At 36.8% G+C, this 576716-nt stretch overlaps 7 protein-coding genes, 1 non-coding gene and 2 pseudogenes across 21 annotated transcripts; 5 read left to right on the plus strand and 5 right to left on the minus strand.

The window, feature by feature from the left end:
- Positions 1-7902: 7902 nt before the first annotated feature.
- On the minus strand, positions 7903-16038 carry Dclre1b (DNA cross-link repair 1B). The gene is made up of 4 exons (XM_047525925.1): positions 15465-16038; positions 14335-14500; positions 13335-13517; positions 7903-10820 (listed from the first exon to the last, which is right to left on the minus strand). The coding sequence occupies exons 1-4, from the start codon at positions 15651-15653 to the stop codon at positions 9754-9756; spliced, it is 1605 nt and encodes a 534-aa protein (XP_047381881.1). The 5' UTR covers positions 15654-16038; the 3' UTR covers positions 7903-9753.
- A 361-nt stretch (positions 16039-16399) lies between these two features.
- Positions 16400-33350, plus strand: Ap4b1 (adaptor related protein complex 4 subunit beta 1). 4 transcript variants are annotated; one of them, XM_047565609.1, is made up of 11 exons: positions 16400-16639; positions 18529-18753; positions 19533-19663; positions 20101-20248; positions 21242-21738; positions 23297-23380; positions 24118-24221; positions 25180-25387; positions 25602-25883; positions 31562-31600; positions 32625-33344. In XM_047565609.1, exons 1-10 carry the CDS (start codon positions 16527-16529, stop codon positions 31594-31596), a joined length of 1827 nt encoding a protein of 608 aa, XP_047421565.1. In that variant the 5' UTR covers positions 16400-16526; the 3' UTR covers positions 31597-31600; positions 32625-33344. The 4 variants fall into 4 exon arrangements, with proteins under 4 accessions (XP_047421565.1, XP_047421566.1, XP_047421563.1 ...); XM_047565610.1 differs by having other exon boundaries at positions 32918-32931; XM_047565607.1 differs by having other exon boundaries at positions 31562-33350.
- On the plus strand, positions 25786-37578 carry Bcl2l15 (BCL2 like 15). Its single transcript, XM_047565611.1, has 6 exons — positions 25786-25883; positions 31562-31600; positions 32918-33069; positions 33366-33487; positions 34937-35161; positions 36207-37578. The coding sequence occupies exons 2-6, from the start codon at positions 31581-31583 to the stop codon at positions 36222-36224; spliced, it is 537 nt and encodes a 178-aa protein (XP_047421567.1). The 5' UTR covers positions 25786-25883; positions 31562-31580; the 3' UTR covers positions 36225-37578.
- Positions 37579-46789: 9211 nt separating this feature from the next.
- On the minus strand, positions 46790-48782 carry LOC124990472 (thioredoxin-related transmembrane protein 1-like; annotated as a pseudogene).
- On the plus strand, positions 48733-104601 carry Ptpn22 (protein tyrosine phosphatase non-receptor type 22). Of its 2 annotated transcripts, XM_047525868.1 has the most exons (22): positions 48733-49042; positions 49576-49663; positions 59938-60046; positions 60295-60371; positions 60499-60594; positions 61017-61055; positions 62696-62767; positions 62873-62932; positions 63501-63643; positions 63994-64060; positions 65226-65303; positions 67987-68073; positions 85741-85817; positions 85935-86761; positions 88529-88612; positions 88850-88980; positions 90016-90043; positions 94180-94260; positions 95280-95395; positions 98113-98143; positions 101130-101207; positions 104202-104601. In XM_047525868.1, the coding sequence occupies exons 2-22, from the start codon at positions 49577-49579 to the stop codon at positions 104264-104266; spliced, it is 2433 nt and encodes an 810-aa protein (XP_047381824.1). In that variant the 5' UTR covers positions 48733-49042; position 49576; the 3' UTR covers positions 104267-104601. The 2 variants fall into 2 exon arrangements, 1 of the variants encoding a protein (XP_047381824.1); XR_007105082.1 differs by lacking the exons at positions 48733-49042; positions 95280-95395; positions 98113-98143; positions 101130-101207; positions 104202-104601 and adding an exon at positions 93292-93367 and having other exon boundaries at positions 49497-49663; positions 94180-94228.
- A 2025-nt stretch (positions 104602-106626) lies between these two features.
- Rsbn1 (round spermatid basic protein 1) lies at positions 106627-151533 on the plus strand. Of its 2 annotated transcripts, XM_047563610.1 has the most exons (8): positions 106627-107332; positions 119253-119478; positions 120992-121109; positions 140461-140598; positions 140890-141032; positions 144259-144426; positions 146200-146308; positions 146942-151533. In XM_047563610.1, exons 1-8 carry the CDS (start codon positions 106627-106629, stop codon positions 147416-147418), a joined length of 2085 nt encoding a protein of 694 aa, XP_047419566.1. In that variant the 3' UTR covers positions 147419-151533. The 2 variants fall into 2 exon arrangements, with proteins under 2 accessions (XP_047419566.1, XP_047419558.1); XM_047563602.1 differs by lacking the exon at positions 120992-121109 and having other exon boundaries at positions 119253-119926.
- On the minus strand, positions 144979-145316 carry LOC124992604 (eukaryotic translation initiation factor 1-like; annotated as a pseudogene).
- Positions 151534-153474: 1941 nt separating the features above from the next.
- Positions 153475-201035, plus strand: Phtf1 (putative homeodomain transcription factor 1). Of its 8 annotated transcripts, XM_047553379.1 has the most exons (19): positions 153811-153952; positions 154226-154300; positions 155112-155168; positions 170668-170737; positions 171207-171365; positions 175375-175531; positions 176882-177016; positions 178500-178665; positions 179375-179548; positions 179659-179748; positions 180734-180955; positions 184273-184401; positions 185298-185570; positions 186179-186310; positions 187253-187339; positions 191022-191177; positions 192374-192469; positions 193722-193847; positions 200500-201034. In XM_047553379.1, the coding sequence occupies exons 2-19, from the start codon at positions 154256-154258 to the stop codon at positions 200518-200520; spliced, it is 2295 nt and encodes a 764-aa protein (XP_047409335.1). In that variant the 5' UTR covers positions 153811-153952; positions 154226-154255; the 3' UTR covers positions 200521-201034. The 8 variants fall into 8 exon arrangements, with proteins under 8 accessions (XP_047409325.1, XP_047409357.1, XP_047409343.1 ...); XM_047553369.1 differs by lacking the exons at positions 154226-154300; positions 155112-155168 and adding an exon at positions 179101-179122 and having other exon boundaries at positions 153475-153952; positions 179409-179548; positions 200500-201035; XM_047553394.1 differs by lacking the exon at positions 155112-155168.
- A 7256-nt stretch (positions 201036-208291) lies between these two features.
- Positions 208292-476821, minus strand: Magi3 (membrane associated guanylate kinase, WW and PDZ domain containing 3). Of its 2 annotated transcripts, XM_047544268.1 has the most exons (22): positions 475971-476821; positions 310693-310809; positions 286219-286338; positions 279975-280184; positions 273862-274036; positions 270435-270514; positions 258321-258378; positions 253750-253844; positions 251246-251440; positions 247588-248193; positions 246344-246375; positions 244142-244298; positions 241623-241714; positions 239335-239527; positions 236577-236765; positions 230983-231168; positions 220753-220855; positions 219891-220017; positions 219214-219357; positions 212783-212921; positions 211842-211932; positions 211123-211260 (listed from the first exon to the last, which is right to left on the minus strand). In XM_047544268.1, the coding sequence occupies exons 1-21, from the start codon at positions 476284-476286 to the stop codon at positions 211883-211885; spliced, it is 3384 nt and encodes a 1127-aa protein (XP_047400224.1). In that variant the 5' UTR covers positions 476287-476821; the 3' UTR covers positions 211123-211260; positions 211842-211882. The 2 variants fall into 2 exon arrangements, with proteins under 2 accessions (XP_047400216.1, XP_047400224.1); XM_047544260.1 differs by lacking the exon at positions 211842-211932 and having other exon boundaries at positions 208292-211260.
- A 72663-nt stretch (positions 476822-549484) lies between these two features.
- Positions 549485-549619, minus strand: LOC124968685 (small nucleolar RNA SNORA42/SNORA80 family). Its single transcript, XR_007105818.1, has one exon. It is a non-coding gene; the product is annotated as a small nucleolar RNA SNORA42/SNORA80 family (small nucleolar RNA).
- Positions 549620-576716: the final 27097 nt, after the last annotated feature.

Raw genomic sequence — 576716 nt, forward strand, 5'->3', positions numbered from 1 at the left:
CTTTGTTGTTGTTGTCTTATACTGGATATTTAACCCAGGGTCTCATAACCATTGAGCCACATCCCCAGCCCTTTTTATTTTTTGAGACAGGGTCTCACTAAGTTGCTTAAGGCCTCGCTAAATTGCTGAAGCAAATTTTGAACTCACAATCCTCTTGCCCTGGCCTCCTAAATCGCTGAGATTACAGGCATGCACCACCCCACCACACCCAGCTAGCCAGCTCTTTTTTATCACCCAGGTCTGATCTCATTTGTCAGTCCCACAGAGACACCTTCCTTGACCACCATATCTAAAGTGCTCCACACTACCATTAGCCAGTTACATTTTCTTCTTTGCCCTATCACTCTCTGTTCTTTCTTTATGTATACCGCCCACTTCTTTCCTTTAGGATGTAAGTTCCATGTGGAAAGGACATTTTCTATCTTGTTCATTACTTTATATCCCCAATGTCTAGAATAGTGCCTGAGACATAATAGATGTTCAATAAATATTTGTTGAATGAACAAATGAATTTATGTACTCTAGTTTTCTCACAGAAAGTTGCACATATAGAGACATTTACAAATTGTCAAACTGAGCATTCAATAGTTGTCGGCTCCATAAGGGCTAAGAATTCTGCTTTATTCTCTGCTTCAAAGAAACAGTATTTATTGATGGAAGATTGCCTAAAGAATGTTCAGTCATCCATTCTTCTAGATTCATTCATTAACTCAATAAATGTTTATTAAGAAACTGCTATGGCCAGGCATGGTGGCACATGCCTGTAATCCCAGCAACTTGGGAGGCTGAAGTAGGAGGATCACAAGTTCAAAGCCAGCCTCAGAAACTTAGTGAGGTCCTAAGCAACTTAGACCCTGTCTCAAAATAAAAAAATAAAAAGTGGGGTCTGGGATGTGGCTCAGTGGTTAAGCACCCCTGGGATTCAATCTCTGATATCAAAAAAAAAAAAAAAAAAAGGGGCTGGGGAGATAGCTCAGTCGGTAGAGTGCTTGCCTTGTAAGCACAAGGCCCTGGGTTCGATCCCCAGCACCCCCCCCCCAAAAAAAGGGACCCTGATATGTGTCCTAGACACTAGTGATGCAGCAGTGAACAAAACAGACCAAAACCAGACAAAACAGTCCTGAGGTTTACATTCTAGCAGAAAGAGGTACACAGTAATAAATAAGCAAATGATATAGTATAATAAAAAGTAGAAGTGTTCTATGGAAAAACAAAACAAACTACAAAAACAAAAGAAAAATGAGGGCTAGGGAATGGTAGGCAGGGTAGTTGCAATTTTAATTAAGGTAATCAAGAAAAGCTTTGCTGGACAAAAACTTGAAGGAAATGAGGGAGCCATGTGGGCATCTGGGTTGAAAACACCGTAGGGAGAGAACAAATGAAGCTGAATGCTTACCTAGCACACTAGAGTGACTGCAAAGAGGTCAATATGATGGGAACAGAATGAGTAAAGATGAGGGAAGTAGACAGGGATGGAACTCATGAAGGTGATGCAGACCACCACAGGGAACTTTGGTTTTTACTCTGGGTGAGTTCGATTTGAACAGAGAAGTAGCATGAACTAATTGATATCATCCCTACTGTGAGGACTGGACTCTGTATTTCAGGAGTGGAGAGGGACAAGGTTTGAAGCAGAAAAAACACTTAGGAGTTAATTGCAGTAGCTCGGAGAAAAAAAAACTGTTGCTTGAACATGGGTGGTAGGATAGAGACAGTGAGAAGCATTAAGATTTGAGAGTCAACAGGATATGCTAACAGGTTATAGTGTAGATGGGAGGTGTTTCAGTCAGTTTTTTTGTTGTTTGTTTGTTTGTTTGTTTTGCTGCTGTGACTAAAAAGGATCTGATCACAATTGTAGAGGAGAAAAGGTTTATTTGAGGGCTCACGGTTTCAAATGTCTTAGTCTTAGTCCATAGAAGGCTGGCTCCATTCCTCAGGGCTCAAGGTGAGACTAAACATTATGGCAGGAAAAGGTGGTGGAGGGAAGTAGCTCACTTCATAGTGATCAGAAAGCAGAGATCCTACTCTCCAGATACAAAATATAAACCCCATAGCCCTGCCCCCAGTGAAGCACTCCCTCCAGCCACACCCCACCTGCCCTCCAGTTACCACTCAGTTAATCAGGGATTAGTTCACTGATTAGGTTAAGAGTCTCACAACTCACTCATTTCTCCTCTGAACCTTCTTGCATTGTCTCACATGTGAGCTTTTGGGGGACACCTCACAACCAAACCACAACAGGAGGGGAAAGAAGAGAAAGGGAGAATAGGAAATGGAGATCACTAGAGAAACATATAGGATTGGTTAGCAGTATGGATGGCCATTTTGATAAATGAGATCATGAATTTTTAAATGAAATCAGTAGGCCTGTTTGAGTTGTTTTCCCAACAACATCTATCTGCTCCATTGCAGGCAAAGAGTAAATAGCATGATCTATTCAGAATTGAAGTTTTTCAAGGGAAGTCTGAGTGAGAGGCAGCAGGGGAATGATACTATACTGGTGAATCATGAGACACAGTCAAGTCCAAATGCAAAGTGCAACTTGGAGAGGACTTATGAACACTAAAACACTGGCCATGCAGGTACTTGAGCAAGCAAGCTGGGAGAAAACAGGGTTCAAAATTGAAATTTCAGATGTAGTACAATTTCTGGTAATGACAGAGTGGTAACATAGAGGAAGGATAAGGTATTTGGAAATAAGGAGGTTAAGAAAACTGAAGCACTCAAATCATCCAGAATGATTAGAGTAAAGCAGTAGAAGGCTGTGAGTCAGTGACTTAAGCCTCGATAAATGTGAAGGAAGAGTGGTATGGCCAGATGGCAGGCGCTTCAAAGGAGGAGAGATTTTCACAGGCAGGAATGGGATAATGGTGAGAGGCAGCAAAGGCAACAAGAAGGATCTCTACTTCACCTCCTTACCCTGAGGTTGGAGAAAAGAAAAATGGCCTTCTACTTGAGAAAGCTGGCCAGAAAGCAATGTGCTCAAAGGAGAGTCAGTCTTCCATTTAGGCAAAGAGAGGGAAGTCTTTCAGAAAAGATATTGAGGACATAAGCTAACTGGCTGATCACAGAACTGAGATCTGAGATCCCAGTGAAAGGAGGGTAGGGAAGAGTGAAGATTCGATTTTAAAGACTTGGACTTCTTAGAGTAACTGGAGTTTAAACAGGACTTCAAGGTATAGAAGAATTAATTCTATCATCTCTGGGATGATGGTCCAGGGAAGTTGCCTCAGAATATTATTGCTTGGTGCTCTTAATGCTGAAAGACATCTTCTAAGGCTTCATATGTTGTAAGAGTTCGAGTCATAAAGGTTTAGAATAACCACTGAGGTACATGGGAGGAGGGGGTGGATCAAAGACAAAAGGAAATGAGAAGCAGCTTTAAATATACCAGAGGCTGAAATCTGTGACCATACCAGTTGTATGGGTATTCTCCAATGGTTTTGACTTCCTTCTGTAGGAGTTGAAAAGGAGAAGTCTAGAACTGATTCAAAGTTGATGGTTTATAGACAAGATGTGGAAAAGAATCTAGAACCAGATCAAGCATAGTGTCTGGTCCTTTTTGTACATACAGTATTCTGAACTGTTCAGCTCAGGCTGCTCTGCTCTGCACAACTCTTTAGACTCTGGGTCTCTGATCTGCCACTTGTTCTTGGCCTTGCCTTGGGATTTTACAGTTAAACCTACTCAGCATCACATTTAAGAATTATTATGATTTCACCCTTACTCTCCTTTTCCATCTGGACAAATGCATCTTCGAATGCTTCAGGTACTGCCTCTTCCTCTTCTTTTCCTTTTTTATGTTTTTTGGTTTTCTCTGTTTTGAACCTAGGGGCACTTTACTATTGAGCTATACCCCCACATCTTTTTATTTTTTATTTTGAAAAAATGTCTCACTGAGTTGTTGAGGTTTGGGCTCTGGCTGTAACTCAGTGGTAGAGTTTGCCTGACATGTGCAAGGCCTGGGTTCAACCCCTAGCACTGCCAAAAAAAAAGAAAGAAAAAGATAAAATGCTAAATTGCTAAGTCTGGCATCAAATTTATGATCCTTCTGCTTCATCTGCTTCAGCTTCCTGAGTGTATGGGATTACAGACCTGTCACTGTGCCTGGCCCCTTCTGATTGGACTGGGCTCCAGGGACCTCCCTACCAAGGAAGAAGTACCTTGATTAGCAAATCTCTCAGTGAATTTTTGAGCCTGGAAAGTAGAATTAGCCTGTGGCCTGTGGCATTATACAGGCCATGCACTGGGAATGTCAGCCATTGACTAGAACTAAAATTAAAGGTATGACAGGGAGGATAAGGCAATATTTTTTGAAAATGAGTAGGATACTTTTGTGATGCTTTGGTCACTTTGTCCCATGTCATTCTCTTCCAAATCCTATGAGGTAGGCATTATTATTTCCTCTAAATGAGAAAACTTAAGTGCTAAAAAGCTAAATTATTTGATATTATATACACAGTTAATAAGAGCAAGTCATGGGATAACTATTCCCAACACAATTCATGTAACTTGAAAATTCATGCCTTTTCCACAATGGTATACTGTTTTGCAGATAGGAAAATCCTGGGAGATAAGACTAAGGACAGGTTGGGGCTTGTGTCACATGAATCTAAAATGTTCTGCTGAACAGTTTCAGTCCTTGAAGGCTTATTTATATCCGTATATGTAAATACAAATATATATATATATATATATATATATATATATATATATATGTAAATGTCTACTCAGTAAAAGGTAACTTAAAGAGTTTTATCCCACCATTGAGAGAGAAATTAAAAAGCAGATTTTATAGCTGGGCATGGTGGCATAAACCTGTAATCCCAGCAATTTGGGAGGCTAAGGCAGGAGGATTGCATGTTTGAGCCAGCCTCAGCAATTCAACAAGGCCCTAAGCAACTTTGGGAGACCCTGTCTCAAAATAAAAAATAAAAAGTACTGATGTGTCTATGTGTCTCAGTGGTTAAGCGCCCCTGGGTTCAATCCCCAGTACCAAAAAAAAAAAAAAAAAAAAAACCCCAAAACAACAGATGGTAGATATATGAGTTGGTAAAATGGGTGTGAAAATTTAAAAAAACAGCTGCTCAAGGTTTTTTTGTGTTTTGTTTCTCTTCCTAAAGGTAGATGTTCAAGTTTTTATTTTATTTTTATCCCTGACTCCCTAAATAGCATAAATCTGGGCCCTCCTGATGTTTTGTTATTATAGAGCGAGATCAATAGTGTGAGTGACTTTGACCCAATTTTCTTCATTCTTCAAAAGCACATTGAAGATGGGATTGTAGCACTAACAAACTCTGTCCTTCACTTGTAACAGTTGTGTTGGAGGAGCCAGGACTAGTAAAAATAGCTATAATACAATGGGGTTTAAATATGTAAATATTGTAAGGGGGTGGCCTACAACGAGTTCAAGGCCAGCCAAAGCAATTTAGCAAGGCCCTAAGCAATTTAGGGAGATCCTAACTCAAAATAAAAAATAAAAAGGGCTGAGGATGGGGCTCAGTGGTTAAACCCCTGGGTTCAGTCCCCTGTATTAAAAAAAAAAAAAAAAAAAAGTAAATACTGTAAGCGAAAGACTAACCCATGGTGAGTCAGAAGTTTTGCACGATTGAAAGATGATCCAATAAGTTATCTGTCAAGAAAAAGAACAAAGCCCCAAATCGGGGACATTTCATGATCTAGTGGGTCAAGGATAGGTTCGAAAAAGTTACCCAGGAATGAGATAGACAAGGTGGAAGGGTGTAGCTAAATAAAAGCATTGTGGTCAAAACAAAGACAAGTTTAACCATCCTGGGAATCCCTAACAGGCAGTTGACGACTCAGATAATGATATGGAAGAGCAGCAGCATTTTGCACAGGTGTAGGTGGTATGTCCTGGGGAAGAAAAAGGGGAAAACATCATGAAACCCAGACAAAAGAGCTTGCGGTGGTGGTAGTTGGGGACAGTGGGCAATGGGAAGCAGGCAGCAGACTGACAACTACTAATTAGTAACAGCATCTAAAATACTTGTACCTGGACCCCCCACAGAGATTTTTTTTTTTTTTTTTTTGGTACTAGGGATAAGCCCAGAGGTGCTTACCCACTAAGGCACATTTTTTTCCCCTTTCTTTTCTTTTTTTAATTAGATAGGGTCTCACTAAATTGCTTAGGACCTTACTAAATTGCTGAGCTGGCTTTGAACTTGCAATCCTCCTGCCTCAGTTTCCCAAACTCCTGGGATTACAGGCCATGTGCCACGATGCCCAGTCCCTTTGTTTTTGAGATAGTTTAAATTGCTGAGGCTGGCCTGGAATTTTTGATCATCCTGCTCCAGCCTCCCAAATCTCTGGATTATACAGGAAGGCACCACTGCACCAGGCTAAATCCCTTTTCTGATAAAAAACAAACAAATAAATAAATAAAGCAGACCCGTTCATCTGTTTCCTAATACAGAGGGCAATCTGGGTGAGGAATGAGAGATGGTCCCCAATAGCCTGCCAGGCTAATATTTTTTTGTAAAGGCACTTTAGCCACTGTCAGTGTCCTTGTGGAAAAGTACAAGTTCTCCCACTGATCATGAAACAAGTAACTAACAGATCTCTAGAGAATTTCTTTTTCTAGGCACCTTCAAGCCTAATTGCAAGATCTTCATACTTCTTTGGGGTCATCCTTAGATTCTAAAAATAAATTAATTTTAATTGGCTACTTACAGATATAGGCAATGCAGCATTTTTATATGAAAGAGCTTTAAGAAATCAAATAAGGCACTACCAGTCTCTCTTATGTCAGACATTTTTATGTTAGTAGAGTAGTATGGCATTTTCTCATTATTAATATGCAAACATGTCACCAACAACCAAATTCCTAAAGGCCTTTTGTTTCTGCTCCCGCACATGAATTCACACAGATCCACTTCAAGGAACATGTGTGACACAGCATGTGCCAAAAATGGACTGGCTTCCTTGTTGCTAGAAGATAACACAAATATGGGAGCCCTTGTACACGAACTTCCTTATCTGTCTCAGCCACCTGTGGGTCGCAGAGAAGTGAGATAGCTAGAGATTCAGAGAAAGTCAGACAGTAAATATTATTATGTTTATTAGTATTACATAATTTATTACTATTAGTAAATATTTATTGATTTAACACACAAGATGACTTTCTACATCTTAACATGTACCACACTAGTAATATTATTTGAATTTAGTGAATCTTCAAGGTATTTTATTTTATTTTTTTTGTTTGGTACCAGGGATTGAACCCAGAGGTTCTTTACCACTGAGTCACATTCCCAGTCCATTTTATTTTTTATTTTGAGTCAGGGTCTTGCTTAGTTGCTTAGGGCCTTGCTAATTTGCTGAGGCTGGCCTCAAACTTGCAATCCTCCTGCCTCAGCCTCCCGAGTCGCTGGGATTACAAGGTGGGTGCCACCAAACTCAGCTCTTCAAGGTATTTTAATGCTATCTTCTGCAGAAAAGATGGTAAAGAAACCTTTCTGGAAGGTAATTTGGCACAATCTGCAACAACTTTAAACAGAAATCCTACTCCAACTTTGAGGAAATAACAAAAATGCCAAGATATGTGCATAATGACATTCATTGTAATATGAAAACAATTTTAAATACTACACAAAATGTTGGATAATATGGGAATTATTTAATTAAGGCTTATTCACATAATAGGGCATTATGCAACTATAGAAACATGTTTTTGAATGAGCATGGCAGTGAAATGCTTATTTACAGAAGACTAGAAGAAAGTGTATCAATTGATCTACCTGGAGAAATTAAAACATTTTTAAATTTTTTTATATGATTTCCAAAGTTTCACATTTTATATAGTGATTGTTTTGTTTTTCTTTTTGGTACCAGGAATTGAACCCAGGGGTGCTTAACCACCAAGCCACATCCTTAGACCTTTTTTATATTTTATTTAGTGGCAGGGCCTTGATGAGTTGCTTAGAGCCTCACTGCTGAGGCTAGCTTTGAATTCATGATCCTCTTGCCTCAGCCTTCTAAGCCCAGAGTAATTTTTTTTAAGAACCAGAGGCTAAGAGCACCAACTATGTGAGTATGTTTCTTAAAATTAAATCTGAGACCTCATGCATACCAAGAGTACATTCTACCACTAAACTATACCCCTATCCCTGAGAACCAACATTTGAAATACCCATGATGTGGCAGATTTGGAGCTAGGAGATTTTTACCTATTATTTAATTTCCATAGCAATCATGAGAGGTAGGTATTACAATCTCTATTCTACAGCTTAGGAACTAAGGCTCCACTAAAGTTAAGCAGTTTACCCAGGGTGCCCTGGATTCAAGCCCAGACAATGCCCAGGTTTCCTGTTGAACCACATGCCTCGCCTGCTATGGCTCCTAGTAGGTAGGCCCTTGGGAGGCTTACAGTGAAGGTCACTGACAAAACAGAGCTGTATATAGCTTGCTCAAGAGCAAAGCCTTATTTTGCTTTCTAAACTCTTCATTTCTTCCTCCAAAAGTAGAAAACTCTTAACCCCACTATTCTGTATAATTAGTATGTACAAAAAAAACAAAACAAAACAAAACAAAAAACTATTTTTCCCTTGGGTAAGCAACAGCCTTTATTTCTAAGGCTTCAAACTCCATGTTGAAGCAGTTTGGATCCACATGCCCAGCTCCAAGTGTCTGTGCCCTCTCAGAGCCAATTTCTTCATAGCCATGGTATCAGCTGTCCTGCTTATTGGTTTGGCATTTTGTCAGGTTATAAGCAGAAGGACAGGGCAGAACTGCATACCCCCATCTCTTCCAGCCAGCTGGCTCCTTGGTCTTTTCCCTGGATACTAAAACAAACAGGCTGTGTGCTCTGGCTTCTTGCTCAAATCAAGGGGGGTTGGGGGGCACAAAAATATCCCAGCTATGTGAACAATCAGAGGAATATCTGGCAGCACATTTGATCTCTTGTAACTTTACTTACACTTTATCCTTTGGCCAAAGTCAGTGCCTCTAGGCAGCCAAGAGCCCTCATACCCTAAGCCTTAATGTTCAGTGGGGTTCCACGTACTGCCTTGGTGAGGGGTGCCCAACCCCCTTGCTGGTTCTGTTCCAAATGGGTCCCCAGTGACACTAATTTCACCCCCTCAGAAGAAGGCAGAGGTGGAATTTTTCAGCACTGTTCCAAGGCCTTTTCATCATTTCCTCTTCCCTCCCAGAGGCAGAGACAGGAAGTTAGCTGGATGGGGTCAGAACAAGTCAGTGACACTTGTGTCTGGAACGTGCTGCTTGGGTCACCACTTTACCCTTCAGCACCACAGTTCATAATTAAATACATAAAACTTCCTAGGGACTTCCATCTGGGAAGAGAAAGAAGGGGATATGGGGAATGGCACTACACACAAAATAACAATGGGAATAACCTGATTCTTTTTGATACACATGCTCTGCACCCATATAAAAGGACTGCATGTTCATAAAAGTTTGAAAAATACAGAGTTAAACAAAATCAAACAGATTAAGTTACTATAGGACTACTAAGAACCTTTAATGTGCTCATGCACACTCTGAAAGTTTTATAACAAAAAGTGTTTCTTAACCCTAATGAACTATAAAACTAAAGAGTTCATAGACACCTTGACCCCAGTGAGCAAGCTTTGGGAAATGCTGCTCCAGGGTGAGCCCACAGGATCCTGTAAAGAGAAGTAAGGCCCCAAACAAGCTCTCACTACTAGTCTTTGGCTACTATGTTCAAAACTGCAGTACTGTATCAAACAAGGTTGTCTGCATTTTCTCCTGTCTCTACTTCAGTGAGGGTTGATGGTATTTTTCCACTTGCTGGTCAAAGCTTCTGGAAGAGAACCCTGTCAGGAAAAAGTTCACTGGAGTCAGAAGGTACTTCAGCGCTAGGCTCCTGATCTCAGTAACTAGAAGAGGGGCAGCCTTGCTGCTGTGAGATGGGGGAGAATCATGGCTTATCCAGGCTCTCTGGTTCCCTATAGCTGCTGGGTCATCATTGTCTCCCCTAGGTATCAAGGGTGGCTCTAAGCCAATTTCCTCCCTAGGTTTTGGAGAGAGAAACTTCTCATCTGGAGGCTTTAACTGCACTGAAAATCCCAAGGGGGCAGTCAACACAGTCACCATCTTCTGGGATTCACAGAAAGGAGCTGCCTCGTCCCATTCTTTACTGTAGAAGTCTGGGAACGACTGCTTCTTGACCCTCAAAGGATGGGGGGAATGTTGTTTCTCAAGGTCCCTTGGCCAGGGAGAAAGGTTTTCTTTCTTGGTCTTCTTGGAGTCTCTGTCAGCTTGAGATCGATCAGCATTTTCCTCAGGGGATTCAAACACAACACCCTGGATTCTAGGCCTCTTTAGCCTCTTTTCTAACAGCCAGAGAAAGCTCGGTTTTCTAGAGGAGGAACTCATGTATTGCTGCACTGAGTCTGGAATCAGGGGCATAGAGAGCCTGGGGCTCAGGCTGTCCTGAAAGTAGTCTCCACAGGGCCGTCGACTGACAATGGGCACCACCTGACAAGGCTTCAGTGCTGCAACAAATGCACAAAGCTCAGAGTAGGAGGAATGGTCAGAGTAAGGGATAATATGGATATCAGGGTGGGAAATGTGAATTTTTCGGCTTGTGGGAAGAATAGCAATGGTAGGGTGGGACTGGTTCCAATGCAGCATGGAGGAATGGCAGATCTCTGTATGGTCCACAGCATGGATGCGGCCAGCCTTCTCTTCCACTGTGAACACATCTGCCAGGCCCAGCAGCTGTACCAACTCCAGACGCCGGGGACTCAATACCACCCAGGTCCGAAACTCTAGGGCCAGTTGCTCCAGCAATGATTCCTTCCCTAGGCTATAGAGTCCTGAATAATGTTAAAGGATTAGGGAAAAGTAAAAGAAGAGAATGAAACAACTGGAGAATCCTAATAAATCAACCAAATGTTTAACAAAAACACAAAAAATTCATGGGTGATCCAGGGAGTATATCAAGGAGGAGGTGGCATTACAGCTGAGATAATATGGAAAATGGAGGGCAGGAGCGAACACAATCCACTCATTCATTCAGTTCAACAAGAGGAGCACCTACCAAGTGTTAGGCACTGTGAAAACTAATAAACTATAAAAAGGTCTCAGTCTTCCAGGAATGCCATCTACATGTAGACCCAGGAACAGTGCAATTAAGAACAATATTAGAGATATGCATATGGTGTTAGGAGGGCACAGAAGAGTAGCTAACAGCCTATGGAATTAGGAAAGTTTTTGAAAAATGACAGCTGAACTAAGTCTTAAAGGATGGGTCAGAATTAATCTGGCAAGGAAAGGTTATACTAGAAAACATTTTAAGAGGAGTTATTCAATGTTATTGAAGTAAAAAGAAGAATTGGTAAGAAGTGATACTGAAGAGGTAAGCCAACATCATTAATTAGCAAGCCTTGCATGTATTGTTAGGGAGCTGGGATTTAATTCTGAACAGTCTGCAGCAGGAAGATGACTAATTCTAATCAGAAGAATAATATGACCAGAGCAGGACTTCAGTAGAAAAAGAAAAAAGTAGACAAATACACACACACATATATAGTAGCAATGTTATTTGACAACCTGGATGAGAAGAAACTTGAAGCAGAAGTTCCAACTGGAAGGCCCAAATAGTACTCATATAGAAAGAAATGGACACATGAATTTGGGCAATGGTTATGGAAATAGATATGGGAGATGTTATTTAATAACTTCTCAGACTTTTTCTGAGGTCTATATCAAATCCATAACAAGATCGTGAACTACTTAAAAAAACATATATTTGTTAGACATCAGCTTTATTCCTGATGGTTCAAATTTTCATTTTTTGGGAACAAATGTAGTTGATTTTTTTCTCTTTATATACTCCTAGTTTTTTTCCCTCTCTAGGCACATAGTAGTGGTTTACATATTTGCAAAATTAATCAGGCTCTACCATAGCACCCTCCTAAGTGCTTCTGTGGAAAATTCCTATGTTGAAAACTTCAAGAAAAGCTAAGACAGATGTTTCTTTATGGGCGGTCAAGCAATCCTAAGAATAGGGAATATTTTTCAATCAATTTGGTTGGGTATATAATTTTTTCAATTTTTTTTTTAACCTCATTTTGAAACTCCTTTCAGAATTGGTACATGTCCCTTCAATAAAATCACAATGGTGGCAAATTTTTTTTTCTTTTTTTTTTTTGCGGTGCTGGGGATAGAACCCAGGGCGTTGTGTTTGCAAGGCAAGCACTCTACCAGCTGAGCTATCTCCCTAGCCCAGGCAAATCTTTTCCCTTTTGTGGACTTATAATTTTGTTAACAACCAAAAAAAGTCATTTAGAACTAAATCTGTTAAACTTTTTAAAACACAGATTGATTTTTCAGAAACTATCTTCCAAAAGGCAGCTCTAATTGAGTCCCCCAAATGTTTTATACCACTAGAACTATTAGAAAGAGCAGTTGTTTTCTCAATGTACCTAATTTAAAGCACAACACTCATTTAAATATCTGTGTTCTGATAAATTTCATTCATTCATATAGCAAATATTTATTAAATGCCTCAGCATCAAGCACAGAATATAAGTCCTATCTTCATGGAACTTACATTCTGGTTGGGGGAAGGCAGAAAATAGAAACTAAATGCAATAAAGATATACATTATGGAATATATTATAAGGTAATGAGTACAATACTGTTCTTCTACTTAAAACCCTTCAACAGCTTTTTGTTAAATTTAGGACCAAATTCAAAATGGCAGTGGGTTTGGTGGTACATGCCTGTGGGACTCAAAGGTTGAGGCAGGAGGATTGCAATTCAAGGTCAGCCTCAGTAACTTAGTAAGACCCTGTCAAGGAAAAAAAAAAATAAAAAGGACTGGGGATATATATCAGTGGTAGAGTTTCCCTGGGTTCAATCCCCAGCACCAAAAAAACCACAAAGTTCAAAATGGCAAACCAGCTCTCTATCCCCCTCTCACCTTTCCAGCATCCTTGCCTACTGTGTGCCTGTCACACTAGCTGCTACTTCTTTGTTCCTGAAATGTACAAACTTCTTCCCATTTCCATCCATGTTCTCAAGGAGTTTAGGTATGTGTCTATGTATGTACCAGGGGAAGTGGAGGATAGGCAATAAATAATAAGCAATAGCATATTAAAATGCAGAGTATATTGGGAGTAATATAAAAAATAAAAAGTTGAATTGATATAGGAAATCAGAAATTGGGAATGTGGGAGTAACAACAGAGGGCAGGTTTTAATTTAAATAAGGTGGTCAGAGTAGGTTTCATACAGAAGGTGAGAGCTGCTTGTGAAAGATTTGAGAAAACTCAAAGAACCTAGATTCACTAGCTATAGATGAAAGAAAAAAAGGAAACAACTCACCAATCTTTATGTTATGTTGTGGGTACTTTCGAATGAGCTGGACAATCTGTTGGGCTGCTTCTTGTCGAGAAGGAAGAACCAATGCTGGGTCGCAATTGGTGTTGTCTAGGTATAAAGTATGGATCTGTTTCCCCAATGTCAGGGCTGGCTCCTTCAGCATAGATGGTGTATATCGAAAATCACCTGGAAGAGAATATATGGAGGGCAGAGTCAGAGATGAAAGAATAGAAGAAAAGTCTCTCCCACCTCCAACAACAGATGGGTATTACCTTGTTGGTTTGTGGAAAAACTAGGATGTGTCCTGGCACTGAGTTGTATATGCATTAGAGCTTCTTCGTGAAAATGTATCCATCCTGCTCCCATTTTTTTTTTTTTTTTTTTTTTCTGTTTTTTTGTACCAGGGATTGAGCCCAGGGTCACTTAACCATTGAGCCACATCCCTAGCCTTTACTTTTTATGTTTTATTTTAAGACAGGGTCTTGCTAAGTTGCTGAGGTGGGTCTCAAACTTGCAATCCTCCTGCCTCAGTCTCCCAGTTGCTGGGATTACAGGCTTGTACCACTGTGTCTGGCTCTGTTCCTGTTTTTTTTTTTTTTTTTTTTTTTTTTGTTGTTGTTGTTTATACTGGGGATTGAAATCAGGGGCACCTGACCACTGAGCCACATCCCCAGCCCTATTTTGTATTATATTAGAGACAGGGTCTCACTGATTGATTAGCACCTCACTTTTGTTGAGGCTGGCTTTGAACTTACAATCCTTCTGCCTTAGTCTCCTGAGCCACTGGGATTACAGGTGTGTGCCACTGTGCCTGCCTCTGATCCTATTTTCTAATTACATAATCTTCACAAGGTTTGGACTATCAAAGAATGGGCAATCAGTTGAGAAGGGGACACTGCTTGTATGTGATGAAGCCAGAAAGCCTTCACACTTCTGAGTTAAAGCTACTCAAGAAAAATAGTATCTCAGCTGGAATGTGGGAGGGATCCCTCAGGAGACCCACCTGTATAAAGAATGGTTCCAAAGTATCCTTCAAAGAGAAACATGACAGAGCCAGGGCAGTGATTTGCATCGATGAGGGTTACAGTCATGGTCTCTCTTCCAATTTCATCTAGAGGCAATACATGGCTCTCACCAATTTCCAAGGTTCGGATCCACTGCTTAGACACCTGAGGAAACAGTTGATAATCCCAATAACCCCGTGACACCCCTCCTGGATCAGGAAGTACTCCTTACATGAGTCAAAGAAAGGTGACAAAGTCCTGAACCACCATGGAGTAAAAGTTGTAACGGGGATTCCCAAGCAATCTCTTCTTCCACTTTCCACACCCCATCCCACCCTTTATATAGCTTTAAGAGTTTGAAAACAGTATAGATAGTGATTCTCAAAATTTCTCTAGATCATACTAATCCCTTGTGGACAACTGTTAAAAAAAAAAAAATCCTACCAGATTTTCAGGACACCAACAAGCCATATCTGCCAAATCAGATGGGACAAATGGGGGCTGGAGAACTTGTATATCCACATTACTTGGACTCTTTTTTGGGGGAGTGGGAGCTGGTACTGGGGATTGAATCCAGAGGCACTTTACCTCTGAGTCATATCCCCAGTCCTTTTCATTTTTTATTTTGAGACATGGTTCCACTAAGTTGCTTAATGGCCTCACTAAACTGCTAAGGTTGACCCTCGAATTTGTGATCCTCCTGCCTCGGTGGGATTGCAGGTGTGCGCCATTGCGCCCCACTAGGTGGATTATTTAATTGTTTGGGGGTGCTGGGGATCAAACCCACGGTTTTGCAAGTGTTACACAAGCGCTCCCCAGAGGAACCACCTCTCTAGCCCAGATGGATTCTTAAGGCAAGTTTGGGAGATACTAGCCTAGCCTATGTGAAAAGATAGAAATAATTCCTTTGGCTGAACCGATCTACTTATAGCTAAAACATCTCCAGTCGTTCTGTTGAAAGCCGCACTCCCATTCTGGATTAAAGATGCATTTTGGGTTCAAACAACTCCTGCATTTGTAAAAATTAGTCCTCTTGTCCCCCACTTTGTGACTCCAAGGTTGTGACGGAATCGAAGGCCCCACCCAGATGCCTGAACCAGCTCTTAGAGGCTGTCTCCAGCCCCCATACCTGTAGGTGACGGTGCAAGAGGTGGGCAGTGATGGGCGAGCAGTAGAGGGGCCGGGTCCAAGTGCTAGATAGGCCTACGGTGTGGTCCGAGTGCATGTGGGACAAGAAGAAGAGCCGAGCAGTACTAGCTCGGCGCAGGCTCCAAAAGTCCACAGCAATGGGTGTATGAGGAATCAGGACCCCGTTCATGGTGGAGGGGATATGGGCTCTACCGGAGCAGGGCTCCTGCGTGAGGATTCCACAACTGCGCCCCGGTGGAAGACATGCCCGGGCAAGTATAAGGCCGAGAGGTCTTAAGGGAGGGCCAACCCAGCAGAGGAATAAGTTACTAAGATGAGCAGAAAGGAGGAAATGACCGAGTTCGCGGGAGTCAGGGTGGGAGCCCACATCGCGGAAGTCGCTCTCCTGAGTGCCACGCCCACCCGCGCGCGGGATCCGAGGCCGAGCCGGCACTCAAAGCGCGCGCTGCGGGGAGGAGACAGGCCCAAGTAGTCGAATTCCGATTGCCAGCCACCGCTCCACTAGGAGCCGCGCGGCTGCGCCTGGAGGTGAGGGGTTGGGGGAAGGGCACCGTAAGGTCGGGTTCTGTGCTACGCTCGGCGCTCGCAGCAAGACGGGTCCCTGCTCAGAGAGGACTCTCGGGGAGAGGGCGGGACTTCCGCCAAAAGCGTGATTGGGTCTATTCCGTGACGGCCAAGGCGCGGAGGCACAAGAAAGGCTGGAACAGGAGAGGGAGGGATCTGCGGCCGGTCGGCTGCGGGGAGGGAAATTCCGTGCAGGGCCTAGAGGTAGCCGAAGAGATCTGTGGGCGGGGCGAACAGCCTACGGAGCTAGGGTTGGGCCTGAAGGCCTTGGTTGGGGCTCGCCCGGAAGGGGTGGGGGTGGAAGCGTGAGTGTCGGAGAGAATGGGTTCCAGCTCCGGGGAAGCTAAGGCTGGGGCGAGATGTCGTCTTAAATAGTTTTTTTTTTTTTTTTTTTTTCACTGACCCAGATTTTCTTTGCTCAGGCTCCCACATCAAGACTTAGGTATCTGCGGGAACTGCCCCGTGACTGTTCGAGAAGATGCCGTATCTTGGCTCCGAGGACGTGGTGAAGGAACTGAAGAAGGCTCTGTGTAACCCTCACATTCAGGCTGATAGGCTGCGCTACCGGAATGTCATCCAGCGTGTGATTAGGTATCACCCAACTGCCTTAGCGTACTGAATCCTCCGCACACCCTCCTGCCCCACCTTGCAGTCCCCCTTCAGGGATCCCCACCTACAACCACTCTGAAAGAGTAAAGAACTTTCATACATGGCTGTTGTACCACTTCCTCTTCATGCTTTTTCTCTGAAGTGCCATCTCATCTCCTTTTTGAGAAATCTTTCACCCAGCGGATTCCTTTCATTTTACGGATTTGAACAATTACACATTACTCCTTGATGTATCCATTTGTAGCTTCAGACCCACATATCCCACTGCCTGCTTGGCATTTCCACCTGAATAGTTCTTTTAAAATATTCCCAAAATAGCACCAGCATTCTTCCCTCCTCCCCAAACCTGTACCTCTACTTTCCTGTTAATGAGTGTCACCAGCCAGTATACTAAGCATGTCAATCAATCTTGATGACACCTGATCCTTCACTATGCATGCCAGGTGGTCTGAATAATTCTAAATACCCACCTCCTCCTTTTTTGATTCAGGCCTTTATTACCAAAGTCATCGTAATTTACTATTAAGTCACCTTGCCACTCGTTTTATTTTTATTTATTTATTTATTTATTTATTTATTTTTGGTACAGGGAATTGAACCTAGAAGCACTTCACTGAATTACATTCCCAGCCCTTTTTATTTTTAATTATGAGACAGGGTCTAAGTTGCTTAGGACCTTGCTAAATTGCTGAGACTGTCTTTGAACTTGCCATCCACCTGTCTCAGCCTCCCAAGTTGCTGAACTGCTCTTTTTTAAAAATATTTTTTAGATGTTGATAGACTTTTATTTTATTCATTTATTTATATGTGGTGCTTAGAATGGAACCCAGTGCTTCACCTGTGCTAGGCGAGTGCTCTACCACTGAGCCACAACCCCAGACCCAATGAGATTTTTTTTTTTTTTTTTTTTTTTTTTTTTGTCGTGTTTGGGATTGAACCCAGGGCCTTGTGCATGCAAGGCATGCACTTGACCAACTGAGCTATATCCCCAGCCCCTAAGCTGTTCATTTTAGTTAGAATTTTTCTACTATACAAATCTGAACACATAATTCTTGTCTACAACTGTGATTCACAATCTTTAGTATGCACAAAAGTCCTGTGGAGTGCTTTTATTTATTTATTTATTTTTTAAGCAAGTTCAGTGGTTGATTCTGATTTTAGTAGTGTGATTTGGAACCCTGACATCTCACTTGATGCCAGTAGTTTGATTCCACAGTTTGAGAAACAATCATCTACAGAATGAAGTACAAACTTATTACTACCCAAGGAAACTCTACTAATGGACTAATGGAGTCTACCTATAAACTCTCAGAAGAATGTTCTGGTTTTGTTCATATCTATATGCCTCACAGCATGTATCATTAACTATCACATCTGTCTGGTGAACTTTCTGATCATTTGGCTGAAACATTACTTCTGTGGAGAAACATTTTCTGACTGCCTGGCAATGTCAGACCTCTGGATCATGTACAGTGTCTTATACATGACTTCTGTTTAAGTACTTATGTATTGTACTGTAATTAATGGCATTCTTGTCTGGTTCTTTAGTTGATTTTGAGTTTCTTGAGGTCTGAGACTTTACCTTCTTCAAGATTATGTCCCCAGAACATAAATCTGGACTATAAAAGCTGAGTTTCATTGGAATGTACTAGGGATTCAACAAATGTTGAACAATTAGAACAACAGTGTTTATTGCAGACCCATGTTGTGAAGTATTGTGTGATATAATAGACAAGGTAGACTTGGTTGCATCCCTCTGAAAAATCATAATCTAGTTGAATAACCAGAATATGGAAAAGTAAAAAACTTCTCTGTTGTAGGTTGGGGATTTTGTAATTTACTTCTTCCTGCTATTATTATCTTTGTTTCAGGCACATGACTCAGGGATTGGACATGTCCAGTGTTTTCATGGAAATGGTGAAAGCGAGTGCTACTGTAGATATTGTTCAAAAGAAGTTAGTTTATTTATACATGTGCACATATGCACCTCTGAAACCAGATCTGGCTCTCCTGGCCATCAATACACTGTGCAAAGACTGTTCAGACCCCAATCCAATGGTGCGAGGGCTGGCACTGCGAAGTATGTGTAGCCTCAGGTGAGCAACCTCTTCCCTGCCTGGTCTTCAGTGACTGATGAATTCAGAAGGTCACGGGGCAGGTGTTTTGTTGATTTGTTTTTGTGGTGTTGGGGATCAAAACCAGGGCCTCATACATACTAGGCAAGTGCTCTGCTACTGAGCTACAGCACCAGCCCATGGGGCAGGTATTTAATGAGAACAATTTATTTGAACTCTTTAAGTACTAGGGAAAATACTACTGTACCTTGAACTCAGATTTTCAGCCATTACTTTGACTTAATAAACTGTGTCATATGATTTTATTAAAGTAGTTTTGGTTTTTGATACCAAAGATTAAACCCAGGGGCACTTAACCATAGGTACATCTCTAACCCTTTTTATTTTTATCTGGATACAGGGTCTTAATAAGTGTCTTAGGACCTCCCTGAGTTGTTAAGGTTGGCTTTGAATTTGCAATCCTCCTGCCTCAGCCTCCCTTGCTGCTGGGATTACAGGCGTGCACCACCACATCCAGTTTAAAGATTTTTCATTCTCTCTCTTGGTAAAACAGTCCTCAGTTTGGACTAAAAAGTTTTAAATAACTACTACTACAGCAATTTTTGCTGCCCATGTAGCATTATTCTAAATGAAAAGTAAAATCATGGCATTTTAAATTTGGGAGGGGCTTTCTCTAGTATTTTGTGATATGACAGATGCATACTCCGATACCTACTAAACCCTCTGTTAAGTGAAGAGGGACAAATTTATGTGAAAATTAGTATTTCAGGATCTGGTTGACTCCAGGATATGTCCTTTAGGATGCCTGGTGTGCAGGAATATATCCAACAGCCAATTCTCAACGGTTTGAGGGATAAAGCTTCATATGTCCGGAGGGTGGCAGTCCTTGGCTGTGCCAAGATGCATAATCTTCATGGAGACTCTGAAGTGGGTAAGTTCACAATTATCCACCATGATCAATATTTATTCATGCTCCCATTATGTGTATGACTTTGTAAAAGATTATATAACTTCAGTAGAAAATAATGTAGCTCCACTTCTGTGCATGACTCTTTGTAGGATTCATGGCTAGGTATTTTCTGAAATTAGAGAATTCCTTTTTGGGGGCCCAAGTGCTTTAGCTACTTAGAACAATTTGGAGATGGCAGTTTTTTGCCTTGCACATTTTTTTCTTTTTTAACTCCTTTTTTCAGTCTTTTTTTCATTACTTTTTATCTTTTTCCCCCTCAGTCTGCTTACATTTTATTGCCTTTGTAATTTTTGTGGCAGAGAAGTTCAGCTTTATCTTCCTGGAGCTATTTCTATGGCTCTCTTCCTCTAACTCTGAAGCTCTTCTTCTTTATCTGAGATCTTTGTTCTTTTTTATAGATGGTGCTCTGGTAAATGAATTATACAGCTTGTTGCGTGACCAGGATCCAATTGTGGTTGTGAACTGCCTGAGGTCTCTAGAGGAAATTCTGAAACAGGAAGGAGGTGTTGTCATCAATAAGCCCATCGCCCACCATCTTCTAAATAGGTTTGGATGCCTCTATGCTCTTTTTATTTTATTTTATTTTTTTTGCGGTGCTAGGGATCGAACTCAGGGCCTTGTTCATTTTATTATGAAATCTGCATTCTGATGGAATTTTGTTGATGTACTGAATGAAGGAGAAGCCTTGCTGGACATGGTAGTGCACACCTGTAATCCCAGCAACTCAGGAGGCAGAGGCAGGAGGAACACAAGTTCAAATCTAGCCTCAGCAATTTAGTGAGGCCCTAAGCAATTTAGCAAGACCCTATCTCAAAATTAAAATAAAAAGAACTGGGGATGTAACTTAGTGGTTAAGTACCTGTGGGTATCAATCCCTAGTACAAAAAAAAAAAAAAAAGTCTTGAACAACTTTTATAGGGTAGAAAAGAGAGAAGAGAGTTAACCATGATTATTAACTTCCTCATATTTCATTTGCCTTAATTTCTCTGACTGATATGTAAAATGATAGAAATATCCTGTGAGAATACATTCTTCCCTCTTCTATAGTCATTATGTCCCCAAACTGAGCCCTTAATGGTATCTTAAAATTTAGGGAATCTGGCTATGTGTAGTGGCACATGCCTGGATTCCCAGCTATTCAGGAGGATCAGCAGGCCAGCCTTTGCAACTTAGCAAGACCTTTTCTCAAAATAAAAATAAAAGGGACCAGGATGAGCTCAGTGGTAAGATGCTTATCTAGCATTCACAAGGCAGTGTATAAAATCCTCATTACTGCCTAAATAAATAAATAAGTAGACAATATGAATCTACTGTATACTGATTGTGTGTTTAGTTAGAAGAGTGTGAATTTGTACCAACTTATCTTGGAATTTTAAGTCTGTTTTGCATAAACTTTAAATAGCATGTGAAAAGAATGATTTGATTATGGCTTACCATATTTTTAAGAGTTCTCCTCTTGTTATGATGAACATGGCAGTAGCATGGAGATGGTACTAATTTTGCTGTAAGAATAATGCTTTTGTTTTCTTTGTTGGATAGAATGTCAAAACTGGACCAATGGGGCCAGGCTGAAGTATTGAACTTTCTGCTCCGCTACCAACCCCGCAGTGAGGAGGAACTATTTGATATTCTCAATCTGTTGGACAGCTTTCTCAAGAGCAGCAGCCCAGGAGTGGTGATGGGAGCCACCAAACTCTTTCTAATTTTGGCAAAAAAGTTTCCCCATGTACAAACTGATGTGCTTGTTCGAGTCAAGGGACCTTTGCTAGCTGCCTGTTCTTCAGAGAGCCGGGAACTCTGTTTTGCTGCCCTCTGTCATGTGCGCCAGATCTTGCATAGTTTGCCAGGTCACTTTAGCAGCCACTACAAAAAGTTTTTTTGCTCTTACTCAGAGCCCCACTATATCAAGCTGCAGAAAGTAGAGGTGCTATGTGAACTGGTAAATGATGAGAATGTGCAACAGGTACTAGAGGAGCTTCGTGGGTACTGCACTGATGTGTCTGCTGACTTTGCACAGGCTGCTATCTTTGCCATAGGTAGGTGTCTGCTACTTTTCCTTCTTGGAGAAAGAGACTAGATCAGCCAGCTTGAAAGCTGTAGTTAGAGGAACCATAGAGGATAAAAGAGAATGAATCTTACTTCAGAGACAAAGTAACTCAAGCACTAAGGAATTGGGTCAATGATTACAAGCAAGGGGGAAAGGAGACTTTTAATTTTTTCCCAAGACTGGTGTTGTCATATATCTTCCAGGCTAAAAAAATATAGGTAACTCAAACTATAATACTTAATTTATGTTGCCTTTTGTGTCTTCTATCCAAAATACTTTCCTATGCATCTTTTTTTTTTTTTTTTTTTTACTACTGAGAATTGAACCCAGCCCTTCTCTAATTTGAGAGAGGGTCTCACTAAGTTACTGAGGTTAGCCTCAGTTACTTACTTAGTGATCCCCCTGCCTCAACCTCCCAAGTCACTGGGATTATAGGCATGTGCCACCAGGTCTGGCTTAACTTCATTTTCAAGATGAAGAGATGTGAATAAAAGATAATTACATTGTCCCTGAGCACGGTGGCTCACACCTGTAATCTCAGCAGTTTGGGAAGCTGAGGCAGGAAGATTGCAAGTTCAAAGCAAGCCTCAGTGATTTAGTGAGGCCTTGAGCAACTTAAAGAGACCCTGTCTCAAAATAAAAAATAATTGGTTGGGATTGTGGCTCAGTGGTAGAGTGCTTGTCTAGCATGTGTGAGGCACTAGGTTTGATTCTCAGCACCACATATAACTAAAATAAATAAAATTAAATTTAAAAAAAATTTAAAAACAGACTGGGGATGTGGCTCAGTGGTTAAGCACCCCTGGGTTCAGTCCTTGGCACACACACATATATAATTACATTGCCAAAAGATTATATATATATATGTACATATATATACATATATATATGTATATATATAAATAATTGCATTGCCAAAAGGTCATATAGTACTTGAATTGGAATTGGAACCTAGCTGTCCTGACTCCAAGACCTGTGATAGTTCACCAGTCATTTATTGACCTTCTACAACATATAATGCTGAATACAGGCTAACACAGAATAATTTCTTAGAGACTTTATCATACTACTTTGGAGTTTAAAAGGTTAGAGAGACTTAAGAAATCAAAGCAACTGGGGAACTAAGTTTTAGAATGCTTCAGGTGGAGAAAGGAGGAAAAAACCTCATATTTGGAATAAAGTATGGTTATGAAGGGCAGAGAAGAGGGACAAAGAAGAGAGTAGAAATCCTCATAATTGAGAGATTGCCATCAAGTGTCCACAGTGGAAATATTTGTATATTGATGTGCTGCAACAAAAATGGTGCTCATATCTGGCTCATAAATACTTTGTCACTGTGTTTTCAACCTTGTGCTGTCAGAATCTCTTTGTCCTTGTAGGTCAGTGAGATAGATTAGATTCTTTTTTATCCAAGTTCCTTTTACAGAAAACTTAAGAGTCTTACTTTATCAAGTCAGGAGTGATTGCTTTTTTGCTTCTGGTTGTCTGACTAATAGGAAATAATTTTAGAATGACTTTACATTTTAATCTAAGTTTTCTTCCTCTAGGTGGAATTGCCAGGACTTACACAGATCAATGTGTGCAGATTCTAACAGAGTTGCTGGGACTTCGACAAGAACACATAACCACAGGTAATGGCTACCTTTCTAGAATTTTTTTAAGGGTCTGGCCTATCGTATTTCCTCCCAAGTTTTTTTTTTTGTTGTTGTTGAACGAATAATACAGAATTTTGAACTTTGCCTTGCATCATCTGTTGCTATCAGAGAGGCTTAGGATCTGTAGATATAATAGGGTGGAGACTTTAGACTGTCATGAGTCAATTAGGGTATATTATTGATAAGGAAGATAGTAGGGCAACCTTGCTTGTCATTTCCCCATCATTTTCACCTTTTTTAGCTATGTGTTAGTGTACTCTAGTCAGCTGCTTCCAAGACTAGGACAAGGGTGAGACAAACAAGTTGTCTATAATGCAAAATTTACGTTGAACACTCACTTTCAGTTTCATGCAAATGCCAACCGTGCGTGTTTGTTAAATTTTGCACCTTTTGCACCTCTCTTGCCTCACACAGTCACAGTCCTGGTAGCTCTATTTATATTGTCTTTAGCATATCATTCACCAGCAACCATACCCCACATTTGCATATAGCTTTATATTTTACATGGTGCTTTTCCATATATTAGTTAATTTGTCTTTATGTCAATTTGATAAGAATAACATTCATTCAAGAAAGTATTGCTCATTGCTCAAGTAATTAATGATCCCTCCAAAACCTTTTTTTACAGAAAACTAGTCCAAACATATGACTTCTTAAGATTCTTTGTGTGGAGGCTCTAATGCTGTGTTCTTGTGTCCCGGGCTATGTTGTAGTGGTGGTGCAGACGTTCCGAGACCTGGTTTGGTTGTGCCCTCAGTGTATTGAAGCAGTGTGTCACGCTCTGCCTGGCTGTGAGGAGAACATTCAAGACAGTGAGGTGGAATGTAATTTTCTTTTACTTCTTGGTATAGAGGGAATGCTTAGGACCTGCTCTTCTAAAATGTAGTCTAATTATTCTTTCTATCCTATTTCTGATGTGGAAATCTTAGGATTGATTTCACCAGATTCTCTTTTGAAAGTAAATGGCATATAAATAATAAAAACAGGATTTATTTGTGGCTTTTATTACAAATTCTGTATATGAGGGAGAGCTGTGGGGTATTAGGGATTGAACCCAGGGATGCTCTACTACTGAGTTACATTCCCAGTCCTTTTTTAAAGAATTTTTAAAATTTTGAGGTAGGGTCTCACTAAATTGCTGAGGCTGGCCTCAGACTTGCCATCCTCCTGCTTCAGCCCCGCAAGTAGCTGGGATTACAGGAGCGCACCACAGTGCCCAGCTTATACATTCTTCGATTTTGCTGCTCTCTTGAACAATTTTGAGTCAGATATTTAGACCATGGAGATTTCAGCTGGAATGAGAATCAGAATCATTTGTAGAATCTTTACAAAAATTTGGATGTCACCCAAGGTCTGCTGAATTAAATGTTCAGGGGTCCACCTATCTCTGGACCTGTGGACCTAGACAGATGACTTCAATGTGCACTTTAGGTTAATAACCACTTTCATGAAAAATTTAGAAAAATTATTTCAGTAGCTTCCAATGAAATATTAAATCCCAAATTGGGCCACAGGCCCCAAAGATGAAGAAACCTCATTTATTACTTAATTAGCATAGGTTATGAAAGCTTTGGGTTTCCTCCTGTGCATTAGAATTTCATTTTTCTTTGTTGTAGAGAATTCAGTAGGAGAGACCAATACAACGCAAGTTGAAATAAATAAAGGATTACATTTTTCTGCGGGCATCAGAGAAAAAGCAAAGCCAATGATTGTCTACTGTCTCCTGTTTCAGGGAATCACATGTTGAGCACCTGTTCTTATTCTTCCATTCCTAGGGGAAGCAAGCACTTATTTGGCTACTTGGGGTTCATGGGGAAAGAATCCCCAATGCTCCTTACATATTAGAGGACTTTGTAGAAAATGTTAAGTCAGAGACATTTCCAGCTGTTAAGATGGAGCTACTCACTGCACTCCTGCGCCTTTTTCTCTCTCGCCCTGCCGAATGCCAAGACATGCTGGGACGTCTGTTATATTACTGCATAGGTAGGTTTTTCAGAAGGAACTAGTACTTGCCGTGGCCCATAGTAGAAATTCTCACAGGTTTCATTGTTTGGTGGCTCGTGTCTGGGACCTGAAAAGAAAATGTTAAAGCTTTTTAGGGTTTTCTTTCTTCATTTTTTTCTCCTACTATGGTTGGCACAAGGGTAGGAGGACAGTGTTTTGTTTTTAGTTAACTCAATCTTTTGTTTGATTTCAGAGGAAGAAAAGGATATGGCCGTACGGGACCGAGGTCTCTTTTATTATCGCCTCCTCTTAGTTGGCATTGATGAAGTTAAGCGGATCCTGTGTAGTCCTAAATCTGACCCTTCTCTTGGACTTTTGGAGGATCCAGCAGAAAGACCTGTGAATAGTTGGGCTTCTGACTTCAACACTCTGGTGCCAGTGTATGGCAAAGCCCGCTGGGCAACTATCTCTAAATGTGTAGGGGCAGAGCATGGTGGTTCAGAGCTTTCTCATGCAGCACCCTTCACCATATCAGGTAAAGATGATCCTTACCTTACATCTTGTCATGAGAAATCTTTATCTTTTGTATTGATTGGTAGAAAGTAGAGTACCCTAGCTAAATACCAGACTATTCCTGAATTTGACACCTTTGTGAACAAGAAAAGAGATCATCATTGTTTATTTAAAACATTTATCCAAAAACAGGCACATTGTATATTTTTAGGAATGTAGATTTAAAATGTAGCTCCTACAGATTGAGAAATCTCTTACGCAAGCTTTCTGACTCTTTTAGGACACCTGATTTCTGAAGAGAACAAGGAAAGGGTACAAGAAACCCCTGATTCTGAAGCTTTCATGCTAGTCCCCAATTGCCAGCTTACCGCTGAGTATTTTGAGAAAACTTGGCTTAGTCTCGAAGTCGCTCATCAGCAGGTTCTACCTTGGCAGGGAGAAGTCCATCCTGACACCCTCCAGATGGCTCTACAAGTAGTGAACATTCAGACCATCGCAATGAGCCGGGCTGGGTCTCAACCATGGAAGGCCTACCTCAGTGCTCAGGATGATACTGGCTGTCTGTTCTTAACAGAACTGTTGTTGGAGCCTGAGAACTCAGAAATGCAAATCTCTGTGAAACAAACTGAAGCAAAAACTGAGAAACTGAACAGTTTTATGTCTGTATTAGAAACTGTAATTGGAACAATTGGAGACATAAAATCATAACAGATCCTTGCTGCTTGCTCTTAGTGCAATGAATAGCTATCAGAGTTCCTTTTTTTTTTTTTTTAATTTTAGCTACTTATAAGTCCAGATTATATCAGAAGTAGAGACAAATGGGAAATATAGAAATCAGGATTCTTGTGAATTGTTGGTTTTTATTTTTGTTTTTTGTCAGTACCAGGGATGCTTAATCACGAAGCCACATCCCCAGTCCTTTTTATATTTTATTTTAAGAAAACATCTCACTAAATTGCTTAAGGCCTTGTTAAGTTGCCCAGACTCATCTCAGACTTGTGATCCTCCCTCTTCAGCGTCCCAAGTCACTGGGATTACAGGCTTGCACCACTTTGCCTGGCTGGTCTCATATTTCTAATCATGCTTTTAGTCCAGGGTCCAAAGTCCTTTGTGTAGCCTCTAAAATACCTCTTTGGTGTCATGTCTCACCATTCCCACAACACCCTCTTCTGACAAATGCAAACCAGTTTCAGTTTCCTGAATGCTCTAATGTCTGTGCCTTAACACCTGCTTTTATATCCTGCCTAGAACATTTCCTCACTTTAATTAACACCTGCTGTGTCTTTCAGTATTTAGCTCAGTCACAGCTCTGTCAGGAAGTGTTCCATGACTCTCACAGCCTACCCTTTGTTCAGGCTGTCAAAGTGGCCAGTGCATACCTCTAGCACTGCTATCCTAACTTTTCTTGTCACTTGTCCTCACTTTTTATTTTATTCATACCAATCACATGTTACATGTTGAGACCACTAATACAAAGAACAGTTCTAATAAATAATGGTAAAATATAAATAAGATTTAACTATCCAGAAAGGGGAAAATGAAAATACTGGTTAAGGCCAATGTGTTGGGATAGGGAAATACACAAATGTTTAGGCTAACAGGACTGACATGATATAGTTGTGTCTCAGCTATGGCTCTATAGATGACTAAACAGTCATAATGAAAGGAAACAGTTATATAATTGTCATCGAAGAGGAAGAAATTTTCCATTTTTAATTTCTAAAGAAATTATAGGGTTGGGGAGATAGCTCAACTGGTAGAGTGCTTGCCTTGCAAGCACGAAGCCGTGAGTTCGATCCCCAGTACCACAAAAAAAAAAAAAAAAAGAAATTAGTTTTAGAAACTATATGTGTATGTATATGTATATGTATGTATACATGTGCCATGTGTATGTATATGTATATGTACTTAAATGACCCTATAAGAAATTAGTAAAACTTTTCACATGACTTTTTTTTTTTTTTTTGGTACTGGGGTTGAACTTTACCACTGAGCTAAATCTATAGCCTTCTTTTTAAACTTTGAGACAGGATCTCACTAAGTTGCTGAGGCCAGCCTCAGACTTGGAATCCTCCTACCTCTGCCTCCTGAATTGCTATGATTATAGGGGTATGCTACTGCTTCTAGATACATGTCTGTTTTCTTATAGGGTTCTTCAGTAAAATTAGAGAGCATAACTTAAACATGGAGCTTAATAAAGGCATTTCTTCAAAGATTTCGGATAACATTGTCCAAGTATACAACCTTCATCATCCAACTTAATTCCAAGACTTCTACACCTAGATTTATAAACTGCATGTGCTTTAGATAAGATTTCACTTGTCACTTCTCTCAACAAGTCTCTTCACAGGAGTAGATAATAGAACTGAATTTTCTAGTAAGAGCCTGAATTTTCTAAATTGTTTAATAAAGGGTCTTCCTCTTGCCCCAGTGGACAATTTCTATGAACAGTGGATGTCTTTCCCTCTATGTCCATGATTCCTGCCATATAATATTACTTAGTAAATATTAATTGACTGTAAATAATTAAGATTCCAATAGTGTTTTGAGATTGGTATTTTATTATATCATATCAACTGTAGGCCAGGACTTCTTAAAAGTGTCAGTTTTAACATCTGCTTTGGGGGACAATTTGTTATGGAAGGATAATTTATTTCCTGTGCACTGTAAGATGATTATTAGTAGCAACTCTGGGCTTCTACCTGCTGTATGCCAATAGACATCCTGTTGTGACAACTAGAAGTATCCCCAGATATTTCCAAAGGACCTGGGGAGGCAACATTGCCCCCATTTGAAAATCACTAATCTAGACTATGAATCCCCAGGAAATGGACAGGGAGAAATGAGAACTTCTTCAGAATTACTTTTTCCATATTTTTATTTGTTCAGTTATTCCATGAATGTCTAGTTAAGGTACTATGAGAAATGAAGTGTGAAGTACTTCCGATTTAAAGTATGGCAAGAAAATAGGATACAAGTTTGGAACTTGAGTAAAATGATTGATGTTTAAAAATGAAAGACGACAGTCAGGTGTGGTAGCACATGCTTGTAAACTCTGGAGGCTGAGGCAGGAGGAGTCCAAGTTCAAGGCCAGTCTCAGCAACTCAGCAAGGCCCTAAGCAACTCAGTGAGACCCTGTTTCAAAATAAAAAATAAAACGGGCTGGGAATGTGTCTCAGTGGTTAGTTACCCCTGGCTTCAACCCCTGGTACCCAAAATAAATAAATAAACACAAATTAGGGAAGAACTGATTCTTTTCTGTAGCCTTTTTTTTTTTTTTCATTTTTTAGTTTATTTTTAAACTGGTACATATTTACACTATACATATTTATGGAGTATCATGTGGTGTATAGTTTGGTTTTGATAATTTATAAACAATATGACCAAATTTAAGTGTCCTGGGGAGTTTATTCTTAAATGTTTCTTGCCCTTAGGAGCTCTGTCTAGCTTCTACATACATGTGGATTTTTGTGTTGTCGTTTTTAGTACTAGGGATTGAACCCAGAGGTACCTTACTACTGAGCAACATCCCCAGCTCCTTTGTATTTTTTGAGACAGGGTCTCCCTAAGTTGCTTAGGACCTTGCTAAATTGCTAAGACTGGTCTTGAACTTGCAATCCTCCTGCCTCAGCCTCCTGTCACTGGGATTATAGGCACACACCATCAAACCCAGCTCATATGTGTAGTTTGATGGTGTGATGTAAGTGGATGCTTATCTTTAAAAGTCCTTGAGGGTAGTTGTTACTGTGTTCTGAGAATAATAGTCTTCTAATGTTAGCCTTAGTTGATATAACTTATATATTGAGTGCCCAGGAAGACGTGGTGGGGAACATGGTAGAGGCAGTCACTTCATGGTTACTAACCCTAATTTTTATTGTTGTGGACCAATGACTGTTACATGTCTCCATTCTCCCTCTTTTTGAATGGGTGGCCTATTAGAATTATTAGATCCCTTTCTCGGATATTGGGTGTTTAGGGGAGAGGAGAAACATGACTTGTTTTCTTTGCTATAGCTTTTCATGTTGAGAAGAGCTGCACCCCAGGATTCATCCACATATACACTTGGTGCAAATGACAAGATCCTGGACTTCTATCCAGGATGATACAATAAGACAAAGCTTTTCCAGGAGGGATATAAATTGTGGCCAGAGGGAAGCAAGAGAAACAAGTATTATTGACAAATTCTGACTTAATAATTTTTTCAGTAATATTTAGGAGCACAATATTAAGATTTTAAGGGTGAATGGTTTTAAGGCTGAGGGGAAGGGATGGTTTGGGAGGGTGCTACACTGAAGGCCCAAAGAGAAGTAAACAGAGGATGAAAATGTATTCCATGTTGTCCATTGAAGCTTGTACTCTATTTCTATAGCCTTACAATATTGCTTATATGAGATAATACAAAGGGGTCAAGGTTAGGTTCCAAGAATGGCATTTCCCATAAGCATATCAACAGTGAAATGAGAAGTGTGGTTTATTATGGAAGAAGCTTAAACTTGAGGAAAAATAAGCCAATTAGAATAAAATTGCTTTTTTTTGGTAGTAGACTTTGTAATCTAATTTATGAATACACTTGACATAAGAAATATTACAAACAGATCCCATAATAGGTAAGGCTTTTCTTAGAAACACATTGACTCAGAGTATTTGCAGTTTTTATTCCACCTCCTTAACCACATGTCAAAGCTAACTCAGAAACACAAAACTGAGGGCTCTTCTGATGTTAGAGGTCTTAAAACTACTTAGTATCAACTGAAGTTTCAGTACTTTTGTCTTACAGAGAGGATGAGTGAGAGATGGTAACAAATGAAAACGGCCCTCTCACTACAAAGGAACTTAATTTCTGTTCCTAGTACAAAAGCAATTATGATTTTTTTAAAGATTTTTTTTTAAGAGCATTTTTAGGGCCAGGTGTTGTGGCACACTCAGTATTCCTGCAACTCAGGAGACTGAGGCAGGAGGATCCAAGTTTGAGGCCAGCCTTGGCAACTTAGTGAGACCTGTCTCAAAATTTTAAAAATAAAAAGGGCTGTCATTGTAGCTCAAAGGTAGAGCACCCCCTGGGTTCAATCCCCAGTACCTCAAATAACAAGTAAATAAAAGAATTGAGAGGAAGGTACAGAGATTTCTCATACACTGTCTGCTCCCATATGTACAGTCTTCCTCACTATCAACATCCCCAACCATATAACTGTTAAAACTGATGAATTTGCCTAATCAATTACCTGTCACTTGAAGTTCAGTCATCATCTAAATTCCTCTTTGTCTTTTTTTTTTTTTTTGGCAAGAGAGGGGATTTGGGGAGTTGGGGATACAAGAGATTGAACCCAGCAGGGCTGAGCCACATCCCCAGCCCTTTATTATTTTTTATTTTGAGGCAGGGTCTCGCTGAGTTGCTTAGACCATCACTAAATTGCTGATGCTGGCTTTGAACTTGCAATCCACTTCCCTCAGCTTCCCAAGTTGCTGACCTTACAGGGGTGCACCACCATGCCCAGCCCTCTTTGTTTTTTCATCACTTGCTGACTCATTTCTTTTTAGTGCTTAATAATATCTTATTGTCTGGATGTACCACCGTTTATTTATCCTTTCATTTACTGAAGGACATCTTCATTGCCTCCAAGTTGGGGCAATTATGAATAAAGTTTTCATAAATATTCATGTGCAGGTTTTTTGTGTTGATATAAGTGTTCATTCCTTTAGGTAAATACCAAGGAGTGAGATGGCTGATTGTATGATAAAGTGAGTATTTTTAATTTTGTAAGAGTCTCTTCCAAAGTGGCTATATGATTTTGCATTCCCACCAGCAATGAATGAGAGTTCCTGTTACTACATATCCTTACCAGCATTTGGTGTTGTCAGTGTTCTGGACTTTGGGTATTTTAATAAGTGTGTAGTAGTCATTTGTATTTTTAGATTGGAACAGATAACGTATCAAGAATGGCTCTGATTGTTCTTAGTAACTGATTTGCTATTCATACTCGAATCTCATTAGTTGGAGCTGTTAATAATTTTATCAGGTCAGACAGGTTTAAGTGATAGATTTGCTAATAGGTTTGAGTGCTGCTTCTAAAATGCAGACCCAAAATATGGGTTTAGTTACATTAAGAATGCAGCCATCACAGGTAAGTGTCTACTCTTGAGAGCTCTTAAAACAATAATGGAATTTAATCTTTTGAGAAATACCCTTGTTAGTGAATTTCTTTTCCCTTTTCCCTTGGTTGGTAGGCTTAGGGCTAAAAGGAAGAGCCTTCACATTTGATGCATAGCAGATAGTCCACATAACATTACCTTATTTAATTCTCACAATTTCCCTATGAAGTACTTTATATTATCACTATTTATGATTTATCAAATGTCCAAGTTGGGTTTTATTCATCTCCTAGTCTTTATGTGTGCCTTCCCTTCCACCTCAAATAGTCTAATTCCTCCTTTTTCACATGGCAAATCACCTTCAGAACTCATCTCTGTTGTTACTATTCTAAGGAAGCCTTCCCAATCTGCTAGGTTTGCTTCCCTATTATAATCTCATAGCATGGGTTATGTGTAATTTTCTGTGTTATTTGTGTCAAGTATCATTTCTTACACATAGGTGCTCAGTAAATAATCACTGTATGATTATGGCCAATAAGTACTATAATCAGAAGTTGAATGTTGATCTCTTACAACTTCAAAAACTTCCTTTACATTACAACATACACAAAACCCAACAGGAAGTGTTTCTTAATGAAATTACCTAAGAGGCTCTTCCTCAACCTGATTTCAGGTCTAAACCGGCTATCTAACAATGAAAGTTATTCATTACTCTGCGTCCTGGCTAGGGTGTGATTCTGAGCTAAGGAACTGAAAGTCTTGAACAAGTCTCCCCAGTTCCGTGTGGGTAAGTTCTTGAGAGAAGTGCCACCTTTCTGAGCAGCTATTTTTAAAGAAAACTGGTAGAAAAAAGTTTCCAGAACTACCCGTCCAATTAGGAAACTTTATAAGCTGGAGACATATCTGCTGGTTTACCAGTGTTTCTAACTTCCTGCGGAGCTGAAAACTGCTTGTTTGGTGGAACAGCAAAACTCAACAACAAACATCTAAAATGAAGAGGCCTCAAACTTTTGAGGAGCAAACAGAATGCATCATGAACACTCTACTCACAAACTTCCTGAGCCCAACATTGCAGGTTGCTAACCGGGACCTGGGCTCTATAGACGAGCCTGACTCAGGTAAGGCACCTGGCTTGAGGTGGTGATTACAATTGAGAAGAGCTGAGTATGCTTGCTTGCTTTATGTTATCTTAAGTTTCAAAAGGCAAACTCTAAACTTCTAGCAACACCTGAAGGGAAAAAGATTCTCAATGCAGGAAAATTTTCTGATTACTGGTGTTGATAGTACATTGAAGTTCTTGGGAGAAAACAACCCCAAAATAGTTTTAAAAATTAAGGAATTTTTCGTTTTTGCCCAGATTCCTAATACTTGCTATCCCTCAAGCATTGTGACCAATGTGTTTCCTCTGTCTTAGGAGAGCCTTCCTCTTTTGATGTGGCTGTCATTGCTGCTCGCCTTCGGATGTTGGGTGACCAATTCAATGGAGAATTGGAAGCTTCTGCTAAAAACGTCATTGCAGAAACCATTCAGGGACAGGTCAGATTTTTACTTCTTGCTATTGTTTTCTGCTTTTTTCTATTTCAAACCTCCCTTTCTTACTATTTCTATACATGTGACTAGGAATGTTCTGTGAAAAGTTTGAGGGCTTATATTTATCCAAGGGGATACAGCAGGAAATGCCAATTGCCCATTCTTTTAAAATTTTATTTATTTTTTTTTTGTACTGGGGATTAAACACAGGGGTACTTTACCATTCATTGATATCTCCAGCCCTTTTTATTTTTTATTTTGAAATAGGGAAGGTCTTGCTAAGTTCCTTAGGGCCTCACTAAGTTGCTGAGGCTGGCCTTGAACTTGCTGAGGGTGGCCTTGAACTTGCGATCCTCCTGCCTCAGCTTCCTGAGTTGCTGGGCTTATAGGTATGTGCCACCACACTTGGTGCATCCTATCAATTGACACATGATTTCATTTTGCCCCATTGTTAACTATAATCACTGTCTATAAGCTTTTCCACTGTGAAGTTTACTCTTCCCCTGTGTAATTAATAAGTTTCATGAAGAGATACTTTAAAACTATGTAAATATCCTATATATCCTCAAAATTTCAATCTGTTTACTTTTATATCAGCACAGATCTATGAATTTCTGCATTATTCAAGGATTATCATCTGTTACTATCATTAGTTAGATGCTCAAATTGTCTCATTTTTCTGGTAAGAGTCCTGTTGATCAGGACCATGACATTTTGATGTGTACCATGTTTTGAGTACTTCCTTAATTTCTAATAGAAGATCTTTACTTTCCATGTCCAGCCTGGAGTCGTCCATTTTTATGGGGAGTTCTGGTTTCTTTTAATGAAGAAACAATGTTTAGAAACTTGGATATGAGTCCCCTTTCATGTGATTTCCTTCTCAACTTTAGACTCTTGACACCTTCCCCTGACCACTGTTGATCTCCCATCCCCCAAAAGGCCATGTTTGGCACCACCTAATGGCTTTTGGATGAAATTGTTTGGAAAGGGGAAAGGAAAGATGAAAAGAGCTTTGTTTTTTTCTTTTACTTTAGAATTCCCTGGACTTTTCTTAGTCATGCAAACAGTACCTTTACAATTTGACCCACTGTACTTTCATGTACTTAATATTTTTCTTTCAAAAGTCATTTTTCTTTCATTTTATTCACCCTAAGCAGTCTGAAAATATGGGTCCAATAGACTACTTACATGTTTTCTAATATTCATTAAAATAATAAAATATCAAAATGAGAAGAGTTTATCCATCTGTCCCCTAATATTACTTCAGCTATCACCAATGGCACATTTGCTGTTTTTTGGGACGCACTTTCTTTAATGGATTCCTGTATTGGCAGTGACCTGTATTTTTTTGAGTGCTATTCCATATATATACTCCAAGACTATATATATATATATATATATATATATATATATATATATATAAAATCTACTAATATATCCTATCTCTCTCCTTAGGCAGGAGCTATACTCCAACATACAGTGCAATCTCTCAGCAAGGCCTGGTGTGCTCAGGATTCCAGTCTAGTTTATGAGCGAGCCTTTCTGGCAGTGTCAGTGAAACTTCTTGAATACGTGGTCCGTGTAGCTCCTGAAATGGCAAGACAGATGGCTATCCCCATGACGGGTATGATCAATGGGAACCCAGCCATTCGGGAGTTCATCCAAGGCCAGGGAGGGTGGGTAAGTATGTTGGGACCCCTGCACTATTTGGGTATTAATACCTGGGAATCTAATTATGACCCCTTTTGTAATTTGGAAACCAAGCAGGAAAACAGGCCTCCCTATTTTGCAGGATTTTGTTGCCATGGAAAAGGGGAGTAGATAGCTCAGCCTGTGTGCTTTGGGCTCCAGTCATATTGCCTGAAATGTTGTCTGTAGACTCTATAAAGCTCATCTCCACTTCCTTCAAATAATCATATATATGAAGTATACTGGTGATGGAGTTCTAATCTCTGCCTGGCTTCAGTCTGCTCTCTGGTGAATTTCTGGGTCTTTTTTTCCCTAATATCTTTAAGTGTGCGTTGAGGATATTCAGAACTTTAATATTATCCAACAAAAAAGCAATTTATCTCATCTGCTCTAGGTAACTAAGAGACATTATAAGCCCATGTCTTAGTAATTGTTAGAACCTCTGCTGTCCTAGACTGTTCCTTTCTATTTCCAGGACGTGAGATGGGGACCAGTGTTGGGGGGGTAACTGTAATCTCAGGGACTTGGGAAGCTGAGGGAGAATTGCAAGTTTGAGGTCAGCATGAGCAACTTAATGAGACACTGTCTCAAAATAAAAAATAAAAATTGCTGAGGGTATAACTCTGTGGTAGAGCATCCCTCAGTTCAATCCCTACCACCAAATAAATTTTTAAAAATAAAAAAAAAAATTATTCCCTGGAGTAGCTACAGATCATTCTCTGGTTTCTTAGGAAGTTTTTTTTCTTTTGCATGCATGGGGTGGGGGTGGTGGTAGGGAAGGCTACTTGGGACTGAACCCAGGGATGCTTAATCACTGATCTACATCCCCAGCCCTTTTGATTTTTTTATTTTGAAACAAGGTCTTGCTAAGTTGCTTAGGCTCTCACTAAGTTGCTGAGGCTGGCCTCAAGTTGGGATCCTCTTACCTCAGCCTCCTGAGGTGCTGGGATTTACAGGTAATGTGCCACAGCTCCTGGCATTTAGGAAGTTTTTAAAGACCATTCTTTGACTGTAGGATTTCCACTGTTCTTCCTAGGAAAATCTGGAGAGCTGAAGAAGTGGAGTTATTCCCCAGGCCAAGCATCACTTCCTCTTTGACTGAACAAGGGACTGACTTCTGGCAATTAAAATAGACAAAAAAATCAAAACCACTCACTTCATCTGGCAGAACTGAACTTAGCTGAAAAAGTAATTTTCTATTGATTGTTAAAGTTAGGAGAAACTCCCAGAAGCCTATAGAGATTTTTATACTTTCTTACTTCACATGAATTTTAATGAGACTTTGTTGAAACAGAGACCTCCAGACACAAAGTAATGACTTGCTATTAGAAAAATTCTAGGCAACAGGGCGGGCCTTTGCTGGAAATGTTTTGGAGGAAACAGAAAACACTGGAAACTATTCTTTCAGATTTAGCCCTTTTGGTAAGGATCTATCTATTAATTTTGCAGTCTAAAGGATTTCAGGGAGACTTTTCGTTGAAAAATATTATGTTATTTCAAGTTGAGAATTTTCTCTCAAATTTATCTCTAAATTTCATGTTAATTTCACCTGAGCAGAATTTATTTTATGTATTTTAGAAGTTAGCAACCAAAAATAGCAGTTTGTTCATCTAGCCTTCTATTAGGAAGATCAAAGAAAGATTAAAGTTATTGCATTTTTATTGCCACAGGATGTAGGAAGGGCCATCCCATGTCAAGAATGGTAGGGCCACCCCAGCTTAGATGATGCTAGTTGCTTACCACAGAGTGTTTTATTTGCTTTCCATACTGGAGATTGAACCCAGGGATGCTTTACCACTGAGACACATCCCCAGCCCTTTTTATTTTTTGAGACAGGGTCTCATTAAGTTGCTTAGGGCCTCTCTAAATTGCTGAGGCTGGCCTCAAACTTGAGATCCTCCTGTCTCAGCCTCCTGAGTTGCAAGGATTACATGCATGAACCACTGGGCCCCAACAGAGTTTTTTAAAGTATGGTTCACCCAGCACTTGAGAGTTTTATTGCTGATTCCCAGGCCTCACCCCTAGAAATTTTGATTTCGTAGGAGTGAACTGGGGCCTTGGAACCTATCTTTTCAACTCCACAGGTGATTCTAATGCACATAGAGTTTGAGAACCATCACTTTGGAGAAATTGTTGAGAAATTACAAACCATAGCCAAATCTATCATGCTATCTTTTTTCTTTTTTTGTTAATAAAGTTTTATTGGAATGTAATGTCGCTCATTTGTCTATAGGTTGTCTGTGGCTGCCTTAACTCTGTAGTAGAGTTGGTTAGGGCAAACAGCATGTGGCCCATTGAGTCTAAAATATTTACTAGCTGACTCTACAGGAAAAGTTTGCTGATCTCTGCTCTAAAGCTAAATGAACTTTTCTTCTTGAATAATTTTAAACTTTGTTGCAGTACTCATAATTCCTATAAACACAGTTGTAGATAGGAGTTAAACTCAAAGATACTTAGCTCTTTTTTCAGAACTTAGTTTGAGAGTGTTTTTTTTTGTTTGTTTGTTTTGTTTTTCAGGTACCAGGAATTGAACCTAAGGATGCTCAACCACTGAGCCATATCCCCAGCAGTTCTTTTTTTTCTTTCTTTCTTTCTTTTTTTTTTTTTTTTCTCCAGACAAATTCTTACTAAATTGTTTAGGGCCTTACTGAGTTGCTGAGGCTGGCTTTGAACTTGTGATCCTCCTGCCTTAGCAATCTGAGCAACAGGGATTACAGGCATGTGCCACCATGCTCGACAGAGAGCATTAGTTCTTGCATATTCCACACTTTTCTCTAAGGTCTTCAGTCAGAGGACTCGGTAGTTCCTGAGCATATGATACAGGGTATATATTTGTTTGGCCTCCCAAGTGAAAATGATTGTAAATAAAAGTTATTCTATGATCTGTCTCATAATAGTCCTTAATAATGTAAATTAGTAGGCAATCTTCAGCAACAGATTCCAAAACAACAACAAATTTATTTGAATGTCAGGAAGAGAACATTGCTATTTGTACTTATTAAATCAGGTGTTGGTGACTTTGGTTGAATTTTACCAAAACTGACTACTTTCCCTTCCTCAGCTAGCCATCCCTCTGGCTTTAAAATGCAGAGAAGTAAATATGTGATGCTGCTAATATATTTTTACTTTTCCAATTATGCTTATTTTTTTCTATCCCTGGAAAAATCACAATAGGTTAATAATCCAGAAACAAGATTTCTTGTTTCTATTTAGTAGAAATTAACCATGTTTGCTACCACCTGAGATAGTTGATATATATCTAAGTCCCTTATATAAAATCAAGATGGTGAGTTTTTGTGGTATTTGACCTCTTAGGCAAAAGCACAATATTTTCACTTTGACTAATGCTGTTTATGAAATAAAATTCTTCTGTCCATGAATTTGAACTCAGTTTTAGCAAGTGAAATTGAATAGTAAGTTGGGCATGGTGGCACATGCCTGCAATCCCAGTGATTTAGGAGGCTGAGGCAGGAAGATCACAAGTTTAAAGCCAGCCTCAGCAACATAACAAGGTCCTAAGCTACTTAGTGAGACCCTGTCTCAAAATAAAAAATAAAAAGGACTGGGGATGTGTCTCAGTGGCAAAGTGCCTCTGGGTTCAATCCTGGTACCCAAAACAAATTATTTTGAACAGTAAATATCAGACCTGTCACCTCCTTTTTTTTTTTCCTCTTATCATACCACCTCCCTGTTTCATCCTGTGTTGTCCCATAAAACATCAGACTGAATTTGGTTCCAATTATACTGCAGTATATTGAGGTTAAAAGATACAGTGCTCCTTGAGACTATACCAGGCAAGTAGCTCAAGCAGGTCTGGCCTTGTGTTGGATTTGTCGCTAAGTCACCCCATTTTAGGAAAACTTAAGTGATTGGGCTGCAGGAAGAAGACCATGTCTAGCCCAGAGATGATGAATGTATTCCAATTGCCTGATTTTTTTTTTTTTTTTGGATTTTTTTTTTATTGTAAACAAATGGGATACATGTTGTTTCTCTGTTTGTACATGGCGTAAAGGCATACCATTTGTGTAATCATAAATTTACATAGGGTAATGTTGTTTGATTCATTCTGTTGTTTTTTCCCTTCCCCCCCACCCCTCCCACCCCTCTTTTCCCTCTATACAGTCCTTCCTTCATTCTTGCCCCCCTCCCTAAACCTAACTCTAACCCTAACACTAACCCCTCCCACCCCCCATTATGTGTCATCATCCACTTATTAGCGATATCATTCGCCCTTTGGTTTTTTGAGATTGGCTTATCTCACTTAGCATGATATTCTCCAATTTCATCCATTTGCCTGCAAATGCCATAATTTTATCATTCTTTATGGCTGAGTAATATTCCATTGTATATATATACCACAGTTTCTTTATCCATTCATCAATTGAAGGACATCTAGGTTGGTTCCACAATCTCAATTGCCTGATTTTAACAATTTAATTACTGTAGGGTAATTATGTGACTTTGGTCAAGTGACCTAATTCCTCTGTGCCTTACTTTCCACATCTGTAAAACAATGATGATTTAGTAACTATTTCATCTGATTGTTGTGAGGGATAAATGAAACAATATACTCTCTAAAGGGCTCATCCCAGTACCTGGCATATTTTAAGCACTGCATCATTAGCAATTTGGAACCCCTGTGATTTGGATTTCCTAAGGTTCTAACTTGGTTTTTTCCCCCTCTGTTAATTTTGTCTCTCACATATGTAAGTCAGTCCTAGAGCTTCACCTTTCATTCACCGTGAGTGATTTCCCTTCTTCTCAAATCCACAAACTAGTTGCTTATTTCTGCATACTTTTCTTTTTTTTTTTTTTTTTTTTTTATTGTGAACAAATGGGATACATGTTCTTTCACTGTTTGTACATAGAGTAAAGGCATACCATTTGTGTAATCATACGTTTACATAGGGTGATGTTGGTTGATTCATTCTGTTATTTTTTTCCCCTTCCCCCCACCCCTCCCATCCCTCTTTTCCCTCTATACAGTCCTTCCTTCCCCCATTCTTGCCCCCCTCCCTAACCCTCACTCTAACCCTAAAACTAACCCCTCCCACACCCCATTATGTATCATCATCCACTTATCAGCGAGATCATTCTTCCTTTGGTTTTTTGAGATTGGCTTATCTCACTTAGCATGATATTCTCCAATTTCGTCCATTTGCTTGCAAATGCCATAATTTTATCATTCTTTATGGCTGAGTAATATTCCATTGTATATATATACCACAGTTTCTTTATCCATTCATCAACTGAAGGGCATCTAGGTTGGTTCCACAATCTCAATTGCCTGATTTTAACAATTTAATTACTGTAGGGTAATTATGTGACTTTGGTCAAGTGACCTAATTCCTCTGTGCCTTACTTTCCACATCTGTAAAACAATGATGATTTAGTAACTATTTCATCTGATTGTTGTGAGGGATAAATGAAACAATATACTCTCTAAAGGGCTCATCCCAGTACCTGGCATATTTTAAGCACTGCATCATTAGCAATTTGGAACCCCTGTGATTTGGATTTCCTAAGGTTCTAACTTGGTTTTTTCCCCCTCTGTTAATTTTGTCTCTCACATATGTAAGTCAGTCCTAGAGCTTCACCTTTCATTCACCGTGAGTGATTTCCCTTCTTCTCAAATCCACAAACTAGTTGCTTATTTCTGCATACTTTTCTTATCTCATGCTCTCCCAGATTGCCATCCAACTAGCTTAGTCATTTTTACCTTTTCCCTCTTTAGTTCTAATCAGCCTGTTAGTCTTCCTCATTTATTCCTTCCTTTCTTCCCTTATTCTGCTAGATTTTATTACCACCTGTGTGGATTATTAGTGAAACCTCCTCCTTGGGCTCTCAGTTAATCGTTCTATTTAGTCCTGTAGATTCTAGTCCATCTTATCTTTTATCACTAGATTGACAAAAGCTGTGGTTTTTTGTTCATTGTTTTGATTCCTTTTTAAATATGATATAATTTATTTTTAGATTTAGCATGGCACTGAAGGAAATGATGAGACTTTCAAAAAATGTTATCAAAAGCAGCATTTTTCTTTTTTTCTTTTCTTTTTTTGTGTGGTACTGGGAATTAAACCCAGAAACATTCTGCCTGAGTTACAACCCCACCCTTCTTAAAATTTTTTTATTTGTTCTTTTTAGATATACATAACAGTAGATAATATTTTGACATATCGTACATACGTGGAATATAACTTCCCATTCTTGTGGTTGTACACAATGTGGAGTTACACTGGTCCTGTATTCATATATGAACATAGGAAAGTTACGTCCAATTCATTCTTAAAATTTCTTTTTTATTTTGAAACCAGATCTTGCTAAGTTGCCAGGCTGAGCTTGAACTTGGCGATCCTCCTGCCTCAATCTCCTGAGTAGCTGAAATTATAGGTGTGTACCACCATACCCCATAGAAGGAAGTATTTTTTTTTTTTTTAAGAGCAATCCAGAAATGCTTACCAGAAGCAGTACTTTGATCCCATGCTCTTAAAATTCTTCAGAGGAACTTTTGAGGGTGATTGAATATGTTCTAATGAATGTATCTTGATTGTGGTAATGTTTTCATGGGCTATATACATGTCAAAACTGAATATTTTGACATGTGTAGCTTGTTGTATGTCAGTACTACTTCAAGAAGCTTGTTTTTAAAAAAGAAATTTGAGGTTGGAATGTGGCTCAGTGGTAGAGCGCTTGCCTAGCATGTGTGAGGCACTGGGTTCCATTCCCAGCACGGCAAGTCTCCTGGCTTTCTACCAGCCTGGGGTTCAATTCCCCCAGGATCTGGCCCCAACTGCCCTTTCGAACCTTACAATCATGATTCTCCTCTCTAAACCCCCTGTGAGTGATTTCCCTTCTTCTCAAATCCACAAACTAGTTGCTTATATCTGCATACTTTTCTTATCTCATGCTCTCCCAGATTGACATCCAACTAGCTCAGTTATTTTTACCTTTAATAAAACTGCACCATTCAACTAAAGCTGCCCTCTACTGTTTTCTGTTTTATATTGCTTTTTCTCATCTCAACCTATAGAAATCTTCAAGACCCAACTCAATGGTCACTTCTTCCATGGAAGCTATCTAGATAATCACAAGAAAGCGGTCTTTGGCTCCTCACACTTATTTGCATCACTTTTATGGTCCTTGTCACAAATAGCCTTAAATTATAGCTATTTGTGTATTTTTTGTTCCTATTAGAAAACAACATCCTTAACAGTTAGTTAGTTGTATACTTCTCTGGCACCCTTCTCCTGCATTCTCTATATTATAAATCTTCATTAAATGAATAAGTGATTGAGATGAAGCTTCAGGTTTGATTATACATTGAGCGAGATTCAAAGCCTCACCAAGAGTCCTTACTCTCTATTTTTTTAAAGGTAACGTGCTTCAATTGCAAGTTATGAGTTGACTTTTGCTTTTTGATATTTTGGAATCAAGAGCAGACTATGATTCCCTATGTGGTATGTGGGAAGGTGACTATGAAGTCTGTAGCAGGTAAACTGAAGAGCTTGATGAGTTCTCAGAATGCTATTGTGATAAACAGCAGATTAGGGGACCTTTCTTACAGTGGACAATGTGAAAAACAACAAATTAAACAAGCTTCATTATAGATATTTTATAAGTCTCTTCTGTATCCATTGATAAAAGGAGAAATAAGTCTGTTCTGGAGCTGAAGGAGGTCATTTCTTTCTGGCCGTTGTGGCCTTTATGAACTGGACTCGGAGCGTCAGTAGCCCTGCAGCTTGGGCAGCAACATTCAGAAAAGTGCTCTTTGCCAGGTTCCTGGGCCTCTCTGTAGGAAAGACCCATCTGCTCCTGGCATAGGGAAGGGGCCCAGCCAGGCTGGAAACCTAGACTGTGCCAGCAAAGAGACCTGGAGTAACTGGTGTAATGAAAAACCAAGTCAAAGTGAATTTTTCACCAAAGCCTAACCACATAATACAGCATACTTTATCACAACAGGCTTCTTTTAGGTAGACTTAGGATATGTTAAGTATGGTGGGTTACACAAATGTATAGAAGACACTATCATTGTCTTTGATAAACCTGAAACTATAGGGGGCATTTTATATATCCTCTTTGGAATAAATTCCTCTTTTAAATAAACCTACGGAGAGCAAGGAGCATATGAAGAAATTAAGAAAACTTCCATATCTGAATATAAATACTTAAACATTGTAGGGGTTCAGACTAAGAGAAGATGGAGTTAGGAGCAAGAGTCTTGAACCGGTGACTGGACTCTGGCTTTATTTTCATGCTGGTGAAAAGTAAGGGTAAAGGTGAGAAGTAGCAAAAGAAGTGATAGTAGCATGGACAAAGTATGCAGGTGATGTGATTGGAGAGGTTGGGTGAGTTCAGATGATGGGGAAGGATCTGATGACAAGCTGAGGAATCTGGATTCATTCCCAAAACCTATCAGTAAGTATTTTGGTACTTTTGCATTAAAGTGAAGTTTTAAGAATTTTTGTCTAGTTTTATTGCCTGGAGAATCTAGACTGGAAGATATATAGACAGCAAGATCATCTGAGAGTTCATTACTACAGGAAAAAAGATGTAAAAACTGGAATGGTAGTTAACATGAGAATAGAAAAGACAGGTTGAATCTGAAAGACATTAAAGAGAAAGGACCAATAGGCTTTGGTGTCCAAGAGAATGCTTACAAAGAACTGAGCAACTTCACAAATAATAATCATAGCCTATATGGAATTGATGGTCCTGGGTTATATGGAAAGGCAAGAATTGTGAAACTAAAACTAAAGATGGACTTCCCTAGGGTAAAACATGCCTCCTCATCTAGGGCTGTAACTCATTGGCAGAGCACTTGTCTAGCATGTGTGAGGCACTGGGTTCAATCCTTAGCATCACGTAAAAATAAACATAAAATAAAGGCATTCTGTCCATCTACAACTACAAAAAAAAAATGTTAAAACAAAACATGCCTCCTCATAGAGAAGGTTATTCCGAGAAACAGGACTGTTTTTCCTATTGACTAGTTTATGTTGCCCTAATAATTTCCCCTGAAATTCTCCTCAAAGTTTTCTGCCATCTAACTCCTAATTCCTCCATGATGCTGATATTTCCCTTTAAACTGGCACACTACCCATTTGGAGCAGGTGACTGTGACTGGCACTCCTCCCTGTTGTATTCTTCCTTCTGAGCACAAGAGGCAGCAGTGAGATGTGACTCCTCCAGGTGCTCATCTGCAATTTCACTCCCTCCTAAAACTCACCCTTGATGGTTTGGCAAATTGCTTCGGAGTTTTTCATTGCATGGAATTGTTGTGTTCATTTATGGTTTATGCCAGACTGGTTTAAATGTTTCATCAGAAATTCTTAAATTCTTTTAAGTATTTGCCAAACTGTTGCATGACTTGGTTCTCCTCCCTAGCTCTTGAACTTCCCACAAGATACAAATGAGTCAACACTATCTTCATTGAAAAGCATTATGCTCCATTGCTGTTCAGTATCTGTAGAAGAAAATGTGAAAAACTAAGTAGCAGCTCAGATATGTTAACAATAAGACTAAAGTGTTTTTTGTTTTGTTTTGTTTTCTCCTTCAGCTTGTTTTTTTGCTTGCTTGAGTGGTCTGCTCAGGAAATGGCCCTGTAGTTAAGTGGGTTTTTGAGGTTAGTAATTTCACGATGTTTCTATACCTTTGGTTTTACAGTAGAGCAAACTCCTAAGAATAGCTGCTTGCTTTTAAAAAAGTTCTGTGGTTCTAATAAGACACTACTTACAGATCTTTAAATTTGGGGTAAAAACACCATGTACAGTAGTATCTGAGAAAGTTTCTTTCTTATATTTATTTCTCTTTCCCTTCCCTAAAGAGACTGTTTGAAAGAGATTGTTCTGAAATATGGGGTTGAAGAAAAATAGATTAGCCAGGTGCAGTGGTGCATGCCTATCATCTCAGCAATTTGGGAGGCAGAGGCATGAGGATCACTAGTCTGAGACCAGCCTGAGCAAGACACTCAGCAACTTAGCAAGATCTTGTCTCACAATAAAAAATATAAAGGACTAGGGATGTAGCTCAGCAGTAAAACATCCCTGCGTTCAATCCTCAGTACAAATAATAATAAGAAGAAGTTTAATTTTATTAGGTATCTTTCACCTAATTAATAAAGAATTAATAAAGTTTTAATTTTGATGGTATGGAGAAACTTCTAAAGGGACAGAGAGATTAGAAAATCATATCTCTTATTTCAAACAAAATTATTTTCATTTTAGGATTATGCTTTGCTACTCTGCAAATAAGTTAGTTTAGAGTATTTTGATTCTTATCAGTAATCAAGTCTACTTCTTTAGTTCTGAGATGCATTATTAAATGGTTAGGGATATTACAATATTCTGCCTTCTTACATGGTATATCCACAACTAACAGTGCTTTGCATTTAGTAGTACTCGATAAATTTGTTGAACAAATTAATGAATTTTTTGAAGATGTTTTTTCCTGAATAGAAAGCAAATTTTATTTGATATCAAATTAAGTTTTGCTTCCAGAGTATAAAATACCAAAACTTTACTATGTCAAATAAAAATCAGGAATGTCCACCTTCACATTAAAAAGAAAAACAAAAAGAAAAAAGAAAAGAAAGAGAACAAAATCAAAATATTCAAGTCGAGCACCATGGTACATGCCTCAGCAAAAGAGAGGTGCTAAGCAACTCAGTGAGACCCTGTCTCTAAATAAAATACAAAATAGGGCTGGGGATGTGGCTCAGTGGTTGAGTGCCCCTGAGTTCAATCCCCGGTACTCCTACCCACCCCAAAAAAATTCAAGACAAGGTTCAACAATAATAATGTAAAATCTGGACTGAGTGACCCAAATTTTAAATCATCAATATAGCTCAATTTGATGAATCTCTCAGTAAACTTCAATTTGAAACAACAAAAAAGTACTATTTACCAACAGTAAATGTAACAGTGATACTGTTTTTATCATCCAATTTGAGAAATATAATCTATGGCAAATTAAAAAAATACAAAACATACACTGACCTAGGGAACAGAAGAAAAGTAGTTAACCTTTATAGGATTCAAGAGAACACCTACACTTATAAAAACTTCCTCAATCATTAGCATATTCTGTATGTGATGTGCAAAAACTATAATTAAAGCAGTTTTTTATTAGTTGCATAATTTAAAAATATGAGGAAATTTTGAACTGTATCTGTATTGCATTTTTCAAGACAATGGGAAAAGTGTTCTCATTTGTGGGAAATATATTCTTTTTTTCACATACTGAAACTGAGAAAAATCATATCAAATGAGAAATATTTTTCTCTAATCTTAAGTATCCTGATAGTGCAAACCTTGGGAAATGTAATTTTTTCAATTCAGACTTGAAACAGCTTATTATTAAATGAACATGTACAAATCTTATTGCTTGGCACCTGCTTTTATTTTCTTAATGAAAATTGTTCAATCCAACAATCTAGATGGAACCCTATAGTATATAAGCAAGTCACAGTTCACATAAAAACAAATGATCAACCTTCAGTTTTTGTTAAAACTGTGATATTAAGATATCCATAAAATCAACTAGGATTTATTGATGGACAAAAATGGATCCCACAGTGTTATCTTATGGCATTCTGTGAAAAGTTTTTGTTCCTTCTTCACTTTAAGCTTCCTCTTCTGAAACATCTTTATCAGCCTCTTGTTCCTCCTCCACTTTTTTTTCAAAGGTTGAGAAAATTCTGGTAATGAGTTTTTTTAAAGGGTATGGCTATGGTTTGCACCTTTTTGAAGGACAAAGGCAAACTGCCACAAATATCATACAAAGTCCTGAAAGCAGAGGTGGTAAAGCAAAAAGTGTGTATAATCCACAAACCAGTAATTCTATGTCTTTTAATAAAATAGTTGTGGCATGTTGAACGGAACCTGGACCAAACCAAGATGAAACAGATTCAGTATTCTTCCACTCTTTTTTACTTAAAAATTTGATGAAGTCCTTCTCAGTCCTTGGACCCTAATCAATAGCTCCTAAATTCACCATTTTTACAATGATAAATAGTAGGAAGAGTAGTTATGATAAGTCGTCCACTCAGTCCTGTCTGCTCTGTGACATCTACTTCTGCAACATTAACCTCAAGATCTTCTCCCCATTAGGTAAAACTTTCCCATTCTGGTTGAAGATTTGACACACAGGACATAGAATTCTATCATCCCACTGTCCTTCCAGTAACTCCCTCTAGTTCTTGTCAGTGATGATATGGACATTGCTCCACCACCCATGGGTCCACAGAACCCCCAAAAGTAACAGCACTAACACTGTAAGGAGAACCAGGAGACATTCAGAGGGTGCAATAGATTAATGAATTTTTGAGTTTTTTCTAATTAACAAAGTTGTATAATTGTAAAAGAATCCTTAATACTATCACACACGATTCTCTTTTGCATCTTTTAGTCTTAACTACAAATTTTTATATGGTTTTAGTTATTGTGATTTGAAATTTTATATATATTTTTTTAACCAGGAATTTGAACCCAGGGACATCTTACCACAGCCCTTCTTATTTTTTTATTTTGAGACAGGTTCTCACTAAATTATTTAGGTCCTCACTAAGTTTCTGAGGCTGACCTTGAATTTAATCTTCCTGCTTCAGCCTCCTGAATCACTGGGATTACAGGCACAGGGCAAAATTTTGTATTTTTTTAATGTAAAGTTTTCCCATATTTTATATGTTTTTAAACAGTCAAATACTGCATTATATACAGTAGCAAGAAATTCACCTTTAATGCTAGATGGGGATAATCTGAGATATATTATCATATTCCAAACAAATATTGCCAAAGAATTATAGTTCATTTTAATTTATGAGGACTGGGACTAAAACTCTTTATTTGGAATATTGACTTCAAGCTGCCTGCAACCAAGATACTGTAGGGCCCAATAAAGAGGAGACAGTCTCTTGGTAATGTTCAGAATCATGATTTCCTGAAGAGAGTTTGAATAATGTTGGGAAAACAGAAAGGATTGCTAATATCTCAAATAGAGGAAGTCCAAACAATATATTTCCCAGTTTTCCTCAGGATTACTTCAGACTAGATTTGATATTTATTGAACTTCTGCCCTCAAACAAAGATAATATGTTGATTTGAGTTTGTTCTCACACTGAATTAGACCTTGGGTGAATTTGTACCCACTGAGGAGAGAATTTATGCAAACTGAGGCATTAACACTTTTTCTAGAACAGCTGTTTGCAGGGCCAATGCCACACATACAGGATGACTTCCTGGAACAAAATCTTTTCTAAGACATTCGTTGCAGAGTAAAAATGTCTACTCTAGAAACTGTTCTTCAGGTTTTGTTTATTGGTTTGATTGTTTGTTTTGAGACAGGGTCTCTCTGTGTTGCCCAAGCAGAACTTGAACTCCTGGGCTCAGATTATCCTCCTGCCTTAGCTTCTTGAGTAGCTGGGACTACAGATGTGCCTGGTTCTCAGGCTCTGACCTAGAACTCAAACTATTGTCAGCAAGGTAGTTGATTTTACTTTCTTTTTATCACTGTTTGCCAGCATTACATTCTGGAGATACTGTGCTGCTTTCTTGGGTACTCTTGGCAGGGACCACTGGCTCCTGATCCCATATAGACCAATGCTCTCGGCCTTCATGTCCAGAACCCAAGTGAAGCTCAAAGCGCTGCTGGAGGATTGAAGAGGTGCTGAAATTGACACTTCCCTAATGGAGTGCAGGACTTCCCCCAGCTCTGGGAGAGACACAGACTGTTAGAAGCAGCCGACTTTGCTTCATCCAAAAGAAAATTTGAGGTCTGCATGGAAGACTTGAAAACCTCTGAATAAAAATCCTTCTCTGATGAACAGAAGTTTACTGTTGATCACACTGATAAGAAACTTCTGGGAGAACGGTCCAGGTAGAAGATGTGTCACTCCAAACACTGTCTGTTTCCTTTCTGGCCTAACTGAACTTTGCAGAGTTCATATAGAACATGAGAAAACCAAAGAAGTCATCAGGGCCTTCATGCTCACTGGTGAAAAGGGGAGAGGCAGAACTTATCCATGAGAACTGTAGTTCTGCCTTTTCTCTGGGGAGGAAAAAGATGAATTTTGCTTAAAGGTGATGGAGTGGAACAGTCTCAGAGTTAAGCAGGCAGTATTTTAAGTTCTGGTTAGCTTGTTGTTTATTAAAAACTTTATTGTAACCAGGTTTCTTTGTTGAGAAGGAAGGCGCTAGGGCCCTGGAGTGAGATGATGGCTTTGTTGTGTGACCACAGAGGCTGGTTTCATACTAATTTCCTCTGGGGCTTGTGATGAAGTCAGTAAACCACAGCCTTCAGCATGCTGTGTTCAGGCGGTAGCAGTGGCTTCTTGGTGGTGTCTCGGCCATGACACACATTTGACATGCCCTCCCTTAACCCACTCACAGACTGTTTCTCTTGCTCTGCAGCATGGACCAAAGACAAATTCTGCAGAAGTTCCTGGATGAGGCCCAAAACAAGAAAAATAACAATGAAGAGTTTGCCAGTGAGTTTCTGGTGAGTCCTGTGTGTGACACTCTCGGAGTAGTTACATACACTGTTTGACTATAGTGATTCAACTCTCCTAGACCAAATTGCTCTAGGGATAAAGTAATTATCAGATCTTGCAGGAGAAGAAAGAAAGAGGGTAACCTAAAATTGTGACTGCTCTGATTTGGATATATTTTAGGTATTTTCTTAAAAATACTGTTTTTAATCTTTTGTTTGCTGGTTTTTTAGAGTTTAGAAATCCTACAGGAGGCATATACAACTCCATATGTATAAATCCTAATCTAATATTAATTGAACATTCAGAGTTCCCTAGGCATCAGAGTTGTGGTTTATACTTCAAATCACTAATTTTAATTAATTTTTATGGAACATTATATTTTTAGTCTCCCCAAGGGATTCCATTTGGATAACAGAGGTTTTTGAAAAGTACCCAAACTACCCATTGCCACTTTTTCTTTTCTTTTCCTATGAAAAAATATTAGGACATGTGTTTTTGCAATAACAGGGTTTCCTAACTTACATTGCTTGTAGAGGTAGAAAGGTGGGGGCAGGGAGTAGAGACAAGTGAGGGCCGCGGAGAGAACTGTGAGTGTGGCCTTGGGTCGGATGGACTGTATAGAGGAACAACGCATTCCTCTGAGGGAACTGTAGGTATTGATGCATTGGAAGTTGGATCGGCCTCATTCACCCTATTACCTGGCACATCAGAGAATATAGATGTCTGATATTACCTATCATGTGTTTTGGAACATTTCCAGCTGTATTTCAGAGCTATAAGAATGTTAATTAAACCTTAGCTCTTTGGCTCTAAAGAAGTGGGAAAAAGCAAGAGAACTGATACTTTGTCAAATTATAGATTATTTAACATGCTCCTTAATCTCCCTAAGTCTGTTTTCTTTTTTTTTAAAAGTATATATTTTACATATACATATTTTTAGTTGTAGATAGACACAATACTGTTATTTATTGATTTTTATATGGTGCTGAGGATCAAACCTCACATTTGCTAAGCAAGCACTCTATCACTGAGCTACAACCCCAGCCCCCAAATCTCTGTTTTCTAGTTTATAAAATGGGGACAATAATTTATGTTCTACTTATTTTTTGTAGGATTGTTGTGATGATTAACTATCAATAATAATAATGATGATGATGATGATAAAATGTGAGTCGCATGTTGTGGTGCACACTTGTAGTCTCAACTCAGGAGTCTGAGTGGGAATGATTACAAGTTCCAGGCCAGCCTAGACAACTTAATAAGACCCCATCTCAAAAAAGAAAAAAAAAAAAAAAAATATATATATATATATATAGTGGTCATTTGGTAATATTCATTGAGTATGTACTATGTATCAAGTTCAGATCTAGACACTAAGGATACAGTAGTGAACAAATGAAAAAGTCTTTGCCCTCTGGAGCTGACATTCTGGTACCAGAGAATAGGTGAGAAAATACTTTATGAAGTCTCCAGTGATCAGATATTATGACTGAGTGATCAGATGTAATGATAGGAAACCCCTATGTCAGCTCAACTTGGAATAATATGTGGGTGTCATTTTAAAAAAAAAGTGTGCTTCTTGTGCTACTAGCCAGGAATTCTGAGCCCCTCTAGAGAGATTTACCAAGGAAGGTAAGGAGCCCATTTGTCTGTTTAGACATGTGCCTGCTCTTAGACTGTAATTCTGATCCAGATTCTCCCGAGCTAGAGGTAAAAAGTGAGCTGAGGGGCAGTGCCTCTGTTCTATTTGACTGTATTTTTTTTTTAAATAGTACAGACTACATCCCTAATACCTTACTGTTTTAAAGTTCAGGTCATTATAATCTCTTTCCAAATTATAGCAGCTACCTTTTAACTGGTTTCATTGCTTCTAGCCTTGCCCCACCTTCAATGACTTTTCCGTTCAACACCCAAGTGATCTTTCAATAATACAAATCTGGTCATTTTTTCCTTGCTTCAGAACTTTTTACAGTTTGTATTTTTTTAGTTGTTTTTAATGGTAAAATGTAATGCACATTTAGAAAAGTATGTAAAACATGTAAGTATAATTATACAGCAACCATTGCCAATTCATTCACTACTCAGTCAAGTAATAGAGCACTGTCAGACCCCAGAAGACCCCAGTATATCCTTTCCCCAACACACCTCTCTACCCACCCGCCCCACCTTGCCACAGGAATAATCATTATCCTGACTTTTATATTAATCACTTCCTTTCTTTTCTAGCTCCTGATTTTAAGAACCTTGTTTTTGGGTAGTGATTAAGTGGAACCTCACTGTTCACTGACTCATGTCCTCCAGTGGAAAAACAGAGTCTTACCCTCAGCCCCACCTAAAGGTTCAGCTGAGACACCAGAGGAATAGCAGTGGGGGAGTGGGGGTGGAAGCGAATGGGGCCAGATTGCTCACTTGGACAAGCTAAATGCTGCCATTAGATCAGAGGGCTTTCCACCTGGTCACGTCCCCTACCCCACCTTCAGTCTTTAATGTATTCTCCCATGATTTGATGTTCTGAGAATTGAGGATTCCGTGACATAAGGCCACTGCTAGTAGGTGGTGTTCATTGTGGGACTTGCCCAAAGGTATCCCTCTTCTGGATAGATACCCTGTGCATCTTTCCCCCTCCTCCACGGTTCAGATTTCAGTCCTCACTTCTGCCTTGTCCATGTTTCTTTGTGCAGAGCACAATATCCTTAACTGGCTCTGGCAGCCCTGCTGTGACAGTCGATGTTAAATGCCATGCTGCTTAGGTCTCTTCTCTGTGCCAGGACTAAATTCAAAACCTTCCAGTGGCATATATTTTCTCTGCCTTGAGCATTCCTCATATTCCTCTTTACCTAGTTAACTTCTCATAATTCTGTAGATCTAAATTTGGTGGTCACTTCCTCCAAGAAGACTTTCCTTCCTTCTTTCTCTCTTATCTTCCCCTCCTCCTCCTCCTTCTTTAATATTCTTTTTGTGTTGCTGGAGATTGAACTCTGGGCCTAGAGCATTCAAGGCAAGCACTCTACCACTGAGCTACACACATCTTCAGCCCCCTAAAGGTTTTCTTGACCTCCCTGAATAGAGCAAATCTCCTATTATAAGTTCTTGTTGACTCCATCTGATTTTCTTATACACTTATCACAATTCCAATTTTATATTTATTCGTGTGGCATCCACATAAGCACTTGTATCATGAGGTAGAACACTGCACACACCACAGAAATCTCTCGGGTGTCCTTCCAAATAACATTCCTAAGCTGGCAAGATTAGTTGTAAACACTATCATGATATATTTTTTGTTTTTCTGCATTGCTTTAATATCTATCTAGCTCACTAAATAATATTTATCGCATCTGTCTTTGAACTATATGTGAATAAAATCATTTTAAATGTTCTTTTCTGTCTTGTTTTTTCACTCTACATTATATTTGTAACATTTATCAATTTTGTTGCATGTGATTTTTTTCTAATCATTTTTATGAATTCTGTCAAGGGTCAATAGATAAAATTACTGATATGATCATGGAGTGCATTGAGAGAGGTTAAGTAGCCACTCAGGGTGACATTGTCCATTTTAAATTGCCATAGTTTAGTGTCCAGTCTTTAGCTTTGCTGATCTAGAAATTCAATTGTTTTACTATGTCCAGCATTGATCAAGATCAAGCAACTGGCTCATAATAATCAAACACACAAGAAATTCACTAGAAATCAGAAAACCAGTTTATCAGTTTTAGAAGGAAGGAAAGTAACTGTCAAACAGGGTAAAAGTTTGCTTTGACTGGCCAGTGTATTGTTCCCTTTGTAGGAAAGAAAGTTTGAAAAGTCAACCATAATCAGAAAGTGCTTGTTGACCCAGGTGCAGTCACCTATAATCCCAGCAACTCAGAAGGCAGAGACAGGGGGATCATAAATTCAAGGCCAGCCTCAGCAACTTAGTGAGACCCTCAGCTACTTAGAGGAAACCTGTCTCAAAATAAAAAATCGGAAGGACTGGATTAAAAAAAAAAAAAAAAAAAAAAAAAAAGGACTGAGTATGGTAACTCACTCGTAAAGTGCTCTGGGTTCAATCCCCAGTGCTAAAAAAAGGGAAGTGTTTGATCAGCATGGTGATTTTAGTGGCCTCAATTACAATGGTGTGATGTCTCTATCTCCTTGTCTGAAACTTCAAACCGGGGACCAACATTATTTCCTTGACAGTGTTAGGGACATAGTACGAATGCTCATTGTTGTTTTTACTTTTTTCAAAACAAAGACCATCTTTTACCATTAGCACATTCTTTTTTAGATAGACTACAATTTATAAAGGTATCCTCTTTGCCCAGTTACTGCAGCTACTTTTGTTCTTATAACATGTATGTTTCAGTCATTATATACCAGTTAAAGTTTGGTTATATGTTATATGCTGGTCAATTTTGCTGCATGTATTTAAAAGAACTTCTTTTATACATTGGAGGCAGATGAAGCATCTTCATTTAAAAAGTATGTATAAAATTATGAATTGCAAATCAGGTTCTGGGCTAAATATTAGTTCCTTGGATGTCTACATATATTTGTACAATGACTGAATAAGAATACAAAAATATAAACACAGTTTCATGCATATAGGATAATTTGATTAATAGTGTATCTTCTTTCTTTAAAAAAATATTTTGGGTGACTGGGTTTGTGGCTTAGTGGTAGCATACTTGCCTAGCATTTATGAGGCACTGGGTTTGATCCTCAGTACCACATATAAATAAATAAAATAAAGGTCCTTCAACAACTAAAAAATTTAAAAAAATATTTTGGCATCTAAATAGAAGTGCAAAATACAGACAGACCACTGATACCACTTTACCTATCAAATGGACTCATATTTAAAATATTGTAATTCTAACATTGGTCAGAATTCAAACATATGCAGTTTCATATATTGCTGGCATAACCTTTCTGGAGGCACAATTTGTATACAGTTTCAGACAGATATTTAGTAATATATATCAAAGTCTATTATAATGAGCAAATTCTTTAACCATTCCTATAAATTCATCTGAAGGAAATAATGAAAGATGTTTATATTTTGGTTATACACTGTAATATTGTTATAATTATGAAATATTGGAAGTAACTTTAATGTTCAACAATAAAAATAAACAGGTTAAACAACTTAGATTATATTCCATACAGTGTAATACTCTGCCACTGTTAAAACCAATCTAGGGGCTGGGGAGATAGCTCAGTCAGTAGAGTGCTTGCCTTGTAAGTACAAGGCCCTGGGTTCGATACCCAGCACCCAAAAAAAAAAAAAAAAAAAAAAAAAAAAAAAAAAAAAAATCTAAAAAACCACAAATTGGTAAGTGAAAACAGCAAGTTACAAAACCCTGCATGTGATCCCATCTCTGTTATACATGTGCAGATAAAAAACTGGAGGGTAATATTATAAAATACTAAGAATGGTTAACTCTGGATAGTGGGTTTATAGATGACTTTTATCATCTTATTTTTGTTTCTCTGTATATTCCAAATTTCCTTCAATGAGTATGTATCTTTTTTATCTTAAAAAAAATCTATATTTAAGGGCCACGGTTATAGCTCAGTGGTAGAGCACTTGCCTAGCATGTGAGGCACTGGGTTCGATCCTCAGCACCACATAAAAATAAGTTTTAAAAAATAAAGGAGGGCTGGGGATATAGCTCAGTTGGTAGAGTCCTTGCCTTGAAAGCACAAGGCTCTGGGTTCGATCCCCAGCACCGCAGAAAAAAAAAAAGTATTATGTCCATCTACAACTAAAACAATTTTTTTTTTTTTTTTTTTTTTTTTTTGGTGCTGGGGATCAAACCCATGGCCCTGTGCTTGTAAGGCAAGCACTTTACCAACTGAGCTATATCCCCAGCCCCTAAAACAATTTTTTAAAAAAAGTCTTTATTTAGGGCTGGGGCTATAGCTCAGTGACAGAACACTTGCCTATCATGTGTGAGGCACTGGGTTCAATCCTTAGCACCCCATAAAAATAAATAAAATAAAGGCATACTGTTCATCTACAACTACCAAAAAAACTATATTTAAAAGTGTCCTTTAGTGTTGTTGGACTCTATTCAACAACAAAACAGAAAGTTTTATGTTTCTTGGGTTTGAGTTATTTCTATAGAAAAGATAAATATGATATTTATTAAATATTAAGACATGTTTACTAAATATGAAGGATTCATTGAGCCCTGGTAGGAAAAAAAAGATGCTTAGTTCTGAAGGCCAGGTTTAAGTGCTAATGTTGATTTAAAATATTCTCGAAGTCTGACTGGTCTTGTAGCAACTTCTGGAGAGTTATCATAGACCAGGGAAGACCTGGAAATACGTTGTTTCTATATGTATTTATAGTAATGATATTAACTAACCAGTTGTGAACGGGGTACCTCTTGCACAGCAAGTATGCAAACATCTGTTGAATTGAAATGACTCATTGGTGTGAGTCAGCTTATCGATTGAATATACTTATAGCATTTCTTGACTTTTGTGCACATTAAGATGCATTTTTTTTGTTGTTGTTGTTGTTCTGTTGCTACCAGAATAATTTTATCACATTCCCATCTACAGCCTCTCACTAGGGTCTATCTAGTCCCACATTTTCACAGAACTTTTTTTTTTATTTTTAAGATTTTTTTAGTTGTTGATGACCTTTATTTGTATTTATTTATTTATTTATTCATATGGGATGCTGAGAATCGAACCCAGTACCTCACACATGTGTGGCAAGTGCTGTACCACTGAGTCACAACCCCAGTCCTCACAGGACATTTTAAGCATATATTTTGACATTTCCTTCTATTTTATGTATATCATTCTATTTATCTAAAGTTGACTCTCCCCAGTTTGGCTATTGCCTACCTGCCTACCCATTTACCACACTGGTGCTTTGGAAACCAACCTCCATAAATTTGATAATCTTGTTAAAGATGATTGTGTGTACACTCAGGGCCAGTTCAGTCTGTCCTCTGTTCCCACTAGTAGTACTCCTGTTTGCTGGGTTTGAAGGCCAGAGCTCCTAATTCTACTCCTTAGCATTCACACTTTCTTTGTCCTGTTGGAAGCTTGGTATAATACTGCCCTGCAGTTGTAAGGCATTGAGGAACTACTTTAGGCTCTGGAGAAAGCCCAACTTTGATTCCTTCTTTCCCTAGCACAAACAAGTCAAGGATTATTTTTTTCTCTCCAAAATGCAACTTCTGTTATGCCTTCTATACAGTCACCTGGTCCTTCAAGGCAAAGATATTGTGGTCTTGTGTTTTCTTTTTTCTTTTGCAAGTGACCTTAGTTTACAAGTCTCTATGAGAAAAACATGCAAGACTCAGTCCTGATTTCTAGAGTCCCAGTACCAGGACCCAAGTTCCATTCTTTCTTGGAAGGAAAAGGGTTATATAGTCCAAAAACTGAATGAACTTAGTTTATCAAGCACACACAGCTTTTGGTTTCTCATATACTACCCTATTTCAGAGCCCACATGGGATGCTGGCCTCCTCACTTGATTCTCTCAGCAATTCTTCCCTGGATTTCTCTTGACACTTCCTCCTCCATCCCCTGCCTTATGGCTGACAGAGAAATACTTTCACCCTTTAACCTCCTATCATATCATTTCTTCCTAAACCTCATCCCATCCCCAGAGTTTTGCTCACTTCTATATCCTTTTGCTTCCTACTTTTAGAAGTACCTCCTTTCTGGTGGGATTTATCATTTCTGCTCTGTTTTTTCTCTGTTGGGGTGTTGGAGCCTGGAGGTCTGCCATTTTAGGCTCTTCTTACTCATTTTTCTAAACTACTTAGTACAACTCCTTAAGTGAATTCTTCCAGATAGATGTACATCCTAATTAATTATGTGAAAATACTATATGAAATATAAGTAATGACAATTCCCTTAAATTTTTTTTTTCTTGAAAAACTCTGAGGGTGGGAACAATTATCCAGGCACTAATGTTTGAGAACAACTACTTTGAAAAGGTAATGGCAAAATTCTATACAAAAAGGAAAAAAGGAGGCTGAAGGGCTGAAGGTGTAGCTCAGTGGTAGAGTGTTTGCCTTGTATGTATGAGGCCCTTGTTTCAACAGCAAAACAAAAAGCCACCTTTCCCTCCCAGATATATACTATCTCTTCCCTTGGGTTGGGGGTGTAGCTCAGTGTTAGCGTACTTGCTCAGCATGCACAAGGCTCTGGGTTTGATCCTCAGCACTCAAAAAAAAAAAAAAAAAAAAAAAAAAGGAAAGAAAGAAAGAAAGAAAAAAACCTAAAAAAATTTTTTTTCTCATTCCTAGTGACTTGATAAAAGTTCTTTATTTCCTTCTTCTTGTTATTAGTTCACCCTGTGGAAGAAAACAGCCCATTGTCACAGCTGAGAAATGCAAAAGGAGTCCCAAAGATACATTTATGAAAAAAAAAAAAAAAGAAATGCCCTAGTTCTAAAGAAGTTATATATGACACATAACTGTCAGTGACATCAATTTGTGCAATAGTGAAAGAACCTAGGAGCCATTTGTAGATGCTTTGTAACTGGAAGACAGTGGGAAATATGGGAGAAGCAGCTTGGGGATCAATTGCAGAGAGCCTTGACTACCTGGCTAAGGAGTTCAGTTTTCAAATTTTTTCCTAGTAGCAACAGTTATTCAATGAAGTTGTTTTGTGCATAAGGCAGATGAGAAAAGCAGGATTTTAATAAAATTAAGTTGACAGAATTATGTCCAATGAATTTGGAGAAAGAAATGCATGAAGATGAGCTAACAAGCACCTATGAGTTAACAAGCTTTAAGGAAAAGACCTAAATGAAGGTATCTATAGTGAGCCTGGGAAGGAAGACTGATGCAAGATATTTCATGATCAGAATCAGTTGAATGTGCTAACTAAAGTAGAGGTGGGATTGTAGAAAGGGAGAACCCTATGTGACTCAGTTTCTAGAGTGTGATTGTTTGGAATAAAGATAGTGCCATTGGCATTTACAGTGGGGACAATTATGATTTTGGTTTTAAATATACTGAATCTGAGGTTGTAATAAGATTCTCAAGTGAAAATGTCTAGGGAGTGGTTGGGAATTTGGGACTGCAAGTTAGTAAATGTTGATTTAGAAATTTCAGAGTGATCCAGCCTGGGCTGGGAATATAATTCAATTTGAATCAGTTAAATAAATCAACAAACACTTGTATGTCTTCAATAAGAGTATGTGATATCTCTGAGTAAATGTATGTATAGTAAGAGAAGAGCAGAGAGTTGGAGATTTAACATTGGAACTTTAGGTAATTCTCAGAAGACAGAAAAGGACAGACAACCAAAGAAAGAGGAGAACCAAGATAACGTAGACTAATAAGGACCAAGGAAGGAGGAAATTTCAAGAAGGAAGTTAAAGAGAATGAAGACTGAGTAGATGCTGAGGGATCTAGTCCATAGTAGGTAATTAATGCTCCTCCTATAGTCAATTATTCATTAAATAGTGGGAAATTAATGGAAGTTATTTTTTTTAGTTTAATTCAACACAAACTTTCATCAGTTATCATAGATGTTTCTTCCTCTCTTCTCACAAGTGAGATCTAGTAGATGTGGATTCTTTGACTAGTAAGGGAGATAAAGTTTGGGACAAGTTTGATTTCTAACAAGGAGCCAAAGAGGAATTATCATTTCCTCTAACCTGAAGTTTTGATCTATAGCATAGTATTGGAAAATGGGAATATAATTTTAAGGAGTTACTTCACTGTCAACCATGTTACGGTAGCCCCTCCGGCCCAGATCCTATTCTACCAATAAAATGTCATGCTATTTAGAGCATTATTTGGTTGAAGGGTAGATTTGATGTTTAAATCACACATGACTGCTTTTGGGACTGCAATCTTTGAAATTTATCTAGCTTTAGGCAGATTTTATTCACTTTAAGTTTTATTTCCATTTAGGAAAAAAAGTAATCTGAAATAGACTAATGGAACTTAGTAACCTCCCTGTTGACTATTGAACTAAAGAGTAGCTGTAAAGGGAAGTAAATTCAACTTTGAATATCTACCCATTGGGCATAGCATACAGCTTGCTTTCAGAGACATTTGGTTTTTAAAATATTCATAATCTTTAAATTTTAGCTATATGTGGCTCAACTGCAGTAAGTGTGATCTTTTCACTTCTCCAAATGTCACTGAATTCTGCTGTACTTGTGCCCTGTCCTGAGTGGAGTCAACCCCAGAGGATGCTAAAAGGGTTGAGGTAGAATGTTTGGAAACTGGAGAAGCAATACTCCGTAGAGGTAGCTTCTGACCTCCTTTCTTTAGGAAAATTAATTATTCTTGGAATTTTATTACAGAAGCTGAAAAGACAATCTACTAAATACAAGGCAGACAAGATCTATCCTACAACTGTGGCACAGAGACCCAAGAATATCAAGAAAAATAGATATAAGGATATTTTGCCCTGTAAGTTCCATTTTTCTCTATAAATTTGTAACACTTTCAGTCATTTCTCTTTTTACTAACTACTGTTGTTGCTAATCTGGAATGCAGCATTGACAAATTAGAACTGTACTATCTATGACTACAAGAGATATTCATTCATTTATTTACTTACTCATCAGACATTCACATATCTACTGTTCATAGTATTAGGCCCTGACTTAACCGTCTAAACTTTTTAAATTACACTATGTCTTTCTTTTGTATTACAGATGATCATAGCCGAGTTGAACTGTCCCTAATAACTTCTGATGAAGACTCCAGCTATATCAATGCCAACTTCATTAAGGTATACTGAAAGGAAATAAAAGCATTCCATATTTCTCTAGGAACCTAACAAAGGGAATGGGGTAGAATCGGTGAGAAGAAGAGGGTGTTATCTATAGTCACCTCATGTAATTTTTTTTCCCCTTTAGGGAGTTTATGGACCCAAAGCTTATATTGCCACCCAGGGTCCTTTATCTACAACTCTCTTAGACTTCTGGAGGATGATTTGGGAATACAGTGTCCTGGTAAGTGCAAAGTTGTGTCTGTTACTTTATTCTCTAGTTCTTGGGGATAATCAGGGAAGAGTGTCAAAATGTGACTGGTTTCCCATGTGTTTAAACCAGAGTTTTTAAAATTGGTTGATGGAATTTCAGGGTTCAGACTACTTTTATTAAAATTACAATGTCATTCTTGTTCAAGGAAATGAAAGTTCATATATTGACCAGCTTTTGGTAAGAATTACTGATTTGAATAGAGAAAAGGGAAGTGGGGACAGAAAGAAGGAAGAATATGAGAAACATTTTATATAAGTTATTAAGATTTCATTTTTGGCTAAAAACAAAGCAAAACAGAAAAGCAGTGAGTAATGCTTTCTGACTCTGGACCCATTTGTTAACTGCCTTTTCTGTCTCTATAACTGTTTTAAGTTTCTATTTCATCTCCCCAGATCATTATAATGGCATGTATGGAGTTTGAAATGGGAAAGGTGAGTTACTTTCTAGTACCTGTTGACCTAAAGGGAAAGGGAAAAGGGAAAAATTGGCAGCAGAACTTAAGAATGCCTAGGTAAAAATCATGTCATCTTCCTAGTTTTCAATCTGGGAATGCCATATGACTCCTACGGTTTTTGTTTTTTTTTTTCACCCCTAAGAACCCCTTTTCTCCATTTTCCAAACTTTCTCTTTTAAAGTAAAAGTAATGTTTGCTTTTTCAAGTAATGATTCACTTTCTCATTTCTATTAAATTTTTTTAAACTGCCAATCAGCTTCTAATCCTGTGCTGTCCAAAATGGTGTACACTAATTACATGTAACTGTTAAGCACTTAAAATATGACTAGTATGATCAAGGAACTAAGTTATTTTATTTTATTTTAATTGATTTAAATTTATAAACAATACTCAGTTATTGAAAAACTTTTAAGTATGATTGGATTGAACTTGGGCATGTGAAACTTTTTCAAATGTAAGTTTTATTTAATCTAAGTGGAAAGAAAAGATTTGTAGTGAAAAGTTAGCATCCTAATTGAGATTATTGTAAATATAAAATATACACAGGAGTTTGAAGATTTAGTTAAAAAAAAAAAAAGGTCAAGTCTCTACTATTGTCTATTGATTTCATGTTGAATCTTACTTTGTGTATGTGAGTGTACCAGGGATTGAATCCAGGGACACTGAACCACTGCAACACATCTCCATTCCTTTTTATTTTTTATTTTGAGACAGGGTTTACTAAGTTACTTAGGACCTCACTAAGTTGCTGAGGCTGGCCTTGAACTTGCAATTCTCCTACCTCTACCCCCTGAGCTGCTGGAATTACAGGTGTACACCACTGTGTCTGGCTGAAATTTTCTATGACATTGGACTGAGATGTACTATTTTTTAAATATTTTTAGATGTTGATAGACCTTTATTCTTATTCATTTATTTTATATGCGGTGCTGAGGATTGAACCCAGTGCCTCACACATGCTAGACAAGTGCTCTTCCACTGAACCACAACTGTAGTCCCGAGATGTATTATTTTTTTAATATATATCTTTTAGTTGTAAATGAACCTTTTTAAAAATTTTTTCATTTTATTTACATGTGGTACTGAGAATCAAACCCAATGCCTCACACATGCTGGGCAAGTGCTCTACCACTGAGCTATGACCCCAGGCCCCTGAGATATATTACTAAAATTAATTTCTTATTTTCTCATTTTTGAATGTGGTTATCAGAAAATCACATGTTTTTTCCTGGACATCACTGTTCTAACCTACTATTGCCATTCAGAATTGGCAATGCTAATGAAAACCAAGGAAACTTCTTGTGCAGCTGTTTTTATAACCATATAACTTCTTTTAGTTCTTTTGAAATGTTGAAAATAGATCAAAGATCCCTATTTGTACTTTTTCAGACTTCTAGAAAGTCTATGATTTCTATATTTTTTAATGTTTATTTTCCCATCCTTTGTAGATTTTGTGAGTCGGGAATGTGGGGGTTGAAGCCCAAGGGGGTTAGAAGCACCTAACCTAAGGTGAAGACATAGAGCTGAACCTGCTTCTGAATGAGGGAGCAGGTTTTATTTCCCAGAAAAGACTAGATTATATAGAGGGAAATCACTCCATTGTGCTTTGTGTAACAGAAAAAGTGTGAGCGCTACTGGGCTGAGCCAGGAGAGGTGCAGCTGCAATTTGGCCCTTTCTCCATATCCTGTGTAAGTATGATGCCGGTTCCCATTACAACTGAGTAAAATTCCAGGATCTACTTTACAGAGAGCTTGTCTTTGAAACTGCTAATGTATTAATCTTCTTTTTCTTAGGAAGCTGAAAAAAGGAAATCTGATTATATAATCAGGACTCTAAAAGCCAAGTTCAATAGTGTAAGTATAGAACAGGAATTAATGATAAACTCAAAAGCCTACAGAGATCAAGCAGGTAAGTATATATGAGTATGACAGACTGGGCACGAGACTATGGGGAGTGGTGGAGCATTTAATGTTCTAAAAAAGTGTCCATATTCAAAAGAGACTTCTAGTATAATCTGTGCTCTCCAATCTAGTCCACACATGACATACATATAAAGTGATAATATTAGTATGATGAATAAAGACTGAATAGTGAATAGACTGGGGTCAAATTTGAGAGCTCAGGCTGCCATAGGCCCTACTCAGTCTTTCTAAAGGCAAAGGGATTTAATATATCAGCATGTCTGTGATCCATCTGACACACTACTTGGAAAGATCTGGTTTGGACCATTTTTAAAATCTATCTCTAATGAGTGGGGACCAGGTTTTCTAAGGAACCTGGTCTCTTGAGATCTATAGAGAATAAAGCAGAATACATCACAAAAAGAAGAAATAGATGCAACTTTGTAAGTCAGACTAATCTTTTGGTAGATGAGGTGGAGGCCTTGAAAATTTCCCCTTATTCTAGCTATTTCTTTTAAAGGAAACTCGAACTATCTACCAGTTTCATTATAAGAACTGGCCAGACCACGATGTGCCTTCTTCTATAGATCCTATCCTCGAACTCATCTGGGATATGCGTTGTTACCAAGAAGATGACAATGTTCCTATATGCATTCACTGCAGGTAGGGTGCCATATATGAACCTTCTACTTAGAAGGAACCAAATGTCAGTCTGGCCAGGACTCCATGATTGAAAGGAACAGAAACAAACTATAAAATTCAACAGGAGCATTAAAGTCATATTTTTCTGATAAGTTACTTGTGAATAATACAGTTCAAGTAACTCTTGCTGTTGCCTAGGACCTGTTCTGAGGTTCATTGTGGCATGGCAAACATACTCTGAGAAAGGGTAGGGTTTAAAAATTTTAATTGCCTTCCGATTTCTTCTTTTTCAAATCTGCTATTGAAAATTTCCAGCTACTGTCAATGATCCACTCTCTACAAGTATACATTACTGTGATCTTTCATTTCAGTGCTGGCTGTGGAAGGACAGGTGTTATTTGTGCTGTCGATTACACATGGATGTTGCTTAAAGATGGGGTAAGTGTCTCTCACCAGATACTTCCTATTTGCTTACTCCATTGCTTTCAGACTTAGGAATAGTTTGGTTTTTCAAAACACCCTCATGATTCATCTTTTCTGGAAAATTCACTTGTAGACCCGTTTTGTCAGATGATTAAAAATCAATTTCTAAGTAGGTTGTTCTTAAAGTATGGTCCTGGGTGCTGAGGGTAGCTCAGTGTTACCGTACTGAGCTTATGTGGGGCCCTGAGTTTGATCCCCAGCACTGCAAAGAGTGGCCCCCAGACAAGAAACAGAAGCAGCATCTGAGAAGTTATTAGAAATACAAATTCTTGGGCCTTATACCATAGATTGATCCAGAAATTCTGGAGTTAGGGCCTAGAAAACTCTTCATGTGATTCTCAGGTGTGCTAAAATTTGAAAACCACTGCCCTAAATTACATAGTTATTTGTCCTTCTTTTATCCAAACTGCTTTAGCAGATGGATAATGGACTCAACTTACTACAATCAAACTTTGTGTTTTAACCTATAAATCTTTTTGTGGGAGGGTTGGAAGGACTAGGGATTGAATCCAGGGGCACTTTACCTTTACTGAGCTACAGCCCCAGGCTTTTATTATTTTTATCTTTTTAAACCTTTATTTTACTTGTTTATTTATATGCAGTGCTGAGAATTGAACCCAGAGCCTCACACGTGCTAGGCAAGTGCTCTGTCACTGAGCTACACCCATAGCTTACTTTAATTTTTTTTCCCCCAGTACCAGGGATTGAACCCAGGGCCTTCCACATGATAGGCAAGCATTCCCATACCCAGCCCTCTATAAATCATTTATAAATACCAAATAGGAAATGGGAAGTTTAAAATATGGGCTTTAGATCCATCTGCTAATTTCTTATCTACTGAGCTATATATTATATAGCTCATTATATCTTTAGTTTCAGACATTTGATCACCCCATGTGAATTCATTTTGAACACTTTAAAAAATCTTCCTAAGGAAAACACCAGTCTCTAAATCATGATGCAAGTGATGAGGAACCATATTCTTTTTAAAAATGCATTTTCCCCAATATTATTCCTTGTTAAGAGAGATGTCACAGAAGTACCAGACTATGAAAAAGTGGCAATGATTTATTAACAAAGGATGAAAATGAATAAGATATTTTCCCCTTTTATTTGATAGATAATTCCTGAGAACTTCAGTGTTTTCAGTTTGATTCAGGAAATGAGAACACAGAGGCCTTCATTAGTTCAAACTCAGGTATGGACTATGGTGAACAGAGCAGAACATGTGTTTATGAGTCTTGCTTCATTTCTGTGTTTAATGATAAGGCATCCAAAAACCACTGGCTGCTCAGATGTAACACCAATTTGCTACTAAATGCTCTTCTCTACCTCTGAATATCCCAGTATTTTTTTCTGTATCCCTTATCCTTAGTCAAATTATTTTCATTTCTTATATTTAAATATCTGTTTGGAAAATGTTAAGAAACCAATATAATATTTCTTACTTACATAGAATGTAAGTTAAGGGTCTTAGTGACTAGAAATTTTGTAGTAATAAATTTCTGAAATAATAGAAAAGTAGGGATTCATAATTTCTAGTTTAGAAGGTAGTAACAGAGTCTGGCAAGCAGTCTAAATATTCATTTTAGGAAACCATGAAAATTCAAATTAAAATCAATCATATTCTAGCTGGGCGCAGTGCAGTATGCTTGTAATCCCAGTGAATCTGGAGGCTGAGACAGGAGGATCACAAGTTTGAGGCCAGTCTCAGCAATTTAGTGAGACTTTGTCTCACAATATAATTTAGAAATGGACTAGGGATGTGGCTTCAGTGCCCCAGGACTCAATTCCCAGTACAAAAAAAAAAAAAAAAAAAAAAAAAAATCACTTTTTTTTTTAATTAGAGATAGTTACAGTTACCATTTTCTATGGTTTCTCTTGTCCTTATTGAATGCATACTTAAAATAAAAACACAATTGTAATTATACTGTATTATTTATCACAATCTTTAAACCCTCCCCCAAATTGCCCATGCTTGTTTATTCCATTAGGATCCCTTCCTAGCTCAAATCTCTCATAGTCTACAATATTAATTTCACTCATAAATCTATATTAATAATTTATCCACATTTCTATGTGGTCTCCATCTTTAAGATGGAATTTAGCATTTACCCTTTTATTCATCAAATATATATTGCTGTTTATTAGATGTCAGACTTTTTTTTGTATAATTGTTTACTTTGAGGTAGCAAGACACCAAAGTGTTTCAAGCACCTATAAATGAAATTGCACCTAGATTTAAAGATAAAACAACTGACAATGACAGTTTAGATATTTTAATCTAGAAGTTGTGAATTGAAGGGAAAATATGAAGGAAAAAGCTATTTGATTGGCCCACACAGGTTTTCCACTAATAGCTTGTGGAAAAAAATTCTTTTTTGTGTGTTGACTGTACGTGTTTTCTATAGTCAACCTATGAGGGGAAAAGTTTATGTGAAATGAAAGCATTAGCTGCTTTAGTGCTATCAGACATGAAAGAAGAGTGATCCATAAAAATACAGGAAGTATGCAACCTACTTATACAAATTGTAATACTAAATTAATAAAACCATACCCCATTTCAGAAAAATTCCACTCCAGGTCCTACTTTGTGTGTGTGGTGTCAGGGATTGAACCCAGGGGCATTTAACCACTGAGCCACAACCCTAGCCCTTTTTATTTTTTATTTTGAGACAGGGGTCTCTTCTCACTCAGTTACTAGGGACAAGACTCTATTTTTTTATTTAGTCGTAGATGAGCACAGAATCTTTATTTATTTATTTTTATGTGGTGCTGAGGTTCGAACCAGTGCCTCACATATGCTAGCAAGCACTCTACCGCCAAGCCACAACCCCAGCCTAGGCCCTACCTTTAAGTTGGAAGACGACTGAAAAAGCCCTTACTTTTGGCATTATCAATGACTAACTTAACAAATAACAGTTGTAGCTGCTATTTCTGACATTACTTTAACCACAAAATGGCAGTGTAACCAGATGAGTACTTCCTGTCTGTCTGATTTTTCTCTTCAAAAAAATTAAAGTGTTCCATGGCTGTATTGAATAATGTAGATTCTGTATTGTTCTCCTGCTAAAAATACCTCTAGAAAAAAAGTTGTGTTTCTATTTGCATGGGATTGTATGATATATCAGAGAAAGTAGTTGAGTAGTTACAAAGGAAAAATCTTGGTAGTGAAAACTGATAAAACTACTTATAATAGTAGAGGTCTCATTTCTCTATGGTGAATCCTTTTATAATCACAAATTTCCAAGTCTTATTCAGACATTTATTGTTCTTTGGTATCTCTACTAGGACAAAGTTTCAGCAACTTGATCTAAGTACACTAAGTGAAGTCAGAAGACTCAGTTTCTAAACCAAGTTCTGGAAATTACTTCTGAATGGCCTTGGACAAACTGTCTGTAAATAGGCATAATAACCTACCTACTTCGGAGAGCAATTGTGAGGGTCAAGTTAAATAATACATATTCAGCTCTCTCTCCATAAGCCAACAGTTACCTACCCTTTTCCAGAAAAGTGAATGAGGATGAAATAAAATAAATTTTTAAAATGTGAGCATAGAAAACAGAATTAGAGTAATGATAGCAGAAGGAAAGATAAGTAAGAAAGTGGGGTTAAAACATAAAAGAAACATGCCATACATCTTGTACATTAACTACAATGATGTAAAATACTCAGCTATTTCTAGTAGACTAAAAGTGTTTTGAAATCTTAAATGGGCTACATAAATATAAGGCATTATTAAATCAAATAACTTATGTTGGTGGTTTTTTCAGGTCTGCTGAATTGATATTTGATAGGTATTTATATTCCTGAAATCTGGTTCTGTAGTTCATCAAGATTTTTTGTTTTCTTCATTCTTTCTGGTTTATGATGCTCTTCAGGAACAGTATGAACTGGTCTACAATGCTGTATTAGAACTATTTAAGAGACACCTGGATGTTATTGGAGATAAACACTCTGAGAGAGAGGTAAAGTTTAAATTAGATACTTTGTCATTCTTTTTTCCATTTCTTAGGTTAGTTGTGGGATTTATCTACTTACACTCAACTAAATTAGAATATTGGGTGTGCATAGGGCTGCACTGAAAATCTCCAGTAGATGGCAAATTAATTTGAGGTAGCATAACTTAGAAAATTAATCTTTTGGTTAACTTATTATTTACAATTGCCAGCTAAATTTAGAAATCAGTTTACTTACTCAGGGCAAACATATATTGTAATGCCATGTTTTAGACAGTTGTTGGCAAGTTAGATGTGAAAGTGACAAATATAAAATGAAGTCATGGTTGAGTGATTTTTCAGGAGACACTAGCCTTACTTTGAAGATTCCCATAAATTTTTTTTAATTTATTTTTTCCCATAACAATTTTTAAGTTAAAAAAATTGTTAAATAAAAATTGTATGCATTCGTGGTGTATGACATATTTTGATACATATATAATTGTGGAATGACTAACTTAAGCTAATTAACATACCATTACCTCACAGACCTATCATGTTTTGTGGTAAGAATATTTAAAATCTAGTACAACCAGAAGAATGAGAAATTATATTCCATTTATGCATGATGTGTCAAAGTGCAGTCTAATATTATGTATAATTAATTAGAACAAATACAAAAATTTAAAAAATCTATTTTCTTAGCAATTTTTAAGTATACATATTGTTATTAACTACAGACACCATCTTGTATGGCAGATTTCTTGAATTTATTCCTCTTCTCCAACTGAAACTTTGTATTTTTTGACCAGCATCCCTACAAACCCTCCCTTTCCCCAGTCCCTGGTAATCACCATTGTGCTGTCTACTTTTATGAGTTTGACTTTTTTAGACTCTACATGTAAGTGAGATCATGCAGAGTTTGTGTCTCTGTCACAAATAACAGGATTTCCTTCTTTTTCATGCAGAATAGTATTCCCTTGTGTATATCAGCATGTTTTCTTTATTTATCCATTGATGAACATTTAGTATGAATTCATATCTCAGCTATTGTAAATAATGCTGCAAAAAAATTGAAGTACAGGGGCTGGGGAGATAGCTCAGTTGGTAAAGTGCTTGCCTTACATTGCCTTACAAGCACAGGACCCTGGGTTCAATCCCCAGCACTGCAAAAAAAAAAAAAAAAAAAAAAAAAAAAAAAATTGAAGTACAAACAACTCTTCAGTATACTGATTTCAATTCCTTTAGACAAATTCAGATCATATGGTAGTTCAATTTTTAACTTTTTGAGGAATTTCCTGATTGTTTTCTATAATAGATTACTAATTCACATTCCCACCAACATTGTATAAGGGTTTCCTTTTCTGAATATCCTTGCCAACACTTTTTATCTCATCTTTCCTCCTGACTTGGGTGCTAGGGATTGAACCCAGGGTCTTATGAATACACCACTGAGCTATACCCCAGTTCTTCTCTTTTTTTTTTTCTTTTTTCTATTTTTTTAAAATTTATTTTCATTGTAAACAAATGGGATACATGTTTCTGTTTGTACATGGAGTAACAACATAGCATTTGTGTAATCATACATTTACATAGGGTAATGATGTTTGATTCATTCTGTTATTTTTTCCTTCCCCCCACCCCTCCCACCCCTCTTTTCCCTCTATACAGTCCCTCCTTCCTCCATTCTTGCCCCCCTCCCACCCCCCATTATGTGTCATCATCCACTTATCAGCGAGATCATTTGTCCTTCAGTTTTTTGAGATTGGCTTATCTCACTTAGCATGATATTCTCCAATTTCATCCATTTGCCTGCAAATGCCATTATTTTATTATTCTTTATAGCTGAGTAATATTCCATTGTATATATATATATATACCACAGTTTCTTTATCCATTCATCAATTGAAGGGCATCTAGGTTGGTTCCACAATCTGGCTATTGTGAATTGAGCAGCTATGAACATTGATGTGGCTGTATCTCTGTAGTATGCTGATTTTAAGTCCTTTGGGTATAGGCCAAGGAGTGGGATAGCTGGCTCAAATGTTGGGTCCATTCCAAGCTTTCTAAGGAATCTCCACACTGCTTTCCAGAGTGGCTGCACTAATTTGTAGCCCCACCAGCAATGTATGAGTGTACCTTTTTCCCCACATCCTCTCCAACACCTTTTGTTGCTTGTATTCTTGATAATCACCATTCTAATTGGGGTGAGATGGAATCTTAGTGTAGTTTTGATTTGCATTTCTCTTATTACTAAAGATGGTGAACATTTTTTCATATGTTTGTTGATTGCTTGTAGATCTTCTTCTGTGAATCGTTTGTTCATATCCTTAGCCCATTTGTTGATTGGGTTATTTGCATTCTTGGTGTAGAGTTTTTTGAGTTCTTTATATATTCTGGAAATGAGTGCTCTATCTGAAGTATGAGTGGCAAAGATTTTCTCCCACTCTGTAGGCTCTCTCTTCGCATTGCTGATAGTTTCCTTTGCTGAGAGAAAGCTATTTAGTTTGAATCTATCCCAGTTATTGATTCTTGCTTTTATTTCTTGTGCTATGGGAGTCCTGTTAAGGAAGTCTGATCCTAAGCCGACATGTTGAAGACTTGGTCCTACTTTTTCTTCTATAAGATGCAGGGTCTCTGGTCTGATTTCAAGGTCCTCGATCCATTGTGAGTCGATTTTTGTGCAGGGTGAGAGATAGGGGTTTAGTTTCATTCTATTGCATATGGATTTCCAGTTTTCCCAGAACCATTTGTTGAAGAGGCTATCTTTTCTCCATTGCACATTTTTGGCACCTTTGTCTAATATGAGAAAATTGTATTTATTTGGGTTTGTGTCCATGTCCTCTATTCTGTACCATTGATCTACCTGTCTATTTTGGTGCCAATACCATGCCATTTTTGTTACTATTGGTTTGTAGTATAGTTGAAGTTCTGGTATTGTGATACCCCCTGTTTCATTCTTCCTGCTAAGGATTGTTTTAGCTATTCTGGGTTTCTTATTCTTCCAGATGAATTTCATGATTGCTTGCTCTATTTCTGTAAGGTACATCATTGGGATTTTAATTGGAATTGCATTGAATCTGTATAGCACTTTTGGTAGTATGACCATTTTGACAATATTAATTCTGCCTATTCAAGAACATGGGAGATCTTTCCATCTTCTAAGGTCTGCCTCAATTTCTTTCTTCAATGTTTTTTAGTTTTCATTGTAGAGATCTTTTACCTCTTTGGTTAGATTGATTCCCGAGTATTTTTTTTTTTTTTTGAGGCTATCGCAAATGGAGTTGTTTTCCTCATTTCCCTTTCAGATGTTTCATCGCTTGCGCATAAAAATGCTTTAGATTTATGTGTGTTGATTTTATAGCCTGCTATTTTGCTGAATTCATTGATGAGGTCTAGAAGTTTTCTGGAGGAGTTTTTTGGATCCTCTAAATATAGAATCATGTCATCAGCAAATAGTGATAGCTTAAGTTCCTCTTTTCCTATTTGTATCCCTTTAATTTCTTTAGTCTGCCTAATTGCTCTGGCTAGAGTTTCGAGGACAATGATGAATAGAAGTGGTGAAAGAGGATCCCTGTCTTGTTCCCATTTTTAAAGGGAATGGTTTCAGTTTTTCTCCATTAAGAATGACATTGGCCATGGGCTTAGCATAAATAGCCTTTACAATGTTCAGGTATGTTCCTACTATCCCTATTTTTTCTAGTGTTTTGAGCATGAAGGGGTGTTGTATTTTGTCGAATGCTTTTTCTGCGTCAATTGAAATAACCATATGATTCTTATCCTTAAGTCTATTGACATGATGGATTACGTTTATTGATTTACAGATGTTAAATCATCCTTGCATTCCAGGGATGAACCCCACTTGATCGTGGTGCACGATTTTCTTAATATGCTTTTGGATACGGTTTGCCAATATTTTGTTAAGGATCTTTGCATCCATATTCATCAAGGATATTGGTCTAAAATTTTCTTTCCTTGATGTGTCTTTTCCTGGTTTGGGTATGAGGGTGATATTAGCTTCATAGAATGAGTTTGGTAGGGTACCCTCCTTTTCTATTTCCTGGAATACTTTGAGAAGTATTGGAATGAGTTCTTTTTTGAAGGTCTTGTAGAACTCAGCTGAGAATCCATCTGGTCCTGGACTTTTCTTGGATGGTAGGTTTTTAATGGCTTCTTCTATTTCATTGCTCGATATTGATCTGTTTAAATTGTATATGTCCTCCTGGTTCAGTTTGGGAGGAGCATATGTCTCTAGAAATTTGTCAGTGTCTTCGGTAGTTTCTATTTTGTTAGAATACAGATTTTCAAAGTAGCTTCTCATTATGTTCTGTGTCTCAGTGGCGTCTGTCGTGATATTTCCTTTTTCATCACGAATTTTAGTAATTTGAGTCTTCTCTCTCCTTCTCTTTGTTAGTGTGGCGAAGGGTTTGTCTATTTTGTTTACTTTTTCAAAGAACCAACTTTTTGTTTTGTCAATTTTGTGAATTGTTTCTTTTGTTTCAATTTCATTGATTTTAGCTCTGATTTTAATTATTTCCTGTCTTCTACTACTTTTGCTGTTATTCTGTTCTTCTTTTTCTAGGGCTTTGAGCTGTAATGTTAGGTCATTTAGTTGTTGACTTTTCATTCTTTTCTGGAATGCGCTCCATGCAATGAATTTTCCTCTTAGTACCACTTTCATAGTGTCCTAGAGATTTTGATATGTTGTATTGTCATTCTCATTGACCTCTAAGAATTTTTTTATCTCCTCCCTGATTTTTTTTGTTATCCGTGTTTCATTCAATAGCATATTATTTAGTCTCCAGGTGTTGGAGTAATTTCTGTTTTTTATTTTGTCATTGATTTCTACTCTCAGTCCATTATGATCTGATAGAACACAAGGCAGTATCTCTATTTTTTTGCATTTCCTACTGGCTGGTTTGTGGCATAATATATGGTCTATTTTCGAGAAGGTTCCATGTGTTGCTGAGAAGAAAGTGAATCCACTCGTTGATGGATGGAATATTCTATATATGTCTATTAAGTCTAGGATATTGATTGTGTTATTGAGTTCTGTGGTTTCTTTGTTTGGTTTTTGTTTGGAAGATCTATCTAGCGGTGACAGCGGTGTGTTAAAGTCACAGAATTATTGTGTTGTGGTCTACTTGATTCCTGAAATTGAGAAGGATTTGTTTGATGTACAGTGATGCACCAATGTTTGGGGTATAAATATTTACTATCGTTATGTCTTCCTGATTTATGGTTCCCTTAAGCAGTATGAAATGTCCTTCTTTATCCCTTCTGACTAACTTTGGCTTAAAGTCCACTTTATCTGATATAAGGATGGAAACCCCCGCTTTTTTACTGAGTCCATGTACGTGGTAGGTTTTTTCCCATCCTTTCACCTTTAGTCTGTGGATGTCTTTTTCTATGAGATGAGTCTCTTGCAGGCAGCATATCATTGGGTCTTTCTTTTTAATTCATTCTGCCAGTCTATGTCTTTTGATTGATGAGTTTAGGCCATTAACGTTCAGGGTTATTACTGAGATATGATTTGTATTCCCAGTCATTTGGGCTTATTTTTGTTTTTTAAGTTGGCTTGGTTTTTCCTTTGAGTGGTTTTTCTCTAAAGTAGTTCCACCCTTTGCTGACCTACATTGTTGTTTTTCATTTCCTCCTCATGGAATATTTTGTTGAGAACATTCTGTCGTGCAGGCTTTCTATTTGTAAATTCTTTTAACTTTTGTTTATCATGGAAGGATTTTATTTCATTTTCAAATCTGAAGGTTAGTTTTGCTGGGTATAGGATTCTTGGTTGGCAACCATGTTCTTTCAGAGCTTGAAATATGTTGTTCCAGGCCCTTCTAGCTTTTAGAGTCTGGGTTGAGAAGTCTGCTGCTATCCTTATTGGTTTCCCCCTATATGTAATCTGATGCTTTTCTCTCATGGCCTTCAAAATCCTATCTTTATTTTGAATGTTAGGCATTTTCATTATAATGTACCTTGGTGTGGATCTGTTGTGATTTTGTGCATTTGGTGTTCTGTAAGCCTCTTGTATTTGATTTTCCATTTCATTCTTCAGGTTTGGGAAGTTTTCTGATATTATTTCATTGAATAGGTTGTTCATTCCTTTGGTTTGTATCTCTGTGCCTTCCTCAATCCCAATAATTCTTAAATTTGGTCTTTTCATGATGTCCCATAGTTCTTGGAGATTCTGTTCATGATTTCTTATCATCTTCTCTGTTTGGGCAACTTTATTTTCAAGATTAAGTATTTTGTCTTCATTGTCTGAGGTTCCATCTTCCAAGTGGTCTAGTTAGTTGGTGATGCTTTCCATTGAGTTTTTTATTTGGTTTATTGTTTCCTTCATTTCAAGGATTTCCGTTTCTTTTTTTTTTTTTTTTTTGAGAATCTCTGTCTCTTTTTTGAAATGATCTTTTGCTTCCTGCAGTTGCTCTTTCAGCTTATTGGTAATATCATTCATTGCCTGCATTTGCTCTCTTATCTCATCCTTTGCTTCGTGAATCATCTTAATCATGTATAATCTGAAGTCCTTTTCTGACATTTCTTCTAACATACTGTCATTGGATTCTATTAATATAGAATCTAGATTTGTTTGGATCATTTCCTTCCCTTGTTTTTTCATGTTGTTCATGTATCTTCCCCTCTAGCAGTGCAGTTCTGGGGTATTGCAGATTTCCCCCTATAGGCTTATAGTGGCCCTATAGGTTTCCAAAAGGGAAATCTCTTTAAGGGGAGATCAATATTAGCAGTGCCCAATTCAGACACTATGCAGTCCTAGACCAAATAGCCCCTATGAGGACAATAACAAAATTGTCATAATAAACAGAATGAGTTCAAACATTATCTTCAGTAAAACAAACAGATTTGTAATAAGGTCTGCAGTTTCTAATGGAGGACAAAGAGGATGCAGAGGGATGTAGAATGTAGCTGTTAATGGGATAAGAAAAGAATATACAGAAGTTCTAGATAATAGAAAGGGTGAGAGTGTAATCAAAAGAAATTGGATGTTAGCATGCAAGAAAGGGAGAAAGAGACTCTGAGGGAACAGGTAAACAAAAGGAAAAGAGAGCAAGAAAAGTAAAGAAATAAAAACTTAAAATTTTTTCAATAAGGAGAAAAAAGAAAACCTACAGTATAACAGTCATAAAGTAATGAAACCTCCCAGTGTTCAGTAGCCTGATGCATGAGAGGTACCTGACAATGAGCTTCAGGTCTCCAGCAGGCGTCTCAGGATGGGATTTGCCCCACCTAAAGATCAGAGCTACGGCTTCCAGGATTATCCAAGATGGCCACTCTGGCTTCCAAATATGTTGCCAAATGGGGAGCTGCAGCTCAGGGTGTGAACGTGGTCAGCTGGAGGTCCTGGAGGCAGGGTGCGGTTGGTCAGGCAGGGGTCCTGGAGGTGGGGTGTGTTTGGTGTGGTTGCGGGATCCTGGTGGCAGGGAGCAGTCAGTCAATGTGAGGGTCCCAGAGGCAGGGAGTGATCAGTCCGGTTGAGGGATCCTGGAGACAGGGCTCAGTCAGTCCGGCCAGGGGTCCTATGGGGTCTGGCTGTTGTCTCAAAATAGCGGTAGCCATGTGTAATCAAACCTGCAGGTACTGTCACAGTGAACTTCCAGGCAACAGCAGGCAGCAGGTGCTCCACTGGTGGTCGGTGATCAGTTTGCTGACTGTTGTTGGCCAATTGGGAGGTGAACCTCGTGCACTGGGTGATGGATAGGTGTAAGGCAGGCGATGGGCAGGCAAGAGGCAGGCAAATGGCGGATGACAGACGCCTGCAGTGAGCAATCTGCACTCAAAAAAGGCGTTGATATGCTGGCAGATTGCAGGTGATCACAGCAGACAAATGGGGTAAAGAGCAGGGGATTGATAAGCAACAAAAACTGCCTCACCAAGAAACATATCCTCTGCTTGAAACCAGAGTTATGGAGCGACAAGGAACACAGCCTCCCTCTAGTCTGCCATCTTGGGTCTCCCCCTGTGTTGTCTATTTTTGTGTGTATGTGCAGTGCTGGGGATTGAACCCAGGGCCTTGATGCATGCCCAGTTCTTGTCTTTTTGATAATAACATCCTAGTAAATGAGAAGATACCTAATTGTGGTTTTAATTTGAAAGTTGGGAATTTCTCATATACCTGTTGGCCATTTGAATTTTTTTTTTTTGAATTGTTGTAGATGGACACAATACCTTTATTTTTTTTACGTGGTGCTGAGGATCAAACCCAGTGCCTCACACATGTTAGGCAAGTACTCTACCACTGAGCCCAACCCCAGCCCATTGAATGACTTTTTGAGAATCTTTTCAGGTCCTTTACAAATTTTTAAATCAGGTTGTTTTCTTGTTATTGAATTGTATGAATTTCTTGTATATTTTGTATGTTAACTCTTTATCAGATTTATGGCTTACAAATATTTCCTTCCATTCCATAGGTTGTCCCTTTACTTTGTTGATTGATTCCTTATATCATTAGATTTTGAGAATATTTTAAAATGTACAAAGGATTTTTAGCTAAAGTTCTAAGATATAAAAATGATTACAATTTGGCCAAATGCCAATTGACAGTTGAAGCAAAAATATAATACTGTCTGATGTGATTTGAAATGTACTAGGAGAGATATTTAAGATGATTGTATTATAGAAGAAGGAAGGGTAAAGGAGATAAGATTTCTATACTTGAACTGGTACAGTGATAACACCAGTAGGGCTGTGATTTTTATATCTATATCTACAAACATACTTACATATAATATTGCATATTATATATGTATATAAAACATAAATAATACATGTAACATAATATATGAAATACCTAGAGCCACCACTAAAAAGTTTATATAAAGAGTTACAGACTGGGGGTAGCTCAGTGATAGAATGCTTACCTAGCATGTGGAAGACCCTGGATTCAATCACCAACACCACAAAGAGAGAGAGAGGGAAAGATAGATACACTTTTAAAAACACGACAGGTAAATCAAATGAAATTCTAAAAGATTCAGGAAAGGGAAAAATTCAAGAAAAAGAAAAGAGAAATGAGAAACAAAGGACAAATCAAAAACCAAAAATAAAATGGCAGAATTAAACCCAATCATATCACTAATTACTTTAAATATAAACGGTCTAAATATACCAATTTATATTTGTGGCAGAGTAAATTAAAAACTCACATATAAGCTCTCTATGAGAAACTCACTTTGAATATATAGATTGATTGAAAGGATTGGAAAAAGGGTATATCATATAAACATGAGCCAAAGGAAAGCAGGAGTAGTTATATTACTATCAGATAAAGGAGACCAAGGCCTAGAAAGTCATTAGAGACAGGGAAAGCCATTATATAATGATAAAGAAAAGGTCAGTCCACCTAAAACACATAGTAGACTTAAATGTTATGGACCAAACAATGGAACTACAAAATATATAAAGAAAAAGGAGCAATAGAGAAACCACACCAATAATTGGAAATTTCAGTACTTCCCTCAATAATTGACAGAACAATTAGGCAAAAAATCAGCAAGAATATAGAACTCGCCAGCACCATCAACTAACAGGATCAATAATCATAGAATACTCCATTTAACAACACAAAAATTAACATTCTTTTAAAGTGTCCCTTGAACATATAACAAAATAGACTATCTCCTTAGCCATAAAACAAATAACAACTTAAAACAATTGAAATCACAGAGAATGTATCCTCTGACCACAATGGAGTCAAACTAGAAATCAGTAACAAGAAGATAACATGAGAATATCCAAACAACCACATCCTTTTAATAATCCTTTGGGCTAAAGAAGAAGTCTTCAGAACATTTTTAAAAAGGCACTCTGAATTGAAAAAAAAATGAAAATACAACATATCAAAATTTGTAGGATAGAGCTCCAACAGTATTGAGGGAAATTATTTAAAAAAAAAAATTTTTTTTTTTCAGTACTGGGGGCTGAACTGAGGGGCACAGTACCACTGAATTACACCCCATCCCTTCTAATTCATTTAGAGACAAGGTCTCACTGAGTTGCCCAGGCTGGCCCAAATCTTTATGCCTTCAACCTCCTGAGTCACTGGGATTACCTGCTTGTGTACTGTACCTGGCCTGAGGGAAATTTAAAAATTAACAGAGGCTTGGGTTGTGGCTCAGTGGTAGAGCACTCGCCTAGCACATGAGAGGCACTGGGTTTGATCCTCAGCACCACATAAAACTAAATAAAGATATTATGTCCATCTACAACTAAAAAAACAATATTTTTAAAGGAAACTAATAAAAGTTTCAAATCAGGCTTGGGTTGTGACTTGGCGATAGAGCCTTTGCCTAGCACGTGTGGGGCACTGGGTTTGATCCTTAGTACCACACAGAAATAAATAAAATGAAAGTGAAAAAAAATATATATATATATTTGTTACCAGGGATTGAATTCAGAAACACTCTCCACTGAGCCACACCCCCTGCCCTATTTTGTATTTTTTTTAAGAGACAGGGTCTCACTGAGTTGCTTAGCACCTCACTTTTGCTGAGGTTGGCTTTGAATTCACAGTCCTCCTGCCTCAGCTTCCCAAACTGCTGGGATTATAGGTGTGCACCACTGTGCCTGACTAAAATATATATGTATATATATTTTTAAAGTTTCAATCAATAATCTAAGTTCTCATTTCAAGAATACATAAAAAGATAAATAATAATGGGCAGAAATCAATGAAGTTGAAAATGTAACAAAAAGAGAAAGAATGGAGAATATTAAGTGAATCTTGGATAAACCTCTAAAACTGACAAAGATCAAAAGGGAAACAGCAATCAACAATACCAGAAATGAAATGGGAACTATCACTATGGGTCCTGCAGATATCAAAAGAATAATAAAAAAATAGTCTGAGACAGACATCATTCCCCTGTGTACATGTATGATTACATGAATGGTGTGAGTCAACACTGTGTACAACCATAGAAATGAAAAGTTGTACCCCATTTGTGTACAATGAATCAAAATGCAGTTTGTAAAAAAAAAGTTGTATAATGTCTCTACACACAAACATTTGACAAGTTGAACAAAATGGCTTACCTTCCTTGAAAAAAAGCTTAGCAGGACATAATTTGAATAGTTCTTAATAATTAAATAAATTAAATTGTAATTTTAAAACTTTCCAAAAAGAAATCTTCAGGTTCACATAGTTTCATCAGAAAATTAACTCCAATATAGTTCGTACACCAGTAAACAGAAAAGGAGATATTTTCTAATTAATATTTTTATTGTGATAAAATACATCATTTTAATTTATCATTTTTAAATGAACAATTTAGTAGCATCGAATATATTCACAATTTGTGTGACCATCACTACTGCTTACTTCCAAGAACCTTCTCATCATCCTAAACAGAAACTATCCGTTAAACAATACCTGTCCATTCTCCCCTCCCACTACCTCTTAGAAACCAGTTCTACTTTCGATTTTAGGATGTGTGTGTTGGGAATTAAACCCAGGGGTGCTTCACTACTGAGCTACATCTCCAGTCCTTCTTTTATTTATTTTGAGACAGGATCTCACTAAGTTTCTTAGGGTCTCACTGTGTTGCTGAGGCTGGCCTCAAACTTGTGATACACCTGTCACAACTTCTTGAGCCACTGGGATTATAGGCATGCCCTGCCATACCTGGCCAACATTCTACTTTCTATCTCTATGAATTCAACTACTTTAGATATCTTATATGAATGAACTTTATCCTTTGGTGTCTGGCTTATTTCACATGGCCTAATGTCCTTAAGGTTTTCCATGTTGTCGCATGTGTCAGAATTTCCTTCCTCATTAAGACTGAATAATATTACATTGTTTACCACATTTTATTTATTCATTCATTCATTGACAGATAGTAGGGTTGCTTCCACATTTTGATTGTTATGAGTCATGCTGCTATAAGTATGGGTATACAAATATCTCATGTCCCTGCTTTTAATTCTCAGAAGTGGAATTTTTGGATCATACGGTAATTTTTTGTTTAGCTTTTGGGGGAACCACCATACTGTTCTTCATAGAAGTTGCACCAATTTATATTTCCTATAGCAGTACACAAACTTTATGCTTTCTGTATATCCTTGCCAATACTTGGTACTTTTTCTTTCTATATTTTTAAAATTGGTGCATTATATATAACAGTAGAATTCATTGTGATATGTTTATACATGCACATGACATAGTTTGATTAATTTCATTCTGCTGTCCTTCCCTTTCCCATTCCTCCTCACTCCCCCTTGTTCCCCTTCTCTACCCCAATGTTCTCCCTTCTATTTTCATGAGACCCTACCCACCTTTTAAAAAATGTCTTATTTCTCTCTAGATTTCAAATATAAAACATTTCATCCTTGATTTTCTGTGTCTGGCTTATTTCACTTAGCATGATGTTCTCCAGGGTTCCATCCATTTCCTGGCAAATGTCACAATTCCAGTCTTATTTATGACTGAGTAAAACTCCACTGTATGTGTGTGTATATATATATATACACACCACATTTTCTTTATCCAATTGTCTACTGAGGGACACCTAGGTTGGTCCCATGACTTGGCTTTTGTGAATTATGCTCCTATAAACATTGATATGCAGGTATAACTATAGTATGCTGATTTTAGCTCTTTGGATAAATACCAAGGAGCAGGATAGCTGGATCATATGATGGGTCCATTCCTAGTCTTTTGAGGAATCTCTATACTGCTTTACAAAGTGGTTATACCAACACTTGGTATTTTTTTTTCTCCTTCTTTTGTATGATAGCCATCCTATTATGGGTGTGAAGTATCTTGTTGTGATTTTGATTTGCATTTTCCTAATGATTAGTGATATTAAGCATATTTTGTGTGCTTATTGTGCATTTGTATATATTCTTGGTAATTCACATGAAATACACTGATTATTTCCTTTTTAGTGCTGGGAATTGAACCCAGGACCTTACACATGCTAGGCAAGCACACTACTACTGAGCTGCATCCCCTGCTGTATATTTCCTTGGAAAAATATCTCTTCAAAAAAAATCCCTTTAAGTCTTTTACCCATTTTTGAATTGGATTTTTTTATTTTGTTGCTGTTGACTTTTAGGAATACTCTCTCTATTCCGGTTGTTAATCCTTAAACATATATTTGATTTATAAATACTGTCTTCCGTTCTGTGGGTTGCCTTTTTACTCTGTTATGTGCCCCCTTCCCCAACCATTTTTCTTTCTTTCTTTCTTTTTTAATGTGGTACTAGTGATTGAACCCAGTGGTGTTCTATCACTGAGCTACATCCTCTGTCTTCTTTATTTTTTGAGACAAGGTATCACTAAGTTGCTGGGGCTGACCATGAATTTGTGATCCTCCTGCCTCAATCTCCCAAGTAGCAGGGATTATATGCATGCACCACTGCACTCAGCTTGATTGTGTCCTTTTATACATGAAAGTTTTTCATTTTGATAAACTTAATTTGTCCCTTTTTCTTTAATTGTTGTGCCTTTGGAGTCATATACAAGAAATCAGGTTCAAATCCATTGTGAAGGAGATTCTACCTTTTTAAAAATTGTTTTAACTCTTACAAATGTACATGCCATACATGATTTTCTTTGATAAATTTCAAGTTAATTTTTGGATATACTTTTATCTTTGCTGAAGGTACCACATTCTTTTGGATATCTAGTTTTCCTAGAACCATGTATTGAAAAAAATACTGTCCTTCATTGAATGATCTTGGCACCTTTGTTGAAAATCATTTGCCCACATAAGTAGGGTTTATTTCTAGGCTTTGTCTTCTATTACATTGGTTTATAGTCCATCCTACAACAATACCACATTGTTTCGTTTTGTTTTGTTTTTTAAAGAGATGGAGTCCTGCCAGGTTGCTCAGGTTGGCCTGTAATCCTTCTGCCTCATCCCCACACCCCAATATAGACATGTACCACCATGCCTGGCCCCACAGTGTTTTAATTACTATAGATTTGTAGTAAATTATGAAGTCAGGAAATATGAGTCCTTAAACTTTGCCACTGGGTTTTTGATAAGGATTGCAATGACCCTGTAGATTAGGTAGTACCTAAGAGTGTTAAGGCTTCTACTCTATGAATATGGAATGCCTATGTCTTGTTTAATTTCTTTCAACAATACATTGTAGTTTTCAGTGTACAAGTTTTTTGCCTACTTGGTTAAATTTACACTTAAGCATTTTATATTATGTCATTATATATAGAATTATTTCTGTAATGTCCTTTTCATATAGTTCATTGCTAGTATATATAGAAATGCAACATCGATCCTGGCAACTTTGCTGAATTTATTAGCTCTAGCAGGTTTTTCATGTAATCCTCCTAACACAAGATCATTTCTGAAAATAAAGATAATTTTACTTCCTCTTTTCCAATTTGGATGCCTTTCTTTTATTTTTCTTTCCCAATTGCTTAGACTCAAACTTTAGAACTATACTACTTCAATCCTATGTTGAATATAGGTGGCAAATATTGGCATCTTTGTCTTGCTTCTGATTTTAGGGGTAAAGCTTTGAGTCTACCATGATTGCTGTGGATTTTCATATATGGTATTGTAATGGTTAATTTGAATTGTCAACTTGATTTGATTAAGAGATGCCAATGATTAAGTGACTTCTGGGTGTGTCAATGAGGGTGTGTCTAGGAATGATTAGAATGTGGGATAGTGAATGAAACGGAGACCCTCCCTAATCATGGGCAGTAACACCCAATAGGATGGTGGCTCGGATGGAATAAAAGTTGGAGGAACAAAGAAGCAGATGCAGATTCAACCTGGACTCTTGAATGGGTTCTTGATTGCTGCTTTGATCCTCTGAGGATATCAGACTCTCGCTTCTTCACTTTTCCAAAGTGGACTCTGTCAGTGATTCTCCAGGTAGTTTTCAGAAGCCTTTGTCTTGGACTAGAGTAGCACTGTTGATCCTTCTTGTTCTGGGGCTTCTGCAGCTACTGATTCTTCCAGCTTTCTAACCTGCAGACAGCCACTATGAACTATTCAGCTTCTGGTCATGTAAGTCAATCTAATAAATCCCCTTTTATAATCATACTTCCTGTTGATTCTGTTCCTCTAGAGAACCCTAATACAGGTATTAATAGTGTTGAGAAAGTTTTCTTATCTTTTTTTTTTTTTTTTTTCTTGCAGTGCTGGGAATTAAACCCAGAGCCTCATATATGGTAGGCACACTCTACCACTGAGCTACATCTCATGTCCAGGAAGTTTTCTTATATTCCTAGTTTGATGAGTATTTTTATCTTAAACTTTTCTGTATCAATTTGGATGATCATGTGGGGTTTTTCCTCTTCATCTATTATTGTAGTGAATTACATCAATTTTGCATGTTGAACTCTGATTGTTTTGAGAGTAAATCCCACTTGATTGTGGTATATAATCCTTAAAATATGCAACTAACTTTGGTTTGCTAATATTTTGAGGACTTTAACATTAATATTCATAAAGGATAACAGTCTGTATTTTTTTCACATACTGGGGATTGCACTAAGCTTTCCCCAACCCTTTTTATTGTTGAGACAGGATTTTGCTTAATTGCTGACACTGCCTCAGTCTCCTGAGTCACTGAAATTACAGGCATATGCCACTGTATCTTGCTTATAATTTCTTTTTCTTGTAGGATCTTTGTCTGGCTTTGGTAACAGGGTAATGCTAAGTTCATAGAATGAGTTCGAACTTGTCCCTTCCTATTCAATTTTTTGGAAAGAATTTGTTAGAGTATTGATCTTAATTTTTTAAAAAATGTTTGGTAGAAGTCTTTTGCTACTAGACTTTTCTTTGTTGGGAGGTTTTTGAGTATTGATTCAGTCTTCTTACTAGTTGTAGGTTTATTCAGATTTTCTATTTCTTCTTTAGTTTTGGTAGATTGGACATCTCTAGGAATTTGTCCATTTTTATCCAGGTTATCCAATGTGTTGGTGTACAGCTGTTCATCACATTCTCTTATGATTCTTTTTATTTCTGTAAAAGTGGTAGTAATGACCACATTTTAATCTCTGACTTTTAGTAATTTGAGCCTTTTTTTTTTTTTTTTATTCTTTAGCCAATCTAGCTAAAGGTTTGCCAATTTTGTTGATCTTTTCAAAGAACACTTTTGGATTTGTACTCTGTCTTTTCCTAGTTATTTCATTTATCTCCACTCTAATCTTTACTATTTCTTTTTTTCTGCTAGCTTTGGGTTTGATTTGATCTTCTTTTTCTAGTTCCTGAAAGTGTAATAGAAGTCAGGCTATTGATTTGGGATCTTTCTATTTTAATGTATGCAGTTACAGCTGTAAATTTTCCTTTTAGCACTGCTTTCACTGTTTCTCATAAGTTTTGTTGTCTTTTTGTTCTCATTTGTCTCAGGTATTTTCTAATTTCCTTTGTGATTTCTTGTTTAATCCATTGTTTGAGAGTGTGTTGTTTAATATGTGAATTTTCAGGTATTCCTTGTATTATCGATTTCCAATTTTGTTTCATTTCATTGTGATTAAGAAAGGCATGTTCTATTACTAAAACTTGTTTTCTGGTCTAACATATGGTCTCTCCAGGAGAATATTCTTGTACTGGAGAAGAATATGTATTCTGCTGTTTTTTGGTGGAGTGTTATATGCCTGTTAGGTCTCTTTAGCTTGCAGTGTTTTTCAAGTCCTCTATTTCTTTACTGATCTTTAGTCTGGTTTTTCTATCTATTATTAAAAGTGACTATGGATGTCTCTGTATTAGTTTACTAGGGCTGGTATAAAAACTATTACAAACAGGAGGGATTTAAAACAACAGAAATTTATTTTCTCATGGTATGGGAAGCTAGAAGTCTGAAATCTAAGTGACATCAGAACCAGACTGTAATAGCTCTAGGGCAATCCTTTGCATTCATTGACTTTTAGATACAGTACTCCAGTTCACAGATATCAGGGGTTAGATTTCAGCATACCTTTTGAGGTGACACAAACCCATAGCAGGTGGTATCTTTTTTTAATATTTTAATGTCTTTGAAATTAGTATATACTTTATGATCAATGATACCTTAAGATTCTATGAATCACAGTAGCAAATTTCTTAATGTGATAATTGCTAAAAAAGAAAATAAAGATTGAGAGTGGCTGCATAGGTATGGGAATACGATGCTAGATTGAGTGCTCAGGGATGATTTCCTTAGGCACATGACATTTAAGCAGATCTAATTACTTAGAGGTAACCATGCAAAATCTGGAACAAGAGTATATCAATCAGAGGGAATAGTAAGTGTAAAAGCATTGGATTGAAATCAAGTTTGGCATGCTAGAAGAATGGCAAGCAGACCAGTATACCTGGAGCAAATGAGGAAGAATAATAAATAAGATGAAATAGATACAGGAACCTAATAAGCACCTATTAACTTTGATTGACATGCTAAAATTTCTGAAGATAGAATGTTCTTAAGACTGAAGTTACCCTGAAGAACATTTTAAAACTCCCATATTTGAAAAGATGATGCTTTAAGCAAATTCTTTTTAGTGTCTATAACACTATTCATCCTTTATTCTGATACTTTTAATCTCTGTATATGAACAAGTTCTTGCTGGGTTCAATATTTCAGAAGCTCATCTAAATCTTTCATAAATTAGATCTTTATATTTTCTGAAAAATTACTTCTTGGTTCTCCGAATGTTAAAGTATTTCATGGACATTGTTTCACTAAAAAATCATCTCTGATTTATTTCTTTTGAAGATTCAAGCAAGGTACTTCATTCCTGAACAAAATATCACTCGACAAACAAACTCTGTTTCCCCTAATTTACCAGAATGGTGAGTACAATTTTACCTATACAAGTATTGACTAACTGAGAGAAGAATATCAACTTGTACTTCATTGTTGCATTGGGAAAAGCCCTCTTGTTATTATATTTCTCTTTTTTGTGTCAGCATCATAAATGAAGAGAAAATGATGAACCAGCAGATCAAACAAAGGATGAAGAGAGGAAATGCAGAAGCTTCTTCCTTTGACTTTAGGGCTTCTGAAATAAGTGCTAAGGAAGATTTCATTTTGCACTCTGCTAAGTCAAGCCCTTCTTTTGACTTTTTGGAGTTAAACTATGGTTGTAACAAAAATGCTGATACAACCACGAAATGGCAGACTAAGGCATTACCAATAGTTGGGGAACCCCTTCAAAAGCATCAAAGTTTGGACTTCAGCTCCATTTTGTTTAGAGCATGTCCTAATTCTAAGCCTGTAAATGCAGAAGGAAGGTGTTTTAATTCAAAGGGGCCAATAATAAGGACCAAATCAACTCCTTTTGAAGTCATACAGCAGAGAAAAACCACAGAGTTGGGCATTCAGGAACCCTTTTCATATTTGGAAACTCAATCTCATGATTCTCATCCTGTCAAATTGCAGTCTCAAAGAGTGATGCATGTTTCTTCAGAAGAACTGAATTATTCACTGCCATATGACTCTAAGCACCAAGTGTGTAATGCCTTTAATGAAAAGCAGCATGACTCCAGTGCTTTTGGTGTCTGTTCTTATATGTCTTTGGTGGAAGATCCTTATTTTTCATCAGTGCCTCCAAGTAGTGCTGACTCTAAAATGTCTCTGGATTTACCTGAGAAAAAAGATGTAACTGTTTTGCCTTCTTCTTTGTTGCCAACATCCTCTTCAATCCTTTTTTCTTATTATAATTCATATGATTCTTTGGCATTGAATCCTCTGAACAGTTCTTCTCCATCACTGAAACAAGAGGCAGCCACAGTGGGTAAGTTATTTTTTAAAGTTTGTATGCATGTTAGATTTCACTTTGCTTCTACAGAACATTTGGTTTCTCTCACCCTACCCCATCTCTTCCTCTACTTCTTTTTCTTCTTCTCCTCTTTAAAGAAATAAATTCCAGGAGTGTTTTAACAATGTGATAAGCTAAAAACAGTATAAAACATATAGTATTCCACGAAACAGGTGGCAGGGGAGGCACTCAGATCTGGTGCAGGATAGGATCTGAGTTAACAATAAGACTCCTAAAGAAGGCAATCCTCATTCCTAGAAATGTTCATCAAAGGCCCACAGTTTATTCTTAATATACAGAAACAACTTCCAAAGAACAATGGAAAAGATCTGATCAACAGTACCACATGATCACTCGAAAGTTTCGTTGCATAATCATGTAGCTCTAATGAGTTTAACATATTGTTAAGCACTGAATTCTGTTCCTGCAGGAGTTGAAAGGGGAAGACCTGATTTCCTTTCCTTTCGTAATAACTTAATAGATGAGAATATCTGATTGGTAGTTTATGTAAGACTTTTATCTTAGAATGTACCTTTACTTTCATACTTTATCTCTTTTACAATTCTGGATTCTGCATATTATGTGTATTGTTTTGTTCAGCTCATTCATCTGAAAGTAGAAGTGAAGATCCTGTTAAGAAACTATTATAATCATTATTTTGAAGTGCTAGGGATTGAAACAAGAGCCTCAGGCAAGCTATGCATGTGTTCACCACTGAGCTATATCTCCAGCCCAGGTTATAATAATTTGATGTGAAAGAAAATGAGGGAAAGCAAAGAGCAAGTTTAATTCTCTTAAACATACCATCAGATAATTTACTAATAACATTCTACTTAGATAGTAGAGAAAAAGTTTTGTTTTATAACATTCTTTATTGGGTAGTTTCTTTTTGTTGGTCCCAGGGGTGAAACCCAGGTCCTGGTGCATGCCAGTCCAGGCAAGTACTTGACCTCTGAGCTACACTCCCAGCCCATGTACAGTGTTTCTCTATAGATAGATTATTTATAACATTGTTGTAAAAATATTTTATCTGAATCTAGGAAGTTTCTTCTTTGATTACTTTATATACTTTAATCTTGTTTTATAATTTGTGTATCTTCTTCTTCTAGATAACCTAAATACCTTAGATTTCTCAGAGCATCATCATCATTAAAAAGACAAATCCTCATTTTCAAGGATTGTAGCAACATTGACATGTATGCCATCTGGTGGCAGCTTCTTATAATAGAATTTAAATTTTTCTGTAAAACCCTTGTTTTATTAATAAATAGACAAATAAATAAAAGGAAAAACATCCATATTTTGGGGATTTTGTGTGGGATAAAGAAGGCATACTAAAATATTTATAATTTTTACCTACTGTGTAACTGAATCTTTGGTGTGTCAAAGTGCTTTATGACACTTTGTTATATATTTTATGTAAAAAAGAAAAAAGGAAAGAGTTATGCAGAAATCAATCCAAAGTATCTTAATACTTAGTAACTCAATCAAAAATACTTTGGCATTTTTAAAATAAATTAAAAATTTTGAAGAATAAATAAAAAGCTCCAGGGTTTGCACCTAAAGACAAATTTGTTCTGCTTTTTCCTTGAGTGAATAAGGACCAGCTAGATAGTTGTTAGTGCTTTAATGGAATTTAAATATAAATTGTTAAATTTATGTTAGCGTTAGGTTATAATGTACAAATTTCTTTTGGATTGTTCTTATTAAAAATTGTGATTGTATTTCTGACATTTTGCATAGCAACTTCTCCTAGAATGGATGATGAAATCCCCCCTCCACTTCCTGAACGGACGCCTGAGTCTTTCATTGTAGTAGAGGAGGCAGGTGAGTATAGTTGAATGAGCAACATTTTTTTTTTTTTTTTTTTGGTGACTGGGGATTGAACCTAGGGGTGCTTTACCGCTAAGCTACATTTGCTGAGGCTGGCCTCAAACTTGTAATTCTCCTGCCTCAGTCTCCCACTTACTGGGATTATAGGTTTGTGCCATGGCATCTGGCAAAACATTTGATTTCTCAAAGAGCATCACTCCTAAGAATTGGGTCATATTCACTTTCTTCTAGGTGAATTCTCAACAAGTGCTCCCACATCCTCATCTCCAACTGTGATGGTGAAAATTGGAACCTCACTGGAATGGAGTGGAATATCTGAATCAAAGAAATTTGATGGCTCCGTAAGACTTAGGCCAAGCAAGGTTGATAACTTTTTTCTGACTTTGTTCATGTAGATTGAACAGACTATAATTTCATTCCATGTATTTTTAATGCCTAACATTCTATTTAAGTAGACGCTACATACAATGTACTGGAGGATGTGGGGAATAAGAAGAATGTGTAAGACATAATTCTTGACCTCAAGAAACTTGAAGTTGAGAAATAGGATGTCTTTACCTTGTCTATATTTATTATAACAAGATGATCAATGTTCTATAAAAGAAAAGGAGATTTGAAGTGTAGAAGATACTTTCAGGTCCAAGTGATCAAGGAGACAGTGAAAGAAGAAACCTTTGGGCTGATTCTTATAGTTAAAGCGAAGATCAATATCTTATATGCCGGTAGCTTATTTATAGTAGTCATGTTAGTTTTGAGAACGTTAAAAAGAGTAATTTTTTAAATGACATGTGTAAGGTAGACCTTTTGGAATAATGTTTCCTGTATCTAGAATAAAAAACATCTACACTTCTAACAATCTGTTATACATTTCTGTATATGCTTTGAACCAACAATATTAAATTTTCAGAGATAAGAAAAGTTATTAACTAAACAAACATTTAAAAGTTCCTACCATTACAATGCTGGTAGACAAATACTTTCTACCTCTTAAATTACATTTTTAATGCACTAGTACTTGTTATAATTGTTAACAATATGTACACATGTAATGATCTTTATCTTAACTCTCAGAGCAAAGATTAATCACTTCTTTTCCAATGTCATGAAGTAACTATAATTTCAACTACTTATATCCAAGGAAAGTCTCAGAAAAGTGTTTTAAGTAGGAAAGAAACAAGTCAGAAGGGGATTAATTTATGACAACTGCCATGTGATATAAAAATCTATAAAATTTTATATAAAACTGTGTACTCAAGCACACTTATGAATTAGGAAAACTTGGGTCTACATTTCATGTTTATAGGTATATTTTGAAAAATGATTTTCAGAAATGTTATTTATTGTTTTGAATTTATGTGTGTATATATTGTTCTTTCACTTTTATTTTGTTCTTTTAGAATGTAAAACTCCAGAGTCCCAAATCAGGTAAAAATTTCTTTTGGTTTTATATATTTAGCCCTAAGTATTTATACTGTAAGAACAACTCTTTACGTTTAGAGTAATTCACCTCAGGAGGCCTCATGGGTCTTATAGTAACTTCTGCTAATTTATTGATTTATTTCTTGATTTTTCTCAAACTACAACATTTGTTTTGTTGTGGGCAAGGTGAAGACAGGATTTTAGCATTCTGTTCCTTAGAGTATTTTAAAAAATATTTGCAGGAATGATGTGATCCTGCTATATGTATAATCAGAAAAATGAAATTTATACCTCATTTATGTATGATTTTTCAAAATGTATAAATGCATTCTACTATCATGTATAACTAATTAGAACAAATAAAATTTTAAAAATAAATAAATACAAATTTAAAAAATTCAGATAGGATCTTTTAGAATTGAATAACCAAAGCACTCTTGAGCAAAAAGAACAAAGCAAAAGGCATTACACTACCTGACTTCAGAATACATTATAAAATATGATACAAAATTACATTAATCCAAATAGCATGGTATGGACATTAAAAACAGACACACAGACCAGAGGAAAAGAATAGAGATATTAGAAAGAAACTCTCATCTACTGATTTTCAACAATAATGCTATAAATATGAATTGGAAAAAGAATGGTATTTTTAATAAATGGTGCTGGGAAAATTAGTAAACATCTTAGTTCACAGTTTCAGAAGTTCAGTCTGTGGTGGGCAGACTCCCTTGCTTTGGGCTGAAGGTGAGGCAGAACATTATGGTGAAAGGGTGTGGTGAGGGAGTGCCGCTATGCTCAAGAAGCAGAGAGAGAAAGGGGAAAGGGCCCCTGGGAAGATGAACCCTTCCAGGGAATACCCCAAGTGACCTACCTTCTCCATTCATGCCCCACCTGTTACCCAGTTAATCCATTAAAACTAGGATAACTTGATTAGTTTACAATTCTCACAATCCAGTCATTTTAACTCCAAATATTCCTGCATTAAAACAGGAGCTTTGGGGGGACATCTCATATCCAAACCATATGTAGAAAAATGGATCTAGACCTCTGTCTCTCTCCAGTTATAGAAATCAACTCAAAATAAAGACTTTAACGTGTGACCTGAAACTATGAAACTACTAGAGGAAAACAGGGAAAATGCTTCAGGACATTGGAATGGGCAAGGATTTCCTTGGCCAAGACTCCAAAAACGTAGGAAACAAAAGCAAAAATAAATGGGATTATAGCAAATAAAAGTGTTCTGTACAGCAAAAGAAACAACCATCAGAATGAAGAAAAAAACTACAGAATGGGAGAAAATATTTGCAAACTATACATTTGACAAGGGGTTGATATACAGAACACATAAGAACTAAAGCCACTCAATAGTAATTATCAAAAAACCTGACAACAGATCTAAATAGATATTTTTCAAAACGACATTTTTCAATGGCCAACGGGTATATGAAAAGATACTCAAAATCACTACTTCTCAGGGAAATGCAAGTCAAAGCCACAATGAGATATCACCTCACCCCAGGGGGAATTGCCATTATCAAAAAGACCAAAGATAACAAACGCTGGTAAAGATGTGGAAAAAAGAGGAACTTGCACCCTGTTGGTGGAAAAAATTAGCACAGCCATTATTGCAAACAGTATGGAAGTTCCTAAAAATTTAAGTTAGAATACCACATAATCCCATTACTGGTTCTGCATCCAAAGAAAATGAAATCAGTATGTTAATAAATATCTGCACTCCCATGTTCATTGTAGCACTATTCATAATAGCCAAGAAATAGAAAAAAAAACTAAGTATTCATCCACTGATCAATGGATGGATTTTATTAATATTAAATTTTATTTAAAATGTGGTACATATATATAATAGGATATTATTCAGCCATTAAAAGATGAAAATCTGTTGTTTGTGGCAACATGGATGAAACTGGAAATTTTAACAGTCGGTACTGCTGTAATTAGGAGTACAAAGTTCTGGGTGCTTTGCATAGCAGGGTGACTCTGAAAACAATTATATGCTATGTAAAGCAAAGGGCTTTGCAATTTTTTAACCTTTTTTTTAGTTGTAATGGACACAATGCCTTTATTTTATTTATTTATTTTATGTGGTGCTGAGGATCAAACCCAGTGCCTCACACATGCTAGGCAAGTGCCCTACCAATGAGCTACAGCCCCAGCTCATGACTTTGAAGAATGTTTTTACTATGGAGAAATGAGATATATTAAAGGAGATAGATATATTTAACCTGGTATAAGCATTACACACTGTATACATGTATCAAAACATCACATGGTACTCCATTAATATGTACAATTTTTATTTGAAATAAATTTTAAAGATTAGCAGCATTCCATTATATAGATTTTACTATCATTAACAGTGTGACTCTCAAAAATTTTTTCTGCTCACTTAATTCTTTAACTTTTCAGGAGGAGTGGTGCACATTTGTAATCCCAGCCACTTAGAAGACTGAGGCAGGAGAATCAGAAGTTAGAGGCCAGCCTGGGCAGCTTAATAAGATTTTGAAGGACCTGAAAGCTAGTTGGATGTAATCTCTAGAACAGGCAAATTCACAGAGGCAGAAAGCAGATCAGTGGTTGGCAGGGGCTAAGGAAAAGAGGGACTAGAGAGTAATTACTTAATGGGTTCAGTTTCCTTTTGGGAGTGAAGGAAAATGTTCTGGAATTAGTGGTGTTAGTTGCACAATACTGTGAATGTACTCATGATAAATCTTGTGTGTATTTTACCACACACACAAAGGTAGCCAGAGGAATTTTTTTTTTTTTTAATTGCAGTACTAGGGATTGAACCCAGGAACTCATGACTACTGAGCTACATCCCCAGTCCTTTTAGTTTTTTATGTTGAGACAGAGTCTTGCCAAATTGCCCAGACTGGCCTCAAATTTATAATCCTCCTGCCTCAGTCTCCGAGATAGTGGGATTGCAAGGATGTGCCACTGTGCCCTGTGATTAATTCAATTTTAATGCAGTAAATAATCGATACTGTGAATCCTTCATCAGGGAAGCATTCAGATGAAATGGTATTTTGGGAAGATATCTGCTAGGATATCTTTAATATAGTGCAGCAGATGTAGTTGACAGCTATAGTTTTCAGAATATTTCCTAATAGCAAACTAAATGATAAACTAGTTTATCAAATATTTATATCAAATATTTATTAAGTGCCTATTGTATGACAATTATTATATGAGGTGCTAGAAATAAGTACTGTGCTTATATATATTACCAGCATCAGAGAAATAAACAAGAAAACTTGCTTAACAGACAAATTCAAAGACCTGAAAACTCCCAGTGACCAATGACAGGTAAAACGATAGTACTTAACTGAACTTTTATTTTCAAAAGGTGTTCACATAATATTAACAATACTTAGCACTGTATAATGAGAAGCTATGTCAATGGAACATCATCTGTATCTTTAGGAGTTTATATCATGGGAAAATAACTTATTTAAAATCCTTTTTATGGAAAATTCTAAATATTTTAAAACTATCATAATAATATTATTACTAATTATTATTATTATTAACGATAATGCCTTTATATTATCTAATATCCAAACTGTCTTCAGTTCTCTCAAATATCTCAAATATCTTTCTATGGTTGATTTATTTGAATCTGGATTCAAACAAAGTCTATACATTGCATTGGATTTATATATTTCCTAAGTCTTTTAAAAATCTTTAACAGTCTTAAAGATTAAAATCTTTAATCTTTTTATATTTTCTCCTGTATTTCTTGAAGAGACTGGAACTAAAGACTACTTAACATTCTGAATTTAACTAAATGTATTTTCATGGTTTTATTTAACATGTTCCTCTATTTCCAGGATTTCCCTGTAAAATAGAAGTTAGGATAGAAGCTTGATTAAATTCAGTTTCAATTTCTCTGGAAGAATTCATATGCAAGTGAGCTATAAGTTTTGATGAATCATAGACATATGGGCTAAAGAGAGAGGAGGACAAAGTTTTTGAGGTTCTGGTCACTGTACAGATAATTTTTTATTTGATGGTTGTAGAGTAAAATTAGTTATAAAAATTATACAAAGCCAAAAAGGTCTTGACTTTAAGACTTTTAAGAGATAGGTTTGTTTTGTTGTATACTTTTATTATTACAGATCTCCATCAAGATTGTTCTCCCCCACCACCTCCACTCCCAGAAAGAACCTTAGAATCCTTCCTTCTTGCTGATGAAGACTGTAAGTCACAATACTTTCTTTTCAAAAAAGTTATAAAAATGAGACTGTTAAAAGGTTAATAAAGCCTGGTGTGGTGGTGTATGCCTGTAATCCCAGTGACTCCCGAGGCTAAGGCAGGAGAATAGAGAATTCAAAGCCAGCCACAGTAACAGAGAAGCACTAAGCAACTCAGTGAGACCCTGTCCCTAAATAAAATAAAATACAAAATAGGGCTGGGGGTGTGGCTCAGTGGTCAAATGTCCCTGAGTTCAGTCCCTGGTACCCACCCTGTTTTAGTCAGCTTTTTGTTGCTGTGACTAAAAGATCCCACCAGAACAATTTTAAAGAAGGAAAAATTGATTTGAGGGCTCATGGTTTCAGAGGTCTTAGTCCACAGAAGGCTGGCTCCATTCCTCAGGGTTCAAGGTGAGGCAGAATATCATGGCAGATGAGTGTGGCAAAGGGAAGCAGCTGGAATCATCAGAAAGCAGAGAGAGACTTCACTTACCAGATACAAATATATATACCCCTAAGCCACGCCCCAATTCCAATCCCTCCAGCCACACCCTCCACTTCACTTACCACTCAGTTAATCCCTATCAGGGGATTAAATCACTGATTGGGTTAAGACTCTTACAACCCAATCATTTCTCCTCTGAACCTTCTTGCATTGTCTCACACGTGAACTTTGGGAAGACACCTCATATCCAAACAATAACACCAAAATAAAGGTTAATAAAGACCCAAGTGGAAAAGAACAAAGAATGATTAAATAAGATAAAAGAATACATATTCTTTTTTTTTTGTAGTGCTGGGTGTGAAATCAGAGGCCTCATGAAGGGTAGGCAAACACTCTACCACTGAGCTAAAAGAACACATTTTCTAAATCGTACAATATGTAGTACAAATAATGCCTTAAAAAGTCAAGAAATACTGAGTATCGCTGAATATATACATTTTATATATATATATATATATATATCCCAAAGGCTTAAAAAACTCTGCAACCAAACATTTTCCCCCTTTTATCTTTGTTCAAGGTATGCAGGCCAAATCTATAGAAATTTGTACTACCAGTTGTCCTGAAACCATGAAAAATTTGACATCTTCAAAACAAACATTGAAGACTCCGGGAAAAAGCTTCACAAGGAGTAAGGTAAAGAAGATGGGAGATTTAGAAAATGGGTACCAGAAGCTTTCCTTACTAAAGGTTTTTCCCTTCCCCAGCATTTGGATGGAAAATTAGATTAAATCTCTATACTAAAACTGTTGATCTCACAATAATCAAAATTAACAGAAACCAAAATGAAGAAAAATGCATTCAGAATTTACTCCTCCCTAAGGCTGTTTAATAAATTTAAAAGATGCTTAATAAAACTACCAACTTGTTTATTCCTGGAACTAGACAAATTGATCCTAAAGTTCATGTGGGTAGAGGAAGAAAAAGCAAGAATAGCCAGAAAACTGCAAATAAGCAAGCAAGGAAATAAATAAACAAATAAATATAATGAAAGGAGAGTAGCCTTACTAGATATTAAAATATTATAAGGTCTCAATAATTAAAATAGGTTGATATTGGTATATGAAAAGACCCACCAACAGAATAGAAGGGGAATAGGTAAAAGTATATGTAGGAATTAGCCTGTGATGAAGGTATATCTCAAGTCAGAGGATAAGGATGGATAGTTTAATTGTAGTTGTATTAAATAAATAACTACCTAGGGGGGAAAAGTAGGATATATAACTTACATCTACACTAGGATAAATTCCAGATTGCTAAAGGATTTAAAAAAAAAACGAGCAAGCAAGCAAACACAAAACTCCCAACTTATAGAAGTACTTAAAAAAATAACTTTGAAAGATTCCTTTATAACCCTGGAGTATGAATGACCTTTATAATGTGACTAATAAACCAGAAGCTTTAAGAAAAAAATACATAAATTCAACCAAATAAAACAGAATATTTTGCATGGTTCCCCCCACCACCACCTGCCAAAATCATCTTAAAAACAAAAGACAAAAAATGAACTGGAGAAAAATATGCTTAAAACTGGCATAAAACCATAAATGAATTTTTTTAAATAGGAAAAGAGCTGCTAGAAATTTACAGAAAATAATAACCCTAAAATAAAAATAGGTAAAAAATACATGTTTGGATATTTCAAAGAAAACAAATGAACATGTTCTGTCTTTTAAACATTTGGTATTCTCAACCTCATCCATAATAAGAGAAAAAAAAATCACAAATGAAAAAACGTTGCTTTCCATCTATTAGAATGCTAATTCCAAAAGTTTGATTATAATCTATGTTGGGAATGCTACAGGGAAATAAGCATAGGCCTACTTTGTTGGTGAGAATGTGAAATGGTACAACTTCTATAGAGAGTAATTAGTAATATCAAAATTACAAATACATATATTTTTTGATATAACAATTTCACTTCTAGGAATTTATTCTACACAAATGCTTGCACACACACAAAATTGCATGTATACCAGGTATTGATTTCAGTATTATAAGAGCAGATAATTGGAAACAACACAAATGTTAATCATTAGGGGAACTTATGATAAATCATAAATTACAGTATATCCATATGATAGAATACTATGCAGCTAAAAAAAAGAATGAGGACTCTCAATGTTTTTATATATATTTACTTTTGCTTAAAAAGGGAAAATGTGATCTATCTGTATATTCATAAGTAACTCTAGAAGGACTTATATAACAAACAAACATGATTATCTATGGAAGTGGGGAGCGTTAGCAACTGGGTAGATGGAGAACAAGAATGGAAGCTTATTTATTTTTTTGTGGAACTTGGGATTAAACCCATGGCCCCTGACATACTAGGCAAGTGCTCCCTCCTCAGATTCTTTTTATTTTGAGATAGGGTCTTGTTAAATTGCCCAGGCTGGCCTCAAACTTGTGACTCTCCTGCCTTGACCTCCTGAGTAACTGGTATTATAGGTGTGTGTTGCCATGCCCAGCCCAAATGGGAGCATTTTCACTAAGATTTTTTTTTTTTTTTTTGGTGGTGCTGGGGATTGAACTCAGGGCCTTGTGCATGCAAGGCAAGCACTCTACCAATTGAGTTATATTCCCAGCTCCCTCACTAAGATTTTTGAATCATAAATTACTTTCTAAAAATCTAAAAATTTACAAAAAATAATTTCTTAATTATCTATTATATGGAAGATTGTAGTTCTCTTAGGTATTAGGAAAATAGATGTCATAAAACACAATTGCCTGCCCTTGAAGAAAGTATGGTTAATCTCTTGGAACAGAATACCTATGTGAGACCTATATGAAAATTATCATGAATAATAAAATAAGAATGGAACAGATTAAAAACATACATGCAGAGGAAATGTAAAGAAATTTAGGTGGGTTCCTGGAAAAGATGCTTCCATAAAGGCGGCTGAGGGCATGGGTTTGCTGAAAGGTGAGAAAAGGAAGTATCATGGTTACAGTATGGGAGTAGGCCTCAGTGAACTGAGTACAAAACATGATTGGCTGGAAAAAATTCTTGACTGGAATGGGAAGGATTATGTATCATTGCTATATGCAGAAGTCATTGTGGGTTCTGGAATGCTCCTAATAAAGGAGAGAAGTGGAAAATTCATTTTTACTCCTGACATTCTAATAGCATTATTTCTAAATATGTGGTCTTATATGGGTGGTAAAAATAGCAAGATAAAACCAAGTGGAGATTTTGCACTGAATTAAAAATAGCAAGATGAAAAACAACTGCATTTTCATGGTCATTTTTAAGGAACTTAGTCCTTTTTACTTAAATTTATATGTCTATCACACTAAAATATTTTCAATTTTACAGGGAAACAAACTAACCTTTTTCTTCACTTTTGTAGAGTTTGAAAATTTTGAGAAACATGAAAAAAAGTAAGTTTCTGTGTACTTATTTTTTAGAATATCTATCATTTACAATTATGCAATTTTCTTTATATTATCTCCTTGTAGAAGAAATGAACACTATCATTCCTAAAGAGCCTCTGCAGGGTCTTATGGATCAGAGCACTCACTCCTACACATTGTACTTTGCTGGGTTCCACAAGGTTAATATTGGACAGGGAGCAAGGGGACTGAATGTTTTTTGTGTATAGACAGAATAATAATTAGTACAATGTTTGTTTGATTGTTTTGGTACCGGGGATTGAACCCAGAGGTGCTTTACCACTGAGCCACATCTCCAGCCCTTTTTATTTTGAGAGAGGGTCTCTCTAAGTTTCTTAAGGCCTTGCTAAGTTGCTGAGGCTGGCTTTGAACTTGTGATCCCCTCCTCAGCCTCCCAAGCTGCTTGGATTATAGGTGAGCACCACTGCACCCAGCAGTACAATGTTTTGTACTTTCTACCCATCTTAAGATGCTGTCATACAAGTATGTCACTTAAAATTCCCAGAAGTCTAACTTTTTTGAAAATAATCACAGCAAAGCATATTGTGAAACAAATGTGTTGATTCAATGAAATAAGCAAAGCATTGACACATTTCTATTTTTATCGAATATTATTAGCAGGAAAAGTCTGTTGCTTACTATTTTCACTATGTTGTAATGAAAATAAAACTCACTCTTGAAACTTTGAGACATTATCTTAGAAATCCTTATTTACAAACATAAAGTACATAAATCATGGTGATATACCTCTTACAAATTTGATCAATTTGGTTAGTCAAGAAGGAATAAACAGTTGATATTATACAAGAGCTACAGGGAGGGACAAAGAACACTGAGAAAACATGATTTATAGTCTAAGTAAGAATGTTTATGGTGGAATGTTACTTTATTCTTCTGAGTTTGTACTAGCTATAGACTACAGAGTGTTGATAGTTTGCTATCATTTGCCATCATACTGGACCTCTAACATGAACTGATTTTTTACCCATGATGGCTAAAGAGTGGTTGTACAATATATCCTCATCATTCAAAAGAGAATGTAAACATTTCAAAAGGAAAATTTGGTAGGAAACAGGGGAAATTAAAGAGCCAAGAGCCAAGAAATTAGTGAATTGAGCCGTCAACCAAAGATGAATTTGATCTGCTTAGCTTATAAAACACCCAATTTTCTTTCTCTAGATCTAACACTGTCTTGGGATATCAAATAAAGAAACTACAGACTCCAGGTAGATTAATGTTGGCACAGCTTCAGGATATGGTGGAACTCTTAGAAGACTAGAACCTAATTTCTCATTCCATAACTCTCAGCTTTGTTTCATTCTGTGATAGCTTTTACCATGTTCTAGGCTTGTGACAGAAAAAAAAAAAAAATAGCTCTTTCCAGGTTGCTTAAGCAACAGTCTGATGACCAGTGCTAATTGGGTCTGATTGTCTTGACTAGGTTCATTTGCCTATTCCTGAATCAGTTCTTACCAGTATATTTAATATTAGGCAAGATAGTATCCTACCTGATATTTAACAGTTGTTACATGTGGACACTGATAAATCAGGAGAGAGAACAGACCTACACATCTGGTATGACCATGCCAATGTACCAAGCACAAAACAATGAAAATCGACCCTAGTTATTAGTCATTTCATTGATCTAAAGGTAGAATCAGTTCACCTATTAACAGAAGAGGGAATGCATGTTGGACAGATAGAATAAAAATAGCTTAAACAAGCCAATATGCAAAATGGCAGTTCCCTCTAATATACATATACAGAATCTTCTTTGCTTCCTTTGTAATAAATCAATATTTCCCTTTGGGACAGGTTTTTTTTTTTTTTTTTCTTTCTAAGGGATGTTTTACATCTCTCATTTTACATCCAAATCTAGAGATTATTGACATCTCCTGATTTTCCTCACCTCATGTCTATTCTTAGTGCCAGTGCTTGGGACATTGTATTAGTTAACTGAATATGAGTGAAATCTACTATGTATTCCAGTAGTTTGTAGTCAAGTATGTCTCAGAAGGGGAAGGTGTTTCTAGAATTGTAATATTATGTATATGCAAACACATGTATGCACTTTTTGCATTGTATTTTGAAGTGTTGAAAATAAAAAAATTAATCTCTCTCCATTTTAGTTCTTTGTCAGAAAGTATATGCAAACCTGAAATTCTTTTTCATTGTAAGTCAGTGAATGTGCAAAATTTTCACTGGATTGTTTTCAAAACTGGGCAGAAACTGATACACGTGCATACTGAAGTTCTGGGAAGATGATTATATTTTTAAGCCTACATAAGTAACTAAAATAGCAAACAAAGCAGAATAACAGTGCTTGTGGAAGACTATGGTCCTAAATTAGAATTATTTATGGTGGGAAAAAAGTAGGTTGGAAAGTGAAGTGAACAGTGAAAAAGATTCCAGGAGAATAGAGGATAATGTTAAGAAAAATCAGACTTGCCATAGATGATTTAATGTGGAGATTTAGGAGTGTATTAAGAGTAGGACAAAACAAGATGGAAGTCCAAAGCCAAAATCTGAATCTCCTAATAAGTTGATTCATTATATATGATGGATCTTATTCATTTGGGAATTTTCCTTAGTATTAGGCTTTACTAAATAACCTTATGCAAAAAACAAAATAAGGGCTGGGGTTGTGGCTCGCGTAGCATGCATGAGGCCCTGGGTTTGATCCGCAGCACCACATAAAAATAAAATAAAGGTATTGTGTCCACCTACAACTAAAACAAAATATTCAAACAAAACAAAAATCACTCTAAAAAAAAAGAAACAAGTCACATAAATGAGATTATAATGTCAAACCATCTCTAAGCATCTATATTTTGTTAACATTTGATGCTGATAAATTTAGCAGTGCTGGTTACTCTGGAGAAAATGTTTAATCTCAACAATTATGTACTTTTGATAAATAGTAATCTGAGTCTATCTTCAGTTTTTCCCTTATGTTTTTTTCTTTTCATTACAGACATCTGTAGTTCTTCCCCCGCAAGCAAGCCTGCAGAATCTGTTCAGCCAAATAACTCGAGTTCCTTTCTGAATTTTGGTATGTGCTATTTTATGGCAGAGTTTTAAAAAATAATGTAAATTATTCATTTATACCATGAGACAACTTTAAATATGATGTAAGGTTACATGCATAATCTCAGGTACATTTTTTTACTTTGGTGCTCAGAATTGAACCTAGGGCTTCACATATGCTAGGCAAGCACTCTACTACTGAGCTACACCATCAGCCCTTAGCTACCTCCTAATATCTCATATAGGACTGAATTGTCTAGCATATGTGGAAAATAAAGCTAGGCAACCAAAACCAAATTATTATGCCAGCATGCAGTAATTGAACATGACTAGCTAAATGAATAAACTGAGATGCTGTAATAATCCTGCTTAAAAGCAAAGTTATAAAAAATGTGCAAGTGATAAAAAGAACAGCAGTTGCTACTGTCTAATCATATAACTTATTCAACAGTAGATGAAGCACAATTCTGACAGTTTCAAGGAAGTGCTTGACCATTTGACCCTGAGTATAAGTAAAAACTTAAAATGATGATTTTATATTATTTTAAGCATTGCATTATTCTATATGATATTTATGATACCATGTAAAGTAGCATCAGGTATAACTTTTCTAAGTATAGCAATTAATGTAGGATATTACTACTAAAATCATTATTAACCAAAAAGCAGACACCTGAAAGGATCTGGGAGATACCAGAAGTTCCTGGAACCACATTTTGAGAACTGCTACTGTTCAATGGTACTGTCCTTACCTGTATGGTCAAAATTTGGTTGCTACCACATTCAGATTTCAGGTGGAAGGAAGAGAGAAAAACATGAGAAGATGTGGTTTCTTCTTCCTCTTCTGGTCTTAAGACACTGGCCTACATTCCCTGTCAGCTTACATTCCCTTGAAGAGAACTTAGATGTGATATAACTAAATTATGAGAGACTGGCAAATATTAATATTTCTGAGCAGATATGTACAATGTAATTTTATTTCTGAGGAAGAAGCAGAGAAAGATTTTGGTGCAGAAGCAGCAATCTCCATGCCTAGGTTATGGTCCCTATCGCAGAGAAAATATTTAATTAGAATCTCTGGAGCTACTTCTTTGGCTTTTAAATTTTGTCTGGTTTAAATATTATACTTTTAAAAGAGTATGGTTGTACAAAATAATTGTTAAAAACATTCATTTAGAATATTGAATAAATTATGGAAAAAGCACTAAACCTTGCCCAAGACACAAATGTTTTCTGCTTCTTTGTCTATAAATCAGTGAAACCACTTGAGTAACTCAAGGTCCACCTAACTTTACAACAGTCTATTGTATGAGGATAAAAGATTAGAGTGCAACCTCCACATTGCTTCTTCTCAAATATGCCTAGATTTGAACAATTTACCTACTTGAAAAGCAGCACTTATTTTTTCATTGCTCCCTTTTATAAAGAAGGCAATAAAAATTGTAAGGATATGTTACTCAAAGTTGTGGTTTATTTCTCTTGAATTGACATGTAGGGAAAAAAAAGCCTTCTCAACACTATTGAGAATTGATCAGTGAGACAATTATTTATAATAATAAATATACATATCCATCCCTGAAGTTTAAGATATTTGAAGTGGTCAGGAAACACCTTTTTTTTTGGGAGAGGGTCATGTACCAGGAATTGATCTTAGGGGCACTTGGCCACTGAGCCACATCCCCAGCCCTTTTTTTTGATTTTATTTAGAGACAGAGTCTCACTGAGTTGCTTAGCACCTCACTTTTGCTGAGGCTGGCTTTGAACTCTCCATCCTAAGCCACTGGGATTACAGGCATGGGCCTCTACACAGGCAAACATGTCCTTTTATTCCCAACCCACTTGGGTTACAGTTGAGATTATCTGTACACATGAGATGATTTTGACTATTATGTGCAGCTACTTAACCTGAATTATTTGTTTTGTTATCACTCAGAGTAAAATGTACAAGTAGTAGACTGATACCCCTCCCCCAATATTTTAAATCACTGCTAATATAATTTTAGTGGTTTCCTCTTTTTTTTTTTTTAATCTTCTTTTTTCCCTCCCTACTCTTCTACTCTTCCATTTCTGATATAGTTTTTGTTTTTTTTTTCCCTGTAGGTTTAGGTTTAGGTAACTTATGAGTGGTTACTAAGTAAGAATGATGAAATTAAAAGTTTAGGAATATCTGAATTTTCCATTCATTTTCAATTTAAGCACCTAAAGTTGCTAATTGCTAAGATGCCTTGAAAATATACCACTATCAAAGAAAAGACATATATTGCAAGTGATAAAGAACCAATGTCATGAACGTGCAAATCTTTTGAAAGCACCAAGAAATAGCCTTCGTTCTGTTTTTCAACTTTGTAAACAGTGTATTATAATACTGGAATTTGTTGCTACATATTTGTATAGTATACAATATAACAATATAGTTTGATTAGTTCCATTCCCTAGTACTCTCCCTTTCCTTTCTCTCCTTCCTCAAAAGGTTAGATTTTTTGAAAGATTTTTCTCATCCTCCTTCTTTGTGGTGGTAGGGGGTATGAGTTTGAGGAAGAAAGATAAATTAAAATGATTAATTACTAATACTAGTGTTTAGTTTTGTGAAATCAAAATTTCTCAGTTTTGTGATGATTGGTTAGATAAATGATATTATGCACTGAATTATCAAAAGCTATTATAACCAATGTTCTTCATTCAATTATTACCATTATTAAATTTACATATTAAATGTGCCCTACACATTTAAAATATTAACATTTGGATTGCATTGTGGATTGTCTAGCATATAACAAGGCCCTGGGTTCAAATCCTAGCACCACAAAAATAAAATAAAAATTTAAAAAAGTATTGTATTATTATCATTTAAGCTTTAGTTACTATAATGCTATTATAATCTATCATGAAATTGTTCAAAGATGCTGTCACACCCTTTGAAAATAATCCATGTACTTGCACATAATACATTCTAAAATCCAAATATTCACCTCTCTATAAAAAAAAATCTATTTTCATTCAATTTTATTTTTGTTTCCAGGTTTTGCAAATCGTTTTTCAAAGCCCAAAGGACCAAGAAACCCACCATCAACTTGGAACCTTTAATAAACTGAATTTATAATATAGACTACATCTGTAATAAAACTACTGGAATACACTAGCTAAAATAAATGTTCAATATTTATAATATCAACAATGAAGACATGCTAATGTGTTAGTAGTTTTTAACAGAAAAGCAATAGGCAAAAAAATGTCAGCAATTTGTATTTTCATATCTTACATTGGATTGGAAACTGCAAATAAAATTTTGTGATTTGAGCTTATGTAGAGAATGCTATATGAGAAATTTTAAAATTGATTTGTTTTTCTTTTTGGAAGTTGTTCTATTTTATTTTTCTAGATAAATGCACATTTTTTGTTTGTCTTGGGTTTTCTTTTCTTTTTCTTTTTTCTTTTATTTTATTTTTTGGTACTGGGGATTGAACTCATGGGTGCTTAAACACTGAGCCACATCCCCAAACCTTTTTATATTTTATTTAGAGACAGAGTCTGCTTACTTGCCCAGGGCCTCACTAAATTTCTGAGTCTGGCTTTGAATTCTTGATCCTCCTGCCTCCAGAGGCTGAGCCTCCAGAGCCACTGGGATTACAGGCATGTACCATCAAGCCTGACTGTTTTGGGTTTTGCTATGTTGCTCAGACTCCTGGACTCAAGTGATCTTCCCACCCAACTCTCCAGTGCTGTGTCTATAGGTACACACCATCTTGCCTAGCATAAATGTAAATTTAAGAGGTTGTAAGAATTAAAGTTTTATCTGTCAGAGTTTAGTATAAAAAAAAGTTTTAAAAAATCATCTTACAATTGCAGTACAAAATTACTGCTTGTAACAATAACTGTTTTCCGGGAGTTATTTTTACTTAAATGGATTATACTTCACACATCTTCCCAATTATTGTGGGAAACCAGAGTAGTAAGAAAAGAAGCTGTATTTAAGAGAATAAAATGTGCAAATAATGATAATAATTTTTAATAGTAACAAGATGTTCTACTACATTGGGGTAAATTTTAACCAAAGTTACTCAATTCACAATCCTAGAAAAGTTATCAGTGAAATAGCTATCTTTTGTTAATACCTTCATATAAAATGTCCTATACAAACATTTGCAATTTATATCCAACCAAAGGTATAGTTTAAAATAAATTTTGGTATAAACATGGATTTGTCTTAAGAAAATGTGTTATTTCGAATCTAATTTTTGTAGCAAATAAGTTAGTGGATCATTATTATTACAAAGGAGTCCTCTTACTTTCCCTAATGACTTCACCTCTTATTTTAAAAAAGTTTGTAACATTTAGAAACAGTATTACATATCATTCATCGGGAAAGCTAATCATAGAGCAAGCTGAACGATACATTGTTACCTGTGTATTGTAGTACAATGTACCCAATAGGTACAAAATAAACTTTTTTGTTTTTAAACTAACTCCAATGCATTAGTATTCATTTAGCTGAAGTAAAAATTTTCCAGGAATTAGTGATATCAAACTACAGTAATTTTATCTGCTGGGTACATCACTGCAACCAATAATGTCCTTGCCAAAGACCACGTACATTAAAAGAATCTTAGGCAAAAGCCAAAGTGATGAGTTTCTAACTGAATTTCTGAGCAACAATCGCCCCTTGGTGAACAGCGACGATATTTGGAGGGTTCTCAGGTAGACACTTTTCTCAAATTTATGCAACTTAATACTTAGAACTTGAAAAGAAAATCTTGTTAAAATTTTCTAATTTCCACCTAGTTTTTTTTTTTTTTTTTTTTTTTTCATATTTGTAGGGGTACATTCAAAATAAATGCAGGACTCTACCTTTCCCGCATTCGCGGGGCTGCGGCTGGTGGCGAGGCGGTCTTGCACCTGCCTTCGTACGCCAGTAGTAGTAACCAAAGCAAGGCCCCTGAAAATGCTTCCGAACATTTCCGACTCGCAGTCCTTTTACATTTGGTAACAAAATTGCCGTAATTTTACATATTGCTAACTCCTCTTTTCCCCTTTATTTAATCGTTTTGTCAAGGGTAAAAGGCCAGAGATTCTTTTACCTCACAAAGGTTATCAAAGAAATGTGAAAATTTTAAAAGTCACTATGGAGACCACCTACTCCGTATAAAATGACGAAAGGGACAGGAAAACGATAATGTGAACGCGCCGCTAGACTGAAAGCCACTAACATTGTTTGGGCCGTTAAGGCGGTTGGCGGCAACTCGCCGGCCGGCGACGGTTGCGTCGCAGCCCGAAGCGTGACTCGGCGCACGCTCCCTCTCGGCTCCTCCACTCACAGAGCCGGGGACGCGGCGCGGGGCGCGGCGGAACTACCGCTCCCGCGAGGCTTTGCGCGGCCCAGGGCGCTTTACAATAGAAGCTCGGTTGGAGAGGCCTGCGGAGAAGCGCTGGGAACTGCTGCTTCCGGCATGTTCAGCTCCTCACGAAGAACGGCAGACAAGTGGAGGGCGGGGGAGAGACTCCAATGCCCAGCGGGCCGTGCGCGGGCGGCGCTTGCGCGATGCACGGACGGGGGGGCTGTCGGGCCATTTAAATGTGTGTTTGTGGGTGAAATGGCTGCGCAGGTCGGAGCAGTGCGCGTAGTACGGGCGGTGGCGGCGCAGGAGGAGCCGGACAAAGAGGGAAAGGAGAAACCCCATGCTGGGGTCTCGCCGCGGGGAGTAAAGCGGCAGCGCCGGGCAAGCAGTGGGGGGTCTCAGGAGAAGCGGGGGCGGCCGAGCCAGGACCCCCCTCTCGCTCCCCCTCACCGGCGCCGTCGCAGCCGCCAACATCCCGGGCCGCTGCCGCCAACGAATGCTGCCCCAACTGTCCAGGGCCCTGTTGAGCCTCTGCTCCTGCCGCCTCCGCCGCCACCTTCGCTTGCTCCGGCCGGGCCCGCTGTCGCTGCCCCACTCCCAGCCCCAGGCACCTCGGCCCTCTTCACCTTCTCGCCCCTGACGGTGAGCGCGGCCGGGCCCAAGCATAAGGGCCACAAGGAGAGGCACAAGCACCATCACCACCGCGGCGCCGATGGTGACCCCAGCTCCTGCGTTCCTGGCGATCTCAAGCACAAGGACAAGCAGGAAAACGGCGAAAGGACTGGAGGGGTGCCTTTGATCAAGGCCCCCAAGAGAGGTGAGAGCAGGCGAACTGCCCGAGCTGAGGCTCTAGGTCCCTCGTTTCCGATATCCCGCCCCTTTAGGATTGAAAGACGCCAAATCCCTGCTTCCCTCCTGCTGCTCTTCTCCCCTGAGCCCACTGGGGTGGACTCTGGACTTCAGGCCGTGGACACAGTTTGACCTACTTGAGGCTTTTCGCTCCGAGGCCGAGCTGTCAGTTACCAGCCCCCTTCGCAGTCCCCCGGAGCCTCGCAACGTTTGTTTTCAAATTCCGCAGGGTTTCCGCGCCGCGCTGTTTCTTGGCGTTGGATTAATAGGTGGGAAACTAAAAACTGCCTTTCTGAAGTAAAGGCTTGTCGCTAAAAATCCCTTCTCCCTGTTTTCCTTCCTGGAAATCTTTGGTTTTTACTACCCCCTGCTCCATAATATTCTCGGGTCTGGTTCGGGACTTTAATGAGTTTGATTTCTTACAGAGGTTACACAACTCACTGGTTGCCGTAATTTTTGCAAGGTTAAAAACAAAACAAAACATGGCTTCTTCTTCTTCTTCTTTTTTTTTTTGTTTGTTTGTTTTTGTTTTTTGGAAGTAAAAATTCTTTAAACTTTTTTTATTGGCCGTTTGAATTCTTAGAATAGGGACGGGGGAAAGATTTTCTCTCCTTTTTGATCCTAGGGAATAGGACCAACAAAACCTCTGAAAAGAGGAAAGTGTGTAATGGATGGAGGGGGGAAGAATTGCAGTTGCATTTTATTCTGTGTAGCACAATTTGAGAATGTGTGTGTAATTCCAATAATCCTCAGGAATATTTAACCCAGAAAATATAGAGTTATTTAAGTAAGTGTGTGTTCTAGATAAATTCGGTTGGTCAAAATTAGTGTTTTCCTTTTCCTAATTACCTGTAGCATTTATTTTTGTTCTTTGTGGAAGAAATGAGGTGTGCTTTTAATTGTGCCGTTTGTTTGTACTTTGTGTATGACTATATAATTTGTTGTATCTCCTCAAGAAAATTTTAAGATACTTCTGTGTGTCTTACTACTGGGCCAGTTTGGTTATTAGATATTATTGAGCCATTTTTCAGTATAAAATTTTGGAAGTCTTGCATTCTTTCCACATATTTGCTTAACTGAGCTAACCAGTTTTTTTGTGTGCTACTTCCAAATACTGTGGTTAGGTATAAATGATTATTCAATAAGGATTTATTGACTAGAATTAAATCTTCCTTTTGTGGTATCCAGATTTCATCTTCAGGAATAGAACTTGTGGTAAGTTGACAGGAGTGCCAGTTTCCACCACCAATATGCAAGGATCTTTTATTTTTATCTTTATTTCCCACCTTTGTGTGTATGTGTGTGTTTATCCATACAAAGCAAGAAGGAATCTTAGCAATTATTTGTTCTAAATTTGTGTTGTATAAGAAACCAAGACCCAAAACAGTGAAGAGAATCATCTACTTAAGTCACAGTTAATTAGTACCAAGTGTAAAAATTTTTTAAAAATTAAAAAAAATCAATCATTTGCTTAATAGACAGTAGAACCCACACTCCTGAATCTTAGTTCTAGCTTCATTGCCAAGCTGCTTGATTTTACTTTCTCTTATACCTTTTTTCCCACTCCTTTGCTTATCTTTTCCCTGTGCCTTGACATTAATAGTGGCAGTACCTGACTTTAAACAAGGATGTCTGACCTAACCCCCTTTTATGGTTGCAATGACGTCGATCTCCTGTGAACATTGCACATACCCTGTGCTCTTTAAAAAAAGCAAACCAAGTCTCTAATCTAGTACTAATGAATAGAACTTTCTCAGATGATGGAAATGTTCTCTATCTGTACTGTTCAATTTGATAACCATGTGTGACTCTTGAGCAGACTTGAAATATGGCTAGTGTGTCTGAGAAACTGAATTTTTAATTTTATTTAATTCTAATCTTAAAATTGGCCACATTTGGCTAGTCGTTTCCTCATTGGATAATACAGCTCTCAACACTGTAGTTTGCCAATATGTAAGAAGAGGGATGGGTTATTTTTTTGACTGAGTGGGAAAGACTATACTGTAAGTACTCTAAATACCTGGTGTTTTAAAAGTGCTGAAAACTGTATTTGAACTGAGGGATAAAACAAACTGGTTTGATGTCATTTAGTTCAAACTTGTGCACAGAGTTTGGTACTCCCCCCATATGTTTATTTTGGTTACCCTTGTATACAGGAAGCATGCCTCTAGAGTTAATCTGAATTTCATTCTGGCTCTTACCACTTACAATGTGACCATGAGCAGATTGCTTTAACCTCTTTTTGACCTCAGTTTTCCCATCTATAAGTGGAGTTGTGGCATTTCATTTATAAGGTTGTTATATGGATTAAATGGGGTAGGGTAGAAAGCACTAAAAATAGTGTGTGGCTCATGGTAGGCACCTATTCAAAACTGACTTTTATTATTTGTAATGTTTGGTCCTTGAAGCAACTCTAAGATTAATAAGGAGAGTGGGTAGACACTTGTTCCTTCAAAGCTATGTCTTCCTTTTGCTTATCATCAGATTTTTAGAAAGTATTTTAACTTTTTACTTTGAGATAATTATAGACTCACAGGAAATTGCAAAAATAGTAGAGAGAGGTCCTTACCTTTTACCAGTTTCCTCCAATGGTTACATCTTACATAACTATTGTATAATACCAACATCAGGAAGTTGACATTGGTACAATGTGTAGTGCTGTGCATTTTTATCATGTGTAGATTAGTGTATCTGCCACTGTAGTCAGGATACAAAAATATTCCATCTCCAAAAAGATTCCCTTTGTGCTATACCTCTGTAATTTTAGGCACTCCCTCTGTCTCCCCTCCCTAACCCCTAACAATCGTTAATCTGTTCTCCATCCTTATAATTTTGTCATTGAGAACATTATATAAATGGAATCATACAGTATAATAATCTTGAGATTCAGCATAACCTGAGATCCATTTGGGTGGTATATGTATCAATAGTGTTCTGCTTTTCTTGCTAAATAGTATTCCACAGTATGGATGGTAAATGTTTCCCCTATTGAACCATTTACCAACTGAAGGACATTTTGATTGTTTCTAGTTTTTGGCTCTTTTGAATAAAACACCTACAAACAGTTATGTTCAGATTTTTGCATGAACGTACATTTTCATTTCTCGGGGGATTGTAATTGCTAGGTCATATTGTAAGTTTTAAGGTTTTTTTCTTTTTTCAAACATACTACCATATTATTTTCTAGAGTATACCAGTTTACAGTCCCACTAATGATATGTGAGAGATCGTTTATCCACATTCTTGACAATATTTGGTATTGTCACTTTTTTTTTTTTTTTAGCTCTTTCAATAGTTGTATGGTGATTTCTCATCATGGTCTGGTGGATAATGATATTAATCAACTTTTCATGTCATCATTTGCCATTTATATATCCTCATCAGTAAAATCTCTGTCTTTTGCCCATTTTCTAATCGAATTTTTTTATTATTGTATTTTGAGAATTTTTTATTGAGCAGTCTGTATATTACAAGCCCAAGTCCTTTGTCAACTACATCATATGCAGGTATTTTCTCCCAGTGTTGCCTGTCTTTCTATCATCTTAAGATATTTCACACAGTAAAACAAGCAAAAGTTTCAGACTTTGTTGAAGTTCAATTTATTGATTTTTTTCTTTAATAAATAATGTTTTTGGTGTCATGTTTAAAGTCCTAAGGATTTTTCCTGTTTTTTTTTTTTTTCTAAAAGTTTTATAATTTTAACTTTCACTTTTAAATTGTGATCTGTTGAAGTTAGTTTTGTGTAAGGTTTAGGTTGTGGTTCTTTTTTCCATCAATATTCAGTGCTCTGGCATCTTTTGTTGAAAAGATTATTATTCTTCCATTAAATTGCTTTTATAAAAAATGAGTTCTATGTCTGTTTTTGTACAACCGGTGAGGGAAGAGTTTTTCTTTACTTTTTAAATGGTTGCAGAAAACCTCATAATGTGAAAATGACATGAAATATTTCAATGTCCAGAAATAAAGTTTTATTGGAACATGCTCTGTTCATTTATACCTATTGTCTATGGCAGTTTTTGCACTATAGTAGCAGAGAAGAGTAGTTGATACAGAGACCATGTGGCCTGCAAAGACTGCTATCTGGTTCTTTTTTTTTTTTTTTTTTTTTTAAACATTTTTTAGTTGTCAATGGATTTTTACTTTATTTATTTATTTTCATTTTTATGTGGTGCTGGGGATTGAACCCAGTGCCTCACACGTGGTGGGCAAGCACTTTACAACTGAGCTACAATCCCAGCCTTATCTGGTTCCTTATAAGAAAGTTTGCCAGCTCCTGAACTGAGTAAGAGACATGATCCTGCACAGTAGCCCAAGAGCACTCAATCCAAATTCATGGGTAGATAATTACAAATCATTAAGATCCCAGACATTAGAAGTTGTTCACAAATAGTTGAAACAAAAATTTAACTCGTAAATGCTGTGGTAAACTTGTTTCACCTGTAGAGAAATAAGTGATTTTCAAAGAGGTGAAGTAACATGCTTGCAATTTTTAGTTAATGGTAGAACTGAACATTGAACTCAGTTTTTTTTGTTGTTTTTTTTTTGACTCATGGTCCAGTTGGCTTTTTTTCTTTCTGCTGTACACGTTGGGATTGATAAGTAAAGAGATATTAAAATGTATTTATTTTTTATGAGCAGTAGGCTTAAGTCTGACTAAACTGACAGCTACCCGTCCTTTGAAACCTTAATTTTTCTCTTACTACCCATAAAAGCATAGAACAATCAAAAGGAGTAATGCTTTTTAAATATTCTTGGTTAGTAGTACCTTTATGATTTTAATACTTTAGTATATTTTTAGAAAGGAAAGGAAGGGGAGATGATCCCCTACCTCTGTACATTGATGTCATTAAATGACAGGATTGCTCTTACATAGAACTCCTAAGTCAGTAATGTTCCTTTCTCATATTTTTTTGCCTTTGATCAGTGACCTAACTGCTATCACAGGGATAGTGTTCCTAAGCCAGAAGTTAATGGAAATTTTTGCACTGTCAAAAAGACATTGATAGGAGTTTTGAATCTGGAAACAGTTGATTGGATTTGGAGATAGGGATGGAGAATTATTTGGATTATAATAAGGAACAGGCAGATTATCTCTTTTATCAGGTAACAGTTAACAGTGTCTTTAGGGACTGACATTTCTTCCTGTCCACCCAGAGAGGCAAAAATAACTTCAAGTGAGGTATGAAAACACATCTTTGTGATCATGCAAAATTATGTAATGGGTAGTAAGTAAAATATTTGTCGAGTAAAGTAATAATCCACCTCAAGTCCATTAGTTGTACCTACCTGATGTTTTAATTGGTCATCAATGGGAGTGTTTCAGGGAGGGGTAGAAAGGGGAGGCAGAACAGAGAGAGTGAAATTTGTAGTGCATGGTATTGGAAGAGTTTGAATTTTGGATTTAAGTGAGAGTTTTGATTGTCATCTATTAACTTTGTGACCTAATATGTTAAAAACGTCATGTTTCAAACTCTTTCCTTCTCTGAACAAGGATTTCTTTATTCATTTCACTGGTTTGTTGGAGGATTAAAATGAGATAACATACATGGTCCCTAGCAGACACTTGGTGAACAATAATTTTCTACCCTCTTGCAGAGATTCTTTCTTCTACTTTATGTTTTTCTCTTTTGGTATGCCATATTGTGCTATCAGCCAGTAGTTTCTAGCTCTAATTTCTAGAATTGTTGCCACTTATTTTGAGGAATGTTACCTAATACTTTTATTATGAATAAGATGATCAAGATGATAGAACCTGTACATCAGATACTATGATGAGGGCCTCATAGTCATTCTTTCCTTTAATACTTAAAATAACTCTGAGATAGACACTAGTATTAATAATATTTTATGATGAGAAAATTGAGGTTTACAAATTTTTTTTAGCTTCCCAGAGATCTTAATAAGCAGTAGAGCAGAGACATTAACCTGAGTTTTAACTGTAAAGCACCTGCTCTTATCTTAAACAGCACACTCTAGATAATACACTCTGCCTCCAGAATTCATCTGTTTGGGTGAAAAAAAAAAAACAGTAGTTAACATATAGTGAGTATTCGTTATGTTTAAGGACTATGCCAAATACTTTAAATGCACTACTCTGCAAATTAATTTTATGAGAAAATATTGTTTTCCCTCCATTTTACCAATGAGAAGTAAGGTACAAAGATATTAACTCTCAAAAGGTTATGCTGCCTCATTTATTATTGGTGGAAATGCAAAATGGTACAGCTACGATGGAGGACAGTTTGGTAATTTCTTACAAAAGTAAACATGCTCTTTCTATCTGACCCTGCAGTTCCACTCCTTGGTATTTACCCAAAGGAGTTCAAAACATATGCCCACACAAAAAACTGCATATGGATATCAATAGCAGCTTTATTCATAATTGCCAAAACTTGGAAGCAACCAAGATGTCCTTTAGTAGATGAATGGATATATATAAACTGTGGTAAAGACCATAGAGCATTAGAACAAATGAATTATCCTTAACCTGAAATGCATATTACTAAGTGAAAGAAGCCAGTCTGAAAAGGCTATATACTTTATGATTCTAGTTAAATTACATTCTGGAAAAGGCAAAATTAGACAATAAAAGACCAGTGGTTGCTGGTGATGAGGGTAAAGGGAGTTATGAAAGGCAGAACACAGAAGATTTTTTAGGGCAGTGAAACTACTCTGCATGATACTGTAATGGTGAATCCCTGTCATTATACATTGTCCAAACTCACACCAAGAGGGAACCCTAATGTCAACTGTGAACTCTGGTGTTATAAAAGTGTAACTCTGGTGGGGAGTGTTGATAGTTGGGAGAGGCTATGCATGTACAGGAATGTATAGGAAATCTCTGTAACTTCTCAGTTTTGCTGTGAACCTTAAACTACTCTAAAAAATTGGAGTTGTAAAATGAAAGGGGAAAAAATGATTGTACTACTAAAGAAGTAGTAGAACAGTGTTTTAATCCTACCCAGCTCCTCAACATCAGAATGGAGTGGGAAGTAAGGTAAAGCAGTGAGAAAAAATAACAAATGATTTGCAAAAATTTGGCTTTCAAAGTGAGCAGGTTTTGTTTTTCTTTTTTATTGGTTTTTAGATAGAACTGGAAAAACTCTCAAGATGACCAAAAATAATATATTTTCAGAAAAAAACTTTAGTCCTTTTCTTTATTATAATTAATAGAGTAAACAATTCCAATTGTTTTGTTTTTGCAACACAGTCATTTTTAGGAATCAAAGGTACTGTATTTTCTAACGTATAATTCAAGTGTATGAATGTTATGAATGGTGTTTAAGTTTTGTAATATTGGAAAGCTAATTTTTGCATTAATGAAAACCATTCTATAGTGTTATATTAAATAAATTGTGCTGCTTAATAATTGATAACAGCATATGTGAAGGTATTACTGATAGTGTCATGTATTAATCTTACTTATAATGATGTTTTTAAAGACAGCAGCAATTTATTTCTTAAACCAATGTTTGTATTTTCCTTTGTAGAATTACATACTTTTTATATTGAGTCTTACAGTTAGATGCGTGAAAGCTTTCCTTAATATAGGTGCAGTGTAGCTCAGCTTCTTGTCTGTAAGGAACTGACATCAGGTCTGTGGATGTAGCTCAGCCGTAAAGTGCTTGCCTAACATGCACAAGGCCCTGGGTTTCATCCCCCAGCACTTCAAAACAACAACTGGGCTGGGATCGTGGCTCAGTGGTAGAGTGTTTGCCTAGCATGTGGAGGCACTGGGTTCCATTCTCATTCTCAGTACCACATGTAAATAAAATAAAGGTCCATTGACAACTAAAAAAATATTAAAAACAACAATAACAAAATTGATGAAACAAATTTAGCTTTCACGCTATGGGAAAATACTCAAAATCTGACTTCCTGAATACATTCTCTATTGGAAAACTAAAACACTCTACCAGAAGTGGAAAGATTGTGAAGCCCCTAGACATTCGACTTTTAAATGTTTTTAATTCATGGAAAGGCATTTGGTATCTCTCTCAAGCAATAATGGCCAACTTTCCATAAGAACTTCCAACAACTTGTGGATACTTGCCATTCACAATTAATTGCCCCCACAATAACTTGAGAATAAATTTTGTTTGTTCATGGAAATTTATCAACAAGCATGGAATAAGTAGTCTCAAATTTTTCCATTTAAAAAAAAAGGGAAGTTTTCTGTATCACCCTTAGAAAAGAGGAAACATTTGAAAAACAGGATTTGTGGGAAGATAGATTGGAATTTATTTCATATTTAAACTTTTTAATCATGTTGGTATATGAAATTATGTTCAGTTTAAGGCCTTTTTAATTTCCTTATACAGTTTTGTTTTGTTTTTTCCCTCTCTCTCTTTCCTGGAGATGGGCCATATTGGATTAATTGAATGGTTTTCATGTAACTAAATTTTGGAATAAAACCCAAAGAGATTTAACCATGTTAGAAATACCATAAGGTAAGATGATAGTAATCTAGATAACATGTTACATTCAAGACCATTCCTTCTTGGTGTTAATTTCAGTGGCAGATCTAGGTCACAGTTCATCTTCTGCATACCAAATACCTCTTCTGAAGCTTAAAACAACAAGATCTATTCAGAGATATTTTCTTTTCCTGTGGAATTGCTAAAACACTTAGTGGAAGGTAATTAGGTGACTATTTTTAAATTGGTCTAACCTTTATATTTAATGGCATTTAGATGCTTGGAAGAATTGCCTAAATTACTGATTTAGTATCAGGAAAAGTATTTAGATTAATTTTATTTGGTAAGAAATATAAATGACTTGCTGAGTTTTAACTAATCAAGGATTTAATATTGTATAGGATAAAAAATTGACTGCATTTTCTTACCATTTTAAGCAACCTGATTATGTGTATGATCAAGTGATGTTTGCAAATGAAGTTTTTTTTTTGTTGTTGTTGTTCTTTGCAGGGTTGGGGATCAAACCCAGGACCTTGTGAATGCAAGGAACTCCACTACTGAGCTATAATCCTTCTGTAGGGTTTTCTTTTTGTTGTTCTTAAAAGCAAATATTAGACAGTGAAATTTATTTGCTATCTATACAGCTTAAAATTTTTGACTTGAACTTTAAAATAGGTTTAAATTTTTAGAAATATTTCAGTTGTAGGTAGACACAATATCTTTATTTTATTTATTTATTTTTATGTAGCACTGAGGATTGAACCCAGTGCCCCACACATGCTAGGAAAGTGCTCTACCACTGAGCTACAACCCCAGCCCTAAAATAGGTTTAAATGTTATAGGTTTTATAACTATTGTACTATCTGGTGATTTGGACTGATTTTATGTCGATTCTTGCAAGTGTCATGTATTTATTGCACCAAGTAAATTATTCTTTTTTTGTTAATTTTTTTTTTTATTGCTGTTGATGGACCTTTATTTTATTTATTTGTTTATGTGTAGTGCTGAGAGTCAAAACCAGGGCCTCACACATGCTAGGCAAGCACTCTATCACTGAGCCTCAACCCCCAAGTAAATTCCTTTTTTTTTTTTTTTTTTTTTATATATTTTTAGTTGTAGATGGACACAATACCTTTATTTTATTTATTTATTTTTATGTGGTACTGAGGATTGAACCCAGTGCCTCACCTGTGCTAGGCAAGTGCTCTACCACTGAGCTATAACCCCAGACCCCCAAGTAAATTCTTTACTTAAAATTATTTGAACTTGTTCTTCCCAGATCTAAGAATAGGATTAGTTGGAATATGTTTGTTAACACTGAATTACTTGAATTATGTTAGAAATACTATTGTTTGGTAGATAAATACTATACAGTAAATGTTAGACCAAGCTTAAAGATTGTGCACCTAGATTTCTTGCTAGGTGTATTTTCTAACTAGTAAATCAAAGATGCCTTTCTCTTTTGGATATGTCAATCTATGATAAACCTTCAGAAATTAAAATTAAGTTTTCAAATTATATAGTAATATGCTTATTATAGAAAATTAGAAAACAGAACAAAGCTATACATTTATATTCCTACCACTCATGCCATTAATACCACCCTACTGTTAATACCTTAGTATATACTTCTCCAGATATATATATATATATATATATATATATATATATATAGTACATATATATATGTATATATATGTACATTGTATATTACATATAGAAATCAAGGAGACTTTTTTCCTTTCTTTAAGTCCTTTGTTTCTCTCTAGGATATTTCCTCCTAAATCTTCATATGCTCATTTTATCATATTATTTAGGACTCAGTCTAAATGTCACCTCTTCAGAAGAGTTTTCCCAGCATCTAGAAAAGCCTACTTGTTTTTTATTACTACCTGGTACTTTCTTTTCCTTGTTCAACCAGATTATAATATTTAAGAGAGTAAGGCTGGGCATGTAGCTCATTCCTGTAATCCCAGTGACTTGGGAGGCAGAGGCAGGAGGATCAAAAATTCAAAGCCAGCCTCAGCAACTTAGTGGGCCCTAAGGAATGTCGGGAGACCCTGTTTCAAAATAAAATAATGAAAAAAGGACTGGGGACGTGGCTCAGTGGCAAAGCGCCTCTGGGTTCAATCCCTGGTACCAAACCAAACAAAACAGAAAGAGTAGGGATTGTGTCTATCTCATCCATCATATCCTTAGTGCTTAGATGTATACCTGGCAAATGGTAGTTACTTAATGTTCAAATGAATGAATGTCTAATATAAAAATGGGATCAGAATATACCCTAGTGCTTTGGAAAGAAAGTAAGATATATATCACTCAGCTTAGATTGCTTACAGTCTAGAGAAGAGGTGAAAAATTAAATATGTGATAACATGGAGTATGGTAAGTGCTGTGGTAGGAGTACAGTGCTACAGAAGCAGGGAGAAGGAATAGCTATTGCTACATATGCCCTTAGGTAGGTAGGAGTTATTAAAGTAGGCTTTCTAGAAGAGTAACATTGTAAGCATTTTGTAACCTTGTAATTTGTATGTCAGTCTTTTCATCTATGGTGTATAATGGCCAGGTAATATTTTATAATGTATAACTACCAAGGTTTAATCAGTCTCTGATTATTGGGCATTTAGATTAGGTTTTTGTTGTTTTAAATAATACTGTCATTGATATCCTTATAGATCTTCAATTATTTTCTTAAGTAATTTTGACTTGGAAGTGGAGTTCCTGGGTCTGTGGATTGTAAATATTTTCAGGACTTTTGATGTATATCACCAAATTGCCCTCCATTGAAGTAATATATAGTTTATCATTCTAACAACAATACTTGAGAATGAATCCTGCTACTAAGAAACACCTCCCTCAAACAAATGAACAAACAAACAAAAAACCCATGTACCAAAAAACTATGATAGTTTCATAGGCAAGATTTTGTCATTTTGTCTTACAGCTTAATTCACTGTTGTTTGATTAGCCTATAGATATTTACAGACTGACAGCAAATATGACAAGCTTCAATTTAGATTTTACAAAGGTTACTGAGCAAATATTTTATGTAGCATGTCAGATTTGAAATTACTTGGATATTTCCTTTAGTTTTGATTGTAAGTCAAATTATATGTTACCCCTTGCCATGATCTGCTTTGTGTGTGTGTGTGTGTGTGTGTGTGTGTGTGTGTGTGTGTGTGTGGTGGTGGTGCAAGGTACTGAATGTGTACTGGTGCATGCTAAGCATATGCTCTATCACTGAGCCACACATCTAGCCCTTCGTTATCTGCTTTTTTTTTAACATAATCTTTGACCCAGCATATTATTATATTTTAAATCTTAGTTTCATTTGTTTTTTTAAGGTGTAAGTCGCAATAGCAAATTCTGAGAATTGAGAGGAGACTATTTGATTGAGATCTAGTACCTTAAGAAACTTGTTATGTTGACATTAGTCCTAGCAACTAACTTCTTTTTAATTATTGTGGCCAGAAACACCAGATGAAAATGGTAAAACCCAGAGAGCTGATGATTTTGTCTTGAAGAAAATAAAGAAGAAAAAGAAAAAGAAACACCGAGAAGACATGCGAGGAAGACGCCTTAAAATGTACAATAAGGAAGTACAAACCGTCTGTGCTGGCCTGACCCGCATCAATAAGGAAATTCTCACCCAAGGACAAATAAATAGCACGTCAGGAGTTAATAAGGAGTCCTTCAGGTATCTGAAAGATGAACAGCTGTGCCGATTAAATTTGGGCATGCAAGAATATCGGGTACCCCAGGGAGTACAAACACCTTTTATGACTCACCAGGAACATTCTATTCGTAGAAATTTCTTAAAAACAGGTACTAAATTTAGCAACTTTATTCATGAGGAACACCAGTCCAATGGTGGTGCTCTGGTCCTTCATGCTTACATGGATGAACTCTCATTTTTGTCTCCAATGGAGATGGAGAGATTTTCTGAGGAGTTTCTTGCTTTGACATTCAGTGAAAATGAGAAAAATGCTGCTTACTATGCTTTAGCAATAGTGCATGGAGCGGCTGCTTATCTCCCAGACTTCTTGGATTACTTTGCTTTTAATTTCCCCAACACTCCAGTGAAAATGGAAATTCTGGGCAAGAAAGATATTGAAACAACAACCATTTCAAATTTTCACACTCAGGTAAGGTAAAATTATTGTTAAGTAATTTAGTAAATATAGTATCTCAACAGTGTTATCTTCATTCTGTTGCATAGCTCATATCACCACACTTTGATAAAAATACACAGTGATAATGATACTTCAAATTGTTTCTCCAATTGTAAAGTCTTAATTACTGAGGTCTTTGGGGTGGAGCTTTTATTTGCTTGAAGAAATGCTTTATACATATTATGCTTCATTACAAATCTTTATGGAAACCCAACTTGAAAACTAATTCAGTCTTTTACCGATCAGGTAATGTTAGTGTGATGGATATGCTTTAGATCTGATAGCCTTGAGGTAACTTTAGTTAAGACTTTTGTGTCATAATAATAGAACATGTGAGGGTATTGGTCTATTTATTGGCCAGGTTTTAGCTAGGTTTGTTTCTCTTCTTTCAGTAACTTGTTGGCAGTCTATCCCAGAAATATACCCCATTTATGTGACTTGCGAGTGTCACTAGGGAGACCGCCATAGTCTCTGCTCCTTCTGCCTATGCACTCTAGTAGGTGAAGACATTTTTTAAAGCCTTGCTTAGGCAGCTAGGCTTAAGTCAGCAGGGAAACATTGCCTTCCTAACCAGTTTTTAACCAAACATTTTTTTCAATGAAGTTATTTTAGGGCATTAAGAAGTTAATAATGTATCCTAGTTTTTTTCTTGCTTGCTTTCTTCTTAAGGATTATGAATATGAATGGTCAGCTGTAAATTTATACTGCTTATACTGTAAATTTAAGTTTAGTGGAGCCTATTTCACTTTTTAGAGATTCATGATTATATAGCCTGTTTTTTCAGGTTATCTAGTAATTTGCTGCCATTCTTTTCCCATAAGTTTTTTTTTTGTTATTTTTTTTAAGGTAAATAAACTGTTGTATAATAAGACTCTCAGCTGCTTACATTATAGTGGTTTCAAGCCACTTACATTTATCTGAATCCTCCTCTAACATGAATCTTTTTAGTAAGTTTCAACATCCTTGCCTCCAATGAGGGGAGTATCCAGTTTAGATTTATGAGCCTCAGAATTTCTCTAATTGAAGTTCTCTCTGCAGTAGAGAGAGCAGGAACAGCCAATCTGGAGAGGTCGCAAGATGGGGCTGCCCAAGACGTTGGAACACGATGTGCAATAAAGGGCTTCGTCTTGGATTTTGGCCTTGTTACCACAATCAGGTACCGAAGTGCTGACTTTTGTAGTAGATTTTCTTTTTCTTTTTTTTTTTAAGGAATTTTTCCCTTTGAAGGTTAAGGAATCCTATTTTTATAAATATTGTAGAAGAGACTAAACCAGTCTAGTCCATATTCCCCATAAGTCTCTACTTAACAAGGAAAGATATTGCTGAGAGCAGAGTTTACATGATCTATCCATTTTTTAGTTTAGAGAAATGCAGCAAATTTTCTGATTGATAGACTAGCAAGCATATCTGAGAAATAAGCCAGAAATTGGGGGGGGAAATGTCCTGGTTTTGTAAGGGTGACTATTTAACTTTCCCATGAGTCTATATTGGATCAAGTTTATATGTTAACCCAGTCTGAATAGTTAATAAAAGAAGAAATCTTGAAATATTATTCCCTGCTGATTTTTGTCCTCCAATTTTTAAAAATGGAGCCAAAATTTAAATGACTGTACCAACAACTTACCTTGAGATTTACTTCGAATTTTATAAAATAACCATTTTAAAATAACATCACATTATTAAATTAGATTTTAAATACTTTCACCACATAAGAATATTGAGGACAGTTGAATGAGACTTGTGCTCTGGTGATCCTGGAACTTAATTTTATTTATGAATTTTCAGCCATTGGAGAGAAGTATTAGGTAGATTTAGGAGGTGGAATTAGCCCATGAAGCTTTAAATTTGTACCTGTAAAATCTTTCACAGATATTGGGATAGATGCTAATAACACAGTAGTTCAGATTTGTTTAGTAGAAATGCTTTCAAATTCACATCTGAATATTTGAAATAATCAGGGGGTAGGTAAGCAATTTTATCTCTTTTATGCTTTGAAGAAACAGGCTTTGGATGTGTATGATGTTATCCAAGGTCATATAGTTAGAAAATAGAAGTCAACATGAAAACCTTGGCCATCTGAACAATGTTCACACTCTTTTGCCTTATTTCCTCTTTACCTCAGCTATGGGAGAAGAAATTAGTGCTTTTATTTGTGTAACACTGTGATCAGTGAAATTAAAGTGTCTCCGTTTAAAACAAAGTTTAAAAGGCTTTGTTTTTAATATATTTAACAAATACCTTTAGATTTGGGGGAATTAAGTGAATTCCTAGGGTATTTTGGAATTCTTTTTTATGAAGTCTTACAAAGTTCTGTTAAATTATAAATAAGATCAGGTAAATTTTTTAATTACTTTAGAGACACAGCTATTAGAAATTGTTTGTTTAAATATATAGCTAGTTTAAATATATAGCTGTAATAATTATTCATGACTATATTTCAGAATAGTTTATTCAGCATTTATTGAGAACCTACCATGTACTGAGTATTCAGTTCTTAAAAGGACCAATTGATGAATTCATTTTAGTGGGGGAGAGGAATAAACCAGCAATTATAATACAGTTTAAATAGTAGAGACTTGGCAGTAAGGAAAATCCTACCATGGAGAGGGAGCACAGTTTATGGTATTACCTACTTCAGACTTGAAGTGATTAGAAAAGGCATTTTAAGGCATGTGATGCTTGAGTAGAATATTGAAAGCAGATTAATACTTAGCTTAGTAAGGACATTTTTAATCAAAGGAAATAATAGCCAATGCAGATGTACAGAGAGCATTTGAAAATGTGCCATGTTCAGGGAACTTTAAATAGCTTAATAGGGCAAGAGGACATACTCACTGTAAGGGGTGGTTGGAGTTGGGGGTGGGGTAGAATGAACAAATGAAAATCAAGAGTGTGAAGAGTGTTATATGCCCAAATATACTTTTTCCTAAAGCTAATGGGAGAGTTATTGGTGAATTTTAATAGGGTAAAGCTATTAATTTATGTTTGCAAAGGTTACAGGAAAATGTAGAGGATGAGATTGAGGGAAAATGTGATTGAAAGTAAGAGTACTGGTTAGGTTATGATTGTAACTAAGTCAGGAATGATCCATGCCCAAACTGGTATTGACACTAGAGAGAAAAGAATAAGATTAAAAAAAAAAAAATTTTTTTTTTTAACTTGTAGATGCACACAATACCTTTATTTTACTTATTTTTATGTGGTGCTAAGGATCCAACCCAGTGCCTCACACATGCCAGGCAAGTGTTCTACCACCGAGCTATAACCCCAGCCCAAGAATAAGATTTTGTGAATTATTAATATAGAGATTAAGTGGACTTTGTGAAAGAAAGAAAGAGTCTTAAGATGTGGTTTGGATAAATGAAGGATGGTGCTACACACAGGGTTGAAAAAGTTTAGTCAGTTAAAAAAAAAAAACAAAAAACAAAACTTGGGAGACATGTTTAGGCCGGAGATGCAGAAGTTGGATCAATTAGCATATATAATCAGGGATAGCAATAGAATGGAAAGGAGATGAAGCTAAGGGTAAAATCCTGTGGTGTGCGTGCATATAAGTATAGAACATGGGAAGAAACCAAAAAGAAAGGTAGAAGGAAGACTGGGATACAAATTTCCAAGATTTTAAGAATGATAGAGTGATAAAAATATTAAAATATGGGGGATCCAGTAAGATAAAGATGGAAAAGCTTTAGGTTGATCAATTAGTAATTTAATTGGAAACATTATCGAGACCAGTGCTCTTGCAAACCCTGGGTATCGAAGTATTGTCAGTTACTCCTTTTCTTTAGAACCTTGCTATTCAAAGTGTGCTTGAAATATGAATTTGGCACCTCTGGGGTGCTTGTTAGAAATGCAGTCTCATTTTTACTCAGATCCTCTGAGTCATAATTTGCATTTTAAAAGATCCCCAGATGATTCATGTGCACATTAAAGTTTGAGAAGCACTACTTTAGAATTCATCTGCTCTAGCAGAAGGAAGTAAAATGTGGGTTTGTTTTGTATAAGAAAAATTATAGCTTCTGTTACTTTTATATTTTTAAATTATTGTGATGGCTAAAGCTAGGATCCGGATCCACTTATAGGGCCTTTTTTTTTTTTTTCTTTTAACTTTTCATAATACTCAAATGTTCTAACACCAAAGGAGGTAATTTCATGATATCACTTTACACCAGGCCAATACTTACTTGTTTACTGAAGTTTCAGCAGTTTTACTTAAGTTTGAAGTTTCAGCTAACTTGTAAATTTGTTTCTAATCTAAAGGGCTATATATATGTACTTAGGTCTAAGTTTTATTGGTTAAATATCACTTTGAACCAAAAATCCAAAGGGTTTATGAACTCTGTTTCATTTAGTAGAGAAAAATTAATGTTCACATTGAAATGTATTTCTCCTAAAAAAAAAAAAAAAAAGTATCTATATACACACACACATTTTAGTAGGAATAAATGTAATTTATGATGTTTTTGCTTAGACCTTCTGTCTTGTAATTACAATATTGGCTGTTTGAAAATATTTTTAGCAGCTTTGAACTTTGTTTACTGTAACTGCAATAAGCATGCAATCCTTGGCTCTCCCTACATATAAAAATTCTATGGCAGCAGATAAATTGATTAAAAATTCAGTCCTTTTAGTTATCTTATGAATTAACAGGGCTTTAGAAAAGGAAAGAGCCATTTTTCAAGCACTGTTCTATAGATAAAAAAGGTCATATTTTGTTTGGGATCTTCCCCATGACTAAATAATAGCAGATCTTCAGAGAGGAATTGTTTTTTACCTGTCTCTGAATGGTATAATATCCTCTAGGGGAGGGGTTAGGAAGTTTTAATATGTGTATGATTAACTGGGAACCTTGTTAATGTGCAGATTTTGATTTTTGTAGGTCAAGAGTGGGACTTTCAGGTAATGCAGATGTTTCTGGTTCGTGACCCAGCAAGGCTCTAAGTCTTAAAAAATACACATATATTGCAAATGAAAACAATAACAAACACTAAAAATATAGTGAAGTTAGCCAGGTGTGGTGCTGCATATTTATAAATTCCAGCGATTTGGGAGGCTGAGGCAGGATGATCAAAAGTTTAAGACCAGTCTGGGCAACTTAGTGAGACCCTGTCGAAGAGCCTGGCTCAGTGATGCACACCTGTAATCCCAGCAGTTTAGGAGGCTGAGGCAGGAGGATCTCATGAACTTAGGCAACTTGTTGAGACCTTGTTTCAAAATAGAAAATAAAAAGGAATAGGGATACAGCTCTTGGTAGAGTATCCTAGTTTCAATCCCCAGTTGTAAAATAAATAAAATAAATACATAGTGAAGTTAAATGAGAATTGTTTTAAATATCACCATCTGAGACTCTTTACCTTATAGGAACTAAGTAATTGAAAGGTATATATGGAGAAGAATCATGTTTATATGTGCTGTGGGGGAGATTGGCAAATGTGCATGTTTTACTTTTTTTTTTTTTTTTAAGTAAAATTTCTCTATAATATTGAGCATTCTTACTGAAAAGCATGGTGTTTTAACTTTAGTTAGGTAGCAGTAATTCTTATAAATGTTATTTTTATTACTCTATAAAATGGTAACGTTTTGTAGGATTACAGTATTCAACTTTAAAGCCTACTGTTTTAGAGAAAAACAAAAAATGTTATTTCCCCATTGAGTGTTGGGGCAAGGCCTTAAATGTATTTATTATATACTCTCTGGTCTTTGATTAAAGTAATTAACATTTTACAGTGAATTGATAGTGCTAATAAAGAATGAAACTAGTAGAGTTTATAGTAAATTGATAGTACTAATAAAGAGTGGTGTGTTTGGGAAATAACTGAACCCTTAAGGAACTCTGCACATCAGTGCCTTGTATAAAAGGAGAAATAATTATTTTAAGTACTTCAATTTATAAAACAGTATAAATAAAAGTGATAGGTTGAATTCTTCTCTCATTCTAAGTAGAGCTTGTAATAAACTCAGTTGACCCACTCATACTATTTTCACTGTGTGGGAGTACCTCTCCTACTCACAGGTGACAAGGTTGGGAAGATTGCTGGCTGGCTTTTTCCTTTCTGCTAACTTAAACAGGCTTCTTCCTGAAACATGAGTTCTATGGGATAACTCACCCCTACGCTCTTTTCACCCTATACACAGAGTTTTCATATAGTGCATTGTTCAGCTTGACATTCTCCTGTGTTTTAATTGATGTATGACTTTTTAAAAAATTTTTTTAGTTGTAGATGAACACAGTACCTTTATTTTATTTATTTATTTATTTTTATGTGGTGCTGAGGAGTGAATAGTGCCTCACACATGCTAGGCCAAGTGCTGTACCACTGAGCTACAACCCCAGCTCTGTGACTTTTTTTTTTTTTATGAAGTGTTATGCATAGGGGACAGAGTCAATCTTGCTTAACTTTTAGAAAATGATACACAATAACTGTCAAGTTGAGTTTCTAATCTAAAGGACTATATATGTGTTGACACAGCAATATGTATATTTAAAGGTAATTATTTTATAGCTATTGTAAATGCATTAAATATTTTGAATGCATGCAAAGCTAACTACTGTTTTCATATAGATGTATTTCTCTTTGATTCCACATTCTTCTTACCTCCCTACTATACTTTCCTGATTTTAATAAAGTCTGAGTTTTCCCTGTTGCCATTAGTCTTTGGCTTCCATGGCAACTTTACTTTTTTCTGTTCTTTGGTGTTTTTTTTTTTTTTTGTTGTTGTTGTTGTTGTTCTTTTCTAGAGATACTTACTCCTTCTAATTTTTACATTTGTTTCTTCCTCCATTTTACCCTAATACATACACATTGAGAAGTTGTGAAACTCAATTTATTTTTTTGCTTTCAGGTGTTATTTCCAGGCCAGAGTTTCCCAAACTTGCCAGGTTTGAAGAATAATCTGGGGTTACTAGTTTAAAATACTTAATAGAATGTGAGATTTCTTCTGGACACACTGAGTCATTAGATCTGGAGCAGGACCTGAGATAATTTACCCAATGTAATTTCTATGATCAGGCAAGTTTAAGAACGCTGTTTTACACCACATACATCATCTACTATTCTCTAATTCCTTTCATTTGATTCATAGGTACTATCTTCTTAGAATTTCATTGCATTATAGTCTAAGAGACAATTTTGTCTAACTTGTACACAGTACAATTTAAAATGTTTTAGAATTCATAGTCATTTGGGATCTTGTTTGTTTATAAGGTTTCATAAGGCTTCCTGTTGGGCCTTCAGCATTGCCTAGGAAGCTTGCTTCTTTTGTTTGGTCAGCTTGTTTGCCTGTTCTTCATAATGACTCTTCAGAATTTTTATCTGTATGTATTTTTTCCTCATTCCCTCCTGTTATAATAGAGAACGTATCCTGATTTCTCTTCAAGACTAATCCTTCTACTTGTGTTCTGGATTTCATCTCTAGGCTTGTTTAGGATTTTTTTTTTTATTGTCATAAATATACATAACATGAAATTTGTCATTTTTAAATGTGTAATTCTTTGGCAGTAATTACATTCACAGTGTTGTAGAACCATCACCACCATCCATTTTCAGAACTTTTCCCATCATTCCATATAGAAACTCTGTATCCACTTGCTTAGGGTCTTTATGATAGTTACCCATCCCTATCCCTCCAACTTTTCCCTCCTCCATTCCACATAAGTGAAAGTATAAATTGTACTAAATGAATTACTGCTTTGTCTTTCACTTTTTAAAAAAGGATTAACTTTTCCTCTCTCCCCAGAAGTAAATCTTCATTCTGAATTTGTAGTTTATCATTTTTATTTTACTACCTTATATGTGTTTTGAGAATCCCTAGTTAAATTGGGGTTCTAGTACCATAACAGCTAGCAACCCTGCCCTAACAAGAAACAAAGGGGAAATGGATATAGGTGTTTACAGTGTGTCTTTCATGGGATACTTTTACCTGGTTGATGGCCTAATACCTATTTATTTGATCTTCACAGATAACTTATTTATATAGTGTATATCCTTATGGCTCTTATTTGATCCATTTCTAGTTTATGCCTGCCTGACCAAAAGTCTGGCGCTGGGAGCCTAAATTTGTGTTCTTTCTGGTTTCCTGGGGAAACCCAGCTTGTAGTAGCCCCTGGTTCTTTAGATGGAAGGCTCCAAGTTCAGTATAATGCCCTCAATAGGAAAAAAGTTCAAACACACCTAGTCAGGAAGGGCATAATGAGTTGGGAGGAGGGTAGTCCTCTTGTCCCCAGGTTATGACGCAGGAATGAAGAGTCAGGCAAAGAGAGAGAGAAGGAATTTGCTGTAGTATGACATAAAAACAACATATGTAACTGTTATAAAACTTAATAAAGAGTATATTGCCTCTATCATTCTTTAGGTTGTTTTGGTTCAACATTGTTTTATGAGAATTGTGTTGATTCATTAACCCTAGTTCATTCATTTTAGTTTATTCTCTTTTTGGGGGTGGTTTACTGAGATTCAACACAGGGCCTCATACATGGTAGGCAAGCACTCTACCATTGAGCTACATCCCCAGCCCCCTAGTTCCTTAATTTTAACCACTGTATTTAAATTGTTAATGTGTATATCACAGTTAATTTATTCTCATATTTTTGGGCATTTACAAAATGCCCAAATTTTGTAATATTTTTGTGTTAATAGTATGTATAATTTGTAAACGGCTTTTTATCACATGTATATTCTAGGACTTCTATATGCCTTTTTCTTGTTCTAACATTCTATGACTATTACTTGGCTCAAATAAGACCTCACATGTATGAAAGGTCTTCTATAACATTTGGTTATTAGTTTAGATATGGAATTTTAGGTTAGAGGTCATTTTTCTTTAAATTTATATGGGCATTTTTCCAGTGTCTTTAAGCTGCTAGTGTTGCTATTGAGAAACCCAGTGTTGTCATGATAATGGATCTTTTTTGGATGTCCTGTTTTCTCCCCACTGGAAGCCTTCAAAATTTCTTTTTGAATACCAAGCAATAAGATGCTTTCAGATAGGTCGTTTTTATTTTTAAAAAGTTACTATGAATATTTCACATATACAGAAAGTTTTAAGTTGGGGCTGGGGTTGTAGCTCAGTGGTAATGTGTAGTGCCTCGAGGCACTGAGTTCAATACTCAGCACCACATAAAAATAAATAAAATAAGGGCATTGTGTCCATAAACAAATAAATATATATATATATAAAAAGAAAGGTATAAGTAATATAATTCTTCAACTGAGAACATCATAATTTTTGCCAGGGTGATAGAGTAAGTTATACCCCTATTGGCTAGAATTCTTAAAGCTGAGCTATGAAAGGAGGTAAGTGATTAAGGAAATTTTGCTTAACCCTGCTTTCATCATAACAACACTCTCTCATACTTGATATCCTTCTGTGTGTAGTCATTTTGGTTTACTTTCTCTACAAGTTGATAAGTAAGAAAAGGAATTAGGAGTAGGGAGGTGGAAAGTAAGTGGAGGAGTCTTAACTGACCTAGCAGACTTTAAACCCATCTCCTTGATTTTTTAATTCAGTGCTTTGTGTACTTCCTTCTGTAATATTTAGCCTTTCCATGGGTCTGTAGCTCAAACTGGCTTCTTGAATTCCTCTGTACCAGAACTCAGTATTCAATTTTTTTTAGTCAACCAAGAATCCTATATAACTTCTCAACTTTCAAAAATATTTCGGTAGCTTATATCTATAGTTTTTCTTCTCTCTGACTTTCTGGGATTTATAGCCTTTCCATGTTATTCTCATTTGAATGGAATTTTGATAAGGAATAGAAATAAATCATATGCTCAATCTATCATTTTTAAATCGTAGTCCTTTTTTACCGTTTCACCTTAACCATGTTCTTCCCATTAGTATTAAAACATGATTACATTAAAAAATACTTAATTATCCATGATTACTGAGGATTTGAATGCCTTTTTTTCCCATTTTCTACTAGACCAGTAGGAGGCCAAGAACCTAGGCTAACTAATATTGAATTTACCCATGTGAAAACTATGGGAAGACACATAAGAGGTATAAGAGAAGACATGGGATACCAAGACATTCTAATCAGTACATTCAGCATTCAGTGTTAAAGAAAAAAATAGGAAAACTATACTATTTTTGGATAAGAGGAATCAATATAAAAGTGGCAGTTTTTCCTAAATTGCAAATTGAATACCATCCCAATAGATAAAATATAAATAGTTGATTTTTCTTGAACAACCAAACCAATAAACTAATGTTGAAGTTTTAATGAAAAAATAGGCAAGAACAGCCAGGAAAAAAAAAAAAAAAAAAAAAAAAAAATAGTGATGGAGGAGTGTCTTACCATATGGCAGTACATTCTAAAGATTTAATTATTAAGCCAATGTATATTAGTTTATGAACACTGTTCAGTCAGTCAGAAAATTAAGCCCAGAAATAGATTGAAATACATGTAGGCATTTGATATATAAAAATATAGCATACACATCATTGGTGGCAGAGAAAAAAGAGAGTATTAGGACATCTGGGTACCTATTTAGTATTTATTTTTGTATCCATATCACTATACCAAGATAAACTGCAAATGGGATCAAAGATTTAAATGTATAAAATGGGGACATAAAAGAAGACATGGAAAAGTTCTGTTATAATTCTGAAATGGGAAAGGTCTTTTGAGTTATCCCCAAAACGAAAAAGCTTTGTACAAATCAGAAGGCAAATTATGAAAATCATTTACAACACATAACACTGGCAGAGCATTAACTTCTCTAAATTATGAAGAGCCCTAGTATCGAGAAATACCAATAACACTGTATAAAAATAAGCAGTATGAATAGACATTTCATAGAAGAAGAAACACAAATGACCCTTTAACCTCTGAAAAGATACACATCTTCACTCCTAAGAAGACTGAAATTAAAACTATCAATGTGACAAATTTTGCTTATTAAATTGTTAAACATCCAAAGTTTTGACAACATTGTATCATTGAAGTTGTGGGACAACAGATACTTTGTTATATTGCTGGTGGAAATCAAAGTTTATACAACTTGTACAGTCTTTCCATCTTAAACACTCTTCCTTTTTCCCATTTTACTCTCTGTCAATCTAATTTTCACAGCCAAACTAATTAAAAGGATTATTTACATTTGCTGTTCCCACTTCCTCATCGTTCCTCATACAAATTTGGTTTCTATCCCCATGATTTCTTCAAAACCAATGGGCATTTTTCATCTGTTTTTTTTTTTTTTTTTTAATACTGGAAGTGTTAGCAGGTTTTTGACCAAGTTTTTCATGAACTGTTTTCTTAACATTTCTTAATCTCTCTGACTGCTTAATTGTTCCTTTACTTTTTTTTGGTCAGTAAACTTCTTCCTTTTTTTTAACTGAAGCTTTCCAAGGCCTCCTCCCTTTGAACTCTATGTATTTTCTCTAGAGAGATCTCTTAATTCTAACATTTCAGTTACTGCTGGTGAGTAGGATTTATATTCTCAGGTTAGACTCTTCTAATTCCAGATCCAGTAGCCTTCTTGATATATCTACATAGGTATTTCAGATGTGCTTGAGAAGACCTGGTTCTTATTCTTGCTGTAACAAAGTACCACAAACTCTGTTCTAAAACAGCACAAACTTAGTATCTGAAGGCTCTGAGGGAAAAATCTATATTTTGTCTTTTTAATCTGTATTTACTTACTTGTGGCCCTTTCTTCCATCTCCAAAATTCAGCACTCCACTCTGCTCCCTTTTCTGCTTTAGTCAAATCTCCCCCTGCCACAGTCTTATAAGGACATCTGTAATTGTATTACAGAATTCTATTAAGGACCACCTGGATAATCTAGGCAAATCTCCTCATTTCAAATTCTTTGAGCTGGGTGTGGTGGTACATAACTATAAATCCCAGTGACTTGGGAGGGTGAGGCAGGGGGAGCCCAAGTTCAAAGCCAGCCTCGGCACAGTGAGACCCTGTCTCTAAATAAAATAACAAAGTAGGACTGGGGATGTGGCTCAATGGTCAAGTGCCCATGAGTTCAATCCCTGGTACCCGTCTCCCCTCCCCCCCCCCCCAAAAAAAAAAAGATTCTTCATTTATTCACATTTGCCAGGTCCCTTTTGCTGTAAGGTAATATACCCAGATTCCAGGGGTTAGAATGTGGAAACTTTGGGAGCCACTGTCCATTCTATCCCATACTTCAAGCTCATGGTGTCCAAAATAGAAGATAGCATCTTTGTACTCAAACCTGGTCTTCCAGAAGAGAGTAGTTTTTCCATGTGTTTGCAAATGGCATAACTGGTAGTTATCCTTGATACACTTTTTTCTTTTTTATCATATCCAGTCTTTCTGCAATCCATGGCAGTTTTTATCACTCATATACTTTTTAAATGTCTTTTTCCCCCCCCTTTAAAAATCATTCTGCTGTTAGTTTAGCTTGTCTTCTTATTTGGAAAATTATAGAACTCTCTTCATTGGACTCTTTCTTTCCATGTATCTCTGAGAACACTAAACAAATAAAGGCAAGTATGACCTGGAATGGTGATGTGCACCTGTAGATCCAACTAGTTGGGAGGCTGAAGCAGGAGGATTACTTGAGCCTGAGGTTCAGTGTGGGCACCAGAGTGAGACTCCATCTTTAAAACAAAAACACAAACAATATTTAAAAGGCAAATTAGATAACATTCTCTTCCTTTAATCCCTTTAATGACTAAAATTCTTCATGTGGTCTTTGAGTCTCTTCCAAGTCTCCTCTTTTTTCTCTTGTTTTATATTTACTATTGTTAGTTGTCTTACAGACCTTGGGAAAAAATAGCACTTAATAGATTTTGTTTGTCTCTAACTTTGTTCCTTAGCTTAATGATTTTACCTCAAAGAGCATTTAGTGTCTGCCTCTCCCTACTAGACTATAAACTTTAAGCAGTGAGGAACAGGTCTGGTTTGTTGTATCTGTGTTGAGGACAGCCTGAAACATGTAGTATAAAATTATATTGAATGAGAGGTTCCTCTTTCTGTATAACTTTTAAGTTTGTGTAAATCTCTTCTGTGATAAGACTGTTTTAGTCAGCTTTGTGTTGTTATAACAAACTAGTTGAATTTGGGTACTTTATAAAGAAGTTTAAAATAGCTTACAGTGCTGTAGGTTCAAGAGCATGGCACCAGCATCTGCTCAGCTCCAGCATGGGCTTCATGGTAGATGGCATCACAGTTGTGAAAGCTTGTATGAAATTGGTGAGTAGTGATGCAGAAGAGAGATTCAGAGGAGGTGCCAGACTCCCTTATAACACCCGATTCTCTTGGGAACTATGTGAATCCTGTGAGGACCATGGTAATCTCTTTGAGGGTGATGCCCACCACTGGGCATTCCTTCCACTAGACCTGACTACACTGTAGGACCAAGCTGCACATGAACCTTTGGGGGACAAGTCATAGCAGGCTCCAAATATTTGAAGACTGTCATGTTCCCTTCTTTAATCTTTTCAAATTAAATATTTTGAAATGCTTTAAATTTCTTGTACTCTTCCTCCAATTTGTTTGACATGCAAATCCCTATTTACCTTCATTATTTTCTGTTGGGTGTGCCATAGTTATAGATTTCTTTTTAGCCCAGATTAGGAGATAATACCTAATCATTTGTCATTTGTGCAATGCATAGTATTTTCTCCCTCACAACAAAGTATGTAAGATATAGCCATAGGCAAACCCATCATAACAAGGAGACCCCATATACAATGCAAGCTCCAGGGCTGGTGGCTAAACAAAAGTGGACAGAACCGGCTGAAGCAAAGCTTTATTGGAATTTGACTCTCCCAGCCCTCTGGGGTACAGGTCAGGGTGGAGAGCCTGAGGAGATCGCTCATGTCCCCCTGCTGCCCAAGGTTTTTATAGGCCAGAATAGGTGGGGGTCCTGCTGAGTGATAGGTGGATATAAGTGTCAGTGGGGTTTATCTGTCCGTGTTTGGTTGCTCTTTGGCATGCTGCCTGCTGCATCAGTTGTTCTGTTCCCTCCCACATAGTCTCTCAAGTCCCGACCTAACATCCAATAGCTAGGGAAAAAAGTTTCCCTCTTGTTTAAAAATCCAGAGGTAAGCAGCTCTGTTCCATGATGTCCTCTGAGATCCTAGTTTCCTTCTGTCTTTTAAATTTTGCTGTTCTTTCTGGTAGTGTTATGAGCATGGTTGAGCCTGGCTCTCTATCACTCTACTCTGTTTTCCACCTGCAAAAAGAGAGAAAGAAGTGGAGGGCAAGACTTTTACTTATTAAAGACATGCTCTGGAAATTGCATATGTTACTTATGTTAATGTCCTATTGGCCACAATTTAGTCACAGGTTATATTTAGCTGACAGGGACTGTAGCTCATTGGCCATATGCCCAGGAAGTTCTCTCACTACGAGGAAGAAAGATGGAATACTTAGGGATAATTAGTAGTTTGCTTGTTTGGCATCAGTTGCACACAGTTGGAACATGTTGAATTTGTGGTCATAAATGCTACTTTATCTTGTGTTGCTAATTATTTACATCACAAACATCTACATTAATTAAAATTTGTAATACAAGCAACAGACATTATTGATCAACAGCTTTTCCTTTTTTTTGTCAGAGTTTAATGGTTGATTACTTCATTCTATTCTCAGTATGTATAAGTTCAACAAATATTTATTACCACATACCAGACATTTTGTATTATAGTTATTTTCTAGTAAATAATACTGATTATTATTCTCTTTGACAAAGTTTATATTCAAACATATTGCCTGATTTCTGAGTAATTTAAACTTTTTCTACAAAGAACCAGATAGTGAGTATTTTACCCTCTAGGATCCATAACATCTCTATCACAAGTAATTAGGACTTAACTGCCATTGTATTGTAAGCAATGGGTTTTACTGTGTTTCAACAATACTTTGTCAGTCCTGAATTTGGTCTTTGCATTGTAGTTTGCCAAAACTGGTCTAAAACAATAGTTTATATTTCCATAGCAATTAATCACTTGTTAACTCCCTTTAACCTAATTATTTAGTGAAAATGCCTCCTGGGGTAATGAATGCCTTCCTAGTCTGCCAGTTCTTTTTTCTTTTTATCCTTTTCTTGATATGGGGTGTTAAGCTGTTGCCAAGATTATTATCTTAACTCTTGGGCTACAAGTGATCCTCCTACTTTAACCTCCTTTCTAGTTGGGTGTGCAGGTTCATAACTGCACGTAGCTCTCACAGTTTAATTAGCTAACAAAGAAGAATCGTCTTGTCTCAAATATCCATTTTCCCTTTAGTGCTGTTTTTGATCCTGTTTTTCGATATTCTTTCTCTCAGGTCTTATTCATTTAAAAAATTATACTTTGTAGATAATCCTGAAGTCTGTGCCTCTTGTCCTTTTTTAAAAAAATCTAGTAATAACTCCAAATCCAACTTGTTTAAAACCTATAATTTTTTTTTTTTCCCCAGTGCCAGGGATTGAACTCAGGGGCATTCAACCACTGAACCACATCCCCATCTCTATTTTATATTTTATTTAGAGACCAGATCTCACTGAGTGCTTAGCGCCTTGCTTTTGCTGAGACTCTTTGAACTCTCGATCCTCCCATCTCAGCCTCTGGAGCCTCTGGGATTACAGGTGTGTGCCACTGCACCTGGTTTAAAACCTATAAATTTTAATGTATTTTTTATGTTTTTTAAACATAAAGCCTTATTTATTTAATCACCTTCAAGGATAAATAGGAGTTATAAAGGTGGATGATAACATGTGAAAAGTTGTGGAGGCAATCCAGATTATTTAGAATGTGGAAATGTCTATTTAGGATGAGGCAAATGTGGCAGTTTTTTGTTTTTGTTTTTTTTTTTTAATAATCAGGAGGGACTTTGTCAGCCATGAAAAGAATTGTGAGTGTTGATATATGTAATATGGTGCTACTAAAGAATTTAAAACAGGAAAGTTGAATGGCAAAATATTTTCCCTACAGAGATCACTTATAGATGGTATTTTGGGATAGGAATCCTGAAACAAGGATACTGGGTAAGAGGTTTTTGCAATGAGGTGAGAAATTATTATTTCCTGAATTAAGGCAATGTAACTGCAAATTTAGAAGGATCGATTTTTGTATAGAAGGAATGAGGAGGAAGGGCTTGTAAATTTCTAGCTTGGGAACTGAGAAAATATATTATCATTAACTAGTGAAGCAACAGAAGGGACAGAAGATGTGAAGTGGAAGGGAACCTTATAAGAAAATGAGCTCAGTTTTGTAGGTATTGAATTTGAGCATGTCTGTGGGCTCACCAGGAGGCAGTTGTATGTAAAAATCTGATTCTGAGAAACAGTTTTAATTTAGAAAAGTAGATATGGAACATAGCAGGGCACAGGTGGTAGTTAAATCTGTATTATAATTGAAACCACCCACCGATAATATGTTGAATAAGAAATAGGCCAACTCTGGAACAACCACATTTTGGAGAGGAGGAATTCTGGAAAGGAAGTCAAGAAAAGGATGACTAAAAAGCATCCCTTGAATTTGACTGTGAGGAGATAATTAGTGATTTGTTTCAAGGGAAAGGCATGGGCAGAAGCCTGATTGCAAGGTTATGAAGAGTGAATAGAAAGTGAGGTAAGGTAAAAGAGACAGGAAAGAGAGACAGATATTGCAAAAGTAGGATTCTGATGTAGAAAAACTGTCTCAGACCAGTTGTACAATATTCAATTTATTTATCTTTATTTTTCTGGTACTGGGGATTGAACTCAGGGACACTCGACCACTAAACCACATCCCCAACCCTATTTTGTTTTTTTTTTTTTTGTGGTACTGGGGCCAGGGCCTTGTGCTTGCAAGGCAAGCACTCTACCAACTGAGCTATCTCCCTAGCCCCTATTTTGTATTTTATTTAGAGACAGTGTCTCACTGAGTTTCTTAGTGCCTCATTGTTGCTGAGGTTGGCTTTGAACTCATCATCCTTCTGCCTCAGCTTCCCAAGCCGCTGGGATTACAGGTGTGTGCCACTGCACCTGGTCCACAATATTCAATTTAAAAATGGGCTTACATGATAAAAGGGACTTACTGGCTTATGAAATGGGAAGGTCCAGAAGTAGGACTGTTTGGTAGAATATTTCAGGCTTGGGGTTTACAGGCAAGGTTGGTGAAAGGACTAGAATATGAAATCATGTTTATAAGAGAGATAAACCTTGAGGTCTAGGCTAGATATGGAAGGAACTGAAAACAAGATGTGACTGATACTCAAAAATAAACACATGTAAAGAAAGCCAGAGGTTTAATTTAGTGTAAAGGAATGAAAGTGGGAAGTTTGTGGTTTTCTTAAATAAGGACTTTGTCTAGCAAGAGCTGGGCTAACTTAGCTACAGTTTTCCAAATAGTCCTAACACATTGCATCTCTCAAAATCTAGTCTTGGTGTTTGTAGAACTTTCATTTACTTGATGGATCTTTTGCCATTAAATACAAATTTAACATTGTTAATCATTCTTAATTCTTTGGCACTCATGTACACAGCATTAGTATTCACACAAATGTGTGAACTTGAAGATGCTTTTAAGATGAGGGATTTTTGTTTTGGGGTTTTTTGTGGCGGCTGTACTGGAGATTGTACCAAGTCGGTTTTTACCACTGAGCTATATCCCTAGCCCTATTTATTTTATTATTTTGAGACAGGGTCTCCCTAAATTGCTGAGGCTGGCCTCCAAATTTTGATCCTCCTACCTCACCTTCCCTAGTAACTGGGATTACAGGTGTGTGCCACCACGTTGTTGGCCTTGACAAAATTTTGAAGTCATAAAAGTTTGTTTTCTTTTGTGTCATATCCTCTCTTTTTCTTCTTTTGTTCCCTACCCCCCACGCCAGGTTTACTTTCTTTCTCTTTCCGATAGGAAAATATGCTTTACATGTATTCCTGTCACATATTAATTATTCTAGATGTCTGCATTTTTAAAGTTGTCTTTAAGTTCAGTGCTGCCGAATTTAGTGGTATTTGAATTAGGTAAATTGAAGTAGTGTGATATAAAAATATGAATTCACTCTACAAAATTTAAAGTAATCTGAATTTCTTTAGGATAATAATGTATTAAGAGTTGCATAATTTAAAAACTAGCAGGTCAAGTAAATTAAACTACCACATGGCAATGTGCTTTTTCAGAGTTGGTCTTAAGGAGCTTTAAAGTATGATAGGTTTTTAGGGCATTCCTCTTATAAAATGACAATGCCCTGTATAGATTAAAATTCTTTCTTTGTAAAGGAATTTCTGATATGTAGGAATAGCTGGAGAAGTGTTTGGGAGAGAGTGATATTATTATCCCCAAAAGCATATAGTTCCTGGAACTGGTACTGGAGATTAAATATGCTTTAATTGTTTAAGGGTGCTTGGCTTGGAGGGGTTAGAATAATGATCGGGAAATCTTCCTTTCTCCCTCTTCCTTATATGTATACCCTATGATGATCTTCTTTTCTGTGCTACCTCCCCTGACATATTTTAGCATTATGATCATATGGACCTACAGAAGAAAAATGCATACAAATAAATGCAAGGTAAGGGCTAGAGAGGTATCTCAGTGGTAGTGTTGCCTCGTATGCATAAATCTCTGGGTTTGATTCCCAGCACTGCAAAAAAAAAAAAAAAAAAAAGTGGGAAAAAATTATTATGCAAGGTAATTCCGACCTGGGTGGTTGCTGCTTGAGTGACCTTGGGGGACGGATTTATAAGAATTTAAGAAACCTCCGCTATAGAGTAAGGCAATCAGATCTGGGGAGGGAGGAAGGGAAGGAAAAGGAAGTACTGGGGAATGAGATTGATAAAAGTTATGTGCATGTCCCAATATGGCATAATAAATCCCATGATTACAAATAATTATAATGCACCAATAAAAAAATAAAGAAATTTCCACTAGTTGAAAATAAGATCTAAGATCCCTTTTTCTGTGTATATGTACAGTGTTAAATTATCTATGGAAAAAAGTAGGGAGTTGATTCTAAAAATGGTGCTGAAGAACTAATAGTGAAGAATTATTGAAAGAAATAGTGAATGATCATTTATGCAGATTTTTCTCTTAAGGCAAAGTAGGTGACATTTAAAACAGTTAATAATCAATTCTTAAAATCCTTCTTGAATGTTCAGTAGAGACCCAGCTTATAAAGCCAGCTGTGTATTAGGCTTTTCAATTTATTCTACATATTCACTGAAGTAGAAAATGCTAGGTAGCTGATCTGAGGTGGAAATTCTGGTTTAGAATTCAACATATTAAATCTAGTCCATCTGTATGCATAGGAATAATATCAGATTGTATAAATTGGTAGATTCTATTTAAATGCTACAAAGGCTGCAGTGGGCTGCAAATTTATATAGGATATGCCTTAAATTCACAGGAGGGTTGATACAGGTTGAAGCCTTCCTAGTCCAACACTCAAAATTTTTCAGATTTTGGACCAGTGCAGGTTTTGAATTTTTGTATTAAGGATGCTCAGTTGGTAAAGTCTGTGTAAATATTCCAAAACCCAAAAGAATCTGAAATCCTTGTTGCAAAGGGGTGTGTGTGTGTGTGTGTGTGTGTGTGTGTGTTTGTGTGTTTTGGTTTTTTTTTGTTGTTGTTTTTTTTTTTTTCTTGGTACTGGGGATTGAATGCAGGTGCACTCAACCACTGAGCCACATCCCCAGCCCTATTTTGTATTTTATTTAGAGACAGGGTCTCCCTGAGCTGCTTAGTGCCTCACTGTTGCTGAGACTGGCTTTGTGATCCTCCTGTCTCAGCCTCCTTAGCCACTGGGATTACAGGCGTGCGCCACCACCCCCAGTTTTGCAAAGTGTTCTTAATCTGTACAGAGAAAAATGTGTATGTGTGTGCAGATAACAGACTTAAGAAAAGGGAAAGATAGTGGAGGGTGACCAGGAAGACTTCTATGGGGGGGAAAGCCTTGAACTGATTTTTGAAAGATGGGTTGATTTGGGTTGACAGAAAACAGAGCATCCCAAGTTGGACAAATTCAAGAGGAAACTCATTAGGGATACAAGTAAGCTTGTCGTAAGTTGAGTGAAGAAAAAAGATCAGACTGCCTGACACAAGGAAGTAATGGGAGACTGAATTTGGTAAAGTCAGCCTGGTATCTGGCCTGAAGTGAAGACTTTGCAACTAGGGAATACACAATGAATATGGAAGATTAATCTGACCATGGTCTTTGTTTCCTGCCCTGCCAATTTTACTATTTATTTGAATTTTACTATTTTATTTTAATTTCACTATTTTAATTTTTAATTTCATTGTTTATTTTCACAGTTGCACCAAGATCACACTGCAAAGTGTTTTTAGAGTTCAACAATCATCTTAGAGAATTTTTTCTTAATGTCTCCCTATTTCTTTGAAACTATAGGCTAACTTGCACAATGAAATTTGTTTATGGCACATGTTATACTAACGTATTTGTCAGTGTGCTTGGCTACCTCTCTATAACTAATCTTTATCCAAGGATATGTTCTTAGTATGTAGAAGAAATAATAATATTAGAAACAATAACCTATTCTCATTCTTTAATTGCAATGCACTTCAGTCTTTTTTTTCCTCCTCCTTTTGTTTTATCTCAGGTCAACAGGACATACTGCTGTGGCACCTACCGGGCAGGTCCTATGCGACAGATAAGTCTTGTTGGAGCAGTAGATGAAGAAGTTGGTGATTATTTCCCAGAGTTCCTTGATATGTTAGAAGAATCACCATTTCTGAAAGTGAGTATTAATTTAGATTATTTAAGTTCTGATGATCACTTAGGTGAACACTTTAAAGACTACTGAGTTAACTTTGCCTACTAAAATTAAGTTTTATGCAGTGTTTTGGATAGACATATTTAAAAAGTACTGGTACAACATACTTATTCTTTTTTATATAAATTACTACATAATGAACATTGTTTCTTTATATACATGTGCAAAAAAAGCTTTTTAGAATTTGAGTGAGAGGTATTACCCTATAAATGGTGTCAAATTTTTAAAATGTGATTCATTCATCTAATTTTTTAGATGACTTTGCCCTGGGGTACACTTTCCAGCCTCCGACTACAATGTAGGTCCCAGAGTGATGATGGGCCTATCATGTGGGTAAGGCCAGGAGAACAGATGATTCCTACAGCAGACATGCCAAAGTCACCCTTCAAAAGAAGACGGTAAACATTTATTTTTCTCAAATAAGCAAAACTACTCTTTTTAATTGCTTGCTTATAAAAATGATTGAGACCTGAGCACAGTTTGAAAACCACTTGTCTAGATTATTTATGTAAATCTTAAGTAAATATTCTAGCTGTGAGTTTCTTAATCCAGATCACTCATTATACAGTCATCCGTGTGAGGTATCATCCTTAAAAAACTTTTACTTCTTTTCTTCAAACCCAGGTCCTGTCTCCAGAATAAAAGATCAAACTCTTTAGTGTGATCTATAAAAATCTTTTATAATCTAGCCCAGTGGTACCTCTATATCTGCTTCTTGTCTTCTTTAGCCATAGTAAATTCAGTTTCCAAACCATGGCCTTTCAATACTCTTTGCTTTTTGCACTGTCATTTTTATTGGATGTTTTTCTTTAATTGTTGTTTTGTTTTTTGTAAAAATTCTGTGTATATTATGATTATGAACCTTTTTGTTTTATCTTTGCAAATTTTTTTCCTTTTAGCTTCAGTGTTTTTTCCTTACATTCAGAAATTTTGTTTATATATGGTCAGATCTATATATCTTTTCCTCAGAGTTTTCCTGTAATAGCAGGTTTAAGAAAGGCTTTTCTCTAATAAACTATTCAGCTACATTTTTTCTTGGCAATTCTGTAACTTTAGTATTTACATATTTAATCTAACTTGAATTAGCTTCCATATAGAGGAAGAAATTTAACATTTTCCCCAGTACTTAGGTAGCTGGACCAACATCATTAGTAATTTGTTTCTCTATATATCTGAGGTACCATCAAATTTTATCTCTATTAGGATTAAGTATTATTAAGTGAAACATTCAGAAACACTTGAATTAGAATGAATGAATAAATACCAACTTTATCTTTTGGTGTATTGTAATTAAAATTTCTTGTTTCTGAAAATGGTGAAAAACTTCCTAGTTATCAAGGGCACTGTCAATGAAGATGACCTTTGGATTTATGAATGCTAGATTTAAAGAAATGTATGCATAGAGTTTTAAAGAAATTAAGTAGTACAGTAGGGCTTATGAAAAATCCTGCCCATTATTCCCTCCCAAAGGCAAATGTGTTTTTTTTTTGTTCTGTGTATAATGTCTTCTTTTTTTCTTGTCTGAAAGTTTATTGCATCCTCTACCACTGGCAATCTGAAATTTTTCAATGCATCTCAGTTTGGGTCTTTCATTCTTATTCTTCATTTTTCTTCTTATTTTTTAATCATCCTTTTTGTTGTTTAGTAAGCCCTTAAATTTTAAAAGGGCTCTTTTCCTTTCCGGGAGTTTTTCTTGCTTAATTGCTTTGGTAATTTCACACCTTCCCCCCCAAACTGTTAGTTGAATAATAGATGTCCTGATTTGATTATCTTTCCTTTTACCTTTTCCTTTTGATTTGGGAACACTTACTTGATTTTTGTCTTCTAACTTTTCTTTTGAATTTTAAAATTTTAACATTGTTTATTTTGGTATTTCTTTGTCAGTCTACTACCTTCGGATATCTGGTGATGCTTATTCTTATTTTGGAATAAAGCACGGGACTTATTGGAAGTTCCATTTATATTTCATTTAGGGTTGTCAATAGATAGGTTTTACTTGAAACAGGCATAGATATAGACATTAAATTGTATGTTCAGGGTGGTGGGAGGGGTTAGCGTTAGGGTTAGGGTTAGGGTTAAGGAGGGTGGTAAGAATGGAGGAAGGAAGGACTGTATAGAGGGAAAAGAGGGGTGGGAGGGGTGGGGGGGAAGGGAAAAAAATAACAGAATGAATCAAACAACATTATCCTATGTAAGTTTATGATTACACAAATGGTATGCCTTGACTCCATGTACAAATAGAGAAACAACATGTATCCCATTTGTTTACAATAAAAAAAAAATTGTATGTCCCAATGTCAGGATTATGTTAGTTCTACTCATGTGGCAAATTTAGTATGTTTAGAGAAGGACATGCAGATTTTTTGGCTGAAATTTTATTAAGATGGTTTTGGCTATAAGCAACAAAAAATTTGACTTAAAGCAGTTCATAAAATAAAATGTTATCCCACATATTAAGAAATGTGGACAGGTTGGTTGTAGGTACTCTTATGAGTAAGGAAATTTCTCAGAAGATTCCTCAGTAGATTTCATACTATCAACCAGAATCAGTTCATGTCCCCTCTTAAAGAAGTCACTGGCAGTGGGAATGAGCTTACCATAATTTGCCAGCATTCACCCAGATCTACCTCTGGAACTTGTAAATGAGATCATGTATAGGATAGGATCAAATGCCTAAAAAAAATCAAGGTCTGTCAGGAAAATAAAGGGGAGAAATGGTTACTGGGTATTAGCCATAGTGCACTCCGTGGGAGTGATTTCTGTCTGCATTTCTGTCTGCAGAAGTAGCAAGTGACTGGTTTTTTTGGAGAATTATACTTTAATTCCCCTTTTCTCAGCTTCATTTTATTTCTGTTCCTTGTTATTTTGCCTGTTTTTTGATTCGGGCTTCTCCAGGGTCTGTTGGATAGATTTGCTGCCTTTTTGATTGCTGATACTATATGGTTTTCTTTGCTTGGTTTTATTAGTCTAAGACACTGTGGTCATTTTCCGTCATGCAGAACTTAGTTGATACTGCTCAATCCCTGATTTCTTTTTTTTCATTCATTCCTTTACTATCACCTCTAGATTGTTTTATTTAGAAACTTTTGAGTACATTAAAAAACAGAATATAATAAACTTCCATGCCTTCAGTATCAACCGTTATCAACTCACAACCAATTTTATTTCACCTAGATTCCCATCCAACTAATCTCTTCCCAACATTAGTTTGAACCATTTTATTTTCAATTTAACATGGAAGGAGGTCTTATGGATGCTCAGTTGCCATGTTGAGTAAAGATCTAATAGATTGTATTGAGAATTAGAAATGAAGTTGACTAAGACGAGAGTATACAGCCTTAAACTTTGAATTTTATTTTCTGTTGCTAGATGTCTAAATGTTATATGTTCATATACAACATTTGGTCCTCAAACATACAGCTGCTTTTTTATGTTCTACACGGAAAGGAAGCAAACCATATTAATCATTATAATATAGTATGTTAAATGTTAATGATCAAAATCATTCTACTCCTCTTAGCCCTAATCTTATTTTAACCTAGTATTTCAGCACTTTTTCACCTATTGCTGTTAATTTTTGCTTGTTTCCTTCTTGTTTCCCCTTCACAATAAAATCTATTCTAGATCAATGAATGAAATTAAAAATCTCCAGTACCTACCTCGGACCAGTGAACCCCGTGAAGTCCTTTTTGAAGATAGGACAAGAGCTCATGCTGATCATGTAGGTCAGGGGTTTGACTGGCAGAGTACGGCTGCTGTTGGGGTTTTGAAAGCTGTACAGTTTGGTGAATGGTAAGTTAATGGAACTCAACTGCAAGATTGACTATTGTTGTCTAGGAAAATGTGGGCTTTCTTTAAAAGATTGGGTGGAGATTGTTTTTAAAATACACATAAAGTTTAACATTTTTTAAACGTATGTTCCTTACTATTAATTACAATCACATTGTTGTGAAACACATCTCCAGAACTTTTTCATCTTTTAGAACTGAAACTCTATGTCCAACAACTCACTCCCCTTTTTCCCCCTCACCCCTTGATACTGGTAACTACTTTTTTTTTTCCTGCTCTTTTCAGTTGATTGCGTGAAGGTGTTACACTAGTTCAAGTTAAAAGTGGACCCCAAATGGTTACATTATACAAACTGTGAGGTTTTTAAACTTGTGACAAGGGGCAGAAGGAAAATTGTACTCATTTTTTTTTTTTTTTTTTTTTTAGCGGTGCTGGGGATTGAACCCAGGGCCTTGTGCTTGCAAGACAAGCACTTTACCGACTGAGCTATCTCCCCAGCCCAATTGTACTCATTGAAAGGAAATATTCACTTAAATTTCAATGAACCACAAGTACTTAAAACCCATGAACCTTCAGCTGATCATCCTTAGCCAGTCCAGTCTTTACCAGGAACTGGCATATGTTCTTGCACTGGTCACCCTGTAGCTGAATTACTTCTCCATATTCTGGATACTCAATTATAGTGCCATTACAGACAAATTTCTTCTTGAACGTCTTCACTACTTTCTTTTTATCGTACTCATCATGATCCCTTGGACAGTACTGGTCTTCCTACCATTTGTCTTTTGAATTCTTACATGGATATAATCTTCAGTGCCACTTGGAAGCAGGTCATCACCCTTACTTGCATCAGCAAGGGGGTTGAAAGAGTGGAGATTCTGGATAATGGACATATAATTCCTTTTCCTTGATGGAAATGGCCTGCTGAAGTCTGCTGCAGGAGGCAGGAGGCAGGAGGCAGGTGGGCTGGGATGGGGGAGGGGCAAAGTGTCTGGAAGCCAGAATGGTCCAGCAGGAGGCCCCTGAGTCCTTGGTGGTGGCTCAGTGACTGGAGCCTCTGGTAACTACTTTGTTTCTTTAAACTTAACTACTTTACTATCTCATATAAGTGGAATCATGTAATAATTTTGTCTTTTTGTGACTGGCTTATTTTTCTTTTAATGTTCTCAAGGTTCATCTATGCTATAGCAAGTGTTGGAATCTTCTTCCTTTTTAAGACTGAGTGCAGTCTATCACACACACACAAACACAAACATTTTGTTAACTATTAATAAACTCTTGAACTGCTTCCATCTTTTGGCTATTTGACTCTGAATGTGGGTATACTAATCTCTCTTTCAATTTCAGTTCTTTTGGGTATATACTCAGAAGTAGAGTTGTTGGATCATATGGCAATTCTATTTTTAATGTTTTGAAGAACTGCTGTCTCTGGTTTTCATAGTGGCTACACTATTTTGCATTCAGTTGGAACCCAATTTTAACAAATTCAGGACACAGAAATGCAAACTAATGAGAGAATTGAAAATGTATCTCATTTAGAATAAAACTATTGTTTTTAGGCATTTTTGTTTTAATTTTACAACTAATGTGATTTTTATGATTTTAAAAAAATAGTTTTGTTAGTTTTTATTTTTGAAAATTGATTTCAAGAAGCAAGAAGTTGTATGTTGTATTTCTTTGCTAGTAGTAGCAGTTCCAGGAACTGGGAGGCTGAAATTTGTCATTGCTTTTTGTAGTGGATTCTTATCCTTAAAACCTTGATTTTGTTAATAATAGGAGTGACCAACCTCGCATAACCAAAGATGTGATTTGTTTTCACGCTGAGGATTTTACTGATGTTGTACAGAGACTTCAGTTAGACCTCCATGAACCCCCAGTTTCCCAGGTAATAACTTTTGCTTTTTATTACTCTTTGTGTGAAATATTAGAAATAAGTATCTATCCATTTTGAGTTTCATCTTATAACTAGATACATAGGATAGTGAATTTAATTTTTATTCAAGGTAGTGTGTGTATTGTGGGTAGGAGAGGTGCTAGAGACATCATTAAAACAATATCCCAAGCAAAATGCTTCAGTCTTTGGGATGCCAGGTGGGCTTCAGGTGGTCAGACAGTCCAGGGTGCTCAGTTCTGGCCAGGAGTAGTCTCAAATGTTAACCTCATTACACTGTTGGCCCTGGAGAGCAAAAAGATTGAAAGACACTAAAGGAAGAGATGAAATGTTGCCTTTTTGTGAAGGAAAGAATACTGATATTTAGCTATACTTTCAAGTACTTATTTAAATGATTCCATATAGGCCATCTGAATTTAACCTGTCCTTTGTTACTAGAGAGGTAGTAAAATGAGAGGAAAAATGTTTCCCAAAAAAACATTTTAGAAAGTTATGTCTCATTTAGTATTGCTTAAATTATTGTTTATAACACATTTTATCCCTGTTATCCTGTGCTAATTATAATGCTTTATTTGAAAGAATTGTTACATATTTTAAAGTCTTATGTAACTTTTTGCCTTTCTTTAGTGTGTGCAGTGGGTGGATGAAGCTAAACTAAACCAAATGAGGCGGGAAGGCATTCGTTATGCTAGAATTCAGCTATGCGACAATGATATCTACTTCATCCCTAGAAATGTTATTCATCAGTTCAAAACAGTGTCAGCAGTGTGCAGCTTAGCCTGGCATATAAGGCTTAAACAGTACCACCCTGTTGTGGAAGCCACTCAAAACACAGAAAGCAATTCTAACATGGACTGTGGTTTAACTGGAAAGCGAGAATTAGAAGTTGACTCCCAGTGTGTGAGGATAAAAACTGAATCTGAGGACACATGCTCAGAGATACAGCTTTTGACAACTGCTTCATCATCCTTCCCACCTTCATCAGAGCTTCATCATCTACAGCAAGATCAGAAGACTCAGCCTATTCCAGTTTTAAAGGTGGAAAGTAGACTAGACTCTAACCAGCAACACAATCTGCAGGAACATTCAGGCACTCCTGTGTGACATGTACATATTCAAACACATTTTTTAACTTTTTTAAATTTTGATGTGAAGTTATAGTTTTATAACTGGCTTAAGTTAAGTTTTATTGGAGAAATCTTGCCTATAATTCTATAAAGAGAAATGACATTCCACAAATGTCAAGCATATCTTTTTTACACAGATTATGCAAAGAGTTGTATCTTATCCCGTTAGTACAGTATGTAATAGTGGGTCTGCTGCTACTTTCTGTTTTAAGGTGTGAGGTAACAATTCAATCTCTTCTTCAAATCGAAATGAGAATTCTCTGGAATAACAGATTTAGTTCCTAAATTATTTACTTCCCTTAATTTTATCTTGCCTTGCCTCTTGCCATATTTACTGTTTCTATGATAGAAATTGGATTAATGGTTTAGTACTGTGTCTTTATGGCACATATTCAATTTCCTCAGTAAAGATGGCATGGGTTGCAGGAGAATTCCTGCATCTGGTATATGGGCAAGTAAGTTATTTTGTTCCAACCACAAAGAACAAGTAGTGTCTAAGGAAAATTCAGTGGCTCTCTGGTTTCTTAACAAAAGAGAAAGCACAGCACTTTCTGATCCAAACTGTCTTTTTTGTATCTGTTATTTAAAGCCCAGTGGATATTTCAATTAAAAAAAAATCTAAAGATGAATAGTCCTTGGTCATTCATTATCCATGGTTTATTAATCTTTTCTAGAATATATGGTAACTATGGAAGATATTTTGGGTAAACAAGATAATGTTGACATGATATTCTGTAGTTCCACTTCCTAGTATCCTAACATTTCTTGTGGTTACTTTTGCTTCCTAAACTGATCACAAATATTCAAAGTTAGAGAATGATTTCAATTTTTCTAATGAGGCTGCCATATTTTGAGCATCAAACTTAGGAAAAAATATTCTTGTGATTTGGCATCAATCTCTTCATGCTGAGTATCTATTTTCAAAACACTTTATAGTTTTAACTGGTAAATGAATAACTGGGTTTATTTATACTTACCTCTATGTTGCTATTTTCTAATAAAGAATGTGGCACTAGACTTCATCCTAGAGTTTGAGGTAGCCTAAATTTAGCTTAGTGCCTGAGTATTTAATTTCTTTCTTTTTTTCAAACAGGCACAGTTCACATAGCTAATGTGGTCTTAACTTTCTATTGTAGAATGTTAATGTGATACACATTATACTTTCTCTTAGTTAATAATACAGTAGGCCTTGATTTTATTAAAGGAAGAGTATTCCCCACACCTAAGACCAGATTCTTGTATCTACCTGGTTACAGTGCAATTTGAAGTTTGTTTTTTTTCTGGATGGTGAAATTTGAAATATTTACATTAATATAGGCAAAAAAAAGATGCTGCTTTATTATGTCTGTCACCATGAAAACTTAGCTGCATCTTTTGAAATATCGGATATGAATTTTCTCTAAAATATTCTGAAATAGGTTAAATCTTATATAAATATTACTTTGTGCAATATTGTTGTGTAGTTAAATGCATATTAGCAAAGTATAGAGGTCACTGTGTAAACCGATAGAAAAGTAACCATCAGCAAATACTACAGTGATTAGTTAGAATCTGTATTATTCCTTATATATATGTATATGTATGTATTCTCTGTTACAAAGGATGAAGACAATAGGGAAACATTTCAATGTAAACCATTTATGAATTGGAAGTGATGTTGGTTTTAGTTATCTTTGTAAATAAGGTAATTAGAATGATATGAAAGGTAATGTGATTATTGCAGGGGTGTTTTTAAATCCTGTGTATAAATTCTAGGGTAAATTCTAGTTTATCAAGACTAGTTTTTAAGGGACCTTTGAGGGTGTTTTTGTTATTTTGTGGGGAAGGGAGTTAATCACAACGTGTGTGGATTTGGGTTATTTCTTTCTTTTATTTTTCTGTCCAGAAGAATTTCATAGAGCTTTACCAGGCTGTGCAAAAGTAAAATTCTTCTCAGGCAACATTTGCTTTTTAAAATAATCATGAAGAGCAAGGTTGTTAAAGCAAAAAGTTTTTATTTTTGTTTCTCTTGTCTTCCAAGATCCGATTTCCCCATCTCCCACTTGCCATCCAGCAGATGCCATCTGTCATCTAAGCTGGTCATTACTAATAAACAAGGAGACTGTCTCCTGACAGCCAGCACTGTGTGTAATCACTCAGGAACCAGCGGATCTGCAAAGACCTACAATCAAAAGCAAATCCCCGTTTTCCTTTTATAAAACATTCTACCCTCACCTCCAATATAAACACATTTAAGGATATGAAAAATGTTTAAAATCATGTACTAATAAATTCATTGTATGTTAGAATTGCAATAGAATGGAGAGAAACATTTAGCTAGTAATGTATCTGGAAACTGAATGTCCTATGTGAGTATTAGATTTTGATAGCATGCTTTAAAGACTGATGAATATAAAAGCAGAAGTTTTACGTTTCTTACTGCTTTCAAAACTGTATCCTAGTTTAGTGATACAAATGATTGCAATTTTCTGAATCATTAAATTATTTGGTTTGGTGGAGTGAGGCATGAAGCAATCTGGCGTCTTCTGATTTGTAAAGTAGTGATGGCAGTGAAGTTGTAATTGAAATTTAATCTGAGCTTCCTTTTTGGTATATTATCCTTTGTGCCAACTCTTGAGATTACTTGCAGAATGTGGCTATACATTTTAGTACTTTGTGGAGCGGAGGGATATTTTTAAAATGTGCTTATAGAAAAACCTAATAAATGAATATTCCTAACAGTAAATAGAATGATTTTATGGTATCTATAAAAAGGATAAAAGTCTTCCCCTTGCCCCAGAAATCATTCTATAATTACCAAGATATGCTAGGAGTAGGATTATGATTTTAAGAGTTATCCCAAATTCATAAAGCAATAATAATAAAAACCTATGTGTTAGTTCCCTCCTCCAGCATTTTAACTCTTTTTAAAAATATATCCCTAGGCTTAATTGTACTTTTAATTTGCTTATTCAGTACTTAAAATTTGTTTAACTGGTCCATCATTTTCCATTATTTTGGAAAGTGCCCTGTCCCCTCAGAGACAGTTGGACTATTGGTTGACTAATATTACAAGCTCTTGTAGGGGGAAAATAGGGAGCTTATTAAATAAAATTCTTTACTAAACTTTAGAAAAGATGTCTTGCATCATCAGTCTTATTAGGCATAAAAGTCATACCTAACGACTGGAGAAACTTTTGCTTATTGTCTTTCCCTGTATAAATATTATTGTCTAGACTGAAAGCTAATATAGGAAACAAGACTCCAAAATCCGTGGAAATATATTCTTAGTGAATATATTCTTGATCATTATTACTAGCCCATTATATTTTCATCTGTATTTGCCATTAAAACTATTTGCATTTATACATTTAGGATAATTGAGTTTATGTCTTTAATAAGTCTGTTTCATCATTACTACAGGTTTTTTAAAAAGAACCTTTGAGTAGCACATGCCAGAGGTTCACATTTGTGCTAAGTTTTTTGGTTTTAAAACAGGTGGTAGCTGTATTTATTGGTCATGCAAGTAGAGGAAATGCACAATACACATTTTTCTTAAGCGCATAAAGGACTTGTCCTCATCTTGAAAGTTCGTTGCTTTAAAAGCAAGTATCTCTCCATAAATATTATGCCCTTCCATTTTCTTCATAAATTTTTTAAGATCCACTTGTGCATGTAGTTGAGACCACTGTCTCTTAAAATATAGCACTTTTCAATTCTCTCTAAAGAAATACTTATGTACTACTTCTATCACATGTAAATTTTCATGTAATAGTGTTTTCTGTGACTAAACTCCATTTTGATTGGCAGCTAAGACTTTTTTTCTGTGGCTTTAATTTATCTAAGAGGTCTTTGCATATAGATGAAATGTATAATTTGCCTGGCGGACTATTTGCGTTGTGTGGCCTTAGTTTGTTTATTGACATTAACAAGTGTTTTAAAAAGGTTTTTAATGAATAGTCTTAAATCTAAATTTGTGTGAATAATAATCCTTTTAACAGTGCTTTTTTGTAGCTGTCTAAGTGTGTTAAATTGTTAAGCTATTTCTTTGTAAAATAGGACAATGGAATGCATAGAGTTTTTTTTTTCCTGTAAAGTATTTTTTTAATAAACAAAGTCTGATTTGTCCTTTACTTACGTTTCATCACAAAATGAATAGCACATGTGAATTCTAGAAACCTGGACCATGTATTTATAGTACTATCCCCCTCCCTACTAGCTCTATTCTGTAGTATTATTTATAATTTTTTTTTTTTTTAAATGAAGTCTTGGACTTTTCTTTCCCAAAGATAAGGTCATAAATATTAGGGGAAACCATCTATATTGAGGTGCAGAAAAATTAGGCTTGTGTTGTGGCAGGCCTCTTGCTGCTTGAATTGGTTTATATATACTTATGAGAAAACAATCTTAAATTTCTATTTTTAGATATTCTTGAAAATGCAGGGAGTAATGATGAAGATGGTGTATAGACTTTTCAGATCAGCTGTGTGACACAACAAAATGGTGTTTTTTCCTCATCAATTTTTGTGTGAACTTCTCTTTAATTGTAGAACCTGTCCTAAGCACTGATAGCCCTTGGTTCTGATTAGGAAAGGAAAATGAAGGGAACTTTTTTGGAGTAACTGTCATGGGCCAGGCACTTTACATGAAGTTGTCTCATTTAATTCTCTCAGCTTTTAGTAGAAAGGTTATTAACTCTGTAATACACGTGAGAAAACAGACTTGTTAGATTGAATAAATTGCCTAAAATTACAGAGTTCATTAGAGCAGGGATTCAAATGCAGCTCTGGGTTTAAATCCCATACCTTATGCAGCTGCAGCCTTTGAAAGCACTGAAAAGTTTGTAACAGGGCTTCTGAAAATGGTTTGCTACTTGACTATTTCCTAATTCCATTTACCTGGCTCAGTTCCTCCACTCCCCAAAAACCTCTTGTGTGCTAAACAGTAAACTGCTTTTGCATGTAATGTAGTGTAATTTAGGCCTTAAAAACAAAATGAATCTTTCATTTGTCATTTAGCTTTTTTAGTTTGTCCATTTGCCTTGAAATCGGACAGAACTGTAATGCTCAACTCTAAGGAAGGGAAAAGCTGCCAAGGGGCAAAAGCAGTAGGAAACCATTACCAAGGTGTGGGTGAAATAATTTTAAAAGATTAGTCCTGTGGGAGTTTAGTCAGTTTTCTTCGTTGGTAAAATGGGGATAACTTCCATTTGACACCGATTGAATATAAGAACATCTACACAATGTATCTCTTAGGCTTTCTCAAGTGGCAGCTCTCATCTATTATTAGCTTTACTGACACAAATACTCCGTGCTGCAAACAGGTAAAGAACCCGGTTTCAAGAAAGGTAGAGAATGCCCTTCAGAGTTGGCCACTAATGGCAGGTGAGAAAAATATATGGGGAAGTGGAGAAAGGCTGCTTAGAAACCTACCAACATATCTAAATAGGGTGCAACCGTTCCTTTTTTTTTTAATGTCTATCAAACTGCTTGAATTTTTTAACATGCCGCTACCTTCCCTTATTCTGCGAAAAGCCTTCAGTGATTGCCTAAGTCTGTCTCTTCCCTAATCCTTGAGCACCAGAAAGCCTAAGCCCCAGAACAGATGAGGGGCAGCATAGGAAGAGTCGCCAGCGGAAGCCTGTCAGGCCCTGCGTCCCAGGGCAGCGTAAATTCACAAACATTCGTTCACTCAACAAATGTGCAAGGCTCGTTCAGGCCCCATCTCTGACCTTGTGGAGACCGCAGCCCACTGGGGAAAACCGATATACCTAATGAAACACGTAAGTGCTACAAATACACGAACTGGGAAACCTAGAACATCAGAACCGACCTCCCATAGATCCATTGATGGGAAAGTCGTTTCTGAGGACATGACTTTTAAGCTGAGACCCAGGGGAGCTGGTCTTGGCCGCAGTTCGCAGTGCGGCTCCGCAGTCCCTCGGTTCCGGCTCTGGACCGAGGCTCGGCTGGGAAGCCGGGGGCGGAGCCACCTCGGCGGCAGCAGCCGGAAAGCGGAAGCCGAGGCCGACTGTGCTGTGGTCCGCAGAGCTGTTCTCGCCCAGCTCTCTGCCGGCTGAGTCACCGCCCCGCCCGACCCAGCGAGGACGCGCGCCGCCGCCTCCTCCAGGGCCCCGGGTTTTTGCACCTGTCTTTTCCAGGCGGGCACAAAGCCTTTGGCTATTGCTGTAGTGACTGGCGGCCTAGCGAAGGCCCCTTCCCTTTTTTTCCCTCCTCATTTTCCAGTTCATTCTTTGCTTATTTTATGGCCTGTCTGGCGACCTCGTAGGTCGGACTTGGAGGGTGCAGTGTCTGTGGCAACAGACTGCCCTCCTCTGGGCGCTGGGCGGCCGGCTGCCTCCGAGGCTGGGGCGGCCGCCGCGGTCTCCATGGTAACGGCTCCGCCTGCGTCTCGGCCTCGGGGGGAAGATGCGGCCTGCCGGGCCCGCCGCCTCGCCCCCGGCCTCACGGCCCGGCCGGGGCCACTGAGGAGGAAGGTCCCGGCCGCCGGCCAGCCGGGCAGCGGGCACCAGGTGAGAGCCGGACGCCGGGGGGGCGGGGGCGGGGCGGGTCAACTGCGGCGCCTCCCTTCCCTCCTTCCTCGGCCACCGCAACCGTGAACACACTGGCACAAAGTGTTGCAGAGGCTCTTGCGCCGGTTTGTTGTTTGGGTTCCCCTCCGCTGGCAAAGAGCCAGAGAAGAGACTGCAGCCTATTAGACTGAGAGAAGTGGTTTCGAGTCCACCCAAAGTGGGAGAGTAACCTTCACCAAATGGACTCACCGACTGGGTTTCCTTCATTTTCAGTGAAATCCCACTCTCTGGCTGGAGACACAGATGGCCTCAAATGAGAGAGATGCTATATCGTGGTATCAAAAGAAGGTAATACCAGTATTTTTAATTTGTAAAACATAGTTCCTGCAGAAAGCTACCCACAAAGAGTATCATGGTACTTTCCCCCGAGTTTGGTAATGCCGGGTACTACATGGTATCTCAACACAAAAGGGAAAGAAAAATTAATGTACAGGGTCATTATAAAATCAGTTCAGTTCTCAGGATAAGATTTTCAAGTCACCATCTTTCTCCAGACTGCATACACAAGCCACGCCAGTACTTTGAAAGTTTGCTTCTGATCAACCTTTAAAAAAAAAAAAAAAAAAAAACCAACATGAATGAAGCCCTTATCTGTGTGGCTCAGTTTGGTACTGTTGTCTTATTGAGCTGTCCCTTACCTTTTATTCTTCTCTGATGTTCCTACTGATGTTTTCCTTAAGAATTGGAAATATATTTTAAGGTAATATTTAATTTGAAATATTTTGGTTATTGCTTTTTAACTAACATTTAGATGCAGCTGTTAGAGATTTTTGAAGGAAGCAGTCCTTAAAGGTATTAATTTAGCTGGAGACTTGGCAGCATGTCCCTAATCCCAGCAACTCCAGAGGCTGAAGCAGGAGAATCTAAAGTTCAAGGCCATCCTTTGCAATTTAGTGAGCCCCTACCTCAAAATAGAATTTAAAAGAGGGGCTGGAGATGTACCACACATGCACAAAGAAGTATTAATTTATTCTAATACTAAAAATCATAACATTTTCCAGATATCATAAGATACTTAATGGATTCATAACTTGTGAGGCTTGACTTTAAATACAAGAATTGCCTTTGCATCATTTAAATAGCCCGCTCCTTATTTCAGATTGGAGCATATGATCAGCAGATATGGGAAAAGTCAATCGAACAGACTCAGATTAAGGTAAATTGATTTCTTTAATTCTAGCTTTGTTTTACTGCATAATGTGGAGAGTGGATTTTTTTAACTTTTTTTAAAAAATTTGACTTATCCACCAAGTATAGTATTATTTATTTGAAGATTCTAAGGAAAACAATAGAGCATGCATAATGACAAAATGACTGTTGACATGTGACCTCAGTAGCACATGTCCCATATAAATGGGACTGTGGTTTACTCAGCTCTGGACAGTTTTTAATATATGGCAATTCAGGTCCAGTATTGCCAGAGTGTCACATTTTTCAAGAGAAGCTGGAAATGTGCATTTTTATGTGAAATATCCAGAGTTTTAAGAGGTGGTGGTTTTCTTCCTTCTCCTCCTCCTCTTCCTCTTCCTTTCCTTTTTCTCTATCTTCTTCATCATCACTGTGCAAACCAATAAAATCCTTTCTTGGCCTGAATCCAGCCTATGGGTCCCCATTCTTTCGATGACCACTTTAGAGTGTGTTTGAGTTTTTCAGATTCTTAAACTTTTTTGTACACAGCTCTTACAACTGAGCAGATAGATTCTTTCTTTCGTGCTAATCAAGCAAGAAAAACTGATGTTGAATTTAGAATGCCAGTTTATTACTTTTTAATGGGGAGGATAGAAGGGTTAAATAATCTAATATTTCAAAGTCAGGTTTGTGGGGCCAAAGATGTATAGTGATACTGGTGCAAATTAGCCATCAAATTGTTACTTGGTAGGCAAATGGAATTGGACAGTCTTGAGAGATGGGGGAAAGCTGGTCTTCAAAAGAATGTGTCTCTCCTCCGGTGTTAGTATTAAATCTGCATATTCAGGGTCTTGCCAGCAGATTGTTGATTTTGGATCTTTTTTAAAAGATTTGTTGTAGACCCTCTATTTACACTTTTTAAAAAAAGGATGACTATGACTTAATAGTATTCCATTTATCTCTAAGTCACACTGATTAGACTGGGACTTTTAAATCTCTTTGGTGAAATGCATTTAACTAATACTTAAGTACATTTCTTCATTTAGGCCAATCAGCTAAAAAGCTGTTGGAACTACCTGGTACCGTTGGCTAACTTCATGGTTTTGTACAGGCTTTGATTTTATTAATGGGAGATAGGTTTACAATTAATAAGTCCATAAATTTTATTTTATAACTCTGTAAATCTTATCCTATTATTCTTTTGTGAGTGGCTACATAGTAACAGTAAACAGTGTAATGAGAAGAGCTTAGAACTGGGTGTTAGATTTTGTTTTGTGTCCTTTGGCTTTGTGATCTTGAACAAGTAACAGTAGTTTGTATGGGGTTTGGGTTCCCTATCCTTAAAAGGATTTTACTTCTTGCTATGGAGTAAGGAACCTCTTTCTCCTACCCAATTTTGATTTTCTCATTTAATACATACCTTCCTTTTAGTGCACTGTGACTTGTATTTATTAAGCTGTATGTGTTCATAGTCCTCAAGAGCAGGAATTATGTTTGTATCCCTCGCTTAGAAATCTTGATTCATACGAGGAACTTAATGTCTATTTCAGTGTTTAATTGACCTCCATCCATTATGCATATTTTCATTCATTGTTTTCTCATAGGGTAATCTGACAGCTCCTTAATGTATACTTTTTAATCTAGCAGCAGTGGAAAGAGTGAAATTAAAAACAATATAAAATTTTACTGAGCTAATTAATGTGCACACACATACCAGTTGCTAAGAATACAGTGAAAAAGATACATGTTCTTGGCTTTGTGGGTTTCACAATCCAATGGTGTTGGGGGAAAATGCCAACATATCTTTTAAAGTGTGTTTAGTTAGGACTTAGACAAAAATTCCTCTACCTCTCAACAGAGGGACTGTCTCAAATATGGGTGGAATGAAAAGAAGGTGGTGAGCTCCCCTTGCAAAGTTACTCTTTAGCTTTCAGCATATGCAGTCTTGGCCCTCAGTCCCTCTGACCATGACAGTTTGTTCAGAGCGACACTACTCTGAGAGCATTTTAGGCAGTTGCCATCTCCTGAATTCACCGCCACATTTATCACCTGTGATCCATATACAAATTATCAGTGGCCAAAGGTAAACAAGAGGCACAGGCTGCTGGGGGATTATACTCTATTTAAGAGTGTTCTAAGAATGACACCTGGAATGCTCAACTTGTTACAGTATTCACCTACATTAAAAAAAAGATGTTGGGAAGGTGTCCTCTGGTGAGAAAGCAAGGTACAATTTGAGGGGATTCTGGTAGGGTACAATAAAAAAGTACATAGGAGCTGGGAGTGTAGCTCATTGGTAGAGCACTGCTCTATCCTTTGAAAGGACCCAGGTCTCCTCCCCAGCACTAGGGGTAGGAGGTGAGAGAGAGTACATAAAAAGAACTCTGCTCATGTCATTCCAGCAATGACAAGGGAAAGGAAATCTTAGAGCTTAGTCTCTGAATTACTAGCATTCCAAATCAAACATATCCCTAGTTGGAGACCAACTCCTTTACTTCCTCATGGAAACTATAGAAAACATTTATTGTTTCATTTTACTCTAACTCTTTGCTCACTAAATAATCTTCTAATCTGAATCTGGTTTCCTCAATAGTATCAACACTGCAAAAAGAAAACCCATGATGGGCAAATGATCAAGTGGCTTATAGACCATTTTTCTATAGAGTGATTAATAAAAATCTGGGATGAGAAATCTGAGCTTCCAAATACATCTTTTTAAACTAAACAAAAAATAGAAGAAAAAAAATTTTAAACCAAAATATAAAAATGTTAACATCAGATCACAGTACTATGTGCAATTAATTATATTCATAAAAAAATATAATTCAAATTTTAAAGACAGTTTTCAAAATCTTACTTGGATCATGGAAACTATAGACACTCTTCTACAAACATTTAACAACTATGCTCAAGGCTAGGTGCTGAACACGAAAGGAAAAAAAATTAACAAACTGAAGTATAAGACTTGTGTAAGGAAAGAGCAAGCAGCGCAATGTGGTTGGACTATAAGGTTATGTAGATGGAGTGATAGCCCATAAATGAGTTTGAAGATTATTTGACTGTTTTGCTAAGAACTTTAGATACTGTTCTGCAGAAAATGGAAAATTTTTTGATGGTATTCTAGAAGAGGAGCCACATTATATCTCTATTTTCAAAGAATGGAAATAAAAATATAGGCATTGTAATAACATCTCTGGAATATTTCCAGAAAAATACTTTTTGAAATTGTATTACTCTCAATGTCTACATTAACAGACAAAAAAAAGTCTAGATTGACTAGAAAGAGTTACTGTGAATTGAATATTGAAGAATCTAGAGAAAGAAAATAGCAATAAACCAAAGTAAAGTTGGGAGGCTGGGGATGTAGCTCAGTGGCAGATCACTTGCCTTGCATGCATGACAAAAACAAAACAAAAAAGTTAAGTAGGGAAATAAACACCAAAAATATAATGAAAACAGTCATCATTCTGGGCATGGTAGCACATGCCTTTAACCCCAGCAGCTTAGGAGACTTAGGCAGGAGAGTTGAGAGTTCAAAGCCAACCTCAGTGACCCTGTCTCTAAATAAAATACAAAAAAGGGTTGGGGATGTGACTCAGTGATTGAGTGCCCCTGAATTCAATCCCCTGTACCAAAGAAAAGAAAAGGAAAAACAGTTATCATGTGTTCTTCATTTAACAAATATTTGTTGAGTACCTGCCTATACTATGTGTCAGGCAGAAACTATATCTACATAATAGTAAACAAAGTTCCCGTTTTTTTCTTTTCATGCAATTTGTAGTAAAGACAAATTTGTGGGAGAGAAAAATAATCCCACTAATGAATAAAAATTACATTTTGATAAACATTAAGAGAAAACTATTATTTGTAAGCCCTAATACTATAATAAGGGAAGCAGACATGGTCATAGAGGTGAGACAAGGCTTCTCTTAGGAATTGGTGCTTAAAATGAAATCAGAGGAATGAGCAGAAGTGAAGTAGTTCAAGAATATACTAATCCTTAGGCTGGGGTTGTGGCTCAGTGGTAGAGCACTCGCCTAGCATGTGTGAGGTTCTGGGTTTGATCCTCAGTACCACATAAAAATAAAATAAAGGTATTGTATCCATCTACAATTAAAATATTTTTTAAAAAATTTAAAAATATATACTAATCCTACATAAACGTTTTCAGAAAATAGAGGAGAAAATACACCTCCCAAATATATCCTATGCAACCAATATTACTTTAATACTAGAGTTATGCAAAGACATAAAATTTTCTGTGATCATGGGTGTGAAAATCTACAACAGAATATTAACAAACTGAATTTAACAGCATCTGAAATGGATTATCTGCTGTAATCTAGTAAGATTTAGTCCAGGTATGCAATATTGGTTTAACATATGAAAATAAGTTAATACAATGTGCTATATTAATGGAATAAAGAACAAAACCCCAATGTCTTCTCAGTAGACAGAAAAGGCATTTGACAAAATTTAGTACCCATTAATGGTGAAGTAAGAATAGAATGTAAATTCTCAACCTGTTAAAGTTTGTCTAGGAAAAACCTATAGCAAACATCACACTTAATGGTTGAAGACTGAGTACTGTCCCTCTAAAATCAGAAACAAAGCAAGGATACCAGCTCTTACTCCTTTTAGTCAACATCTCAATCAGGGTCCTAGCCAGTGCCATAAAGCAAGTAAAAGAAACAAAAGGCATCAAGATGGAAAAGAAATACAAACTGCCTTTATTTATATTTATATAATTCCATAGTTAGAAAATCCTAAGGTATTTACTAAAAAATTACTAAGTGATGAGTTTGGCAAGGTCTCAAGAAACAAGGCCAGTATATGAAAATCATTTGTGTTTCTATATACTAGCAGTAAGTAATCAAAAATTGAAATTAAGAACACAATTCCACTCACAAAAAAGTGGCTTCAAAGAGAATAAAAATACTTAGGAATGTATTTGGCATAGAAAGTGAAGACATGTATCCTGAAAATGAAACAGTGCTCATAGAAGCTGAAGAAGGTCCAGATAAACAGAGTAACATTTCATTTTTATGATCTAAAAGACCCAATGTTATTAAAATGGCTAGTCTCTCCCATTATATCTATATATTCAGTGTAATCCCTTCAAAATTCTGCCTGTATTTTTTATTTTTGGTAGAAATGGATAAGCTAATATGGAATGCAAAGGATGTAACAATTTTTAAAAACAGTTGGAAGATTTATATAATCTCAAAATTTATTATAAAACTGTAGTGATCAAAATAGAAGGTATTGGCATGAGTAATAGATTGGTGGAACAGAATAGAAAATCTAGAAATAAATCCTTGCTGTTTGGAAAATTGACTTTTGTCAAAGATGCCAAAGCAGTTCAGTGAAGATATTATGTATTTTTCAATAAATGGTGCTAGAACAATTGAATATCCACAGTGTAAAAATGAACTTTGATTCTTACCTTATGCCATACATAAAAATTACTTCAAAGGATTATAGATATAAGTGTAAGAACTAAAATTGTTGATTTTCTAGAAGAAAACTTAGATGATCTTTGTCACCTTGGGCTAGGCAGAGATTTCTTAGAGACACATAAATAAAAGAAAAAATTTGATAAATTGGATCTTATCAAAATTGAAAACTTTTTTCCAAAATGTATCATTAAAAAGATGAAAGACAGTGTAGGCACAGTGGCACTTGTAGTCCCAGCTGTTCAGCAGGCTGAGGCAGGTGGATTACTTGAGCCCAGGAGTTCAAAGCCAGTCTGGACAACACAGTGAGACCCTATCCAAAAAAAAAAAAGCTACAATCTGTGAGAAAATATTTTCAAATCATGCATATAATGGAGTGTTTATAACTAGAATATACAAAGAATTCAGTATCCCAATTTAAAAACATGGGCAAAACATTTGAACAGACATTTTACCAAAGTAAGTAAATGGATAATAGGCACATGAAAAGATGTTCAACATTATTAAGAAGTTATTAAGGAAGTACAAATTAAAATCACAACTATACTCCTGTTAGAATAGCTAAAATTCAAAAGACTGACCATACCAAGTGTTGGCAAGGACACGGAGAAACTAGGACTCCTGTAAACTGCTGGTTTGCATAGAAAATGGAAAATATTGCCAAGCGTTTCCACTGCCAGGTACCTATCCAAGAGAAGTAAAAACAAACACACGCAAATGCTCATATAAGAACTATTCATGATTGAAAAAATCCAGATGCTGATGAACTGATGAATATATAAATTGTTGTCCACACAATGGAATATGTTTCAGTAGTAAAATCTATGGCTATATACTACATCATGGTAGAACCTGAGCTATATTATGCCATACAAAAGGACCCAGACACAAAAGAGAACATACTATTTGATTGTGTTTGTATGAAATTTCTAGAAATCTATAAGGATATACAACAGATCATGTTAATGGCAAGTAGGAACAGGAATTTACTGCCAAAAGCTGCTGTGGTTTGGATGTGGTTTGAGTGTCTTCCACAGTTTCATGTTGAAATTTCATCCCCAATGTGAGGTATTAAGAGGGTGAAAATGTAGTCTGACTGTGGTGTTTAGAGGGGGGCTTTTGGGAGCTTATTCAGATTAGATAAAGTCATAAGGAGCTGCCAAGAGTAATTCCTGGTGGTTTTATAAAAAGAGGGAGAGAGACCAGATGAGACATGTGTACATCCGTGTTTTCCTTGTCTCTTGCCACATAATAACCTGTTTTTCCTCAAGGCAGCCAGCAAGAAGGCCATCATTGCCAGATATGGCCTTCAGAACTGTGAGCCAAAATGATATGTAAATTATACCTCAATTGAAGCTATTAAAATCACACCAATAATATGAAAAAACCTAATGTACACAAAAGTTTATACAAGCAGTAAAACTACTCTTCTAATATTTCTTGAGAATATATTAAAATCTGAAGTCTAACATTATTTTCAGTGATGAAGATCAACTTGTTCCTTCAAAATAAGACTGAAATAAGCATGTTCTTTGCTACTATTTTACATGTTGTTTGTTAAAATGAGCAAAACATTTTAAGCTTTTAAAGTTTATTTGCTATGTTTTCTAATGTTAGAACAAAAATTATTGTTTGGAATGAAACTAAAAAAGGCTACTCATGCTCAGAGACTATTTTAGCTATATTTATGTTTTATTTCTTAAGCTGGATGCTGGGTATATGACAAATGAGCCTCCTCATTAAAGATGACAGTTTGAGTACGTGCATTAATCAACATTTGATCTCTTCCTGAAACCCCTCTAAAATTACAACAAATAAGAAAAGATATCAGTTCTTGGAGGACTGAGAATGGGAGCCTATTAAATGAGAGCAATTGGTATAATTTTGAAAGATGAAGAGTGAAGAAAGTAAAAATCTTTACTTGTACTTGCCTATAGTAAGGAAAGTCAGCAAGAAACTACTAAAATCCCTGTGTTTAAATTCTGAAAGATGGGAATTAGGTAAATCTCCAGGAGGGAGGCAGAGCTGAAAATAGTATTATTTCAGCACATGTGTAGGGACAAGAGACATACCCTCAGATTTCTTTCCTTATCCCACATAGCCACACAGTTCTCCTAGGAGTGGGGAGTGGCCAGAGAGCAGAAGAAAAGGTGGATGTGATAAAGCCATGATATATACATGTATGTAAACACTGCAGAGAGACCCATTAATTGGTACAATTAATATATGTTAATAACAAAAAAGAGTTTGGTATCACCACCATAAAGTTAGAACAATATTATATTTTCTTTTTTTTATTTTAATTTATTTTTATTGTAAACAAATGGGATACATGTTGTTTCTGTTGGTACATGGAGTAACGGCATACCATTTGCCTAATCATATATTTACATAGGGTAATGATGTTTGATTCATTCTGTTATTTTTTCCTCCACCCCACCCCTCTTTTCCCTCTATACAGTCCCTCCTTCCTCCATTCTTGCCCCCTCCAACCCCCCATTATGTGTCATCATCCGCTTATCAGTGAGATCATTCGCCTTTTGGATTTTTGAGATTGGCTTATCTCACTTAACATGATATTCTCCAGTTTCATCCCTTTGCCTGCAAATGCCATAATTTTATTATTCTTTATAGCTGAGTAATATTCCATTGTATATATATATATATATATACCACAGTTTCTTTATCCATTCATCAATTGAAGGGCATCTAGGTTGGTTCCACAATCTGACTATTGTGAATTGAGCAGCTATGAACATTGATGTGGCTGTATCTCTGTAGTATGCTGATTTTAAGTCCTTTGGGTATAGGCCAAGGAGTGGGATAGCTGGCTCAAATGGTGGGTCCATTCCAAGCTTTCTAAGGAATCTCCACACTGCTTTCCAGAGTGGCTGCACTAATTTGCAGCCCCACCAGCAATGTATGAGTGTATCTTTTTCCCACATCCTCTCCAACACCCTTTGTTGCTTGTATTCTTGATAATTGCCATTCTAATTGGGGGTGAGATGGAATCTTAGGGTAGTTTTGATTTGCATTTCTCTTATTACTAAAGATGGTGAACATTTTTTCATATGTTTGTTGATTGCTTGTAGATCTTCTTCTGTGAATCGTCTGTTCATATCCTTAGCCCATTTGTTGATTGGGTTATTTGTATTCTTGGGGTAGAGTTTTTTGAATTCTTTATATATTCTGGAAATTAGTGCTCTATCTGAAGTATGAGTGGCAAAGATTTTCTCCCACTCTGTAGGCTCTCTCTTCGCATTGCTGATAGTTTCCTTTGCTGAGAGAAAGCTATTTAGTTTGAATCTATCCCAGTTATTGATTCTTGCTTTTATTTCTTGTGCTATGGGAGTCCTGTTAAGGAAGTCTGATCCTGAACCAACAAGGTGAAGATTTGGACCTACTTTTTCTTCTATAAGATGCAGGGTCTCTGGTCTGATTTCGAGGTCCTTAATCCATTGTGAGTTGATTTTTGTGCAGGGTGAGAGATAGGGGTTTAGTTTCATTCTGTTGCATATGGATTTCCAGTTTTCCCAGCACCATTTGTTGAAGAGGCTATCTTTTCTCCATTGCATATTTTTGGCACCTTTGTGTAGTATGAGAAAATTGTATTTATTTGGGTTTGTGTCCGTGTCCTCTATTCTGTACCATTGATCTACTTGTCTATTTTGGTGCCAATACCATGCCGTTTTTGTTACTATTGGTTTGTAGTATAGTTGAAGTTCTGGTATTGTGATACCCCCTGTTTCATTCTTCCTGCTAAGGATTGTTTTAGCTATTCTGGGTTTCTTATTCTTCCAGATGAATTTCATGATTGCTTGTTCTATTTCTGTAAGGTACATCATTGGGATTTTAATTGGAATTGCATTGAATCTGTATAGCACTTTTGGCAGTATGTAGTATGGCCATTTTGACAATATTAATTCTGCCTATTCAAGAACATGGGAGATCTTTCCATCTTCTAAGGTCTGCCTCAATTTCTTTCTTCAATGTTTTTTAGTTTTCATTGTAGAGATCTTTTACCTCTTTGGTTAGATTGATGCCCAAGGATTTTATTTTTTTGAGGCTATTGCAAATGGAGTTGTTTTCCTCATTTCCCTTTCAGCTGTTTCGTTGCTTGCGTATAAAAATGCTTTAGATTTATGTGTGTTGATTTTATAGCCTGCTATTTTGCTGAATTCATTGATGAGGTCTAGAAGATTTCTGGAGGAGTTTTTTGGATCCTCTAAATATAGAATCATGTCATCAGCAAATAGTGACAGCTTAAGTTCCTCTTTTCCTATTCGTATCCCTTTAATTTCTTTAGTCTGCCTAATTGCTCTGGCTAGAGTTTCGAGGACAATGTTGAATAGAAGTGGTGAAAGAGGACATCCCTGTCTTGTTTCCGTTTTTAAAGGGAATGGTTTTAGTTTTTCTCCATTAAGAATGACGTTGGCCATGGGCTTAGCATAAATAGCCTTTACAATGTTCAGGTATGTTCCTACTATCCCTATTTTTTCTAGTGTTTTGAGCATGAAGGGGTGTTGTATTTTGTCGAATGCTTTTTCTGCGTCAATTGAAATAACCATGATTCTTATCCTTAAGTCTATTGACATGATGGATTACATTTATTGATTTACAGATGTTAAACCATCCTTGCATTCCAGGGATGAACCCCACTTGATCATGTTGCACAATTTTCTTAATATGCTTTTGGATACGGTTTGCCAATATTTTGTTAAGGATCTTTGCATCTATATTTATCAAGGATATTGGTCTAAAATTTTCTTTCCTTGATGTGTCTTTTCCTGGTTTGGGTATGAGGGTGATATTAGCTTCATAGAATGAGTTTGGTAGGGTACCCTCTTTTTCTATTTCCTGGAATACTTTGAGAAGTATTGGAATGAGATCTTCTCAATATTATATTTTCTAATTAAGAAAGACAATAATGGACCCACCATTTGACCCAGCTGTCCCACTCCTCGGCCTATACCCAAAGGACTTAAAATCAGCATACTACAGAGATACAGCCACATCAATGTTCATAGTTCAATTCCCAATAGCCAGATTGTGGAACCAACCTAGATACCCTTCAATTGATGAATGGATAAAGAAACTGTGGTATATATATACAATGGAATATTACTCAGCTATAAAGAATAATAAAATTATGGCATTTGCAGGCAAATGGATGAAATTGGAGAATATCATGCTACGTGAGATAAGCCAATCTCAAAAAACCAAAGGACGAATGATCTCACTGATAAGCGGATGATGACACATAATGGGGGGTGCGGGGGCAAGAATGGAGGAAGGAGGGACTATATAGAGGAAAAAGAGGGGTGGGAGGGGTGGGGGGAAGGAAAAAATAACAGAATGAATCAAACATCATTACCCTATGTAAATGTATGATTAGGCAAATGGTATGCTGTTACTCCATGTACCAACAGAAACAACGTGTATCCCATTTGTTTACAATAAAAATAAATTAAAAAAAAAGAAAGAGAATAAGACAATATAGACAATATACTTAATGATGGCAAGTATAAGACAGCATTCTAATTTCAGATATTTTTATTGTATAATTAGAAACCCTTTGAGAAATAAATGAAAACAGAAGATAGAGGTTTTTTTTTTTTAAATCATTTTCTTATCTTCAATAGTAAGAAATGAATGGATAGCATCTGAAATTGAAGACAACATTGTAAATATTTTATTGAGAAATAAAGAGAAAAAAATAGCTAGGAAATGGGAATCAAGGGTGAGGAATGTTGAGACCAGAGTTATTTTTTTATCATTATCCTTATAATGAGTATTGTTCTAATAAAAATAAAGATTAATTTGAAAAAGTACCTCTCAAAAACATATTAAGTTACCTGAGTAATAGGAGGTGTGTGTGTGTGTTTGTGTGTTGTGTCCATATATCTCCACCTGAGATAGGTAGATATAGAGATACGAATGTATATGTTTATTGACTCCACCAATACCCTTTATACCAGTGGCAAAACCAAATCTAATTATCATTTAGACATGAGCTTTTGTGTCGGGTAGACTTAATTGTGTATGATACTAATTCTTCCAATTATTTGCACCCTGCCTGTATGTGCAGTGCCTTCCTGTGGGAGAATTCTCCCCAGCCCCACCTTGCTTGGCCAGTGGAATGTGAGCACCACGGGACTGCTTGGCATGACTCAGTTCTGTTCCTTATCTTACTTTTCCTATCCAGTGAATGGCTTTAGAGGCTTTTTGTTTGTTTTTGTGGTGCTGGTGATCAAACCCAGGACTTAATACATGCTAGGCAAGTGCTCTACCACTGAACCACCTCCCCAACCCTTTGGAATTCTTCTGTGGCTTTATATTCATACTAATCTCTTATTTTCAGTTACCCATTTTTCTGTTTTTTACCAGTTAAATATCTTTTGAACACGAGTGCTTTTCCTAGTTCATGCTTCTAATTGCCTGGTCTGAACTAGTGTCTCCACTCCTCTGGTTGAAAACTGTTACTTCTGGGCAAATGTACTTCTTAGTACACTTGCCTTGAAAGCATACTGCTAGCATGGCTGTGATCTTCCCAGTGTGACTTCTGGTTACCTCTCCAGTTTACCTCCCTCACCTGTTCCTTGATTCCTCTTTCCTTTATTGATTAGGGATGCATTTTTATCATATAGTAAAAGCATGATAGTGTGTCATGGTTAAGAGCACATCCTTTGGAGTGCAAATGCCTGAGTTGGAATCTCTGTGCCTTGGTTTCCTCATCTATAAGGTGAGAATAACTAGGTACCAATCTCACAGGACAGCTGTTCAGGAGGAGGAGTGGTTAATTTTTGCTATCCATGGCCTCTTCCTGAAGAGGGTCCCTTGTACACAGTGCACGAGGCCTTGAGTTCCATCCCTAGAAGCACAGAATTTTATATTAGTAATGAAAATAAAAAAGGAATATATAAAGGGGGCTTATAAAATGAGTATATCCACAAAGTCAAGGAATAAATTGAAGAAGAATCCTGTAGTAGATGAGAAATGAAAATATTTTTTATAAGAAAAATAGAGGAATCATTGGGAGAGCAGGAAAAAGTGCCAGGCAGTGCACCAGTGTGTCCAGCAAAGGGTCCCAGAGAGGCTTAGGACTTGAATGCACCTGGTCTCTGTGAGGCAGACATAAGCTATGAGGCTGAAAGTAGGGATTGGTGGAGTTTTTATACAGATGAGATAGCCTCCTGGTCTCTTCTCCAACCCATTAAATATGGGCAGTTTGTGCTATTACTTTGGAGGTAATGCATTGGTGTGTCTCCAGGGATAGCAGAGGGCAAGTGGGAGTCATGATACTGAAGACATAATTGTAAACCCTTTGGTTTATCAGACCTCCCAACCAAGGAGTATATTGGAAGACTCTTTTGAGGAACTTGACTGACATTAGAATGGGTATTGACATTTGGTGGTTCTATCAGTGGAATGGTCAACTTTTTCCTTGATACCCTCTTGAAGTCCCACATCTATAAGCTATACTCACATACAGAACTTCAAATAAGTTTTAAAAAGATCATTATTAAAGTAAAACACATTTTATAAATATACACACATTTTATAAATATACATAACAGAATTATAAGTGTACAGCTTGAAGTATTTTCATAAATAGAATGTGACCATGTAATGAGCACTCAGAAGCCCTTTCACAAACTCTTCCAGGCACTACCACTAAGAGAGGCGATCAGTTAGTGGCATAGATTAACTTTGCCTTTTTTTGAGTTGACATAATTGAAATTGAACATGTATATACTTACTTAATTTCAACATACTTATGAGATTTATGTGAGATTCATGTGTTGCATGTAAGATAATTCTGTCCAATATCACAAGTCTTATCCATTCTACTGTTGGTAGAGATTTTTAGTTGTTATTGATGATAGTTTCCAATTTGGGGCTTGTATAAATCTCATACAACATTTTATATACATTATTTGGTGAAATATGTACACATTTCTCTTGGATATTTATCTAGAAGTAAAATACTGGGGACAAGGGTTGTGGCTCAGTGGTAGAGTGCTCACCTAGCATGTGTGAGACCCTGGTGGGTTCAATCCTCAGCACCACATAAAAATAAGATAAAGGTGTGTCCACCTACAACTAAAACAACAACAAAAAAATACCGGGTCCACTATGTTACTAGTTCCACATTCTACACATAAATGCATAGCTTGGTGGTGGCGCATTCCTGTAATTCCAGCTATTTTGGAGACTGAGGCAGGAGGATTGGAAATTTGAGGCCAGCCTCAGCAACTTAATGAGACCCTGTCTGAAAATTTAAAAGATAATAAAAAGGGCTGGGGATATGGCTCAGTGGTTAAGTGCCCCTGAGTTCAGGATGCTATAAGAAATTCTCCCAATATGAAAGAGAAGAGAGAGGGTCCAAATAACAAAATAAAATATTTAATAGAAGATTTGAGGAAGTTTCCAAGAAGCTTAAAAAAAAAAACTATAGATTTAGAGAATAGAGAACAATTGAAAGTCATGCAAGGGAGGAAATATAAAATTATAAGAAAAGTTTCCTAAACCAAAAGATAAGTTTCCACAATTCTCATCACAACAGATGATAAAAGACTCATACTAAGGCACAGCATTATGACATTTCTGAATACCATGAATAAAGTGAGCAGAGGAAAGAAACAATTTATAGTTAAAGGATCAGGGGTCAGAATGACGTTAGACTTCACAGCAGCAGCACTAGAAGTGGAAAGCAGTAGAACCATATCTTCCTGAGGGAAAATAATTTCCAACTTAGCTAAACCTGGTATAACTTTGAGTCAGGTATGAGGGTAGAATTAATTCATTTTCAGACATGCAAGGACTCAAAAATTATCTTCTGTGACTCTGTTCTCAGAACGTTACTGGAGAATGTCTTCTAAGAAGACCATGGGAGCTGATATGGTGGAGCATACCTGTAATCCCAGCGATTTGGGAGATTGAGGCAGGAGGATAACAAGTTTGAGGCCCTCCTGGATAATTTAGTGAAACCCTGTCTCAAAATAAAAAGTAAAAAGGGCTGGGGATGTAGCTCAGTGGTAGAGAGCTTGCCTATCATGCACAAGGTCCTGGGTTTGATCCCCAGCTCTGGGGTTGGGGGTGACATGGGATATGGGAAACAGTGATTCACCATAGAGGGAACTGAAGGGAATTCTCAGGATGAGAGTGAGTAGACCTGGGATCATAGCAGAGCAGCAGGTCCAGGGAGCAACTAGCTCGTCCAGTTGGAACAGGAAGATAGAAGGCTTTGGGAAGCGTGTTTCCAGGAATTGTTTAAAAACAAATTTTAGCATTTAGTTAAATTTGGATAATTTTGTAGCATTTATATAAATTTAGATAATGACAAATATTTTAACTGATCTTATAGAGCAAATGGAAGAATAAAAATATAGTTTCAGGGAACATATTTCACTGTGATCATATAATAAATACTGATTATGATTTATTAAAAAACAAGTATATTGTAAGGATATATGTATTGGTAGAAGTTAGGATGTGGAGATTAGTGGCCTAATAGCTATAGTCTCATATACTATATTTTAGATGCTTTCTAAAAATCAGTAAATTAAAGAAAAATAGTATGAGCATACGAGATAGAATTATAGAAGTAAAATAAAAAAAGAAGCAACTAAAAAAAGATGGGAAGAGAGGAGAAATAGTTCAAGGTATGATTATTTTTCACTTGCTGATTTTTTGGCATAGTTTATTTTAAAAAGTGATAAAAGCATATATATTATTATTTTTTAAAAAATATTTTTAGTTGTAGATGGACACAAAGTCTTTATTTTATTAATTTATTTTTATGTGGTACTGAGAACAAAACCCAGTGCCTCACACATGCTAGGCAAGCGCTCTGCCACTGAGCTACAGCCCCAGCCCCCATATATATTATTTGATAAGTCTAAAAACTAAAAATAAACATTAATGATGAGTTCCTTTAAGGAACACTAGATTAAAATGTCTATAGTAGAGTATAGATGTCTATATAGAGGAAAAGAAATGCAAGTTTATCTTTTGTATTTAAAAGGACTCTTTTTTCTTTATTTCTGTTTTTGTTTTGCTTTATCTTAGGGCTTCAAAAACAAACCAAAAAAGATGGGTCACATAAAGCCAGACTTGATTGATGTTGACTTAATTAGAGGTAAGTTCTAAAGTTGGTTTGTTTCTTGTGCATATTATTATGTTCTTTCATAGTGGAACTATGGATTAGTTTTAGATACCTTCCCTATTGGATGGTATACTTCAATTTCTAAGTAAAATTCTGTCCTCCTCATGTGGACTTTAGCATTTTTTACCATTTGCCTTAGAACTGGGTGGTTATGTAAATTGCATGTTTTCATAAAGTTGAAAGAGGGATGAACTTGTTTACTTGCTGTTGTGTAATTAAGAAAAACATATTGTTTAGCATTCAAGAGACCTGGCTTATTTTGAGATCCTGTCCTAGAGACTGAGGGTAAGAAGTTATTACATTAAATGACCATCTAAGAGGGTTCCTTTGAAATGAACAGATTATGTGCTGAGTTTTGTTCTCACCCGTTTCTGATGTGGTGCTGCAAGTGGCCATCAGTCTAGTGTGTATAAATATTTCTTGTTTTATTTTATGTTTAAAGGCTCAACATTTGCCAAAGCCAAACCGGAAATTCCATGGACATCTCTAACTCGGAAGGGGCTTGTTCGGGTTGTATTTTTCCCATTGTTCAGCAATTGGTGGATTCAGGTCACCTCCTTAAGAATCTTCGTTTGGCTGCTACTGCTTTACCTCATGCAAGGTAATTGGAGGAGGAGCTGGAATAAACTGTGACAGTTTCTTTTTTTCTGCTTTTGCTATCACGTAAGGAAGACCTACCGTTCTTACCTTTACCCTTTCATTTGATGGTTGAAAGTACAAAGAAATGAAGGGACTTCCGTCATTTGGGAATCATCTTCAAATATGCTATGAGAGAACAAGCGTGATCATTTAACTCTCTCTTCCCTAGAATTTCTTTTCATGTGTCTCAGTGGCCTACCTTCTTCATCTTGTCTTCTGTCAGACTTTTGAATGTTAGATCATCTCAAGATTGAATTATGGTTTATCTTTAGGTACTCTTGTCAAACCCCATGTTTTAAAAATATAATTGATAATACTAGTGATTCTCAGGTTCATAACTGTAGGCCAGATCTCACAGCTGCATTTCAGATTTGTTGTTTTGAACTTATATAAAAAATCACATCTTGGAGCTGGGGGTGTGGTTCAGTGGTAGAGCACTTGCCTAGTATGTGTGAGGTACTGGGTTTGATTCTCAGCACCGCATATAAAAATAAATAAATAAATAAAAAGAATAAAGGTCCACTGACAACTAAAAATGATAAGTCTCCCAGCTGTACCACAGCATTGGCTCTCACATCCAGTCTGACACTAGGTCCGGAAGTTCTGTCTCAGAGTTTCTCTTGACTCTGTTCATCTGCATCTCCACTGCCACCAGCCTAGCCCTCACACTGTCATCTCTAGCCTGGACTGCTGGAGTAACATCTGCTCTGAACCTTTTTCTACCCCTTGTTCTCACAGCTGTTAGAGAAAATCCTTTAAAAACGAAAACCATGTGGTGTCATTTTCTTGCTTAGAAACCTTTAGTGACTTCCACTGTGCTACGTCATCTGTCCCCCTCCTCTTCCCTCTCCTCCCCATGCTTGCTCCAGTGTAATACTTTTTTCCTGCTCCTCACACAGAGTTTTTCTTTTTGTTTGAAACATTCATAAGGCTTTTCAAGTGACTGGCTTTTTTCTCGTCCTTGAGAGCTCATCTCAGTGGAAGTTTCAGAGAGGCCATCCCCATCTGTGATTTCCATGAAGTCCTACCACTCTCCAGGCAGTCACATAAGTCAGTTTTAAAGTCAGTATTGCACATCATTCCTGGTGGGCTTTTTACTCTGTTCTCACTTTGTACAGAAACCCACGTATAGTTTCTCTTATCCATTGCTTGCCAGGGATATTTTCAGAATGTGAGCTCTTTGTACTGTGGTTACCTGACTTAGAACAAAGGGAAGTTTGGGTAACATGAAGGAATTATGGGTAACTGTATTTTCTTTTATCTTTCCAGTTAAAAAAAAATAAGTTTATGGAGTGAAAAATATATGTACGAATTACAAATCTATAAGTTTATTTTTAAAGTTGTGACATTGTTGTTCAATAGTTTCTTTTTTTCTTCTTCTTTTTAGTATTTTTAGTTGTAGATAGACCCAATAACTTTATTTTTTTATGTGGTGCTGAGGATCGGATTCAATGCCTCACGTTAGGCAAGCACTCTACTACTGAGCCACAACTCCAGCCCCTAGAGTTTTCTTAATAAAGGAAATGTTCTGTCTCTGTGCTACCCAGTGCATCAGCAGCTTAGCCACATGTGGATACAGAGTACTCAACATTTAGTGTCAATAAAGAATTGGATTTTTTGGGACTGGGGAGATAGCTCAGTCGGTAGAGTGCTTGCCTTGTAAGCACGAGGCCCTGGGTTCGATCCCCAGCACCAAAAAAAAAAAAAAAAAAAAAAAAAAAGAATTGGATTTTTATCTTGCTTTTTATGTTCTTTTTAATGGTTAAATAACATTCCACTATGTGGACATACCATCATTTAAAAGTACTGTTTACTGTTTGTATTACAGTCTATTAGCATTTACTACCAACACCTTCTTATAACTACTTATAATACCATAATTTACATAACTTTTCTGTCTTAGTATATTCAGCCTCCTATAATAAAGATATCATAGCTTGGGCAACTTATAAACAACACCGATTTATTTCTGATAACTTTTGAGGCTGGGAAGTCCAAGATCAAGACACTGGAAGATTCTGCCTTCCACAAAACAGCAGAGCACAATTATAGTTCAGCCAAGTTCTTTGCTGCTCTGTAACTAGGACTGTTTTCTCCATTTTTCAATAACATGTTATTTCTTATTTCTATCCAATACCTCACCAGAATGGCCTATACCCCATATTCTAACAAACATTCAGTTCATGGTTACTTAGGTATTCTTTGAGAAGGTCAAGGCTTTTTCTTCTTTTCCTTCTGATCCTTCCAGATTGCTTTTAAAAATCTTTATGGGAACCTGCTGCTTGTGGCCGACCAGCGGGACAGACGACACCTACGCTTCAGAGGTTCATGAAGCAGCTTCCGCTTTATTAGGATAACACCCTCAATACATAAGCAGTCTCATGCATAAGCGATTGTAATTAGATATGTCCATCCAATCCTATTAAAGGTCAAGCGATCACGAGCTCAAGCATACATGTAAGATATATCTGTCCACGTGCTAGGCGGCTGAACTAATTATCATACAGCCAATGGAAAACGCTTGTTTTTCTCAAGGCGCATTCAGCACGCCCTTTGGCTCTCTGCCATTTGCCATTTTGGATGCATGTGGTGTAACCCTGGGCCCCGGGTCTCGCCCACCACAGGAACCAAAGCCTGTTTCTTAAAACTCTTTGAACCTCTACCCATTCATAACTCAATTCTAAAGCTGCTTCATGTTTTCAGGTATTTGTAACAGTAGTCCCTGCCCCCATTTTTCCATACCAATTTCTGTCTTAGTGTATTTTGGTTGTTGTAATGAAAATACCCTGGCCTAGGTTGCATAAAAACAATAGAAATTTATTTCTCACAATTCTGGAGACTAGAAAGTCCAAGATCAAGTCCCCATCAGAATTCATGTCTGGTGAAGACCTACTTTTATGGCAATCTTCTCCCCACGTGGCTTGTAAATCCCTATAAGGGCACTAATTTCATTAGTGAGAGCAGAGCCCTCTTGGCAAACTCTTCTTTTGCTATACTTTCAAATTTATTTTGATAAATTTATTTAAATCAATCAGTCAACAAATACTTAGTGCCTACTGTGTGCCAGGTACTGATCCAGGCATATTAGTGAACATAATCACTTTTTAGAAGTGAATTTATATCCACATTCACAAGTCAGCAAAGTCTGTAGTTGATTGTTTTAATGCCATCATTGTATGTTGGGTACTGGGTTTGATCCCCAACACTGAGGCAGGGGTGAGGGAAAGGAAAAGAAAAAAGCATTCTTTTGGAAACTCAGCCTTAACAAAAATTGTTGAAAATTTATCTATCTATATATCTATCTATTTATATCACGAGAATATATATAGGTAAAGTCTGAAAGAACTCTTCTTTAATATTGTAAATGGATATTTTAGAGATAGTTTTTTATATTTTCCTATTTCTTTCATTATTTCTTTGAGCATTTTATATCTATATGCAAACAGGCAATATAATATGGTAGTTAAGATGGTAGACTCTGGAGCACAAATGCCTGGGTTCAAATCCCAGCTTGGCTAGTTGCTTTCTTTGTAACCTTGGACCTTGGGACATACTCTTCTTTGGGTAGAATGCAAAATTTATGTTTTATGGAGCCTTCAGTTGTTTTGTGGTGGAAACCCTCTTGGAATATCTAGATTATTATGCTGCCAGAAAGGCAAATACTTTCAACATGTTATTCTTCATTTATTTGGCAACCCATGGCTTCATATTTTCACCCAGCTAATGTGCAAGTGAATGGTATTCAAGGAAATTATTTACTTCTGAGTTCTTTTTAAAATGATAAATCATAAAAAATGTTTATATAGATACTAGCATTCATTTTATTTATTTTTAATACCAGGGATTGAATTCAAGAGCTGATCACCATCACTTTTTTTATATTTTATTTTCAGACAGGGTCTTGCTAAGTTGCTTAGTATTTGTTTTAAAGATGACCTCTTAATGTTTTACATTTTAAAACCTCTTTCCAGTTATAGCAATTGTGTTGTATCTTATGATGCCTATTGTGAACGTAAGTGAAGTTCTTGGACCCTTGTGCCTTATGCTACTCATGGGAACTGTCCACTGTCAAATCGTATCTACTCAGATAACACGACCATCCGGAAATAATGGAAATCGGAGGAGAAGGTAAAATGAGAAGTTACCCTGTAGTTATGTATTTTCTGGGAGAGGTATTGAAGAGATTTATAAAATCTTTGATTAAATTAATTTAAAATGTCCTCTCTATATATATTTTTCACTGATATTTGACTTTAAAATGAATGCTTTTTTCACTTTTCTCCTGATGGCTAAGAAACCTTATTAATTTTTAATCTCAGGTGGGATTTTGTCATTTACTGCAGTTGCTTAAAAGGAAAATTCCTAATTATATTATTCCTTATTAAAATTTATTTTAAATAATGTTTTTGAGAAAGCATTCTGAGGCTAGAGTTGTAGCTCAGTGGCAGAACACTTGTCTGACATGCACGAGGCCCTGGGTAAATTCTCAATGCTGGGGAGGGGGAAAAAGTTTTTTTCTGTGAAATTCAGCTTTAATCAAAATTTGTTGAAAATTTACTGTCAACAAGGATGTTGGTTGGTGCTACCAACATTTTTACTTTTTTTCAAAAGTGCGTAACAGTTGATTTCTAAGTGGTCTAAACTTTTAATCAAGATTGATTTGAATTTTTTACACATTGAATTCTTGTCAAGTTTTTACTACGTGATATATGTAGGTTTTGGAACTGCCAAAGTTTTCTTAAGTATATTCAGGATATCTCTAGGTTTTTGCTTCCCTGAACAATTAATTACTAAATGAGATTTTTCATTTGGTGCAATGGATTTGAACGTTTTCTTCCCCTGCCCCTTCTTTTGTGGTGCTGGGGATCAAACTCAGGGCCTTATGCATACTAGGCTGACACTCTAAACTATGCCCTAGTGCAACATGTCCTTATTTTTGACTGTTATTTTAAAAACTTTTTTTTTCTTTTTGAAAAGAAGATTCCTGTAAATTCAGTTAAATTTATTTAGTATTTTCTAAGGAAATTGATTGGTATGCTTTATCTCATATATTTGTAGAATATATCATTTAACTGTATAGGATCTCAACAAAAAGTGATCATTTGCTATTATTTCGTGTTGTCCTAATTAAATGTGCAAAAGAATGTTAGTTTTCTAACATCCATATTTATAGATATGGTTTCTGCTAGTGTGTGTCTGACAAGACTCTTGGTCCTAATGCAAAAATTTTTTTCTAGTAATGTTTCTGGAGCAGTTCCATTTCTTTGTGACTACACAAAAGATAGCACAGTAGTTTAGTTTTGAATCTGTTTTTGTCCTTAAATAAGAAATGTTCTTACATGATTTATCCTTAGTATATGAAAGTAATTACCCGGATTTCAGGGAATCATCTGTTAGTATAATTTTCTGTAGGGATATTATGGGCATAAATAGAAAAGTTCTTGAATAATCTGAAATTGTGGAAAAAATTTTTTGTAGGAAATTACGAAAAACTGTAAATGGTGATGGGAGCCGAGAAAATGGAAATAACTCCTCTGATAGAGCCAGAGGAATAGAAACTTTGGAATCTGCACCCATTATTGGTGGTTTGTGGGGGACACTCTTTGGCAACAGGTGGGAGTCTTGCTCTATTAGAATTTTTACTTGATTTTGTATTCACATTAGTGTTTATAGGATATATAATACAATTTGGCCATAGGAGTAAATAGTACAAGCATGTTATCTTTGCATTGTGATTTTTAAGTCTCCTAGAAGGATTAGCCTACTCAATATGTTATCTCCACTGAATTTCATGTTATCTATAAATCCAGTAATCTACCATTAAAGTTTCATTTTATTTGATTTTAATGGTTTTTTAGACCACAAGATTACAAAAGTATAAATACTCTGAAAAGGTAAATATTTTAAGCCATATCAGCCAACGTCTTGAGAGAAAGAAGAATTTGAAAGGATCAGGTATATAAATGGGATGCAGCACAGGAGCCTGATGTTGATGGCCTGTAGGACAGAAAAGCAAATGGACTGAAGACAGTTTTATCCCATTTGTAATTTTGCATGTCTGGACAGCACTGGTATGACTCAGAGAAACACTTATTTTACCATATAGTAATGATAGTGGTTTTAAGTTCTCTTGCAGTTCCTTTTTGAACATGGAGTACATTCACATCTTTTTCTAAACATATGTTTATACCCTTTAGTTGAGTGTGTGAGTTCTTGGTGCTGCATTCTGTGCCAGTGCCTCCCTTTCTCAGAGATTTTACTGTCTAGTGAAAGGTGAAAGTAGCAGGTATGGTGCAGTCACAGCCGCATAAGAATATTGTGAATGATTGCATGCTGACACATAGCTTAGCAAATGATTACGTGAATCGTCACTTACAAATGGAGTGATTATTCTGGGGTAAAGCAACCAGCAGAAATGATGAAGGAGTTGAGTCTCTGGGACTTTGAAGCCTGGGTAGTTTTTCTAAAAATGAACAGAAGAGAGGCAAATCTTATATGAAATATTAACAGGCAATATGAGGTAGGAGGTGGCATTGTGTTTGGACAGATAAGTGGAGAGGACTGTGCACCTACTTCCTAGCAAAACTAAAGAGTACACACTTTGGGCTGGGGTGTGGCTCAGTGGTAGAGCACTTGCCTGGCACATGTGAGGCTCTGGGTTCGATCCTTAGCATTGCATAGAAATAAATAAAGGTATTGTGTTCATCTACAACTAAAAAAAATTTTTTTTTAAAGTACACACTTCTTCTCAGTTGCCATGAAGAGATCCATATTTTCTGTATCTCTGAGAGAATAGTCTGTTCTTTTACACCTTTTGAAAGTGAGAAAATATATTTTCTGATTTTTTTTTATTTCCAAAGTAATATATTGTACTCCTAGAAAGAAAGTGATTTCATGAATGATGTTACTCTCAGAAAAGTAGTAACCTGTGGGCTGTGGCTGTGGCTCAGTGGTAGAGTGTTTGCCTAGCACACATGAAGCACTGGGTTCAGTCCTCAGCACCACATAAAAAAATAAACAAATAAAATAAGCATATTGTGTTCATCTATAACTAAAAATATTTTTTTAAAAAGTAACTTTTTTCTTTTAAAAATAGGATTAAAAAGGTAAAATTAATATCTAACAAAGGAACCGAGATTGACAATGACAATGACTCCAATTGTCTCCATCCTATCATGAAGAAGAGACAGTGTCGACCAGATATCAGAATGTGGCAAACAAAAGAGAAAGCAAAATTTTCAGATGGAGAGAAATGCCGTAGGGTAAGATTTAGATGGGTATAACACAATCTTTTCTCCATGTAAGATATTCTTATTCATAGACTTTGCTAAAGATACAAAAATAGTTACTAATAGGTTTGTAAGTTTGTCTTAACAAATGGTAAAACCACAGGTTATGAGAAGGAAAATATTGATTTAATGAACAGATTAGTGAAGAGGTTGCTGTATCATATTCCAGAGAGGCAGTGATTGTATATGAGGGTTTGGGAAACTGCTTTCTAGGTGTAGGTGTAGCTGGTTTGCTGTGTCTCTAACTAACTACACTTTACAGTCTTGAACTGTTTTATCTTTTAGACTGTAGCTTTTAGTCTAATATCTATGGAGCCTTTGCTATAGCGCAGCATTGTTCTAAGTGCTTTATTTTGCCTTTTTCAATAACCCTGTGAGATAGGTGCTTTTATTATCATTACTTTTCAGATGAGGAAACTGAGTCCCAAAGGTATGTAGCAAATTGCCAGAGGTTACATAGCTAGTAAGTAGAAGAGCTGTGATTGACTGGGGCTTAGAGTTTGACCTGAGCTTGCATTCTAACTACTGCTTAGCACTGCCTCATTGTCTAGGCTGTTTAGTTTTGGTTTGTTTACTTTTACTGCTTGGTAGTATTTACATGTTTTTTTTTTGTTTTTGCACGTGCCACTTACTAGTGTCTTTCGGGCTGTCCCCTGTGAAGGCATTGCTGTTCTCTTTGTAGGAGGCTTACAGGCGTTTGGGTAATGGGATTTCAGATGATCTGTCAAGTGAGGAGGATGGTGAAGCACGGACACAGATGATACTGTTGCGGAGGAGTGTGGAAGGGGCCTCAAGTGACAATGGCTGTGAAGTTAAGAATAGAAAATCAATACTTTCAAGGCACCTAAACTCTCAGGTAATTTTAATTTTTGTTCACAAAAGTAAAGGAGTTTATTCCTAAATCATTGAATAGTAACAAGGTGTTTAACATATTTTCCTGTTGTTTGTTGGTTTGATTTTTGGTAGGTAAAGAAAACCACTACAAGGTGGTGTCATATAGTACGAGATTCAGATAGTGTGGCTGAATCAGAATTTGAATCAGCAGCCTTCAGCCAGGTAAAGCATCCTTTTGAGAGTTCAGCACTCAAGGTGTATTCCTGAGTGTAATAAATATCCATTCCTTTTTTTGTGGGTTACCTTAAAGTCGTGTTTATGTGTGCCTATCCTTCCCTTGTTTCTAATTATCCTCGGATTTATCTAGCAACTTTCAGGTGACTACTCACCCCTAGAAAGAGAATGCATTCTTCTTCACTGAGTCTGATTTTAAAAGTATCATAATGATGCTCAAAAAGAGGTTTTTCAATCCCTATATGATAAGATTACTTAGTATTTTTTTGGAATGTGAAGTTTATTCTTAAGTGGGGTCAACACTGCTGATGACAGATTTTTGAGAAAGGATCTCTTTCTCAAAAATAAGAAAGATGGAGCAGTGAAACGATTTTCATCATGAAAGCTAACAGACATATTTGGAATATGATCCTTCAGAGGTGAACAGAGTAGATGGTGATGTGTTTTGGTTTTTTTTTTTTTTTTTTCCTTTTGATGAACAGGGCAATTGGGGTCATGGAAAACCCCTTATATTTATATTCGTACTGCAGGAGAGTGGCATTGTCTGCTTTTCTTCTTGATTATTCTTTAACATGTTGGAACTGGGCCCCTGGACATGACTAGGCCTGTAGTGAAGCTCACAATGGTTACAGTGGGGAATACCCTGTGTATCAAAGGCTCAGCCAACCCCATCAGGCAGGCCCACTGGGTGTGCTCACAGGAGTCACTCCCACCCCAGAACAACTGAGCTGAACAATCCTCTGACTTGGTAATGACTTCTTAGAGGAGGTCCTTTTAAGGTTCTGCTTGCTGGGTCATCAGAGTTCAATGTTAAAATGTATTATGTGAATCCTTGTGAGTAAATGAATATATGGCGATCAACCTATGGAAGCTTGCCAGCCATTTGCATAGATAACTTGTTTTAATTTTAATTCAGATAAATAATTGTTTTTGAAGATGAATGAAAAATGTTTTTTAAATTTTTCATTTTAAGTGCTCCAGATCTGGTGTGAGTGGAGGCTCTCGAAGCCTCAACTTGTCAAGAAGAGACTCAGAAAGCACCCGCCATGACTCAGAGACTGAGGATATGTTATGGGACGACCTGCTACATGGCCCAGAGTGCCGGTCATCTGTCACCAGTGACAGTGAGGGGGCCCATGTGAACACCCTTCACTCAGGGACCAAACGTGATCCCAAAGAAGATGTTTTCCAGCAGGTCTGTGAAGGGAGTAATCGTAACTGATGTTTCTTGGTACTTACATGTGACAGGCACTGTATTGTCTCACTTAACTTTAGAGTAATCCTGAATTTCCAGTCTGGAACACAGCTTAAACACAATGATGTTGGGATGAAAACTTAAGGAGAATACTCTTGAGTCGTACCAAACTCAGTTTTTATCATTTTCCTTTGAGTGATTATTGATGTTCATTTTACATAAGAAGGGTTGTTTGACCAGTTTATCTGCCTTGTGTTTTATTTTCATAAACATTAAATAAACATTATTTCATTGCAATAATGCATATGAATTACTAGGAAATGGCATTACTTGCTTGTCTAGTAATGCATAAATCAACTGATGCTTTTAATTTCAGGTTTCATGTTAATATCATAAAATCAAATAGTCTCAAACTGGAGCATCCTCTTAGAAGGTATTCAGTGCAGGCATTCATTCCACATCTATATAAAAAATTTTTTTTCTCTACCATCTGTCATGTGGTGATAATAGTTCTTACTTCTTAGGAATATTGTGAGATAAAGTGCTTGGCACAGTGCCTGGCAAGAGTACAACCCAATAAATGTTGGTATTGTTATTAACATCCTTATCAGATGGGCAGTCAATCTCTGCTTAAAACTTCTGGAGTTGGAGTGCTTGTGTCCTTAGCTTTGCCACTGCCGGATAGATGAATGATCAGGAAGTGGTTTTCAGATCCCCCTTTTAGATGTTTAATGTTTAATGATAGTGGTCATGCTTCTTAGTTTCATTGTTCTTTAGCCTAAATGTTTAAATAGTAGTGGATGATAGATATATATTTGTTTAATTATTGAATTTTCTTGATTCTAAGATACCATTGATTTAGATTACACATGTTTTCTCTCTCTCACACACAAAACACACAACCCCCTAGATCCTGCTTCAAGTGAGGCACAGTGGTACATGTCTATACTCCCTGTGACTTGGGTGGCTGAGGGAGGAGGATCACAAGTTCTAGATCAGTCTCAGCAGCTTTAGTGAGACCCTTTCTCAAAATGAAAAATAACAAGGACTGGAGACATAACTCAGTGGTAGAGCACCCCTGAGTGTTCAATTCCTAGTACTGCAATCAAACAAGCAAAAAAATCCACTTCATTAAATGTGTATAATTTTTTAAAAAAACTAACCAGAAATAACATTTCTTAAATTCAAACTTTCTCCAATCTTTCTATCAGTTTAACTGTAAATGTTCTGCACATTCATTCTAAAAGCTCATCTAAATTACATTGACCCTCAGTAGTAGCACATAGCATCTAAGACACATCTAAGAAATATTTCATGAGATAAACTCAACTATGTCAGACAGAATTCATCATTTCCTAGTTCCCACCCCAGAAACTCTTTTTTTTTCTCTTTTTCCCCCTCTTTTTCTGAATACTGCCCTAACAACCCAAAGCAAGCCCTCAGAGTCCACTGTCTGCACCCATCATCAGTCCCCTCAGGTCTGACCATCTAAATATCTGTGTACTTGTGTCCCGCTGCTCTCTCATCTCCATCCTCCAGGTCCCTACAGAGCTTTTCTAGCTGCACCCATCCCCTTCCTTTCATTTTCCTCACTACAACCAGTGATGCTTCTGAAATTCAGATCTGATAATGCCACTCTCCTTAAAATCCTTTTTTATTCCTTTTGGATTGTTTCTGTCTTTTATTTATTCTAATACAGTCTTATCTCTGACCATTCCCTCTGTGCTCTTCACAGGGTGCTGTTCTTTTTTTTTTATGATTTTTTTTCTTAGTTGTAAATAGATACAGCACCTTTGTTTTATTTATTTTTATGTGGTGCTGAGGATCGAACCCAGCGCCTCACACATGCCAGGCAAGCACTTTACCACTGAGTCACAACCCCAGGCCTCACATGGTGTTCTTTAACTCAGCTGAACTCCTTTCCATTTCTGATACATACCCACTCTCATGTGCTTTGGTCCTTTACACATACTGCTTTCTTTTCCTGGGACTCATTCTTCTTTAATACTCATTCCTTAATTCACTCCTTTTTATTTTTTAATTTTTAAAACTTACTTTTTTCAATATTGGGGATTAAATTCAGGGGCACTTGGCCCTTGAGCTATTTTTCCAGCCCTATTTATTTATTTATTTATTTTGGGCAGTCTCACTAAGTTGCTGAGGCAGACCTTGAATTTTGTATCCTCCTGCCTCAGCCTCCTGAGTAGCTGGAATTACAGGCATGCGCCACTGCCCACTGCGTCCTGCTCCTTTTTGTTTTTCAGGCAGGCCTTGACTGGAATGACACATCTCTTCAGGAAACCTTTCCTTTGTACTTCTAAAGCACTCTTCCCTTTCTTTACCATCCTGCTAAAGTGCCTTTAATTATGTCTCCTTCAGAAGCCTGTATGCTTCTCAATAGCAAGAACATGTATCTTGTTCTCCATTGTGTCACAGTGCATATTACATAGTAGGTGCTTAATAATTATTTGTTGAATAAATCAATGAATGAATGAATAAAATCAATAAATGCTAATCAGCATTATGCTAAGCATTGTGACAGAGAAGAAATACACCATACGGTCCTTTTCTGGAAACTTATATTGTAGTTTGGGGACATAATAATTATATAGGAAATAAGTAGAGGATGCTATAAAAGCACTGTATAATTAGATGCTAATTTATCTCATACAAACTATAAGCGTTTTTAATTTTGAAGAAGGGCAAAATTAGTAAGGCACATGATCATTGAGAGGACTGAATTGGTGAAATTGCACTTGAGCTGGTATTGGAGAATAAGACATGCTCTGACACAGGAGAATGGGGTCTGTTTTCATTGTGGCTATCTCCTCTTGAGCTTGAATGCTTTGTGCTTCTCTATGTCCTGGCTAGACCAGATAAAGGCTTGACTCCTCAGTTATTCGTGTTGTCTGTAAGGCTCTCTGTACCTCTCCTACTTTACTTCCTGCTGTTCCCAGTGTAATCTGATTCCTCTAGAAATACCTTCTTCCTTTGTAACCCATGAATCCAATAAGCTCTTCCTCACTTCCATACCTTTAGAGAGGGAAGCAAGCTTGGAAATCAAGGAATTCTACCACTCTTCATTATAGAAGATAATTAGCCTCTCCTTAGGTAAGAAAATGAATTGGTAAAGAAAAGAGAACTAGAAATCATCATTATATGGGTGGTTATTGATGTGATGAGCTTTATAAGAGAGAAGATAGACTGATGAGTCTGAGCATTGCTGAGATTCATATGTCCTGGGAGCTTGGACATAGGGTAAGAAAAACTAATGAAAAGAGGAGTGGATGGAAACAGTTTTACATTTTTCTTCCCAGAACCATTTATTCTGGCTTCAGAACTCAAGTCCTGCCTCTGATCGAGTTAGTGCAATAATCTGGGAAGGAAATGAGTGCAAAAAGATGGATATGTCTGTATTGGAAATAAGTGGCATCATCATGAGCAGGGTAAGAATAAATAAATTTTCAGGTTTTTCAAGAAAAACTACTTAGTGATCAGGAGCTTTTTCATAGGAATCTGCTTAGTGATAAAACATACATACTTGGCAAGCACTCTGCTACTGAACTGTAATCCCAGCCCTATGACTATGCTTTTGAAACACAGATATATAGTTTTAATTTTGTAGTCAGTGTTTACTTGTGATAGTTTTTAATTTTTTTTTTTTTTTTTGGTACTGGCAACTGAACCCAGAGGTACTTAACCACTGAGCCACATCCCCAGCCCTTTTTGTATTTTATTTTGAGATAGGGTCTCATTGAGTTGCTTAGGGCCCCGGTAAGTTCTGAGACTGGCTTTGAACTCATGATCCTCCTGCCTTAGTGTCCCAAGCCACTGGGATTACAGATGTGCACTGCTGTGCCCAGCATTGTAGTAGTTTTTAATTTGTTACACCTGTTCTCAGCATGATCGGTTGTTCAAGTGTGCTCTACAAATATTTCTTATCCCATTTGAGCCTAATTTGGTAATAAGTCATAAATCCATGTCTTGTTTTGTTTTGTTTGGTGCTGGAGATTGAACCAGGGCCTTGTGCATGCTCAAAACATGCTGTACTGTTGAGCTTACATTCCCAGCCCAAATATGTATCCCATTTAAAAATATTTTTACTTATAGATAGACATAATACCTTTATTTTATTTTATTTATTTTTATGTGGTGCTGAGGATTGAACCCAGTGCCTTACACATGCGAGGCAAGTGCTCTACTACTGAGCTACAACCCCATCCCTGTATGGCATTTTTATTTGTACTTCTTTTGAAATATTTTTATTTTAAATAGCATTTGATAAATACTTCTTTATAACTTCATTATGCAATTGTAATGGAAATTTTAAATTAATTCCCAGGTTAATGCGTATCAGCAAGGAGTAGGTTATCAGATGCTGGGGAATGTCGTCACCATTGGATTAGCATTTTTTCCTTTTTTACATCGACTTTTCCATGAGAAGAGCCTTGACCAACTAAAGTCCATTTCAGCTGAGGAGATTTTGACTCTCTTTTGTGGGGCACCACCTGTTACACCTATTATTATTTTGTCTATAATTAATTTTTTTGAAAGATTGTGTCTTACTTGGATGTTTTTTTTCATGATGTGTGTGGCAGAGAGAACATATAAACAGGTCAGTGAACGAGTACATAAAATTTCTTACTTTTGTTTTTGTATATGATATTCCATTAAGATTTGTTCTCCTGATTTTGGTACATGTGAATTTAATGTTTGTGTTATTGACAGTTTATGGTTGTGGACTGAGGACTTAATATATTGCTGATATGCATAAGAAATGTGATTTTTGTTTGGAAATACAATTTGGGAGAAAGCTAGACTAATGTATAAACACTTGAGTTTGTAAAGTTGAGGCTTTACTAATAGTCTCCAAAGAATATTCCTTGCAAATGTCAAGAGTACACCTTTTTTTTTTTTTTTTTTTTTTTTTTTGGTGCTGGGGATCGAACCCAGGGCCTTGTGCTTACAAGGCAAACACTCTACCGACTGAGCTATCTCCCCAGCCCCGAGTACACCATTTTATAGAGAGAGATTTTGCTATGTAGTGTGCTTTAGATGCAACAGGGTAATTGAGCTATTAATGAAGTTTTTTCATTGCCTATCCTAGTGGTCACTGATAAAAATTTCATTATTTTAACATTTAAAGATTCTGAGAATATTGTTGACAGTTATATAAATATGCATGCATGTTTATTTCACTTTGTGATTTTTAATCTCCTCTAGAGATTTTTATTTGCAAAACTCTTCAGCCATATTACTTCTGCAAGGAAAGCTAGGAAATATGAAATACCTCATTTCAGACTTAAAAAAGTGGAGAACATTAAAATATGGTTATCACTGCGTTCCTATCTAAAGGTGAGTTTTATTTGATTAGTGATAGGATATATGCAAGAATACACAAGAGAACATGCTCATTGAAGTTTCTGGCAGCAGTTACTCAGTGTAGCTCTGGGTATTGAACAGATTATACCAGTGGCCAAGACTTTCTGGGTACCAAGTTGGATGGGATGTGCTGGTGAAACTGCACAGGGTGAAATAAAGGCTCGGAAAGGGAAGAGAAAATTTAAATTTCCTAAGGTAGAGTAGTAAATACTGCATCTCTTTGTGACTTTTGGGGAGATATACAACTAAAATTATATGAATGAATCAGTTACCCTCTTAGTATGGAAAGGCTCAGGTTTCAGTGTTTGAGCTGATGATACCCAAAAGTATGTAAAAATTCTGTGTCAGAAACTTCTCATGTAGGAAGCAGTGTCTACTTTATATTTTTGTGGACCATGCAAATTTAATTAGAATTCTCTATATCTAAAATGCTGTCTTTTCCTTATGGAAAGGCATTTTAGTATGGTTTATGTATAATGTTAAATAAAAAATACTTAATACTTCTCACATTTTATAGTTGATCTATAAGTTCAGATGCTTTTACGTCATCATGATACAATAGCAAGTTAGACTTTACTTTTTAATTCTTTACTTTCTAAGACTAAGTTATAATTGAGGATGTCTTGAAACAACTATTCAAAAACACAATGCTGTGGAACATCTGTGTATATGTGGTTGGTAGTGGTGCTTTTTGCCAACTCATTAGATGCAGCATTAAAATAAAGGAAATACACCATCAGTACAAATTTGCAAATTATGTGACCGTAAGATTTAAGATAATTAAAAATAATCACAAATCTTGAAAAAAAAGAAAAGAAAACTTCTTATATAGTAAAATTCAGGGTTTTAATGTTGTGAGGGCTATTGCTGTCTCTGACAGTAATCTAAAATTTTAACATGTGTCTTGCTCCACAGAGACGGGGTCCACAGCGTTCAGTTGATGTGGTTGTATCTTCCGTCTTCTTACTTACACTTTCAATTGCTTTCATTTGTTGTGCCCAGGTAAAAGTTTCATATCTGTTTTAATGAAAAATGGAAATTCTATTATAGGGTTTGTTTTCTTTTTTAAACCAGATCATCCTGTGTTTAAGTATACATTTTTAATTGTGTCTGCATTTCTTTTGCAATTTGGATATTTGTTAATTTTCTAGTTTTTTTGAAATGAGTATACAAGTAATTTTGAAGTGTTCTAGGCTGTGATCATTTTAATTTCATTTTAGTTGGTAATTTTTGCCTGATAATAAAAAACTGTCATACCCTGATTTGCAAAATAGTGATTTTTCTAACTATATCATTCTACATTTTTTAGTTGTTACTCTAGAGTAGGGTAGACCTTTCTTTCTTTTCTTTTCCCCACATTTATTACATGGTGGAAGTATGTATTCTTATTTTTTATCCAGCGTTTATAATCTAATACTTTGTTTTGATGCCTAAATTGTTCCAGATTTGGCCAGTGGGAACCCCTTGAAGCGCCTATTTCTCTCTCTCTCTCTCTTTTTTTTTTTTTGTACTGGGGATTGAACCCAGGGTGCTCTACATTGAGCTACATCCCTGGACCTTTTTTCACTTTTTAATTTTGACAAGGTCTCACTAAGTTGCTGAAGCTGGTCTTGAACTTGTGGTCCCCCTGCCTTAGCCTCCCAAGTTGCTAGGATTACAGGCATGCACCGTGGCACTGAGCTATGTCCTATTTCTTATCAAGCACTTTTGTTCTTTATGCATTACAAGAAGTGTACAGGTTTCTCTTGTACTTCTCCATTTATTGACTTTTAACTTAGTTCTACTGTGGTCAGAGTACATATTCTTTTTTCAGTCTTTTGAAATATATGGAGGCTGACTTTGCTATCTAGCATACGTTCAGTTTTACTAAGTAAGCCTTCTGTCAGTGCTTGGGAAGGATCTGTATTCTGTCATTGTTGACGGCAATGTTCTCTATCAGTTAGCCCAAGTTTATTAGTTGCATTGCTTACATTGCCTGTATCCTTACTTATTTTTTGGTTTGCTTCTTCTGTCATCTGTCATCAAGTCAACTATGATTTGTTGTGGATTTATCTGGTTTTCCTTTTATTTCTGTCCATTTTTGCTTTATGTATCTTCAGGCTATAACTGGGTATATCCAGATTTAGAATTATTAGCTATCTTATTTTTTGGATTGATTTTTATGTCCTATTTATAGCTGTTGTTTTTACTATTGATTTTTCCTGAACCCAGGATCCAATTCAGAAGCACACATTGCATTTAGTTGTCATGTCTCTGCAGTTTCTTTAATCTGGAAAAGTGTCAGACTTTTTTTTTTTTTCTTGTGTGACCTTACAGAATGTCTCTACTTCTAATGTTTCTGCTTGATTTGGTATTAACTGCATCAGCTGTGTTGTGGTTGTTTTATATTTTTATCTATCCACGTTCATTTCTGGGGTCTCACATTTTAGGTGTGTGTCTCTGTAATTTGCGTGTTCTTTTTTGGTTGCTTTTTTCTTAATCCAGCATCACAGTGTTTTGATGTATCTGGCCGTCTAAAACTTAACATAATTACTGTAACTACAGACACTATTTGGTTCCTGTTTGGTCCACCTGTTAGTTTTCCTTTTTCTCTCCTCTTATCATCTTTTTATTAATCAAATATTCCTTAATATTCCATTTAATCCTCTCAATTAACTTATTATACATTCTTTTACTGTTGTTTCAGTAATCTGAGATTAATTTATTGAAGTCAATTGACTCAGTATAGCCCAATAAAAAGATTTATAGCTTCCTTGATAGTGCTAAGAGGTGGGAATACTTTATATCATTTATTCTTTCATCTTTTGTATTACTATCCATTATTTTAATTTTATATATATTTTAAACCCAAAGTGTATGATTACTGCTTTTTGTGTAGTCAATTTATATATTCACATATTTATTATTTTTCATTATTTCTTATATTTCTGTGTTTCTCTAGGATTATTTTCCTCCTCCCTGAATAACTTATTTACAATTTATTTTGGTGCCAGTCTGCTGGTGATGAGCTCTCTGTTTTTGCTTATTTGAAATGTCTTTTGTCACTTTCCTTTTTGAAGGATATTATTTACTGGGAAAGGATTATAGGTTGCCTATAAGTTTCTGTATTTTTAGCATTCTTTGTCTTCTAATTTCCTTATTTTATCTTTTTTTAAAAAAATAATTTTTAGATGTTGGTAGATATTTATTTTATTCATTTATTTATATGTGGTGCTGAGAATCAAATCCAGTGCCCCACACATGCTAGACAAACTCTCTACCACTGAGCCACAACCCCAGTCTCCCTTATTTTATCTTGAGAAGTTAGTTGTCAGGTTTTTTTGTACTGAGGATTGAATCCAGGGGCACTTTACCAGTGAGCTATATCCCCAACCCTTTACGAGGCAGGTTCTTGAGGTTGCTGAGGCTGGCCTCGAACTTTTGATCTTCCTGCTTCAGTTTTCCGAGTCACTGGGATTTTATGTGTGCTCCACTGTGCCTGAAAGTTGTTAGTCTTATTGCTGCTCTTTTAAACATAATGTCCTTTTCTTCCAGCTCATTTTAATGATTTTTCTTTGTGTTTGATTTTGTAGCAGTTTGGTTATGATTTGTGTATTTGTTATCTATTGTTGCGCAACAAATAGTGTTACCTTTCTGAACAGGTAGGGCTATTTTGCTACTAGTTGTTACTTTCCTCCTGGTTATAACTAATGGACGTGGATGAGCTTGACCCAGACTGAGCTAATGTATTCTTTCTTTTGGAAATTAGAGCTAAGAATCTGTGATATCAGTGATGGATTTTGGGGAATAAAGGTCACAAGGAGTCAGTGGGGCCATAAGGTGCCAGACAAACCACAACTGGTATAAGCCAGAGTTAATGGGGAAGCAGAAAACATGAGTCTTGTAAGGCAGTGGGATTGGTCAAGAGTGTAGCCAGGAGTTTGACTGGCTAAGTGCAGAAGGATGGAGAGGGCAGCTGCTGGGTGACTTCCTGTCTTTCAAAAGGCCTGTATTTGGCCTGAGTTCTCTGCATGTTTTTCAATAAATTATTTTACCTTGGTTTATTTGAGTAAATAACTTTTTAAAGAAACTTTAAAAACGATAAAACCTTCATCAGAAAACTTGATATATTATAAGGATTTGGGATGCAGCTCAGTGGCAGAGTGTTGCCTAGCATGTGCAAGGCCTGGGTTCCATCCCCAGCACCATAGAAACAAACAAAAACAACCAACCTAACACATAATAGGCACCCCAAAATTGAAAGCTGCTGCTGCTGCTGTTATTTGGAAAGCAGAACTGATCTTTAGGATTTTATAGTAGTACCAGTGTGACGACGGTTCACACATTTTAGGAAGCTCGTTAGACATGATGCAGATTTAATACTTTGAACAGTGGTTACCGTATACTTGTGAGTGGACAATGGTGGTTATAGTAGCTGCAAATGCATCTGTCTTGTTTTACTTATTGTATTATGTTCTTCTCCTTTGTTACTATTAGACCCTTACTGTCTTTCATGAAAAGGAAAAATACCTGGGAAACTTAAATATATATGGTTAGTTAAGTAATTAATACTTTGTGAGGATTAAAATAGTAAATTCTAAGTATTAAAATATCAAATTCTTTAAATGTTTTAAAATTAATAAAGGAGTAATTATATGATTTTAAGGCAAATTAAAAATTGAACTTTTCTTGGGTATTTTAATAGGTTCTCCAAGGACATAAAACTTTCCTGAATGATGCTTATAACTGGGAGTTTTTGATTTGGGAAACAGCTTTACTACTTTTTTTACTGCGCCTGGCCTCACTTGGGTCTGAAACCAATAAGAAATACAGCAATGTTTCGATATTACTTACTGAACAGGTATTGATTGGTCTTTTCAATTTTGCTCAGTGGTTAGAAATGGCATAATATACTGTAAAATTTATGCTACATATTCAGGACTGAATCACTATCTGGCTGTGACTTTCTAGCTGAATGACCTCACAAGTCATTTTGCTGCTCTGTAATTGTTTAATCTTTATATAATGGATATGACATCTTCTCTTCACACCCCCAGGATTGTGAGAATTATGATCTAATGGGTTGAAAATACTTTGTATACTATAAAGGTATTTTATTGGTAGTAATGGACCATGCTTTTTTGGGGGCAGGGCAGAGTAGGAATTGAAATGAAGGGCTGTTTACCTCTAAGCCACGTTGCATCTCCTGCCCTTTTTATTTTGAGATGATCTCACTAAGCTGCTGAGACTGGACTTGAACTTGAGATTCTTGTAGTACCTCCACCTCTCTAGTAGCTGGGATTACAGACCTGTGCCTTGGCACATGGCTTACAGCTTGCTCTTAATCTCATACTCTACGTCTATTCTTCCATCTTTAGACTACTTGTTATTTAATATGTTAAATCTTTTGAATTTCTTTATCAGCTGTAGAATACATTATTCAGTGTTTGGAAAATGCTTATTTTTCAGAATATGAATATATATACCAAGATTGAGAAATATTTCTTATACATACAGAGTAGTATAAAGTGATTTCTTTTTAACTTTGATTTTAATTTCAAGTTTACCCATAAACTTGCAAGTAAAAATATTTGGAATCATTAGTTTTTTGTTTGTTGCCTTAGAATTATAGTGGAGATTACTTCCTCTAAGGGAAAAAATAAATAACTTAGCAAGTTAAAAGCAGCTATTTTTTTTCTTTCCACAGTGTTTAATAAGGATATTAAAGTATTCAGGGATATTGAGATTAATAAAATAGTTTTTGAACTCAAAGAGTTTTCACACTAATTATAATTAATTTAAACATTTTAATTGTTTTGCTATTTAAATTGCTTAATCATTAATTGTATTTTCTTAATTAAGTAGTTTTTCTTTGCCAAAGGGAGACTGATTAGAGATGGGGGCTAGGGTACATGACATATGTTTTCTGTAGAAATAGCTGCAATTTTTCAAATTTTACTTGAAAAATGGCCCTTAAAATCTGCCACATTTTATGCAGTATAATATATATGTATCTTTCTTTTTGTGCAATTTCTTATTCTCTGTTTCTTCCCTTAGATTAATTTATATCTTAAAATGGAAAAAAAGCCAAATAAGAAGGAGCAGCTCACTCTAGTAAACAATGTATTAAAGCTGTCCACCAAGTTGTTAAAAGTAAGTATTATTTTATGAGGTAATCTTACTACAATTTAAATTAAGTTAGCTTATTCTCTGAGAAACAGCAAATGGTGAGGAGGCCCTGGAGCCAAAGCATCCAGGGTCAAGGTGGAGGTCAGGGCCAGAACTCCTGGAGGAGGCAGGACTGAAGAAAAAAAGAGGGACTCCCTATCTCCAAGTTGGGCCACGTGGTCATAAACAAGCAGCACATGCCACAGAGATCTGCCTTACTTCCCTGTCTGTTAAAGAATCAGACATCATTGAATTTTTTCTGGGAACATCCCTCCCAGATGAAGTTTTGTCTGTGTAAAAGCAGATCCACGCTGGCCTACAGACCAGGTTTTTTACCATCAGTGACTAAATTGGCCATGTTGGTCTGTGTATTAGTGCACCAGAGAGGTCGCCAGTGCCATTTGAGGGTCAAGCCCTCCATCATCCCTATCTGGCAAGGCTGCTGGAGGAACAAGGTAGGCAAGCTTCACACTGCCCTTGCAAGGGCACTGGCTGCTGTGCCTCTGTCAGTGGCCTCATCCCTGTCCCAGAGGTCCTCGCATAGTCAGGGCCTCTGTGCCTAAAATGCTTTTGCCAATGACTGGTATCCATCACTGCTAGACCTTGATCAGGGGCTGCAGTGCCACCATGGCACACTTCACCCAGGCCATCCTTGATGCTGTCTGCAAGACCTACAGCTGTCCCATTCCTGACCTTTGGGAAGAGGTGTGTTTACCCAGTCTATGAGGAATTTTCCACCAAGGCCACAGACCTACACCAGCCTCTGCACAAAGGACCAGGGCTCCAGTCGTGGCCACCATGTTTTTCTATGAGAAAAATAAAGTGAATCAAGCTTGGTTTTAATTAAATGATTAAATCAATAGTTCTTAGAAAAGACCCTGACAACAAATAGGTACCAGGCTAGATTCAAAATGACAACTGGATGGTTTGGGGTTAATAACTGTATAAGAAAAAATTTCCAGCGTTGCTACCCAGGTTCTGATGACTACTGATGTCTACCATATTTTTTAAATTACTTCCCCACCCCACCCACAAATGACGTATTACTCCAATCTACCTTAAAAAGCTGATGTTGTAGAAAAGTAGGTAAGAGTAGTCTATGGATTTTTTGAAGTTGGCTCTTAAATACTAAGAAAAGACATCCTTATGCAGTCTTCCTCAACCGAGACTTAGAAGGAAATCACTGATAGCTATTCTAAAACAGTGTCTCATTTCAAATTCTTCCATGTTTTTGTAGGAGCTGGACACACCATTTAGACTCTATGGACTGACAATGAATCCCTTAATCTACAATATCACAAGAGTAGTTATACTTTCTGCTGTCTCAGGAGTTATAAGTGATCTTCTAGGATTTAATATAAGAGTAAGTGTGACCTCCACTCTGCTGTGTCTTAGTCTTTTTTTTTTTTTTTTTGATAGCCGTCTGAGTTTTATTTTACCTTTTTTATTAGAGTTTTATGGCTGTATCTTAGTCTTAAACAGTGCCGTGTATAACAATCTGTGCTCATAGCACCAGGATGGCTCTTTTTTAAAATTATTTATTTTTTACAGACTGCATTTTGATTCATTGTACACAAATGGGGTACATCATTTCATTTCTATGATTGTGCATGATGTAGATTCATCCCATTCGTGTAATCATACATGTACATAGGGTAATGATGTCTGTCTCATTCCACCATTTTTCATACCCCCCCACTTCTACAATCTAACATTCCTCCATTCTTCTCTCACTCGCCAACCCCCCAACCCTATTATATATCATTCTCCTCTTATCAGGGAAAACTTTCGGTCTTTGGTTTTTTGGGATTGGATTATTTCACTTAGCATGATATTCTCCAATTCCATCCATTTATTTGCAAATGCCATAATATTATTATTCTTTATAGTTGAATAATATTCCATTGTGTATATATACCACAGTTTTCCCCACATCCATGCCAACATCTATATACCACAGTTTCTTTATCCATTCATCAGTTGAAGGGCACCTAGGTTGGTTCCACAATCTAGCTATTGTGAATTGAGCTGCTATAAACATTGATGTGGCTGCATTACTGTAGTATGCTAATTTTAAGTCCTCTGGGTATAAACTGAGGAGTGGGATTACTGGGTCAAAAGGTGGATCCATTCCAAGTTTTCTGAGGATTCTCCACACTGCTTTCCAGAGTGACTGCACCAATTTGCAACTCTACCAGCAATGGAAAAGTGTGCTTTTTTTTTCCCCACATCCACGCCAACATCTATTATTGTTTGTGTTCTTAGTAATAGCCATTCTAATTGGAGTAAGATGAAATCTTAGAGTGGTTTTAATTTGCATTTCTCTAATTACTAGAAATGTTGAACACTTTTTCATATATTTATTAATCGCCTATATGTCTTCTGTAAAGTGTCCATTTCCTTGGTCCATGTATTGATTGGGTTCTTTGTATTTTTGGTGTAAAGTTTTATAAGTTCTTTATAAATATTGAAGATAAGTGCTCTATCTGAAGTGTGTGTGGAAAAGATTTTCTCCCACTCTATAGGCTCTCTTTCCACATTATTGATTGTATTCTTTGCTGAGAAAAAGCTTTTCAATTTGATTTCATCCTATTTATTGATACTTGCTTTGATTTCTTGTGCTTTGGGAGTCTTGTTGAGGAAGTCTGATCCTAAGCCAACATGATAAAGATTCGGGCCTCCTTTGTCTTCTATTTGGTGCAGGGTCTCTGGTCTAATTCCTAAGTCCTTGATCCATTTTGAGTTGAGTGTTGTGCAGGGTGAGAGATAGAGGTTTAATTTCATTTTACTGCATATGGATTTCCAGTTTTGCCAGCACCGTTTATTGAACAGGCTATCTTTTCTCCATTGTATGTTTTTGGCTCCTTTGTCTAGTATGAGGTGACTGTATTTAAGTGGGTTCATCTCTGTGTCTTCTATTCTGTACCATTGGTCTGCCCGTCTATTTTGGTACCAATACCATGCTGTTTTTGTTACTATTGCTCTGTAGTATAGTTTAAGGTCTGGTATTGTGATACCTCCTGCTTCACTTTTTCTGCTCAGGATTGTTTTGGCCATTCGAGGTCTCTTATTCTTCCTGATGAAGTTCATGACTACTTTCTCTATTTCTATGAGGAATGTCATTGGAATTTTAATTGGAATTGCATTGAAGAGGTATAGTGCCTTTGGTAGAATGGTCATTTTGACAATGTTAATTCTGCCTATCCAAGAATATGGGAGATCTTTCCATCTTCTGAGGTTTTCTTCAATTTCTTTCTTTAGTGTTCTGTAGTTCTCATTGTAGAGGTCTTTGACCTCTGTTGTTAGATTAGTCCCAAGTATTTTCTTTTCTTTTTGAGGCTGTTGTGAATGGAGTGGTCTTCCTAACTTCTCTTTCAGAGGATTCATCACTTATGAATATAAATGCATTAGATTTATGCATACTGATTTTATATCCTGCTACTTTGCTGAATTCATTTATTAGGTCTAGAAGTTTTCTAGTGAAGTTTTTTTGGATCCTCTAAATACAGAATCATGTCATTGGCAAATAGTGACAGCTTGAGTTCTTCTTTTCCTATTTGTATCTCTTTAATTTCTTTGGTCTAATTGCTCTGGCTAGTGTTTCAAAGACGATGTTGAATAGAAATGGTGAAAGAAGGCATCCCTGTCTTGTTCCAGTTTTTAGAGGGAATGCTTTCAGTTTTTCTCCATTAAGAATGATGTTGGGCTGGGGATATAGCTCAGTTGGTAGAGTGCTTGCCTCACAAGCATAAGGCTCTGGGTTCAATCCCCAGCACCGCAAAAAAAAAAAAAAAAAAAAAAAAAAAGAATGATGTTGGCTGTGGGCTTAGCATACATAGCCTTTACAATGTTGAGGTATGTTCCTACTATTCCTATTTTTTTCTAGTGTTTTGAGCATGAAGGGGTGCTGTATTTTATCAAACACTTTCTCTGCCTCTATTGAAATAATCATATGATTCTTAACTTTTAAGTCTATTGATGTGATGAATTACATTTATTGATTTCTGGATGTTGAACCAACTTTGCATCCCTAGGATAAACCCCACTTGATTATGGCGCACTATCTTTTAAATACATTTTTGTATGCAGTTTGCCAGTATTTTGTTAAGGATTTTTGCATCTATGTTCATCAGGGATATTGGTCTAAAGTTCTCTTTCCTTGATGAATCTTTGTCTGGTTTTAGTATCAGAGTGATACTAGCCTCATAGAATGAGTTTGGAAGGATTCCCTCCTTTTCTATTTCCTGGAACACTTTGAGGAGTATTGGTATCAGGTTTTCTTTAAAGGTCTTGTAGAATTCAGCTGAGAATCCATCTGGTCCTGGGCTCTTCTTGGTTGGTAGGCTTTTGATGGCTTCTTCTATTTTCGTGCTTGAAATTGACCTGTTTAAATTGTATATGTCTTCCTGATTCAGTTTGGGTGGATCATATGCCTCTAAAAATTTGTCAATGTCTTCGATATTTTCTATTTTGTTGGAGTATAGATTTCAAAGTAGCTTCTAATTATGTTATGTATTTCAATGATGTCTGTCATGACCTTTCCTTTTTCATCACGAATTCTAGTAATTTGAGTTTTCTCTCTCCTTCTCTTTAGTGTGGCTAAGGGTTTATTAATTTTATTTACTTTTTCAAAGAACCAACTTTTTGTCAATTTTTTGAATTGTTTCTCTTGTTTCAATTTAATTGATTTCAGCTCTGATTTTAGTTATTTCCTGTCTTCTACTATTTTTGGTGTTGATCTGTTCTTCTTTTTCTAGTGCTTTTTTAACTTTTATTTATTTATTTTTTCATTAACTTTTTTTAAAATTTATTTTTATTGTAAACAAATGGGATACATCTTGTTTTTACTAGGGCTTTGAGATGTAATGTTAGGTTCATTTAGTTGTTGATTTTTTATTTTTTTAAAGTATGAACTCAATGCAATGAACTTTCCTCTTAGTACTGCATTCAGAGTGTCCCAGAGATTTTGGTATGTTATGTCATTGTTCTCATTTACCTCTAAGAATCTTTTTATTTCTTCCCTGATGTCTTCTGTTATCATTGCATCATTCAGTAGCATATTATTTAATCTCCAGGTGTTAGAGTAGTCTCTATTTTTTTTATCATTGATTTCTAATTGCATTCCATTATGGTCTGATAGGATACAAGGTAGTATCTCTATTTTTTTGTATTTACTAATGGCTTCTTTGTGGCATAGCATATGGTCTATTTTGGAGAAGGATCCATGAACTGCTGAGAAGAAAGTATATTCACTCGATGATGGGTGAAATACTCTGTAAATATCCATTAAGTCTATATCATTGATTGTATTATTTAGTTTTATAGTTTCTTTGTTCAGTTTTCGTTTGGAGGATCTATCCAGTGGTGAGAATGGTGTGTTAAAGTCCCCACTATTATTGTGTTTTTGGTCTATTTCATTCTTAAAATTGAGAAGAGTTTGTTTGATGTACATACATGCTCCATTGTTTGGGGCATAAATATTTAAAATCATTATGTCTTGCTGATTTATGATTCTCTTAAGCAGTATGAAATGTCCTTCTTTATCCCTTCTGACTAACTTAGGTTTGAAGTCCACTTTATCTGACTTGAAGATGGAGACCCTGCTTTATTACTGAGTCCATATGCATGGTATGTTTTTTCCCCATCCTTTCACCTTTAGTCTGTGGATGTCTTTTTCAATGTGGAGTCTCCTGAAGGTAGCATATTGTTGGGTCTTTCTTTTTAATTCAATTTGCCAGTCTATGTCTTTTGATTATTGAGTTTAGGCCATTAACATTCAGGGTTATTATTGTGATATGATTTGTATTCCTGGTCATTTTGACTTATTTTTGGTTTTTATCTTGACTTGGTTTCTCCTTTGACGGGCTTTTCTTTTAGGGTAGTTCCTCCCTTTGTTGACTTGTATTGTTGTTTTTCACTTCATCCTCACAAAATATTTTGCTGAGAACGTTCTATAGTGCAGACTTTCTATTTGTAAATTCTTCTAACTTTTGTTTATTGTGGAAAGATTTTATTTCCTCATCAAATCTGAAGGTTACTTTTGCTGGGTATAGGATTCTCGGTTGACATCCATGTTCTTTCAGAGTTTGAAATACATTGTTCCAGACCCTTCTTACTTTTAGGGTCTGGGCTGAGAAATCTGCTAACATCCATATTGGTTTCACCTTATAAGTAATCTGATACTTTTCTCTTGCAGTCTTAGAATCCTATCTTTATCTTGTATGTGAGGTATTTTCATTATAATGTGCCTTGGTGTGGATCTTTTGTAATTTTGTGTACCTGGTGTTCTGTAAGCCTCTTGTATTTGATTTTCCATTTCATTTTTCAGGTTTGGGAAATTTTCTGATAGCATTTCATTGAACAGGTTGTTCATTCCTTTGGTTTGTATCTCTGTGTCTTCCTTAATCCCAATAATTCTTAAATTTGGTCTTTTCATGATATCCCATAATTCTTGGAGGTTCCATTCATGATTTCTTACCATCTTCTCAGTTTTGTCAACTTTATTTTCAAGATTAAATATTTTGTCTTCATTGTCTGAGATTCTGTCTTCCCTGAGATCTATTCTGTTGGTGATGCTTTCTATTGAGTTTTTAATTTGGTTTATTGTTTCTTTCATTTCAAGGATTTCTCTCTCTCTCTCTTTTTTTTTTTTTCAGAATCTCTCTTTATTGAGGTGTTCTTTTGCTTCCTGTATTTGCTCTTTTAACTGTTTGTTGGAGTGATCATGCATTGCCTGCATATGCTCTCTTATCTCATCTTTTGCTTCACAAATCATTTTAATTATGCAGATTCTAAACTCTTTTTCTGTCATTTCTACTGCCATACTGTCATTAGATTCTATCAAAATAGCATCTTGGTTTGTTAGGGATACTTTCTTCCCCTGTTTTTTCATATTATTTCTGTATATTCCCTTCTAGCAGTGAAGATATGAGGTACTGAAGTTTCCTCCCTGCAGGCTTATTGTGACCCTGCACTCTTCCAGTACCTCTCCTTTGAAGGGGACATCAACATTAGCAGCATCCAATACAAAGAAAATGCAGTCCTGAACCAGATAGCCCCTATAAAGACTTTAACAGTATTATAATAAACATGATGAGTTTGATTATTATTTACAGAATTTCTAGTGGTGAACGAAGAGGATGGGGAAGGGTGTAGGATGTAAGTGAGTAAATAGAGGTACCTGTCAGAGGGCCTCCAGTCTCCTGTAGGTGTCTCAGGAAGGGAGCCACCCTTCCAATGATGGTGGCCACACCCTCAGGAATAATTCATAATGCCCCCATCAGCCTCCAAAGAGGATGGGGAGCCCCAGTGAGGGTGTCTGTCGTTGTCAGGAGTCTGTCTGCCAGTGTCGGGGGTGAGCGCACTCAGTATCCCCAGGATAACTCTTGAGGTAAAGAAGCAGGAATTCTGCTTGGTGGTCCACAGGTTTCTCAGCTTAGGTTTCCTCATTTTACACAAGTATAATAGACAACTCTTGTCTGATCCAAAACTCAAGTTTCATGTCAGTTTAATAGCATAGGCTAGGTAATGGACTTTTTCTGATCGAGGTAGATATAATGGGGTAGAATAAATGAGAACCAACAACACATGAACTGCAATGTGTCATTTTGTGTGTGTGTGTGTGTGTGCGCGCGCGTGCCGGGTATTGAACTTAGGGGCACTCAGCCACTGAGCCACATCCCCAATTCTCTTTTGTGTTTTATTTAGAAACAGTGTCTGAGTTGTTTAGTGCCTTGCTTTTGCTGAGGCTGGCTTTGAACTCACGAGCCTCCTGCCTCAGCCTCCTGAGCCACTGGGATTATAGGTGTGCACCACTGCACCCAGCTGTAGTGTGTCATTTTTAATCCTAGAATTTTTAATGTTTTTTATTGTGATGTTCTATGGTTGCTGTTTCCGGAGTTGGCATTTTTTCTTCTTACGGAAAGGTTCTTTGTTCCTAGTGAGTGAGTAAACCTCTGCTTCCCACCTGTCTTGAAACTAACTTTTTTGGTGCTTTTCTTTTTTTTTTTTTTTAGCTGTGGAAAATTAAGTCGTAAACTGAGTCACATGCCAGGACTCTCCCTGGCAGGCATTAGTACTCACCCATGGAGGAAAGAGATGACTGCAGAAGCCAGTTCGACACCCACCTGCGCGGCCACAGGCACAGGTGCTCTCAGCTCTGCCCAGTTGAACAAAGGGTGTTCCCCAAGGAACAAGTCCTTCCCGCCTGTGTGTGCAGCGTGCTGAGCACCTGCACTTTTGTGGTTTTCAAACAATATGAATAGTCAACAGACTACAGACTGTGTGTGTTATGGTAACACAAGGACAATTTTCTAAGTTAGGCAATTTATTCTGGGCACTTCAGTACTGTGATAGTTAAATTTACTGGAAATAGTCTTTTGGGTAACTATATAGATCCCCAAAGCATGAAGCAAATATCTTTTACTGGAAATATGCAAATTCAGTACTTTTCTATTACAGTCTTTAGAATTGGAGATTTCTCTATCGCAGAGGTCAAACAAATATTTTAGGTTGAATCCAAATAAAAGAACTTTACTGGAGAAGTTTGGTTTCTAGGCTCTTTTGTGATTGAAGGAAAAAATGACATTTGAACTGAGAGCTACTCAATTGTGGAGAAATTTTTAATTAGTTTATGATTTTGAATTATCCTAATAACTATAGCTGTTGGTGAAAAAGTCATGCACACAATATGCTCAGTACTTCAGCATATTCAGTAAGTTCGTGTATTCATCACGTCCATCCAGCCTGGATTCTGTGCTGATGTTGTGCAACTTTACATGTCCAGTCCTCAGTACACTTTCAGGTCTTTGATGTCTGTGATCAACAAGCCATGCCTGCTTGATTCTGTGGGTTCTCTTATCAATATTCCCTATTACATACAGGTGCATTCTTGCTCATTAAGTTACCTGCTTTGAAGACTCTCTTGAAGCAGATTGAAAGCCTGAACATTTTAATGATGAGGTTTTGTGAAACTTGATTATTACTTGTAAAGCATGTACTAATTTACAATTGGTATATTGGTTACATGTATTCTGTATGCGGGAAGATTTGTGTGAGGCTTCAAGATAAATTTCTCAAGAGTCCAGGAATTGAGGTCAGATCTTTCTGGGTTTAAATCCTCTTTCTGGGTTCAAATCCTTATACCTGCTGATTATTAACTTCATAATCTCGTGCAAATTAACCTCTTTGTATTTCAATTTCCTCACCTGTTAAACATAATAACTACCTAACAGGATTGTTACAGTTAAATGAGATTATCTTGTAAGGTTCTTAGCATGGTTTAAAGAATTTAGCACTTAGTAAATCCACAGTAGACTTTTATTATTACTAAAATTCGTTTAAAATTTCACTGTGATGATTGAAACATGAAGCAAGGTTGGTGAATGAGAAGTAGATCACCAAAAATTTGCAGCCATTATGAATACTCCTGGGAATTGTAACTTTTTTCATGGTAAAGCTCATTATAGTGATTTATCTGTAGAAGGAACTGTTCTGTAGAGGTACTTCAGTGTCTCAACAGAGAGTTCATAGAAACCTGACTTTTCTTGAGCGAAAACAGTAATTGTCTCCAAATCAAGATTGAGCTCAGTACAGATACCAGATGAATAAAGCTGATGCCTTTATCTTTTTCCCCTACCAAAGAAATTGCTATTTTAATCTGCAACTTTTGCATTGTGGGTTCCTTCAGCTATGATTTTGTTGGTATATAATTGGTTCCAGTTATTTTTCAGGTGGATAATTATGTATAATTAATAGTTGATCATATCAGGAACTTGGGAACTTTGATTTCTTCCTCAGACCTCACATTCACTCACCAAGTCTGAATAATTATCTTTTGGATATTTTTCTGGTCAGTGCACTTTCCTCCATTCCCACTGCCACTACCCTAGTCTAAGTTGATACTTTTTTTTAAACAAGTTTCTGCTGATTCTATTCTTACCTAGTCATGGTTCCCCTCTTCCCCAAGCCCAGTCCATTCTTCTCAAAAAGGTATTACATCTTCTGAAATGTCAGTGTCATCATTTAGAATCTATTAATGGTTAACTATCATTTTGAAGATAACCGAAGTACATAGGCTCACTCTGTTGAGAAGTATTTTTAATCTTTACATTAAAAATCTACTTTTGCTGGGTATAAAATTATAGGTTTAAAAATAGGGTTGTCCCTTGCTTCCTGGATTTTGTCATTTCTGAGAAGAAGTTTGCTTCATTTTTTACTTTGTGTTTTTTTAAATTCACTTTTACTTTTGTTCCTTTTTTTAACTGGCTGCTCTTCAGATTTTTATCTTTACTATTGAATTTGTGTAATTTAATTATAAAGTGTATTTGTTATAGTTTTCTTCATGGTTTTTGTGTTTAGGTCATTGGACTTACTGAATCTTTGGGTTTATAGTTTTCATATTGTTTTAAATTTTCACATGATCAAATTTGGAAAATTTTTGGCATTTAAAAATTTTTTTTTATACTTCACTCTTATTCACCTCCTTCTGGGACTTGAATTTTCATATACATCAGACTGCTTGAAGTATCTCTCTGCTCACTGATGCTCATTCCCCCCCCCCCCCCCCCAGTCTTTTTAATTTTGCATGGTTTCTTTTGTTGTACCTTCATATTCTCTAACCCTGTTCTTTTGCTCTGATTTGCTAATTCTATCCAATGTAATTTTCATCTGTAAAAGTTTTAATATTTTTTAAAAAAACATCTTCTACATCTCTCCTTCATATGTTTTTCAGTGATTCTTTTTGTGGTGCAGGGCCTTGTGCTTCCAAGGCAAGCACTCTACCAACTGAGCTATATCCAAGCCTGTCCCTTCATATATTTTTTTCTATGTCTTGTTTCACATAATCTGTTCATAATCAGAATAGTAGACAAGGATATTAAAGATCATTTTTGGGCTTTTTAAAAAAAATCATCCTCATCTGGGTCATATTTTCTTTTTTTTTTTTTAATTTGCCTGGTAATTTTTTATTGGTTGCGAATTTTGCATTGTGTGTGTGATTATGTGTTTGTGTGTGTGTGTGTGTGTGTTTTGTAATCTTTTAAATATTCTTGAGTTTTATTTTGGAAAGTAGTTATTTGGGAACAGCTTGATCATTTCAAGGCTTGCTTTTATAAGCTCTGTAGGATGGGCCACAGCAGTCTTTAGGGCTATTTTTCTCCCTGCTGAGGCAATATCCTGCTGAATATTGTACCTCATCTTGTTCATTATGAGATTTTTCCACTTTGGCTGTGGGAACATGTTTTGCGTGAACTTCAGCAGTCTTCCCCTCTGCTGCTTTTTGGCGATTCTTTGTCTTTGAGTACTTCTTCTCATGCTTGGGCTGGTCAGTCCTCAGCTATGACTTGAAAGCCCTCTGCATGTCCCTGGAGCTCTCCAGCTGAAGCTGCTTTCTTTCCAGTGCTCTTTCTAGCTACCCTGGCCCAAATTCTCAATTCTGACGTACCAACTCAGCAAGCCTACTTGGTTTTGTTTGGGTCCTGTTTCCAAACTGCAGGTGAGGAGCTGCCGCTGGGCAGTTGTCTGGAGCAGTCCTGGGGCAAGCCTTAATTCCATTACCCTGTGCTGCCTGTTGTCCAACATTCGTTTTTTCACATTTGTGTCATTTAAGGAGGAGAGCAAACGTTTCCCCCACCTTAAGTGATACAGTTTACCCAGTTGCTCAAGTCAAAGGCTCCTTATCTGATCCAAGTCAAGTCACGTCTGCATTCCCATCTCCACTAAATTAAGCCTCCTTCACACTTGCCTGCTCTGCTTCCATCATTGCCTACCACGATCAGTTCTCCCCAGTCCTGAGTGAGCCTAAAACATGGAAATATACTTGCATCGTTCTGTTTAAACCTTTCCTGGCTTCCGTGTGGTTGCCTCCAAGGCCCTTCCCTATCAGACCTGCTTCCCATCCAACTTTACCTCCTTCATTTATAGCCTCACTTCTCTTTACCTTCCATCAAAGGAGGTCCTTCCAAGGGGGCAATGGCACCTCCACTTGGCCTCCTTATCTTACACTCGACCTGCTTATATTACCCTTGGCTGGCTGCTGAAAAGAATTCCAGGATGTATCAGAAGCAAGGGACATGCAAACTTTTTAAGAACATGAAAGGTAAACTTACCCAAAGGCAGGATGTGTATGGCCCTAACCCCTCAGAAGTGATGTACCCAGGATCGAGTTCTCTGACTATATATATGATTTTCCTGGCAATAAATGTATAGGTTCTCTGGGAAGCTTCTTTGAAAATTAAATCCTATGACAATCATTTGATATTTGAGGTTCACAGGGTTCTTTTTGGTTAAGCAGGCTAGCCATAAGTCAGTTGTGGGAATATTATGTAAGTCTTTGAATCTGGTGACATTTAAATTGATGATGGTTTTGTTCTAGGTCATCTGTACATATGCTGAAGGTTTTGTTCATCTACCTAAAAGGACAAGCATGGTTGGTCATGCTTGTAGATTTGGGTCTCTTTCTGCCTCTTCCCATGAGCCTACCTAGCTCATTATCAGCACAATGTAACGTACCAGGTTCTTTCTTGTGATCAGGCTTTTGCAAGGTGGTGTTTCTTTCTTTCTCTTTTCTTTTTAGTAGAGAGGATTGAACTCAGGGATGTTCTCCCACTGAGCTACATGCCAGCCCTTTTGATTTTAAGAAGGTCTTTTTAAGTTGCTTAGGGCCTCTAAGTCACTGAGGTAGCTGTGAATGTGCGGTCCTCTCGCCTCAGCCGTCAAGCCCAGCTTGCAAACTTGTTTCTTCTACCTGGAATATATTTTCTTAAGTGCACCCTTGGCTGGCTGCTGCTTCTCTTTCAACTCACAACTCCTTTGAGGGGCCTTCTGATAATAGTGAAATAGTATCAGTTTTATCACCCTGTTGACTTCCTTCATGATCTTTATCACAATTCTATTTACCTACTTAGGCATGTTTTTTTCACTAGAGTGTAAGCCTCTCAAAAGCCGGGAATTTTTCTTGTTTTACTCCTAGGTTCCCAGAACACATATGACCCTAGGATAGGTGCTCAATAGACATGTACAGGATGAATGAACAATGGACCTCCAGTCATGTGACTTTTTTCCATTATCATGTTAGAGTTATAATCCGTGGTTCTCCAACCCTCAGTTCTTAATTTATCCCTATATAATTTCTAGGAACTGGTGCTTTTAAGTCCAAAAGGAATGAGAGTTTGGTAATATTTACATTACTGAGAAATTAAACCAAGATATAAAACTAGAATATGTTAAATTATTCAAACATTTAATTGGAATGGAAAGAACCATAAAAGTATAAGAAAACTTCTATCAACTTAATATTTCAATCTGCTGTTGTAGTGGGAAAAATTATCCCTCCTAAAATTGTTATGGAGGTCTGATCTACAAACTTACTAAGTAAAATTCTGGCCCAAGTATAATATAAATACTTGAAAAGTTTAGTTACCAAATACTTGCCTAATTGGAGTATGATTTTTCTTGACTTTCAGGAATAGGTGAAAAGTTATAAATGCCAGGATGTTTCACAAAGTATAAACATATGGGTTTATATCTTTACTTTTGGCTCATTGTATTTAGAGGTGAATGGATTTCTGCACTGTAAAAATAGCCTTTCAAATTAACTAAATGCATTTTTGGAAAATTTTTAGGTGAGCATACTCATAACAGTCCAGATAGGTCTTGCTCCCAAATGTACTGTGTGATTTGGGAATATTAAGAAGTGAAGCCTAATCTAATTTATACATGTATTGTCTTGTAAATTTATCTTTTGCTTCATACAGTTATTGGTGCCCATGTAGTTTGAATATCACAAGTGTGCAGTGGTTCTATACCTTTCCTGCAGAATATTCAGAGCCAATAAGCTGTGGGTATTACCCAAGTTGACAAATGGTTGTTCTTTACTAAGGACAGAATAAGCTTCTTGATTTTTGAATTTGCTAATTGTTCTGTGTGGTTTTATTGTAAATATTATAAGATAGGCACCCACCAGATTTTTTGTTAAAATAGATTAAGGATAAATTAAAGCATTTGGCTGTTTTCATATTTTTGATGTATAAGTAAGATTGAGTTTTCAGTTGAATTCCAACTCTTTATAAGCTTTCATATTCCTTTTTTATTCTTAATGTTACTTGCATAACAACACTAAAGACATATCTTGGTTAGTGGATTTCTTAAACTAATTCAGCTACCTAAAGATTCTAGACTTTGTGTGGTTATGGCATGCTTTAAACAAGTCATTATATTGCTGATAAACTCTTAATAGCACAACCAGAAGGGCTACCTAAATAAACAAACCTATAACTGTTTAAAAAGCAGAGACAGCTTTTAGGCATTGAAGCATGCCTTGATGATATAAAAAGTCACTCTGATATATTCCTCCTGCCAAACTGGAATGTCACGTTTGGTAATAAATCTGTGTTATGCCAGTGTTCCTTAGTCCCAAGAGCACACTGTGGGCTAAGGTCTTACACGTTTGTGGGAAGTCGGTAGGCAGAATGCCGTACAATTCAATCTTATCGTCTCCCTGCTTTCTTAAAACCCAGCTCTCTCTGGGTAGTAGACATATGAAGCCCTTCTGTGTCTTCGTGTTTTAAAAGTTTGTGGCTTTAACTTCTACATGATATGGTATCTTAGTACTTTTTTGTGGTTCTGGGACAATGAACCCAGGGGTGTTCTACCACTGAGCTACATCCCCGGCCCTTTGTAATTTTTGCTTTGCAACAGGATCTTGGTTGCCCAGGCTGGCCTTGAACTTGCAATCTTCCTGCCTCAGCCTCCCGAGTCACTGGGATTACAGGCATGTTCTCCTACATCCACCTACTCCCTTTTTTAACAGCAAGATAATCTAAAAAAGAAAACGCCAAATGCTTTTCTGAGTCCAAGATGCCTGAAATAGGAGTTGAACCTGTTCAGAGCTGCTTGATCCACAGGATGGATGTGACCATATGAGAAGACAATGCTACAGGATCTTCATCTGGTCTCACCAGTGAGACGCCAAGATTCCTTTGCCTGGGCGACGAGTAAGATGAGACTATTTTGCTGTGACAGGTCTGGAGGCGGGGAGGGGAATTAGGGTATTAGGTTTTATTTTTAGTGTGAGTTCATGCAGTGGCAGGTAGGACTTTTTCTCCTCAAGAGTACTAAGTTAACAGGGTCTTGGAGTAGGTTTAAGGCATTATTCATACTAAGGGTTAAGTGAAATGAAATCAAAACACTTCATTCTGAAAGTAAGTTTAGAAGTAAATAAAATGACCTATAAGACTAATGTGAATTGCCATAGTCTGATGAAACTGGACTTACAAATGTCTAGTAACTGAATTTCTAATGAAACAAACTGTTTTTTCTCCCTGATAGTAGAAGAAAGGATTTGTTAGTAGCAAATTATTTATGCAAAGCTATCTATATTCTTTACAATGAAATATGAAAAATGAACATACCATTATACTGTTATTTAATACACATTTTATATATGGATACAATTTTAACTGTACAGGTAAAGACACATATATATTTTTTTGGTACTGGGGATTGAACCTAGGGGTGTTTAACCACTAAGCCACATTCCCAGTCCTTTAAAAAACTTTTTTTTTTTTTTTTTGAGACAGGATCTCACTAAGTTGTTTAGAGCCTTGCTAAGTTGCTGAAGCTGGCTTTGAACTTATGATCCTTTTACCTCAGCCTCCTGAGTTGCTGGAATTACAGTTATGTGATTGTACAATTTCTAAAGGTTTATTACTTGGTACAAAATCTGAGGATTCCAACCATGATAGGAACTAGCTCCACAAACAGAAACAACATTAAACAAAGCTGACAGTCAAAGAAATGCAGGCCATGAACTGTTTTTTGTTTTTTAATATCTATATAAAAAATAACGAGCAATTTACAGATCTCTTTCTCTAGTCAGAACCTCGTGTATATATAAAGGTACTGTACATATATAAACATTTACAACCAGTACATCCATATTTTGCTCAGCATTCCAAGGCCACATTGCTAAGTCAGTATATAATCAGTACAGTGAAAAGTTACTTAGGAGGAGCCACATCAGACTGACAACATATGACATCAAAGTTATGTCACAGTTAACAATAAAAATAGGATTTTTATCACTAATTGTGACTATAGGGAAAATAAATCATTTCTGTGGTACTAAATTCTTAGCATTTACCAAGTCTCCTAATTTTGCTCTATTCAAGTAGTTACAATAGATGGTAAATATAGTTCTGGATGAGGGGATTTCAAAGCTCACTCTGGGAAGCATGTGTTATCTACAGGGGTGGATACAATTCTTATATTAAAGAGTTTCACAGTCATACTCGCAGAGGGAAGGGCCTGGACATAATGTGTTTCACAACAAGATGAACTCGGGGTGACAAAACAAGTGTGTTCAAATACTCCATGAATGTTTTATTCTGAGAATGTGCCTGTATTTATAGATGCTACTGACTGCTGCTTCAGGGGACTGAAAAACTTGGTGCTATTTTTTGGAGTTAAAAAAAATTCATCTCTAACTTCCAGCAAACATCTTTAGACTTTTTAAAAAGAACTTTGAGAAGTTTTACAAGTCAAGCAAACGTTTAGTCTCCCTTTCTTGTTTTTAAATATGTTAATGCAGCTAAAAGTTAAAATTAGGACCCAGCACGTACCATCTTCCATATTTGTCCTGACTTGCTGGGCAGGCCCTGCTTGGGTTCTTTGAAACACCTGAACTTGTATCAGATGAGCTCTACTTTATCTGGTAGAGACTGTGAAACTGGTTTCCTAATTACATCCTTTGCACAATCTAGTATTTTGACTCTTCAAATATATATTATGTGTTAAAGACTAAAGACTTTAGTAGTAGATACAACCCAAATATCCAGAAATAGATAGTTGCTAGTTTTCTTTGAAAAGCAATAAGCAGTATTTCCACATGCTTTTTTGTGGGGGGAAAACAACGGCGACCTGAGATGCTGTAACTACATCAGGGTTGGACAACACAGGAGCTGAACTCTTGCTTAGAGAACTTCCTCATTTTGAACATTCAATTTATGTCGGTAATATCTTTAACAGTTATTTGAAACACATATCCAGCCAAAATAAAGTCATAAGGTAATAAGAAAACATTAATATCTGACTTTTTTCCCCTAACAGTAGTGATGTTTTGGAGTTTTATTTTTAAACTGGGATATCATTGGTAGATGTTACAAGAGGCAACTGCCATCTTTAATGATAAGCTAACAATCTCTTCTGCAAGAATTCAAATATTTCTCTCTGTAAACATGCAACATGCTATTGAGAACATCAACTTCCAAGCCAAACCTAACTTTTTCATTACTGTGAAAATATCTGAATGAGAAAGATAAAACAGACATGATACAGCAGATAACTTGGCACAAATACAAAGTGAATTGTGACCACATTGTTAATATCAACATATATCATTTGTTCAGACACTCATGGAGACGAGCCAGGCAGCCTGAGCAGATCGTGTCAGAGGAGTGCATAGATGCAGCTCCTTCCTGAGCCTGAGGGAGGGCAGCCAGGGACGGCTGGTTCTTAGCAATCCTAGAGGCCCTTCATGCAGCCTAGGTAGCTCGATGCTCAAATTAAAATGTATTTAGGTATTTCAGAATTCCTGAAGGGGAAAACAAAACAAAACAAAACAAAAAAACAAACTTTTGAGGTGGAGAGCGGGGTAAAATGCTGTTTCAATTTGTTTTTCACCAAAGGTCACAGCCGTTTCTCAGCCATGCAAGTAGTGCCCGTGACTTTGTTTGCACTTGGCACTTTCCAGGGCCCTGGAGTTATTGGTGCTTTCTTAATTGGAGAGCTACTTTCAGGTTTGACCCTTCCACTGTCTTTGCATTTGTCAGCTGCTTCTAGATCTTTCCCTTTGTGATCTTCAGGTTCCTGCTTGAGCTTCTTTTCTGATATTTGGACATTTTCTCCTATTTTCTCTTTATTAGGACGTGTCTCTCCCATGGTTGCTTTCCTTCCTTTTTCTCTTTCAGATCCTACCCTACCTGTAGTGGTACTATTCTTTTTGGATGGAAGGGACTTCTCATCCATTCTCCTGCTTTTTTTCTCTGGAGACCTTGTTCTATTTTTTTCCAACAGACTCTGCTTCAGTTCTTTCCTGTTGACACCTGGTTTTTCTTTCCCATCTGGGATCTGTTCAGCATTGTCGCTAGCATGGCCCGCCGTTCTTCGACTCTCACCCTCTAATAATTTGGCGCTAGCACTGGATGAGTCTTTGCCTCCTTCAAGTTTTTGCTGCTGCTTTGGGCTAGAAGATCGTCCTCTGCTTTTTCTGCAATGATTCTGTCCAGAACCTGCCTTGGTGTTGATTGGTCTACTTTTATTCTCCCCTTTCCTGGGGCTCAGTGATCGATCTCTGGGTTGCCTTTTGGGATCATTTTTTAGAGGACTGGGATTTTTTCCCAAGTGTTCCTCTAACTGACGATTAGCTGACTTTTTGGGACTAGCAGATCTACCTCTTCGTGTAACACCATTTTCTACTTTCAGATTTTTCTTATTACTGTGCCCAGGACTGTTGGTTGAATCCCTCTTGTTCACATTTTTCTGGAAAAGATTCTGATGCTTTATTTCAGGCTGATTTTCATTTAAAGTGCTATTTTTTTCAGGTACAGTGTCCTTTAATTCTTCTGCCTTTTCACATATCTGAACTCTTGTTAGAGATTCTTCAGTTACTGGTACATGACACTCTTCAAATGTGGAAGCAGAATGTAAAGATGAGGGAAATGGTGACTGTTCATCATAAATCACATTGGAAGATGAAGGATTATTAATATCCCAATCACCTAAAAAAGTGATTTGAATGGAACATTATTACATTTTAAGAATTATATACAGGAACAATAAGTTTTGAACTTTGACAGCCATTTGGATTGTACTAACTCCTTAAACAGCCTGAGGATGAGTATGTTATGCAGTTTATGTTCATGTATCTCTGTAAAGACAGATGTGTACAGACATCTGTTTGCACATGGAGAGTAGACTGTTTATGTACATAAAATCATTTTTCCAATTATGTATAATTAGTGAGATACGATTTGTAAATTCTTTATTCATCAAGCCCAAAGTTAAATGAATTAAAAAACTGGACCAAATTATATGATCCAAGGAACTTACTGATTAAGGTATTATCAATGGGTATCATTTAAGGATATGCCAAAATCACTAATAAAGTAGACCCAACTATGGTAACCAGAATGAGGTTCATGGGCATTTGCCAATAATTTTCTTGCATTAAGCTGTCAAATTTAATGTCAAAAGAAGACTGAAAAGGGCAGAAGATAGAAATAGATGTATTTAATAGCATCTATTTTTAATTAAAAAGAAAACAAAAGAAGAAAGTGATTTATAAGACATGCAAATTTACCAAGTCTTTTTAAGGAAAGACCAAGAAAAGCCCTGAAAGCCTTAATGTTGCTCAGGTTTCACGTAGGAGCACAGACCGGAAGGAGCCAAACCTGAAGAAGGAAGAGAAAAAGCCTAGGACTATGTGAAAAAAAAAAAAAAAAAAAAAAAAAATCAGCGCAGTTAGCAAAGATGTCACCGGGAATGTATGATTTACAGGCAGATGGTGGAAGGTAACACAGTCAGAGAATCATAAGCCGGAAGGGCCTGTAGGAGGTTATGTCTACACTCGTCCTACAGAAGCTCTGTGACGGGGGCTGGGAGCCAGAGGAGACACATACTAGATGTGGTACTGCGTTTAGGATCATGTGCTCACAAAATAAGTAGTGATTTTCAAGTATTGTGACAGTTCAAAAACATACAGTGAAACCAAGGAATTTTAGGATCAGTACAGGAGTACAGACATGGTTCGCAGGTCCAACTCTGTGTCTCCAGGTAGGGTTGCAGCAACTTGTTTTGGATAAGTGATCAGAAAAGCCAAAAGTACTTATGGTATTTACTTATTAAGAGACAGAGCTATCTTACTATAAGGAAACCAATAACATTTGTTGGTAATGTGTCATTAGCCAAGGCAGGGAGATAGCTGGGATATTCTGAAGGCATTGAAAATGTTTTTCATGACATTTACATTGTTGACTTCTAATGTTCTTGTTTTGTGCACATTTCTCTACGAAAGCACTGTTTTCTGATGAAATCAGTTTAAAATAGATCCTATTCCAACAAAATGTCCTGCTTGATGGCACTTGTTTTATATTAACTATGCTTTTAATGGTTCTGGTGCTCAGCTTTGATTTAGCTAGTAAAATACTCATCCCCTCCAAATAGATGCCCCCCTGCATCTGCTGCCTGCTTCCTTACACACAACATTCTAGCTATTAGTAGATCTTTAGCAACTTTACTTACCATGGTCAGGTATCAAGCCTGTTCCTGGCCTCAAAAGAAGAAGAACTTTATTTCCGCCCGCTTGAATGAGCTCAATTGCTCGCGTATGTGTGATGCCTTGTGTAGGTTCCCCATTGATTTCAACAATCTGGTCGCCAACCTAGACAGGGAACATTTACAGGACCATTGTGAAACTCTGCATCCTTTGCTTTCGCCAACTTTAGAGGCCTTCAGCCTTGCTGGTGACATGCTGTCATGCTAGAGTTGATGTGTGGATGGATGGTACAATGTACAATGTTCTTTATTAACTCTAAGAATCCTACATGGGAAAGTTACCCATGGCTACTATGACAGGATCTGGGCATCTTGAAATTAAAAATCAAAGTCCAAGTTTTCCCTAGCATGTGTGAGGCCCTGGGTTTGATCCCTAGAATTGAAAAAATAATTTTATTCTAAAATAGAAGAGGTGAAGTTCTACAATAATTCAAATGATACCCCAGAGTTACCTATTTTTCTTTCCCCCCACCTGTGTGTGTGTTTGTGTGTGTGTGTGTAGGTGCTGGGATTGAACTCAGGGTCTCTTGCATGTTAGGTAAGTGCTCTACTACTGAGCTGCATACCAACCCCGCAGAGCTATATGTGACTGATGAATCTGGGAAGGTTACTTTCAACCTGGAGCTGAATCTCAAATTATATCCTAGAACATAAGCAGATGGCTCCTCACTCTCGACACCTTTCCTAGAACTACTCACTCTTTGTGCTGCCACTATACCCTGTACAGACACAAGGCCTTAGCTAAGTGACACATTTAGAGTAAAATTCTAAAAACAAACTTGAATAAATTAATATGAACACTTATTTAAAAGCAGTTACTTGTTTATACTTAATGACCTTAGTGAAAAATTATTTCCCTGGAAAACAAACAAAATTAGGGATCAGAATAAGATGCCCCAGTACCATTGTTATTTATTAGAAATGTCTTGTTATAAGAGAAAGGAAAATTATGGAAAAATTAAATTTTGCAAAGGAATTGATTAAAGATACTGATAGTAGTGATTTTGGGGGTGGGGGTGGTACTGGGGATTGAACCCAGGGGTACTTAACTACTGAGATACACCCCCAGGTCCTGCCTCTTTTTTTTTTTTTTTTCTTTCCTAACTTTTTGAAACAGCATCTTGCTAAATTGCTGAGTCTGGTCTTGAATTTGTTACCTTCCTGCCTCAGCCTCCTGATTTGCTGGGATTAGAGGTGTGTGCCATTGCGCCTAGCAATGGCAGTGATTTTATAATCTTCAAGGTGACATGCAACTGAAGAGTTTGACTTCAAAACAGAACAACTGAACAATGTAATAATCACCAAAATTCCAAAAAGAAAACATTCCAAATATTTGTAAGAGCTAAAATAATACAGAAACAACACAGAGAAATGGACTCAATAATTATTTGACAAAGATCTGTGGAACAACTCTGTACCCACAGATAAAGCTTGGCACAGCAGTTGGGAAACTGGACTTTGGAGGTAAAGTCTGTGGTTCAATCCTGGCTCCACTTCTTTCTAGCTCAGTGTCTTATTTTTCCTCATTTGTTACATGAGGATATTAGTACTCACCTCCTGGGGTTGTTGGGAGAGTTAATGAGATAAAAGGCGATTGCACACCACCAAGTAAATGTAAGTTGTCAAGTTACTGTAAAGTGCATTAGTATGGAGATTTAACTGCAGATGATATCCCATTCTATACAATGCAAAAATTTCACATAAACTAAAATAGAAAGTAGAGTAAGAGTTTTGTTCCATGTTTGTGAAAAGGAAAAAAGAGAGATGTGAAACTCATTTTTAAAGAAATGGTAGATGAATTTGATATTGCTGTTTAAGATTCTGTGGTTTGAATTCCCAGAGTTCATGTGTTGGAAATTTAATCCCCAAAGCCACATGTTAATTGGGAGGTGGAACCTTTAGGAAGTGGTGGGCCCTACTCTCATGAATGGATTAATCCACTTATGGATTAGTGGGTTATTGAGGGAGTGACTCTGTTACAAAAGTGAGCTTTTTCTGGCAAGCAAGAAGGCCCTCACCAGGTGTATCCCCTTGGCCACGGATTTCCAGCATTGTGAGAAATGAATTTCATTTCTTTTTATAAAATTTTCAGTCTCCAGTATCCAGTTATTATAGCAATAAGAAACAGACCAAGACACTTACATAAAATGAAAAGAACTTAAAAAAACAAGAAGCTGAAGTAAAAAATTAAGGTAATAGAATGGAGAAAAATAACAACCAAACACTGTCCAGAAAATATTAGTGAAACAAAAGCCAATACCTAGATTTCCCTTGGTAAGTGATGGAAGAATCACTTTCATGAGGAAATACAGGTGATAAATTAGCACTAGATATATAATCCTGTTGATAATTAAATGAAAATTAGATAATATTTAGAGCATCCTTTGGGTATATTTTATAAAATGTGACTGAGGTTATAGTTCATTTCAGTCATATTCTTTGGCTTAAACTTCCTAAAACTAAACTATTATTTTAGGACATAAACTGCAAATAAAACTTGTAATTGAATGAATTTGCCACCAGGTGTCATTTTTGTTTAACTTTAAAACCAAATTAGGGTGCCGGGTGAGCTGTGGCTTTAAGATTTATGGTAGACAGGCCTTCAGGGAGGGGAGGTAGATGTCCGGCACTTAACTACACACAGGTAAAAACAAGGTACCTCTGAGAGGAAAATGTAGACATTCTAATGACATTTTAAACTGTGATAATGCATTTGGGAAAAAACATCTTTTGATAAATAAAGATTCAAATTCAGTTTTATATTATTGAAAAGTAAAATTGTAAGGAACAGAGGTAAGACAATAAAGAAGAAAGAAATGAAAGAGAGAAAAAAAAATGAAATAAAACCAAAAGAAGAAAAATAAGCCAGGTAGTGCGTGCCTGCAGCTCCAGCTACTGGGGAGGTTGAGGCAGGACTGCTTGAGCTCAGCCTAGGCAACATAGTGAGCCCCCATCTCAAAAGAAAAGTAGGAAGGAAGGGGTACAAAGAATGTTTCTTTAAAAAAAAAGTCACTATCTTTTAATTTTAAAATAGTCTTATAGTCTTAAAAACAATACTGACTAAAAACATTAAAACTATAGAATAACATTTCTAACCCATGTTTTACATTATCTACAACCTGTTAAGAAACCTATGAAATTAAATCATATCCACGTGGACACAGCTTGGGCCTGACATGCGGAGTAAGCGCAGCGACCTGATCTCCTGAGCCGCCTTCAGCCCTACTTGGAGGTGTTCCCACCTGCCTCTCAGAGAGGGAGGCTGAGACAGACAGCAGTGGAAGCACGTGTGGCTTGAGGGGACAGACTCAGTGTTTCCTAAATCTGATCTGTGTTAAATACGTACCTTTTCCATCCAATTATTTCTCAATGTCTTGCTCCAGGATACTTCTCTAAATCTTGAACAGATTTCTTCTCTCTCTCTCTCTCTCTCTCTCTCTCTCTCCCCCCCCCCCCCCCACTCCAGTGCTAGGGATAGAACCCAGGGTCTCACACATGCTAGGAAAGTACTTGACCAGTACCCAGCCCTTTTATCAGACTTAAGGACAGCTTTGGATGCTAAATTTACAAATTCTCTCAATGACTCGATATCCCTCCATCAAGTTAACATTTTCTTGTTTTCTGAATTATTCCAGAATAATATTGCTAATTACTTCATATTTCCCTAGTTATGTCTCTCCAGTAAAAAGTGCTCAAAATAATCTCAAATATTTAAAAAATTATCCTGACATCTACAATAACTATCCATCCATTTTACTCCTTTGACAAACATCTATGAAGCACCAATAATGAATATTCAAGGCACAGTGTGTGTTGAAGATACTGCAGTAACTAGGTGTGGGGCACAGTTTGGCTGCCAACCTACCAAATGCAAGGGCAGCAAGGAGAGAGGCCAGGGGAGCGGCTGGGTGGGTGCCCCACGATGGTTGGCTGGAGAAACTCGCCAGTGGCCAACAGAGAAAGCCGTCATCAGTAACAACAGCGGGCACGAGTACACACAGGGCTCTCATGAGCCTTACCGCACCAAGAATTTGACAGTGCAGAAGGCAGAAAACCTTTCTCCAAAGGTCAACATATTTTTTTATAGTATGGAGCAGACCTGGACCTAACAGTTAACAGCATATTTATTTTTAAATTTTTGAGTTTATTTTTTAAATAAAAGTTGATTTAGTCATGAGATTCTAAAGTTTCTGATCATCTTTACTGAATGACATTTTTTAGAATGACAGTGTTTGCTTTAAGGCCTGTTTGCTTTAAGGCCTGTTTGCATTTTATTTGGTGAAATCATGAGGGTTTTATTTGGAACAAATATTTAAAAAAACAATTATATTCCAGTTTATCATTTAAGCGAACTTTTTGTGCCACTATATATACAACAGTAGATTTAAAAAACATATTTAAAACATGCCAACAGATGGGGGGGACATGAGGGGAGGGGAGGAGGTAGAGAATAGGGAGGAGGATGGGGGAGGGGAGGGAGGGGAAGGAGGAGGGAGAGGGGAGAAGAGATTAGAGAATGCTAGGAATGAGCATGCGCTCTATAAAGAGCTCAAGGAGAAGCTACCTGGGACTACACAGCTACAAGATGGCAAACTGGAGGTTTGATTCTTGGCTTCTCCAATTTCCAAACCCAAGCTCACTATGTGAAAGTGGACTGTTGTTGGATACAGCAGCTCTTGATAGGCTGTACTGAACGCATCTGGCCATTAGTCCCTCTCCTGTCCTAAACACTCTGCAGCTCTGGTTCTGTGGCTCTGCGTTCTCACCCTTCCTGTTTTCTTTATCTTCTCTGGTCCACTAATTATAGGCCTTACTCAGAGTTCTAAATCTTCATGACTGATTTTATCCACCATGAAGGCTTCAACCATGACCTCTGTCTTCACCATCGCCTTACACCTGCTCAGCTAGCAACTCCACCTCGGCATGACTAAAACTGCTACCTCATCGGCCTGCCAAATTCTGCCTCCCCTCGTCTCCCTAATGGTTTTCCACAGGCAAAAGTCTGAGTCATCCTTACTCTTCCTTTCCCTCACCCTTCACTCATTTAACAGACATTTACCACTTAGGTTAGTCCCTTCTTCACTGACAGGTGATCTCCTAAACCTTTTTTTTTTAACCTTCTGTCCAAAAAGTTACCACTCAGGTTATGCTCCCCCCACCACGCCACCTGCATGAACTCTGGCTCCCTTCGTCCTTCTGCAGCTGCGAGTACACTCACTCCAGTAGCACGCTGCTGAGGGAAAACTCTTGGCTCAAAAGCCTTCCAGGCTTCTGGAACCTCTGTTCTGGTGACTCATCCTACTCATCCTCTAATCTCCTGTGGACTTCCTAAATAAACTGTAGGCAAACTCGGTCAAGGCAGTTCCTGGACAGGACTTATGCTTCCTTGGTTTTACTCTGTTGCTCAATGAGAGTGCTTTCTCTCCTCAGTCTCTCCCTATTGAAATCCTGTTCACATTCCAGAATCACCTTTTCTATGAAATATTCTTTATCCACCCCTTTGAACTTGGGCACATCTTTCATCATTCTGATGGAAGGAGTTAAATTTGTTTTGCGGTCCCAACTCTTCAACAGCAGGCATAAAGCCTAGCTTAGTGCGAACACTATATGATTCTGAAATGAGCAATGGGAATGAGGTGGTGATGTGGAAGGTTCAAGAATGCCACCACTCAGAAGCCTTTCCTAATTATTGTTAGTATGCTACCCAAGGATCATTTCCCCTTCTAGTTAGCTTCCTTAGTAAAAGTTAAGAAAAAAAAAAGGTTCCCTTTCCATGATGTGTACAAGAGATATTATGGCTGTCTAAAACTTAAAATTTTAACTGAAGAGTGTGAATTAATTTTTCTTAAGAATTGAAGACCGTAACATCAGAAGAAGGATGCAGATCTATGTGTAATCTGCTCTGCAGGGTCCTGTACAAAGCCAGTGTTTCAGAGTCAAGAACACCTATGGAGGACTATTACTGTTGTGAATTCCAGTCCTTCAGATAATAATCAAGGTTGGGAGAGTCAGGATTTTCTACCTCTATAGATAGCTAAGAGGAAAACAAATTCCTGGGGTTATTGTTTCTTGGAAGAAACTGAAGATTCTGTTTTATCCTGGCTTTTCAAGAATTTTAATAAGATGAAAGTATATTTATTAATCCATTTGCCCTTGAATGTTGATTACACAAATAAAGGGTGATTCTTCTCGTTGACCAAGGTGGAGAATGTCAAAGCAGTATAACGGTGATTAGCACAGCAGCTGAAGGGAACATGATAGACGTGGTTTTAGGTCTTAGTGATAGGAAATCCTCCTTCTCAGATTCAGGAGGTTTCTGTGTTCCTTTTAAATCAATTATTTTTAGAAGCTTCCAGTCCAGAGCCAGAAGCAAAGGTTGCAAATAGAAGCCAACTCACATGAATTCTGCCGTCTTTGATGGCAGGACCATCCTCAGCAAGGCGAAGAATGAACAGCCCCATGTTGTATTCCTTTCCCCCGCGGAGGCTGAACCCAAAGCCCCGGGGGCCTCTCTCCAGCTCTACTGGGTAACAACCAAGGCTCTGGAGAGAAAGAAGTATAAGCAAAACAAGTTTTTGTGGACTGCTTTATTTATATTTTGAAGAAAAACTACTTTCGTAGCTGGGAGAAATGAATTATATTCTTGATATGCATTTCTATTATCATGAGGAAGGAATGCAAGTTTTATAGGCTAAATTAATCTGAGGATGACATATCTCTTCTAATTGGTCAATCTGTAATAGAACAATGTGCAACCAGAAAAAAGAATTTTAGAAAGCGTTTCATTTTAGTAGATCTTGACAAATTTTCCTGAAAAACAAGCAAACAAACAAAAGCCCACTATGTGCTTCTGAGTACTTAACCAAAGGTAAAAATTTCCCCCACTAGAGGGTAAACTTCCCCTTCGTCTTTATATCCTTTCAAGAAGTTGAGTGTCAAACACATAGTAGGTGAACAAGAATTATTAATTTTGAAAACAAATTTATCTGAACTGATTTGCAAAAAAAAAAAAAAGTCACCAAGGTCAGTGATGGAGCAACTCAAAATCTCAGTTCACATCTAGGGCTTTGTTTACCTGATTGTGCCGACTGCCTACAACTGAAATCACTGCAGTGTCAGGCTGTGCAAGGTGCTTGTGGTCAGACCACGAATGTCTGTAAGAAGTGGAGACATCTTTTCCAATTTCACCTTCTAGGGCACTTCTACAAGAGAGAGAAATAAGTCACTCTCTAAAGCAAGAAAATGAAACAGTCTAAAAGGAAAAGCAAACTAATTGCTTTTAAAGCTAACCCTTGCCATTTTCCTTCTGCCAAACCGCTACAAAGGTAGACGATATCTACAACCAGAGAGATGCTGGGGAAACCTGGTCATTAACTTCAGCAAAGCTTAAAGTCTGCCAGCGTCCATTTCTTTCCCATGGCATATCAGTGTAGTTTATACCAAGGACAACTGCCCTCAAGTACCTGAACCACAGGGCAGATAAAGTGATCTTGTCTCAGTGAAAAATGGCTCTCTCATAGTCCCAATGCCTTGGAAGATGCTGGATTTCTGAAAATCCAGTTTTTGTTTTGCAACTAATATTTTCAACAAAAGACAAAAGATATTCTGCCCTGTTTGCTCAGGTAGTCTGAGAGGACAGCAATCCATGTGGGACGGGGCTTCCCTACCAAAATTAGCAGGCCCAAGAATAACAGAGCTGGACATTACTGTCATTTCTTTCCAATCCTCACTCATCAGGCAGGTCTAGATGATCATGCCAAGCTTGGGATGTGGCTGGGAAAAGGGATGAAGGTACTGAGGGAGTGAGGGAGGAACACAAAGGGTTTTCATTTTGACCTCAACAGCTGGCTTCTGCAGAACTCCATGGGGTAGGGTGTGTGTGAAGAGTAGGGTGATGAGAAAAAAAGAAAAAGGAAACCTGAGAAGAACAGCCCCACCTGTCCCCAGGTATGTGGTTGGCTTGTGACTGTCCCATAGGCCTGTGCTGCAGTGCTGGGCTTTGCCTGGCAGAGTTTGTTCCTGATGGTGGACCATGATGCTCTGTTTAAATGAGAAAACAACAGAAATAAGAATTTGTACATAAAAGTGTGAAGGCCAAGTGGATCTATGAAAGTGAAATAAAAACAAATGGTTACTGCTTTACCTACTTCAGTGACTACAAGAATAGGTACTGTTAGTTGGCCGGAACTGGAACCTTACCATCTTTTTAGCATCTTCCCCCTGTGGCTTTTGGCTAATGTTAATTTTCAGGACAACAGGAGCCATATTCCTACTTCCCATTTTCATCAATTTAGTCATCTATACAATGTGAGAATCAGAAATGCTCATATTCAAGGGGATCTATGCTGAAGACAGAGTTCCAGGAACTGTCTTGTTGCCCATTCTGTGGGTTTCCAGAGCAGGCTCCTCTTAACTGGTAAGTTATTCCAGGTAACAAAGCCAGGTCTTGGGAATTCTGGAACACAGGCCCGTCTGCAAACTACACACACATCTTTGAACCTATATTTTCAACACAGGAGCAGTTATTTTGCCTGACACTGAGTACCAAAGATCAGAAAATCACCCTGAGTGTTGACGAATGCTTATAAAGATTACTGCTTTTGTTTTATAAGAATATAAGCGAAAAGGTTTTTACAAGAAAACAGGTGAAAAAGTAACATTTGCTTCTGTATCATTTCCAACAGTCTGGATCCCCTGCTGCTCTTTGAAGGCAGACTGCAGAGCTAGGCACAGTAATAGCCTGCATCCAGAGCTAGACAGAAGTCATGGGAGATAACAGTTAAATGATTCTTAAGACTGTCAGACATTTTCTTTTTCTTTACCCTTCAGTATTAGGGATTGAACAGGGTTTTGCACGTGCTAGGCAAGTCCTGGGCTATATCCCCAGTCCTTTTTATTTATTTAAAAAAAAATTTTTTTTTTTTTTTTTTTTTTTTGGGTGCTGGGGATCAAACCCAGGGCCTTGTGCTTACAAGGCAAGCACTCTACCGACTGAGCTATCTCCCCAGCCCCTATTTTTAAATTTTTGAGACAAGTTCTCACTAAGTTTCCCAGGCTGGTCTTGAATTTGTGATCCTCCTGCCTCAGCCTCCTGAGTTGCTGGGATTACAGGAGTGCTCCACGTCTAGCTCAGACTCATATATTTAATTTTAATTTTTTTGTTCTAATTAGTTATACTTGACAGTAGAATGCACTTTGATGTGTCATATATAGATGGAGTATGATTTCTCATTCTTCTGATTGTACATGATGTAGAATCCCACTGGTCGTATAGTTAAACACGTACGTAGGGTAACAGTGTCTGAGTCATTCTGCTACCCTTCTTACCCCTGATCCCCACCCATCCTTTCACTCCCCTGAACCTAATCTAAAGTTCAGACTCTTTTTTTTTTTTTTTTTTTTTTTTGGTGCTGGGGATTGAACCCAGGGCCTTGTGCATGCTAGGCAAACACTCCACCAACTGAGCTATACCCCAGCCCAAGATTCATATTTTTAAAGCTCAAACTTTTGAACATTTTACTCTGTCCAAATATTAAAGCCTATGATATTTAAAATATCAAAGAAATGGAGCATAGTTTTTAAATTAAAGGTATGAACAAGGGAGCAAGATGACAAATTTTTTTAAAAACTTTAGCTATAGTTGAACACAATATCTTTATTTTTATGTGATGCCGAGGCTCGAACCCAGTGCCTCACACATGCTAGGCAAGCACTGAACTACAACCCCACCCAGCAAGATAGACAAGTTTTAAGCCTGATTCATCATTTACTAGCTGTGTGTTCTTGAGCAAGTTAGTTTTATACTCTGTACTTCTAATCATCTCAAATATAAAAGAAATATGGTTATCTCATGGAGTTTATAAATGTACATGCTTAGAAATGTGCTTGGCAATATTCACTATACAAATGTTTCTATTACAACTATCATCCTTATTTTTGTCATTGTCATCATCAAAACAATATGTCTCATTTGAGAATGCATTTCTCTTTAAGTATATATTCTGAAATATTTACCATCCTTTACAAAAATGTTCAATATGGAGGCCATTTTAGGTTGAAACACAAATAGAAACTGACACATAAACACACTCAGAATAAAACGGAGATAGAGAAAGTCTGATGCTGAAGATAAGAAACACGAATTTCTACTGAGGAAGTTGAAACTTCAGGGTTTATTGTATCACTATTTTCTGGCTTGGATTAAGTTGTTCTCTTCAAAGTTCTGTGGGACTAAAAACACTGATACATAATATATTTATATTTAAGAACTACTTCTTGCAACTAGAAGCTTGGGGAAGAGTGAAAAGTAGTAGGAGGACAGAAAATCCTCAGGCCCCTGAGGATTCCTAAAGCCCTCTGGCTGCCAGCTTTGCATGTCAACATGGATTTCAACTATGTGCTCTGGATCCTGAGATGTAGGATCAACTCTTAGACCAGAACTTATCCAGAGGGCAGTGTTTCCTCTTCAACGTTAAGTATTCCAGGAAGCAGAGTGGGTTTGGGGTGGGCTATCACCCTGGACTTTTTTGGTGGGAAAGGCAGCCCTTTCAAAGTACTGCTATCATGAATTTTATTTTCCCAATTAGCTTAAGGAGTTGCCAACTGATCTCTTAACTGGTCTCCTTGCACCAATCTGGCCTTCATTTTGCCTCCAGGACTCCAGTTCTAATACACAGATGAGAACATGCCAACTGCCAACTATTTTGCTTAAAACAAAAAAACCCAGTGCTTTTTGTTGTGCCTAAGATATATCCAAATGTGTCAATGGCACTACTGCCTTCCCACTTCAACTCCTGTTCAAAGTGTCACCTCCTGAGAATCTTCCCTGCCCTAAGGCAGTCTTCACAAAACTTATTGTGGGACACCTATTTCTTCTGCTAGATGGCACCTCCTTGATCACAGGAATCACACTTCTCGGCTTTGTGTTATCCTAATCAAGGTTAAAGAAAACTTCCTATCATTAGTATTCTTTCCTTTTTAGTTTAGTCCTCCAACTCATGCTGTGTGGCTTCCCCAATTTATTCCTGTTATAACTTGTTCCACTTCTCAAAGTTAAATATTTATTCCACGTCAAACAAGCCTATATTCTCTTTGAATTTGATCTGAGAATTCCCCAAATAGGAAAGCAATGGGGTAAGCATCTCTCCTTCAATAAATATTAAAATTCTCCTAGAATTTCTGTGTGTAAATACCTAAGTATATTTATATTATCAGAGGATAAACATGAAATCCACAGTTAAACTATGGCAAGAAACATCAATGAATTGATAATTATCTTTATCAAGAGTAAAAGGGGCTGGGGATGGGGCTCAGTGGTATAGCATTTGCCTGGCATGTGGGAGGCTCTGGGTTCCATACACAGCACCATGCACACACAAAAAGAGGAAAAAGAAGAACCCTATGAGAGAGCTTTCTAAAACTATGAAACTCCACTGAAGTATATAAAAGATGATCTGAAAAACTGGAGGAACATTTTCATGCTCTTAGGTGAAATAATTTAATATTAAAAAATAAATCAAATCTCAAAGTTAATATATTTATGTCTTTTCAGTATATGCAAACAAATATGGATTTTTTTTGGGAAGAGCTTAACAATTTGTTCTAAAATTTTATATGGAAAAGTTCAATGCATGTCCAATTGATTTGGGGGGAGGAGGGAAAGAAGGAGGGAGGGACAGAGGAAGAGAGAGATTTGTCCTAACAGACAGCTATAACAAAATATATCACAAATTTATAGATAAAATAACCATTTATGTGTAAATTACATATATTTGTTTATATATAATTATATATATGTACACCTCTCTCTCTCTCTCTATATATATATGTATACATACACACACACATATACACATATATTTCATACTAGCCCCCAAACAAATGAATAGAACAGCCTTGTACACTCTTGTTTATAGGGTAAGGTGATATGCAGGATGAATGGCACCATAAATCAATGGGAAAAGGAAGTATTAGTTGCTGTGCGGGGAAACTGGCTCATAATAGGAATACAAAGTAAAACTCAATTCCTCCTAAAGCTATATACAAAAGTAGGCTCCAGATGGCTTAATTCCTAAAGGCAGTATGATAAATCTAATAGAAGACAAAATTGTCAGAGGAAATTGTTATGATGTGGGGCAAAATGATGATTTATCTTAAAACCTCAAAAGCTCAAGCTATACAGTAAAAAAAAAAAAAAAAAAAAAAAAAAAAAAAAAAAAAAAAAAAAAAAAACATGACTAATTTGATTACAACTAAACTAAGAATCTTGGTATAAGAGGGGACCCTGGTCAAAGTTAACATATAAATGACAGGAAAAGATATTTCTTTCTTTCTTTTCTTTTTTCTCTTTTTGGGTACTGGGGGTTGAACTCAGGGGCACTCGACCACTTAGCCACATCCCCAGTTCTATTTTGTATTTTATTTAGAGACAGGATCTCACTGAGTTGCTTAGCACCTTGCTTTTGCTGAGGCTGGCTTTGAACTCAGATCCTCCTGAGCTGATGGGATTACAGGTGTGTGCCACCTTGTCCGTCAATATTTGTTTGAACCCAGTGCCTCACATGTGCTAGATGAGTGCTCTACCACTGTGTCACAACCCTAGCCCTGATATTTGTACTTCTAAAACAAAAATTGAACTAGTTAATGCCTATGTAATTCACAAGGAATCCCTAAAGACCAACAAGAAAATGATAGAAATCCCAAATAAGAATGCCTACAAGACATAAACTGGTAATTCACAAGAAAAGAAATAATCCAAGCATATGAAGAGCTGCTAAATTCATGGAAAATTTGGGAAATGCAAATTAAATAATAATGAGATAATTTAACTTCCCATGCTAGCAAATTCAAAAGTTGATAATACCAAGCATTGGTTGGGATTTAAAGCTACAGGGAGGAATCCTCAGTGATTTGGTGGTGGAAGTACAGATGGAGAACAATCTGACAGTACTGAATCAAATTAAACATGTGAATTCCATTTGCTCAGCAATCCATCCCAGAAATTCTCAGTTTATAAGGTCATATATGAGGATTTATTTCACAGAATTGTTTATGATTCTGTGGACATGGAAGCAATCTGGCTGTCTATAGGGGAGTGAGCAGCTAAAATGTGATAAATATACATTATGGAAGACTGACATGTAGTTAAAAGTAATCCGTTATGTTCACTCAGCAATGTGGATAGGTCTTAAAAGCGCACAATACTATGATAACTAAACACAAACATATAAAGAAAAAAATAAATGAATTGGACTTGGTCAACATCGAAATTTTCATGCATCAAACGACAGTACAAGAAAGTGAAAAGACAACTGCAGATTGGTAAATACTTGTAAGCTATGTATTTGATAAAGATCTTATGTTCAAAATCAATAAAGAAGACTTATGATTCAACAAAGATGAATAACTGAGTTATAAATGGGCAAAGAGTTTGAATAGATGTTTCTCCAAAGAAGATAATCAGATGGTCAGTAAGCATATGAAAAGGCGCTAGACATCATTAGTCATTAGGCACATGCAAATCAAAGCCACAATCTGATACCATTTCACACCTCCTAGGGCTGGAATGAAAACCAACCAACCAATTTCCTCATCTTGTTCTGTCCCCCGCAAAACCCCAAAACCAAAAAATAAGTGTTGGAGAGGATATGGAGAAACTAGGAGCTTCGACATACCGCTGGTGAGAGTAAGAACGGAGCAGCTTCTGTGAAAAGCAGATTGGCAGTCACTCAAAAAGTTAAACATAGTCACCATATGATCCAACAATTCTACTCTTAGGTAATACCCAAGAAAAATGAAACCATACATTGGTACAAAATTGTACATCAACGTTCATAGCAGCATAATTCACAGTAGTAAAAAAGTGAAAACAACCCAAAAGTCTACCATATGATTAATAAGTAAGCAAAACACATGCATACATAATAGAGTATTATTCATTAGTTATTAAAAGGAATGATGTACTTATACACGCTACAAGGACGAACTTTGAAAACATTTTGCTAATGAAAGAAGCCAGACACAAAAGGCCATGTGTTGATTATATTTATATGAAATGCCAGTAAATCTATGGGGACAGAAAGTAGATTTGTGGTTCCTAGGGATGGGGTTGGAGGAAAATAGGAAGTGACTTTCATAGGTATGGGGTTTCTTTTTGGGGGATAAAATGTTATGAAATTAGTGGTAATGGCTGCATGATCTTGTGAATATACAAAAACCAAATTGCATATGTTAGGAAAATGAGTTTTGTAGTGTGGAATTTTAGCTCGGTCCAAAAAAAAAAAAAATACAAGACAACTAACTAGATGCCATGAGGAATCCAGATTGGATCTTGGAAAAGCAAAATATTGTTTAAAAAAAAGACAGGGTTCTGAGGAAAAAACCTAGCATAAAACCTTGTAACACAATACCATTTATATAACTCAAAAATAAATGTCAACACAGAACAAACAATGTATTTCAAAAGATAAATAAATAAAAATGAAGCATGTAAAACATACGAGAATGGCTGCCAGTGGGAGCAGTGAGAGAAATGAGTGGAATACGGAGACAAGTAGAAATAAACAAATAAACGGGAAACAAAATAAAATCATGCCAACACTACCAGAATCACTCCAGTATGAGTTCTTGACAGCATCTGGTAACACGCTCAGTCTTGAAAATCAAATAAACAATACTTGACAAAAACTGGAAATCAATTTGAAAAAATAATACAATATACAGGTTTCTTTACAGTAAGCAGAAACTATGAGAACAGTCACTTTATGTTCCATACTTTAGAACAAGATTCCGTGGTGGAGGAAGAGGTGGTGCGGTGGGGAATGCCACGAGGCGAAGTCGCCCTGTCATGATTGCCTGGTTTGAGAGTTTTCTGAGACCTGACACTTGCTCTGCCGTTTCCTGGGCAAAACAGTATGGATACTAAATAGTATCCAGCAAAGGGAAGAAAAAAGGATGGTAGGAACAAATAGTTGTTCTTTTTCCAGGAAACTGCCTGTTACCTATTAATAGTGAATGGCTTCAGGAAGCAGTATTGGATGGGAAGCAATGTAGTTCTAAGGAATGATCTGAATGTGTGATTTCTGAAAATAGCTCTGCAGATACAAATATTCATTTGGCTGTGGTGCAGTTGATAAGTTTTATACTGAATTCAATGAGAAACTTGGAAGATTTACAAACCCCATGAATGAAATTTTTATGGACAGAAGACTGACTTTCTATTTTTCCTCCCAAAAAAGAAGGGATTCTGAATGTTTCCAAAGTTTAATCAAAACCTAGAGTACAATAAAATAATGTGTAATCACTGAAATATGATTTTACAAGTCAAATATGATTGTATTTTAAGAGGCTGTGCCTACACACTGAATATATTTTAAGAATATATCTGCTAAGAAGTTTCCTTCCATACTTCTCTGTCTCCCAAACTGTGAATACATTATTTAGGAAAGTTCAAGTCCACAAGTATTTGGGCCAGAACGTCAAAGGTAACTTTTACTCTAAGAAAAATGAGCATTTCTGGATGACCTCAAAAAAGACATTATCAACAATCAATGTTAATATTGAAAAAAATACTAAGAGAAAAAAATAGTCTTTCTCCTAAACTATCTACAAAGTATGGTTTGTGGGTCAGCTGGCAATAAGATATACAGGATACCAAGAGTAAACATTTATAAATCTTACAACAATTTGACAGATTAACTTGTTTTTATTTTTCACTTGATTTTATTTTATTGTATTTCACAAAAATACTAATCTGAGATGGATTGGGGAAAAAACACTGGTCCTTTTCTATAGATGGTTCGACTGATCTCACTACTGCTAGTCTCATTACTTCTAGCCCTTTCTATCACTTCATGCCTACTGCATGGCAGAGGATGTAAGCACACTACAAACATCATTCTCAAAAAACCCTGAAATATTATATCTTGTGGCACACAGTGTTGCTTTTATCCTGTGAGTCACAGAACAAATGTTACGGCTAAAATGCAGGCTATATAGATCATGGTAAACAAACCAAGAAAAAGAAATTTGACCCATATTACAGCTAAGTAACATTCCAAAACAATTTCTAATTTTTTCATTCAAAAAAATTTTACTATGTGACTAACATTTTTTTTGGTCCTTAATATTCAGCAGTAAACTAAAAAAAAACTTCTAACTTGAATCGTAAAACTTTAATCTCAGAGATAAATGCAATGAAGAAAAGCAAAATGTGGTTAGGGACAAGAGGAGTACTGGAGCAGGCAGGGGGAAGGTTTATTTTAAGACACTATTGTGAGGGAAAACACAGCTGTTAAAAAGTATATGTTCTGGCCTGGGGCTGTAGTTCACTGTAGTTCACAAGAGAGTTTGCTTATTAGCATATGCAAGGTTGTGGGTTTAATCCCAGCAAAAAAAAAAAAAAAAAAAAAAAAGGCAAAAGGAACCAACCAACCAAACAAAAACTCAACAGGTTCGGGAAGCCAGACCAGTTCTGTACTGATTTTATAACCATAGGCAAATTATCTAATGGCTCTGCAACAGTATTCTACCAGGATGTGAAAATTATAATGCCTACCTAGTATTATTGTATTAAATGAGTTAATATGTAAAGAATACTAAGTGCTTATTAAATGTTACTGTTATTTCCAGATATGGTGAGATTAAAGCAGACACCTAAATGAGTGAGCCAGTTATGCTGGTAAAATAATGATAGCAACTTATGGTAATTGTGCGGTTTACAGACATTTTCACCTTAATTCTTTCAATGATCTGAAAATAGATATTATTAATTCCATTCTACAGATAACCAATTGAAGATTAGAAATGTTAAGTGGCTTGTTTAAAGTTATATGACTAGCTAATAGGTAGTGGTAAACACTGTGGCAAGTCTTATTTCTACTGGGTTCAGAAGTTTCTGTTCAGTTAACGGGCATAGAAGTCTCACAACTAAAATCTCCTGACTTCTTTTTGTTCATTTGTTCATCCATTTATTCTTTTATATACTCATTCCTTCATTCAAAAACATTTACTGAGCACCTGCTAAGTGTAACAGTCAGTTAATAATACTCTCTCTTCAAAGAGCTGAGTTGGCTATGCTGGCCTTGAATTTGGGATTCCTCTGTCTTAACCTCTGGAGTAGCTGGGATTACAGGCATGCAACACTGCACTTGGCTCTGAAAGATTTTAGAAGGAAGAATCAGCAGAGATTAGGGAGAGTCTGGGGACAGAATAGAGAAGGGAAAGAGCAGAGGCAGGGGCATCCCAGCATGGTGGGATCCTAGAGCTGGAAAGGGCCTCAGAGAACAGCCGGGGGGGAACTTGTGCTCATGTAGATACCCAACACAGTATCTTGAATGGAAAGAAGACTTATATAATACCTTAAAGAGAAAAGTATGAGAGCAGTTGGTGCCATAGGCATAGAAAAGAAAGGTAGAATCAAGAAGTACAAAGAACCCAGAAACTGACTGGATTAGAGGGTCATGAGAAAACAGAACAGGAATAAATATCAGAGTGTGTGGAATCCTAACATGAACGACAGGCCCTTCACGGCTCTCTTTTTGTCTTCTCCTCATTAGTTTTGAAAAATCAGGAAAAATGAACATTACATAGTGGTCACTTAGTAATTCATAAACAAAGAACATGAACTGGTTCAAAATAGTTCCCAATTAAAAATTCCTAATGATTAAAAAGAAGCTTTAAACAAGGGATGACACTATTCCAGGACAGTCTGTGTCTTATGCCCTATTTACCAGCCATGCCTACATGTTCCCCTAGCCCGGCTTAATAAAGCAGCTGCCAGAACAAAGCCCTGCCCCCACGGAAAGGCCCTGACATGAAAGACTTGATATCAGAAGTGACCTCCTTTGAACTGTTTAAAGGATTTTCTCTCACTCAAGCAGAGACTTAAGACATTATTTAAAAAAATAACATCTGAAAAGTATTACCAGTCTTTCTTTTGGGTGATTGCTTCTCCAGTACATAAATAAATGACCACCACTCACTAGCTGGATTATTTTTCTTGAGCTGCTGACAACTTTGTAATAAACTGTCTTTTAAATTCATTAAATGGGACAGGCGAAGAATGAGACCCCAAAGCACACAAACAGTTCTACAACTGCAGTGATACTGGCATGATGCAGGCTGTGCCTCTGAGTTGGTGCAGGGAAGGCGAGCCCAGGCTTCCTTACCTTCTTCAGCAACCACCGTCAGTGTGACAGTGACGCCAGCATCTTTGATCAGCTGAACAATGTTATCATGGGAGAGTTCAATGATGGACTGCCCATTCACCGCAGAGATGTGATCTCCAACTTTCAGCTTTCCACAGCGATCAGCTGGGCTTCCTTCTATGACTCGGCCAATTTTATGAGGAATAACTATGGGAAAGAATGCCCAAGTTTTCCAATTATTTAAGATGATACTAATGTTGGATTCATCATCATAATCATAGTTTAAAAGTTCAACATAATAACAAAGAAATTCTTTGAAAATACAGTAAAGAAGCCCTACACATCATTGTCATATCCAAGTGCCTCTATTTTCAAATCATCTCCCACTCTTTGATCACATGCATACTTTTACATAGTTTTGACTATAGACAGAAATCTCTTTGCTGTTTTCCACTTAACAGAAACTTTGTTAGAATTTACTGAAAGCCACTGACTTGATCTAAAAAACTTACAAGGAGAGTGACTGTTCTGCCAAACAATGAGCCAAATGGCATCCAACAGACCACAGGTGAAGGTGCAGGTGAGGAAGGGAGCCAGGAATCCACTCAGAAAAGCAGATAACTGTTGCCATGGAACAGGCAGGGGAAGGACAAGGGATGGGTATGCAAGATTGAGAATTTTAAAAAGGCTGAAATGGTGAAGGGATAGAACTCCACAAAGGCCTTGGAGTATGTCAGATGTGAATGCGACAACAGCAACCTTTTTCCTTGGTAGGGAATAGGCAGGGTCTCACTTGGTTGCAGTCTGGAGACATGATGTAGACACTGCAGTTGAGGGTTTGCCAAAGAGCACCAAGAGGAGGTGGCACACCACTGTCAAAGGCACCCGGAACAGTCCTGGGGCTGCTTGTGTTGGCGGCACATGTGGCCTTCAGTCATTCCTGGAAAAGATCTTTTTTTTTTTTTAGCACCGGAAAGTGGCCAAGGACCACACAGTCCTTGTCCAAGCCCCTTTCCTCCAGCTTCTTGTCCAGGACTTCTCCAGTGCTGGTCAGGTTCCCCATGAAGTCTTGGTGCTCCTAGAAGGTTGTCTTCTTCATCAGGTTTAATTGGCAGCTCTGGCAACCATAACAGCTCTTGTTGCTGCTCAGTCACTCTCCTGATGCCTCAATCCACTGTCTTTTTCCAATTCTTGCAACATCATCCTAATTTTCATGGCTAAGAGCTACTGATCTCACTGATAATGATAATATTTCACTGATCTGACATCTCATTTGTTATTGTTTTCAGCTATTTTGAAACCTGATACAATGAGACCCTCTCTGGCCTTAATGAAGGGGCACTTATTTCAACAAAGAATCTTTTAGATAAACGCAGTTCAAACTCAAGTTTAGGACTCAATAATTACTGATCAGAAATCCAGGTACAATGAAATGACTGATAATTAAAATGAATCATACTTAGTTCTATAAAAAATTAATTCCTTTTGTGTCCTTAGATCTTTTTAAAAGTCAAAAGTTGAGTGAAGTTAGAACATTACATATTTAAGGTTAAGACTATTTGGCTCACAGATACATTTCTGCTCTGAATACAAGCCTTGTCTCACATACCTGCAGACACTGCAGCGCCACAGTACCCCTACCTCATAAAGCTGAGGGCTTTCTCAGCCTAAATGGCAAGATGCTTTGCTATTATCACAGTTTAAAATGAATTCTCAGACAGTCAGGAAATCATATCAAACAAAATATCTTCCACTGTGCAATAAAGGCCATGTGTATTGGAACAAATGTTCCTTCCAGGGTCTCTTGAGAACTTCTAGCCTTGGTCATAAACTTAACCAGGCACATGGGTTCTGGCTGACTACTGATTGATATGAATAGGGATAATTAATATTTTTAGATGATACTGTGAATTAGTAAAACACTTCTTACTAGTTTTCTGAATCATATCTAAGAGTATGTTAGGGACATTTTAATAGACCCTCATTTGGATTGGAAAAGACAGTATTTTGGCTATTCTAGGATTATTCAGTGGGAGATTTTATCTTAAAGTAGAAAAAAGTCAATGTTGGAAGAAAGTGCCTTTTAGCTCTGAATTATACCCAGCATTTAAGATTCAATTTTCCTTGTAAAGAGAGTGATTAGGAATATGTCAGAGCAGTATGGGCAGGTCCTGTGCCAGGCATTATGAGTGGATTCACTAACAGTACAACAGGTGGTGTATCCGGAACACATGGCAAATTGCATGGTGGCCCTGTGGTGACCTTCTAAACCTTCTTAGTTATTCTCCTTCTTAGAAAGGATTTACTCATACATAGTGTTCATTCTAGTTTCTCTGAGAAAAAAATCATTCAGCTCCTTGGCACATTGAAAGGGGCTTGTTCAGACTTGGGGAGGCAGCAAACAGAATTAACCTCTGAAATCTCAGTGGTCCTCTTTCTGATCATGTGAGCAGTGTGGCAAAAAGGAATTGGCAAATGGTGGTATACAGCTTTCTTAAAAGGGTTGATTGGGTGAGGGGAAAGTAAATTGCTACTGCCTTGGTATTATAGCAGTACCATCAAAACAGCTAAAGTCACAAACAGACCAGCAGAAAGGTCTCTGAATGGTTTGGGAAGTTTTGCCAGGTGCTCCCTTAGAGCACATACAGCTACAGGAAAACTTACAGCCCTGCCTTGGTTTTGTTGTATACACAGCCTATAGGCATTCACCATAAAGCCACCTCATTCATCTTCATTCATCTCTGGCCTCAATCTGTCTTACAGTCTGCCTTCTAGCTGCTAAGATCACATTAGTGCTCTTACACATTTCTTTTCAGGATCAGAAAGAATAGTAACTGGAAATGTCCCCTTCTTAAAGAATCCTTTGCAACCAGAACTAAAGACCAATACAATAAGAGTAACATTAAAAGCTCTGAAGTACTGGCAGAGTGAAAATGAGCAGGTCTTTTTCATCTTAAATAGAGACCTTTTCTAAGTACAGTGCTCATTCAGCACAGAGGTACACTGGGGATGCTAACCTGGATCCCAGTCTTTGACAAAGTCAACAGGGGAGACTCTCAGAATTTCTAAATGCTACTAGGAACTCTTTTTGAGACATACATCACCTGGAAATACATTTACTTAGAAGAAAAAAGTAACCTACATTGAGCAGAGTTCTAAGATGAAGTCCATAATGAAGAATCTACAGACAGGTTTCCTGCCTTCCCACTGCTGCTAATTCCCTTGTAAACCACACCTTCTTTGCTACGCAGATCACAGCAACTGCTCAGCCTCTGTGAGGAAAAGCTCTTCATATTGGCTTACCCCAGGACCCTTCTATATGTATGAGATGAATGGCATTCTAAGAAGAAGGCGTGAAGGCTCAGCATTTTGTGTGATTATTAACTAGCAGGTCAGTGAATTCTGGTTTTGCACCATAGTGGAAAATCTCAGATACTTTATATAAAATTTATCAACAACTTAAGCCTATTTTACCATTCAGACTGATAATTAATGAACTGCAAATACCCATTTCCTGCCACATGTTAGCTGCTGCCTCGATTATACATTTTAATTGAGCTTTCTTTCCCATCTCATTTTTAAGAATTGATAAATGTTTTAAAATTTCTTTAAAAAAGTAGGTCACAGGGTGTGTTGGTGCATACTAGAGTCTCAGCTACTCAGGAGGATGAGCAGGAGGACTGCTTGAGACCATGAGTTTGAGCTCAGCCTCTGGTTTGATGGAGATACCTTCTCAAAACAAAACAAAACACAAAATACGTCAAGAGCCAGTAGCAATTTCCTCAATAATAATGATGATAACAATGGTGGCATCAGTTAACATGTAGAAGTTCCAGTCTCTTGGAGGGTAAGTAACTTGTCCAAGATCAGATCACTATTCAAAGATATACACAGGGTTTGAATTCAAGTTTGTGTGATTCAAACACATTTAATGACACCACCTTATTCAGAAACTGATCATCTCTATATGCAAAACTATCAAAATAACTGAAGTCCTTAAACATTATTAAAATACACAAATAGGAAAACATTTAAAAAGTAAAATCTAAACACATACAAAATGTTTTAAAATATTTAATACAAGTTTTTACTGAATTGCTTTATGTCACTTATTTTTATGGTAAAAACTAAACTGCTTATTTCTGCAGTGCTAGAAAGGGAACAGAGTCAATCTAAGAAGTGTTTAGTATCTATGACACTGACTAATCTTTCACTATTTTTGTTAATCTTAAATGTCTGGGATTATTGTATGGTATAGAATGACAATATAATTATCCTATATAGTTATTTGTTTTTGAAAAGACTGTATTCCAATGATAAAACATTAAAAACCACCTAAAAGCTGCTTTCCTTTCATTTTTCTGACATAGGCCACATAATCATCCTCACAGCATCAGTGACAGTTCCAGTTCCAAGTGTTGCCATAGCAACTGCTTCCGGAAAATGGAAACTAGTATCAGTGAGCAGTGACCTGACACTATAGCAATAACTCATCCATGTCATAGACTCTTCTTTCTTTACACACTTGCATTAATTTTACCAAGATTTTTGCAAATTGGTTTGGCTCATAACACTTTCCTGAAAGGGTTTTCTTTTTTCACTAAGGTTTTCATGACTATCTAGTCTATAAGCATCTTCCTACTCAAGATATAATCAAATCCACTGGCAAAAGCAAGAGCATCTTTTCATGTGGTCAAACATTTTTATTGCTTGACTTAGAAAAATAAAGTCACCAGACAAGCATAATACATACATATCAATGTGATGGACCTCATTTTACATTCAATTGGATTTTATAATTATATATAAAGATTATCTTTCTTAGAAATATCAAGACAAGACAAACATTTAATTTGCTGAATTATAGCAGCCCTGAACTTCCCAGATGTATTCCCTCCTTTGTTGATGGAACTGGTGTGTGTGTGTGTGTGTGTGTGTGTGTGTGTATGTATGTATGCGTGTGTGTGTGTTTGTGTGTGTGTGAGTGTGATCATGCACTCATGCTTCCCAGATATAAGAATTCGGTTAAACTTGGTTCAGGATATTCATATTAATTTTCAAAGGTTGACAAAATTTTTAGCTTTTAGTGAGATATAGATGAAAGGTAGGAGGGAAGGCCTCTTACCAGTCAACAAAGGCAATTTATAGCCGGAATACAGCAATCATCATTAAGTAACATGAAAGAACTAAGATATATTTGGGTCAAGATAGATAGTCTATTATTCTGTTTTGCTTTTTATCAGTGGCTTCTAGTATTTAATTCAGTTCTACACACATGACTTCTAACTGTGCCCAAAAACTAATTAAAAATTTTGGTGTTGCAATTTTCCCTAAATCCATTAAATCAGGTCCCTGATGAAGTGTCGCAGTTCAATCTTGATGCAAACTGAGCTGAGACTTATTTTATGGAATCTGAGATGATGGATAAGTCTGAAGCCTGGAAGGTTTGGTCAGATTACCTTACTTTTGAAAATAGGAAAATATTCACTATTCTTAAAAAGATAAGTCTCTAAGGACATTTACACATAGCTCCTAATTAGTTTCATAAAGTCCAGTGGGAGGCTCAAAACAGTAGACTTACACAAGGAGAGACTATAGATTATAGTTGCCCTTACCTCCTGGAGGTGGTTTGTTTTTGGAGGTGAGGATGACAAAACCAAATCCCTCATTTTCTTTTCGTTGCAAGACAACATCATAGGCCTCCTGGGGAGCAGGCCTAGCTGGGACCTCTGGTCGGTTTAGGCGGGGAGATCCATTCTGTGTTGAAATGAAGGCTTGAGAGCTTTCATCCTCAGGCTGTTTCTCTATAATAAATATGATTAGTTTTGATATTTCTGGAAAATCATAATTTTTGGTAAATAAAGTGTTTTTGTTCTAAACCTCTCAGAGAAAATTCAGTTTCTAGTTACAAAGAACAGAAAAGCAGCCTTCCGACGTGAGTTTTGGGCATAATCTGAGTGCAGATGTAGGTAGCCACAGTCCATGACTCCCTAAACGCTTAAGGTATATTGGAAAACTACACATGATCTAATGTTATTTCATTTTAAAGAGAGTTTCTCAAAGCTTCTGTTAGGTTTGACAGTAAAAACATTCTTTTTTTTTTTTTTTTTTTTTTTTTTTTTGCAGTGCTGGGGATTGAACCCAGGGCCTTAAGCACTCTACCAACTGAGCTATCTCCCCAGCCCTGTAAAAACATTCTTGAAATTGTTTTAGTTCTGTCAAGGTTTATAACCTGAACCAGCAATTTTAGCAAAAGTAGATAATGAGGAATTACATGGTAAATTTCCTTTTAAAATAAACTGTAAATATAAATTAGTTCAGTGACTGATATTCATCAATGTCTGGTCAGAGCATGAGGACACAAATGCTGACCCATTCTGACAGTCTGCCATCTGCACAGGATTTGCCTTATATAATGTGTTTTATAATTGATGTTTCTGATCTGTTGAGATTAAATGAGTTCATCATTAGCAGTTCTTGGCCTTTCTTTCCCCCCTTTCTGGGGCACATAACAAACTGTACAAGAACAGCAGACTGTGCTTGGTACAGATAAGGTCATAAAGGATCCCGAGCAAATGGGCATTTAACCTACACTTTTTTCTGCCATTCAAGAACAACACTAGAATTTCAGAATGGTACAATTTAGTCCTAATTGATTAAAAAAAAAAAAGTCTTGGGTAACCTGCTATCACGTCCCCTCTTGCCTCTGTAAGAGTTCTCTTTTTATGCTTCACATTTACCTAAATTCTACTCTTTCTCACTCTTGAAAAAAAAGAAGAAAGAAAGAAAAAAAGAAAAAAGCTTATTTTGTGTGATCATTTAGTTGGACATCATTAACAGTCCCAACATAGTACAGTTGTGGAATATACATTCTTAAGGTCTCTTTTGGTTGAAAATTTACATGATTTTAATAATACGTTTCAGCATCTCAACACAACGCCACCTATATGCAATCACTGAAAAAAAACTTCTGTATGATGCATGGTTAGAATGAATTAGCTAAAATGTCTAATAACACCAAACTACTACAATATTTCTTCATACGTCTCTCCACATGCCTTTCATGTTCTTACTGAATGGAGTTAAGCGCTGACTCTAGCACACCCAAACTGAGGAAATGCATTAAATTCTACCTGTATCTCCAAATGCCTGGTATTTACTAAGAGAGGGGGACTTTTACTTTGGATGCTGCAATCACTTTTTAAGAGTGATGTTATAAAATGGCTGGGAGTGTAGCCCAGTGAGGTCCTGGGCTGGAAACAAACAAACAAAAGCCCCCCAAAATATGAACAAACAAAAGAATTATGAGAATATTCATCAAGTTAACAAACATTTACTGAGGTCTACTCTGTGCCAGGCAGGTGCTCCTCTAGGTGCTGGGGATACAGCAGAAACTAAGTGAATGAAACTGATACATGCATGAGGTTTATTGTGCTAGAGTTGTCTTTTTTTTAAGTGGCAAAAATTCACTTTTAAAAATCCTATTTAATATTCACAAAGCTATTAATAAGAAAACTGTAAGATATATTTGTATCCTAATGTCACAGACCCTGGGCTTGGCAAATAAACCATAACTTGATCCTGGCCTACTCCCTACCAGCTATGTGTCTCTTAATCTTTCCAGTGAGGCACTGTACAACTAGTTCATGACAATATTTACAACACAGTGTTGGGAGAACTAAATAAAAGAATCCATGCATCTGGAACATTGTAAGTACCCAATAAATGTTAAATTATACTAAAACTTTTCTAGTAGAAAAATTTCACTTTCCTGGAATATTTGGGATTTCATCAGGACCCAAATTCTTTTGATATTCAGCTAGTGGGATATCTTGATAAATAATTATTTATTTGTTTGAGAAAATGAATTTAGCTGGATTATAGGTGGTGAACACCTATAATCCCAGCTACTTGGGAGGCAGAGATAGGAGGAGTTTAAATTTGAGGCCAACTGGGACAATTTGGAGAGACCCTGTCCCAAAATAAAAAAATTTCAAAAAGGGCTGGGGGTATAGTTCAATAGTAGAGAGCTTTTCTAGTATGTGTGAGATCCTGGGTCCAATCCCCAGTACTGCAAAAACAAAAACAGATTTGAACTCATACTCGATCTGCATAGATATAGTGGTAAAATTTATCAATATATTAATACAATCTTAATAAAGAGGCCTAAAACTTGTTTTTTGTTTTTATAGTGTTATTATTTGTGGATCCTTTTGACCTTATATGACCTCCACAATGGGGTCTTTGGTCATACCAAATGGCTTATTTCACATATTATTAAACATAATAAAATACCCTGCAAAACCACACAGAGAGAAGACTAAGTCTCTTTGTTTCCTTTTTAATTTTTCAGAGCAGAAACAGTTCACAAACCTCCATAGAAGATCTTTCTTCTGACGGTTAATAACACATGGCCATTTCGAGCAGCAGTTGTCATTAGGTCCAAGACTTGTTTGTGTGACTTCCCTTTAACAGGAATTCCATCAATACACATCAGTTCATCAGCTGCACGGAGCCGGCCATCTTTCTCAGCGGCTCCCAGGGGTATAATGGCACCAATATATATCTGGTAAAACAAAGTGTAGGTTGGTCTGTACAATCTACCAAGGTTAACTAAAGATCTGAGGATTCCCTGACTTAGCAGTGTGAAAAACAACAGATTTCTGCAGTTCATCTATGAATTCCGTCAATTTCAGAAAGGTAATATCTTACAATGTGCCCATTCTCCAAAATGGCACTTCAAATAACCACAGTGCATAAATGTAATCCTTCTAGTTTCTCGGGGTTGAGTACATTTAAAAAAAAAAAACAAAAACACAAAGTTGTTCAATAACTTAAAAAGCACCATGATCTCCATCACCACAATGTAACAAAGCAAACTCAGTAAACGCAATTCTGTGGAGTAGCTACTAAGAGTAAAAGTCTGTTCAATTCTGTCAGGAAAGATTTTCTACACATTTTTCACAGCAACTGGGATCATTTTTATGATTCTCCCATCACACACAGCTAACAGTACAAGTGTTCTTCACTTGCAATAGGTTCATTCTTTTCACCAATAATTAGGGTCCTTTAATTAGGCAATCCTGAATTTTAGGCTAGTTTTAGACCTGGGCAAACCTGATAATTAAGAGAAAGACTGCTCTTGAGTTGTTTAAAACAAATTCTTAAAAAGTCTAGGAAAAACACTATGAATATAAAAAAAAATCAAAAATAATAAAAAATACATATACTATCAAAAACAAAGTTTCTCATGTTTGCTCTATACAGAGCAAGGTGCCTTAAGCTTCAAGTGGTTCCAGTGATTACTATAAGTGTAAACAATATAACTATTAGAATACATTTATACTATATATATAAAATGACCCACTCAGAAATAGAAAGAAGTCTGTGATTTTAAAAAATTACTATTATTTACCTAACTTCCAAGTATAATAATGTAGTCCTTTTTGATAGTATATAAATTATAAATGTGTTCTTAAATTCTATAAAACACATTACTTCTTTGACATTCAATACCAAAGGCAAAAACTTAAAAACAAAACTAAGTTTATGTGAGAATTATGCATAAACAAAATTCTAGATTTTAAATGCTTTGCAAATATAGCTCTTATGCCTTCTGGACGGAAACATTAATTATTTTATATTCCTCTAGTTTCATAGCTGACAAATGAAACGTCAGTAAAGTACTGAGCATGAAAATGCTACCCTACTAAGATTAGGTGAAATAATACGCATATGCTCATGCCAACTGTCTACAGAGCATTCAGAAAGTAGAGTAGTTGTGGTAAAGAGGACACTGGATTATAGGTCTTTTAGAGAAGAAAAATGATTTAAAATCTGTTTAACAAAGGCAAAGGTAAATAAAAAGTTAAAATAACCTTTCTTTTCTGGTGCTGGGGATCAAAACCAGTAACTTAAGCATGCTAGGCACACACTCTACCACTGAGCTATATCCCCAGTGTTAGGGTTTAGATCTGAAATATCCCCCAAAGTCTCATGTTTGAAGGCTTGGTCCCCAGTGCAGTAATGTTTGCAGGTGTGAATTTTGGGAAGTGATTGGATCATGAGAGCTCTGACCTTATCAATGGATCAATCCATTGACAGGTTAATAATATGAATGGACTAGGGAGAAACTGTAGGAGGTGGGGCCTAGTTGGAGAAAGCAGGTCACAGGGGGTGTGCTTTTAGAGACTATATTTTGTTTCTGCTCACTTCCTTCCTGGTTACCAAGAGCTGAGCAGCTTTCCTCTATCATATCTTTCTGCCTTGATGCTCTGCCTCACCTCAGGTCCAAAGCAATGGAGTCAGCTGACTGTGGACTGAAATCTCTGAAACACTGAGCCAAAATAAATCTTTCCACTTCTAAGTTATTTTTATCAGGTATTTGTCATAGTGGCAAAAAGCTAATACATTCAGCTCCAAACAAACTTCAATTATTTACAAAGAACATAATCAATGTCCAATTAATAGTTGACATATTTGGTTTTTACCAAATTACCCTAAACTATACCAGGTTAACTAAGGGACTGTGACACTCATAGAAATGCAGTTTTCACTCATATTAATAAAACCATAAGAGAAAAAAATAAACTTAAAATCCACCATATTGCCACTCAAAAATTTTAACAGGAATGGCCACATTCTAAAGTATTTACACTTACAGATTGGTCAGGTCCATCTCCTCCCAGCACCCTGAAGCCAAACCCTGATTCCTGTTTCCGAAGAAAAACATCCAAATCTTTGGTGTTTGGTGCTAAGAAAAACCAGAAAGTGTAAAGTAAATATTTTTACTTATTTTAAAAGGATTAACACAAAATAATGTTCAATATTTAGTAGAATAATGTCATAGAATAATTCAATAAACTATAATCTCAAAACTTTTTGATATGTGAAAATTAAAATAAAAGTTAATTTTATTATTAACATTGAAGTACAGAGAATTCAACTATAAATCCTTGGTTTGAGTGCTGAACAAAACTGTAACAAGTTTATTTAGGAATGCTTACCAATCCCCATGTTCTAAATATTATACTGCCACTAACTTCTAATGCTCTCCAATCAATATTGGAACTTTAAATACAGAATTATTCAATTTGAGTTAGATATTTAATAGGTGCAAATGATGTAGAAACCAAATTTGAGCAAAGTACTTTAAGTCCTAGGAAAAGCAAGCTTACAAAATGCCTTATTTCTATTCTTTTTTTATGGGGAGGGGGGAGAAGCACATAACTTTTATTAATATTTTCATGCATCTGAATTTCCAGAAACACATTAGACATAGGGGCTTTTTATGCTCTAAGGAAATAAGAAGGTTTGGAAGCCAGCTTAGGAGAGTCCAAGTGGATGGACAGGAGAAGAATGGAGTTCCTGGAGTCAAGTAATTTTTCTTTTCAATTAGCTTTGAGTAGGAAGAATGGAAACATGGGTGAAGGGATATAAGATGAGAACTAGCTATTAAGTTCTGTTAAGCCTGTGCAGTGACACTCACCTGTAATCTCAGGTAAGAGGCAGAGGCAGGAAGCAAAGCAATTTCCAGGTCAGCCTTAGCAACTTAGTAAAATTCTGTCTCATAATAAGACTTCCAGGCTACATTTTTCACAGGGTGCCTTACATTTCTACTCTAAAGCTGTTAACTTTGTCTCAGGAAAGTATCTGACATAAACCACTTACTTAATCTAACTTTGCAAAATGGGTAGTGTTTTAAAGGAAAACAAACAACAGCTAACACCTCTTACTGGCCCTGTTTTCTAAGAGGGGAAACTAAGGGCCTATGTGACTTGCCTAGTGTGACATAAAGAACAGTAGAGCTGAGATTTAAACCCAGCTTGATTTCCAAGTTCTAGAAGTTCTTAATCCATGCTATCCTGTTCCCAAAGGGCAGAAGGCATTCATCAGAATATTAAATGAGGAAAATCTATTTCATGACTAAGGTTTTATCTGTGGGAAAATATTAACACTATATACAAATCATAGAACTTTAGAAATTAGAGAAATCATGAGTCAAATACCTTTTTATGGGTGAGGCCCAATGGGACTGCAATATTAAGACTATATCAGGCTATGTATGAATGGGAAGTCTCAAGAAAGGAATTGTATAGTTCTACTAACTTAAATTATTGCTTTGCTATGCTTACACCTGGTCTTTATCTTTCTAAATATGACCTGGAGATATGACAATAAAGATCTACAACTAGGTAAATAAGCATGAAGTGAATTAACATAATATTTCTACCTGGGTATATCTTTTTCATGGTAAATACAGCTCTATGGTTTAAAAACAAAATTTAAAAAATTAAACCTACTTATGTCTGTATTTTACTTTGGAAAAGATTTATCATCAGTAGATAAATAAGTATTGTACACTCTCTCTTCTCCTTAGCTGGACTCCTCTAAGGAGCTGACTCTGGCTTCCTATTAAAATTGTACACCCCTCTGATCCATATTCCAAATTCCTGCCAAAAAAAACTCTCTAAAACACAGGCCCCCAAATATTTTCCATAATAGAGATTCTGTGACTCTCTATTATTTATATGATCAACTCTAGCTTCCTCAGAAGTGAGTGATTGACTCTCACTATCTGCTCCTACTCTCCTCTCTGGCTTCCCTTGCTAATCACTTAGAAACCAGGCCATGCAAGGCCAACCTGCAAACGCTACTTCTGTGTTTCTTCTTCTGTGTGCTTTTGTCTTCCTCATAAACACTTCTCTGTCCTTAAGTCTTAGCTAAAGCTTTACTTCCTGTATGAAGCTTTGCCTAATACTGTGTCCTACTCACATTGATGAAATTGACCATTTCCTATTCTGGATCCAACTCAGCAGCTCATCCCTCTATCACTGCACGGGGTAGGCTCCTGTGTACTTATGTATACATTTGATTACACATTTGGCTTTTCCATTTTGATTTAATAATGTTTCTGGGTGCAGGCCTATATGACCTCTTTATTTCTATATTCCAATCGCCTAATGTGATGTCTGATAGACTGCTGACCCTTAATATACCGTTTTGAAAAAAATGAATAAATGAACATTGAATATACATGTCAGAAACCAAGAGTCATATTAAAATGAGAATGAAGAAATAACCTCTTAATATGCTTTTGAAAGATGGGAAGGTTCCCGTAAAAAAAAAAATTCAATTTATCTTATTACATTCTCTTCTGAAATATTCCATGACTACTTACGTTTATCTTCATATAAAGTCTTAGACTTCAGGTAGACCTCAGAAGGATCCAACTTTGGGGATCCTGATCTGATAATGCTGGGTGGAAAAGGCATAGGCTGGGGAATGGGTTCATTTATGGCCTCCAAACTTCCTGAATTTTCTTTTTTATCTGTTTTCTGAAATGGAAAAGGGCCTTACTTAGTATTTTTTTTTTAAATAAAATGGTTGATTAATAAAACTGCTATCTGAACTGGGTACATCAACTGAGTACAGCTGTATAAATGGCAGGGTCAAAGCCACAATCTACTGGCAGTCTTAACAGGAATTCAATTTTGTAGCTGTGTTTATTTGGTTAAAACATTTAACTTAAATTAGAAAAAAGGTTTATAGTGATGTCAACAGAAAAGCCTCAATTGGTCCTATATTTAAGCAATTTTGCCTTTTTCTCTGTACCACCAAGACAAAAACTCACTTTGGGATGAAGACAAATAGGAATCTAACACAAGGTAAGAGGGTGCCTCAGAGAATACCTTCATCAAATTCTTCATGAATCTCACCTTCCACTCACTGATTTCCAGTGAAAATGTTTAATATTTTCTCCTAAGAAAATGGGTTAGGGAGTGTTAACTACAATTTAGGTTATAAAAATGACATTGAAAACTCTGTCTGGTCAATTCAAATAAAGACATGAAAGGGAAATACCCTATGTTAGGCAATCGATCAGAGAAGGGAAAACAGAGCAGCATATTTTGATACTTTTTCCTACTCAAATAGAACTTTCCCCAATAATTGTCAAGCAAAATGACTTAATTAAAAATTTAAAAATAAAATCTAATAAATACCCTAAAAGTATAGATTGAGATCAGCTTGCCATCCTGAATTTTTGTTAGGACAGGAGATTACAGATTCCTATAATAAGTAATGCTGACTAGAATGCAGGGGCACCAGCTTGCGACGAGGCAATGAAGGGTCAGGCACCACAAAGTGTCATGCGACAGGGGAACTCCCTCACTGACCCACACCCAGACAGATGGAAGAGAAGGTGAAAACGGCCTCCCCCCATCATCCACACATCCTAGGGTTCTGTCAGAAGTTGTTCAACATCACTAGAGCCTTCCATCAACTATAAAGCATTAGGGTGACTATGGCTGCAATAGCATCTGTTATGAAACAGATAAGGTGGTACAGGAGTTAAAAATGATTGCTAGGGAGGCAGAGAAATACAAAAAAATATAGTGTGACTTTATCTGAATGCACAAAAAGAATTTCTGTTTGCACTAGATCTGACTGTACAGTCGTCTATACAGAGGGCTGAAGCTTATTGTTTTATTTTCATTTTGATCCACATAACAGCAAATTTGCAGAGGATTCCTACTTGGTGGGCTAGAAGGAATTAATTCATTTAATATGGGATGGTCTTTCCTTTAACAGTCTAAGGTTTATGGTTATGAGAGACCTTTTTTCAATTTTGAGGTAAAAGACTCCAAGCAAACCAGAACTAAATTTGGATTTTAAAACTACTGACTTTATTTTCATATCTACATAATTACATAAGTGACCATAAATGTGTGCCTATTACAGTTTCTTCCATAATAGTACTATTTAATGCACCCATTTCTAAGTTTTTTTTTTCCTCCCTCTATGTAGGTCCTTAAAGAGGCTACTCAGTTATTCAGAAGAATGCCAAAGAAGAAACTGTTTCGGGTCTGACAGTCTACCACTTTGACAGAGGCAAATTTAGCACAGAAGGCCACAATTACTTCAGGAAGTTCGGTTTAGTTGTAAATTAAGAAAGTCATCTAAATGTGGGTATTTACAATCCCTGTGACATTATATGCAGTTACCATGTCTTCCTTTTGGGCATCAGCAAGAAATTGTAATAATTTATCATCTGTCCTAATGTTTAGCTACTTACCCTGATCCTCTGATGAAGATGATAAAAGCACACCCAAGTAGGTTCTTCAATACATCCACATTTTACTACTAGGAGGACAGGATTATCAGTAGTTTGGGGCTCCAGGACCCTTCTAGTAGCAAGCCTTCACCAGGTACACAGACCCTTCACATAGGGGCTTTCCTATGCTCCCTTAATCTGGTCGAAGCCCAGGGCAGTGTGCCTCCTGACTTTCCAGCTACCATCTGGTGAGCTCTCACTGAGGGAAATTTGGCACCTCACTTGGTGAGTGGGGAAGAAACACTTGAAGACCACTGTAATACTCACCATTTTGGCAGTTTTAGTTGGTGAAGGAGGACCTTAAAAAAAATGAGCCAAATTTTAAAAACAGAAAGCAATCTCAGATCATACATACTGCTAATGTTTATAATAAAAGTAGCTATGACTTCCAGCAGGTTAGTAAACTCTATCTAACACCTTCTATATGGCAAACATTATATATCTATTATTTCATTTCATTTATATAATAATCCTAAGGCATAAATGCTATTATCCTGTAACAGATAAGGTAAACTAAGATTCTTTCCTAAAACATAGAACCAGTAAGTGGCAAGGTAGAAAACTGACATCAACCTGTCTGACATCAAATTCAGGTCTCTCTGTTATATTTGTCAAAGTCCTTGATAACTCTCCAGCACTAACAAAGAGATTTCTTTCTGACTTTGAGCACATTCTACCATCTCACCATGAGAAAAAAACAAAATGGTTCAAAGAAATGAGAATAAGGAAAAACTTATCAATGAAGCTTAAATGCTCACTTGCTTAAAAAACAAAACAAAACAAAACAAACAAACAACAACAACAAATAACTAAAAAGTCAGAGTGATAAGAGAATGTAGGACTGAATTTCATTCTTTAAAACACTAGTCACTCACAGGTATGAGAGAAAGCCTATTAAAATGCAACTTTATAGTTAGGTCCTTAAAGCTGGATTTATAATGTCTGGGAACAGTTCGTGTCAACTGATGACCCCGAAAAATAAAAATTTCACTTCTCTTACATAAGCACGATGAGGTTTGATTAACATTTACATGTAGATAAAAGCTTTCTGAGCACAAGCTATCATGACTGCCTTTGCAGAACAGGTTAACACAGCACACCAAGTTTTACTTATCCACAGAGATGTTAGCTCTTTCAGAAGATCTTTGGTGCATTACAGAGGTCCAAATGAAGGACCACTGGTTGAAAGAGTCAATTTCTATTATTCTCATCAACAGAGAAAGTGAAACTAAATGATGTAGCACAATACTGAGACTCTCTCTAATCATTAAACCTATAAATCAGATTTTAAAAAGAATATAGTGGGGAAGAAATCAATAATGGACACGAATGAAACCACTAATAACCAAAACACTTTCAAAAAAGATACTGCTTATAAAAATAATCAGACAGAACCAATGAATTACCAGTGAAATTTTCCAAGAAAAGACATTCCAACCTATAAAGAAGGACAATTAGAAAATGTAAATGCTTAAACATGAAGATTTTTTTCTTGTTATGCTTTTACTCACCTCCTCTTAAGATAAGGAGTGGTACATCTGCACCTACTGGAAACTGTTTTAGCACTTCTACCACTTGGAGATGTGTTAAATTCTGCACATTTTGATGGTAGATTTCCTTAATTATATCCCCTTTCTGAAGGCCTTGACACCACTGGCTATCCAATATCATTTTCACCTTCTGTCCAGTGGGGCTGTCAGCAATTGCAAACCCAAAGCCTTTAGGACCCTTAATCAAAGGGATGGTCACTAGTTCAGGCTGGGAGCTGCCTGATGAGGCCATGGATGCTCTCTGCTCATTTGTATCTGATACGCCATTGAGACGATCACTAGTCAAGATATGTCCGGATTTTCCATTCTGGTCCAGAACCATTGGTCCTGGCTTAAAATCCTGAGTATTCATGCAAGTCTCTCCCTTGGTTAATGACTGTCCGTTGATAACAGGGGTAGCAGCAACAATATCCACAACAGGATCTTCACTGTCATCAGGAAGTGGATATCCACGACATAAAGTGAGGTTTACATATTGATTGACAGGTACCAACTGAAACATTTGGACAACATCTGCATGGGTGTGACCAAGGACACAGTTGCCATTGATGTCTACAATAACATCACCTGATAAAATATAATCATGTTAAAATAATTTTTTACTAGAGAAAAGGCAAAAATAACTTAAATTTAACAACCAAATTTGAATTCCGGAACTGTCTTATTGTTCATTAACTACTGAAAAGATAAGATTTCTTACAGACATTCTCTCATGACTCCTCTCTAAAAAGTTTATATAAATGTCTAAAATTTTAATTATTTTTGCAGCAAAGAAATTTGACCTCAAGTTCAAGTGAATCATTTGGACAAAAAGTAAACCCTGCAAACTTTATTATCACTGTAATACAGAGTCCTACCTAGGTGGGCACACAAAGTTCAGCATGTTGTAATAAGTATTTAGTACATAAAAGAGGAGCAAATAACTCCATTGGCTATTTGTACACACAAGCTATCCTTCACTACCTCTTTATTTCTTGATTATAACATGCCACTAATTACAATATACTTAAAAATTCATTCTAGTTTGAAAAACATAAAACTGAAGATTAGAATGATGTCAACTTATGAATGTGTTTTCTTTTAGTGTTCTTTTTGTAGAGATTCTGAATTTATTATAAATCAGATATTTAAAAGAGAAAGTAGCAACAAAAAATTCAACAGAAGAGATGGCTGTATTATTTAAAAACACTGAAAAGTCAGCTAAGTTAATCCTTATAAAATTTGATTTTGCTTTCCTGATTTTAAAGCAGTCTGATCACTTTGGTTGCAGTCATTATCACTGAAATTCATCATACTTTATTTTTTAACACATCTAGGACTTTTAAAATTATCCCATCTATTTTCTGCTTTTTATTTTAATATGATTATAGAAAAGGTTATTGACAAATAGAAGTGCTTTAATTTGTTCTGATTGTATGTAGGCTTAAAAAAAATCAACATGAATGGTGCTAGAATGGTGTGTAAATTGGTTTCATAACCTAAGAAGATACAGAATTTGAACAAATTAGAAACTAAGTTTCAACTTTTCCTCCCCTGATGAAAGTTCCCAGAATTTTCATGGAGGTATTGTTGCAATACAAATTAGATAACAATTTTTGTAACTCTGAAACTGTTATTCTGGCAGCATATATTTAATAGCTATGAGATAGGTTTTATGGACAAAGTCTGAAAAGGTAAAAGTAACAGGGAAAATATCTTAATCTCTAGAGTTTGTTAATTGTACAAAGTAATAGAGCTAAAGTAATTTTCTTGATACTGTAAGTATAACTTCAGATTAAGTTTTGTTGTTTCAAGTTTCTAAGACCTCATTGAAAAAGTATGAGGGATCCCATATCCTATCTGAAAATAATTTGGTATCTGTTGTCAAAAAGTACTACTGATGATTTAACCAACCAAATGTGGGTCCACATTTTGTGGTATGTGATATAAAAGAGGATTTGAAAAGTCTAGCAAAAACTGCAGTAAGAAGCAACCTCACAGAGAAACGCAAATTAAAACAACTCTAAGATTTCATCTTACTCTAATTTGAATGGCTATTATCAAGAACACAAACAATAACAGATGTTGGCATGGATGTGGGGAAAAAGGCACACTTTTACATTGCTGGTGGAGTTGCAAATTGGTGCAGTCACTCTGGAAAGCAGTGTGGAGATTCCTCAGAAAACTTGGAATGGATCCACCTTTTGACTGAGTTATCCCACTCCTCGGTTTATAACCAAAGGACTTAAAATTAGCATACTACAGTAATGCAGCCACATCAATGTTTATAGCAGCTCAATTCACAATAGCTAGATTGTGGAACTAACCTTCAACAGATGAATGGATAAAGAAACTGTGGTATATATACACAATGGAATATTATTCAGACATTAAGAATAATAATATTATGGCATTTGCAGATAAATGGATGGAATTAGAGAATATCATGCTAAGTGAAATAAGCCAATCCCCAAAAAACCAAAGGCTGAATGTTTTCTCTGATAAGTGGATGATGATATATGTTGGGGGAGGTGGGGTGGGAAGTAAGAGAAGAATGGAGGAACTTTAAGTAGAGGGAAATAAGAGGGAGGAGGGGGGTATGAAAAATGGTGGAATGAGACAGACATCATTCCCCTATGTACATGTATGATTACACGAATGGTATGAATCTACATTGTGCACAACCACAGAAACGAAAAGATGTACCCCATTTGTGTACAATGAATCAAAATGCAGTCTGTAAAAATAAAAAAATGACACACTTTACAAAAAAAAAAGCAACCTCAGTGAAATACTAAAAGAGCTCAACCCTCCCTAGTAGTCAGTAATTTGAACCTCCTCAGGGTTCTTCAGCCACAAACACTATCAGTCATATTAGAATATCCAACAATCACCAAAGAAAGACTTTGGAAAAACTATGTAAAGGACATCTTAAGTTTATTTGTCTCTGTGAAAAGAGTAATGTTTGTGTCTATGATTCTTTTTTTTTTTTAATTTTTAGTTGTAGATGGACACAATACCTTTAATTTATTTATGTGGTGCTGAGGATCGAACCCAGTGCCTCATGCAGGAGAGGCAAGTGCTCTACCACTGAGCTACAACCCCAGCCACCTCATGTCTATAATTCTTAACATATGAATTACATTTAACAATCAATAACAATAAGAAAATTAAGACTTTGGGAAAAAAACCACAGGATATAACAATTTGTTGTCACTATAAACATCACAAAGGACCACTTTTCAAAAATAATTATAAGTAAATGTTAGTTCCAAAAGTACCCTACATAACCAAAGAAAATCAAATATTCAAATGGCTTTCCGAGATGGTTAATCAAACTCTAGTTTTCTATAACCAAAGGATTATCTAAAAATTATACACAGTATTCCAAAAATTATTAAATATAATATGTTTCCTCTAATAATCTCTGCTTATTTTTAAAAATGGCCTTCCCTCAAGCTAGCATGCATTTAACTTTGAAGCTAAACATTTTAATACAGGAACCTCCTTCTGCAGTTCTAGAATTCATTGTGTGTGTGTGTGTGTGTGTGTGTGTGTGTGTGTGTGTATCTCCATCCTCTTTGCTGTAATTTTTGTTACAGTATCACTGCTTTTTAAGCGATTCTGACCAACTTGTTACCTGGTGCAATTTTCCCATCCTGTGCTGCGGGACCATCTTTCAGCACATTCTTCACTTGTAGGAATTCATCAGGCCTATCTCCACCAATAATTGTAAAACCAAATCCCATTGTGCTTTTTTTCAGTGATGCTCGAACAAGGACACCTTTAAGTTGAGATGGATCTCGGGTAAAGTGTGATTTTTCCACATCTGGGCCTAAACAAGAAATAAGTTTGAGAACAAACACAATTATAATGAATATAGACCTCAAGCCAATTTTCCAGATAGTCCATGTAATTTAATGAACCCATAAAGGAAAGAAAATCAGAGTGAACCTAATGTAGAAAAACTAGCATTTAAGCTCATAAGCTAAATCATTGAAAAAATAGCTAATGAATTCCTTTCTTTTACAGGAAAAAGCACCTACTTTTTCTTCTCCTAATTGTCTTATTTGTACTTACTTTCTCTCACCCCTAGAGTTGTCTCCTCTTATTCATAGGTTTGCTGTGGTTTTAATTATCCACAGTCAACTGCAAACCAACAATATGGAAATTTCCAGAAATAAACAATACATGTTTTAAATTGCATGGCACTCTTGAGTAGCATGATGAAATGTTGTACCAGCCTGCTCCATTCCACTTGGAAAGTGAATCATCTTTTGTCCAGCATATCTATGCTGTCTACACTAGCCATGGGGTTATCGGATTAGTTCTCGTGGAATCAAGGTGCTTGTAGTCAAGTAACCCTTATTTACTTAATGGTCCCAAAGCAACAAGAGTAATGATGCTGGTGATTTGTATATGTCAAAGAAAAGCCACAGGGCCTCCTTTAAGTAAGAAGGTAAAAGCTTCTTACTTAATATACACACACACACAATAACAGTATATATAAGGTTTTGTACTATTCATGATTTGGGGCATCCACTGGGGATCTTGGAAGTTATCCCAGCAAATATAGGGTGACTACTATACATCTTTGTTAATAACAACAAAAGTGATCATTTATTGATAGCCACAAGCCAAATATTATAAACACTTTATATGCATTAATTTACATACTCATAACCATCTCAAGAGGCAGATATTTATTTATTTAGGTACTGGGAATTAAACTCAGGGATGCTTTACCACTGAGTTATATCCACAGTCCTTTTTATTTTTTATTTTGAGACAGGGTCTCACTAGGTTGCTGAGGTTGGCCTTGAACTTGTGATCCTCCTGCCTCAGTCTCTTGGGTTGCCGAGATTACAAGCTTGTGCCACCAAGCCTGGCTTTGTTCCTATTTTACAAATGAGAAAACAGAGGCACAAAGGTCTTAGGGAACTTAGCCTTAATGGTGAGACCTGTCTTAATCTCCATCAGTTTTGAAAACCCAATGACTAGCAAGGCACCAGGCATATAGTAACACTCAAAAATATTTGTTAAACTCAAAATGTTTGTTAAAGCATATGCAAAACTTAAGGGAGGGATCAGTCTATGATTTCAAAGAGTAGCTATAAGAAAGAACCATTTTTCTCACACGCAATCCAAGTGGGGAGCCCACTAAATTACTATAATATGACCAAATAGACACTTGGCTATTAATTACAGTTGAGAAAGGGGAAAGAGATGGAAAGGAATGAGTTAAATATAGAACTTCCTGAGCAGCTTTTTCAAAATACAAGTGACTAGGTCATTAAGTCTCATGTAGCCAGGCATAGTTGGCACATGCCTGTAATCCCAGTGGTTTGGGAGGCTGAGACAGGAATATCCCAAGTTCAAAGCCAGCCTCAGCAACTTAACATGCACCTAAGCAACTTTGCCAGGCCCTGTCTCAAACAAACAAACAAACAAGCAAACAAAACAAAATAAAAAGACCTCATGTATTTTTAAAATGCCCCCCAAATCATTCTGATATTTCTAATGTCTACCTACATCATTATCCTACTTAATAGGGTATGATGTATCCTACAAGTAGGATAATGATGTAAGCAGCGGATTTGTTAGATTTATTAGATACTAATTAATACTGCTTAGTGGAGAATCCTGAATGGTTTTTTTTTTTTTTGTTTTGTTTTGTTTTGTTTTTTTGCGGTGCTGGGGATCGAACCCAGGGCCTTGTGCTTACAAGGCAAGCACTCTACCGACTGAGCTATCTCCCCAGCCCCTGAATGGTTGGTTATAGACATTAGAGTTAAGCAATTAACTTGAGAGAAGCTCATAATGAAGTAGAGATCTTGGGTGTGGCCTTAAACCTAAAGAAATAATCTAATGTTCAAATGCAAACCTCAAACTCATAACAAAAAAGCTCTCTATTACTTCTCCCAATAATTTCATACTTTTTATATAGTCATGAGAAAAATCTCAGTATTCTCACAATGTTCAGGTTTTATTAAGACTATTCATATCTTTATATTGACAACAATTAGACACTGTATGTTGAAACTCAAAGACCCAGCAATGAAAAGTTCAAACTCACTCTTACTAACTCAGCACACAAATTTCACAATTTATTCTTAGAAGAATAGGTCAAACAAAAAGTTCTACCTGGTTTTGAAGATGCAATTTCATTCTGTCCTAACTGCTTTTTCCTTTTGGCTTCCTCCACTGGATTTTCAAACTGGGTTTTCTGGTTAAGGTGACTATAAAATGAAGAAAAATATGAGAGAGTTACATATTTTAAAACAGACTATCCTACCATTTCATCACCATAGATTAAGAGATTGATACGTGTGTATTCAGTAGGTTACAGAACACAGAGAAACTGACAGAGATAGAAAGAGGCCCACAGAAAAGACCTAGAAGTCAAAGCTACAGACACATTTACTGTAGCTTCTCCATAAACCCAGTCAATATAACCAATAGCAATTGTCCAAACTCTATTAAAAACCCTTTTACCTGATGCAATCAAAAGTGCTAGTAAACTGGTCAGTTAATCTTTTTTTTAAAGGGAAGTTAATGATAGTAGGGTTTTAAGTTTCTCCAAAATGAAGCAAGCTGTAGAGATACCTTTGAAGAATTCTTCTACAATACCATAGCATATTACTTTTTTATTGGCTTGCCCACATCAATTCAGTAACGGTTAAGAAAAAATGACTTTCTTTTATCACACTATCTTATAGAATAACTCTTTCCTTTCATACTCATGTTTCTTCATAATTATATAATAATTTAGTTACATAAGTACAACATAAGTTTAACTAGCACTTATGATCAAGGACAGTCCCAACTGACTCTTGGAAAGCAGAAAAATCTGAGGGAAAGCAGAAGGATGTGGGAAGAACAAAGGGCAGGCCATTAGTCAGGAGAACTCAACATTCCATGGGCAGCAATGTGTTTTACAAAGGAAATACAGTGAGTCAGTTAAGTGATAGCTGGTTAAGAACACACTGATGTTAAAAAATAAAATAAAATAAAATGTTGTTTAAAACAACTAGGTCTAATGTAGAAACAATGGGAATCATATTCTAGCATTCCAACAGGACAAAGACATTTCAGCCAAATGATACATTTTCCAGTAAAATCCATTTTAACAATTGACATTAATGGACAACAATTAAACATCAAATCATAAGAGTTTCAGGATGTTATTGTCTTTAGATAGGCTTAATATTACAAAAATCCACATATAAATAGCCACACAAATCAGATATATACTTTGTCAATTGTTTACATTACAGAGATAGTGGTGAAAGGGTAGCAGGGTCAAAACAAAACAAAAAACCAACAACACATAGAAAGGAATGTTAGCATTCTTTGTCATTTAGGCTTCTAGTGCATATAAATTCCACAAGAAATGTGGCTGTTCAGTTTCAGAGCTCTGAATATGGCAAGTTCCACTTGATATCCTCTGGGTTCTCATTTCACTAACACTTAAGCACACTTCTGCCTCACACTACCAGAGGCACCTTCTCCATTGAGTTAACTATTTAACCCTCTGTGAAAATGAAATTCTTAGGTTTTTATTAAACCTAAGGTTTTAAGAAAATTTATTAGATACTGACATTTTACATTCTTAAGGAAAAAACCAAACAAACTAAAGGCTGACACTCAGAAAAGAATAAATCTGTTTAGAAAGAACCCTTGGTTCCCTTTAACGTTATTAGCTAGAATGACTCACTTTGCCACCCAGGCATTAGACCATAAAAAGTAGTAATTTATATTTATATCCTTTGTAATGTGTGGGAGAAGAGGGTAGAAGTATGCAAATGACTAATCTTTTCCCTGAAAATTCTGTAACAAGAGAATATAAGATTTAATGAAGAAAGTAAGTGCATCTGTTACCTTGGATTATTTAGATTAAAATGTTAAAATAAAACAAAACAAAAAATGAAATACTCTCCTTTTCATTTAGTTACTTATACATACATATTATTAAGATGTAACAAACAAACAAAAAAGATGTAACAGATTTTGTTTTCCATATAAATAGCCAGGGAGTAAGAGAAATTCCACAAATAATTATCTTCCTAAGTAAGAAAGAATATCACAGATTGTCAGAAAAATTAAACAAAGGTTATAAGCATAATTAAATATCTAATATATATTTGGAACATCTGTGTAACAATTTCTGACTAATATCTAGATTTAAAAAATTCACCTCAATAAATTCATGAAGAATTTGAGATGAGAAACCAGATGTATATCAGAGGCTTTTAATGCAATACAAGAAAGCTAACATTTCTAAATATGTAAATATTTTTGTAGAAGTCCTACCATTAAATTTTGAAACAAATTTATTTAAAAAAATAATCCATTTCAGAATATCAACCTTTAAAATAAATATGCACATAGGAGAAAAAATGCCATTGCAGTTGGTGTTACTCCTCCAAGGCTCCTGCCAAAAGCAATCATTGTGCCATCTGGTCTGACAAAATAAGAGAGCCAAAGAGTAGCCATTCAAGTAACAGCTTTTTATCTCCATCAGTAAACTCACTGCAGATTACTACGGTTGAGATTCAAAACCTAGCTCATCTGGGAATCAAGCCACATTCTGTAGCTCAGCTGACTCCATACTAATGTGCATCTTGAGTACTGTCTGCTTTTACTTAATATAATAAATTATTCTCCTGTAAATGAGCTCTAACTGGGAACGATCATACAAAAATCACTGCGCTGCTGCTGATGTTGTTGCTTCTAATTCAGGCTGTTCCACGTACCTCCATGACAACTGGGAGCATGTCACTTCAGGATTTGCCCTAAAGTTGCTTCAATATTATATTCTTGCTTAATGGGAACAAGATCATTCAGCTCAAGATTTTATAACAGGCAAATGACTTTCACCTCTTGCCCATGTATTCAAATTCACTTGGAATGGCAAATAATGAGAATAATTATCTCGGAAATGTTCAGCAGTGTCAATGACAAATAATAGTTGATTGAAGCCCAATTTAAATAGGCTAAACTATAAGGGGAAGAAAAAAAATCCCATAAAACCTTTTCAGTTGGCTTTCAAATATCCCTTTGACTTGAAAGACAGCTGTTTCTTCCTTTTTTAAAACTAAATATGCCTTAGAAAAAATTAACAAAAGAGCTACTATATACTTTTCACATCACATTTCATCAGTATCGGCAACATATTAAGTAACACAATGGAAATAAAATTAGCATAGCTATTGAAAGGAACCAACATGCTGAAACTGTGAAGTTATACACCTAAGGGTCAATCTAATTGAGTTGCTTTCTTAGGATACATATTGGATTTTAATTCCAAAAATCTCTTTAGCTAGAATGACTCAGTAACAACCTATATATTAAATATCACAGTAAGAGGCAGAGTTCTTACTTTAGGGATAACTACTAGGAAATGGCATTGGTTTGTGCCAACAAGTGTTCAAAGATTAAAAAGCAATCATAAAGGGCTGGGGAGATAGCTCAGCTGGTAGAGTGCTTGCCTCACAGGCACAAGGCCCTGAGTTCGATCCCCAGTACCGCAAAAAAAAAAAAAAAAAAAAAAAAAGCAATCATAAAACTAGAAGATTCTGCCCAGGTACAATGGCGCACACCTGTAATCCTAGCGACTTAGGAGGCTAAGGCAGGAGGAACACAAGTTTGAAACCAGCCTCAGCAACCTCGTGGGACTCTGTCTCAAAATAAAAAAATAAAAAGTACTAGGTATTTGGCTCAGTAGTAAAGTGCCCTAGGGTTCAATCCCCAGTACCAACAAAATAAACCCAAACACCTAGATTTCTGTGCTTGCTATTTTTCCAGGTGATAATATCTTTTTGCCTTCACTACCTAGGCAGTAGGTTCAGACTCTGAGTTCCAGGTAAACAGTAATGTTCCTGATACAATTATTTGCCTCATATTAGACACCTAGGGTTGAAATCCTATCCCTAGCATCTGGAAAGAAGGCAATTCTAATCATCATAACAGTATAGTGATCAGATAAAGAAAGGAAAAGAAAACTCAGTTGTGACAGTCTAATTTCTCTGGCTAAAGTGCAGGTGTTTTGAGCTCCTCCTGACACATATTTATACTTAAACTTAACCATAACAGTTATATAAGAAGCAACTTTCACCGCCGAAAAGAATACTAAGCTTTCTTTTATTAAATCAAAAGAGAATACACCTTTAGTTGTGTATTTCAAAATGTTGGATTCTGATGTTACAATGCATTTAAAGTATTTCAATTGCTTTCAGAAGCATATACTGGTAGTGTTGGAAGTGTCCTCGAGAGTTCTATCCAGTGCACTCATTTCAGTTTTCTATCTACTGCCTTTCATTTTAAAGGCTGTAGAAGCAATGACATCATCTCCAGCAATTAATCCTCTAGGCAGCCTCTCTCTTTGTGATCAAGTGTTTTACTATTTTGCCTATACTGGTCTTAAATTCCTGAGCTCAAGTGATCCTCCTGCCTCAGCCTCCCCTGGAGCTGGGAGGATAGGCACATGCCAGGCTCCCACCTCTTACTTTCTATATTTAGAAATTCAAAGCCAACTTCTGGGAGGTTCAAGGTCAGTGAAGTAAACACTCACTGCCCCTACCTTCTCATTCCCCTAGTTGAAACATGTACACACTGGATTTACAGAAGCAAGAAGTGCCATATCTAGCATTCTCTAAAGTTGTATGCCGAAAGGAGAACATCTAGGAGAACATTAACTGAAATAACAAACTTACTCAACATAGTATGTCCCATACTGAGGGTCCTCTATTTTCTCCCAGCCATAAGGAAGCTCTGTAAACAAAGAAAAATGAGTGAAATGCTAGATTCAATATTAGAAAAGAATTATCAATGTATAAGTTTACTTATTTCATTTCACTAATACTTGGGAGTTAGAAAGCTGAGAGTTCACTTTCAAAAAATAAACACAATTTAAGTCAGAGTAGCTTCTTCAATAGCCAGGGTGTATATCAGCAGACAATTAGAAACCTAGAACAATAGCTAACATTAAACTAAAAAGTGCTCATCTGACGCATAAATCATAAAACTATAATTAACATTAAAAACCATTAACTATTTCTTATATTTAAGAAGGCTGATAATGCTGACATGAGATACACTTACTCTGCAGCCCCATATAAGCAGCAGCTGCTTGTTAAATTCTTCACTATTATGCATAATCATTTCTGTTATTATATTCTGACCCACTTCTCTTCCAAGGAAAGCTCAGCCTTGGATTTTTGCCATTTCAAGTGAGTAATCTGGATTTGTTTAAAACCTAAGCAGGCACCTGCATTAACTTGACCTGAGTATCTGAAATAATACCAGTTTAACTACCATAGTGCTTTGAGTAGCCTGTAGTTGTGTATTCTGTACTATTAGTAACAAAGAAATATCTTACTTAGCACTCTTTTTTATTTGTTTGTTTGCTGTTTAGTTTTTTGGTGTTTAGTCTGTTTTAAGAATGAGTCTCTGTTGGCCAGGCTAGTCTCAAATTTGTGGGCTTAAGCGATCTTTCTGCCTCAATCTTGGGAGTAGCTGGGACAACAGGCACGTGCATCATGTCCAGTTTTGTTTTTAAAGTGTTTTTTTGTTTGTTTGTTTGTTTGTTTTGTGGTGGTCTTTGGCCTTGCAATAATGTTTGGCAAGCCCTCTACCACGGAGTTATGCCTCCAGCTTACTGAACACTCATATTATCTATTCTAAGTAACAGACTAATAAAATAATAGAAAAACTGATGGCAAATTTCTGGTAGTTAAGAAAAAATTTCTGGTCTTTCCAATATAAACTGATGGTGTCAATAAAGAATCTTCTTTTCCTTCCCACTCTGTCTATATTCCTTGAAAAGTTAAGGTTTATGAAGAACCATCTTGATAGACATGGATCAAACTGGCAGGAATGGGGGCTGGAGATATAGCTCAGTTGGTAGAGTGCTTGCCTTGCAAGCATAAGGCCCTGCGTTCAATCCCCAGCACCACACAAACAAAACAAAACAAACTGGCAGGAATGTTCCTAGCAGGTGGTTCTAGAGCTATCAATTACATATAGGAGTTGAGCAAGAAGGATTTTTTTTTTTTAAATTCACCAATTACCCAGTGATGTCTTATACTTTGATTTTAAATTCTTTAGAGTGCTTCTGCTATGCTGAAACAGACACATAAGAAGTATGCTGGATAGCAAACAAGCTTAGAATATATGAAGAAACTTATTTATGAAAGAGACAAGTTATCTAAATGGAATAACTACTAGCTTGTAGAAAATCTCTGAATGCCTCCTGCCCCCATTCTCCTGCACATGTTGTTGCATATATTTTGTTTGGTGGTTTCAAAGTTTGGCTGGCGGGGGTGGGGGGGTCTTTTTAAGGACTTGGTTGGAATATTTGAGGTGGAACAAACAAGAACAGTGGAACAGTTCAAATAGTTGAAATATGTGAAAACGGGGGTGGGGGATTGAGAAGTACTGAGATATATACTTCAGTTCATGTTGATTCTCTGTAGCTACAAAACTCACAGTCACCAGTTAAACAGACGTGATATTTTACCACCAACTAACTGCTACATGGGAAAGAATATTTTTGATTATATCTGTAAAAATGCACAATAATAATATCATCAAAGCATTACAAGATTTTTTTCTTTTGATTTTTTTTTTTTCTTGAACTAGCATGAAAACAGAATGGGGTTGAGTAAGGATTACTTCTACAACAGTGCCACAACTGGACTCATGCTTTGTCTTTAGAGAATGCTAGAAAAGTAAAGGAGCTATAGACACAACTGAAACAGTACACTTAATATCTGAAAACTTTGCAACATTCAATAAAAAGGTGTATTAATAATTAATAAGGATAAAATACCAACATAAATATATTTCAGTGTTAACTGGGAAGTTGATTTAGCATTTTACTTAAAGCAATTAGCAACTAACAGATTAAGTATAGCTCGTCTTTAGGATAAATGTGGCAATTTATCTTCAGTTACTTTTTAATATTCAAACCCTCACCACTGATGTCATTACAGGTTTTTTTTGCATGGTAGATTAATATTGCTAAAGAAGCAGTTTATTATTGCCTTTTTAAAATGAAGGTAATAAAAACAAGACTAAACCACCTTAGTAAATTTACACACTATCTAATGGGTGAATTCATTCATTCATTTCCTTTCTTTTTTTCCTTTTTTCCCTTCTTTCTTTCTCTTCTTCCCCTCTCCTTTCTTATATAGAAATCAAAGTTAGAAACACAATATGGTTCTTGACTTCAACGAGTTCACAAACTGTAGACAGGAAGACAGAGAGGCAAGTGATAAGATGAAGATAAACATAAGTTTTTTGGGGGAGTGAAGAGGAATGATATCAACTATCTGGTAAAAGTAGCTATGCCTTGTATGTGCTAGGACCTGGGTTTGATCCCCAGCATTGGAATGGAATGGAATGATATGGAATGGAATAAAAATAAAATAAAATAAATAAAATGCTTAGTATACTGCCTAGCATCAATGATTACTCAAGAAACAGCAAGTTTTTAAAAGGTTATTTAGAATTTTAGAATTTCTACAACTTAAAGTCAACACACTACAGAGATATATGCATCCCCATGTTCACAGCAGCGCAATTCACAATAGCCAAACTCTGGAATCAGCCTAGGTGTCCATCAATGGTTGAATACATAAATAAAATGTAGCACATATACACAATGGAGCTTTATTCAGCCATAAAGATAAAAGAAATTATGTCATTTTCAGGAAAATGGATGGAACTACAGACCATTACGTTAAGCAAAATAAGTCAAGTTCAGGAAGTCAAGGGTTGTATGTTTTCTTTCATATGTGGAAGATAGAGAGGAAAAAGGAAAAGAAATGGGAGGGAGGTGATCACATGAAAAGAAAGGGAGATGAGTTGAGGAAAGGCACCAAGGGATGCAAGATAGGGAGGGAAGGGGCAAGTGCTAGGGAAAGATATTGGCCAAATTATACTGTTACATTGTATACATGTACGAATACATAACAACAAATCTCATCATCATGTACAACCATAAAACAACAATAAAAAAAAGTGGGGAAAATGTGGAGGAAAATGCTAAAACTTGGAATTAATGACAACAAAGAGGAGATTGCAGAAAAAGTTGGGGATGACAGTCAGTTTGCCCTTGGCAACTGGGAGGAGGTCATGTCCTTTGTCAAGGCAGGAGAGGAAGGTGCTCTGTATGTGGCCCTAGAACATCCCGGTAGAGCTATCTAACAGGCTCCTGGTAATATGAACCCGGAACTCAAAAGAAAAATATAAGAAGAAAAAGATTTGGGAGACACTGTGATTACAGTAATGGAGATCACCTAAACTGTGAAGAGAGAAAGGAGAACAGAACCTTAGGAGCACTGACATTTTAGAGAACAGATGGAGAAAGTAAGAAGAGTCAGAGGAAAAGTATCAAAGAAGGTAAAAGAGAAAGGCACGATCAGCATTCACAGATGCTTTGAAAAGCTATCAGGAAGGGCTACAAAGAGTCCACCAGATTCAGCAATCAGATTAAGGGTAACTTTAAGACATTTCAATGAAAAGAGGCAAGAGTCAGAATACTGCAGTCACTGAAGAGTAAGATAGGAGGCAGAGTCCTTAAGATGCCTTTTAATTTGTTTGTTTGTTTGTTTTTAACTTGGGTAGTGTAAGGGAAGATTAGGGACAAGAATAACATGTTTATTTTTGAGATAGAAAGACCTAACCTAACCATCTTTTCTGAACATTCCCCCAACAAGTTGATTCCAAAGGCAAAACTATTTTTAGCATAACAAGCAGCTGGCTGGTTCCAACCCGCCCATGAATTTATCCTTCTTTCTTTTCTCTTCCCAAAATAGAATTTTTCTTATTTAAATGTATGAATTACAAATGCTTTCTCATAGTGGAGCTCTATTCAGTTGGTAATTTTCTTTTATCATTCTCTAAGAACCAAAATGACACCAACATTCAATACATTTATAAGCAGCCTTTAGTAAAAATTTAATCTTTCTTTCATGGTAAGAGAAATGGGGTGGGTTGAGAGTAGAATGAATTCCTGATGCTGTATTTTTAAGATAACTACTTAAACCAAAATACTAATTATTTTATTTGAACGGAAGATAAATATGTACATCAATTAAACCATCAGACACAGTGTAAAGACATAGTTGGATTCTGAATAACAGACAACTGGGAAGAAAAGGGCAAGTATTAGAAACTGTAAGGTCTTCCTAGATCTTGTTCTGCAGAAGGCAAATAATATCTTAAACTATGAAATCTTACACTTAAAATATTGGTATTGTTATCCTCTTTTCAGCATCTACTTGGTGAAAAGCACTCTGGAGAATATCAGTATGAGTCAGATAGTCTATCTTGAAAATAAGACTACTATGGGGTTATTCTCTCCCCTTTGAATGGGGAGACACTGCACAGAGAAAGTTAAACAAGTTGGCTGAGCATAAAACAAAGAGGCTCAACATTCCACTTGTGGGCTTCCTACCAGATTAAGTACAGACAATGTTAGGACAAGAGAGTAGCCCTTATATTGGAGGAGTCCGAACATTTCTAGAGTACTGAATGCAATTTTGCTTTTCTTAAGAAAGATACAATTAGGATGACCATATAATGTATTGTTCAGTTTCAGAATAAAACGCGGCTATTAATTATTCTGGAACAACAAGAATAAGGTGGAATAAGCCAACCAAGACATATGGTTACCTTTAATGTAAAAGGAATTAGGGGGATATACTCATCCTAATTCTTCAAATTTCACAGGAGTAAAAGAAAGAGAGAAACATTTCTAGTTTTTCTGAGGCCCTTCACTTTCTTCCCCAATGATAAAAGAATGTCTTATCTGACTTGTGAGTTTTACAGAACAAACTTAGTACGCTTGCTTGGTTAGAGACTCTGGAGTCTCTTGTTTTAGATGCCACCTGCCTGCAGAGGTGCATTCTTATCTGTCCTCTGCCTGCCTCATGAGAGGAGACCTGTCATTGAACACAGAGGCCAGAGGCTGAGTGCTTAGCTTGCCTCCTGAAAGGGTAAAATGTCAGTAAGCCCACATAGCTGCAGGGCTAAAGCCACACTCACTCAACTGGCATTCTGACCTCATCTGTATGTTGCCTGTGTCTTATTTCTTTCTTGACTCCCAACTACTAAGTGAAGATAGGCTTATTGTTTATTGCTATTCCCTAAACCTAACAGAATTAAAAAAACATTTCCAAGGAAGGTGACCAAATTAATTCAGAAAACAGAGCAGTTTCTTTCCTGCCTTCCCTTCTCTTTCTTTCTAACTTCCTCTTTTCATTCCTGGCTTTCTTTCCTTCCTCTTTCCAGTCTTAAAACTCAACTCAAAATGGATCAAGGACCTCGGAATCAGACCAGAGACCCTGCATCTTATAGAAGAAAAAGTAGGTCCAAATCTTCTACTTGTTGGCTTAGAATCAGACTTCCTTAACAGGACTCCCATAGCACAAGAAATAAAAGCAAGAATCAATAACTGGGATAGATTCAAACTAAAAAGCTTTCTCTCAGCAAAGGAAACTATCAGAAATGTGAAGAGAGAGCCTACAGAGTGGGAGAATATTTTTGCCAACCATACCTCACATAGAGCGCTAATTTCCAGAATCTATAAAGAACTCAAAAAACTCTACACGAAGAATACAAATAATCCAATCAACAAATGGGCTAAGGAAATGAACAGACACTTCACAGAAGAAGATGTACAAGTAATCAACAGATATATGAAAAAATGTTCAACATCCCTAGTAATAAGGGAAATGCAAATCAAAACTACCCTAAGATTTCATCTCACCCCAATTAGAATGGCGATTATCAAGAACACAAGCAACAATAGGTGTTGGCGAGGATGTGGTGAAAAAGGAACACTCATACATTGCTGGTGGGGTTGTAAATTAGTGCAGCCACTCTGGAAAGCAGTGTGGAGATTCCTCAGAAAGCTTGGAATGGAAACACCATTTGACCCAGCTATCCCACTCCTTGGCCTATACCCAAAGGACTTAAAATCAGCATACTACAGAGATACAGCCACATCAATGTTCATTGCTGCTCAATTCACCATAGCCAGATTGTGGAACCAACCTAGATGCCCTTCAGTTGATGAATGGATAAAGAAACTGTGGCATATTTATACAATGGAATATTACTCCGCAATGAAGAATGATAAAATTATGGCATTTGTAGGCAAATGGACGAAATTGGAGAATATCATGCTAAGTGAGATAAGCCAATCTCAAAAAACTAAAGGACGAATGATCTCGCTGATAAGCGGATGAGGACATATAATGGGGGTTGGGAGGGGTTAGCACTAGGTTTAGGGTTAGGTTTAGAGTTAGGCTAAGGAAAGCGGTAAGAATGAAGGAAAGAAGGACTGTATAGAGGGAAAAGAGGGGTGGGAGGGGTGGGGGGGAAGGGAAAAAAAATAAACATCATTACCCTATGTAAAAAAAAAAAAAAAAAATCCTAAAACTCAAAAAAACAAAAAAAACAAAAAAAAAAAGAAAGACCTTGTCTCAAAATAAAACATAAATAACAAATGAAACAAAAAGGATGTGCTAGGGATGCGACTCAGTGATTAAATGCCCTTGGGTTCAATCCCTGGTACAAAAAAAAAAAATTATATTTTAGATTTGAGCTTAGAGAATAGTATGTAAAAGCCAGGTGAACACAGGGAACAAGTTTAGTTCCTGACAGAAGAAATGGGCATATGACAAAGGCAAAGATAGAACTACGTCACATTTATAACATGAAAATATTTTGAAAAGAAAATACAGAATATGGTTCAGTTATTAAAAATAATCTTTAATACTTTACACCAAGGAGTCTGGGTGACAACGGGGACAAAGGGAGAGGCAGTTTTATTTTAGAAAGACTAACTTAGTAAAATTAGGCAATGTCTTCAAGGTTTTTTGATCTTGTAGCCTTCTCAGTAAAAATTTGAACATGTACCCACAAGATATACATAAATTTATGTATACATATGTATTACTCTAATATGCAAACAATAAGTATATGTAAAATCAGATATTTAAAAGGGAAACAACAAATTACCAGCACCTTGCCATTGCACAGTATCATACTCATTTGTTCCTCAGACACAATAAGTAGCACATGAAATAATTTGACATATGGAATGAGTAAGAATGCTATAACCAATCTGCACAGAAAATGGTAGTGAAGCTTAATACACATATATTGTAATATATTTCTATTTATATATATTTGTAATAATTACATTATAGAAAATAAGTTCTAACATTTTCTTCCTGTATATCAATAGATAGTTTGAATACCACTATTTTCAAACCACTCGCATGAAGGATATATTTGATGGGCAGAATTAACTACAGGAAGAAAGACCAAGAACAATCTAAGTGTGCATGGTAATCAGAAGAATGGGGAAGATATAATATAAAGGAAAAAGCACAGATAAAAAGAAGGTAGATAATTAGACAGCTATGTGAAAAAGCAAATGTAGGCTGGGGATGGAATTCAGTGGTAGAGTTTGCCTAGCATGCTCAAGGCCTTAGATTTCATTCCACCCAAAATATGTAAATGTAGCAAAATGTTAATTACAATATAACAATGTGGGTATATATATGTTCACCACAAATTTCTTTCAGTTTTTTCTATATGTTGGGTATTCTGAATAATAACATATTGGCAAAACAGGAAAAAGAAAAAAGCAACAGGGCTTAAAAACTATATAGGGGATAAAGCAACAAGAGGGGAAGAAGCAAACATGATTGTAAGGATTTGGGTCCAGATGATTAGGAGAATGGTATATATGATAGAAAGAAAGGCGTGGTGCGAGGAGGATATCAAATTTAATATATTCACTTTGGGGCTGAGAGTGTAGCTCAGTAGTTGAGAGAGCATTTGCCTAGCATGTGCGAGGCCCTGGGTTGAACCCCTAACACTGTCTTAAAAACAACTTTGGACAATCAAAAACAAAGGTTCAAAAGCAAGAGGAAACACAAATATAATCTGGAAGAGAGGATAATACTAAAGATTTAGATAAGAGGTCTGGCCACAGTAAATTGTCAGTGAAAGCTATGAGAATAAGTACCTTCTACAAAAGAAAACAGGAAAAGGCAGAGAACTGAACTGAAACAATTAGAGGGCAGGAAAAGGAATCATTGCCCAACAAGACTAACACCATATTCACAATCTAAAATGTCAAACTCTGCAATATTATACATTCTGGTTTTCCTTCACAATGGCTAATTTTACCATAAGGAAGAACTTACTGTTGAAAGCCCTGACAAGGGAGAGATAAAAATAATTTTTAAAATGATTTCTTGAGGTATGATTGACATATTATAAAATACATAGATCTGAAGAACTTTAGATTACTAAAAAATCAATATAACTTCCTGTACACTTATTAAAAAATAGGTTTTTGCAATTGCATATTTCTGTATAACAGGAACCGTATACAAAAGGAGGCAATAATCCCTCATTCAAGGGACTTATTTCAGTTCACCATGTATCCCTTCTCTTGTTTTCTGATTTCTATCACTGTAGAGTTTGGCTTGCTTCCAGGCTTACACAATGGATAAGCCTCAGTCTCCCAAGTTGCTAGGATTTTAACTTTTGAAGAACTTATCTGAACTTTATTTACATAGTTCAGTATTATCAACAATTTTTCCTTTTTATTGATGAGCATTATTTCATTCCACAACTGTTTATCCATTCTCCTTTTGATGGATATTTGGGATGTTTCCAGGTTTGAGCTATTATACTAAGGCTGTTATGATCATTCTTTTTGGGGACATAAGTTTCCATTTCTTTTGAGACAGTACCTCATAGGAAACTTCCAAAAGTTCTCCAAACATTCACATAATTTCATATCCCCACCACCAATTAAGATTCTATTTGCTTTAAAATCTTACCAATCTTCGGTACTATCAGTGTATCTGATTTTAGTCGTTCTAGTGGGTGTGGATATAACCCACTATAGAGATGATTAATGATAAACACTTTCTCATGTTCTTACTGACTTTTATCTTCTTTTGGGAAGTATATAAGTACTTTGGTCATTTTATTTAAAAAAAAAACTTTATTGAAGTATAATTTACATACTACAAAATTCATCTGTTTTAAGTGCACAACTCAATTATTTTTAATAATTTACTGAGTATGCAATTATCCCTACGATTCAGTTTTAGAATTTCATCACTCTAATAACATCCTTTCCTGTTTTTTACAGTTAATCTCTATTTCAGTCCTCAGCCCTGGACAACCATTAACCTATTGTCTGTTCACATAGATTTGCCCATTGCTGACATTTCATATAAATGGAGTTATACAATATTTGATTTTTTGTGTCTAGTGTCTTTCATTTAGCATAACATTTTTAAGGTTCATATGTGCACAGTATTTTGGCCCTTTTTATAGTTGAATATATTCTATTGTAGGGTTATATCACATTTTATTTATTCATTCATTGGTTAGTAAACATTTGGGTGGTTTCCATTTTTTACATACTATAAGTACTGCTGCTATAAACAAATGCACACAAATCTTTGTGTGGACATATGTTTTCATTCTTCTTGAGTAGCTATCCAGGAGTGGAATTACCAGGTCATATGATAAATTTATATTTAACTTTTTATATTTAACTTTTTTTGGGGGTGGGGACTAGAGATGGAACCCAGGGGTGCTTTACCACTGAGCTACATCCTAGCCCTTTTTTATTTTTCATTTTGAGACACAGTCTTGTTAAATTGTTGAGGCTGGCCTTGAACTTCTTATCCTCCTGCCTCAGTCTCCCAAGTTGCTAGGATTTTAACTTTTGAAGATCCAGGCCACAGTGTTTTCCAAAGCAGAGGTACCATTTTACGTTTGTGTAGCAATGGATGAGGGATACTGTTTCTCTCCATCCTCCCAACATTAGTTACTATCTTTTAAAATTATTATTATAGTCATTCTAGTTGGTATCACATTATGGTCTTAATTTGAAAACTACCCTAATTACTAATGATTTTAAGTATTTTTTCATTGATTATTTATACATCTTTTTTGGTGATTGGCTATTTAAAAATTTTGTCTGTTTTTCACTTTGGTTTGTAAAACAGTTCTTTATAGATTCTAAACATAACTTCTTTGTTAGATATATATTGCAAAATTTGTGACTTGGCCTATTCATTATCTTAATGGCATCTTGATGAAAAGAAATTTAAAATTTTTGTGAAGTACAAAATAAACAAGTTTTTTGACGGGCATGGTGGCACAGACCTGTAATCCTGACAACTCAGGAAACTGAGGCAGGAAGATCACCAGTTAGAGGCCAACCTCAGCAATTTAGCAAGACCCTGTCTCAAAGTAAAATATTAAAAAGAGCTGGTGGTGTAGCTCAGGGGAAGAACACGTTTGGGTTTAATCCCTGGTACCACAAAATAAATTTTTTTCTTCTATATTTCATACTTTTTGTGGCTTCCCTAAGAAGTCTTTACCAATCCAAAAGTCATGAAGATACTTTCTTTTCTTCTAAAAGTTTTATGGTTCTAGCTTTTATGCTAGGCTTTTGATCCTTCTAAAATTAGTTTTTGTGTATGGCAAGAGGGGTCACTGAGGCTCAGTTTTCTATGTGATATTAACTTATACCAGCACCATTTGCTAAAGACACTTTCCTTTTCTCATTGAATTGATTTGACAACTTGCTTGCAAATCAAGTAATCAGATATGTTTGCATCTATTTCTGGACTCTATTCTGTTAAATTGATCAATTTATTTATCCTATGCCAGTAACACACTGTCTTACTGTAGCTTTATAGGAAGTCTTCCAACTTCATCTTTTTTTTTTTTTAAAGGTTATCTGACTAACCAGACAGAGTCTTTGTATTTCCAGATATTTATTTTATAATAGGCTTGTTAGTTTCTCCAAAATAACCCATTTGGATTCTTATTAGGACTGTACTAGAAATCAATTTATGAGAATGGATACCACTAACAATATTATGTGATTCAATCCATAAGGCACAATATATCTCACTCATTATTATGGGTCCTTATTAATTTCTTTTAATGATGTTCTATAGTTTTCATTGTTAAGAACTTGCATCTTTTAATATATATATTTCAAGATTTCTAATTTTTTGATGTCATTATAAATAAATAAAGTCTGAACAATTTTATTTTCAATTGTATTTTTCCTAGAAAAATTTTCTATTATAATCATGCTGGACAAAACATGTGGCGATTGTTTGATTGCACCCTATTTTCAAGAAGACATAGCAAACAATTTTGGAAGGGATAAATTCTACTTATTTAAAAAACTATAGAATTATATAGAACATATAATATATAAGACAGATAAGACTATATGATGATTTTTAGAGAAATAGTTTTTCCATTAAGTACAAAAAATTTTGTGTGTGGGGGGTGGTATATTACAAACTTTCATTAAGTTTCAATTGCTGCTCTAATTTTAGCTAAGGAATAGTTATAGATACTAGCAATTATTCTAGTATATAATAAGTTAAATATATATTTGAATGTTCAACAGATATGACAGTTATCTTATAGTTGGGAATGAATCTAATATACTGAATATTTATTGAGAATTTTTATAGTTGTCTTTAGGGCATATGTTAAAAAAAAGGGCAAATTTCTTTTTATTAATTTTTTAAATAAAAAGAATTACAATCCTCATAGAGGAGATAACTAAAATTTCTCATAAATTATATATATATATGGCATAATTACCATACTAAGTTGATTATGATCTCCATCCCTATTTACATACACATGGTTTGTTTAGGGTTTTGAAAAACTCACTAAGCAAGAAGAGTAACAAAGGATTAAGAGAATAAGAAGGGTATAAAAGGACTCTGAATCTCTACCTCCATCTTCACAGTCTTCAGGGGCTTTGGCTTTTTTACAGAGACGAGGATCCAACCAGGTGGTCGTCTTGGTATTGTGGCTGTAGAATAAGATCTCAATTAGAAATAGCAAAATAAGGAAGAAGAAAGTAATTCCAAAGCAAAGATTAAAAGTGACTAAAAAGCATATGATATCGGAACATTTATCTCCTATGGCCTCCATTTGTATTCCTCAAATTCAATAATCTTATTGTTCTCAGTCTGTTACTTCAAAACTGCCATAAAGAAAAGGTAATGCTAGAGGTACTAATTTGAGAATGAAGACTTTAAAGAAGGGATCAAATGCCAAATACAGAATAACACGCTTTTTTAAGCAATCAAAAACATTTCAAAGGGTGGGCGCAGAGCCACATACTATGCATTATCTAGCCAGCAAAGCTTCATTAAAAACCTTGTTTGCTTGCTGGCTGAATTTCTTCCTTTCTTCCTTCAGAAAAATATGATGTTTCTTGAGTATCTATGATATATATGTACTCTGCTGGTGGCTAGGAATATAGAGATTTTTATCAGACATAATTTCTGCCCTCACAGGAACTCCTTAAAATAAATAGGGTAAAATTTTTTAAAAAGTTTTAAAGTGACTGTTTCTGCAACATGCAAGAAAAACAATGGGTATATCCATCCTACCAAAAAAAAAAGAAAAAGAAAAAGATCCTGCCCCTACTCCTTTCTATGCAGCAGGTCAAAGATAGTTTCAGAGAGCAGTATCTCTTTAATTCTATTAAAAGCCAGTCAGCCAGCTTCAGGTCAGGTCACCATGCAGTAAATAGTAATGCTAAAACGAAACTATCACACTGTTAGTAGACACAGTTCGAGTCTCTGAAATACAAAGATAGTAAAGAAGAAAAATTTGCAGAAGAATATATAGGATGGCAACAAAATGTAAATTAAAGTAATTATTAAAGAACTGTTAGAATAATAATTAATGTGAATAAGTTATCTTTCCTTGGTGTCTTTAACATGAGATAAACTCAATACTCTATCTTGTCCACTCTTAGGAAATGAAGTTAGTGGTTTCAGGGCATTAACCATATCTTCTATGCCTTTTCTCTGTATTTCTACTTACAAAGATATATGACCATTTTTTTGTGGTATGCTGGAAAACAGGTAATCTATGTAGGAAAAATAAAGAGTGTTTCTAGAAAGCTTGCGATATCCACTCTTTCAGAGAGATAATCTCCCCAAATGAAAACCAATTAAATCAGTTTTAACAAAATGAAAGGGATTAGGACTCAAAAGAGGCCTAGTTGTACATAGATGATTAGAAACAAAACAAAACAAAACAAAAAAAATGTATGTATCCTGCTAATCCAAACTCAAAACTGCTATTTGATAAAAGCTTAACTTTGATTCCAATGATCCAAAATTTTATTGATAAATCAGTCGATATAGGCAATCTTCTAGAATTTTGCCCAATAGTTCCCAAGGTTAAAAAAATGGGCTATTTTTGGGGCTGGGGAGATAGCTCAGTCGGTAGAGTGCTTGCCTTGCAAGCACAAGGCCCTGGGTTCGATCCCCAGCACCCCAAAAAAAAAAAAAAAAAAAAAAAAAAGGGCTATTTTTTAGGCTGCTCCTAAATTGTAATAACTAAAGACTATGGACCTATGTTAATATTACTTTCTTACAGGTGCATACTTTAACAGCAGAGGTTAACACAAATCTACCATACTAGTTTAACACAGATCAAACATATTAGCTATAGCTAACAAAATATCTTTATCTAGAGTGAATTTTCAAGTATTCTGAATATTAACCCTTTATCTAATATATGACTTGCAGATATTTCTTCCTCCTCTACAGGTTGCCTTTTAGCTTTGTTGCCAGTATTCTTTGCTGTGTAGCAGTGTCAAGTCTCTTGTGGTCCCACTTGTCTATTCTGCTTTATTACCTGTTTTTGGTGTTATATTCAGAAGTTCCTGCCAAATCCAATGTCATGAAGCTTTGCCCTATGTTTTCCTATAGAAATTTTATAGTTTGGGCCTTACATTTATGTTTTTAACACATTTAAACAATATTTAACTATAAAGAGATTTCTTTTCCCCTGCTCCCCATATCATATTAACATATCTCTACTTGTGAGGTGAGGTATTGTCAGACCCAATGTCTCATAATCTGTTTCTAAAGATATTTTAGCCCCTTCTAGTGACTTCACACCTCACTTTGGGGGTTTATTTCTGAAGTCAGCATACAAGTCAAAAGTCTAAATTGCCCTTAAGGAATCCCTTACATTTCTGCTGGGTGTGGTGGCACATACCTGTAATCCCAGCTCTGAAGACTGAGGCAAGAGGATTGTAAATTCAAAGCCAGCCTCAGCAACTTAGTGAGGCCCTAAGCAACTTGGAGAGACCATCTCAAAATAAAAAACAAAATAAGGGCTGGGAATGTGAGTCAGTTGTTAAGTATCCCTGGGTTTACTTCCCGATACAAAAAAAAAGAAAAAAAAAAAAGAATTCCTTAAATTGTATGAAGAGAAGTATACCTGGTTGTGTCTGTTTTGTATATTTACATAAATGTATTCACTTCTGCATATGGTTTAGAGAACAACATACACTCAAGATCTATGTTTTTTTGAACACTAGAATGCTGCTTAGTACAGCAAGATGCTCACTCTTTGGGAAGGATCTATAATTAGAACTATTTGAGGAAATAGATTCAAGTTCATCAACTTAATTAACTTCTAATTATATATTCTTTGAGTGCTGTACTCAGTCCTCACTACTTTAACTGATATTTATAAATATTCTGTAACTTCACTACATTAATCTTCTACCCCTGAACAAATGGCTTTAAAGAAGAGAATTACAGCAGCATAAAAATTTAAAAAAAAAACAACTTCATAATGAGATTTTCAATAAATGATTTGCATAATATTATTCTTTGGTGCAAACAACATTAAGTTTTAGGTTGATCTAATTATATGGTATTCAGTATCTTTATGAATATTACATTAATGGTCCCTTTTCATAAAAAGTTTTATTTTCTGCATTTACAGTGTACCAGTTACTCTCAGGATCAGTGAAATTTTCTTCCTACATTATTTACCTATATTGTCTGAATACAAACCTAAATTCTAGGACTGACAATACTTAGCTCAGATAATAATATGTATTCTGCCATAATGATAATCTCCTATTTTCAATCCTCCTACTTCTATAAAATCAGAGGTCAAATACACTCTTCCTTTATCCAAGTCAAATAAAATAAAATGGAATCCAGGGAAATACCTAGATTAAAAATCAACTCTTACTTTTATGAAAAACATTTTTAAAAAGAGAAAAAGAAATGACAGCCTTGTGAAATAGGCACACAACCAAATGAGATTAACAACCATTCCAGACAATCCTCACAGTGATAGGGCAGATTAGAAGAGATACAGACATTTGCTTACTCAATGAAGTAGATCATCCCCGTGTCAGTGTAGGCCATCTCCCAGTTTTTGGGCAGTGGTTCCAGATTCTCATCTCTCATCATATAATTTCTAAAGTCCATGGAGCTATTTGTTTGGTTATAACTTGGAACAGTCTTCATCCAGTCGGATGACTCAGAATGTCTCTCTCTGTTTTCTGCCATTGTTCAAAACAGAACAGCATGAAAAGTAGGCAAAGTTATACTCTTCTTCAAGTATTCTTCATTTCTAACAAAATGCCAAACATTACACACACATACACACATATGTATATATACATATGTACATACACATATTTGTGTAATTATACATTTCAAATGTGCTTATCATATCCATATTCTGCTATAAATTGTGAAATAATAAATAAGCATACCTAATTTTTTTCATTTACTAATTCACATTAACCCCTAGAGTATATTTGATGCTAGTCTGGGAGAGTATCAACAAAACAAGTGTGGAATCAATTCAGTACAAATCCTAACAGGAGTATCAGCAATATTTAAACATATATGCATATATCAAGCTCTATTTTAAGTGATTAACTCATAATCCTTGCAGCAACCCAGTATCTTTTATTACTAAACTCATTTTATAGATTGAGAAAAATAAAACACAGAGAGGTTAAGCTAATTTATTCAAGGTTGCACAGTCATTAAATAGCAAAGCTAGAATTTGAATCTAAGTGGTCTATGCTCTTAACTGCTACACTAAGCTGCTCATACACTTTTAATATTTTAATACTTTAAATAAAATTTGTTTTTAAAAATTATACTCAAGGGCTGGGGATATAGCTCAGAGGTAGGGCACTTGCCTACCATATGCGAGGCTATGTTTTTTTAATCCCCAGAACTGCAAAACTAACTAAGTAACTAATAAAATTACATTCATTAGACTTTCTGTTGTTAAATATAATTTTCTGGTAATATTAAAATCCTTTTAAAGTCCCAAAGTCTATAATATAAGCAAGTACATTAAAATTTGGTTATTGTCTAAGAAGTCAATAATTCATTGTTTCTAGAATTTAAATGATGCTACATAATAATATCATTGTAACAACTTCAAACTGCAGGCAATGCCTAAGAATCAGAGAATCTGAGAAAAGGCCTTAGATATCATTCCCTATAGTATTTCAACTCCAACATTCTTTATTCAATAACAAATCATACAATTCATTAATCTTTCTACTTATCTTTCACTTTCTCCACTCTCTACCCACTTCCCTATTGCTCTCCTTATCCAACTTAAATTCCATGATCACTCACTGTAATCACTCGCATGTACCCCTGATTTCTTTGCCTCAACCTGACTTCATCACACTTGCCTGGCTAAATTATAACTCTGCCTAAATCCTATTTTCCACCTACTCAATGCCAGCATGTACAGCTGAACACAGGCAATGCTAAGTAGTTCACTTTAAATTCATGATCACTAACCTCGGTGGATATTTAATGATTCATGATAATCACAGTACATTTCTTTAATTAATTCACTCAGACATGCTCCTTGTTAACTATTTCATACCTTCTTTTCCTTAAATCATCTATAGTAGTCCCCCCTTTTCTGAGGGGGATGCATCCCAAGACCCCCAGCGAATGCCTGAAACTATGGATAGGACTGAACCCTTTATATACAGTACTTTGTTTTTTCCTCATATATACATACTTATGATAGTTTATAAGTTTGTACAGTAAGAGACTGGCAGCAATAACTAATAATAACAGTAGAACAATTATAACAATGTACTGTAATAAAACTTTTATAAATGTAGTCTCTCTCAAAATATCTTCTTATACAGTAATATTTTCTTACTGCAGTTGGTTGTAGGTAACTGAAACCATGGAAGTGAAACCACAGATAAGGGAGGACGATTGTACGGCTTTTCCCTTATCCTTAATCTCATTTGGTGACCCTGTTTCCTATTTCACCAAGAAAACAGATGCAAGCAGAACAGAATTCTGCAAATTCCCACCATTCCATCTATACGGCAACCATGCCTATTTACTCCACTATCTGTTACTTCCTAAGAATTGCCCATGTCCCTAGCTAAAGCTAATCCCCAATTATAAATACACCCTATCCCCTCTTGCCTACAGCAATTGTCTCATTCTCTTTCCTGTACTACCTATCTTCCTTATTTATTAGATCATATCCATACATATAAGAACATGTTATTTCTAAGAATCAGAGAATCTGAGAAAAGGCCTTAGATATCATTCCCTATAGTATTTCAACTCCAACATTCTTTATTCAATAACAAATCATACAATTCATTAATCTTTCTACAATTCATTAATTATTTCTACAAAATAATTCTCCTTCCCATCTGGCAACCAATCAATTTCTTTTATACCAAACCACCTTGAGAGAGTTTATACTTGCTATTCCCACTACCACTCTTTCAGTTCTCTCAGACCTTCTCATCAATGCTTTTAAACTCCCATTTAAAAAAACAAAACAAAACTGTTCTCAGATGGAATTTGGGAAGCAGGTGGTGGGGCCTCAGGCTGTGGAAGTAATACATTTTCACTATAGGGCTCTGTGTATTCTTAGGGGTAGGGGTTCTTCTTTTTACACTTGATGTCAGTGTTTAATACCAAAACTTTGTGTGGGTAACTTGATTTTTAAACCAATATTATAGTACTTTTAAAAAATTAGCATTTTGAAAGAAAAAAAAAAAAACCTGTTATCAAGGTCTCCAATATTTTCCACATTGCTAAAGCTAATGACCAGTTTCTCAGTTCACATTTTATTTGTGCTATCAGCAACATCTGACATTGTGGAGCACTTTCTTCCTTGTATTATTCATAACCCCCTAATGGTATCCCTGTTTATATCCTGCCCTCTTATGTCTATTCTCAATACACTATACAGAATGAGCCTGTTAAATCTGTTGTATACTGCTTTACTCAAAATCTTATCAGTTTCTCAGTTCAAAGTTACAGCCAAAATTCTTCCAAGTATCCACAACACCTTACCTAACACGCATTCCTCCCCTCCCCTCATTATCTGACTGACCATACTGGTTTCTAGTCTACTCTTCTGCCTTCCATCCCTCTGCTCCAACCACCCACAGTGCATCATCTACATGGCACTGAACCACACTAGTTTCCTTGCTGTTGTTTGAATATTGCAGGTATGCTCCCACCTTATGGCATTTGTACTTAGAGTTCTCTCTGTTTGGAAAGCTCTTTCCTCAGATATTTAGAGTTTATTCATTTCTTTCAAAAAGAATCTATCTAAAACTGCAGACCCTTTTTCCCTCCCTCCCTCCCTCCCTTCCTTTCTTTCTTTCTTTCTTTTTTGTATCAGGAATTGAACCCCTAGGGTACTTTACCAGTATGCCATATCCCCAGCCCTTTTTTATTTTTGAGAAAGGGTATTGGTTTTAGTCAGCTTTTTCACTGTTGTGACTGAAAGACCTGACTGGAACAACCACAGAAGAGGAAAAGTATATCTGGGGGCTCACAGTTTCAGAGGTCTCAATCCATAGACAGTTGATTCCATTTCTCAGAGGTTAAGGTGAGGTTGAACATCATGGCAGAAGAGTGTGGCAGAGGGAAGCAGCTCACATGATCAGAAATCAAAGAGAGAGAGAGAGAGAGACTCCACTCTCCAGACACAAAATATATACCCCATAGCCACACCCACAATGAACCACTTCCTCCAGCCACATCCTACCTGCCTCCAGTCACCACTCAGTTAATTCCATCAGGGATCAGTTCACTGATTAGGTTAAAGCTATAGACCAATCATTTCTCCTCCAAACCTTCTTGCTTTGTCTCATACGTGAACTTTTGGGGGATACTTCACATCTAAATCATAAAACTATCGCTAAATTGTTTAGGGTTTCCTAAATTGCTAAGGTTGGCCTCAAACCCAAGCTCCTTCTGCCTCAGCTTCTGGAGTTGCTGGGATTAGGGCATGTGCCACTTTGCCTGGTTTGACTCCACTATTTCTTATCTACCTCATTCTCTGCTTTATTTTTCTCTTTTGCACCGTCTAACACACTACATGTTATTCATTTATGCAGACCATCATCAGGAAAAGTCCATCAGGACAGGAGTTTCTGTTTTGCTCACTGATTTAGTACAAATGGTTAGCTAGCACTCAGTTTAGCAGGCACTTAATTTAGTAAATAAAAAATAAACAAAATGCATGATTTATTTTCTATGCAGAAAAAATAATAAAAATTAAAAGGTTAAATAAAAGATTCATGACAACTAAAAAAATATTTAAAGAAAAATTAAAAAGCACTTAAGTAGAAATCAATCAGGAGTTACATTCTTGGGAAAGTATGTTGGAGAAAAGCAACAGCAACTACATGATCTATAATACTTCTCTTGATATAGTTCCAAGGGACTGAGTAAAGGAGTTTGTATAATAGTCGATGACTTGGGAAGATGATGTTTATATTATAGCCATTTTAGAAAAAAAATTTAGCATTACTGCATAACATAGGTGATCCTATGTGGGCATATTAGCAATCTTTGGGGTTAAATCTTTAACAAGATATAAAATATGTATTGATGTATACAAATAAAGCACTACTTACCCTTTCCCTACTTCTACTCTTCAATGCTTTTCTGGTTTTTCATTTAAATATTCAGAACATTTTCTCTTACAAAGAAATATAAAATCCAATGTAAATATCCTATGGTATCTAAACACAAGAGAGAGTGTACAAACTGCCTCCCACACACTCTTGGATATGCTCCCTTAAAAATTAATATCAGAGTATGAAACAGCTGGTTTAACAACTGTCTGACATGACTAGCATAAACCATGGAGATTACAGACAGGTTTATCTCTAAGGGAATCATAGTGATCACTAAGAGGCTCTGCATCCGGATGTATAAATTTTTTTTTTCTTTTTCTTTCCTCCTAAGTCAAGAATATATAAATTCCATACTGGGATAGATTCATGGTCTCTAATCCTAGTGTTCAGCATTTTAAAATATGAACAGATTTAATTTTGTGGGACTGTAAATCTGACATCAACATTAAAAAGTTATCATAATGATATGATAATTTCCCTTAGTAATCTCTAAAGAATTAGCTATAAATTTCCTTAAAACTTTCCAATCCCATTTTCAGTCTTTACACCCAAATACATCAAGTAATTCACTTAACATTAAACATACTATGTGGTATAACTATGTGAGAAGTTAGAATGATGAAACAGAACCCTTAATCTGGAGAGGGAAATAAACAATGAATATATTAAAACAATAAATAATATAAATGCCAAATTTTAATAACTGATGAAGGAAGAGATCAAGGTGCTTTGGGAAAATGATATGGAGATGGGGACATGATATTCAAATTTGGGGACATGAACCTTTTTTTTTTTTTTTTTAGTTCTTACTATGTGTCAGGCACTGTTTTTGGTGCAAGTGATATAATAATGAACAAAATAAGTAAAAACTGCGACCCTATGAAACTTCATTCTAATGTTTTGAATGGAATTATTATAATAAATAGCACTGCTACAAAAAGCTTGGTTGTTATTTTATGGTTTCCTAGTTATAATCTTGGTTATAAACTTAAGAATCACACAGGAAATCACTTAATTATTTAGGGGTACTGAATAGGAGATTTCACCCCTAAATTTGTTGGTTTTGCATTTAAATGAAAAATAAGAGAGTCACACAAAACAAAACAAAAAGGGAATGTCTTTGAATGAATTCAGAAGATAAATAAAAAATATTAACAAACCTTTTGGATAATTTTTACTGGCATATTTCTAAACTCCATGTACTTTTGTTTGAGCCTTTATTATAAAACATCTATATTTTGCTTTTATCCTATAAAATAGGATGTAGGCCAATAAAATTTCCATATTCATCGGAAATGAATCTCAAATATTTTAAGAAATGGAATAATGGCATATTTTATTACGGATAGGTTTTCATTGGTTTATTAAAATTGGGCAACCCATTTTAGCTTATAGATGTTTACAGAAGTACACATTACACACAGCCTTCTCAAAACATTAGAAGTTCTCCATGCTTCAGCAAAAATTTTACTACTTGCAGTTCAATGTCAGTACAGCCAACCCATAACATCCATTAGAAGTTGTTCATCTATTTACTGACCTGCGCTTCCACTGCCATTAATAGCATCCTTATCCTCATCTTCTTCCTCTTCAGGAAGAGAGCTGTCCATTCTTTCCATCTTGCTGACAGATGTAGTTCGTTTTCTTTGGGATTCTGTGTCAAACTCATTATCAAAGAGGACCTGATCAACTGGATCTGGCTGGAAAGGGCTGGGTTCTGCTGGAGGCTTGGGAGTTCCATAGAAGTTTCCTGAAGTAGACAAAATAACAGCAGCTGAAATCTTGATGCTGAATTGAGTCAGAACAACATGGCCTACTGTATATCTCTATTGTTTCTTACACAGAAGTTTTTGAATACCTACTATTGTCCAAAAGATTGACCAAAGCACTCCTTGTGAGAGAAGTAGGTAGAAATAACAGAAAAAAACTAATTCCTCAAGAGACCTTCATCATATATCATCTAACATTTTAATACTACTAAGTCTAGGAAGTTGATCTTCCTTCCTTCCTTCCTTTCTTCCTCCCTCCCTCCCTCTCTTCCTTCCTTCCTCCCTCCCTCCCTCCCTCCCTTCCTTCCTTCTTTTCTTCCCTCCCTTCCTTCCTTCTTTCCTTTCTTGATTATTGTTCCTATAGGGCTTGCTTTACATGGGCTTTGAATTAGGACCTAACTTGTAAATTTAAAAGCATCAAAGTTCTCATGAAAGACTGATACAAAAGGTGGGAGTAAAGGACAATAAAACTAACTCAAATAATTTTGTTCTAATATACATAATGTACTATTTTAGTAAGATGAGGAAATAAGTAGGCAAAGGATAAAGCTAAGAACTAAACAGTTTGCATAGAAATATGGATTGTTAATATAATATTTACTTAAAAATTTTAAACTTAAAAAACTTAGAGTTTTTCTTTGCATTCTAATTATATTATTTTATCTGACAATCTACTGAACAAATAGAGACATTATTAGTGTAATTCAATATTGGCTTATTCTCATAAAAGAAGAAATTAATTTTCTCTTGAGGATCAGTGATTTTTGCAGTAAAAATAAACATTCCAAAATAGAAGGAAAACAATGGAATATATTCTCAATTTGTCATGTGGTTTCCTTCTACTAAGCAGCCCAACACAATGGGAAAGCACAGCCACATTAACAGTGTGTGGTTCCTACTAGCTGTGACCTGATATCAATTGTTATGCTAATTTTATAGAAAATAAATATGGTTAAAAAGTAAAATACTCATGGTATTTTTTTTTTTAAATCCACAACTTTCAATCAAATTCTTTGGTGCTAGGGAGGTAATTCAGGTGCTCATTCATAGAAGGTAAATTTATGAGGTAGATGAATTTTTTTTTCTCCTAGGTAGAAGAAAAAAAAAATCATAGGTTACTCCCTTTGGCACTGAGACAAATTTACAAATAACACAGTTTACCTTAGGTTGGGCATGTTTGAGGGAGAAGGCATTAAAATTAATTCTTTGGAAGCTTAACTTTGAGTGGTGTCCTTAAATATTCAAGACAAAACAGTAAACTCAAACTAAAAATCTTTTCAACTATATCTGCCTCTCCCCACTCACCTACTCACTTGCTTCCAAATTCATATTTGAAATGATTGCTCATTTCGCACAGATGGATGCAAAAAACTGTATTAAAACAGACTAGACTTTGCAAACTTTCTGGCCTCTAAGTACAGACCAATGGAAAAGTCACTTCAGGGCTGGGATGCAGCTCAGTGGCAGAGCACTTTCCTGACAAGTGTGAGGCCCTAATTCCAACCCCAGTACCCCAAATTCCAAAATCCCAAAATCAAACCAACCAAACAAACAAAAAACAAAAACAAAAAAGAAAGAAAAAAACCAACAACATGGGACTGGGTTGTAGCTCAGTGGTAGAGCGCTTGCCTTATATCTGTGAGGCACAGAGTTTGATCCTCAGCACAACATAAAAATAAATTAAAAATGAAGGTATTGTGTCCATCTACAACTAAAAAAAAAAAAAAAATCAAAACAAAAAAACCACTGCCAACAACAAAAACACATATACTGGTTTATACTTCTCTGGGCAAAGAGTACAGAAATAATCCAAAAAGAGTGGTGACCAGGGGATAAGATATTCTAGGATCTCAATTTTTCCTTTATTATGGCCAATAATCATACAATGAAGGACTGAGATACATCCCGTGACAAAAATAAAAAATCCACCTTTTCTAAGGATGATGGTAGTCATCCATAGTCACTAAAAAATGCATTCTACTGTGAGTTCTTAATAATTATTATCTAACTCTAGAAAGTTTAACTTTTTCCTAAGGGGAAAATTAGAAAAACGCAAGATATTAGAACTGTTATCCATAATCACTGCAAAGATTTCAGAACTTCAAAATAAATTTTGGCAGCTTCCTTGTTTAAGAAGGTAATCATTGCACCACCTATAATCCCAGCAGTTTGAGAGGCTGACGCAGGAAGATTGCAAGTCCAAAGCCAGCCTCAGCAACTTAGCAAGGTCCTAAGCAACTTAGTGAGACCCTGTCTCAAAAAAAAAAAAAAAAAAAAAGGGGGAGGGGCTAGGATGTGGCTCAGTAGTTAAGCACCCCTGGGTTCAATCCGCAGTACAAAAAAAAAAAAAAAGGTAATCACTGGGTGTAGATTTCAAAAGAAAACTAGCATTGTTTATAAAGTAGATGTATTTTTCTTGACCTGTTGATAAGATTTTAGATGGCAAGGTATAAAATTCCAATGTTTGGGAATCTGACTATAATTACTAACAGGAAAAAAATATTTTTTTTAATCTTTTGGAACTTTTCTTCTTCCAAAGGACTTCACACTTTTATAACAGAAGTCCCAACAATTAAATAATTCAAATATACATAAAATTACAGATAACAATATTAGAATCATATGGGAAATATATATTTTATTTATGTTTACTTAAGTAAATATTTGTGTATTTATACTTATTTACATATTATCCAGATAGTAACCACTGCCAGATTTCTTTGAAATCTTCCTTTTTTCTTTCTGAGGATATATATACATAGTCACATATACAACTAAAGCCCTGATTTTCTGGCCAATCCTTCTCACTGCCTCCTTGACTTGTCCTGAAGTTGGTATGTGTCATTCTTCCTGAATACTGTATACATCTGGGGTATATATACATGCATCCATAACAAGTATTATTGTTTTCAGTATATGTCTGAATGTTTTCATAATGTTCCATTATTTTCATAAAGAATATATTGTACATATACTTTTGCAACTTTATTTTTACACAATTATATTTGAAGGACATACCCATGTTGATATATATAAACATATTTCATTCAACTTATGTATACTAGTCCATCTTTATGAACAAAAAATACATTTTATTCATTCCCCATCTACAGGAGAGTTGTTCTATTTCTCTTCTGTTGCTGTTTCAAACAGTGCTGTAATGGATATTCTGGTTCCTGTCTACATATGCACATGGAAAACAGTTTTTCTAGGGTACACATGTAGAGAGTGAACTGCGAGGTCAGTTACTGAATTTACCAGTTATTGCCAAAATGTTCTCCAAAGCGACTGTACCATTTTATACTCCTGCCAACAGTATATGGAACATTCCCTTTCTTGCAATTATTAGACTTAAAAATTTTTGCCAATCTGATGGGTGTGAAATGAGGTATGATTGTTGAGCCATGCACGGTAGTGCACACCTGTAATCCCAGTGACTTAGGAGGCTGAGGCAGGAGGATGGCAAGTTCAAGGCCAGCCTAAGCAACTTAGGGAGACCCTGCCCCAAAATAAAAAAAGCAAAGCAAGGGGCTGGGGATATAGTTCAGTGGACAAACTCCTGAGTTCAATCCCTACTACTCCAAAAATAATAAAATGTATGATGCTTTAATTCACATTTTCTTTGAAATGAGTACACAGTACATAGTAATTGAAAATATGCGATATGCTACTTAATCATATATCAAGTTCTTATGCTTCATGGATGAAAATATAAGAGAATATCTTTGTAATTTAAGGGCAGAAGACTTTGTAAACAAAATTTCAAAAGCAAAATTATAAAAAACAGTGATAAACTGATTTGAATTTTAAAAAATTCTGTTTAATGAAGAAATGCAAGACAAGGTTAGATGACAGAATGGGAGAAAATATCTACATCTAGTAAGAGAGTAATATCTAAATATCTAAGGAAATCCATAAATCAGAATGTAACTGAGATTCCACCTTGGAAAAAAATGAACAAAGAAAACGAGAGAATAATTTGCACAAGTCCAAAAGAGTAATAAGCATGTGAAAATATGCTCAAACTTTCTTGACTACCAGAGAAACTAAAATTAGAATGAGCTACCACTTCTATAACCATTAGACTGCCAAATTATGTAATTGTATAATGCCAAGTGCTGGGAGATGGCGCCATTACTATAGCTGCTACAGGAACCCTTGTGTACTTGTAGGGAGAATAGAGACTAGAAAGCAACCAAAACTATTACATCAGATGAAGCTATAGACACTCTACAAGTAATAATTCTGCTCTTGGATATATATTTCACAGACATTCTCACACATTAGTAAAAAGATGTATGTGAGAATGTCCATCTTTACTTGTAGTAACGGAGTTTGAGGGAAGGCCATAACTAGGAGAATGATTAAGTTAAACACAATGGATTACATGCAAATACAGTGTAACAGTATGGGTGAATCTAAAAACAAAGTAATAAATGAAATGAAGAAAATCTGAATGATATGTAAAACACAGTTCAGACCTAAACAATAAATATGCACACAAGACACAATATACATTGTGAGAGAACACATATAAAAGCATACATAGTCAACACATCAAAATGATTAATTATAAGAGGGAGACTATCTGTGTAAAAGTCAAAACAAACAAGCAACTGTCTTTCTTCTAAGCCTTCACTGGGAATCCTCTCTGAGGAAGATATTCCTATTAATTTCTTTAAATCCCTTGTTTTTGTTTCCTTCATAACATCTTAATTTATAGTTGCTTTTGACTGTTTTCCCCACTAAGAGATAGGATTAAGGCAGTAGCACTTCAATCTTATTCATCCCAGTACTACTAGGCTCTCTTACAGTGTTTGGTATATAGTAGGTACTTAACAAGTGATTGCTGAATGAATGAAACAGGTCAAAATGAATAAATGAATGAATGAATGAATGAACGAATGAACAAATGAATGAGGCATGGAAGCTAAGCCCGAAAGGGATAGTTAGATAAAACTTAGCTGGTAAAAGGAAATGACTGAGGGTTCTAAATATGAGAGGGACATGACCAGAACTGTGCTTGAGGAGGACAGCATGGTAGCAATGGACAGGATGGATTGGACAGAGGAAGAAATTGAACAAAGGGGACCAACTGCAATAGTCCAGACATGAGCTCAACCAGTGGGCTTCAATGAGATAGTGAAAGTAAAAAGAAGGGCATCATGAAAATGGGTACAAAGGAAAAGATGACTAGATCTGATATCTGATTGAAGTGAAATGCAAGAAAAGGGAGAAAGTAAATGATGATTCTACTATTTTGAGCCTGGGGTACTGTGACAGAGAGAAGTTATGAAGAATTAAAATGCACATGTGGATATGTTGAATTCAGGGTTAGATAATATTATTCATCTGAAGCCCTGAAGATAATATCAAGTAAGAAAGACATGATTACTACTATTGGAGTTTGTAGGACAGGCAATTATAATAGCATAATAAACAAAAGAGGGAAAAGTACAGGGGGCTATGGAGTGGATAAGCTTGCCAGGAAAAAGCATGTTAGATAAGGAAAAATAAATAGACCTAAGAGAATCATTTAAAAACTGAAACTGATCTCAAACTGTACTTTCTAGAATCAAGTGGGTAGAGGAAACAGATATGAAAAGAAAACCAATTATTCTGTTTTTATTGTACCCACCCCCCAACCTATATGTTCTCTTCTCTAAGATAGTCAAGGTACACACAGTTTTTTATAAGTATACAGATTCTGAATTCCCAACCACAATTGAGAGCAATCAATAAATACTTGAATTCAGATGATGACTGTAAATTACTATGAAACATGCATACTAGTCAGTTTGATTTTTAGCATACTGTTCACAATTAAATTTATAATATGATGGAATGTTTTTATTTTGGTTTAATCCCATCTTAATTAGCAAATTATAAAATCTCCTCATCAAAGGAAAATTTCCTTAAGAAGTTTTTTAAAATAGTATTTTACTGATTAAGTTCCCTGAAATAATTCATCATCCAGATAGTTATTCTGAGTGTTGTTAATATTAGGGGACATACCATCATAAGTTCCACTTTCTAACAATGCTCCACTCTCCTCCAGTGCTTTGAACTGTTCAACAGAAATGAAATTATAGTCCACCCCTGGAACTTCCCCATCCCTGGGGGCCCTTGTAGTGCCTAAGGAAAAAAGAAAAAAGAAAAAAAAATTGGTTGCAAAGTGCTTTTAAACTTACAAAATATTCAGAGTATTAAAAAATTCAGTCTATAGAGACACAGACTATAGGATATATTACATCTGCTAGAATGAGGATCAGAAAATTTCAGGCAACTTAACATAGGTGAAAGTAGGACAATAAGTGTAGAATGAGTAAATATACTTTAATAAAGTCAACAGATAGCCATGAATTCAAAACCATAAAACACTAAAATAATTTTAGTGCTGAAAAAGTCTTAACTTCTCAAGACACATTTAATTCTTTTAAAATCTCAATTATTATTACTTAATAAGTAGAGATAAATCCACCAATAAGACTTCATTTTCCCCCTCTAACTTTATTAAAGCAAAAATTGACAAACAATAATTGTATCTACTTTTGATGTAAATGTGATGCTTTGTACATGTTGTGTAAGACAGAATTAATTAATTAATTAATTAGGTACTAGGGGTTGAACCCAGGGGCCCTTTACCACTAAGCTATATCCCAAGTCTTTTCTATTTTTTATTTTGAGACAGGGTCTCCTTAAATTACTTAGGGCCTCACTAAATTGCTGAGGCTGGCCTTGAATTGTGATCCTGCTTCAGCTTATGAAGACACTGGGATTACAGGTGTGTACCACCATGCCCTGGCAACACACTTCATTTTAAATAGTTGTCCTGTGTATGTATCTTATTTTTTTTTCCTAGCATAAATGTAAACTCACATTCTACTTATTGCAGTCATAAAGATAACAAAATAGAGAAGCAATTTTTAGAAGTTCTTTGAATGCCCTTTGTTTAAAATTTTGGGTAAATATTACGAAGTTATTTTAGACTAACAAAAGGTTTAAGATAGGTATTCACATATTTTATCTTAAACATTATTCTTTGAAGCAATTCAAAAAACCAATGCTGTAAGTAAACTGAATTACAAACTGATTACAGCAGCAGATCACTAAATTTCCATATATTAATAAATTTATGCTAAAGTAAAATCTTTCTTTCAGATCCAAGGTATAAATTCAGGTTATGGCAGTACTGCTACATCTGACTAAATTTTACTAAACAACAATCAATCATTTTTATGAACTGATATTAGCAATGTCATTTTAAATACTAAAAAACAAAAAAAGACCCAGACTTCTCTGGGAATGGTTTGAGACAGACTTTCCAAACCTGTTCCTCCACATAGGTCCATAAGCTGAGCGCCAGTCATCTCAGGCTCCTCCCTCTCCTCCACATTCAGTCCCCAAATGCTCTTTATATCACCTCCTAAAAATACCTCTAGATATTTCTTCTGGTTCCCACAATCACCTAATTCATATTACTGTCTTGCGGCCTGTGTGGTTGGATCCCCCAGATCAACTCTTGCCTATCCCTGGCTACACCCCCCTCCAAACTACAGTCAGATACTTTTTAAAAATAAAATTATGAGAAAAACCAACAAAAGATCCTCTAAACCCTTTAAAGGCTTCCCATGATCCCTGCCATAAAATCCAGCCTCTACAAAACCACATATTTACAAGGTTCTTGCAATCTCTGTCACCTCTCCAGTTTTTTCTTTGTCTCATTCCTTTCACACTCAAGGTTTTAGCCATAGTAGTCCTCCCTCCCCTAATACAATTCTTTCACTGACCTTTACTCTCACTTACCTCCAATAAGTGAATCCTTTGTTCTTTCCCTAGAGCAATTCCTATTTCTTTTCCCACTCTGACTTCTGCTAACTCACAATCAGCCTTCAGGTCTTAGCTTAGAAAATTTCTTTTTGGAACCTTCCCTGATTCTCACCTAGGGTATGGCAGCATGCAGAAATTATGTCTGTTTTGTTCCTAATAGCCCCAAGTATTGGCACAGTGCAAGGATTTTAGAAGTATTCAATATACCTAACTGTCAAGTGAAATTCTAAATAATAATGTAATGCCTAGCAATATGTTATTATTGTTATAAATTAATTCATGGGAAACTTGATTGCTCTTATATTTTAGTTGATTACGTTCAATTATATTCTGTAACATGAAAAAAATCCACAAAGATGATGATAATACATTAATAGTAATGACTTGAGAAAATAATTGTTAAGCCTACATTCCATACAACAAAGACTGTATTGAATTCCCCTCCTCATTTTTTAACCTAATTTTTTCTAAAAATAAATATTTCTCTGTTTTATATAAAAGAGGATAAAAGAGCTGGAAAACTGTTTTTTAGCATAATATAATTTTTCATTTTCAAGTATTTTGTGTTTCTCATTTATGAACATTATTAGACTCTATATCAATAACTTTTAGCTTCATATTAAATAAAAATTAACTTTAGGAAGTAAAGTCAATGGGTTAAAATTATAATGTATAATGATCTGCGGTAGATGGAACATGGCACTTCCTTTCCATTAAGAGGTGGGGCCTGTTGCCCCATCTCTTGAGTCTAACCTGGATTTATGACTTGCTTTGATTAATATAATGGAGAGCATGATGTTAAGCAAATTTGGGAGTCTAGACTTCCATCTCCACCCTCTTGGAATGTTCTTATCACCATTCAAGGAAGTCTAGGCTAGACTACTGAATAATTATAGAGCCCCAGCCAACAAACAGCACCAAGGCCTCTGACATGAGTGAAGTACCTTATTAGCCCCTCTGTCCACAGTTGAGCTGCTAAAGACTAAAGCTGCATGAGTAGTCACAGCCGAGCCCAGACAACTCATGGAATCACAAGAAGAAACACATGACAGTATTTTAAGCCACTGTGTTTTAAGGTGGTTTGTTATGCAACAAAGGCTAATTGAAATGTGAATTGAGAATAAATTCTACTATAAGGCATTATGACTATATAAAACCCAATTTAACCGCAAACCATGTTATGGATAAGACTGCAAAAAGAGGACTGACCCAAGGGGCAGGAGGAACTGTTTTAGTCTAAGATTATTAACAATGGCACAATTTGGAGTAAGACTTAACCTCTCTCAGATTCATTCTCTTTCTGCAAAGTGGTGTTGAACAAAATCATTCAGGATTCATTCCATTTATAGGTATGAATGATATATGTGTTACAACATATATATATTTCTAAGACTTAGAAAGTAGCTTTGACATTAATTCTCCTACAAAATATTATAAAATTTCACTTCCTCCACTAAAGCCCATATATATAAAAAGTTCTCTTTGATCTCCTATCCTACTATCTTCTACATTACAGAAAATTTACCTTTATATTCTCCTGATACTTATACATTGCAAAGCTTTCCATGTCCCCTCCCTCACTTTCTACCACAGTTCTCCTTTTTATACAAAAATTCCTTCAAAGAGTTTTGTTTATTCATGTCTCCAATCCCTCCCTCTCATTCTCTCCTGAGTGCATTCCAACCAACTCACTGTCCCAACCATTCAGTGACACATACACTGTATTCAACTGTAGTCTCCATTTAGCTTAACTCCATGGTCAATTTCAGTCATCATATTACCTGTCCTATGAACATGTAATATCACTAATCATTCTCCTTTTTTAAAGTACTGAATTACACAGAAAAATATATGAACTTTAAAGTTTAACAACTGATAAGAAATTCACGCATATGAAGAAATAAGACACTGACAGAACCCCAAGGCCTGCTACATGCCTCTGATCTTAAGCCTCTTCTTCCTTCCGTCTTCCAAAGTACCCACCATCTTGATATCTGTGCTGATTTCCTTTCCTATGGCTACACTAAGTAATGTGTTTCTAAGCAACATAGCTTAGGTTTGTAACTTCATGTGAGTGGAATTATACAATATCCTTTCTCCTGTGTCCGCACAGGACACTTGCTACTAGGTTCTAAAACTTGCAATATTGAGTGTATAAAGGCACCTTAAGGTGTACTTAAAGTGCAAGTGCATTATGAGATTAAACATCCTTTTTTATATATTTACTGGCTGCCATGATTTGTCCCCACCTCAACTCATGTTGAGGGTTGGTCCCAAATGTATGGTGTTGAGGAGTGGTGGGACCTTTAAGAAATAATTAGTTCATGGGGCTCCAATATCATGAAGAGATTAATGTAGTTCCTAAAGAGTGGGCTAGTTTTCGAGAGAGTGGGTTGTTATAAAATGAGCCTAATACCTCCGTTTACTTTTTTGGCACATGTGCATCTCTTATGCATGTGCCACTTTGCCCCTCTGCCATGAAGCCCTTATCAAAATAAGCCAAGCAGATATCACTGCCATGCTCTCAGACTTCCAGATCCATGAATCAAAATAAACCTCTTTTCTTTATAAATTATCCAGTCTTGGATATTCTATTATGACAATGGAAAATAGACTAAGATACTAGGAACATAAATTTCCTCTGTTGGGAAGTGGCTATTCAAATCTTTTCTTACTTCTCTATTGAGCTGTCTTTTAAAAACTGATTTGTATTTCTTCATATTGTGGATACTATAATATACTGTCAAATCTAAGTAACCAACAGTTTCTAAAATGCAGTATTATTTCATCTCTAAGAGAGGAAAAAAGCTTGGCAATTATGACTGAAAGAGTCCATTTATTTTAAGATATTTTCCAACAATAGAGACGTTAAAATGTGAAATAATCGTTTTAGTATTGAGTACTGTGGTCCTCCGGCAGATAAATGAGTTGCATATGGAACATTCCTGTGAAATGTGATTTCTTGAAACAGTGCTTATTGCACAATCATACACCAACAGAAATTATAGAGAAAATGGGTCAGGGTTTACCTTTCAAAACAACTTTGTAAACAGAACATTAACAAAATAAAAAAATCCTAATTAAAAATATTAATACAGTTTAAAAGACATGTTAAATTCCTAATAAAAAAGTCTAGAGTAACTAAAATACTTTGCCATTAAAAAATGAGAAGAAAAGACAGCTGCACAGAAAGAGGTGAAAGGATTGATACTACAGAATAATAAAGACAGGGAATATTTTGCAATCTACCATTTTAAGACAGTACAAGGTCAAACAGAAAAGAGGTCACACTGAGGGGAAGGGCATCACGGATACTCCTATATTCTCCCTCAGTTACCACATTCAATTGTGTTCATTTATTCTATATTTACTTGCTGCTACTTGATGATACAAAACTTCAGTCTAAGGAAAATGGTACAAGTAAAAGTGACATCAATCTCTCATCTATTTACCAATCATATATGAAATTATCTACATTAGAGAAACAAGTGTTGTCTCAAGACATTATCTTCCCCTACTGATTTTCTTTTCACCTTTTTAAAATGGTCTTTTGATAACAAAGTTCTAAATTTTAATATTGTCAAATGTATCAACCCTTGCCTTTATAGCACTTTTCATTTCTAGTTAGGAAATCCTTTCCATGGAGACATCCTACATTCTTGTAAAAAAAGCATTACAGCTTTGCCCTTCATGTCTAGGACTTTAATAAGTTAAAATGTATTTGGAGGGTAGGGTAGAGATTGAAGGGAGGTAGCAGTCTCATTTCCCTTTTTTCCAAATGACTACTCAACAAGATTTACTGAAAAGTCAGTTTCTCCCCCCTTCTGATCAGTCATAGTACTTCTGACACAGAAATGTCTGTATGAGTGGGCTTGCTATAACATTACATTATCAGAGTGTTGTAATTATTCTATTTCATGATGAATCTTGATACAGAGTATAGCGAGTTTACCTGTTTTTTTTCTATTCATAACCTTTCCCTACAAATTCTAGAATCAAATAAATAAAAAGCTGAAATTTTTATGGAATAAGATTGAACCTATCAATTTGAGAACTGATATGTTCACCATATCAAGTCTTTAATCCATAAATAAATCTCTGTCAGTATATCTAGATCTTTAGTATCCCTTAATTTTACCCTGTAGATGTGTTATACTTATTTAGAGATTAATTTCTAGTTATACAATTATTTACACATTATTATAAATGTTCACTTTCTAATTATTGATTGTATAAAATAATTATGAAGATTTGATCACTTTTATTGGGGCACTATTTACATACAAAGAGATGTGCTAATTCTAATAGTACAATTCTATGAGTTTTGGGAACCATCACCCCTCCAGTATTCGTTAGGCTCCTCCGCAGTCCTGTTTCTCATAGCAGCCACTACCTATTGCACTACAGTTTTGCTTTTAATAAAATCACATATAAATGAAATAGTATATTAAATTTGATCCTAGTTTTTTCTTTCTAGCATGATACTTCTGGGACTCACCCATGTTGTTCAATTTCTTTTTATCATGATCTTATTTACATGAGATCACATCATTTGTGAAAAGAGATTATTCTTGGTGGGTTTATGTTTACAGGGATTTAGTTCTCTAGGTTATCCAATCTGTTTGTATATAATTGTTCATAGTGTTGCCATAACTTTTCTTATTTCTGTGACATCTATGAAGTTTCTTCTTTCACTTCTAATTTTAGATATTTCTTTTTTTCTGTTTTTCTTATTCTAGGTAAAGGTTTGTAAATTTTATTGATCTTTTCAAAAAACTAACTCTTGGTTTTGTTGATTTTTTTCTATTCTCTATTCATCTCTGCTCTGCTAATAGTTATTTCCTTCATCTGCTGACTTTGTCTAGCTTATTATTTTCCTGGTTCTTCAAGGTGTAAGGTTAGGTTGTGGATTTGAGATTTTTCATTTTCTTTCTTTTTAAAAAAATTTTTTTAGATGTTGATAGACCTTTATTTTATTTATTTATTTTTATGTGGTGCTGACGATCGAACCCAGTGCCTCATACATGCTAGGCAAGTGCTCTACCACTGAGCCACAACCCCAGTCCAAGATTTTTTATGTAAATGTTTCCTGCTATAAATTTCCCTCTTAGTACAGAATCCACTACATTCCATAAGTTTTGTTATGTTGTATCTTCATTTTTATTTGTCTAAATTTTGTCTAATATTTTCTAAATTCCCGTGATTTCCCTTTTGCCTCACTGCTTATTTAAGAGTACACTAATTTCCAAATTTGCAGAATTTCCTGCTTTTGTTCTGTTATTTAGTTTCATTCCATTAGGTCCAAAAAGATACTTGACTTTTTTTGTGGCCTTACACATGCTCTTTCTTGGAGAATGTTCCACATATGCTTGGTAAGAATGTATATTCTGCTGTTCTTAAGTAGAATGTTCTGTTCTATTTATGTCTGTTAGGCCACTGTGCTCTATACTATTATTCAAGCCCTCTGTTTCCTCACTGATAATTTGTCTTGTACTGTTAAATTGACTCTTATTGCTGAATGATATTATATTGTATGGATATACCAATATTTGATTATCCATTCATTAATGATGAGTATTTGGGCTATTTCCAAATTTTGTCTATTATATATAAAGTTTCTATGAGCTTATGTCTCTGGTAGACATACATTTAAATTTATGTTGAGTTAATACCTAGGAATGTAATTGCTGGATCATATGATAAATGTATATCAGATTTATATGAAAATGTCAAATTATTTTTCAAAGCAAATATACCACTTTGCATCCCCTACCCCCTAGCGATATATAAGAGCTGCAGTTGATTTACATTAGTATTTCCACATAAGAATTCCCTTCTGGAGTTTTCCATGGAAACTTACTTTTTCTAAATCTTAAGAAAAACCAGTTGGTGGGGAAAAAAATGAGAAAAAGTATTTTAATTATCTTGTGAGAATTAAACCTTAATAATTGGCATAGAAATGTTATTGCTGTAAAAGAATCAACTGACATCAACTGAAAGCAAAAGCATGCAGCATTGAAAAGTAGAATCAGCTGTTATGCTGACATTTCCAGACACCAGGACAGAAGCATGTGGGAGAGTAACAGTCACAATCTACTCAGTTAGTCTTATTAGCAGCTGTTTCCATGTTATTACTTTGTGTTCATGGCCCTATCTGCTAATGTGGGTCTTTCTTACAAAAACAACATTAATAAGATTATATGTGTATTATACTTTATATAAATCCTATGAGTGGTATTTCAAGAAATGACAGGTTTTGGAAGCTAAATAAGTCCTTAAATTGGCAGTTTCAACACATGACTCTGTAATGCTATTAACCTTGCTGGGAGATTTGAATGTTAGGTTATTTGAATACTTTTCAATAATATTCTCTAGCATTTTCGACTGTTTGAGTATTTACTATGAGCTTTGGTGCTCTGTAAATACGTTTTAAAAAATTTAAAGAGAATAGAACACTCCAACATTAAATCAGAGACTGATCCAAAATTTGAAATGAAAGCAATACTGATTTCAAGTCAAAACCAAAATCAGAAGAAGCAGAACAAATGTCTTCATTATTAAAAAAAGAAAACAATATTACACGGTGCAACACGTCGAACATGAACATACTTTTGGACACAGCCTTAATTGATGAATGTCAATGCAAAATGAAAGAAAAATTTTCTATGTATGGAATATTTATCACCAAAGATCAAGACCATCAGATTATGTAATTAATGTTTTGTGTGCTTTAAAACTTCATTTTAGGAGGAAAAAAAATTCAAATACTAAATATGTGTGATATTATCCTTCAAAATTTTAAATGATTTTCACCTGGTAATTATTTTGAGTTAATTTCCCTTTTTTTGAGACTCTTCTATTATCAAATGTCTATACATGTACAGATAATTTTTAGATGTTATTAAAAGGCTTTCTAGTTCATAAAAATAAACCATTTGATTTAATCTTATTATACTCTCTCTGTAATCACTTGGAGTATTCAAGACATTCACTCCAAACCACAGTGTTTGCAGTCATCCTAACAGTCAAGTGCAACAGTCTTCTGGACTCTCAAGGTACTTGGTACATTTGGCACTTACAATTAACCATTTATAATGCTCTTATTAAATTGTGATGCTACAGCTTGTTATGAATTACAAACATTCTATTTCTCATTGAAAGGAACTTGGCACTGGGCTTCAGCCCAAGAACATAACCAAAACTAAGCTAAATCCCTTTTTAGAAGGTGACTCCTATGACCACTCTTGGTACCAAATCTGTGTCAGTCAGGATCTCAACAGGAAAGAGAAATCACATGGTGATCTGAACAGTGACAATTTAATTTAAAGAATTATTAACCATTTAGAGGGAATTAACTATGAACAAAAGAGGACTCTCAAGAACTCCATTCTAGAACTGAGGGAAAATACCCAAAGAAGGAACAAACTTGGAAGTGAGGGACCTTTCAAAGTCTGGGATTTAGTCATCATTGATGAGGGGTGGCAACACCCAAGGATGATGATGAATCTTGCTGGGATGTCTAGGGACTGAGCTGGTTTACAGTTGGTGGGTCAAGACTAGTAGGAAGGGAACTAACTGCCTGGGGTCCCAATGCAATCACCAACAAACTGCTTGTGGTTGCGGTAGGTAAAGAAATGTTTTGTTTGGTTTGGTTTTATTGTGGAACTGGGGACTGAACCCAGGTCCTCCTACATGCCAGACGAACACTCTACCACTGAGCCACATCCTCAGCCCTAAAAGAATGTTTTGAACTTAACAGAAAACCAGATGGAATGTTGGCTGAACTTGCCAGAATCCCACTGGAAAGCTATTTGCAAGAGCTGTTTCTGAAATCTGGGGAGACAGCTGGGGTTCACAGAATTCACCAGGAAACTGCTAAGAAGTCAGCAGGTACACGGGTGGAACTCAGGAAGCCACACACAAAGGTGTTGCTGACCTCGCTGCTGAGAGGACTCCTGCCTTCAGCAAGTGTGCACTGAATCTACCACTGGGAGGCTGTTTGCTGAATATCACCTTGTAGAGCAGGAGCAAAAAGAAAGAGGCTGGACCAAGAAAACAATACTCTTCTTTCTCCAGTATCCTTCCTGCACCCTCTACTGACAAAGCTTAACACTGTGCCAGAGGGCAGGAGAGAAATGTTCCCAGTTATCCAAAGCAGGAAAAAAAACAACAAAAAAAAACAAGAATAGATTCAAAGCCAATCAAAGCCAAGAAAGAATAGGTAATAAATGGTGTATTAGTTTTCTGAAAACCTTTATCATGAATGGAAGTTGAATTTTTTCATGAATTTTCTGCATCTATTGAGAAGATCATATGGTTTCTCTTCTGTAGTCTGCTATAGTATTAATTTTCAAATGCTATACCAACCTTACATTCCTGGGACAAACACTGCTTGGTCATAAAATATTATCTCTTTATACAGTACTATTTATTGATTTGATGAAATATCATTAAACATTTTTTAATCTATGTTCATAAAATTTATTGATCTAATATTACTTTAATTTTTTTTTGGTCTGGATTTTGAATTAGAATAATGATCAGATTAAAAAAATGTGTTCAGAAATGTTCCCTCATTTATTTCCTAAAAAAATTTGTGTAGAATTGGTATTCTCTCTTTCTTAAAAGTCTAGAATAATTTGTTAGTACCTTTTGGGCAAGGTTAACAAGTTTTCTTTATGGGAAAGCTATAAACTACAAATTCAGGTTTTAAAATTTTTTAAATATGCTTTTATTAGTGGATTATGGTTATACAAAATAGTGGGGTTCATTTTGACATAATCATTCATGTCTGGTATTTAATTTGCTCCATTTCAGTCCTTAGTATCTTCTCTTTCCCTTCCCTCTCCCCACCCCTTTGCTTACTCTGCTGGTCTTTTTTTTGTTGTTGTTATTCTAATTAGTTTGTTTGGGTCATCTATTTCTTCTTGAGTGAGCATTGGTAGGTTTTGTCTTCGAAGGAATTTGTGTATTTCATCTAAGTTTATTAGTATAAATTTATCCAGAATACTCCTTATTTCCCACTTAATACTGTAGGATTTTTAGTGATGTCACCTCTCTCATTCCTGATATTGCTGATTTCTGTTTTCTCTTTTTCCTGAGCAGTTGGCTAGAAATTTATCAATTTTATTGCTCTCAAAGAATTTAGATTTCATTGATTTACTCTATTTTCTATTTCATCAATTTCTGCTCTTTACTACAAATTTCCTTTCTGCTTAATTTTACTTTGCTCTTCTTGTTTTAGATTCTTAAGGTAGAAACTTACATCATTGATCTGAGAGCTTCACTATTTTCTAATATCAGTATTAAATCTAAGTTTCCATCTAAATACTGCTCTAGCTATAGTCTAAAAATTGATATTTTTGATATGTTTTCATATATTGATACAGTGATATTTTGTAACTTCCCTGGTAATTTTTTTTTACGCACAGGTTATTTAGAAGTGTGCTATTTAATTTCCAAATATTTGGAGATTTTTCAGATTTTCATTCTGTCACTGATTACTAATTAAATTCCATTCTAGCCAGATAACTTATTTTGTATGATTTAAATCTTATATTTACTGAGTCTTTTTTGTGATCCAGAAATATTTTTAAAATATGTCAAAGTGCTTCATTTATACTAAAAAAGAATGTGTGTTCTGTTGCTGGGTAACATTCAAATAAATAGCAATTAGGTCCTGTTAATTGAAAGTACTACTCCTAGTGAGGTGTGGTGGTACACACATGTAATTCCAGCTACGTGGGAGCATGAGGCAGGATTACAAGTTCTAGGGCAGCCTGGCCAATTTAGGCAAGACCCTGTCTCAAAGTAAAAACCTAAGGAATAAAAGGGAGGTAGCTCAGTGGTAGAGGGCCCCTGGGTTCAATCCCCAAGAACTCCTGCTCCCTTTAAAAATGAAAGTATTGCCCTATTAGTCTTTCTGATTTTTTGTTTAATTTCTAAATTAACTGCTAAGAGGGAATATTGAAATATGATTATAAAGTTATATATCTTCCTTTCAGTTTTATTGCTTTGGCATCATTTCTCTGCTACTCAAAGAATTTCTTTTAATATTTCTTATAGTAATATTTCTGCTGCTGAAAAATTCCTTTTATTTGGTGGGGGGAAGAGGGCAACACTGGTAATGAAACCCAGAATTTCACATACGCTAGGAAAGCATTTTACCCAAGAACCAGTCCCAGCTCTCTCTCACTTTTCTTTGTCTGAAAAATTCATTTCTTTTACTTTTGAAGGATATTTTTATTGAATACAGAAATACAGGTTGGCTTTTTTTTTCCCTTTCAGCATATTAAAAATGTCCCTTGGTGGATGATGGACTCTGGCTTGCATTGTTTTATTTGGTAGGCCTGCATTAGTCCTTTGCTCTGTTGCTAGTAAGATATCTTCTCTTTTCTCCATCAGTCATTTATATTCTCTCTTGATCATTGATTTTTGGCAAATAGATTATGATGTGCCTTGGAGTGGTTTGCTTCTTTTCTTCTGCTTGGGGTCTGTTGAGCTTCTTCGATCTGCAGTTTTCATAAAATCTGGAAAAATTGCAGCCACTGTTTTTTCTGTTTCCCCACTTTGGCTTGATATTGTGCCATATGTCAATATGAACAGATCATAGTCCTGCTGTGCCAATATTTCACTATCTGAAAACAGATGCTACTTATCTTGTTAAAGTGTCGTTTATGATGAGGGTAAATCCAGAGGCAGAAATAAAAATCGTTCTTGTTCTCTTGTTTATTTGATTGCTTCAAAAATAAGTTCACTTTTTTGGTCTCTCCTGTTTCAGTTGGATTAGTTTATATTGTTGTGTGTTTACATTCACTGATCTTTTTTTCTGCAATTTCTAATCTGCTGTAAAGCCTATCTAGTGAAATTTTAAGTGTATTTAGTCCTTTTTTATATTTCATTTTCTTTTTATTGTTTTAATATTGTGCTTTAAATCCTTCAGCATATTTATAACTATAAATTTCCTGGTATGGTGATATTTCATGTTATTTCTGTTTATTTTTTTCTATCAGTTGACTTTAGAAAAGTCATGTGGATCACAGTTTCCTACTTTTTTGCATATCTAGTGATTTTTGAGTAGATGCTGGACATTGTGAATATTACATTATTCAGTGCCTCCATTTTGTTGTCTTCTATTAAAAAGTAATTTCTTTTCTCCTTTCTTTCTCTCCGCTTTCCCTGTCCCTCTTTCTTTCTCTGGCAGTTAGTCTACATGCATATCAATATAATCAGATCCTTTTGGGTCTTGCCTAATTAAGCTTTGTTAAAGTGAGCGTAGGAGAGTTTAATCTATGACTATTTTATTTCTACTAGTACCTTACAGGTCTCCCCTCACAGGCTAGTTATCATTCATATATCTCCTGGCTCTGTGTGGGTTCTGGGAATTTTAATCTTATAGCTCCCAGAGAATTGTCTAACCTTATGAAATTTGGTCTTATGTATTCTTAGCTTAGTATTCAGCAACAGACTTAAAAGGATACCTTTGAAGATTGCTTGAGCTATTTTTTTTTCCATAATTGCCTTCTCAGTGACAATGTTGTGACAATTCCAGATACTTCAGATTTCTGTCCTCTCAACTCAGGGTCTGCTGTACTCTACCTGGCCTCTCCTGTGCTATGGTCCAGAAAGTTCCCTAAGCAGAAAGTTCAGGAAATCACAGGACTCCTTTGTGTGTTTTCTCCTTTTCTCTTCTCTTAGGGATCATAGTCCTGTTCTAAATATAGTCTAATATCTGAAACACTAGTAATATCTAGCTCTCTGTTTTGTTGCTCACATCTCAGATTTTGGTCATTAAATTCCCATGCTAGGTGGCTTCTGTATCCTTCTGAAACACCCCTAGAATTTTTTAAGTATTTACATACTTTCTGGCACAATTAGATGTTTTAAAGCTCACATAAACTCTTCTTGTCTCAGGCCTCAAATAGGAATTTTCTCCAAGGAGACCTGGAATCTTTTAGTAAAGAATGTTGTTTGGAGATCCCACGTAACCATTCATGTGTTAACTGCTACCATTGCTTCTAGTTCAGAGAGGGGTTTCTGGACATTTCAGTTTGTGAGTAAGTCAAGAGGTCTTGTTAAGATCTGAAAAGGCTGCAGCTGTTTAGACCCTATGAATAAATTGTAGCTTCTTTCTAGGACAAAATATTACACTGACAAAATATTACACAGGAAAAGCGGAGAGAAAGAAAGGAGAAAAGAAATTACTTTTTAATAGAAGACAACAAAATGGAGGCACTGAATAATGTAATATTCACAATGTCCAAAATTGCAAAACATACCTCAACATTGTAAAGGTTATTTATGCTAAGCCCATGGCCAACATCATTCTTAATGGAGAAAAACTGAAAGCATTACCTTTAAAAACTGGAACAAGGCAGGGATTCCCTCTTTCACCACTTCTATTCAACATCATCCCTGAAACTCTAGCCAGAGAAATCAGACAGACCAAAGAAATTAAAGGGATATGAATAGGAAAAGAAGAACTCAAACTGTCACTATTTGTCAATGACATGATTCTATATTTAAAGGATCCCAAAAACTCCACCAGAAAACTTCTAGACCTAATAAATGAATTCAGCAAAACAGCAGGATATAAAACCAACATGCATAAATCTAAAGCATTTTTATTCTTAAGTGATGAAACATATGAAAGGGAAATGAGGAAAACAACTCCATTCACAATAGCCTTGAAAAAAACAAAATACTTGGGAATCAATCTAATCAAAGAGGTGAAAGATCTCTACAATGAAAACTACAAAACATTGAAGAAAGAAATTGAAGAAGACCTTAGAAAATGGAAAGATCTCCCATGTTCTTGGATAGGCAGAATTAATATTATCAAAATGGCCATACTTCCAAAGGCGCTATACAAATTTAACACAATTCCAATTAAAATTCCAATGACATTCCTCATAGAAATAGAGAAAGCAATCATGAAATTCATCTGGAAGAAGAAAAGACCCAGAATAGCCAAGGCAATCCTGGGCAGGAAGAGTGATGCCTGAGGTAGCACAATATCAGACCTTAAACTCTTCTATAGAGCAACAGTAACAAAAGTGGCATGGTATTAGAACCAAAATAGACAGGTAGACCAATGGTACAGGATAGAAGACACAGAGATATACCCACATAAGTACAGTTATCTCATACTAGATAAAGGTGCCAAAAACATACAATGGAGAAAAGATAGCCTGTTCAACAAATGATGCTGGCAAAACTGGAAATCCATATGTAGTAAAATGAAATTAAACCCCTATCTCTGACCCTGTACAAAACTCAGTTCAAAATGGATCAAGGATCTAGGAATTAGACCTGAGACCCTTCACCAAATAGAAGAAAAAGTAGGCCTGAAATCTCAATCACATTGGCTTCGGATCAGACTTCCTTAACAAGACCCCCATAGTGCAAGAAATAAACGCAAGAATCAATAAATGGGATGGATTCAAACTAAAAAGCTTTTTAATACAAAGGAAACAATCAAGAAGTGAAAAGAGAGCCTATGGAGTGGGAGAAAATCTTTTCCACACACACTTTTGACAGAGCACTAACCTCCAAAATTTATAAAAAACTGTACACCAAAAATACCAAAAACCCAATCAATAAATGGGTGAGGAACTGGGCAGACACTTCACAGAAGAAGATATACAGGTGATCAATAAATATATGAAAAAGTGCTCATCATCTCTAGTAATTAGAGAAATGCAAATTAAAACCACTCTAAAATTTCACCTTACTCCAATTAGAATGGCGATTATCAAGAACATAAGCAATAATAAGTGTAAGCGTGGATGTGAGTAAAAAGGCACACTTGTACATTGCTGGTGGAGTTGAAAATTTGTGCAGTCACTCTGGAAAGCAGTATGGAGATTCCTCAAAAAACTTGGAATGGCTCCATCTTTTGACCCAGTTATCCCACTCCTTGGTTTATACTACAGTGATGTAGCTACATCAATGTTCACAGCTGCTCAATTCACAACTGCTATTTTGTGGAACCAACCAAGATGCCCTTCAATTGATGAATGGACAAAGACACTGTGGTATATATACACAATGGGATATTACTCTACCATAAAGAAAAAGAAAAATTATGGCATTTTCTGATAAATGGATGGAGTTGGAGAATATGATAAATGAAATACGCCAAGTCCAAAAAACCAAAGGCCTAATGTTTCTCTGATAAGTGAATGAGGATACATAACAAGGGGCAGTGGTGGGGTGGTGGGGAGGAGAGACAAATGAAGGAACTTTCGATGGTGTAGAGGAAAATGGGGTAGAAGCCGGTAGGGGAAGGAAAGATAGTAGACTGAGACAGACAGTATTACCCTATGTATATGTATGATTACATGAATAGTGTGAATCTACATTGTGCACACCATAGAAATGAAAAGTTGTACTCCATTTGTGTACAATGAATCAAAATGCAGCCTGTAAAAGTAAAAATTAAAAAAATAATAAAAAATGGGGCTGGGGTTGTAGCTCAGTGGTAGAGCGCTTACCTAGCACACATGTGGCCCTGGGTTCAATCCTAGCACCATATTAAAAAAAAAAAAAATTAATAAACAAAATAAAGGTACAACTAAAATATTTTTTAAAAAGAATTTAAAAATGGACAGATATATTAAGTAAACAAATTTTGGGCGATCCGGGATGGCGGCCTGGAGGGAGACTGCACCTCCGGTCGCTCCGGGGCCCAGGAGTTGGGAGGGGGAGGCATTGGGAGACTCGGACTGGGGTGGAGCCACGGGTGAGTCTGCCCACTGGGTGGAGCTCGGCCCGGGTGGCAGGCCCAGGTGGAGGTGGCTTGTCGGGGCCGGGCGGGGCAGCTGGAGTCGTCCGCAGGCGGTCCTGCGCGCTCAGGCGGTGGGCCCCGCCCACACGGCCGGCTTCTCCAGGTTCTCGGAGCGGAACTGGCCTGCTGGTGAGGGCCTGTCTGAACAGAGCAGGCTCCAAGTCCCGGAGCCCCTGCAGTGCAGTGTACTCCTGCAAAGAACCAGCGGAGAGCCTCGATCTGCAGTCAGCCTCAGGGATAAGGGCAGGGCAGCCGGAGACCTCTTCAGGCGGCTCTGCCCACTCCGGCTGCGGGCTCTCTTCACGGGGCGATCCAGGATGGCGGCCTGGAGGGAGACTGCACCCCCAGTCGCTCCAGAGCCCAGGGGTTGGGAGGGGGAGGCATTGAGAGACTCGGACTGGGGTGGAGCCACGGGTGAGTCTGCCCACTGGGTGAGGCTCGGCCCGGGTGGCGGGCCCAGATGGAGGTGGCTTGTCGGGGCCGGGCGGGGCAGCTGGAGTCGTCCACGGGCGGTCCTGCGCACTCCGGCGGTGGGCCCCGCCCGCGCAGCCGGCTTCTCCGGGTTCTCGGGGCGGAACTGGCCCGCTGGTGGGGGCCTGTCTGGGCAGAGCGGGCTCCGAGTCCCGGAGCCCCTGCAGTGCAGTGTGCTCCTGCAGGGAACCAGCGGGGAGCCTCGATCTGCAATCAGCCTCAGGGATAAGGGCAGGGCAGCCGGAGACCTCTTCAGGCGGCTCTGCCCACTCTGGCTGCGGGCTCTCTTCACGGGGCGATCCAAGATGGCGGCCTAGAGGGAGACTGCACCCCCGGTCGCTCCACAACCCGGGAGTTAAGAAGGGGAGGCATTGAGAGACTCGGACTGAAGTGGAGCCACGGGTGAGTCTGCCCACTGGGTAAAGCTCAGCCCGGGTGGCAGGCCCAGATAGAGGTGGCTTAGCAGAGCCGGGCAGGGCAGCTTGAGTCTTCCCAAGGTAGTCTTCCACACTCAGGCGGTGGGCTCTTCCCACACGGCCAGCTGCACGGTGCAGGCCCACAGTGAGAGCATTTCCGCACAGAGCCAGTTCCAAAACGTGGAACCAGTAGGGGGCTAGGGGCAGTATTCTTCGAATAAGCTGCTTTATCAGATTCCTCCAAGACATCAGGCTACTGAAGGCTGGGAGGTGATACACTGGAAATCTACTGGGACACTATAAGCCAATAGTGGAAAACTGCAATATCTCAGGGTCCCACTGACAACTGACCATTATGAGAAAACAAGGGAAGAAAATGTCCCAAACAAACCTAGATACTACATCAATAAAACCCAATGACAGCACAGCAGAAGAAATGTCAGAAAGGGAGTTCAGAATGTACGTAATTAAAATGATTAGGGAAGCTAATGAGGAGATGAAAGAGCAAATGCAGGCATTGAAGGAGGAGATGAAAGAGCAAATGCAGGCATTAAATGATCGCACCAATCAACAGTTAAAAGACCAAATACGGGAAGCAAGAGATCATTTCAATAAAGAGTTAGAGATACTGAAAAAAAACCAAACTGAAATCCTTGAAATGAAGGAAACAATAAACCAAGTTAAAAACTCCATAGAAAGCATAACCAATAGGATAGAACGCCTGGAAGACAGAACCTCAGACATTGAAGACAAAATATTTAACCTTGAAAACAAAGTGGAACAAACAGAGAAGATGGTAAGAAATCATGAACAGAATCTCCAAGAACTATGGGATATCATGAAAAGGACAAATTTGAGAATTATTGGGATTGAGGAAGGCTTAGAGAAACAAACCAAAGGAATGAACAATCTATTCAATGAAATAATAACAGAAAATTTCCCAAATCTGAAGAACGAAATGGAAAACCAAGTACAAGAGGCTTATAGAACTCCAAACATACAAAATTACAACAGACCCACACCAAGGCACATTATTATGAAAATACCTAACATACAAAATAAAGACAGAATTTTAAAGGCCGCGAGAGAAAAGAATCAAATTACATTCAGAGGGAAACCAATAAGAATATCAGCAGATTTTTCAATCCAGACCCTAAAAGCTAGAAGGGCCTGGAACAACATATACCAAGCCCTGAAAGAAAATGGATGCCAACCAAGAATCTTATACCCAGCAAAACTTACCTTCAAATTTGACGATGAAATAAGATCCTTCCATGATAAACAAAAGCTAAAGGAATTTACAAAAAGAAAGCCAGCATTACAGAACATTCTCAGCAAAATATTCCATGAGGAAGAGATGAAAAACAACGATGCAAATCAGCAACCGGAGGCGCTAGCCTAAAGGAATAGCCAAATAAAGGAGAAACCAAATCATGTCAAAAACAAATATGAGTCAATTGACTGGGAATACAAATCATATCACAATAATAACCCTGAATGTTAATGGCCTGAATTCATCAATCAAAAGACACAGACTGGCAGATTGGATTAAAAAGAAAAATCCAACAATATGCTGCCTGCAAGAGACTCATCTCATAGAAAGAGACACCCATAGACTAAAGGTGAAAGGATGGGGAAAAACATACCATGCACACGGACACAGCAAAAAAGCTGGAGTATCCATCCTCATCTCAGATAATGTGGACTTCAAACCAAAACTAGTCAGAAGGGATAAAGAAGGACATTACATGCTGCTTAAGGGAAGCATAAATCAGCAAGACATAACAATCATAAATATCTATGCCCCGAACATTGGCTCATCCACGTACGTCAAACAAATCCTTCTCAATTCCAGAAACCAAATAGACCACAACACAATCATACTAGGCGATTTTAACACACCTCTCTCACCACTGGATAGATCGTCCAAACAAAAATTGAATAAAGAAACTATAGATCTCAACAACACAATCAGCAATTTAGACTTAACGGACATATATAGAATATACCATCCAACACAGAATGAATACACTTTCTTCTCAGCAGCACATGGATCCTTCTCTAAAATAGACCATATTTTATGCCACAAAGCTACTGTTAGTAAATATAAGAAGATAGAGATACTACCTTGTACTCTATCAGATCATAATGGATTGAAATTAGAAATAAATGACAGAATAAAAAACAGAAACTTCTCCAATACCTGGAGACTAAATAATACACTATTATATGATGAATGGATAACAGAAGACATCAGGAGGGAAATAAAAAAATTCTTAGAAGTAAACGAGAACAAAGACACATCATATCAAAATCTCTGGGACACTATGAAAGCAGTACTTAGAGGAAGATTTATTTCATGGGGTGCATTCAAAAAAAGAAGTAGAAATCAACAAATAAACGAGTTAACACTACAGCTCAAAGCACTAGAAAAAGAAGAGCAGACCAATACCAAAAGTAGTAGAAGACAGGAAATAGTTAAAATCAGAGCCGAAATCAACGAAATCGAAACAAAAGAAACAATCGGAAAAATTAATAAAATAAATAGTTGGTTCTTTGAAAAAATAAATAAAATTGATAAACCCTTAGCCACACTAACAAAGAGAAAGAGGGAGAAAACTCAAATTACTAAAATTCGGAATGAACAAGGAAACATGACAACAGACACGAGTGAAATACAAAACATAATTAGAAGCTATTTCGAAAATCTATACTCCAACAAAACAGAAAACCTTGAAGACATCAACAAATTTCTAGAGACATATGAACTACCTAAACTGAACGAGGAGGACATACACAACTTAAATAAACCAATTTCAAGCAATGAAATAGAAGAGGTCATCAAAAGCCTACCAACAAAGAAAAGTCCAGGACCAGATGGGTTCTCAGCCGAGTTCTACAAAACCTTTAAAGAAGAGCTCATTCCAATACTCCTCAAACTATTCCATGAAATAGAAGAGGAGGGAACCCTACCAAACTCGTTCTATGAAGCCAATATCACCCTGATACCTAAACCAGACAGAGACACATCAAGGAAAGAAAATTTCAGACCAATATCCTTAATGAACATCGATGCAAAAATTCTCAACAAAATTTTAGCAAATCGCATACAAATATATATTAAAAAGATAGTGCACCACGATCAAGTGGGTTTTATCCCAGGGATGCAAGGTTGGTTCAACATTCGGAAATCAATAAATGTCATTCACCATATCAACAGACTTAAAGTTAAGAATCACATGATTATTTCAATAGATGCAGAAAAAGCATTTGATAAAATACAGCATCCCTTCATGCTCAAAACACTAGAAAAAATTGGGGTAATGGGAACATTCCTAAACATTATAAAGGCCATCTACGCTAAGCCCATGGCTAATATCATTCTAAATGGTGAAAAACTGAAAGCGTTCCCCCTAAAAACTGGAACAAGGCAGGGATGCCCTCTTTCACCGCTTCTATTCAACATCGTCCTTGAGACTCTAGCCAGAGCAATCAGACAAACCAAAGAAATTAAAGGGATACGAATAGGAAAAGAAGAACTCAAACTATCCCTGTTCGCTGATGACATGATTATATATTTAGAGGAACCTGGAAATTCCACCAGAAAACTTTTAGAACTCATAAGTGAATTCAGTAAAGTAGCAGGTTACAAGATCAATGCTCATAAATCCAATGCATTTTTATACATAAGTGATGAATCTTCAGAAAGAGAAATTAGGAAAACTACCCCATTCACAATAGCATCGAAGAAAATAAAATACTTGGGAATCAATCTCACAAAAGAGGTGAAAGACCTCTACAATGAGAACTACAGAACACTAAAGAAAGAAATTCAAGAAAACCTTAGAAGATGGAAAGATCTCCCATGTTCCTGGATAGGCAGAATTAATATCGTCAAAATGGCTATACTACCTAAAGTTCTATACAGATTCAATGCAATTCCAATTAAAATCCCAATGATGTACCTCGCAGAAATAGAGCAAGCAATTATGAAATTCATCTGGAAGAATAAAAAACCTAGAATAGCTAAAGCAATTCTCAGTAGCAAGAGCGAAGCAGGGGGTATTGCAATACCAGATCTTCAACTCTACTACAAAGCAATAGTAACAAAAACGGCATGGTATTGGTACCAAAATAGACAGGTAGATCAATGGTACAGAATAGAGGACATGGACACAAACCCAAATAAATACAATTTTCTCATACTAGACAAAGGTGCCAAAAATATGCAATGGAGAAAAGATAGCCTCTTCAACAAATGGTGCTGGGAAAACTGGAAAACTATATGCAATAGAATGAAACTAAACCCCTATCTCTCACCCTACACAAAACTCAACTCAAAATGGATCAAGGACCTCGGAATCAGACCAGAGACCCTGCATCTTATAGAAGAAAAAGTAGGTCCAAATCTTCAACTTGTTGGCTCAGGATCAGATTTCCTTAACAGGACTCCCATAGCACAAGAAATAAAAGCAAGAATAAACAACTGGGATAGATTCAAACTAAAAAGCTTTCTGTCAGCAAAGGAAACTATCAGAAATGTGAAGAGAGAGCCTACAGAGTGGGAGAATATCTTTGCCAACCATACCTCAGATAGAGCGCTAATTTCCAGAATCTATAAAGAACTCAAAAAACTCTACACGAAGAATACAAATAATCCAATCAACAAATGGGCTAAGGAAATGAACAGACACTTCACAGAAGAAGATGTACAAGTAATCACCAGATATATGAAAAAATGTTCAACATCCCTAGTAATAAGGGAAATGCAAATCAAAACTACCCTAAGATTTCATCTCACCCCAATTAGAATGGCGATTATCAAGAATACAAGCAACAATAGGTGTTGGCGAGGATGTGGTGAAAAAGGAACACTCATACATTGCTGGTGGGGTTGCAAATTAGTGCAGCCACTCTGGAAAGCAGTGTGGAGATTCCTCAGAAAGCTTGGAATGGAAACACCATTTGACCCAGCTATCCCACTCCTTGGCCTATACCCAAAGGACTTAAAAGCAGCATACTACAGAGATACAGCCACATCAATGTTCATTGCTGCTCAATTCACCATAGCCAGATTGTGGAACCAACCTAGATGTCCTTCGGTTGATGAATGGATAAAGAAACTGTGGCATATTTATACAATGGAATATTACTCCGCAATGAAGAATGATAAAATTATGGCATTTGTAGACAAATGGTCGAAATTGGAGAATATCATGCTAAGTGAGATAAGCCAATCTCAAAAAACTAAAGGACGAATGATCTCGCTGATAAGCGGATGAGGACATATAATGGGGGGTGGGACGGGCTAGCATTAGGTTTAGGGTTAGGTTTAGAGTTAGGCTAAGGAGAGCAGTAAGAATGAAGGAAAGAAGGACTGTGTAGAGGGAAAAGAGGGGTGGGAGGGGTGGGGGGAGGGGAAAATATAATAAACATCATTACCCTATGTAAACGTAAAAAAATAAATAAATAAAAAAAAAAAAAAAAAAAAAAACAAATTTTGAAGAAGGTAGGAGATGTAATTCCAAAATCTGCCAAGTTAGAATTATGTAAAGAAATTATAGACAAGGAGTCATTTAAGGACAAGAAATGATGTTTTATGCCATGCTAAGGAGTCTGAGCTTTATCTTGTGGTGAAGGAATCTTTGAAGGAAAATGACTGACCAGAATCAGATGTGCACTTTTAAGATGAACTGGACTAAGGTGATGTGAGAGGTAGGGGATGCAGGAAGAGTCAAGGGACAAATTGCTGGAGTACCTACTCTAGGTCCAGTGTTTACACACAGGCTTACATTTTAATTTTGGTAACAACTATATGAGGTGAGTCATGTTATTCTTATTCTTTTTTTTTTTTTTTTTTTTTTTCGTGGTGCTGGGAATCGAACCCATGGCCTTCTGCTTGCAAGGCAAGCACTCTACTGACTGAGCTATCTCCGCAGCCTGAGTCATGTTAGTCTTAATTTCTATATGGAGAGTGAGGCTCAGAAACATTAAGTAACTTGGCTAACTGAAGCAATGAGTAAGATCCTGGAGTCAAGATTCTGAACTCAGTTTTACTTGGCACTATATGATGCTATTTGTTGTTTTTTAAAAAAGAGGTGGAGGTAGGAAGAAAGGAAAGAAAAAGAAAAATATTCCAAGCAAGAAAAGGTTAAGGGTCTAAGGAAGTGCAGAGGAATAGAGGAATATACATTTTAAATACATAATTAGAAACTTTGGTGACATACTGGAATTGTATAAAATTAAACAATAAGAAAAAAAATGAAGAGTTCCAGAACCATTATGAAAGCTATCACAAGGAGTAACATATATACTAAAAAGGAAAATTACATGCCCTTTATTGTTCATGGTTTTTTACTTTTTATTCTTTATTTTATTACCCTTACGTGCCCTTTATTGTTTATGGTTTTTTACTTTTTATTCTTTCCCTAGACCTGCACTAACTAAATCCAAAACTGAAGCATATGTGCTTTCTTATTATGTGTTTACAAATAAACAACACACCAATAAAATAATCAGATCCTCTGAAAGCCATTAAATCAAGAGCTAGATAACAGTTCAGAATGGAGTACCACAAAGAGGCAACTTATGCATCTTCCTTTTTTCCCTTTGTCCTCATTGGGGAAGAGGTAGGTTTTAAATCTACTTACTCTAATAAAATCCTTCAGGATACAAGATATGGAGAGCTAAAATGCCTTACGTAGGCTTTAAAACTTGATTTACAGAAATAAAATCTAGTTAACAACATGCAAATACATAAAGTCTAGTCATCACTTTTTGAAAAGTTACAATATAGAGTCTTCCAATTTTTCTACTTTTAAAAACCAAACCCCTAAAGTTCTCTGAAAGTTTTTGTTTTATTCTTATCCCCAACTTGGTCTTTACAATTTATCTGAGACACTGTATTCTGAATTATTTCTAGATGTTTAATTAGTCAAGCAAGGATATTCCTGCCTCATTTCTTTTATTCCATTACATACTTACATGGAATGGTTCTTAAGTAGAGATTATCTCTGATCACCTGCTGCAATTTGTGGTCAATTGATCCTTTCTGAAACTGAAGACTCAGGTAATGTCGCAAATCTTTATTAATTACTTTGCCTACAAGAAAAAAAGAAAGAGAAAACAAAACACACAAATGTTAGATGTCCAATTAAATACAGAAGCTAAGGACTGACTACCTATAAACTAACTAATTATAAACAGGAAAAAGAAATCAGAATATTTTACTAAAAAGAAATAACACCAAATTATTATAGGTAGTATAATTAAATTATATACCTGCAATATAATGTGAGTAGAATTTTACATGGTATGAGAAGAAGGTATAGGTCAGAGAATATTACAAGTATCAAGGTAATTTCATTTTGTCTCATGGCTTTTAATACCATCTACATACTACAAGTTTCCAAATTCATATCATGTCTCTATCCCTGATCTATCTCACCAAACTCCAAACACATCGAACTTATTCATATACACTGTAGATATATTTGGAAGTTTCAAATAAACACCTCGATTTTCAGTCAAAATAGAACTCTTACTTCTACCCTACAGCACTATTTTCCTCTCCCTGTTTTCCCTTAGAATATAACACCACCATCAACTGGTAGAACAAGCCCCAAATCTAGAAGTCATCCTTGATTTCTCCTTTTCACTTCCATCCCCTATAATCCAATCAATTAGCTACTTTGTCAGCTGTATCTCCAAAACATATCCCATTGCTCTCCATTTCCACTGATGCCATCCTAATCTAAGTCACCATCATTTGTCAACAGTTTCTAATCAGTCTCCATGCACTTATTTTTATCTCCTTCCTGCCCCATCCCTCAACACAGAAGCCAGTGAGATTTAAAATGTAAATCAGATCAGCATTCCTGTTTAGCCTCCTCACTTACAGTGCTCCACTTATAGTACCATCTTTCTGCTCTGTGAAAAGGTCAAAACTGGGCCCCATCTCAGGGTCTTCTGCCTGTCACTAGACTGAACAGTCCACTTGCTTGACTACTATTGACAATGTGAATAAGTAATAGAATCAAAGATTTTCTTTGTAGGAAAAATGAGAGATAGAGGAATATTAGGGGTCTCAAAAAAATAGCAAATAGAGGATTGTGGAAATCTCACGGCAGTGAACTTAGAGCAAGGGTTGAACTTAAAAATAGAAATCAAAGCAGTCTAAACACTGCTTATGAGACACAGCTTAAGATAATAAGAAAAGATCAATATGAAGACAAAATAGATCATCTTAGTAAAGAAATGACTAGTTGATAAACTATACTCTGTTTTATTTGGAACAACACACTTTTGATGATGTTAGATAAACCAAAAAGTTACTATAGACCAGTTCATTCTAATTTTTCTCCCATAACATTATATTTCTAACCTTTTCTTTTGCTCCTTTCTCACATATGTGAATAAAAACATACTCTATGTGGGACAGTGTTAATATACACAGGAAATCAGTGTTTCTAAAGTTTAAAGATAACATTCAGACCCTAGACAAATAAACACAAACCACAACTCCATCTTTCACCTTGCTAAAAACAGACACTGAGGAAGGGGCTAACCTTTGTGATTGAAGGAAATAAATTTGAAAGGTATTTATAGGAATGAACATAGAAGAATCCCAGAAGTTGCTTCTGTCAATCATTTAGGGGTCCTATTAGCTGAAGTCTTAGGTAAAATTGTACATTTCTTTCTTTATTTATATTACAGTATTTGTTCATTGCCATGTAGAAGAAAAACCAAATTCGTAATACTTATAGTCTGATTGCTTACTGAACAAAATTTATCTAATAAAGACTTCATTAAATACTTTAAAAATCAGGGAAGAAAGTTGGGTGTGGTGGCACAGGTCTATAATCCCAGTGACTGGGAGGCTGAGGCAGGAAGTCCACAAGTTCAAGGCCAGCCTGGCAATTTAGTGAGACCCTGTCTCAAAATAAAAAATATGAAGGGATAGGGATATAGTTCAATCTCCAGTACCATTTCCCCTCCCCTCCAAAAATAGATTAGACTATCTCAAATGTTTTGTAAATATTACACAAAAGTTCTGGTGAGTTGCTATTGGTGCTTAAAAGTGTGATATTTGGAGAAATCTGGTTAGAGTTTTTGAATGGAAAAAGAATGCATCATTCGTTTTTTTTCCCATTTAAAATAACAAGATAGGCTCCAATATCCAAAAATCTATTATTGGACATATTTTCAGGAAAACACTTAATGTGGACAAAAGTTAAACCTCTTCAATTAAAGAAGACAAAATGAGATTGGTGCTATAGCTTAGTGGTAGAGCGCTTCCTTCCCTAGCATGTGTGAGACCCTAGATTAGATTCAATTGCCAGTATGGGGGGGCGGTGGACTGAATCAACACTTAGTCAAACTCATGATTTTCTTATTTTTAGTTGTAGATGGACACAATACCTTTATTTTATTTATTTGTTTTTATGTGGTACTGAGGATTGAACCCAGTGCCTCACAGAGGCTAGGCGAACACTCTACCACTGAGTCACAAACCCAGTCCCATGATTTCCTTTTTATTTTTAATTTAAAGCTTTAAGATATGGTATAACTTAGAGATAACTATAAAATGCTAAAAGCCCAGACTGGATTTTAATCTATAAAAATAATGGCCATTAACTTAGATACAATTAAAAGATAGAGCCACAATAAAATCCGAAATCACAAATTATATAGTATAATGGGTCTCTTAGGATGAACGGAGTTAAAACAATCCAATTCTTGTTTTAAGGGCCTATGAGATCTTGAGGTCAGTTAAAGCAGAAAGACCTAAATTTAAAGAATAATACCCATCACTACCAAGGCTGGAATCATAACGTTTTTTACTTTTATCTTCTGAGATTCTGGATCAATGCTTAGATGAATAGTTGCAAAGAAAAGGATGACAGAAATTTTTATTTTAAAATGTGATACTTTATTTAAAATGTATAATCAAGGGGCTGGGGTTCTAGCTCAGTGGTGGAGTGCTTGCCTATCATATGTGAGGCACTGGGTTCAATCCTTCAGCACCACATAAAAATAATAAATGAGATAAAGGTACTGTGTCCATCTACAATTTAAAAAATAAAAATAGAAATTTTAAAATATAAAAATAAAATGTGTGATCAGCTGGGAATATAGCTCAGTGGTAGAGTTCTTGCCTAGCTTGAGCAACGTCCTGAGTTTGATCCTTGGAAGGAAGGAAGGAAGGAAGGAAGGAAGGAAGGAAGGAAGGAAGGAAGTGAGTGAGTAAATGAATGAATAAATAACTGGGCTGGGGTGCACATGCTAGGTAGAGTGCTTTCCTAGCATGTGCAAGGCCCTGGTTTCAATCCCCAGCACCACAAAAGAATAAAAATAAAAAATAAAAATAAATAAAACAAAATGTGCAACTATTAAAAAGTCATTACTTTTTTGACGTTGGAGACAAAAATAGTATAAGTTTCAATGAAATATCAATTATGATATTAGTACAGAAGTTGATACTTTTTTAGATGAATAATAGTAAAATATGCAGGATGCAGCAGACATCAGGGATCTCCTTGTCTCAAGAAACCAAAGAAATTTCTTAAGGGACAGAATATTATGGTTCCTTCTTTCATATGATTTCAGGGAATTTGTATTTTTTTTTTTTTTCTTAGTCATTGGTGAACCTTTACTTTTATTTACTTTTATATGCAGTGCTGAGAACTGAACCTGGTGCCTCACACATGCGAGGTGAGTGCTATACCACTAAGTCACAACTCCAGTCCTTTTTATTTTATTTTTTTAAAAGAGTTTAAGTATCCTGAATAGAGAGCTGACTGTAGGATCGCCCGAAGGCCAACAAGAAACATTAACTCTATATAATAAAATTCTACCTTTTGTTTAGGGTTAGTTCACAGAAACTTGACATTTCAAGGGTATAAAAAACATCTCCTTGGAGCTAATATAGTTGTTTACCCAACTCCCCAGTACTGGAGATTGAAACCAGGGTGCTTTATTACCAAGTTACATTCCCAGCCCTTTTGTTCATTTTTAAATTTTCAGACAGAATCTCACTAAGTTGCTCAGGCTGGCCTTGAACTAGTGATCTTCCTGCCTCAGCCTCCTGAGTCACCACTCTGTCCAGTCAATGTAGCTGTTATTAAACCCCAACAAGTCAGATTCTTCATAATGTTAGCATTCTTATCTAGTCAGCCTATCCTTTGAGTGTTAAGGTTATTCTTTGACTTCAAAGTGATTTATAAGTTCAAAGTGATTTATGAAACTTAAAAATAGATCTATATATCTTACAAATATAGAGTGGCTTGGAAAAAGTATATAATCAAAATCTCAATTGTGCATAAATCCACATATATCAAGTATCACCAAAATTTTAATTCTTCGAAAAGAACTCAGACCTACAAATCCATATTTTCTGAATATATGCAAATTAACATCACCACCAATTTTCTTTGCGGAATCAGTGTATAGAATAACTGGTTATTATTTGGATAAACCCTGGGCATTCTGGTACTGGCGTGGCCATGCAAACATCTTTAAATCAATCCAATTACCCGTATTTCATCATTTTTTTCACAAGGAGAGTCCAGGAGACTTTGTCAACCACTTGTTAAAGTCAAGATATAACATATGTCTTTACTATTCTCTATTACAGTAGTAATTATAAAAGTAAAACAACTTAAGTCAGTTTGGCATGTCTTATTCTTATAAATTAATACTAAATCATGGTGATCATTCTATTCTCTTCTAAACACTTAAAAAATAAACTCTTCAAATTTTGCCACATTTTAGTTTTTATGTTTGAGAATTGGACTTCGGTTTTCACAATCTACTTCTTCAGGAAACTGGGACATTTGTTTCTGTTTAGTCTCCTGGTACTTCCCACATTCTCCAAGATTTTGAAAAAAAATTATATATATATAATTATAATATTGTCAGTAATCCTGAGATCCCGATGAGATCTTGAGTCCCTTTAGCAGCTGGGAAGCAACTTATTTGTCTTGAAAGTGCAAATCCACTTAAAGTGAATGATACTCTTACCATCTTTTCATCTTTTTTTTTTTTGTTTGTTTGTTTAATTTCTCCTGTTTCCAATTGTTTATTTTACCTTTGACTGTTGGAAGACTAATTCTGACATTTCAAGATTACAGTAGAAGCAAAATAAGAATGGGATTCTCTGACACTGCCTATAAACCACTGCCATTCTTCAGACACTGAGCCTACCTTCTTGTTGCTCTTGTTCCCAGCACAAACTTAAATGCTTTTGTGCTCTCTGAAGCATCTTAGCTATTTTTGTGGTTTGACCTTTAAAAGGAAAATCTCCCATGTTTATTTCCTAAAGTCTACTTAGCACTGTGCAACTGTGTGATGATTGTGCTCTTTTTAGCTAGAAAGCACACAGACCCTTTAAGAAACGGAGCAGATCACAGCATTCTGTATATCCATAAGAACTTCTTTACATAATTTTTTCTTTTGGAAATCTCTAGCCTTGAAACCATATCTGTAGGTGCTATAAAATTTAAAAACTCTTTTCCTCAAAGGAAATAATCATGTCCCAGTTCTCTTTCTTACCCTGATGTCCAAAAGACAACCTAGTGACCTTCTCACTTCAATAAACTATTCAGTAGCCAAGTGCAGTGGACACTTCTGTAATCCCAGAAGCTCAGGGAGGCTGAGGCAGGAGGATCTCAGTTTGAAGCCAGCCTCAGCAACAGTGAGGCACTAAGCAACTTGGTGAGACCCTATCTCTAAATAAAATACAAAATAGGGCTGGGACGTGACTTAGAGAATGAGTGCCCCTGAGTTCAGTACCCAGTAACTCCCCCCCAAAATAAATAAACTATTCATTAAATAACTTGAGGGACTGGGGTTATAGCTAGCGGTAGAGTCCTTGTCCAGCACATGTAGGCACTGGGTTGGATCCTCAGTACCACATACAAATAAATAAAGTAAAGGTATTTGTTCATCTACAACTTACATATATATATATATATATATATATATATATAATATAACTTGATACAACTAATATTATTAATTATTCATTTCTTATTAGACCATGCTTTAGAAGAACAGTGTATCTCACTGCTTTCTCTCCTTCATGAGCTCTGCAACAGTAAGGGGAGGTTCCATGAAAGTGATGAGAAAGATACACAGGCCTAACATCAGATTGGCTCCTTGGCTCAAGGCAGAAGGTCCCTAAAGCAAAGCAAACTATAGTCCACTTGTCAATATATTTACAAGGCTCTTCTAAATAATCACATCTAGACATTCTATAGTAAAATATACTCTGTGGTACAAAATATATATTATATATACAATAGAATACTATTCAGCCATAAAGAAGAATAATACTATGGCATTTGCAAATAAATGGATGGAATTGGAGAATATCGTGCTAAGTGGTATAAGCCAAGCCCAAAAAACCAAAGGCCAAATGTTTTCCCTGATAAGTGGAGAATGATATATAATGGGGGTGGGGGAGTGGGGAATGAGAGAATAATGGGGGAACTTTAGAATATTAGAAGGAAATGAGAGGGAGGGGGTATGAAAAATGGTGGAATGAGACAGACATCATTACCCTATGTACATGTATGATTACACAAATGGTCTGAATCTACATTGTGTACAACCATAGAGAGGAAATGATGTACCCCATTTGTGTACAATGAATCAAAATGCAGTCTGTAAAAAATTAAAAGCTAAAAAAAAAAAGTTATCAAAAACCATCATATACATTGTTAAACATAAATGTTGGCTAACTGGAGGGTTGGGCTTTATTTATTTTAATAGACTTAGTCTAGGTACCTGGCACAAGGAAGGAATGAATCAGCTTAATTTTGTATTTTTAACTGTTCACATGACCCTCTCTATCCTTGAATACATAAAAATTTAGAAGACAGTAAGCATTTAAATAATATATTACTCTTTAATAGTCTCTACATAATTATATCTTCAGCTGTTTCTTAAAAAATGAAACTGATTTTGATTGCCAAAATACTGTAAAATTCATTAAAGAAGTAATCTCCTATAAATCTTAATAAGTTTATATAAATCTTTAAAAGTAGCTTTTCATTATAGTTTATTATGCCAATTCCTTAAACACTGTTGCTCCTTATTAACATTTTTAAATGTATTCACAAAATGATATCTAGCTTATTCAAATACACAATAAAGCTAAGTTAACCATTTAAATCTGTTGGTTCTGGCTCCTCTGGGGATAACAAGTCTAGAGTAGGGGGGAAAAAAAAACACCAAACCCTTACCTGGGAAGAAGGTATGTGAATGAGAATGAGAAATTTAAAAAAAAGGAACACTGTTATTTTAGAATTATTATTATTAGCATATACATTAATCTATTTATTTAAACTCACTCATCATGACAACCTTTGGGTGTTATTATTATCCCCATTTTACAGGTCAGAAACTAAGAGTAGAGAGGTTAAGTAACTTGGCCAAGGTCACACTGCTAATAAGCAGCAGAGCTGGCAGGTGAACCCAGTCCCTCTGGCTTCAAAACATGCACTGTGCAGTGGAAGCACTATGCTAGAATGTATGTGTCTCTGTATACATGTTTGTGTGACTTGTGATGAATTTCTTCTTGTGAATAAGCTTACAAGCTGTTTCCTACCAGCCTACCTTTCCATGAAATAGTCACATCTAGTCATTTCTGAATCCTGATTAATAGGTACATGGGGGAAAGCAGTTAATGAGCCCAAATAGAGTTTAAGTCACACAGAAAAGATGAACATTAACGAAGAAATTTCAAACACGGAGACATTAAAAAGAATCAGTACAAAGCACTATGGGAATGTGTAACCTAGATCTTAAGCATTCAAGCAAGATTTCACTGGGCAAAAGTTGAGCTAGAGGCTGGGGAGATAGCTCAGTTGGTATAGTGCTTGCCTCACAAGCACAAGGCCCTGGGTTCAATTCCTAGCACCAGGGGGAAACAAAACAACAACAACAACAACAAAAAGTGGAGCTAGAACCTGAAGGAAACACAGTAGCTAGCCAGGGAGAAGGGGCAGGGGAGCATTGGTAGAGGAATAAGACAGGCATAGGTACATACTTGCAGTGGGAAAGAACATAGTGGGTATTCAGTATAGCTGGCCCTTAGAAAATGAGGAAGAATTCACACAAGCTAGAAATAGAGTTCCCGGGACCAGTCTGTTGAGCAGAACTTTGTAACAACAAATTAAAAGAATATCAACTAACACAGCTCTGACATGAAAACCCTTCATAATTGCTGTAAGCTAACAACTATGGACATATTCTTTCTAGTCATCTCTGTCGTCTATACTGTCATCTCATTATTTCTACTCTATCGTCTACCTATAAGAGTATACTCAAGGTCATAAATTTAGAAGACCCATATCTACATAATTAAGTATGCCACACTCATTACAGGCAAACAGAAATGTAATAATTTTCAAAATAATTTATATAATTAAATTCCTATCCAGTCCCAAGTGTGAAAAATATTAAAAACCCTGGGAATCTCTCAAGCCATTTAAGTTCTTAAAACTAATCAGTTTTTAGTACTCTTCCAACTTGCACTTTGAAAAAACAAGGCAGAAGCAATGGAGCCTCATTGTTGTCTTCTGCTTAATATTGTAGGTACCTTACTAGTTGGAACAAAGTCTGCTAATGGGGGTCCCAGTCTTTGTCTATACTGAAAATTATGGCAACAGTACATGTTAAAACAAGAGTGGGTCCAACCTTCATAAGCTATTGTCCTGGATCCTACATTGCTGAATTTTAAGGTTAAGTCTCTTGCTACACACCTTATATATCCCCAGGAAGGTTTTCTATTTACAATAACAATTTGTATTCACAAATAACAATCATTTCCCTGAAAACCCTTCTGACTCATGACCAGAGATGAGTGGTACAGAAAGAGTTGGCACCCCAGAGAAAAATGTGTGTTTATATGTATGTTCACGTTTGTTCATTCATCATTCTGAGGCAGCTATGCCAGGCCTGTCCCTTCTAACCTCCACACACAACTGTTCCCTTTAATGGTTTCAGTTTTGCATATGTTCTACCTGGTGCTTATCAGTTCTGTGAGCATTTTAATATTATTAGAGCAAAAGGCCTGCTCAACTGACTACTTGCCCACTTGCACTTTGAAGCTAGGACCCAGAACTCTGGAGTACACGTTAAGGCCTAGTGTTCGGCTCTGCTGCTGGTGGTGCTATCCACCAAACACTGAAACACGTGTTTGCTTCCTTGATGGATCTTAAGTATGTGAAGATGGAAACTAGGCTTTGTTCAGTTCTGTATCCTCCAAAATATTTAGCATAGTTCTTTCTCTGCTTTCTGGTTGTCATGTCCTGAGCCACTTTCCTCTACCCATGCCATTCCTGCCATGATGTTCTGCCTCATCTTGGGCCCAGAGTCATGGAGTTGGCTGACGATGGACAGAACCTCTGAAATCATGAGCCAAAGTAATTTTTTCCTCCTCTTAAAAAAACAAAACAAAAACAAACAAACAAAAAAACCAAAAAACCCAACCAAACAAAAAACCTAGCATAGTGCTAAGTAAACACTTGTCTTACATACACACACACATATGAAATTTTAAATAATGCAACTGCTATATGAATTCATCTTAAAATAACTACTTTTACTTTGGTTTATAAAGACACAGAAATCCTTTCACCAAGAAACATCATTAAGACACTGGGGCTATAGCTCAGTGGTAGAGCACTTGCCTGGCATGTGTGAGGCACTGGGTTCGATCCTCAGTACCACATAGAAATAAACAAATAAAATAAAGGCATTCTGTCCATCTACAACTACAAAAAAACTTTAAAAAAAGAAACATCATTAAAAGCAAGGCTTCAATATGTAACAATGCAGTCAAATGTTTATGTTGTATTTTAAATGGGAAAAAGCAGGTTATAAAACAGGCTTTTCAGTGTGAATTCGAACAGAAACATATTTGAAAATACCCAAATTTTAAAAATAAGGGGTGTACATCAGACAAAGTTGTACTTAAATACTGAATAGTACTTAAAGTATTATTGCATGAGGGTTGTCAGGGGACTTTTGAAAGTGATAGCTCTAGTTTTCCTTCATAGTTCTTGTGTTTTTAAGAATGTAAATTTATTACTACAATAAGGAAAAAACAAACAAACTAGAAACCATGTTTTCAAAAATGTGCCCTTAAGGTCATTAGTGGAAAAGGAGGCCTGACCTAGTAGACCAAAATGAAGAAAAACTTCCTTAAGTTCTATATGAGTCTGACATGAGATGAGTAAGTTTTCCTTTAGGTGTCTTTAAAATACGTATTATTTTTCACCATACCTAGGTTAAACTGCAGCCCCTTTTCTTGTAACTAGAACTCTCAATTATAAGCTATAGAATTAAAACTACATTTGAAAATCATCGTTTGAGATAAGATAACAAAATCACAATTAATTTATCTTAAAAAGTCATATTTGGGGCTGGGGATGTAGCTCAGTTAGTACAGTGCTTGCCTTGCATGCATAAGACCCTGGGTTCAATCTCCAGCACCAAAAAAAAAAGTCATATCTGCAAGAACTAAGTAAAATGGAACCTTCTTAGAGAACAGAGTAAAAACATAAGGAATAAATAATAAAAACTGGGTCCTTTCCTGAATTTTTTGATGGGGTTATGTAAATTTACTACTGAAAGAAAGAAAGAAAGAAAGAGAGGGAGGGAGGGAAGGAAGGAAGGAAGGAAGGAAGGAAGGAAGGAAGGAAGGAAGGAAGGGAAAAATAGAAAGAAAGAAAGAAAGAAAGAAAGAAAGAAAGAAAGAAAGAAAGAAAGAAAGAGAAAGAAGGAAAGAAAAAACAACTCAGTATTTTAAAAGTGCAACCCTGAGGCTATTTACAATTTTTTCTTTGTGACACTCACATCAGGAATCATTAACAACCTGTCATAATGCCAGATAACCAATGCCTGGTTGGCACACCAATAACTGAGTCATAGTATTAATGCTTCATCCTTTTGACAGGAGAGTACAAAGTCATCTATTGTGCCCTGTCATTTTCTCTGAAAACAGAATAACTGGATTCAGTAGTCTTTTGCAAACCAAAGTTATGTGCTTCAACAGAATGCCCAGGACATGAAGTGGACAATGTGTTACTGGATATTTCATTACAACAGCTGATAAAGACAGAGCTGAAGAGGAATACAGATGTATTTGATTACAAGTCTCATCTTACAAAAAGATGAACATTAGGAAGTCATACTATATTTTAAATGGTCTCATTATGTAAACAATCTCAACTTCTTGGTTCAGGCAGTAGGATGATATAATTAACCACTATTATAGGAACAATTTAGGAGGATCTTTTTCTCTAGTAGCTTTTAAAACTATGGCTGGGCTCAGTGGCACACACCTATAATCCCAGCAGCTAGGGATGCTGAGGCAGAAGGATCCTGAGTTCAAAGACAGCCTCAGTAACTTAGTGAGGTCTAAGCAACTAAGTGAGATCCTGTCTCTAAATAAAAAATGTAGAAAGGGCTGGAGATGTGGTCCAGTGGTTAGGTGCCCCTGGGCTCGAACCCTGGTACCAAAAAAAGTGGGGGGATTTGTGATAATTCTTAAATATTTTCTAAAGCAGATAGTTAAAGGTCCCCCAAATTATATTACACACCAAAAGTAATCTGACTTCAGGAAGAATCAACACTCACTCAACAAACAAAAAATTTAAGTATTACCCATTTACTTCTAATCTCTGTGTTTAATCAACACAATGAAAAGTATTTTAAAATTATGCTTACAAAATATAGTTATGGGAAGGAGGAAAGATAGTGGACTGAGACAGACATTATTACCCTATATGTACATGTATGATTACAAAGAATAGTGTGAATCTACATTGTATACAACCAAAGAAATGAAAAGTTGTACCCCTTTTGTGTACAATGAATCAAAATGCAGTCTGTAAAAATAAAAATGGGGAAAATAAATAAAATAAAATGAATTAAAAAACCAAAAAACAAAATATAGTTATGTAAAGTATCAGCTCAAGAACTGTAAGAGAGTCTACTAGGCAACATGACTTAAATAGAAATCATTACAAAAAGCCCTCTCTCCAATGTACACCAAAATGCGGAGATACTGTGAAAAACAGAAGAGAAAAAGTTAATCTCTGTCCATTCAAGTATCCAAAAAATAAAAAACAATTTGGACCACACTGAGAGAATGCTAGAGGTGACATATAATGCTCTAGCCCATAATAAGCCCAGCATATTTTGCAGACTCTGAGTGGAAAATATCTGGAAGGCTGCAATGACATCCCCAGCTTATGTGGGGTCATGAGAGGTCAGAGCAAAATGAAGGAGGAACTGGAAAAGCAGAGTTATTTTACTTTCTGTCCAAGGCTCTTAACTAGAAGTGTAATGTCAGTAGGCCCAGCTACTTCAAAGCTGCAGAACACAGTAACTGAGAGTGGAATGGTACATGTTGATCTACAAACCGAAAGTGTATGAGTTGTAACTGGGTGATCTATTAATTCACTATCAGTTTACTCTGAAGCAAAGGGAACCAAATGAAATCACCAACCCCCAGTCCCATAATAGGAAAAAAAAATTAATACCTAGGAACTGGATACAGAAAAATTCAAAGAGAAAAAAAGATTCCCAAAATGTAGCTGCCCTTGGCTTTAGCTCCCTTCCTACCCTCTACCACCTCAGACATCTGAATAGCTAAATACAGTCTGTATGTCCTCTGCATGGAGCTGGAGAGTCCATGATGCACTAATGGTAAGAGCCAAATGGAATTTAGGTACATGGAAAAAGTAGTTCAGAATAAGTTTAAGTCTTTAAAAAAGTAACAAGACTAGGCTGGCATATTAAAAAGGTAACCAAGTGGAGAATATACAGGGAAAGGGGTCAAGAATAGTGATGGGCATACAATCTCACCGTCCAGGTGAGAGATGATTCAAATTCACTGTGGTAGTAGAAAAGGAGATGGATTTAAGATTCACAGTCCATATGTGGAAAGTTTTTTAATACCCAAAACTATCCTTAGACGAGGAAGCCATCTTAAATTTGAAATTTAGATAATCTCAGATTAAAGAATGGCCTATAAAGTATTTTATTTTAAAAAAGCAGAGTACTATCTGGAATAGACATGATAGCCTGAACCTACAACAATTGCTTCAAGAGAAAATCTGACACGACTGGTAAGAGAAAAAAGAAGAGGCAGCACAGAAGTAGCAAAATGAGAAGATTTAGTAATTATTTCTTGGGATATTACTTTACAGTTTCCTGTGTTAGATGTCACCATCCAGCAACCTTCCAATGATCACTTGAAAAAAGTATGTTTAGTCTGTGGGATTATGAATATACACCAAGGAAAATGGGAATAAAAAAAGCTGCATTTCAAAACAATACAATATCTCCAAGAACCTGTATGGAATGGAGGAGATGATCTGGAAAACTGTTAGATGAGTCATTTCAGTGTTGATGAACTCCCAAAAATAGGCTAAAGAGCTTAAACATTTTTTTTTTGCATGAAACAGTGGGAAAAGCTATATTTCTAAATTATTTTAAGTATAGGTGGAATTAAACATTAAAAGTAGAAATTTGATTATATTCTTAAAAGTTTAGACTCTTACTTTCTAATCAAAGGGTTTTTTTTTTTAATAAAGCATGTCTTTTGAAAACTGGTATTGTATAAAAACACTGTCTCCTCATATTTGAATACCTGGCATTGTGAGTGGAATTCAAAAGCCCTGGTGATTTGACAGTATGATTCGGGGAAAGAGAGATCTTACCCCACCCCCAAAAAAATCACTCTAGGTTTTCTAACTTGAGCAACTAGGTAAATGTCAGTTCAATTTAAAGAAAAGAAAATAGAAAAGGAAGAGGTTTGGGAATTAAGGCAGAAAATCAGGTTATGGTTTGAGATGTGTTGTTTTGAGATGTTGGTGACATAGACATAATATGAAAAAAATCAAGTAAATTGTTGGCTATAAGTACTTGGAGTTTGAGAAGATCTGAAATTAGAATTGTACACTGGGAACCTTTAGCTCACAGTGAGTAACTAAAATCTAGCCTAGGTAGAGATGTGACGCAAGAAGTATTTTCATGCACTGCTCATGGAAGTATAAATTGGTTCACTTCCTTGAAAGGCATTAAGATACAAAATCTGTATCAATAAGACACTTGTGTACCCTCCGAAAAAGAGCTACACTAAGGTAATAGTCACACAAGTGCAAATAAATATATAAAAGAAGAATGTTCATCACAGTATTATTTATAAGAATTTAAATGTCCAACTCTAGGAAACTATGATTAATTGACAAGGAAATACATCTTCAATTACTGATGCATTGTGATATCTAAACACACTGTTAAGCAAAAATAAGGAAGCTACAGCATTAGTACACTAAAAAGCATCTGTGCACAATGCTATTTGTGAAATTGGTACACATTTCTCATGTACTTATGCAAAAATATATTCTAAAATGTGTTTGTCTCTGAGTGGCAAAAGATATTGAAGAACTTTTAGTCTCATCTTCATAATTTTCTATTTTGAGAAGCTTTTTTAAAAAATAACAAATGTATACCTTTTTCAAGAGATTAATAAAGCTTTTTTTTCCTTTTTATTTATTGTTTAAGAATTAAAACACACCATGATCTTGGAGGTAAACAATGATAATAGGAGAGGAAGATAACCTTGGCTGCACATAGAGGGCTCTCAAATTTCAGGCCTGTGTAAACTAGGAGCATATTGTTAAAACTGGGCACTGTTCCAGGTTTGAGACCAAACAATCAGGCTAGAGAAGTCAGTCCTGGTTGACCTAAGCCTGTAATTTGACACCTGAAACAGATAGTGACTAGACCTTTCACAGTCACAGAACTGGCTACTGAGCCTGGACCCCAAGGATCAAGTACTATATAGTAATTTAGGACAAGTTATGGTAAGACCACATCTTAAGAATTAGTAAATTATATACAAGAAATGTGGACAGGGGAAGGAATAGCATGATGCTAATAAAAATAATCCCCATAAAAAAGAAAAAAAAGATAATATGACAGATCAACACTCCCTTAAAGGAAATAAAACCAAAAGAACATGAAGGTAATAAAACAAAATACCAGGTGCTAGGTTAGGTGGGGATTTAAAAATCACAAAGTAGTACCTGTCCTTAGTATCATAGTACCCACCCTGGTAATAGAGTATCATAGATGAGTATAAACAAATAACTACAAAACACAGCTAAGAAGTATGTACAGGGCGCAGAGGAGAACCCAAGAGAAAACTGTGTCTGTATAGGAGGCCACTTACCACTAGCTGGAGGTACAGGGAGGATGGGATAGGGAGCACCATGGGCATTCTAGGAAGGGAACAGCTTGCTGGGTAGCAAGGGGGTCAAAAGCACAGTGGCAAGGGATTATAAAACCAGAGAGCCAGGAAGCTCTGATAAAAGAAGGCTTCATTCATGACATTAAAGGGTCAGAATCTTACTCTGCAGTGAAATTATTAAAATTTTACCAGGAGAATGATATGGCCAGACCTACATTTTAGATGGATTATTCTGACAACAAATGTAGACTACTGGAGACAAGGAGAACAGTGGGAGGGTACTAAGACCAACACAAGACAAATTTAATCACAACCCAATTAGTACTGGCAATAGAAGCAGTACTGAAAGATCAGCACAGCAGAAAACTGGATTAGGAAATAGGAAACAGATCAAGAAACACTAAACATAAGAAATTAACCAAGATTTGAATGAATGCTCACAGATTTGCAGAGAAGTGCTGTGATTCAAACTTCAAATTATAGGTGTCTCTGAAGAAGAAAAGAGAATGAACTAAACAATGAACGAGAAAACTTTGGAAAATTAAAAAGAAATGCAAATGGAATTCAAAAGGTTCACCATGACTGGGCACAGTAATTACACCTGTAATCCCAACTACTCAGGAGACTAAGGGAAGAGGATTGAAAGTTCCAGGTGAGACCCCATCTCAAAATAAAATTGAAAAGGGCTAGAGGGCTGGGGATATGTCCATGGTAGAGCAGTTATGTAGCATAAGACAGGCCCTGGGTTCTATCCTCAATGTTGCAGCGGGGGCAAAAACAAAGGAAGGAAGGGAGGGAAAAAGAAAGGTCCCCCATGTTCCAAGGGGCAGGGGGAACAGCATCATAAAGACACATATTTAAATTCATTATTTTTTTCTCAGAGCAGGGGAGGCTGTTCTCTAAGCTACCCAAAAGAGATACTAAAGAATCAAAGTCTAAATAGATTAAAATGACAACTCCAAGGTGAAAGACAGAATATGATCTGTGTACTCCATTTTCTTGGCAACAGAGTCTTCCAGAATTATGATAGTAGTGGTGGTTGTGAATGAATGATTGAATTTCAACTAACTACCTTTGCTTCAGAAATCAATTAAATGAGTAATCCAGAGTTCTATAAAGTCAAAAGAAAATCTTATAATTTTGAGTTGCAGTAGGCAAATATGTTATAGCTACTGTGATAAACAAACAAACAAACAAACAGGGGATACATGAGAAAAAAAGAGACACGGGCAAAGAAACCAACAGATAGAAGGTACAATTCACACACTGCCTTATAGGATGTCAAAAGTTGCTACTTTATAGATAGACATAAATTGATCATAATTAAATTGGAAAAAGTCTATTGTAAATTCACATAAAAACAAATATCAGAGGTTTCAAGATGGCGAACTAGGGGGTGGCTGCATTTCACGTTGCTCCAGGACGCAGGATTCAAAAGAGGAGATAGTGAGAGACTTGGGACCAACTCAAAGCCTCTGGGTGAGTCTCTCCCATTAGGGAGGCGTCCTGGACGGGGCAGTAGCCCCAGAACGCAGGGAACTTTGTGAAGTAGAGTTGCTCGGCGAGACGCCCCTCCCCCCCACTGGAGCGGTAAACACGGACAACTGGGATCATGGTAGAGGAGGTGGCTCAGCACAGCGCTTGGACTCGGAGCAACCACTGGGGCTCCGGGCGGCTGCCTGAGGAGGAGTTGCATGTGGAGCTGTTTAGACCCAGAACGACCGCTTCTGAACACCGGGGGATTGCCTGGAGGAAGAGGAGAAGTGCAGCGGGTCACTTGGTCTAGGAGTGACTGCATCAGAGTCACAGGCGGTTGCCAGAGGAGGAGGCGAGTGGTGAGTTGACTGGACTAAAAGCGACCGCTCCTGAACACCGGTGGCCTGCCTGGAGGAGGAGTGTGGTGGGTCACTTGGTCTCGGAGCCACCGCTCCTGAACACCCGGGGGGCTACCCCGAGGAGGAGGAGGAGGAACAGGGCAGGTCACTTGGACTTAGAGTGACTGCCTAGGGCTACGGGCGGTTGGCGGGAGGAGGAGACGCGAAGTGAATTGCTTGGGCTCCTAGTGACTGCGTCGGAAACCCGGCCGCTGTCTGGAGGAGGAGGAGTGTGGCGGGTCTCTGGGTATCGGAGCTATTGTACGGGGCTCCAGGTGGCGGCTCAGAGGAGGGGCCGCATAGCCAGGCGATTAGGTGCAGAGCAGGGTCCCAGGAGCTAGGTGGCTTCTTGCTGGAAGAGCCGCACAGAGACACGCCTAGGGGCGGAGTGAAGTTTCCAGGACTGCGGGCAGATTCTCTGGGAGAGGCAGCCTAAGGAGACTCGCCTGCAAAGGGTGAGGTTCCCAGGCCCAGGAGGTAGGTCCAGGCCCCTGGGAACGTTGCAGAGGAAGACAGTCCAGCCTAGGTAGTAGTTGTAGATTGAGGGGAACCTCTAGGAGGGGAACTGATCAGCAAGACGTCCCCACCGAGTGAGTCTTCCCTGCCGGGTGAGGTTTTCCCAAGGGACTGTAAAACCAGAGACACAGGCACAAACAGGACTTGCCTCAGCCCGCAGCCTAGTTCCCCGTTGGATGACCATTGGTCAACAAGTGGAGGCACCTCTGCCCACTAGCAGGGCATATACACCACCTGAGGGTCACCACCCCTAGAGAGGCAGCTTCTTCGTGGAGCTCCGCATTATCAACTTCCTCCAAGACTTCAGGCTACTGAAGGATAAGAGGAATATACTAGCAATCTTCAGGGACATTATAAGTCGATAGAGGAAATCTGCAATATCTTAATGACCCACTGATTCCTGAACAATATGAGAAAACAACGGAAGAAAATGCCCCAAACAAATCTGGATGTTACATCAATAAAATCCAACGACAGCATGGCAGAAGAAATGACAGAAATGGAGTTCAGAATGTACATAATTAAAATGATTAGGGAAGCAAACGATGAGATGAAAGAGCAAATGCAGGCATTGAATGATGAGATGAAAGAGCAAATGCAGGCATTGAATGATAGCACCAATCGACAGTTAAAAGAGCAAATACAGGAAGCAAAAGATCATTTCAATAAAGAGTTAGAGATATTGAAAAAAAACCAAACAGAAATCCTTGAAATGAAGGAAACAATAAACCAAATTAAGAACTCCATAGAAAGCATAACCAATAGGATAGAACACCTGGAAGACAGAACTTCAGATATTGAAGACAAAATATTTAACCTCGAAAGCAAAGTTGAACAAACAGAGAAGATGGTAAGAAATCATGAACAGAATCTGCAAGAACTATGGGATATCATGAAAAGGCCAAATTTAAGAATTATTGGGATTGAGGAAGGCTTAGAGAAACAAACCAAAGGAATGAATAATCTATTCAATGAAATAATATCAGAAAATTTCCCAAATCTGAAGAATGAAATGGAAAATCAAGTCCAAGAGGCTTATAGAACTCCAAATACACAAAATTACAACAGACCCACACCAAGGCATATTATAATGAAAATACCTAACATACAAAATAAAGACAGAATTTTAAAGGCTGTGAGAGAAAAGAACCAAATTACATTCAGGGGGAAACCAATACGGATATCAGCAGATTTTTCAATTCAGCCCTAAAAGCTACAAGGGCCTGGAACAACATTTTTCAAGCTCTGAAAGAAAATGGATGCCAACCAAGAATCTTATACCCAGCAAAACTTACCTTCAAATTTGACGATGAAATAAAATCATTCCATGATAAACAAAAGTTAAAAGAATTTACAAAAAGAAAGCCAGCATTACAGAACATTCTCAGCAAAATATTTCATGAGGAAGAGATAAAAAACAAAGAAGCATATCAGCAAAGGGAGGAATTACCTTAAAGGAACTGTCAAATAAAGGAGGAACCAAGATGTGTCAATAAATAAATAAATAAGTAAATAAATAAAATTTTAAATATGAACCAAATGACCGGGAATACAAATCATATCTCAATAATAACCCTGAATGTTAATGGCTTGAATTCATGAATCAAAAGACATAGACTGGCAGATTGGATTAAAAAGAAAGATCCAACAATATGTTGCCTGCAAGAGACTCACCTCATAGAAAGAGATACCCATAGACTAAAGGTGAAAGGATGGGGAAAAACATACCATGCACATGGACTCAGCAAAAAAGCTGGAGTATCCATCCTCATTTCAGATAATGTGGACTTCAAACCAAAACTAGTCAGAAGGGATAAAGAAGGACATTTCATACTGCTTAAGGGAAGCATAAATCAGCAAGATATAACAATCATAAACATCTATGCCCCAAACAGTGACTCATCCATGTATGTTAAACAAATCCTTCTCAATTTTAGAAACCAAATAGACCATAAAACAATAATACTAGGTGATTTTAACACGCCTCTCTCACCACTGGACAGATCTTCCAAACAAAAATTGAACAAAGAAACCATAGATCTTAATAACACAATCAATAATTTAGACTTAACATTTATAGAATATACCATCCAACCAAGAGCGAATACACTTTCTTCTCAGCAGCACATGGATCCTTCTCTAAAATAGACCATGTATTATGCCACAAAGCTAATGTCAGCAAATACAAGAAGATAGAGACACTACCTTGTATTCTATCAGATCATAATGGATTGAAGTTAGAAATCAATGAAAGAGTAAAAAACAGAAACTACTCCAACACCTGGAGATTAAACAATATGCTATTATATGATGAATGGATAACAGAAGATATTAGGAAGGAAATTAAAAAATTCTTAGAGGTAAACGAGAACAAAGAAACATCATATCAAAATCTCTGGGACACTATGAAAGCAGTACTTAGAGGAAGATTTATTTCATGGAGCGCATTTAATAAAAGAAGTAAAACTCAAAAAATAAACGACCTAACACTACAGCTCAAAGCCCTAGAAAAAGAAGAACAGACCAACACCAAAAGTAGTAGAAGACAGGAAATAGTTAAACTCAGAGCTGAAATCAACGAAATTGAAACAAAAGAAACAATACAAAAAATTGACAAAATAAATAGTTGGTTCTTCGAAAAAATAAAATTGATAAACCTTTAGCCACACTAACAAAGAGAAGACGAGAGAAAACCCAAATCACTAAAATTCGGAATGAACAAGGAAATATCACAACAGACACGACTGAAATACAAAACATAATTCGAAGCTATTTTGAAAATCTATACTCCAACAAAATAGAAAATTTTGAAGACATCAACAGGTTTCTAGAGACATATGAATTGCCTAAACTGAATGAGGAGGACATACACAATTTAAATAGACCAATTTCAAGTAATGAAATAGAAGAAGTCATCAATAGCCTACCAACAAAGAAAAGTCCAGGACCAGATGGGTTCTCAGCCAAGTTCTACAAAACCTTTAAAGAAGAGCTCATTCCAATACTTCTCAAAGTATTCCATAAAATAGAAGAGGAGGGAACCCTCCCAAACTCATTTTATGAAGCCAATATCACCCTGATACCTAAACCAGACAGAGACACATCGAGGAAAGAAAATTTCAGACCAATATCCTTAATGAACATCGACGCAAAAATTCTCAATAAAATTTTAGCAAATCGCATACAAAAACATATTAAAAAGATAGTGCACCATGATCAAGTGGGTTTCATCCCAGGGATGCAAGGTTGGTTCAACATCAGGAAATCAATAAATGTAATTCACCATATCAATAGACTTAAAGTCAAGAATCACATGATTATTTCGATAGATGCAGAAAAAGCATTTGATAAAATACAGCACCCCTTCATGCTCAAAACACTAGAAAAAATAGGGATAGTGGGAACATACCTTAACATTGTAAAGGCCATCTACGCTAAGCCCATGGCTAATATCATTCTAAATGGTGAAAAACTGAAAGCATTCCCTCTAAAAACTGGAACAAGGCAGGGATGCCCTTTTTCACCACTTCTATTCAATATCGTCCTTGAAACTCTAGCCAGAGCAATTAGACAGACCAAAGAAATTAAAGGGATACGAATAGGAAAAGAAGAACTCAAAATATCCCTATTTGCTGATGATATGATGGTATACTTAGAGGAACCAGGAAATTCCACCAGAAAACTTATAGATCTCATAAGTGAATTCAGTAAAGTAGCGGGATATAAGATCAATGCACATAAATCTAAGGCATTTTTATACATAAGCGATGAATCTTCAGAAAGAGAAATCAGGAAAACTACCCCATTCACAATAGCTTCGAAAAAAATAAAATACTTGGGAATCAATCTCACAAAAGAAGTGAAAGACTTCTAATGAGAACTACAGAACACTAAAGAAAGAAATTCAAGAAAACCTTAGAAGATGGAAATATCTCCCATGTTCTTGGATAGGCAGAATTAATATTGTCAAAATGGCCATACTACCAAAAGTGCTATACAGATTCAATGCAATTCCAATTAAAATCCCAATGATGTACCTTACAGAAATAGAGCAAGCAATTATGAAATTCATCTGGAAGAATAAAAAACCCAGAATAGCTAAAGCAATCCTTGGCAGAAAGAGTGAAGCAGGGGGTATCGCAATACCAGATCTTCAACTCTACTACAAAGCAATAGTAACAAAAACGGCATGGTATTGGTACCAAAATAGAAAGGTGGATCAATGGTACAGAATAGAAGACACGGACACAAACCCAAATAAATACAATTTTCTCATACTAGACAAAGGTGCCAAAAATATGCAATGGAGAAAAGATAGCCTCTTCAACAAATGGTGCTGGGAAAACTGGAAATCCATATGCAGCAGAATGAAACTAAACCCATATCTCTCACCATGCACGAAACTAAACTCAAAATGGATTAAGGATCTCGGAATCAGACCAGAGACCTTGCATCTTATAGAAGAAAAACTAGGTCCAGAGCTTCAAATGTTGGCTTAGGACCAGACTTCCTCAACAGGACTCCCATAGCACAAGAAATAAAAGCAAGAATTAATAACTGGGATAGATTCAACCTAAAAAGCTTTCTCTCAGCAAAGGAAACTATCAGCAATGCGAAGAAAGAGCCTACAGAGTGGGAGAAAATCTTTCCCAATCATACTTCAGATAGAGCGCTAATCTCCAGAATCTATAAAGAACTCAAAAAACTCTACACCAAGTATGCATATAATCCAATTGACAAATGGGCTAAGGAAATGAATAGACACTTCACAGAAGAAGATATACAAGCAATCAACAAACATATGGAAAAATGTTCAACATCTCTAGTAATAAGAGAAATGCAAATCAAAACCACCCTAAGATTCCATCTCACCCCAATTAGAATGGCGATTATCAAGAATACAAGCAACAACAGGTGTTGGCGAGGATGTGGGGAGAAAGGTGCACTCTTACATTGCTGGTGGGGCTGCAAATTAGTGCAGCCACTCTGGAAAGCAGTGTGGAGACTCCTTAGAAAACTTGGAATGGAACCACCATTTGACCCAGCTATCCCACTCCTTGGCCTATACCCAAAGGACTTAAAATCAGCATATTACAGAGATACAGCCACATCAATGTTCTTAGCTGCTCAGTTCACAATAGCCAGATTGTGGAACCAACCTAGATGTCCTTCAATTGATGAATGGATAAAGAAAATGTGGTATATATATATACAATGGAATATTACTCAGCCATAAAGAATGATAAAATTATGGTATTTGCAGGCAAATGGATGAAACTGGAAAATATCATGCTAAGTGAGATAAGCCAATCTCAAAAAACCAATGGACGAATGATATCGCTAATAAGTGGATGATGACACATAATGGGGAGTGGGAGGGGTTAGTGTTAGGGTTAGAGTTAAGGTTAGGGAGGGGGGCAAGAATGGAGGAAGGAAGGACTGTATAGAGGGAAAAGAGGGGTGGGACGGGTGGGGGGGGAGGGGAAAAAAATAACAGAATGAATCAAACAACATTACCCTATGTAAATTTATGATTACACAAATGGTATGCCTTTATGCCATGTACAGAGAAACAACATGTATCCCATTTGTTTACAATAAAAAAAAAAAAAAAATATCAATTCTTCTTTGTAGCTCCTTGAAAACACCCACATACTTTATATGATTGTATTACCTTGTTATTGACATTATGAGGCACATTTACAATTCACATGCCTGGAATTAATGTTTCTAAACACTTTAATAAATACAAACAGTCCCCAACTTAAAATGGTTTTGAGTTAGGGCTTTTTGACTTTTAAGTGATGTAAAAGTCATACCATTCAGTAGAAATCATTCTTTTGAGATTTATTGATAATTTTGATATTTTCCCAGCTAGCAATATGTAGGGTGATACTCTCTTGTGATGCTGGGCAGTAGCAGCAATCTGGTGCTCCCGATCAGTCATGTGATCACAACGGCACACAAATGATAGTCTACACTGCAAAGTTATGCTGTTTGGGAGGTTAGGTATATTAAATGCACTGTCAATTTAGATATTTCCAACTTATGATGGGTTTATGTAAGTCAAGAAGTATGGGTAAGGATTCATTTGCACCTTACCTTCAGTAAACATCACATACTTTGTTAAAACCAAGTCTGCTTTTGATGCTCTTGAAGTATACTATTGTATTTAAAAGAGGAATCAGCATATAAAAACCACTATTGAGAAAATTACTCTTAGTGGTGAAGATTGTTTCAAAGAGTCAGATGTGATGATTTTAGAAGAGATCTTAAAATAATAAGAAAAGCTGGCAAATAATTGAACAGTTGCTAATGAGAAGATTATGGATATGCCTTACATTTACATTTTTGTCTTAAATATTACTCAGTTAAAAATAAAAACAAAACAAGAGGAGGCCCAAAGACAAACACTAAGTACGCTTTATTTACAACTACAAAGGCTATATTTATATAACTTATTATATACATATATATATAGAGAGAGAGAGAGAGAAAGAATTTACAGAGATAAAAATAGAGTTTAATGTTCAATTCTGTGTCTGGGAAGCTAATTATATATGAAATATAAAACTATAAATTATAAAAACTTAAGTAGGATACAAAAGATTCATAGTTGACCTATTAAAAGAATATATACAATTTTTCTTATCAAAGTATGAATAACCTTTAAGCAGTAAAAATATTTTAATTAAATTACCTAGTAGAGTCAGTCAACAGGTCGATTTAACTGATATTAATGGTTAAATCACTGATTTCTAATTATTTGGATCATAATTATGTATGTCATTGTATGGTAGTGTATTATAAAATCTAAAATAACCACTGTTGATGTTTCCTTTCACTTTATAACAGTGATTTTTAAAAAATTAAGAATAGCATATCTGAGGTGATCTTAAGTGAAATTAAGTGCAATTTGAAAACTCTGCTTCACCAGTCATAGCTTTTTTTGCCAGGCTTACACATGAGATTGTTGTGGTTTCTTGTCTGGCTGCAATATTCATAAGCCATCTGAAAGAGGGAAACTGACTTCTGTTAATATATAGTGTAGTAAGGCTTCCCACAAGCATGGCCAATTTAGTAAAATATGGTTCCTGCTTTTTTATTCCTCCAATAAAACTTCTGTTTAAATATACAACTCTTTCTATAAGTTACAAAGAGTGAGGAGAAAGGCTGCTAGAGAAAAAAAATGACATAATATTGCTGGGTGTGGTGAAGCAAGCCTGTAATCCCAGTGGCTCGGGAGGCTGAGGCAGGAGAATTTCAAGTTCAAAGTCAGCCTAAGCAACTTAGTAAGGCACTAAAAGTAACATAGCAATACCCTGCCTCTAAATATAAAAAGGGATAGGGATGTGACTCAGTAGTAAAGTGCCCCTGGGTTCAATCTAGCACACGTGCGCGCGCGCACACACACACACACAGGCACACTCATAAAAGAGACAAAATAAATGACTGAGTTTACAAAAATAAAAGAAATATGATCTTTGAGTTGATAAAATGATCTTTGCTTTCACTTACAAGATAAACACTAAATAAATCAACATTGAGATACCATTTCTTACCCATCCAGGCTGAGGAAACACTGAATAATACACTGTGAAACAGACATTCTTACACATTGCTAGTGAATACAGTGGCACACCAAGAGTGGGGTGATGGAAGCAGACCACCCTAATGCACCCATGGTAAGAGTGCATTGTTCATAAAGAATTTAAAAGCTGGTCTGCTTTTTATCCTCATGTGCCAGCAATTCTAAACAATGTTAGTGCAAAAAAAACTTCTGTTACAAACTGGGCATAGTGGTGCACATCTGTAGTCCCAGTTACTCAGGAGGCTAAGGGAGGAGGATCACAAGTTCAAAGACAGCCCGGGCAATTTATGGAGACTGTCTCAAAAAATAGAAGGCTGGTATAGTTCACAGATAGAGCACTTGCTTAGCATACATAAGGCCCTGGGTTCTAAAGTCTAAATAACTGTTACCATGACTGTTAAGCTTTAATATCATGTATGTATGCTTCATTTAGCATACTTTTATTACTTATTTCTCAATAAACTCTGAACTGAATTACATATGGAAGTTAACTTGGCGAACTCCCAGTTTAGCTTCTGATACACATACTCAGTGTTCACTTCAGAAGTTAATTTTGTAATGTTTTGAAATCATTCAAGATCCCTCTGAATGAGATTCACATTTCTAGTCCTCTCATACCACATCTTGCAAATAATCATGTAGATTCCAAATAAACAATGATAGTTGTATGCTATTTCTCCTTATTAGTTTTTTTTTCCCCCTAGCAGGAAGCTTCAGATGACTTAATCAGACACAAAAATATTTGCAGACAATGGGAAACAGCCTTCAACAATGAATAGTAAAATACAAAGCTTCAAATTGTTATTTAAAGAACAGTACATGGAAACTGTGCTACAGATCATTAACTGTACAACAATAAAATCTGAGGAAATGGACATTTATGTAGAAAAATAAAAATCTGAAGAATGCTAAGAGTCTACAAAAGATGCTGTTCTTCATAGTAGTGAAGAAACCAAAAAGGCAATGTTTACTTGAGTGCAGAGGATCAAATACCACCAATGTATCAGTCATTTTCCAGACTCTACAAAAAACAAAAATTTTAGAATTTTTTCTTTTTTTAAACAAAGTATTATAGAAATCTAAGTTTAATTTTCTGGTGAAGATATTTTAGTAAACATTCTGTAATGTAATATTATCTTATTGGCATGATCATATATTCAATCATCAATAAAAGAAAATATTTAATGTTTATATCTTGTTTCTATCCATTATTTTATTCATTTCATTTTATGCTTACTACTGAAAATAATTTTGATATATAAAAGAGGAATGTATTACAAACAAATTGTCTGCTCCAGGCACCAAATACATTCTAGATATGCTATGGAGTACAAAATGACATAACCAATATGGAAGATAAAATAATGAGTTATTTTATTCTGCAAGTAGAATTCATAGTTACTACTAGAAACTAAATGTTTGCAATCTAATCCCCAGTGTAATGGTTTATGAAGTGCAGCCTTTGAGAGGTGATCAGTTCATAAGGGTTCCAATGAGTGCATTTACAAAATGGGGCCCTTACAAAAGAGGCCCCAAAGAGCTCCCTTCGACCATGTTGAAGACAGCAAAAAGAAGGTCTTCTTTCTTTTTTTTCTTAATGGTGCCGGGGATTAAACCTAGGCACTTGCACACACTAAGCAAGAATTCTACCACTGAGCTACATCTCTAGTTCTTAAAAAGATGACCTTCAATGAACCAGGAAGTAGACTCTCACCAGGTATCAAATCTGCTGCCCCCTTGATCTTATACTTGCCTGTCTCCAGAAATACAAGAAATACATGTTTAAGCTATTCACTCTATGGTATTTTTGTTACAGTATTCTTAATGGATTAAGATAGTTATATAACAACAAACAAATAATAGGAGGTTGTCAGAAATGAGAAAGAATGTTTACCCATGGTGGAAATGGTGAGAGGAGGGAGGTAGAGGGTAGAAACAGAAAATAGAAGCAAAAATTCTCTAACTATACCTCATAACCATATATTTGGACTTCTGAACCAACAAATGTTTTATGTTTAAGAAAATTAAGCTAAATAAAAGAAGGCAATAAGCAAACTTTAACTGAAAATAAGTAGAGATAAATGAACTTAATTATATATCAACTTGGTAACATAACCACATGAAAATCACAAAAATACAAGTCACTTTTTATTTATTTATTTATTTTTGGTGATACTGGGGATTGAGCCTAGTGGCACTCTACCAGCAGATTGGGAGGCTGAGGAAGGAGGATTGTAAGTTGAAAGCCAGCCTCAGCAACTTTGTGAGGTCCCAAAAAAAGGTCTGGGGAGGTGGTTCAGTGGTTAAGTGTCCCAGTTCAATCCCTGGTACCAAAAAAAAAAAAACAAAAAAAACAAAAAAAAAAACCTGAAAAGAAATCTTTAAATTCACCTAGTGGTTGTAGTAAATATTGGGTCTTATACTTTTTAAGCTATTTTATTTATACTGTAGAATATGGCAAGTAATTATGTGACTATTATGAGGAACCAAAATGTTCAGGGAAAGATAAAGATAAAATATAAAATTGTAATATTAAATTTACATAGGTATAAAGATGAATACATGCCTTTAAAAATATGCCTTTATATAAACAATGAGAAATACGCATATTCCTAATGAGATACACTAGAGGTAATAACACCCCAGTAGCAATGAATATCTCTAGTATGCTTTCTAAATACCCTTCTCCACTAGGAGGAGCCAGGACTCCTTGGAGAAACCACTGGTTCCAGGAAAAGTGTAGGTGAGCCTACGACATTATGTATTTCTAGCAAGTAAAGAAATACTCCAAGACTAATGTACGGCTGTCAAAGCTTTCTGAGGTTCACACTAGCTATTCGAGAGAATCTGAATATCCAAAAGAATAATGATTAAAACTGATTGTAACAAACTGAAAAAAATAAAAACCCATGAGTCCAAATGATACTCTACATAAAGAGTTGGAAAAAAGAAGCTCATCTTTATCCAGTGGAGGTGACTAATATCAAACTTCCTGTTCTCAAAACCTCTAACTAGGGCTAGGGTTGTAACTCAGTGGTAGAGCCCTTGTCTAGCACATGTGAGGCACTGGGTTCAATCTCCCATATCACATAAAAATAAGTAAAGGTATGTGTCCATTTACAACTAAAAATATTTTTCAAAAAAACTCTAACTAAAATAAAAGAATTTATCATTTACCCTGCCTTCTGGGGAAATAACTGTTGTTCATTTCCAGGTGAAGAGAGAATTTCTCCTTTGCCTAAGAATGCCAGTTAACAATGTAGAAGGAATGTCAGAATTACCAATCCCCAAATAAATGATCAAGGCAAAAATCATCAGTAGATGCTAAGCTGTTTCAAATGAAATTACTCCCCGCAGATTACTTGCTAATAGTAAAGTATACTATTATATGCAAAAGATTAAGCTCAGTATTGTCAATGGTGAAACAATCTGACAGCTTCCTGATACAATGCAGCATAAAGTATATAATACTCCTATGAAGTATCCTTGCCAAAATGGATAATCTGAATATCACCAGTCTTTAGATTTATGTTCTAGTTCACAGGAATTCTAAAGGGTCAAGGAACAAGATAAATGACACTATGAGGAGACAATCAGACTAGCACACAATTTAAAAATTGTTAAAATGTCTATGTTCCCTAATACATATAATTACAATGTACCAATAAAAAAGCCCACGTTTCCCTCAAAAAAAAAAAAAAAAAAAGATGTGAAATTATTCTAGAATAAAGTAAATTAAATAGGTGTAACACTTAAAGGTGACACATAAACCCTGGTTAGATCCTGTTAGAAGAAAAAAAAATCCATAAAAAATTTTTGAGATAATTAGGGGAATTTGAATACAGACTGAATAGATAATATTAAGAAGTTATTCTCACCAGGCATGGTGGCACATTCCTGTAATCCTAGTGGCTTGGGAGGCTGAGACAGAGTTCAAAGCCAGCCTCAGCAACTTGGTGAGGCCCCAAGCAGCTCAGCGAGATCCTGTCTCTAAATAAAATGTTTAAAACGGGGCTTAGAATATTTTAAAAGGGGCTGGGGATGTGGCTCAGTGGTTAAGTGCCCCTGGGTTCAATCCCTGATACAAAAAAGAAAAAAAAGGTTATTGTCAATTTTCTTAGGTATCATGGGGTATTATAGTTCTACTAGAAAATATATACTGAATATTTTAGGGATAAAGAGTCATAAAATTTTCAGTTCTTTGAAATGGCTTTGTAAAACACACAGATGAGTGTGGACTCTAGGTAGTGGTTCATGGATACTCATTGTCCTATTCTTTCAATAAGTTGAAAGTTGGAGATGTAGCTCAATGGTAGAACACTTGCCTAGCATGAACAAGGTCCTGTGTTTAATTCCTTGTGAAAGAGAAACAATGTGCGCACATATTTCATTAGTAAAAACAAGAGTAACAAATCCTAGTAATGTGTATTTATAGGACACAATCCACAAAGACCAAAGAACTCATTTGATATACTCTGTCATTGCCAATCAGAAATCAATTTTACATCTTTTTATTTCCCCCAGTCAGACGCAAAGCAGGGGAAAGTAGTCAGCAACTTCTTCCCTCCATTAGCAAAGCAACTTCTCTGCAGTTCTGAATTTTATCAACAAAGAATTTTCTTGCCTCTGATTGCCTTTTTACCTCACCCAAGCTAACATAAATGAAATTGTATTGAATGCTGGAAGTTTTCTAAACCCTCCACTTGGCACCAAGTTTTACACCTTGGCTTTTTCTTCTGTGTAGTGACTTCTTTGTAGTGACATTAAAAATCCTCTTCCTGCTATTTTGAAACCCAATGCATTATTGTTAACTATGTCACACCATAGAACACCAAAGCTTACTCCTCCTGTCTAACTGTAACATTGTACCCTCTGACCAACCTCTCCCCACCCCCGGATTCTTCCCAGTCTCTGGAAACCAATAACAATTTTACTCTCAACTTCTATGAGATCATCTTTTTCATAGTAAATCATGGTATTTGTGTTTCTATTTACCTTGGCTCAGCCTCCCTAGTAGGCAGAATTATCAGCATGGGCCACTGCACCCAACTTAACTCATACATTAAACTTCCTCCTTAATCATCAATTACAGTTGATATCATCTTCTAAATATTTCACAAAATAATTCAGTTCTCCCCTTTCAACAACCATTACCTTGATTCAAGTCACCACCCTCTTTTACCCAATTAACCAACAACAGTTTCCTAACTGAACTCCCTGGCACCAGCCCCCACCACCCCCATTTTTTAATGAAGTCAGGATGATTTTCCAAAGCACAAATCTGATTACATTATACTTTTGCCTTTACACATAACCTTCGGATGGCTTCCAAATAAATTCAGAATAGCATTCAAATCCCTTAATGTAGTATATAAAGTTTCCAGTTTTCCTCTGCTGCCTTACTTCCTGCCATTCTGTAGTTTTCCCCTCCACTCTCTACACTTACTGTTATTTTTAGATTCCCTAAACATTTGGCTCTCTTTTGTTCCTGGGCTTTGAATGTGAGGCTCCTTTTCTCTGGAACACTCTTCAGCAGTCCCTTGTCTGGTTGTCTCATACACCCTCCACACCTACATTCATGTCTCTACATGGATGTTCTTTCTTGGACGAAGCCTCCCTGATCTCCCAATTCTGTTATCTGCCCTTCTTGTTTGCTCCCCTAGGATCCTGTAATCCCCTTATCACATATGCTCACATGCCTTATCACACTGTACTATATCTGCCTAATTACTTTCCTACATCAGTTCTGAACTGCAAACACCAGAAGAGGAACAACTTAACAAGAGTTCAATAAACACTAAAGAATTAATAAAATGCAAGAGAAAAACTTAAAGCCTTTGTCAAATAAAACAACCTTTTTGGCCTAATCATATTTTTTTCTTTATAAAACTAATCTTATCCTCTGGAAAATTCCACTCAAAACATTTACTTTTTATGGTTTTCCAAATGACCCAAATTATCTCCATTATTCATTGGTCTTTCAGAACTTTGAATTACAATAGTTAAGTGAAAACTATAAAGAGAAAATAGTTTAACAAAGTCTACTACCTTTTAATCTCTAAATGTAGTTCTCAAAAGAACATTTTACAAAGCAATTGCCCTAGACTCTTCAAAAATGTCAATGTCATGAAAAGACCAAAAGAAAGAAGGGGCAGGAAGACTAGTCTAAACTAAATGATTGAAAAGTCTGGGCAACTAAATCAAAAGTGATTCTTCTTTGTATCCCAGATTTTTAAAAGAAGAGAGAAAGTAAAGAAAAAACTGTAAAGGACAGTCTTGAAATAACTTGGAAAAAGCAAACATTGCCTATATATTAAGTGCTTTTATTATCTCATTCTTACATTTCTTGGATGTGATAACGACATTGTGGTCATATAGAAAAATATTCATATTCTTAGGAGATATGTGCTAAAGTATCATGATAACTGCACTTCACTTTACTGTCAAACAGTTTAGTGCAAAAATTACAGAGAGAGAGAGAGAGAGAGAGAGAGAGAGAGAGAGAGAGAGAGAAAGAAAGAAAGAGTGAGAGAGAGAGAAAGAGAGAAAGAGAGAGAGATGAGGGATAAAGAAAATCTGCCATAGTTAAAAATCAGTCTAAGTGTAGGCAGTACAGATACTTATTTGCTTTTTTTTTTTTTTTTTTTTTTTTTTTTTCCAAACCATTTTTGTAAGTTTGAGCTTTAGAAAAAGGGAAGGGAATAGCTAACATACATTGAGTGATTACTATTGGCTGGTCACTGTCCTAAGATAGATATTTACATATATCAACCCACTTCATACTCACAAGACCCCTTTGAGGTGAGTACCATTACTATTATAGACGAGTAGCCAGAGGCACTGAAAGGTTACATATTTTAGCCAGTCAAAGAGCTAGTTGTATAACTGAGGTAAAAAAAAGTATGGCCTCTAAGAGGACAAAAGGCAAAGACAGGTAGAGAATAACTACAAATAAATATATAAAAAACCAAAAGAATCACGTACAGCAATTGTAAATTTAAAGCAAAGGGAAAGAAAAGTCAGTGTAGGCCCATCCCAGAGCCATGAGTTTCCCCCCTATCCTGGTACTGATAATTGAACTCAGAGCCTCAAACAAGCTAGGTAACTGCTCTACTGCTGAACTACAACCCCAGACCCCGGAGCCATGTTCTAGTGTCTTCTGTGGAGGTGTGGGCATGAGGGAAGAATCTGGGATAAGGTTAGAAATAGACTAGTGCAACCATCTTAGAGCAACAGGGATTAGAAGACAAATTCCAAATGTAGGTTAAGGCTGTCACTCAAAAAAAAAAAAAAAAAAGTAAAATTAGTTAATAATTTTAGGAGTTAAAAATTTTAGGAATATAAGTGAAAACAAAAAGGCAACTACAAGAATGAAACAGGAAGCAATAATTCCCAAGGCTTTTGTTTCTGTTAGCACAGACAGGATTAGAGTGATGTCAGAAGGCATCAGTGCCCATTCCTCCCTGTCTTGTCCAGTGCGACCAAACTCTCGGGTTCGGTGAGGGGTGAAGGGAGGTTGGAAAATAAAGATTGACAGACACAGATTTTGAAGACTAATCTGGGATCAGGTACAGCCTGCTCTCTGATGGAGATGCAGGTTTAAAGAGTTACGCCAGCAATTTTTATTTATATATGTCTCATTATCAGGTTAAAGACTATGCAACCATTATTCTTTGTATTCAGGAAACAGAAACTAGGACATCTATGTAGCTTTTCCACAGTTGCAATCCACAGTTGCAAAGGCAATGTTAGGAGATTTGTGTAGCTCTCAAGAAAGTTCATTGTTTAAATTTACTGTAAGGCAGGCAGGAACTGGAGAAGTGGAGCCCAGACCTTAAAAGCTAGAAGGGTCTGGAACAATATATTTCAAGCTCTAAAAGAACATGGATACCCACCAAGAACCTTATACCCACCAAAACTAACCTTCACATTTGATGATGAAACAAAATTCTTCCATGATAGACAAAAGTTAAAAGAATTTACAAATAGAAAGTCTGCACTACAGAACATTCTCAGCAAAATATTTCATGAGGAGGAAGTGAAAAACAACAATGAAAGTCAGCAAAGGGAGGAACAACCCTAAAGGAACTACCCTAAAGGAATCAAAGGAGAAACCAACTCAAATTAAAAAACAAAAATAAGCCAAAATGATGAGGAATACAAATCATATCTCAATAATAACCCTGAATGTTAATGGCCTAAACTCATTAATCAAAAGACATAGACTGTCAGACTGAATTGAAAAGAAAGACCCAACAATATGCTGCCACCAAAAGACTCTTCTCATAGAAAAAGACATCCACAGACTAAAAGTGAAAGAATGGGGAAAAACATACCATGCACATGGCCTCAGTAAAAAAGCAAGGGTGTCCATCCTCATATCAGATAAACTGGACTTCAAACCTAAGTTAGACAGAAGGGATAAAGAAGGACATTTTGTACTGCTGAAGGGAACCATAAACCAGCAAGACATAATGATTGTAAATATTTATTTCCCAAACAATGGCGCATCCATGTACGTCAAACAAATCCTTCTCAATTCCAGGAAGAAAAAAGACCACAACATGATGATACTGGGTAACTTTAACATACCACTCTCACCACTGGATAGATCCTCCAAACAAAAACTGAACAAAGAAACTATAGAATTAAATAATACAATCAATGATTTAGACTTAACAGACATATATAGAGTATTTCATCCATCATTGAGCGAACACAGTTTCTTCTCAACAGTTCAAGAATCCTTCTCTAAAACAGACCATGTGCTATGCCATAAAGCAGCCATTAGTAAGTACAAAAAAAATAGAGATACTACCATGTATTCTATCGGATAATGGAAAGCAATTAGAAATCAATGATAAAATTAAAAATAGAAACTAACACCTGGAGATTAATAATATGCTGTTGAATGAAGTAATGATAACAGAAGACATGAGGGAGGAAATAAAAAAAAAAAATTCTTAGAGGTATACAAGAACACCAATACAAAATCTCTGGGACACTCTGAAAGCAGTACCAAGAGGAAAGTTCATTGCATTGAGCTCATACATTAAAAAAATAAAGTCAACAAATAAGTGACCTAACATTACATCTCAAAGCCCTAGAAAAAGAAGAACAGATCAACACCAAAAGTAGTAGAAGACAGGAAATAACTAAAATCAGAGCTGAAATCAATGAAATTGAAACAAAAGAAACAATTCAAAAAATTGACAAAACAAAAAGTTGGTTCTTCGAAAAAGTAAACAAAATCGATTAACCCTTAGACACACTAATGAAGAGGAGAGAGAAAACTCAAATTACTAGAATTTGTGATGAAAAAGGAAAGATCATGACAGATACTATTGAAATACAAAACATAATTAGAAGCTACTTTGAAAATCCATACTCCAACAAAATAGAAAATATTGACGACATTGATAAATTTTTAGAGACATATGATCCTCCCAAACTGAATCAGGAAGACACACACAATTTAAACAGGTCAATTTCAAGCACTGAAATAGAAGAAGCCATCAAAAGCCTACCAACCAAGAAAAGCCCAGAACCAGAACGATTCTCAGCCGAGTTCTACAAGACCTTTAAAGAACTAATACCAATACTCCTCAAAGTATTCCAGGAAATAGAAAAGGAGGGAACCCTTCCAAACTCACTATATGAAGCTAGTGTCACTCTGATACCAAAACCAGACAAAGATGCATCAAGGAAAGAAAACTTTAGACCAATATCCCTGATGAACATAGATGCAAAAATCCTTAACAAAATTCTGGCAAATCATATAGAAAAACATATCAAAAAGATAGTGTAACATGATCAAGTGGGGTTCATCTCAGGGATATAATAAACTTAATTCATCACATCAATAGACCTGAAGTTAAGAATCATATGATTATTTCAATAGATGCTGAGAAAGCGTTTGATAAAATGATTCAAACTAAAAAACTTTTTCTCAGCACCCCTTCATGCTCAAAACACTAGAAAAAATAGGGTTAGTGGGAACATTCCGCAACATTGTAAAGGCCATCTATCTATGCTAAGCCCATAGTCAACATCATTCTAAATGGAGAAAAACTGAAAGCATTTCCTCTGAAAACTGGAACACGGCAGAGATGCCCTCTTTCACCACTTCTACTCAACATCAGCCCTGAAACACTAGCCACAGCAATCAGACAGACCAAACAAATTAAAGGGATACGAATAGGAAAAGAAGAATTCAAACTATTACTAATTGCTCACAACATGATTCTATATTTAGAGGATCCAAAAAAATTCCACCAGAAAACTTCTAGAACTCATAAGTGAATTCAGCAAAGTAGCAGGATATAAAATCAATACACATAAATCTAATGCATTTCTATTCATAAGTGATGAATCCTCTGAAAGAGAAGTTAGGAAAACCATTCCATTCACAATAGCATCAAAAAAAAAAAAAAACTTGGAAATTAATCTAACAAAAAAGGTGGAAGACATCTACAATGAAAACTACAGAACACAAAAGAAAGAAATTAACAAAAACCTTAGAAGATGGAAAGATCTCCCATGTTCTTGGATAGGCAGAATTAATACTGTCAAAATGGACATACTACCAAAGGTGCTATACAGATTCAATGCAATTCCAATTAAAATCTCAATGATGTCCCTCATAGAAATAGAGAAAGTAATCATGAAATTCATCTGGAAGAGCTAGAGACCTTGTATAGCCAAAGTAATGCTGAGCAGAAAGAGTAAAGCAGGAGGTATCACAATACCAGAACTTAAAGTGTACTACAGAGCAATAGTAACAAAAATGGCATGGTATTGGCACCAAAGTAGACAGGTAGACCAATGGTACAAAATAGAAGACACAGAGACAAACCCACATAAATACAGTTTTCTCACACTAAACAAAGGTGCCAAAAACATACAATGGAGAAAAGATAGTCTGTTCAACAAATGCTGCTGGGAAAATTGGAAATCCATATGTAGTAAAATGAAATTAAACCTCTCTCTCTCACCCTGCATAAAACTCAGCACAAAATGGATCAAGGACCTAGGAATTAGACCAGAGACCCCACACCAAACAGAAGAAAAAGTAGGCCCGAATCTTCATCATGTTGGCTTAGGACCAGACTTCCTTAATGACACCTAGAGTGTAAGAAATAAAAGCCAGGATCAATAATGGGATGGATTCAAACTAAAAGCTTTTTCTCAGTAAAAGATACAATCAATAATGTGAAAAGAGAGCCTACAGAGTGGGAGAAAATCTTTTCCACATGCAGTTCAAATAGAACACTAATCATCAAAATTTATAAAGAACTTCCAAAATTTTACACCAAAAATACAAAGAACTCAATCAATAAATGGGCCAAAGTACTGGACAGACACTTTACAGAAGACATACAGGTGATTAACAAATATATGAAAAAGTATTCAACATCTCCAGTAATTAGAGAAATGCAAATTAAAACAACCCTAAGATTTCATCTTACTCCAATTAGAATGGCTATTATCAAGAACACAAGCAATAATAGGTGTTGGAGAGGATGTGGGGGAAAAAGGCATACTTGTATGTTGCTGGTGGAGTTGCAAATTGGTGCAGCCACTATGGAAAGCAGTATTGAGATTCCTTAAAAAACTTGGAATGGACCCACTTTTTGACCCAGTTATCCCACTCCTTGATTTATACCCAAAGGACTTAAAATCAGCAGACTACAGTGATGCAGTCACATCAATGTTTACAGCAACTCAATTCACAATAGCCAGATTGTGGAACCAACCTAGATGTCCTTCAACAGATGAACAGATAAAGAAACTGTAGTATATATACACAATGGAATATTATTCAGCCATAAAGAAGAATAAAATTATGGCATTTGCAGGTAAATGGATGCAGTTGGAGAACATCATGCTAAGTGAAATAAGCCAATCCCAAAAAACCAAAGGTGGAATGTTTTCCCTGATAAATGGATGAGGATACATAATGGGCATAATGGGGGTGGGAGAGATGGTGGGTAAGAGAAGAATGGAGGAAATTGAATTACTTGGGGGAAATGAGAGCGGGGAAAGGGCAGGGTTATGAAAGATGGTGAAATGACACAGACATCATTACCCTATGTACATGTATGATTACACGAATGGGGTGAATCTACATCATGTACACCACAGAAACAAAAAGTTGTACCCCATTTGTGTGCAATCAATCAAAATGCAGTCTGTAAAAATAAAATTAAACAAATAAATAAAAAAACATCTGGTTACTACTTGTTGAATTTATAAAGCCATACTCTAAGAAATATCAAAACAAAGAAAACCACTCAAATTAAACATGGTGAATACTTCAGCCATAAATACAAAACTTCTTTAAACCACTTAATTCAGTCAATGTGAATGAATCAAAGCCAAAGATATGGTCTTATGTGACAGCTTATGATAGAGCAGAAGGCAAGACAGGTGAGCAATGGAAGTGGTATATTATAAGAGATTTAGAGGCACAAAAGAGGATATGATCTATTTTAGCAACATTAAAGGATGTAACAATAGAGGAAAATTTCCCCTGCAGGCAAATGAGGACTCATTAAAGGGTTAATGGAAAAGGCATTAGGATCAAATTTCTGTTTTTAGACCCCTCACTGGCAGTAAAGTGACATACACATCAGGAAGAAGTGAGGTACAGTGATCCAGGCTCTACCGTACAAGGAATCTGGAATAACTCCCACATATTTAGCTGGGAAGAAACAAGCCAAGAGAATACAGGGAAGATCAGATATTGTGACTGAATTGTTTAATACTTATTGAGTTTGACATGCTATGAGGCACACGAGTATAGATAGAGGCCCACTCTGTTGCCAGACATAGAAGCATTGTGCTCACTGAGACCAGCCTAAAGATTCTGAATTAATTCTACTATCCTTCCTATGGAATTAACAGACATAACTTTCCTAGCCTTGTATTTGAAAACATGACCAGGATAATTCCACATCATGTACAATCACAAGAATAGGATCCTAAATAGAATAAGTTATTATAATTTGCCAAAATACATTCTATTGTCATGTATAACTAAAAAGAACAAATAAATAAAAAGACTCTGAACTAATGGTGTCAACATTTAGGTAAGAGAAGAGACACAGACATACATGAGGTAATCAAAGGCTTAGTAGATCAAGAAAAGCAAAAAGTACAGAACCCTAAAGGACACCAAAATTTCAAGGGAGAAAGATTGGAAGGGCTACCTGCTAGGTGTCCTAGGCATTTCTACTATTATTATTTCTTCACTAGGGATACACTCCACAAATAGGAAAAAGAAATATATATTTTTCCTTAATCATATTATCTACAATGGTAATTTTCTCAAATGGGGGCAAGTTTTGTTCCCTAGGAAACATTTGGCAATTTTGGAGATCTTTTTTGAAAACAAAAGTTTTACTTTAAAACAGTTTTAGATTTACAGAAAAATTGCAAAGCTGGTATGGAGAGAATTCCCACATATCACACTAATTCCTCTTATTATATTACTATGTCACAATTAATGAAGCACACCAATACATTAACTAAAGTTCATTTTTTACTCACATATTTCAAGTTTTTACCTAAAGTTTGTTTTTTTGTTTTTTTTTTTTTTTTTCTGATCCAGGATTCTGTTCAGGAAATGACATTACATTTAGTTGTCAAGTCTCCTCAAGTTTCTGAGATTCAAGGTTTTTAACAGTTTCTTAGACCTTCTTGTTTTTTAAATATTTGAGTAGCAACAGTCAGGTATTCTATATGGTATCCCTCAATTGGGACTTATTGATGCTTTCCTCATGATGACACTGGGGGTTGTGTTTGGAAGACTTCTGAAGCTTAGTGACACTGTCATTAATTCATATCAATATGTATACATCTCTATATAGATATATATGGATATATATCTCAGTATGATTTATTACTCCTGACATTAACTTTGATCACCTGGCTGAGGTAGTGTTTGCCAGATTTCTTCTCTGTTACCTCTCTCCTTTCAACACCATACTCTTCAGAAGGAAGTCAATATGAGCAGCTCATATTTAAGGAATGGGATTTAGGGTTGCTCACCTTCAGGACACATACTTAATTAAATAACTTATTTTTAATTCCTCTACATAGGTTTGTCTATTTTACACTCTTATTAATCTATACAATCACTTATTTCAACATGTATGCATAGATATTTATGTGACACTTTGAGTTATAATCCAGTTTTATTTAATATTTGAGCTATTTTGTTGCTCAAATTGTTCTTGCTTTGTCTATTGGAGCTTTCCAGTTAGCTCCTGTTTCCCTCTGGCATACTATTATCATTGTGGAATATTCTATACTACCCTTCCCCTGCCCCTGCCCCTTTTTTGAGAACTCTCTTACTTTCTGGCACTTAAAGATGTTCCAGGCTGATCATGTAGTTTTTGACCCAGTCCTAGCATCTGACATTTATCCAAGGAGCTCTGGTTTCTTAGTTAGAGAATGGTATTAGAAACCAAGATCTGAAGGCAAGGTGTCCTCATTTCTAATGTGACATCATTGTTTCTATATCCTGTATGTTGACAGAGCAAATAGATACATTAATCTGGGTATAAAAACATATCAATACATATTTCTAATATTTCTATGTGTAACCCTCTTTATTTCATTAAACTAAAACATGAATTCACAGATGTTAGAGACATTTTTTCATTGCCACAACTAGAGGGTGCTATAGGCACCTAGTGTGTAGAGCCAGGTATGCTGCTAAACATCCTACACTATACAGGTCAGTCCTCCAGAAGAAATAATTAGTTGATCCAAAATGGCAATAGTTGAAAGTCAGGTTGAAAACTATACTTATTTTACTTTACTTTATACTTCACTTTTACTTTATTTTATTTTACTTGAGACAGAGGTCATGATATGCCGTCCAGGCTGGTCTCAAACTCCTGGACTTCTGCCTCAGCTTCCTGAGTGCTGGGACTACAGATTCATGCAGAAGAGAAATTCTTATTCAGAGGCCAAAATCAACAACTATTTGAATAGCTATACTGAATCTGTACATCAGATTTACTTGTATAGCTGCACAATATATGCTTTAAAATATCAGGTAAAGGTCAACAATTAGAGTATTGACTCATAACTACTAGTTGTCAGAAGTTATTAAAGTACGAAAATTATTCTCTTGTTCTTTGGATTTTACATTTTAGTATTATTTTTTGCCATCTGTCATATCCTGGAAGTATTTTCTGTGTTTGGAATTTGGATTTGGAGTTTAAGAAAGCTACAAGAGTGCAAATGCTTTGCATAGTCATTAAGTAGACCACTCCAAAGAGGACAGAATGAACAGAACAGGCCATAAAAAAATCCTAAAATTATGACCTCAAAAGAAAATTTTTATTTCTCTCCAAGTTTAACAAACTATTTTCTGAGAAGAATGAAAAGGCCACAAAAAGCTGCAGATTGTTTTGTAAAAAAGTAGTTTTCCCCCCTAATTTTCAAATAGAATACTCCAAAATACTTCAATGTTTTAATGTTTGCTACAACAAATGATGCTTGAATTATGCTCTATTCAAGGCCTGCAATTTACTATTAAAGTCAAATAAAGAGAACTATTAATATTTCATTTTTTAATCTTCTAGTTAGCTTCCAGAATACAAAATTAACATGCTTAAACATTTGCCAAGGATAACCTTTACTTGTATTTTTTTTTTTTTTTTTTTAAGAAAAAGGAAAAAAGTTTTATTGCTTTGCTAGCAAAGGACAAACACAGGAGACTCCTATCCCAAAGGCTGTGATTCTGCCCATCAGAAGGAACAGGGTGCTTTTAAAGAGGTGACTCAAAGGCTACCTTCCACGTGTTCTCTGTTGGAGTTGTAGTTCACTTGTTAATTTGGAAGATAGTCATTTCTGAGATCCTTGAGTGCCATCCCCAAAGTCTGGGTCACTTCATTACCTTGACTTCTAAAAGTTAACACTGGATATACAGGAAAATGTTTTTCTTCATGATGGCTCCCCCTTAGTCCTACACACATATATGGATTATTTTTACCCATTTTTTTGGTTCCTTGAGAATGATCATTTTTTTGATTTTAAGTGTGGGATTGGAGGGACATTTGAATATTTTCAAGTTAAAGTTACTGACTTTTGCCCCTGAAAAAACTAAAGCACTGAATTTATATCAGTCAGTCTCATTTATATAAAGCAAGGCAAGAAAACTTGAGCCAGGAAATTCAACCTCTCCCATACTGATGTAAGGGTTTGGCAGTAAGATGTAAAGATGATACAACATGAAACCTTAAAAATCATACTTTTTTCATTCACCTCAACTTCCCAATACATTTATAACTCCAACGTGAGAAAGTTTATTTTTCACTATAATCATGATGTTCTTACAACTCCAACTTGCTGCCACCCTAACAGCAATGCTCCTAGATTAATTCCATTTCCATTTAAATTATAGCTCCATATAAATTGGTTTCAGTAAATTAAGTATCCTATCTTAAAAATTATATTTTATGCAACTATTATCTACCCACTTATAAACTTCCCAATAAGAAATCTTTCAGATTATATAATCCTTTAAATGTAGAAAGAAACTGAGGGATAGTACAGATGCAACATCTGCCCAAGGTTGCCTGGAAAGTTAATACATGACTCTTTTTCTTTCTTTCCTTTTTTAATGCTAGAGATTAAACCCAGCACCTCACCTGTAATACCACTGAGCTTCCACCCTCAGCCTGCATGAACTTTTTTTTGGTAGGTAACACTGGAGGTGTAGCCCAGGGCTTCACACTTGCTAGGCAAGCATACTACCACAGAGCTCGTCCCTGGTCCTTTCTCTTTTATTTTTATTTTGAAAAGGGGTCTTACTAAGTTGTCCAATCTGGTCTTGAACTTTGAATTCTCCTGCCTTAGTCTCCAGACGAGTTAGGATTACAGGTGTGCACACCAGGTCACAACTTTATTATACTTGTTTTCATTTCAACTCCTGACAATATCTAATATAATTATTAATACTAATTGTGGGTTTTAATGGCCTAAAATTAGTATTTAGAGCAAAAAAACAATAAGGCTAATAAAATACTCAAACTTGACTTCACACCAGAGAACATCCCTATAATTTAGCAAAAGTGAGGCAGAAAGTGGGAAGGTAGAATCACTATGTACTAAACCAATCTAAATTCTCAGCCATCCATTCATTTAAACATTTATTGAGTACCCAGTCTGTGCCAGGTCCTGTGATAAGTGGTGAAGAAAAGGAGTCCTCATGTCCAGGAAAAAAGGTAAGGCTGTCCCTTAGGACACTCTAAGATAAACCCTTCAGGATATATATGAAGGGGTGGCTTCTCTTTCCTTCAAAACTATTTATGACATTCATTATACCTTGATTGTATCTAGTAAAGCTATTTTGGTCTTCGGATGGGTGGTTAGTAGAAATATTTGCCCCCATGAATGCAATTATTCAGTGCAATGATATGCCAAATGTCCATGTACTGTGAGGCAAATTTTTATGAAGATAGTAACACAGAAAAATATAATTACCCTCTAATTGCCTTGTGAAGGCAGAGAAGACATCTGCCATTTCATGAATCAAAATCTTCTAATCACCTAGAGACATAAAAATGGAAAATATAAACCTATGACATTTGCATAGCAAACAGTGGAATTCTGTCATACTTGTGTTGAAATCTGAAACTGACACGTATACTCTGTTGCTGACTAAAAGGAAAACAACAAACCAGATCAGGCAAAACTAGTAATTTTTTTATTCACACTTAAGTATGGACACACTCAATCCAACTGCTTTGAATGACAAATTCCTTCAAGTAATGACTGAAAGGATGACCACTTCATATTTGAGCAAAACCAAAACATACAACTTAGACAAGCACAAACGATTTAAGAGCACCATTTAAAAATGTCAATCCTTTCCATCCTTTCCCAACTTGTGTTGGTAAATGATGACTCTCTTGGACTATTTAACTCAGCTTGAAATACTTACTTATCAAGTAAATTTTAACAAGGTCTTATAGGTCATACTTTAAGGATACTTCCCTCTCTGCAACTAAATTACCAGAATGCTCCGAACAGGCCCTGCTGAGATAGGAATTTAGGAAAGTAGAACACTGAGTCTCAAAAGAAAAATTCCATAAACCACTGATACAAAGAACAAACTATTCTTGAGCAACCCACCTATGTCCTTGTACTGGCATTCTCACCCCCAGCTTGCTGATTAGCTGATGAAAAAACAACAAAACCCCCAAGAACGGGAGGCATCTAGAGGAACCACCCCTTTAAAGGGCATGCACATCAAAGACTTCAGCGACTGAGAAATGACCCTAGCCTTATTATAATGATAAGACATGCACCCCTGGCTGGAGATTTAAGATGCTAATGTTACATGCAACACAGGAAGTAGCATGATTAGAACACTTGAGGGTGGCAATACAGGAGCACAAGGAAAACTGAAATGAAACTGCATGACCATGCCCTGACTCCATCTCTAGTTCAGCCTTCTAGGTACTTTAAAATCTCAGACCAAGACAACTTGACTCAGTCTCTCTGAGATCACCCATACTCCCATTCTCTAGTGTGTACTTTCCCTTTATAGTAAATCACTTGCTCTTCTACTTGTACCTGACATGTCCTTAAATTCTTTTCTGTGATATGGTCAAGAACCCAGAAGATTCAAGTAGAGGTCTCATTTGCTCCTAGAGAGCCTCCTCATATCCCCAGATGGTGACACTACTTTGGAAGAATGGATGGAAAAGAAATGGATCCTCTCTTCACTGGACATGTTTACAGCACAAATTCTTTCAGGGGGAAAAACCCTACTTCTGTACCTGATTCAACAAAGGTTTATGGAACTACCTCATTTCAGGCACCACAATGGGTATGAAAGCAGGAATCTCCAAAAATAATAACCAGTTCATACCTTTTAAAGATTCCCTAGTCTAATGAGAAAGGCATAAACAATTAGTTAAAATGCACAATATTCACACTGTAATAGCAATCTGGACACAGTATTATAAAGATGCAGAGCACTAGAGGTATCAATGGATATTTGAGCAGTAAAGTAGGAGGAAGATACTCAAATCAAGCAGCACATGTGAAGATGGATTCATGAAAGCCAAGTTTGAAAAAAGCAAGCAATTAAACATGTCAAAATGATATGGTAGTTGGGGAGGATCACAAGGCAGATTATGAAACTAATGCAATAGTTGATGCAAGATCATCATTGATGGTCTCTTAAGTATAACAGAAATCTCTCGAAAGTATCCTTTGCTCCCCCTTCCCTTTGCCCTTCCACTCCTCCCAAATTATTTGGCTAAAGAGAAGCTAGACCTTTCTTCAGATTCACAGAACACAGGTGGCCTTTGTAATACCCTTCCTTAGTAACTAGCTGCAGAGTGAAGGAAGACCTCACCCAGCCTCACTCTTCCTCTCCCCATAAAAACCCTTCCTGCCCCTGACAGCTCTGAGGAGTTAATCCCTCTAACTTCTTTAGGACCAGTTTTTAATAAACCTGATTCCTTCTCACCAACTCTCAGCTACCAAATATTGGTACTTGAGTGGTGGGCAGACCATTCGATTCTTTTTTTTTTAAATATCTTTTAGTTGCTGATGGATCGAACCCAGTGCCTGACACATGCTAGGCTAGTGCTCTATCACTGAGCCACAACCCCAGCAACATCTGATTCTTAAAAACTAAGCTCATGCTAGAGGTTAGAAATTTTCCTGTACACAGTCAGATAGTGGAAATAATTAAGCCGGAATCTGATATGAGCAAGACTTTGTGTTTAGAAAGATAATCTGGTATTTTATGAAAGAGAAAGAGTCTAGGTATGAGAAAACTTTAGGAAGACACCTAAATTACAAAAGTTTATTTTTATTCATGGTGAAACTAGAAGTTATTAGCAGGAAGGATAAAGAATACTAAAAAAGGTATTTGTGACTTGAATCATTTGCACAAGTACATCTACTTGAAATGTCAGGGGGACAAATAATATTATATCAAATGTGAAAGAAAACAGTTAGCCCTGCCTTGGATTAAATTTATTTTACATACATTTGTTTCTCTTAGAAGGTCAATGTTCTTAGGTATAACAGAAGCACCTTATCAAACAATTGTAGGTTTCTATTACCCATGTAGCATTTACAATACCAACAATTTGCAGGGGATTATAACTTATAGATGTTTGATTTTTTGAAAAAATATTAACAAGTGCCAGGTGCGGTGGTGCACACCTGTAATTTCAACGGCTTGGGAGGCTGAGGTAGGAAGATCGTGAGTTCAAAGCCAGCCTTAGCAACTCAGTGATACCCTGTCTCTAAAAAAAAATATTAAAAAGGGCTGGAGATGTGGCTCAGTAGTTAAGCACCTCTAGGTTCAATCCCTGGTACCAAATAATAATAATAATAATAATAATAATAATTAACACTTGCATGGTGTTTTTACCTGTTAAGAATAGGGATCATAACTCTGATAAGTGATGACATAGAAAATACTATACATAGATGACAGGGAGGCAGCTTGTGCATTTTTGTTCTACTGTTTATTAAAAAAGAAAAAAAGAATTTTATGGAGATATGTTCATGCCACGGAAACTGCATGTATATAATAATGATGTAATTTATATGAAAAGATAATTAGATAGGATTCATTGATGATGACAAATTGGAACATTATCCTAATATTAGTTGAAGGAATTTATATTAAATACTTAAAAATAACTAGGGGGTCATTCATTTTAGGGTTTATAGTGAAATTTTTTTTAAAAAAATTTTAATATGTACATGATTTTGTTGTTTGGGCTGTGAAAAAATTTCTGGACATCGGAATGGTAATTTGAGAACAAAAAACCCTCACATCAGGGGATTGTAGGAAATATGTAGACAATAATAACAGCAAAGTCCTCACAAAGACTCTCTTGCTTAATGTTAGCTTTGCCTAAGTGAAAATGGAATTGTTTCTATATAACATTATCATTTTCTCACTTTGTGTAATTTCCTCCTACTCATTTTTAGAAGGAAAAAAAATCAAGAAAAGTATTTTCTCCACATTATTTATGCATAATTGTTTTCCAATTTTGAAACAGCAATGACAACATCCAACAAAGGATCCTGAGGGATTTTTAAAAAGCATCAATCACTTCCTCAGCAGGGAGGAACGATGTAGGATAAGCACAGATCAATAAAGCTCAGATGTTTCCTTTTGCTCTGGCTCCATTCTTCCACTAGAGAATACTTTCTGCATACAGCAAAATGTGATAGAAGTACATTTAAAAGAACAAGGAAAAGATGCTTATCAGTGATAAAAGAGGGAAAAGTGTATCAGAACTCACACCTCTCCCATTTCCTAAAATGTGTCAATTCTTTACTTTCTCATACCTCCCACAGTTCCCCAAAACAAGCCTGAAGATGGCACTGTGATAACTGCCACTAGGCAAGTTCAGTTAAACAAGGTGAGTAGTCACAGCCTCAAAGTACATTTATTTACCACTTCAATGGACTTTGACCCTAGAAAGAAAGAGTGGAAAAACTACCCAGGCTTACATTAAAAACCTGCAGTCGCTTCACCAGAGGGATCAAGATCCTGATATGGAAACTTGGAAAGGAAGGGACTTACCCTTAAGATTTCTATCTTTCAATCACTCTACAGAGTCTATTGCTGCCTCTTTCCCCATGATAAAAATACTAAGGTGTGCATTGCCCATGTTTACATACCATCTTTCTTTTCTTTTTAACTTGTACTTTTTCACAAATTGGCAGGAGTTAAAAGAGAGAAGTGTTTGGAAAATTTAAATTCTTGGAGATGGACAATTGTACTTGCCAATTTGTTCAACCTCCTCAGCTTTCCTTTTAGTAATGGAATCTGCCTCCATGTCCATTAAATGTAAAACTTAACACAGCGTTGGCCAGTCACAGTATCTCATTTGGGGCAGTAGTAACTGGTCTAAAGGGTAGGCACATAACCCCCAAAGAACCAGAGTTCTTCAATAAAGCTGACCTGTAAATAGCAGGAGGTAGAAGAGCTCTCTCTTTCCACTGGGGAGGTTAAACTGGGATAGTTAGTAGTCACAATTTCCTGTCTCAGAGCAAACCATTTGTTTGTAGGTAAAAATGAGAATACATTGCAAAAAGAGAACCAGTCTCTCCAGTCATTCAGTAAACATTCATTAAACATCTGCTACATGTCAAATGTGCTCGGCACTGGGGATACAAAGACAAAACAGTATGGTGACCACATTTTGTGCATCAAAAATCAAGATTTTATCTAGTCAAACATTTTGAGTTACTTCTAGATGTGAGACATTTTGTTTAGATTCAAAAATGTAATTTTCAATCCCTCTGGGAGAGAAAAAAATCAACAGGATATTCAAAGTTGGGAATACAAGAGAAAAAGGCCAAATTACAGGTGCCATAATACTACCTATATAATTTATTCCTTCAAGTTTTCTTTATTCTCTTTTTTTGATGAGTGGTCAATACTAGGGTTGAACCCAGGGGTGCTCTACCACTGAGCTATATCCCCTGCCCCTTTTTAATTTAATTTTGAGATATGGTCTAAGTTTCCTAGGCTGGCCTTGAACTTGAGATCCTCCTGCTTAGGCCTCCTGAGTAGATGGGATTACAGCTACTCCCTGTGCCCAGTTACTCCCTCAAACTTTCTATTTACAGTTTTTCAATACCACATAAAACAGAATAAAAACAACTACTGAAATAAGAAAAAAAAAAATGCTTCCTCTCACAAATAGGAGAAAGGACAGCATAAACTATAGTCTCCTCACATGTAAAACAGTAATAACAGACACTATCTCACAGAGTTGAGGATGAAGAAATTTAATGCATTTGAAACACTTAATACCTTTCACAAGGTAAACAATAAATACTTTCTCTTATCTTAACTCTTACTATCATTACAACAGAAAAACATTTAGGGTCAAAGTAAGTTCTGATAGAAAATGAAAGGCAAAACAGTAGAGTGATCAACACTATTAGCAAAAACTTTACACCAAGAATACAAATAATCCAATCAATAAATGGGCTAAGGAACTGAGCAGACACTTCACAGAAGATCTACAAGCAATCAACAGATATATGAAAAAATGTTCAACATCTCTAGTAATAAGAGAAATACAAATCAAAACTACCCTAAGATTCCATCTCACCCCAATTAGAATGGTTATCATCAAGGATACAAGCAACAATAGGTGTTGGCAAGGATGTGGGGAAAAAGGTAACACTAATACATTGCTGGTGGGATTGCAAATTGGTGCACCCACTCTGGAAAGCAATATGGAGATTCCTTAGAAAACCTTGAATGGAACCACCATTTGACCCAGCTATCCCACTCCTTGGCCTATACCCAAAAGACTTAAAATCAGCATACTACAGTAATACAGCCACATCAATGTTTATAGCAGCTCAATTCACAATAGCTAGATTGTGGAACCAACCGAGATGCCCTTCAATTGATGAATGGATAAAGAAACTGTGGTATATATATATACAATGGAATATTACTCAGACATAAAGAATAATAAAGTTATGGCATTTGCAGACAAATTGATGAAATTGGAGAATATCACGCTAAGTGAGATAAGACAATCTCAAAAAACAAAGGTCAAATGTTTTCTCTGATAAGCAAATGATGATACATAACGGGGAAGTGGATAAGGGAAGAATGAAGGAAGGATAGATTGTGTAGAGGGATATGAGGGATGGAGAGGGGTGGGGGGAAGAAAAGATGGTGGAATGAGACTGACATCATTACCCTATGTACATGTATGATTACACAAATGATGTGACTCTACTTTGTGTACAACCAGAGAAATGAAAAGTTGTATCCCACTTGTGTAATGAATCAAAAAAATAAAAAAATTATTTAAATAAATAAATAAACAGCCTATGACATTGTAAAAGAGTCTTGGAATTGTTCAAGGTGAGATTTATGGGAAAAGAAGTTTTACTCACTACCCTCCTTTTAATTTATCTGCTTTGCTCTTTACTATCCCAAAGGGTACTACAGAGTTAATGCTGAGGTTACTAAAGTACATTCAAATTTCAAAACATTTATGTGATTCCAAAGTGGACTCAATTAAAATGTATTAGTCCTTTCTTTCATGATCTCTAAGCTCCACTCCCTCTATCTTCAAAACATATCTGTATCTAACCACTTTCTTGCCAATTCTACTACCACCATCATCCCTTGTCTACACTAGGATAACAATCTTCCTTGTTTCTCCTCATCTGTAAAGTCAGTTTTCACACAGCAGCCAGTGATCTTTCCTAAATCCAAATGAGCACATCCTCCAAGGCTCACAATTTTCAGTGGCTTCCCATCACAACCAGAATAAAATCCAATCTCTCTACATCAGAAGCAAGACCCTATAAGATCCTGCCCTAGTCAATTCTTCAAACTTACCTATTCATTTACTCCCTTGCTCATTCCCTTTGCATTAGTCATTCTGGTCTTGCAGTTTATAAAACAAGTCAACTTGTTTGACTGAAAGACCCTTCTCCCAGATCCAAATTCTTCATTTTCTTCAGATCTTTTGTCAAATTCACCTCCTCAAAGAAAAACCTTTTCTAACTATCCTGTCTAAAATAGTCATCTTCCTTCCCTGTCTCTTCATATCTCCTTAACATGCTTTATTTTCTTCATAGTTTTTACATGCTCAGACATGAAATTATATGCTTATTTATTATGACAGGGACCTTGTATTTCTTATTTAGCATTGCAGAGTCTATAATAATACTTGCTTCAAACAGATGCTCAATAAAAATTTGTTGAACAAATAAAGGGCTCTTACATCAATTAATATGTTAATATTTTTTATATTATAAACAGTGCTGAAATAAAAGCCTTATACAGTTCTTTAGGCCAGGCATGCATGGTGCACCATAATCCCAGCTACTCAGATAGCTGAGGCAGGAGGATCACAGGCTCAAAGACAGCTTGGGTTGTGACTCAGTGGCAGAGCACTTGCCTAGCATGTGTGGGGCACTGGGTTTAATTCTCAGCACCACATATAAATAAATAAAATAAAGGCTCATTGCCAACTTAAAAAAAAAAAAAAAGCACGATTCTTTTATCAGACTATCAGGCTAAAAGGTAACCAGAAAGTTCACAAAAAGATGTCAACCACTGAAATCTTCACAAAACATCAGTCAGGTTTATCCATCATGTTGAAGAAAACCTAGGAATTCTTAATGTACAATATACACATTCATCAAATATAAAAATATGCTCTATAGATCACAGCAGTTCTAATGATGTCAGCTGTTTTGATTTTTTTAAATTCATTCTTATTGTAAACAAATGGGATACATCTGTTTCTCTGTACATGAAGTAGAGGCATACCATTTATGTAATCATACATTTACATAGGGTAATAGTTTTTGATTCATTCTGTTATTTTTTTTCTTCCCCCCACCCCTCCCACTCCTCTTATTCTTCTATACAGTCCCTCCTTCCTCCATTCTTGCCCCCCTTCAACCCCCCATTATGTGTCATTATCCGCTTATCAGCAAAATCATTCATCCTTTGGTTTTTTGAGATTGGCTTATCTCACTTAGCATAGTCTCCAATTTCATCCATTGCCTGCAAATGCCATAATTTTATTATTTTTTTTATGGCTGAGTAATATTCCATTGTGTGTGTGTGTGTGTGTGTGTGTGTGTGTGTATATATATATATATATATATATATATATATATATCACAGTTTCTTTATCCATTCATCAATTGAAGGGCATCTAGGTTGGTTCCACAATCTAGCTATTGTGAACTGAGTGGCTATGAACATTGTTGTGGCTGTATCTCTGTAGTATGCTGATTTTAAGTCCTTTGGGTATAGGCCAAGGAGTGGGATAACTGGCTCAAATGGTGGGCGCATTCCAAGTTTTCTAAGGAATCTCCACACTGCTTTCCAGAGTGGGTGCACCAATTTGCAGCCCCACTAGCAATGTATGAGTGTGCCTTTTTCTCCACATCCTCACCAACACCTATTGTTGCTTGTATTCTTGATAATCGCCATTCTAATTGGGGTGAGATGGAATCTTAGGGTAGTTTTGATTTGCATTTCTCTTATTACTAGAGGTGTTGAACATTTTTTCATATATCTGTTGATTGCTTGTACATCTTCTTCTGTGAAGTGCCTGCTCATTTCCTTAGCCCACTTGTTGACTGGGTTATTTGTATTCTTCGTGTAGAGTTTTTTGAGTTCTTTATAGATTCTGGAAATTAGCGCTCTATCTGAAGTATGGTTGCCAAAGATATTCTCCCACTCTGTAGGCCCTCTCTTCACATTGCTGATAGTTTCCTTTGCTGAGAGAAAGCTTTTTAGTTTGAATCTATCCCAGTTATTGATTCTTGCTTTTGTTTCTTGTGCTATGGGGAGTCCTGTTAAGGAAGTCTGATCCTAAGCTGACATGTTGAAGATTTGAACCTACTTTTTCTTCTATAAGATGCAGGGTCTCTGGTCTGATTCCAAGGTCCTTGATCCATTTTGAGTTGATTTTTGTGTAGGGTGAGAGATAGGGGTTTAGTTTCATTCTATTGCATATGGATTTCCAGTTTTCCCAGCACCATTTGTTGAAGAGGCTATCTTTTCTCCATTGCATATTTTTGGCACCTTTGTGTAGTATGAGAAAATTATATTTATTTGGGTTTGTGTCCATGTCCTCTATTCTGTACCATTGATCTACCTGTCTACTTTGGTGCCAATAACATGCTGTTTTTGTTACTGTTGCTCTGTAGTACAGTTGAAGGTCTGGTATTGCGATACCCCCTGCTTCACTCTTCCTAATAAGGATTGCTTTAGCTATTCTGGGTCTCTTATTCTTCCAAATGAATTTCATGATTGCTTTCTCTATTTCTGTGAGGTACGTCATTGGGATTTCAATTGGAATTGCATTGAATCTGTATAGCACTTTTGGTAGTATGGCCATTTTGACAATATTAGTTCTGCCTATCCAAGAACATGGGAGATATTTCCATCTTCTAAGGTTTTCTTTAACTTCTTTCTTTAATGTTCTGTAGTTCTCATTGTAGAGGTCTTTCACCTCTTTTGTTAGATTGATTCCCAAGTATTTTATTTTTTTCTAAGCTATTGTGATTTATTTTATTTTATTTTATTTTTTTCTAAGCTGTTTTGATTTATGTAGTCATAATACAGTTTAGCTTCACTTTAATATGGCAGAGTTAGCTGAGCTCCCTATGTGCTTCTTTAAGACATTTTCTGTAAATATTTATTATAGAGTTTACTGTAAATATTTGTTTACACCTCTTTATTACTCTGTAAGATTCTGGAGATAAGCAACTTTATATCCCTAATAACAAACACAGACTTTAGGCCTGAATGCATTATTCAGTTTATTAAGTTAATGATGTTGTATAAACAAAATGATCCTAATCAGATTTAGTTCCTATTATATATAACTTATCCTTGTAAGACTTAATGAAGTTCAAACATGCATTATAAACTGGCATTAAAATTAAAGTTGTGGCACACACCTGTAATACCAGCTACTTGGGAGGCTGAGGAAGAAGGACAAGTTTGACACCAGGCTGGGCAAGTTCAGGAGACCCAATCTCAAAATAAAATTAAAGGGGGTACAGTACTGGTCTAGCATGCACAAGGCCATGGGTTCAATCCCCAGTGCTGCAACACTACATTCTTTGGAAGTCTAAAAGCCAAATATGTTCCTGAATTTATAAAGCATAGGGCTTATTCTGTTAAGTGTTACATTTAAATAAGTTTTTTTTTTTTTTAATTTGATCCTCTATTTTGTACTGTTACTAGTCAATTAGCAGATATACAGGCTCCAATTATTTGGCATCTCAATGCAGACAACGTGTTTTAAGAGGTACTTTATAATAATTCTTATGAAAACCAAGGAAAATTAAGAGTACTAACAAAAATCATAGATTCTTTTCAACATTAAATTTCTATTGGAAGTTCTTTTTTTAATTTTTATTTTATTTGTTTGTTTTTTTGGTTTTGTTTTCTAGTTGTAGGTGGACACAATACATTTTATTTTATTTTTATCTGGTGCTAAGGATCAAAGCCAGAACCTCATGCATGCTAGGTGAGCACTCCACCACTGAGCCACAACCCCCAGGCCTATTTGGAGTTTTTAAAACATTTTTTACTTATTTATATTTAAACAAAAAAAAAAAAATTTGAGGCTATATTTAAGCTAGTAAAGCAGAACTGGAATTGGTGATTTTTAAAAATATAAAACCAAAATCTAACTAGGTTAAATTATTATTACCAAAACTCATTAATTTGAATAAAGTATATAAAGGTATGTACATTGGCTTTCATTAAGAACTCTAGGTTGAGCAATCACAATTCAAAAAGGGGAAAAAATTTTCAAAGGGAAAAGGCTCCTAAGGCCCCTGGTGGACATGTTAACTGTCAGTAATCAGTGACCCAGCAGACCGCCCAGTGAGAGGCTTTCTACATAGAACCAGCCACAAGTCCCCAAACCAACGGAGAGCTTCGATCTGCAAGCAGCCTCTGGGATCAGGGCAGGGCAGCCAGAGACCTCTTCAGGCGGCTCTGCCCACTCCAGCCGCAGGCTCTCTCCATGGGGTGATCCAAGATGGCGGCCTAGAGAGTGACTGCACCCCAGTCGCTCCAGAACCCAGAAGTTAAGAAGGGGAGGCATTGAGAGACTTGGACTGAAATAGAGCCACGGGTGAGTCTGCCCACTGGGTAAAGCTCGGCCCGGGTGACAGGCCCAGATAGAGGTGGCTTATCGGAGCAGGGCAGGGCAGCTAGAGTCTTCCACAGGCAGCCCGCGCACTCCGGCGGTGGGCCCCGCCCACATAGCCAGCTTCTCCAGGTTCTCGGAGCAGGCCCCCTAGTGAGAGCCTTTCTGACCAGAACAAGCTCCAAGTCCTGGAGCCAGCACAGCGTACTCCCAGCGTACTCCGGCACGCAAGCAGCTTCAGGGACCAGGATAGGGCAGCCAGAGACTTTCCCAAGCAGCCTGGCCCCCTGCAGTGGGAGGTGCCTTTCAAGGCTAGCTTCTTGGACCAGACCGCCCAGTGAGAGGCTTTCTACATAGAGCCAGCCACAAGTCCCCGAGCCAACGGAGAGCTTCGATCCACAAGCAGCCTCTGGGATCAGGGCAGGGCACCCAGAGACCTCTTCAGGCAGCTCTGCCCACTCCGGCTGCAGGCTCTTTCCACGGAGCGTTCCAAGATGGTGGCCTAGAGGGTGACTGCATCCCCAGTTGCTCCAAAACCCAGGAGTTAAGAAGGGGAAGTATTGAGAGACTCGGACTGAAATAGAGCCACGGGTGAGTCTGCCCACTGGGTAAAGCTCGGCCCGGGTGGCAGGCACAGATAGGGGTGGCTTATCAGAGCAGGGCAGGGCAGCTAGAGTTTTCCCCAGCTAGTCTTCCACACTCTGGCGGTGGGCTCCTCCCACATGGCCAGCTGCACAGTGCAGGCCCCCAGTGAGAGCCTTTCCGCACAGAGCCAGCTCCAAACCCTGGAACCAGTAGGGGGCAAGGGGCAGCTTTCTTCAGATGCACTACATTATCAAATTCCTCCAAGACATCAGGCTACTGAAGGCTGGGAGGTGATACACTGGAAATCTACTGGGACACTATAAGCCAATAGCAGAAATCTGCAATATCTCAGGGTCCCACTGACAGCTGACCAATATGAGAAAACAAGGGAAGAAAATGTCCCAAACAAACCTAGATACTACATCAATAAAACCCAATGACAGCACAGCAGAAGAAATGTCAGAAAGGGAGTTCAGAATGTACATAATTAAAATGATCAGGGAAGCAAATGAGGAGATGAAAGAGCAAATGCAGGCATTGAAGGAGGAGATGAAAGAGCAAATGCAGGCATTAAAGGATCGCACCAATCAACAGTTAAAAGACCAAATACGGGAAGCAAGAGATCATTTCAATAAAGAGTTAGAGATACTGAAAAAAAAGCAAGCTGAAATCCTTGAAATGAAGGAAACAATAAACCAAGTTAAAAACTCCATAGAAAGCATAACCAATAGGATAGAACACCTGGAAAACAGAACCTCAGACATTGAAGACAAATTATTTAATCTTGAAAACAAAGTTGGCCAAACTGAGAAGATAGTAAGAAATCATGAACAGAATCTACAAGAACTATGCGATATCATGAAAAGGCCAAATTTAAGAATTATTGGGATTGAGGAAGGCTTAGAGAAACAAACCAAAGGAATGAACAATCTATTCAATGAAATAATATCAAAAAATTTCCCAAATCTGAAGAATGAAATGGAAAACCAAGTACAAGAGGCTTATAGAACTCCAAACATACAAAATTACAACAGACCCACACCAAGGCACATTATTATGAAAATACCTAACATACAAAATAAAGACAGAATTTTAAAGGCCACGAGAGAAAAGAATCAAATTACATTCAGAGGGAAACCAATAAGAATATCAGCAGATTTTTCAATCCAGACCCTAAAAGCTAGAAGGGCCTGGAACAACATTTTTCAAGCTCTGAAAGAAAATGGATGCCAACCAAGAATCTTATACCCAGCAAAACTTACCTTCAAATTTGACGATGAAATAAGATCCTTCCATGATAAACAAAAGCTAAAGGAATTTACAAAAAGAAAGCCGGCATTACAGAACATTCTCAGCAAAATATTCCATGAGGAAGAGATGAAAAACAACGATGCAAATCAGCAACGGGAGGCGCTAGCCTAAAGGAATAGCCAAATAAAGGAGAAACCAAATCATGTCAAAAACAAATATGAGTCAATTGACTGGGAATACAAATCATATCACAATAATAACCCTGAATGTTAATGGCCTGAACTCATCAATCAAAAGACATAGACTGGCAGATTGGATTAAAAAGAAAAATCCAACAATATGCTGCCTGCAAGAGACTCATCTCATAGAAAGAGACACCCATAGACTAAAGGTGAAAGGATGGGGAAAAACATATCATGCACACGGACACAGCAAAAAAGCTGGAGTATCCATCCTCATTTCAGATAATGTGGACTTCAAACCAAAACTAGTCAGAAGGGATAAAGAAGGACATTACATGCTGCTTAAGGGAAGCATAAATCAGCAAGACATAACAATCATAAATATCTATGCCCCGAACATTGGCTCATCCACGTATGTCAAACAAGTCCTTCTCAATTCCAGAAACCAAATAGACCACAACACAATAATACTAGGCGATTTTAACACACCTCTCTCACCACTGGATAGATCGTCCAAACAAAAATTGAATAAAGAAACTATAGATCTCAACAACACAATCAACAATTTAGACTTAACGGACATATATAGAATATACCATCCAACAAAGAACGAATACACTTTCTTCTCAGCAGCACATGGATCCTTCTCTAAAATAGACCATATTTTATGCCACAAAGCTACTGTTAGCAAATACAAGAAGATAGAGATACTACCTTATACTCTATCAGATCATAATGGATTGAAATTAGAAATAAATGACAGAATAAAAAACAGAAACTTCTCCAATACCTGGAGATTAAATAATACACTATTATATGATGAATGAATCACAGAAGACATCAGGAGGGAAATAAAAAAATTCTTAGAAGTAAACGAGAACAAAGACACATCATATCAAAATCTCTGGGACACTATGAAAGCAGTACTTAGAGGAAGATTTATTTCAAGGGGCGCATTCAAAAAAAGAGTAGAAATCAACAAATAAACAACTTAACACTACAGCTCAAAGCGCTAGAAAAAGAAGAGCAGACCAACACCAAAAGTAGTAGAAGACAGGAAATAGTTAAAATCAGAGCTGAAATCAACGAAATCAAAACAAAAGAAACAATTGGGAAAATTAACAAAATAAATAGTTGGTTCTTTGAAAAAATAAATAAAATTGATAAACCCTTAGCCACACTAACAAAGAGAAAGAGGGAGAAAACTCAAATTACTAAAATTCGGAATGAACAAGGAAATATCACAACAGACACGAGTGAAATACAAAACATAATTAGAAGCTATTTCGAAAATCTATACTCCAACAAAACAGAAAACCTCAAAGACATCAACAAATTTCTAGAGACATATGAATTACCTAAACTGAACGAGGAGGACATACACAACTTAAATAAACCAATTTCAAGCAATGAAATAGAAGAGGTCATCAAAAGCCTACCAACAAAGAAAAGTCCAGGACCAGATGGGTTCTCAGCCGAGTTCTACAAAATCTTTAAAGAAGAGCTCATTCCAATACTCCTCAAACTATTCCATGAAATACAAGAGGAGGGAACCCTCCCAAACTCATTTTATGAAGCCAATATCACCCTGATACCTAAACCAGATAGAGACACATCGAGGAAAGAAAATTTCAGACCAATATCCTTAATGAACATCAACGCAAAAATTCTCAACAAAATTTTAGCAAATCGCATACAAAAATATATTAAAAAGATAGTGCACCACGATCAAGAGGGTTTTATCCCAGGGATGCAAGGTTGGTTCAACATTCGGAAATCAATAAATGTCATTCACCATATCAACAGACTTAAAGTTAAGAATCACATGATTATTTCAATAGATGCAGAAAAAGCATTCGATAAAATACAGCATCCCTTCACGCTCAAAACACTAGAAAAAATTGGAGTAGTGGGAACATTCCTTAACATTATAAAGGCCATCTACGCTAAGCCCATGGCTAATATCATTCTAAATGGTGAAAAACTGAAAGCGTTCCCCCTAAAAACTGGAACAAGGCAGGGATGCCCTCTTTCACCACTTCTATTCAACATCGTCCTTGAGATTCTAGCCAGAGCAATTAGACAAACCAAAGAAATTAAAGGGATACGAATAGGAAAAGAAGAACTCAAACTATCCCTGTTCGCTGATGACATGATTATATATTTAGAGGAATCTGGAAATTCCACCAGAAAACTTTTAGAACTCATAAGTGAATTCAGTAAAGTAGCAGGTTACAAGATCAATGCTCATAAATCCAATGCAATTTTGTACATAAGTGATGAATCTTCAGAAAGAGAAATTAGGAAAACCACCCCATTCACAATAGTATCGAAAAAAATAAAATACTTGGGAATCAATCTCACAAAAGAGGTGAAAGATCTCTACAATGAGAACTACAGAACACTAAAGAAAGAAATTAAAGAAAACTTTAGAAGATGGAAAGATCTCCCATGTTCCTGGATAGGCAGAATTAATATTGTCAAAATGGCTATACTACCTAAAGTGCTATACAGATTCAATGCAATTCCAATTAAAATCCCAATGATGTACCTTGCAGAAATAGAGCAAGCAATTATGAAATTCATCTGGAAGAATAAAAAACCTAGAATAGCTAAAGCAATCCTCAGTAGCAAGAGCGAAGCAGGGGGTATTGCAATACCAGATCTTCAACTCTACTACAAAGCAATAGTAACAAAAACGGCAGGGTATTGGTACCAAAATAGACAGGTAGATCAATGGTACAGAATAGAGGACGTGGACACAAACCCAAATAAATACAATTTTCTCATACTACACAAAGGTGCCAAAAATATGCAATGGAGAAAAGATAGCCTCTTCAACAAATGGTGCTGGGAAAACTGGAAAACCATATGCAATAGAATGAAATTAAACCCCTATCTCTCACCCTACACAAAACTCAACTCAAAAAGGATCAAGGACCTCGGAATCAGACCAGAGACCCTGCATCTTATAGAAGAAAAAGTAGGTCCAAATCTTCAACTTGTTGGCTTAGGATCAGACTTCCTTAACAGGACTTCCATAGCACAAGAAATAAAAGCAAGAATCAATAACTGGGATAGATTCAAACTAAAAAGCTTTCTCTCAGCAAAGGAAACTATCAGCAATGTGAAGAAAGAGCCTACAGAGTGGGAGAATATCTTTGCCAACCATACCTCAGATAGAGCGCTAATTTCCAGAATCTATAAAGAACTCAAAAAACTCTACACGAAGAATACAAATAATCCAATCAACAAATGGGCTAAGGAAATGAACAGACACTTCACAGAAGAAGATGTACAAGTAATCAACAGATATATGAAAAAATGTTCAACATCCCTAGTAATAAGAGAAATGCAAATCAAAACTACCCTAAGATTCCATCTCACCCCAATTAGAATGGCGATTATCAAGAACACAAGCAACAATAGGTGTTGGCGAGGATGTGGTGAAAAAGGAACACTCATACATTGCTGGTGGGGTTGCAAATTAGTGCAGCCACTCTGGAAAGCAGTGTGGAGATTCCTCAGAAAGCTTGGAATGGAAACACCATTTGACCCAGCTATCCCATTCCTTGGCCTATACCCAAAGGACTTAAAATCAGCATACTACAGAGATACAGCCACATCAATGTTCATTGCTGCTCAATTCACCATAGCCAGATTGTGGAACCAACCTAGATGCCCTTCAGTTGATGAATGGATAAAGAAACTGTGGCATATATATACAATGGAATATTACTCCACAATGAATAATGATAAAATTATGGCATTTATAGGCAAATGGATGAAATTGGAGAATATCATGCTAAGTGAGATAAGCCAATCTCAAAAAACTAAAGGACGAATGATCTCGCTGATAAGCGGATGAGGACATATAATGGGGGGTGGGAGGGGTTAGCATTAGGTTTAGGGTTAGGAATAAGGAGAGCGGTAAGAATGAAGGAAAGAAGGACTGTATAGAGGGGAAAGAGGGGTGGAAGGGGTGGGGGGGGAAGAAAAAAATAAACATCATTGCCCTATGTAAACATATGATTACACAAATGGTATGCCTTGACTCTATGTACAAATAGAGAAACAACATGTATCCCATTTGTATACAATAATAAAAAAAAGAAAAAAATCAGTGACCCAGAAAAAAGTGCGAAAAGTACTTATTAATCTGTTATGGTTTGAATATGAGATGTCCCCCAAAAGCTCATGTGTGAAACAATGCAAGAAGGTTTAGAGGAGAAATGATTGGGTTATGAGAGCCTTAACCCAATAAGTGAATTAATCAACTGATGGAATTAACTGAATGACAGTTGAAGGCAGGTGGGGTGTGGTTGAGGAGGTAGGGCATGGGGGTATGGCTTTGGGGTATATATTTGTATCTGGCAAGTGGAGATAGTGCTCTCTGCTTCCTGATCATCGTATGAGCTGCTTCCCTCTGCCACACTCTCCTGCCATGATGTCCTGCCTCACCTTGAGTTCCCAAGGAATGGCGCCTATTGTCTATGAACTCAGACCTCTGAAACCATGAGCTCCAAATAAACTTTTACTCCTCTACAATTACTCTGGTTTGTCTTTTAGTCACAGCAGCCAGAAATATGACTAAAACAGAATCTTACCCTTTGAAATACTAGTTCTGGGTCTGACATGGTTGCCACAACACCCAGTTATTCAGAAGGACCACAAGTGTGAACCATGGGCAATGTAGTGAGACCCTGTCTCAAAATAAAAATTTTAGAAAGGTCTGGAAATGTACTTCAGTGGTAGAACATTTGTCTAGCATGGCAAAGGCACTGGGTTCAATCCCTAGTAGTTGTGTGTGTGTGTTGGGGGGTTAAACCCAACACCAGGAAGGATAAATAAGACAAAGAAAACCATGCTTAAGCACATCAAGGTAAGTAACAGAAGAAACTCTTAAAAAGGACAAAACATGGCCTCTGTGCCATTATGTCTTCTTTTAAGAAATACCCTTCAGGTTCTTTGCCTATTTTTAAATTGAGGTGTTTTCTTGCAATTGAATTGTTTCCCTTCCTTATATATTTTATATATTAACCCCTTGCTAGATATGTAGCTTGCAAATATTTTCTCCCATTCTGTATATGGTCTCTTCACTCTGCTGATTTTCCTTTACTGTATAGAAGCTTTAAAGTCTGATGCCATTAAGATTTTTTCTACCCATTACTTTCTATAAATTTGACTACTTTAGATACCTCATAAGTGGAATCACACAAAATTTGTCTTTTTCTGACTGGCTTATTTTAGTAAGTACAGACTTCCAAGTTCACCCATGTGGTAGCATGTAACAATACTTCCTTTTTAAAGGTAATATTCCATTGGTATATATACCACATTTTGACTATCCATTCAACTTCTGATGGACACCTGGGATGCTTCTTCCTCTTGGCTATTGTGAATAATGCCATTCAGAACACAGGTATGCAAATATCTTTTTCAGGTATGTGCCCAGAAGTAGTACTGTGGATTATATGGCAATTCTATGTTTAGTTTCCTTGCAGCACCACCATACTGTTTTCCACAGTGGCTGTACCATTTTACATTCCCACCAACAGTGCACAAGGGTTCCAGTGTCTCCATATCCTCCCCAATATTTGCTATTTTCTGATTTCCCCTCCCTCCTCTCCCTGGGGATCAAACCAGGGCCTTGTACATGCTAGGCAAGCAGTCTACCACTGACTGTCCCCAGCCCTGTTTTCTGATCTTTTGATAGAACCCATACAGATGGTTGTGACCTGACTTGTATATGTACCATATTCCTTTAAAGAAATACAGCAGACCAGTAACAGTGGTTGCCTTCTAGAAATTAGAACTGAGAAGTGATAAGGGTAAAAGAAAGACTTTAAAAAATTCTTTTTCTTAATTTTTTTTTTACTTTAGTACCATGTATATGAATAAACTATTAAATACAAAAGAATTTTTAATTTTTCTAGTTTTAATAAAATGTTCAAATTTTCCCAGTGTGCCACTTTTGTTACTCTTCCTTTTGCTTTCCATGTCTTTTCCTATTTTAGTAAGTATTTCATAAAAATTATAGATAATTCTTCCCAATAGTCAATGAAATAAATGAAATTTTCAGACTAGATCTGATAAAAGCTTAAATAATTTAATAAGGGTAAGTTAAAATGTTAGCCAAAAAAATAAGCAAAAGAAAAAAGAGAGCAAAATATTTGGTGTGATGAATTATTGAGACAAAAAATTATGATGCATTCTTTCAAGGGAAAATGTTGTCTAACATAACTTTAGCATTTCTACAGTTGTTTATTCTTACAAAGAAAGAATTCTGGCCTGGAGCTGTGGCTCAGTGGTAGAGTACTTGCCTAGCATGTGTGAGGCACTGGGTTCAATTCTCAGCACCACATATAAATAAATGAATAAAATAAAGTTCTATCAACATCTAAAAAATATTTTTTAAAAAGTATGAATTCTTTTGTTCAACAATACAGGAGGTTTTTTAGTAAATCATGGTGTAATTACTTGATGCGATATTATATAGTTATTAAAAATGATGTTTTAAAGCCCCACCAACATCTTGATTTCTTGTGATAATGGAGCACGAAACCAGCTGAGTCCACTAGATGCCTGACCTAGAGAACTAAATGTAAAACAAAAATTCATATTGTTTAAAGCCAAATAATTTTTTTAAAACTTAAAAATAAAAATGATATTTATAAATGTGGTACTAAAATTTTTAAAAAGCTTATTATTTAAAGCAAAGTAACCCATAATTTATATTTGGCAAGATCAAATACAAAGACACATGCCATACCAAAAATATGATGTAAAGAAAGCACACTGCAATATCAAAAGGTATTATCACTGAACCAAGATACAGATGACATTCATCTTATTTCTACATTGCTTAACTTTGTTATAATGTATATTAATTTTTTTAATAGTACATGATTCTCTTTATTGCAATACATCTTTAGCACAAAAGGTCCCCTACTTTTTTGGTCAATTCCTCTAATTTAATTATACATAGCTTGTGCTTATTAGAGCAACTAATTTCAGCTAAAGTTCTGATATAAACAGGAAGATGAATAATACAGACCCTGGACTTCAACACAAAGAAGCTTATCAGTTCTCTTCTCACCACCCAGCCCAGCTTCTTTTATTTGTGAATTTTCACTACACTTTACTAATACATTCTTACAGCTCTTCAAATACAGTTTACTTTCACTCATTTTTGTTCCACTTCTCCACTCAAATGCTTACAGTTAGGGGTCAGGATTGTAGTTCAGTGATAGCATACATGCTTAGCATGTGTGAGGCACTGGGTTCAGTCCTCAGCACCACATAAAAATAAATAAATAAAACAAAGATATTGTGTCTATCTAGAACAAAGAAAAAAAATTTTTTTTAAGTTTTTACAGACTAAGGGCTTTCTTACATTTCCTAGAACACCCAATACAGTGTTACATATTTTACAGTTTGTAAATATCTGTTAAAATTTTTAATGCCATAGAATTTTAGAGTTCAAAGAAAATGTGACAAGCAACCAAACCCTAATTCCTATTTGAAGAGTTTGGAGACTCCCTATTTTATTTTCACAAAAAAGTACATAAATTATGAGAAAATATCAATAATATACAGAGTTTATGACCTCAAAACATTTGAAGATAGTTTTTTTTTCCCCAACTCAGTCTTTTAATTTTCTCAGAAACATTTTATAGCTTTCAATGTCATTCTTAAGATGTTTTCCTATGTACAGATCATATTTTGGAAGTTATTGTGTTTCATCTTCATTGTTCATTGCTAGTATATAGAAATATAATTTGATTTTTTAACATTATCTATAATTGCTTGTATTTTTTCCTAAAAAAACTGTTTAGGACTTTATACATAGATGAATATGCCACACACACACACACAAAGACTATATTCCTTCCTTTTCATCATGGATACCAGTTGCATTTTTTGTCCCTTTTTTTTGACCCTTTCTCATAATGTTGAAAAGGATATAAGAGTTATTTTTCCCCCATTTTAGGAATGAATTATGTAGTTTTTCACATCAAGTACATTGGTACCTCTACGTTTCTTTCAGATTCTCTTTACCAGGGTGAAGAAATCTCTTCTATGTCCAGTTTGATTAGAGTTTTTTTTTTCTTTTACAAGTTTATTTTTAAAAATTTTGTTCTTTTTAGATACACATGACAGTAGAGTGTACTTTGATATATTACACATACATAGAGTATAACTTATTCTAATCAGGATCCCATTCTTGTGGTTGTACATGATGTGAAGTTTCACTGGTTGTGTATTCATATATGAACATAAGAAAGTTATGACCAATTCATTCTATTGTCTTTTCTATTCCCATTCACCCTCCCTTTTCTTTATTCCCCTTTGTCTAATCCAATAAACTTCTATTCTTCCTACTAGACCCCCTTATTTTGTGTTACCATCCATATATCAGAGAGAACATTTGGTCTTCCTTTTTCGGGGATTGGCTTATTTCACTTAGCATGATAATCTATAGTTCCATCCATTTACTGGCAAATGTCATAATTTCATTTTACTTTATGGTTGAGTAATAGTTCATTGTGTATATGTATCACATTTTCTTTATCCATTCATCTGTTGAAGGGAAGCTAGGTTGGTTCCACAGCTTAGCTACTCAAATTGAGCTGCTATGAACACTGATGTGGCTGCATCATGGTAGTATGCTGATTAAAGTCCTTTTGGGTATATACTGAGGAGTGGGATAACTGGGTCAAATGGTGGTTCCATTCCAAGTTTTCTGAGGAATCTCCATACTGCTTTCCAGAATGGCTGCTCCAATTTGCAGGCCTACCAGGAATTTATGAGTGTAACTTTTTTCCTCACATCCTCACCAACATTTATTACTACTTGTATTCTTGATAATTGCCATTCTAATTGGGGTGAGATGAAATTTTAGGATAGTTTTGATTTGCATTTCTCTAACTGCTAGAGATGTTGAACATCTTTTCATATATTGTTGACCATTTGTATTTCCTCTTCTGTGAAGTACCTGTTCAGTTCCTTTTCCCATTTATTGATTGGGTCATTTGGTTTTTTTTGGTGTTAAGTTTTTGAGTTCTTTATATGTCCTAGAGGTTAATGCTTTATCTGAGGTGCAGGTGGCAAAAATTTCCTCCCATTCTGGAGGCTCTCTCTTCACATTCTTGATTGTTTCCTTTGCTGTGAAAAAGCTTTTCAGTTTCATACCATACCATTTACTGATTCTTGATTTTACTTCTTGTGCTTTAGGAGTCTTGTTGAGGAAGTTGGTTCCTAAGCCAACATGACAGAAAATGGGGCCTACATATTCTTCTAGTAGGTGCAGCGTCTCTAGTCTAATCTAATGCATAGGACCTTGATCCACTTTGAGTTTTGTGCAGTGTAAGAGAGAGGGTTCAATTTCATCCTGCTATATATGGATTTCTAGTTTTCCCAGCACCATTTGTTGAAGAGGCTATAGTCTCCGATGTATGTTTATGGCACCTTTGTCTTGTATGAGGTAAGTATATTTATGTGGGTTTATCTCTGTGTCTTCTATTCTGTTCCATTGGTCTTCATGCCTATTTTGGTGCCCATACCATGCTTTCTTTATTATTATAGCTCTGTAATATAATTTAAGGTCTGGTGTGTGATTCTCCTGCTTCACTTTTCTTGCTAAGGATTACTTTGGCTATTCTGGGTCATTTATTTTTCCCAATGAATTTCATGAAATCTTTTTCTATTTCTTTGAAGAATGTCATTGGAATTTTAAGAGGAATTGCATTAAATCTGTATAGCATTTTTGGTAGTATGGCCATTTTGACAATATTAATTCTGTCTATCCAAGAACATGGGAGAACTTCCAATCTTCTAAGGTCTTCTTCAATTTCTTTCTGTAGTGTTCTATAGTTTTAATAGTAGAGGTCTTTCACTTCTTGTGTTAGATTGATTACCAAGGTTTTTTTTTTTTTAAGCTACTGTGAATGGGATAGTTTTCCTAATTTCTCTTTCAGTTGATTCATCATTGGTATATAGAAATATAGTTGATTTGTAAGTGTTAATTCTATATCCTGCTACTTTGCTGAATTTGTGAGTTCTAGAAGTTTTCTGGTGGAGTTATTTGGGTCTTCTAAATATACCACCATGTCATCGGCGAAGAGTGAGTTTGACCTCTTCTTTTCTTATCTGTATCCCTTTAATTTCGTTCTTTCACCCAACTGCTCTGGCTAGAGTTTCTAGGACTATGTTGAATAGAGTGGTGAGAGAGGACATCCTTGTCACATTCCAATTTTTAGAGGGTATGTTTTCAATTTTTCCTCATTTAGGATGATGTTGGTCTTGGGTTTAACATATATAGATTATACAATGTTGAGGTATGCTCCTACTATCTCTAGTTTTTCTAGTGTTTGGAACATGAATGAATACTGTATTTTGTCAAATGATTTTTCTGCATCTATTGAGATAATCATATGATTCTTGTCTTTAAGTCTATTGATGTGATGAATTATGTTTATTGGTTTCTATACATTGAACCAACCTTTCATCCCTGGGATGAACCCCACTTGATCATGGTGCAGTATCTTTTTAATATGTTTTTGTGTGTGATTTGCCAGAATTTTCTTAAGAATTTTTGCTTCTATATTCATCAGGGATATTGGCCCAACATTTTCTTTCTTTAATATGTCCTTGTCTGGTTTTGGTATCAGGGTGATACTAGCTTCATAGAATGAGTTTGGAAGGGCTCCCTCTTTTTCTATTTCATGGAATAATTTGAGGATGATAGGTGTTAGTTCTTCTTTGAAGGTCTGGTAGAATTCAACTGATAATCTGACAGGTCCTGGACTTTTCTCTTTTGATAGGTTTCTGATGGAGTCTAATTTCACTGGTTGAAACTGATCTGTTAAAATTTTCTATGTCCTTCTGATTCAATTTGGGTAGGTCATATGTCTCTAGAAATTTGTTGATGTCTTCAAGATTTTCTACTTTACTGGCATATAAATTTTTTAAATAGTTTCTGATTATTGTCTGTATTTCTGTAGTGTCCGTGGTGATATTTTCTTTTTCATCACGAATTTCAGTAGTTTGAGTTTTTCCCTTCTTTTTGTTAGCTTGGCTAAGGGTTTATCAATTTTATTTACTTTTTGAAAGAATAAAAATTTTTTTGATACCCAAAAGTGTATTGAAAGTTCATACCTTGAAATCTCTCTGGCTTAGAACCATGTTCAAGGGAACTTGTTTAGAATTTGACATAATTTACCATGTGATAAATTTTTAAAACTCGAAGTTTTTCAAAAAGATTTTCAAATTTTCAAAGTAATAACGCCCTGTAAAAATAATTTGATATTTCAGAATCTGAACACTGGGGAAATTTTTATATGAACTAGACAATATGTAATGGTATTATATCAATGTTAAACTCCCTGAGTGAGATCCATGCTGAATATTTGGGAATAAAATATCTGCAACCAACTCTCAAATAAGTCAGGGGAAAAAATTAACAAATAAATATATTACCCACATACAGCCACATGCAGAGAAAGAAAACACACACACAAAGAAAAAATGAGAACATGAATGTGTAAACATAGCAAAATAATAACCATCCAGTGACTATGTAAAAGATCTAGCTCAGTACTTACTTGCAGCTATTCTGATATTTGAAAATTTTCAAAATAAACAAATCCAAACCTACCTACCTGCCCACAAAAGTATTCACTGAATGCCTTTAGAGTTTTTAGATATCCTTCAAATAATAAAGCTTTGAGGCACAACAGAATTGAAACACTTCTTTCTGAGCTCAGAGTGCTATCACAGAATACTGAAGACTAGGTTGCTTAAATAGAAATCCATTTCTTAGTTATGGAAGCTAGAAGCTCCAAGATCAGAGTATCAATATGTAGATTCTGGTAAAGGTCTGTTTCCTGGTTTGCAGAGGTCTGTCTTCTTGTTGCATTTTCAAGTGGTAGAGGGCAGAGAGAGGCAACAAGCTCTCTGGTATCTCTCTTCCTATAAGAGCTTGAATAATATTGGCTGAACATACAGTCATTCTGTTCACAGCAATATATATACACACACACACACATACATACATACATAAGTGATGAACACTCAGAAAGAGAAGTTAGGAAAACTACCCCATTCACAATAGCCTCAAAAAAAAAAAAATAAGATACTTGGGAATCAATCTAACAAAAGAGGTTCTTGGATAGGCAGAACTAATATTGTCAAAATGGCCAGACTACCAAAAGTAGATTCAATGCAATTCCAATTGAAATCCCAATGACGTACCTCACAGAAATAGAGAAAGCAATCACAAAATTCATTTGGAAAAATAAGAAACCCAGAATAGCTAAAGCAATCCTTAGTAGGAAGAGTGAAGCAGGGGGTATCGCAATATCAGACCTTCAATTATACTACAGAGCAACAGTAACAAAAACAGCATGTTATTGGCACCAAAGTAGACAGGTAGATTAATGGTACAGAATAGAGGACATGGACACAAACCCAAATAAATACAATTTTCTCATACTACACAAAGGTGCCAAAAATATGCAATGGAGAAAAGATAGCCTCTTCAACAAATGGTGCTGGGAAAACTGGAAATCCATATGCAATAGAATGAAATTAAACCCCTATCTCTCACCCTACACAAAACTCAACTCAAAATGGATCAAGGACCTTGGAATCAGACCAGAGACCCTGCATCTTATAGAAGAAAAAGTAGGTTCAAATCTTCAACATGTCAGCTTAGGATCAGACTTCCTTAACAGGACTTCCATAGCACAAGAAATAAAAGTAGGAATCAATAACTGGGATAGATTCAAACTAAAAAGCTTTCTCTCAGCAAAGGAAACTATCAGCAATGTGAAGAGAGAGCCTACAGAGTGGGAGAAAATCTTTGCCACTCATACTTCAGATAGAGCACTAATATCCAGAATATATAAAGAACTCAAAAAACTCTACACCAAGAATACAAATAACCCAATCCACAAATGGGATAAGGAAATGAACAGGCACTTCACAGAAGAAGATGTACAAGCAATCAACAGATATATGAAAAAATGCTCAACATCTCTAGTAATAAGAGAAATACAAATCAAAACTACCCTAAGATTCCATCTCACCCCAATTAGAATGGCGATTATCAAGAATACAAGCAATAATAGGTGTTGGCAAGGATGTGGGGAAAGAGGTACATTCATACATTGCTGGTGGGGTTGTAAATTAGTGCACCCACTCTGGAAAGCAGTATGGAGATTCCTTGGAAACTTGGAATGGACCCACCATTTGACCCAGTTATCCCACTCCTTGGCCTATACCCAAAGGACTTAAAATCAACATACTACAGTGATGCAGCCACATCAATGTTCACAGCTGTTCAATTCACAATATCTAGATCTTGGAACCAACCGAGATGCCCTTCAATTGATGAATGGATGAAGAAACTGTGGTATAGATATTTATACAATGGAATATTACTCAGCCATAAAGAATAATAAAATTATGGCATTTGTAGGCATGGATGAAATTGGAGAATATCATGCTAAGTGAGATAAGCCAATCTCAAAAAAACAAAGGACAAATGATCTCACTGATAAGTGGATGATGATACATAATCGGGGGTGGGAGGGAGGCAAGAATGGAGGAAGGAGGGACTGTATAGAGAAAAAAGAGGGGGGGATGGGAGGAAAAATTAACAGAATAAATCAAACACCATTACCCTATGTAAATGTATGATTACACAAATGGTATGCCTCTACTTCATGTACAAACAGAGAAACAAGATGTACCCCATTTGTTTACAATAAAAAGAAATACATATATATATATATATATATATATATATATATATTTTTTTTTTTTTTTGCACTGGAGATTGAACCCAGGTAAACTTGCTTTACCACTGAAATATATTCCTCCACACCTTTTTTTTTTTTTTATCAGGCTATGGTATCACTAAGTTGATAAGTATGCATGGTCTTGCTAGTTGCTGAATTGTCCTTGAACTTGTGATCCTCCTCAGATTCCTGAGTCACTGGGATTACAGAGGTGCACCACCACTCCTGGCAATTCATAGCAGTTTCTAAGAGTGAGCATCAGAAGTGAGTTATGAGGGATAGATCTCATGTAAATGTCAGCATCAGTTTGCTTTCATATCAAAATGTCACTCACATATGTTCAAATAAAAGGCACATTTAAAACTTCCAGTAATCTTTTTTAAAGTAAGGAAAGCATAAGAAGAGTATTAGAGATATTCTTGTTTTTGATAATGACAAAGAAATTTAGAAAGGGTACTGAAGCCCTTTCTGAATTGATGTGCAGCATAAATGATATGGGGATAGTGATAATGACAAATCAGAAATCAATAATTTAAAAGACTATTTCCCAATTCTGATTTTATTAAGTAACCATGCGCTTCCTCTTATAAATAAATTACAAGACAATAACATCTCTAGTTGTGGTTAAAAATTAGTTTAACAAACTGAAATACATGAAATTATCAAATATTTTAACAATTAAGACAGGACAAATCCTGTCAAACGACTTCCCAAAGCTTTTCATGTATATGAAAAGGAAACTGGACCCTTAAAGTTCTACATCATAATCACTATCACCACCCTGTCAATAATAAAGACTTTCTTTCCTGTCTCCTGAGTGGCACAAATGATGAGAGAAGAGAAACAGTTCAAAGTTCAAGTTTTATAAAGTGAATTTAATTGCTAACATAATTTAATTAAGTAACACTTGTGAAACTCATACACTTGTTTCGTTCAGTATGTAGTATTCACTTTTTTAATAGCCTTCCAGAACAATTAAGAATATGGAAATAGATTTCCCCCCTTTAAGATGCTAGGAATGGAGCACAGGGTCTCATGCATACTAGGCAAGCTCTCTACAACTAAGCTATCCACCCCCAAGTCCTGAAAACAGATTTACATGGTGAATTACAAAGATAGACCTAATCTACAAACTTGGGGGATAAATAGAGATCCCCTTAATGGCTGAATTTCCATTGTGTGTGAAAAACAGGAAAAAAAAAAAAAAAGAACATATATCTCACATTTTCCATTCATCAGCTCGTGGACAATTAGGCTGATTCCATTATTTGGTTAATGTGAACAGTACTTTAGTAAACACAGGAGTACAGATGCCTCTTAGACATACTGATTTCATTTCCTTTGGTTATATATCCAGTAGTGGGATTGCTGGATGATATGGTAGTTCTATTCTTAACTTTCTTAGGAAACTCTATACTCTTTTCCATAATGGCTGTACTGATTTATATTGCTATCAATAATATGTAAGTGTTCTCTTGTTCCCCACATTGTTGCCAGGTCTTTGGCAATAAAATTAACCAAGAAGAGGAAAGGTCTATATACAAAAAACTGAAATACTCTTACAAAAGAAATTGGAGATAGCACAAAGACACAAAAAGATATTCCATGTTCATGGATTGGAATACTTGATATTGCTAAAATGCCCATGTTATCCAAAGCAATCTGCAGATATAAGGTAATTCCTGTCAAAATTTCAATCATACTTTTCAAAGAAATAGAAAAGCAAACCTAAAATCTATGTTGAACTAGAAAAGACCTAGAATAGCTATAGAAATTTTGAGCAAAAACAATGCATTGCACTACCTGACTTCAAAATATATTATGAAGCTGGCAGCTGGATCCAGTGGCCCCCCCTCCTATAATCACAGCTATTTGGGAGGCTGAGGCAAGAAGATGTCAAGTTTAAGGTCAGTCTCAGCAATTAAGTGAGACCCTTGGTAATTTAAAATAAATTGTCTCAAAATAAAAAATAAAAAAGGGCTGGGGATGTAGCTTAGTGGTAAAACACCCCTGGGTTCAATTCCTAATACCTGTATATGTGTATGGATGCATGCATGTACACACACACACACACACACCAAAAAAAAAAAAAAAAAAACAAACTACAGTAATCAAAACAATATGGAACTGGCATAAAAACAGATACATAGACAAGCAAAACAATACAGAGCCCAGAAATAAATCCTCACATTTATAGTCATTTTATTTCCCACACAGATGCCAAGAATGCACAATGGGGAAAGGATCATCTCTTTTAAATGTTGTTGAGAAAACTGTATATACTGGTTATTATGGTTTAGATCTTTAATGCTCCCCCAAAAGCTTATATGTTAGGCAATACAGGAATGTTCAGAGGTAAAATGATTCAATTGTGAGAGCTGTAACCTCATCTACTTGATGGATTAATAATTTGAATGGACAACAAGGTGGTAATTATGGTCAGTGGGGCATGATTGAGGCAAGAAGGGTGCCAGGATGTGGTCTGGACTTTATCTGTCCATGGCCCTTTACTCTTTCATTTTATGCTTCTTGGATGCCATGAGCTGAGCATTCCTCTGCCATGCCCTTCCATCATAATGTTCTGCTTCACCGTAGGCCCAGAGCAAAGGAATCATCCAACCATGGACTGAACCTCTGAAACCATAAGCCCCAAATAAACTTTTCCTCCTCTAAGTTGTTCCTGTCAGGTATTTTGGCCATAGGGACTAAAAGCTGACTAATATACCAATACAGAAGGATGAACTCAGACCCTTACCTCACACCATATAAAAAAAGTCAATTCAAATGAATTAAAGATTTAAACCTGAAACTATACTATTACTGGAAGAAAACTTAGGACATTGTTCTGAGCAATGATTTTTGGATATAATTCCTCATAGCACTGGCAACAAAAGCAAAAACAGGCAAGACTGCATCAAGAACTGGGGATGTAGCTTAACAGGAAAGTGCTTATCTAGCCTACCCAAGGCCCTGGGTTCAATTCACAGTACCAAAAAAAAAAAAAAAAAAGAAAAAAAAAAAAAAAAAAAACTACATCAAACCAAATATACAAAGCTAATACATAATGGAATCTTATTCAATTTTGAAACAAAAGGAATTCCTATCACTGTAAAGAGCAAGGATAAACCTCAAAGATACTGTTAAGTAAAATAAGCTAGGAACAGATAGCATGATTAAGTTAGCCAGATTAAGTTCTGGTTAACTATATAAGGGCATGAAGTATGTGTAACCTTCAGGTCTAACACTTTTTAAAAAGCTGCTTGCCTTCTACTTGTTTTTTTCCCCACTTCCCACAAACTAGAATGTGAATGTGATGTGATAGTGGTGACTCAGATTTATCTCTGCAGACAAGAGCAATACCATATGGGATGGTGTAACAAGATAAAAGGAACAAGGTCCTTGGATGGCAGTGTGCATCAGAGCTGCCCAATGTTCAGAACTGTATGCCAGCTCAGGCTTACACAAGCAATAGAAATAAACCTTCTATTTTCTGCATGTGTAAAGACAATGCCTACAAGTTTATTCACTTCCCTACTCAGAATCTGCCTAAATCTTTTGATAGCATGTTTTTCAAGCTAAGTTTTCTGGCATGCCCTTACAAATGTATGAATTCTCAAAAGATATGTCACTACTGAAAAGAATCATATGAACAGGAAAAAACAAAAACAAAAACAAAAAACCTCAGCATGTATGGGAATTTGAGGCAGCATGTTAAAAGTGAAAAAGAATATATACTTTCCCTGTTGCTTCATGACTATTCATTTGATAAAATTCATTCAGAAAAATAACATATTAGTTTTACAATTAGATATGAAATAAAACTTTCCATGGGAAATGTTAATAGATAGCTAATAAGAAAATAAGTTTATATTCTTGCCTTTTTGCTTCATCTCCAAAACTAAAGTCTGTTATGGAGCAGTATTTAACCCTATTAACAAAAAAGAGAAGGTGATTCCTGGGATCACTATATCCGCAATCGCTTTGTTTTCCTATAAGTCAAATGATAATTTTCACTTGCACCTTACCAGAGGCAACATTTTCTTTTTACTTTTCTGGGAACTGTAAAAAGAATTATTACTAAAAGTATAAACATAAAAGCTTACACTTAATGGACAAAAATGATTCCTGAACATTAATATATCTTAAATAAAAGCAGAACTAGCTGGGTGCAGTGCTACACACCTATAATTCCAGGGGTTCAGGAGGCTGAGACAGGAGGATCATGAGTTCAAAGCTAGCCTCAGTAATAGTGAGGTGCTAAGCAACTCAGTGAGACCATATCTCTAATAAAAATACAAAATAGGGCTGGGGATGTGGCACAGTGGTCAAGTGCCCCTGAGTTCAAAACCCAAAAAAACAAAAAACAAAAAATCAAAACCAGACTATAAATCCGAAGTAAACATTCTTCACTCCAGGAAAGCAAAGGAGGTGTCCCAGTGCCCCAAGTGCTACCTAGGACACATTCATACAAATCCTTTCACAATCTGAGGGTAATTAAATAATTGTGGAAGATAAAAATTATATGACGTTAGCTGGGCACATTGATGTATGCCTGTAATCCCAGTGGCTTGGGTGGTTGAGGCAGGAGGATCACAAATTCAAAGCTAGCTTAAGCAATTTAGCAAGGTCCTAAGCAACTTAGTGAGACCCTGTTTCAAAATAAAATATAAAAAGGGCTGGGGATGGGGCTCAGTGGTTAAGTGCCCCTGGGTGCAATCCCTGGTAGTACAGAAATGTAAAATGTAAATAGGAATTTGCTAGACAGACAAGCAAGGAAAGAGTATTACAAGAAAAAGGAACAAAACCATGAGAAAAGACAGAAACTTAAGAGAGCTTACTAGGAAACCTATAAGTAGCCCAGAATTACTTAAGACATGAAACTGTCAAGGATTGGACAGGTACCAAATCCTAGAAAATTTTAGAACCCATAATGTAACCCAGCAGGACACTAGAGAGTCACTGAAGAAGAAGGTTCTTTGCCCTAAGATAAATGACAAAATTAAGAAAGGAAGAAGTTGTGTTGAAATAGGAGGAAGAAGAGGAGAACCAAAGATGCTATATTCCCAGTCCAGGAGGTTAAATATTAAAGTATAAAATATATGAGCATGAACATATAAAATGGCAGTTTGGCAAACGTTACCTCCAATAAGTTTAACTGACCATTTTACCATGATCAACACCTTTAAAGAGCCTGAAATTTTTAAGTAGCCAACCTTAAAAAAATTTTTTTTTTCTGAGATACTGCCTCTTTGGAGAGTTTTAGAAATTAGGTTTGGAAATGAATCTGGAGGGTCTCTTGACAATTGGTACTAAATAATTGCTTCATTCAGTGATCTCATTTAGAAGTCAACCATGAAATTTTCAAGAGCCAAGAGACATCTGTATTGTTTAACTGCCATCTAGTTCCAGGAATAGTACTAAGAATTGTTCCAGAAAGTTTTATGACCTAAGCAGACTTACACAACTGAACTATCACACATAACACAATTAAGACTACAACACCAAATAAGTAAAACAAAGAAAAAAACTGAAAGGTTGTAGAGAAAATATTTTGATTCCCTTGAATCATAAAATAATGCATTTGGCACAACTACATCTCTCAAACAAATCTTTTTGAAACCATATTCCAAATCTAAAGTAATTAATACAAAAGTCTTCAGAAGTGATCAGAGTCAACTACACTGGATGAAACCTTTACACTTTTCAGAGAATCATTTTTTTAGGAAACAATTAAAAGTATTCAAAATAGTGTTTTAATTATAAATTCAGACTACCTCAAACTGGCCCATTTAGTAGATACTTGGTAAATCAGTTCTACAGTAAAGATTCTGAAGAGTTCCTGTATTTTAATTGTTATTCAAAACTTATAAAATTTCTTTCAGAACCTGTTTTTCATAATCCTAAGCAATGTTCCTGGAAAATGATATGCTAAATTCTAATTTTAGACTATTCGAAATTAAATGCCATTTCAATTAATCTTAACATTTAGATAGCAATTTTGACAGTTCATATAAACCCCCAAAGAGAAGGAAATCTACATAACAGGTAATTAAACTTAAAACATTAAATGTATCCCAGAAAATTGGGATTTGCTTAACAAAGATTTCAATTTTCCCTATTGATTTTCATCAGAAAATCCAACAGGGCAGTATTCAGTCTTTTATGTTTCTGATAGACAAAAGGCAAGTAAATTCCTAGAAGTTTTTAACATCAAGAATAAGAAGGGAAGGGAAGAAGAGTGGAATTCATCCGGGGCTATTCTGTACTGTCCTTAAAAGTATTAACATAGCTCTTAATTTAAGTATTATAGCTCCCTGGCTCACATCACCAATTCTATATCTCTTCCAATCCTCCAAAGTGAATTAAAAGAGTTTCCCTACCAACCATTGTCTCTGCTCCTCCTTCGCAACAGAATCTATTGAAAAAGTTGCCTCTGTTGCTAATCTCTGCTTTCTCACTTCAACCCAAAACAAACAGGCTTTTGGCCTCACCTCTTCAATGAAACTGCTCTGCTCAAGGTCATCAAGATATCTATTGTTTTAGAAAACCAACAGTTGAACTTTTCTCACCTCACTTTTTAATTTTGATTATCTTCTATTATTCTTCAGTCCAATTGATTACTCCTTCCTTAAAACACTTCTCTAAATAAATCACAGGTTCCTACCTCACTGCTTACACCATTTCAGTATCTTTTTTCCTATACCAGACTTCTAAAGCCTAGTGTGTTCAGAGCTCCATTCTTGGTCCCACTGTCTTTTCAATTTATCCTCATTTCCTAGCAATCCCATCTAGACCCAAAGCTTCCAATACCATACATGAGCTGATGACTCTCAGGCTGCAATCTCTAGCTTAGCCCTCTCTCCAGAGCTCCAGCCTCCTACACATACCACTACGCCACATCTCCACCATAACAGACAATAAGCATTTCAAATTTAATATCACTGGATCCAACGGACTGGAGTTGTATTTTTAAATTTTTTTTCTGAGCAATTATATTTGTAAGGATTAATATTTAATAACTTTTATTATTTTTTAGCAGTCTTTCAAAGAATAAAGAAAATTTTAACGTATTTATTTATTTATTTATTTATTATTTATTTTATTGGTACTGGGGATTGAATTCAGGGGAACTCAACCACTGAGCCACATCCCCAGTCCTATTTTGTACTTTAGTTAGAGACAAGATCTCACTGAGTTGCTTAGCACCTCACTTTTGCTGAGGCTGGCTTTGAACTCAGATCCTCCTGCCTCAGCCTCCAGAGCCACTGAGATTATAGGTGTACACCACCACACCCGGTTTAATTTATTTTTAAATAGAAAAACTTGCTGGGCTTAGTGGTGCATGCCTATAAACCCAGCAACTCTGGAGGCTGAGGTAGGAGGATCCCAGGTTCAAGACCAACCTCAACAATTTAGCGAGACCCTATCTCAAAAGAAAAAAGGGCTGAGGATGTAGCCCAGTGGTAAAGCACCCCCTTAATTCAATCCACTGTATGGTGTTGCACGTGTGCACGCGCACACACACACACACACACACACACACACACACACCAAAAAAAGGAAAAAGAAAAAATACTTCATATTTTGAAATCACCATATCAGTTTATTGGACTCTTTTTAAAATCTAAGACATATCATTGGGTCTCAGTGATCTTGTTTTTTATCTGGAAATCTTGCTAGTTCATCATCCTGAAATTATTTCATCATTACTTATCCTTTATTCCCAATTATATTTTCTAAAAAAATCTAATAAGAAAATGGAATAATAATGGAATTGCCCAAAATATGTTATGCTACTATATCATCCTTACATTTTCTTATTGTTTTACCCAAGGCATTGCCTCCTCTTTCAAAAGAAGTCTGGAGGTACCATTCCTATATTTTTGAAGATTTTAATAAACACAGTTGAGAATTCAAAATATTTCATTTTCTACCCATAATGGCAAAGAGAGAAAAACTGATAACAGAAAGATATTTCATAAATATTGGATGATAAATGTAAAGAAGCAAGTAGTAGTCAAATTTCAAGAGTATGGATCTTCATGATATTCTAGATGAATTTCCTCAAGCTTAAGAAGTAATGAATGTACAATATATATTTTGAAGACAAAAAGAAAATGTGGTATTCTTAGTCAGTCATTCAATTACAACTCCACCATGAAATGTTATGAGAACCTAGACCATCCCATTCAGTCACAAGGATATGTGGTAGTATTCTTTCATCTTTTTATGTCTATACAGCAAAATTTACTTGATAAAATTCATATGTGGATAAACTCTGAGGGAAGGCTATCTGTATAAAGGCATACAGAACAAAACAGATGATATAAAAATGAAATTTATCATTCTAATAGTTTATAAAGCTAAAACACAAAAACATTTTTCAAAATGATCATCCTTTCTTCAACAAAATTACTAGCCATCAAAGTTTTCAAAAGCATTGCCTTTTGACAATGAAAATGTAAGAATGAGAAGAAATGATAAACGAGAACCTATAAGAGATATATTTTAAAATCTGGAAATCAATGTTTGAATAATGGGTGTATATTCCAGGCCTGTGCAGGGTCATTGATGGGTTAATTACAGTTGATGGACTTTTCCCATTTCTGAATTTGTATTTGCCTTCAAAACCAGGAAATCATGGAATAAAAAAATTATTTTGCTATGTTTAAATTATTAGAATTTCTAATAAAGTAGTTTTTCATTATTCCTGTATACTTATTTCTATGAATTATTTGTAAAATAAAAATATAAAAGTGAAAGTGAAAAAGTTACAGTGGACTCAGATGGTAAATAATGAGGACTATTTATCTTGATGTACTGGAGGCTTATACAGCCAACACAGAGCTTTCTCAATCTTTACCTCCATCTCCAACCCCAAGTTTGACCATTTCAGCAAATGGCACCACAGCACCACTATGCACTTGTTTACAGATCAAAAAATCGGGGTCAACTTTGACTCAAATCTTTAATGCTACCTCAATCTCTCAGCTAAGTTCTACTGGCTTTACCACCCAGATATACACTGAATCTGCCCTGCCACACCTGGACCCAAGCTATCAACGTATGTAGAAATAGTGCCCTACTTCCACTTTTGTCTTCCTCTTCCACACAGACCATAAATGGCTCAGTTTGTGAGAGGTGAAGGGTAAGAACTCTCTAAAGGTTTTCCATCACATTTTTGAAAATCCGAACTCCTTTCTACAGTCCACGAGTTTCTAAGTGATCTGGTCCCTGACTACTTCATTACCCCTATCACTCTTCCTCTTGTGGATAGTTCTTTAGTCCCATTGGCCTCTTTTCTGTCTTAAACATACTAAGTTTACTGTCCCTTTGTAGTCCTTTCTGCTAGGAATGCTCTGATAGCAGGTCCTTTTGACTTCTTCCTCATCTTTTTCAGGTCTCAATCCAAATGTCACCTCTTCAGTGAAAACTTTTCTGACTCCAGCTAAACAGCTCTTGCTATAACCCATGCCATCCACAATCAACCAATACCTACTTTACTTCCTCCATATTCATCAATAGTATCTTACTGATGATTAAATTTACTTATATACAGTTTATCTTTTCTACTCATTCTACAATGTAATCTTAAGGACAAAAACTACCTGAACACTACTGCATTTCTACCACTGAGAACAAGGACTAGCAATTAATAGATACTCAATAAATACTGGCCATTTAATTGACAAAAAGGAGTCCATGAAAAGTATACACTCCTTGCTGAATACAAGAGAAGAGTTACTAGGTAGGACATGATCTCCATTCTTACACTTAATTCAGTATTCCTTACTGAGTAAGGAATGGAAATGTATGTATATCAATAGATTATTGTTATATAGTCTCAGATTCAAATATTGGTATTAATATGTTTAATCTGTCAGAGTCAAATGGGAAACTGAAGATGTGTAGAAGGAGGGCGAGAGGGAGGAATGGTAGTCAGGGGATATGATATCTTAGCCCTCCTCCAAATTTTTTTCCCAAAGAAAAGCCTATTTACAAATATCAAGCAAATGAAAAGCTGCCAAATTTCAATCTTTTTCAACATTCATGTTGGTTTAATTCCACTGATAGATTTAGATGGTATTGAAAAGCAAGGGAGTTCAGAAAGTCTTAGGATAAATTACTTCAAAAACATCTGTACTACCAGAGAACCTACATACAGTTGTGCTCTACTGATTATGAATGATCACTGAAATCCTTATTTTTAAAATGCTCAAAAGATTAGCTAAAATACCTAGGCATTTTATTGTCTGAAAATATCTAAGACACTTCTCTTGAATCTTCAATGGAAAAGCAATGCAAAACAATAATCCTATGAAACATACTCATAAAAAAGTAATGCATTGATCGAAACTCATCAAGGGCACCAGCATGCTATGCTTCTGAAAAATTAATCGAACAAGAGCTAATATTAAGTATAAGCACAGAAAATTATCTACATTCTGAAAAGAATGGATAGATGAAATTTATAACAACTCAAATCTAACTACCAACACTATCTTCAAACTTAAGACCATAAAATAATTACATTTTAGATGAGGAAAACAATATACTCTTTCTCACTTTTCAGTAAAAAGCACACTTCAACCCATTATGTCCCATTATCCTATATATAGGATGCCTATAAAACTTAAACTTATAATATTGTTAAAAATGGTCATACTACCAAAAGCAATATACAGTTTCAATGAAAATCCAATCAAAATATCAGTGACATTCTTCACAGAACTAGGGAAAAAAAAGTCCTAAATTCATTTGGAAGACTAAAAGACCCAGAATAGAAGTTGAATGAACAGTACATGAGACTTTCCTATATTATTTGCACAACTTTGTGTAAATCTATAATTACTTAAAAATAAAAAGTTAAAAATTTAAAAAATTTCAAAAAAAACCAGAACAGCCAAAGTGCTCATAAGCCAAAAAAAAAAAAAAAAAAAAAAAAAAAAAAATGCTGGAGGCATCACAATACCTGATATCAAATTATACTATAGTAACAAAAACTGTATGGTATTGGCATAAAAACAAACACATAGTCCAATGTTACAGGATAGAGGATGCAGAGGAAGACCCACACAGATACAGTCATCTGATCCTTGAAAGGTGCTGAAAACACAGTGGAGAAAAGACAGCCTTTTAAACAAAAGGTGTGAAAAAACTGATTTTCCTTCAGTAGAAGAATGAGAATAGATCTTGATTGCTCACCCTGCACAAAAGCTAATTCAAAATGGATCAAATACCTACAAATTAGACCAAAAACTATGCAACTCCTAGAAGAAAATATACAGTCAACACTACCAACATATTGGCACAGGCAATGAATTTCTCAATAGGACCCCTTAAAGCTCAGGAAATAATGCCAAGAGTCAATATATGGGACGGCATCAAATTAAAAAGCTCTGCACAACAAAGGAAATAAGAACATGAAGAGAGAATCTACAGAATGGGAGAAAATCTTTACTAGTTTTCTTCTGATAGAGCATTAATATCCAGAAGAGCATTAATATCCAGAATATATAGAGAACTCAAAAAACTTCACACACACAGACACACTCTCAAATAAGCCAATTAATAAATGGGCAAATGAACTAAACAGACACTTCTCAGAAGAAGAAATACAAATGATCAACAAATATATGAACAAATGTTCAACATCATTAGCAATTAGGGAAATGCAAATCAAAACTACACTGAGATTTCATCTTACTCTGATCAGAATAGCAGTAATAGAGAATATAAACATAGTAAATGCTGAAGAGGATGTAGAGAAAATGTACATTTTTATACTTTGGTGAGACTGTAAATTAGTACAATCACCATGGAAATCAGTATAAAGTTTCCTCAAAAGACTAAGAATGAAACCACCATAAGACCCAGCTATATCATTCCTCGGTATTTATCCTGAAGCACCGAAGTCAGCATACTATAGTAATACGTGAATGACGAAGTTTATCACAGCACAATTCACAATAGACAAGCAATGGAACCAGCCTAGATGTCCATGGTGGAAGAATGGATAAAGAAAATGTGGGGTGTATATATATATGTGTGTGTGTGTGTGTGTGTGTGTGTGTGTGTGTGTGTGTGTGTATACACACACTGGAGTTTTATTCAGCTATAAAGAAGAATGAAATTTTGTCATTTGCAAGAAAATGGATGGAACTCAAGACCATTATGTTAAGCAAAATAAGCCAAACTCAGAATAACAAAGGGTCATATGTTTTCTCTCATGTGTGGGAGCTAAAGAGGAAAATGAAAAGAAGGGTGTGTGGGGGGGGTGTCTCATGAAAATAGAATGGACATCAGGACTGTAGAGGAAAGGAACAGGAGGAAGAAAGGGGAAATACTGGGGAATATTAGCCAAAGTACACTGTTATATTGTGTGATGTACAAAATATGCCACAACGAATTTTACCATTATGTACAACTATAATGTATCAACAAAAAAAATACATAAAAACCTATACTGAGCAATTTTACAGGTGTACTATAAAATTTTATAGATTTTTATAGGTAGCCTATATACATAATGATGAGATATAATGGGTTAAGTAAAATAGGACCCCAAAGAACAAGAGCTATCATCCAGATCATTTTAATGCCATTAAAAATTTCTAAATCCATCTAAACACAGCAAAAACATTGCTATTTGCAAAATGTAGTATATCAAATTCTACTTTCCCTGACATTTTGCCTATAAAATATAGTATGTCAAATTCTATATTCTCTTACATTTATAATTTGACAACTATTTCTGGGGCGTAACTTCCATTAAACTCTTTCATTAACAAACAAAAGAAAAGCATGTTCAGATTCCTACTCTGGTTACATTGGTAGTTCTTTGTCATCTAAAACTGTTTTTTCTCTTCCAACCCAGCTGCTGGAATAAATTCTGGTCCCTGAATTGCTATCACCCATTTCTCAGTATTAACCACTTCACTGCCAAAGTGGATTCCAGAGCTATAGGAGTAAGAACTAAAGGAAATAAAGAAACTAGTGACTTCCATTTACAAATGCAAATAAAAGGAGAGTTTTTCAGCTTCTCAAAAATCACAAAGGGTTCAAAGTTAAGGGTTGTCAGAATTTGAGAGCAAAAGTGAACTTCTGTGATAAGTCTACCACCCTCGTTTTGCCAACAGAAAAACAGAAAGCACTGCATATCAAATTAACTCCCCACTTATCAATTCTTTAAAATTCTGCATTCTGGATGAAGAATAGCCATTGAAAATGCAAAGAACAGCAATTTTACATTAACTTTGTTTCCAGTCAGTGATTTTGATTTGACCTCAATTTACATACAAGTTGAAGCATTTCATTCATTTTACAAATATACATTGAACACCTACTGTGCACCGTGTACTAAGAAAACATATGAGGTGGAAGGAAATACAAAATATGCAGCCATCATTGAACTTACTAGAAAGAGAGTAAGACAAACAACAGAGGAGAAGAAAAGAGAGTAAACAAAATAAATAAGCAAGAAGTAAACCATAGTATGTTACAAATGGTAAGCACAATGGAGAAAGGGCAGGAAAGCGGAGTACGTGGAGTCTGGCGGTGATTAAATAAGACAGTCAAGGAAGGTACCCCTGAGAAGGCAACACGTAAGTATAGACATGGAGGAGGTAATGCCATCAACCCATGTAGATATCTAGAGGAAAGAAATTACAGGGACTACAACGGAAAGGTCAAGGACCCTGAAGTGGAAGCCTGCCTGGCAGGCCAAGGAAGGCAATACAGATGAGATGAGTGTCTTCAGGTAAGCATCGATCTGCTGTTTTCTCTCACTACGGACTAATTAGAAGTTTCTAGACTTTTATATAAATAGAAGTCTTTAGTCCTTGGTATCTTTCACTCAACATAGTTATTTTGAGATCACTTACAATGTTTTACATTGTTAGTATATCAATGGATCATTTCCTTTTGCTGTTCATTGTAGTATATGCTTGAATACTGGAAGCAGGGAAGTCCCTGATGCCCACACCAAGGATTCCCACTTAACACAAACTGCTTTGAAAAAAGTATTTCCCCCATTGACCAGGTTCAGGAGCTGCTGACGCTCCCTCCAAGCTTTCCCTGCAATCCCTTCATGTGCAAGGGAATTTGACTGGTAAGACCTTCCAGGGGTGGCAGTAGTGAGCACCTCCACCATCTTTTACAAAGGAAGTACAAATGGACCCAATGAGTATTGAGCACATCACAGTGCAAAATGCAAACTGCTGTGCCAAGAGCAAAGAACTGAAAAGATTTGTGCAGACATCCTGGGATCATGTACAAAAGTTGACCGTGTGCCTGTTCAAGCCCACACTTTTTGTCTGTGTAGGCTTTACTCCTTAAGTTCTGGGAAAGCAGTCCAGAGACCCTATGCCATGTGCTCTCTTGTCCTACAGCATAAGCCCTTAAAAACCTCATTTAGATGGTATCCTTTGCTTGCCTCTTCGAGATTTCTGTTTCAAATTGAGCAAAAGAACCCAAGGCTGGTGACACTAAGAGCTGGTAACAAAAGATGGGAGCTGACAATTCCAACTTTTTTTTTTTTTTTTAAGCCATTCACATGTTAAAGGACATTTTGGTTGATTCCAGTTTGGGACTACTCTGGATAAAACTGATATGAGCATATGTGAACAAGTCTTAGAATAAACATGTTTTCATTTCACTTGAGTAAATATCTAGGAATGAACTGGCTGGACTGTATCAGTAGGAATACCTTTAACTTTTTACATTTCCATCAGCAGTGTATGAGGACTCCACATCCTATTTAACACTAGTATAATCAAGCTTTTAAACTTCAGATATTCTGATTGGTGTATGGAAAGCAGTATTGCATAAGTTTTTAATTTATTTGCCGGATAAGTAATAATGCAATTTTTTTGAACTGTTTATTGGCCATTTGTGTATCTTCTGGCTTACGAAGCTAATCACTTTTTAGGGGAGCAGGGTACCAGGGATTGAACCCAGGAGTGCTTAACCACTGAACCACATCCCCAGCCCTTTTTTATATTTTATTTAAAGACAGGGTCTCGCTGAGTTGCTTAGGGCCTCACTAAGTTGCTGAGACTGGCTTTGAACTCATGCTCTTCCTGCCTTAGCCTCCCAAGACACTGGGATTACAGGCAAAGCTAATCACTTTTTAAGTTTCTTTTAATTTTTTTGTCTGTTTTTAAATTGTTTGTTCTATTTAGTTATACATGACAGCAGAATGCATTTTGACTCTGTACACAAAAGGAGTACAACTTTTCGTACGGTCACACCATTTGTGTAATCATACATGTATATAGAGTAATGATGTCAGGCTCATTCCACCATCTTTCCCACCACTTGCCTCCTCCCCTCCCCTCATTTCCCTCTGCACAATCCAATGTTCCTCCATTCTTTCTTTACCTCCTCCATATCCCCCTTAGGTATCAGCATCCACTTATCAGAGAAAACAAGTGGCCTTTAGTTTTTTGGGATTGGTTTATCTCAGCATGATATTCTCCATGATATTCTCCAACCATTTACCTGGAAATGCCATAATTTTATTCTTCTTTAGGGCTGAGTAATATTCTGTTGTGTATATATACCCGATAGTTTCTTTATTCATTCATCTACTGAAGGGCATCTAGGTTGGTTCCACAATCTAGCTATTGTGAATTGAGCAGCTGAAAACACTGATGTGGTTGCATCATTGTAGTATGCTGATTTTAAGACCTTTGAGTACAGGCCAAGGAGTGGGATAGCTGGGTCAAATGGTGGTTCCATTCCAAGTTTCCAAGGAATCTTCATACTGCTTTCCAGAGTGGCTATACCAATTTGTAATCCCACCAGCAATGTATGAATGTACCTTTTCCCCCACATCCTCACGAACACCTATTGTTGCCTGCATTATTGATAACAGACATTCTAATTGGGGTGAGATGAAATCTTAGGGTAGTTTTGATTTGCATTTCTCTAATTACTAGAGATGTTGAACACTTTTTCATATATTTATTGACTGACTGCATATCTTCTCCTGTGAAGTGCATGCTCAGTTCCTTAGCCTATTTATTGATTATTGTATTTTTGGTGTTGTTTTTTGAGTTCTTATAATTCTGGAGATGAATGCTCTGAAGTGCATGTAGTAAAGATTTTCTCCCACTGTAGGCTCACTCTTCACATTATTGATTGTTTCCTTTGCTGAGAAAAAGCTTTTTAGTTTGAATCCATTATTGATTCCTGCTTTTATGTCTTGTGCTTTGGGAGTCATCTTAAAGAAGTCTGGTCCTAAGCCGACATGATGAAGATTTGGTCCTACTTTTTCTTCTCTTTGGTGTGGGGTCTCTGGTCTAATTCCTATATCCTTGATCCATTTTGAGTTGAGTTTTATGCAGGGTGAGAGACAGGGATTTATTTGGCTGCATATGGATTTCCACTTTTCCCACCACCATTTGTTGAACAGGCTATCTTTTCTCCATTGTATGTTTTTGGCACCTTTGTCTAGTATGAGAAAACTGTATTTATGTGAGTTTGTCTCTGTGTCTTCTATTCTGTACCACTGGTCTGTCTATTTTGGTGCCAATACCATGCTGTTTTTGTTACTATTGCTCTGTAGTACAGTTTAAGTTCTGGTATTTTGATACCCCCTGCTTCACTCTTCCTACTCAGCATTGCTTTGGCTATTCAAGGGCTCTTATTCTTCCAGATGAATTTCATGATTGTTTTATTTCTGTGAGGAATGTCATTGGGATTTTAATTGGAATTGCATTGAATCTGTATAGTGCCTTTGGTAGTATGGTTATTTTGACAATATTAATTCTGCCTATCCAAGAACATGGGAGATCTTTCCATCTTCTAAGGTTTTATTTTTTTTTCTTTAATGTTCTGTAGTTTTCATTGTAGACGTCCTTCACCTCTTTTGTTAGATTGATCCCCAAGTTTTTTTTTTTTTTTTTTTTTTTTTTTTTTTTTAGGCTCTTGTGAATGGAGTGGTTTTCCTAATTTCTCTTTCAGAGGATTCATCACATATGAATAGAATAGAAATGCATTAGATTTATGAGTGTTGATTTTATATCCTGCTACTTTGCTGAATTCATTATGACCTCTAGAAGTTTTCTGGTGGAATTTTTTGAATCTTCTAAATATAGAATCATGTCACTTGCAAAGAGTGATAGTTTGAGCTCTTCTTTTTATTTTCCTATCCCTTTAATTGCTCTGGCTAGAGTTTCTAGGAGTATGTTGAATAGAGTGGTGAAAGAGGACATCCTTGTTCCAATTTTTAGAGGGTATGCTTTCAATTTTTCCTCATTTAGGATGTTGGCCTTCAGTTTTATATAGATTATACAATGCTGAGGTATGCCTCTAATATCTCTAGTTTTTCTAGTGTTTTGAACATGAATGGATACTATATTTTGTCAAATGATTTTTCTTCATCTATTGAGATAATCATGTGATTCTTAATCTATTGATGTGATGAATTATGTTTATTCATTTCTATATGTTGAACCAACCTTTCATCCCTGGAATGAACCCCACTTGATCATGGTGCAGTATCTTTTTAATATGTTTTTGTGTGTGATTTGCCAGAATTTTCTTAAGAATTTTTGCTTCTAAGTTCATCAGGGATATTGGCCCAAAGTTTTCTTTCCTTGATGTGTCTTTGGTTTTGGTAACGGGGTGATACTAGCTTCATAAAATGAGTTTGGAAGGGTTTCCTCCTTTTCAATTTCATGGAATACTTTGAGAAGTATTGGTATTAGTTGATCCTAGCAGGTCTTGTAGAACTCAACTGAGAATCTGTCTGGTCCCAGGCTTTTCTTGGTTGGTAGGCTTTTGATAGCATCTTCTATTTCACTGCTTGAAACAAATCTGTTTAAATTGTGTATGTCCTCCTGATTCAGTTTGGATGGATCACATGTCTCTAGAAATTTGTTCATGTCTTTGAGATTTTCTATTTTGTTGGAGTACAGATTTTCAAAATAGCTTCTAATTATGTTTTGTATTTCAACAGTGCCCTTCGTGATACTTCCTTTTTCATCATGAATGTTAGTAATTTGAGTTTTCTCTCTCCTCTTTGTTAGTGTGGTTAAGGGTTTATCAATTAAGTTTATTTTTTCAAAGAACACAACTTTTTGTTTTGTCAATTTTTTGAATTCTTTTGTTTCAATTTAATTGATTTCAGCTCTGATTTTAATTATTTCCGGTCTTCTCCTACTTTTGGAGTTGATCTGTCCTTTTTCTACAGCTTTGAGATGTAATGTTAGATCATTTATTTGTTTAATTTTTATTCTTTTATTGAATGAGCTCAGTGCAATGAACTTTCCTCTTAGTACCGCTTTCAGAGTGTCGAAGAGATTTTGATATGTTGTATCGGTGTTCTCATTTACCTCTAAGAATTTTTTTTTATTTCTGCCCTGATGTCCTCTGATATCCATGCATCATTCAATAGTATATTATTTAGTCCCCAGGTATTGGAGTACTTTCTATTTTTTATTTTATCATTGATTTCTAATTTCATTCCATTATGATCTGATAGAATGCAAGGTAGTATTCTCTTAATTTTTTTTTTTTTTTGTATTTGCTAAGAGTTGCTTTGTGGCATAACATATTTTAGAGAAGGAACCATGTGCTGCTGAGAAAAAAGTGTATTTGTTCGTTGATGGATGGCATATCCATATGTCTGTTAAGTCTAAATTATTGATTGTATTAATAAGTTCTGTGGTTTCTTTGTTCAGTTTTTGTTTGGAAGATCTATCCAGTGTTGAGAGAGGTGTGTTAAAGTCACCTAGCAATACTGTGTTGTGGTCTATTTGATTCCTGAAATTGAGAAGGGTGTGTTCGACGAACATAGATGTTCCATTGTTTGGGGCATAAATAATTACAATTATTATGTCTTGTTGATGTATGATTCCCTTTACCCCTTCTGACTTACTTGGGCTTGAAGTCCACTTTATCTGATATGAGGATGGAAATTCCTGCTTTTATACTGAGTCAGTGTGTGTGGTATGTTTTTTCCCATCCTTTCACCTTCAGTCTGTGGATATCTTTTCCTATGAGATGAGTCTCATGAAGGCAGCATATTGGGTCTTTTTTATAAAATTACTTTGCCAGTCTATGTCTTCTGATTAGTGAGTTTAGATCATTAACATTCAGGGTTATTACTGAGATATGATTTGTATTCCTGGTCATTTTGGCTTATTTTTGGTTTTTAACTTGACTTGGTTTCTCCTTTGGTTGTTTTTCCCTTTACTATAGTTCCTCCCTTGCTGACTTTCATTGCTGTTTTTCATTTCCTCTTCATGGAATATTTTGCTGAGAATGTCCTATAGTACAGGCTTTCTATTTGTAAATTCTTTTAACTTTTGTATATCATGGAAGGTTTTTATTTTTGTCATAGAATCTGAAGCTTAGTTTTACTGGATATAAGATACTTGGTTGGCATCCATTTTCTTCCAGAGCTTGGTATATATTGTTCCAGAACCTTCTAGTTTTTAGGGTTTGGGTTGAGAAATCTGCTGATATCTGTATTGGTTTCCCCCTATATGTAATCTGATGATTTTCTCGAGGCCTTTAAAATTCTCTTTATTTTGTATGCTGGGCATTCTCATTATAATGAGCCTTGGTATGGATCTGTTGTAATTTTGTGCATTTGGTGTCCTATAAGCCTCTGATATTTGATTTTCCATTTCATTCTTCTAGTTTGGGAAATTTTCTAATATTATTTCACTGAATAGATTGTTCAATCCTTTGGTTTGTATCTCTGTGCCTTCCTCAATCCCAATAACTCTTAAATTTGATCTTTTCATGTTATCCCATAATTATTAGAGGTTCGTTCATGATTTCTTACCATCTTCTCTGCGTGGTCAACTTTATTTTCAAGATTAAATATTTTGTCTTCATTGCTGAGATTCTGTCTTCCAAGTGAGCTAGTCTGTTGGTGATGCTTTCCATTGAGTTTTTAATTTGGTTCATGTTTTCCCTCATTTCATGGATTTCTGTGTTTTTTTTTTTTTCTGAATCTCTATTTCTTTATTGAAATAATCTTTTGCTTCCTACCTTTGCTCTTTTAACTCTTTATTGAAGTGATCTTTTGTTGCCTGCATTTGCTCTCTTATATCATTCTTTACTTCATGGATCATTTTAATTATGTATATTCTGAACTCCATTTCTGACATTTCTTCTACCATGCTGTCAATTGATTCTATTACTATAGCATCTTGGTTTGTTTGGGGCACTTTCTTCCCTTGTTTTTTTCATGTTGTTCATGTGTCTTCCCCTCTAGGAGTGTGAATCCAAGGTATTATAGTTTCCGCCCTATAGATTTACAGCATCCCTGCAGGTTTCCAATACCTCAGCTTTAAGGGGGAGATCAATATTAACAGCACACAATGCAAACAATATGCAGTCTTAAATCAAGTAGCCCCTATTAAGACAGTAACAGTATTGTCATAATAAACAGAGATGATGTGTTCAGTTATTATCTATAATATAAACAATAGGTTTGCAATAAGGTCTACAATTTCTAATGATGGACAAAGAGAACAGGGGTGGAATGTGGAATGTGATGTTAATGAGATAAGAAGTGAGAATATAGAGGTATTAGATCATAGTAAGAGTGAAAGAGGAATCAAAAGAAGTTGGTTGTTAGCAGGAGAAAAGGGAGAAAGAGACTTTGAGGAAACAGATAAATAAGAGGAAAATAGAGTGAGTAATAATAATCTACAACAAAACTATAACATACTATTCAAAACTCTCAGTTCTCAGTAGCCTGATGCATGAAAAGTAGGGGGCGGGGAAGTCTTGAAGGAAAATTCAACACTTTCTGTTGGAGTTCAGTATCTTCTCTGCTTCTCTTCTCTTCTGCTGGTGGGGTTGTCTGGAGTTTGCTGGTAACTCCACCCTCAAGATGATGAAAGTTACTAAGGTGGAGGATTAAACTTGGAGGTAGGACTTTGGTGGCAGGGTATTGCAATTGCCAGTACCTCTGGAAGACTGCACCCTAGGACTCTCCTTTGGTCATAGCCCCTTCCCTCACTTGTGGACCCCACAACTCCTGGTCTGTTAGTCTCTACATTGTATCTCTCCTGCCCCCACTCTTTCAACTTCCCAATCACGAACCACTCTCCCTAGAGGTCCTGATGGTTGAGTGCCAGGACTTGTGTGCTTATCTCTGAAAGCTGTTCTGTACTGGGCAAATCAGTACCAGGTGCTGAGAGCTGTGGGCCAGCCATGTAGCTGCAGGCACTGGGCCTGGTTGGTGACTAGGGGGTGGTTGGGAGACTGGGGATTGAGGAGCTGGAGGGTTCTGTTGATTGCCAACTGGCAAAACCAGGTGGATCAGTGAATGCTGTATTGGGTAGGGAGTCGTGGACTAGGCTGATGTCAGGTCCCAGCAAGTGCTGCCCAAGTTGTCTCTGGGGTCCGGGTGGGTGCCAGACTGGTTGGCTGGACAAGTTGGGATCAAGATGCCCTCACATTTTTTTCCCAACTATGGATCCCTTGCAAGGCTCTCTCCTGCCTCTGAGCAAGATGGTGGCTATTCACACAGCTAGCAGGGATACCTCGGATGTAACCAAGCCTGCAAGGCCCTTGGTGATGATCTTTCAGGTCTTAGCTGTTATCAGTAGATGGAACCAACAACATCCCTAGATGGTGGCAGCAGCAGGAGCTAACCTGTAGGTACCTTGATAATGAGCTTCTAGGCTCTGGCAGGTATCCCAAAATGGAAGCTAAACTAAAGATGGCCCCAGCTAAAGAAGGCAGCAGCAGCATTGGGATAATTCAAGTTGGCAGCAGAGGATAGAGGTTGCCACACATTGGTAGATGGAGAGTCATAACACAGTGCTGGGTCCATGCAGAGCAGGTGCTGGGCTCTAAGTTTATTTTTAGAAGCACATATTAACTTTGTTTTATACAATGGTACCTATTTCTGGGTTTATTCAAATGTGTTTGTTCTTCAGAATTATACTATTCAAATTGTTGCTTTACAAAACATGATCCTTGGTAATACAATTTCCTTGTAATTATCATTTATTGAAAATCAGTTTTTATCTTACAATTGTTTTTCTAAATAGATAAAACTTTCTGGTCAATTTCAAAGGAAATATTTTTTGGTATTTTGACAGTGAATATACTAAGCAATTTTAAAGCATTTACATAGTTAATCTTTCATCTCATTCAGGATCATATGTGGTTTATTCATTTACATTTTCTTTTACACTTTTCAGTATAATTTTATAATTTTCTTCATTTACTTGCCATATTTTCTTCATTAAGGTTCACTGATGCTATCACAAATAGAACATTTTTCATTGTATTTGCTCATTTATTAAACTACAGAAAAATCATCAACTTTACCTTTTATCCAAACTCTTTAATATTAATTCTTATCTATTCTTACTAACTTTTTTTCATTTTTTTTCCTTTGGCTTCTAGATATAACTATTCTGCTGGCAAATAATAAGTATTGTAACTCCATTATTCTAAAAGTCCTGTTTCTAATTTGTTAAGTTTTATCACATTATCCAGAACTTTCCAAAACATGGTGACCAATGATGGTGTTTCAATGAGCTTTTTTTATTCCATTCTATTTTCACAGAAGTGTCTTTTCATTACATAGCATGACATTGGCTATTAGTTTTAATTTGTGGTTTAACTAAAGCCTTTCTTTGTCTTTACCATTAAAGACTTAATAAAGAATGATTATTTGCCAGATGCAGTGGAATGGACCTGAAATTCCAGCTACTCAGTAGGAAATTAAGGCAGAAGGATACTGCACTAAAGGCCAGTCTGCAAAACAGTGAGACCCTGCCTCAAAAAAAAATTTTTTTTAGTTTTATCAAACTTTTTCTCACACTGGTTAAGATGACCATGTGATGTTTTATTTCTGAAATAAAATTCATTCATATTGTTTCAGTCAAAACTGATGAATTCTGATTATGGCATATTATTCTTTCAATATCCTGTTCAATCTCATTTGCTAACACTTTATATTGGCTTTTTCCGTCTATAGTCTTGACTCATCTAGGTCAATAACACTACCTTTTGATGCTGTGTTAAACTTGAAATTAGGAAAAATGAACTGGACAATTTATCATATTTATATAGGTATACTATATAACAGTTTATTTTAGAAAATTTCTTCCTAAAATGCTTGGAAGAAATGTGTTCAAAACCCCCCTCCTTCTTTGGAAAAAGAGAGAATGGGTTTGTAATTCTCATAATTAAAGAAGAAATAGAAAATGCTATTTGACTGTGTCAATATTCATGTTACCTCTCTGTATGCTTAGGCACCAGAGTTCCAAGGGAGAACAAAACAACCATCAACACTACCCTCAAAGTCAGGATTACCTGGTTAGAGAGAAAGAGACCACGGATAATTTTAAAGTAACCAGAAGTAATTGTTAACAGTGTTAAGCCGGTAGAAAAAAATATATGGAACTATGAGATCATAGAGACCCACATCTAATCTGTGAAGACTAAGGGTCAGTTTTCCCGTGGACATGAAATTTGAGCTAAAATCTCAGGATAAATAGAAATTAACTGTTCAAAACAGGGCTACGACACTCCAGGCAAAACAAACAGCATGTGCAAGGGGCCTGCTGTGAAAAAGAAGAGTTAGAGAAACAGAAAGAGCAGTTGGAGGGCAAAAGCTAAAGGGGAAAAGGCACCAAGTGGAAGGTCAAGGTCAGAGCAGAGAGGATCTGAAAATGTGCTGAAAGTTACAATGGAAAGCTATTTAAGGGAATTTCAGAGGGAAGCACAATCAGATTCTTCTACTTCTCTAGTCAATTTTCATGTTTGCTGGCACATTTTAATTTCATCAAAATTACTAAATACATTGCCTGCAAACTGCACAGAACACCCTTAAACTTTTAAGGATCTCTCCCAATTTGTAATATTTCTCTCCAGCTTTTTAAGTCATTTCGCACTTTTCTTAGTTACTATAAGTTCTTGTATTTTATTGGAATTTTTTACAAGTCCATTCTCATGTTTATCCCACTGTTTTTCTGTTTTCCAACTTACCCATTTCTGTCATTTTTACTATTTTTTCCACTTACTTTTACATGACCCAGGATTTATCTTTTCATGAACAAGAGGTAAAATCTAGAACAATGGCAACATTTCTAGACCACATGTGCCTTCCCTGATTCTACTTCATCTTGTTTATTTCTGTACCCTTTCTCCAATACTGCATACCCCAGATTCACCCTCAGGGCACATTTTCAACCTCACATAATTTACTATTTAATTAAGTATTGTGAAATATGTATATTAAAAGAGGGTATGTCTATGAAAACTAAGATAAATAGTTTGGGATAAACATTCTTATCAAGGTTGATAAGGATGATGATGGCCATCATTTACTGATCATTTACTATACACCAGGCACTGCTATAAGAACTTTACTTGAATTAATTTATTTAATTTTCATAGAACTTATGTGACTAATATTAATCCCTATTGTATAATGATGTAACTAAGACAAGAGAGGTTAAGTAATTTGCCCAAGGTCAGACAGTTACTATGTGAAATAATACATGTGTGGGCTGGACAGATTTATTAGTCTAACTCCAGAGCATAACCAACATTGCCTTCTGGCTAAAAAGTATTTACCAACTTCCTATTCTTTTCTTTCCTTTTTTTTTTTTTTTTTTTTTTTTTTTTTTTTAAGTTGTAGATGAACACAGTGCCTTTATGTGGTGCTAAGGCTTGAACCCACAAGCACTTGCTAGGCAAGTGCTCTACCACTGAGCTACAAACCCAGCCCATCAATTTCCTCTTCTTAAGGAATTGAGTCAGGCTAACAATGAGACTCAACTAGCCCCACAAGGAAGAAGATCCTGAAACCTAATTTAAAATAATTATTCATCCTAAATAACAACTATTTTTGTTTTGTTGTTAATTTATAATTCTACTCAGATTTTATCGGCATATACAGTTTTCATACTTTCTGATAGAAGGCCAATTTTGGTACTTCTAGAGAGATTTGAAAACAAGGCAGTATATACTGGTTTTAGAGTACAACATTTAATACAGAGATAAGTCAACATTATTGTATTATTTTGTATGCACAATTTCCTTTTCATCTCTTGCTGTACACTGGACACTGAGTAGAGTTCTAACATCTCCCACAGGGGAAGCAAAGAGGAAAAAAGCCTGGTGGTTAAGTGCACAAACTCTGAAATCATATTGTGTCATACTAATGAATAAATTTAGCTCCTTAATAAACTGCCTCACCAAATATTGTTAAAGGTCTTAACCATAAAGGTCTATCATAGCTAATTATCCCTAAAGAAGATACAGGAATCAGCTAAATCAAACAACACAGATTCCCCAAATGACTTAATCTCCACTGTATTTAGGGGTTAACTGTACATTTCCTCTTTAAAACACACAGCTGTCCACAGAAACCTAAATGCTTAAGTTGAATACACTATTTCATTAGCAGTATGTCTCACATTCTGCTTTCCCAAGTTAGAATATATGTTTGTGTTCATTCTCATCACTTTTATGCATTTGTGATTACACAACTTACTATTTAAATATTGTGAAATATGTGTATTAAAAAAGGGCATTTCTATGAAAAATAAGATAAACATTTTGGGAAAATACAAAAAGCTTTGGAAAGGTAACAGCTAAAATTGGAAATGAGAAATTGTTGTTAAAATTCAGTCAAGTATGGTGGTGCACACCTGTAATCCCAGCTACTTCAGAGGTTGAGACAGGAGGATTTCAAGTTAAGACCAGCCTGGGCAACTGAGTGAGATTCTGTCTTAAAATAAAAACTATAAAAATATAAAAATCAAGTAGGATTCCATATTCAGTTTGCCTTGCAAATGTCTGTCCTTGATGCAAAATAAACCTGGAAGTAATAAACAAGCATAGTAGGTTGTTAAGAAAGATGATTAATGGTCTACAATCAATGTATAATATGATTTACATTAAAAAATCAAACGTTTCAGGGCTGGGGTTGTGGCTCAGTGATAGAGTGCTGGCCTAGCATATGTGAGGCACTGAGTTCGATTCTCAGCACCATGTATAAATAAATAAAATAAAGGTCCATTGACAACTACAAAAATATTTTTTAAAAAATCAAATGTTTATGAAATGTATATATTAATTTTTGTAATTCTCTGCCTTACCTAATATTTTCAGTTAATTGGTCAATTTTGTTGGCTCCATTCATAGATAAGCATAAGGTAGGACTGGATAATATGCTTTTCTGTAAGAACCTATAATTTATACTTCCATAAACCTAAATATATACCTTGTTTAACACACAACTGCCTACTTATTAAGAACCTGACTTTTGCATGCAAGGAAGAATGTACCAATTTGTTGGTCAACTACTATTTCCATCTTTACTTGCTTGATAATGAATAATCAAAGTCAGATTTCCTGTCATATTGCGTAGGGGATTGTGATGGAGAAAAACTTTTCATTTCCTTGAGTAAAATCCACTGAATCTTTCTAAACTTGGGTTTTCCTTTGCCCTGCTTTCCTTGTTTCTTCTTCATCTTAAACCTCCTTACTTTTGAGTTGTGGCACACACTGGATATTATTTAGTTCTATTCAAATCAATAGAGATAAAAACTATACAGAACAATTACTGTTTTAACCTCCTTTTCTCACTAATAAAGTACTATTAAAGCAGTTGATTCAAGAGACTTTCTTGGATCACAAGTCACTGCAAAAGGCTTCGGTGTGTTCTTAGAAAGTAGAGGGAACAAAAAACATCTGTACTTCCTTAACAGTATATGAAAAGAAGTCCGGTAATGAAAAAAATAAAAATTTCAGGGAACAATGAGTTCCCCCTTCCCTTCATGTGCGCATGTGTGTGTATATATACAGAAATTGATTCAATAAAATTAACACATCAATTCTTGGCTAAGTCTGATGTCTTAATGTAATAGTTACAGAGATCCTATAGAGAAGTCATCAATCTTTGGAACATATTCATATTAAAATTTTACAAGGAGGTTGTCATTTGTCTTACAGCTTCGAAAATTAATTAATACCAAAAGACTTCACGTGAATTTAATTTCAAAACAGAATTCCTTATAGCTACATACCTCGATTTCCTAAAAATTATACCAGGTCTCCAGGATAGGTACACTGCCCTTAGTACTAATCTGCTCCATTCACCTTCCTGTCATTCTCATTCCTTCTCTTCTACAAAAGGGAAGAATGGAAAAGTATGCAAGATCCTGTCTTTGCAGGAGAAAGAAGAGGAATCAACAGTTCACAATCCTGCTCAGGCAAGAAAGACACTGATCTCTCTCTCTTCAGTAAGCAAACACCATTCCTTCAAAGCAAAAAGTGGTCCCATCAGCATGTGTAACTAGCATTTATAATGGAATATTTCAGAATCCCCAGATGTTTCGATAGAAACATTTATCATCCATCCATCCTTGTTTACTTAACCACTTGGGGTATTGCCAATAGAAGGTGAGAGGACAGAGAAAGAAAACTAGTGTATACAGGCACACCGCCATGGCAATCAATGCCAGGTTGATTTCTACTACAAGCTTACTTACTTTGTAGAAAACTCACACAAAAACAGATGAAAATACTAGAGAATAAAAATCAACCACTATCCCACCATGCAGAGGAAATTATTAATAGCTGGGATTATTTTCTCCTTCTTTAATTGATGAGAAACAAAAATCTCAAATATAATATTGTTTCAGTAATGATCTTCATTATCATTTTCAGGAACCCTTGATATCCAAAAGTGAGTCTTATAGAGTATCATAAATGAGAAGGGTGATATACCTGCATATAAGAGATGTTTTTAAATATATAATGCTGTGTATAGCTTTAATTTAAAACCTTTAAAACCTACTTTACTATTTTCTAGGAAAATACAAATCATCAAAACTAATCCAAGAAGATGAAGATATCTGAAGAAATAAAACCTGAGACCAACAAAATATACCCTTGAAATCATTTAGGACAGGAAAGGTTAAAGCCTAAAATAATATATAATCAGTTCATTCTATAGGCTAACATAATCCTGATAATAAAACTGAGTCAGGATAATCTTTTCTAATACAAAAGATAGATCAATTGCATGTAGGAAGATACACTTAAAATTTTCTTTTTTTAAAAAAACAGCAAAATGAATATTGATATTGAACTAAATCTATTGAAAAAATGTTTATTTGCAGATAACTTAACAAGAATTTCCAGGATCTGATCTGTTCTTCCTTTCTAATGGTTTATAAATTTTAATCTCAAAATGTTACAATAATGAGTAAGTATAGATCCAATGCCCAAAATCTTCTAGTTGAATTAATTTGTTTTCTTAATATTATAAAAAGATTGAACAAAACACACAACACACAATACACACACACACACACACACACACACCCCATAAATATAATGCAGCAAGCACTTAGAGAGGATTTATTTCCTGTCTCAAAATAAGATTGAGGGAATTCACAACTCATGCATCATCTTCTGCATCATCGTCTTCGGTACTGCCCCAATGTCACCAAGTTATGATCAGTACCTTATCCGTTTTGCTTGGACTAGGCATCCATGTCATCACTAATCCTTGATCATCCAGTATTTCACATTATCACCACCTGATATTACACAATATTCTTTTTATTTTAAACAACTAATGTAACATTTAAAAAAATGTGTTCAGATAATATAAATAAGAAACTGGGGTTACCTATATAAAGAAACATCACTCTCATTCTGAGTAGTTATGTGACAGTAAACAAAGACATGTTAACTTGCAGGACATCATCTCTAACAAAGAAAGAATATAGATATACTCCCATATGCAGATCATTTATCAATTAAAACAACCTTTCCTAATCAATATTTAAAAGAATATCTGATAATTCTTCTCTTACAGGCTCACAAACACCAGTGATAATAATGTTAAAGGAGAAGAGTAGGTTAGAGATATCCCAATTACTTCAATTCTCAAGCAACTAGTTCGGGAAAGAAAGGCACTTTACTATGTAATCCTATTACCCTTCCCAAAAGGGAAGAACTACTCTAGTATTAAAACTTACTCCTTATCTAATGCAATCCTCAAGAAATACTTGAGAAAATCAAGTCAAATTAGCTGCATATGCTTACACGGAAAATCACCAAAAACCCAGGCATGACTTTTAGCTTGGAAAATCATCTAAGAAACTCTAATAGTCATATCCACATACAACTGCACTGAAACAATCTTCTTGGTTTGAAGCCCAATTGAAAAAAAATTATAAAAAGCCTTATTTGCCTATTACTTTCAATAATCTATTTATAACATAGTGTCTAGTACCAAAATTAGAATAAGACATATTCCTACTATAGCTTTAGTAGCTACTACTATACCTTCTATTTTTAGTTACTATCCATTTATGTAGTAGGTACATGCCTACTAAGATGCAACATTTGTACATTTTTAAAAGGGGAAGACTTAGAATGTTATTTAAATTACACTTCTTTAAATCAAATATCAATAAATGGGATGGCATTAAACTAAAACGCTTCTTCACAGCAAAGGAAACAATCAATAGTGTAAAGAGAAAATCTTTGTCACCTGCACCTCAGACAGGGTGTTAATTTGTAGGATAAACAAAGAACTCAAAAAACTTAACATCAAAAAAATTAAAAAATTAAAAAAAAACCCAACCAATAAATGGGCAAAGGAACTAAACAGATACTTCTCAAAAGAAGAAATATGGTCAAAAAATATATGAAAAAATATTCAACATCTCAAGCAATTAAAAGAAATGCAAATTAAAAATACACTAAGATTTCATCTCACTTTAGTCAGAATAGTAATTATCAAGAATACAAGTGGGGCTGGGGAGATAGCTCAGTCGGTAGAGTGCTTGCCTTGTAAGCACAAGGCCCTGGGTTCGAACCCCAGCACCCAAAAAAAAAAAAAAAAGAATACAAGTAACACACACAAAAAAAGCATTTGACAAAATACAACACCCCTTCATGCTCAAAACACTAGAAAAAATAGGGATAGTAGGAGCATAGCTCAACATTGTAAAGGCCATCTACGCTAAGCCCATAGTCAACATCATTCTACATGGAGAAAAACTAAAAGCATTCCCCCTAAAAACTGGAACAAGGCAGGGATGCCCTCTTTCACCACTTCTAGTCAGCATCGTCCTTGAAACTCTAGCCAGACCAATTAGACAGACCAAAGAAATTAAAGGAATATGAATAGGAAAAGAAGAACTCAAACTATCCCTATTTGCCTATAACATGAGTCTATATTTAAAAGATTCAAAAAAATCCACCAGAAAACTTCTGGAACTCATAAATGAATTCAGCAAAGTAGTAGGATATAAAATCAATGCTCATAAGTCTAACACATTTCTATTCATAAGTGATGAATCTTCTGAAAGAGAAATTAGGAAAACTACCCCATTCACAATAGACTAAAAAAATATAAAATACCTGGGAATCAATCTAACAAAAGAGGTGAAAGACCTCTACAATGAGAACTAAAGAACACTAAAGAAAGAAATTAAAGAAAACCTTTGAAGATAGAAATATCTCCCATGTTCTTGGATAAGCAGAATTAATATTATCAAAATGGCCATATTTCCAAAAAGTGCTATATAAATTCAATGCAATTCCAATTAAATTCCCAATGACATTCCTCACAGAAATAGAGCAAGCAATCATGAAATTCATTTGGAAGAATAAGAGAGCCTGAATAGCTAAAGCAATCCTTAGCAGGAAGAGTGAAGCAGGGGGTATCGCAATACCAGACCTTCAACTATACTACAAAGCAATAGTAACAAAAACTGCAAGATATTGGCACCAAACATACATGAAGACCAATGGTACAAAACAGAAGACACAGAGACAAACCCACATAAATACAGTTACCTCAAACTAGACAAAGGTGCCAAAAACATACAATGGAGAAAAGATAACCTCTTCAAACAAATGGTCTGGAAAAACTGGAAATCCATATACAGCAAATGAAACTAAACCCTGCAAAAAACTCAACTCAAAATGGATCAATGACCTCAGAATCAGACCAGAGACCCCACACCTAACAGAAGAAAAAGTAGGTCCAAATCTTCATCATGTTGACTTAGGACAAGACTTCCTTAACATGATTCCCAAAGCACAAGAAATAAAAGCAGGAATCAATAATTGGGATAGATTTTTCTTTTTTTTAATTTATTTTTATTGTAAACAAATGGGATACATGTTGTTTCTGTTTGTACATAGAGTAACAGCATACCATTTGCATGATCATACATTTACATAGGGTAATGATGTTTGATTCATTCTGCTATTTTTTCCTTCCCCCCCACCCCTCCCACCCCTCTCACCCCTCTCACCCCTCTTTTCCCTCTATACAGTCCCTCCTTCCTCCATTCTTGCCCCCCTCCCACCCCCCATTATGTGTCATCATCCACTTATCACTGAGATCATTTGTCTTTTGGATTTTTGAGATTGGCTTATCTCACTTAGCATGATATTCTCCAATTTCATCCATTTGCCTGCAAATGCCATAATTTTATCATTCTTTATGGCTGAGTAATATTCCATTGTATATATATATATATATATATATATATATATATATATATACCACAGTTTCTTTATCCATTCATCAATTGAAGGACATCTAGGTTGGTTCCACAATCTGGCTATTAAGGGATAGATTTTTCTCAGCAAAGGAAACCATCAACAATGTGAAGAGAGAGCCTACAGAGTGGGAGAAAATCTTTGCCACACACATTTCAGATAGAACACTAAACTGCAGAATCTAAAAAAAAACTCAAAAAACTTTACACCAAAAATACAAATAACCCAATCAATAAATGGGCTAAGGAAATGAACAGGCACTTCACAGAAGATCTACAAGCAATCAACAGATATATGAAAAATGTCCAACATCTCTAGTAATAAGAGGAATGCAAATCAAAACTACCCTAAGATTCCATCTCACCCCAATTAGAATGGCGATTATCAAGAATACAAGCAACAATAGGTGTTGGCGAGGATGTGGGGGAAAAGGTACACTCATACATTGCTGGTGGGATTGCAAATTAGTGCAACCACTCTGGAAAGCAGTATGGAGATTCCTTAGAAAACTTGGAATGGAACCACCATTTGACCCAGCTATCCCACTCCTTGGCCTATACCCAAAGGACTTAAAATCAGCATACTACAGTGATACAGTCACTTCAATGTTCATAGCTGCTCAATTCACAAAAGCTAGATTGTGGAACCAACCTAGATGCCCTTCAATTGATGAATGGATAAAGAAACTGTGGTATATATATATATATATATATATATATATACAATGGAATATTACTCAGCCATAAAGAATGATAAAATTATGGCATTTGCAGGTAAATGGATGCAGCTGGAGAATATCATGCTAAGTGAGATAAGCCAGTCCCAAAAAACCAAAGGCTGAATGATCTCTATGATAAGCAGATGATGATACATAACAGGGGATAGGAGGGAGGCAAGAATGGAGGAAGGACGGATTATACAGAGGCTAAAGAGGAGTCGGGGTTAGGGGAAGGAAAAATAACAGAATGAGACAAACATCACTACCCTATGTACATGTTTGATTACACAAATGGTGCAACTCTACTGCATGTACAACCAGAAAAACAACAGCTGTACCCCATTTGTGAATAATGAATCAAAATAAATAAATATAAAAAAAGAATACAAGTAACAATAAATATTGGTAAGGATATAGGGAAAAGGTACACTCATACGTTGCTGCTAGGACTGCAAATTGATGAATCTGCTCAGGAAAACAGTATGGAGATTCCTTAGAAAACTGGGAATGGAACCACCATTTGACCAGTTATCCCACTCCTTGGTATATATCCAAAGGATTTAAAATCAGTATACTACAGAGACACAGCCACATCAATGTATATAGCAGCAGAATTCACAATAGCTAAGCTATGGAGCCAACCTAGGTGCCCTTGAACAGATGAATGGATAAAGAAAATGTGGTATATATACACAATGGAGTATTAGTCATAAAAAAAGAACTCTAAATGGATGTATTTGGAGACTATCCTGCTAAGTGAAATAGGGTAAAATAAAACAAAGGCTGAAAGTTTTCTGATAGGTGGAGGCTAACCCACAATAAGGTGGGGGGGGGGGTAGGAAAATAGAAGTTCATTGGATTAGACAAGGGGGAATAAAGGGCAGTGGGGAGATACAAAAAGGAAAGACAGTAGAATGAATCTGTCCTCTTTCCTATGTACATATATGAATATACCAGAGTGAGTATCCTAATTAAAATATATATTTCAAGCTTGTATAATTATATCAAAATGGAGTATACTGTCATGCACAACTGAAGGGAATCAATAAAAAATTATTCGTTAAAAAATCTTCATCCCCCAAATAAATTATACTTCTAATCCTATTAGAATCAATGTAAATATACTGTCTTCTTATTTTATAATGAACATGAACAATAAAAGAAAAAGCATGTTCTCTAAGCATAAGTACTTATGCGTTAAATATATAAAAAATTTATTTCTCAAATTTATTTAGATGATGGAATATTAGAAACATTTATAAAACTAATTTTAAAAGTGCTAAATGTATAATTTTGTATATATTAGGCTAGTGTAAGTAATTAATAGTAGGTTTCAATTATTAAATAACTTTTGTAGAAGAAAATAAACCTTACATTTTGCAAACTGGAAAATATTATCTTTGTCTAGTTTAACATTAACTTGCAAAGAAATTCTTCTCTTAGAGACTATTTCTTACCCATTCACATGGCTATGATAAAGAGAAACAATGTAGAGAAAGTTGGACTCCTCATATACTACTGGTGGGAATATAAAAAGTTGCAATCACTTTTGATTTAAGGTTTATTTTGTCTGATATTAGTACAGTCACACTTGCTCTCTTTTGGTTACTATTTGCATGGAATATCTTTTTCCATCCTCTCACTGTCCATCTATTTGTCACTGGATCTAAATGCATCTACTAAAAAGAGCATATAGTTAGATCATATATGCCATATCAAAAAGCCAATTTGTTGTCTTTTTATTGAAAAATTGAATTCACTTATCTTTAAAAGTTATTGCTGATAAAAAGGAACTCATGTCTGTCATTTTGCTATTTGTTTTCTATATGCTTTATAGCTTTTTTGTACCTTATTTCTTGCATTACTGCCTTCTTTTGTGTTTAGTTGATTTTTTGTAGTAAATTATTAAAACTCCTTTCTTACTTCCTTTTAGGTATATTCTTTAGCTACATTCTTTGTGATTACCTAGTAGATTGCATTTAATGTACTAAAGTAAAAATATTCTAATTTGAATTATCACCATAATAATATACAAAAACCCTGCTTCCTTAACAGTTCCATCCCTGCATCTTTTAGTTATTATTGTCACAAAATTACATCTTTTTATACTGTATGCCACAAAACAAATAATTCTTTTAAATGTATTAGGCTCTCAAATATTGTAGAAAAAAGTGACAACAGTACTAGCTTTGAGATTAATAATTTTAAGTTATCAGACCCAAATCATTAGAAATAAAAAGTAAAATTATAAAATATTGTTATATTAATAATTTTATAATTGCCCTTTTTTTGGAGTTTGACAAAATTTATTGGTATTATCGTAAAGATATTCATCTCAGTAGCTTCTCTCTCATCTTGACCTTAGGTTAATATTTCACTTGGGTCAAGAAAAGAGTACATAGGAGAGAAATGGTATTTTAACAAACAATAAAATGGACAAAATGGATAGTTTGTCTACATAAAAACAAGTTCAATTCATGTATCTTGATATAATTAAATCATGTAAGAACTAATAGTTCTATATACATTGCCATTGTTTTACTTGGGGCTTCTTCTAAACTTAAATGCAAGTGAACAAGTGTTAGGAATATACACAGGCTACTTCTCTGGAGTTACCACCAATTAAAAGCTCAATGAGTAATTACCACCAATACAACAGTCTGAAGTTGCCTCAAAATATAACACCATAGGACTTTTTCAAGGAAATCTTTCTACCATGTTTCTGTTGTCAGTAACTATGCTCTTAAAGATGTGTTTAATTATCAAAATAAAAAATAATATCCATATACAATACAAAACTACAAAACACCCTACAATACATAAATCTAACAGTATATGTGGTGGGAGATTTCATAAAATGTGTTTGAAGATGCATTTTCTTTCCTTCTATTTTTGGTATCTAAAGTGTCCTTTTGAGAAGACACTGGTCAGTATGCATGTACTTAAACTATGTAATTGTACTAATAAGAAATCCTTCAGTGGGTTCAATTTAAATTGGATTTAACAAGTTAGTAACTTAAATACACAGACACAGAAAGTGCATCTTCTAGTTTGCTGTCTTTACATAATGTTGAATTTCTCTCTTTTTTCGGTGTCTATACATTTAAAAAAATAAAAATAAGTCAAATGCTTAAGTATTATGTACATTTAAATTTTTGGTGGTGGTTTGTATTTTAAAAGAAACAGCTTCCCTATGATTTGCCTCAAATTCTGGTGAACATACTTATAGGAATTAGCTTTAAATCAAAACCAAGAGAAGCACATTCAGAAAATTGATTTACTTTGGTAGCAAATGGTTGTTCTTTAAAGATTAATGAAGGTAGACAATACCTTAAGGGGAGTGAGCTATTTCAAATACTTGCTACCTCAAATAAAACTTTTTTTTTAAAGAGCTAAGCATCTGTATCCACTGATAGCAATACCAATACCTAGATATGATGACTTGAAACAAAACAAATGCCAAAAGGAAAAAAAGCTGTATTTTATCTAAATTTATGTTCAGTCAGTAGTCCAGTAACATTTTTCTTGCAGTACAATACTCCCTCTCTCTATAACGCTGTTGCAGGGGGTTGGACAGTTTAGATAATGAGGGTGTTAGGAAAGTATCTGCTTGCAGTTTTAGAAAGATAGTAATTTTTTGTTTCCCTCTTAGTATGCTAAGAGTTGTGGCTAAAAAAACAATTATTTAAAAAAGGTAACATTTCTGATTTATTATCTATGACCTTTGAAAATTAATCACATGAAACTACAAAATCAGCAAATGTCTTGAAATCTGTATATAAAACATAAATGACCTCTAATTTTAAATCCTCATTTATTAGTGTACCATTCAATCTTAAAAAAAAAAAAAAAAAAGTGGTTACAAAGATAGTCTTATGCCATTCTTTAAAAAGGAAACTGTTAAAACTTTACACCCACCCCACACCCCAATATCAAAACACATCATTTAACTATCTCGGTCACAGACATTTCAAAGATGAGATTTTGTATTTTTTTCCCACACCTTCCGGTCATTAGAAAACCCAAGCTTTCCTTTATTGAAGGAGTGGTCCGGCTGATGTTGGTGTATCCCTTCCAGTATTCTTCATCCTCATAGTTGCTTCAGGACACATTTTCTCTGGTTCACTATCTTGACACCCCACCACTGAATAAAGAACAGTTTGCTGCTCTGAAGTCTGCTCCCCACCTCTGTCATTTGTGCACCATGTGCTTTCATTTGGTTCCCGACCAGGAAACAGGATGTTTGGGGGATTCTTTTTACCCCTCCCATCCCAAGGAACCTCCAGTTTTTCTCTCTGTGAAACCTCCCGACCAGAGACTACCTTCTGCCCAGCGCCCATCAGCCCACTGGAAGAACGCCAAAGGTCCCACTTCCCCTTCTCTCCTCCTCCCCAAAAGCCTGCAGTTGCTGTGGCCTCCACCAGGGTCCTGAGTCTACCGCCACTGCTGAGATGCGGCCTGGCCTAGAACTGCCCTCCTGGCTCAGGCGCCACTCCAGAGCCACCACAGCTCCGGCTCCTCTGCCTTCCCACCCTGCCATGGGAGACTGCCCCTGCAGGGGCCCGGTGAGCACCACCATGGGTCCGGCTTCTCCGCCTTCTCACTCCACCACAGGAGATTGCGGCCCCATGGCCCGCCAGCTGGTCGAGGAGCACTGGGCTCACCACTGACCCAAGCCACCCAAAAGGGAGCGTGGCTCCCAGGCCCCTTCAAATCATTGATCCTCACGGGAAGTGGGTGCCACAGTCTCCAGCTGCCGCTCAGAGCACAAGCTCTCCTTGGCCTCCACCTACTCCCTCCCTAAAAGCCCCTGGCTGGTGCCACAGTCACATGTGGAAAGCTGCTCTGAACGGTCCACTCCTGCAGCGCAAGACCAACAGGATGCGGCTCACACCATAGGAGGTGGCACACATTGCAGCCCAGGGATGCATGCCATCACAACCCATGGGGTGTCACAATATCATCCTGCCATCTTGCATCAAAAGAGGTGGACTGGATTCCCCCTTCACCCAGGTGTTGGGAAAGTCTGCCCTAACTTGCTTCAGTTTCTTTTCTGTGGGAAAACTCTGACAATTTATTTTGTATTAATCTCATTCCAGTACTCATATCTTTTTCTCTCAGAAGCACCCACCCCACCCTGACTGTACAACCTGTTTTTTTTCCAAATCAGGCTTTTGCCACAGACCCCTGCACTGAAAAGTTCAATTTAACTTCTCCCTGGCTGCAAGACAGGGAGAAAAATGATTTCAGGGCTCTCTCTCTCTCTCTCACTCCCTCTCTTACTCTCATGATGTTTTACTAAAATAATTAATAGCCATGTCGTGTTTTTTTTTTTCCCCCTTTTTCCTAAGACTCTTCAAAAAATAAATAAATAAAATTATATTTTTTAGCTCATGATTGTAATCTGGTGTGCCTAGGTTAATATGTTTTTCTGATCAGAACTATTTTATCCAACTATAAGTTTTTATACTCTGCTTTGTTCAGAAGCCAATTTGCAAAGGTTAGTTCTCAATCTAATAGACTTTTAAAAACTATAAGGCCTGGGGCTGCGGAGATAGCTCAGTTGGTAGAGTGCTTGCCTTGCAAGCACAAGGCCCTGGGTTCGATCCCCAGCACCACAAAAAAAAAAAAAACTATAAGGCCTTTATTTGTTTAGTGTATGTGTGTACACCAGTGTATTATCCTGTCCACTGTATCAAAATTAAATGAGATCATAAATTAAAATTTTAAAAAATGGATACAAGTGCTTTTGGTTCACATGGTTTGAAAGGTTCAGTTTACATTGGGTAAACAAATGAGAATGAAGAATGTCTTTAACTCATAGGTTTTTTCAGGTGGTCAAATATATATCTCCATTGTTTCTATTTAATATACTTGTCTGATACGGGATTAATCATGAATGTATTTGTTAGAGATATCTGATTATTTTACAGTTACCCTTTTCCCACAGTCCAGTCTTAAACAGCTGATAAGGACTGGGGAGTGACCATTGATGATCCTGCACCCCTGTGGCCCTCTGATGTAGGTGGCACCCCCAGCCACTGCTCACGCAGCTATGGCTGAATCCCCAGACTGACCCCCCCAATGCCCTCCCCTCACCCTTACCATCCTCTCACCAGTCCCTCCCCTCCACAACACCCTGCAGACCTCCAATTCAGAGACCTCTTTGCCATTTTGTTCCTGCATTCAACACCAGCCTTCTCATCTCTCCAGAGAGGTAAGACTCCATTTATCTGGTCCCCAGCAGATAAGTACCCACCTTTTAGCCAGCCAGGACCCTGGGGGGGTCCCCTACCACTGAGATTGGGGTAAAGAGGTGTTTTCCCAGTCCAGTGGGAAAAGTCCAGTCCAGTGACTGGCGCACATTTGGTGTACAAGTCCAGAGGACACTCTACCCTCAAATTGTCACTTCTATCAGGCCTCTCCAAATATGGGAGTTACCTAGTCAGTTCCCAGAGACACTCCCTGGGGCTGTCTCTTTACTGATTTTAAGATACCCTACTCCCAAACTGACCCCAAATTAAAGATCTCATTAGGCTCAGCACTCAAATTTGGCCACAATACAAATTAGATAATCAGCACCAATGGCCCAAATACAGAAATCTTGATAAGGAAATTCTCCAGGCATTGGCAAAATATTTAATACAGAATGGCAAGTGGTCTGAACTTCCCGACCTATAGGCCTTCTTTTTCCTCCACTCAAACCCCTCCCTATGTCAACCTTGTTCCATTTTAGTTACTAATTACAGACTCACAACTTTCTTCTTCATTCACAACCCCAGAGATAGCCAATGAACACCCTCTGTGTGGATCCCAGGGTCCCATGGCCTCCCCTGAGTCCTCCCCTCGCCTTCAGTTTCCCATCCCCCAAGGCCCACCACTCCCCCATTAGATCCTCCTCCCCAAAGTCCCATCACTCCCCTATCAGATCTTCCTTCACAAACCCCACATTCACCTTCCCTTTTACCATCCCCTCCCCATACATTTCAAAAACACTCCCAGTAAACTATGTGTTCCCTTTCCAAGAGGTGGCAGGAGCTGAAGGGATCATCCAAGTTCACATTCCCTTCTCCATGATAGACATGTCTCAGAGGACAGACTAGGCTCATTTTCTGAAAATCCTGCCAAATATAGGAGGGAGTTTACCTATCTGACTCAGGCATATCACCTCACTTGGGCAGACATATAGTAGCTTCCACCCTGACCAATAATGAATGTGCCCACATCTGGCAGGCAGCCAGGGACCATGCAGATCTCCTAAATGGCCAAAACCCCATATCCACTGCAGTAGAGGCTGCCATCCCCACAGCTGAACCTAACTGGACATACCAGTCACAAGACGCTGGAGTCGTGAGACTCCAGCACATGATTGTCTCCTTGAAGGCATGGCAAAAAAATTCTCATACCCAGGTTAACTGGGACAAGGTAAAGGAAATTACCCAGGGACCTGATGAAAACCCAGCCCTCTTTCTGGCTAGACTTACAGATGCCATTACCAAATATTCAAATCTAGATCTGAATACTTCTGGTGGTATTCTCTTTCTCCATTTTATCAGTGGGTGTGCACCTGACATTCATAAAAAACTCAGTTAGAAAAGGGCCCGAGACACCTCAAAAACAGTTTTTAGACACTGCTTTCAAAGTTTTTAACAAAGGTGAGACCAAAAAGGAGAGAGACAAACATCTTAAAGCTAAATTTCAGCTCCTTACCCCTGCCATCCAGAGCCCAAGGAAAGCCCTACAACTCATGGCCCCATACAACCCTCTAATATCCCCACAGGATCCTCTAATTTGCCTCCTGGGCCCTGCTTCCGATGTGGGCAAAATGGACACTGGGCAAAAACCTGCCCTAACCTGAGGCCCCTCCAAGTCCTGTCCCAACTGTGGACAATGGAGACACTGATACCCTTGATTTCTTCATGACTCCCTTTTCACATATAACTGAAGCTGCTGATCCTCTTGCCCCAAATTCCTAGCATCATTTTCTCATACGTCCTTCCATCTTTTCTTAACAACACTCAGAGACAAATTAAATTTATATTTACTCCCCCTTCACCTTTCTTCTCAAAACAATAGACCTCATTTGGGATCTCTAACTTCATGGGACATTCATTGACCTGACCCCCACCTAAATTTCTTTCTTCTCCATATGTTTCTACCTATCTTTAAAAAACTAGGCATAGGGAAACAAGCTGGGAGATTAACACAATAGTCAAAACAAGAAAGATGAAGAATCTAAATTAAAATAATGCCAGGGGAAGAATAAATGAGTATAGACTTTCAAGTCTTACTCAGGAGGTAGAATCAACAGTACTTAATGACTGCACATAGAGGAAGCAATATTACCTAGAGCTTAAGATTTTCATTATAGTAATGGAAAACTGTTAATACAATCCCCATCCTTTCAAAGGCAAATTTGAAATAACTGGGTTAAAAATTTAAAGGATTTAATGCTCAGCCCTGCCACTTCTGACAAAAGATCATGACAATAAGGGTTAATAATTAGTGACAACAGTATAATAAAGACTTTCAACAAATATTAAAACTCATTCTTCAAAATAAACTATAAAATTTTGTAAAAATTCCAATGTCTTCCATGGGTATGGCTACCTCTTTAATGATATGACAAATTTGAATTATGAAAATTTGTTTTTAATTATAATTTTTAAATTATGGCTTCTAATCAAGTAAACATTTCTTGAAACATTTTGCTACAGAAATTCAATTAACATTTTCTCCATTTTGAATAGTAAATATAATTATATAATAATTATAAGAAGCTTCTCTTCTGTAATCCCCTGTAAGACCCTAATTCATAAAGATATTGTATGAATTAGTGGAATATTCAGAAGACCCTACAGTAAATACCAATAATGACACCTGCTTTCCATTTCAGTCTTTTTCTCTTTTGAAGTACTGGGGATTAAATCCAGGATCTTGCACATGCTAAGCAAGTGTTGTACCACTGAGCTACATCCCTAGTGCTCCTTTTTCTTCTTTTTTTTGTGGTGCTGGGGATTGAACCCAGGGTCTTGTGCTTGCAAGGCAGGCACTCTACCAACTGAGCTATATCCCCAGCCCTCCTTTTTCTTTTTATAATTTACTCCTTTCACTAAAGGCAGCTCTTCTTTCTGTGCCCTTCTTACCTAAGTTCCACAGGCAATGTCATAATGATATTTAACCAAAACAAAAATTCCACCTGGTCCTCAACAAAGCAGACATTACTGTATTCTGTGCATAAAATATTTTTTTAACTTTAATCAGAAGCAAAAATATGTAGGCAAAAATAAGACCAGCCAATAAGCCAAAATTTTTGTAGATATCATAGCAGAATGATAAATAAATTATACAGGATGCCAAGGAACTCAGAATTCTACGTTTTAGTTAAGAAGTAAATTATATATAAAGAAATTTGAACACTAATGAAAAAAATCTTTCTTGATCCATAGTACTATAAGAACTTCTATCTCCATACAAGTTGTTAAATCAAAAGTATGTTTTCAATGTATTACAAATTATTAATACAGGAATAATGAATACAAAAGCCTATCAACTTTTTTTGCAGCCTAATTTAATCATAATTCCTCATTAATAAGTGCTTAATTATAGCTCTCATTCTCAGGCAAACAATATTGGCCCTGATTTCTATCAAGTTTTTGTTTCTGTTTTTTTCCCACATTTTTTATTGGTGCATTATAGTTATATATACATACTGATGGGATTTGTTGTTATACATTTGTACATGCACACAATACACAATATAACAACATAACTTGACCAATATCACTCCCTGACACTTTTTCCCTCCCTCCCTCTATCAAGTTTTAAGGTGATTTCATTACATTGCTAAGAAAATCACATGTAGTTTACAACATTTCTAAATACTGAGACAGAAAACTGTCCAACCAAAAGAAACCAATTACAAAGAGCTGATGTAGCATATAGAAACAATCTCTGGGTACAAATTTTTCAATTTTGGGTGCTACCAGGGAAAGTGGAAAGGAAGATTATTTTAAGTACTGAAGAGTGAACTTTTAGTCTAAGTAGGCCATTCTAAAGGTTTAACCCTCAGATTTTATCAAAGAGGAAAAACTTAAGATGAAAAAGCCCTATCCCTTCTAGTAGAAGAACATAATAATAGGGTCAATGGTGTTATACTTTGTAGTTAGATGGTCATTCAGCTACATCTGTCAAAAAAGTATTTCAATAGAAATTTTTAAAATAATTAATAGATTTGACCTGAAGGAATTCAAAGAAGATTTAAACGAAAACAAAATCTATTTCATGACTCACAAAAGAGCTAATATAAAATTAGATTTATATTACACCAAGTAGAATTTTGCTGAAATAACGTTTTTCACTACAGCAAAGTGCCAAGACTACACTTAGTGTTGACCTTTTGAGAATGAAAACTCTAAAGGGTTAACCTATTTTTTAAAGTGCCCTTGATATGACTTACAATAAAATGAACCTTTCAGTAACACAGATGGTAGACTAGACATTGCCAATGTTTTAGGCTTAGAAAATGCTTTTAATTTTTTTTTTATTTCCCCACACTGTGTTTATTACTTTACATATGTCTCTGACTGCCAAAGAATTGTTAACTAATCGGCATGAGATTCATTTTGTTAGTACACAGCTGGGTACTTTAGTCATACAACATCTGCTTTGCAACATATCTTCTTTCTTTTCTTCATCTATTTCAAAACAGTTTCTAAAAGTTGTCACAGTGAAGTATATATGCTCCCTTTCAATATTTGCAAGCTGAACTTACAATCATCATTATGTTTGTTATTACTGCATAAATTATCAGTGGCCTTTGAATGACTAAAAATCATCTAGTGAATCTAAGGATCTAGAAAATCTGGAATTAACATCAATTTATAAAACAATATAATTGAACCAGAGAATAAAATTTGTAAGAGTCATGCAAGAATCAGATGCTATTCTCTACATGTTTATCTTTAAATTCTCTGAAAGAAAACATAATGGAAAAATAACTGAAGTTTCAAAATGTTAATGTTAATAAGAAAAAAGTGTGGAAAAATCCATAGAAAAGGACATACTTCTTTCTGCAGCCAAGACGCAGATTTTGTGCGTTTGTTCATGTAAACTTTTTATTATAGAGGAACTAATTAAACAGGCAACGAATTATCTATGTCCTGAGTTTCTCCTACTTTTTCTCTTTGGATGAGTATGTGTTAGTCCAGCATTCTACCAAGGTACAGAAAGGTAAAACTCTAATATACACCATCCAATTTATGGTACATCCTATTCCAAATGCTCATTTTCAGATCTGGCTGGAGTCATAAAGTATTTCCCAAAGAGAAAAAATGTATAAGGATAATTAGATTTCAGATTAGTCCTCAAAAGTCAAAATATGGTTGAACTAGAAGAGTAATAATAGTACACAACCCAAACATCCTTTATATCACTACTTCTATGATAAAATGTATTTCAGAATCCAAATAAGCATCTGAATAACATACCCTCCCAATCACTAGCAAAGCAGCAAGAGCTCCACAGTTCAGTTTCCCTTTTCTCTTCCAATCAGCCAAATATCAAAAGGATAAGAAGGTGGAAGATCTAATAATTGTGGAAGATTCTAATAATAGGAGTCTGGGTAGTAGGAAGCAGATTCCATTGTTTTCACTGAGTCTGATAAGGTTGTCAGGGGACACCCAAACAGCAGACGGTAGGGGAGAAGAGGCCTTAAGAATAATATTACCTTGCATGCCTATAATCCCAAGAACTTGGAGACTGAGGCAGGAGAATCACAAGTTTGAAGTCAGCCTGGACAACTTAGTGAAAACCTGCCTCAAAACAAACAAACAAAAAATAATAAAAAGGGTTGGGGATGTAGCTCAGTGGTAGAGTGCCCCTAGCTAGGTTTAATTCCCAGTACAAAAAAATAAATAAATAAAAATAAAAGGAATACCATTAAGCTTGAATGCTGAAGCTGCAGATCTTTAAGCAAAACAAAGCAAACAACAACAACAAAAAATAGCAGCCAACAAGCTCAGAAGGACTACAGCAGTGTTAGGAGGTGGTGTTATTGACTATCTGGTTGCTATCTACCTGGTTTTTGTTGTTTGGTGTGGGGAGAGAGGACAGTCAGAAGTAGCAGCAATGACTTTTTTAAGGATTCTTAAGCCAATAAGATAGGAAAATGTCTGAAAAGTCAATTTCACAAAATGTTAGCACTTAAACATCATATAAAAACATACTTGATTTACTTAGTTTATATATGTATTTTTAGTTGTAGATGGACACAGCATCTTTATTTTATTTATTTATTTTTATGTGGTGCTGAGAATTGAACCCAATGCTTCACACGTGCTAGGCAAGCACTCCACCACTGAGTTGCAACCCCAGCCCAATTTACTTAGTTTTTACTTGATATGGATTAGAACAATGCACAACACTTTCTGATTAACTGCTTCAGATTATGAAATTATAAGTATACTATGTGACAGTTTTCAGCTGTCATCACATAGCATCATCCACTACTATTACCACCATTATTGCAGGAGACACTTCTCTAACATTATTTCTAACTTAATATGAGGGAGAAGTGTGACTTGGTTTAATCTCAACCACCCTGTTCTCTATTTTCTTAGTCCTCTTCTTGAAAGCTTGGATAATGGGAAGACTAGTTAGAAGAGCAGTTAAGCTATTACAGTAGTCCATGCAACCAATTCCAGCATTGAGATGTAAGGGGAACTTCTCGAAAAGGCTGTTCTAATAAAAAGAGAGAGATTTGGCTAACACTATCCCTTCCTTCTCACTTTCTCCAGTTTGGGACATAATACTGGCAACTCCACAAATATGACTGTGAGAAAAAGGAAGAAAAAAACGAAATTTTTTATTATGTGAAACCATAAATTTTTGTTTTTTGTTGTTTATGCCAGTTAGCAGTTGCTTGTAGCTATCTGTATTCTTACCTGATAAAACTACCATCTACACAGTGCATATTATGTGCCTGGCACTGCACAAAACCCTCTACATACATTTAATTCTCACAGCAATCCTCTGCTATACATAATGATATTAACCACATTTTAAAAAGGAAAAACAGACAATATAGAGATTAAGACACTTGCCAATTGTTAGTTAAATGACAAACTAGAATGCAAACCCACATCTGATCATGTCCATGTTCTTTATATTATACTATATCTCATCATCAGTTTTCACATTTGTGTGGGTTTTTAAAATTTTTTTGTTATTTTATTTTGGCAGTGCAGGAACTGAATCCAGGGCCTTGTATACATACCAGGTAAACACTCTACCACTGAGCCATACCCCAGTCCTATATTTATATAGTTAAGGAAGCCGTATGGCAAAGTGAAATAGTCAGAGATACTGGAATCAAATAGGCCTGGATTCTAATCCCAGTTCTACTTAGCAACTGAACAAATTATTTAACTTCAGTTTTCAGACTGTAAGAAGAAGATATTACTACGTAATCATATATAATATGATAACATGCTCTTGAGGAACTATTGTGGCAATTTAACAAATTCAGTTGTGTCTAGAACTAAGCATGTTTCCTAGCACATAAAGGACATCCAAACTTTAGTTTCCTTTCCTTTTTCAATTCTCACATTTGAGTGATCTATGCAACGCACAGAGAGAAAGGATTCCATTAGGATTAGGATTTCGTTAGGAAAAGTTCATCATCAAGTGAAGTGACAGACAATATAGACTCTTAGACGCGCACACAGGATGCTATAGAGAAAACAGGTGTCATGAACTGACACCGGGAAGCAACCTCTGAAGAGGCTAGAAAGACCTTGCCAGATGAAGGAAGGAGGCAACAGAAGAATGCTCCAAGTAGAGGGAACAGGGGGAAGAGAAACTGGAATTAGGTACGGTTGGAGCTAACCATGGGAGTAACAGGAGAAGGGGCCAGAGATTTTGACAAGGAATAGATTATAAAAATCCTAATTTAAAAAGACTGGTTGCTGGTTAGGGTTATATTGGGAAAGATTTGTGAACAATCAATAGTATAAATGGAGGGAAAAGACCAGTCTCTTAACTTCTGAACTATAACTATGGTGCTCTAACATATGAGTAGAAAGATTAATTCCATGTGCTTTTGGACTGAGGGAGTAACTAAATACATGATTTAAAATTGTAATGTATTATTCAATGCTACAAAGGTAGTTAGAGAAATATTTCTGCCAGTGGCAAACATAGTCAAATAATGAATAAGTGAATGGAAAATCATTAAGTAATCCTTATTTATGTACTTTTTTTTTTCATTTTCTATTATCTAGCAGAAAAAGACTAAAAAACAAAGTAATAACAAGCTAATGAGATAAGCAAGAAAGAAAGAGGAGGGAAGAAAGGGTCCAGAGAACTCAAGGTATTTAATTAGTTACAAATGACTGAAGTAGTAATCAGTTTAAAAGGTAACATGTGCTCATTCTAATTCCAACTTTATTCTTATTAAATAATAATAGATAAGAATGAGTTTAGTTTCATGTCTGTTTTGAGAGCAAGGGGAAAGAAAAGGACTGCAAAAGAGTATTAAAATTTAAACAATACTAATATTAAACAGCAGTAGGTAAAACTAGGCTAAGCATAGAAGTGGAGACAATAATCAAAGGAATGAAGGAGATTAAAAAATATTTTTTAAAGTTGTTACTTTTAATTACCTCATTTTAAAACAGCCTTAAAATACCAGGTACAATATTGATTTTCTTCTTACATGATACTGAGGAATGAATCCAAGGCCTTGTGTATGCTAGGTTAAGTGCCCTACTTCTAAGCTACATCCCCATTTTTAACATCTTCTTTATCAATATCATGTGCAAGCAACTCTATGGATAGACATGCAATCTTCATAGAAGTTGAAAAGTTGGGGGGGGGGGAGCTATGCACTCCTTCCCATACCTAATTCACACACACACTCTCTCTCTTTCTATCTCAAAGAATACAGAACAAATAATACACAGAATCTAATTCATCTAGCCAAAATACACAGAACAATACTTATTTAATTAATCCTTTTCCAAGAGATAGTTTTTTTTTGTTTGTTTTTTGTTTTTTTTTTTTTTTTGGTGCTGGGGATCGAACCCAGGGCCTTGTGCTTGCAAGGCAAGCACTCTACCAACTGAGCTATCTCCCCAGCCCCCCAAGAGATAGTTTTGAGTCTAGGAACTCCTATGGTGCAAAATGAAAATGGGTGTTTTCAGTGACTTTCGTTAGGCTGCTTTTTAAATAAGATTTGCTTTTTATAAATATGAGAATTTTAAGAACATAAGTTGGGCAGCTACAACCATTTCCCAAAGTGCTTCATCAATATCAAACAAAATGTGATGTTTATGACATTTGTAAAGAAGCACTGTGTGTGGGGGGAATAGCATTGAGCCACCCCCCATTTAACTATTAGTACTACCCAGCTTAATAGTTAATATTCTTTCTATTTTAAATGAATGAAAACTTCACCCACCACATGGTCTCACTTTGGATGTTTGAACACTTTAAACCTTCTTGCTGATCTACAGATTAATTTGTTAGTCTTGTTTAAATAAAAACAGACTAAAAATCCTGTAGGCATGATACTACTACTACTTCATCATTCTTACAAACCAACAGGCCATTAGTTTTTTACCTCATTTTGCCTTCATTTCTTAAACTGAACTTCTATACATAAAAATATTTATAATATAGAAGACAATTACATAATTTCATTTATATAAGATTAAATTTCCTTTCATAACACATTAAAACTGTAAAGAGGTTAATGAGAGAATGTTACTCAATCTTTTCAAGTTATCACACTATAACTCCTAAATTTGCAATTAAAATAATTTACATTACCCTGTAAGAAATCTAACAATTGGGGTGGGGTTGTAGCTCAGTGATTGAGCACTTGTCTAGCACATGTCAGGCACTGGGTACGATCCTCAGCACCACATAAAAAATAAATAATTAATTAATTAAAGGTATTATGTTCATCTACAACTTTAAAAACATTAAGACGAGAAATCTAACAATTATTCATCATTTTGAACTGCTTAAATATCATTAAATAGTACATCGGATATAACTTGTTATATGAGGGATACATTTTATATGTATATGTTCTACAAATCATTATTTCTAAACACTAAATGTTATCCTCATAAACTCTCTGCAATGAATACAATAGTCTAACAGATTTACAGTTAATAACCAGATACTATTAGCATCCCCAAATATCCTTCATTTATGAAAGATCTAGAGTCTCAAGCTTTCAATCTAAAATATCAGAATCTCACTTGTTACATTTTACAGAATGGTTAAATGGTATGCTAAGAAAGGTCAAAATACTTGTAGTTCTTTTTTTGTGCTCCCTTTTTCCATTTGACAAATGTTAATATTCTAGCCTTCTCTGTTTTTCAAATTCTAAATAAAGATTTAAGTATAAAATAAAGGCATCCCCCCACATATCAACTATGTATAATTTCTCTTTGTAACAGCCCCTTCTTTGTACATAAACAATATAGTAAGCATTCAAAAATGTTTATTAAATGAATGGCTGAAGCAAGAATGAATGAATAAATGATGTGACTATATAATAACATATTAAGAAGAATCATACTGAATCATACTGCCTTTTTTTTTTTTTTTTTTTTTTTTTTACTATTTTGATTTTTTTAGTACTGGGGATCAAACCCAGGCCTGGCACATGGTAGGCAAGTTCTCTGCCACTGAGCTACATCCTCAACCCCATTCTTCAAAAGTAATAAATCACTTCTCTAATTTGCCCTTAGCTTCATTTCTGCAGGCATCAATTCATAAAGTTCATATGCATATTTTCATAATGCTTCAAGTAGGTTAGCAACTGTGAAACAGATATTCCCAAATTTATACACTAATGTTTTTAAGAGTAAAATGGTATGCTGAGGGTCAAGAATTCATTTAGTCATTTAAAAGTCAGTCAAGAATAATCATCTTGGGTGAAATTCAATGGAACAAAAAGCCAAAGGGGCTATTACTATGAACGAATGCTTAAGTACTCACTACGTATTTAGCACTATACTAAACACTAAAATTTAATCTCCCTTGAGGAAAAAGAATTTAGAACTTCAACTCTGAATTCTAAAATATGTAATATATACTGTTCTTGGAGATGAAGTGCCAAGGGGTAAAGAGTTTAAAAAAAAAAAAATCAACGAAACAGTATATGATTTTCCTCATAAAGACTTAATATGCTTAGCTTGCAAAACATACAAATTGTAATAACAACCAAAGATGCAACTACAAACATCAAAAGGATGTATTAAACATAAAATTTTTGCCAAGACTAGACCATAAAAAGACTCATGGATTCAGGAGGGGCCCCATGACACATGCCTATAATCCCAGCTATTTGGGAGATTGAGGCAAGAGGATAGCAAGTTTAAGACCAGCAGGGGCAGCTTAGTAAGATCCCATCTCAAAATAGAAATTTTTTAAAGAAGGCTGAGCATATAGCTCAGTGATAGAGGCCCTGGGTTCAATCCCTCATACCACAAAAAAAGACCCATATATGAAAAATGATTTGGGGCCAAAATGAATAACAAAATCTAATATAGCAATTTTGCTAAATTGTAGTATTATTAATGATATACTAATATTAATAATATACTACATAGTAGTTCAACAAATGCAAGACCCTTGTCTGTTTTATTTACTTTTAGCACTCAGTACAGCCTGATATGCAGTAGTTTACAATAAACATTTGTCAAATGGAAATAAATAAGATGTTAATCTTTGTCTTCAATACTTTACTGAGGAGATAAGAATTTATAATCACAACTCAGCAGTAACCAGTGCTAAAACACAGTATGTGATAAAGCATAGATAGGTATAGGATACGGAGGAGATTGTCAGGAAATTCTAAAATATGTAAGATATACCGTTCTTGTAGATGAAGTACCAAGGGGAAAACAGTTTAAAAAAAAAATGAAGGAAACAGTATATGATGAGTAGAGACTTAAATGAAAGTAGAGTTAACCAAGCAAATAAGGGAAGAAAGTCATACTATTTGTTCCTTCACTACTCATAAAACATGAATGAAAGTAAGAATCAGAGAATTCAGAGACATGCAACTGAGGCAGTATGGGTGAATTAAAAAGGGCATATTTTGTGATATAATGAAACATGAGAATGTACTACTATCACTAGAATGTACACTCTACAATGGCAGGAATTTTTGTGTGTGTCTGGTTTTACCACATATGGCAGACTGTTAAAATAGCCACAATTTATCTCCACACCTCCATTTATAGCCACACCTCTTAAATGTGATTCTGCAGCTCTTCCCATTAAAAAAATGAAGTCTTCAATCCCTTGAATTTCAGCTGTCTATATGATTTGCTTTTGCCAGAAGAATGCAACAGGAGCAATGCTGTGCCAGTTTCAAGTCTAAGTCTCAAAGGTGTTGTGTTTCCTCTCCCTCAGAACCTTTTGCAGTCATGTGGAAAGCCCTCTCTAGGCTACTGTAATGAGAGACATACATCCCAGTCCACTACCCTGCCCACAGGAGATCAGCAAACAGTTTCTTTTTCTTTTTCTTCCCACATCCCCTTCTCACCCCACAAAGTACTAGGGATTGAACCCAGGGGCTCTACCACTGAGCTACATCCCCAGCCCTTTTCATTTTTTTTATATTGTGGCAGCACCTCACTAAATTGCTGAGGCTGGCCTCTAATTTGCCTACCTCAGCCTCCCAAGTCACTGGGGTTACAGGCATGCACCACCATACCTGGCCTCATCCAACTTTTTCTGTAAAAGGACAAACAGTAAAAACATTACATTTTGATACATGATTTTTTTTATGTATTCTTCTTTCAACTTTTTGTTACAACTCTTCAAAATGTAAACATTCTTAGCTTGGGGGTTATCCAGTAATCATCCACAGACTGCCAATCACTGCCCTAGATGATGGCCAGCTAATCCCTAGAAGCAGAACTGTTTTACTGACTACAAATGCATAAGTGAGCTCAGGCAAGACCAAAATAACCATACACTAAACCCAGAACAAATTGTCAACCTTCAAAATTATGAGGTAAATAAGTGATTGTTCTTGTCATTACATTTTAGGGTGGTGAGTTAATAATCAAAAACTTAATGATACACTACTGCATCTTCAGTGCTTTGAGCAGTACCTGTCACTCAGTAGACACTCAATTAATGTTTAGTGAATAAAATACTGAATAGGAGAAACAACGGGAGCCAGAACATGAAATTTGATGCCAGGGTTTACAAACTCAAAGGTCTTCCAGGGCCAGACAAATAAATGAAGTGTAGTGGTCATTATACAAAACAGCCTAGGCAACAATAAAAGGAAATCCACACCAGAAGATCAGAAAAACACCTGAAAGCCACTGACAATCCTAACAAAGACAGTAGAAGCATCCATAGAAAACAAGGCACAAAGTCAAAGGTATCTAAGATAAAATTAAAGAGTTTTAGGCAGAGATTGCAAGAATGGGTAAAAATTCAAGATCCAAGTATATGTTGTCTGCAAGTAACACTTCAAATTCAAAGAAATGTTCCTTTCAATAAATAGCTCTGGGATAACTGTATATTCACATGCAAAAAGTTGAATTCAGTCCCCTTTGTCACATCACACACAAAAATTAACTCAAAATGAACTACAGACCCAAATGTAAGAGCTAAATTATAAACCATTAAGAAAAAAAATATATTTAGAGTAAGTCTTTGTGATCTTGAAAGGTCCCCCGGGGTCAGATAAGTAAATTAACTAAGTAAAGGGATCACTATAGGGAATAGGCTAGGAAACAGTGAAAGGGAATCACACCAGGAGGCAAGAAAATCTGGTGTCTCAGTTATGACACCAAGGCACAAGATAAAATTAAAAATTGATATATTGAACTTAATCAAAATGTGAAGCTTTTATGCTTCAGAAGAGAATATTTAAGAAAGTAAAAAAGCATACTAGGCAAATCTGTAGATAGAAAGTAGATGTATGGTTGCCACAGGATGAAAGGAGGAATGGGGAGTTGATGATGGATATGAGGTACCTTTTGGGACTGATGAAAATGTTCTGGAATTACATAGTGGTAATGACTATACAACCTTCTGAATATATTAAAAACCACTGAATTATATACTTTACAGGGGTGAACTTTATGACATGTTAATTATCTTTCAATATTTAAAAAGAAAATGAAAAAATCCACAGCTGGGGGAAAATATTTGTAAATCATATATCTAATAAAAGATCTGTTTCTAGATTACATAGCGAATTCTTATAGCTCAATAATGAAAAGACAAAGAACTCAGTTTTAATATGAGCAAAGGAATACATACAAATAGTTAATAAGCACATGAAAAGATGCTCAAATTAGGGAAATACAAATCAAAACCAAATTACCATTTCTTGCCCACTAGAATGGCTATAATCAAAAAGACAGTATCAAGTGTCAGCCAGACTACAGAGAAATTAGAACCTTTATACATTGTTCTTGGAAATGTAAAATGGAGGAGTCACTGGAAAACAGTATGGCACTTTCTTTAAATAATTAAACATAGATTTGCCATATGACCCATCAATTCAACTCATAGGTATCTACCCAACCAAAATGAAACCACATGTCCATGAGTGATTATAGCAACATTACTTGTAATAACAAAAAAAAAAAAGAACCCTGAAAATATCACTAATGCCCATCAACTGATGAATGGAATGAATTAGAAAAATGTGACATACCCATACTATGAATACTATTCGTAATAAAAAGGAACTAAGTATTTAGACATGCCACAGCACATGTGAACTTCAAAAATAATATGCTTGGTCAAAGAAGGCAGACAATACATACTGTATAATTTCATTCGTATGAATGTTCAAAGAAGAAAGCTTTATAGACAAAAATAGATGAGTGATTTCCTGCCTCCTCTGTCCCCTTGCAAGAGGCTGAGGTAAGAATGGGAATGATTATAAATGGTATGAAGTTTCTTTTCAGGAAGATGAAAGTACTAAAAATTCTGATGATTGTACAACATTCTAAACATAGTAAAATTCATTAAACTGCACAATTAAGACAGGTGATGTTCATGTTATATAAATTATACCTTAATAAAGCTGTTGAAGAAAAAAGAATCCTCAGGATTTGGCAAATTATCAGCTAAGGTGAAAGAATATGTGGGAGAAATTCAAGCAAATACTTAGATTTTTGGCTTAATCAACTAACTGGACAGGGTTACTTTTTACTGAAAAGAACAGGTAGAAAGAAGAGTAAGTTTATTGGAGGAAAACAGTATGGGGCATCCTAAACATTATGTGTTGATATAAGGGCATTCAACTGTCGATATCCAAAAAAGCAGTATGAAAAGCAGATTTAGGATTCATTCACTCAACAAATGTGTACTGACTGATCACCAGGAACCATATTTGGCCCTAGAAATATATAAGTAGTTGGTCAGAAGGAATAAAACAGAGGGGACAAATTGGCCACTGGTGTGACTGAAAAGGAGTATAAAAAGAATAAAGAGGGTTGAGGACTTTGACACACATTCAGGACTGTATACATCTGAAGTGGAGTCATAAAGGAGACAAAAGAGTAACCAGAGACATAAGAGGAAGTAACTATAACTGAAGAATGGGAGAGAGAAGTAATCAATAGTATAAAGTATCTGGACAATGAAAAAGGGGAAAAATGCTTTTGAATGGATTAGATTTAGCACTTCATTAATTCAACAAATATTTTTGAGCATCTATTACATGCTAAGTACTTAGGTTTTTACTATGAGTGAAATGAAAAGGTCACTGCAGAGCTCTGAAGAGAAGAATGGCACGATTTAATATTTTTAAAGGATCACTCAGATTGCTATTATAAAAAGATTAAGGACACAAGGGCAAAAACTGGAAAACCAGTTAGAAGCCTTCTGCAGTGAACTAATTAAGAAAAGATGGTAAAAACAGTGTAGAGAGGTCAAATTCTAAATAAATTGTAAAGGTAAAGTCAACAGGACTTCCCAATGGACTAATATGGGCTTTGAGATAAATAAGTTAGAGAATACTGTAGTTTTGGGGCCTGAACAACAGGAATTGCCATCAAATAACATGAGGACAGCTGCAAATGAAGAAGGTGGGGGAAGAAAGAAAGCAGAATTTCATTTATGGACATACTAAGGTTGAGATGTCTATTGAATATCTGAGTGAAGAAGTCTAAGAATTATCTGGGTAAAAGAGTATAGAGTTCAGGAAAGGGGTATGGACATTAGGTAGCCAGGGACAAAGGAACCAGAAAACCAGAGTAGAAAGGACCAATAAAGTATAAAAGAAGAAAACCAAGGGAAGCAGTTATCTCCAAAACCAAGAGAAGAATACATTATTGAAGATGAAAAACTGTTCTACTATCCCTGTAGTTCTCAACTATGGTTATTTGTCCCCTCAAGGAGCATTTGAATGTCTAGAGACATTTTTGATCATTACAACTAAAGAAATTAGGATGCACAGCTAGCATCTCATGGAAAGAGGCTGGGCATAAAACTAAAATACCATATTATTCATGAGGCAGTCCTCCCCCACATTTTGGATAAGGTATAACTTTAGCCCTCTAAGAGGATGACAGAAGTGCCACAGGTTTTGACTGGTAAGCAATAAATAATCCACCGGGTTACTAACAATACTCACTAGAAAACTGCCCATGAGGGTGCCAGAGGAATTTTCGAGGAGACCACCTGCAGGATGCCTTCTGAACTTTCCTGCCTCCTCTGTCCCCTTGCAAGAGGCTGAGGGTCAAAAAGCAAGAAGAGATAGAAGTAAAGGCATGCCAAAAGCAGCCAGAAGAGCCCCTTTCTCCTCTAGCGTCCCTCCAGCACCATCTACTGACAAAACCTACCATTGTGCCAGCTGACAAAGGAGGAACGTCTCAGGGTATGGCTTCTGTACCACAGACCAGTACAATTAAGCTGACAGGGAACTGTCAAAACTGTCAAATGCTCCCATTTCATTTGTGACCACTTAAAGTGGTCACAACTTTTTAAAAAATCATGCCCAGGAAAACCACAGGTAGAATAAAGATACATACTTAATAAAACTGGACTACAAAACTTTGACTCAATCTGTACTGATTAAATTTCTAAATAATTATGATTACTTCTGGGGTGTTTTGAGCATATAGTAAGTCAAAGCTCTTCTTTTAAAGTGAGATTGGTTTCTAAAAATTTTTTTAGTTGTCAATGAATATTTATTTTTATGTGGTGTTGAGAATCTAATCCAGCGCCTCATGCATGCTAGGCAAGTGCTCTACCACTGAGTAACAACTCCAGGTGGTTGTTTTGTTTTTCTTTTGGCAGTACTGAGGACTGAACCCAGAGCCTCACACATGCTACCTCACACAAGTGTCCTACCACTGAACTATATCTCCAGCCCCAGAGGCTGTTATTTTCAATCATATACACAAAGTAAAAAAAAAAAAAAAAAAAAAAAAAAAAAAGATGGCAAAACAATATACCACAAGTACTAATTTGCAGTTCCGTAGTGTATTATTTACATGTTTGTATTTTTTCAAACCTTTTTACACATGTATGTATTATTTTTACATTAGGAATATTTTAAAAAATTATTTTGAAATATAACTGGTCACTAAATATCAATGCATGGGATTATCACTATACAGCCTCTTATATAACCGGATTCTGAATTCCTTTGAAAGAGCATACATTAGAAGGAAATCATTTCTGCAAAGTAAATCCTGAAGTTTTAGGTTATTTCCTAATAGCTGTGGATTTAGAGAGAATAAACCAAATGTTAATCCTTTCAAATGTTATGAACTGTACCAGCAAATTCATAGTGTTCTATTTAATGATCCAGGAGTACAGCTCTAAATAAAGATAAATAAAATTCTCCCAGAAATAAAAGATCAGCCAGAGAAGTAGATCTGATCATGGCTGCTACCCTGGTAAAATTAAACTCCAGGAACACCTGAAGGTAGACTCACATCACCTACTCACAAGCTCTCTGGAGTGTCAACTGTCTAGCTCCATATCCTATCTCTGACAGACACTTCATTGAAGGAAAAATCACAAATGGCCATTAGTAGAGGAAACAACCCTTATCCTCACTAAAAATCACAAAAAATATCACAAAATAAATATATATATATATATATATATAGTCAGTTGAGTCAGAAGAATTTTTTAAAAGCTAACAATATCAATCATGAAATAGTGTGTGAAACAACAGAAACTCATCTTACTGATAGGATGGAAATTTTTTGCATTTATGGTTACATTCCTATCTTGTTATAAATATTACAAGCATCTTATTCCAACTTCTGACTTGCCTGTTTTAATGATATCTCCTTTTAATGCAAAGTTCTTAAGTTAGCCAGATTTATTAACTTTCACCCTTTATGAGAAACATAAAATCCTTTCCTTAAAAACAAACAAACAAAAAAAAACCTTTCCAATCCTTAGATCATAAACTCCTGCCCCTATATTGAAAATTTTAGTTTGGACTTGCTTAAGTGAAAGGTCAGTGTAGTATACTGGTTAGGTCAGGATTACAAACACTGACGTCAAACTATCTGGTTTCATATAGGGTCCTGCTACTGTGACCCTGGGCAAATTACTTGATTTCTCAGTGCTTGCCTCTGTTTCCTCATATAAAAAATGGAGGTAACTGACATGAATAAAGAGGTAAAAGAATAAAGTATTGGAATAAAATTCAACACATAAAATTATTATGCATTTCATCTGCCTGAAATGTGTTTTCGTATCAGTGGGAAGTAGGGATTCCATTTCATTTTTCCCATATAAATAACTAGTTGCTCCAGCAATATGTAAAAAATGTTTTTTCTTTTCCTACAAATGTGCACTGTCATTCTGTCAAATATTATGTTTCCATAAAGGTCTGTTTCTATGTCTCCCTTCTTTATTAGTCTGTCTCTATGCTACTACCATACTGTCAAATTACCACTGATATCAGTAATTACTATATTATATACACCAGGCCCCACCCAACTTGCTCTTCTTCAGCTTTATAGGATAACTTGTCCTTTACAAATTTTTAAAAAATTTTTTAGTCGTAGATGGACACAATAACTTTATTTTTTTGTGGTGCTGAGGATCGAACCCAGTGCCTCACACGTGGGAGGCAAGCGCTCTACCACTGAGCCAAAACCCCAGCCCTTGTTCTTTGTAAATTTTAAGTTTTCAAATTTCATTTTTAAAAACTATTGGAATTTTGCATGAATTTACAAATTTGTGAATTGATTCAACTGACAAAATTATGCCAGTATTTGATCTCCCTACTCATAAACATGGTCTTTCTCTTCATTTATTTAAAAAAAATTTATTTTCATTCAATAACGTCTTACTATCTTCTCCATAAAGGCCTTACATATTCTGTTTACATTTGTATCCAGAAATCTTTTCATGGAATTATAAATTTTTAAAATATTTTTTCATTCCTGGTCTATTTAAGTAAATGCTATTCATTTTATCCAGCAGCTATACTAACCCTAATAATTTTCTGTAGACTTTTATTAAAGTTTTCTAAATAAACAATGCTATCTATCATCTACAAATTATGGCCATTTTATTTCCTCCTTTCCAATTTTTATGCTTTCATTCCTTTGTTTTGTCTCATACTGGCTAAAATCTTCAACTGAAAATATATTTCCAATAACAAACTTTATTTATTTATAATTTATACATAATTTATTTCTAATGTAAAATGAAGCAGTGATAGTGAGCATGCTTGGTATGCTGTTGTTATTGTTACTGTTGTTCTGGTACTGGGAACTGAATCCAGGAACATTCTACCCGAGTTACATTTTTATTTATTTATTTTTGCGACAGGATCTAAGTTGTTGAGGCTAGCTTTCAAGAGTCACTGGGATAAGAGGTGTGCACCACAATAGCTGACTGGTGAGGATCCTTGTAAGGTCTGTTTTGTTTGTTTTTCAAGAATGCTTCTACAATTTCATCACTTAGTGTAATACATCTTGTAGGTTCCTAATGGATTTCAGCAAGTTAAAAAAGTTTCCTTGTATTTCTCATTTGCAAAGAATTTTTACCACAAATGAATTAGGGTGAATTTTACGAAGTGCTTTTTCTGTATCTATTTAAATGTTATACCATCTTTGCATTCCTGGTTAGTCATAAAAAAATTTATCATGAACAACTTGGATTTATATTTTTATGCACAATCACTTAGTTTGCTAGTAATCTGTTTAGGAATTCTGAATTTACATCCATAATGAAACGGACAAGTAATTATCCTTTCTCATTCTGTCCTTATTTGGTTCTGGTATGCAGGATATAGTCACAAAATGAGTTTTGGCTTTTGTTTTGTTTCAATTCCCTGAGTTTATATACCACTCAAATTATCATTCCTTTAGATTTGAAATATTATCTAATGTGTATAGGAAGACTGCAGATTGCTGATTTAATTTCATTATTCAAATTTTTTTTAAATTTCTTCTTCATCCAATTTTGATAGGTTATATTTTTCTAGGAAGTTACACATTTCATTTAAATTTTCAAATTTTAAAGCATAAAGATGTTCATGGTACTCTCTCATCATTATTATTATTATTATTTTTTTTTTTTTTGGCTGTACTGGGGATTGAACCCAGGGCCTTATACCAATTGAGCTATATCCCCAGTCCTCTCATCATCATTATATTGCATTCTTCCTTACTAATTTTATTAGCACCTTCTCTTTTTTCCCTTATCAATTTAATAGTCTTTAAAAAGAAATCAATTTAATAGTTGCTAAAAAAAAATCCATTGGATTTGTTGGGTTTATCTCTTCTGCTCTTGTCTTATTTCCTTCTTTCTGCTTTGCTTGAATTTATCCTGATTTTTAAACCTTTTGTATCACATAAACTTTCTTCTAATATATTTCTTTAAGGCTATGCTTATTCCTCTCAGCACTGCTTTAGCTGCAGTCTATCAGCTTTGATTTATAGTAGTTTCACTGTTATTCAGCCCTAAGTGCTTTTTAAATCTCCATTATGATTTCTTCTTTGATCAATGGGTTAAGAAGACTTTTTGTATGTTATGTTGGTTAGAGGAGAATACTGATTTATAATTTCACTACACTTTAGTCACAATAATCCAGTCCATGTAATACAGCAATTTTTGATACTTCTAAGTTCTTAAGCAGGAGAGGAAAACTAAAATCCATAAACCAAATCTGATCAGATGCTTGGATTTGTAAATAAAGTTTTATTGGAATATAGTCATATCCATGTTTTTGCATATTATCTGACTGCTTTCACCCTACAAAACAAAATGACTCACAAAGCCGAAAATACTGAATTTGACGTAACTTTCCTATGTACATATATGAATATACCACAGTGACTCTCGCTTTTGTGTATATCCACAAGAAATTAATTAAAAAAAAAAACTATGGGTAAATGGCAGAAAGATCAACAGAGGGAAGGGAGCAGGGAGAGGTACTGGGGTCTGAATTAGAACAAGATTCACTTTCCATGCTTGTATAATTATGTCAAAAGGATTCTACTGTGATGTATAACTAAAAAGAACCAATTTAAAAGACACTATATTTACTATCTGCTCCTTTATTTTAAGTATGCAGACCTAGCCTACAGCATGGTTTAATTTTCATACATGTTCAATATGTACTTGAAAAAAATGTTGAACTCCCAACTGCTGGGAGCAAGTTTCTGTAAATACATCATCAAATATGGTACTACTATCATTCCATCTTCTGTATCCTTACTTTTTTCTGTTGAATGTAAGAATTAATGGGAGTGGTATATAATTTCCTACTATGGTGATGAATTTACCAAAATTTTCTTGTAGTTCAGTCAGCTTTTTTCTTTATAGTTTGAAGTTTGATTATTAGGTTCATACAAACTTAGAATTATCAGAACTTCTCAATGAAATCACTATTTTTTCATTGCACAGTATACTTCTCAGAAGATACTATTTTGCCCTAAAATATTTAGTCTGACAATATCATCACTACACAAAAATATTTTGATTACCTGTTTTTCTCCATTGTTTTCTTTCAACCTTTTTTCTGTCCCTAACCTTAAATGTGCTCTTATAAACATTAAATATCTCAAATTTGCATTTCTAGACAGCTTTTCTGTTTTTAATTTAAGAATTGTTAATATTATGATTATTGATAGTTGAACTATCTCTACCATTTTATTTTGTGCTGTTTTTTCCCCACCTATCTTTCTTTTTTCTCCTTCCCTTGCCCTTGGTTACAGTAATTTGTTTTTTTCTCATTTCATATTTTTCCACTCTCCTCATTTAGAAGATATCCATTGCTTTCATTCTTTTAATGTTAAGCTTCAATTTTTTTACAGTATTTTTTTTAGTTGTAGGTAGACACAAAATACCTTAATTTTTTTTTATTTTTATGTGCTGCTGAGGATAGAATCCCGTGCCTCACATGTGCTAGGCAAGGGCTTTACCACTGAGCTACAACCCCAGTCCCTAAGCTTTAATTTTTATCATTCATATTTACTGAAATCCTATTTTTAGCTTCTTCCCAAATAGTAGGGCTTTACAGGGTTTTAAATCTAGTTATCTCCATACCACTTATATTGTGGTATACAATATTTTAGTTTAGTTAAAAAACTATAATAGTTTTTTGAACTGTATAAGTTACATTGATTTTGTTTTAGTCATCAATATATGTTTAAATTTACTCCTATCTTGCCATTTTACCTAGTTACACTCCTTCCTACCTCAAACCTTTTTTGCAGGACCAGAAGTAAAGCCTTCAAGGTTATTGGGGAGGAGGGGTATCTTATGGTGGTAAACTCCACGTTTTTATTTGCACTGAAATATCTTTAATTTTGTCCTCATGTTTTAAAGCATATTTCACTAGAAATACAATTCTAGGTTGGCCATTATTTTCTCTTATTTTACTATTTGACTATCTTCATGTTTCAAAGACCTCGTCTGTGCTGCACTATATTTTACTACAATAAGTAGTGTCTTCCAGTGTGGATTTTTAAATGTATTCATTGGGCTTCCTAAATGTGAAGACTCTGTTCTTTCTTCTAGAAATTTTTAATCATTCATCACTTCAAATATTGTCTCTTTCCCCTTCTGCCAGGATGATCTTCTGCAGCATGGGTCCTGTCTTGTATCCTGTATCTTTTTATCAATTCCCATGCCTCTGTCTCTGTGCTATAACAGCTTTGAACCCACTTTCCAAGGAAGTTTTTTTTCTGTTATGTCTAATCTGCTATTTAACATTGCCACTCATCTTTTAAATTCATTTTTTATTTTGCATTTCTGTCATTTCTACTTGGTTCATTTTCAAAACAATTTGATAATCACTTGCTACTAACTCATGTTTTTAATTTTTTATTTTATGTTTTATATGATATTAAAATACTCATCTTCTAATCTGCATTTATATTCCAATAAGTAAAGTCTTTGGGATTTGGTTCTTTGATATACGGTTCCTACTGACTCTCAATAATGGTAAGAGTCACCACTCTCATGAGGATTTGTCAGGATCCAAGTATCTAAATGTGTGCTCCTCAAGGGCATCCTCCGTTACATGGAGGACCTGGTCAACTCCTGCAACTTTAACAGTGATACCCACCCTTCCACCTTCGATGACCACTTTTTCAAGCTCATTTCCTGGTATGACAATGAATTTAGCTATTGCAATAGGGTGGTGGACCTTATGGTCCACATAGTCTCCAAGGAGTAAGAGTCCCTGGACCACATGCCCCAGCAAGAAGACAGAGGAAGAGAGAGGAGACCCTCAGCTGCTGGGGAATCCCTGCACCTAACTCAGTCTCTCAACACACTGAGAATCTCCCCTCCTCCCAATTTCCATCCCAAACTCCCTGAAGAAGGACAGTGACTTAGGGAGCCCTACAGTCACATACCATCAATAAAGTTCACTACACCCCAAAAATAAAAAATAAAAAAATAAATGAGTGCTCCTGTGGCAATTCCTGTAGATGATAAAGGTAAAGGATATTTTCCTCTGGGTGGAATCTTGCATTTGGTTCTTCTAAGTATCTAAAAGCATTAAAGACCCAGAGGTCCATGTTAAAGCTGTTCATTTAAGCCCCAAATGTACAGGAGTGGCAACAAATTCTTAGGAGGTTTTTTGGGGCTCCCCCCCTCCTTGAACCTCTTCTTTGAGACAAGGCCAAAGAGAAAGATTTCTTTGCCTACTTCTGCAGGCTATGTGCTTCCCCAACCAACCATCCCTTAACACTTGCTAACCCTTTCACTAAAGTAGTCTTCAGTCTGGCTCCCCAACCTGTAGAATCTGATATCTTAGTTTCCAGGCGCTCTGTACTCTCAAGTGCCAGGTGACCTAGGTCTGTCCATGTTTCCAGGTTACCTGGTCTCCTGGTTTGGTCCTTTTAATACTCATTTATTCATTTAAAAAGACTTTTTGGTGTCATGCTTTTATTTTTAAATCAAGCATGTTTTAAATGTTTTATAACTGAAAGAATCAGTCAGTTATATTGTTGAAAAAACAAATCCAATCAATGTTTTCTTGACTGAGCAACCTACTGCCCTAAGCCATATCAAGTTTTTAGACATTTTCAAGCTTAAAAAAACTGTTGTAGAAGTTTCTTTAGGGTAGTCTATTCCAATAGGAAAATTCCTAAAGAACAAGAATTTAATAAGTCAGTTCACTTGGATGGTGATGGAATCAAAGATATTTAAATATAAAATGTTTATATTAGAACAATTAACCAGCTAACTGTTCTAGTGTGACTACAACTTGGGAACTATTTAAAAAACATGAGATGATTTGCTTTAATAGCATTCTATTTAAATCAGAGCAATTCACTTTGCAGTCATATATCATGCATCATGAGTTATACCAAATTACACAGCAATACTATTGTAATGAAGTTCCCAAACACCTCTTTTCATAGTCTAAAGAAATGTCACAAAGTCAAAATGCCATACATTATTTCATATAATAATGACTCAGTCATTTCTACCAAAAAAGAGTCACTGTTTACATTAATAGAGGGCCTTGCCTGTGAACTACAAAGTACAATGGCTTCATATTTGATCTAAAAGTTCTGGTAAATATAATGTCTCCATTTGCCTGCTTAAACATATTAATATCCACTATATATCAGGTCCTGTGCTAAGTACTGGAAATAGTATAAAAAAGTGTATAATTTCCAAAACCAGCAGTTACTCCAACCTCTTTTCTGATCCTATACCACACTGGGCTCCATTCTCTGATAAGAAAAAAATAAGAAAACATATTTATTCACTTTTCTTCACACTACTATATTATATTTTTAAAATCCTATGCTATGGCTTGCACTTGTGGCTTGAATAAATGATATTAAGAATGATTCAGGCAGTGAGAGCCTTTCTACACAGAGCCAGCCAAAGTCCGCAAGCCAACGGAGAGCTCCAACCCCCAGGCAGCCTCTGGGATCAGGGCAGGGCAGCCAGAGACTTCTCCAGGTGGCCCTGCCCCCTCCGGCCACAGGCTCTTTTCACGGGGCGATCCAAGATGGCGGACTAGAGGGTGACTGCATCTCCAGTCGCTCCAGAACCCAGGATTCAAGAAGGGGAGGCATTGAGAGACTCGGACTAAAATAGAGCCACGGGGTAAGTCCCCCCCACCGGGTGAAGCTCGGCCTGGGTGGCAGGCACGGATAGGGGCGGCTTATCAGAGCAGGGCAGGGCAGCTAGAGTCTTCCCCAGGTAGCCTTGCACACTCCGGAGGTGGGCTCCTCCCACACGGCCAGCTGCTCGGAGCAGGCCCCCCAGTGAGAGCCTTTCCGCACAGAGCCAGCTCCAAGCCCTGTAACCAGTAGCGGGATACGGGTAGCTTTCTTCGGAAGCATTGCATTATCAAGTTACTCCAAGACTTCAGGTTACTGAAGGGTGAGAGGTGATACACTGGAAATCTACAGGGACACTATAAGCCAATAGAGGAAATCTGCAATATCTCAGACTCCCACTGGCATCTGACCAATATGAGAAAACAAGGGAAGAAAATGTCCCAAACAAACCTAGATACTATATCAATAAAACCCAATGACAGCACAGCAGAAGAAAAGTCAGAAAGGGAGTTCAGAATGTACATGATTAAAACGATCAGGGAAGCAAACGAGGAGATGAAAGAGCAAATGCAGGCATTGAAGGAGGAGATGAAAGAGCAAATGCAGGCATTAAATGATCGCACCAATCAACAGTTAAAAGAACAAATACAGGAAGCAAGAGATCATTTCAATAAAGAGAGATACTGAAAAAAACAAAAACCAGAAATCCTTGAAATGAAGGAAACAATAAGCCAAGTTAAAAACTCCATAGAAAGCATAACCAATAGGATAGAACACCTGGAAGACAGAACTTCAGACATTGAAGACAAAATATTTAATCTTGAAAACAAAGTTGACCAAACAGAGAAGATGGTAAGAAATCATGAACAGAATCTACAAGAACTATGCGATATCATGAAAAGGCCAAATTTAAGAATTATTGGGATTGAGGAAGGCTTAGAGAAACAAACCAAAGGAATGAACAATCTATTCAATGAAATAATATCAGAAAATTTCCCAAATCTGAAGAACGAAATGGAAAACCAAATACAAGAGGCTTATAGAACTCCAAACATACAAAATTACAACAGACCCACACCAAGGCACATTATTATGAAAATACCTAACATACAAAATAAAGACAGAATTTTAAAGGCCGCGAGAGAAAAGAATCAAATTACATTCAGAGGGAAACCAATAAGAATATCAGCAGATTTTTCAATCCAGACCCTAAAAGCCAGAAGGGCCTGGAACAACATTTACCAAGCCCTGAAAGAAAACGGATGCCAACCAAGAATCTTATACCCAGCAAAACTTACCTTCAAATTTGACGATGAAATAAGATCCTTCCATGATAAACAAAAGCTAAAGGAATTTACAAAAAGAAAGCCAGCATTACAGAACATTCTCAGCAAAAAATTCCATGAGGAAGAGATGAAAAACAGCGATGCAAATCAGCAACAGGAGGCGCTAGCCTAAAGGAATAGCCAAATAAAGGAGAAACCAAATCATGTCAAAAACAAATATGAGTCAATTGACTGGGAATACAAATCATATCACAATAAACACCCTGAATGTTAATGTCCTGAATTCATCAATCAAAAGACACAGACTGGCAGATTGGATTAAAAAGAAAAATCCAACAATATGCTGCCTGCAAGAGACGCATCTCATAGAAAGAGACACCCATAGACTAAAGGTGAAAGGATGGGAAAAAACACACCATGCACACAGACACAGCAAAAAAGCTGGAGTATCTATCCTCATTTTAGTTAATGTGAACTTCAAGCCAAAACGAGTCAGAAGGGATAAAGAAGGACATTACATACTGCTTAAGAGACGCATAAATCAGCAAGACATAACAATCATAAACATTTATGCCCCGAACATTGGTTCATCCATGTACGTCAAACAAGTCCTTCTCAATTCCAGAAATCAAATAGACCACAACACAATAATACTAGGCGATTTTAACACACCTCTCTCACCACTGGATAGATCTTCCAAACAAAAATTGAATAAAGAAACCATAGATCTCAATAACATAATCAACAATTTAGACTTAACCGACCTATATAGAATAAACCATCCAACAAAGAACGAATACACTTTCTTCTCAGCAGCACATGGATCCTTCTCTAAAATAGACCATATTTTATACCACAAAGCTACTGTTAGCAAATACAAGAAGATAGAGATACTACCTTGTACTCTATCAGATCATAATGGATTGAAATTAGAAATAAATGACAGAATAAAAAACAGAAACTTCTCCAATACCTGGAGATTAAATAATACACTATTATATGATGGATAGATAACAGAAGACATCAGGAGGGAAATAAAAAAATTCTTAGAAGTAAACGAGAACAAAGACACATATCAAAATCTCTGGGACACTATGAAAGCAGTACTTAGAGGAAGATTTATTTCATGGGGCACATTCAACAAAAGAAGTAGAAATCAACAAATAAACAACTTAACACTACAGCTCAAAACCCTAGAAAAAGAAGAGCAGACCAACACCAAAAGTAGTAGAAGACAGGAAATAGTTAAAATCAGAGCCGAAATCAACGAAATTGAAACAAAAGGAACAATCGGAAAAATTAACAAAATAAATAGTTGGTTCTTTGAAAAAATAAACAAAATTGATAAACCCTTAGCCACACTAACAAAGAGAAAGAGGGAGAAAACTCAGATTACTAAAATTCGGAATGAACAAGGAAATATCACAACAGACACGAGTGAAATACAAAACATAATTAGAAGCTATTTTGAAAATCTATACTCCAACAAAACAGAAAACCTCGAAGACATCAACAAGTTTCTAGAAACATATGAATTACCTAAACTGAACGAGGAGGACATACACAACTTAAATAAATCAATTTCAAGCAATGAAATAGAAGAGGTCATCAAAAGCCTACCAACAAAGAAAAGTCCAAGACCAGATGGGTTCTCAGCCGAGTTCTACAAAATCTTTAAAGAAGAGCTCATTCCAATACTCCTCAAAGTATTCCATGAAATAGAAGAGGAGGGAACACTCCCAAACTCATTCTATGAAGCCAATATCACCCTGATACCTAAACCAGACAGAGACACATCGAGGAAAGAAAATTTCAGACCAATATCCTTAATGAACATCAACACAAAAATTCTCAACAAAATTTTAGCAAATCGCATACAAAAATATATTAAAAAGATAGTGCACCACGATCAAGTGGGTTTTATCCCAGGGATGCAAGGTTGGTTCAACATCCAGAAATCAATAAATGTCATTCACCATATCAACAGACTTAAAGTTAAGAATCACATGATTATTTCAATAGATGCAGAAAAAGCATTCGATAAAATACAGCATCCCTTCATGCTCAAAACACTAGAAAAAACTGGGGTAGTGGGAACATTCCTTAACATTGTAAAGGCCATCTACGCTAAGCCCATGGCCAATATCATTCTAAATGGTGAAAAACTGAAAGCATTCCCCCTAAAAACTGGAACAAGGCAGGGATGCCCTCTTTCACCACTTCTATTTAACATCATCCTTGAGACTCTAGCCAGAGCAATTAGACAAACCAAAGAAATTAAAGGGATACGAATAGGAAAAGAAGAACTCAAACTATCCCTGTTCGCTGATGACATGATTATATATTTAGAGGAACCTGGAAATTCCACCAGAAAACTTTTAGAACTCATAAGTAAATTCAGTAAAGTAGCAGGTTACAAGATCAATGCTCATAAATCCAATGCATTTTTATACATAAGTGATGAATCTTCAGAAAGAGAAATTAGGAAAACCACCCCATTCACAATAGTATCGAAAAAAATGAAATACTTAGGAATCAATCTCACAAAAGAGGTGAAAGACCTCTACAATGAGAACTACAGAACACTAAAGAAAGAAATTAAAGAAAACCTTAGAAGATGGAAAGATCTCCCATGTTCCTGGATAGGCAGAATTAATATTGTCAAAATGGCCATACTATCTAAAGTGCTATACAGATTCAATGCAATTCCAATTAAAATCCCAATGATGTACCTTACAGAAATAGAGCAGGCAATTATGAAAATCATCTGTAAGAATAAAAAAACCCAGAATAGCTAAAGCAATCCTCAGTAGAAAGAGCGAAGCAGGGGGTATTGCAATACCAGATCTTCAACTCTATTATAAAGCAATAGTAACAAAAACGGCAGGGTATTGGTACCAAAAGAGACAGGTAGATCAATGGTACAGAATAGAGAACATGGACATAAACCCAAATAAATACAATTTTCTCATACCAGACAAAGGGGCCAAAAATATACAATAGAGAAAAGATAGCCTCTTCAACAAATGGTGCTGGGAAAACTGGAAAACCATATGCAAGAGAATGAAATTAAACCCCTGTCTCTCACCCTACACAAAACTCAACTCAAAATGGATCAAGAACCTCAGAATCAGACCAGAGACCCTGCATCTTATAGAAGAAAAAGTAGGTCCAAACCTTCAACTTGTTGGCTTAGGATCAGACTTCCTTAACAGGACTCCCATAGCACAAGAAATAAAAGCAAGAATCAACAACTGGGATAGATTCAAACTAAAAAGCTTTCTCTCAGCAAAGGAAACTATCAGCAATGTGAAGAGAGAGCCTACAGAATGGGAGAATATCTTTGGCAACCATACTTCAGATAGAGCGCTAATTTCCAGAATCTATAAAGAACTCAAAAAACTCTACATCAAGAATATAAATAATCCAAAAAACAAATGGGCTAAGGAAATGAACAGACACTTCACAGAAGAAGATGTACAAGCAATCAATAGATATATGAAAAAATGTTCAACACCTCTAGTAATAAGAGAAATGCAAATCAAAACTATCCTAAGATTTCATCTCACCCCAATTAGAATGGCGATTATCAAGAACACAAGCAACAATAGGTGTTGGCGCGGATGTGGGGAAAAAGGTACACTCATACATTGCTGGTGGGGTTGCAAATTAGTGCAGCCACTCTGGAAAGCAGTGTGGAGATTCCTCAGAAAGCTTGGAATGGAAACACCATTTGACCCAGCTATCCCACTCCTTGGCCTATACCCAAAGGACTTAAAATCAGCATACTACAGAGATACAGCCACATCAATGTTCATTGCTGCTCAATTCACCATAACCAGATTGTGGAACCAACCTAGATGCCCTTCAGTTGATGAATGGATAAAGAAACTGTGGCATATATATACAATGGAATATTACTCCGCCATGAAGATTGATAAAATTATGGCATTTGCAGGCAAATGGATGAAATTGGACAATATCATGCTAAGTGAGATAAGTCAATCTCAAAAAACTAAAGGACGAATGATCTCGCTGATAAGCGGATGATGACACATAATGGGGGGTGGGAGGGGTTAGCGTTAGGGTTAGGGTTAGGGTTAGGTTTAGGGTTAGGGATAAGGAAGGTGGTAAGAATGGAGGAAGGAAGGACTGTATAGAGGGAAAAGAGGGGTGGGAGGGGTGGGGGGAGGAAAAAAATAACAGAATGAATCAAACAACATTGCCCTATGTAAATTTATGATTACACAAATGGTATGCCTTGACTCCATGTACAAATAGAGAAACAACATGTATCCCATTTGTTTAAAATAATAAAAAAAGAAAAGAAAAGAAAAAAAAAAGAATGATTCAGAAAAGGCTATGCTACCCTATATTATATTTTATAATTCTACAGAGGTACAAATAAATGAACAGGGAGACTGGTGTTTCAAAACTAATTATCTAGCTACAAGTGAACTAAGTAGCCAACATTTACATCTCAATATCACTTTTGTTGTTGTTGTTGTTGTTCTCAAATTAAGTCTCTAAGATTGTGAACAGTAGTAAGCCAAGAGGAAGAAATGCTAGTGAATGAGGTCATTTGCCTCTGTAAAGCAGGGGGAGGGGTAGATAAAATAACTTCTTCTCAAAGTTCTTCTAACACTATTATTTAATGATTTACACTCTGGTCAAAACAGGCAGATGGGACTACCCCTTTTCACTGTCAAACCTAATGGTACAGAATTTCTAACTGAACATTTGGTTTATCCAACAGGACCCTGAAGCACATATACCATCTGGGACAGGTTTGAAATATAAAGAGGAAGCTAGAGAAACCATGGAAATTTTGTGTGTCTCATTAGTAAAGTCATACATAAGTAGAAAAACGTGAGGCATAATAGCCTCAGGGGAAAAAAGGTAAATGCCATGGTGCAGCACTTTGCCAGAGTGGTTGGAAAGAATGCTCAATTTAGCTCAGTTTCAGCAAAAATACTTCTCAAAGCAAAAAGCTCTCTCAAAAATTGTTTTAATCTACAAAATCATTAAAATATATGGAACAAACAAATTTGTTGTATCACACATTATTGTGTCTAAAAGCACACAATATTTTTTGGGTCTCCCAATACTGTCTTCTTTGACTACTAGCATAAAAGTTACTTCCCTATGTAGAGACCTTTGACTTGGATTCCAAGAGATGCAGCATTTACTGCTTTTGGGGTACTATGTGAAAGTGAGTACAATTAGACAAGATCTCCCTTTTGAAATCACTGAAATTGGTTATACATGAAACCATTAAGTATTCAATATAGATGAACAGATACCACATTCCTCCTGAAGTTTTTACAAAAGCCTACTGAATTCCAAAAAAATTCTCTCCTATCTGGAAAAACTGTAGGATTAAATTTTCAAACTCTTTTCCATTTAAATTTTTAGGACTTCCATGTATTTAAAAAAGTCTGACTTTTTTCTTCACCTGAATAAAAGTCATTAAAAATACATGAAAATATATAAGGTCTTTACCAAATAGAAGTGAGTCATTATCTTACCAGTAAGTTCCTTTTTCTCTGGTTGGTTTTTTTTTGGTAAGGGGATTGAACTCAGGGGCACTCAACCATTGAGTCACATCCCCAGCCCTATTTTATATTTTATTTAGAGACAGGGTCTCACTGAGTTGCTTAGCACGTCACCCTTGCTGAGACTGGCTCTGAACTGGCAATCCTCCTGCCTCAGTCTCCTGAGCCGCTGGGATTACAAGTGTGGGCCACAGCACACTGCTACATCTCTTTTTTGAATCTGAATTTTAGCTCTCATGTTTGCTGCAGTATTGAAGATAAGAAAATAAAACAATAAAGCAAGTATGGAGTCAAAGTTGAATTCCTTAAGGCAGGGGCTACCTTTCACAGTTTTCATACCCAAATGCTAATAACACTGGTCTGTGCATGCAAAATCATTCCCTCTCAGGGCTGGCAAGGGCCAAAGGCTCATCTAAACCCAGTCAATGCTTAGATCCCTCTACAATTCCAGGGTCTTTCTTTCTCTGTTCAACATTACCTATGTCTGGGACATGTTGCTGCTTTTTGAGACTGCCCACTCCATCGTCACAGCTCTGATTGTGAGGAAGGTTCTCTCTCAAAGTGAGTACAAATCTGTCTCTCTGCAATTTCCACCCACTGGTTCTAATTCTATCCCTTGGGACCACACAGAAAAAGTCTAATCTTTCTTCCATCTTCCATATGTCGGCCCTTCCTTCAAATATTTAAAGTCAGTTATCAAATTTCTCATGATTGTTGTGCTAGGTTGAAAAATAGTCCCCTAAAGAGGTTTATGTCCTAATCACCAGAATCTGGGAGTATATTGCCTTATACAGCAGAAGGGACTTTGCAGATGTGATTAAGGATCTTGAGATAGGGAGACTGCCCTTATAGGCCAATATACTCACAAGGGTCTTCATAAAAAGGAGATAAGAGTGTCAGAGTAAGAGAAGGAGATACAACAACATGAACAGAGGCAAGAATGGTACACTTTTAAGATGAGGAAGGGGAACCAATAGTGGTGGCGTACTAGTGACTCCGAGGCTGAAGCAGGAGGATCACGAGTTCAAGGCCAGCCTCAGAACCTAGTGAGGCCCTACGCAACTTAGAAAGACCCTAACCAACTTAGTGAGACCCTACTCGGAAGAAAAATAAAAAGGGCTGGGGATGAAACTCAGTGGTAAACTGCCCCTGGGTTCAATCCCCAGTACCAAAAAACAAAAATTTTAAAAATCAAGAAAATGGACTCTTCCCTATAGCCTCTAGAAGAATCAGACCCCTACATACCTACTTAGACTTCTTACCTTCATAACTATAAGATAATAAATCTGATCTTTTATGTCACTATATTTGTGGTAATTTGTTGCAGCAGCCAGAGGAAACTATTACAATGATTCCCTTCCCAAACCAAGATTTCTTCAACCACTTTTAATGACAGTTGCATGTCTTGCTCTTGGGATATTCCCAATCTTTCTTTTGTTGAAAATCCCATGCTTTCCCCTTCCTCCTAGGTCTGCATTCTACCCCCAAGTCCAAACAGTTTCTTAGACTTTCTCTCCTTAGATTATCTACTTGTCCTTACCAAGCACATTCTCTAATTGTTCAATAAGTATTAAGTTGAAATGAAACAATGCTTAACATTCTGATCTTCTAAAAGATGTGAAGGCCTTATTTCTCCACTCCCCTCAAAGTAATAACATGATTAACCTTTACGCTCCTTAAGCTCCTTCCATATTTATAAGGATTTAAGAGTAGAGAATATCAATTAGATATGTAACTTCTCAGCTGAGAGTTGTAGTCATATAACTCCTTAATGAAACCACTGTGGAAAATGAAGATAAAAGTTACCTATACTCTGTATATGATTTAAGTATCAAAAAAAATGGTCCTCCTAAACTCTACACTTACTTTTAGTTATCATGTAACTTTAAAAACTTTTTACAAAAAGTCATTTGAACAAAGTTTAGCACTAGTTAAGCCAAATGTTTTCAAAAATATTTGAATGGTTATATAATATCTTTGCAAACATTAATTTCTATGAGTGAAATAATGATGCAGCAAAAAGACTGACAAATATACTATAATATACATTGTTCCTATAGTATAATTCACTTTAAAACCTTGAAATTTTTTCTTCAAGACCTCTGGTGATAGATGCTGAAGTTCAGCATATGGATCATTATACTTCAGAATTCTATTAAGACATAAAATGATTCACTGTAATACTCTCTCATTAAGTTTCTTTGCAAGCGGGCCTCTACATATTCTAATCAAATACATATCTGCTGAAGATCAACAAGAACAAGCCCTACATTAAAGATAGTAGGAAATGCAAAAGTGTGTATAGGACAAGGTCCCATACCTCAACTTGATTTCAATCTTGTACAAGAGAAACCATATGTATAGAGGGGGGAAAGTAATAATAAAGGCAATACAACAAAAAAGTAGCAGAGGCAGTTAAAATTCTGAACAAGGTCAAAAAAGAGTGTTCTATGGAATAGAATGGTCAAAGAGACTGAGGGTGGAACTTGACTTAGGTAAAATACAAAAAGAAATGGCAAAGAAAAGCACACCAGACTAGTGGAATAACACAAGAAAAGGCAGGAAGGCAAAGGACATGTTCAGAGAAAAATAAACAACCAAATTAGACCCTGTAGAGTACTTTAAGTAGAAAGTAGAAAAAGATGACACGAAAAGTGGGTTGGGGACAAATTACAGAGCTTAATACATCACCTATCATAGTGCATTACATTTATCAGACTCAAATCTTTTAAATATACTATAAAATTCTTAAATGTGAGACAAGTAAGTTTATATTTTCTATAGTAAACAATAAATAACCATTGAGCTTTCTGGATAAGAGAACAACTTAGGTAAAACTGAATCAGCAGTACTATGGAAGGTAAAAGGTAAAACTAAAAATTGAAACCAAGGAACTTCAGGTTTGAGGTGGGATGAGCCCAAACAAGGCAATGGAAATGAAAGTGAGACTAGATTGGGATATATATAAAAGTTTTCAAAGAAAGAACTGACAAAGCCTGATAATTGGTTTTTCTTTTTTTCAAGACAGAGGATTAAAGTCTGATGTTATTTGGAAGTATTTGAGTCTGGGAAATAAGGAAACTATATTCAGAAAATATTTACTAACCCTATGAAAATGTATGATTACACAAATGGTATACCTCTACTTCATGTACAGAGAAACAAGTTGTACCCCATTTGTTTACAAAAAAAAAAATTTTTTTTAAGGGAGGAAAAAAAAAGAATATATTTATTAAACACACATTAAGCCAGTAACTGTGTTAGGTGGTAAAGATAAAATAATGATCAAGACAATGAGGCTTAAAAGATTAAAAGCAACAGAAAAGTAATATAAGTTATAATAGTGTGATAAATGCTGTAGATGGAGAAAGTAAAGTAGCCAGGAAGAGTAAACAGCAACATTGAAATCATGAAAAGAAACTGATTTTAAGAAATCAGTGAGGAAGGGGTGGGGGAACAAGACTAGAAAAGTAAAAGCAAACACACACCTTAAGTCCCTTTTTTAAATTTCTCAGTTAAATAAAAAGGATTCAAATTATGCCAGTAGTAATCAACAAATGTAATTCACAACTTAAGACCTGGCTGTATTCTAAAAATCAACTTCTACAATTATTTGATTGATTGAAACTCAAACCTTTTACTTTGATGAAATATATTACAAAATGAAATTGCATTCTCAAAAGATTATCCGCCTACAAAAGGGCACCAAGAAATTTTATGGGTGATGGAAATAGTCTGTTTCAATAGTAATACAAATACAGGACTATATACATTCATCAAAACCAATAGAACTACACATCTGCAATGAATTTGACCATATGTAAATTATGCCTCAATAAATCTGACATTAAAATAAAAAAGGGTCATCCATGACTAATTGCTAAATTCAATGGCAATTAAAGGTGTTTCAATATTTAATGTTATATTAACAAATTATATGCCAATACCACTTTTACTATTTATGACCACTTTACTAGAAATATATATACTTTCTTAATAAACATGTAATTTTATAATTTTTATTTGAATGAAACAAGTATTCATACTCAGGCACAGGTTCTAATCTAAAGTCTGAATTCATATCCTATCATCATTTTTACTCAATCTTTTTAAAATCTAGATCATAGAACTCCTTAAACCAGTTCTTCATAATCTCGCATCTGTCATCCCCTGCATTTTAAGATTTGTTACCTTTGATACCTGATATCTCTTCCTTCTCACAGGTACCCAGTCTACCTATCCTGGGAAATGTGACTCTTCCTTTCCACACTAATCTCTACCCCCTCTAATCTGTCCTACATGTCAGTGCCAGACTAATCGTATCTTCTGTTAATCTTCTGTTATTAATTATGCACACCCCTATTCAAAAACATTCGCCTAGTCTCACTGGCTTTGGGATAAAATTCAAACTTTTATGACTAGCCTTCAAATCCTCCATAATCTGACTTACTTTATCTAGATAAATAAAATGAACTCATTTTAAAGCTATAAAAGGGAAAAATACTAAGAGACGGAGAAAGGGTAAGGAGATAAAATACCAAAAGCTTTAAAGCTTAAAAATAAGTACAAGGTCTATTTCTGGAGTAAGGAATAGAGCAATTTTATTGATATAGAAGGGAATAATTGGAGGTAAGACCAGAAAAGTAGACTGGATCCATTTAGACTTCCACGCTAAACCAAGGATTTTAGTAGGCAACAGGAGAAATCATCATAAATTTCTTATCAAAAGGAATGACACAATAAAAATGATGCTAATGAGAATTATTCTGGTCTGGAATACTGCATGCAGTGGTGGTAGAGCAAAATAAAACCAAGGCAAAGGAAGATCACAGCCATTGTAAATAATGCAGTCAAAGTTATCCTCAATTACTGTTGGTGGATACAAGTCTCACAAAAAATAACCAATCAGACAGTATCAGCTGTGGGTGGATGGGGGTGGCAACAGGGGATGGTTATAAAATTTGTCCACAAATACCTGTTAGTTTTAATCAATCTGAAAACAATGGCAAGGATAATTCAAAACTATCCAAAATTCCTTTAAATTTGAATGATCATCATCAAACTGTCTATATTATAATTGCTTAATTCAGCTATTATCATTACTTATTTTACTAAAAAGACCACAGGTGGAGCATTTAGAAGGAAGGGGATCTGGGATTAAATATTGCTCTGGTTTCTGAAAATGCAAAGGTTTGCCTCAGATTTTTACTTTTTGATATGGTAACACATTTATGCAAATATTTTTTTCTCATAATAACAATATCATTTCAAGAAAATCATATACCAAATTTCATGTAAGAACTGGAATTTGTATTAGAAATATGAAAGTCTTAAGTTTTAATTATTAGAATCTAGCAGTGTCTTACATATAAGCATCATTTAATCTTACTTTAGTAAAATATGCTAACTTGAACTGAAATAAACTAATTCATACCATTTTATTACTATTACTAAATGGGAAATACAGTTATAGTCTCACTAAGTTGCTTAGGGTCTCACTAAGTTGCTGAAACTGGCTTTGAACTTGTGATCCTCCTGTCTCAGCCTCCCAAGTCACTGGAATTACAGGCATGCCTGGCTGCCCTGATTCTTTATACTCTTATGGAACATTAAAATACAGAATTGTGGTGGGGCTGGGATTTGAAAGCAGGACCAACAACCAAAATCCAGGCTTTAGATCTCCTTGTATAATGAGAAATTATCCAACCTCCCAAAAGAATTGTCATTCAGGAAAGATGAAGCTTAGATTTCAGTCTGTGCAAAGAATGTCAAAAATACAGGGCACTCCTCAATTAATTTATGTAGAATAACAAAATACAGTACTATCACAGAAAGGAATCTGGTAAGAAGACAAGGCTACACAGGAGAAAAGTAACCCTCAGGCAAGAAAGTGGAGCCTGAAGAAATGTTGTGATAAGACAGTGGGCTAGGAACCATAGATGCTTTCCTTGTGCTTTCCCAGAATCATTTGTATTAGGCAGAATAAATTTAATGGAGTTCCTCCAGCATCACTTGAAATTCTGTTATTTTGAGTCACCTAGAGGTTGAGAAAAAGATCTGCATAGGCTTAGCAGTAGTAATTTCTCACATCAGCTTTGTAGAACTTGGTAGAAAACATGTTATTCGAGTAATTTTCCTGTACATAATAGTATATAATAATGTATAATAGGACAATGCCAAGTGGTGAGGACTACAGACCAGGAGAAGGGCATAAGACAAGGCAGTCAGGAGACAGTGTGCAGACAAAGAAAAATAATATCGATAAGTAAAAATGAGAATGGAATAGAAGAGAAAAAAATTGGGAAGTACCAAATGCTAATTTCACTTTACAATCTTCCTTAACTCTATCCCTAAACCCTACCTCTCCCTACATCCATGATGGTGACATTGTCACTTTAAGTCTTATCCTGACCAAACTTCATCCTGACCAAACTGGTACTAATTCCAACCAAACTAGTCAACCTCCCTGAATTTAATTGGAAAACTTTTAGGAATATTTTAGAGGAAATTCAGATGTCAAAAAACAAAAGCACTCACATTATATTGTTATACTTTATACAACCCACACATATTTTGTTTATATGATAAAAAAAAAAGTCACATCTCTCTTCCTTACTGGACTTTGTTCTCAAAGATCTAGGTTGAAAAAAAAAAGTACATTTAACTTTGCTTTAATTCATCTGGGTAAAGCCCTTTTGTATTTTTGATTTTTTATTTAAAAAGAAGTTTTAAAAAAACAACTCCTAGTTGAAACGTACATCCCAAATAAGTTCAAACAGGCGTCTATTTTAGTCTCCTCCCTCTCTATACTTTTATAATTCTTACTAACAAAGAACTTCATTCTAATTATTTCTTTTTTTTTTCCCCATCAAATTGGGAGCATAAGTTGAAGGTGGAAAAATGACATATGTGCATTCTTCTTGAGCATTTCCATCAACGTGAAGCTCTTCTTCAAAGGTATAACGCTGCTTTCCAGTTCAGAAAGTTCTGATTGGTTAATGTAAATTTCCTAAGTTTTTTTCAGCATTGGTAATAGATCAATTCTATCACCAGAGCCTGCTGAGTACAGTCTAAATTACCTGGCTAAATAGCTGCAAAATTAATAATGTTTAATGGCAAAGTATAAAGCTAAGTATCATGGAATTGTAAGCTACAGAAATAAAAAATTGAATAGGTTAATCCCAGGAAAATCTTGGAAATAAATTTTGGACTGAATTTGAAAAAGTAAACAAATACTTTGGCTGTAACAAAGCATCCATATTGAGTACTAATGAGACATGAATTGGGGAAGATAAGAGTTGAGAGAATTGTTAGAGGATATTGCAAGTCAGAACAGAATAACCACAGCAAGAAAAGAATACAATGATCTATTGGATCAACTGTTTTAAAATCTAAGTTCTCAGAAGCCAATATAAATGTTTATCTTACAAGAAAGCATAAAATAACATCAACTGAAGACAAATAGTTTGACTTTTAAAGACAAACATTTCTATTTTTGTACCCATTTAAATCAGTATTAACTTTGGTTTGATACTGACAACTGATAAACTAGTTAGTTAACTCTATCAGATAGAAACTAAAAATAGCAAACTTTTACCACTTAGAAAATGAGTTGTTAACCCAAAGCAAATGAATATCTGTTTGCCCTTCATACTACTGGATATTGATTCAATTCTGCAGCCTATATTATAAGCATATAATTTTACCACTTAGGTTGAAGTTTAGCCTAGATTAAATAAGCTTCTCAATCTTTTCGAAGTTCAATTCTTATTATATTTTTAAACAAACATCTAGCACAAGATGAAATTTTAGAAAATCGAAACAAGTCAAAGGTTGAATTCCTTGAGTATGGAACTTAACCCATTCTCTTTTGTATCTCTGGGCCTTCCATGGGGCTTAGTGCATAGTAGGTATGCTAGGACATTTGCTACTTAAATGCAAAGGCATTGTCAAAGAGCATTAATGCTTGGAAGGATTCCAAGCTACTTTCCTGGAACAAATAACTGAAAATATTCTCAATTCAACAATATTATAAAGTACTTTCAAACAAGTCCTAAGTACCACACTAACTCTGTAACCCAATCAAACACATCAGAAGTATCATATCCTTTATATTTTTGTCTTTAAAGTTGAAGCCAAGAGATTTTAGCCATAAACAAGTTGGTAGCAAAACTTCAGTTTCCAAAATTCAATTTATTACTAATTATAAAATATAATCAAATTAGAGTACCATACTAATGATAACTTGTATGCTGATTCAAGATCTACCAATAACTACTAGCTACATAATCTTGAGCACGTTTTGCCCCAAGTCTTGGTTTTCTGATCTGTAAAATGAGGGAAAAAAATAGGCACTTAAAAGTCTTCCTTGGGAAAATGCACTGATGACTACAACTTACTTTGAAATACATTAAAAATAAGATAAGACTAATGGACAAATAGAGGAATGTATTAATATGTAATAAAGCAAGTAAAGACAACATAATATACATGGTGAATGGTAGATGTACTTCCCATCACAAAAACAAAGAACAAAAAAACCCTGATCATTCCACCCAACCTCTGGTCTCTCCTATTCCCAGAAATGGTATCACCACCACACCAGTTGCTTGAAGCAAAAATCTAGAGATGATTCTTAAGTCTTCTTCTTTCCTTATCTGTAATCAAGCAGCACATCCTATCAGTTCCTCTTTTAAAACATATTTCAAATCTATCCACTTCACTGCCACTACTGTTAATTTTATTGAATACAAGTCATCATTAATTTTCACCTAATCTAAAAGGTCTCCCTTCCTCCACTCTTGCCCACTTGCAAATCACAGTGACTTTTTGAAATGTGTACCAATCTTCTCCAATTTTATACTTCCAGTGGCATTAAAAATAAATAAATCCAAACCCCTTATTGTGGTTTACAGACCCCCATACACACTGACCCCTGTATACTGCTTCAGTCTCATCCCAACTTTCTCGTCCTCACTTACTAGGTGCCAGAAGTACTGGTCTTTCTGTTCTTGGGTTCTTATAACGAGACCTTTCCATTTCACAATGCCCTTCACCTAGTACATTTCACATGGCAGAATTCTTCTTTTTAGTGATTCAACATATAGTTTACATGTCCCCTCCTACAGAGGCCCTCCACAAACACCCAATCTAAACAAATTTCAGGTGAAAAGTGCTGATGAAATTCTCATTCACATTGCAACATTTTAACAGAGGATTAATCTGCCACAATTAGACAATTTTTCATTCTTCCACTAAGTAAGAAATTATCCTGAGTCGGCAACACAAGAGGCTGAGGCAGGAGGATAGCAAGGAGACCAGCTTGAGCAGTTTATCCAGACCTTGTATCAAAATTTTAAAAAATAAATAAAAAGGGCCGGGGATGTGGTTCAATGGTGGAGTACCCCTGGGTTCAATGCCTAATACCAAAAGAAAGAAAGAAATTATCCTAAGAGATTATCTATTGGCTTTTCAAAGATCCACTTCCAATCACTTCTTGTCATCTTAAAAAGAAGGGGTTTGATTTACTAAACATAGTCTAGTTTGAATCTCTAAACATATAAAATAAAATATTATCTATCTTGAGACAAGGTTTCTGGAATATTTTCAAATTCAGAAATAGGAAAAAAACATACACACTCATGTCCTGGGGTAAAGAGCAGCTCCTGGATATCCAAACCTGGACAAACATAATAGAAAAGAAAAGAATACCACCCTATGTTTACAAAATCTGACCCCAGAGATTGGACGATTCACAATGGAGAAGTTGAGGAGCACTGCAACTGGCTGGCAAGATCTATACAAAGTCAGGGTTTTTTTTTCCCCCCTCTTTGGAAAGCAGAGAAGCGTGGGAGAAATGATCAGAGTAAAGAGAAAACAAAACTGGAGAGAAGAACAGAGAGTGAGCAGCTGATCAAAGGCAGCAAAGATTGAGGCTGTGAGCTACCAACTGTCAGATCTATAGTCTGCACCTTAGGAGTTCCTAAAGGCACAGACAGAAGCTACAAGAGTAAAGAGACATAGATAACCCATGCCCCAATACTCTCTTACCTTTTAATGATTGGGCATTTAGACAGTTAAAAAAACTATTCTATCTATAAGTAATAACAATAGTCTACATGATGTTTATGGATGAAAATATCATGGAATAAAAAAGTATAAGAGGCATCTCTTAATAGACACTTCAATCTTACTCTAATTTAAAATGTGTTGGGGGAGGGGACATAAACCATATACATACAAGCTACAGATGCCTCCCTCTGGAAATTCTCGTATGCAAAATCATACTTCTTCCTCACTTCTTTACCTACATTCCTACACCAGAAAATCTGTACCCAAACTCGTAACATACTACCTCCTCTTCATGATAGGAAGGCACATGAGGATAAATGGACAAACAAAATTCCAGAATGTTCACATTAGCAACACAGTAATTCACAATTTTATACAATTACAAGAATAGAAAATAAATAGGTTGAATTTCTTAGATACTAGAGCTGTAAGATGATTCTAGAATGATTCTGAACTTTGGGAAAAGGAGTATATGACCCTTCCCTCCTGAGTTCTGCTATTAACACCACTCAGCTCTACATCAAGCATCGACTTTTTCTGCTTACATGTAAGTTTCATCTCTCCTTACTTTAGTTTGTACACAATTGATCATGGTCTGTTCCAACCTTGACTCTTCCCTCCCTACCCCCACAATCAGTGATGTGTTTTGGTAGATGTTAATGACTCCCATAGTCAAATGTCACAACAGTGAAAACAGAGCTGGGAAGGTTAAGTGCAGCAGCAGATCATTATACAGTATTTCTAGCATGCAGATGCAACAAATACAAAGGAACGCAAAATAATGAGGAATAAATTTTCAGTATTCAATACCTTTGGTTTCATGTTGTTATAATTTTATGCAGTTTAATTCTTAATAATGGCTGTTTTGACAACTGACTTGCAAAATTCCTGAAAAAAAATTTTTTTTTTCCTAAAAAAGAAAAACCTGACTAGGGATGTGGCTAAGTGGTAAAGCATGTGCTTAGTGAGTATAGGTGAGGGTCCTGGATTCAATCCCTAGCACCACACATAAAAAAAGAAAAAGAAAAAGAAAAATCATTTAATCTGTTAAATTTTGTCCAGAATAGATGATTAGGTATATGGGGGGGGGGGGGGTAATTAACATTATTAACATTGGCAAATCATAATTGTATATATGGGGTATAATGTGATACTTTTATATATATAAACAATGTTAAATGATTAAATAAAGTTCATTAACATTTCCATCACCTAGCTTTCTGTTATCATTTTGATGTCCCCCCAAAATCTCCTGTGTTAATGCAGGAATGTTCAGAGGTAAAGTGATTGAGAACTGTAACCTAAGCAGTCCATCCTAGTTTGAATGGTCTGTCTGGGTGGTAACTGTGGGCAGACAGGACATAGCTAGAGGAAGTGGGTCACTGGAGACATGCCCTGGAAGATTGCATCTTCCCTGTGGCCCCTCTCTGCTACCTGACATCACTATGAGCTCAGCAGCTTTCCTCTGATGGGCCTTCTCCCATAATGTGCTGCCTCACCTTGGGCCCAGAGCAATGAGTCAATCATCTATGGACTGAGTCCTCTGAAACCATGAACCCCAAGTTGTTATCCTCCAGGTTATTATCGTTGGTCAGTGATGAAAAGCTGACTAAAACACTTTCCTATCAATATTATGCTGAGACATTTGAAATTTTCTGTTATTCTGAAATATACTTTATTTCAGGAAAGCTTAGATTGGCCCCTGCTCATCTTTTTAAGCCATACAAATCACAGGTTGTTGATGAGTCTATAAATTAGTTGCTTTAGTCAAGGTACCCTCCCTGCCCTGGTAACCCGTGACTTCCAGGACAGGTTGAGAACAAATGACATAAAACAGATGACTCGACGGTCAATATGGTAAGAAGTTCTAATACAAGTTAGCCTAGTACAAAGGTCACTGCAGAAGTTAAAAATTCACTAGCCCTATTATCATTTCAACTACAGGCCATTTCAAAAGGGAAACTCCCAGAAATGACATTAAGTTATCAAGAATGAGCTAAGCTGTAATTAAAATACTATGTATAAGAGGATGAATGTGTGGAAAAGTATCAGCTGGTACACAGCACCCACTTCCTTATGGTATGCCTTCCTGAAATGCAGAAGCTGGAAAATTAAACACTATTTCCAGACTCCTTTACTGCTAGTATGGTGGTCTAAATTTGATTCCACTATTAAGATGCTGGAAACAAGATTCAGAAGGCAGAAGTGAAGTACAACCACACTGGCCTAGAGATTTTAGCTATTTTCAGCTTGTAAATAAGGTCATGGACATGGTAGCATCTAGTCTCCAGCTTTCAACTAAGACAAAAAGGAGAGAATTTCCAATTAGGGATGGGAGCTTCAGCAGAAAGGTTTTATAGTGATAAACCAGAATATAAACTATATTCTTTTGCAAGAGTTATTGAATTTTTAGGAATTTTACAAATCAGCTGTCAAACACGGCCTTCACTAAGAATTAAGTTGCATAAACTTATAATTACATAAATTATATTAAAACAAAGGACAAATACTCAAAAATAACCATTTCCTAATTATATTATGGCCAACAGCAGAGGCAGCAGTAGCCAAATTCAGCATTCCTGCCTCTAGTCACTAGTTCATGGGCATCAAGGAGAAACTGTCACAGCAGTGTCAGATGCCTTGTTCCACTTCAAGCAGTTAAGACAACAACAGCAGAGGCTGTTGTGCTCCCCTTGATCACAGCTACAGTGGTATTTTCTTGCCACGTTTCAGAGGCGACCTCTTAATTGCCACTTTCCCAACTGTGGCAGAGGTGACAGCTCCCATGGTGGGTTATTCCAAGATATCCTGGAAATCATTCTCAGTCTGCTAGTCCTTTCAAAGATTCCCTATACAACCAATCTCAAACATTGCTCCTCCCTGACTGATACTGCAAAAGAGTATGTGATTGATTGATTGTAGAAAGATTTTTTTCAAGTCTACACTCATGCTGTTCTTTCACATACAAAGAACCCAACGAAGCCTCTCTCATTCCCATTAGTCCTATCTGATGAATAAAGACTCCAAGAATGGCCCCCTCAATTCCCTATCTTCAGCTTTGCCTCACACAGATGAGCATACTGCCCTCTGCTGCAATCAGCTCTACAGAGCCTGCGACATCTACTCAACCTGCATCAGCAGGAACACAGACCCTCCTTTCAGGTACATCAACCCTCATTACAGCCAAACAATTTTAGGACCCTGAGCCCAAAGTGCCCCTTACGATTCAACTACCACATCCCTGAGCATCCCTGAGCCCTAAAACTTATCTTCGCCCACTGCATTCCCATTTTAGTCAGTGTGAGGGTATTGGGGAATGAAGCAAAAAGCTAACTCTAATTCAGATCCACAGAGAGGGACAAGAAACAGCATTAAAGTCTACCCCACAGCAGCAACTATTCAGAACGATTTTACTGAAAGTGTTGTGAAGAATATCTTCCACAGAAAAACTATTTTCTCAAAGCTAAAGTAACCAACAAATACAAATACTTAAATATTTAGATGTTATACTGGCTAACAATTTTATAACTGCTTAAATTTTAACCATAAGCTACACCATTATGTAAGGTTAAATGTGCCTTAGAAATCTGTGGCACATAACAATTAAAATTCTTTCTTGTGTTCCAACTTCTGAGTTACCACTGCCTCTAACCACACGCAGGCATGCTGATGGCCTAACAGAGTCAAGCACATTACTCTTAATTCCAAAAGAATGCGGATTTCATAAAGAAACACTGTATGTTTTGAATTTTTTTTCACCAATTGTCTATATAAAATCTTATGCCAGAAACCAAAATAATCAAAGAAATCAGACAATCTGGGGTCTAGATCATGTGCTGCCAGTTTTATATTAGCCTCCTGCACTGCTATGCTTCAACTTTATCTGTGGACTAAGGGTGCTGATTGGATTGCTATGGTTCCTTCCAGGGAATAACTGACTTTAAGCCCAAATAGAAATCAGCACAAACACTTAAACAATAAGAGGTGGCAACACTCCACAATCTGCTTTAACTGCCTCTTCAAAGAATCTTAGTGTTTAGTATTTGAAGTCTGTAAAAGGAGAGGTCTGCTTTAATACAATGAGTTATTCTTATATCTATCTTTGCTAATTTTTTTAAGCAACATGTACTTTGAAAAGTCTACATACTTATAAAAGACCACTAATTTCAAAATGTACTCTTTCCTATATTCATCAGAACATTTTCTAAGCTACCTATCCAAGATAAATGTGCTAATAAACACCAACCTGGTGAGTGAATTATACAGCAAGAGGATGGGCAACATGAGAACAGGTATTATTTCCAGTATCAAGTATACAATTTTCCTAAGTATATTTATCCTGAAAGTATCTAGAGTTTTACATTCAACTGCTGAAACTATTCTCTTATAAATGTAGCAAGAATTAAGACATTCCATTTGATTAATAATTCTTGTGAATAATTATTTCATCATGCATTTTAGCTATGCAGATTAAACCACATCACCACAAATTTTGTTTAGAAACAGAACCAAGCAATGAAGCTTTTATTTTAAGCACTTGCCCAATGTTTTCCTGCATTTAACACCCACTCAATTCAAAATTGTAGGGTTTTTCCTTTTACTAGAGAAAGGAGGACTGATTTTTTTTCAGACATTTTGGACAAATAGTCTATCAAAAAATGAAAAAGGAAGCTTTAAGGCTGCTTCTGTTCATACACCTCCCTTTGTGAACTCTGACATGTTAATCTCGCTGAACCTCAGTTTCCTCATGTGTAAAAGGTGATAATGCCCGACTAACTGCTTTACAGGAAGACATAAATGCCAACACACACATCCTTATAAACCAAATGAGATGGTTGGACAATGCCTTGACACATGGTTGTTATTCGATATATGACAGCTAGTAAGTATATTCTGACAAGTCCCCAAGTCAGAATAGTCGAAGGTGGTCTGAACTTGGGGTAGCCACCAAAGAAAAGGTGAATTATTATTTCACCCATCAGCATTAGTATGACAGCGCTAAATAGTGAATCTAACTCTATTTGAAGAAAATAAAATGTGTATTCTATCCTAAATCAAATTACTGAAACTGGTGAATAGTATCCTTAGCTAAAATTAATAATATTTTGACAAAGTGTTATTCCAAAAGCTACTGAGATGGGTTAAGAGAGATTTCTAGGAGCAGAGGTATGGAAAGCTACATTATTTTAACAACTTCATAGCTTGCTTAATCAATATGGGGAATATTGGATGCCGCTAGTCATTCCAGGCATTTGTAGTAGAAGTAGTAATTTTCCAAATAAGGTCAAAAGACATCCCAAGAGGAATAAACTAACCTAAAAAACACAAAGTCTCTGTTATTATTCATATTGATAAATCACACCTAATTACACAGATGATTTTTATTTATAATAACTGTATAAGTGTATTTACCAATAACCTACCAACATTTAATATTCACTATCAGATAACAGTTGGTAAAACTCCTAGTGTGCATGTTATATACAATCTAAAGGTTGATAGTAAAAGTATTGTTTTCACAGTACCAAAGCTAAACAGTAATACAATAATTAAAATAAGAAACTACCATAAAATGATATTTGGAGCATCCACCCCTCTCTTTAACACACCTCTCCTACTCCAAATACCTCTGTTCCCCCAGAAAAGACAGGAAAAAACAGTCAGATTTTATCCTGCAAAGTCTGCCAAATAATTATTTTGGTGATTAAACAGGTCCCACATTATACCACGCTTAAGCAATGTGTCCAAGTTTAGCAGTCAGTGAGACAGTTCCTTTAGGCATAAATTCTATGAGATCATAGTTAAAAGGTGTCATTAGAAATAATACAATAATGATGCTGTCTCAATTTATGTTTAAAAAGACTATTGTTTTAAAAGCAAAATACACTAGGAAGGAATTAGTTTGAATTTCATTTTCAAAATGGTAGAATAATATTGTTTTAAAAACTTCATTGCTTAAGAGGACTAAAAATCATTTTCTCAATGCCAAGGTAATGAAATAATTCTCCAAACTATTCCATCTACCTAAGAGTAAGCAGCACTGATGCAGAGAATCTCCATTAACATTAAAAAAAAAAAAAAGGAAAAATCACAGGGAGCACTTTTGTGTACCTCATGGTATCAACATCTCAAATACTGTCAGGGGTCTGGGGATTGAACCCAGAGGCACTATACTACTTTTTCCCAGTTCTTTTTATTTTTTAAGACAGGGTCTTCCTAAGTTGCTTAGGGCCTAAGTTGTTGAGGCTGGCCTTAAACTTGTAACCCTGCTGCTTCAGTATTCATGGTCACTGGTATCATAGTGTGTACCACCACACCAGCTCAATTTTTATATTAAATACACAAATATGACATTTGAGTGAAATAACAAACAAATGCCAAAACTAATGCCTCACTTTTTGTCTATGGACTATATCTGTTATTTATTTTTTAAATGATAGTTTTAGCCAGGCATGGTGGTGCACGTCTGTAATCCCAGTAGTTTGGGAGACTGAAGCAGGAGGATCAACCAGTCCAAAGCCAGTCTCAGCAATTTAGCCAGGCCCTAAGCAATTCATCAAGATCCTGTCTCTAAATAAAAGACAAAAAAAGTGCTGGGGATGTGGCTGGGTGGTTAAGCACCCCTGGGTTTAATCCCCAGTACAAAAAAAAAAGATAGTTTTATGACAACCATCAACCATCTACTGCTATTGGTTTCAAAGTAGGAGAGATTAAATGTTATAAGTGTGGCCATTTTCTGGAGTGTTGTCTTGTTAGCATTCCATCGTTTGAGGAACTGCCCCTCAACTTGTTTCCTGGGGTTCTGCTCAGTTATTAATCACACTGGGCTATCCATACCCAGGTGCAAGAATGGACATGTCACTCAGGCCTGTCCAATCATGGTATCTCACTGCATTGTCTCCATAGTAATTGGTACCAGAGATGGACACAGGGTCTATAAGAATCCTGTGTGAATTCTTTTTTGGACACCAGTAAAGAGATGAGAAGCTTTAACAGTCCCCTCTGAGAATTCAAAGCTACTTCTCCTGCTACACTGAAAGTCTAGCAAAGAAAGAAGCCAACTCCAGAGACTATAGAGCCAAATAATAGTGTGATAATCATCACTTGAGAACAGGAACTTAGCTGTTTTTGACCTATTCCTGGATTTTCATGTGTTTAAGTCAGTAAATTTCTTCTTGGCCTAAATTAACCAAGATATCTATTGCAAACTAGATAACCATATCAAAGAATAATATCTTTCCATAATTATTTCATTACAGTGGATTTTTAAAAGTTATTTAATTGGAAAAAAAATTCAACTTAACTCTGTTCAAGTTGAGAAATCAGCATTTGCTAATAGTACTTTTCCCCCTTATATTTTCATTCATAAAACTATTTCTCTTAAATATCATGTACAGTAAAATCCTAGTTTTCATAGTCATATGAAAAGAGAACAAAAAGATAGTGTAGACACAAACTTTCCTGAAGAAAAATAATTGTTTTAAATTCTCTGGGGAAAAACAAAACAACAACTGTAGCAACAGCAAAGAAGCTAAGCTTCCAGAAAGTTTGAAATAGATCCATTACTGCTCACATTACAAACTCAAAAAAATGAGGCCACTAAATAGAACAGATCATAACTATTAACAAATTGGACCTTACATTTTTTAAAAATACCTAAACTCCACTATAGTAGCAAAGTTCAGCTCTTTATATTTCTTACCGAGTCTCTAAAACAGTTATCTCCAGCATGTGTTAATAAAACAAAGTACATTAATAATCTATGAGTGCAGTCTTCCCTTTCTCAGGTACTTAGATACACCCCAAGTCAAGTTATGGTCCTCAACTCATTTCCCCTGGCCATAGAATGACTGAAATGGTGGAGGGACTTACTTCTCAGAACCACTGTGATACAGCTGAGTGTCTCTATCAAGATAAACTGTTTGAAAAGCAGAGAAAAAGAAATATAATGATGCCACTCTTGTCACTGCAAGCCAACCAGCTGTGACTACAACTAAAGGGAAACTAAGGTTAACGTTGAAAAATATTTTCAGGTCCCTTTTTGCTATGCTAGCAAATTGCCTTTTCCCATAAAATTGACTGGAGTTCCAAAGCAACTCAAATAAGCCTATTAACCAGAAAGAACAGTATACTAATGGTAATATTTTAGCTACATAATAGCTTAAATAAAAATACAGTACTACATTATGAGTTGAAAATGAGGCTAAAAACAACAACAAAAAATCATTAAGCACCTCACCAGCACTATTGCTAGAAGAAAACATACTTTAAGTTTCAATTAAAAAAAAAACTTATAGGGGAATTCATAATGGAACAACCTATACATTTAAACAATTAATGATTTTTTCCTCTACTTTGTAATTATTCTATAATGTAGATTTTGTGCTTTGGAACAAAATAAAAGCTTTTCCATACACATATACACACACACAAAGGAAAAACTATTGAAACCGAGTATAGTGGTACATGCCTATGATCCAGCTACTCCAGAGGCTGAGGCAGAAAGATAGCAAGTTCGAGGCCAGCCAGGGCAATTTAGCAAGGAGACTCAGTTTCAATCAAAAAAATAAAAAAGGGCAGGGGGATGTAGCTTAGTGCAGTGGTACAGCGCCCCTGGGTTTAATTCCCAGTACTGCAATATATATAGAGAGAGAAAAGAGGGTCGGGGGAGAGATACCACACTGTAGACCATTCTGTATTAAACATTCTTGCCCCGTGTTTTTCTCCTCTTCTTACAAGCTACCATGAAAAATCCCAATTCTACTCTACCAAAACCTGTCCCTCTTTGAAAGCCAGGATAAGTTCAAAATTCTCCACAATTCCTTCCCAAACAGCCAAATCAGAAAATAAGGGCAGGTAGTAAGGACCCTAACTAGATATAAAAAAGAATGAAACCTATCTTTTACTTCATGTACACATGTAACTTTCACAAATTAATTTAAGCACATCCAAGTTAAGATAATTTCCTAGAATTAAAAGACACATTTGTAATGAAACATATCTATTTATTAAAGCAAATTACTTCATCTGGTGTTCAACAACAACAAAAAACAAAACAAAACAAAAAAAACAGCAACTGACTGCAACAAGGGTGACACAAAGGGCTCAATGCTGTATTTTACCGGCAACTTACGGGGTTCTGAAAAGATGATTTTATATATTTGATTTCCCTCTTTTTGTAGGCTTGAGAACCCAAATCCTTGCTAAGATGCAACTCTGTAACCAATTTTTAGAACAGCACACTACAGAGTCAATTAATGAGTCTAGTTTTCAGCAAAATTCATACTAAAACTTATCTAGAGTTTTAAATACTGTAAGAAAAATGAAAAGAATAAAATCCTTTGTATAAGTATTCCTTACCAAAGAGTTCTTAAGCTCCCACAAAGTTGGGGACCTCTTAAAAATAGAAACCATTTCTGACTCTTCTTCTTGTTGCAGTACTGGGAATCACACCCAGGGTCTGGTACCTACTAAGCAAGCTCTCTTCCAACAAGCTAAGCCCCTCGTCCCTGGCTCATTTTTATGTCCTCAGTGTTAGCTCAGTGCTAGCATCTCTCGGGGGAAGTGGCATCACTAAGTGCTAAGGGAATGAACTTGTGCCAGTAGTATAACTTTTCATTCTCTCTGTATAAAGTAAAACAAGCACCTTCTCTTGGAAAACATTCTGAATAATATTCATTCTTCTCGTTCTTCAAGAGAAGAGCAAGGAATGGATTTGCCTCTCTTCCCCCACAAACAAGCCTCTTCACAAAACCATCCTCTAAGCTGCTGAAAAATCACCCTCAGCAAATTCAGGGAATCCATTCTATCAAAACGTAATATTTCAAGAAACATTTCTCAAAATATCAGAAGATAACCAAAAATAAAGATGGCACAGTTCAAGTCTTTTAATACCAAAACGTTTATCCTGTGTTGAATCACTAGAGACTGATCTTGAAATCTGTAGTTTGAAATTGGTAAGTAATATTAAAGTGGTTCAAATTCTCCCATAACACTCCTGAAACACTGAATGCCCATGAAATTTACAAAGCATTTGGGGGTTACACAGTAAAGAACTGTATTCGTTTATTTACCTAAGAAGACTATGCACTGGCTTTATTAAGTCAGATACTGGAACAAATTTAGATTTGTTTTACCATCAACTTAGGTAAATTAGTGACCAGATTTTTTAAAAACCACTGAAATCTATCCCTCACAACAAGACGTGATATTAAGGACCCCAGAGAAAAAATAACATATATTCTCCAGGAACAGAGAGTTATGTTGCATGAAAATCAGTTTCAGCAAAAACAGAATAAAATTTTAAAATCATCTGAAAAGTCACAGGGCCAAACGCTAAACATGTGTACCACTAAGACAGAAAGTAATCAAAGAACTTTTTAAAGTTAACCCATGAAAATAAATTTTACAGACTAAATTATGAGATATTTAGCAGTAAGGGCAGGATCAATGAAGCAACCAGAGTAAAATACTGAAAAAAAAATGAACAAAATTAAATATATCTGATATGTTTGGATCTAATATGTACTCCTACAAAGTGATGGACAGGAAAAAGTTTAAATACAAAGATGTTATTGATGAAATAAAAGTCAAAATCTAAGTAAATCAGAGTTCTGCTGCTATGATATAAGCCCATTACTCATGATTAAGGGTATCAATGAACAGAATCTTGAACTTAAACCCCCAAGTTATTAAAACTCTTAGATCCACAACAACAAATTGCTACCAAAAGCTGGAAAAGCAGGAAAGCTTCACATTTAAGGTTTATCAAAATTTGATACTGTTTTCCATAACAAAGGAGCTACCTCACCTAATCTCTAGTTTCTGTTGTTTAAAGAAAGGCAAATGTAATTTGTTATACTGCAAACATTAACTAGCAATTAACTCTCAATTAACTCTCATTTCTCTTACTCTTCTTCAAAAGGTACGACCACCCAAACAAAACTGGTAAAAGTCTTAAGTTACCTACTAAACCAAAAAAACTAACAAAAAGATTCAAGAATTAAGAAAGGCAGAGAGTTTTCATTATTTGAATATCATAAACATTTCTTATTTTAAGGCATTCAGTAATGTTTCTTCACCAAACAGGGAATGTATTTCCAGGAAGGAGTTAATTTTAACTTAGAAACTAGATGTCCCAGTGACAGTGGCTAAGACTTTTACCTATATCTAATTAACATTATGCAAGCTCTGTTTCAAATTAGTTATAATTTAAACAAACTGTATCACTTTTCCTGGTGCTACATCCCTATGTAAAACTAGATTTAGGGGAGAGGAAGGCAATGTATACATGAGGCAGTAAATCATGATTTCCTGCACTGATTCTAGCAGTACTTAATAATCTCTGGAATAAACTACATAATTTACAACTGCAGAAATATATACTTAGAGGTATACTTAAGAATATATATTTAAAGGTATACTAAGAATCGAATATTTGTGTACATAAAACTCTGCATGTTCACAGTTTGGGAAATTTTAGAACGAAATTAACTTTTCTCATTAATGAAAATAGAAACTGTTTTAATTATCTACTCTGAAGTAAAATCAAATTAACAGGGTTGGGGTTATGGCTCAGTGGTAGAGTACCTCCCTAGCATGTGTGAGGCAATGGGTTCAATCCTCAGCACCACATATAAAATCGAGTTATTGCATCCTTCTACAACTAAAAGTTTTTCAAAAGAAAAAAAAATCAAATTTACTAATCCGGGCCACAGGACTATATCATGAAACAATTTCACCAAGGGTCTAAAGTTCAACTTCCTTTACTACTGGGAAAACAAAGTTTAAATTCAAGTGACAACTTTTCTCTTGGAAGAAAATAAACATACAGAATCATAACTAAGAAAGAGGTGACAAGTTGGGCCAACCAAAAGAAGGCACTAAAGATTCTCCTAGAAGCGGGAAAAGTTCTGATGCTGAGTTCTGTATTAACACTAAAACATTAAGAAATTCCCTAATTCTGTCAGGAAAAAGTCTTGGATTAGGAACCAAATTTTAAAGAGCTATTTTCACTTATCCATTAAAGAGTATAACAAAGGATAGAAAAGAGAGAAAACAAAAAAAGTTCTAAATAAAAACTTGAGACACTGACTGCCAGAGAGAATCCTCATTAAATTATTTGGTTGATGGTACTGGCTTTGGCTACACTCAAAGAAAATGAGAAAGTGAGGAAAAATCAGTGCTGCAGCAGCCATGTCCTACACAGTCCAGTTCTTCCTTTTGCCATGAACTTTGTCAGAAGCCAATATGAGATCATTCCCCATGAATGTTATATCTTACAGAAATTATTACATCTCATATGCTAGCTTCTAAATGACATGTTGTGAATATAATTTAACAAAAGAGTTACCAGTCAAGACAAGAGAGAGTGCTAAGTACACTCTACAATACCTTATTAAATTGAATAATCCATTTTACAAAGTTTAGATTAAAGGGAAAGAAACAATGGGCAGGGGAAATTTCTTTTTTAAGTCTCTTTACTCTGTATGTTCACCCTTTTCTAAATGAATCACAACAGTATACAATCTCTGCCAACCCTGACGATAATATTTTTGCTATTTTTAATGAAAACCAAAGTTCCACAAATAGCCTTTTCAAGTTCTTAAAGTCTTATGTTTAACCTGCAAAGAATCTATTTTATAATAAATTTTGTTTTTAAGCCAGTTAATATAATACCTAAGATGAAAAATCAAAAATTTTAAATGATAACTTGCTTAGAAACAAGAATATTAATCTCAGATGACACAGACATAATGGAATCCACTAGAAATTACTGATGTGGAACCAATCATAAAAAAGTATAATATTCAGAGTTATTAATGATTACAAAATGTGCTACAGCCATTTAATATAAGTTATTCCCTTCATTTTGGCTAAATGTTTAAAATGGGACAGTGTCTTTGGTTGTCAAGAGGTCAAAATTTTATTACTATAAAAAATGGTAACTTAGTCTGGGGCACAGGATGTTTACTCAACACAATTAACACCACTGCACACACACTCTCAGCCTTGAAATATTTTCTTAAATTTGATGTAAAGGTCGAAAAAAAATGTATAATATACAAACAAGACTAATGCTAATTACAGAGCTATCTCTGTAGTCTAAAAGAATCATCATAATTTGGAATACACCAGCTTCCTCATCAATCGACTTTAAGACTATTTTTTACATAAGAGTTTTACTCTTATCCATGTCCCAACTAATCAAAACAAAGCAATGATGCAGATGTTCTTCTGATTCACTGACTCATGGCATCTGAACTAAATGGCATCTAGACTAGAAAATGCTGCCTATATGTACTTTGTATATTACAGGCAGTGCCCACTGGCTGAATTACGACCCTGTAAGTCTCTTCTGTACCCTTCACATATGGCTTTACAAGTTAGGACTAAGAAAGAATCTTACAATTTGAAAACTAAAGGCTGTTTAAAGTCAGTCAGAGTTCTAAAAAAAAATTAACAAAACCTCACATAAACCCATTAACTTCAAATGAATATGACAGAATAGGCTATATAAAGAAAATTTTAAGATTGTAGATCTATGTGAGTGTATACATATCCACAACACACACACACACACATATGTATACTGCATCACAAACCATCAGTTCATATAAAGCTCAAGGACTTCTAAAGATATTTCCAAAGTAAGCTGCTGAGAATGAAACAAATGTGAAGGAGACAGCATGTTAAATTCTTATGCAGAATTTTCTAGCATTTTGCAGTGAAGGGATGAACTGATATCCAGTCCAGGTCACAATTAGGTAGCCCATTATGGTTTGTTTGTTTGCTTTTTACACTATATATTTAGTATAGCACATTCAGTCAAAACAGTTTGATTTCTAATAAAGTTGTAATCATAATTCACCTACAGATATCTCATATGACAGAACCACATTCTACTAATGTTGAAACAACCAACAACATTCTCAACAACAAATTCATAAGACTACTATATACTACCAGATCTCACTGTACGCAGTCTGATCAATGGTTTGAAACTGGCAAGTATGCCACAAACGTAACGAGCTTTGCTGCAGATTTTACTAGCATAAAGGCACCCCAGCAACAGGGCATCTCTTCACCTACAACTTGAACAAATTCTGTAAAGGCAAAAGCTTTACAACAGTATTTACTCGGTTAGGCACTTAGATTTTCCTTCAAAACCCAGACTCTATTCAACAGCTCCCCACAAGAGCACATCACTGCCACATAGCACACATTTGCAACCCCTCCTTTGGTACCCAGACACTTGAACCAGCTGGACTGACAGTTTGGCTGTCAGCTCCGAGACGTTCGCTGGTGTGCAAGAAACATTGAAAACAGCTAAGCTCTCCCAGGTACTCTAAGTGGTAACCTTGGCACCAACTGTCTCGAATAGTAAAGACCTTTTTCCCTGTTGGAAGATGTACAGGATCGTCCACACGTACGGACATACACACACACACACACACACACACACACACACACGGAAAGGGGGGGTGGGATTCAATCCTAAGGACCTTTTTCACAAAGAGAGCCGCAAAGGGCTGGCCTTCTCTAGTCAAAAACTCTTGTCTGCGCTGGAAAACAGACTGCGAATTTAGGAAAACCGGCTGCCCGATGCAATTTGGTGACAGCTCGCAAAGCAGTCCGGCCAAACCAGAGCTCAGTTTTCCTACCGGCAAAATGGGAATCACCCCTCCCCCTTGCCTGGGGTCCGGCACACCCTAGAGGTCTAAGAACGCCGGCGATGAGGAGTGGGGGGTTGCCGCTTCTCCAGGACCGCCCCCAACCCCGCGAAGGAACAGCAGGGCCCGGTACCTGGCTTCACCGTCTTGAGACGGATGGGCTCGCGGAAGTGGCGGATGACAGCCAGGGTGTCCCGGTTGGTGAGCCCACTGACAGGCGTCCCGTTCACCTCCAGCAGCACATCTCCCGGGTTGGGCGCCTTGCCCGAGACGACGCAGCAGGTGCCCCCGCCGGGCTCTTCGCGGAGCCGCCCCAGGTAGGGGAACTCGCCGCGCTCAGCGCCGCCCCGGATCTCGGCGCCGAAGTCGCCCGGGGGCCCAGCCCAGGACACCGCGCACTCCTGCACCTTGCTGAGCCAGTGCTTCTTCTTCTTCAGCGTCTTCGACATCCCGAACCCCGCTGCACCATGGGGGAGACCCCGCGCGGGCGGCCGGGGCGCCGCTCCGGCCCCTTCTCAGCCTGGGGCCCCGAGCGGCCCGCGCAGCCCGGCCAGGGGGGCCTCGCCGCTCCGGCCCCCCTAGACCACAGCCAGCTGGGGGCCCGGCCGCTTCGAACCCCAAGACGCCCCCCGGACGCCCCGCCTGGCCGCACTCCCCCGGGCTGGCCGGGCTCTGCGAGGGCCACCGCTGGTTAGGCTGAAGAAAGGAAACGGGAATTGTCCCCGGGCGGTTCCAGCAGGGGTTTCGGGCGGGGTCACTGCCGTCGGCTAGCCCCCGGGCTCGGCGCCCGAGCGGCGGGAAAGGCTGAGGTAGGGGGGCGGGGAGGCCAGGGAAGGAAGAGCCGGAACGGGAAAAATCCGTCGGGGGCGCGCAGAAGCGCGCGTAGACCCGTCGCCGGATCGACCGCGGCCGCTGCGGAGCCGAAGCGCGGAGACCAACGCCTGCCGGAGCTGCCAGGAAACTGCCGCTTTCAAACCCGCCGCAACCTCCTCCTCCCTCTTCCCCTCCCCCCGCCCTCGCCCATCCCTCATCCAGAGCCCCGCCCCCTCCCGCCGCGCGGCGCCCAGCGCGTTGCCGTCACCGACCAGGCGCTTGGGAATGAGCCCAGCACTCGACTCTCGCGCCGGGGATTGGCCCCCGGCGGGAAGGGGGCGGAGCCTCTACGGGAATGAGGACCAATGATTGGTTGATGGGAGTGGAAGAGGCGGGCACTAGAATGACTGAAGTTTAGAGAGGGTGGAAAAAAGAAGTTTGGAGAGTGAGGGAGGGCGAGTGGGGAGGGGCAGGGGAGTGGAGTGGACTGCAGGTCGCGGAGCTGCGAGAGGCCCTCCGCCCTATGGCTAGAGCCAAGGAAAACTCCGGCACCAAGTAACCGAACTCCTCGAGGTGGGGGCGTGGCTGGTAAACCGGGCGGAGATGGGGGCGGAGCCTGAGTGGGGTGCCCCAGAGTAGCCGTGGTGCCTAGATTGCAAGACTGAACTGAGTCCCGAGCGGCTTGTGGCGGCGGGTCCTCTGGAGTGGCCTGTTAAAGCGGTCAGTCGCTAACATTGACTCAGTGTTGCTTTGTGCATTCATTTCTGAATGCCCATTGAGGCACAGATTGGGAGTCCCGTTGATGGAGGGTCAGACAGAACCCTGCACTTAACTGCTGTGTGCCATCAGGCAAATTAGATAGCTTCTTTGAATCAAGCATCCTGAGCTAAAAGCAAAGATACCTATATGTCCAAGCTGCTGTGAAGAGTACATCAGAAGTATAAAGTATCTGCATAGTGCCTGGCAGAGGATGGATGCTTCTTAATATTTAGTAGCTGAGGAGGAGGAGGATTTTTTTTTTTTTTTTTTTTTTTTTTTTTTTTTGGTCAGGTAGAAATTGTGCTATCTTCTGGGGTTTAAGATGAAGAAAATAAGAGGCCCTCCTCTCAAGGAGGTTGCAGTCTTCTGGAAGAGACTGACAAGTAACCAGATCACCTAGGGTGGGAGTGGAGGTAGGAAGTAAATTGGGATACTAGCCTCAAAGCCAGTGACCTGAGTTAGAGCCCTGGCAAGCTATTTACGTACTGTTTGACCTTAGCCAAATCTCTGCTTCAACTTTACTCATCTGTGAAGGAGGTGGAGGGAAAAGTAACACTAAACAGAGACCCGAGATCCCTTCCAGCACTCATTTTTCAAAAACTCCTCTTGAGCTTTCTCTCCTTCCTGGATTGCCCCACACTTTCCTGTCTTTGGAGTACTCTTAACCGTCTCTTTTTAAAGTCCTACCCATCTCACCCTAGATGGCATCTTTTCCAGGTAGCCCTCTCTGATTTCTTGCTCTTCATGTGCAGTGTTTTCTCTGACCTATGACACTTTGTTTCACTTTTGAGACATGACATTTATGTTGTCTGTCTCCGTTTAATGATAGCAGAAATCCTTTATTTAAACTGTGAACAACTCCACACGATCTCACCACGTCTCAGACTGGATCAAGCTTCAACAGCTGCAGTGATTTCTTTCACACCATTGTATCAGTCAGGCTCCTGGCATGAAATAAATGGCACTTTACAAAGAAGTGAGCAGGGTGTGGGAAACCACAAGGGAAGTGTGGTAACCTGGGGCTGCAAGCTCCTACAACTGTAGAAGCAAGACTCAGATGCAGAGAGGGCTGCCTGATGAGCCTGTGACCTTCAGTCAACTGATGCAGTCAGCCTAAGTAATCACACAAGAAAGAAGCAAGAGATTTATGTTGTATTCACCACTCTCCTCCATCCTGTTGATGCCTCCCAATGGCCAAATCCAACAAGAAGCCAGAGAGCAAGGAAGACTTTTGATGCAGTCTGAATTAGTCAAGCCTTATGAAGAAGAAACAGTACATCTGGAGTGGAAAGGGGGAAATATTTAGCACTGATATCATATGGATTGTTCAAGTTTACCCAAATCTGTGACAAAGTTATTTTTTTTCTGAATAGTGACCTATGCTAATGGATTCCTGGATGAAATCTTGATAATCTTCACATTATCTATTTTTGCTGAAACTGTATAAACATCTTTCCCTAACCAGGTTATATCACTTAAAATGCCTTGACCACAAGGAACAAAATATCTGATAAACAGTAGCTTAAAACGTGTGAAGTCATTTATTAGATCTTTAACATAAAGCTCAAGGGTAGGTACTTTCAAGGTTAGTTGAACAGCACAATCATGTCATCAAGGAACTAAGTTCTTTCTTAATTACAATGTGGCTGCCACAGCTCCAGACATCACATCTTCAGAGGTTGTGGTATGAAGAAGGAGGATAAGAAAATGCTACTAACATTTTTATGGGGGAGAAAACTCTTTCCTAGATTGCCCCCCCCCGCCCCCCCGAGTAGAATATCTCTTTTGGGCTAGAAAAATGGTCAGACATCCACCTTAGACCAGGCACTGACAAAGGAAATGGGATTGCCATAGCTCATGAGTTGCCCCCACATAAAATAAGGGCTCTGTTTGAGAGAAGAAAAGGAGAAGAGTTGTTAAATAAGTGCCTACCCCCCAGTGTCTGCCACATACTTTGACCACAAATTAATTCTCAGAGAACTACAGTGATCAAGAACTTGAGCTTTAGTGTCAGACTGCAGATCCCAGCTTTCTATTTACTAGCTCTGTGATCTTCAGAAAGCAATTTAACCTCATCTCACTTCACTTTCCTCATCCACAAAATGGGTATGAGTGCTTAACTGAGATGTGAGAATTACATGAAGCTCTTTGAGGTGAACCCTAGACAAGTATAGCATATGGAAACACTTGAATTATTTTATTTTGTGGTAAATTTTAATATTTGTGACAAGACTAGATACATCGCTGATCACCATTTACAATTCTGAAAGTATTAAATGTGCCCATCCTACTATGCTTAGGTTCAGTTTTTTAAATATTCTAGAAATAATCTGCCCACCCCAGTGAATTACTTCTGGTAGGAAACTATTCTGGAAATTACTACACAGTTAAAGGGGTCACATTATAAACTTGTCTATAAAATAGCACCTAATTAATCCGATTGTATCCATGTTCACTGAACCTAATGGTTGGTTTCATAGGTGTAGTTTTCATTAGAGAATATTAATAAACAATATGGAATCTGGTTTAACAAAAATAAACAAGGAGGTTGAATTTGGTAATCTCCAAGGTTTCTTTGGGTTATTTCTATCTAATTTATAGAGATAGAGGTGTGTGTGTCAGTATGAAAACCATGTAAGTTAGGTCCCAAGATGGCTGCAGTGCCTCCAGGTATCATATCCTCACACAATAATGACCGAAGACTAACAGAGGGAAAATGTCTCCTTTCTTCTCCTCCTTTTTGTAGGTCAAGGAAGCTCTCCCTCAAAGCCCCCCAGGAAGACTTCCCCTCTACCTCATGACCAAATTTTTCAGATATATATATTAAACCTATATTTGCCAAGGGTAATGAATAATGCAGTTGCTAATCTAGCTTCACCTCTGGGGCCCAGAAGGAGCCCAGCCTCTCATAAACTACATGAGTAAATGTGTATGTGTAGCTATGTTTAGCAGAATTGCTAAATAAAAGTGGGGGTCTCAGGCTAGGGATGTGGCTCGTGGTAATCACTTGCCTAGCATGTGTGAGGTCCTAGGTTCCAACCCAGTACAGAAAAAAACACTTGGAGTGGGGATCTCTTAGTATATAAGGAGAGGGGAGATTGGCCATTGGGTGAGCAATCCAGTGTCTGCCACAAAGACTTCACTGATTTGCTGCTTCTTCCTCTTCCTCTTCTTCTTCTTGTTATTATTAGCAAGGTAGAAAGTTTGGGGTTTTTTCAGGATATCGTGTAGAGTACTGCTAATTAGAGTCAAATAAACCCACCCATTAGTAAAAACATCACAATGGGAAGTACAAATTTTCACTCTTTCCAACATGGTCCACTTGTTACTTCTTTGTATAGTAACTCTGATATCTGTATAGTGACATGCTTTGGAGTCTCTGTAAGTTGTGCCGGATTTGTGTGTGGCTCAATGCCAAAGCAAGACAAGTGTAAGGGAAATGCCAGATTTCATTCATGACCATATCTGCACTAGTTTCTTTCATGGAAACTGGAATATCTACTAATAGTAAACCAAACCTTCATTATTTAGATGAAGTCATTCTCAAGTTCTGAGGTCAGGAGAGGTAGAGTAGATAGGTAGAATAAATATTTGTCTTCTATGTAGAATACATGAAAATTCATCCTGGTTTTCTCCCACAGATTGTTAGAATAAAAGTCATCTTGAATTGTTAAATTCTGGTCCCTGAAATCTTTACTAGCTTAAAAAAAATGTTATATTTATCTATATTGTAGCAATGATGTTTGTAATGTAGTCCAACATTATTAGCCTAACCAAATTCAGAATGTTCTATTATATCCTTATATCTTATTAGCATTTTTATCTGCATGGGCCTAGGGCCAATCTGTATGATAGTGCTAAAACCTGCTTAATGACAAAAACAATAACATGGAAATTTTCATTTCAGTTAAGTAAACTAATTTATTGTCTAAAATTGGCATGACTCTTTTATACATAATCATGCATTTTTGGCCCATAGATACATTTTACCTGTAATTGACCAAATGAATCCAGCCCAAATCCACAAAACAGGAGTTTTAAAAATCAACTGCTATGCCAACACACTTTGCAAGGGGAAGTTAGTTAAGCAGTTAGATGTCAAGTTTGTTTAACAGAGCAGAACAGAGAGAACACTGAATGAAATAGAAAGTTCCAAGACCCATCTTCAGCATTCAGTTTAACTACCATCTCCTACCCAGGGCTGCCTGATTTTCCTACAGCAGGAATGTCACTGCATTCAGCTCCAGAGTCAAGAATTTGTTGTTTCTATCTAGAAGTGTTATCTTTTCCAGGAGACCTCAAGATCCTTGAGGGTAGCTTCCCTTTCTGATTCATCTCATGACTCTCACTGGAGTAAGTGAGCTATACTTAGCAAAGCTAGTGTGTGTTATAAGCAGCCTTGGCTAGGTGCTGGTTTATAACCATGAACAGACTTACAGGATTCCTCCTTTTATGGGGAAGAAGACAGCAAGCCTGAAATGAGTACATGATCAAAATAAGGTCAGGCAGTAAGCAGTACTATAAATAAAAGAGGAGAAGAAATGAATGAAGTGGTGGTGTGGTTAGAAGAAGCACAGGTTCCACTAGAAGGTTCAGAGAAGACTCCACTGAGAAAGTGATAACTGAACTGAGACCCAAGTGACAAAGACAGTGGAGCCACATGAAGACACCAATCCAGACATTCCCAGGCCCACACCAAGACCTCAGGGCACCCTGTTTCTGATGAGAGAAACGGAGTGCCAATGTAGTTGGAGGTGGTTATGGAAGAGAGTGATAGGAAATGAAGTCAGAGAGGAAGCCAGAGGCTGCATCACAGCAAGCCTTGTCAGCCAATGAGGAACTTGGGTTTCATTCAGAGCACAGTGAGAAGTTTCAAGGAGATCCAATAGGCATTTTTGACCTGATGGTTATGACTCTGATTGCTCTGTTGAGAAGGATGGTCTGGGGCAGGGAGTGGGGGGAGAAACCGGGAAGCCAAGTGGAAACTGGGGCATTTTGATGCGTGGACTTTGGTGGTCATCCATGGTCTCTAGTTCCTAACTCCCTCGCCAAGACAGGCATACTAGACAGACATACTAGAATTTCTCTTCCCCAAGACATCACATGAACTCTGATCTTCCCCCACCTATCTGAACTGGTCATAAAGAAACTCTCTAAACATAGATAACCCCCATTTCAGAAGGGGTCCTGCCCCATACACAAGAGAAAGGAATGCTACACAGAGGCCAGGAAGAATCTGCACAGACAGGCCTTGCTGGGTTTGCCACTTGATTGATCAGCCTATTGCACCAGATCATATTCTTTGCGTCCAATCACCTTTCTGCACACACAGTGTCTATGTGTCAGTCAGGTCTGTGCCACCAAGTCTCCATAAAAACCCAAAGGACAGGGTATTGTGGGATTCTCACACAAAGATACCGGACATGCAGGCTTTCGGCAGGAAGCAGCATTTGTTAATGCAAAGACTGGCTCAACAGATTGGCATCCAAAGGCTGAGCCCAGAGCAAAAGCTGGGGCATTGCCTTATATACCCTTCCATAGTTTCCTTTACATGTTAGCTCCTTTATCTCCCGTATATGGTAACAAACATTTTGATTAGGTATTCTATGCTACAGAGTTGCTATAGAGTTGCAACAGAGTTACCCATGTGCACAAGACACTGACTGTTCCATGTTGCCTTGTCCTTTATCTTAGAAGATCCCTTTGTTCTGGGAGGGCTGTTACCACAAGGATTCAGAGACCTAGACAGCTGAACGCATGGAGGTTCTTAGAGGGTGGCACACTCAGAAAGGACTGGAAGCTCCATGCCCCATATCTTACCCTAAGTATCTCATAAACCAGTAAACATGCATGTTTCTCCAAGTTCTGTAAGAAATTGGAAGGGGTCATGGGAACCTTGGTTGATAGCTGATAGGTCAGAAGAACAGGTAAGACCACCTGGGGTTCATGATTGGCATCTGAATTGAATTGAATTAGGAGACACCCACTGCAGATTTGATTGGTTGGTATGGGAAGGGACATCCCCATACATCTAGTGGCAGAAGTGATCTGTTGGGAGAGGAAAGGACAGATTGAGTCTGACTTTGAATTGGTTTTTCCTACGCAGACATATCTTCTATATTTATAGAAACCTAGAACTAGAACACATTGAGAGATGGCAGTGACTTGGACCAAGGTAGAAAAGATGGAGAGGAAAATTTGTTGAATGCACTGTGGAAATCAGAAATTACAGCTTTAATTTTCTACACTGATCACAGTTAAAGAAATATAAGTTACAATTGCAGTTAATAAAAAAGCTTTGTGGAATATAATTGCTTTGCTGAAAGGTCCCTTCCCAATAAGATAAAGAGAAGATTAGAAAATAAAAAGTGAAAGTTCTTAATTAAGTTTAAATTTATACAGATTCCTTCTTTTATTTGTTTATTGAGGACAGCATTCAAAGAAATGTAATGTTAATTTCAAGGTTGTTGTTTAATCTCTTTTTTGTTTCTGTTTTCAGAGCTGGGGAGCAAACCCAGAATCTCCAGCATGCTAGATAAGTGCTACATCCCCAGCCTTTGTTTAATCTCTTAAGAAAGTAACAAACACTCAAAGCACATGATGACCTTAAAGTCTGTGAAACATTTATTGTTCTTTTCATCTACAGAATGTGCTATCACAAGTAGATTTTGCTTCTTAAGTGATAATGGAATCCACAAACCTTATTTTAAAGAACTCTGCCACAGCACAAAATCTTTTAGGTTCTTTGACTAATTAGAAAACCTCAGAGCCTTGGGTCTTAATTTGTCAGTTTAAAAGCAAATAAGCTCTTAAGAAAGTAAGATCCCAGTACAAAGCACAAAGTGAGACTCCCTTGCTTCTACAGAAGGAAAATTCTCACTTAACTTGGCTAAGCTTAGGAAAAGTACATCCAAACACACACTCCCAAATTTCACAGTAAAATCGCTTGGAAGTACAACACATGAACTTAAAAACAAAGACCTGTCTTTCAAAGACAGGGTACTGTGACCTTTCTTATACTTATGAAGATATCAAAGTAAAATTTATATTTGCCTTCATTCAAAAAGGAAGAGTGATCCAAAAGAAAACATGCACATTGCCAATAGATAGATGAAAAAAAAATTCTCAACATCACTAATCATCAAGGGAAATGCAAATTGAAACCACAATGCAATATCACTTCACACCTGTCAAAATGACTATTATCAAAAAGATGAAATATATCAAGTGTTGACAGGGATGTGAAGAAAAAGAACTCTTATACATCCCTTGGGGATGTAAATTAGTACAGCCATTATGAATAACTATACGGAGGACCCTCAAAAAAACTAAAAATAGAATTACTAAGTGATCCAGCAGTCCCACTTTTGAGTATATATATTCAAAGGATCTGAAGCCTGTATGTGAAGGAAACACTTTGCTCACATGTTCACTGCAGCATTATGCACAACAACCAAAGTAATGGATCAACAAGACTGTCCATCAACAGATGAATGAATAAAGAAAATGTGACATGTACACATAATGGAAAACTACTGTGCCTTAAAAGAATGAAATTCTGTCATTTGTGACAGGAAGAAAACAGGAAGGAAAAACCATCTAGATCCCTGATCTTGGATTTCCAGCCTATGAGAAAATATTTTTTTGCTCTGTCTGCTACCCAGTCTGTGGTATTTTATTACAGTAGGTTAAGTTAAGACAGCAGTCAGCCAGTGATCCTTTGCCAAAAAAAAAAAAAAAAGATCGTGTTTTTCTTTACCTAACACCCCATTATATCCCCATTTCACCTAGTAAAAACTGTTGTTCCTATAATAACCCAACAGGGTGAAAATACAACCCATTCCTATCCCCTCCACTGCCACCCATTTATCTCTCTATTCCCCTTCCCTCTTTCCTGCCCATCATGCTCCTACTTGACATCATTCCAGCTATACTGACCTTTCTCCAATTTTTCCAGCATGCCAGGCATACTTCTGCCCAGATGTGTGCATGACTCATTCCATCGCCCCCAAGCCTTTGCTCAAATGTCGCTTCTCTAGGGACTCCACTGACCTCCCTATTCCCCTGTGCAGTATTTCCCCAACTCCTTACCCAGCTCTGCCTTTTCTTTGGCCACAGAATGTCGCACTTTCTCATATGCCTTACTATTTACTTATTATATGTTACTTTTTTTCTGTCTCTACCCTAGATTGTAAATTCTAGGAGTATAGGGATCTTTGTCTTGTTCACTGAGTTATCCCTAATCTCTAGAAAACTGCCTAGTTTATAGTAGGATCTCCATAAGTCCTGGTTTGCCCAAGTGCTTTCCCTTCAAAATTCCTTCAAATATAGTAACTAGAATAAATAATTTAAACTTTGTGATAATTTTAAAATTATTCAACCTATAATAATCCTTTGAGACAGCTGTCAGCATTTTCCTACTTGTAGTGGGTAAGGAAAATTACTATAGTCATTCATAGGTTTCTTAGCATTAATGTCAGTCAAAATTTCAACTCAGACATTTTGACTCCACATCTAGCTTTCTTTCTCTACCCTGGTAGTCATTCTAAGACATTTTTACAGCAGAAGAAAACATCAGAATACTCAGGTTAAGAAATGGTGGTCTCCACTGAAACTACATCAAAATGGTTAAAATTTAAACAGTTAAAATTAACCGACCCAATTAAGTGTTAACCAAAAAATGCAGACATATGGGAACTCTCATGTACTCCTAATAGGAATGTAAATTGATTCAATCACTTTGGTAAACTGGCAATTTCTAGTTGAGTTAGCGTCTGTATATTCTATGACCCATTAATTCTACTCCTGGGTATACACCCAACAGAAATGTGCTCTTATGTCCTCCAAAAGATCTATACAAGAATTATTCATAATAGCCTGAAACTGGAAACAATTCAAATGTCCATTAAGATTAGAATGGTTACATAAATCTTGGAACGTTCTTACAATAGAATACTATTCTACACAGTAATGTTAGAAAAATAAAACTGTACACAACAAAATGGACAAATGTCAAAGCCATAATTTCAAGCAGAAGAAGGTAGACACAAAACACTGTGATTCCACTGACATGAATTTCAACAAGGATCAAAACTTGTGTGGTGATCAGGGTTAGAATAATGATTACTTTGGAGGAGGTATTGGCTAAAAGGGACACAAGGGAACTTCTGGGACCCTTGTAGTGCTCTATATCTTGATCTGAGCAGTGCTTTACAAACATAAACATATGGAAATTAATCTGGTTGTATGCTTGAGATGATGCATTTTAACATGTAATACACAAGCATCACACACACACGTTTCTTTTAATGAATAGTTTTTATCAATAGGAAATGATGGATTAGATGTCTACATAATATCTGACTGGCCATCTGAAAAAAATAATGATCTTTTATCTCTACCATATTTCTTATTTAAAAATCAATTACAGCTGATCAAATATTTAAATATTTAAAAACATTACCAGGCACAATGGTGCATGCCTGTAATCCCAGTTACTTGTGAGACTGAGGCATACGGTTTGCAAGTTCAAGGCTAGCTGGGCAATTTAGAGAAACCCTGTTTCAATAAAAAAAGAGCTAAAGATGTAACTCAGTGGTAGAGTGCTAGTTTAGCTATGTAACACCCTAGGTTCAATCTTCAGCACAGAAAAAAAAAATTCAAAAGATAAAACATAGTAAAATTATTTTATATTAGAGGGATCTTAAATCTTAAAAATATACATTGATCTTGAAACAAATACTTACAATAATTGTTGACAAAACCAAATTTCCTTCTTATACGAAGGACTCTTATAAATCTATAAGCAAGCAAAACTATAATAAATAATCTAGTGGAAAGACAGTCTGTCACATTTATACCCAAAAAACCTTATTTTATACAAATAAAAATGTTTAAACAACAAAAAAATTTCATTTTTCATATAATAGATTGGCAAGGATCAAAATATTGCTCATGGGACTGGGGTTGTAGCTCAGTGTTAGAACACTTGCCTCACACATGAAGCACTGGGTTCGATCCTCAACCCCACATAAAAATAAATTAAGATAAAAGAAAGTTTTTAAAAATTGCTCATGTTGATGAGACATGATTATAAATTAGTATACTCCTTTAATAGGTAATATGCCAGCACCAAAATTTTTAAAATTTCAAAGTCGTTTCATTACTAGAAATTTTCAAAGACTTACCTACTGGCATGTACATTGTAGCATTGTATGTAGTAGAAAATGTCCAGATAGAGGCCTGTGTGTGTGTATGTGTGTGTGTGGTTGGGGGTGGGGATGTGTGCACGCGTGCACCTCTGGAGGGTATACAAGGACTGATGGCCTTGGTTGTCATTGAGCAATGTGACTGGGAGACTAGAAAGGAGAAACACTTTTCACAAAATGCCCTTTATGCTGTGAATTATTATTTTTACCAATATTTGTATTATATGAGGGGAAAAGACATGAAAATTAAAACAATATGTTTTTAAAAAAGAGGAAGTGGAGTGAAAGGTTGTTGGGGGAGAGGGGAGAAGAAGCACTTGAGACCTCCGGGTCTGCATGCCCCATATTGCCTAGCCCAGAGCTGTACACATAGTAAAGCTGAATAAATAAAACTCCCAAATCTACTCCACCAGCCCTGAATCCCATCTAAGCACCAGTTCAATATTTTCAACTCAGATTAACCTTTAAAAGTCAGACTACTTGGGACATGAGATGCTCAGGATAGGAAATTTTCTGGTTCTTGAAGGTAGTCTGTAGTGGTAAGAAATTAAAGTTTACTTAATGCTTATTAACTTCAGAGGAGGTGAAGGGTAAATCAACATGGATGGAAAAACACTATCACACCAAAGCAGCATGCCACCTAACTGAAGCTAAAGATGGAGGAGTTAAAACTGCTAGGGCAAGAGCTATTAGCAGAAACTGCATCAATGTGGGTTTCTGGAGAGATCAGGGGTTTTGCAGATTTCTAGATTTGGGGTGACTTGAAGAGGAGTTTATAGCTCACATTTATCTTGATCTAGAGGGATAATCTGTAACAAAAGGAAATTATTTTAAGGTGAATCTAGCCAGATATGGTGGTACATGCTTGTAATCCCAGCAGCTGGGGAGGCTGAGAAGGAGGATTGCAAGTTCAAGGCCAGCCTCAGCAACTTAGCACTACCCTGACTCGAAATAAAAAATAAAAAGAGCTGTGACTCTAGCTCAGTGGTAAAGCATCCCTGGGTTCAATCCCTGACCACATAATAAATAAATAAATTGAATCTAAATGAAATCTTATAGAACACTAATACAGCAGCACCCAACATACTAGGCTGAGACCTGGGAAATCACTAGGAATTCAGTTTTGAATGTATCAGTGTCAAAATGGCTCATTTTTAGAGATATCATAAGAAAATCAAAAGAAAATACTTACCTCTCATGAGTAAGATTCTTTCCAGTTGTAAAAATATCTAATTATCGTGTAATTGGCAGAGCTGGGGCTGGGGCTGGAGCTGGGGCTCTGTGGTGGAGCATTTGTCCCTCATGCATGAGGCACTGGGCTTGATCCTTAGCACCACATAAATAAATAAAATAAAGGTATTGTGTTCATCTGCAACTAAATATTTTTAAAAATTAAAAAAATATATATAATTGGCATAGAGTGGCTGAAGTTTAGAAACAACAATGGAGTTACACTTTTTGAAAACAAAATCACAACCTTCCACAGTTGCAGAAGTAGAGTGCAGTGAATACTGTGTAATGAGCAAGGGACATGTCACTCAAGGGGCCAAAATTCCTCATTCTCAAGAGTGTGATGCCCATACCTACAAGGAGCCTCATGCTCCCTGTGCTGAACTGAACAAGGAGCATACTACTGCTGCTTCCATCAGCAGCAGAGCAGAAACAAATATTTGCAGGAGCCTCGTGACCTGTGGAGGAAGATTCTCCCACCCCATTTTAGTTTCCAAGTCATCCCTTGCAGGCAGAAATGCATTCTCTTGATTTCTTTTCACTGACCTCGGCAAAACACTTATATAACAGTTTGGCCTTTTCACAAAAATTAGGTTCTGTGCTGGGACAAGTTGCTAGTCGTATTAAGAATTCTAAACTTTGAAATCTCTAAATATATTATTTTAAGGTCTTGAGTGTTCATTCAGATTATAAATTATGACATTTCTACAGAAACCAATCTGGATTGAATCTTAGGATATCCAGTGTGGCTGGAGCAGAGGAGTCCATGGAGACAGAAGGTAGTAGAAGGAATTATGAAAAGAATGTTGGAAGGAGCCCAGATGCTATTTGGTAATTATGGAAAGCCCTAGAGGATTATAGAACACTATAGTAAAATAATCAAAGTGGTGCTTTTAGGCCATGGAACATAGGAAAAATTGAAGGAGAAGAGATATTTTTTAAACAAAAACTATGCAGGAAAGAAAGTCAGGAAAGTATTCCAGGTTGTTGATAGTAGTTGAGTGATTATCGATGGTAGAATTATCATCGTTTTGCATTTTGTTTATCTGTGTCATCTAGTTTTATTGAGAATGTATGAATTTGTGTTGCATTGCATTACAGAATTATATAAATGCTTATTTTACAATAATAATTTCAAAGAAATACAAGAGAAAACAGTAAAATGAACCCTAAACACCTGTCACTCAGATTAAACAATTATCAAGAGTTTGCCATATTTTCTCCATCATTCCCTTTTCTTGCCTGCACTTCATTCTTTTACCAATGTCTTGCTCTTGTTGGCTCCTGTGTCTTTCTGACCTGACTTATTCATTCTTGATAGTTTTCCTTCTCCCCAGCACAGCAAGATGTACCAGGCTCCTCTTAATTTCCTGCCACAAGCCTGGAATCAGCCCATCTTTCAAGGTGGTCTGTTTCATTTCAGAGGGTTTCAAAATGTTTTGAAAAACAAAGGTAAAAGCTAACAGCAATTTTATACAGAGGTGATCCCTGAACAATCACGGGTATTACCATTCTGAGAGTTGTGAGAAAATAATAAAAAAGAATCAAATAAATAAGAATATGTAAACATACAAAAATGAATCTGCTTTTCAAACAAATTTTTTCACAGCATTAGAAACTTGCCCTTGAGGTAATCCTTCTCCTGAGTTGCTTTCTTCCATCTAGGAAATATCCAGCTTCTTCCCGCTCTTTTAAATAAAAACTTCATGCCAGCTCTTTCTGGATAGACTTTAACATCTTTGATCCTAGCACCCTCTCTTTCTTTTCTTTCATCCTTCATTCCTTTCTTTCTTTCCTTCCTTCCCCCCCCCCTCTCTCTCTCTCTCTCTCTCTCTCTCTCTCTCTCTCTCTCTCTATCTCTCCTTTATTTATTTATGGTACCAAGGATTAAACTCACCAGGGCTTAACCATTGAGCCACATCCTCAGCCCTCTTTTGTATTTTGTTTAGTGAAAGGGTCTCACTGAGTTGCTTAGGGCCTCACTAAGTTGCTGAGGCTGCCTTAGAACTTGTGATCCTCCTGCCTCCGTGTCTCGAGTCACTAGGATTTCAGGCATGTGCCACCATGCCCAGATGCATCCTCACTTCTTTTTCATAAATCTTAACAAAATGTTTAGTAATTTATAACATCTCCTTTCTGCTTATCGTAGTTTTCATCCCCAATTTAGCCTCAACAGATAAAGTATCATTGCTCCACTCACACCATGGAAGCAAAGATTTATTACCCTTTTTTTTTCTAAGTTGTAGGTGGACATAATACCTTTATTGTATTGTGTTTTATTTTATTTTAATGTGTTGCTAAGGATTGAACCCAGGGCCTCATGCATGCCAGGCCAGCGTGCTACCACTGAGACACAGCCCCAGTTCAAGACCTATTACCTTTCAAGGCAATGTTTAACTTTTTCTCCCCATGATAAGTGAGGAGTACTAAAAGTCCATCCATCACAGCAATTTTCTATCAGAGTATGGAGGGAAATGGCAGTGTATTCCCTTAAGCACATACCCTCCGGGGTTCTAACTTAGAGGGTAGTTTGGGTTGAGGGACAAGAGCATAAGGGACTGTGATAAAACATATGTGTTATGGAATGAAGTCTGCCCCTATTCATGTCATCCTAATGTGATGATATCAGGAAGTGGTATTTTGGGGAAGCGATTGGCTCATGAGGGTGGAGCCCTCTGAACAGAATTTGTGCCCTTTTAAAAGAGATTCCAGAGAGCTCTCTCCCTCTCTTTCTGCCATCTGAGGACCCAGCAGGTATAAACCAGGAAGACAGCCCTCACCAAGAACCTGAGCTTCTTGGTACCCTGATCTTGGACTTCAGTCTCTAGCACTGGGAGAAAAAATGCTTGTTGTTTAAGCCATCCAGTTTATGGTATTTTGTAACAGCAGCCCAAGCTAAGGTAAGTGTACATATATAAGTTCAAATAGTGATAACTAAAGCATAAGGAGTGCTTACCATGGCCAGGCACCATTCGTCAATCCCTGACATATGCTGACTCTTCTAATCTTACAAAACCCTCTGAAGCAGACACTGATTGCCTTCATTTTTATAGATAAGGGCACTGAGGGATAAAGGGTGAATATGTAAAGAGCCAAGGACCACTCAACTATGACATGAGAAGCCTGAATTTCAATGGAGGCAATCTGGCACCATCTCACTTATGGCTTTTATTCCCTCCGTGAGCAAATAGAAAACCCTGGAATCTCAGAACCACAGCTGGAGAGAAATTACTCTATTTAAGAGTAAAATACCAGGGCTAGGAATATAGCTCAGTGATAGCAGGCATGAGGCTCTAGGTTGGATCCCTAGCACTGCCTAGCACTGAAAAGAGGGAGGAGGACAAGGAGGAGGAGGAGGAAGAGGAGGAGGAGGAGGAGGAGGAGGAGGGAGAGAAGGGGAGGAGGAGAAGAGGAAGAGTGAATGAAATACCAAAGTCTCTCATGTTAAAAAGTAAGAACACAAGATGCACTATTGCCATTATAGTGTTATGGCTAACTAAATAATAATATGTTCACTTGACGATTGTGTGATTATTACTTGAGAAAGAACTAAGTGCTATGGTACCCAGAGCACTTATTATTTATAGGGGCACTTTCCCCATAATATTATGTAAGCTTTATGTGGGCAGGGACAATACCTTCATCTTTATATCTCAATCAATCATTCCTGGCACATAGGAGGCAAATAATACATAAGATAATTTTAGATAAATTAAAATTGATAAAAGCTCTGAACTTTTTAAAAAATGTGTATAGATAACCATATATCAGCTAAATCCAGACACTTTTGAGGGTGAAAGGGGGTACCTGTGCTAATCCCAGGACAACAGACCTTCTTGTTTGAGCAAGCTTCCTGCAGTAACCACAAGTGACCAAAACAACCGAGTCCCAAGGCGAGGTGATTTACAAAGGTGTTACTGGACCACATTTCAAGAGAATAAATGCTGTTTTATCTTATAAATTTGTCAGACCTGCAGTTCCTTCCTCTTTATCTACTTTTATGACACATTAGTGAAAATTTCCTGCCACCTTTTAAGTTCTTTGTTTATCCTGCTGTTCTATTCTAAATGGCATATCTTGCAGATATCTGCCTAAACAGTCTTTGATCTTAGTTGAAATTTTGAAGTACACTATAAGTACCATGCAATATTTTCATTGCCAAACTTTTTTCCATAATTCCAATTTTTAAGGTTTTCTAAATTTGGGGATCATTTACATATTTTAGGGGCAGCAAATCTGACAGACAAGACAGAGAGGTACTTACTCTACCTAGTTAAAAAAGTAAGAGTTTAATCTTTCCATCTTTGTCTCTATGAACAAAAGAGATGTATTTATGATTTCTATGAACTCTTATTATATTCTAGCACTTGGGGAATAGTGGTGGTGGTAAAAATCTGGTCGTTTACATCCTTATAAATGATTTAGCTTTCCTGTTTTGTCAATCCAGCCTTTTAAGTCTCCTGTGAGCCAGAGCAAGTATACAATATCACTTGCAGTGTTGTTTGCAAACATAAAAGGAAATGACTGTGTGGTTCAGATACCACTTACTTTCCACTGTAGATAAGGAAGCAGGAAACATAAGCATAGTAGTTATAGATTTAAATGGTTTGCCCGATGTTCCATAAAACACTTGTTTCATTTACTCCTCCAAGTCTGAGCAATTCAGCTCAGCTACTGTGAAGCAGAAAATATTATCAATTAGAGGCACAGTATGTTGGTCCTGAATCACAGGGCTTCAGTACCCTGGCGTGTTATGGTACCCAGAGCACTAGCCTGTTCCCGCCCCAGCACACACATCACAGCAGGGCGGGATGTGTTCAGAGGCTAGAAGTGTACTGAAAATTAATAGAAAGAAAAACTACAAAGGCAAAAAGTTAAGAAACAAAAGTTTCTTATAAGGTAAGGTCTGGAAAACCACAACAATGTAATAAAAGGCTGATAGAAGACCCACAACTCTTGCCTCTTTTAGTACAGTAAACCTAGATCTCCAAATTGGCAAAACTGAGAGTGACTAACAGGTCAACCCAGCCCTCATACCAAATTGAACTTATTTTGTCCTTTCTCTCCCATCCAACTCCAGCTTTTTGGTCAATGACAAGACCATCTGCAAATGCTAGAAATGGACGACATTTTAACTGAAGTCCAAGTCTCTTTCATCTCCATGGCAATCAGTCTACAAGTGCTGTGGATGATTTTTGCTTGGAAGCACTTTTTGTATCTGATGTAAATTCCTCATTTTCTTTGTCTAACTCTAATGCAGACCTTTGCTGATTTGTTCATGAGTCATTAGAACAGCTTTCCAGCTGGTCTTTCTAGCAGCACACGACCCTCCCCTTCCAATCCATCCTACATACTTTACCAGTAGCAAATTAATCTCAAAACATCACTTTCATTTTCTTCTAGAGCGAGGCCCAAGAGTTCCAATGACTTAAAGGTCTTCCATCAGCTGAGTTCCCTCCACCCTCCTCAGCCTTTTCCCGTTGGTTCTGAATATTTATTCTTTGATTTGGTCAAGACTTTCTCTACACAAGCCCACAAACTATAATAACCTCCTAGCTCTTCCTTGGCCCCCTCACCTGGCATGACCTCTTTGCTTATTCTGTCCATTAGAATTCAACAAGTTCAAGCCCGAGCTCCAGTCCTTGCTTTCTCTGAATTACAGAGGCACCCCGAACTCATGGGTTTTACATCCACAGATCAAAAATATTCAAAAAATAAATTGCATCTGTACTAAACATGTACAGATTTCCCCCCTTGTCAGTATTCCCTAAGCAATACAGGATAACAATTTACACAGCATTACATTATATTAGGTATTAAAAGCAATCGAGAAGTGACGTACAGTATATGAGAGGATACGTAAAAATTACATGAAAATACTATGTCATTTTATTGGTTTCAGGCCTGAGGGTCCTGAAACCAATCCCCTGAGGATACTGAGGGATGATTAAATATTGCTTGAACAACATTTGACCCACTTTTTTGATAAGCAAAGCACTATACCAAACTAAGGGTGGTTCATTCAACTCCTAACAGGAGAGACAGAGAGAGGGTCATAGTGCTTGAGTGTGAGTTCTCACATCAGATGTTCCCTTTTGAAAATGAGACATTGGGCTATTTAACCTCTCTTAGCTTCAGTTTATTAATCTGTAAACTGGTGATAAAAATAGTATTTACTTCCTAGAGGTGTTGAGAGATTATATGAGACAATCCAAATGAAGTACTCTACAGTACTGTGCACTGTGCCTGATAGGGCAAGTGTCCATAAATGTTATATTTTATTATGAGACATTTACCTGGTCCAGGCTCATGAGCCCTATCTCCAGGAGTTTATAATCCAACAGAAGGGAACATCTCAATGTATGTATGTGCATACATGCACATTTGGGACAGGGGAAATGGAGTTAGGAATGATTCTGAAGATAGAGGCACCATTAACCAAGGTAACTAAGGAACCCAGGAGAAAGATCAAGTTAATGAAGGAGAGACAATGCAGTTGGTTTTGGAAATGTTGAGTTTGAACTACCTACAAGACAACAGTGGAGCTGCCGTTGTCACATACTTTTGGTTTACCCCTGCAGATCTGCTCTCCATCCATCTCCACCCTGCCCTGGCTCCAGGGTGCTGATCTTGGGGGACTACATCCATACCCTGCCCTCTGGCTTTTGTTTTGAGTTTGACCAACACAGAGCCAAGAAGGAGATGAGGAGGAGGGAGGGGATGAGATCCTGGTATTTATTTCTCTGGCTTCTTTCCAATGAGGTGTCTTTGGGCTGCCTTCATACTCTGATAAATGGTCACTGTTCTTTCAAGGTGACCTGCTGTCCACCAGTCTCTCTCCTGGGTACTGATAAGTGGTCCCTCATCTCATCCCTTGGGTTGAGGGATGACTGCCACCAGTTCCTTGTGGGTCCCTCATCCCCTAATCTTTGTAAGTCACCTCTTTGGAAATAAAACCTGGAATGATGCCAGTTTGAATGTGCCATCTATTTCTTGCAGGGACAATGACTGACACCATGACACTGGGATTTCAGGGATAGAATTTGGAAGAGAGATTAGGATTGAAAATACAGATCATAGAAACCACTTTAAGCAAAGGAGTGAGTGAGATTGCTGAGAGAGGAGAGTAGATGAGGAAGGAGCACCAAAGACAGGCCCTTAGGGGTCTTCATTCCCTTAAGGGAGAGAGGAACGCATCAGCTTCCAGATGAAACTTCACCTATGACCCTGATGCTCCCAATAATATCCTTCCACAAAGATGTAGAAGTCCAATAATCTTATCATCAGGGAAGTCAGTTAAAAATATTGTAAGGGTTCCTGACAACTTGCACTTGGCTTAAAAACACATTCTGAGTTCATTATACCTATTTTTTGTAGGAACTTCACTTTATACTTGTTTTGTCTTTTGGTGCTGAGGATGGAATCCAGGGCTTATGCATGCTAGGCAAGTACTTTATCATCGAGTTGCACCCCAGTCCTAAATGTTTAAAAATTTTAATAACCAACGCATTCACGTGATTCAAAAAAATTTAAAACTAAAAAGGTATATAGACGGATAGTTGTTTTTCCTCTTCTGTCCCATTAACTTTGCTTTTGGTCCTCCTCTTTCTATAGTACCAATTTTTATTAGTTGCTTAGATATCGTTTCCATGTTTCTGTATGTAAATCCAAGCTAGTATAACTATATATTCTTTTTTTCCCTCTTACACAAAAGATATTACACTAAATGTGTGACACCTTGTTTTTGTCCCCTGACTATATATCCTAAAGAGTCTTCCATCTTTCAATATAGAGCTTTTTCATGTTGCTTAGAACTGCTTACAATTCCACAGAGAGAGGCACCATTGTTTATTTACCCAGATGAGCTTTGATGAGTGCTGCCTGCTAACCCTGGGTCCCTCCCTCCAACTCTTAAGCCTTCTCCTGTCCCTGAAAACATCAGTCCCCCATTAGCACCCACCTCGCTTCAGGGCTTTCTCTGCCATACTATAGAGAAAAATGGCAGACTTCCTAAGGAGCTTCCTAATTTCCTATTACCAAATGTGAAAATCCTCATACATTTTCCCTCAGGCCACAGTGCAGAAGACTTTGGGCCTCCTGTTTAATGCCAATCCTTTTATTCATTCAGAATTAGGATTCCATCTCCTCACTATCCGATACTATCTCTGACCCTACTTTTTCTCCTGTATTTTAAATTTTCTCCCTTACAACCGAATCACATAAAAATACAACCACTGTCCTTGATCCTCTTCTCTGTACATCTACTGCCCTATCCCTTTCTTACGTCCTCAGAGTCAAACTTCTTGGAAGAACTGTCCACAGTCACAGATTGGATTTCCTGCTCCAACCTCATGCCTCAATCCATTTCAGCCCAATTCCACCTCCACTTCCCACCTAGGCTTTTCACACGAAGTTGCCAATGACCTTTAGGTCACCCAACAAATGCATATTTCAGTTTTGGCTTAAGCTGATTTCTTAGCAACCTTTGACATTCTATGACTCTCTTCTTTTTGGAAAAACGCTCTTTGATGACACTACATTTTCCTGAATTTCTTCTTGTATGTTTGACTACTTTCTCTAAGTCAGTGAGGATGATTCTTGGCCACAGTTAGGTGTTTAATAGATAAAAACAGAACCATGGTGAGTTGAGTGAAACAACTGTCACTCATGTAAAACTTTAAGGGGGTGCAAGAAACTCAGTACTTTTTAATGTAGAATTTTTAAAAATCCAATTAATGCAAAAATCTGCATTGGACAGAACATCAAAATTTTAAATGAAAACTGTGCTGTGCTGATTCAGAGCCTGAGGCAAAAGGAAAACTGTATGCCTTGATATACATGTGTTAATGCCTTTTTTAATGGCTAATTTGTTTCCTGAACATTAATGTGGTTGGAAAGCGGTTGAAAAATAGAAAAGTTTAAGTTTAAATATACTTTATTTTACCAAAAAGAAATTTATGATTTTATATCAAATTAATTAAAGATTATTTGGATCATTACTTGGTCAAGAGAAAATTTAAAACATGGCAATTCTGTTATCTTAATTGAAAACTGGGTAATCAAAGAAGTAGATTGGAAAATACTATTGATGAGTTTGTTTCCATTAAAATCAGGGTCACATTCTTCTTTTTGCCTCAGATACTGGTGTGGACCATCACAAAACTATTGAGAACAATCATATTTTATTCTATTTTTTACACTGAAGCTTAGACTCGTTTGCGACTGTCCTATAAGCCTGATTAGAAATTTAACCTCTGTTATTTTTTGGTGTCCCAGCCTAGAGATGGTTGAAGGTCTAGAAGCCATACTCATCATCAGGGCACTGGAAGAGACCTCTGATCATTGGCCATAGATTCTGTTATCTCCAGGATATGCTCACAGGTCCTTCAAGCCCAGAGATTCTGCTACATGTAAGGCCTCCAAAAGACCCTGAGATGCTAAGTCTAGGAACTTGAGCCCTGTGTGGGTTTTCCACAGTCCAAGATCCTTCTGCTCCCCTGACTGTCGAGCTTCTCTTTATCTTCTGGACAATTACCCAGAACTGCATGTCTTAACTTCAGAATACTTTTACATTAGGCCCTGCCAAGATCCCTGAAGCCGGGAATGATCAAACCAGGCTATCTGCTTAAAATGAGAGGAAAGGGAAAAATAAAAGTGAGAAAGAGCAAAAACTGATATTTCCTTGACCATCCTGCCACCTCAGCCTTTTCTGCTGCTCATCTTTCTTCCCCCTGGCCAGCCAGTGCAGGGGCTCCCCAAGGCCCCACTCCATATTCTCTCCCAGGCAAACCTCATCGCTTCCATGACTGTACTTTCCACCTCTAAGCCTGTGATCCCTGATTTGCTTCTTTGGTCCAGACCTATGCACTGAGTCCCAGAGCAATCTGTCCAATGCTGGATACCCCCCACTTTCATTTGGACCTCTCTTAGAGACATCAAACTAAATATGCCTGATGCCCACACTCACCATCTTCTTCCCATCAAGTCCTTTCCCAGTGCAGTCAGAGAAGAGTCATGGTTCTGGACACCTCCCACACCGATGCGTCCCTGCATTCTGCCCACCTCCCCTCTTCTGGAGTTCTCAACCCTGAACAGCAACACCTCTACTACCTTCATTCTAAGCTGCCACACTCTCTCATCTAGACTATTGTAAAAAACCTTGGGCTGGGGAGATAGCTCAGTTGGTAGAATGCTTGCCTTATAAGCACAAGGCCCTGGGTTCAATCCCCAGCACAATAAATAAATAAATTAATTAATAATTAATTAATTAATTAATTAAAATAAAAAGAAGTCTTCTAACTGCTCCCCATCTGGTCCTCCTCCAATCTCAACTTCACAATGCCATCAGAGACAAATCCAAAAATTTCACCTTCTGGCTTAACCTCTTCAAAGGCTTTCTGCTGCTCCTGGAAATAGACCAAATCAGGTGATATCCCTGCTTGGTCCAGTCTCCTCCCACAGCTTACCTTGTTCCATCTTTATCCCCTTTGCTGCCTGAGCTTCAGCCGCCCAGGAACATGAACACTTATTTCTCACATTTGTCATCACACACTATGCATTTGTAAGCCAAAGTGACTGATGTCCATCTCTCTTTACGATAGGTGCTCCATGAGAACAGGGACCATATGTCCCCAAGGCCTCACATAGAACCTGTGATATCATAAACAAATATTCATGGAAAAGGTAACACACATGTTGCTTGTATTTGAGAGTTAAACCCCTTCTGAAGTTTAGAAGTATATATGTGAAGATGTCTGTCTTTCAATAACATTTATTGAGAATTATAGTGTTCCAGAACTCTGTAATTGTTTTTTAAGTGCTTTACATATATTAACTCAGCTAATTTTCACTATAAGCCTAGGAGGTAGTTGCTAATATTGTCTCCATTTTAAAGATGTTGAAAATAAAACAGAGAGAGCAAATAACTCAAATGGAAGACTCTAACTCCCAAATTAGGTGCTGGATCCTATGTTTATCTGGCAAAAAAAAAAAAAAAAAAAAAAAAAAGATTACCAAGCAAAGTGTTAGGCACTGAAGTATTGTGAATAGGAATGGACCAGGGCATCTTCAAAAGAGGAAAGCATTTTTAAAAAGGAAATTAACCAGGTGTGGTGATGCACACCTGTGATCCCAGTAGCTCAGGAGGCTGAGGCAGGAAGATCATGAGTTCAAAGCCAGCCTCAGCAAATTAGTGAGGCTCTAAGCAACTCAGTGAGACCCTGTCTCTGAATAAAATACAGAATAGGGCTGGGGATGTAGCTCAGTGGTTGAGTGCCCCTGAGTTCAATCCCCAGTACCCCACCACAAAAGGAAATTAATGTCCGTCAAAGTGCAATAGACACTGTGCCAAGAACATATCTCATTTACTAAATCCCCTTGAAATGGAGTAAGCAAGGTATTATTACCACCATTTCATAGTCAGGAAACAGACTGAGAGTTGGCATAACTGGTTGAATATTATAGGCAGTATATGAGCTAGAATTCAAACCTATGTCAGTAAGACCCTAAAGCCTGTGCTCTTGCCACCGTGTGAAGCTGCCTCTAGAAGAAGCTGAGAGTACTTCTTTCTATCCCACATTGATCAGTTGATTGATCTGCTGGTTTAGTGTACATAGAAGCACGTAGAAAACTTGTTGAAATCAGAGATTCCTGGTTTTGATCTACCAAATTTGGTGTAATATTTCCAATTTTAAACAACCCCCCTACTCCCTGGTGATTCTGCTAGCTCCAAAACTTTAGTCCCATGGCCCCAGAATCTTAGTACTATCAAATTCACCTGAAGCAGTTGTTAAGTCAAAGATCATTAGGCTTAACTCCTCAAGTTTGTGATTTAGAAGGTCTGGGGTGTTAGAATTTTCATGTCTAATTCCTGAGTGACACAAGACCAGTTTTTGAGATCTGCTGACTGTCCTAGGACAGGGCTTTGAGAGACACTCTATTTAATTCTCCTTGATGCCACCACCTTTGAGGAAATTTTCAAAATATGTATGCTTCCACTCTGCCATCTCTCCATACTCTCCTTTTGGGAAACTGGAAGATTGAAGATTCAGGGTCTGGAGAACACTAGCATGGGGCAAAATCCTTCAGCAGCTTGAGATAGGGAATCTCTACTTTTAAAATGATTCACTGCTTGTACAAGACACCAGAATGTTGGAGGTCTCCAAGTAGAACTAATCCTGGATGAGAAAGAGCAAAGCAATGCTATATTTTCCCCCTTTTCCTTCTCTAAGATTTAAAAGGGAAACTCATTTTTGTCAAAATATGTGTGTATAAATATATATATATATATGACTATATGTATCACACACATTTGTAAGTATATTTGATAAAATATACTTTTCATTTATTAGTTGAGAATTAAAGTCAGCATACTATAGTGAGTCATGCATACCCCTGCTTATAGCAGTGCAATTCACAGCAGCCAATTTACAGAACCAGACTTGGTGCCCATCAACAGACTAATGGATAAAGAAAATGTGGTATGTTTACACTATGGAATTTTATTCTGCCATAAAGAACAAAATTATGTCATTTGCAGGAAAATGAATGGAACTTGGGAGCATTATGTTGAACCAAGCAAGCCAGAATCAGAAAGTCAAGGAATGTATGTTTTCTCTCATATGTGGAAGCTAGAGAGAAAAAAGGGAAAGTGGGGGGGAGCTCATGAAAACAGAGACAAGTAGAGTAGAGGAAGGGAACTGGGGGAGGGAGGAGGAGAAGAAAAGGGGAGGTGCTAGGATTAAAATGACCAAATTACATTATGCGCATGTACAAATATGTCACAATGAATCCCACTATTATGTGTAATCATAAAACACCAAGAAAAATGAAAAACAACAAAGCCATTTAGCTTTTGGGAACTTTGGAAGACAGTGTCAGACATATCCAACTGAATAGGAGAGGATATTTTAAACTGAAATAAAAAACTTTAGACTTTAACATTTTAAATTTAAAATTTTACGCTATTCCTTGGAAAATCATTTTGTCTTAGGTTGTCTAATGCTGCCTGAGACGCAGAAAGATGAAGCTGTGTGTGTGTGAGACTTGATTGGTGTTACAGTCCAAACTCAGCAAAGTGCGCAAAGGAAGGAAACGGTCTAACGGATGGAGCTGCCATGATTCAGGGCCCATTCACTTGATGACTTTCTGAGATATGCTAGGTAATCTTTCCAGTGTATGTGATCTATGAAGATATTTTCCATGAAGGTATTTGGCAAATGAGTTTTTGACAAAATGTACTTCCAGACTTCAGTATCTTCAGAAATAATTCAGTCCTTTCAGAATTTAGAATTAAATAAAAGATTTATGTTCCTTATCAGCATCCATGAGGACAGCTATCAACATTTCATCCTGACAAACCTTTACAAAGATCAATGTGTCCAATGGAGCTTCCTCTTCTGGCCCTTTGAAGTTTCATTTCAAGTCATAAACCCACATTATTCCTGAACTCCACTTGACTATCATAATGAGCACACATCTGAATTCTGAATTCTTGTATATGCTTTGTTGACTGAAAAACAACTCAACTTCATTTATTTTCCCGTTCTCTTTTTACTACTTCCAACTTAAAGACAAATAAATAACTCTTCTTTCCTACAGCTATCTACAGGAAGTGAATATTTTTAAATTACCAAATCAAATGTCTTGCTGCGTAAGGAATTGTTTTTGCAGACTCTTGATGATTAAGCCTTTTGAGAATGCCAATGGGCATTACTGAGTTTTGTTGTTGTTTTTGCTATTAAAATAGACCCAAGCAACCTCAGGCAAATTTGAGATATATGGGAGAGAGCTCTACCCTACTAGCTGAGAGGTTAACTTGACTCCTTTAGTTATGGAGGAAGTAGTTGAAGGCCCAGTTGCCAGGTACATTGGCTCTGGAATCAGACAATACAGATTCAGTTCTGGCTCCACAGTCAGTAATTGTATGACCTGGTACAAATCTCTGAGTGTCTCTGTATCTCATCTGTAAAACTGGATTTTAACAATACCTACTTCAAAGGGTTATTCTGAGGATTATGTGTAAAAGACACTTACAACAATGCCTTAAATGTAATCAATGTTCAATAAGTATCAGTTGTGGTTGTATTGCTATTATAATTATTCTTGAAAAGTCCGTATAATGTTATCACAGAATTGAGAAGCAATTTGATTCTAAAGAATAAGCATTAACAACGATTTGATTACTGGAAAAATGTCATTATTGCCTATTTAAAGAAAAACACAATAGTTATCAGTTTATTTTATTCTGTATTAAAATGGAAAAATTCCTTCCTAAAGAAAGCTATTTTTTGCTAAGAAATATTACAAATGTTATAAAATGTTTAATATACACAATATAACTTGAAAATATCCCTTAAAGAAAACAAAACCTAGGTGTTAGTTATGAACAGAAGTCATTAAGTTACTACCTTGAGACATTTGCTGAGAGGAAATCACAATTATATAATCAAGCATAATGAATGCATATTCATTTACTTAAACTGCAACTTATTCTAGAAAGGAACAGAGCCTGCTAAAATGAGTGAATCATAGGAAAACATAAAGAAATCTTCTAATGTAGTAGGCTGGCCTCTCAACACACAGAGGATACATTGTAAAAAATTGTCACAAAGAAGTACAAATAAATAAGAGTAGAAAATGTTCTTTCAATATTTTATTACTGACACCTTTTCTGTCTTGAAATATCAAAGTTTTATTTTTTAAGTCTTTTCCACCCACCATTCCTCATATCCAATCAGAGCCCTCACCCATTTGGTTTCAGATTTGCAGTATTTCTTGGATCTACATCTTTTTCCTAATTTGTTCTAATAGGTTATACATGACAATAGAGTGCATTTTGATACATTGTGCACAAATGGAGCATACCTTCTCATTTTTCTGACTGTACATGGTGTTGAGTTACACCAGTAGTGTAATCATACATGTATTTAGGGTTATAATTTCTGTCTCATTCTACTGTCCTTCCCATCCCCACCACCCCACACTTCCCTCACTCCCCTCTACACAATCCAGTTCCTTCATTCTTCCCTACCCACCACCCCATTATGGCTCAGCATCTGCTTATCAGAGAAAACATTCAGCTTTTGGTTTTGTGAAACTGGCTTATTTCACTAAGCATGATATTCTCTAGTTCCTCCATTTACCTGCAAATGCCATAATTTCATCCTTCTTTAAGGCTGAGTAATATTCCATTGTATATATGTACCACATTTTATTTATCTATTCATCTGTTGAAGGACATCTAGGTTGGTTCCATAGTTTAGCTATTGTGAATTGAACTGCTGTAAACATTGATGTGACTCCATCACTGTAGCATGCTGATTTTAAGTCCTTTGGGTACAAACCGAGGAATGGGATAGTTGGGTCAAATGGTCGTTCCATTCCAAGTTTTCTGAGAAATCTCCATATTGCTTTTCATAGTGGTTGCACCAATACTAGACAAAGGCACCAAAAACACATTGGAGAAAAGATAGCCTACTCAACAAATGGTACTCGGAAAACTGGAAATCCATATGTAACAAAATGAAATTAAACCTCTGTCTCTCACCCTGTGCAAACATCAACTCAAAGTGGATCAAAGACCTAGGTTCTAGAACAAAGACCCTGTGCCTAATAGAAGAAACAGTAGGCCCAAATCTTCATCATGTTGGCTTAGGACCTGACTTCCTTAACAGGACTCAGAAAGTTCAAGAAATAAAGTTAAGAATCAGTAAATGAGGACTGGGGATATAGCTCAGTGGTAGAGTGCTTGCCTTGTGTGCATAAGGTCCTGGGTTCAATTCCAAAGCACCACCAAAGGGGGGGGGGGAAGGATCAATAAATGGGATGGGTTTGAATTAAAAAGGTTTTTATCAGCAAATGAAACAATAACATGAAGAAAGAGCCTACAGAATTTGAAAGCACCCAGAAACCACCCCGGACACAGGAACTCATGCAAGAGATTTTATTAAGTGGACAGGCAGAGTGTCTCCCTGCAGGGTGAGAGAGAGAGAGAAAGAGAGAGAGAGAGTATGTGCAAGAGAGAGAGTGACAGCCAGGAGGAGAGAGCATGAAAGCAAGGAGGAGAGAGAGAGAAAATGGCAGGGGAGCTGTTCTTAAGCAGTGGAATTTCCCAGGCTAATAACAAGGGACCAATGGCTGGTGAGGAAGTTCTTGGGCTAACAATCTGGGTTGTAAAGTGATGTGGGGGAGGGAGAATAATGGTGGCAGCAAAATAGCAGATCTGATGCCAACAGAATCTTTACTACATACCCCTCAGAGCATTAATCTCTAGGCTCTATAAAGAACTCAAAAAACTTAACACCAAAAAAACAAATAACCCAATCAATAAATGGGCTAAGGAACTAAACGGACACTTCACAGAAGAAGAAATACAATGAATCGACAAACAGATGTTCAACAACATGAACATCAACAAAAAATGTTCAACAACTCTAGAAATTAGAGAAATGCAAATTAAAACTACTCTAAGATTTCATCTCACTCTAGTCAAAACGGCAATTATCAAGAATACAAACAACAATAAATGTTGGTGAGGATGTGGGGGGAAAGTACACTCACACGTTGGATCTACAACTTTTGTTTCTACTGCCAATATCATAGTCATATTACTTCTTTGAGAGCAATAGTCTCCTATTCATTTCTTTGCCCCTTACCTCTCCTTTTTCCATCCTCCTTCCCTTCTGGTCTATCACCATTCATCTGATAGAGTGCTGCTAAATTAATTTTTCTAAAGAACATCTCTGGTCTCATTAGTATGCTAAAAAAATCTTTATATTTTTGATATATTTTATCCATACCTATTTTATATCAGTGTTTTAGACCTTACAATAAATTTTGTATTCATTTGAGTTTCTCTACTAGAAAGTAACTACTTTGTATTATTTCCCCACAGCATATAGTGCATTGTCTTAAGGCAACGATAAATGTTGGGGAAAAAAGAAACCAGCAAATAAAACCTTAGAACTAATGCATACTATTATGTTGATATGCATTTCTAACTACTACAACTGTGTCTCTATGATAACATAATTTGATCAGGACAAAGAGAGATATGAATCACCAAATTAGGAACGCGTAACTAATTCAAGGCCTTAATTATAGATTTGCGAGATAGTCACATAATTCCTTTAAACTGTAAAGAACACATTTTCATCTTGTTACCTACTATGTAAATTGTGCCAATTAAAATATTAATCAAAGGGTAAGGAAAGTCCGTAGAATGAGAGACAAACAGGAGTCAAAAATAACAACATTTCATAAGATATCAAGACACTAGAATGAAAATGATAAATTGGAAAGCCCTGACATGCAAAGTAGTAAGGTAGTAAGCTGGATGTCTTTGAAAAAAATTTACAAATACATGGACTATTGAAAGGGAGTAATTCATTTGTACTTTTGTGATTCTGCAGATAAATAGTTTTCTTGGCAATGTGCATTTAAATGTTGTGTGATCCCTGAGTACAATTATATGAAGATGAATTTTTAGCTTGTATACAATTTGCCTTGTAACATGTTCAGTCTCAGAAGAAAATTCATCCAGAGATTTCATCAGACTTTACATAGAGCTCTGAAAAATAAGCAATCATTTTAATAACAACTCAGGTAAGGGAGAGATAACCATGCCTTTGTATCTATAATCACTGAAAGGATTAAGGTTTGTGTCTTTCCATATAATGGTAATACCCATAGCTACTTCTAGGGATTACAACTGTTGCTGTATAAATCTCCAAAATATTTCTCATCATGGTATCCTAAACACTAATTGAATTTAATTTAAATGAAAGACAGGAGCATTATTATATATTCACATTTCCACATATAAGGTATTTTAAAGGCAAACCACCCCTTCTTCTCCTTGAGTATGGGCTAGATTTAATGACTTGCTTCCAAAAAATAGAGTATAGAAAGGAAAAAAATGGTTACATCGGAGAAACATAACAAACACCATATTAGCCAAGTGAGAAAGGCTAACATCTCTAGTGATGTCATGTGCCCCTTGATACATGTAATGAAAAGGACACTTGGCCTCTGTGTATTCTCTTCAAAAAAACAACCCCTGTCTAATCATGAAAAGTCATCAGATGAACCCGAACCGAGGGACCCCCTACAAAATACCTGGCCAACATGCCTCAAAACTGAGAAGGTCATGAAAAATGATGAAAGACTAAGAAATAGTCACAATCAGAGATTTAGGGGTTATAACAGACAGCTAAATAAAATATGGTTGCCTGGACTGAATCCTGAGTCAGAAAGAGGACATGAATGGAAAAACTGGTAAAATCCAAATAAAGTCTGGAGTTTAGTTACTAGCATTGCGCCAACATTGGTTCCTTAGTTTAAATAGCCAAGACTGGTGTCTTAGTTTGAATAATAAATGCATGATAGTAATTTAAGTCATTAACAAAAGAAAAATGGGGTGAAAGTATGGGAACTTTGTATATGATCTTTGTAACTTTTCTGTAGGCATTACATAGTTTTAGATCTGCAGATCTAAAATTATCACAAAAGTTTACTTGAAAACACCTTACTAAGGCTGGGGCTGGGGCTCAGTGGTAGAACACTTGCCTAGCATGTGTGAGGCACTGGACTGGATTCTCAGCATTGTATATAAGTAAATAAAATAAATGTCCATCAACAACTAAAAAGAGAAATTTAAAAAGAAAAAGAAAAAAGGAACACCTTACTAAATGGGTATGGTGATGGTGGTGCATGCCTGTAATCCCAACAGCTTGGGAGGTTGAGGCAGGAGGATCATGAGTTCGAAGCCAGCCTCAGCAACTTAGCAAGGGCCTAAGCAACTCAGCTAGACCCTGCCTCTAAATAAAATATTAAAAAAAAAGTTCTGGGGATGTGACAAAGTGGTTAAATGCCCCTGGGTTCAATCCCTAGTACCAAAAACCAAAACCAACACAAACAAACAAACAAAAAAACCCTTATTCTTCCTGCCTCTGACATATAGCAGAAACATACCACAGTGTGCCATCACCATCCAAAGTTATATTGTCATTCCAGCAGCACTTGGTTGACAACAGCACTGAAAGAAATGGGTAAGAAAGCATACAAGAGAAAGCAATTTAAAGAAAGAACACGGGAAAGCTTATAAAAAACCCAAAAAGCTTCGAAAGTATCATATTTTAAAAACTTTTAAAGAATAAATCTTCCCTTTTACAGACAACCACAAAAGAGCCAAGAAAATAAAAATTCACTTCCACTCTATTGTGATTCCATTAAAATGCAAGTAATCTCTATGTTTATGCTTTTCCCAGGAAAGGCTCTGTCCTCCTGTTATTGCAGAATAGAATTCTAAGCTACTATCACCCTCTGGGGAGAGCTATGCTTTGTTGGATTGTGTGTAACGAGGTCGCAGTCTATATGCACCCTCTGAGAGAATATCTGAGCATGCCAAGTTCTTAAAATAAAATTTTAAAAAATGTAGCATTTAGCTGCTGACTTCCTTTAAATGTGAACAAAGGAAGACACCATTTTGAAATCTGATCTATTGTAATTCTAAAACTAAAGACAAGAGGACCATGCCATAACGTTCACCCCACCTTTGCTCCCTGGGTGGCAGATAGTCCCTGCTGATATTCACAGTGACCATGACTAGCTATTGTTACATATTGACAATAAATATAAATTTGATTACTGACTTTGGAAGGCTAATTCATATGCTCATTGTAGAACTTCTTCTTGGTTAAGTTTAATAAACCTATAAGCATTTTTTGCTCTTTGTTACCAGTTTAACTTTTACCACTACTCTTAATAGATTTTAATTCTTGTGATACTTTTGCAAACATTAATATCACCAGTTCACACTTATACACTCCCACCAAAGGGAAAATTTTAAGAACTACTGAATTTCTTGCATATGTGTCTAAATGAATGCCTTTGTATCAAATCCATTATTGAAAGATCATTCATCACTGTGCTTGGAAAGATTATAGGTATTGTCTATAATTTGGAAACACCGTGTTCTAGTAGAGTTTGCCTTTAAGTTAAATGCTGCATAGCAAATCTTATTTTCCTGTGCATTCCTGTAATGAATGTTATGTGGATTTTGGTGTAGAGGTAGAAAGGAGGAGCAAAGTCTACCTTTGGGATGCGAAGGGCACTGATAATGAGAAAGGAGAATGGAACATGATAACATCAGGATATGATGGTGACTGGTTCCTGGTTAGAGAATGGTACACAAAGACTGGTGGTGTCTGCTGTCCCAAGTTTTAGTAGGTTAGAATGAGATCTTGGTGGGAGGGTGGGAGGGGTAGGCCACCTCGGAGGAGCAGGATGAAGGGAAGGAAGGAGGTTCACCCTCCTTCCTGTACTTTCTTTCCTCCCTCCCTTATCTCCTGGACATCCAGGACAAACTCCATCAGTAAGTTGACTGCAAGGACTTGCTGGCTCTACTCTTTGGGATGGACTCTAGGACATTCACAGTTCTTAATTCAGGGAAATGTGTCTGGGCATGGTGGCACATACCTGCAAACCCAGCTACTCGGGAGGCTAAGGTAGGAAGATTGTAAGTTTGAGGCCAGCCTGGGCAACTTAGTGAGACCCTCCCTCAAAATACAAATAAAAAAGAGCTGGGAATACAATTTAATGGTAGAGCCCCACTATCTCCAGGTTCAATACCCAGTACTGAAGAAAAGAAAAGAAAAGGAAAAAAAAAAAAAAAAAAACACCTCTCAAGGAATTACAATATTTGCATTGTTACAGCATGCATAAGAGAAAGAACTTTACATATTCTAGTGTTCCAGTTATTTAAATGCCAAATAGTTGCTGTCTTCAATGAGTTGTGCATGATTTTCCTTACATTAAAAAAATTTGTCACTTAAAAAGCAGTTTTCTATGTAATTTTCCTTGTATTAAAAACATTTTGCTTCTAAGAGAGCAGTTTTGCTTCACTATGAAGCCAGTATCACTTGATCTGTATTTGATTCAGGGCCTGAATCTTCACAGGTCCCATATTCTTCATTAGTCTTCTTTCTGATGCTTTAATAAGTAACTTTGTACATATTGGACTCTGCTGCTTTCTTCTGCCCTGGCTAGCATTTGCCAAGGAAGCCCAGAATGAAACTGCTAAGGATGGAGACCTCTTCTCACTTGCTGATGTTTGTGTCTCTGGAGCCTAGCACAGAGCTTGACATGTAAAATGTGTTTTGTTCTTATTTAAAATGTTCAGGAAATCATTTTCTTATCTTCCCCTCTACCGATGTGTGTCACTAAGTGTGCACCAGAATGCAGCAATCACAATTGGTGCCAATTGTTCAGGGTCAGGGTATTGCATCATTAATGAGTTCTGGGGAGTTGCGTACAAACTCCTTGAGTTTCTTTTCTTTTGGCTTGACATGAGTTCTCACAAATGACCTGATTCTACAACAAATATCTATTACCTCTTGGTGTTTGTTATCCACTGACCTATTTTTCTGGGGGCCACTTCTTTTCTAACTTCTCATATTCTTGAGGTGTTTAGTTACTTCTTTTTCTGACCTCATTTGTGGGAGAAGTAGAACAACTTAGAAAACCTATAGCACTTTTTGGAAAGTTGAAAGGAATTAGATGGTGGAATAATAACAACTCTGGTGAAGGAATTCAACAAAGGACTTAAACCAGCCCAAATTGTGACTTGACCTATAGGCTACATACACCACTTGTCCCTAGAAAGAAATGTAGAGAGCCAGCGAGGATGGTAAGACTGGTTAGTTGCAAACTTCTCTATTAGATAAATTCTGCTACTTTAGCAGGGCCCTAGCCCAAATCTAACCATCTTTTCCCTTCTTAGTTCCTCCCTCATCTCCAATACCATTCAGGTTTTTGTTTTGTTTTCTTTGCAACCAACATTATTTTCTGGAAAAGTCTCCTTGGTCTTGTTTCCACTTCTCTCTTGCAATTCTCTTGGATGGGCATGTCTCATCTTCCAATTTCTGTTGACTCACGGGGCTGAGAGGATGAGGCCAGCATACCTGCTTCCCTTCTCCTTTCTCGACCATCCTTGATCCAACCTGTGTTTCCAAATTTCCATTCACAGCCACACCAAACTTTCATGCAACAAGTGACCCTTTCTTTTTCAGGCTATGGATTATGCCTCTACACCTCATGTCCTTTCCTCCTACCACCACGAACACCCCAAAACTCACGCCCAAACTACTTCTATGACATTCCAACTAGCATCTTGATGTCAATCTCTCCTTCTCTCGCTTTTAACCCATTGTCAACCCACATACTAATTATTTGATCTAAAAACTCAATTTTCATCTAGTTAAAATTATTTTTTTGTCTTCGCTTATTGAATAAATCCTAAACTCCTTGCTTTGGCATCCCAGGCTCCGTACAGTATGGCTTCAGCATTTGACTTTAGCCTTAGCCTTCAGGACCTTCCTCTTCCACCAGTCTTTGTTATGTGCTTTTCCTATCTTATGGACTTTTCTGATTTTGATAATTGTAATAGAAGATGCAATTTATTAAACAGTATGTCCCAGGCATTGCCTTAAGTACTTCATACTGAATCCACTCCAGTGTAAGGTAGGAGCCATCATTCCATTTTAACAGACAAAAGAAAAAAAATTATGAGGATTTCCTAAATCTCATAGCTAGAAAATGACAGACCTAAATTTGAACCCCATCAGTCCATCTTCAAAACCCATGTTCCTTCCTTTGTTTGAAATATCCTGCTCTCAAAACCATACCAAATGCACATTCCCTCATAAAACCATTTTTCATCCCTCTAACCAAATGGGATCTTTATTCTAACAGTACTATGGAAACTCGGCTTGGTCCTTTTCAAAAATCAACTTGACAATAGGATATGGTTGCAGCCCTACTGGAGCTTACATGCCAGGTGTTCCTTATTGCCTATTATCTTCCCTTTGAATATGTTAGGTACTTCATACGTGACTATTGCATGCAGCACTGCCCACCCCCATCTATTCATACACTGGGCTATTTATGTTGAAGAATCAGACAGAATGCTTTCCCAGACCATCTTTCCCAGAATATTGTAGCTACAATGGCATCTGAACCTTATTTTACAGTTGTCTTGTGTTAAAAAAAGTGCATGCTCTATACTTGGGAAATTTTTTGTCAAATAAATAATCAACTTTTTATTTATCTCTATATAATCGAAGGATCCATGTCATCAGTTGCTTTTTTTAAGTTCTACTTCTTGTGGAATCTGAAGTGAAGACAGCTTGTTTCTTGCTCAACATCACTGAGGGAAAACCAGGCGTGAGGAATGAGAGGCGAAAGTGACAGTAAGTGGCAGAATCAGGATTTAAATCTAGGTGTATCTGACGCAAATGCCACAGTTCTTTACCAACATGCTACACTGTATCGCAAATCAATTGCCTAACCATTTTGTTGCCTAAAATATAGTCTTACTGTTGTGACAATACATTCTGACCACTTGGATTAGCGTCTGTGTTTTTCCAAAACAAGTTAGCTGCTTATTGGTCATTCAAGATGGTGATTCTTTGTTCTTTTTATTTTGCTTTGGTTTGTTTTCAACATAGAGAAAATGTCCTATTATTTGTTCGAGGGGAATCTCTTTCAATGGTATTTAGGGTTCTACCCCTGTTAAGGATTAATATAAATCATTGATGTTATTATTTGTCATTCTTTCCTATCATATCAGAAGGCAATTCTACTGCAGCTTACATACCAAACACCTTCCCTCTTCTGTCTTCTTGTGTCTATTCATATAAAACTAAAGTGTATCTTAAAGAATGAAGAATGAGGCCAGGCATGGAGGTGCACACCTGTAATCCCAGTGGCTTGGAAGGCTGAGGCAGGAGGATCCCAACTTCAAAGTCAGTCTCAGCAACTTAGTGAGACCCTTAGCTGCTTGGTAAGACCCTGTCTCTAAATAAAACATAAAAAGGATTGGGGATCTGACGCAGTAGGTAAGCACCCCTGGGTCAATCCCCAGTACCAAAAAAGAAAAGAAGAAGAAGAATGAAATTTAACTGCCTTCATGTTCTGCCTTAGCATAGCCTTTTCTGAAGTAGACATGATCCAGTTTGCAATCCAATACAGTATACATGGAAAGGAAAAGACCAATTTAAATTTTTCTTTAAAGAAGTTTTTCAAAATATACCTTAACTTGGTCTTCATTGCTTTTAGAATAGCATACAAATATCTTCATACGGTGCACACTGTTCTTCATAATGGTCCTTCTTTTCTACTCCAGTGTCTTTTCTTACCATTTTCTCTGCTCATTTCTATTCAAGACATGTTGAACTTCTTGTAGGTCTTCCCAGAAAACATATTCTTCCTCACCTTTGAAATCTGCACATGTTGATCTTTGCTTCCGTACCTTACCTATCTAACCCCTTGAGGGACAAACTCACACTGCACCTTCTTCTTGGCTCCCCAGTGTTAAGACCCTTTAAAAATGTTTTTCCTCCTCTTTCCCTTTGGGAGCACATGGCATACTGCTTTGCAATTACCTATCAACTTGCTTGTCTTCCCAATCAGCTTGTAAACTCTTGGAGGCAGACACTGTCTTGTCCAGTGTTAGGTGCCCCCAACTGATTGATATTTGAAACATAATAGGTACCTATTACATTTTTTTTATTGGCTGGATGAATAAATAGACAAGAAAACTAGGTAATGTTTCTAAAAAGAAATAGTCATTCTAAACAATCAGTTTTCTCTTTTAGGACTAAATATTAGCCCCTATGGCCTTATTATTCCTCACAGAATTGAGATACTGAGTTATAGAAGGTTAGTAGCACCCAAATCATTAAAATATTTGGGCAACTGCCAGTTTTCTTAATATATGCATGCTTTGCATCTGGATATTTTACTTTCACTGGGATTATTCTTCTGGGAAATAAAGGCAATCCTAAGTGAGCACACCATCAAAAGAGATGGATCAGGCTGAATTAATCTGAGGAACTAAATATAACTGAGTGGGAAAGAAATAATGCTTACTGTTATTAAAAGGGAAAGCACACACTATATTTTTATTCTGTAATCAATTGCAAATTTACATTTGATAACTCTGGTTGTTGTTTAATCAAAAATGATTATCTTACTTGATTAGGAGTATTTTTTAAGGAAAAGGAATTGCTAATTAGTTTGCTATCACTCTGTTGAGGGTGTTTGCAATTAAATTGAGGAGGTAAAGAAAGCTGCAAATGATCCAAATGCTGAAATGCAGTTACTAAATTTTGAGGGAGCTCCTCTTTCAAACTGTGTGAAGTTCTAAACTTCTTTAAAGATGTAAAAAAAAAAACTTTCTTATAGGAAAAAATATCTGTGAAATCTTGGTTGAGGCTACAGAGGCTGATTAGTCAACGCTTTTATTATGCCTGTATGTAAAATGGGAAGCAGATAACTGATGTGTACATAGATATAATTTGATAAAGTCATAATGTTAGACTATTTTAAGTTGTTTATTTTCTACCTTAATAAGGAATTAACTATCATAATAGCTACTTTTGATTAGATCACGCCCAACCTGGTACATTAGTCTCCCCAAGCTCTGAGTACTTTTATTTCTGTTATTCATTTTACCTGGAGACAAGACCAATGCACAATTAGTAATGATGTGTTGGTTTCTGCCATAATAACATTTAAAGATGTTTGCTTCTTGGAAAATCAAATTGCCTAAGATTATTTTTTTCCATCTTAGCAATTTGTCAGTGAACAGTTCAATAGTTCTAACGATATGCATGTTATTGTGCAACAAATCTCTAGAACTTTTTCATCTCTTGAAACTAAACCTCTGTATCCATTGGCAACAACTCTCCACTACCCTCACCCCAGCCCCTGGCAACCACCATTCTACTTTATTTCTAAGAATTGACTTCCTTACATACTTCATGTAAGTTGGCATCGTGCAAGTATTTCTCTTTGGGTGGACTGGCTTGTTTCACTTAGCAAACTGCCCTCAAGATTCATCCATGTTGTAACATGTGACAGGATTTCCTTCTTTTCTAAGGATGAATCAGATTCCACTATATGTGCATACTGCATTTTCTTTTTCTTTTTTCCTTATTTGTGGTGCTGGAATCAAACCTAGGTCCCCATACATGCTAGGCAAGTATTCTATCACTGAGCTACTTCCCTAGGCCACAGAGTTTTCTTTATACATTCATCCATTGATGGACATCAGGTTGCTTCTACCTTCTGGCTACCGGGGAAAATACTGTAATAAACATGAGTGTTCAAACATCTCTTTGAGATCCTACTTTCGATTCTTTAGTGTGCGTACCCAGAGTTGAGCTCCAATAAGCCTTCCTCTAAGAAAATGAAAGCCCATGAAAAGCTATAGACCAGGAACAGCTAAGGCAAGAATGTCACAAGTTTTCTAACTGTTCATTAGGTTACTTTCATAAACTTCTGAATATGTGCTTGGGTGGATATATGAAACATTTTTAATATTTTATTAATTGCCATAATAATTTTAAGTATCTTGAAGATGCTTTAATGGTTGAACCTAGAACTTCCCTTCACAAATAAAACATTGTGATTGATTCCTGCTCCTGATGAAACAGCATTTTGGTCACTGCACTAGTAATGCAATGTAGCTGTTGTTGCTGTTCCCAAGGAGCATGTGATGTTAGGGGAGGACAGAAAAGAAAGCTGTCAATGATAGTACGAGGTGACAAGTGCTGAATCCATTCAAACTCCTAGGGTGCAAGCAACAGACAATAATCTGCTGTCTCAGGCAGGAGGAGAAGAAATACACACACACACATATGCAGGAGGAATATATATTTCTTCTCCTCTTGTGGCAGCTCCTAAAACTTCAGGAAAAAAAAATGAAGAACCAGTCTCTCAAAACAACTGAAACTTGAATATCTCCAAAGATCTAGAGGACAGAAAAAATTGAAGTTTCTTCTCAAGCCTCCCTAGATGGAATAAATCTACTCTATCATTTACCAACGATATGTCAATTATTCTCATTTGATTCAAATTCCAGAATAATCTGGTTGGTCATGTGCCCATTCTCTGACCTAGGAATACAAATCAACTTCACCACAGTCCCACCAAGAGTGCAGTGGGGAGCGCCCATTTCCTGGAGGAAATGCTATTTTTCGAAGAAGAACAAACACAAACTATGACACATTCTCATGAAGACACATCAGGCCAGGGCATCTTGAGCGCATAGCCCTGACCAACCAGTGAAGAATTTCAGTTTAATTTCTAGAGCAAGTAACATCTAAACAGAGACTTAATGGGAGAGATTTCTGTAAAAATCCTTCCTCTCACATTTAGAAACAAGACAAATGAGACACATCAGATTTTCAAAGATCAACTTTTTTTCTCTTAATAAATTCTAAGACTTGAGGTAGTAGGGAAAATGAACGGAAACCTGAAATAAATTAATGTTTGGTAATAATAACAGGGTACTATTTAGGATGTGCTTTGTGTTCTGGAGGTCATGATCGCATTATTTCATTTAAACCTGCCACAAACTGGTGAATCTGGTCTACATTCTTACAAAGTAAAGACTCCAGTTTTCCCTCTTATAATTGGGAAAGTGGAGGCTTGGAATCCTAGGGAAACTTGCTCAAAACACCCACAGTAAGTGGTGCTGTATGATTTGAACTCAAGCTAGTCTGACTGTAGAAGGCCATGTTTGAAACAAATATGCATTAAAACCCCCAGTGTCTTTGCTATAAAACAATCAATCATATGTTCTTTTATTAGTTTTGTTGTTATGTTAACATACACATTAAATTGATTTATTTCTATTTGAATGGTAATATTATTAAGACTTTAAAAATCTAAGATAAAAGCTTCCAAATTTAAAAATAACCTTAGGACACTTACCTTACACTATATACAACAATTACTTCAAAATGGACTGAAGATCTAATCTTTAAAACATAAAACTACAAAACTCCTGGAGAAAAACATAGGGCAAAGTGTTATATCATTGAATTTGACAATGATTTTTTTGAACATGACCTCAAAAGCACAGGCAACAAAAGCAAAAATAGATAAATGTGACCAGAGGAATCAGGAAGTTTGACACACTGAAAAAAAATCAACAGAGTGAAAAGTTAATCAGTAGGATGGGAGGAATATTTGCAAACCATACATCTGAGAAAGGGTCATTACTCAGAATATGTAAAGAACTGCTGCAACTCAACAACAAAAATCAAATAACCCAATTAAAAAATGGGTGAAGGTCCTGAATAGACATTTCTCTAAAGAAAATAGCATATGATCACAAGCATATGAAGAGATACTCAATATGTCAAATCACTGGGGAAATGCAAATCAAAGCTAAAAAAAAATCACCTCACATCCATTAGGATGGCATTCAGAAAGTAGAAAAGAACAAGCATTGGTGGGGATGTGGAGAAATTGGAACATAGCTGGTGGGAACATAAAATGGTACAACTATTATGGAAAATGGTAGGGAAGTTCCTCAAAAATTAAAAATTGATCACCATATGAGCCAAAAATCTCATGCCTTATATATACCCCAAAGGTCTGAAAGCAAGATCTTAAGGAATTATCAGTAAAACCAATTTTATTGCAGTACTTTTTCCCAATAGCTAAGAGGTAGAAGCAACCTGAATGCCCACTGATGGGTGAATATATAAGAAAATTCTGGCATATACATATTGCGAAATCATACTTATCCTTAGGAAAGAAGGAAATTCTGTTACATGCTACAACATGGATGAAACTTGAGGATACTATGCTAAGTGAAACAAGGCATTCACAAAAAGAGAAATGCTGCATGAGTACATGGACTTACATGGACTTTGTAAGGAAGTCAATTCTAGAAACAAAAAAGATGGATGACTGATAGAGACTGGGGGTTGGGGGACACAGAGTTGTTCATTTTTGCAAGATGAAAAAATTTTAGAAATCTGTTGCACAACAATGTGAATGTGCTAACAGTCCTGAAGTGTACAGTTCAAAATGCTGACAATGATAAATTTTGTTCTGTGTTTTTTTACAAAAAAAAAAATTTAAAAAGTCACATGAATCCTCCAGTTAATACAAGTTGCCACCAAGGTAGTCTTTGCCATACAGTACCTATGAAATTGATGTTTTTCAGACACCTATATGGGGGCTTTTGCATTTATTGCTATAAAATTTTATCATACAGGGTTCAACTCAGTATTCCAAGTCCCAGATAACTTAGTATCTTGATTTCATAGACTAGTCCCACTAACATTTCATTACTTGGAATGTTTGTTTAATGTCTTATATATCTCTATTCAAGTCACTGAAAACAAGACTGAGCCAAGGTTAAGGTCCACAAAAGTTCTCTCTTCAAGCATTTTATTTGCACTTTGGTTTTTTTTTTTTTTTTTATATACCTGTTCAGATAACCCAAATATTTATTCATCAACCTCTTATTTATTATCTACCATATACCAGGCACTATGCTGGATGCAAATAATACAAATATGAATATATATGTGCACATGTACACACATACTGAAACCCTACTAACTATATTTCTGTACTTTATTAACAAAAATATCATAAAAGACCATAAAATGCCTCACTGAAAGTCAGAAACACTGATCCACAATGTCGAATATTCACAATAACAATTGTATAGCCAAGGTGAAACCTGTTCTCACTGAGAATCCAGGTTTTTCAACATCTTTTTTCTAGTACTCCTATTACAAACTCCCTACAAATACATTTAGTTTTTCATTTTCTTAGTGTGACTGGCCCTGAACAATTTTTCAAATTCTAACTAATTATTAAACAATTTTTATGCTGAACTTAAATATTCAGTAAAGATTCTGTTTGGCTTGGATTTGTATGATTCATTAAACCCATGGTTTTCATTACAGTAATATTTAAAGGACTAATTATCTCTGAGTAATCACAGAGTACGAAGCAATTTAAATGTCATTCCCAGAACAGGTTAGAAGCGAATTTATTTATTAAATCATGAATGTTTTACTGTATACTGGCCATTGGATAATTAAAAATGAACACGACACAATTTCAAAAACATTTAAAAAACAGATGCAATGGCAGTAGCTCTGCATTGACTCAGAATATTGTGAACTAAGTTTGTTTTCTTAAAAATTGAAAACCCCCCTTGGTTCTTGATTATTTTGGAACCACAGTTTTCAAATGTGATTTCCAAGTAATTTACTTCTAATCATTTTCAAAGTGAGACCACATTTTGAAGCTTAAGGAACATTTTGAAATAGGAGTTAGCAACTTTTATTCCCAAACTGGATTCATTTTGTAAATCGGACAATGATAATACAGTATTAGGTTGAACCATAGATTGTGATTTTTTGTGGTTCAAATATGATTGAAAACTGGCAATTTTGTAACTCTAATGAATGTACTCCAGCATATGACAAGTCTTCAAAATAGAAATTAAGTTTTTTTTTTTTTTTTTAATTATAGAGTTTAAAACACTACATGAGATTTGGGGGAAAAGAAAAATCCATAATCTTACTACGTAAAGATAAATTTTACATTTTCATCCATTCTCTTCCATTATTTTCTTTTGTACATACTTTTACATGGTTGTAATCATAGCATACATAAATACTTATATATATTAAAGACTGGCATCATTTATATTTTTCAAATTATGATGTTTGAATTTATAATTTTAAGTAATTGTATAATTGAATATACTATAATTTACTCATCCCCGCATTGTTGAACATTTAGGTGCTTCTGGTTTTAATATTATAAATGGTGCTAAAATGAATTGGTAAGAAAACCCTGTATAATATCATTATTTATATTTTAATATTTGTATAATACAATTTAAAAATCTATGTCTTTGTATTTTTCCACTACTTGGATTTTTTAATCAAGTAAATTATGAGGAATACTCTTGATACCTCAGGAGATAGCAGTTCCATAGGTTTTCTCTGTAATTTACTATTACCACTCCAATCTGATTTCTTTTATGGTCATTAATTTATAATGACAACATTTTTCAGAGCTCACATTCTACTATCAAACTTTCCACTGATCTTGTAATTAAAATGTCAGAATTCATTCCTATCCTTGAAAACAATTTTTTGCTTCTGATGATTGATTCAAAATTCCATTTTATAGATCTTAATTCTGTATCTTCTATTTCAGCAGTAAAATGAATCCTCATGGGAAGAAATTAAATTAAGAATTAATAGCTTGTTATAGACAAAAGGGTCAAAGTTGCTGCTTTTGATTTTTTTTTTTTTTAAACAGGGTCTTGGTATGTTGCCCAGGCTGGTCTTGAAGTCACAATCCTCCTGCCTCAGCCTGGGATGTTGCTGGAATTACCAATGCATGTTACTGAAAGTTGTTTTTTTTTTTTTTTTTTTTTTAAAGCACTTAAAACAATTTAAATTGTTATACAACTGATATTTTAAACATTTTTTTGGGGGGATACTAGGAACTGAATACAGGGGTGTTCCACCACTGAGTTACATCCCCAACCTATTTTATTTTTTGAGACACAGTCTCACTCACCTGCCAAGGTAGTCCTCAAACTTGAGATCCTCCTGCCTCAGCCTCCTGAGGTGCTGGGAATACAGGCATGCACCACTGCACCTGGCTAAACTTTTCTATTGATCTATTGATAAGTTACAGTTGGTGAATTTTTAAAAGAGTTTTATTTTTGTGTATTTTGAAAAGCTTGTATTCAGTTCATTCTTAAGTTAGCCTCATACAAACAACTTGGTCCTGGCCCAGTTTTACATTCTTTGTTGTGAGAGTGAAAAAGACTTCTCAGTGCAGTGTAAACTTGAGGTATTCATCAGTGTCACCTGCGAGTCACCCTTGGGTCTTGCCTCCTTACATACCTTACATTCCTTACTTGTAGCCCTTAAGGCAACTGGAGTTCCAGGACTCATGATTCATTTGAAAGATACTTCACCATTATTCCACCTCCAAAGGGCTGAAACAACAAATAATAGGAAGTGGGTAATATATAGGCCTGTTTGTTTGGATTGTTTAATCCAGAACAGGGAGATGTAGAAACACATGACATCATCTCTCACTCGTTCCCTTTGATCTTCTTGATGCTGATACTCAATGGTGGTTGGCAATACCTCCATAGTTCACAAGGAAATACTACGCAGAATTAGAACAAACCATATTTATTGAGTGCAACAATTTCCTTTCTGCACACCAGCACACATTATAGGAGAGGACACTGAATTTGAAATGTACTTGAGTGCCATCTCTGTGTAGAGTAAGAGGGATATCAAGGATAGCCTTGCCCTTGGATTTTACATTTTCCCTACTCTAACAAAAGGCTAAATTCTTCCAAAAACACATCCTGAGGCCAAAAATGTTTTTGTTAGTAGTTATGCAACCTTATGAAAAAGTCTGGTTTTCTCCAAATTGGATGTACCATAAATTGAAGACATTAGTCATAGCTGGTGCACCCCATCCCCATTTGAAACACATGCTCCAATACTTATTTTTTTTCCAAGTCAGACTTTAAGTGGTAAATTGAAATATTGGGTAAGAAATACTACATGAAAAAAAAGGAAGAAAGCAGGTAATATTTTTAAAAGCAATCTGCCTTGGAAGAAGGAGAAGTAGTATCATTTTCTCACATTTTAACCCTCTGGCATGCACATGTGTTTTAACAAAACACAATGTCACGCTCATTCATACACACAGCATGTGCTTAGGGAATACTTGTCATTAGTGTCATATGGCAATCCTCTCTGGGGGATACAAAGGAAAGAAGCCTCCATTCTCGCCCCCCAAAGAAGCCTACAGCACCTTTGGAGAGATAAGACATGCATGAAAAGTTTAACAACAATGTGGGGTACTAAATCTGTAAAGGAAGACCGAACAGCTTCAGGAATGTGTGATCTTGGGGGGACTGTAAAAAGGCACTGGGTCTTTAAGGATGAGTAGGACTTAGAGCAGAGAGGGACGGGGAGGGCACTCCAGACCCCACCAGAACATTTAAGACAAGGTAAGATTGTGTAACTGTGTTCAGGGAATGGTAAGGAGACAGCCTGAACAAAATAGTGTCTGTGCCATGAAAACTTAGACCAGGTCTGGGGTGGGGAGAGGCAGAGCAGGCAATGAACTCTTATTGCCATCCACTGTGTGCCAGGCCCTTTGTTGCCCTTCTTGACTATTTCCAACAACTCTATTTCTCAGGTTTGCAACTGAGAAAACTGAGACTCAGACAGATCCTATGATTTGACCAAGGTCATAAGGCTAGTTGTGGACAGTACCAGGATTTGAACCCAGGTCTGGCAGCACACCCTTACTCTTTCTGCTATACCAGTTCCTTCAAGTGCCTTGCAGAGGGACTTAAACTTGGTTCTGAACAAAATAGAGAACATCTAAAAATACTTTGAACCCAAAAGACTTAAATAAATTATTTTAATGATGTATCAGCATGCAGTATGGATTAGAAATATCCAAGACTGGGGATCACTTTAAAAATCATTTTAAAAAGAGCCTTTACAACTCTCATTATTCTCTGGAGTCAGTATAATGCCTTATATGTAGTCGTAGCTTGATAAGTATTTATTTATGTAGAAAAGACCACAGAAACAGGATCCAGAATATGTGTGTTCTAGTCCTGTTTGGCACCAGCTAGTTTTGTGAGCATGGTTAAATGGGGTCATAGCCGTGTGACCTTGAGCATGTCACTTCACCTCTATGGCTCAGTTGCCTCATCTGTAAACTCGGGCATCACAGGATTAATAGGGGGTCCATAGGATGATGTATACAATATGACTAAACAGTGTCTGCCTCAATAAACCTTCATTATTATTATTAAGGGGGGATCCATGAGTTATTTTGTTTAATTCATAAAGCCAAATGGAATTAACAGTTTTCCATATTAAGACTGCACTTAGTGAATGGGTTCAGATAGGTGAATATTTCTGTGGCATGAAGGCTGAAGGAAGGGGAAGGGAACTAAAAGTATCTTGGGCAATGGGAATCATGGGCACCTGGGATCCAAATGGCCTCCAGCACAAACACCGTGGGAGCCTGGGATGGAAGGGAGACAAAACTGGACCTGGTAATCGGACCTATTAGTTCCTTAACTTCTGGTGACCTGAGATCCTAGACCAAGATAAAGTAAGTACAGTACTAAAAATGCCCTAACTTCCTTAGAATCCCAACATTGGTGATGGTAGAAAAGTCACCTTGGAGTTCAAGTTGCTTGGGTTTTATATGTTATGCAATTTCATATAACATTTTAGCTCAGTTTTACAGAACATAGTTCTAGCTTAATCTTGTTATGAAAAACTTGCAGGTCTTTCATGGAATTATACTGCCTAAACTTTATGCCAATAAATATTTCAGAGGATGAATAATGGATTTTTTTGTCTGATAAACATATTTGGAGACATCCTTTGGCCTTATTTGCTGAAGAATGGTATTTTGAAACCAGGAGACAAGATTCATTTTTTTCCTAATTAAAAAAAAAAAAAAGCTGACTCTTCATAGTAAAATCACATAAGAGTCTCCTTTATGTCTCCAGTGCGTCCTTACTGCTCTTGTTTGTAGTACATAACAGCAGCTGCAAATACACTGCACATAAAAAAGGAATCTGTTATGGTTAAATATTCATGGCCATTTGCTACTCAATGTGTGTTTTTATTATTTTTAGCAAATAACAGACTATCTAATGATTCATTTAACCTAGTTTATGAACTTCCAGTATCTAGTTTTTATCCATCACTGACAGATCTCTGTTCTTTCTGAAAAGGAACACATGAATCTTGCTTTTAAGTGGCCTCACAGTCTCCTAGAAAAAAACCATTGATGGTGTCACATGCTTGGTTTTTAGGCTCTCCAGTCTCAAGAGTCGATGAAGTGCTGTTGATGAAGACTGAAGAGAGAATGTAGGCAGAGCCTCTCCTGCTTGGAAGGGTAGTCTGTCCACAGTCCAAACCAGGATTGACGGGGTAGAAAGGCCAGGAAAATCTCCTGCTCATCTCTGTTTTGTTGTTATGAAAAGGATGGCATTTTCCAGAGATTGTTCCCTTAGCAAATCAAAGAGGAAAAGCCACCCAGAAAAGGGAGAGATGTTTCCTAAGACGTGTTTGCCTTTTAGTCTGGCAGGGCTGGCTTTACAGGTGTGCCACCTGGGTGGGTCTCAGAAGCATCTCAGAATGGCCTCATGCTGAAGTTAATGTTCTGCTGTCACTGTCTAAAAGTTCCTATAATTTTGGAACCAGAAACCTCACATTTTTATTTTGAACACATTATGTAGCTGGTCCTGTGGCTTAGTGAAGTATGTGATGAAAAAGATGCTCATTTTTCTGAAAGCAAAAGTCTTATTATATCAAGCTGTCTGAAGAAAAGGAGGCAACTCCAGGAACCAAAAGAGGTGGAAAAAGGAGGGAACAGAAAGCATTTCAACAGCAGTGATCCTTCACTCCTAACTATGATGCATATGCAACTTGTTCTCAAGGGAAACAAATGTGGTTGGAAAGAGAAATTGTGTATTTGATACCTCTTCCCACTGGTTTTTTGTTTTTTTTTTTTAATTGATACACAATAATTATACATATTTGCCAGGCACAGTGGTGCACACTTGTAATCCCAGTGACTCATGAAGTTGAGGCAGGAGGATCATAAATTAGAAGCCAGCCTCAGCAACTTAGTGAGACCCTATCTCAAAATAAAAAAATAAAAATGGGGACTGGGGGGCTGGGGAGAGAGCTCAGCTGGTAGAGTGCTTGCCTCACAAGCACAAGGCCCAGAGTTCGATCCCCAGTACCGCAAAAAAAAAAAAAAAAAAAAAAAAAAAAAAAAAAATGGGGACTGGGGATGTATCTCAGTGGTAGAGTTCTTGCCTAGCATTCATGAGGCTCTCTGCCAAGAAAAAGAAAAGACAGGGGGCTGGGGATGCAGCTCAGTGGTATAGGCCCTCTGGTTCAATCCCCAGTACCCAAATGACATTGTACATATTTATGGGGTATACTGTGGCTTTCAATAGATGCCACATGCTACTTTTTATACAAATTCTACCTCCCCTTTTCCCCTACCTGCACCTATCCTATTTTACTCATAGTTATTTGGACATACTCTGTAGCTTTGTTTCTATAATCCACAATGCTACTAGTATCAAAGGTAAAGTATCTTCTGTTGGTACTTTTAAAACCAAGAGTCTTGCCATTATTTCCATAGAAATAAAAATGTCTTTATTTCTCAAGTACAGAAATAAACTAAGATCAAACAAATGAGGAAAGCAAAGGCCATTTATTCTGAACATACTATAGCAAGAGAGTCAGCCTTTGTTGCAGGTTTGGCAGAGACTCACAGAGGGCAGAGGTGTGAGAAGCCTAGAGAATGGAAAATGGAGGCTTCAAGTGCACCCTGACTGGGGGTTGTGGGCATTGGGAAGCTGGGCTGGCTAATGAGAAGTGGAGCATCCTGTGTGACCGATTAGGGGTGTGTATTTGTCTTTCTCCAATTAGTCCTAAGTTGAAAGCAGGGACAAAAATTCGGGAAGCCCACATCATGTATAACTAAAAGAATGGGATCCTAATTAGAATAAGTTATACTCCATGTACGTATAATATATCAAAACACACTCTACTGTCATGTATATCTAAAAAGAACAAATTTTTAAAAAGAAAAAAAATTAATGAAGCTTTCATTTACTAATCAAGTCCTGGCATGCTGAGCTGATTGTTAGGGTAGTTATTGTTTTGCTTCCTGGATGGTCACTAGAGAGAAGACTGACTTCCTACAAGCCTGAGAGAGCAAGCTGGCTTCCTGGGTTGTGTGTAGACGTGGGTTTATTTCCTGGAAGGCTGCTGCAGGCTATGGGTCAGAATTCTTTTTGTGTACGTGGCCTGGCCATTTCCCATTTATATATTCATTCTCTCCAAGATACCCTTAATAATGGGTCTCTGGTGATCTGGTCACAACAAATTCCCTATTTCCCATGATTCCCACACAACAGGTTTTCTTCCCACCCAGGCTAGGTAACAATCATTTTTCATACTAAATGTACCGGATAATGTATTGCTTACCTTTCCACTAAAGGAACCTTATTAGCCAATTCATTTTGAAAGTTTATATGTTGAGAAAAGAAAACAACTCAATTTAAGCCCAGCCTTAAACAGTTCTGCTTCAGTGAAAACAACATGCATCCTTCACTTTTTCCTTGTGTGTCTAAATCAAAGTCCTACCTAAACTTCCAAGGAATGATTCTTGACTTTCAAGAAGTAAAGAGGACAGACAAAAGAATATGTTTGGGATAAAATGCTTTTAACCATTAAATCTTCACAAATAACTACACATCCTTTTTCCTCTGCTTGAACCTTGTTGACTATGAATGTTGTAGCCAACAGTCTTTGTTATACTATGATTCCACCAGACAGACAAGGATTTCTGGTTGACGGTTGTTATAACAGTATTTGACAAGTTTTAAAGTCCTAACTGAATTAGCAATGATTTCCCTTTTCTAATCAACTTAGAAAATATCCATTGTTTATATTAATTGTATCAGTACTGTGGATTAAAATTTCCAAGACTGCACCATGAAACCAAGTTGGTAGAAATCATTGTCATTATTGAGACTTATTGAAAAACACTTAAAGATATAATACGAGGATGTTTAATGAAGTATGTCTCACAGTCACCTGTGAGCTGACTTTTCTTCTCTCCTGGAGCTCCTGTCACCGCCTGCCAGGTCCTCCACCTTTCCATATCTAGATTGTTGCAACAGTTCCTTCCCTATCTCTGTCCCAGGCCTCCACATGACAGTCAAGAACAAGCATCCTGATCACTACATCCTTCAAGGCTCGGCAACTTGGCATAATAAGCATAATTAATGTATATGTCATTGCCTATGTTTCAGGTATTGAGCTACATTACATGCCCAATCAGAGGTAGGTTCTGTCGTTCTGAGTTGTAGAAACCACTACTGAGAAGGTGAAGTGACTTGCTCAAGATATCACCACCACCAGCAAGTGCTGACCAATGGTTTTATTATGACCCAGAGCCCCATCTTGTCTCTTCTCTGCTAGGTTCTTCTGCGTAGTAGAAAGGGCACAGACTTGGGCTGGAACTATCTGTTGCTAACTAGATATATGGCCCTGGGCAATTTGCCTATATGAACCTTGATGTTTTTATAGATAAAAATGTGAATGTCTTAAAGATTGAATGATGATGTAATAATAATCGTTAACATAGGTTGAGTCTGTACTCTGAGTGCTGTTTTAGGCTGTGGAGTACTAAACACAGTTGCATGTGAAAGGTGCCTTGATTAGCTTCGTTTTATGGAGGAGAAACTGTAGCATGGAGGAGCTCCCAAGGCCCACACTGAGTAGCAGAGCTGTGATTCACACTAGGCAAATCTGGCTCTTAACCACTTTGCAAGGCGATTTGCTTAAGTGCCTCACACCCAAACTGGAACAGAGTCAACACTCAATAAATGGTGGTCCATCAGCCAAAATAACTCCTCAGACTAGTTTTCAAGATTTCCATCAACTACATTACCCTTTTCCCCACCGAGTCCTCATTCTCCCCAGGTTCACCTCTCTAATCTTGACAGCTCAGTTACTGAGGTTGGAAGAAATAATTACTAGATGTCAGAGCACCTGGGTATCAGTCCTGGTTTCACCCTATGAACTAGGTAATTGCAACCAAGTATATTTTCTTTGCATCTTATTTCTGTCCCATAAAATAAGGAATATGTCTTTCTTGCCTATTTGACAGAGTTATTATGAGGTCTAGGTGAATTAATGTATATGCAAATACCTTGTGATTATTACAAAGGGTATTGACTTGTTCATTTTGAGGAAGCAACTTTGAAACTCCCTATCAAAGTGTGTGCACTGGGAGGAGGTCAGAGATATGTCTCTAGAGGAGCTAATGTTGGACCTGAATCTTGAGGAAGGGAGAGAGTTAATGGGTGAAGAAGGGCCCAGCCTGAAGCAATGGTGTGAACAAGGCCAAGGAGTTGTGAAGTGTCAAGGGGAGCTCAGATTGTCACAACACTTGTGTGTTCTTAGGGCTGAAAGTGTGGCGAGGTCAGGTCAGGAGAGCATTGCAGATCACCAAGAAACTAGAACTTGTGTGGCACTGGAGCCATCAGAGCAATGGAATGATCTAGGCAGATGAATAATGCAGTAGATCAGTGTTGTAAAAAGATTGCCGTGGTGGCAGAGTGGAGATGAAATGGAGGGAAACGAGATAGACTGAGCAGAGACAGCGTGGTCAGAATCGAAGCCTTCATCAGGGTGAAGAGTGGGGGCGGAGATGAGAGTGATGTCAATCAATATTTAGAAGACAAAATTAGCAGCACTTGACGATGAGTAATTAGCGTCTTTGGATAATAAAAATTGATAAGTTGGATGATGGATCCTTGGCAAAATGCTGAAGCCAATTTTTAGAAATGGTAGGAGAGCATTTAATTTAGAAATTGAAGTGGTAGATTAATTTAGCGTCAGAAGAAGTTGACTATGAACAAATCATACCAAATGTGTCTCATTTCCTTCTTTATAGAATACTTGTTTTCCCTTATAAAATAATAAATGCTTGTTATAGAAAACATGGAAAATACAGAAACCTAAGGTCACTAGGGTGAAGTTCTGTTATCTACTAATAGCATTTTGCTGTATTTTATCCAAGAAAATCCTTTAACATGGTTGTGATCATTATGTCACCTGTGTTTAACACTGTGTACTACTTTTTTCTCTTAATATTATACTTTGACCATACTTTTTCTCTAACAAAATCTTAGAGTTGGGGCTATAGCTCACGGGTGAAGTGCTTGTCTAGCACATATGGCACCCTGGGTTTGATCTCCAGCACAAAAAAAAAAAAAAAAAAAAGAAAAAGAAAAAGAAAAATCTTGTAAATATCAAATAATTATAAAATATTAATTTTCTATCAATATGCTTTACTCTATCACTGGATATTTGTTTCCAATGTTGGAACTTTTTAAAGAAATTTCATTGATAGTTTTATATATATAAAGCACTTTCCATATGTGGGATAGACTCCCTTAAGAGATTTGTAAAAAATGGTATGGTACCAAAAGAAATGAATGTTTACAGACTTTTGTTACATATTATCAAATGTCTTTCCAAGAGAATTGTAACAATTTACAATGCCACTAGTAATTTAGGGGTATCTATTTCACAATCTCTTTTCCTGCAAAGTACTGTCATTAAAACAGCTAAACAAGACTGGAGTGTAGCTCAGTTGTAGGGCACTTGCCTAGCATGTGGGAGGGCCTGGGTTCAATCTCTAGTACTGCAAAAATAAAACCAAAACAACTAAACAAAACCAGAGCACTTTGCTAATTTGATCTACTAAAAATGCCATCTCAATTGTTTTTAAAAATATGACTAATACATGCATGTGAGGAAAAGTCAACTCATATATAGAGAGGCATGAAAGAAGAAGGCAAAAATCTTTGTCTTTCTACCAACCCCAAACTTCATCCCTTCCCCAGAGCAACCATCATACTTTCTTGTGTACAACCTTCTGAAAAATAATTCTATTGAAGTCTTTTGAACCAGCACTAGATACTATTTATATCAGACTTTTATGGGTCTTGAAAATGCTTCCATGTCAATGCATATAGCTCTACTCATGGATATATAAAAACTCATTTAACCAGTTCTCTAAGGCTGAATATTAGTTTATTTTTATTTTTTTTTTTTGCTATTTTAAATAATGGTGTAATGAACATCTTAGAATTAAGATATTAGTGTACTTGTGCAGGAAAATTCCTAGGTATGAAATTACCTTAAATTTTAGATTTAAAAAATGTGTGTGGTGATTTGGGCTGGGGTTGTGACTCAGTGGTAGAGTGCTTGCCTAGCATGTGTGATGCACTGGGTTTGAGTCTCAGAACCACATATAAACATGTAAATAAAATAAAGGTACAACAACTAATAAAAATATTTTTTAAAAAATGTTTGTGACAATTTACAATCTCGTCAACATACTGTAAATGTTTATTTCCCCCTACCTTCACTGATTAAGAACAAACTGACCTTGAGTTTTGTCTTTCTAATACAGATTTAAAAATATCATTTCTGTGCATTTATTCTCATTCATTGAGCTACTACTGTGTGCTCTAGATGCCGTGTTCCAGATGTTTGGGACACACAACTGAACAAAATGAAGGTCCCTCCCCAATGCAGCTAACATTCTAGCACAGTGAATGATAAACATCACATACAAACAAATTTCCTGCTTAATCAGGAGATAAATGCTGGATGCAGTAGAACCCACTGCGTTGCTGCCTCTAAAACAGAATGTCACAGCTGCCCTTGTCACAGCATCACCAGAATGGATTTGGGGCATTTGCTTCTTCTTGGTGTCGCTGGTTTCTGCCCCAGATTTGAGGGCTAGAGTGTCTGATGGGTGAAGCCTGGATCATGTGGCTGCACTCTTGCTGCATGGATGCCTAGGAAAATGAGTAAATGGAAATCTAGGATTCTCTGCTGAAAAGAGGGCTCTGTCTCACAAGATAGAGATTCCTCAGTTACAGAAGGGGTTCAGATGCTGAGTAGCTAAAAGGAATGACAAATATCCACCACAAGGTGTTCGAGTCCTTTTCATAAGTGCCTGAGCAAATCTCAGGGAAGAAAGTTTCCCTCAGTCACACGGGACCTGGAAAAGTATTGAGCTCATGAGGGCAGATGCAATCTGACTGATGAGGAGAGGCAAAGTCAGTATTGAGGGAGTCCAGTCAGCCATTGGGCTGAAGGCATAATGCAAAATGTCACTGGTGTGAAAGCTACATCTCCCTGGATACCAGGCCATTCAAGGGGAATGTAGAGCTTGCCTTCATGTACAGAAGGGTTGTCATGTGGAAGAGTGATTGTATGTATTTTCAGAAGCCGCAGAGGACAAAGTCACATTCATCATGCATCCAACAAATATTGAGTACCTGATATATGCCAGACACTGCTTTAGGCATCAGAAATATAATAATGAACAAGGCACATAAATTCCTACTGTTGTAAAACTGGCATGTGTTTGGGGAGCAAATGATAAAAAAGAATTACACACATACATTTATAATACAATGTTAGTGTTAGAGGATATGAAATAAAGTAAATCTGAGTTGAAAAACACAATAAAACATAAACATGACAGATAAAGCCGTTGGACAAGGCCCGTCTGAGATGGTGACACTTGAACAGAGACCTGAATAAAGGGAGAAAGCAAGCCCGGCAGATGTCTGGAAGAACAAATTCAAAACAGAAATGAAAACCAGTGCAAAGGTCCTGAGGTGGGAATGCACATAGCATGGTTGGAAAACACCAAGAATCTCATATGGCTAGAGAGCAGTGAGTAGCAGGAAATGAGGCTGGAGCGACAGTCCTGAAATGGTCTTCATGCCTGAGAAGAAAGGTAAAGCCATTTTGATTTATTCTAAATGTTACAGGAAACCATCAGAGGACCTTGAACTGAAGAATGACATTATTTGCTTTACATTTTATAAGGATTATTCAAGGGACAGCCATGCCAACAATAGATTGCAGGAAAGGCACAGTGAAACCAGAAGAACCTGTCAGGAGGCTACTGCCATGGTCCAGGTTGGACAAGGTGGCAGTCACAGTGTGTGAGAATTTCAGAGAGACCTAATGTAACTTCATATAAGAAAACTTCCAGTTATTACAGTTTTCCAAATATAGAATGGTCTGGGGACTACAGAAGAGGATCTGTATTGGACAGAGTTTGGTCTGGACCATGGGCTAGCAATCTATAAACCACAGGCCAAATCTGGCCTATTACCTGTTGTCATAGATAAAGATTTAATGAGACAAAATTATTTGAAATTGTCTATGACTGCTTTTGCAGAACCACAGTAGAGTTGAACAGTTGCAAAAAGAGACCATATGCTTGTAAAACCTAAAATATTTACAGTCAGCACACCTCAGGTCCTTCCTCCCTTCCGGAGTCCTGTAGTTCCATACATAATTATTCACTTGATACTCTGATGCTGTCTTTGTGCCATAGACTTAATAAATGCTTCATGGGTGCAGAGCCGTGTTCTTCTTCTCAAATATGCCTTTCTATTGCTTAATTATAAACATTCAGCAGATTCCTTAAGATATACTGTTCTTTGGAATCAGGCACAGCGGTCATTATCACTCTGTGAAGAAAAAATAATTTGTTCCAAGGTTCTGGTGTATTACTAATATTTTCCCATAAAGAAGAAGTCTATGCCATTGGCAGTACTCATGAGATATCTGAGTAGATGCATAACAAACTCCTCTTAATCATTTAAAGAAATGATATGTAGAATTTGGAGCAAATGCTTACCATCTGCAGATGAAGATCTTGCTGCTGGTTACACACCTAAGTTAAAGGAAACGGAAATAAGCAACTCACCAGCCCAGGGAGAGTAATCCCACTCTCTGGCTTCCTCTAAAGGGGCACATGAATCATACAGTTGGAGAACTGAAGAAATTCCATGCCCGAGCAACCAACTACATTTCTTTTAGTGAAGGAGAAGCATGTTTTGTCCAAGATACAAACCACTCTTCAGGATCCAATGAAAGGCAGTCAGAACTTCCTCTGTACCATGCAAACCACTGGAATTTGAAATGCAAATAATCCTTATTTCCTAACCTGAGGACTGAAGCACAACAGGGCTGAGCAAAAGCAAAAATTCAGCACCAAGAGTAGGAGGGTTTTCTTAATCGAAGGCTCAATGACGTGAGAAGGTTGGATTGTGGCTCAGTGGTAGGGTGCTTGCCTAGCATGCGGGAGGTGCCACATATAAACCAATCAATCAATAAGTAAAAATAAAGGTCTGTTAACAACTAAAAAAAAAAAAAAAAAAAAAAAAAAGAAAGAGAAAGAAGAATGACATGAGAACAGAGAAAAGGGGCAAGAGTAGGCGACCCCTACTCATGGCCATCCAACCACAATACAGCTGGCTTTCCAAAAAGTGGGCCTTTCTTTCCTCTTTGCCTCTACTAACAACATTAGAAAGACTTCTGTTTTGAAAAATTGCTCTGACCAAAGGAATTGAAATTCTTGAAAATTGAAGTTCTTGAAATAATTTTTACTTCTGGATCACATAGATAGATAGATCCACATACATACACACAGAAAAGTGGCTTAGAGAGAATTAATCAGACAATTCGAACAAACCCCCAAACCTGTTTCCATGAAGGTCTTTTCTTTCCTCTCATTATCAATACTGATCAAAACTACTGGGCAATCTCACTCCTCCGTATTTTGTGTTCTTTGTAGATATATTAATGATCATATAGAAATCCTAAGACGGGGTCACTGTTTGCTTTAGGAATTGCCTTTGCCCATCCAGAACCAATCAGTGAAAATTACTAGTTTCCTCTGGATTTTTATTAAAGTGTTTTAGTTGGCTTTTCCACAGCTGTGACTAAAGGACCTGACAAGGACAATTTTAAGGAGGAAAAGTTTATTTCGGGGTTCATGGTTTCAGAGGTCTCGGTTCGTAGATAGTAGCTTCCATTTGGGGGGGCTAGAAGTGAGAGAACATCATGGTGAAGAGTGTGGCAGAAGAAGGCAGCTCACATGATGATGGGAAAGCAGAGAGAGATACAAAATATATATCCCAAAGGCACACCCCCCAATGCCCACCTCCTCTGGCCACACCCTACCTGCCTTCAGTCACCTCTCAGTTAATCCCCATTGGAGGAATTAATTCACAGATTGGGTTAAAACCCAATCATTTCACCTCTGAATGTTCTTGCATTATCACACACGTGAACTTTTGGGGGATACCTAATATCTAAACCATAACAATATGTTAGAGTAATATAATCAATTTTATTATTTTTGTGGTATTGAATGTAGGGGTGCTTCACCTCAGAGCTATATCCTCAGCCCTTTTTATTTCTTTTTTTAAAAAAAATTTATACATACTTTCAGTTGTTATGGACCTTTATTTTATTCATTTATTTACATGTGGTGCTGAGAATTGAACCCAGTGTCTCACACATGTTAGGCAAGCGCTCTACCACTGAGCCACAACCCCAGCCCCTTTAGTTCTTATTTTGAGACAGAATCTTGCTAAGTTGCTGATGCTGGCCTCAACCTTGTGATCCTCCTGCCTTAGCCTCCCGGGTAGCTAGGACTACCATTGTGCTTAGTTTCTAACCTAATCAATTTTAAATAGTTTTGTAGAATATTATGGGACCACTGCAAAATCCCTTTGCTTCTGGAGTTTAGCTTTTAAAATTCTTCCAAGAGCACCCTTCTTCAAATATACCTTGGCTAAAAGCTGTTTGGTATGTGACTGTTCATTTATGTATACACACCCATGTTTACTCAGTGCTTCTGAATCACTTAAGGCCGATTAACCTAAGTATTACAGGCTGCATAGCAAGTGATAATACAAATGCCACCTTGTCCTCTCTTACTTCAGAGAGGCAGAGCCCTGGTGAAAGAATTAAAACTGCACCAGTCGGCCTGGGACTGGCCACTGCACATCTCTGAGCTTCTTTGTGTTTCATCTATAAAATGGTCTTGCCTACTAGACCAAATTATTTTAAGATCCTGACTGTGAATGGACTAATTCTGATGGGCAACACAGAGAGGGTTATTATACTTTATATCGGACCCCCGAATTATTTCCTTGAAACAATTATATGTCCGAGACTAATGTGGTTGTTACCCAGTAATGGCCTTGATAAGAATATTAGGAGTAAATAGTTATGGATACCAATATTGCATTAGTAATACAAGAGATCCTGTAGCAGGCCACAGCTATTTTCTTTCAGCAGTTTATAGTCTCCAAACACCTCTAATTATATCCCTTTTAAAAACTTGGGGTTCTGGTGGCCACATTTCCGAAGCACCAAATGAGATATATAGTTTAACCTGAGATTTTTGTCCTCTGGATCAAGCATAAAATATTTCATGAGATATACTGGGGATACCATATTACTGGAATTTATGAAGCATTTTTTTTTCCATGTTAAAGAATCAGAACATTTGAAATCCAGAAAGTTCCAGATAATCAAGGATTTATAGACATGATACATAAGAGAGTCCATAGATGCTGAGTTTTGAGAAGTACAGCCTAGCTTCAAAAGCAGAAAAAGGATCTGTAATGTGGTTAATAGCGAAAAAATACGAATTTAAATGAAGCAAATATGCTTTTTAATCCAGTACATTAAAATGAGCAAAAGAAGACTGAAGAACAAACATTCCCTTATCACATGGGCCTCTGGGAGTTTCCTTCAAAGTAACCTTTCTGAATCCTGTGACCAACGAAGCCATCCAGGTTGGCAGGGGGGAGGGATGGGGCAGGAATGACAAAAGGTGAGAGGTTTGTACTGCAAACAGCACAGATTAAATGCTATAGAACATTTCATGTGAATGCTTATTATTGTTATTATTAATTTGTTATAAACTTTGCAAATTTGGGTTTTGAACAACATTGAAATCTATCAGATTTAGCAGGGGTAGAAGGAAGGAGGGAAAAGAGATGTTTTCACAAAAACAAGTAAGAAGAAAGTTATTGTGTTTACTCTCAAAATCTAACTTCCTAGTAACCAAAGCAAAGAGGAAAATATAATGAGTTATATAATGTCTTTTTTTTTTTCCCCAGTAGAAGGTACAGGCCAATTATTCAGGAGAGATGAACCTCTCCTAACACTGAGCTCTGAAAATCATTTGTCACAGAGTTTGTGTACCAAGGACCTTGAACAATTTAATGGATGATATTTTCCAGTTAGAAAATTTTACATATGTATGAGAGTCAAGTTGTTAGAGAAATACTCTCTCAGGCAGGAGAAGAAGGACAGAATCCTTCTCACTCACCTTTGAGGGGCCTGCTCATCATGCCTTGTCAGCAAGGCAAGAGGTAGACTCCCTTTGAAGTTGGCATGCCACCTTCCCATCCTGGCAGCCTACATACCAAAATGGAATTTGTAGCAACTCTTTCGATTTGCTGCCTATTTTGCCATTCTTTCTTCTTTGGAGGAGGAAGGGGGAATAACAGGTAGGGGAGATGCTAGCTCACATCACCTTTGGGGCAAGGGCCCTTCCTGACCTGAGAGAAGTTTCAGAATCTCTGTACTGTGATCCTAAGGGAGCAGGGTAGGGACTAAAAGACAGCTCGTGCTGGCAGGTACATATGAAAATAGGTTCACTGGACTCTGTTATAAAACATGACAGCTTCTTAGAAAGATTAGAGAACCGCATAGAGAAATGTTTCTCAGAATGCCACCTTCGATGCTTGACTGCCTATTAAAGACCTATCAAACGGAACCCTGAAAGGGCCACTAAGTGGTGCTTTGGTGGATTAACACTGGGCTGGATCTTACATTGAGATTTCAAAGTTCCTTTGAAGTTAGAATGTTAGGAAATCATTTTCCAAGTCATATCCCTGTAAGCTTTAGATGTTTCTAATAAGCTTGGTGACAGAAGAGTTGGCTAATTCTTTAGGATTTAACAAGGGGGAGAAAAAAAAAAACGTTTTTCATGACAGACTCAGAGGTAATAATAATATTCCATAACTAAGGAGAGAAGAACATGGAAGTTGAGTGGCATTTGCCAATCGAGTCTCTCCTATTGAAGAAAAGTTCATAACAGTTCTGTTCCTTAATGTGGACTTACAATGAATATAAGGGCAATTTCCTTAAAATATTGAAGTTTGACTTGTCATTTAATTAGCCATTATCATTCTTGATTTCATTAATATTACTTTAGTGACCTTTGAGACTGAGGAACATGGAGTTGTCTGCTGGAGAAATTAGACTTCTGCCCCCTCTTAGGATCACTCTGCTTTGGCTCAGCAACAAGGCTGAGGGGACAGCATTCTGTCCTCACATCCCTCAGGCTCATGACAATCTGAAGTCACTGGCTTTCCAGGCATTTGTGAGAACACAGATCCAGGTGCCTGGAGGGGCCCTTCTTATATTATCACTCCATATAGAAGGTACAAACAGCTCACACAAGAATAAGGAAATAAAAACACATCACACTCATTAAAGAGTAGGTAATAGAAATGCACTGCTATTTTCAAGTAGCTGCAGCATTTGGATGTGAATCTGAAGGCTTTCCTGTGATCACATCTGTGTATATTTATAAACTTATCTCAGCACAGAAACATGCGTCACCGCTGATCCTTGAAAGCAGTGGAGGTTATGCTGTGGGGGACAGACATGAAATGTGACTACAAGATGAAGCTGCTTCAAAGGTCAGTGGGGTGGAGAGGAGTAATTGTTCAGGCTGAGCAACTCTCCACAATGCATTTTTGATGCAATGACTAATTATTGTGATTATTTTCATCAGCAAAGGCTTCTGTAGAGCTAAACATATTTATTTTCTCTTTTCCTCCCTAAAAAGTACGAGCTTTAGAGGAATTCCATATGTCTCCCACCTATACTTAGGAAGTATGTCTCGTATGTTTCTACAAATGGTGAACCACCTTGCTTGCCTCTGCTCTTCTGTCTACCACAGATTTCTCTCCCCTTCGTATCCATTAAGCCAAACTGGGCTTAATAAAAACAGCCCTGCTGACCTTTTGAGGGCCCCTGTCAATAACTGCATACAGCTGGTAGTCAGTAAGCTAGAATTTCATATAATGAGCTGACAGCATTTCCATAGAAAAAAGTAGTAAATATAGAAATGATAGGTTTTTTTAAAAAATACTATTTTTACTCACTGAAATATTATTGCCCAGAGTTTTACAGTTTTATATCAAATGTGGCCCCTTTACTGAGCATTTATCCAAAAAATGTTCAGAAAAGGGTTGCTCAGTTCACATACACACAGTGGTAGTAAGAATGAAAGATGAACACATTAGATGTATCATGTATAACAACAATTCCTTAAAATTCTCAAATTTCCTATACTTTGCAAAGAATTTTCTCTCCCACCCTACAGATGGTACTGAGGACTGAACCCAGGAGCACTCCACCACTGAGCTGAACCCCCAACCCTTTTTAATTTTTTCATTTTGAGACAGAGTCTCACTAAGTTACTGTGGCTGGCCTCAAACTTGCAATCCTCCTGCCTCAACCTCCCGAGTTGCTGGGCATGCACCACCATGCTCAGCCAGTTTTCCAAATTTTGAGTCATCTACACTACATTAAAACAAACATTAACATAAGGTCTGCAGAAGCAAAATGAAGAAGAATTAAGGGAGCACATTAACTATATTATACTCTGTGTCTATCTCTCCCCAAAATTGTTATTAAAGAGGAAAAAAGTGTCTTGGCCTATTTGTGGTATTGGAATTCATATTATTGTTGAATGCACCTGCACTGTTTGAATTCATGATATAATAGTCAATTATTTGCTCAAACAACTATGTGGTTAATTTGATTTTTCAGTCTTTGGACAAAATCTCTGGTAATTTAAAATGCCTAATGAGTGAAAAGCACTAGGGCCACCCTTCATTCCGTACGGATGAATTATTTCTGAGGATAATCATGCGCAGAAATCAAACTATACTCCAATGTTCTAGAACCAATGTAAGTAAATCTCTATATTTAGTCAACAACATTAGAATTCAGAATCCCAGAATTTTATAACATCGGAGCAGGGCAGAAAAATCAGAAACAGAAGGATGTTAAGACGCCTGTCCATTAGTAAAAACACGTGAAACACGCTGGAGAATTTATGGGCAGAGACTTCAGAAAGTTTGGTTTAAAATGGCACTGGCACCAGCTAATATCTTAGAGAAGACTATAAATGTCAGCATATTTCATACTGTCTTCGCTCATAATGACTTCCCTTATACTCAAATTACATCCATTTATTAGTTAACAAATTGTAGTTTTTAAATGTCTTCAGTCTTATCTAGAGATATAATGAGGATTCACTATTATGAGCTTTACTTTCAGGCATTTTGGAAACAATCCAAAAACAGACTTTTCATCTTTGACTGTAGAGCAGGTCTTAATGGAATAGTCATAATGGAAATTATTCATATTTATTGTTTTTCTAAAGATGGCCTTAAAATATATATTTCACATTACATTACTGTATCGAAATGCTGCAGCCTCAACATCAAACCACTTGCTGCAGCACAAGTACTAAATATCTCTGTAAATGGGAAATCCCCTTTAAATTGCACTTTCTGAAGAACTGTTTCGACACTTCTCTAGGTACTGCATTTCATAACTCCATTTTCTCAAATTTAACAGTAATTGACTTTTCATAAAGTCTTAAAGTCGGGAGGTATATTAGCAAGGATTGCATTCGCTATCAGCAGCAGAAAACTTGACAAACAGCCACTTAAATAAGTAAGGGGTTTACAGGACTCTGACAACCATGCTCATCCTCCTTAACAAAGCGGCCTTTGCCTTCGGGATTATAATGTGGCTGCTGCTTTCCAGGAAGGGAGAGAAAGGGAAGTAAGGGTGAGGGACAATGGGTCAGGGGACTTACTGCCAGTCCCGCTGAGTCTCTTTCTCTCTTTCTTAACACATATGTTCACATATCATAAAAATCACTTGTTTAAAGTATAGAATTCAATGGATTTTAGTATATACATAATGGTTTCAGTGATTCGGAAGTGCTATCATCACCTCTAATGCTAGAACATTTCCCTCTTCCTCCAAAGAGAACTGTACCTATTAGGTACAGGTGCCCCTCTCTTCCCCAAGCCCTAGCAACCATTATCTACTTTGTTTTTTATGTGTTTACCTACTTCATTTCATATAAATAGAATTGTAGAATTTGTGGCCTTTTGTGTCTAGCTTCTTTCACTTAGCATAATATTTTCAAGGTCCATCCATTGAATGGAAATATCAGTAATTTGTTCCTTTTTATGACTGAATTATATTTTATTGTGTGGCTTTAACCCATTGGTACATGGACATTTGGGTTGCTTCCATGTCGGAACTATTGATAATGCTGCCATGAATGCTCGTGTATCAGTTTTTGGGTGATCCTGTGTGCATTTTCCTTGGGGACCTTCCTAGGAATAGAAATGCTCTATCATACAGCAACTCAACTGCTGTCCAAAGCAGCTGCACCAGTTTACAGTCCCACCAACTGGGTAGGAGGCTTCCAACAAGCCTGTCTCTTCTAAAACCTCTTCTCAAAAACCTTCCCCACCCCTCAGGACCCTCTCCCGACATTTCATTGGCCAAGAACTGGATTATGTGGCCACTTCTATCCCCAGGGGAGTTTGGGAAGGTGACTCTTTGTTCCTTACCTCTAGTGTCAGAGAAGGAAAAGGAAGTTAGCATCTTTATCTGCTGAGGAAGTGATCCTGGTCTTCTCTGTTGGAAATCCCCTCCTTGAAACCCTGCTGGGGGCTGGGGTTGTGGCTCAGTGGTAGATCACTTATCTAGCATGTGTGAGGCACTGGGTTTGATCCTCAGTACCACATTAAAAAATAAATAAAGTTAAAAAAAATAAAAACCTGCCGGGTGTGGTGGTTCTTGTCTTTAGTCCCAGCCACTCAGGAGGCTGAGGCAGGAGGAACCCTTGAACCCCAGAGGAGTTCAAGACCAGCCTGGGCAACACAGTGAGACCTGCCCCCACAACACCATCTCAAAAAACAAACCCTGACAAGGGACATTCTGCCTCTGCTTGAACACTGTCATCCATAAGACTCAACTCTCAAAAGAGTTGCGTTCTACATTTGTGTGGGGTTTGTTAGTGTTTCCTGTATACTGAGTAACAGATCTAATAGTTTCCCTTCAGAAATAATCAAACAAAGGGAACACAGGAATGGAAATGAAGTGGGGTCATTAATAATGTAAATGTGATGTTCCAGCTCTTAGTGCCTGGCTCACAGGAGGGCTCAGTAATTGTCTTCCTTCCACCCCACCCCCACCAGCATCTCGCCCTTCACTCCTCTGTCGTGAGTTTTGTTTTTCTCTTAAATTGTACATTTCTAGGACACCAAGGATAGTGTTGTCTAATTGGCATTGGTCCACATCTACCACAACTTAAACACAGCTGAGCATTAATCAAAAAAAATTTTTTTCCCTCTAGAAGAGGGGGGAAGACAACTGGTGATGAAGAAGCCATTCGCGGGCTTCGCCATTGTATTATAAGCATGCTGGGTGCTTAATGAGTTGCTGAATAATATAACACTTCTTTAGTTCTTTGGCTGCCTCATGATTAAATGCTATAAATATTTATGATTTATTACTGATGCTTTGGATAGGGCAGACTCTGGAAGGCTCATGGATCACAGTGATTCTAAAGGAAAATAAGAAAATAAAACTAAATAAAGCTGCTTATTTATAACGCTGTTCAGATGGGTCATGTAATTTGTCAGAAGCTGGTAGAGGTAAAGCTGTCCAGAGGCAATGCCATTTAAACAGTTTCTTTTATCATTGATTATATATTTCTGATAACAATGCATTTTGAATAAACGGGAGTTCAAGTTGTCACTTTGTACTAACAACCCACCTCACTCACCTTTGAAGGTGGCCATGAGACTGCAAAATCAAAGATCAAAATCAGTATGTGGGAATTGCAACTGCTGCCAAGCTGTACATGCCAGCCAGGGACCAATACAGGGGGTTCTTTCCCCCAAAGTCAGGATACTTGTCTCTGGGAACCATGATTGACAGTGTCTGCAGTACCAAGCACAATTTCATCTAATGACCCACTTGCAGAACTTTTTCTCCCCCTTTCTTTGGTTGTATTGATTTTGTGCTTAAAAATCAGGTGCACCCTTGCAGGAGGAACATGGCGGCATTGCACAGGCAGCTGAAGTATGTATTGCTCATTCAGAAAACTAGCTTTGGTTCCTAACTCCATCAAGCTGTGTGACTCTTAGCAAATTATTTAACCTCTCTGAGTTTTAATTCCTTCATAGAATTATGATGAGAATTCAATGCATGAGAAGTATATGCCATAGCAAGTGCTCAATGAAATGTTGGATATTATCGCTATGAAAAGATATCATAAGCAAATCTTTTGATTTATACTGTATCTTACAACAGAATGGACATCAGTGCTCTAGGCAGCTAATTGATCAGAAATGAAGAAAACTTAGCATCTATGGAAAAGCAGAAACATTAATTAATTCTTTTCCCTGAAACTAAGTCTGTACTCCTATATTATGTATGGAGAATAAAATCATTGAGTTTGATCTTCTCATATATTGCCTTTTTTTTTTTTTTTTTTTTTAGCATAGTAGGGGTCAGACCCAGGGCCTCACAAGTCTCTTCCACTGAACTACATTCCCAGCCTCCCCAGCGCTTTTTAAAACAACTTAAATTTTACAAAGTGTCTCATTAAGTTGCCCAGGCTGGCCTCAAACTTGACATCCTCCTGCCTCAGCCTCCCTAGTAGCTGGGGTCATAGGCATGTACCACCTTGCCCAGTTTCATTGCATTATTAATATTCATTCCTTGAAGTCATTATTATTCTCTTTGTTTTCCTGATGATTGAATCAAGACCTTGAGAGATGAAATGATTTGCCCAAAAGCACAAACCTACCAAGCAACAGAGCCAAAAGTTAAACCCAAGTCTTCCAACCAATCAATATATACACAAAGAAATGGTACGAATATGTTTCAGCTTTCTTTTCCTGTTATAATAATAAATGAAAAAGCAAGTTTGAGGTTGGGGAAGAGGAGGATGGGGAAAAAGCACCTTTCTACAATTCTCCAAAAGAAAAGGACAAGTTCAAAAGGGTCAGTCCCCTCAGATGGATATCCATCCCATGACTATGAAACACATCTCCTTTTGCTTGAATTTTCAAACTGGGCTACTTTAATATATAAAATTCAACTGAATTTTTGAGCACTCAAATAAAATGAGAGTTTCTTTTTAACTCGTAGGTGTAGCCTGATCAGAGTCTAGGAAACCTATACATTATAAACTATAAAGGTTTTACTATTGCTCACCCCATGCAAGTAGAAGATAAAATTTTCACAATTCCTAACGTGTTCATGCCAATGAAGAAAGCAAAAGGCTGCTACAAATTTGTGACTGACAGCTCAGCGTCCTTAGCCAGATAATGAAGTCTCTCCTGCATGCAGAGCCACCTCATGTACCAAGACTGAGGTCATATATTCATGTCACTGAGGGAATTTCATCTGTTTCCTTATTTGAAAAAGGATTCTTAATAACTCATCATACTCATATCTCCCTAGTTTAGCTTCAGACAAAAAGAATTAGATAATCCTGTCACATACCAAGAAGAGAACATTTATAATACCCATGAGAGTCAAACCTTTCAGGACTGAATGGAAGGTCACTCAGTCTCCCGAACCATAAAGCCCCAATTGCAGGGAACAAGAAAAGCTAGCAAAACCAACCTGGCTAACTATTTCATGCCAAAAGGTCCCCAAATGAGGGTTGTAACTATGCCAATAGGTGAAGTTTATGTGATATAGTAGCAAGGAATAGCATGTATTAAATATTTTATATCTGCTAGACATACTACTAAATACTGTATTTGATTTTCTTCTGCACACAATACCATAAAGTAGAAAATATCATCTTCAAATTAGAAATATGAAGGGCTGGGAGTGTAGTGGCCTAGCATGGGCAAGGTCCTGGGTTCAATCCCCAGCACTAACAAATATAGAAAAGAAGCTTGGCGTGGTGGTGCACTCCTATAATCCCAAAGACTTGGGAGGCTAAGGCAGGAGGATCACACGTTCAAACCCAGTCTCAGCAATTTAGGAAGGCCCTAAATAACTTAGTGAGACCCTGTCTTAAAAATATAAAAAAGGGGATGGGAGTGCTGGGGATGTTGCTCAGTGGTTAAGTACCCCTAGATTCAACCCCCAGTACAAAATATATATATATATGGAAAAATGTATTTATATATGGAAACTGAGCTTTAAAGAAGTTATGGAACTAAGCCCCAGGTCACACAGATGCTAACTGGCATAGCAGGAACTCAAATTTGGGGTGGTCTTTTATTTATTTTTTAATTAGAATTTTTTTTAGTTGTATGTGGACAGGATATCTTTATTCACTTAATTTTATGTGGTGCTGAGGATCAAACCCTGTGCCTCACACCTGCGAGCCAAGTGCTCTACCACTGAACTACAGCCCCAACCCCGTCTGTTATTTAAGCCAATGATCTTTTCAAATTTTGACACCTCTCCTTTCTTTGGGGTATGAGTCACTTTTATTATCAAAGAGTTTCTTAGTTAACCACAATCTCAGTGACTCAAGACAACACACATTCATTATCTGTGGGTCGGGACTCTGGGTGCACCCTAGCTGGGTCCTCTGCTTCCCCCAAGGGTAAAGTCAAGATGCCAGAGTTGGGATTCCATCTGAGGTTCTCTCAGGAAGGAGTTGCTCACTTGGTTCTTGGCAGGACTGGTTCCCTACAGACTGTGGACCGAGGGCCTTGGCTCTCTGTGACCCAGAGGTCACCCTCAGTGCTAGGTGGGTCTCTCCAAAGGCAGCTTATTTTATCAGTGCCATCAAGGAGGAGATTCAATAGAGAAAGTTGCTAGCAAGATGGAAGCTACAGTCCCATGTCACATTGTGATAGTGTCCCTCCACTGCCTTCACTGTATTCTAGCGCTCAGAAGCAAGACACAGGTCCTGCTCACACTTAATGGGAGAAGATTAAGTGGATAAGAGCTGGTGAGGGGGCATCTTAGAGTCTGTCTGCCAAAAGGAGTTTTGTCAAGTGCTCCATATTTTCCTTTATATTTCTACCAAGTCCATAAACTTGTCCAGGGTAAGAGAAAAGCATACAATTTTAAAAAAATTTTTAGTTGACAATGGATCTTTAATTAATTAATTAATTTATTTATTTTTGTATTTATATGCAGTGCTAAGGATGGAACCCAGGGCCTCACGCATGCCAGGCAAGCACTCTACCACTGAGCTGCAACCCCAGCCCCCTTACACAATTATTTTAAAAAATATTTTTAAATTCCCATAAAAAAAATCCCAACAGCTATGTTTGTCTCATACTAGTTTTTCTAAATGTTATTGTTTAGTACTTCTTAAGACTTGAGACTTAATTCTTATGAGTTGCATTATCACCTTGTTTCTGGAAATAAGCTCGTTGCATAGAGGAACCCAGGGGAAGTGCACCTTTAATGGGATCAACAAGGTCATGAAACAAATACACAGCATCAGTTCCAACCCTGTGCACACGCGCTAGTGGCCTTCCAGCCAAAGACTTTTCCTGGGTCAGACAGGGGTTACCTCTGGAGGGAAATGCAAGCTGAAAAGCCCTGTGGAAATCTAGAACAAGATTTCTGGAGGTGCAGGCTTACAGGAAACAGAGAACGAAATACTCACAATGAGAAATGGGTTACAGGGATGATCACTTTTGTTGCTTTTGCGTGCCTCAAACCCCACTGTACCAGTGGAATGTAGCCTGCCTGAATTATAGCAGCTTTAAAAAAATCTTTTCCTCACTATCACCACATACATATGTCTGTGTGTATATATATGTATGCATGACACCTAAAATTTAGCACCATGAATTCTCACTGCTACTGCAAAACTGTGTTTCTTCTCAGCCTTCTTGACGTACACCTCATCTCAAAGAGGCTCTGGAAATCTTCCAGAGCCCGCTTCTGTTGGGGGGTGCAAACCCACCTATCTTCCATCTCCCTGTAATTTCTTCAATAACTTTAGCATAGAGTGACATTGGTTTACCAAGGAAAAGCTAACAGATTTTTTTCTATAAATAACTGGTTGGCAGTGCTGTGGTGACAATTTATATAATAGAACTCATGCTTAAATAATAAGGTAACAGCTTTGGACTGTGAATTTTAAAATGTTTTATTGAAATGTAGACTGATTAACAGGCAAGATTCTTCTTCTAATTATTTTAATTATAGGCTCTTAATGACTAGAAGCCATAGAAATAAAAACACGTCAAAATTACATTTTTAATGAAGTGGCACCTGGAAGCCTTGACTTCTCCAACACAAGTGGAGATGATCGATTGTTACCTGGAAACAATGCATATGTGCAGAGAAGTTAGGGAGGTGTTCATTGGGGGAGAGAATTATTTATGACCTGATTTTTCTATGAATGCATGTCGGATAAAGAAAACCCATAGTAACATAAAATGAGCAGTGGACTTATGAGTCAAGAGACTGGTTTCTAGTCCCAACTCTGTTAAACTGCTTGACTGTGTGTCCACTTTACCTTTCTTGGTCATGTAAAATGTGGAAGATGAAATTCATGCTCTCTGAACTTCCCATTTTAATTCCATAACTCCATGATTTCATTATTGTATTATAAAGAATAATAGCAGGCACAGTGGTCCACGCCTGTTATCTCAGTGACTCAGAGGCTGAGACAGGAGGATCATGAGTTCAAAGTTCAAAGCCAGCCTCAGCAACTTAGTGAGGCCCTAAGCAACTCTAAATAAAAAATAAAAAAAAGGCTGAGGATGTGGCTCAGTGGTTGAGTGCCCCTGTGTTCAATCCTCAGTACCAAAAAAAAAAAAAAAAAAAAAAAAAAAAAATCTACCTTTAGGGAAAAAAGATTGAGTGTATCTCTTATTAAATATTAATTTGTATGCATACATAATAATAGGACTTCTCATGGAATTTAGAAAAACTAAATTGGACCTGTGCCCATGTGACCAACAGTGCGCCACATACCAGGTACCTGTAAGTGGGTAAGGCTGCAAGCATCCATCGCCCATACCATCATTCATTTCCTAAGCAAATACATATTTGCATATAACAGAAACTTTCACTGATAAGGTAACTCATGAAGAGCAATTCAAAGAGAATGAGAAATGAGCCATACAGATTACCTTGGGGAAAAGCATTTCAACAGAGAAAGAATAAGCCAAAGGCTCTGAGGTAGGAGGCGGTTGCTTTGTTCAAGGATTAGCCAGGAGGCCAGGAGGGTTAAAGCAAAGCAAGCCTGGAGCAAAGCAACAGGAGATGGAGTCATCGAGGTGGCTAAGAGTTAGGTCAGGAAGGCATAAGAAAAGTATCCATTTTCAGCACAAGTTTGCAGTTCTATCTGTCTCCAGCCATCATCTCTACACATACGTCTTATCTGTCGTTCTATGCTCTTTTTTAGGAATTCCTATTAGAGCCACGCTGGAGTGGTTCAAGCTATTTTCTATATTTCTTAACCGATATTTCATAGTTTTAATCTCTTTATCATCCTAGGCTGCATTGTGGGTGAGTTTCTCAACAGCATTTCTAATCTGTTCAAATCTGTCCAGTCTAGAGTTTGCCCCATTCATTGTGATTTTTAATTCAGTGATTGCATTTTTTAAAAATTCCCAGCATTTCTGTTAGTTATTTTTTATATCTACTGGTCCTTCTTTCATCTGTTTGCTTTGTTTCAAGATTTCATTTCTTTTTATGAGAGTTAGTCCTTCCCTCATCTCTTTGAGTATCTTAGACATACCTACTTTCAGGACATTTTCCTGTTAATCTATTGTTTTCATTTCATCTGTAGTAGATAGAACTCCTTGTTTTATTTTTGGTTTGTGTGTATGTATGTTTGGTTTTGGCACTGGGGATTGAACTTAGGGGCACTCTATCACTGAGCTACACTCCTAACCCTTTTTATTTTTTATTTCAAGACTGTCTCACTATAATCCTGAGGCTGGCCTCGAAATTGCCATCCTCCTGCCCTAGCCTCCCCCGTTGCTGGGATTACAGGCCCTTTCTGTCTTTCTTCTTAGTTTTCCCCCTGTGTTTTGGAGTTCTGGGTTGGAAGCTCATTGTGAACAGGAGGTCTTGTTTTCTCTCTCTTTTTTCCCCCACACTCTTTGACAATTTTGTGGTTGCTTTATCTTGGTCGCTCAGGTCCCAGTGTATAGTTCAGGTCTTTGGGGTTTTGTTTTGTTTTCTTTGAGTGTTTGTGTTTTCCCCTCTCTAGCAGTTTGGAAGCTCCTGTCCTTGAAATTGAAAAAGATCCAGTTGTCAATGCAGTGGGCCACTTGACACCATGTCCTTACTTCATTATTCCCACCTTTCAATATACTCAGATGCATCTCTCTGGGCTCCAGGCAAGGATCCTCTGCAACCTTTTAACACTCTCCTTTTGTGGATGGGGGAGTCCACACACTCACTAGCTCCATTCAGGGAAACCGGCTCCATCTGCCCTGCCCTGTGCTTAGGGTACATTGGTCCCTGTTACCATGCCAGACATTATCAGTTCACAGCCGGTGCCCATGGTCACACCTAGCAGCCCGTGCTTCAACCTTGCTTATAATATTGGGGTTTTGCTTTGTTTCAAGTCCTAAAAAGATTTCATTTTTTGAGTACGGCCATTTGTATTTAAGTTTCTTTTAAAATATTTTTATCTTCATCGTTATGTGTTTGATGTTTGGAGCCCTGGGGCAGGGTGCAGACGTAACAGTGTGTACTTACATGCCATCTTTAATAACAGTCTGTTCAGGAGAAATCTGAGGCACAAGATAGGCCTTATCTAAGGCACATGCAGGCCCTACCTAGCATGGTCGAATGTACCCAAAATATCAGCAACTCAGGAGGCCAAGGCAGGAGGATCACAAGTATGAGGCCAGCCTAAGCAATTTAGTAAAACCCTATCTGTCTCAAAAAATAAAATGGGTTGGAGATGTAGCTCAGTGGTAAAGTGTCCCTAGGTTTAATCCCTAGTATCAAAAAAAAAAAAAAAAGAAAGAAAGAAATAAAGAAAAAAAGAAAGAAAAAAAGGTAACCCCTGAGTACCTGAGTAGGCTGAGTGAAAGTATAAGAATACATGCACAGGGAAGTAAGAGACAATTAATCTGGTGAAAGAGAGAACAACAGAGGTTGGACCTAGGGGACCCCAAAGCCAGATGCCCCTGGCAGTTGCTTTAGAAACTGGTCATACTTCCTTTTTTTTTTTTTTTTTTAATTTTTTTAGTTATCAATGGACCTTATTTTATTTGTATGTGGTGCTGAAACTTGAACCCAATGCCTCACACATGCAAGACAACCGCTCTACCACTGATCTACAACCCCAGCCCCATGGCTGTACTTCCTTCTGATCATACCCACATCCCTTTGTAATTGCTTGAATGTAGAATCATGCGTCTCTCGCTCACCTTGCACAGGGCCTGACAGACTAGGAACTCAACAAGTGTGTAATAAGTTAATAAATATTGAGCAAATAAATTCAAATGTGAAAAAAAAAATGCACTGATCACATGAACTGATGGAAACCCCTGTTCCTACTACCTTCTTCCCATCCACGCCTCAGAATCCATCGCCAGTCTCAAAACTACACAACGACTGCTCCATCTGGAAGTCCCCCGAGGCTCCACAGACGCGACATACAGCTATCTATTTTCAATTCTTGTCTCGTAAACCTCTCTGCAGCGCACTCGCATCCTTGGCTTTGGCGGCACCACACCGTCCTGTGCTGGAGCCTTTGTGACAGCTACTAGGTTGGACAGCTGAAGACACACATACCAGTTATAAGCAAGTCTTTGACCGAGAGCCTGAGCAGGGAGTGACCTCACAAAAGCTGGGCTTTAGAAAATCAGATGTGAATGTGAGAGGCTGGGCAGACCCGGAAAGGCCAGATTGGAGGCAGGGAGAAGTCTTGGAGACAATTGCAGCTAAATGAGCCTCGCAGATCTGTCAGGGATCTTTCTTGCCCGTGAGGCATTTCCTGATCTACAGGTCTCCTTAGTGCTCAGTTTGCTGCCTAGGATACCAGTCCCTCCTCCTTGGACAACAAGGCCTCCTCTGACTGACACTTTGTATAATCTTGCCAGACCCATGCTCTGGGACTAGTTCTTGTCTCTGACATCCCAGCCTGCTGTCTGGGATACTGATGCAGGTGAATAAATCTCTGAAGAATGGCCGTCTCCCCACTCATTTCCCCTACATGCTCTCCCCCTGCTCCCCATTGACTTCCTCCCCATCACAGTACAACTGGCTTCAGTGCCAGCAGCCTCTAGGCACAGAGACCAGGCAATGGTTCAGGACCACAGTTTGCTCTGGCATGAGACACTACGAGAGGCCCAGAGGAATAGGCCTGCCACAAATACAACCCCCCCAGTGACTTCTGAAGTGAGACCTGTGACACTGATTGGAGCTGGAGTACTAGGCAAGTAATCTAAACTAGGTCTCAGTAAGAGGGTCCCCAAGATAGAAACCCGGTAGCAATCCTGGAGTTCAAGATGATGTGGGTATGGTCAATGATACAGAAAGCTTGTTCTTCAAATGGAGGCATAGGCGGGGTTGAACTCAGTCGGGTGACCAGAAATTCCTACTCTCTGAGGTCCAGATTGGTCATAAAAATGACTGTAAGAGTTTAGTTTAGAGGCACAGAATCAAATGCCCTAGCTATTTGGATAGGGACAGCAGAGTTAGGAACCAGGCATAGAGTATACAGTACCGTGTGTATATGTGTGTGTGTGTGTGTGTGTGTGTGTGTGTGTGTGTGTGTGTTCTATATATAATACACCAATATAATTCATCTATAGTGAGTTATTTTTGTATGTCAAACTATGTTATAGGTACGAAGATTGTGACTCAGAAACTAAAGATCCTTTCTCTCCCTACAGGTTCTTTCTTATTCTAAAATCGTTGCCCTATAGTACTGTGTCCTTTTCTAGCTTCCTGAATTGCTTGAGAGCTTTTTTCCTAGAGGTTGGTTGGGGAGAGTTCAGACCATCTTTGAAGGCAGTAGTCAATAAATGACTCACATAAAATGACGATTCTTCTTCCAGCAGCCCATCTGGGTGGAAGCCCCGATTCACTGCACTCAAAAGTTTTTCTTATTTCTTCCATTCCTTCCTTCATAGGTTGCCTTCTCTAAGTCCTGGCCACTTGAGTGACCCTTCTCCCTCTCTTTCTCCTCACCATTTCTTTTATTGTTTTTTCCAGAGGCAGTGGAGTGTCTTTCCTAACAACCTACGCTGTTTGGAGTTGGGGTGGGGAGGAGGGCCTGGAACCCCGGGACTGGGTCCAGGAGACCCACATCAGGAGACTCACTCAGCGTGCCTTGCAGACAGTGCCTGACCGTGTTTCTCTGTTGCTGCTGCTGTTTCCCAACACATTAGTGGAGTTCAGGCATTTTATCCCATTGAGGTAATTGATTCATCATCTGGTTCAAATCCCCACATTTCCCGAGTTGATGATACAAGTCATTAAAAAAGCAGGAAGCTGGCTCTGCCGCAAGAAACTGACAGTGACTTCATGTTCTTTTTGACTTATCTCATCGTGACCTCTGAGTCCAAAATCACTTCCACTCTTCCTGGCTTTGACTTTCACCTTTATTTTGCTTCAAATCATAGTTGGTTGTGTCATGTATTCATGCAGGAAATTTTCTTCTAGAAATTGGCTTCTAGGGCTTGAAAGACGGACATGTTCTCTTTCTCTGCCTTCTACCTCCTCCCCGCCCCACTTTCCATTCTCTGCTCTTCCTCGCGGTTTGTACCGGGCTCTGTAGACACGTAGGCTATTTCAGGAGATGCTACTCTTTCAAACCAAAATGGTTTTGGTTGCTTTAGAAAGGCTAAAAGAGCTTTAAAAAAAAAAAAAAAAAAAAAAAGATTCATTGACTCCTCTTCAGCTGCTACCTCCTACCAGAGTGCCAGATCCCAGTGCCATTGTTTACAAACACCCAAGCACCCAAGAGTAAATTCATTCCCCTCTTGTCACTGGTGTCACTTGGAATGAAATCTTCAGTCTTTTGCACTCACTTTTCCCGTGTGGCACTCAGCAACCTTTCATTGTATCTGTAATTAATTAACAACGAGCCCTTTATTGGAAACCTGGTAACTGGGACAAGAGGTACGTGGAAAAAAAAAAAAAGAAAAAAATCCTCTAATAGTACCAGTGTGAGCGCAGCGTGGAGATGTCAGAGTGCACCTTTATGTACCTAAATTACTCTCCCCCCATCCCCCCACCCCCCACCCCCATCCCCCTGCCTCTCCCTTCACTTCTTCCCCGTTCACTTCTGTCCCTTGGTGTGTCAGGGCTTCTCCATGCCTGTCTTGAAGCAGGCTGGCTAGTACTCTTATCTCCTCTCTTCCCCTTCGCAATCTGTAAGCAGCCCATCCTTCCTCAGCCCTGGGTTTTGTGCCTTTCATGGGAGTTCTCTTATCTCTGATTACTTGGTGTGCCCCTTTATTCATCTCAATGTTGCTGCACACAAAAAAATCCTCTAGAAGAGGCTGTGGAGTGGTTTCCTGCTGCTTCCTGTTGTGTGGGTTCAGGGCCTTTTTAGTTGGCTTTGTTCTTCAAGTGTTTGGGAACATGGCTGGTGGAATCGGGAGGAGGCTGAGTGGGCCTTGCTGCTGTTCACCCTGCCTCTCCAGCGCCCCAGCCCTGCAGCTCACCCTCTCCGGTCTGTTTCATGGAGCCATTGTTTTCCCACTGACGTGGCCCTGGATCTCATCCCCACAGGCCACCTGTGCTTCCCAAAATACACAGGGGACAAATTCAACTGGCGTTGAATGCCAGTTCCCATGGATGCCGGGCCCCACTCGAGGTGCTGGTGACACAAAGATAAACAGGACTCAGTCCTGGAGCTCTAGAAGCTCGCATCCTTGAGTGGAAAGTACACAGGCAGATTCAACAGCTGTGATTCTGTCGTCGCTGAGGGTTACGACAGCAGCACTCTCGGGACTGGGGAGCACACAGGAACCCAGATGACTCTCCAGTAAAAACATGGGAAAGTGAGGTTAAGTTTTAGAAAAAAATGTTGGTGAGGTCTGACAACACGCAAACTTGGGTGTGGTGGTGGGGGGCAGCTGGAGGGGTGGGAAGAGAGGTCCTGGAGGATGTGCTGTTGGAACCGTCTTGAAGATTGAATAATGGAGGATGATCATATACCAGCCCTCACAAGTAGGAGTTCTCCAGCCAAATGAGGTTGTCATTGGTAGAAGACAAATCAAATTGCAGGGCACAGAGGCACAAGAGAGCGCTGGGTGCTCAGGGAACAGTTAGGGTGACGGGGTGATGGAGCTGCTGGGGTGGAGGGTGCTGTGGGTGGAGAAGCTGGGGAGGGCAGAGTAGAGTGGCCTGGGAGCATTCATGTAGGGTGGGTGTGAGGACCAGGTGGATTGGGAGGCAGTATTCCCTTTCAGGTAGCCAGAAGATGTTCTAAAGCAATGTGTCTTCAAACTTTCTGGCCATAACCCACAGAATTTTTTTTTCAGAGCAAATCAATATACACACATTGAAAATTTACTCTGACTACACGATTCACTCCTATGCGTTCTATTTCACCCTGTCCTATTTCTCCCCTTTCCATTTGACCCTTTACAAATTCTACTCATGACCATTTAAACTTATCTCTTGACCCAATGTGACATGGCTCCAAGTGTGAAACTGACCTATAGGGGAGTGTAAGTTAAGGAGGGAACACATTCTGAATGGTAACCAGAGAAGAGACTAGGAACTGGCCAGGGAAAAGAGGACAGGACCCACAGTTCAGGATATGGATGGTGTGCCAGGCAAGGATGTTTTAACAATGTGAAGACAGGGGTCCTGTTTTTATAATGATGGCGGGAGGGGACTGGTTCACCTGAGGTGTGGAGCTTGGGAAGACGATGAAAGACCTTCTATGTTAAGTCAAGGAGTTTTGCCTTTTTGTAGGGGCAGTTAGAGGCATTGAAGAGTTTTAGTAGGTGTATCCGTTAGCTAATGCTGAGTAACAAACCACCCCCAAACTTAGAGATTTAACAAACTTTGATTGTTTTTCACTACTAGTTGGCAAGGTAGTTCTGCTGCTCTGTATTGGACTCCCTATGCATTTCCAGGCAGCTGCAGGTCAGCTGAGGCATTGCTTATCTACAGTGGCCTTGCCCAAGACCAATGGGGCTCTTCTCCATGTGTCTCCTCCATCCCTCCCAGGCTAATGTAGGCCCACTCTTGTTGAATTTGCAGGGGTCCAAGAAAGGAATAAACATGCAAGTTCCTTTTTAAACCTTTGCTTATGCCTGGTTTGTTATTATTCCCCTGACCAAAGAAGATCACTTACCCAAGTCTAGAGTAAGCATGAGAAGGCCCTCTCTGAGAATGTGGGTATAGAGAGGCATTAACACAATCGGTCTTCACAGTAGAAAAGAAATCAGGTCAGATTTGTTTTAGGATGATCACTTTTGCCACTCTGGGTGGGAGAGAGATGATGCTGGAAGTGGGGAGGCCAGGTTGAAGGTTGTTTTATTGATCCTGATGAGAAATTGTGAGGGGTCACACTAAGGGAAGAAAGGGATTGCTGGATTTCTGGAGAGTCATACCTTCTTCCCTCCTGAAGTCAGAATCAATGGAGAGACGAACACCTGGGTTAAACAGCTCTGGGTTAAACAGAGCTGATCAGAGAATGTGGTTTTAAATCTATGGGCAGAACTTTCTCAAACCCTCTGGATCCTCCTATTTCTCCTCTTCAAGCCTAGGCCATGGGACAGTCCTGCAGAGAAGATGCTAACCCTTGGGATCACTGCTTCCCACTGGCTCATGACAGAAGGGTCAGAAACCAGAATGAAATCTTGCAGCCTATAATAGGTTGGCTCCACCCAGTCAAGAGTCTCCAGTCAAGAAGGAGTGAGTGAAGGGCCAGGAGTGACATGTGCAAGGGTCACATGCTTGTCCAGGAAAGGCCCAGGGAGTAAGTGTTTTACATTTTGGGGGCCATTGGGTCTCTGCTGCAACTACTCAGTTCTGCCCTCCTAGTGCAAAGGCAGCCCTAGACGGTAGGGATGTGACTGTATCACAATAGAAATTGAGGTATGGACACTGAAATCTGAATTTCCATGTGCCAAAAGTATTCCTCTTTTGATTTATTTTCAACTATTTAAAAAAATGCTAAAAATCATTTTAAGCTCATGAGCTGCATAAAAATCAGTGTAGGTTGCATTTCATTTGCAGATCTCTGTTACAGTGCAGTCCTTCCACAGGAAAATACCAAGTCAGGAGAACGGCATTCTCCCAGGGTAATTGTAACCCAAGGAGGGTAATTTCTCAGGCCAGTTTTGTTGCTGCATCACAGAAAATAGCTCCCCCCAACCACCCACCAAGTACTAGGGATTGAACCCAGGGATGCTGTACTACTAAACTTCATCCCTACCTCTTTTTACATTTTATTTTGAGACAGGGTCTCCCTAAGTTGCTGAGGCTGGTCTCAAATTGTGTTCCTCCTGCCTCAGTCTCCTAAGTAGCTGGGATTACAGATATTGTGCCACCATGCCTGGCATAGGAAATAACTTTTATGATGAGAACTTCAACTGAAACAGAGGGACTGGGAGATGGGAAAGGAAGGAATGCTATTAACATTACTGGCATCTCTGTACAATACACTTGGCATATGGTATTAACATTTTCCCAAATCATCTTCGGTAGTTTTTATGACCCCAGTTTGCTAGTGAGGAAACAGTATTAACTTGCTCAAGGCCACACAGCAAGTAAGAGCAGAGTTGTTTTGAAATCTAATGCCCTTTCCCCTAGGACACTGGTATTTTGGTCAGATGAGACTTCTGTGGCCTCTAGCTCTTACTAGGTTCTTCAGAGTACTTGTGTCCTAACCCGGAATGGCCAGACATTGGCAAAGTTTTCAAAATACCACGTCTCCACGAGTAAAACAAAAAGATAACCAAGATATTCACTCAGTTGCTTCTGGCTCCCAAGTGCCCCTCCCTGTTCAAGTGTTAGCCCTCTTTTCTTCAGATGATGGGCAAAGACTTCCAAGTAGATGGGGTTTCTTATTTCTCCTTTTGTGCCCTTACGCATACAGTTTTTAAGACATCAAGGTAAAATTCACATAACATAAAATTAACCCATTCAAAATGCGCAATTCAATGGCATTTAGTACAATCACCATGTTGCAGAACCATCGTCTCTGCTGAGTGCCAAACTTCCAGAACATTTTGCCTCGAGTTTGATAGATGTTTATCAACCACACACTGGACAGTTCATTTCTTGAGGCCCATATCTATGTGCATTTCATCTACCTACTCTGAAGTTCTCTTGTAAATATTCCTAAGATGCTCTGCAAATTCTACTTGAATGGAATTCCAGGCACTTCCTTCCCAATTTCTTCTGAGCAGCACTTTAGAGGCTGGATTTGGGATCAGAATCTGGGCTCCTTCCTACCAGATACCTTGTTCTATTATTGAGTCAAAACAACAAGCTTCATGGAGAAGCAAATTCTCTGTCCTATCTTCTCTGAAGATGTTCTTTTCATCTCTTTTCATCTGACTGCACATTGCCCATGTGGATATTAATTTGCATTGAGCTCTGGTTAAATTTTAAATGTGCCTCCAAATTTATATTCCGATTCTAAGCGAACGACCACAAATCTGAATATTGAGACTCGTTAAATAATTAATTTTTCTAGGATTTCTTCCACTTTGAGAACAGCAAATTTCATAAATACATAAATATGAACTGAGAACTTGTAAATTGAGGCAGATGATATGTGTTTGACAACTTTGGTGCACAATTAGGAAAAAATAGTGCATTATTTTTTTAAATTATAAAATATTAATCAAGAGGTTTAATTTTTTAAAAAAGAAGAGAAAGAAGATCATAACCTATTTTGCACGTTCTACAAATTGTCAGATGGAAAGTAAATCTTCCAGTTATGGTTTCAGAGTGTTTTGGTCCCTGGAAATAGCTATAAATTAGACCCATTCACCATTGGAAAGCTCTGAGTTTTCTGCATTACAATTCTATATAATTTACATGCTATGCAAATCATGCTCCACTGAATACCATCTAATGCATTTATTCTTCTTCAAAATTAGCTAAACACTGCCTTCTCTTCTGCTAAATCCATCTCCCTGCAAAGGTAGGTGTAAGGACAGTTGTCTGACATGTGCTATTGCTTATTAGCTCTTCTTTGCCAAAAAGTGTATGACTGGACAATGGTAAAAAATCTGTGGGGCCTCATTTCACAAAAACCTAATTTAAAATCTGGATGATGCTCAGGGTGTGTGGAAGGGAAGGAAGAATGGAAGCCAAGTTTCCTGGAGGGGGAGGTGGGGACTTGGGAACAGAACACAGGCAAAGGGACTTGACTGACTTATTTTGCCATGACTTTTTTTTTTAATGGTTATAAAAAAATTGACTTAATTCCAGAATAGCATTTCTCATCCTTCATCACATCTAATCGTCATCTGTACCTACTAGTATCACTGGGCTGGCTCTGTTATTAAAACGTGTCAGAAACCAGTCATTCCAAATCTCTGATCTTCAATTACCCTGTTTGATGGGAAGGTACTGGCATAAACAGAGGATTATTTATGTCTTTAAGCCCAGCTAGACCAGACTTAGCAGCAACTGCACTGAGAAACATAAGGGACATTGCCTTACAGCTGGGTAAAGAAAGAAATAGGTTTTAACTTCTCTCATGCACAAGCTGCAGCAATGTGAAAATGCTTTGCAGGAGCAATTTTACTGGGAAAGGGTCCCAGGGCTCAATTAGGAAATGATCAACCTCATCATCAACAATTCTTATGCTGGAACCACCACGGAAGCTCCGTTCATGTCTTTGACGTCTAGGAGTCTAGCAGGAGGAAGCTGTTTCAAGAAGACACAACACGGCAGGACTATATTTTTGACATGTTGGGCCAAGGACAGACACCATTGCATAGGCCCCACCCTTTTGTCCCACAGGGTAGAATAAGTAGCAGGACTTATTGGACAACAACCGAGGCTCTACAGATGGAGTTCAGGACCCAGCCCTTCTGTTTTAGCCGTAGAAACTTGGGTAAGTTAAGCTTTCTCAACCTCAGTTTCCACATTTATATTTTATAATACATTTATAAAATGGGGATAAAGATTACCATCCATCTCACTGTTGTTCAAGACTTAAACTACACAAAAGGACTGAGAATAATGCTCAGGAAATGCTATTACTGTGAACTGTCAGTCACCTTATTCTCTCCCTACTTACCAGGACTGGTGTGACCACCTGATTTATCTAACCTAACAGAAGTCTCTCCTACCCCTGTACCAGAAGTCCTTTGGAAGACCCCAAGTGAGCTGCATATTAAATATCTAGGCAAAGACCATCTACATGCCTAGGTTCCTGTTTTAAAAATCTCAGATTTATTTTTAACTGATACATACAAACATAAAAGTGGCCCATATTTCTGGGGTACCATGTGATGTTCTGAGACATGTATAAATTTTCATGTTTAAATAAGGGCAAACATTTCTATCTCTATAGTTATCTTTTCTTTTTGGTGAAAACATTCAAATTCTTTCTTCTTGATTTTTGAAATATACAGTACATTATTACCTATAGTCACCCTACTATACCATAGCACACCAGAATATCTTGCTCCTGAAAAGACTCCCATTTTTGAAGTGGGCTTGATTTTGAGGGGATAGTGCCTCAATGCATGGGCTATGTTCTTCAATGCCAATAAAAATCCATAAAAAGCTCATATTTCTTCTCTGTATCTATAAATTCCTGACAGATATTCTTCCTGGCAATGGGCTGTCCCTGACACATTTCCAGGCAAATCTCATTTTTCAGGAAAGAAATGAAATGACCTACACATTCAACATAGGTGATAGATAGACTTTTATAGTGATGGTCATCAGTGGATCCTGCCTCCCACCCCACACATTTGGACAGTGCCTGCCCATACTGACTCTGAACTTGGCCAATTGACTTGCTTTGGCTGATGGGACATTAGCAAATTTGACAGAAGCAGAGACTTGACGTATACTTGCCAATTGGACTTGACTGTCTAGATGCTGAGAACTTCTCTGGCACCATGTGAAGAAACCCAAGCCAACCTTCTGGAGACAATGACCTAGCTAACAGCCAGCACCAACCCCCACACATATGAGTGAGGCCATCCTGGACTGCCTGACCCCATCTGAGCTGCCAGATGATTGCAGCCACATGAATGGCTCTGGCAAAACCAGCCCCAGAAAAGACCAGCTGGGTCCAGTCCTAATGGTTGACCTCCAGAATAATGAACTAATAAAATGGTGGTTGTTTTAAGCTACCAAGTTCTGGGGTGGTTTGATAAAGAAATAGATAACCTGTACAATTTACAATTTATAGATACAGTGACAGTTATTTGTCTTCTTCTTTTCTGTGTTTCTAGCAAAGGCATTTTTATTGCATGATAAAAGATGGAGATTCATTTATGGCAAGTACAGAAAACCCATTTATTCTTTTATTGGATTTTGGATAAATAGGAATAGAAGTGGATCTGTGCAATTTTCAAAAAGTTGCAACAGAACCTTCTCCTGAACACAGTGAGAATTTCTGAATGGCATGAGAGATTTGCTGGCAGCAAGGACATGCCATGCCCCTGGGAATAACTCCCTGACATCATACTGTGCTTGCAGCACTGAATCCTCCTCCTGACATTTAGCATGCATGATTACACAGGCATTTTCAGCAGTTTTTGAGGAACATAGATTTTCATCTGGCAAATGGATTCTGCCAAGTGATTGAGTAAAATCTGGGGACACAGTTGAGGAAGATGGCTGCATAATTTACATTTACGACAAGGAAGTGATGGGGAATTAACTTTGGAAGAATCTGAAGGGCTCAAGCTAATGAGAAACAAAAGAAATGGATGTATGCAGAGCAGAGAGATAGTACTTAGGTCTCTGATTTCTCTGTGGTGCTGGCCCAATATTTGGGTGAAAAATAAACAGCTGTTGCTATTCAACTTTCCCTAGCCAACAAACAAACAAAAAACACAAGCAGACTTTGAAGGGGATTGAGATCTTACATTAAAGTGACACCAGGATCATCAGGATTGGGTGTAAGGGAGATGTAAACTGAAATGTTCAGGATGCAGTGAAGAAGGCCAGACTCCATTAAGCACTTCTCTCGGGAATCCAAGAGACATATTTGTTCGGCACTTTGTTGGAGAAGATGCTGCAGAGATTTGAACAGAGGCTGGTGGCAACAATGGAAGGTAGAGGAGGAGACACAAAGGGGGCAACACTCAGGCTTCATTAAGCTTCCCTCAAACAATCATGAACAAAAGACAAAAAATTTTTTTTCCTATTGGGGACTCCTCCTTGAGATGGGGAAAGACTTTGCCTGGGAGACAAAAAATGATTTTTAAAGAATTTTTTTAAAAAAGCATTTTTAGCTATTAATGAACTAAATACCTTTATCTATCTATCTATCTATCTATCTCTATTTATATATTTTAATGCGATGCTGAGGATCGAACCCAGTGCCGCACACATGCTAGGCAAGTTCTCCACTGAGCTACCACGCCAGCCCCTAAAATTTTAATTTAAATACACAAAACATGGCAGGGCCGCTATTGTTTTCTGGGATTTACTTCCCTTCATGCAACATTACACCTCAGTGCTCTCTACACAGCCCCAGTGCTTGGAATGAAACGCTGGCTCCCCTGGGATGGGCATGTGACCTAACTAAGCCACCAGCACCTTCTAAGGAGGTCGCTAGAGCCAGTGAAATGCATGACTTCTGGGCCAGAAGCAGGCACTTCCGCTCTTCCAGAAGCCAAGGCTGGCCCCACCATTTTCCACCATTTAACTTAGAGTCTAGGATAGAAGCCAAAGAAGGGTGGAAGACAGCCACAGAGGGTGGGTCGGCGTTATGTGAGCTTTGAATCCGGCCAAATCTGAAATGACGTTTACCCATTGGATGTTTCATTTACATAGACTAATAAATTCCATTTTTGCCCAAGTTAATTTGTATTAGATTTTCGGTCACTTGCTACCAAGAGAGTACTAACTATTCAACACTTATTGGATTTTTTAATCTATAAAAATGGGGAAATTCTGCTAGAAGATAAATCTATCTGCAGCCTACAACTTTGATTTTAAGAAAAGAATGGGGAGGAGGAACCTTATGATATTCTGAGGCAAAGCAGGTACTTCTGGATAAACTACCTCTCGTGCTTGTAATCAATACAATAAAATTTACTGATGGCCCACTGCACTTTAAGCATGTGCTAGTTTTTTCTTTCTGTATCATCATGGAAGGTCTATCATCACACTGAATGGCATTTACATCATGGGTAGAAATGTACCTTTGAGCATGATATTGCATTAGTGATTAGCGTCTAGCACCAGGAAAAACAAAGTGAGAAAAGTGCGTTCTCATCTTTTAAATAGCACTTATTGGACCTGTGTAAACATAGTCCGTACCTATTCTAAATATTGCCCAATACTGTGTTTTTAACTAGAGTTATGCAGGCATTAAATATCCTTGGCTTGCAAATTTTCTATTAACTTGAACATACTGGGAATGCTGAACAGCAATGAAGTGCTGAAAATGCCAAAGAAATTAATGGCTTTGTGCTGTCCTACTGAAACATGTCCACTAATATTTAGAATTCCATGTCCCAGGACATTACTCATGTCTGCTGACTTAAGCTGAAAGTCCTGGAATATACTGGGTGAATCGGGCCATTTCTAAAGTCTCTCTGTGGGGCTCTTGTTTTTCTCTACCACTTCTTTTTTTTCCCTTTGTTCCATCCTTTCTCTGTCCTTTATATCCAATTTCCTGGGATTCATTTAGGATGTTATTTATAAGAGACCAGAAAAGGGTTATAAATATGGATAAGTTAAGATTTTTCAAGATGAATTTCATATTTCTTAGGTAAAAAGACCAAATGTACTAAATATCTATGTCTCATTTAAAATATTCATGTGACATCAATGTTTATTCACCTTGAGATCCATTGTTTCCAGTGTCTTTAAGAGAAACCTCCCAGGACACATGCAAGGTTTGTGCAGTCAGACGTCAAAGTCACTCCAGGGAACTGCCCTGAGACCCTCCTGTTCATACTGTCCCTTGGATGGTGTCTGTCAGAGAAGGCAGTGTCTGTACCAACCAGGCATGGTCCTTGCCTACCCGAGGTCCCTCAGGTCTTGTGCAATCTCACATTGTTAGAAGCCCTAGTTCATATTATACTCTTTGTCATGAAAAAAAAGGGGCCTGATTTTACCTGGGGGGTGTAGTCCATTCAAGTATTGCTTGCAGGCATACCCTGAGTGGTCATTTCAATTCCTTCACAAACATTTGCTAAGTACCCACCAGGTGCCAAGTTTTGAGATAGGCAGGCACTAGAAATATTTACCTGCTTGGCAACATCTCCTTATCAATGTTCTCCAAGGGCTTTTAATGTATCACATCTGCTACTAGTCTCATTCCTTACCCTGCCCAAGGGTCAGCAACAGCAGCACTAGCCTTTCACCTCTGCACTCTCTATGCTAGTAAGGAGAGTCTCCCTTGTGCTAGACTCTCAGGTAAAGATGCTCCTTCATTTCTCCTCCTTTCCCTCAAACACCACACCCAATGGTCTACCATGTCCAATATTCTCCTCTTAACACAGTTCACTTCAATAGACCTCTCTATTCCCATTGTCCTAGACTTTGTTCAGACCCTCAAAATCTCTTGCTATCTCTCCTTCAAGTGTCTCCAATCACTATCTACATGCTGCTGCCAAAGTTAATTTTCTTTTCTTCTTCTTCTTTTTTTTTTTTTTTTTTTTTTTTTTTTGGTACTAGCGAATGAACCCAGGGACACTTTACTGCTGAACCACATCCCTACCTTTTTCGTTCTTTTATTTTGAGACAGGGTCTTGCTAAGTTACTCAGGGCCTCACTAAGGTGCTGAGACAGTCCTCAAACCTATGATTCTCCTGCCTCAGCCTCCCAAGTCACTGGGATTACAAGCTAATGCCACCACACCCAGCTCAAGTTAATTTTCTAAAATACAAATCTGTGACTATGTCACCTCCTTGCCTACACCTCTCATGGCTTCCTTCCTGCCTCATAGGATCAGTTCCCATCTTCTTTGCATAACCAGGTCCTTGTACTCTGAATTCTGCCTATCTTCCCAGCCTCCTCTCTGGGTTCTTTCCTGTATGCATTGCTCTCTTCTCTCATCTGGCCTTACACATGACTCTGGATCTTTGAACATGATTTTCTCTGTTTCTCAAAAGCCTTCCTCTACCTTCTCTGCCTCAAGAACTTCTATTTTCTAAGCATCTTTCAAGAGTCAGCTCAAGGTGCACTCTGTGAGACCTTGGCTTTCTCCAGAGTGTTGTTCATGTATCTCTCCATGCTCCCAGAGTCTTTGAGGTGTGTCTTCACTCGCTTGTTTAATATCTGATTGTGATGATTTGTCTGCATTTTGATTTTCACTATCAGCCTGTGAATTCCTTAACATGTCTTGCTCGGCTCAGTGCAACATAGTGCTTGACTTCAACAGTAGGTACTTGGTGCTGTGTCGGAGAGAAAGAAATGCAAGGCACATTTTCTATCCATCCCCTTCAAGCACAAAGGTGAGATAACACATTATTTGTGAATAATTAACTACCAATATGTGATAATAAACACAGTCCAGAGAGTCATATAATCTTACTGATTAGGAAAAATAGATACAGTATTTGGGAATCAGGAAGGTAAGCAAGGTATTGATTTGGATCATAGAGAGTTGCCATTCAGTAAGTAGAAAGGGGGAAGAAGTCCACAAAGGAAAAGAGAAAGTTTGTGAAGGCAGGACAGTGCAGATGTGCTCAAGGCTGGAAGGAGGTGGGGCTGGGTGGCAGGGTGGAATCAGGTCATGGAGGGCCTACAACTTCAGGCTCAGGAAAACGGGCTTTCTCCCAAAGGCAGCTGAAAGTTCTTGACAAAGAAATAACTATTGAAAATGATATTTTAGAATTGATTAGCAAGTGGTATGCAGATGGACTAAAGGTAGAAAAACAAATTAGGAAGCTACGATTTCTGGGATCTTCTGGTGCCATCCACAAATTACTTCATTCCTGTGCTGGGTCTGTGCTCAAGGACAGATAACTCTGCCTAGGATAAGAAAGAAAGAGGTCCACCTGCTGATTGTCCACCAGTAGCATATAGACCACCAGGGGATTGTCAACTGCCTCCTGTTGCCTGGAAGTCCACTGTCACAGTACCTGCTGGTTTGGTTACATGTGGCTGTCACCATTTTGAGATAACACCAGGACCTGCAGGACCCCCGGCCTGACTGACCAAGCCCTGTCTCCAGGACCCCTCAACCAGACCAACCACACCCTGCCTCCAAGACCCCTGCCTGACCAACCCTGCCTCGAGGACTCCCGGTCAACCACACCCATGCCCCAAGCTGCAGCTCCCCATTTGCCAACATATTTGGAAGCCACTGCAGCCATCTTGGATTATCCTGGAAGTGGAAGCTCCCATCTTTAGGTGGGGCAAATTCCATTCTGAGACGCCTGCTGGAGATTGGAAGCTCATTATCAGGTACCTCTCATGCATCAGGCTACTGAAGACTGGGAGGTTTGAATACTATATGACTGCTATAGTGTAGATTTTTTTCTTTTTTTTTTTTTTCCCTACTTTTTGGAAATTTTTAAATTTTTATTTCCTTACTTTTCTTACTCTATTTTTCCTTTTGTTTACCTGTTTCCTCAGAGTTTCTTTCTCATTTTTCTCATGCTCCCTCACTTTTTTCAACCAACTTCTTTTGATTACACTTTCACTCTTTCTATGATCTAGAACTTCTACATACTCTTTTCTTACCCCATTAACAGCTACATCCTACACCCCTCTCCATCCTCTTTGTCCTCCATTAAAAACTGCAGACCTTATTGAAAATCTATTTGTTATACTGTAGATAATAATTGAACTCATCTTCTCTGTTTATTATGACAATTTTGTTAACATCTTCATATAGGCTATTTGGTTTAGGGCTGTATATTGTCTGTACTGGGCACTGCTAATATTAATCTCCCCCTTAAAGAAGAGGTTTTGGAAACCTATAGGGTCACTATAAGCCTAAAGGGGGGAAACTGCAGTACCCCAGATCTGCAGGGAATATACGTGAACTACATGAAAAAACAAGGGAAGAAAATGTTCCAAATAAACCTAGATTCTATATTACTAGAATTCAGTGACAGCATGGTAGAAGAAATGTCAGAAAAGGAGTTCAGAATATACATAATTAAAATGATTCGTGAAGCAAAGGATGAGATAAGAGAGCAAATGCAGGCAATGAATGATCACTCCAATAAGCAGTTGAAAGAGCAACTGCAGGAAGCAAAAGATCATTTCAACAAAGAGATAGAGATTCTAAAAAAAAAAAAAAAAAAAGAAAAAGAAAAACAAAACAACAACAACAACAACAAAAAAAACCCAAATGGAAATGCTTGAAATGAAGGAAACAATAAACCAAACAAAAAACTCAATGGAAAGCATCACCAACAGACTAGATGACTGAACATCAGACAATGAAGACAAAAGATTTAATCTTGAAAATACAGTTGACCAAACAGAGAAGATGGTAAAAAATCATGAACGGAACCTCCAAGAACTATGGGACATCATGAAAAGACCTTTAAGGATTATTGGAATTGAGGAAGGCACAGAGATACAAACCAAAGGAACGAACAACCTATTCAATGAAATAATATCAAATTAGGAAGATACTGCAGAATCCATGTTTGAGGGGATGGGGGTTCTCTTCATGGTAGAGACAAAGGAGTTAGGAGGAAAGGCCCCAAGAGCTGTTTTGAGGATGGAGTTGGATGGCCAGGGGGACTCTTCAGTCAAAAAGGGAGCAACACAGACAAGTCAGATATTTCAAACCAGTGGAAGGGAGAGGCAACTTTGGCAAATACTAAAGCTAATGGAAAGACTATGATTTGAGAGGAGATAGTGAATTTTATTGGAGACTGGCTATATTTGAGAGAACTACACAATACCTGAAAGGAAATGTCCAGTAGGCAATTGGAAAGACAGTATCGTGGCCTGGGGTTGTAGCTCAGTAGTAGGGCACTTGCCTAGCATGGGCCAAGCCCTGGGTTCTGTCCCCAGTACCCCTTAGCCCCCATAAAAATAATTTGTGGAAAATAATATGTTGTAGTTGCATCCATTATTAGGTGGGTGATTTTAGACTTCAGTTTCTCAACTATAAGAGGGGCATAATTATCATATTTATCTCATAGGATCATGAGGGTGGATAAATGAGATCATGCATACTATACACAGTATCTGGCACATAGTAACAGCTCAATAAATATTAGGCATTATAATTTATAACCAAAATTGATACAATTCTCTAAAGTGCAAAAACAATTTCATTTTATTTTCCCAAAATTATATCAGGCAAGTATTATTATTACCCTCCTATTTCAGAGTGAGGAAATCATAGCTCAGTGAAGTTAACTGATCATATAACTAGTAGGTAGCAGAACCAAAACTCAAATCCAGGTTTTCTGTACAAATCTCCTAAGTTATTCTAGTGAACTTGCAGAATCTGATTTGGTTTGGGGAGCAGGGAATGTCAGTCAAACAACTTCTAAACACCACTGAATTTCAGGACTGACTTGACATCAGGTCTTTAGTGTCACATTGATAATCCTACCTGAAATACACCGAGGCTATCAAGTTCAGCAAAGAGTAATAAATTCTTAGGGAGGGGGGTCCTTCGAGATGATTTAGTCTCTGTCAAATATTTGTTCAGCTTGAGTGCTCCAGTGCCCCACCCCATCTCTGACAAGCTTCCACAGCTCCAGGACATATGCAGAGATAGGTCTTCTCCTTTAATTTAGAACATAGGATGCAAATAACAGTCTGATATCTGTCAGCAAGAATCTCACCCGGCTGGAACAGCTGCCCATAACTCTCACATTTCAAGTGATTCTTCCAACATTAAAACAATTGGGAAATTGTGTTGAAGATGAACTCGACAATGAGTTTCTGCCCGGTAGCTGTAAAAATGGTTATTGCTGACCCCTTTCTGTCTTTGAATTACTGCTTAGCTTTCTGTCTGGACATATGGAGAGAAGAAATCTTTGGGGATGTTGCCAGATAAAGCTGGCTTACCTTGGATTCCTGAACGGAGGGTATGTCTAAGAATAGACTCCAAGGGGAGATGCGAGGGAGCTGAGTGGAACCATTAGAATTGGGCATTGTGTCCACCTTTCCCAGTGACTCCTTTGATTTAAGAAGTGAATAAAGTTATGGCAGAACACCGTATAGAATGAATAATGAAGGGCAATGGAGAGAAGATAGGCTTTTTTGAGAAAGCTCTTTTTATAAAAGAACTAACGTGGTAGATTGTGTCCTTCCAAGACATCAAGGCAGGAGACTGGTTTGTTGGTTTATGAGGGGTGGAGACAGGAAATTTCAAATCCTACACCTACCTTGGAATGCAGATTCCATCACGGCCAAGGGCGTTTCTTATTATTTTCATGCCTCTTTTCCCACATCTATAAAAAGGAGTTAATCAAAGGTGTTGCTGAGGTTTAATTAGTTAATACTGAAAAGTGCTTTGAAGATGCAAAGGAGATTATAAATATCCACAGTTAAAAGTCCTCTTTTAAGAAATACAGGTTGAAGTTAAGATTGAACAAATCATATTGTCCCCAAAATAGCTAAGGGCAAATGAAGGTGGCTTCGCTCTGGCAGGGAACTTTCCTTGACATCACTCGGATTTTGCAGTCAGCAGGGAAACCAGAGGACTCTCTTCTTGGTCTTTATAGGGTTTTTTTTTTTACTGTCGAGAGGAACAGAAAGGAAATAGCTTGTCTCTATTGGGATAAGAAAATAGGAAAGCTAAAGAAAAATAAAAACAGATTCATGTGTTCCTAGCACCCCTTCCCCACCCAAGATAATCTGGCCATGAATTTAAAGTAGAGAGAGAGAGAGAGAGATGAGAGATCCAGGGCCTTCCCAGACACATGTGCCAAAACAGTTTTTCTCAGATCCGGGTCTCTGCATGGTGGTGTTAAACAGACATAGCAGCCGTGGAGAGGCTGTGGTGTGGCTGAGCCCTGCTTCCAGGTGCACCTTCTAGCTGTGTGATGCTGAGCAAGTCACATTTCTTCTTGGAAGCTTGCTTTCTTCCTCTGTGGAATGGGGCTCACTCCTGCCTCCTAGGGTGGTGGGGAGAATCAGAAACAACTTGTGTGCAGTGGCTGGATTATGTTCCCCTCTCACTGTTTGCAATGATTTCCATCCCATTTCTTTTCTTCCTGCAGCCTGGATTTCCTTTCTCCTAAGCTTCTGAAATACTGACACCCCGAATTCTTGTTTTCAGCTCAGAGCTGTTGGGCTCATCCTATTTACTTTCCATGTTTTCTCTGCAGAATCATCAGGGCTGATTCTCACTTGGAAACAGCATTCCAGGGGAGAGGCCCTGTTTTCTGCCAAAGTTGCCTCAGGGGAAACACAAGCTTTAAAAAAAAAAAAAAAAGAAAAAGAAAGAAAGAAAGAAAGAAAGAAAAAAAGTAAAGCAAAGAACTTAGATTATTTTACAAATCCCAGATTTCAATGCTTCAATGTCTTTCTATTCTACTATCTTGTAGCTGATATCCGATTTTAAATTCTTAAGAATGATGACTCTTTAAGAACATAGCCCACTCTACAGAAATAGCCTGGGATCTCCAGGTATGTGCTTTGCAATACTTCTGGCATCAGAATGACCAAGGACCTCTCCTTTGACATGAAGCAGCCCAAGCAGGCAGTCCTAGGCACTGTGGTAAGGTAGCACTCTGTTCTCCAAAATTTCATCCAAAAGTCATCTATGGGATCCACAGATTCCTGAACCGGCTAGAACTTGGATGCAGAATTTGGAGGTCACGAAGTTGCTTCACTGACAAGACACTCAGTTCCAGGCTCCCAAGAGACATACATACAAAATAGGTCAGAATCATCCACCAGGCTGGTGAAGATCACTCATCTCTTTACCCAGCCATGGACCCATCTGTCAACATGGGACATTGCTATAGAAAGAATCACCAGGGTTGAACCCTTCAGCTACCTGGATGTCTAAAAGGCATAAAAAGGGCCACTTTCTAAAATCAAATAAAACTTTGATTTGAGGATAGTGATGTAGATGAATCCTCGAGGTTTTTAAAAGATGAAGAGGACAAGTAAGTCAGGAAAGAATTGTAGCTTCTGAAACCTGATTGGTTGAGAATCATTATGTGGACTGGCATGGAACTGTGGGTCTCCCCTCCCCAGCTCCCGGCCATCTTCTTCAACATCATGAATACTGTCAGCATTAGCATCTTTGTGTAGAGAGGACAGGGACATGAAATGAGCAGAAAAAGATAAATAGATACTATACACCTTTTATGCTTTGAAACTACTCTCAGTGTGTGATGGTACACCACTTGGGTCAGCGGGGTTTTGTTTTTTGGGTCTGGTTTAAGTTGGTTTAAATTTGTTGTGGTTGTTTGTTTGTCAGTCGCAAACCTGCTGCTGCTTGACGTATGAAGGATATGATGTGAGAAGGAAGATGTGTGACATCTTTGATACCAGGCTTAAGCTCCGGGGTGTATGCAGGAAGAAGAAAGCGCGCCAGAGGCTCTCACAGTGACACACACGCCTCAGGTGTCCTGCCCTCCTCCAGGTGCTGGAGCGTGAAATGAGGGTGGAGACAGCCCACCTCAGGGTCCTGACTGGCACCAGGGAAAGCGCATGCCTGCCGTTCATTGCTTCTGTGATCAGCAGCTCTAGGTTTCAGTCTGGGTTCCAGGCAGGTGGATGGCAAAGAGAAGGGGCATTAGAGAAGAACCCAGAGTCAGACCCACCCGTTCCCCATTCTGTCCAAATCACTTATGTAAAGACATTGTTCAAATTAGCAATAAAGGGCTGGGGATATAGCTCAGTTGGTAGAGTGCTTGCCTCGCAAGCACAAGGCCCTGGGTTCAAATCCCCAGCACTGCCAAAAAAAAAAAAAAAAAAAAATTAGCAATAAAATCGTGAACACACCAGTTGAAAAATAAGCAAAGGAAGAACAAGGACAATTATTTAAGGAAGAGAAACAAATAACTAATAAGACTTATGAACATATTTCAATTTCACTTCTTATCAAAGACATACAAATTAAAACAGTGAGATATTTTTCTCTATCAATTTGACAAAGAACATAATATTCACTGTTCCTGAGGGTTTGGTGAGATAGGCACTCTGTGAGCACAAATACAATCTTTCTGGAAAGTACTTCAGATATGTGGATGTAAGTATCAAAAGTATTCAGAGTTTTTATATGTTTTGTTCTACTAATCCAAGTTCTATAATCAATTACAAAGAAATAACTAGAAATATAAAAATCTCTATATGTGTGACATTCAAAGAAATATTTATGTCAAAAGTGGAAAACAACATAAATATCCAAAAACAAAAGAATGGTTAAAAAGTTAACTCCATGATAGACTATCATACAACAACTTTAAAAACATGTTTTCAAAGAATATTTCACAGGGTATTTAAGAACATATTTCTCATGTAACATTTTGAGAAAGCATAGGATACAAAATTATATATGTTTCCAATTTTCTAGAGACAGCTATGCCTGAAGAAGAAACATTTTAAGGATTTATACCAACATATTAGCTGAGCCTTATTTTCCATAATAAGATTTTACACAAGGACAAAAATGAGCTATTATACCAAGATTTTTTTAAAAAATGAATTATAATGACATATTACTCCATGCCTATCAAAATTGCCAAAATACTATTATCAAGAATACAAGCAACAATAGGTTTTGGTGAAGATGTAAGAGAAAAGATACACTCATACATTGCTGGTGGGATTGCAAATTGGTGCAGCCACTCTGGAAAGCAGTATGGAGATTCCTCAGAAAGCTTGGAATGGAACCACCATTTGACCCAGTTATCCCACTCCTCAGTTTAAACCGAAAGAACTTAAAATCAGCAAACTATAGTGACACATCCACATCAATATTTATAGAAGCTCAATTCACAATAGTTAGATTGTGGAACCAACCTAGATGCCCTTCAATAGATGAATGGATAAAGACACTGTGTATATACATAATGGAATGTTAGCCAGTCATAAAAAAGAATAAAATTATGGCATTTGCAGGTAAATGGATGGAGTTTGGAGAATATTATGCTAAGTGAAATAAGCCAATTCCAAAAAACCAAAGGCCAAATGTTTTCTCTGATAAGTGGATGATGATACATAATGGAGGAAAGGGGGTAAGGGAAGAATAGAGGAACGTTGGATTGCGTAGAAGGAAATGAGGGGAGGGGCGGGGGCAGGGGGATAGTGGAATGAGACAAACATCATTACCCTATGTATATGTATGATTACACGAATAGTGTGACTACATCATGTACAACCAGAGAAATGAAAAGTTGTACTCCATTTGTGTACGATGAATCAAAATGCATTCTGCTGTCATGTATAACTAAACAGAACAAACAATTTAAAAAAAAGTTGCCAAAATAAAAAATAATTACATCAAATGCTAGCAGAGATGCAGAGAAACTGAATCATTCATACCTTACTGGTGGAAAAGTGAAATTCAGAAAAGCGTGCAGCAGTTTCTTACAAAATGTTTTCCAGAATCTTTATTCATAATAACCCCAAACTGAAAGCAACTCAGGTGTCCTTCAGTGAGTGAATGGTTAAACAAACTGTGCTCTATCCATTCTGTGGAATATTATGCAACAATGGAAAAGAGCAAAGTATTGGTACACATAAAAATTGTACCAATCTCAAGGCAATTATGCTGAATTTTAAAAAGTCCAATCTCAAAAGATTCAGTACTATATGATTCCATTTATATAACATTCTTGAAATGGCAAAATTATAGAGATGGGGTTCTGGGGATTGCAGTTCAGTGGTAGAGTGACTGCCTAGTGCCCAAGGCCCTGGATTTGATCCTCAAAACTGCAAAAAATATTATAGAGATGGGTAATAGAGGAATGGATTAGGGAAAATCAGAAAGCAGCTGTGCCTATTTAGGGTAGCATGAGAAATCTTTGTGGTGGAGCTGTTCTGTATTTTGACTATGGAGGTGCTCATACAAATTATATGTGATAAAGCTACATAGAACTAACCCCACTCATAAATAAAGTGTATAGGAAGTGTTGAAATCTGAGTAAGATCAGATTGTATCAAGGTCAATTTTCTGATTGTGATATTATACTGTAGTTATCCAAGTATACTAACTTGCATAGAGATAAACTGGATGAAGGGCTTAGGGATCTGCATTCTTCCTTATTTCATAGGTGAATTTAAAATTATCTCAAAATAAAGAGTTAAAAAATAAAAGAGGCAACGACCTACAAATTAAATGAGATTTAAGAGATATATCAACCAATTGCTGTGTGCTTCTTATTTGGATCCTGATTCAAACTCTAAAAACATATGACATTGGTGATACTACCTTGGACATTGGCTGGATAGTTGGAACCATTAAGAAATTTTAATTATTTTTTAGATGTGATGATGCTATTGTGGTAATTTAGGGGGGAAAAGGAGTCTTTATCTTTCAGAGTTTCAATCTCAAATATTTAGAGTAGAAGTCACCTGATATCTGCATGGCTTCAGAACAATGTGAGCAAGGAAGAGGTGGGGCATGGACAGGTTAGGCTTAGCCATGGATGGATGCGTAAACTGGCACACATCATGATATCCATTTTCATGTATTTTCAAACATTTCCATAATAAAAAGTTGGATTTTTTTTAAATGATGAAAAATTAAAAAGAAAGCAGAATCTCCAAGAAAATTCTGTCACAGTACTTACCTGCTTCTGAATAAAGCATGTGGTTTCTAAGTACATTATGTACCAGGCACTGTGTTAGACTTTAAAGACAGTTCAGTGGTAGAGTGCCTGCTTAGCATGCACGAGGCCCTGAGTTTCAACCCCAGCACTGCAAACAAACAAACAAACAAACAAACAAAAAATAGAAAAAGAAAACCAAACCAAACCAAAACAAAAAAACCCACCCCCACACAGATGGGGTACAGAGAAATGGGTTAGGGAGAGTCAAAAGCGGGGCTGTGGAGGGTCGTATGGAGCAGAGATCAAAGGCTGATGGGAGCCAAGGAATTGTGAAAATTAATAAGTACTGCTGGCGGGGAAATACTAACAGGATTGTATAACAGTGGGAGACCCACGGTCTGCACACCAGAGAGACGGTGGTGGCCCTGCTGCCTCTTCAAGGACATGCTTCAGCAGGAGTCTGGGCAGCGGGGAGGAGAGGTCTGTCAACCTGAACTTGAGTCCTAGGCATCACCTGTTTTCATACCAGTGCTTTTTAGCTGGGATCCCCTTCCAGCCCCAACTGCAGCACAGTCTTATTGTCAGGTGACTGTGGTCGTCTTCAGGGAGAAGTTAAAGCAGGGTTAACCGCGCTTACTGACGACCTCAGTTCTCTAACAGGGCCATTTGAACTCAGATGCTCTCCCACCACCAGCCACCACCAGCTCCAAGGTCCTGAATCTTCCATTATTCAGATACTGAGTCAGATGAAAACTGTTCGATGAGGCTTTTAGAAACTTGGTTATGTTTTAGAGGAAAACACTGGACATGATTGCATTTGATGAAGATAGTGCTCCATTTACCTTGATAAAATGTAGTCAAGTGAGGACAAATTGTTCCGTACGTGTGCGTGTGTGTATGTGTGTGTGTGTGTACACATACACTCTCTATATAAAATTGCATTATGGCTACTGCCTAATCAGTTGTAATAACATAAAGATGCCACACGGTTAACAGTATTAAGGCCATAAATTACATTTCATAGAGTGTGGTTTCTCCCCAAGTGTGGTTTCTTGGCAAGGCATGCTGTGATTAATGTCACACTAGGGAGGCATGACAGGTGAGGTGGGTAAGAAGGGGTGGCAGCAAGTGGGACACAGGGACAGTGATGACAGCAGCCTCGGCAGCTCTTGGCCCCAAGGACCAGGATCCTCATGACTGGTGGACAACACCCGCTTCACTTATTTCTTTTAAAAAATGAAAAGCTACCCAACTCTTCAAGAAAGCATTAACCTCTCTTCTGGAGATTGCTGTTGACACACATTATTTATCAGTGCTGGGTCCCATTATTACTAAATAGAGAATCGATAAATCAAACATAAAGACCTGCAGAAATAACAATCACCAAATAAAGGTAAATCTTCAATTAGGACTTACCACGACATCTGGCCACTGGAGCAAAGCGTTCATTTCCGGCCCTGCCATTTGTCACTATTGATTCTGCCTGTGAGAGAGGAAGAGCTCCATCGCCCTGACAGAATGATTTTCCCTCCCTAAAAGGGCAGTTTGCAGCCTTCAGCCTCACTGGAAACCTCACCTCTACTCTAGAGTTTTGGGGGGTTTTTTTTGTTTTTTTTTTTTTTTTTGTTTTTGGTACCAAGGATTGAACCCAGGGGCATTCAACCACTGAGCCATATCCCCAGTACCCCTCCCCCATTTTATTTTCTTTACAGACAGGGTCTAACTGAGTTGCCTAGGGCCTCACTAAATTGCTGAGTCTGGCTTGAGCTCATGATCCTCCTGCCTCAGCCTCCTGAGCCACTGGGGTTATAGGCATGTGCCACCGTTCCCAGCCTCTAGAGTCTTCATTCTAATAGAAGAAACCATAGAGCAATTAGGTTTTTGTCTCAAAAGTCTGCCTATAATTACTTTTAGCGTAAAATGTGTCCAAAACCTGGAACAATGATTTCAAGGGTTACAAATCTTGGCCATAGCTAATAGGTTTGAGCACAGCATACCACCAGCCAGGCTTGCCAGCAGAGAAAGGAGAGTCCATGATGGTACTGATAAGAACAGGAGAAATGTCCTGCATGACTCTCGGACTTTGAGGAGAACCTGCACAACTCTTGAGCTTTGCATGTTTCCAAGGAGTTGCTCATTTCTTACCTCCAGATGGTTTAATAGCCTGGTCTTCCAGTTAGGAAAGACCCTTCTTCGGGAAATGGCTTAATTATCCAATCTGTCTTTTATTTTGATAATAAGGAAAAAACGACTCATTCTAAGCAAGACATAACTGGTGAGATTAAAAAAATATTTTCCCAATATAATGCAACAAATTCTGTCAAATTCTGTCGAACACAAGCACTAAACCCTAGGGGATAAAGTTCCTTCATCAGATATTGACTACGTGCCTGCCCTTTGTCAGGCAGTGGGCTAGGAGTTCAGGGTGACATTCCCTTCCCTCCTGGAGCTGCTGGCCTGGTAAGGGAGGTAGTCACTAAACAAACAATCGCCCAACTAAGAAATTCATTGACATGGTGGAAATTGATGGAGACAGGTGCTGTAAGAACCAATGATGAGGGTCTGGTCTGAGCATTTGAGGAGGACTCCCCTGAGGAGGTAACGTTTATGTGAGAATAAAGAATAACTAGTGAGGAAGTTAGTTAGCTGAGTGAGGAAGGGGTGTGCTGGGGGTGGTAGGTAGCTGTGGTCTCTCTCCTAAAGCTCCCAGCAGGAACAAGTCATTCCGATCCTCTGTAGACGGCAAGGGCTCCAATGAAGGTACAGTGCACTATGGGAGGAAATGGATTCCAGCAGGGTGAGGCTTCCTGAGCCTGACCTTGAACCCCAGGCTGCAGTGTAAAAGCAAAACATGGAACCAGAACAAAGAGAGAATGACTCTTCTTGGCTTCCCGCTGAAGTTCTACCGATGCTCAATAAGCAGAAGATCATATGGCCGCCCTGTTGTTATTTCCTCTCTTGGGTGAGCACTTTCGTCTTAATTTCTCTTTGAAAAGATGAAAATGAGGATTTAACAAAGATACAACATATTTGAGATCTAAAAAATTTTTAAAAAATTCTTAGCTCAAGTGTAACAAAATTTGCCTTGACGAACATTATGGGAAAAGCATTTTGGTTTTATGAAGTGGGACTGAACATAGGCCAAATGGGCGAAGAGATTCCCTGGAACTTTTCTTGCATGCATTCATTCAACTGCTAGTTATAGAGCTTCTACCCCATTCCCGGCCTAGGGCCGTGAGCCAGACAGACAAGGTCCTTGTCCTTAGGGAGCTTGCCTTACAGTAGGAGAAATGGATACTACACAAATACAGTTTTAGGAAGTTATGAGTGCTATAGGAAAATCAAATGGATACAGGCAGTGGAGCAAGATGGGAATGGGAGTAGAGAGACTCTATTAGGATACAGTGGTGGAGAAGGTCCTCTCTGCAGGGTCAGCTTCACAAGCGTGTGGCCCACGCAGTTGCACATGCCACTACCTTCAGAAGGGGGTCCTGTACTTCTGAAATGTTTGGGGTGTGTGATCTGCAAGTGAGAGCTGACAGTGGAGCAAGTGCTGGGGACCTGGAACTCCAACTTATGTGTCCCACCTCCTTGTATTCTTGGCTGGCCATTCCCCCACCCCTCAAGCAACTGCTGCCATCCTCAACCCCAGGGGGATGTCTAGCACAGGCCTAGGGAGGGTCACATGGGGTTTACGTATCCCATGGTGGGGCATCTATGAAGATCTGCCCATAAAAACCCCCATACCCAAAGGGGCATGATGTTAAATGGCAAATTAAACCCACCATTATAAATAGAGAGACCATAGGAAAAAAAGTTGGGGAACTTTTCTTCCTGTTTCTTGAACAAGAAGACCGCCATACATTTTCATCGTGTGCAGGGCCCTGAAAATTGTATAGCTGGCCCTGCCCCTTGAGAAGGGGACGGCGAGCAGAGCCCGGAGTGTTGGCCGGTGTGGGTGGGACACACTGGGCCAAGGAGAGGGAAGGCCCTCAGGAGGGAAGGAGTTGGTGTTGGAGGGAAAGCAGGAAGGCTGGTGCAGTTGGTCTGACCCTGTCTGTGGGAGGTGGCAGGAGAGGAGTCTGGGGGTACACAGGGCCAGCTCCCTGCACAGGTCGCGAGGAGCTGGCTTTCTGTAGAGATGGAAGCTGTGGGAGAGTTCTAGGCAGGAAAATTACACCATCTGATTTATATTTTTAAAGGCTGTTTTTCTGGAGACAGTGAGATGTATTTTTAGTTTATCAATGCATTAACTCACTTCCTAATCCTTCTTGTCATCAAGGGGTTGGGTTTTCCTGAAGGAAGGCAGTGACAGGGTGAATGCTGATGGGTCAGAAGAAAAGCAGGAGCGAGGGGAGCCCTCCCCGCTGAGGCCTGGGGGTGCCGAGCTGGAAGGAGTGGGTGGAACCAGGGAGGCCACAGGCTTCATTTTCCTCAGGGGAGCAAGAAGCAACGTCACATGTGAAGAATGAAGGGCAACTCTCCGAAAAGAGATGAGAAGGTCTGGAAGATGTTTTGAGAAAAATGGGAGAGAGCTGCCTTGGGGCAGGAACAGAGGAGTCTGGCAGCATAGATGGACCTTCTGGTGGCAACCCCTCTCATCCTTTCTGAATGTAGCCTCCTACCTAAATGTGAACCTCATATTATGCCCTTTCCTAAAGAGCCTCCCACATTGAACCCCACTCTCCTT

The sequence above is a fragment of the Sciurus carolinensis genome, chromosome 1, assembly GCF_902686445.1.
Source record: "Sciurus carolinensis chromosome 1, mSciCar1.2, whole genome shotgun sequence".
In the NCBI taxonomy this organism is placed as follows: Eukaryota; Metazoa; Chordata; class Mammalia; order Rodentia; family Sciuridae; genus Sciurus; species Sciurus carolinensis.

Bases quoted from the DNA above. Each gene is read 5' to 3' on its own strand.
- Dclre1b (XM_047525925.1), bottom strand. From the start codon at position 15,653: ATGAACGGGGTCCTGATTCCTCATACACCCATTGCTGTGGACTTTTGG. The intron at 14,501-15,464 runs GTATGGGGGCTG...CTGTTTCCTCAG, and splicing joins TCTTGCACCGTCACCTACAG to GTGTCTAAGCAGTGGATCCG. The intron at 10,821-13,334 runs GTGAGTTGTTTC...AACATTATTCAG, and splicing joins ACAACATAACATAAAGATTG to GACTCTATAGCCTAGGGAAG.
- Ap4b1 (XM_047565606.1), top strand. From the start codon at position 16,527: ATGCCGTATCTTGGCTCCGAGGACGTGGTGAAGGAACTGAAGAAGGCT. The intron at 18,754-19,532 runs GTGAGCAACCTC...TATGTCCTTTAG, and splicing joins CGAAGTATGTGTAGCCTCAG to GATGCCTGGTGTGCAGGAAT. The intron at 19,664-20,100 runs GTAAGTTCACAA...TCTTTTTTATAG, and splicing joins TCATGGAGACTCTGAAGTGG to ATGGTGCTCTGGTAAATGAA.
- Bcl2l15 (XM_047565611.1), top strand. From the start codon at position 31,581: ATGGCTGATTGTATGATAAA. The intron at 31,601-32,917 runs GTGAGTATTTTT...TTGGTGGAACAG, and splicing joins ATGGCTGATTGTATGATAAA to CAAAACTCAACAACAAACAT. The intron at 33,070-33,365 runs GTAAGGCACCTG...CCTCTGTCTTAG, and splicing joins TATAGACGAGCCTGACTCAG to GAGAGCCTTCCTCTTTTGAT.
- Ptpn22 (XM_047525868.1), top strand. From the start codon at position 49,577: ATGGACCAAAGACAAATTCTGCAGAAGTTCCTGGATGAGGCCCAAAAC. The intron at 60,595-61,016 runs GTAAGTGCAAAG...TCATCTCCCCAG, and splicing joins TTTGGGAATACAGTGTCCTG to ATCATTATAATGGCATGTAT. The intron at 63,644-63,993 runs GTAGGGTGCCAT...CTTTCATTTCAG, and splicing joins CCTATATGCATTCACTGCAG to TGCTGGCTGTGGAAGGACAG.
- Rsbn1 (XM_047563602.1), top strand. From the start codon at position 106,627: ATGTTCAGCTCCTCACGAAGAACGGCAGACAAGTGGAGGGCGGGGGAG. The intron at 107,333-119,252 runs GTGAGAGCAGGC...TATTGTGGCCAG, and splicing joins GATCAAGGCCCCCAAGAGAG to AAACACCAGATGAAAATGGT. The intron at 144,427-146,199 runs GTAAGTTAATGG...TGTTAATAATAG, and splicing joins GCTGTACAGTTTGGTGAATG to GAGTGACCAACCTCGCATAA.
- Phtf1 (XM_047553365.1), top strand. From the start codon at position 153,809: ATGGTAACGGCTCCGCCTGCGTCTCGGCCTCGGGGGGAAGATGCGGCC. The intron at 192,470-193,721 runs GTAAGTATTATT...ATGTTTTTGTAG, and splicing joins TGTCCACCAAGTTGTTAAAA to GAGCTGGACACACCATTTAG. The intron at 193,848-200,499 runs GTAAGTGTGACC...TTTTTTTTTTAG, and splicing joins TTCTAGGATTTAATATAAGA to CTGTGGAAAATTAAGTCGTA.
- Magi3 (XM_047544260.1), bottom strand. From the start codon at position 476,286: ATGTCGAAGACGCTGAAGAAGAAGAAGCACTGGCTCAGCAAGGTGCAG. The intron at 274,037-279,974 runs GTCAGTAAATAG...GAACAATGGCAG, and splicing joins TAATGGCAGTGGAAGCGCAG to AAAACAGAGAGAGACATTCT. The intron at 220,856-230,982 runs GTAAGGAAGCCT...TCATTTAAACAG, and splicing joins GACGGTGGTTGCTGAAGAAG to AGCATCATGGTCCACCATCA.